Here is a 576,716-nt window from a genome sequence, read left to right on the forward strand (position 1 = left end):
AATCAATATGTGTAAGATGTACATTGGTTTGGTCCCATAAGGTGCGACAACTCGAAGGTCATAGGCAGATAAGAGATAAAAGGTTGTATTCTTTTGAGTTCTTGGTCGGCCTTCCACTGAATACACAATTTAGTCTGGCTCAGTGATTCTGCATTTCTACATAAACGATAGGGTAGAGGAAGCAATCAGATAGATGTGTATTTGTTTCAGGTAAGCAGAGGGATGACTTCATATCCTGCACCTGTGGAGATAAGCTATCCTAATACAGTTCTGCTGAATTTCACCCTGGCAAGGGCGTTTACATTGCCAGGGTGAAATTCAGCAGAACTGCATTAGGGCAAAGATCTTGAGCCCCGCGAGGAATTTCCTTATGGGAAAATTGTTAGGGAAGTATGGAGCTCTTTTATCTTTGTAGCTATCTTCTCTAGGAATAAAATGGGAGGCAGGTTTGCCTGACATAGTTCCCAGCTTGACTTTTCCCTTGGCTTGGTGATTTTGGGGGTCCTAAGATTTATTTTCCTTTCACAACACCTTGATCTTGGACTTCTAGCTTCCAGAATTGTGAGAAAATAAATTTCTATTGTCTGAGCCCCCCAGTCTGTGGTACTTTATTATGCAACCATAGCTAGCTAATACAGTATGCCAATCCAGGTGACAGTTATTTATGCAGTATTTTAGCTTATAGAGGTCAACCTTATGAGATCCTTGGAATTAAAGTCCATGTCCTAAACATGTCCTCTGCAACATACTCTTTTGCACATAACAGATGTTTAACAAGTATAAACTGAACAAATTAATTTTAAAATACAGAAATAGTACATGATTTGTCTACAAGAATATTTTAAAGCAAGTTTTGAAATACATTTTTTAAAAAATACGTTTAAGTTTTAAACACAATATTAAGGAAAAGGACTTGTAAGTATTATGATGTTCTGCTATGAATAATACCTAACATGGTATTATGATCTTGAAAGAGCTTTTATATATATGGTAATTGGATTAGTTCCCTATCACTGCTATAACAATTTACCATAAATAGAGCAACTTGAAACAACACAAATTAATCTCTCCCAGTTGTGGAGGTCAGAAGTCTAAAATCCAGGTCTTGTCAGGACTGCTGCCTCCCAGAGGCTCAGGGAAGAATCTGTTTCCTTCACTTTTCCAGTTGGTAGAAGCTGCCTGCATTCCGTAGCTCCTGGCCCCTTTCCCCATTTTCAAAGGGCATCCCTCCAACCTCTGATTTTGTCACCACATCTTCTTTTTTTGACTTTGATCCTCCTGCCTTCCACTTATAAAGAAGCTTGTGATGACGTTAAGCCCATCTGGATAATCTCCTCATCTATAAATCCTTAACTTAATCATATCTGCTAATCCCTTTTACCATAAAAAGTAATATACTCACAGATCTCAGTGATTAGAACTGTGGACATCTTTGGAGGACCATCCATCAGCCTACCACATATTTGGGCAAGCTCTGGGCTCGTCACGCTGTAATAGAAGCAAGTGAAGAGGCTAAAGGAGCCCTGGAGACTGCCCAGAAAAGGAAGTAGAGAGGAGAACCTGCTCCAAGGTGAGTATGAGTAAAAGCAGATAGGCAGGCGAGGGTCAGTGTTTAAAAGGCATATCAAACTCAGGAGTGGTCCCAGAAAATGAAAGTAAAACTTGTTCCCAGTTCCTGTCAAGCCCACCACCACGGTAAATTAACTTTTAATTTATTTAGTAGAATGGAGAAATGGAAAGTATATGCCTGCTAAATTTGAAAATTAATTCCATTCAAACGATGAATTCTGGAAATCATTCCAGGTCCATGTCCTAAAAAGTACTTAACCCTTACAGAGATATCATATATCATATTAAAACATAATTTAATGGCCAACAGGTATATGAAAAATACTCAACATCACTAATTACCAGTGAAATGCAAATCAAAACCACAGTGAGATATCATTAAATATTAGTAAATTAGTATAGTTATTATGGAAAATAGTATGGAGATTTCTCAAAAAAAGCAAAAAAACAGAACTATTATATAATCCAGCAACCCCACCATTGGATATTTATCCAAAGGAAAAGAAATCAGTATACCAAAGGGATACCTCCACTCGCATGTTTATCACAGCTCTATTTACAATAGCAAAGATATGGAATCAGCCTAAGTATCTAACAGTGGACAAATGGATATAGGAAATACGGTATATATACACAATGGAATATTATTCAGCCATGAAAAGAATGAAATCATGTCACTTGCAGCAACATGGGTGGAACTGGAGGTCATTATATTAAGTGAAATGAGCCAGGCACAGAAAGACACATATCGCATGTTCTCACACACATGTGGGAGCTAAAAAAGTTGATCACATAGAGATAGAGAGTAGAATGATGGTTACCAGAGGCTGGGAAGAATGTGTCTGTGGTGGGAAGAGGGTAACAAAGACAGGGTTGTTAATGGGTACAAACATACGGCTAGATAGAATAAGTTCTAATGTTCAACAGCAGAGTAGTGTGACTAGTTAATAACGTATTGTATATTTCAAAATAACTAGAAGAGAGCACTTAAAATATTCCTAGCACTTGGATATGATAAACATTGGAGGTAACAAGCACCCCCAAAACCCTAACTTGATCATTACACAGTCTATGCACATAACAAAATATCACATCTACCCCCATAAATATGTATAATGTGTATTAATTTTAAAATGTCAAAAAAAAAAAAAAAGACTGAGCATGATGGCTCACATCTGCAATCTCAGCACTTTGGGAGGCCAAGATGGGAGGTTTACGAGAGCTCAGGAGTTCAAGACCAGCTTGGGCAACATATTGAGACACCCTATCTCTACGAAATCTTTATTTTTAATTTAAAAATAATTTGATATGTAATGGCTTAATCACTTTAATAGCACTGCTGAGAAAGTGACACCATTCAATTTCAGATATATATATATAATGATTATATCTCAGTAGGAAGTACAGACCATAAAGTTTAATAACTTATTCTGAGATTATGATCAACTGGGTATCCTGGGTAGGAATTTTACAGAAATATAAAGTAAACACAAATAAGCAAAAAACCAAAACAATTTTGGCTTGGAAAATAAATGGCGAATTTGGTTGTTTTGTTTTGTTTTGATATTTTGCCAGAATTTTTCAGATGTTTTATCTACTTTGCTTAATTAGTCCAACCTTATAGCTGCATGAAGTGAACATACTTTATGACTCTCTTTAATCTTTCTACCAGTATCTATTGTTAAAGCAAACTAAATATAGCCTGAGAAGGACTCCATACTTCTATATTTGAGTCCTTGTAGATGAACTGTAATGTAGCTTAATAGTCAGACAAGATTGAAAACCTAATTTAGAAGTATGCACTTGTAATAATAACAGTGGCCAATCCCAGCAGCCATACTTCAACCACTCATAGGCTGCTAAGTGTTCAAACTGTGTTCAAATAAGGCAAATGCCAATCTGTAACCAATCCAGCCATTGCTGTACCTCATTGCTAATTTTTGTACGTCATTACCCTCTTTTTGTTCTATAAATCTTCTTCCACCATGTGGCTGCACTGGAATTTGTGAATCTGCTGCAATTCTGGGGGCTGCCTGATTCATGAATCACTCATTGTTCAAGCAAACTCCTTTAAATTTAATTTGGCTAAATTTTTTCTTTTGTCACTATTTACCAACTAACTATAGAGTTTTAAGATTTTTCCTAAATATAAAACTAAATTATTTTTATGACTTACTGAAAGTTAAAACTACTAAAATTATGCAAAGTTTCACACACACACGAACGTCTGTCATGCCATGAAAATATTCAAAACATACAAAAGCATCTGAATAATTTTGAAACCTCTAAAACGTAACATGTTACAGGGACCTAGGTAAAACTTCCCCTTAGCTTTCCAAAGGTTCACTTAAAGTCAACTGACAAAAGGCAGATTAATAGGAGGAAGGCATACAAATTTATTTGATCATAGTTTTATATATGACACAGGAGCCTTCAGGATGAAGAACCAAAGATATAGAGGAAACTGTTCATGTTCATGCTTAAGTTCAGCAAAGTATGGACAGCCTTGTAGAAATATGACTGGACAAAAATGGCGTGGTCTAATACAAACAGACTGAGTGGGGAAGCCCAGCAAGGCCTGTCTGTCTGGATTCTTCTTGGCCTCTACGCAGCATTCTTCCTTCTGGGTGTAGGACAGGATCCTCTAGAATGGGGGCTCTTACAATCTACAATCAAACAAAGTAGGTCAGATAATTTCTTTATGACCAGTTTTTACACAGAAAGGTGGAGCTAAAATTAAAGTAATATGTTTAGGTTTTTATGGCTGACTTTGGGAAAAAGGGTTCTGGTTTCCACGACACACCTCGGAGGAGGGATTCTAGTTTCTATGACTAGTCTCAAAGGAGAATGAGGGGGCTAGAGACAGGAGGACCAGAGAAAGTCAGAGAAAAACTTTTGCTTCCAAGCTGCTCTGAGACCTTCATTTCAGTGTATTATATTCTGACCCCTAACAATGTAAATCACACATCACCAGGACTGTTTTTAGTCGCTATTGTTCATATGTCTGAGCAAATAGATGCATTCAGTATTCTCTGTCTCTGGGTAGAGTAGCAAATAGGAGTTAGTCTAACAGTTTAAACTTTTTACTAGCTGTGTAACTGTAGGCAAATCACATAACTTCTCTGAGCCTCAGTTTCCTTCTCTGAAAAATGAAGGAACTAAATTAGAGGATTGCATAAGTTGCTTCCTACTCTCAGATTCTATGATTTGTAGGTCTGTGGGTCCACTTTACCCACACAGTAAAACCCCACTATGTTGAATTTCAGATCAGTTTTATAATTTTTAGTCAAATAAAATGTTAGGAAGTCACATATTATTAGAATTAAGAACCTAGAAATAAAACAACTGAGAGAGAGAAATTAAGTGAAGAAAAGCCCTGGTGCATGTAAAGTTCTTTCACTTTTTTTTATTTCAATAGGTTTTTGGGGAACAGGTGGTGTTTGGTTACATGAATGAGTTATTTAGTGGCGATTTCTGTGATTTGGGTGCACCCATCACCCGAGCAGTGTACACTATACCCAATGTACAGTGTAGTCTTTTATCCCTCACCACCTCCCACCCTTCCCCCAAGTCCTCAAAGTCCATTGTATCATTCTTATGCTTTTGCATCCTCATAGCTTAGCTCCAATTTATAAGTGAGAACATACGATGCTTGGTTTTCCACTCCTGAGTTACTTCACTTAGAATAATAATCTCCAGTTCCATCCAGGCTGCTGCATATGCTATGATTTCATTGATTTCATTCCTCCTTATAGTTGAGCAGTATTCCATAGTGTGTATATATATATATATATATAACAATATCTTTATCCACTCATTGATTGATGGGCATTTGGGCTGGTTCTGTACTTTTGCAATTGAGAATTGTGCTGCTATAAACATAGGTGTGCAAGTATCTTTTTCGTATAATGACTTATTTTCCTCTGGGTGGATACCCAGTAGTGGGATTGCCGAATCAAATACTTTTTTTAAAAAAAGGAACATCCATACATCAATGTAATAAAAGCCATCTATGACAAACACAACAGCCAACACAATACAGAATGGAGAAAAGTTGAAAGTATTCCCCCGATAACTGGAACAAGACAGGAATGCCCACTCTCGTTATTTCTATTCAACATAGTACTGGAAGTCCTAACCAGAGCAATCAGACAGGAGAAAGAAATAAAGGCATCCAAATCAGTAAAGAGGAAGTCAAATTGTCACTGTTTGCTGGTTTGCTGATGATATGATTATACACCTAGAAAACCCTAAAGACTCCTCCAAAAAGCTCCTAGAACTGATAAATGAATCCAGCAAAGTTTCAGGATACAAAATTAATGTACATAAATCAGTAGCTCCGCTATAGTTCAGCAGCGACCAAGCTGAGAATCAAATCAAGAACTCAACCCCTTTAACAATAGTTTCAAAAATAAAATAAAATACTTAGAAATATACCTAACCAAGGAGGTGAAAGACCTTTCTACAATGAAAACTACAAAACACTGCTGAAAGAAATCATAGATGACACAAAGGAATGGAAACACATCTCATGCTCATAAATGAGTAGAATCAATAGTGTGAAGATGACCATACTGCCAAAAGCAATCTACAAATTTAATGCAATTCCCATCAAAATACCACCATCATTTGTCACAGAACTAAAAAAAAAAATCCTAAAATTAATATGGAACCAAAAAAGGAGCCTGCATAGCCAAAGCAAGGCTAAGCAAAAAGAACAAATCTGGAGGCATCACATTACCTGATTTCAAACTGTACTATAAGGCCATAGTCACCAAAACAGCATGGTACTGGTATAAAAATAGGCACATAGACCTATGGAACAGAATAGAGAGCCCAGAAAGAAACCCAAATGCTTACAGCCAATTGACAAAGCAAACAAAAACATAAGACACCCTATTCAACAAATGGTGCTGGGATAATTGGAAGCCACATGTAGGAAAATGAAACTAGATCCTCACCTCTCACCTTACACAAAAATCAACTCAAGATGGATAAAGGACTTAAATCTAAGACCTGAAACTATAAAAATTCTAGAAGATAACATCAGAAAAACCCTTCTAGGCATTGGCTTAGGCAAGGGTTTCATGACCAAGAACCCAAAAGCAAATGCAACAAAAACAGAGATAAATAGGTGGGACTTAATTAAACTAAAGAGTTTTGCACAGCAAAAGAACAGTGAGCAGAGTAAACAGACAGTCCACAGGGTGGGAGAAAATCTTCACAATCTATACATCCGACAAAGGACGAATATCCAGAATCTACAATGAACACAAACAAATGAGCAAGAAAAAAAAATCCCATCAAAAAGTGGGTTAAGAGTATGAATAGACAATTCTCAAAATAAGATATACAAATGGCCAACAAACATATGAAAAGATGCTCAACAGCACTAATGACCAGGGAAATGCAGATCAAAATCACAATACGATACCACCTTACCCCTGCAAGAATGGCCACAGTCAAAAAACCAAAAAATAATAGATGTTGGTGGTGATGTGGTGAATAGGGAACACTTCTACACACTGCTGTTGGGAATGTAAACTAGTACAACCACTGTGGAAAACAGTGCGTAGACTCCTCAAAGAACTAACAGTAGAACTACCATTTGATCCAGCAATCCCACTCCTGGCTATCTACGCGAGGAAAAGAAGTCTGTATATGAAAAAGATACTTGCACATGCATGTTTATAGCAGCATAATGTGCAATTGAAAAAACGTGGAACCAACCCAAATATTCACCAATCAACAAGTGGAAAAAGAAACGGTGGTATATATATACAATGGAATACCACTCTGCCATAAAAATTAATGAATTAATGGCATTTATAGCAACCTGGCTGGGATTGAAGACTACTATTCTAAGTGAAGTAACTCAGGAATGGAAAACCAAACATCGAATGCTCTCACTCATAAACGTGAGCTAAGCGATGAGGATGCAAACACATAAGAATGACAAAATGGACTTTGGGGACACAGAGGGAAAGGATGGGAGGGGGTGAGGAATAAAGACTACAAATTGTGTTCAGTGTATACTGCTTGGGGATGGGTGCGCCAAAATCTCACAAATCACAACTAAAGAATTTACTCATGTAACCAAATGCCACCTGTTCCCCCAAAACCTATGGAAATAAAAAATTTAAAAACAGTAGTATTCATAATAATTTTACCCTTAAAAATAAAATAAATGAAAAAGAAACATCAATTTCCTTCTCTCGACCTATTCTTCCACAAGCTCCTAGATGCTGCCCGGGTGATCCTGTTATAGAGGTTGCAAATTCAAGTGTATTTTCCAGAAGGAGTTGTTGACATATATGAAACAAGAAAACAAACAAACAAAACAGAAGCTAATTGTTGTCCTTGGCAAAAGAATTATAGAACTACATACAGGTGTGATCTCAGAGCTGCAATGCAAACAGCACAGAAACAAGCTATTTGACAATGTCTAGCAAAGACCAAGAGGAGAATTTCTATAAGAAGACTCAGAGTATAGAGCCAGGAGAAGGCTGTGGGCCAAGAAGAACACCATTACAAAGAAGAGTTTGCTGTAACAAAGTTATTTCTCCACAGAGAAATAACTAATGGCCCACAGCAGGGGCAGAGAAGTAACTTTATTATAGCAAACTCTTCTTTTTTAATGGTTCTCTTATACTTGCACATTTAACCACGAATATCCCCTTACCTGACTGAGGCTTACCTGGCCTGTCCACCTGCAGTAGTCACCCCCACCACCCACTGGCTCTGTGTGGAAAAGGCCAACGCATTTTTGTAGAGAAGAACAGATGGGTGCATATGGCCGTAGGCAGTTCTATCTTCCCAGAAGAACCAGCTTGTTCTGGCAGAAGGGTTTGGAAAATGAACGGAAGGAACCACTCTGTTCAGACAAAGCAAAAACGTCACCATTTCTCCTTTTGTGTGCATAATTGGAAGCTACATGTATTAATCCTGTTGATTAAAAAAAGCTGGTAAACAGAGTATGTTGTTTTCTGGGACCAGCTGAGACTAATTTCATTCGATCTCATACTTAGTAAACTGGGCTGTAGGGGATTGAGGTGGGAGAAGGTAATCTTGTTTCACTAAAGAATCTTTTAAGTGAAGCAAATTTGGTCAGAGATGCTATTAAAACCCTTTCAAAAACAAAATATCCCCTGCCCACTAGCCTGGTTTGACCCATGAGAAAGACAGTGGTTTAGAGACAAAACAAAAGCAAAATGTATGCAATTACCTATTATTTTTATCAAATCTAAGCTGCTTACACCACCATGGTTTGCTTTTTTCCTCTCCATATCAGGTACATATTGTGGGAAATCTGGGTGGTTTCCCAAAAGGCATAGTAGGAAGTATGCAGTTGTTCAGGAAAAATCACATTCTCTAGTGATCTCCAAATAAGAAAGTGTCCTTCCTGACTCCTTTATTTATTTGCTTTTCCAGTTCATTACTCAGCACTTCATCACTGACCTCAGGGATGAGGTTGGCTTGTTTGTGAACGGGCAGATGTCCCTCATTGGACCTGGTATGCCTGTTACAAGAAAGGCTAGAGAATATGAGACCAAAAGAACATAGGGGATCAATCTTGAGTGCAGCTCTTCAGAATCTGCTTAAGGCAAGCTAATGGACAGGCAGAAGTCCAAGTTGCCCAAACACTTTGAGTTCTGCTGTACGGTGGGTCTAGGAGGGCAGCTGATGTCATAACACCCAAATGTGAAGCAGAAAGCAAGTGTACATAATGTGGGGCATAGTTCTTTCATGGTCTGGCTTGCCTCAATGGTAAAGCTGTAGTACATATACCTATGAATATTAGATATTCATATATGTTAATATTATTGCTTTTAGGCCAGGTTTTAAACATTAAATAGTCAAATATATTCATTTTGTTTTTCTAAATGGAGTTTTTGAAAATGATTGAGTAGTAGGATCTTCAGGGTTAAAGTTTTGGGTAAGAAACCTGGTGTAGCTAGTATATGGGTCTAACTAGTGGCAGATCAATAGGTTTTCAAATCCACTGAAACTAATGATTATTTTCTAAGAGTGCTGAAGAGCTAAACTAGGACTCCTGGTTACCAGGCATCTGCATGAAGAGAGCAATAAAGCATTGTCATTGTGAGGTCAGGTCTCAAGCTACCAGCTAAGCATCACAATCTTGGCATAGCATATGACTTAAACAGAAAAGACAGAGTCCTAATAATACTGTATTTTTATGTTTCTCTAAAGTAGATTAAACAATACTACACTTTTTATTTTTCTCTAAAGTAGATTAAAATGTCTCTGTTACATTATTTCATTCCGATTGTGTGTGTGTGTGTGTGTGTGTGTGTGTGTGCACGAGAGAGAAGAGAAATGGAGCAAATTGAGCCCAGCAAAAATAACTGTCTTGTTCAGCAAGGTAACAGATTGAATTAAATATACGGGAGCTTCTTCATTCTAAAATTTCTCTACAAGATGCCTAAGCAACTAGACAAATCAGTTAAAATTCGTGATTGATATCAAAGAGGGCAAACCACAAACAGATTGAATTTTCACTTTCCACCAGACACATGCTTCTGCTTAAAAAAGCTACCAGTAAATCTTATCAATTATCTCATGTGAAAAATGGTACTCATGTTGCAATTTCAAAATTTCTTCTAAAGATAAGCCATTCAGCAACAAGATCTGCAAAATATCTGATGTTAAAAGATGGGAAAAATTATATTTTCTTCCATCTGACACAAACAGAAATCACTCAAACTCAAAAAAAGACAGGTCTGTGATGTAATCAGATTATTTTAATTGTGTAAGCCAAATGTTTTTCTGTTGCGTTATAGAAGCAAAACAGCAGGACTGTTGCTTTTACATGCTCATAGGTCAATAAAAGCTCCTTAGTGATGCTGATGTGAACATGTAATAACTTCAAAATCAGAAAAATTGTTCAATCTTCTACTGGAGAAGAAAAAGGAATCACATTTTGAACATATTTTCTCTACCATACCAGGTCAGCCCTCAGATATATTTTGAATTTTATTTAAAATTGTTTTCCACAAAAGCTTTATATGGAGCATTCTATATATGATAGATTCATACAATTTTAAAAAGTCAAGGTAATAGCCTGCTAATGGGCTTTAAAGCTTCAAACAGACAAAGGTATTTCCTATTCAATGCAGGAAAACTTTGGTTGACATTGTACTTGCTCTCATGAAATGCTGTAACAGATATTCCACTGAATTCATTTTGTCAACATACAATTTACCTCTACTTTGGTAAACATGAGCTTTCTCAGTTGTGCTGCCAGAACAAAAGGTCCAATTTTCAAAAAGATTTCACAGTATTTAAGCAGATGTTTAAACAATTGTCTCTGTGTAAACAAGTAAAAAGTGAGCAGGCCCTAGAGAGAGGGATCCCACATGAAATTAATATCCTTTGTGTGACACTGCCTACCTTATGCTGAGCTGTCGGTTATGCACGTTAGCTGGTGTGCCCAGGGGCCTGGAGGAAGCTCAAGGGTGAGACATGGCTTGGCCACAAACAAAAATTTTCCCAATAACTGTTTACAGCAGTGATGAAGCTGGCTTCAGAGCAGACTCTATGTGGTTTGTCTCATGTTTATGAGCAAATCTTAGTAAACAGGAACCAAAAGTTTGAGCATGGGTTGTGCAGACTATATACTACTGTCAGGCTTCGAGTGGAATGCAGGAAGGAACTCTGGGTTCCCATGGAGTCAGTCAGAGAGATGCTTGCTTGTCCCTGAGAAGGCTGATGCAATGGTTCTATAAGCTTCAAGTCACCACGCACCTAGGAACAGCCCAAAGGGACCCTTGGAAAAGATGATGTTGCTTTTACCTGGTTTCATGTGACAACATGTAAGTGGGAAATCAGAACTGAAATTGTTTCCTACACAGGAACTAGCCAACATAGGTTGTGTTATCTGCTTCAGGTATGCTCTGTGTGAATCCATGCCCATGTCCCAGGCCCCAAGAGTCTGTGTGGAACTGAGTGATGGGCTGATGGTACCTCTTACATGAGGCCTTTTGGGAGATACTGAGAAAGCACTGGACTAGGAATTGAGGCTCCAAGCTCAGATTAGTCATCATCTGTGTGTCAGAGCTGGTGTCTCCTCTTAAGTTTCACTTTCCAGAGTCTCACCTCAGTCCCCTCTTCACAATCCCTTCGTCTCTGCCCTGGGTCCGCCCCTGATGGCCCTCCCCAGGGTCTTTTAAAGTCTCCTAAATAGTTTTCCTGTCTCCAGTCACTCATCTTTTTAATTCATCCTTCAAGAATTATCTTTTCAAGGTTACATTTGTTTTTTGAATATAAAAGAAATGTGTGTCTATAATGAAAATAATGATGCTAAATATACAAAAGCAAAAAAGCCGAAATCACTCATACTCTCACTTGTTTTTTTGTATATGAAATGAAAAAGGAAACTCCTCCTTTCCTTCTCTCCTGACATTTCAACCCCCATTCCTGTAGCCACCATCAAGAGATTGTTTTATATTCTCCCAGACTTTATTCTGTTTATAGGAACACATATTTTTGTTGTTATTCTTTTGAAAAATGAAAATAGAATCAGGCTATGAATATGGTTTTGCAATGTGCTTTTTCTTTTACTTACAATGAATAGTTTTCCAAGTCAGTACATATGAATCTGTTCTTTCTTCTTAACTGCTACCTGAATTTCCTTTGATGAATATTCTGTAAATGATTCAAACATTTTCCCAAAGATTGAGAGTTTTTCTCCAATTTTTGACTAGTTAACAACACTGCAATTAGCATCTTGTGACATATTTTTTATACAATTAAGCTAACATTTCTGTCGGGTAGAACTCTAGAAGTAGGATTCCTTGTGAAACTGCTGGGTCAAAGGTCATGCATATTTTTAATTTTGATAAATGATGCCAATTTACAGATATAGCTTTTAGTATGCTATACCTGTATTTACTCTCATCAATACAATATGACAGTGTCCATCATTTTCCTCATCAAGTGTGAATGTTATTAATCAATTGAAATGTTGCCAGTCAGGTGGGTAATACAGTATCTTGTTACTGTTTAATTCTCCCTTTATAACTGAATCCTTTTTTTTTTTTTTTTTTCAGAGTACTGCTCTGTCACCCAGGCTACAGTGTAGTGGTGCAATCTTGGCTAACTGCAACCTTCACCTCCCAGGTTCAAGCAATTCTCTTGCCTCAGTCTCCCGAGTAGCCAAGATTACAGGCATGCACCACCACCCCCCCTATTTTTTTTTCTTCTATTTTTAGTAGAAACGGAGTTTCACCATGTTTGCCAGGCTCAAATCAAACTTCTGACCTCAAGTGATCCACCCGCCTTGGCCTCCCAGAGTGCTGGGATTATAGGTGTAAGCCACCGCACTCAGCTGGTGAATCCTTTTTTAAGTTTACTGGACATTTATATCTGCTCTTCCATAAATTTCTTGTTTATGTTCTTTGTCAATTTATGTAGCTAATTGTCTTTTTTATTCTTCTTAGTAGATTATTAGTAAAATATTCTAGATATTAATCTTTGCTTTAAATATGTTGCATATATTTTCTCCCAATCTCTCACTTATATTTTAACTTTATATTATCTTTTCAAGTAAAAGATATATTTTCAAATAAAAGATAATATAAAGTTATATTAATATTTTCTTCTATGATTTCTAGGTTTTCTATCATTCTGAGAAAGTCCTTTGCCATCCCAAATTATTAAAATATGTTTCATTCCTTTTCTTCTAGCACTTTTGTAGTTTTGGTTTTTTTTCTTTTAATGTCCAGGTCTTAAATCAATTTGGAGTGTGTGTTTGTGAAAGATGCAGCACAGAGATCTAATTAGATAGTCAATTATCTTAACATCATTTAGAATAATCCTTTTGTCTATTACTTCTTAAATTCCCCCATTATCATATACTAAATACCCTAATTTGTTAATGGATGTTTTTAATACAGATATAGTGTGTGTGTGTGTGCATATGTATATGTGTGTGTGTGAGTATATGTGTGTATTTGTTACATACATGTTTTAATATCTGGCAGGCAAGTTTTCTATACCACAGATTTCATCCTAAAGGCAGCAATTATGTCTATGATCTATAGGACATAAAATGACCAATGAGATTTTGTTCAAAAAACTGATTTACTTATTTAAAATGATGTTATTTATTTTTAAGGACATACAGAAAATATGTTTTAATTAGTTTTTTTAAAATATTGCAAAAAAGGTATTGTAAATTAATGTGTAAAATAGTGTTGCAGAAAAGTTTTTCTTTTTTTAACATCTCACATTCTAGTTGAAAAAGAAATGCTTTCTGTGAAAGCAGATCATTTTCTGTCATTTCTTTAAGCTGAGAGTAAGTTATTGCTACCACATTTTACAGTTCATGTCATAACATAGCTCCAATTAGGAAATAATTTACTCTGTCCAGTGAGACAGAATAAATGGCTTGCAGTAGCAGTCCATTTTGTAATTGGCAGCACTCTAATCCAACAGGAATATAATTTTTTCACAGATGGGCCATTCCTGAGAGATCTAATGTCTGGAATCTTCTTCCCTCACAAAATCTGCATTTAAAAAATTCTTTGTTCCAACCCAGAAGAAACAGTTTTACACCAAACCTTATTCTGAATAACACCAAAAGCATAGAAAAGAAACTTTAAAAAAAAGATTCCTGAGTAACCCAGACAGAGTTAGCATGAAGGATATCACCAGCAAGGAGCATAGGTGCTAATAAACTGCCACCCCACCTTCACCTTCAGCCGGGTATTTGCTCCACTGTCGCTGCAGTCACCGACATTGTGGAAGGAAAGGAAGCATGGGGACAGGGTGTCAAAGGGACACAAAAACATGACCCCACTCCAGGACCCTGCTCTACCCAACCCTCCAGTCCTCCACCATTTTTATGCAATGTAAATATCTTCACAAAGGGAATGGATGGAAATGCATACACACCACTGAATTACTAGTGTTCTTCACATTGTGAAGCTAAGTGATGAAATATTCCCCAAATTAGCTTGACATGAAGATGTGGATTTTGTCATCCACTAGGTTGTCTTTGTAGCTGCTGAAGAATGTTCAGACACAGGTCATATGTAGCTGAATACAGTTTGAGAAAAGGCCTGCCACACGGTTCTTAATGAAAGTAATGTCAATTGAAATCAGCGGGCACCCCCCATGTCCATAAGAAGGCACAGATTAAGTGCCCCCAAGGGAATCTTTGCATCTGTCTATACACCTGAGCATCTGCTCCTTCAAATTGATGGAGACAATTAAGCCAGGCATAATTTGTGTCGTGGCCAAGAGCTAAGATCATGCCAATATTAATCAAACTACTTTCTTGTCCTTTAAAGATTATACTGCCTACCATCCTCTATGTCTATGTGTAATGTCTTAATCCCTCCATATTAGAGGGCAAGGACCATGCTTCACTCATTTTTATATGCTTTAAAGCATACAGCATACAGTTCCTTGCAAGTAGGTACTCAGTAAATACAGTAGGCAAATTATATGAAGCATCAAATATTTTCTAGAATAGCATCGTTTAGATGGACATCTAGTCCCATATTACTATATAAAAACTCAGCACTCACTTGAAAATGCAATTTTAATTTTAAAGATAAAGGTTTAAAGACATAGTCATTAGAAATTTTAAAGCTACTGTACAGAAAAAAATGTGTAGCTATAAATTGTAAAGCAGTTAAATCTCACATTCTTTTGGATAAATAATAATTGTTATATTACATGCCAAAAGAAGGCAATGCACACCTAACTTCCTAAACATTTATCTTGCTTGTTCCTCTACATATAAAGAATTAAATAAGTAGTTGCTAAACTAAATGAGTTCTTATGCATACTTCCTTATACAACCTTTAGGACTGAGCAGGAAGCAACACTTCAAACACTGCAAAGAGAGGTGACAAACCCTGGGTCAATTACTCTGATAAGGATACTCAGGCAGCCCTTCTATGAACCAGAGCCATGTCAATTTTGTGGTTCTGAGCTGTCCTTTTGCTCTTAAGAGGGTTCTAGAGAGAATTCACATGAAAAGTGTTGACAAGGTATAGGAAGAGTATAAGGTCTAACAAAGAGTGCTGGGGTTAGAAGCGTAACATTCATCCTGAAGGTAAAACTAGAGTACAGAAAAGGAAATCATGCACAGAATGCTGTCATAAGGCTTGGGCAAACATGATGTGGGAGAAGTGGGAAGATGCTTAGGGACACTCAATGTGAATTTATTCCAGACCATCACTAGCTACATCTGAGCCCAGTGACAGACTGTTGCCTTGGGTGGCATGAGTTTGGAGTTGGGCAGGAGAGGAGCCTGCTGCAGGGAAGAGCTTCTGTATCTGCAGCTGAGAGGGGCCAAGTGAGGTGGAAACTAACCAATTACATTCATTAATGGGCCTCTCCCACAATCTCACTCATATGCAGTGACCATCTATCAGAATAATTGAGTATTTTATGGACACAGCTCAAGTATGCTACTTTATAAAAATACTTATTTTGTCTTTTGCAGATGGTAGGATTTGTGAAGGACAAACAAGGAGAGTAGGTGGAATAGGAAAAGCATTTTAAAACATTTGTAAAACAGACTTGGGGATTTAATTGCTACCATGATATAATGTACATCAAATTTATAAACCAGTGTATGAAATGGCCATTAGTATAACATTTTCCTTGGGGACTATGCTCTGAAACTGCCTTCCCGAGAGCTAATTTATTTAAACACATATAAACCACTTTCTGTACTTCATCCAATAAATCTTCAGAGATAAAACAAAGAAGACTCCATTCTGTGCCAAATTTCTCTATATTAGGGATCCTAACTGAGTACCATAGATTGGGATCTGGAAGCAAGACCTTGGAATTGACAGTCAAAAATTAGTATCATGGTCTATAACACCCTAGGCCAAGGCCAATAACCTGAATTATGGCATCCATCAAAGTGAAGAGAGTAGTAAACAGTGTGGAAAATAGCCGGAGTGGCAAAGCCGGATTCAAAGTTCTAGATCAAAATCCCAGAACAACATAGGAAAGCCAATGTGATGTGAAGAGGGTCTTTTGGCTCTCATTCATTACAGAGGATTCTAAGTACCTCTTAAAATGGGGTTCATGGGTGAGTGAGAACTGAGAGGCAAGTATAACACAACAGATTACTATCTCCTTATCACACACAGCCTAGCTTTTCAGCCCAAGAAAGCTTACATAGTGAGATGGTTCAGCTCTGTGTCCCCTCCAAATCTCATGTTGAAATGTGATTGCCAGTGTTGGAGGTAGGGACTAGTGGGAGGTGTGTGGATCATGTGGACAGATTGATCATGAATGTCTTGGCGCCCTCCTCACAGTAATGGGTGAGCTCGCACTCTTAAGTTCATGAAAGGTCTGGTTGTTAAAAAGTGTCTGGAACCTTCCTTCTCTCTCTCTTGCTCTGCTTCCTGTTCACCTTTCACAATGAGGAAAAGCTTCCTGAGTCCTGACTAGAAGCAGATGCTGGCACCATGCTTCTTGTGCAGCCTGCAGAACCATGAGCCAAATAAACCTCTTTTTTTTGTTTCAAGAATTATCAAGTCTCAGGTATTCCACTATAAAAACATGAAACAGACTAACACATACAATTGAACCTGAAACTTACAAAAAAAAATCATTCCAAAGCATTTGAGGAATGCATATTAGAAACACTTTCTATCAGATCTCATCTCTACTTACCATTTGATATAGTTTGGATATTTGTCCCTTCCAAATCTCACGTTAAAATTTCATCCCCAGTATTGGAGATGGGACCTAGTAGGAGGTGTTTGGGTCATCGGGGTGGATCCTCCATGAATGGCTTGGTGTCATTCTCCCAGGACTGAGTGCATTCTTACCCTATTAGTTCATGGGAACACTGGTTGATTAAAAGCCTGGAACCCCCTCCCCCCACTTTATTCCTCTCTAACCATGTGATGCTGACTCCCCTTTGCCTTTTGCCATGAGTGAAAGCTTCCTGAGGCCCTCACCAGCAAAGCAAATGCTGGTGCCATGTACAGTGGGTCGAACTATAAGCCAAGTATCTATTAATCTCTTTTCTTTATAAATTACTCAGCCTCAGGTATTTCTTTGTAGCAATGCAAAGTGAACTAAGACACCATTCTGGTGTTATCTACCACCACTCTACAACTTGAACCCACTAAACAGGTTCATGCATGTCTCCCAAATATGCCTTGTGCCTTCCTATCTATATACCTTTTGTTAGCTATTCCCCCATCAAATAATGTCCTCTATCACACCATTTACTCAAGTATTTCCCATCCAATAAATTGTTCAAATTTATTGAACAATTCAATAAATTGTTCAAATTCCACATCTCCCATGAAGTCTTTTTTATTCATTCTGACTTGAAATGATTTCTCACTCCTCTGAACTCTCAGGTCACTCATTTGACCTTCACATATATTATCTTGCATTATTAATTTTATTTTCCTGTTCCTATAATTAACTGTATTCCTAGCACTTTGAGAATGCAGTGATTGTATCTTATCACCTCTGGATATCTGTTGTGTATTAAAGTACTCAGTAAAGATTTAGTGGACTGAACTTAAGGTCAGAGGCTCTGTCTTGGAGAATCTATCTATCTCTGTATCTCCCCAGCTCCGGCAGTTGCTAAATAAAGCTAAGCAACTAAATATTGTACCCAGTACTGACTCAGATTGGTTGAAATACAAACACATGTTTTCCATTTTTTTTTTTTTTGCCAGTATATATGTTCTTTTCTAAAGCAACATTATATTGCTAGAATTTGAAAATGTTCGGCCAAATGGAATTAGAACAAAACTACAAACTACAGGAAAAAGTACAAGCCACATTGTAGTCATATTATTTTGTTTCTCAAATCATGCACAATCATTATAGGCAAATTTGAAAATAGAGAAACATGCAAAATACGTATTTTAAAAAAATCATTTACAACAGCTACCCAAATAATGTCATTTAGCTATAACATTGATGAGAAAAGGAATCAGACGCGGGGACCACTGTTTGTGTGGAGTCTGCATGCTCTCCTCATGCCTGTGTGGGTTTCCTCCAGGTCCTCTGATTTCCTCCCACATCCCAAAGATGTGCACATTAGGTGTGTCTTAACTGTCCTCATATGAGTGAGTGTGTGTTTGTGTGTGTTTATGTGTCAGTGCACCCTGTAATGGGATGGTATCCTGTCTAGCATAGGTTCTTGCCCTGCACCCTGAGCTGCCAACACAGGCTCCAGTCACCAGCAATTCTGAACTGGAATAAGCAGGTTGAGAAATGAATGAATGGATACATATTGTTGTAAGATAAAAATCAGTCAAGTTTATGATAACCATACAAATGCAGGACAATAAATGAGGCAGTAGGAAAGCATTCATCAAACCACCATATTTGTGATTGTTTTAGAACCTCATGGTGGGAAGAGGTGCTCCTTACAAGTTTTGCTTTGGAAGCATTTATTCCTTAATTTAAACCATCACCATGACAATAGTCATCACTCACTCATTCACCAAAAACTGGGTAAATCATTATCGTACATTTATTAATTTTTCTTAAGTATGTACGTAGCTCACATTTATTTCAGTACTTAATAGTAGAAGTGTTTTGGGTCTTTATTTAGAAGTTTCGTGATGTTTCCAAGTAACAATTTCTGTCTTGAGAATTTAAACTGAAAAACAGCAATAAGTTCTGAAACCAAAAGGTTATGAATTGAAGAAACCATACTGTGCTACAGGCATGTGCATGATGCCTACAAGCAGCAGGCATCATGCACATGCCAGTTGAAAGTGGAACAGAAAGAAGCTGGGAGTCATAGTCACAGTGTGAATGAGTCACATTAAATGGGAGTATTAGAGGGAAGGCTCCAAATTCTGATCTCCTAGAGCCTCCTTAAATCCAGAACTTCCTCTAGCTCCAGACTTCATGACGTCAGCTGTATAATGGCTTCAACTCCTGGATTCCCAGGAGATTTCTCTTACAATTTCCTACATAGCCTATCAATGAGATCTCTTTACTCAAGCAAGCTTGACTATTTTAAGAACAAAACTAAGGACTGTCCCAGACTTTTTCCACATACCTATGGAAAAAAAAAATATATATATATATTTAAATACTTTATATATATATATATATATTTCAAAGCATAGTACATATGCTGCTTAGAAGCCTGCTTTTGGACACAGTGATATGCTATAGACATTAAATATTAATGTGCATCTCCAATGCAAATGGCTTAATGACATTTTGTTATAGCATAATCTGTTTATCCTACACTCCTGACATTTAAATCGTTTCCAGTTCTACCTTACTATAAACTATTTTTTATTTGACACTCTTGGCATGTATTGTATTTTCCAGTTGTTTCCTCAGGATAAGAATACACTCTTCATACAATATTATTAACATATTTATCAAAATTCTATTCTTTAAGTTATAAGCTGACAAATATTAATTAAAATAAATAGGGTTTGGAAACAAAAATGTGATTGCAATTACATTCTCTAAGCACTATTCTAAGGCATACAGAACAGGGATTCATAAGGTCAAAATTCAGGGATGGGCATCAGAGATTTCATGGATCCCCTAAAATTATATGCAAACATTTATGTTCATGTACATATTGGCATCTTTCCTTAAGCAGGTCCATAGCTTTAAACAAATTCTCAAAGAGTCCATATCTATATGAGGTCAAAATATCTCTGATATGGAGGCTCAATAAACTTCATATATAGACATATAATATATATATGTAAAATGATTATGTGAACCATAATTATAATAACAAAATGCATTGGATCGACTTAGCATTATGCCTGACACATATTTAACTTGAAATAAATTTTAATTAATATAATTAATAATAATCATATATACCAGATTTTCCATTGCGTTCTACAGTCTTTTAGATGACAGATGATAGCTATCATTAAAAATGCATCCACAGAAATGATGGATATAAATGGATGTGAAAGATATCCACTGAAATGATTTCCATATGTCCACAGATTAAACATAACCTTGCTAATCTTTGTCCAGACTCCTAGCATGCAGTTGTAGCATTTTTATTAATTGTGGACAGACAGCAATTTATTTTCTGCTTGATAAGGTAGGTGACAGTAGTATGACGAACCAAATTATGTGAATAATTCTCATTTTCCCATCTACTTTAGGATTGTCAAATAAAGTTGTCAGTCTGTTATTTTATCTTGAACAACTCACTGCAGCTATACTTAACTTAGTCTTTACTGGTTTTGTTATGGCCTTTTACTCTTTCTTGAGAGAGAAGATATTCTGTCAACATGAAATAATCACCTACAAAAAGTTATTTTTCATACAGTCTGAGTTTAAATCACCTGAAAAAAATTCATCGATGCGCTTATATAGATCCAGGCACTATTTTTAATGATGATACTGATAGTGACTTTTCCTGAAATTGAGTTACAGCTTCTTAGGTGATGAACATATTATTTGATTACTTTCATTTGAAATCTTATTGTATATTTTTAGTGATGTGTGGCCCACAATGTCATTCTAAATTATTGTTATAGTGTAAATGTACAACCAATTCTCACTGAATTCCTTTCTTGGAGCCATTAGAACAACCTCATTTACCTAAGTCAAGGGTTCCCCACTAAGAAATGCTGTGAATGTTTGATAATTAATGTCTATATACTGATCATGGTAGGGACACATAATAATCACATTTGCTTCCCAAAATATAAAGAACTCAAGACTAACCTCAGCTTCCCCTTCTGTAAAATGGAATTAGTACCCACTTTATAGTTTTGTTTAAGGATTAAGCAAGATACATATGTGAAATCATTTGGTTGGCCTCATATGTGGCACATAATAGGTATTCATAAGTATTTGTTGTATTTGAATCTGAATTAGCCACCATTAGGAAACCTAGCACTGTTTTTGGTTGGAAGCTTGAAGCCCATGAAACATCCCAAGGATCTGTGACAGACTTTACAGAGGTAGTTTTATATAATCCTCAAAAAATCTGGAAAAAGTATATCAAATTATCAGAAAATGTCAAATGTTTTCTACTCACACTCACTCGTACTACTGAAGACAATCAATAGAAAGAGAACACCCAAAATTATCTATCTTATGTTATTTCTAACATAATCTAAGTTGGACACAGTGGATCATATTTATTTATGTTAACCAGATTGTGTTGAGGAATAAATAGGTTATAAAATATTATATCAGCCTTAAATAAGAGAAAGGATTTTTAGATGAGGTAGCAGAGCAACAAGAACATTGCTGCAGAAGGAACTTGGTTTTGAAGCATGAGGCCAACGGAGCTCCATTAACCAAACAGGAGGAGTAATTGAAAGGCAATAAATAGTCTTAACTCATCAATTCCTACTTACTTTATTAAATTATAGTATTATCTATTCTCTTTAGATTATTTATGTCTATTATATGTATATGGCAGAAATACTATATAATGGTGTACCACTGTGACTCTCTCCCAGACTCCAAGTTCAGTAATGTTTTATTGGTGGCTTGGAATCAGCTATGATGAAGCATTTACACTATAGAAATCAGCCAATGCTGCAAATCAGGGCTTTTTTTTTTCTTTTCTGTTTTACAGAGAACCAGTTATTAAACATTTGTCAGCATACCACTGAGTATTAGTCTTCTATTTGCTTTCAGAAAGACATAAATTCTGACCAACTGGCTTTGGAAAGGAGATAGGTCTTTTTAACCTTGTTCGGAGACAGTTCCCCATGAGTCTCTCCTGTTTCCACACCTCTCACAAAACAAGGCTCTTAACAGCATTTATACTGAACTATGTTTTCAACGATTTTTGTAAAGTTATACAAAACTTGAAAGTTATAATGTCTGTATCCAGAGCAAAAGCAGGCATGCATGTTATCTGTTATAAAAGATTCGAGTTCCCAGTCATGTGCAGTGGCTCACACCTATAATCCCAGCACTTTGGGAGGCCGAGGCAGGCAGATCACTTGAGGTCAGGAGTTCAAGTTCAACCTGGTCAACGTGGCAAAACCCCATCTCTACTAAAAGATATAAAAGTGCAAACATTAGCCGGGCGTGATGGCAGGTACCTGTAATCCCAGCTACTTGGGAGGCTGAGGCAAGAGAATCACTTGAATCCAGGAGGCAAAGGTTGCAGTGAGCTGAGATCGCACCACTGCACTCCAGCCTGAGTTCCCTAAGCTCAGCATTCCTCTCCTATAACTCGACCCACTGCCTGTGAAGGAATCTACCTGGACCCATCTGTCACCTCTGTGGAACTTGGGGGCAAAGGGAACAAACCCAAGTCTGCTGATGCTCACACAGCTTGCTGTGCTATGAGTATTTGTGTCACCCTATGCCCCAGAATTCCAATGTTTTCTGCCAGCCTGTGGCAGGCTCACTTGTTAGCTTGCAATTAGGGTGAAATCTTAGACTCATCATAATTCTTAATAATCCTTTCCTGAGAAGAACAGTAGTCTCATAGTTTGGTATAACCTACAATAAGGCAAGGAGGGGCTTAAAGGATATTGTTGCTGCTGTTGTTTCTATTTCAACATGTTAATTTTCCTAAGTGTAGTTTCTAGGAAAATCAACAACAAACAATGTAATGTAAACAACAAACAAACAACAAGTTGCTAAATCCTAAATACTTCCCTAGGCCCATTTCTACCTGCCAGAATCTTCATATGCTCTCTATTCCAGGCCTCTTCTGCCTCTCTTCCATGGTATAAGCAAAAAAGTGTATTGTCAAGAGAAGACAGGGGGAAAATGTAATAGCTTAGAATGAAAGATAATATCTTTCATTTTCAACAGTGAAAATTAAGTTTAAGCTACCAGTGAAAAAGTTTAAAAATCAAAACACTGTTAGAAAAATAATGAAAATAAAAAATAAACCTGTTTTGAGGAAATGATCATTGATATCAGAGTAATCAATGAAGTCCCCAGGGAAAATAGTGCCCAAAGTTTCTAAGAAGACATTGCTTTAATACATTTATTATTATTATTTTCATATGATACTATATCCATTTGAGAAATATTCATGTTCTAACAACACAAAATCTTATCTTTTAGAGGGTCATGATACCTCGAGGTTATGTCCTCCTTAGCCAGCCCTGAGGCTCTGTGCAGCCATCTTCCCCTTTAGTTACTCTGACAGGCTGTAGGCACTAAAGGCCACTGTGAGAGTCACCAGAATGAAGATTTGTGAAACCAACTTCTGTATTTATCACTAAAGCAATGCTTGATCCAGGTGGCACATGTTTGGAGCATTGCCATCAATGTTTATGACAATTAAATTGCATCCATTCACAAATAACTGGGTAGTAGCATTTACAGCCTATCACCCCTTGATAGTATACTCCGACATAAAATCTCTTTAGCTGAACATTTTCACGTCAGTGACTCTGTTTTATTTCTCAAAAACAAATGAGGAAAGCATAGCAATAGAAAGGTAATCCATTATACACCAACATGAACTTAAAGGTAGACAATATATTTTTTTAATCTGGTCCTCTGTATTCTTCACCATTTATAGACCTGTGAGAGCTTTGGAATTACTTTGCACTTAGAAGTCAAAGCAAAGTTTTCATCATCTAAAAATAGTTAAGCAGCAAGGAAATAATTTTTGTGCAAAACAAGAGGCTTTTTAAAAATAAAGACGTTGATGAGTAGTTGATTTTACCATCTTTTTTTTCTTTCTCATACCTCATTAAATTGGATTTAAAATATAATATTTCAAATTAACCTAATCAGAACATGTTGTCCATATTTAACCATATAATACCCACCTAGAGAATAGAATTAAGGCACATTCATAGTAACAACTCGTATTTCTTCTGACTTTGTCCCTTCAGGCACAATTTTGGGATCCCCAGATTTTCTTGAAATCGCTCTCCTTCTACCTGGGAGTCCTCAGGAGCAAATCTATTCTGCTTCCACTACCTACAAAGAAGCAGCCACAAAAACCCTGCATCTGCAGTAGCCATGCCTCATGATGCTGAGTTGTCATGATGCTAAATGTGAGAAATCTCTGAAAGCTACATTGTGCCAAAGTACTTCCTTCTGAAAGGGGAGGATGCATCTCTTCCTTTTTGGCTTTGTACCTAGAGACCAAAGTAGAGGTGCTTAATGTCCTCATGTCTTAAATATACCTATTCTCAGTGACTATTCCTTGCAAGTCCTGTGTGGCACTGGGCCAAGGACAGCATTGAGAAGCTCACAAGGTGCTAAATCACCAGAAACACAATTTTAAAATCTTAAAAAATCAATAAACTGGTGTTGTGATCTAAATGTGAGTGTCCTCCCAAAATTCATATATTGGGATTTTAACCTCCAATGATATTAGGAGATAGGGCCTTTGAGGGGTGATTAGGTCATAATGGCAGAGCCCTCATGACTGGGATCAGGGCCCTTATGAAAGAGACCCTAGACATCTAGCTTTCCCCTTCCACCATGTAAGAAATCAGCAAGACAGCACCATCTATGAACCTGTAAATAGGCTCTCACCAGACATCCAATCTTCTGGTGCCTTGTTCTTGGACTTCCCAGCCTTGAGAACTGTGACAAATACAGTCATGTTGTTTATAAGCTACCCAACTTATGGTATTTTCTTATAGCAGCCCCAATGGACTAAGATAATTGGGTTTTTTAAATTTTAAAACTTTGTGTTATTAAAAAGCCACTGCCAAGAGGGAAAAAAAGGAATGCCACATACTTAGAGAAAATATAAAGAATATATTTTTTAAACTCTCAAAGCTTGACAGGAAATAAAACCCAAGCCATATAATTACTTTAAAAAAGTCAGAATATTTGAACAGACATTTCAGCAAAGAAGGTGGATGAATAGCAGACAAGCATATGAAAAGATGTTCAACATCTTTAGTCATTAGGGAAATGCAAATTAAAACCACAATAAGTTACCACGACACAGCTCCTAGAATGGCTAAAACTAAAAGGACTGACCACACCAAATGTTGGCAAAGATAATGGAGCAATTGCAACTCTCCTCTACTAGCAGTAAGAATGTAAAATGGTATAATCCCTTTGGAAAACAAGTTGGCAGCTTTTGAAAAATTAAGCATAAACCACAGGATCTCACGATTCTATTTCTAAATATTTACCCTAGAGAAATGAAAATACGTGCCCACACAAAGATTTATCTAAGAATGTTCATAGCAGCTTTATTATAATAGCCCAAGCTGAAAACAACCCAAAAAAGACAAACAAAATGTAGTGTGTCCATATCATGGAGTACAATTCCATATCATGGAGTATGACTCATTCAGACACACAACATAGGTGAATGAATCCAAAATATCTATCTTGTCTGAAAGAAGCCAGACAAAAATAGTGTATACTAACTAAATCCCTTTATCTTAAATCTGAAGACATACCAACTAATACACAGTCACAGAAAACAGATCAATGATTTCTTGGGGAGACTGGAAAGAGGGAAGAGAGGAGGAATTACAAAGCAGGATAAGGGAATTTTGAAGTGTCACGGGTATGTTCACTATTATAATTGTGGTAACGGTTTCATAGGTATATAAATAAGCTAAAACATCTCATTGCACACTTAATACATGAAGTTTGTTATATGTCAATTACACCTCAGTAATGCTATTAAAAGCAAATGAAACACACACAAAAAAAGTTTTTCCAAACCACAAACAGCAAATATCACTTGAAATTTTAACTTTAGTTGGCACTAATATTAAGAATTGTTAACATTCATATCAACTTCCTAACTTCTAAACAATCTGCAAAACCTAAAGTAAATGGAGATTTGGAATGACATTTTTTTTGTAGAATCTAAGAAGTGACATTTCTGGGACTATTGAGTCCTTACAGGAACATACAAATATCCATCCCTAAAAACTAGAAACAAGCTATCTCAGAAAATGCCTTGTGATGTGCTGTTTTATATCAAGTCACTAATAGTCTTATTTTGCACTTTAGTGAAAGAGTAAAATGTTAAATTACCACAGTTTTTTGTTTTGCTTTGTTTTGTTTTGTTTGAGACAGAGTCTCGCTCTGTTGCCCTGGCTGGAGTGCAGTTCCCCAATCCCAGCTCACTGCAACTTCTGCCTCCTGGGTTCAGGCAATCCTCAGACTCCTGAGTAGCTGGGACTACAGGCATGTGCCACCATGCTCCACTAATTTTGTGTTTTTAGTAGAGACAGGATTTCGTCATGTTGGCCAAACTGGTCTTGAACTCCTGGCCTCAAGTGATCTGCCCACCTCTGTCTCCCAAAGTGCTTGGATTACAGGTGTGAGCCACCATGCCAGGTCATTACCACAGTTGTTGAAGCAGTTAAATGATAAATTGCTATTCTCTAACAGGAGAGTCTTGCACCAATTTGAGAAGGACTTGATAGGATCCTGGACGAGAAGTTCACTCTTTCTGAAGTTTTAGCTTAAAAATGATGCAGGACAGGTAAACCTCAAAATTGAGGCTCAGCCCAGGAAGGTCCTTACCTCAGGAGGGTCCTTGACTTTGCCCTTGGAAAGAATTCAAGGGCAAGCCCTTGGTGTTAAACAGCAACTTTTATTGAAGAAACAGTTACAGCAGCAGAGGCACTGCTCCTTGTGGATCAAGGCTACCCTCTCGGCAGTGTGCCCAGAGTAGCAGCTCAGACACAGGTCTGCACTCACATTCATACCCACTTCTAATTGTATACAAATTAATGGGTAGTTTATGGCCCTGGTAGGTATGTCTTATGGGGTGGTGCTTCTGCCCTGGACCCCTTTAAACTAGTCCTCAATTTGTTCCACTGTTCAAGCCCCGCTTCCGGAGTTGCGTTTTGCCTCCTACTTCAATGCTATTGTATCATGAATATAATTTAGTAGACATATTGCTAAAGAAAAAGACGTAACTCTTTAATTGTAGAAATATTTGCTTAGAAATCTGTAAGGAATATGGCTTTATGCCCAGAGAGCAAAAGGTTTACTGGATGGGACTATGGTTTTGATTTGTGAACATCCTGTGAATCAGACATTCTGACATAAAAAAGATTATGCATGGTGCTTGGATGATGCAGGGAAAGAGGGAAAACCTGGCACTGTGTAGCAAATTATCTGTTCACTAAGTTGCCTTTCACTTGAATTTATTTTTGCCAGATATGAAGATTGCTGTTTCATATAATAGACTTTCTTTTGACATCTGCACAATGTTTCCAAGTTGATTCATTTACCTTGGTGATACACTTCAAATCCTATTTCCAGGCTTTCTTCACAAATTCCAGGACCAAGATCAACTGCTTGCTGTGTTCATTTCTCAAATAAGAAAGCACCTTGCATCATTCGAATAGATGTGTCCTAGATTGTGGTCAGCAAGTTTAAATAAACAAATGCATCTTCTGATAGGTGTAGTGCCTGTATAATGAGTGTAGTTAGGTAGGCAGTTCCCTATAATTAGTTTTTGACCTTTCACAATAACTCTCACTCCTATTAAAAAATCATTATAGGCTTTGCATTTAACCCTGCCTTGGAAACTTGGTTTAAATTCTAAATGCTTTGGTCATGTCAATGCAGCACAAAGCAAAATAAAGATCTTAAGAAGTTAACTTGGATACAGTAAATCTGAGTAATCTGAATGTGTGTTGTTGACCTATGAAAGCTAAATAACTATTCAGCCCTAAATTTTGTTTCTCTTACTAAGTAAAACATTTGATTCAGCTAATACAAACTAGAGATAATTATGCATTGTACTCCTGGTTGCAATGCCCAAGCCTAATTAAAAGGGCTTTGGTGAACATCTGAAGGTGTTTCAGCTCTCTCTATAGCTTAAAATTTTCCACCAAATAATGTAAGAAGTGAGTCAATAGAAAAATTGACTGTGTTTACTAATAAAAGATAACCTGTTATTTTGTAGACCAGAATTGGCTGGACAAGTAACTCGATTACTATACTAATAGAAAGCTCTTTAAGAGTTTGTCTAACTTCTCTCCTCAGTCAACATCAATCACAGATAGCATTGTGTTGCTGAACAAACTTATTTCTATCAGCAAGAGCCAAAGTTAAATTAATACAGGTTGATTTAGCTTACTGGAGTACATTTTTAGCGTAAACAGCTATCAACTTGGCTATGGTTTTCTTAATAGTACACTATTTACAACTTGCTAATCCACTCAATGCACCTTATTATACAAATGTCTGTAGTATCATCATAATATTGTAATGAGGCAAATTTCATAATATTGAAGTGAATGAATGTGAATCACTGAAATATGAGCCTCCTTCGGGAATTTCTAGAATGCACATTCTAACACCAGCAAGAGAAATGAAAACAAAGCCTAGCTTTAATGATTCTCTTCTTTTTCTAGACATTCCTTCACTGACAATATATCTACCAATGCTAGTTTTTATCTATAGTCAGAATAAAGATGACATTTTCTAACAAGGAACCAACCTATGCAGGATTGTGTAGAGAATTACAAACAGTACATTTATGCCTCCTCCAGTGTTTTCTGCCTTCTCGATTACATCTTCAATTGCATTAACATTACTTCTCTTGGGAATTTTCCATTAACTGATCAATATGTCCATTAGGATATTTTCCCTGATACCATATTGAGCTTCTGCTCTCATTTGTTATTTCTCCCCTATTAGCGCTAATTAGGTCCCCTTGGATCGAGAAGAATAATGCTGTTCCATCTTGGCATTCCCTCTCAAAAGCTGTAAACAATGATGCACAGCTTTATTTATTATGCATTGAATACATTTAAATTATCCTCAATAATTCTGGGTGGATTGTAATTATGTCAACTTGCCCTTCTTCAAAAGTTCTTAAACTATGTGATCTTTTCAAAGATAAAATATTTAAAATGTATTATAATACATTAGAAAAAATGCTGAATTCCACACCAATGACTTCTAACAGTGGTTAAAATTTAACATAAAAAGAAGAAAGAGAGGCAGGAAGGAAGGCAGGAAGGCAGGAAGGAAGGAAGGAGAGAAGGAAGGAAGGGGAGAAGACAGAGAAAAAAGGGAGAAGGAAAGAAGAAAGAGAGGAAGGAAGGAACAGGGAGGTAGGTAGGGAAGGGAGGGAGGAAGAGAGGGAAAGAACAAAAGAGAGGAAGGAAAGAAGAAAGGAAGGAAGGAAGGAAGGAAGGAAGGAAGGAAGGAAGGAAAGAAGGGAGGAAGGTGGTTTACAAAAAAATTAGATGCGGAATTCCACACAAAAATACATTTATAACCATTTTCACTATGAAATTGATAAACCAAATTTTTAATTTAGAGTAAAATATTATAAGTTTAAAATGAGTCCAGTTCTTACACTTAATGAGCCGAAAAGTTGGTGACTCTATTTTCTTTTGTATTTTTCCTCTCCTCTGCTAATATTCCCTTAAAATGTCTTTTGTTCAAACCATCTTAGGCATTCAAAAAATGCTGGTGAATTGACAAGTACAGTATTGATGAATGATGGGGGAAATAAATACTTCCAAGTAGGATTAGAATGCCTTCATTCCATAAGATTTAAAGTGTAACTTGGGTTGCCATATAATTTATCTATGGGAATCTATGTTTGAATTACTTATTTTGATAATCAATGACTTACAATAAGTAAATGGTATAAAAAATAAGTGAAGGGAACTGTTGTAGACTAAAAGAGACAAAAGAGATCTAACAACTAAGCATAATGTGAGAATTGTATTTGAATTCTGTTTTAAACAAACTACCTGTAAAAAGATATTTTTTAGTCAACTAGGATGATTTGATTATGGACTGAGTATTACGTGATACCAAAACATACTGTCAATTCATAAGGTGTGATGATGGTCCTGCGGTTATGTAACAAAAGTTCTATAACACTTAAGGAGGCATACTGAGTTAGGAGTGAAATGATATGCTGTCTGAGATTTGCTTCAAAGCATTTTAAGAGCAGTAAAGAATTGAAAGAAAGGTAGGTTATATGTGAAGTAAGTGAGTTAAAACTGATGAGTTTTGCCTGCAGTAGATGGTGCATATATGGAGATTCATTACACTATTTTCTTCTTTGTGTATGTTTAAAATTTGTATGATAAAATATTTTTTAAATAATACAAAAGTAATATGTATTCAATATACAAAAGTACAAATAATACAAGGCAAGTATAAGTTAAAGTACAAAATTCTCCCTCCTACCACCCACAAACCCTACCCTCAGGAGAAAATCACTATTAACAGTTCCGTGTGTGTATCAATAAGGACATTTCTATCTCCATATATACCCATTACACAGTTTTTTTACTAATATGTATTTTAATTTTTTTTTTTAAGTTTTTGAGACAGGGTCTCACTCTGTCACACAGACTGGGGTGCGATGATATGAACATGGCCCACTGCAGCCCCGACCTCCTGGGCTCAGGTAATCCTCCCAGCTCAGCTTCCCAAGTACCTGGGATGCAGGCGTGTGCTATCGTACCCAGCTAATTTTTGTATTTTTTTGTAGAGACGACGTCTCATCATATTGCCTAGGCTGGCCTTCAACACCTGGGCTCAAGCGATCTGTCCACCTCAGCTTCCCAAAGTGCTAAGATTACGGGTGTGAACCACTATCCGTCGCCTTAACCTTAAAATAAAAGTTATATCTTGAAGATTTTTCCATGTTAGTGAATTTAACTCTACCTTATTCTTAGTAACTGATACAGAGTATTCCACTGTTTGGATATTTTACATGAATGCTTTCATTTTTACATTTCCATATAAAAGAATATTGAGTCTCTTCCCAGCTCTCAACTATTGCAGGCAGTATTACAGGGAACATTTCCATACATGCCTTTTTGTACATGTGTCTGACCATGTCTGTAGGATGAAGCTGAAGAAATAGAATTGAGAGGCAAAGTTAGTGGACAAGGGTGTGGACACTCCATTCAGGCTCCCTGGGTCCTAATTTCAGTGTAGTTACTGACAATCTGAGTGATCTTGGGCACATTGTTTAACCGTCTCAACATCCGTTTTTTCTTCTGAAAGTGAGATTAGTAACAATCACATTTACTTTGTGATGTTATGAGAATAAATGATATATATAAAGAGTTCAGAACAGCTCATGATGCACACGGTGAGTGCTCAGTAAATGTCAGTGATGGTTACTGTTAATATAGCTTGGGTAAATTTATATTCCCACCAATAAGAAAATTGATCCTTTTAACCTAATCTGATGGAGGAAAATCATCTCCTTGCTTCAAGTTCAATTTTCTTACTATTTATTAAGGTTGAACATTTGTCTATGGATTTCCTGGCCACCTGCATATTATTACTGTGGAATATTAACTAGTGCCCTTTGCCCATTTTCCCACTGAAATATAAACTTAGTGATGGCAGATTCCAGAGAGGTAGACAGCCACTTACAAGTCCTGATCGGACCTAAATTTCTAGATACATAATCTGCATACTTTAGTTTTAATCTATCCTAAGGAAATTCCGGAGGACATCTATCTACAGGTATGGATCAGACCAGCACTCTCACCAAGAAGGTGGATAAAATTCTATTTCAAAACATCAGTTATTTGAACCCACTAGGAGGCAACTCAGGTAGTAAATACCTAAACGGCCAAGATCACAGGGAGAAGAAAAGTACATAAATGTAAATTCAACATTCTCCTCCACGTTGCCCCTTGATAAATTTGCCAATTCTTAAGCACCACAGGGCCCAGTGGCCAAGCAGAGCTGTCAAATTTCAAGCTCAGAACTTCCAGCAAGTTCACAAGGATGCGAAAATGAAAACTGACATTGAAAAACCATCAAGATAAATGACTTGGCTTAAAGTTAGACCCCAGAAAGGCTATGTCCAAGGATTAAGAACAAACCAAAATATGCCAGACCTTACCTGGACCTAAATTCCATCACACATCATCTTAATCATTGGTTAAATCAAGGTGATCTACCCTTACACTAACTGCCTACTAACAGAAAAGAAAATCCTCTCTGGAAGGAATATAAAATCATCCAAATGTCAACAATTTTATAAACCTAATATCCAGCATTCAATCAAAAATTACTAACCATGCCAGGGGACAGGACGAAATTACTGAAAACCAAAAACCAATACAACAACAACAAAAGGAAGACAATGGAAATGGATTCACAGCCAGGTTCAGTGACCATGCTTGTTGTCCCAGCTACTCAGGAGACTGAAGTGGGAGGATCGCTTAGTCCAGGAATTCTAGGCTGCGGTGAGCTATGATCATACTACTTCACTCCAGCCTGAGTGATAGAATAAGTCCCCAAATCTTAAAAAAGAAAAAAATAGAAGGAAAGAAGGAAGGAAGGAAGGAAGGAAGGAAGGAAGGAAGGAAGGAAGGAAGGAAGGAAGGAGACAGAAAAGAAAAAAGAAAAGAGAAAAGGATTCACAGACAATCACATAATGCACATAATGGAGTTATCATTTATGGCCAAGAAACACGAAATATTTCCTCCAAATAGCAATCATAATGACAGCTGACTTCTCACCATCAATTATGAAAGAAAATAACTTTCAAGCTATATTTCTATGCCCAGAAAAAGTAATCATCAAAAGTAAAGGAGAAGTTTTGCTAGAAGAAAACATTCTGGAGATTGGTTGCACAACAACCTAACTATATTTAGCATTTCTGAATTACACACTTAAAAATGGTTACAACGGTAAATTTTATGTTGTGTATTTTACCATAATTTTTTTTAAAGTGAAAGAGGAAAAAAATAAAGAAAAAAGTGGCTTTTGTGGTATGAAAATTGTAAAGTTTTTTTTTTTTAAGTAAAGAAGAAACAAAAAGATTTTTAAACAAAAACTAAGAGAATTCATCATTAGCAAACCGGCATTAAAAGATACAGTTATTCAGAGGAAAAGAAAATAATCCCAGGTAGAAACAAAGAAACACAAGACAGAGTGAAAAGCAGCCTAAAGGATAACTATAGGCCGGGCGCGGTGGCTCACGCCTGTAATCCCAACACTTTGGGAGGCCGAGACGGGCGGATCACGAGGTCAGGAGATCGAGACCATCCTGGCTAACACGGTGAAACCCCGTCTCTACTAAAAAAATAAAAAAAAATTAGCCTGGCGAGGTGGCGGGCGCCTGTAGTCCCAGCTACTCGGGAGGCTGAGGCAGGAGAATGGCGTAAACCGGGAGGCGGAGCTTGCAGTGAGCTGAGATCCGGCCACTGCACTCCAGCCTGGGCGACAGAGCGAGACTCCGTCTCAAAAAAAAAAAAAAAAGAAAAGGATAACTATAAATAATTATAAATGTAGAAAACAATAGTATTCTTAAGGGAGAAGGACTAAAATACACACACATACATAAAATATATACATATATATGTATGAAAATAAAGAAAAATGCCGAAGTATAGTATATAAAGTCAACGTGTTCTGATGTCCTGATACTGTTCAGGAAGTGGTAAAAGTATTGTTTTGTAGATTCTAATAAGTCAAGAATTCCTGTTATAATGTTGATGACAACCACTGGAAAATATTGTAAAATAATACATAGATAACTACTAATAGAGGAAAAAATAGACATAAAAATATTTCGAAAGAGGTAAGAAAGGTAAGAAAATTTAGGCCGGGCGCGGTGGCTCACGCCTGTAATCCCAACACTTTGGGAGGCCGAGACGGGCGGATCACGAGGTCAGGAGATCGAGACCATCCTGGCTAACACGGTGAAACCCCGTCTCTACTAAAAAAATAAAAAAAAATTAGCCTGGCGAGGTGGCGGGCGCCTGTAGTCCCAGCTACTCGGGAGGCTGAGGCAGGAGAATGGCGTAAACCCGGGAGGCGGAGCTTGCAGTGAGCTGAGATCCGGCCACTGCACTCCAGCCTGGGCGACAGAGCGAGACTCCGTCTCAAAAAAAAAAAAAAGAAAAGGATAACTATAAATAATTATAAATGTAGAAAACAATAGTATTCTTAAGGGAGAAGGACTAAAATACACACACATACATAAAATATATACATATATATGTATGAAAATAAAGAAAAATGCCGAAGTATAGTATATAAAGTCAACGTGTTCTGATGTCCTGATACTGTTCAGGAAGTGGTAAAAGTATTGTTTTGTAGATTCTAATAAGTCAAGAATTCCTGTTATAATGTTGATGACAACCACTGGAAAATATTGTAAAATAATACATAGATAACTACTAATAGAGGAAAAAATAGACATAAAAATATTTCGAAAGAGGTAAGAAAGGTAAGAAAATTTAGGCCGGGCGCGGTGGCTCAAGCCTGTAATCCCAGCACTTTGGGAGGCCGAGACGGGCGGATCACGAGGTCAGGAGATCGAGACCATCCTGGCGAACACAGTGAAACCCCGTCTCTACTAAAAATACAAAAAAAAACTAGCCGGGCGAGGTGGCGGGCGCCTGTAGTCCCAGCTTCTCGGGAGGCTGAGGCAGGAGAATGGCGTAAACCCGGGAGGCGGAGCTTGCAGTGAGCTGAGATCCGGCCACTGCACTCCAGCCTGGGCGACAGAGCGAGACTCCGTCTCAACAAAAAAAAAAAAAAAAAAAAAAAGAAAGGTAAGAAAATTTAAAAAACAAAGAACAAACAGAAAACAGGTAATAAGATGATAGATTTAAACCCAACTATATTAGCAATTTAGATGCAATTTTCCAATTGAAGAAAACCATCATGCTGGATTAAAAAATAAAACTCAGTATTGTTTATAAGAAACACACCTTAAACATAAGACACAGAAGAATTAAAAACAAAATATTGGAAAAGCATATTCAATGCAAAAACAAGAGAAAGTTGCTATTACTATACTAATATCTGAAAAAAAGACATATTACGGAAGGTGGTGAATATTTTATAATTATAAAAGTGTCAATCCACTAAATTGATTTAATGATTATAAATTTGCACACACCTAGTAAATAATAGTAATAGCCTCAAAGTACTTGAAGCAAAAATTGACAGAATCACAACTAGATTTGAATATATCTATCTCAGTAAAGAGAAGCAGAAAAAAATACACATTTTCTTAAGTGCATATTAAACATTTGCCAAAGTTGACAAAGTGGTGGGCCATAAATCAAGTCTCAACAAATTTCAAAGCATTAAAATCATTAATCTTATGAAATTTGGCTAGAAATTAATAATAAAAATAACTGGAAAAGGACTAGATGTTTGGGTAAAAAGCAGCACACTTTTAAATAACCCATTGGTCAAAAAATTACTCACAATAAAAATTTTGAGCTCAACTGTAACAGAAAATGTGGCATATAAAAAGTATGAGATGCAACCGAAACTGCTCTGAGTGAAATTTAGAGCCTGAAATGCTGATATTAGGGAAACAAAAGGCTACAATTCAATGATCTAAGTGTCCATCTCAGTAAGTAAACATGTGCTTTTGATTTTTAGTATGTGGGTTCTACTTCAATTTTTTAAAGTTTACTTTTTAAAAAGTGTTTAAGAAGAAGAAACTCCACAAAGTCCAGTCTCGGATTCCATACTAATTGAAAGGATCTCAAAGTCTGTTAATGTGCTTGATAAACCACAGTCAGCTCTTGCTGCTCCTTAACATGTATTTAAAATCCTGTGCACATCCTAATCTCCCAAGAGTTTTTATTTGCTTGCTTGTGTTTTCAACTTTGTATATATTCTAAAGTTAGATTTGCTGTTTCAGAACCACTCTGCAGTAGGAAAGAATAGAAAAGCACTCAGTGCTTCAGACTCACCCTTCCAGAACAGGCAGACACAAGCCTCTGGGCCAACAGAAAAAACCAGTTACTCTCCAGGCATTCATCTCACCACACCCAGATAGTAAGAAATATCTATTTAGCATATATATTCTCACACTGGCCTCAAAACAAGCTTTGCTAAGTATGAAATTATAGAGGCAATACCTGACCTCCTTTCCTAACACAGTCAAATGGAAAGTTAAAAGTCATTAGTTGCATGTTTTAGATTACCTGAGCAGCAGGCGTTTCATTACTGCAATGTACTACAATTGACCTGCTACTGTACCTTATTCATAAAACTAAATACTGTTTGAGAAAGCAATAAATTCAGTATTTTAGTTCTAGAATTTAACAACTACTGTATCTGAAAGAGAATTTTCATAATATACATGTGACTTTTCACTTGAAAAAGTATTTTGGACAAGGGTGTATTAGTGGAAGGTATTCAAATTTATTCCCCATATAAATAGAGTTAGATTATATGTGAGCACCAATTAGGAAGGCTTAATTGAAAACATCAGATTAATATAATATCAGTATGATATATCCCAGCCACACTAAATATTCAAGACCTTTATAATTTTCTTGCTTTCTTTTATAGCACTAGTATGACACTAGTAGATGTATATAGTTTGGTTAAACAAAAATGTAGGAAACCGCTTCTTCAGTGAAATGGCTAACTTCATTTCTCGTATTTTCCTGTTTATAGAAATATTATTGGAAATAATACTCTTGAGAAATCAAGAGTCCAGTGCTTCCCACTGTGTGCAAGCAACGCATCACCTTAAGCATGGAGGGACAAAGAACCTTCACCCTACCCTACACCTAGGTTTCTGTGGTGGCAGGTCACCTCTACGGCCCTTATAATCAGCTTTCTTTCTCTAGTCAGGACCTGAAACTCAGAAAAAATAAATTTCTCTGCTGTAGCCATTTCTTCTTGAATGTTCCCAAGTCCCAAGTCAATGTCTCACTGCTCTCTGAGTTATTTTGAGAGGAGGACATTCCTTCTTCCTGCGAAACACACCCAGGGACTCCTTCTGGAAGTTTGCAACAGCCTTGCAAGTGGGGAGGGAGGGAGGATGACTGGAAAGAAGGAGCTTGGAGCAGATATTTAATCCCAGTCCTTGATCATTGTTGAAAGGAAGATTTATGCCCTTTCTGTAATACATGTGCAACAGGCACCACCCTTTGTTGAAAGATAATAAGCGTCTTGCAAATCTCTCCCCATTTCCTTCTATTTCTTCACTTCTCATCTCCTTTGCACATTTAAACTTTTGGAACAGATGCTGTACTCCTGTTGCTCACTCCTTTTGCTTCCACTAATCCTGATCTTGATGACTCTCTGTCTGAATTCTGCAGCCACTTTTTAAAGTGCTCTTGGAAATTACCAATACCTTTCTCTCAGTCAAAGCTAAAACTCTCTTTCAGAGCAATTATCTTTCACAAAAGTGCCACCTATTTCAATGTTCAAAATATCTGGAATTACAGAATCAAATATCTGTCAATTTGCAACTACAGCCCTGAAATACAGATAGGAAAAAGAGCCTTAAATGCTATTCAATGCATTGAGACACTATTGAAAAACAACTCTAAGTGACATTTTATAATTTTTTTCCATTTATTTGTCAGTTTTTTATTGAAGTGTCTCTAATACCACAGTAACTCATTCCTACTTAAAAGATACATTTCAGAAGAAAAATGTGCTCTTTTTTCCCCCAGAGACAACTCAAATAATAACATCTTCTGTTTGGATAGCATTCTCCTGACACCTCATTTTCACATAGCTTCTGTAATTTAATCTTTCAAATAACCACATGAGGTGGGCAAGGCAAGCCTCATTACTTGCATTTCAGCACCAGAACCATCAGTCAGGTAGCTAATACAACATTCTGGCACTTTCACTATGACACACTTTGCCTCTTCAAGCATTCATAGCAACTTAAATATTCATAGCAACAATCCATCACCATAGATAATACCTAAGCAGCACTAAAAAACATGACATTTTCATTTTCTATGACATCTTCAAGCAAGAAAATGAAATGCTACATATAAATTCAACCCCCAAACTGTAGGACCTAAGGGACATGTCCTCCACGGGTGAAAGTACCCAAAGATTGTTGTAAGTGTATGCTCCAGAGTCTGCTATTTAGTTAGACAGGCATGAGTCCATCTCTTTCTGCTAAGGGGAGGGCTTAAGGAAAGAATCTTTGTGAGCTTACCAGGGTATGCCAGTTTGTGACCCAGTTCCAAAAGCCCGAGTGGGAGGAGTGCTAGCATCTCAGCGTGTAGGTCCATGTGCAAGAAAGAGGTAATTTCAACTCCCCCTCACCACTCCACCCCCGCCAGTCCAGAGAGAACTTAGACTCTGTTTTTTGGTAAGAAGACAGGAATTCCAATGAAGGGAAACTTGCCTAGGGAAGGGCTCACAGACAATTAAGATAGTCACTATTGCTCATTATTGGAGCTGGTCTGAGCCACCTAAAAGTAAGTGGTTGAGTTTCTCACCATAGCAGAGAAATTATGACATACAAAATGCTCCTTATGACTCTCCAGCCTCAGCAGCGCTGAAATACTGAGGATTCCTGACTGCATTATGCTCTTCCAGCTCTCAGGATTTGCACAAACCTTGGTTTAGAATAAGCTCCATCATTACCTACCTATCTCCTACTCATCCTTTTTGACACAGCTCAATCATCACCTCCTCCAGGAAATCCCCACCAGCAGTTTGCATGCTCTTGCAGAGCCCTGTATTTATCTTTATCATGGTTCTCACCACACTGGATTATCATCCTCTTATCCAGTTTACCTAAAAGACTAAATTATTGGAGGACAGGAGCTATGTCTTAGCATCTTGGTAGTCACAAAAACTTAGCATAGAACCTCTACGTAATAAACACTGAATTAGTGAGGGAAGGAAGAAAGTCTTACCCTGATTCTACCCGAGAACTTCTGATACTTCCAGCCCTTCCATTTGGTAGGATACCCAAAGCTCATCTCTGAATCACTGGATTAACTCTTAGCTCTACTCTTGCTCATACACTCCTTGGGAATGGTTGGGAGACTCTTGACCAACACAAGCCTAGTGGGACCCTGCAAGTAAAGGGAATTTTGTCCTCCAGCCAAAGGAGGGGGACACAAATAGACCCATTCTTGCTCCAGTTACTTCTAACATCACTGCCATTAACAGGCAGTCCTACCTAATTCCAGAACACACTGGATTATAATTTAGCAGGTTATTAGCAGCTCTCTCTCCACCTGGTTTGCTTTGTTAAAATAGTCTGGTGAGACACTCCCTGTCTGCTGTTTTGTTTTTATCACAGTTATCCTACCTTCCCTGAGCTGCCAATATGCCTGAATCCCTTTTACTCACTTTAGCTTTTCTCAGTCTCTCTATCAACAAACCAAACTCTTCTTTTGCATTCTAGCACTAATGCAATGACCTCAGGTGATCTGCCTGCCTCAGCCTCCTAAGTTGCTGAAATTACAGGTGTGAGCCACTGTGCCTGGCCCCTTGATAATGTCTCTTACTTGTCTTAGACCAGTACTACTTTTCCCTGTTAACTAGCTGTCCTTGAAATCCATGTGACCCAGCATTCAGATTCCACATTGTGTTACCTGCTTCCCCCAGATTGCTTTCCAACTCCGCCCTTCAATTTCCACACCTCCTTCTGTACTTGGTTTAGGACAGCCTGTTCTACCCTGGGGCCAGGACCTGTACTTTGCTTAGAGGGTTTTCCAGTCTACTTCACTCATTTTTGCCCTGTTTATTCCAAATTCAACTTCAGAAGCATATTTCCCACTGAACTTAAGAATAATCAAACTGAAAGGCAGCATATGACATTGTATATTTTGAAGGTAATTAAACCACTCCTACATGTTCCCCTAAGAGTTATTAAAAATTATTTTTGATAGATCCTGCCAATAACATTGATGGAATAGCTGACCAATCATTTAGAAGAACACTATAAATCAAGCCAAAATTAAGAGTCTGAAATAGTTGGAGAGTTTTCTCTATAAACTTTCATGTGACTACACCACAGCCATTGTGTTTTATGGCATATTCATTTTTATAAGTCTATTTATGAATACAAAGAGGTAGCCTCCACTGCCTTAGCTTGCCAGCTTGGACTAACTGCTGCTATTTTAACCACTTCCCCCTTTAGAAAGAGCATGGCCAACAGTTCCAAATTCCTAGGGGAACTGTAACTGTTTGTGCTGAGAAAACTGAATGACACATCATTTAGAAATTTGTTACTATTTATGCCACTATCAACTTGACTTTTTAAAAATTTGTCCAGAATGATTTCTTAAGGTCCAGAGTCCAATACCTCCAACCCTACCCCAAGGGTGACTGGTCCCAGGAGCAGAAAACTATTCTGTGAAAGAGCCTAGACAATCAGACACCAAGAACCAACACACTCTAAAATGGGCTGAGCCAGTGTTCCCCAACGGGCCAAGAACATCACCTTCCCTTAAACACCGGTAGTGATAATGACTAGGGCCTGGCGTTGGGCTAGAACAGCCCAAGGACTTGACAACTTAAGAACTAAAATGCTTACCTATGGGTCACTTTTGGAGTAAGGAAAAAAGTCCAATCTGTGAATAGCCGTGCCCTAGAGCAGAAAGGAACCAAGGTTAGTTTCTGTGAACCTATTTCTGACCACATTTGTCTGGAATACAAGCCAACTTAACCTCAGATGCCTACTCATTTCTAACTTTGTCTATTAATTCAGGTCTGCTCTGAACCCAGGTTAGGTAGCTTTCCTTGGATAATATCAGGTCAATCCTGTTCCCTTGATAATGTCTCTCTCTCTCTTTTGTTTTTTTTTGTTTTTTTTTTTTTTTGACATGGAGTCTCACTCTGTCACCTAGGCTGGAGTGCAGTGGTGCGATCTCGGCTCACTGCAACCTCTGCCTCCCAGGTTCAAGCGATTCTCCTGCCTCAGCCTCCCAAGTAGTTGGTATTACAGGCACGTGCCACCATGCCCAGCTAATCTTTGTATTTTTAGTAGAGACGGGGTTTCACCATGTTGGCCAGGCTGATCTCGAATTTGTGACCTCTGATGATCCGCCTGCCTCGGCCTCCCAAAGTGCTGGGATTACAAGTGTGAGCCATCGCGTCTGGCCCCTTGATAATGTCTCTTATTTGCCTTAGGCCAATACTGCTTTTCCCTCCAGATTTGACCTCTGCCTCATGTTTGCCATCCAGCAATGATTTGCACCAGGGGTCCCAATCCAAGACAAGCCTGATGGCCAAAAAAAACAAAAACAAAAAAAACCTGGGCCAAGAACTGTTAAGATTCTTTTACCAAGCTTTGCAAGCCAACAAGTTAGCCTGCCATATTTCTTGGATACTGGCAGAAGACACAAGTCTCCTGGGTCAGAGACAAAGAACTTTATTACTCATGATGAACTTTATTACTCAGCACCCTGAGCTCCATTTTCATGTTGCTCCCCCTATTCCTCAAGTCCCATGAGGATTATATGGAGCACCTTAGGTAGATGCTACTCACATCATGAGTTTGAGCTGAGAAACCCTGAGCTGGGAAACCCCAATCTTTTATTATAAAAAATTCGGCTGCAAGAAAACCTGTCCAATAAATAAATAAGCTGCAAGAAAACCTGTTCAACTTTTGCTCTGAAGGAAGACATTATTTATGGTATGCTGGACTGAATCTGCTCCAGAAGTTTGTGTCCGAAGTTTGTGTCCAGAAGTAGATACTATCTCTATCTTGTGTTCACTATCAAATATCTTTTAAAAGATTATTCAGGAAAAAAGGCTGTCAGTGCCTCTGCTCACAAGATGTGCAGAAACATTAGAAACCTATGGGAAATGGCTCCCAACAGTAAGTTTAAAAAGCTAGTGAATGAATGAATGACAAATTTATGGACATCTTAAAGAAAAAGACAAAGTAATGAGTAATCAACACAAATTTTTCATCCATTTACCACTTTTCTAAATAAGCACACAAGCATATGTCAACAAAGATCATTTCTGTTCACCAAGAAAGAATTTCATTTTGTTTTATTAATTTAAATGTATGTTGCTCTTTCAATCATTGGTACTCATTTGAATAAATGTTGCAAAACTGCAAAACTTAGCAAGTGAGACTTTTGAACATACCAAGTACTATCTACTTCATGGAAACATTTTTTTCAAATATCATTCCATCACTACACTGATAAATTGTTTGTACATAACTCTTGATTCTGAAAATTTCTATCTCAAAGACTAAAATGTAAATGACACAAAATCCTGAGATTTAATTTAGTCAAATATAAAGAAAAAATACAGAACACTTATATATTAAGATTATGCTTCCAACTACAAAGTAGAGTTGATTACACACCTCATATGGCAGGTAGACATGTATTTAAAATACAGGATTAGTTCCATAAGTTCTCCCCATCTTGTGTGGCTTTCTTACAAATGTCTTTTGGGCATAACACCTTTTTCTGAGTAAATTAAATTATTCCTGGCAGAAATGGCATGAGCAACATTCAAGGAATTCTAAGCATTATGATGATTAGGCAGCACTTTGCAAACTATATTCTGGGAAGTACAAATGTCTCTCATAATGTTAACCAGTAGTCTGCCACTTCAAAAATTTCTTGGTCAAATAAGTTTGGTAAACTATTAGAATGGCTTCTTGCTGTCAAATTTTTCAGAAACTCTAATTGGATTAATGTATCTCATGAATATCCAGTAAGGGGGCTGGGCATGGTGGCTTACGCCTGTAATCCCAACACTTTGGGAGGCCAAAGCGGAAGGATCACTTGAGGTCAGGAGTTCGAGACCAGCCTGACCAACATGGCAAAACCTCATCTCTACTAAAAATACAAAAAGTAGCCAGCTGTGGTGGTGGGTGTCTATAATCCCAGCTATTCAGGAGGCTGCAGCACAAGAATAGCTTGAACCTGGGAAGTGGAGGTTACAGTGAACTGAGATCATGACACTGCACTCCAACCTCAGTGACAGAGCAAGGCTCTGTCAAAAAAAAAAAAAAAAAATCCAGTAAAAGGTTAGGGACATGGTATTAAACGTTTCTCAAACTTGTTTCACCATGAAAAAATTTTAACATTAGATGCTTTATGCTAAGGGACACTAGAGTTCCACAAAACCCAGTCAAAAAAACCCTGGACACCCTGGACCACAACTCAGGCTAGATGTGGGACAGGAATGGTAAAGTTATGGAGTTAGCTGGCAGTTAGTTTTACAAAGGACCTTGAATTACATGCTAAGATACTTTATTATGTAGACAATGGTGAAACATCCTTTTGACGTTCTTTTTTACTATGTGGCACAATTAGATGTAGTCATTTTAGACAGAAATCTATTAAAAGATCCTAAAAACTTTCTAGTTTGCAATAGATTATTCCAGAGAAGTACATCTACAGAAGAGAATTACCTCTGTAAACAACCCAATTTCAAAACTTAGCTGTCACTCTTAAAAAAGTCTCCTTTATGCCTAAGAATTCCCATAAAGTTGTTTTTGAGTGAATTTTCCTTTTTTCTGTTCTGCATTCATTGTTTTTTTCTTCAGAGATGAGCTGAGATACCAAGTCCATTTATAGATTATCCCAGTCTGAATAAGCTCACTCTTCACATCTCCAAATTTTTATCATTTTGACTTATTTTCCAAAGCTTGGTCAGCTTTGGGATTGTCTTGGATATTCCTACCAAGTTTATTTGTTCTGACATTCAAGGAATATTTAATGAGCAGCTACCTGAGGTGAGGCACTGTAATAAGTGCTGAGAGAAATAAAGGGATTTAGACATTCCCCTCAATATTTGAGTATATTTTTAAACATTCTACTTTAGATCAAATCAATTTTCTTTCAAGCTTTGAGTGATTTCTGCATCTTGCAAGGGCCAAATGTGTAAAGAAGAACTCAGTCCATCAGTCAGTGAAAATTTATTGAGCCTCTATTACAGTCAACCATTATGTTAAATGCTGGAGAAGCAGCAATGAACAAGACAGCCCTAGTTTCTCCTCTCGTAGAACTTATAAATTTAGCTATAGCTACAGACAATAAAACAAAAGTGAAATTTTCATTAGCTATGTGCCCTAAATTCTAAAAACAAAAAGTTATTATTTTAAATGGAGATAAAACATACATGGCAAAATGTTAATAACTAAATCTAGGAGAATGGTATATGAATATTTACTTTACTATTATTTTAACCTTTTTGTTGATTTGACAATTTTCAAGTGAAGAAGTTGGGGGAAAAATTTAAGAATAAATCAAGTCGCAAAGTTAAAAAAAGACAATTTTTTTTCTGTAATCTAATACCTCTTTATTTAGTTGTAACATTTTGAGGTTCCATGACTTCTTATTCTGTTGTTTTCATACCAGAACCTCAAAGACAGAAGGCAAAACATTACTATATGAATGAAAGTAAAATGGGATTGCATTTTTCCCTACCACAGAATGCCCTGCTGCAAGTCCACACTGTGCCTTTTGAATTTGGCCAGGGTTTTTGTAAAACGTTCTATCATGTCAGAATATTCAGTCTGTGGCTAAGTAAATAAAGAGAATTACAATGTTCAAACATGATATTTGTTGCCATTCATTGGACATTTGTTAAGCCATTTTCTAAGGCAAGTATATATGATTTAGCGAGTATAATAACCTATAACCACTAAACTCAGTGCATTTGCTGTATATACGATAAAATATATGAGGAAGAATCCCTTCATTTTACTAGTGGCAAAGACAGAATGGTAGTGTATCCAAATAAAACAAAAGATGTTAAGAGAGAGTGTGAGTGAATATAAGTGGCTTTTAACACATCTTTCCCTTACCCTTAACCCCACTCCCACCAAACAGAGAGTATCATTGTTCACATTTTTTATTTTATCACCATTTGCTAGTTGTCAGATGCAACTTTGACTCCAATGCATGACATACCTGTATTTTCAGTAAGGAATGCATATAGGAAAAAAACCAAGTGTGTAAAAATGAAAGTCAGTGATTAAGAGGGAAAAGGAACATAAAGGAATTTAATAGAGGAAGAAATATAAAATCAAAGTCCCGCTACAGATATTCCCAAAGAATAGAAACACAGGTTAAAGACTAAGTGGCATTTTGCCTCTATTCATTTATTCAAAAATGCATTGCATGTCTGCCATTAATCAGACACTATGCTAGGCAGTGGAGGTAAAATAATACAATATAGTCCTTACCTTTAAAAACTTACCAGCTAAGTACACAGACAACAAAAGAGAATCCAATATGCATGCTAGAGATAAGAGAGATGGTAAGTGTAGTGGAAACAGCAATGTGGACCTTGGAATCAGACTCAATTAAGTCTCTGTCATTTACAAACTACCTTCGGGACTAAACCTCTCTGAGCTTCAATTTCCTCGTCTATAAAATGCGAAAAATAACACTTAGCTTGCCCTAGAGTTGTAATAATTAGGAATAAGGAATGTAAAATGTCTGACACACATAAACTACAAATGCTTCAACAGGGGTGCGTGCATAATATTTAAGAAACAGCAACTTTTTCCCTTCTACAATTTTATAGTCTGATGAATCCCAAAAGTTATGGTATCAATTTATGTCTTAAAAGAAATTGGGATTTTTGAAAAGAACTTGATGACAAGGCTTTTTACAGAAATGAGGACAGCTTTAGGAGACTCAACAAGGGATGTTGAGTTCCCCAAAGGCCAATAATAGAAGAAAGACATTACCACTCCTAAGCCCAAGGTCAGCAAGAGGTAGATCCTTGGAAGATCATCCCCTCTATAGAAACATCTCTGGGGTGGAGAGGACAGCTCAGGCTATCACAGTCTGATCTAATCAAAGATAACTACTGTATTATCCTCACTCAGTAATCAGCTGGCTGACTGTGATTCCATTTTTTCATTTAGGTTGCCTTCAAGAAAAAAAAGTTGCTGTCCAGTGAACTCAACAGTTTACATGGTTCATTGAAAAACAATAAATTGGAACTGAGTGTAAATAAAATATTAAGATGATCAAATAACCAATACAAGCATTCCTGCTTAAGATGTGTGTTAAGCCCAGCAGAATATGGTGGCACCATTGTCTGGAAACTGTATCTCTGTTAATCAGGTTACCTATTTTAGCCACCAGTCTATAATTGAAATTCCTAGGTCTTTTTGCTCATGAATTCCTGCTAAGCTACGATTTTTCATAGTGGATTTTTTAACTTATGTTTTACATTTTACCTTTATCTCTGTTAAAATAGTTTTACTCCAGCACTTCACAACTTCACATCAACATACTGTATATTCAATTTAAATTAGTAGCGATTGTCTAACTTCATGTCATCTACAAATTTGATAGGTGTGTCTTTCTTTCATTTCTTTTTTTTTTTTTTTTTTTTTTGAGACGGAGTCTCGCTCTGTCGCCCGGACTGGAGTGCGGTGGCCGGATCTCAGCTCACTGCAAGCTCCGCCTCCCGGGTTTACGCCATTCTCCTGCCTCAGCCTCCGGAGTAGCTGGGACTACAGGCGCCCGCCACCTCGCCCGGCTAGGTTTTTTTTTTTGTATCTTTTAGTAGAGACGGGGTTTCACCGTGTGAGCCAGGATGGTCTCGATCTCCTGACCTTGTGATCCGCCCGTCTCGGCCTCCCAAAGTGCTGGGATTTCTCCTTGCAATGTCCAACCTCAATTCGAACTCCTGGGCTCATGGGAGCCTCCCATCTCAGCCCCTGGAGTAGCTGGGAATACAGGCATACCCCTGCACCTGGCTTGATAAGCAAGTCTTTCTATTTTTTTCTAAGTTGCTGATAAAAATGTTGAATGGCATAAGGGCAAGAACAAAGCCATGTACATGCATTCATTTTTAAAAAATAAGGCTGGGCGCGGTGGCTCAAGCCTGTAATCCCAGTACTTTGGGAGGCCGAGACGGGCGGATCACGAGGTCAGGAGATCAAGACCATCCTGGCTAACGCGGTGAAACCCCGTCTCTACTAAAAAATACAAAAAAGTAGCCGGGCGAGGTGGTGGGCGCCTGTAGTCCCGGATAAGGCTACTCAGGAGGCTGAGGCAGGAGAATGGCGTAAATCCGGGAGGCGGAGCTTGCAGTGAGCTGAGATCCCGCCACTGCACCCCAGCCTGGGCGACAGAGCGAGACTCTGTCTCAAAAAAAAAAAAAAAAATTGAGTACCTAATATGTATGAGGCTTTATATGAATTGTTGGGGATACAGACAATGTAGAAAGAAGTTTAAAAATGTTGGTTAGTGATAAATACTACAAATAAGCAAAATACAGTAATAAACTAGTGGCTAGGTAGGGTATAGGCAACTTTAGACAGGGGACTAGGGAGGCCTCACTGAGCCCTAAATGATAACGATGAGACTGTCCTATGCATACCTGATGGAAAAGTGTTCCAAGGAGATGGGAATAGGAAGTTCCTAATGCTAGAAAAATTTATATTTATATTATCTATATTTATATATAATTTAACTTATTATGGAAATTTTAAAACACATAAAAGTAGAGAAAAAAGTACAATGACTTCAATGTACCCATCATTCAGCTTCAGTAATTATCAATATTTTATTATCTTTATTTTATCCTCTCCGGACCTCAAAATTTGGTTCTTGGGGTGTCTTAAAATAAATGCCAGAAATTGTATCATTTCACCTTATAAATACTTCAGTATATATTTAAACCCTAATTATAATATAATTATCATACCAAATAAAGTAACAATAATTCCTTAGTGTTAGAGGCTATTGGTATACATCCAGTTCTATAAGAATTGTTTTGGGCCAGGCGTGGTGGCTCACGCCTGTAATCCCAGCGCTTTGGGAGGCTGAGGTGGGTGGATCACAAGGTCAGGAGATCGAGACCATCCTGGCCAACATGGTGAAACCCCATCTCTACTAAAAAAAAAAAAATACAAAAATTAGCTAGGTGCGGTGGCATGCGCCTATAGTCCCAGCTACTCAGATGGGTGAAGCAGGAGAATTGCTTGCACCCAGGAGGCAGAGGTTGCAGTGAGCCGAGATCGCACCACTGTACTCCAGCCTGGGTGACAGAACAAGACTCCACCTCAAAAAAAGAAAAAGAAAAGGAATTGTTTCCTGTTTTCAAAGAGCTTACAATCTAAAGATCTTTATTTAAGTAGCCAAGAGAAGCAAACATCATAAGAAAAGTAGATATAAAGTGCCATGTGAGGTCGAAGAGGGACATCTCTATTAATCAGGAATGGAGACTTCAGCACTACAATAAAATCAGAGCCCAGAATCAGGTATGTGACCAGGAAATCAAGATGCTATCCTAACACTGAGGAAGCTGAGGACCCAAAATCAGCACCTGGTGAAAGGGCTTGGCACAGCTCAGAATAACAGGAACAGAGAACACAGAGACAAGGAAAGGAGAACCAGTTATCTTGGTCGCAACCGAGGGGCAAATAAAAATCCCCAGTGAATGGCCCAAGTGATGAAACCAAGAAGGGTTAGGAATTGGGGACCCTCAGCTGGGATGCACTGGTCTGGCTGAATCTGTTGTACACTAATGGCTTCTCTTTGGATTGTAGGGGACTATGTTGCATGAGTTGTTAAACATTTAAACATTACCACTGATTACAGATGATATTGCCATAACATTGGCTTTTACCCAGAGGTATTCCTAGAGCTTAGGTCAGTGCCTGAAAGAGAAAACATTCAAACATACTCTGATCGAACAGATTGGTACATGAATTTCATATTACTGTTCAGACAGTTTGTTATGCTATTTCTAAAGCTATATAAAAAAATCTTATTCATTCATTTAACTTAGTTTTTAAAGTTCCTATTATAATAGTTTCCAGCTGTGAAGACAGATTTCCTCATTAACCCAGGCATAAATCGACTCTAAGAGAAAAATGAAGAAAGAAAATTTTAGAGAAATGTTTTTCTCAATATGCCTCAAAAAGCATACACTGCCTAGTGATAATCAGAGAAAAATCTTAAAAGAGAAACTGAAGATTATTGTCAAATTAACATGACTGTCAATTATTGGGTTGGTGCAAAAGTAGTTGGGTTGTTTTTGTCATTGAAAGTATTAGCGAAAACCACGATTACTTTTGCACCAACTTGTTAGATACTACTCTTACTTGCAGAAGCATGAATGTAAAAAGACATATTAACAGAAAATATCTGATTAATAAATGCTCTTAACTGAAAGAGAAAATTCCTTCTTAAAAATCATGAAGCAGTAATATCTTAAGATTACCTTATTCTTTCATAAAGCAAGAGTTACCTGGAGATCATATATTTCTGTCATTTCTAATAGTATTGTAATCTTCCTTATTAATTGTTCACTATTGGAAAAAACTAGATGTCAGCGTGACTATCATTGGTTGCTTACACAAACATTTAATTCACACTCTCATTTACATAAAGACTATAATAGTCAAACCTGTTCCTGAGCAAGTTTTATCTTGTATGGGAGGGCTAAGTCAATTAAGCTCCTAACACAATGTGTTAGAATAAACAAGGCTGGTTAATAACAGGTCATTAAATTATTGGGCAGGTAACGCCTTTGTTACACAAACAAGTTTATAAAAGTACAGTACTGAGTAAGAACTTAGGTTTGGTTCACAAATCACTGAAGGTCATAACTTAAAATTATATGTAGCCTTTTCCGGCACCCACTTCAGAAGGTTGCATGTCTGTTTTTGTCTGAGAGGTAAACATTCACATTATATTAGAGTAAATTTTTGCTTTACAATAACAAAAATAAAAATGCAAAGCGCTATTCCCAGAGTTACACAGAAAGTTACGGCCACCACCTGCATCAGTCAGTATCCCAGCTGGATATAGATGAGTAAGAAGAGAGGTTTAGAAAAGTATGAGCTGTGATAGTGAAGTGATAGTGAAGCATCCCAAAGCTAAAATAATTGCAAGCCATTCCCTTCCCCATATGTTAAGGGGCAAGGGTAGCAAACAATTACTAGAACCTGAAGTGGGTTATAGCCGTAGGTATAGAAAAAAAGATGCTGACAAGAACTTGTGGATGCAGGTAGAGCAAAGCAGCCACAAGGCTCTGTAGAGAGAGAATTGGGTAAGTAAATGCCCTAATCTCACTGTCCTGCCCCTCCTGTTTCTTTCCCATGCCTCCTATTGGCTGAACCCAAATGGAAGCCAGAAGGCAAGGGAATCATTTGATACAGTTCACAAGGGTTAGTCAAAGCAGGATAGAGAAGAGTGGAGAGTGGGTCTGGAAACCAGTGAGAAATATTCAACACATACCCACTTCCACCATTATAACTCCAGTTTTACTAGCCTTATACATATTTTTCAGCAGTTTCTCTCATCTCCATGAGGCCAAATCAAAGAAGCAATCTAGTAGGTATTTAGGAGACTCTATCCAGACTTTAGTGCTGTATTATAGGAAACTGTTATAGAAAAATATAAAGCAGTATAATATGTGGACTCTGCTCCCAGGGTCTTTAAATTAGTTGGAGGGTAAGATAAAGACATGTGGCATAAATAGGAGCAAGATAAATAACAAGTTGTAGATCCTAAAAAGGACTGGAGATTTGGGTTTAGGCAAGGCCAAGTGTCTCCTCTAAGACATTTTTTTAAGAAAGCCTGGTGTGTAAATTGCAGTTTTTTCTATTTTTATAGATAATTCAGGAAAAGGAAGCTGCAGAGCAAAGATGTTCTTTAGGAGTGGCAGCCACATAACATCCTTAGAAACATTCTAGTAGCAACCTGGAACTTTACCCAGCCTATTTCACTGAGTAACCTCTTCCAGGATAGGAATGAAGGTGAAGGAAGGAGAAATTGCCAATTCTTTTTGGTCTCTTCACATGTACCTTTCTGCAAAGTGCAAAGACTGACCATCACCATAGCATCTATTTTCCATTGTAAGGCTGTCACATCAAAACTAAACCCAACATCAACTGGTGGAAGCTATCCCCCCACCTAAAACACTTTCACAACTTTGTCATCACGCAAATTCCTACTGAATTCTTCAAGACTCCACTTAAACAAGAACTCTATAGTTTTTACTGAATATCCCAGGTAAAATCATACCCTCCTCTGAACTTTAACCTCCAAAATGATGTAAAAGGGTTACTTTACAGTGATGCCCTCTTTCGTATAATTACTTCTAAAGCAGTTATATCTTCTTTTACTTCTTTATCCCAGCATAAAGATGTCAAAAAATGTACATATGACTATCTTTGTGCAGAATCAAAAGCATTGCCTAAAGAGATTTTTCATGGTTAATAAAAGTCTCTAGATGAGAAAAATAAGAATTTGCAATAACTATTGTATGTTCTGAGATAATAACTCTAAATTTGAAAACATGGGAACTTTTAATCTAGCAATGAAAGAAAAACCCTCTTCTCCCATCAAATATCTCATTCTTTATTGAATAAAAAGCTATTACCCAATCATAATGTATTTATTTTTCACAGATTTTCCATAGCAATAATTAAGATTGTATTTTTTGTTTGTTTGTTTCCTAAGCATACCCATGGTATCTAATGGCTTCATAACTTAGCAAGTCACCATTGAGCCTGACTAAATTTGAGAGAAGAAGAACAGAAGTACCTATAGAGAGATGCTCAACAAATACCTTTTTATTTGAAAACTAACCATGATGAGACCAAGAAGAATGTGTACTGGAACTTCAAAGAACAAAATAATCTAAATGGAATTAATATATAAATCAAATGGATACAAATATGAAGAAATAATACTTTTTTTCACCTCATCTCCATTTAGAATTCTGGAAAGTATGATCATTTGGAATCTAAAACAAGTTGGGGGTGAGAGACGTTGAAATGGCTCCAACTTCATTCAGTTTTCCATTTGAATCAGGTATGTGTATGGTTGAATACAGATTGGTTCACTTAAAGCAGGTAAAAAGCCACCACAAGTTCCAAAGCAATTTGGAAAGAAATCAGAGCTACTCATTCATTCATCAAACATGTATTGAGTGCCTGGCCTAGGCCAGACACTGTGCTTTATCTCCCTCCCTGCCTATATATTCTAATGGGGCATGTAAACACATTGTTAAAATTATACATGTTATATGCTGAAAGGGGAAGCAAGGAATTAGCATTCATTAACAGGCCAGACCCATTATACACAGAATTCTATTTAATCTTAACAACGATCTTGTCCACTAGGTGTTATTCATCCGATATTCCAAATGGGAAACTAAGGTCAGAGAGACTCAATGAGTCACCAAGGTTACCCCACTAATGAGTGGTGAGGTTTAAATGCCAACTAGGATCTCCTTGACTCCAGACTCCATTCTCTTTTCTCTGTGCAAGTGGTTTTTAGGATTAAAAAAAAAAAAAAGAACTCTTTCTTCTTTAAACATAATAGTTTTCTATGGAAACTCTGTGTAGAAAAAAACAAATAAAGTAGATTTACTCTGTTGTAGAAACCAAAACATTTTTTTTCACTCATCACTAGGTCCAAGCTGATGCTCCTATAACAAAAGACAGGTTAACAAGAGAAATGCATACACATTTATTTAATGTACATTTGACATGATACAGGAGATTTCAATAATGAAGACCCAAAGAACAGGGAAAACTGCGTATATTTACTCTTTGGTTTGATCAAACGTGAGCAGTTGTGAAGTATGATAAGGACAATTCCTTTGCTCTGGGTCTAAGGAAGGCATCTTTTGAACGAGGACCTCTTCAGAAGAAGGTCGGATAATTCTTTTAGGGCTTGCTTCATGAGAGGGGAGCAAGGAAGAGGCAGAGACACCTTCCTGCTTCTGCTGCCAGACGCCAAGGTGCCATATTTTGGGGCAGCACTTTCTGAACTCTGCCATTATTTAACACTTGGGTTGGAAGGCCAGGACGTCTGCTTACCCAAATGCCACTTACCACACACACACACACACACACACACACACATCACATCACATCACATGAGGAGACTCCTGAGGCACCCGTGCAGAAGTCATACTTCTTCTCAGAGTGTGTGCAGAGTGAAAAGTCACCATCAGACACTATCTGAGGGGGAGCAGAGCATAGTAGAAACACAGAGTGACTGATCTGTGTGGTGGAGCCAAGCCTATGTTCACAGAGGAAATTGACAGAAATGGAGCAGGCTAAGAAGGAGAAAGGAACACTCAGGAAGGGAGAAAAGTGGTATGGACACAAACATTGAAAAACAAGGCTAATTTCAGGAATATTGAAAAGCCTAGTCTCTGGGGCTGGCAAATACCAGGAAGTAGCAGATGGTGCCATGCAAAATAAGGCTGAGTTAAATTATAAAAATTAAGAGACCTTTTTAGCCATGCTGACAAGGAATGTGATGATATATTGTATATTCAAATTCAGATTTCAGAAAATAATGCACAGATTATAAAATATTAAGATGAAAACATTGATATACCCTACAGAGAACAAACTTTTCCTTTAAAAAAGACCAAATGCCCAGCTTTTCTAATGCCAAAATAGTTATTGTTATGTAAATCACTATTTATATTTCTGTTAACTAGGTCTTGTTCTCAGCAAAAAAGGAGAAAGTTTTTATCCTTAAAAATGGAAATTAAACCAATTTAAAAATATACAATAAAACTCAACAAAAATTACAAAATGTGTTTTCCTATAGTTCATACTTTTCAGTGACCCTATTTTCTATGTTATCAGTATACGATGTGTCCACAATTTGTATTGGTTGATTTTTTTTCTTTTTGTCATTCGGTAATATTCAGTAATTAAGTAATTTTTTAAGTAATAGTAAATGTTCTCATCATTTGTTAAAACTTGTACAAAAAGCAAATAGCAGTCCACAATACAAGATGAATAAGCATTTATCACTTTAGAAATTCCTCCCAAGCCAACATGTAAGTCTAGGATTTTTTTTTTTTTTTTTTTTTTTTTTTTTTTTTTTTTTTGAGACGGAGTCTTGCTCTGTCACCCAGGCTGGAGTGCAGTGGCCGGATCTCAGCTCACTGCAAGCTCCGCCTCCTGGGTTTACGCCATTCTCCTGCCTCAGCCTCCCGAGTAGCTGGGACTACAGGCGCCCGCCACCTCGCCCGGCTAGTTTTTGTATTTTTTAGTAGAGACGGGGTTTCACCGTATTCACCAGGATGGTCTCGAACTCCTGACCTCGTGATCCGCCCGTCTCGGCCTCCCAAAGTGCTGGGATTACAGGGGATTTTTTTTTTTAATCATGGCTGATTGGATCTAGACTTAGTTCTAACTCTAAGGTCTGTACAGAGGGCAAACATTGTGACTCTGTAACCGGTAAAACTGAAGCATTTCTTTATGCTCAACAATGTCATCTGGTCTCTGTAGTTGATCTTGTTGATCTTCTCCTGCTAGAACTGGGGCTCTGCTGTTCTTTCTGGTCCCTCCAAAAAGGGGAAAGACCCGTGAGCAGAGTTCTGTTCCATATAGAGTAAACTATGAATCCCACTTCTAGCCAGATTGTTGGAGTATTATCACTGCCAAGTTATTCCTCCTGCTGTGCTCACAAAAAAGACTACCTCCCACTCCAATGCTACCCTCAACTTCCAACCACTCTCCATCTGGCTTCCTTCTTTTCCGAACAGCAGTTACCCTCAGATCACAGCAAGTGTCGTGAAATCGGATGGTTTTATCCACTAAGTCATGGGTCACTCTTGCTAAAAAGTGAAAAAGGTAGGGATTTTGTCTATGTTAATGATCATTAGCATCTAAATGAGTTGAAGGCACTAGGGCTGTTAAGGCCAGAAGCAAACATTTTAATGTTGCCTTCTTCTAAATTCCTCAGTGTTTGTATCTTTGCATGACCTACATCAAATGTTAAACCCTTCAAACCCTACTATTCAATGGAAATAACTTTATTATTAATGGCTAATGTCACCTAAAAGACCACCAGATTGGCTAAGTAGTAGAAAGGAGAACTTTATTGGTGCTATCAGTTTGCAAGCCCAGAAGAGAAAGTCTCCAGCATGGAACAAAGATACTCTCTCTTCAAAGACAGGAAGAACAAGTTGGGTTTTATTCTATAATTTATAGTCTCCAAATTACACAGTAAAATCATACATGTTCAGCAGGTTTCGGAGAAAAGCTTTACATCTTTATGAAGGGAATCAAATGCATGGGTAAACATATATGTATCATACATCCCATGTTCACCTTGAGGTGGGATTTTAGCATTAAAATGAGGTGGAATTTGACTCTTACATCAAACAGTGAATCATAGGACACAAAGACAGTTTGTATGCAGTCCCTATAAATGGACTGAAAGTGGCTTAAAGTCTGCAGTTACTTACCAGAAAACAATATTTGTAAGGCCAATCCTCCATCCAATCAGAGTTGAAATTGTCTGGATTGTAAATCAGAGATAGGAGGGGTGTGATAGCTCCTGTGGTTAGAGAGTTTAACAATAATTTGTTTTTCTTGTAGCCATGGGAATCTATAAATCTGTCATGCCAGCTGAGTCCTAAACCCTCAACTAATAGATAACTTTTTTTTTTTGAGACGGAGTCTTGCTCTGTTGCCCCAGGTGGCACGATCTCTGCTCAGTGCAAGCTCTGCCTCCCAAGTTCACGCCATTTTCCCACCTCAGCCTCCCGAGTAGCTGGGGCTACAGGTACCCACCACCACGCCTGGCTAATTTTTTTGTATTTTTTAGTGAAGACGGGGTTTCACTGTGTTAGCCAGGACGGTCTCCATCTCCTGACCTCGTGATCCACCCGCCTCGGTCTCCCAACGGGCTGGGATTACAGGCGTGAACCACAGCACCCGGCCACTAATAGGTAATATTTTAGAGTACATCTTAGTTAATAAAGGAGCATCTATTTTGGTCTCCCAGATGACACTAAGCACTAATGATACACTTTTTTTTTCCTGGCACATAATTTTTTTTTGAGATATCATTTACATACCATAAAATGCACCATTTTAAAGTGTACAATTCAGTGGATTTTTTTTAGTGTTCTCACAAGGTTCTGCAACCATCACCACTGTCTAATTCCAGAATGTTTTCTTTACTCCAAAAGAAACTTATATATCCATTAGCCGTCACTCTCCATTCCTGTTTCCCCTAGACTCTGAAAATCACTATTCTACTTTCTGTCTCTATGGATTTGCCTATTTTAGACATTTCATCTAAATGGAATCATAGAATATGGCCTATTGTGACTAACTTCCTTGGCTTTGCATAACGTTTTCAGGTTAATCCATGTGGTAGTATGAATCAGCACTTCATTCATTTTTATGACCGAATAATATTCGATTGTATGGGTTTACCATATTTGTTTATCTATTCATCAACTGATAGACATCTCCATTGTTCCCACTTTGGGTTATTATGAATAATGGTGCTCTGAACATCTGTGTACAAGATTTTTCGTGAACATATGTTTTCAGTTTTCTTAGGTATACATCTAGGGATGAAAATTCTGGGTCATATGATAGGTAACTCTCTGTTTAACTGTTTGAGGACCTATCAAGCTGTTTTCCAAAGAGGCAGTGTATTCTTTTACATTCCTGCCATCAGTGTAGAAATATTCATTACTGTTTTTTTTCAGTAGCCACGCTACTGGGTGTGAAGTGGTATCTCTTCGTGGCTTTGATTTGTACTTCCCTAATGGCCAATGATGTCATTTATAAAAACAACAACAATAATAATAAAGTGTTTTTTGTGAAAAATAATAAACTATTTATATATTAATATAGTTTTCAAAACTGAAAAATAATAAGACTGGTATTATTTTACATATTGGCAAATCTCTTTAATATTTTGCCAAATAGAAAAGAATTCAGATTTCCATATCTGCTTCTACACTCAATCTGTTCTAGTACATTGTTGTGGTTGAAGTAGATAAAGAAAATCCAGTCTTATGTAGACCCATAGTTGAAAAAGAGAAGAGTATTTTAATAGCCTTTCCAGGTAATTGTGGATATTATTATTATTAATTTTTTTTTTTTGAGACGGAGCCTCGCTCTGTCGCCCAGGCTGGAGTGCAGTGGCCAGATCTAGGCTCACTGCAAGTTCCGCCTCCCGGATTCACGCCATTCTCCTGCCTCAGCCTCCCGAGTAGCTGGGACTACAGGCACCCGCCACCTCACCCAGCTAGTTTTTTTGTATTTTTTTTAGTAGAGATGGGGTTTCACCGTGTTAACCAGGCTGGTCTCGATCTCCTGACCTCGTGATCCGCCCGTCTCGGCCTCCCAAAGTGCTGGGATTACAGGCATGAGCCACCGCGCCTGGCTGGATATTATTCTTTAATAACTACATCAAAACTGCACAAGTGACAGTTTCTTAGAGGTTAGTTGCAACATGGAATCTAAAATCATAGCAGTGAACTTTACATTCTCTGTTACATTAAAATCTATTGATCTGTCTTGCACTTTGAATGGATTTCTTACCCATGACTTTGCAACATCCTGCCTTCATCATTTGGCAATTATTGGCTCACTGAGCTATATAGATCTTCTAAATATTGTCATAGTTCATTATACCATACCAAAAAATCACATTTATTAATTTCACTAACAATAATTAGAAAAATTGTTAAGTGTTAGGATACCATCAAGTTCATGGTGGCTGATAGAAATTTTTCAAAATTCTAATTTTATCATGGGCAACAAGTATTATTGTTTTCTTGAAGTCACATATTCATTTCATTCACTTTGAAAAAAACATCTGCCAAATAGCCAAGAATGAAAGACCATATTTGTCATCAATCTTTTTTTTTAAAAATAATGTCAACTTTTATTTTAGATTCAGGGAGTATATGTGCCAGTTTGTTACATGGGTATATTGCATGTTGCCAAGATTTGGATTCCGATAGATCCTGTCACTCAGGTAATGAGCACAGTACCTAGCAGTTTTTCAATTCTTCCCCTCCTCCCCCACATCCCCCTCCAGTAGTCCACAGTGTCTATTGTTGCCATATTTATGTCTTTGAATACCCAATGTTTAGCTCCCACTTATAAATGAGAACATTTTGGTTTTCTGTTCCTGTGTGAATTTGCTTAGGATAAAGACCTCCAGCTACATCCATGTTGCTGCAAAGGATATAATTTTATTTCCTTTATATCTGTGTAGTGTGTACCACTTATTATCCAGTCTACCACTGATGGGCACCTAGGTTGATTCCATGTCTTTGCTATTGTGAGTAGTGCCATAATGAATATACAAGTGCATGTGTCTTTTTGGTAGAATTATCTGTTTTCCTTTGGATATATAGACAGTAATGGGATTGTTGGGTCAAATGGAAGTTATGTTTCTTATGTTCTTTGAGAAATCTCCAAATTGTTTTCCACAGTGGCTGAACTAATTTCATTTCCACCAACAGTGTATAAGTGTACCCTTTTCTCCACAGCCTTACCAGTATCTGTTGTTTTCTGAATTTTCAATAATAGCTATTCTGACTAGTGTGAGATGGTGTCTCACTGTGGTTTTTATTTGCATTTCTCTAATGATGAGTGATATTGAGCATTTTTTCATTTGCTTGTTGGCCACATGTATTTCTTCTTTTGAAAAATGTGTGTTCATATCTTTTGCCTACTTTTTAATGGGGTTGTTTTTTGCTTGTTGAAAAAATGTTCTTTATAGATTGTGGATCTTATACCTTTGTCAGATACATAGTTTGTGAATATTTTCTCCCATTCTGTAGACTCTCTATTTACTCTGTTCATAGTTTATTTTACTATGAAGAAGCTCTTTAGTTTAATTAGGTCCCACTTGTCAATTTTTGTTTCTGTCGTAATTGCTTTTGATGACTTAATCATAAATTCTTTCCCAAGGCCAATGTCCAGAATGATGTTTCCTAGTGTTGGGGTCCGCGTGTTTCCTGAACAAAGGAATGAACACACAAGACAACACTAGACAAGACAAGCATGGTGGCCCCGCCGAACGACATGCTCCACTTTATTTTATACCGTCGTTTGTGGAATGTTACCAAGTCACAAGACACATTGTTGTTTTTCTGACCTTTCCCTGACTTTCTGAATTTCCAAGATGTTTACATATAAACAAGCCCCCAGGGTCTGCTATTTGCAACTGAGGCCAGTCTTGTAGGCTCCTTTGTCCTCCCTGTTTGCAGAGGAGGAATGCCCTGCTTCGTATGCAAGAGCAGGACTTATAATATTAATGGGGGAATGCCCTGCTTCGTATGCAAGAGCATATAGTCCTCTACACCCAGGATTTTTTCCTAGGATTCTTAAGGTTTGAGGTCTTACATGTAAGTCTTTAATCCATCTTGAGTTGACTTTTGTATGGTAAAAGGCAGAGGTCCAGCTTCATTCTTTGGAATAGGACTAGCCAGCTATCCCAACACCATCTATTGAATAGGGAGCCCTTTCCCCATTGCTTGTTTTTGTCAACTTTGTTAAAGATTGGATAGTTGTAGGTATGAGGTTTATTTCCAGGTTCTCTATTCTGTTTCATTGGTCTATGTGTCTGTTTTTGTACCAGTACTCATGCTATTTTGGTTACTCTAGTCTTTTATAGTATAGTTTGAAGCTGAGTCATGTGATGCTTCCAGTTTAGTTCTTTTTGCATAGGATTGCTTTGGCTATTCAGGCTCTTTTTTGGTTTCTTATGAATTTAAGAATAGTTTTTTCTAATTCTGTGAAAAATATCATTGGTAGTTTGATAGGAAGGGTGCTGAATCTGTAGATTGTTTTGGGCAGTATGGCCTTTTAACAAAATTGATTGTTTCAGTCCATGAGCATGGAATATTTTCCTTTTGTTTGTGTTATCTATGATTTCTTTCAGCTGTATTTTGTAATTCTCCTTATAGAGATCTTTCACCTCATTGGTTAGATGTATTCCTAGGTATTTTATTCTTTTTGCAGCCATTGCAAATGGGATTGTGTTCATGATTTGGCTTTCAACTTTAACATTATTAGTGTATAGAAATGCTACTGATTTTTGTACATTGATTATGTATCCTGAAACTTTACTAAAGTTGATGATCAGCTCCTGGAGCCATTTGGCAGAGACTTTTGAGTTTTCTAGGTATAGTATCGTATTGTCAGCAAAGTGAGATAACGTGACTTCTTTTCCTATTTGGTTGCCTTTTATTTCTTACTCTTGTCTAATTGCTCTGGCTAGGACTTGTAGTACTATGTTGAGTAAGAGTGATGAGAATGCGCATCCTTGTCTTTTTCCAGTTCTCAAGGGGAATGGTTCCAGCTTTTGCCCATTGAGCATGTCATTGCCTGTGACTTTGTCATAGATAACTCATTATTTGGAGGTATGTTCCTTCATGCCTAGTTTGTTGAGGGTTTTTGTCATGAGGGATATTGAATTTTATTGAAGGCTTTTCCTGTGTCTATTGATATGATAATATGCTTTTTGTTTTTATTTTGTTTATGTGTGAATCACATTTATTGATTTGCATATATTGAACCAACCTTGCATCCTAGGAATGAAGCCTGCTTGATCATGGTGCATTAACTTTTTGACATGCTGTTTGATTCTGCTGGGGAATTCTGTGTCTGAGTTCATCAGGGATATTAGCCTGTATTTTTCTTTTTTTGTTGTATCTTTGCCAGGTGTTGGTGTCAGAGCGGTGCTGGCTTTGTAGAAGGAGTTAAGAAGAAGTCCCTTCTCAATTCTTTGAAATAATTTCAGTAGGATTGGTACCAACTCTTCTTTGTATATCTAGTAAAATTTGGCTGTGAGTCCACCTGGTCCAGGGCTTTTTTGTTGTTTGTTTTTGTTTTTTTTGTTTTTTTTCAGTTGGTAGGGTTTTTACTACTGATTCCATTTTGGAACATAACATTGGTCTGTTTGGGGTTTCCATTTCTTCCTGATTCAATATTGGGAGGTTGTGTGTTTCCAGGAACTTATCCATTTCCTCCAGATCTTCTAGTTTTTGTGAATAGAGGTGTTCATAATAGTTTCTGAGGATCTTTTGTATTTCTACAGAATTGGTTGTAATGTCACCTTTGTCATTTCAGATTGCACTTGTTTGGATCTTCTCTCTTTTTTCCTTTAATCTAGCTGTCACCTATTGATCTTGTCTATACTTTGAAAGAACCAATTTTGGTTTTGTTCATCCTTTGTATGGATTTTTGGGGTCTTAATTCTGTTCAGTTCTGCTCTGATTTTAGTTATTTATTTTCTTCTACTAGATTTGGGGTTAGTTTGTTCTTATTTTTCTAGTTCCTCTAGGTGTGATGTTATGCCATTAATTTGAAATCTAACTTTTTGAGGTAGGCGTTCAGCTCTACAAACTTTCCTGTTAACATTGCTTTTGCTGCATCCCAGAGATTTTGTCTTGTTGTTTCTCTGTTTTTTATTTCTGTGAAATAATTTTTTGATTTCTGCCTTAATTTCATTTACCCAAAAATCATTCAGGAGCAAGTTGTTTAATCTGCATGTCTGTCAGTCATCCTTTCCAGAGAAAAAAAAATGTTCCAATGTAGGGGGGAGGCTAATTCAGTTTGCAATTTAAGCAATGACACAACTGTTTTCCACAAAATATCTCTATATATTTTGATATGCAGTAGAAGTGTTTATATATACTTCCCAGCTGGGTGTGGTGGCTCAGGCCTGTAAACCCAGCACTTTGGGAGGCCAAGGTGGGTGAATTGCTTGAGCTCAGGAGCTTGAGACCAGCCAGGGAAACATGGTAAAACCCTGCCTCTACCAAAAATACAAAAATTAGCTAGGCATGATGGTGCACACCTGTGTTCCCAGCTACTCAGGAGGCTGAGGTGGGAGGATCACTGGAGCCTGGGAAGTCAAGGCTGCAGTGAGCCTTGATTGCACCACTGCACTCTAGCCTGGGTGACACAGAGAGACCCTATCTCAATACGTGTGTGTGTGGATGTGCACATGTGTGTGAGTGTGTGTGAATCCTTGAGAATCCAGGATTCTTGCCTGGCTATGGCTGAACATAATGAAAATACATCCAATATTAAGACATAGGACTCTTAGAAGTCCATGGCAGATGGCAAAATAGCTAATTAAAAGAGTCCATTAAAAGCTTTGGGGGACTGCCATAGAAGAGTATGAAGGGTATGAGTAAATTAAAGACTGTGGGTTAATCAGATGGTTAATTTTAACAATCTTGGATGCCTTAAACAAAGAATGACAAGATCAAAATTACACTTTGTTGTCTCTGTCAGGTCTCCTATGTGAAAGGTAGGCCATACAGTGGAAACAGCAGAACTTCAAGAATTAGAAGGAAGACATATGGGAGAATTCAAAGGTCTCAGATAGCTCCAAACCTGGAAGCCTCCACTATACCTCCTTGCTGTCAGTTGAAGCATCCCTACCTCCCCTGTCCGACGACATGGTTTTTGTACACACACACACACTTCCCATTTTATCAAATAGATTAGTAAAAAGCTGTGTACTCTGGCCAGGCGCAGTGGCTCAAGCCTGTAATCCCAGTACTTTGGGAGGCCGAGACGGGTGGATCACGAGGTCAGGAGATCGAGACCATCCTGGCTAACACGGTGAAACCCTGTCTCTACTTAAAAAATACAAAAAAGTAGCCGGGCGAGGTGGCAGGCGCCTGTAGTCCCAGCTACTCGGGAGGCTGAGGCAGGAGAATGGCGTAAACCTGGGAGGAGGAGCTTGCAGTGAGCTGAGATCCGGCCACTGCACTCCAGCCTGGGCGACAGAGCAAGACTCCGTCTCAAAAAAAAAAAAAGCTGTGTACTCAAGGATCAAGATTTAATAAAATTAATACCTATTACTGCATCATCAATGTCATCAATGATATTCTTAAGTAAAACTGGCTTTTTTTTTTTTTTTTTTGAGACAGAGTCTCACTCTGTCACCAGGCTGGAGTACAGTGGTGTGATCATGGCTCACTGCAACCTCCACCTCCCGGGTTCAAACTATTCTTCTGCCTCAGTCTTCTAAGTAGCTGGGATTACAGATGCGTGCCAGCACGCCCAGCTAATTTTTGTATTTTTAGTAGAGATAGTGTTTTACCATGTTGGCCAGTATGGTCTCAATCTCTTGACCTCATGATCCACACACCTTGGCCTCCCAAAGTGCTAGGATTACCAGAGAGCCACTGTGCCCGGCCCATTTTTTCTTTCTTTCTCTCTCTTTCTTTCTTTCTTCTTTCTTCTTTCTTTCTTTCTTTCTTTCCTCTCTCTCTCTCTCTCTCTCTCTCTCTCTCTCTTTCTTTCTTTCTTTCTTTCTTTTTTTTGTGCTACAAGTGTATGGGTAAAGAATACAATGATCAATGCCTGCTACAATTTAGTACCCCTGCCTTGAGTCATGCTAAGGAGCAGTTTTAGCCACTAGTGCTTTAGCATCATCAGTATAAATTTCAACACAGTGGAAAAAGGCAAATAACACTTTAGTATTACCATGAAGGTAGTTTTGGGGCCATGGTGGTAGCAGTGGCAGCAGCAGCACTTCTGAGAGCTGCTGCCCTTGGCAGCCACTGAGTTCACTTGGGAATAGAACATTTCTAAATGAGACCGTGGTACTTTTATCATCAAGAAAATTGAATATGGTAATACTTTGGTGAGACATGGGTTCTGTTAGGGAACTCTAGAATTTAATCTCTGCAATACTGTCTCCTGTTTTTTCACCTTCATTGCTGCAGACAATATCTAAGTTCAGGCACATATCACCTTCTATTTAGAGAGTTCTCGGAAATGTTCTTTGATTTCTCTGCCTCTAAAATCTCCTTTCTCCAAATGTGCTTCTACACTAACTGTTGCGGATTAATATTCCTAAATCCCCCTTTTATTCCTTTGCACAAATTTCCTTTGAAATTTCCAGTAACTTTTTCCATCTATCAAATAAAGTCTAACTGCCTTTATTTGATTGCCAGGGCTCCCCTTGTTCTGGACCCAGCTTCCAATCCAGAGTTTTTTCCACCTTTTCTTCATAATTTCCAACCTCAGAACATACATAGCATTTCCCAACCATAGTAGACATTTATCTGAAACCCCCTTTTAATGTCTGGGGCACTTCCTTACCTTTTGAGTCTTTATAGATGGCAGAGCCTACCTCCCCCTAAAGAAGTAGAGGACAGGCACTTGCTTTCCAGGAATTGTAATAGTTACATCATCAGTGCATAATCAAGGCTTAGCCAGTCATTAGAATTAGCCTCTTAGGGCCGGGCATGGTGGCTCACGCCTATAATCCTAACACTTTGGGAGGCCAAGGCAGGTGGATGACCTGAGGTCAGGAGTTCAAGACCAGTCTGGCCAAGATGGAGAAACCCCATCTCTACTAATGATACAAAAATTAGCTGGGCATGGTGATGTGCACCTGTAATCCCAGCTACTTGGGAGGTTGAGGCCGAAGAATCACTTGAACCTGGGAGTTGGAAGTTGCAGTGAGCCGAGGTGTCCCCATCGCACTCCAGCCTGAGCGACAGAGCAAGACTCAGTCCAAAAAAAAAAAAAAAAGCCTCTTAAAGATGTTGAATCTGGAGCTAGTGACGTAAAGACCTAGTGAGGCTTTGGATTCGTCAGTGGGAGGGCAGGGCAAAGGACCACTGTGGTATCAGGATTCAGGACTGCAGTAGCATTCGGTGTTCTAGGGCCACGGTGGTATCAGTACTCAGTACTACAGTAGCATCCAGTATTCAAGAGCCACAGTAGTATCAGGATTCAGTACCACAGTAGCACCCAGTATTCAAGGGCCATGGTGGTAGCAGTGGCAGCAGCAGCAGCAACTGCAAACATGCTGGCTGTGCCAGTGGTATTACAGCTGCTAGTTTTTGTGCTTAGGGTGTGGTGAAAGTGGTAACCATGTCCTACCCAAATCAGTTTTGCAGTAGGATTTTAGCCATTTTCCTTGCTGAGTTTCTTCTTTTTTATGCCCATTTTCTGAGTCTACCTCTCTAGCACCCTATATGAATCTTTTCAATATCCTTTCAGTATACTTCTTTTCTGCTTGTATCAGCTAAAAACCATTTTTGTTACTTGCAACTGAGAGCCCTGACTAATTCTGAAATTAGTTTGTGGAGGTTGCATCAACAATCCTTCAGGAAAAAGAAGGTCGGCGAGAATCCAGGATTCTTGCATGGCTGTGGCTGAATATAATGGAAGCATGTTCAGTATTAAGACTTGGGACTCTTAGAAGTCCATGGCAGATGGCAAAGTAGCAATTAAAAGAGTCCATTAAAAGCTTTGGGGTTATGGAAAAAAATAAAAGAAAATTTAAAAAGAAAAAAAAGCTTTGAGGCCTGCCATAGAACAGTATAAAGGGCATGAGGAAAATTAAAGACCGTGGGTTAATCAGATGGTTAATTTTAACGATCATGGATATATCACACAAAGAATGACAAGCTCAAAATTACACTCTGTTGTTTCTGTCAGGTCTCCTATGTGAAAGGTAGAGTATTTAGCGGGAAAGAGTAAAACTTCAAGAATTAGAAGGAAGACATATGGGAGAATTCAGAGGTCTCAGACAGCACCAAACTTGAAAGCCTCCATTAAACCTCCTTGTTGTCAGTTGAAGCATCCCTACCTCTCCTGTCTGATGACATGGTTCCTGCCTTGCTCTGATGGCATGGTTCATGCCTGTGAGGGCATGAGGAAGAATTACATTATCGTCACGTTATCTCTAGAGCTATACCTAGAGTCAGAGCCCAGGAGTCCTCAAAGAACAATTTAAAAGTCATACCTGGGAAGATACAGAGCACATAGCAATATGGTTGGCAAAAATCTGGAGAATATAGATGTAAACAGGTTCTGAGTATGTGACAACAAGGAAAAAAGGACTCAAACTTAGTCAAGCTGAGTTTGTGGATATGGGTGTGCTTACGAGTTATTCTGGATTCCTTGTGAAAACTTAGGCACTTTGAGTCTCCTGATTTTTGGTTTAATTGGTTGACTAATGTATAGATTGAATGGTGGCCCATGCTAACTGAAGCTGAGATGCTAAAGATGGCAAGAAAGATGGGAGCCTGGGTCACTGATGAAAACGCAGAGCTGCCAAACAAGCCCTTGAACAGTGCATCATCAGATTGCATTTATATGAGCAATAAAAGCTTTGATCTTATTTGGGCGAATATTACAAATATATCTCTTCTATGAAGCAAAGTTAATTCTAATTAATACAACGTGAAAAGTACACATCTCAAATCTATTAGCCTTTTTCTTTTTCTTTTTTTTTTTTTTTTTGAGACGGAGTCTCGCTCTGTCACCCAGGCTGGAGTGCAGTGGCCGGATCTCAGCTCACGCAAGCTCCGCCTCCTGGGTTTACACCATTCTCCTGCCTCAGCCTCCCGAGTAGCTGGGACTACAGGCGCTGCCACCTCGCCCGGCTAGTTTTTTTTGTAGTTTTTAGTAGAGATGGGGTTTCACCATGTTAGCCAGGATGGTCTCGATCTCCTGACCTTGTGATCCGCCCGTCTCGGCCTCCCAAAGTGCTGGGATTACAGGCTTGAGCCACCGCGCCCGGCCTAGCCTTTTTCAAAAAGACAGATGAAAATTTATCAAGACAACTGTATATTAGAATTCATGATGTATTTTTTCAAAAAAAAAAAAAGTACACATTCCTAATTCTATCCACTGAAAAGACCCAGGAACAATGGCAAACCCAGTAGCAATGAGCACCCTAGTACCTACCAAAATGAACAAGGGCACCTTGGAGAAATGACCAATAGTGGAGCTGAATAAAGAAATGTACAAAATAAATGTCCTTCCTCATATCAGGAGGTAAGGAATCTGTCAAAGGCTAATGGGATGCCAGAAGGACACAGGAGCCAACTTGAATGGTCTCTCATTGTCCAATGATTAGATCATTTGAGGATCAAAAAGAATGACTCTAATTACTAAAAACACAACACATACATACAAATGAAATCGTCAATGATAACGCTAGAAGAAAATCATCCCATGGCTTATCATTAGAAATGGCTAAGACATAACTTATTACCATGAAAAATAGATAAAGGGACACATAAAACATTTATTCTGTCTTTCTTGTGTGTATTTTATTTTTCTGGTAAATAAGTGATTGATAAAGAGCTCTTCTTTATAGAAGAGTTTTTGTTAATAAATACAGAAAGAATGAAAGAATTAGAGAATTATCACATTTCAATTCCAAAATGACAAAAGAGGCCTAAGACTTAATCATTAATAAGTACCAAAATTGGCCAGAGACAGTGGCTTATGCCTATAATTCCAGACTTTTGGGAGCCTGAGGCAGGAGGATCATTTGAGTTCAGGAGTTTGACACCAGCCTGGACAATATAGGCCCCCATCTCTGCCAAAAAAAAAAAACACATATTTTTAAATTAGCCAGGCATAGTGGCATGGGCCTGTAGTCCCATCTACTCAGGAGGCTGAGACAGGACAATTGCTAGAGCCCCTGAGTTCAAGATTGCAGTGAGCTATTATCGTGTCACTGTACTCCAGCCTGGGTGACAGAGTGAGACCCTGTCTCTCAAGAAAAAGAAAAGAAGGAGAAGGAGGAGGAGGAGGAGGAGGAGGGGGAGGGGGAGGGGGAGGGGGAGGGGGAGGGGAGGGGAGGGGGAGGGGAGGGGAGGGGGAGGGGAGGGGAGGGGGAGGGGGAGGGGGAGAAGGAGAGGGAGAAGAAGAAGAAGAAAAGGAGGAGGAGGAGGGAGAAGAGAAAGAGAAAATAAAAGAATAAGTGCCAAAACTATTAGATGAAATATGGGTGGGGAGTTTACAGTGGATGGATCAGGCTGATCACACGCGAACTCACTGATCAGTCCTGGCATTGGGAAAACGAGACCATCGACCAATATGAGCCTCCTAATGTAAGACAATAGGATCATCACCATCTCTGAAATACTTTTAACCCCAAAAATGAAACTGAATTTAGTCATGTCTCAATTTAGCCAAGTCCCTTCAGAAACATGTAAAATAAAACACAAAGCCATTTCCAGGATGTGGGAAATTCTTTAAAAACAATTTTGAACAAGTAAATGACAAAAAATAAGAGGCATCTATATCACAATAAATTACAAGAGACTTAGCAACCAACATTGTTTGGCTCCTGATTCAAACACTTGAGAAAATGAGGAGGATTTGATTATGTTCTAGGTACAAGGTGACATTAAGAAATTATTGTTGACTTCAGGCCTGGCATGGTGGCCCACGCCTGTAATCCCAGCACTTTGGGAGGCTGAGGCGGGCGGATCACGAGGTCAGGAGATCGAGACCATCTGGCCAACATGGTGAAACCCCATCTCTACTAAAATCCAAAAACAATAATTAGCCGGGCATGGTGGCATGTGCCTTAGTCTCAGCTACTTGGGAGGCTGAGGCAGAGGAATCACCTGAACCCAGAAGGCGGAGGTTGTAGTGAGCCTAAGCGAAGGTCGTGCCACTGCACTCCAGCCTAGCGACAGGGCAAGTCAAGAAAGAAAGAAGGAAGGAAGGAAGGAAGGAAGGAAGGAAGGAAAGAAAGAGGAAATTATTGTTGATTTTATGTGATATAGTGCTATTGTAGTTATCTTAAAATGTTAGAGATTCATTCTAAAATATTTATGGATGAAATGATATGATGTCTGGGATTTGCTTTATTATATACTTGTTAAAGCCAGAAGGGAACTGATGAAACTAGATTGACAAAATGCTGATAGTAGTTGTATCTGGGGATTTACAATATCAATATTCCTACTTTTGTGTATGTATGAAGAAGAAAAGGAAAAGGAGAAGAAAATGCAGATGACTTCTGGTGCTGCTTCTTCCTTCTTCCTGTTTCTTCATCGTGAATGATATATGACTACAGGACTTACAGTGTAGCCATCATCAGGTGACAATAAGGCAAACAAGAGCATGGGAATAAAAATAATGTAAGAATAGTAGACAAATGCAAAGGAAAATGCTGAGCTGCTGCACTAACTCCTCACCTACTGTGGATACCTTTTTGCATGAGACACCTCAATCTTTACATATGTAAGCCACTGTGAGCGGAATTTTCTGTTCACTGCAGACTCATATTGTGGTAATTAATACAGTTTGACTCAATTACCACTAGCGATTTGGGGTTCTTCGCGTCCCCTGGGTAAACTTAGCTAGAATGACTGGCACTAACAAAAAATAGGGTTGCTGCATCACAATTAAGTCAAGTCCCAAAATTAACAGGCTCAAAAGAAGTTTGTATTCTCTTTTGCCATGCCAGAGAGGAAATACTGGAAGGTCATATGGAAGATTTTACCTTTTGTCAGTTATTTCTGAGTAGTTTATTAGAGCTTGGAACTAATGAGGCCATGGATGCCTTTTTGTTTATTTTAGTGACCAAATCAATGGTTTTGCTGTAGTTTGGTATCACACCAAACTTTTAAAGTATAGTTTAAATCAATGGTTTTGCTGTAGTTTGGTCACACACCACTGACTAGGGCCCAGAGGTTTTTGAGTGGTCATACTATAATCCCACGGTAAATGTATATTTGGATCACTGACAGTATTAAAACCACATTCTAACTGCATGGTTCAGTGAATCAATTTCATTATCTTCATATATGTTAAACAGAGCTTGTTGACTGAATCTGTCCTTCAAAACCTAATCTGGTAGAAAATTTCATTTATTTCACAAAATTTGAATTGGCACTTACTTTCTTGCTACTTATATCAATACACTAGAAGAACTGAAACAGTTCCCTCTGTGAGGTTCACAAGATGACTAACAAAAAGACATCATATTAAACAAACCCTCTGCTACCCAATTTTCTACCTAGAGGAGTGACATGGGAAATTATTCTGCCTTTACTGATTTCTTTCACATCCAAAGTTTGCTCTTGTTTTCATGATTCTATTGATCTCTGGATTCCACAAGTATACAAATGACTTACCACTGTGCAAACAACTATGCATTAGTCAGAACTTTCATAAAGTTCTGCATGGGAACCTGGAGGAGGTTCATCATAAAAGACAGATATAATTTAAAATTTGGTAGTAAGGAGTGAGTAAAGGAAGTGAATTTATATGACCTGAAATAATGAAGATTTAAGAAGGACCGAGTCTTGTTTTTGAGTATTAAAAAGGCTTGTATATAAGTGATACAAAACAATTATTCTCAGTCCCATGTGGCAGATAGAAATTACAGCAGAGAGAATTTAAACCAGACATTAGAAGGAATCTAAAGATTGTGAAACATGGCTCTATATTTCCACATGATTATAGAGTTAGTTTTTAAAAAAGCAATATGGAGTTATTATTTTCAAATAACTTTAACTTAAACTAAAAACAGGATAACAACTCAATTTCCTAAAACAAATATTCACATCAACTCTCTGCAGGAATAGAGTGATAAGTGAGACATGTCTCTGCCCTCTGAGAGTTACAATGTTGGAAGGATGGTGAGTAGAATTAGCCAAATACCAAAATAACTGCAACATAATGTGTAAATGCCAGGCGAGGTGGCTCATGCTTGTAATCCCAGCACTTTGGGAGGCTGAGGCGGGAGGATCACTTGAGGTCAGGAATTGGAGACTAGCCTGGCCAATATGGTGAAACCCTGTCTCTATTAAAAATATAAAAATTAGCCAGACATGGTGGCTCGTGCCTATAATCCCAGCCACCCAGGAGGCTGAGGCAGGAGAATTGCTTGAACCCAGGAGGTGGAATTTGCAGTGAGCTGACATCGCACCACTGCACTCCAGCCTGGGCAACAGAGTGAGATTCTGTCTCCAAAACTAAAAATTAAAATTAAAAATAAAGTATAAGGTGTAAGTGTAACTGATAAATACCAAAGCAAAATCCTATATTTCTCCAAGTCATGTCACTGTAATAATAATGTATCAGGCTATGTTATTGGTAGCACAAACTGTGATTCAGATGTGTCAGCCCGTAGAGCTATGTTTGCTCCTCAAAGTGAAGCTGCACCTTGGCTGAATGACCAGAAGATGGATTCACTACAGGCGATAAAAAGAAGCTGCCATTTGGCTATGGTGTGCAGCAATATTTTCTAGCACAGTTGGTAACCAAGGCGGAGCATTACTGATTTTCTTATCTCATCTTTGAGGAAGTATATAAGGAGAAGGGAGGTTTCAAGTTAGCAAAGCTTGCAAAAGGCAGAAACTGTATTTAGCTAATCTTTAAGTTTCATAAATTCTAATTCAAAATAGGCATCGACAAGTTTTAATTTTAAAATTTCTACAGTATGACCAAGATTTTGCACCACTGGTGCAAAAATACCATGAGTAAACCTTGATGAAGAAGCTGAATAGCAAAGGAAGAATAGTTTTAAAACTTGCTCTCTGAGTATTGCTATGTTTTGGGCACTTAATAAGTACAGGCAACAATGAGAACCTTTGCTTAGTATCACATTTGTCTGCACTGCAATGATACACAGAAACAGCAATAAATATGCTGCTCGATGTTTTTCAGTGTATGTAATTCATAGTGGAGGGTCATATTTCCTAAGGAAATGTCTGGCAATTTGCGAGAAATGTGTTAGGAGTGGAGGTAGGACAATAGGTTCAATAATACTTAGAAAATCTGTGGGTTAGACAGCTTGGGCTGCCATACAAAATAACATAATCTGGGTGGCTTTCAAAAACGTAAACTTATATTCTGACAGTTCTGGAAGCCAAAGGTGAGGTTGCCAGCATGGTCAGGTTCTAGTGAGGACCCTCTTCCTGGCTTTCAAAAGGCCACCTTTGAGCTATAGCCTCACATTCAGAGAAAGAGAGAGGGGCACAGGGAGAGAGAGAGGGCTCTCTGGTGTCTCTTCTTTAAAGTGCACTAATCTCATCATGAGGGTCCCACCCTCATAACCTCACTTAAACCTGATTATCTCCCAAAGGCCCCATCTCCAAATACCATCGCATTGCAGGTTAGGGCTTCAACATATGAATTTGAGAAGGAAACCATTCAGTCCATAGTGCTATATTTAAAAAATAGTGTTTCTATGTCAACTTAACTATATAATAATACTAATAAATAAAACCCATACTAAGTTTAACTCATATATTAAAGCCCTAACACTCTACTGTAATACTTTTAAAAACAAAAAAGTACTGAAAAAAATTCTATTTGGTATGACAGGATTAGAAAATCATGGTTTTGCAATACTTAGTAAATGTTTGCTGAAACCATAACGTGGAACATCCTGTTGGGAGAACAGGATATTCCTGCAGTGTCCTAGGATCACCTCTGAGATTATTCATTAATTCCAAAGAGTAAAATGTACCTTTACAACATGGTCATCTGTAGTTGCCATCCAAACTTAGTATCGCCAGTAATAGGATGACCTGACGTGTGTCACCTGATAACATATGAAGCCACAATATTATCTGTCTTGAGAATAAAATTGAACATTCTTGACAAATAGGTTAAACCTGAACTTAATCAAGTCTAGACCTAAATACATGAAATAAAGGGGATAAAAAACAGGTTGAACAACACCATGGGAAACAGTCAGGATATGGGACATACTATACAGGAAAACTGGCTTATCCTCTTCAAATAGTCAATGTCATGAAAAAATATTTGGATAGAGAATTTTTCTTTTTTACCTTCCTTTTTTTGTTTTTCTAGAGACAGAGTCTCATTCTGCTTCCCAGGCTGGAGTGCAGTGGCGTGATCACAGCTCAGTGCAGCCTCAAACTCCTGGGCTCAGTTGACTCTCCCACCTCGGCCTCCCAAAGCACTGGGATTACAGGTATAAGCCACCACACCGAGCCAGTCGAGGATTATTCTAGATTAAAAGAGAAAGAAGGGCGATCAAACTCAATAATCAAATTTCATACATTCAAATATACATGTGTACAAGGAATTTGGAGGCAAGATGGAGAATTTGACTATAGACTGGATATAAAATAAAACTATTGTTAAGTTTCTTGAGCATAATAATAACATTGTGATTAAGTAAAATATTCTTATTCTTAGAAGTCTTATAGTGGTATATTTAGGAGTGAAGTTTCATACGTCTGCAAATGACTTTATAAAAATTATTTTATGCATGTATATAGACAGAAATATTTAAACATTTGCCAGCGTGTTAATTTTTGAAGTAAGGGGAAGGTACATGAATATTCTTTGTACCATTCTTTCAACTTTTCTCTGTATTTAAAATTTTAAAATAAAATGTTGAAACGTACATTTAAACTTTTTTTATTTAAGAATAAGTAATACAGTCAGGCACAGTGGCTCACTGTAATCCCAGCACTTTGGGAGGCTGAGGCAGTTGGACACCTTGAGCCCAGGCATTCAAGACTAGCCTGTGCAACATGGCAAATACTTGGTCTCTACAAAAAATAGAAAAAAATTAGCCAGGCGTGGTGGCCCATGCCTGTAGTCCCAGTCACTCAGGAGGCTGAGGCAGGAGGATCACTTGAGCCTGGGAGGTTGAGGCCTCAGGGAGCTGTGATTGTACCATTGCACCCCAGCCTGGGCAACAGAGTGAGACTCTATCTCAAAAAAGTAAAATAAATAAAAATACATAGTACTAGTATATCAGATATGTGATAAATATATAAGTTATAAAAATTATACTCATGATCTGATCTAAGATCCTGAACATGAACAATTCCATAAATCTGGGTATATGCTCTCTTCATCTGAACCCTCTAACTTCTCCCCAACTATCTTGATATCTGTAAAATATATTATAGACATTTTCAAGTATACACAAAAGCTCTAGCCCCAGCTCTGCAGTTTTTTTTGTATTCATGTTGCTGTATGTTCTATGTTATCCTTAGAGAATTCCTTTATTATTTGCAAAACAAGCAATGCCTCTAATGTGTACCAATAAGTTAAATAAGAAGGAAGATCCTCTCAGAGATATTTAGTCCAACATAATTTCAGAAGTGGAAATTCTTCATGCGATTTTTAACCTTTTTGTGAATAAATATACACTATTATTTCAGTTAGGGTCAGTTTTTAAAAAATAGCATTGTTTTAGATACAATGTTTCTTTCTATACAAAAACAAATTGATTTTAATATGAAAAGCAGAATATATCTGATGACTATCATCACCTGGAGACCCTGTCCTCCTGCTTCATTCAGTTAATTCATTGCTACTGTAATTTCTCTGTAAAACAGAAATGAAACTTAGTTCTCTATTCTGAGCACCAGTTGAGCGGAATACAAGTATGCTAGTCAGGAGACTGATATTCTTGGAGTTTAATGAGAAAAGTAGCACTTAGTTGAGGATAAAGAAAGAATTCTAGTTAGTAAATAAAATGAATGGAGTAGAACATTGAATAAATGAGAACAAGAAGCATTGAAAAAAAAGAAAGGAGAGAAAGACTTGAGTCAAAACTTGGAGTCCTAATAAAGAGGAAATGAGAAAAGGAAGTGGTTTATAGAGTAAGAGTTTTTATTAACTTGAGATTTTTTACCTCTATTGACAAGAAACATAATGGTGGCCATTAAAAAAGAAAAGAAAAGAAAAGAAGAGAAGAGAAGCAGAAAGAAAAGAAAAAAGCTGGGTTTGGAGCAGTGGCTCTGGCCTTTAATCCCAGGGCTTTGGGAGGTCAAGGTGGGAGGACCATTTGAGGCTAGGAGTTCAAGACAGCCTGGGCAACATAGTGAGACTCCATCTCTACACATACAAAAAATTAGTCTGGCATGGTGGCACACCTATCATCCCAGGAATTCAAGGTTACTGAGCAAGGATCATGCCACTGAACTCCAGCAAGACCCTGTGTCAAAAACCAAAAAAACAAAACTAATACATTATGGGAAGAACCTGTTAAGGCATAAAGTAATTATGCTTTTCACACTAATCAGTTTTCCCCTGTGTATCTAGAGGCTCTCTCATGGTTTGATTTTAAAGAAAGATAAAATGTTCTGCACCTTTTACATGCTGGATTTTCTTTTTTTTTTTTTTTTTTTTTTTTTTTTTTTTTTTTTGAGGCGGAGTCTCGCTCTGTCGCCCGGACTGGAGTGCAGTGGCCAGATCTCAGCTCACTGCAAGCTCCGCCTCCCGGGTTCACGCCATTCTCCTGCCTCAGCCTCCCAAGTAGCTGGGACTACAGGCGCCCGCCACCTCGCCCGGCTAGTTTTTGTATTTTTAGTAGAGACGGGGTTTCACCGTATTAGCCAGGATGGTCTCGATCTCCTGACCTCGTGATCTGCCCGTCTCGGCCTCCCAAAGTGCTGGGATTACAGGCTTGAGCCACCGCGCCCGGCCACATGCTGGATTTTCTTAAGCGTGATCTCATTTAATTCTCCAAAAACTCTAGAAGACAAGGATCATCCTCTCCATTTTATGACTGAAGTTAATTTGGGCTCAGAGAAGTCAAGTACATATACAAATGACACGACTAGTAAGAGTAAAGATAACTTTTGAAATCTGATTTCTCTGACTCCAACTTAATGCTTTTTATTTACAAGGCTATACTACCTCAACAGCCTAAATAAATTTGTAAATTAAACCAACTTTCATAAGACTAGCGTTTCCGAGCTCTTAATAAATGTAAGATTAGATAGTTTGATTATTACTAATCAATCTGAAAAATAAATCTTAATATAACGAGCTTTTAAAAGTTGCCAGTGGTAGTTAGAAAAGCAAAAAACAAACAGTTCCCAGAAGATAGAGTACAATAGGTACACACACACAGATTTTGTGTGTGTGTGTCTGTATATGGTAAGAACACTTAACATCCACTCTACATTTCTCAGGAATATATGGTCATTAACTGTAGTCATCATGCTATACAATATATCACTTGAACTTACTCCTACTGTAATTAATATATTCTTTGACCAATATCTCACAGCCCCCTCTCCCCACTAGCTCCTACAACCTCTAATAACCACCATTCTACTCTCTACTTCTATGAGGTCAACTTTTTTAGATTCCATATATGAGTGAGATCATGTGGTATTTGTCTTTCTGTGCCTGGCTTATGTAACTTAATGTTCTCCAGGTTCATCCATGTTGTCACAAATGACAAGATTTTATTTTTTTAATTAAATATATATTTTATATGTATTTAAAACATCCATCTAGTAAACAAAAAATGACAACAGAAATTATACATTCTTTTTGCCTTTAACCTTGGCAACTTATATTTATGCTAGCAGAATGCTACGACACAGATGCTTCTATGATTGTTCTTTGGAGTTACAGTGGACATGAAATTGATATGTGCTCACTTACAGACAATTTTGGCAATTCAGTTTGCCAAATGCATTTTTCTTTCCTTCCTTTTTTAAGGTTTTCTTTCTTTAAAAAGAAAACCTGTTCATGTAGAATTTCCATTTCTAGCCTAACAGAAATAGAATTGGAAGTCAGGTCAAAATTTTATGGAGAATGTTGTGCATCCTGACACTATTTATAAGGATGAAAGAACAGAAAGCATTGAACAACAAAGGGGAAATTGTTGAATAAAATATGGTACTTTCATATGTTACTTATTATATGGCCATTAAGAATAATTTCTCAAACAATTATTAATTATATAAAAATGATTATAACCTAATTTTGAGTTCAAAAAGCAAGATACAATATTGGATATACAGAACAATCTAAAATACCTTCAGAAATATACACACACATAGAGAAGAACTATTAAATGAAAATTCACCAAAATATTAACAGATGTTATATCTGGGTTGTGGTATTATGGATAAGGTTTTTATGCTGAATTGCCAAAGTTGTCGACAAATGAGCACATATTAATTTTACAATAAAAAGGCTACAAGCCTGATTTTTAAATGACAAGGTTTAGTCATCTTTTATTGATGTCTTGGTAATGATGTTTCCTAGAAAAGATATAGTATCGATCCTTGAATTCTTTTATTTTTAAAATGTATTTGTCTATAGATAACATTCCTTTTGGGTTTAAATACTGGGGACAAATAAGCATCATATTCCTTAAATGCTGACTGGTCAACTAAAATTAAACAATCAGCGCATTTTTATCATGTACCTGGTTTATTAAAGAGTTCTAATTCAGGAGAGGTATAAATATAATATGGTTTTGTTTTCTTTAATCAAACATACTTTGTTAATAACATCTTAAGCAGATTCCAGATTCCACAGGATGCAGTCACTTTTTTCTCAGCTTCTTCTCCCTCTAGTACAGGTTTGACCAGTAGCCAAAGACCTAAATTGTGAAGAGAGGTGTAGTCCGCTCACTTAGTTCTCTTTTTCCTTCTTCTTCAAAGTATAGGTTCAATGGGGAAAGAGCGAGGAAAGAGGGACTGAGGCAAATCGACCAGGTGGGAAGGTAGTTCTCTGTACATTAGTTCTTGTTATTGGACTGGTCATGAATACCCACTGTCTCAGGCATCCAAAACTCTGGCTCTCTCATGTGGTGCCTGAGTGAGTTCTTTGGCAATGGTGAAGGACTTCTCCACCACACAGTTCCCTAAACCATGGGAGACCTGGCTCCAGTTCAACCCTTTTAAGTCCCTTTTACTCACATATTCCCACCATCTGTGGGATTCCCACAGTCTCCAGCTATTGGAATCTCCTTTCCTGGCAGGAAGTGATCCTAAGTGGTATTCCAAGTAGATGGCTCAAATCCAGCTCTACTCCTTCCTTCTCACTGGACTCACAGAAACTCACATATCCTGTCCTGTTGGAAGATTGGTTGCATTAAGAGTTCCAGTTCTTGGCTGGGCGCGGTGGCTCACGCCTGTAATCCCAACACTTTGGGAGGCCGAGGCAGGCGGATCATGAGGTCAGGAGATCGAGACCATCCTGGCTAACACGGTGAAGCCCCACCTCTATTAAAAATACAAAAAATTAGCCGGGAGTGGTGGCAGGTACCTGTAGTCCCAGCTACTCGTGATGCTGAGTCAGGAGAATGGCGTGAACCCAGGAGGCAGAGCTTGCAGTGAGCCAAGATCGCGCCACTGCACTCCAGCCAGGGTGACGGAGCGAGACTCTGTCTCAAAAAAAAAAAAAAAAAAGAGAGTTCCAGTTATTTACCCTCCCTATGTCCACACCCTTTAACATGACCTTGCCTTGCAGACTCCTGTTCCTCAAGTCTAGGCTTTGGATTTCTTTGTCCCCAGATGATTTCATTTTCTTTAATCAATGCTGTTTTGGGTATGAGGGATTTATTTGGCCAATGGGTTATTAGCAAATAAGACACAAACAGGAACTTGGAAAGTGTTGATGCAATTGGGCTTGCATGCTGTTGCTCACTGGCATCGACATGAGAAGGCCATGTTTGTGTTGACCCACTGTTCCAAGATCAGAAATGCCAAAGATATCCTAGTTGACAAATTCCTAAGTCACTCAGTAGCCATCACCCCTCAGAAAAATGAGTGAACCCAGCCCAGATCAGCTGAAACTCTCAGATTTTTGAGTGCAATAAGTGCCTGTTGTAGCCACCACAATTTCATTTTGTTTGTTGTGGGACATTATTGTGGCAATAGACAATTTGTATACTTCATCCAATGGTGGTTATACAAGCTGGTCCATTCAATTTCTTCTTTCTGTCTAGCCTTCTTTCCCTGATTCCCTTTTCCTGTGCTCAGGTAAACACAAGGGAAGAGCATCATGTTGACTGCCTAAGCAAATTGTCATGAACTTTGAAGAGTCTGAAACTTACTTGCAAGCTAAGCAGTTAGTGTGCCATAGCTACAAGGAGGCTGGTAAGAAACACAAGACTCCTAGGTTAGAGAAGAACAGTTTATTCACAGCAAAAGCAGTATCCAGAGTATCATCAATTTTGTGCTGGCTCCTCAAGCCCCAGTTCCCACAAGGAGTCATGAAGAGGGGCAGATGACACCTATACACGAAGTGAGCTGCATTTCAAGAAACTTTGAGCTTAGGGAACCCAAACCTTTTTTTTTTTTTTGAGACAGAGCTTCACTCTTGTTGACCAGGCTGGAGTGCAATGGGGCGATCTTGGCTCACCGCAACTGCCACTTCCAGGGTTCAAGCGATTCTCCTGCCTCAGCCTCCCAAGTTGCTGGAAGTATAGGTATGCACCACCACGCCCGGCTAATTTGTATTTTTAGTAGAGGTGGGGTTTCTTCATGTTGGTCAGGTTGGTCTCAAACTCCCAACCTCAGGTGATCCACCCACCTTAGCCTCCCAAAATGCTGGGATTACAGGTGTGAGCCACTGCGCCCGGCCAGGAACCCAAATCTTTTAAGACAGGCACTCAGGGAGCCTAACTTTTGCTTAGAGGCAAGTATCTTTATGATACTAGATAGCAAGCATGCATGCCCTTTGCTCTGGAGGGATATACCATCTCTAACTTTCAAGGCTGTGTGCTAGACAAATATCCTTGAAAAGACCAGAAAAGGTGGTCCATGCTTTGCTTGTAGGACATCTGGGTATGTGAGAGAATGTGGGTATGAGAAATTTTCTCTTAACGCAGATGTCTTCCAGGAAACAGAATGACAGTCCCTTCTTCTAGTCAATTATTCCCAATTTTTAGAAGAGATTCTCTGAGTTTCTCCCCTCTCCCTCCACTTCCACTAGGCTGACAACTCCCAACTCTTTCTCATTCTCTTGACTTACAGTCTTCTTATATAGACTGAGAAAGGATGATGGGCACCAGTCATTGCAGAACCAGATCTGTGGTCTCTAAGCAATCCCAGCCGAATTCTCAGTTAACAGGAAAAGTCACTGTTCTGTTACAAATGGACCATATTTCTCCGTAAGTGTGTGGAAAACAGATTGACTTAAGAAATAATGCAATCGAGCAGCAGATACTTGACAAAAACTCAGAGATACCCAAATTTTGATGTACAGTATAGATGTGTACTATTGGAACTTGGCAGCAAATGCCATATGAATAACTCTTGCAACAATCTTGGGTAGAGTTCTTTTTAGGCTATTCCACATCCCACATAATATACAGCCTATGAGGCAAAAAACACTTAGACTCACCCAATGATAAATACCCTTTTTGTGAATGACATCTCAAAGTTAACAGGCAAGCCGCAGATATTTGCAATATTGTAACCAATAAAGGATTAACATTCAAAATATGTAAGGATTCCTTAGTATCCATGAGAAAACAATGGGCAACTGTGATGATCATGGAAATGCATTACTCAGATCTCCCTTCAAGAGAAACTGCTAAGGAAGAGTAGTTGGCAGATAGCTGCAACACCTCTAGATCCACTGTGGTGTTCATATCAAGGCCAGGTTCTCCAGGTCAACTCCCAAACAGCAAGTGAACATGGCAAGCATCTAGGGCCTGACTATTCCCTCTCAATGCCCGCTTACTCTGACAGGTGTTCTTTATTCTGGGGCTCCCTGTTGGCCCAGCTGAGACTTTCTCAGAGCTGCATTGCAGTGAGAGACCTTTACCCTGACACTCATTCTGCTCTCTTTTCACAGGTGTCAAATCTGCATTGAGGCCTGGAGGTTTTCCCTATCTACCCCAATCACATTTATCCTTCACAGGCATTCCCCCTAACCAACGTCTCTGTAGATGTCTGTCTTGGTGCTTCTGTTTCCTAGAGGACTCAAACTGACACAGGAACCCAATAAAAGATAGTAAAATATTTGAACAGGGCTGGGTGGGGTGGCTCACACCTGTAATCCCAGCACTTTGGGAGGTTGAGGCTGGTGGATAACTTGAGGTCAGGAATTTGGGACCAGCCTGACCAACGTGGTGAAACCCCATCTCTACTACTAAAAAAAAAAAAAAAAAAAAAAAATGCAAAAATTAGCCAGGCGTGGTGGCATGTGCCTGTAGTCCCAGCTATTCAGGAGGCTGAGGAAGAAGAAATTCTTGAACCTGGGAGACAGAGACTGCAGTGAGCCAAGATCACACTACTGCACTCCAGTCTGGGTGACAGAGCGAGATTCCATCTCAAAAAAAAAAAAAAAAACTACTTCAATATATGAAACTGAGGATCCATTGAAGGAAAGAAAATGGAATTAGAATTCAGAAAAGTAAGCCCCGTTGAAAAAAGTGGGGTTATTTATGGACCAAGGAAAGGACCATAAAGATCAGTGGTCCTGGTAATTGTAATGGTCTATATTTACTTAGCTCTTACTATGTGTTGAGCACTGTTCTGAGTTCCCATGAACAAACACAGGTACTACTATAACCTCTATTTTAGAGATGAAGACATTGAAGGACACAGAGATTAGCTAGTGTGTCCAAGTTATTTAAAAAAGAATCCACTCAAGTTCTATTTAAAAGGTCGTATACACACATGGTTTAGAGAATCTATTCTAAATGCTATTTTAAAATATGGTGAGAAATTAAAATAGGAAGAAATATAGCATTTAACAACATTTTAATTTTGTGATCTTGAGCACATTTTCTTTAACCTTCCCGGGACTCAATTTCCTAATCTAGAACATAGGGATGGTGCTTTCTAAATTTTGAGACAGGGTCTCACTCCGTCACCTCGGCTGGAGTGCAGTGGTACAAGCATAGCTCACTGCAAGCTCTGCCTCCTCAGCTCAGGTGATCCTCCTGCCTCAGCCTCCTGAGTGAATTGGACTACAGACATGTGCCACCACACCTGACTAGTTTCGTATTTTGTGTGGAGTTGGGGTCTTGCTATGTTGCCCAGGCTAGTCTTGAACTAGGCATTGTTCTCAAGCGATCCTCCCTCCTCAGCCTCCCATAGCACTAGGATTACAGGCATGAGCCACCACACCGAACAATACTTCAATTAACAGTTACATTTTGGAAATTATGTTTAAATCTATAGCATGCTATATTAATATCAGTTTATTTGCTAAAGAAATTGAATTTTTAAAAAGAGGATAGCATACAGCTTAGAAAATCCTAAATTTGAAGGCATGTAATAAAGCCAAGTATCAACTGAAAATTTACTTTAGCCAATTATTTTTATTCTTCCTCAGCTATGCAGCTATGTATTTAGGCATACATGCACTACTGCATTACTAAAGATCTGTAAGCAGGTATATATTTTTGCAGAGCTCATAGAAAGTAACAAAGGTTTAATATCATTACCTTTCAAGTTCACTCTCTTGAAAATTAACAATGAATCAGTTTACTGAAGTTCTTTTTTTGATAAATAATTTATCAAAATCATAAAGCACAAGATGCCACAGTGATGATTTCTGTGCAGAATGGAATGGGAAGAACCAGAATGAAATGTTCTCATTGATTCTGTAAAATTCTGCTAAACCTCTAATTACTTTAATGCTCTGTCCTCTTACATTTTCTCTCTCCAATCCAATTATTTCCCTTTATGAAATTCTTTCTAAATGTTACCTGTATTAACATGGTCAAATAAACTAAAAAGTACAATGGCCCCAGAAGTATTTGACTTTATTTATTTATTAATAAGGCTGTACCATAAGCCCATATGGTAACATATCCATGTCATATAGGACACACTGTTTCTGTGGTAGTCTACAGAGGCGTTGTTCTATAACCAATTACATAAAGTATCAAACCATTGCAGTGGGATTTACATAGTTTATAATAGTTTATTCAATAGTTATACATGTGCAATTATTAAAAAGCAATAACTTTAATAAGTAAAAACATCTACAAAATAACCCTGATATTCTGAATTTTTGAATTGTAGTAATACTACTGACTAATGTGTATATCAAATCTTGAATTGGGGGATGTACTTTTCTTGAACAGCACAGGAAATTGATGATTTCCTTTGTATTATTTTATATCAGGGTAAAGAAAGAAATTTAGGGGTGCTCCTCAGTTCTGTAATGGTGGCTAGAAAATGGATTAATGGCCAAGATATTGTATACATACACACACACACACACCACACACACACACACACACATTGAGACAATGCTTCCTTTTGTCAAAAGAATTACTTTTCTCTTCCATTCTGTAAACACCCTTATGACAGGCCAATGTTCATTTTTAGAGGCCTTATATTGTTTTGAAATAAAGATAAATTAAAGAATGTTAGAGATTTGCAACTAATTCAAGTATATTAAGCACCAATATTATAAACAATATTGGGTGGCTTCACTTTCAGAATTTACCATCTGGTGGCACATGTCTGCAGTCCCAGCTACTCAGGAGGCTGAGGCAGGAGAATCCCTTGAACCTGGGAGGCAGAGGTTGCAATGAGCCTAGATCATGCCACTGCACTCCAGCCTGGGCGACAGAGTGAGACCCTGTTTCAAATAAAATAAAATAAAATAAAAAAGAATTTACCATCATCTGATTTTCTCATTATATTTTCCTTGGTATAAATATTAAATAACGTTAACTTTTTAACCTATTAAAGAAAGATTTTATTATTTGTGTGGGAAGAAAAAGGGGATTGTCAAAGGAGATGAGTATGTCAAAAAATTTATAATAGCCTTCAAAACTGTATGTTTCCTGTGTTTTAAATATTACGGGTTAAATTAGTCACTATTTCCACTTATAAAGAGTAACACTAACTTTTCTCTTTCCACATTAGAATTGAGGCCAACCGAGTTCCTCAAACTAAAACTGAAGTAGACATACTGGCTGGCTTAGGCGGGGAATTTCTCTCTGTGGTAGAATACTCAGGGGGCTTCCACACGTGTTCAGTTTTTATAAAGCATGTAGATAAAGCTTGATGTGAAGCTGGATTTCTCTTGCCCTTCTTGAAATAGGTTAAGAAGGAAAACAGATACTGTTTACCCGAGACTATTGTAGCAACAGTAGTTAAGTAAGTATGCCTCTACATCCTTTCCATGATATACTTCTCAGGGGCCATTCATACCTTACACAAGTGTTGACTAACAGAGAATCATTTACAATTTCCTGAGTAGATGCCGAATGATGATTTATGAGACTATTTTAGTTAGAGACCTTGCCTCTCTACTGCTCTACCAGCAGGAAAGTAAAACCTATATACGACACAAAGAGAGCAGCAAATCTCTACGCAGCCGGGAGGGCAGTGTTTGCCAGTCAGACCAAGAGAATGGCATGTGTCTACTAGACCAGACATGTGATATCTTCCTACCAGAACCAAAGGTCAACATCTGTCTACCAAGCAGGAGGGTAGCCTCTGTCTACCAGTACAGGAGGGTAACATTTTTCAGAGCCAACATTAAGTGCATTTATGTGGCTTTTGTATTTGCCTACTTGCTTTAAAAGGTTATATTGTGAAAAATGCGAATGATTTAATGACCAAAGATCCATGTATGTATTTTGATATGAAAGTATAAATATTAGAAAGCAAATCCTTGAATGCAGAGTAACACAAAAGCAGTAGGAAGTCATAGAAACAGATTATTAGTAGATACGCCTCTAAATAATTTAGTTTCAGATGGTAAATATATTCTAAGCACAGTATTTATTCAACTTAATATTTTAAGGAAAACTATGTGATAAACATATTTGTATATAGGTTGGCCTCACTAAAAGGTGGTCTAATGGTATTTTTCTTGAGAACATCTTAAGATGAGGTAAAGCACATTGCAATGTCAGAAAGCTAAAATAGTTATATATAATTTGTTTCACTCAAAAATATGATTATGTAGTAGATAAAGCAAGAAGTCTTTTATATTAAGGTACACAATAAAACAAAACAGTGTTAATACAACACATATCTAGATTTTATTAATCTGGTTCAAACAAGAAAATAACAAAGAACTATTTTGGTGGGAGGAAACTCAGGTTTAAAGATACATATTACATATTCTACAAGTATTACACATTGTCATAATTAGGAAAAATGCAAAGCTAACTATTTACTTATTCATTCATTTACTTACATTCTCTGTGCTATTGCTCAGAGATTTGAGTTGATTTGGACCCAAAGCACACATTTTGAGATAGTAAAATATAAATCAAAGCAGAATATTAAAATCAAGGAGAAGACAAATATAGAAACCAAGCAGGAATGCCAGACTAGTAATCAGTGTTTTTTTTTCAACCCTATCAGTACACCTCCTCTTTATAACAAATATGCAATAACTTCTTTACTACCCTGGTGGGAAATTTAAAAATACAGTTTATGTAAGTAATAAAGAATACAAAAGAAAACTAAAGTTAAAAATAAATGTACAATACTTTGGCAAGATTTCACTACAAGACATGAAGAAGTAATCGGATACTTGAGTATAAATGTTGAGTCACCACAAATGAGACAACTCCAGAGATGAACTGATACAGGATACAGGTGTGTTATATCGATCACTCAGACACAACCAGTGAAATTCCAAGCCAAACAAAAGTCACATTTCCCTTGGTTTATACCTTTGTTATATTTCTGGAAAATTCTTACAGCTGGATAAAATCACTAAGTGTCTGAGTGAGGTAACTAGTGTCTCAAGTTGGCCCTCAGTCTTCCTCTCCTCCCTGTACTGGCAAGCTGCCTCTCACATCAAGAGTCAAGTTTACTTGTCCTTGCCTTAAGCCTGGACCAGCCCTGAGTCTGGCCTTGACCAATAGAAAGCAGCTGAAGTTCTGTTTTGGGGCTCCTGAACCCAAGCCTGAAGAGGACTGGCTGTTCTACTTGCCACCTCTTGGACCTCAGCTACCATGCTATGAGAAGCCCAAGCCCTCCATTTGATGGAGGCCTGAGGTGCTCTAATTAACAGCTCCAAACTCAAGTGGCAGCCATGTGAGTGAGCTATGTTGAGCCCCCCGCTGACTGTAGTGCCAATCAATATCACATGGAACAGGGGAACTGCCCAGGTGAGCCAGTCGTCCCATGGGGTCTTAGCAGATAATAAACTTCTGTGGTTTTAAACCCTTATCTGTTGGGTTGTTTTATTATGCACCAATAAGCAACCAAAACATCATTTATAAGTAAAATGGAATTAAGTTCTAGTTTCAGAAAGATATAAATAGGCTTTTAATCTATTTGAAAATTCAGTGGGACACTTGAAAGTCTTGTTGGACAGGGGATAGTTGTTCATGATGAGTGATTGTCCCATTTAATGCAGGATGTTTATCATCTGTGGCACCTACCCTAAATGTAGGCAGTGTTTCCTGGTTATTATGACAACCAAAACCATCTCTACACATTTCTAAAGTGCTCTCTAGGTGATGGTACTGACTCTGACTAAAATAATTATTTAGATAGTGACTATGGTGGTAGGTAGTGGTAAAGGTAGAAATGAATTATAGTCTATGTCTTCAAGAAACATTTAATTAGTGAGGCAAAGAAATGTCAAACTGTAACACAAAATAGTAAATGTTGGCCGGGCACAGTAGCTCATGCTTGTAATCCCAGCACTATGGGAGGCTGAGGTAGGGAAATCATTTGAAGCCAGGAGTTTGAGACCAGTCTGGTCAAAAAAGTGAGACACCCATCTCAAAAACAAAAAAAGGACACAAAAATAGGCTGGCCATGATGGTGTGAGCCTATAGTTCCAGCAACTCCCAAGACTAAAGGTGGGAGCACTACTTGAGCCCAGGAGTTTGAGGCTGCAGTGGGCTATGATTGTGTCATCGCAAACCAGCCTGGGTGACAGACTGAGACTTACAAAATGGAAATGTTATGATGGAGACATCTTCCTGGGACTGTGGTAGCACAGAGAACCAGCTTAGGAAGGGATGGTCAGGATAAATTTCCTGGAGGAGTTAATTATTGAGATGAATTTTGAAGTAAATACATGAGTATCCAAGTGGAGGGGAAGGAACATGGAAATTCAGGCAGAAAAACTGCTTACGCAAAAGCACAGTGTGGGGCAGCGGCAGGTATAAAGATGGCAAGGTAGGTTGGGGCCAGAGGGTAATGTGTCTTTTATGCCTTTTTAAGGAGTTTATTAAAGCCTGAAGGCAATTTCGTAGCCAAAGTCAATGTCGTATGTTTGCCACATCACTCTCCCAATCTCCCTTGCAGTTGGCTTGGGGCCTTGTGACTTGTTCTGGCCAAAAACAAGAGTGGAAGTGATATAAGCCACTTCTAGGCCTGGCTCCTGATAGCATCCCAAGTAGTCTTCCAACTCACTCTTCCTCTGCGTCATGTTGGAGGCCATGTATTCCAGATGGCAGAGCTCTAAGAATAAAGAGGGCTATCTGACTTGTGTGAGACTGGCATGTGCAGGAATTAATCCAGTATATTATCACTGAGTTATCACTGAGATTTGGGGGGTATCAATCAGAATTCTGTCAAGAGACAAATTGCCCCAGATGGTTCGAGTAAACAGATTTTAATGAAAGAACTCCTTTCAGAATTGTGGCAGGGTACGGGCAGAAACATGATAGGTGGGAAGCTGTTACGACCTCTAGATCTGAAGGGGCATAGAGAGGAAGTGGAGTTATGAGAGCCCTAACAGTGGAGTCAAAGAGGAGAAGCTACCCAGAGGAGCTCTAGTCAGAAGCACAGCCTGGGTGCGGTGGCTCATGCCTGTGATCCCAGCACTTTGGGAGGCCGAGGTGGGCAGATCACCTGAGGTCAGGAGTTTGAGAGTTCGAGACCAGCCTGGCTAACATAGTGAATAACTGTCTCTACTAAAAATACAAAAATTAGCCGGGCATGGTGGTGGGTGCCTATAATCCCAGCTACTCAGGAGGCTGAGGCAGGAGAATCACTTGAACCTGGGAGGCAGAGGTTGCTGTGAGCCAAAATTGAGCCATTGCACTCCAGCCTGAGTGACAGAGCAAGACTCTACCTCAAAAAAAAAAAAAAAAAAAAAAAGAAGAAGCACATAGTTCCTGTCAGAGGCTGTGAACCAGGAGGAAGCGAGGTGGAAACAAATACCCTGAGCTGCCTCTTCTCCTGCCCTTCCATCTCCTGAGAGGGGATCCCCATTGGCCAACCCCAATCAGAAGGCAGCCTGGAAGGAGCCCAGGTGGCAGAGTGCACAGGGGCCAGCCTCCAGGGGCACAAAGCCGTTCAGTAAAGAGAACAGAATGCCTCTGGGGGTGAAGAGATTCAGCAGCTCACAGGTTTGGCTGTTGTGGCAAATAGCTCTAATTACACTGCTTAATAAAAATTATGGAAGGATTTTAAGTGGATTTTAAAAATAAGATTTATTGAAATATAATGAACATACCGAAAGATTCATCCTCTTAAAGTACAATTGAGTGCTTTCTGTATAGTCACAGTTGTGCAATCATACACAGTAATTGTAGACCATTTTCATCACCAACCTGCCCCCACCACCAGCCTGCACACACAAATCCCATACCCGTGAAGCAGTCACTCCCCAAACTCCTCTCCACCCCTCCCCACCAGCCACTGGAACCACCAGTCTACACAGCCTGTTTCAGTGGATCTGTTGACTCTGGATGTTTCATATAAGTGAACCCACATAATATGTGGCCTCTTGTGTCTGGCTTCTTTCACTTAGCATTATATTCTTTTTTTTTCCCCATGGTAAGAAAGACTTTATTCAACACAATTTCAATAGGTATAGAGACTACTACAACAGGGTCTGCAGCGAATGGAAGAGATTGGCCTCAACCTTAGCAACATATTTTCAAGGTTTATTCATGTTGCAACATGCATCAGTATTTCATTCTTTTTTATTGCTAAATTACATTTCATTGCATATGGTACAGTTTTAAAAGATCACAACAGTGTGGAGAATAGGTTGGATGGATCCAAAATCAGTGGCAGAGGTATGTGTATAATGTATATAAGTGGAGGAGTGATCATGTTCTCTAAATATGTTTTCTCAAATTCTTATCAGACCAGGAAACAAGTTAGAGAAGATAAACAGCACTCTTCATCTCCCATCCCCAAATCTCCTCCTTTTCCTGGACTCCCCATCTTGATAAAGCATTATCCATCCAGAATCTGGGGTCCTACTAGGAACCTCCATTTTCCCCACCCATTTTAGATCAGTCACTTTTTTCCTGTGCATGAAACTTCCCAAAGGGACCTCTTTTCTCTATACCAACTGTTTCCACTGAAGCCTTCAATGGGGTCTTGTTGAACTACAGCAGTAACTGCCTAACTGGTATCTTTGTTCATGGTGCCCAGCCACATTGTATCACTGGGAGAACAACAATGATAGAATATCGGTAGTGAAGTGTAACAACTTATTTTATTGTTGAGTTAGGAAGGAGAAATCAGGCATCAATAGCCTATATCCCCTTTCTCTTTTCATCCAACGAGGAGGTAGGAGCCTTCAAGGACTATGCAGTTTTCTCCCTGTTGCATAGGGAGAACTGCCCTGCCTGTACTAAAATGAGTGGATGGATACAATTGCTAGCATTTGAGGTTTAGAGGAGAGAGCTTTCTTAGCTTTACATTAAGCTGTATCCTCCTATTAAACCATTATTGTAAAAAAAGTGATATTGACTTCCATTTGCTGCAGGTGTTTTAACCATTTTTTCAGAATTTGGGGAAGGACTGTAACAAAATATCAAGTTTATTCTCTCAGTAGCCAAACATAAAGGGAATAATGATCAATTGCCTAGTTTTCATTAATAAAGGGAGAGAACGGGTTTTCAGGAGAGTAATGTCTTCCTGAGTACTTAATTCTAAAACAAAATCTTCAGGTGAGAAATTCGGGTCATGACACAATGTCATAAATAATGTCATCAATATTTTAAGCAGGTGAAATGACAGATTACATCCTTTACTCATTATAACTGTCTTGGTTTCAGTTCCCCAGGAAACCAGCTCTGAGGCAAAAACTTGTGTGCAGGAAGGTTACTAGCAAGTATACTCAGGAACACAACCTGTAAAGATGTCAGAGAAGCAGAATCAGATAGAGGGAGAAGTGAACTGAGGACAAATTAAAAACAGGGGTATCAGCCAAACCCACAGGGAGTTCTGGAATTGGCCTGGCCCTTGGAGTTGCCTGCGCATTAGGGAGACAGGACTAGGTCTTTGTACCACTGCAATGTTAAGTCACTTGAAGCAAACTGCACCTCAGGGAGGTGACATGACCATAAGCCAGGCAGCAGTCATCAGCTGAGGACAAGTCTCAGCAAAGGGCTCAGCTGTGAGCTATCGGCAGCCAACACTTCTGACAGCTGGGAAATAAGGGACTCTCTCTCAAGAGAGCAATCTGGGCAATGCACTGCAAAATCCATTACAGTCCATCCCCAGCATTGCTCAGACCCGCTTGCTTCTCTAGAGAGTTCATCCTATGTCCAGGATTGTGGGTAGTTGTTTGTTTTTTCCTGTTGAAACCTAAAAGAGGAAGACACATGGTATGAACTGGAGCCCTTGTTGCTATAGCTGGTTTCAATGCTACAACTGAAACTCATAATGCCTTTCTTCCACATGCGTCCTAGATTGCTTTCTCCTTCAGCTAGAAACCCTGCTAGTCTAGAGGGCCTATGAACACAATCACCCACACCCTCATCTCAGAAATCTGAGCCCCTGTTCACCATGCCCTTCTCAGACCATGGTGACTGTACTTGTTCATTTAATGTCAAAATTAAGTAAGGAGTACCAAGAGACACAGTCATGGATCACCTAAGTGCTAGACATATTCTTCCCTGTGGCCATATGTAATGGCAACCCTATCTACTCCCGCTAATAGAGGTCACTTATAGCTGCCAGTGTAGGACTCCTTTCTTTGTCTGCTGGTCTCTTGGACTGAAGGGCCTGAAGCAACTGAAAGCAACCATAATTTAAAGTCCAATGGGGTTCTTACTATGTCCTGTGGTGGAAGTGTTACACCTTTTGGAACCAGGAGCCTGAGCAGAACAGAAACCACAAATTCTCTAAGAGGTCACTGAAAGTAGAGCTACTACCACTTCTGCTTTGGACCCCTGAACTCATATATTCCATCGGAAACACAGCATCACAGAATAGGTGTTCACTTAAAGTCTACTATGTGTAGCTGTGCCCCAATGAGACCTTCAAAGGACCACAGCACTATTCCATCAGCAGCAGGTTCTGGGTGGCATTTTAGGTAATAGGATAAGTGGATCCAATGGACATTTTATCAGTTTCCTATTGCCGTTGCAACACATTTCCTGGATTAAAACAAACTATCTTGTATTTCTGGTGGTCAGAAGTCGTGAAATCAAGATGTAAGCAAGGCTACATTTCTTTCATAGGTTCTAGGGGAGACTTTGTTTCCTGATCTCTTCCAGCTTCTAGAGGCCACCTGCATTTCTTGGCTCCCGGCCCCTCCTCCATCTTTAAAGCCAGCAGTGTAGCACCTTCAGATCTTTCTCTTTCTCTTGCAACTCCACTCCTTTGCGGCATCTTCTTCTCTGACTCCGCTTCTGTAGTCACATCCCTTTCTCCCACTCTCACCCGCCTGCCTCCCTCTTATCAGAACTCTTGTGATTACATGGGCCCACCTGGATAAGCTAGGATAATCTCTCCATCCAAAGATGCTTAACTTAATCACATCTGCAAAGACCCTTTTGCCACGTAAAGGAACATATTTACAGGTTCTGAGGATTATAACATGGACATCTTGGGAAGGGGGGCATTATTCAGCCCACCATAGACATGTATCTACTGTCACATATCAGATACCATAAGGTAAGTGGGCTCCTTGGTCTGCTACTGTCACATATCAGATACCATAAGGTAAGTGGGCTCCTTGGTCTGAGCCAATGCTTTTCAGGATCCCATATCTATGTGAGTCTTCAGATAATGGTGCTGGCCAATGAATGTCCTATGGACAAAGAGGGCAAACCCCTATCAGAATAGGTACCAATCTCAGCCAAGTTAAATCACTGACCCTTCCAAGGTGGAATGTAATCAACTATCCAGCCAGTGCCTGGCTGGTCGGCTTGAGGGATCATGCTGTCTTAAGGGCTTAGTGTTAGTCTCTTTTGCTGGCAGTTTGTGCATTTGGCAATAGCAGTAGCTAGATCAGCATTGCTTAGTAAGAGTCCTTGCTGCAAGTTCCACGCATAACCTCCATCCTTGCCACCCTACAGAGCCTCCATCTCTGCACCAGAGCTACTCCATCCATGTGCCTTTTGTGCCACCATCGGGTGGACAAAAACAGAGAGTAACTTCAACTGGTGGAATCGTCCTATGTGATTGTTCACTGACTCTTCTAGGTGAGATGCTCTCTGATGGGCGTCACTATGTGATTCAAAGATATTCATGCTTCGTGCTCACTCCAACTCCACGCACATGCCTCTTTTACAGACCTTCTTCTCCCCAATCTTCTAATCTTTTTGCTTTCAGTCCGTTGACCAAAGAGCCAAGCCATCTGCCATTACCATGAGTATTACATGTTCTTATTTCAGACTACTTCTTTTATGTGTAAAATGAATGAGAATGTATACTGCATAAAGACTGAACCACTGAGAGGATTTTGCCTGATTACTATCCAGTGATCCTGCACTGTCAGGATCACAGTGCAACAGCTGTCCATTTTCAGCTTGCTCGCACTCACCAAGCCAACCATCGAATGAACCAAGCTCAACCTTTTTCCTCCCCTACACAAACAGCCATATATTTGAGCTTAGAGGCAGGCACCAGTGCAATAGTGGGGGACAACATGGGCGTCTGGCCTCATCCTCATGCAGCTTACTTGTGCTATGGCCTGCCCATGCCCAGTTCTGGGTATATCACCTTCACCTTATCATACGTTGACATTGGGCCCACTGGACCTTACGAGTTGGTGGGTCTGACAAAACGCAGCTCCTAGTGGGCGGTTCCAACCACTTGACATATCTTGTGATCACCTGACATCTCAAGAGGAGATATTCTGTGTCCCTCAGAGCTCAAATAGTATGCCAAGAGCCATTTTTCAAATAGTGTATAATGTTTTTGCTAAAGATCACATGGTCTTGCTCCAGAGTCCTTAAGCTCTTCTTTGTGATTTTCCCACTAAACTTCTCATTAATTCCAAAGCATCTTTTCCTGTCACTGACATCTGTAATTTCATAGGTTCTGTCATGTTGTCTGGCCCAAGGAGCAGAAGTGCTTTTTGCACCGCCTAGAAATGATGCAGAATTTTTTTTTCTGCTTTGGGCATCACTTAAAGCTGTCAGTCGTGTGTCATTCAGGAAATGTGTCAGAGCAATATTCTCAAGTAAATATTGTGTCTTCAGAAAATAGAGAAAAAAGATAGGAAGAACAAGATGAAATAATTTACCCTTTACCTTGTAGGAGGTATCTGGCATGCCTCAGACATCTATGCACTCAACAAGGGGAATCTAATTCCACTAACTTTATAACTAACACCTTTCTTGAACCTCTCAAAAGCTTGAGCTACTGCACCTGCAGGCGCACTGACATCCACAGGTATCCGATCCTAGCCATCTCCAGTGAAAGTTTTAGCAATTGCACAGCTACACTTACCACATGTGAGGGCTATCAGTGCTCCATATTCTATCCATCCATCATCAGTGATAGCCCATTAGTATTCTATTGCTGCATAACAATATTACCACAAACTTAAAATGACACACACTATCTTCTAGTTTCTGTGTATCAGGAGTCTGGGCATGACTTATCACTGTCCTCTGCAAGTCCCTAATCAAGATGTCAGCTGAGGCTACAGTTCATCTGAGGTTCAACTGGAAAGGAACCACATCCAAACTCATATGGTATTTGGCAGAATTCAATTCCTTGCAGGCTGCCAGGCTGAGGACTCAGTTCTTCATTGGCTGTTGGCCAGAAACTATCATTAACCCTTTTATCAGATGATCTTCTCTGTATGATGGCTTACAAAATGGCAACTTGCTTCTTCAAAGCCACTAAGGGAGAGAGGGTCCCAGCAAGACAGTTATAGTAGTATGCAACTCAATTACATAAATATAATTAAGTACATCCTGTCACTTTTCTCATATTCTATTGTTTTGGAGGAATTTGCAGGTGCTACCCACAGACAAGGGGAAAAGTTTATACAAACACAGAGATATTAGGATATAGAGATCACGAGGTCACCTTAGAAACTGTCCATTACAGAGGGCCCTCATTGCCACCTAACCAGTGGATAATCCAGCTCCAAAATTCCATTTTAGAGTTTGGTTCTTCAGACCACTCCCCTTACAACTGAATTAAGTTGGGCTCCCTGGGAAAGAGACTGGGAAACAGATGTAGACTTGCATGCGAGAAGTTTATTGCAGAGTTCTTCTGACAACACTACTAGTGAATGAGTGAGAAAAGCAGGATCGGTTGAGAGAGAAAAATGGAACTGTAATGTAACCGCAGCAGATTGTATTGCACGAAGGGTTCTAGGAGCTGGGACGGCTCTTCAAAATCATTCTGAATTAAGGTAAGAGTGCCTGGTCTTTGTATACCACTTTGAGCAGTTATTTGATGCAGGCACCCCCTGGAGAGGGGTTGTAACCTGGCATAAGGCAGTTCCCTAAGGCCAAGAGCAACTTATGGGAAGTCATTTAGCCTTGAGTAGCCAACAGTCAATATTCTCAACAGCTGGGGAATAAGTCTCATACCAGAAAGAGTATCTGGGAGGCACACTATTGTAGTAATCTTTAATAAAATCCAAAGTTGTCATATAAAATACAATTCAGTGAACTTTCTGATGCTTTGACTTGACTAAAGGAAGAAAATTTAGGACCCAGGGGAATGAATGGGTTTTTATGCTTTTAAGTATTTTCCATAAATACATATTTCTTTCAGACAGATTACTGACAGATTCTAGACAGGGAATGCATCCTGAGAAGATGCTGGAGTTGGTATATCAAGTAGAATGCTTTGACTGCAAGTAACAGAATACTTCAGTAACAGTAGCTGAGACAATTAGGAATTCGATTTTTACCTTATATAAAAATAAGTTTGAAACTTTGTTCAATGGTTCTATGATGTCAGGGTCAATATTTGTGATGCTCTTGGCCTTATCGCATGCCTCTTGTCTTAAGGCTATGAACATCAGCCATTCTGTCCATCTTTTATGTAGAAAGAAAGGGAGAGAGAGAGAAGTAGTACCAGCAGATTTTCTCTCATTGTGCTGTTCTGAATTGTGTCACAATGCCAACTCTAGGTACAGAACAGACTCACAGAAAAAATATTTCACTTTTTCCAGCATCCAGAGTGGAGGCAGGCAAGAAAGGGGATTCAAAATGGGTGTGGGTGAGCCAACTAATATTTTCAAAGCAGATTTCTGTTTTGCTACTTGAAGTCAGATCTGCAAGCTTTCAAGACCAGATGAAAGATAATAAAATGCCATGCTTTGGCTGAGAAACCAAATCAGGTTTATTATTTGGATGGAAGACCATCTGTATCATTCAGGGTCCAATCAGGAAAACAGATAAATGCATGTCAGGTCATTAAGAGAGAGAATTGAATATGGGGAACTAATTGCAATGCTACTGAAGGAATAGAAAAGCCAAACAAGGAACAGAGATATTTACAATCCCTAGGGCTGGAGACACCAAGGAGAAAACACTGCTATCACGGTCCACAAGCTGGGGCTGCTCAGTGAGAACTGGCTCTACAAGAGGTTACCTGATTGCAGCTGGACCATGGAAGGAGAAGCTGTTCAGCAGGAGCTGGAACCACGGAGGAGATGTTGCCTAAAGGAGAGAGAGAGAGAGAGAGAGAGAGAGAGATTGATTCTCTTGCTGCCTACTTGCCAGTCACCCATTTCGCCCCCAGGCTGAAGCTAATTTGAAACTAGCTGGCAAGGGAAGCCTGGCAAATGGAATTTGTAGGGATCGTTCCCCTGCTGTACAGAGCAGAGCAGGAGAATGGACAGGAATGGACTCAAGAGCAAATAAGCAGATTCCTGTCACACCACTCCACCAACACCGAGGCAGACTTTAGAAGTACCTACAGGAATGTCACAGTTTGTCTCTGCAAGCAGTGCTCTTTGCTGCACCACAACAATTAGTAATTAATTCAGTTCACAACATTTGGTATCAAATAGATAAGATTATTTTGTCTATCCAAGAAAATTCTGTCACCACATATTAATTTAGGAAGACTGTGAAATATTTTTTTATGACTTTTTTGTTCTAAAAACTTTTTAAATAGCTTCCGGTCTAGTTTGAAGGCAAACCTGATATGATATCAAAAAAGGGGCAAAATATTCTTAAGAAAAATTTTTTTATGAAGGACTGGTAAATTGGCTTTTTACTTTCTAAATATAAATGTAGGAATATTCATCAAAATAGAAAGCCAAACTAGGCAAGGTCAAGATTTTGATGTTAAATTTAGATTAACCTACAGAAAATGTAAATTATAGATGATTTATACTTTTTGAACCTGGAGAGATACCATAGCTACTAGCCTTTTGAGAAGAAACTATAGTCTGTTTTGGCTGTTACATGTCAAAATGTATCCATCAGTGAAAATTCAAAACACTTATTGAATTTTTGAAGGTAGGCAATGTGTTTTGTGAGTTAACAAATTACACAAGAATGAGTATTTTAGGGAAACAAGTACTGTCTTTGGATTCTATTCTTCCTGTCATGTCAAGACACAGTAAATCTTTATTTGTGGACAGGACTCTTTGTTAAGAAAACAACAACAAAACCAACTTTCAAATCCAAGTCTGTGTAACTCAAATTGTATAACTCTTTTGTTACTTCTTCAAGCACAAGATTAGGACATCCCTCAAATAAGGGATCATTAAGATATTAACATAATATTGACAATAATAGCTATGGCCTGCTAGGTAGTATGTTAAGCAAGTAAGTAATACAGATTATTTAATTTAATCCTCAAATAATCTAATGAAGTAGGTGCTATTATTATTCACTTTACTGATGAGGAGATGTAGCATGAGAGAGGTAAAAGTCTTTGAAAAAAAAAGACCATGACTAATATAGTCATTTCAGAGCCATTTAGTTATATCTGGTTATCTGGATTTGGCAATAACCCTATTAAATATATTTAAAGGAAACACTAATACAACAAAATTGCTATTCTATGTAAGAATTTCAATTATCCTCTTATTATTTAATTTTAATAATAAAGATCAATCTAATATCACCCCAGTTAAAAATGGCTTATGGCCAGGCGCAATGGCTCATGCCTCTAATCCCAGCACTCTGGGAGGCCAAGGGGGGCGGATCATCTGAGGTCAGGAGTTTGAGACCAGCCTGGCCAACATGGTGAAACCCCGCCTCTACTAAAAATACAAAAATTTGCCGGGTGCGGCAGTGCACGCCTGTAATCCCAGCTATTTGGCAGGCTGAAGCACAAGAATCGCTTGAACCCGGGAGGCAGAGGTTGCAGTGAGCTGAGATCACGCCATTGCACTCCAGCCTGGGTGACAGAGTGAGACTGTCTCAAAAAACAAACAAACAACAACAACGAAAAGGTTTCTATCCAAAAGAAAGGCAATAACAAATGCTGGTGAGGATGTGCAGAAAAGGGAACCCCTGAACACTGTTGGTGGGAATGTAAATAAGTACAACCACTATGAAGAACAGTTTGGAGCTTCCTCAATAAAACTAAAAATTGAGCTACCATATGACCCAGCAATCCCACTGCTGGTTATATACCCAAAGGAAAGAAAATCAGTATATAGAAGAGATGTCTGTGCTCCTGTTTGTTGCAACACTTTTTACAATGGCCAGGATTTGGAAGCAAACTTACTGATGTAAATGTCCATCAACCTATAAATGGATAAAGAAAATGTACACACATACACAATGGAGTACTATTCAGCCATAAAAAGAATGAGATCCAGTCATTTACAATAGCATGGACTGAACTCCAGATCATTATGTTAAGTGAAATAAGCCAGACACAGAAAGACAAACATCACATGTTCTCACTCTCTTGTGGGATCTAAAAATCAGGCCGGGCGCGGTGGCTCACGCCTGTAATCCCAGCACTTTGGGAGACCGAGACGGGCGGATCACGAGATCAGGAGATCGAGACCATCCTGGCAAACACGGTGAAACCCGTCTCTACTAAAAATACAAAAAAATTAGCCGGGAGTAGTGGCGGGCGCCTAGAGTCCCAGCTACTCGGGAGCCCGAGACAGGAGAATGGTGTGAACCCGGGAGGCGGAGCTTGTAGTGAGCCAAGATCGCGCCACTGCACTCCAGCCTGGGCGACTGAGCAAGACTCAGTCTCAAAAAAAAAAAAAAAAAAAAAAGGCCGGGCGCGGGGGCTCAAGCCTGTAATCCCAGCACTTTGGGAGGCCGAGACGGGCGGATCACGAGGTCAGGAGATCGAGACCATCCTGGCTAACACGGTGGAACCCCGTCTCTACTAAAAATACAAAAAACTAGCCGGGCGAGGCGGCGGGCGCCTGTAGTCCCAGCTACTTGGGAGGCTGAGGCAGGAGAATGGCGTAAACCCGGGAGGCGGAGCTTGCCGTGAGCTGAGATCCGGACACTGCACTCCAGCCTGGGCGACAGAGCGAGACTCCGTCTCAACAAAAAAAAAAAATAAAAATAAAAAAAAATAAAAACAATTGAATTTATGGACATAGAGAGTAGGACGGTTACCAGACGCTGGGAAGAGTCATGAGGAGTTCAGGGAGGGGAGGGTGGGGATGGTGAATGGGTACAAAAAAAAAGAATGAATGAATAAGACCTACTGTTTGACAGCACAATAGGGTGAGTATAGTCAATAATAACTTACTTGTATATTTTAAAATAACTGAAAGAATGCAACTGGATTGTCTGTAACTCAAAGGATAAATGTTTGAGGGGATGGACACCTTATTCTCCATCATGTGCTTATTTCACATTGCATGCCTGTATCAAAATATCTCATGTATCCTATAAATATATATACCTTCTACGTATCCAAAAAATTTTTTTAAAGTAATAACAAAATTTTAAAAAGATTAATCTAATAACTTATAAATGATACTAAAGTTTTCAAGGTTGAAATACTATAGTTTTAAAATTTCTCTTTTTAGGACAATTATACTTTAATAACTTTCTACATCAGTTGTGAAAACATCCTCTGGGCTAAATGCATCACAACAATGAGATTTTGAAAAAATGTGATTTGCATTCAGATATATAGTATTGAGTTCACATACTTAAAAAACATATAATACATTTTAGAATAAATTTTCAAGGATGAAAATGTCCATATATAACTTAGGACCCCTGGAACTTAAATATTTGGATGTGGGAAAACTTGGACATATAATTTACATCTTTTAAAATTACTATGAATAAAAAAGAAAAACATTAACTCATCATACTTACGAACTACTGAATATCCCAAGGCCCTAAAAATATACTTGTTTAAAGCAAGAGGTTAAGATAGCCAGGGGATACAATATATAATTTATGTTTAAAATAATTTCGATCGCCATGTTGAATTTTTCCCTTCAGCTTGGAGTATTAAATATATTATATGAAATATACTTTATTTTACAGTGCAATATATTTAAGAATGCATTATCTTATTACCCTTAAAAAGCGAAGGTCACTGAAGAGTAAAGCATGTCTTCACTCTTCAAGCCTTTTTTTTTTTTCTCCCAAATTGTTCTTAGCTACCAATTTTGTTTTTAAATTCCCCAATACATTGTTGTACAAATCCAGGAAACAAACGCAGACTTGACCACAGCATTTTCAGCAGTCCTGATGTATCTGATAATATACATACTTCCTGTGTTTGTAATCTTGTAGCTTTAGTACAATATTAACCTTTTAAATGAAATTAACAAACAACACTAATCTGTCCTCTTATATACGCGTTATGGTTCCTGTCCTGTCATTTACTACATCAGCACGGGTAGCTTCCTTTAAAAACAAAATCGTTAAAGACGAGAGTAGGAAAAATGTAAATGTGATACGAGTTCAAAAAGCTGTGGTCCAGGTTTGTAATGTTAAGTGGAAAAGAACGACTAAATTTGTGATCACAAGGTGAAAGATGAAGCCATAGTCTTATACATGGGCAGAGGCCAGAGAGATCTCTTTGCGAAATGAGCATACCAACCACAAAGACTAAAAAATACTACGCCCGTAATAAAATGGGCACAGGCAGGATTTGCCGTAGTTCAGTGCTATTCTTTGAGGGCGAATGTGTCGTAGGTGAACTGCTGTCTAGCCCATTCCGACACCCAAGCCGCCCAGGCGGCCCCCCACGCCCCCCCCGCCACCGGCTGCAGCCCTCCGTGTACACACAAACGCACACACGCCCAGACCGGCCGCTGGAGGAAACTAAGATGGCAGCGCCGAAAGCACGGGGGCCGTGCTCGGTGGGGTGGGGAAAGAAAAGCAAAGTCCTCTGTGTTTTTTTCATTCTATATAGGTCCCTCTCTTTCCCCAAACACATGGGCTGCGTAAGGCATTCAGCAGTAGAGCTCGCAGGAGCGGTGGGAGGGGACGCTTGCTTTGCATATTGCCAGAAACCCACGTCTCCGATCTGCAGCGACGGTTCAGGCGATCCTCGCGACTTGTGACCACACTCCCCTTCACGTCCCCTTCACAGCGGAAGTAAGGGTGCCTCCAAAGGCCTTTTTCTTCCTGGCATGCGCCCCACTCCCCCGCTATCCCAGGGGAGCCTTCTAAGGTGCCCAGCTGTCAAGGCGGTAGCTGTGGCAGTTGCGGGGACCGGGGAGCGCGCCGTGCGGAGGCAGGAAGAGGAGGAGGAGGAGGAGAAAAAACGCTGCACTGGCTATCAATTTAGAGGAGAGCGACCGCTGCCGCTGCCGTGGAAGGAAACGCTGCCAACCGCAACAGAAACGCCACCCTCGGATACCTAAGTGAGCATGTGTGCGACTCTGCGCACGCCTAGTTGCGCAGCTCAATGACACCGGCCTTTTTAGGAAGTTATCCAGTTTCCGGGTTTTGAGTATACCCAGGAGGCTCCGAAGGGGCCTGTCTGGGACTGAACAGCAGTAAGGATTGAAGCGAAATTAATGAATGGTGGGAAGAGCCCGGAGACCAGGGCAGCCGCGCGGGTCAATGTCCACTAGAAACTCTAAATGGGCAGTGACTGCACATTCCACCACCTGACCCTGCGCTGTAAATGTTTTCTGTGCAAGCAACATTCATTTAGCCAACATCTATTTCCCTCCTGTTTAGGGCTAGACCCTGTGCTAGGAGCCTGTGATGGTTGAACAGACACCATTGCTACCCTACAGAAAACCTAGTGTTTTGTTTAGTATGTGCTACCATTTGTGAAAATTCATGTGCCAAGTTGGACATCCTAGATCCTTTAAGTCCTCCCTCAATCTCATGTAGTGGGTATTCTTTTGAGCATTATTCAGAGGAGATATTTTGCCCAAAGCCAGACAAGTATTAAGTAGCAGAATCAGGATCCAATTCCAGGGCTGTCTGATTTCAGAACCTTTTAGCTACCCTGCTAGGTCTTGCAATAGTAATGGGCCCTCTCATTGCTTACCTGTCAGGCCTTAGAATTCTTAGAATTTAGCTGCCTCTACACCATTGTCTTGGCTCTCACTCCAGGGTGAGGGGCTGCCTGGTCAACACTGAGGTCTTTAACTGTGCTGAAGCATTAGGATAGAAATTTAGTCTAATAAATACTTACTGGATACCTAGTACGTGCAGAGTCCTGAAGTGGCTGAAGAAGACACAAAAACAAGCTCTGAAGGAACTTAAGATAGGTAAGGAAACAAGACAACAAAAACTTAACAGGACTAATTACAGTACTAAAATACTATGATTCCACATGTCTGTCCTTTGTTCCTATGTTTATCCCACTGCTAATTGTCTTTAAAAAAAATCTAAATGAAATCCATCTATTATTTAAAGCTTCAGAAAAAATGCATTGCTTTCAGCAACCTTCAACCCTAAAACTCGAATTTACTTTCTTATTCCCTGTTGTTTGCACTTCTCAAACACTAAGGAGGATTTTTTTTAATTTTTTTTTTTTTAAGAGAAGGTCATCTAAAGAAGAGGCACAGATATAAGAACTAGTACATAGATGAAAGATACAGTACGGGGATGACAGAACTTATAAATTATTTTGTCAGGACTATAAATTAGGCAACTCTTCAAATTGAGAGTCAAAGGATAAAAAGGTAGTAGGAATCAAGGTGCATTGGCACGTATATTTCTAGAGCATATACTTAGATGGGGTTTGTAGGTTAGTTTGGAACAAAGGACTGAGCACATGTTACTTTTTTATAGATAACAAGATCTGTGAGGGATCTGACATTTTCAGATGCTGTACAGTCTCAGTCACAATTATCGTTTCAGATCACATTCAAGAATTATCTTTAAAAATGTAAGTTTGGGCAGAAAAAAATAAGTAAATGGCCACTGCCAAGAGATAAAAGTGCACTCTTAGGTGACTGAGGAGTCAACAAAAAGAGTAATTTAAAAAATATTATTGCTCTGTTGAGAACAAGAATTTAGGAATGATTCTGGCTTGTAAATACTAGCCTATCTGTTAATTCTACTTTCACACACAAAAAAAGAATGTGCTAGATTACTACCTCTCTTTGTAAGTAAAAGCTATGTTAGACAAGCTTAAATCCTAATGACAAAAACCATCTAAAATAAGATCTCTAAAGGCACTTCTAATTGGGATGGTTTTCTCTGCCTTAAACTCAGCACAGTTAACCAGCACAGTTCACAGGAAATCTTCCTGTTGGGAGCAGAGCCTTGGGGATGAGGTAGCAGGAGTGCGTGCCACTCCTCCTCGGTCGATGGGCACGTTCCCGCTTGCTTTCTGGTCCTTGTTCTTCCACCTGGAGGGAACCTGAAGTCAAACGCCAGCAGCTGATAGCCTCCCCAGCACTTTCCTTACTCTTCCTCAAGCTGCCAGTAAAACCCGGAGAAGTGGATTGCTTCGGATTCCGCACCACCCAACCGCCGCGAGGCGGAGGGAGTGGTGGCGGAGAGGGGGTGGGGAGGGAAAGGGGCTGCAGTTACTGAGCATGTGCGAGGAGTGGAGCATGCTCTGTGAGGCCGGTAGCGTCCCATTGCGGGTAGCCCGGGCGGTGGTAGCAGTGGTGGCGGCGGCAGTGGCGGCACCGCCTCCTCCTCACACTCCTGGGGTGGCGGGGTTAGATGAGCGGCCCCAGTAGCGGCGAGGGCGGCGCGGGGGGGAGGAGGAGAAGAAGGAGGAGGAGAAGGAGGTCGCTGTCTTTGTAGTCTCCCTGCTGCGGGAGCCAGAGGCCGCCGCCGGAGCAGTCGTCGTTGGAAAAGGGCTGTGTGTGCGCGCGCGTGTCTGCCCGCCTGGCCCGCGGGGACGAGGCGGCGGCGGCGGCGGCGGCGAGGAGGATGATGTGCGCAGCGACTGCCTCCCCCGCCGCCGCCTCCTCGGGGCTTGGCGGGGACGGATTCTACCCAGCCGCCACCTTCTCTTCCTCCCCGGCGCCGGGGGCGCTGTTCATGCCGGTTCCCGACGGCTCAGTGGCTGCGGCAGGGCTGGGGTTGGGGCTACCCGCCGCGGACTCCCGGGGTCACTACCAGCTGCTGCTGTCAGGCCGGGCCCTGGCCGACCGCTACCGGAGGATTTATACAGCTGCGCTCAATGACAGGGACCAGGGGGGCGGCAGCGCTGGACACCCAGCCTCCAGGTGCGTCCCCAGGGTGCCCTTCCTTGCGCCCCATGCCGCGCGTGCAACCGCGTGTGTGTGTGCGTGCGTGTGTGTACCTGCGCATTTACTGAGCTTTCAACCCGCTCTGGATGTCGGCTGGTAGGAGCGCTTATCGAGATAGGAGGGTGCGGTGGCTGCAGTTTCTGCTCTAAGTGTGAGTGTGTGTGTGCGCGCGCGCGCCTATGTAGGGGGATAGTGAGGAGTGGCAGGGGAGCCTGTGATTCTGGAAAAGGCGATGGTGCTGGCCGGCTGTGACACGTGTGTGTATCGTTGAGGTAGGAGGTGGCATGGGTAGAGTGGGTAAGAGGATGATACACGAAGAGAATGGCAAGAGTGGCAAGGGAAGTGGCATTTTCAGTGTCTCTGCTGCAATGTTATTCGCACGTGCCCCCTCTCCCATGACATTCCTTCCAGCCCTTTCCACCTCCCTTCAATCTGCCTTTCACGAGTCATGGTATAGATTGGTTGAGTTTTGGATAGGCAGGCCCGAGGGATAGGCGTGAGGTCTGGTTTGAAAAGATTTATGAATAAGGGACGCAGACGGAAATCTATGTAGATGCGAAAGGTGTCTGAGAGATTTTTAGAGCTGTACTTTGATAACGGGGCCTTTTGGTCTTCTCGAAATGAGGTTGCAGTTACTCTTGTGATCTGATGTCCTATCGGCCATTTCTCTGCATCCTCTGTTCGATTTCCTCTGTTACTTACAGGCTTTAGAGTAGAGAGGGTTTTGTAGGGAAAAGGAGAAAACTGCAGAACTTCAGAATATGACAGCTGGTACAGCGCTCAACGGCCACTAGCTAGAAAATCTGAATAGCGCGTAGATCTCTCTCTTTTACTTAGGCTCACTACACCTTCAGCTTCCTTGATGTAGATGTTCAGTTAGTTTCATTTTCTTTTTCTTAAAATGTGGGTGCTTTTTTTTTTTTTTTTTTTTTTGCTGAGGGCTCTCCTATTGTTTTCTTTTCCATGCCCTTGCATGCCGCATACCCTGCAGGATGGTGACTGACTTGTTTCACCAGCTTTGACAGTGGGAATTGGGAGTTGGCTTCATCTTTTTTTCCCACAGCTTCTTGCAGTACATGGGGAAAACATAGTAGGAAACTGTCAAAATGAGTTAAAGAGTTTACTGTTATTTATTGAATGTGCAACTTATTAGGCAATTGTTAGATGTCTTTTTCTGCCATTATGAAAGGGACGAGGCAGTACGTCAGGTATTTGTAGTTTATCACTATGTATTATGGCTTATCTGTTGGAGAGAGTTGTAAAGATGGAGCTTCGCTCACGCTTTTTCTGGGTTAACCAGTCTTTTCATGTCTGTGATTGTTTACAGGATTGGGCACAGGAGTAGTTTTACCATATGGATGTAAACATATGTAACTACTTTTTGCTATCTGAACTGAAGGCCAGAATGGTACAAGTCTGTTTTTGCTAATGTTTTTGAAAATAGCATAAAACCACATGAGACAATTTGCCCTGATAATTAGGTATAATTTTGATCTGCAGATCTCTAAATTATGGCACCGCAGGAACATCTTTACAAACTCCTCTCAAAGAATTTAAATTTATTTTGCGTATGGTTTCCAGACTTATTTAATAATTTGTGACTGGTATATTCCTGTTTTGACTTTCTACTACTAGTGTAATATGATTTCTGTGTATCTAGAACTATATTAACAGTTTTAGACAAAATTAACATAGATTAATCACATAACATTTGTGAATGATTTTTTAGCCTTTGGTCCATTTTTGTACAAGCTGTCAATGAAAAGTAATGAAGAATTAGTTCAAGTATTTCGAGAACTACTCATGGAAATCAGCCTTACATTATGATATTGCCTGCTAATGCTTGTTCAACACATTATTGTTTACTAAAGTGCACATTATTTTATTACAAAAAGTAGCCTGCAGCTTCTCTATTGATGATTTGATTAAGAATTAAATCACATTTCTTATTTAAGATGTTGGGGAAAGTAGAACTGGGGTTTCAACTCTGAATGAATGATAGAATTATTTGTATAGGGACACTAGTTGAGTTAGAGGAGAAGATGAGATCATTTAGACTGAATGGAGGAAGAATAGAGAATGACGCTCTAGTGAGCATCAGGTTTAAAGGTGTGAGAGAAAGGAGACAGTGAAGGAAACAAAATCAAAATTAAGAAGAAAATCATGAGACAGTAGCCTCTGTGGCTCTAGGAGAGTGGATTGAAAATTCTCAGAAGTGGTAAATGGTGAAGAAAGTGAGAACAGTGTTCAGGTGATAACTTTTGAGGAAGTGGTGCGAATAGAGGGATGTGGTGAGGAGTGAATGGAATGTGTTTTTGGTAACTCAAGGGGATTTCAAAGTTGAGGGAAGGATATTCAAATATAGGAGGTTGGGTGGGATATGCAAATATGGGAGGCTAAGTGGAGAGACAGAGTGAAGAAGTGAGAGAGGGGATAATTGATGGAAAAGGTCAAAGGGATCTCAGGGACAGAGTAAAGGTGACAGGTGGAGAGGTTAGCAATTGAAAAAAGGAGCAGTTAACACAGAAGGAGTGGAGGTAAGTACTTGTAAATATAAAGACTGGGAGTTTATTGAGGATAGGAATCATATCCTGTTCGTTTTGAAAATCCCAATGTCTAGCACATTTTTTGGCATGAATTCTGTAAACATCAAGTGCCTGCTCTGTGCCAGGCACGATGTAGCGGTGAGCAAGATAGACAAGGTCTCTGCTGTCTTGAAAAATCCACTCCAATGCGAGAAATAGACAACTCATAATTTCACTTAGTATTAAGTGACTGTGAAGCCAATAAAACCTATTTCAGGTGATAGGGCAATTTGTAGTGGGGCTATTTTAGGTAACATGGTCAGGAAATGTCTCTTTGAGAGTTGGCATTTAAATTGGATTGCAATGATGAGGAGGCAGATGTAGAGGAAGAATGTTCTGGGAATTTATAAAGGCCTTAAGATGGGAACAAGCCTGTGTTCAAGGAACAAAAACATGATGAGTGAGTTATCAGTCAATGTCGAATGAATTAATTACTCTTTGCTTTAGGTGTACAGTTGAGAAGTTGAGAGTTTCAAACCTAATGGACTCAGTGACTTTGATGACAGTCTAGCAAAGTGGTTAAGAGCTTGGACACAGAAGCTAGACTGGTTTTGCATCCTGGTTTTGTCATTTGCTAGCTGTGTAACCTTGAGTATGTTACATAACTTCTATGCCTCAGTTTTTTAAATATGTAGAATGGGGATCATAATACGTGCATTGTTTTGTAGATTAAATCAATGTATGTGCTTGGCATGTTGGCATGTTGAGTGCTATGAAATATTAGTTACTGCTTTTTTTTTTTTTGCTGAGAGTGAGGGTTTTGGGGACTTGAAGAGAAGGCAAGGATCATGTCTTACTCTTTTATTTTTGGTCTCAATGACTGTGTAGAATGTGGGAATAACTCTTTCATTTATCCAGTGACTGAATAGATATATTTTTGGATGAATGAGGCCAATCAAAATCGGAACATTCTCTTGGGGAAAAGGGGTTGGACAGAAAATGTATAAAGGAATGTTTGATCTGTTCTGAATGTGAATGGCGGTATAGCCATGCACTTGGGAGGCACCATAGCACAGTGGCTAAATGTTAGAGCTCTGGAGGTAGACTCCCTTCAAATGCTACATCTCCCTTTTTCTATTTGTGTTAAATTGGGGAAGTTAATTAGACTTTCTTTGTCTGTTTCTTTACTTGAAACTTTATAGCGTTATCAAAAGGACATTATGTCTGCACCTGGTAAGTGCCCATTAAATGTTACCTGTTATTATTAAAATCACATTTAAAATTCCAATCAGTATGGCACTGTATGTTTTCTCCACACAAAATAGAAATGGAGAAAACCTAGTTGAGTTGATTTAGTTAACGGTTAAAGAAAAAATAAAAGCAAGGTTTTGGGGACAGTGTTTGACCATATGGTAAAAAGGAAAGTGATGCCAAGAGGGAACTGATAGACTGGAAGATAAAGAGGAGTCAGGGTATCTGGGTCCTGAAGTCGTAGAAGAACAATGTTACCGAAAACAACAGAGGGGATTGTGACCAAAATGGGGAATCTAAATTTAACCCCCGTAGTCCTTTCAGCTGCTTTATCTCTTTCTTGTTAGAAATGGTATTTGAGTCCATCCTTCAGATGCATGGGATTTTGGTTGTAAGAGGTTAAGTAGTCATTTTAGCAAAACTTCAGGGATTATTTTATTTATTTTGAGACAGGCTGGAGTGCAGTGGTGCGAACGTGGCTCACTGCAGCCTCAACCTCTTGGGCTCAAGTGATCTTCCTGCCTCAGTTTCCTCCAGGGACTACAGGCATGCACCACCACGCCCGGCTTGTTTTATTATTTTTTGTAGACACAGAGTCTCACCATGTTGTCAAGACTGGTCTTGAACTCCTGAGCTTAAGTGATCCTCCCACCTCCGCCTCCCAAAGTGTTGGGATTACGGGTGTGAGCCACCATGCTCAGCTTGTTCAGGGTTTATTACTTGGCACTAACCATTAGCCCTATAAAAATTTATAAGACACAAATTCATAAAACACAGATTCTAGACTTGAGTTTATTGTTTATCTGGGAGTGTAAGATACAAAGGCAGATACTTATAGAAGTGTTAAATGAAATGACCAAGAAAGTAGAACCTACTATGACAAAGCCATGGCATTCTAAGCTGGCTCAAAAGCGTGGGCAGAGATAGGAAAGCACAGTTTGTATGTAGATAACAGCAGGAATTCTGTTAGAGCTAGATTGCAGGTGTCATGAAGAACAATAGTGGAATTCATTCTGGAAATGGAGGCTTTGGCTAGGATGGGGCATCTTGAAGACCAAGGTAAGAGTTAGATTTTATTCAGTAGACACTGATCACCCTTGATGGTTTTAAGCTATGAAGAGACTTTACTTATTGCAGGAGTATGTCAGGAAGTAATGTGGGATTGAATCTTTATGTGTGCATTTGTATTTGTGCATAGGTAGTAATTTTCTTCATGTCACTGTTACATCAATGAAATGTGTATGGGTATAAACACATGTTAAGGCAAAATGCTCTGTTGGTATACTGGTAAGTAGAAATGTGAAATGAATTAGTTTCCTAACTCAAGAGAAGAGAAAAATCTTGCCTTTGGGCTTAAGAGGAAAATTAAAATATCAATCTAAAAATACTTTTGTCCTTTAAAATATTTGTTTAAAAAATCAGCAGAATAGCCTCACTTTTTTTCTTAAAAACCAGATTAAACATTTAGGTTTTCTGAGGAGGGGTTAGGTTAATTGAGGTTTAATTTACATATAATAAAATTCATCCTCTTTAAATGTTCATTTGAAGAATCCTGAAACCATCACCATAGTCAAGTATAAACTGTTTCCATCACTTCAAATAAAAAGTTCCGTCAGACCCCCCTACCCCTGGTTCCTGACCACCGCAAATCTGTCACTAACATTTTACCTCTTCTAGAATGTCATATAAATCTAGCTCCTTAAGGGCAGCGCCCCCAGGTATTGTTCATCTTTCTGTCTTTTATCTGTATTTCCTGTAAGTGGAAGTTAGACCTTAAGGGTTTATTGGGTGTTGGTTAGAAATGTTTTAGCAAGAATATTGTATATGGTGCTGGGTACTGCATGTTGCATTCCATCCAGAGGTTGTGAGTTTGTCTCACTATTTAATACGTTAAATCTGATTACTTGGGTAAGACGGTACCTACTAGATTTCATCTCTGTAAATGTATCTTTTTTCCATTTGTAAAGAGCAAGTACTCACAGGGTAAAAACTTGAGCACATTGTGAATATCTTTTACCTAATGCTTTTAGCATTTTTTGATAACCTTGTCTGAGTCAATAATTTCATTAGGGTTTGCAAAATGATGAATTAAAAAATAATTCTGTTATTTCTTATATATTTATTAGCTGGGACTCTTCTGCAAAGAAGAGTTTGCCTTCACTGAATGTCAATGAAATGTAGTTTCTCCTAATAAAGCAGCATAAATGCTTAATTCTCTTCCCTCATTAGCCAAATTGATGTAATAGTCCAGCGGTAGTGTGGCAGGTGTTGTGGTTAGCCATTCAGATCCCACTTTCAGGCACATGTTCCCCTAGCTGTTGGGAATATTGGCAGCTAAAACTGATTGCAGCTGAGTCCAACTCCACGCATTGCCCTGAGCCAAGAGTTACCTCCCCCAAAGTCATGCCTCCTCTTCAGGGGCAGTTTACATCTAATATCTATACAGTGTAGAGATATAAATGCCTGGCGCTTTTGCTGTAAGACAGGCCAACCTTGAAGTGTATCCCAACATCAGAGAGCTCCCCCATGGGTCTGGCTGAGGCCTTCCTGTTACTGCATTGCAGATCAGCCCCTTCCTCTGTTCAGTCTTATATCTTTCACTGCCCCACAGTTTTTGGTTCGGAGAGCACTCCCCAATAAACTTCTGGTGTGCACATCTGCATTTGAGAGTCTGTTTCCTGGGAATCCTACTACCCAAAATAGTTGGTGCCAGGAGTGGTCTCAGAAAGTAGACTTTATAGTGAGGTTTTGAAGCTGGATTATTGGCTGGCTGGCAATGAGAATCGATTCTGGTGCTAGATGGAGCACTAATACTGATAACGCTTGGCATGCACTATAGTTATGCGAAGTGTTAAAACTTTCACTGGTGGTGAATTGGAATGCTATTTCTGTGGAAGGTAATGCGCTGGTGGGTACACTAGGCTTTTGAGAAGTTCAGAAAAATTAATTGTGAGGACAATCATCAGATGGCTTTTGGTAAATAACATTGATAGACTGGAGAAAGATGATGCAAGGTGGAAGATAATTGGGGGCAAAATGTAAAAGGAAATTTATTTAGCAGCATGTAAAGAAACATATATACAGTAAGAGGAAAAATCTAAGGATTAGACCCAAAACTTAATTTTAAGGGTAGCAGAGCACCAGGGTGGGTAGAATTCTCTCTCAGCTATGCTGAGGTCAGTGTTCTGGTTGGGAAGGAATCCTGACCCTTAGGATGGGGCATCTGAGTGCACTTGAAAACCCTGAAACCCCAAATTTCCTCTTAACCCTTTGGGCCTGCAGAAGTGGCCTTCTTCTGCTAGCTAGAGGGTAGTTGCTTGAAGATTGTGCTGTCCCTCTTAACCCCAGCTCCTCCTGTCTCCCCTGCTGGCTATCACCAAACCAACAACTAGGGTTAAGTCACAAGAACACCTATTTCGGGGTGCTGGATCTGCAAAGAGAGGAAGGGACTGTACACACACACACACGTTCCCAAACTACACTGAGGCACCCTAAAGCACTAGCACGGACACACAAGAATGCCATGGGATATTTCATAATTTTAAAGGAAACACAGCAATATCTGTCACAAACTACTAGCTCGAGGTAGTTCACAGTTTTGACATTACTCATGCTATATTCCTTTTGATGACGTCATATTTTTGCAGGGTTGGATTTTTACTAGTTGTGATACAGATCAAGCACTGCACAAAAATCAGTGTGGAACAGGAAAAGAGGGTGGTGTGTTCAGTCTGATTTCAAGTTTGACAAGTTGTTCTGTGTCTAACAGGCACACATGTCCTATTATCAAGTAATTGAAGTTGTTTGTTTGTTTTGAGACAGAGTCTCGCTCTGTCACCCAGGCTGGAGTGCAGTGGCGCGATCTCAGCTCACTGCAACCTCTGCCTCCCGGGTTCAAGTGATTCTCCTGCCTCAGCCTCCTGAGTAGCTGGGATTACAGGCATGCGCCCCCACCCCAGCTAATTTTTGTATTTTTACTAGAGACAGGGTTTCACCATATTGGTCAGGCTGGTCTCGAACTCCTGACCTCGGGATTCGCTCACCTCAGCCTCCCGAAGTGCTGGGATTACAGGCGTGAGCCACTGCGCCCGACCCAGTATTTATAGTTTTTAAGAAGGAAACAAAAATATTTTTTCTTCCAATTTATACGTGTTATTTTTTCAAATGTCTACTCATTTGTTAGGACATGAATTCTTATTATTTGGATCTAACTACTTAATAAACACTACTGTTTGGTATTTCTTTTGGACTGTGAGTGCATGGAAAAATTACTAATGATGGCTGTGCATGGGCCCAATAAAAGGATTTTCATTCACCAGTGCTGATCTAGCAACTGCTGCTGCTGAATATCCAGCCTGACAGCAGCAGAGACCAATCATCCTTCAAGCAGGCCAACCGGTCCTTATCCTGTGGAAAGGACTGGGGTTCATTTTGATTGGATTTGAAACATATTCTGGGTCTGAATTTGTCTTTCGAGCAGGGTCTCACCCAGGGCTACTGTGTGAGGGCTTGCAGGATGTTTGATCCTCCAGCACAGGGATCATGTCAGACTAAGGAACCCACTCTTATTTATTTACTTTAGTTTATTTTTTGAGATGGAGTCTCGCTCTGTTTCCCAAGCTGGAGTACAATGGCATGATCTCAGCTGACTGCAACCTCTGCCTCCCGGGTTCAAGCAATTCTCCTACCTCAGCCTCCTGAGTAGCTGGGACTATAGGCGCACATCACCACACTCGGCTAATTTTTGTGTTTTTAGTAGAGACGGGGTTTCACCATGTGGGCCAGGATGGTCTTGAACTCCTGACCTCGTGATCCGGCCACCTCGGCCTTCCAGAGTGCTGGCATTACAGGCGTGAGCCACCGCACCTGGCCGGAACCCACTTTTATAGAATAGGAGAATCGTTTGTCCCATCTTGCACCAACCATCCAGAAGCTGATGACTTGATAGAGCAGTAAAACAGTCCTTTGATGGCACAACTGATGATGAGATCCTAGAGCTTGGGCATGATACCCTGTAAGGGTGAAGTGCCCATTCTCCAGTGTTCCCAGTAGGAAGAACACATGAAAGTAGGAGCGGCTCCGTATAGCATCACTCTGCGATTCACCTGGGCAGTTTCTGCTTGCCATCTCTATAGCTTTGATCGCTAGGGGTTAAAAGATCCTGGTTCTCAGAAGAGAAAGGTTTCCAACAGAGGGCGCTATGAGAATCTTGTTCTCTTTTAAGCTACAGCTGCCCCTGGGATTTGGGGCTCCTTTTCTAAATAAAGAAGTCACCAGGTCAGGCATGGTGGCTCACGCCTGTAATCCCAGCACTTTGGGAGGCCGAGGCGAGTGGATCACTTAAGGTCAGGAGTTCGAAACCAGCCTGGTCAACATGGTGAGACCCTGTCTCTATAAAAATACAGAACAATTAGCCAGGTGTGGTCCCAGCTAATTGGGAGGCTGAAGCAGGAGAACTGCTTGAACCTCGGATGTGGAGGTTGCAGTGAGCTGAGATCGCACCACTGCACTCCAGCCTGGGCAACAGAGCAAGACTCTGTCTCAAAAAAAAAAAAAAGTCAACATTTGGACAGAGTTAATGTCCTTGTTCATGTGGAGGAGATAGGGCTGTGTTCCACAATGGAGCATGGAGGTTTGGCACACGGGTGATCTATAGGTAGGTGTCTCTTGGTACTTCCTTGTCCAGTGTTTCTGATAAATGGACATGAGAAAGGCCCAATGACCACCCCATGAAGTCAGCCACCTGGACCAGCAGATATACCAGCCATAGATTAAAGGAATCTAGAATGGCTAGTAGAGAAGGGTTGTCGATATCAATTTTACCATCTGTAGTGGCTGGGACTGTGGTTTGACCCACTTTCCTTCCTCTGGAAAGTTTCTCCAGGAAATGACACTCACCAGAATTCTGGAGGAACTTTTTCCATGCCTTATTTAAAGCAAGTGAATCCTAATCATATAATAGGCAAAATATAGTGAATCTTGTAGTGTGGAACTCAGAGCCCCTGCCCAGCACTGATGTGCTCATTCCTCCACAACTGCTGGGAACATTGGTTGGCTACAGACTCTTGCATAGTTCCAATATGGGCATTGCCTTTGGCTGAAGAGAGCTGCCTTGCGCTAGGTGATGGATCATTCTTGAGGGCAGCCTGCATGAACTGGTTGATCGGGGCATTTTATGGTTTTTAGTGCTACTATAACTAGTTTTTCCTATTTTTCAGTTGTTTGATATGAATGTATAACAATACAGTTGCTTTTGTATGTTAACTTTGTATCTCTGATCTTTTTAAGCTTATATATTAATTTTAATGGTCTTGTAAATTCCCTGGGATGTTCTGTGTAAATAATCATATTGTCCTTCTTTCTGATCTCTAGGTTCCCTACCCCTCAGCACCTACTTTATTCAAATTAGAAAAGCCTCATTCTTCCTTGTTTTCAATCTGAGAGAAAAACAACTATAAATTAATCTTACAGTTTTTTTTAATCATTAAGTATGATATTAGCTGTAGGTGTTTCAATGGCCTTTATCAATTTGAAGATATTCCCTAGTATTCCTACTTTGCTGATAGTTTTTATTTTTTATATTTTATTTTATTTTATTTTTTGAGACAGAGCTTCGCTGTGTTGCCCAGGCTGGAGTGCAGTGGCATAATCTTGGCTCACTGCAGCCTCTGCCTCCCAGGATCCAGCAATTCTCCTGCCTCAGCTTCCTGAATAGCTGGGATTACAGGCACGTGCCGCCATGCCTGACTAATTTTTGTATTTTTAGTAGAGACGAGGTTTCACCATGTTGGCCACTCTGGTCTTGAACTCCTGACCTCAAGTGATCCACCTGCGTCAGACTCTGAAAGTGCTGGGATTATAGGCGTGAGCCGTCACTCCCAGCCTGCTGATAGTTTTTAATTATAAATGTGTATTGAATTTTGTCAAAGCTTTTCCTCCACCTGTTAAAATGATCATATAGTAAAAGAACAAAGGAAAATTGAATTACATTAATTAGTTTTTGAATGTTAAATCAACTTTGCATTCCTGAGATAAAACCATCGTATTTGGAATATATTACTGAATTTGATTTGCTGATATTTTGCAAAGAATTTTCAGGTTTATATTCGTGAGGGATATTGGTCTGTAATCTTTTTTTTTTTTTTCTTGGTAATTCTGTCAGGCTTTAGAATTAGTTATCCTCGTCTCATAAAGTGAGTTACATAGTAATCCTACCCTACCCAGTGCTACTCAATTTTTAAAATGTTTGGGTAAGATTGTTGTTATTTCTTCCTGAATGTTTGATAGAATTCACCAGTGGCACCATCTGGTCCTGGAATTTTATTTTGGGGAAGCTTTTGACAAATTCACTTTCTTGAACAGACAGAGGGTTATTCAGATTTTCTGTTGTCATTCCTGTCAATTTTGGTAACTTTTTTTTGGAGAAATTCATTCATTTCATCTAAGTTGTTGAAGTTTTTAGTGTGAAGTTATCCATAGCATTCTTTTATTATCCTTTAAGGTCTATGGGATCTATTGTAATAACTCCCTCCTCTGTTTTTTTTTTTTTTAATGTCTTTGAAGAGCAGTCTTAAGTTCATAGCAAAATTGAGAAGAAGGTACAGAGATTTTCCATATATCCCTTTCCCCCACTCATGCATAGCCTCATCCATATCAACATCCCCCACCAGAGTGGCATTTTTGTGGCTGTTGTTGAACCTCCACTGACACATCATAATCACCTTCAAGTCCAGAGTTTACATTAGGGTTCACTCTTGGGGTTATACATTTTTTGGGTTCAGAAAAATGTATAATGACATGTATTTATCACTGTAGTATCATACAGAATATTTTCACTGTTCTCAATATCATCTGTGCTCCACCTATTCCTGTTTCTCTACCACTCAACCCCAGGTAATCACTTACTGTCTCCATGGTTTTGCCTTTTCCAGAATGTCACATAGTTGAAATCACACAGTATATGGCCTTTTCAGATTGGTTTCCTTCACTTAGTAATGTGCATTTAGGTTCATTCTTTTTTTGTGTGTGGCTTGATAGCTCATTTCTTACCGCTGAATAATCCACCATCTAGATGTACCACAGTTTATTTATCTGCTCACCTATAATTTGGTGAATCTGGAGGACAATTTGGTTGCTTCCAAGTTTTGGCAATTATGGATAAAGCTGCTATAAACATCTGTGTGCAGGTTTTCGTGTGGACATAAATTTTCTTTTTAGAAATTTACAAGTAACATTGTATGTTTTTATAATGTACAGCATGATGTTTTGAAGTACATATACATTGGGGAATGGTTAAGTCTAGTGGATATGTTTTCAGCTCCTTTGGGTTAATACCAAAAAGAGTGATTGTGGGATCCTGTGCTAAGAGTACGTTTAGTTTTTGTAGGAAATCACCAAACTGTCTTACAAAGTGGCTGTTTCAGTTTTCATTTCCACCAGCAATAAATGAGAGTTGCATTAAATCCTCACCAACATTTGATGTTGTCTATGTTCTGGATTTTGGCCATTCTGATAGGCGTGTAGTAGAATCTCATTGTTGTTTTTTTGCATTTCTCTGATGACATATGATGTGGGACATCTTTTCATATGCTTATTTGCCATCTATGTATCTTGTTCGGTGAGATGTCTGTTAAGGTCTTTGCCCCATTTTTAATTGAGTTGTTTGTTTTCTTATTGTTAGAGTTTTGAAAGTTCTTGGTATTCTGTGAGGGTAAAACTGAGGAGATGGGGAAAAAATTTCTTGGTATTTTGGATAACAGTCCTTTATCAGATGTGTCTTTTGCAAATATTTTCTTCCAATCTGTGCCTTGCCTTCTCATTCTCTTGGCATTGTCTTTTGCAGAACAGAGGTTTTTAATTTTAATATTCAGCTTATTAATTTTTTTAGTGGATTGTACCTTGGTGTTGTATCTAAAAAGTCATCTAGGTTTTCTCCTGTGTTATTTTCTAAGAGGTTTATAGTTTTGCATTTTACTTATAAAGTCCGTTTTCCATTTTCAGTTAGTTTTTGTGAGGGTGTAAGGTTTGTTTCTAGATTCATTTCTTTGTAAGCGGTCCAAAGAACCAACTTTTGGCTTTCTTCATTTTCTCTGTATTGATCTGTTTTCTATTTCATTGGCTTTTCCATCATCATTGTAATTTATTTCTTTCTACTTCAAGTTTACTTTGCTGTTTGTTCTAATTTCTTAAGGTGGAATGCTAGGCCATTGATTTTAAATTTTTCTTCCAATATAAGTATTTAAAGCTATGAATTTTTATCTAGACTGTGCTTTAGTTACATCCCACAAATTTTGATTGCTATATATTTGTCATTTAGTTCAAATTATTTTCCAATTTGTTGTTTAAAATTATTATAACTTTCAGATACGGTGTTTTCTTACATATTAGTATATTACTGTTTTTACTTTCTAATGTAAACCTTGTATGATTTTGATCTTTAACGTTTATTGAGATTTGTTTTATTGCCCAGGATATGTTCTGTCTTGGTGATTGTATCATACACGCTTGAAAAGAATGTGTTCGGTCATCTTTGGACATAAAGTTCTCTGAATGTCAGTTAAAGTTGCATGATAAGTGTTGTTTGGATGTTTATGTTTTTATATTTAAAGTTTCTCCTCTTAGGCAACTAGTACAGAATCTTGCTCTTAAAAAAAGAAATCCACTGTCAATTTTTGCCTTTCAATTGGAGTGTTTAGATCATTAATATTTAACATGATTAATTATTGACATATTTACCATATCAACAGTGATAGGTCTGCCACTTTATTGTCTTCTGTTTCTCTTTTTTTGTTCCTTTCTTCCTCTTCTGCCTTCTTTTGGATTATTTTTTAGTATTTCATTTTAGTTGATCTGTTGGTCTTTTCTGCGATATCTCTCTGTATTTTTTTTATGCCCTAGGGATTACAGTATGCATGCCTAACTTTTTACAGGCTACTTAGGGTTATTATTATACGAATTCACTTAAAACATAGAAACTTTGCAACCATACAGATCCTTTTATTCTCTCCTCCCCCACAGACCTTTATGTTATAGTTGTCATGCATACTATACTTTGCAAACCTCACCAATGTTATAGTTTTTGTTGTTGACAGTCACGTATACTTTTTAGAACTTAAAGGAAAAATCTAGTATTTTGTGTTTTCCTATATATTTATTGTTTCTATTGCTCTTTCTTCTTTCCTGAAGATACAGCATTTCCTTTCAGCCTAATGTTGACCTTAGCTTTTCTGGCAGATCAATCTGCTGGGGATACATTCTCTTTGTTTTTCTTTGAGAATGTGTTTATTTTACTTTCATTCCTAAAGGATATTTTAGGTGGATAGATAATTCTGAGTAGATACTTGCTTCCTTGAGCACCTTAATGATGCCATTTAGCTGTCTTTTCACTTCTCTGATTTCTGGTTAAAAATCTTTGTAATGTAAACTTTATTCCCCTCTATGTAGTGTGTAATTGTTTTCTAGCTGCTTTCAAAAATTTTTTCTTTGTTTTTGGTTTTCAGCCGTTTAATTTAATGTGTGTCTAGTCATTTTCTTTGAGTTTATTCTCTTTGGAGAGTACTGCGCTTCTCAAATCGGTAAATTTTTGGCTTTCACTGAGTTTAGAATGTTTTCTGCCATTGTGTCTTTCTTCTTAACGTTTCAAGAATCTAGCGGCAATTATGATAAAACTTTTGATATTGTTTCACAGGCCTCTGACAGTTCAGTCTCCTCCTATCAATTTTTTTTCTCTGTTTTTCAGATTAGATTATTTTTATTGATACCCATTCAAGTTCACAGACTCTTTTCTCTCATCTCCATTTTCTTATTGAGCCCAACCAGTGAACTTTTTATGTATTGTTTATTTCACTTTTAACATTTACATTTGGTTAAATGTGAAAAAAAAAAAAAAAAAAACTTCTTTTTCTCTGCGGAGAACCTCTTTCCATGCCATTCAGTTGTCCTTATCTTTCCTCGATGTAGCATATAGTGGTTACTTTCCAGTCATTGTTGGATAATTACAACACGTGCATCGTCTTAGGGTTGGCATCTTTTGATTGTCTCTTCCCTTGAAGTTGTTCACATTTTTCTTTTGCATTGTGAGAATTTGGAGTTATATCTTAGACATGGTTAATGTTATATTTTGTAAACTCTGGGGTTTATTATAATTCCCTGGAGGATGTTGTGTTTTTTGTTGTTTAGGGGATCCCTTTCTGTGTCTTTCTCTTTTTCAGGACTTCCTGCACATTTTCCATCATATCAGTTTCTTTTCTCAGTTCCTCTGGCCAGAAAGAGTTTTAACTTGGACTTTTCGCTTCTGGGTTGTGGCCCTGTAATGCAGTGATCTCTTCCTGGCCTTCAGGCAAAGCTGTTAGTGAAAGGAGAAAAACAACCAAACTGGGAAATTTACTCTTCTGTGGATCACTTTTCCAAGTTTTGACTCCCCTCTAGAATTTGCTTTTATTTGTTTTTCAGAGTTCTGAAGTATTTTTTCTGTCTTTTTAAAAATTTTGCCCAAAGTAGTTGTAAACAGTAGGGAAAATAGGCCGTTTTGGGGTTTATGCCAATGTGCTGGAACCGGAACTGTCTTATCTGGCTTTTAAAAAAGATTTTCCTTTTTATTGATTTTTAGCAGCTTGACTGTATTGTACCTAAATATGGTGTGTGTGTGTGTGTGTGTGTGTGTGTGTGTGTCTCCTGCTTGGTATCCATTGAGTTTCTTAGATCTGTGTGATGTTAATTTTTATTTAACTTGCAAATTTTGGTCTTTATTTCCTCAAATATTATTTCAGACTCAATTTCTTATTTCCTTCTGGGAATCCAATTATATATATATATATTTGTATATATATATGAGATACTGTTTGATATCATGTGTGTCTATAATCATATATATGACATATTTATATGACCAAATAGTAAATAACTTAGACTTTATGGGCCATAGAGTCTCTGTTGCAACTGTGCAGCTCTGTTCTTTAGTTTGAAAGCAACCATAGACAATATATATAAATGGATAAGCATTGCTGTGTTCTGATATCACTTTATTTACAAAGATAGACAGGAAGCTGTTTTTTGGCATGTAGACTATATTTTGCTGACCCCTGAGTAGGTGGTAATAGTTGCTGGAGCTACATTGTGAATTCAGGGATAAAAATCAAAGAAGTGCAAAACAGAAATGTTGGAAATAGCTGAAATGTAGGGAGCGGGGTGTATGAGAATGAGGAGGTGGGAGATATGACTAGAAAGATACGTTAGGACCAGGTTATTATGTTCCATGTATTGCTTTATTTGAAAATAGTGTGGAACAATCATAAGGTTTTTTTGTTTGTTTTTTGTTTTCTTTTTTTGTTTTTTTTTTTTTGAGACAGAGTCTCACTCTGTTGCCAGGCTGGAGTGCAGTGGGGTGATCTTGGCTCACTGTAACCTCCACCTCCTGAGTTCAAGAGATTCTTCTGCCTCAGCCTCCTGCGTTGCTGGGACTACAGGCACCTGCCACCACTCCCAGCTAAGTTTTGTATTTTTAGTAGAGATGGGGTTTCACCATGTTGACCAGGATGCTCTCCATCTTTTTACTTCGTGATTTGCCCACCTTGACCTCCCAAAGTACTGAGATTATAGGCGTGAGCCACTGCGCCTGGCCAATCATAGGTTTTTTAAGTAATGTAATGGAAGAGTTAAACTTTCAGTTTATAAAGATAATCTCTAGTAGCATTATAGAGGATGAATGAAAAGGAGCAGATCCCCAAAGCAGGGCTACCTTTAAAGAGGCCGTTGCAGTAATTCTGACGAGTGAAAATAAATGCTGAGAAAAGAGAATGGGAATAGATGGAATAAAGTGGATTTGATGATATATTTAGCAGGTGACTAGATCTCAAGTGCAAATATAATAATGACTTTCATCTGGATAGAAAGAGCGGAAGAGCTAGTTTCTCAAGAGTCCATTCTTGGGATTCTTCTCTCTGAATTTTCTTCTTTGATTATCTCAGGCTTATGATTTCAGATATGCATTTGATTTCCTGGTGTGTGGTTTTTAGGTAAAACCTCTTTTCTTGGGCCGGGCGCGGTGGCTGAAGCCTGTAATCCCAGCACTTTGGGAGGCCGAGACGGGCGGATCACGAGGTCAGGAGATCGAGACCATCCTGGCAAACACGGTGGAACCCCGTCTCTACTAAAAAATTCAAAAAACTAGCCGGGCGAGGTGGCGGGCGCCTGTAGTCCCAGCTACTCGGGAGGCTGAGGCAGGAGAATGGCATGAACCCAGGAGGCGGAGCTTGCAGTGAGCGGAGATCCGGCCACTGTACTCCAGCCTGGGCAGCAGAGCGAGACTCCGTCTCAAAAAAAAAAAAAAAAAAAACCTCTTTTCTTAAGCTCTAGCCTGTATTTTGAAAAGTCTACTGCTAGGATTCTCTCAGTCCTGTTCAGATACATTATGTTCAGTATATTCAAAGTCTCCTCGTGAACATACTGTCACTCACAAACTGCCTCTTTTCCTTTAGGCCAGTGAAACTGAAGTCTGAGATAGGTCCTTGAAGTTGGCAATAAGAAATTATAATGAACCAACACCCACTCACTATACCTCGTTTTTCAGGAGGCAGGGAGAAGTCACATTTCAGTGGGAAAGTGAGGCAGGACATGGGAGTATTTAGAAATAGTGTTTAATAGTGCTTAAAGGGAAAGAAGGGAAGCAGTAGCTTAAGGAAGGAGACAAATAATTAATTTATCTTTTGGATTAGATACCTGTAGCAGATGTTCTTAGTGTCCTAGCCATATCCCTTTGGCATCTATTTGCATGCTGTCTTCTGCAAACATCTATGACTATCTGCCTGAAAAGAAACACACTTGGCCTGTGTGCAGGGCAACTCACACATGCCAGAGAGTTAATGCCTTCAGAAAAACTTTCCACCAGTGATGGATGGGGAGTTGGTAGATAAATACCTTTGTCTCACTTGCATTGGGATAACTGAGCCATGTTTTCTGCTGTCTACCAGAGTTCTCCACTGGATCAGGCCCTAGTTCCCCATCAGGGTAACTGGCTTCATAATGTGTCCTTTCTTGACTTCCTTCTTTTCTCTGTTTTACTCTTGTTTTCCCTACTGGTGTTTTTCCTGGGATCACCTCTCAAAATAACTACTGCATTTGAATTCTTGAATTGAGGTCTGCTTCTGGGGAAACCCAAACCAAGGTAGACATTTGAATTTGGCATGGGAATAATAATAACAATGTGTTTAGCACTTACTAAATACCAGGCATAATTCTAAGTGTGTCATCATCCAATGGGAGAGGTACTGTTTTCACTCTGTTTTATGGATGAGATAACTGAGGCACAGAGAGGTTAAAGTAACTGCCAAGATCGCAGTGCTGGTAAATGACAGAGCCTGTATTTGAACTCAAGTCATTTGTTTCTAAATTCTGTATTCTTAACCTATCTTGACCTCGTAGACTGAAGGAAAAGGGCAGGGACAGTAAAAAAGAGAGAGAGAGAATGGGAATAATTAATAGAAGACGGCCTTGGGGTGGAGATCATTTCAAGGTGGATAGAAGAAAAGTAAAGGGAGTGCATTTGTAATGGTGTCTCTGTTTTATTGGTTAAGTAGATGGTCAGATTCTCTGCTGTGAGTTGATGAGTAGGGAAAGGATTTTGAAGTAGTGGGAAAGGTTCTAATTTTCATGGTAGATGTACCTTGATAGAGAACTTAACTGGCTCTAGACCAGCAGTCTGATGATGTTCAATAACTCCAATAGCTATTATTGTTTAGGGTTGTTATAGCTTATTGAGCAAGATTTGTAACTAACTGGTGTAGAAGTATATATAGAACATGAGCAGACAGCTCACATTAGAAGTGGTATATGTAGTAAAGGCTTAAGGGACAGGAAAAGGAAGAAAAAGGAGCCAGTAAAGAAGACTGAGAAGGAACCATCATCAGAGATAGAAGGAACACTAAAGTAGGGGTTCTAGAAGCTGGTTGGACAGGGGGCAGGGATGTAAAGAAGTAGGCACTGTTTGGTAGTTATCATATGTGGGAGAATGTGAAGGATAAAGACTGAAGATGGGCAGTTGAATTGGCAACTAGAAAGTTTGCATATTGAGACGTCTCGCAGACTCGCGTGAGTTTGATAGTAAGGTGTTAAAAAGTTCAACACAGTGAAGTTTTTTTTTTTTTTTGGAGACAGGGTTTCACTTTGTCATCCAGGCTGGAGTGCAGTGGCATGACTGTAGCTCAGTGCAGCTCTAACTCCTGAACCGAAGTGATCTTCCCACCTCAGTCATCTGAGTAACTGGGACTACAGGCACATGCCACCATGCCTGGCTTTTTTTTTTTTTTTTTTTTTTTTTAATAGAGATGGGGTCTTGCTATGTTGCCCAGGCCAGGACCATTTTTTTCTTCAAGAAATTTAGTGATGAAGAGGGATAGAGGATTATTTAAACTTTTTTCCCTTTTTGAATGGGAGAATGACAGTAGGTCTCTAAGGTTAGAAACCACAGAAAAGAGCATAAAGGGTAAACAAAGAGAGGGATGTGTTGTTGAGCAAAATCTCAAGGATGGTGAATGAAATGGGATCTAGTGTATGAGAGTGAGTGCATTCTTGGATAGAGTAAGGGCTGTCTCTTTTGGGATGGGGAAGGAGGAAGTTTCAGATTTGAAAAAGGTCTCAGGGACATATTTTTAGCCTTTTTATCTTTCTGTGAAGAATTCCAGGTTTTTTTTCTGATCTCTTTTCTAGATCTTAAATTTTCTATTCAGCTGTGTCCTGTACACTTAAACCCACCTATGGAGTCTGTAGTGTCAGTTATTTTTCATGTCTAGTTTGATTTTTTTTCAAATGTGCTCGGTTGTTCCCATTCCCTGCAGATATTTTAGCGGTAGTCTTTTATTTCTTTAAATTTGATAAACATATTATTGTTACAGTCTTGCAGAAAATCCCACCATCTGAAGTCTATTTGGGTATCTTTCTGTTGCCTTGTTCTGCTCTTCTCACTCAGGGTGCCTTGTATCTCTGTGTGCCTAGTTATTTGCTTGCTCTCATTCCTTTTGTAGTTCTCTGAGGCCTGGGATGAATAGATTGTCATTCTTGCTATCACTAGAAAGTATTACAGTTTTACAATTGCTTCAAGGCTTGAGTTTCCCTGGCCTACCTAGGCTATGTTTACTTAGGGTACAAATATGTATGAGGCTGGGTCTATAGCCACAACTTTTCAGAGACTTCTCCCCTCACTCATGCTCCCCTCCACGTTCCCCTACCCTCTTTTCTTTTTTCTTCTGCTGCTCTGCCCATTGCCAAGGTAGCTTTATTTATAGTCCTCCTCCCACGTGAAGACTTCCAAATAAGATCAAGAGACTGAAGCTATGTATAAGAAATCTATTTGCATCTTTCCCCTAAATCAAGTTGAACTGTTAAAAATCTCTTTGTTATTACTAATTAGCAGGCTAGGTTAAGTAAATAAAAGTTTTCTGCTTAGTAATGAGACAACTATTCCTCCCTAATTTATTCATTGATGCTTGAACATAATGGGAGTATCATTACATTAATTACACAGAATGAGTCTGGCTTCTATGGAAAAGTTTCAGTTTATATAAGGTGCTTCATAGATCAATTTTTAAAAGTCTTGTATCCAGTGACCTTGATAATTCACTTGTTAATTCTTTATTTGTGGTTATTTTGTATTTTCTATAAATATAATTATCTACAAATAAAAAATGCTTTACTTTTAATTTTTAACCATTATGACTTTTATTTCATTTGCATCACTTACTGACCTTCAATATTGTGTTAACAGAAGTGGGGATAGTACAAATCCTTGCATTTTCCCCCCATGCTTAAGTGGAAATATTTAATTTTTCAACATTCAGTATAATTGAATACACTGTTAAAAGTAGGTTTTTTGTAGACAATCTTTATTAGATTTAGTAAAATCTGTTCCTGGTTCATCGAGGAGTTTCATCACTAGTGATTGTTGAGTTTGAAAAATACTTTTCCTGTTTCGATTAAAGTGATCATATGTTTTGTTTCTTTTGTTCTCTTATTATATTGAATTATGTTGATTATGTATTTATTCTTTCCGTATGTTGTTAGACAAAATTATTTGTAGGTAAATGACTCTCTCTTTTTTTAAAAATAAAAGGGATAATTCACATACCATAAATTCACCCTTTTAAAGTATACAACTTAACTGCTTTCCAGTAGATTCTCAAAGTCATACAACTAAACATTTTTGTCACTCCATAAATCCCAAAGCTATTAGCAGGCAGTTTCTATTCTCCTTTCTATCAGTTTCTGGCAACTACTACTTCCTGTTTTTATGAATTTGCCTGACTAGACATTACATATAAATGGAATTATACAATTTATGACCTTTTGTTGCTGTTGTTTCTTTCACTTAGCATAATGTTTTCAAGGTTCATCCACGTTGTAGCATGAGTCAGTACTTCAGTTCTTTTTTTATGGGTAAACAACATTCTCTTATATGGAAGTTCTACACTTTTTATATTCATTAGTTGGTGAGCATTTGGGTTGTTTCTACTTTTTGGCTCTGAAGTATTTTTGCTTCTATATTCATAGGAGATACTGGTCTGAAATTTTTGTATTTTGAAATGTTCTCTTCAAATTTTGTTATCAGAGTTATGCTTGTCTTATGAGTTGAGAAATGTTTCTTCTTAGACTCTGAAAGAGTCTAAGATTGATAATGTTTGAAAGAACTACTAGTGAATTTTTAAAGTATTTGGAAGAATTCACCAACAAAGCCATCCAAGTCGAGCGTTTTCTTTGTGGGTAGGTTTTGATTAGGGATCCAGTTTTTTTTTTTTAGTATGTAGAAGGCTGTTCAGACATTACATTTTTTCCCTTGTTCAGTGTTGAGAAGTTACATTTTTTCAAGGAATTTATCCATTTTATTTGTCAAATTTATAGGCAGCATCTGTAGTGATGCCTCCTTTCTTATTTCTCCTAATTTGTGCTTTTACTTTTTTCCTGACCATTTTTGCTCTAGGTTTATATTTATTTCATTTTATTTAAAAATATTGTTTTATATTTAATTCACAAATAATTGTACATATACAGGGGGTATAATATATTTTGATCCATGTTTACAATGTGTAATGATCAAATCAGGATAATTAGCATATTTATCACCTCAGACATTTATCATTTTATCATTTCTTTGTCATGAGACCATTCAAAATCCTGTCTTCTAGCTGTTTGAAGTTGTATGATACATTGTTGTTTATGATAGTCACCCTGTGATGCTATATAACACTCAAACTTACTCCTACTTTCTAGGTCTGATTTTGCATCTATTAGCCAACCTCTGGCTACTCTTCAACAACTCTTCTACTCTCTACTTTTATGAGATCAACTTTTTTAGCTTCCACATATGAGTAAAAACATGCCATATTCATCTTTCTTTGTCTGGCTTCTTTAACTTAAGATAATGTCCTCCAAGCTCATCCACGTTGCTGCAAATGACAGAATTTTACTCTTTTTTTAATCACTAAATAGTATTTCATTGTGTATATATATCACATTTTCTTTATCTATTCATCTGCTCGTGGAAACATAGGTCAATTCCACATTTTGGCTATTGTGAATAGTGTAGCAGTGAACATGGGAATTCTGCTATCTTTTCAACATACGGATTTTTTTCCTTTGTATGTATACCCAGTAGTGGAATTGCTGGATCATATGGTAGTTCTGTTTTTAGTTTTTTCAGGAGCCTCCATTCTGTTTTCCACAATGGTTGTACTAATTTACATTCCCATCAACAGTATATGAGTTCTACTTTCTCCACATCTTCAACAGCATTTATTTTTTGTCTTTTTGTTACGTATACTAATCTTTTCAGAGAACTAATTTTTGGCTCTTGATAATCTCTATTGAATGTCTGCTTTCCATTTCATTGGTATCTACTCTTATTTTTATTTCCTTTCTACTACATATTTTGCATTTAATTTGTGGTTTTCTTTTTAGCTTCTTGAGTTGTAAGTCTAGATAATTTACTTTCAGTGTTTTTTCTCAATATATGCATTTATGTGTATGCAAAAAGCTATGCATTTTGTGGAAGTACTGCTTTAGCAGCATTCTACCAATTTTGTTATGCCATATTGCATTTTCATTTTATGGAAAACACTTTCTGATTTCCATTGTGACTAGTTCTTTGACCCATAGTTTATTTAGAAGTCTTGTTTCTTTGATTGCCAAACATTTGTTCAGTGACCAGAGAATTACCTTATGATTCAGTCCTTGGAAATTAGTTTAGACTTGGTCTGTGGTCCAGCATATTATCTGTTTTGGTAAATGTTCTATATGCACTGAAAAGAATATGCATTCTACTGTTGTTGGATATGTTTCTGTATGTATGCCAATTAAGTCAGGTTGATTAATCATGGTTTGTTTGTTGGTTTGTTTTGAGACGGAGTCTTGCTCTGTCGCCCAGGCTGGAGGACAGTGGTGTGATCTTGGTGCAGGGCAACTGCCACCTCCCGGGTTCAAGTGATTCTCCTGCCTCAGCCTTCTGAGTAGCTGGGACTACTGGTGCCTACCACCATGCCTGGCTAATTTTTGTATTTTTAGTAGAGATGGGATTTCACCATGTTGGTCAGGCTGGTCTTGAACACCTGACCTTGTGATCCACCTGCCTTGGCCTCCCAAAGTGCTGTGATTACAGGCGTGAGCCACCGCACCCAGCCGATTAATCATGTTTTCAAATTTTTCTGTGTCAGTGCTGTTTTGGTCTCTACTTGTTCTGTCAGTTACAGAGAGGTATGTTAAAACTACTCTTTCAACTGTGGATTTGTATTTTCTCATTTTACTTCTGTCAATTTTGCTTTATATGTTTTGAAGCTGTGTTACTGGATGCATTCAAATTTAGGATTGTTATGATTTCCTAATGATTTGACCCTTTTGCCATTTAGAAATGCTCTTCCCATTTCTTATAATACTGTTACCTTAAAAATTACTTTGTCAAATATTAAAATAGCCACACCAACTTTTTTTGGGACACTGGTGGGTGTGCTTGTGATACATCGTTTTCTATCCTTTTAGCATGTATCCTTTCGTTTAAAATTATGATATTACAGTTATTAAAGGAAGACTTTCCTTCAGCATTTCTTGTAATATTGGTCTCTTGACAGTGAATTATGTCAGCTTTCATGGATCTAAAAACATCTTTATTTTTGTCTTCATTCTTAAAGGATACTTTTAGAATCCTTTATGTGAATTATGTCAGCTTTCATGGATTTAAAAACATCTTTATTTTTGTCTTCGTTCTTAAAAGATACATTCTTAAAGGTTATATGATTCCAGGTTGCTTCCCCCAACCTCTAACCCCCATCCCTCCAGTCCACCACCTCCCCTCCCCACCCCCCAGCACTTTTCAACACAAAGAATGGAAACTATCAATTTTATTGTTCCTTTAAGTGTATCTCTTCTCTGGCTGCTGTAAAGGTTTTCTCTTTATGCTTTGCTTTTAGCACTATGACCATACTGTGCCTAGGTATGCTTTTCTTTGCATTTTCCTGCTTCAAGTTCCCTGAGTTTCTTGAATCTCTCAGTTGATTTCTTTCTTCACTTTTGGGAAATTGTCAGTAATTATCTTGTCATATATTGCTTTTGTTCCATTCTTTTTTCTCTCTTTCTGGGATTCCAATTATATGAATATGAGACCGTTTGACTTTGTCCCACATGTCTCATTCTCTGTTTTGTTTATCCCATTTTTGTTTCTGTGATTGAACTTATTTATTTATTTATTTATTTATTTTTGGGCTGTTTGCAAGTCTGTGAAACCTGTTTTCCTGTAACTTACTCTGCTCTTAAAATCATATGAGAAGTTCTTAATTTCAGATGTTTGTTTTTCAGTTTCAGAATGTCTGCTTGGTTCTTTTTTTTCTAAATTATGTTGAAAATTGCCAATTCCATTATTTTACACACTTTGTTAATCTCTACTTCTCAGGTACTTGCCTCCTAATGTTAATATCTGGGTTTTCCGTGAGTCTAATTTTCTGGTTTTCTCTTGATTATGTGTCTACCACATGTTTTGCTTCTTTTGATGTCTCTTAATGTGTTTACTTAGTGTCCCCAAACTAGAGTAACACTGTGTATGAATGAACATGATTTTCTTTCAGATGATGTGTTTTCTCCCAGAGAAGTTTGCTCTTTGCTGTGTCAGACAGATAGAATGAGGAGTTTGATTATCTCAATCCAGAGAGGAATTACAGAGACCACTCCCTCCGTCTACTAGGAATCTGTCTTCTTACAGAAGTTTTCTCTTCCCTTTTTACTCAGCCTCTCTCTCTCTTTTTTTTTTGAGATGGACTCTTGCTCTGTAGCCCAGGCTGGAGTGCAGTGGTACAATCTCGGCTCTTGGCTCACCACAACCTCTGCCTTCCAGGTTCAAGCGATTCTCCTGCCTCAGCCTCCCGAGTTGCTGGGATTACAGGCGTGCACCACCACAACCAGCTAATTTATTTGCATTTTTAGTAGAGACGGGGTTTCACCATGTTGGCCAGGCTGGTCTTGAACTCCTGACCTCAAGTAATCTGCCTGCCTCAGTCTCCCAAAGTGTTGGGATTACAAGCATGAGCCACCACGCCCAGCCTTGACCCAGCCTCTCTATCATCCTTCAGTGTTCCATTTCTGAGGAGATATACCACTGGGGAAGCTGTTTATGTATCTGGAGCTTTTCTAGATTCTAGTCTGTCATTTCACCCCACGTGGACATCTAAAGCACTACTAGTCTCCTGTTTCCTTTATTAGAGTTCCTCTGCTTAAGCCAAACTCAGTCCTTACTCATGCCCAAACTCTGCAATTACCCACATGGAAGAACAAGCCAGTGGTGTCAGCTGCCTTGAAAGTGCTCTTCTACCTCTGAATTTTTTGTTCTTTTAGTCCTCATTGCTTCCACAGCTTTCTTTGTGTTGGTTAGTCTAGCCATTGAAGCAGGCGCATTGGCCTGCCTCCTATCTAATCACTTACTTTAGGGAAGTGGAAGTCCGAAGTTTATCTTTATAAAAAGAAAAGGCAGATAATTTTAGGAGTGCTTATTTTTATAAGCGTGGTGATGTTTTGAATAGTTTTATCTGTGCTGCATACTCATAGCTATAAAGCATTTTTTTTCCTTTCTGATATGGACGTTTTTATCAAAATATGCCCAAGATCTGGGGTGAGCAAACAATGACCCACAGACCAGTGAGGCCCAATTTTTGTTTTTATGTAGCCTGTGAGCTAAAAATGGTTTTTACATTTTTAAAAGGTTGAAATGAAAACAAAAAAGGAAGAGAATGTTTTGTGAGCATTTTGTGAAATTCGGAAGTTTTATTGTAATATATGCACACTCCTCTCTTTATGTGCTGCCAATGGCTGCTTTCATGCTGTAACCATTGAGTAGTTGCAGCAGAGATCTTGTGACTCACAAAGTGTAAAATATTTGCTGTCTGGCCCTTTGCAGAAAAAAAATTCCCTATTCCTGCTTTAGATCACAGCCTCAGGAATTTTTTATTTCTTATTACTAAGGGAAATTAAGCAAAAGATTGAAACCATTTTATTCCAGAAGTTCTGTAAATTTGGATTTATTAAAATCTTAGCATTTTATAGGATTTAGAAGAAACCTCAGTCTCCTTCATCTCTTTATTTTACAAATGAAAAAGCAGATTTGAGTGAAAGAGGTTTTAAAATTATGACTCTATTTTTGGTATAAAGTATACTCAGTAATAAGCTGATAGAGAAACTGTTGATCTATATCACTGAACAATTTGCAAAATTCGTTTGTTCTTATATTGCAGAAGTATTTGGTTTTTCTTAAACAGCGTAGCTCTTAAGAAAATCTTTTTGGAATTTTTAAAGTAAATATTTTAAAATAAATATTTAAGGCATGTTAATAGCCTTTCCCTTTTATTGTCAACCACAATTCTTTCAAATCTCATGGATATGAAGTTATTTTTGTGAGAGGACTAAAAGTCTTACAGGACCAATTCCAGACATTCTTCATTAAGCTTCGGTTGATTTAGAATATCAAGCCCTAAATCATCAGAAATTTCAAGGTAAATTGTAAATGTGTAAGACTGGTTTTTAGAGTTTCTCTTTTATATTTCTGTCCTCAGATATTGTGAAAGGTTTAAGCTTAGTTCTCAAATATAGAGATATAATGGTGTGTTATATTACTAGCAAATGGCATTTTTAAATTTTCCACTGTTGAATACAAATTTTGTTTGTATAATTTTCAACTTATTACTGGCTCTTTTAGAAAACCTCTACCTCTACCTCTAGCTCTACCTTTACAAACCAAATCAGCAGCAACAAAAAAAGAAAACACACAGTAAAAGTAATTTATAATTAATTTGGGAATAGCTAATTCTTGGATGGTCTATACTTAAGAATTGATGGGTTCAGATTCATTAGAATTGTTACAACCAATTAAATGCCATCATGCATAGAAAGAAGTATTTTAGAAATGTACGTAAAGTCATTTGAACTTTAAAGAAGTTCCATTAGATAAAACAGACACAAAAATTGGTCTCTAATTGAGAAAATTTAAGTCAGTTATAACTAGTCTTTAGGAAGTCTATCTGAATTTGGATTTATATATTCTATTTCTCTGAAAATTGGTTTGGGATAAATTTTGATGCTTTTATAAGTTATATAGAAGGGGCTAACCTCTTAGTAGTTATGTATTCCTGTTGCTCAAATACCTGATTTCACTCAGGTAATCTTTAATATAAAGGAAAGTTGGTTTCCTAAATAGTATGAAGAATACTTACTGTGTTTTATTTGTTTATTTGTTCATGTGATATTTATTGACCATCCATGATGTTTCACATTGATGCAGGTGCTGAAAGTACACAGTTGAAATAGACATTCGGCATGCCCTCACAGCGCTAGTAGTTGAGTAGATTCTATAAGCAGGTATATGCATTTATGTTTAGCATTTGGCACTGTTAATCTTTCTCTTTCTCTTTACTTTTATGGCATACTATCTTGTGAAAATCTCATCCACATACATAGTTTCCATGACCTCCTTTGTACTAAAGTCTGTGCAAAATAATCCCATGGATAACTCCTTAGTGGGCCTTTCTGGCTAGATATGCTTTAAATGCACTCATGTATCCATACCATAGATGTAGATACCTTATTTTAATCTCTGAGTAAGGCATGTAGCTGTAGCTCTCAACTTCCGCATTTATCCTCTTCCTCACTCTTTCTCTTATACTTTCTCTTTCTCTTAAAATACTTGTTGAGTACTATATCCCAGGAACTTTTCTGGACACAGGCTAGAGTAGTGAACAAGAAAGACAGAGCCTCTGCACTGTTGGAGCTTATAGCTTGGCGAGGAAGCAATACATTAAACAGTTCCATACATAATTACGGTTATTGACTATACAATGAAACATAAGTATACGATGAACTGAGAGTGTATATTAGGGAAACTCATCTAGTGTGGGGAGTTAGTCTTAAGTGACACTTATGCTGAGACCTCGAAGATAAGTAGTGGTTAGCAGGAGAAGATGTGGTAGAGAATTTCAGGAAGAGGGAAAACCTTTGTGAAAGTTGTATGAAGCTTAACAGGTTCAGACAACTGAAAGAATATCCTTCTTGCTGGAGTATGATGAATCAGGTGGAAAAGAATGCAAAATGAGGTAGGATAGATGGGTGGAGGTCAGTTATTGGAAGAGGATCTTTTAAACGATGTTGGTGCTTTTGGACTTTATCTTCAGAGAATTGAGAAGATACTGATTTTTAAGCTGGGGAATTATCCACTCAGGTTTGTGTCTTTAAAAGTTCAGTTAGGTTCCTATGTGAAGAATGGATTGAAGGGTATGGATGTGCAGAAATGAGTTAAACTTTTGCAGTGGTCCAGGTAAGAGGTGGTGGTAACCTAGCTTATTAGCATTGCAGCAGTAAAGATGGTGTGGACAGATTCAAGAACTGTTGATGAGATAAAATTGACCAGATTTTGTGATTATTTTGATTTCAAGAGTGAAACTGAAGGAAATGTCAAGGATAACATTTTCATCTGCCTGTTACTCTTATCTATTTGTTGACATTTTGGTGTTTTGAAGTTAAATATCTTCAAAATCAAACCCATTACCTTTTTTCCAGCAGACTAACTCTTCCTTCTGACTTCTCGATTTTTATGAATGACATTGTCTACCTCCAGGTGACCTAGGCTTAAAACTTTTCTATTTTGTCACTGCTCTCACTAAATTAGTTACCAAATCTTAAGGACTTGACCTCTTCAGCATCTGGAACAACCTCCTCTCCTTTGCTCTCCCCTCATTCCCTCTTTTTTCCCTCCCCCTCCTCCTTTACCCCTTTTTTCTTTATTACAGCAGTAGCATCCTCTTGTTAGATCACTAAACTGTGCTTTCCATTCAAGTCTCTGAGCTCCTTGAGGACAAGAACTGTCTTTTTCATTTTGTGTCTTTACTACCTAGTATCTCAGCATGGTGAACATAAAACATATGAAGTGAAATGAAAATAAAATGTTTTCCTTGCTTCTTGTTTCTTGCACCATAATTCTTATTCTTTATCACATATTTTTTTCTGTTTCTCAAAGTTATTCAGAGGCTTCCTTTTGCTTAAAGAATAATTTGGTCTTAGGGCTATGAGATAATGAATGTATCCAGACTGGTTGCTGGATACATAAAGTATATGAGTTGGGAATTTTCCTATAGTAGTTTAGCAAAAAGTGGCTTTTAAGTCCCTTTGCACTGTAACCCTTACTACCAAAAAGAGCACATTTTTTTTCTTGGAAACATTACTGATATTTGTAAACATCCCCACTATGGATAAAGTATAAAATACTTCATTTAATGCCTTTTTAATGTTTTAAGTTTATATATGTTTTTGCAGAATTCAAATTTTTATTATCATTTAATATATATTGCTTAGCCGTCCCATGTTATCTTCTCAATAGCTACTTTATATGTTAGTATCTTATATGTGTATGTAAAGTATATTGTTTCACATAAAGAAAGTTTGCAAGAAAAAGATCCAAATGTCTATTTTGGAAATACGCATTTTTGATAGCTTTGTATGTCCTAATATGAACATTCATATGTTTTTTCCCATTTTTCTTTTAATTTTTAGGAATAAGAAAATATTAAATAAGAAGAAATTGAAAAGAAAACAGAAGAGCAAGTCAAAAGTGAAGACAAGAAGCAAGGTAAAGCTGTTGGTAATTTATAAGGAATAGTAGTACTGTTTCATATGGTGATTTGAATAAAAATGCCAAGATTTAAAAATATAAGTATAATTAACAAACCATTTTGTTTGTATGTGCTGAAGTAATTTTGTAAAAGCCCTTTATTATTTGGTTCCTCTTTTAGTTTCATCTTTCTTTTGGGTGTTTCTTTTCTTTCTTGCCTCCCCCTTTTTTTTTTGAAACAAGGTCTTGTTCTGTCACCCAGGCTGCAGTAGTTTCCTGGGCTCAAGTGATCCTTCCGTCTCAGCCTCCTAAGTAGCTGGGACTACAAGTAAATGTCACCACACCTAGCTAATTGTTAAATTTTTTGTAGAGACAGGGTCTCATGGTATTGGCCAGGCTTGTCTCCAACTCATGGGCTCAAGCAATTCTCTCACCTCAGCCTCCCAAATACTGGGATTGCTGGCATGAGCCACTGTGCCCAGCCTATTTTTGGGGGGGTTGACCAGTAGCCTGGAAGTTAATATCTGGATGTTGAAAATTATTTATTATTTATTCTTATTATCTTTGATCAGTCCTTTGGGGGAATATGTCCACTCTGTTCTCTTTTTTCAATCTGACTACAGCTACTAGAAACTTAAGTAAAATTAGCTTGTAAACCGGGACTTGGGTTTGGGTTTGTCATATGCCTTTCTTGACAGAAATTAGGGAAACTTGGTGTGTCCATTTTGTTCTGAGCCTCTTTTGACTGTTGGTAGCTGTACAAAAGAAAAGGCAATATGGAATATTTGAATTAGGTGAGAGCTTAGAAACCAAGAATCTATTTTCACATAATGCAGAGATCTCTCTAAAATCCATCTTTTTTATACTAAACATTTTCAGTGACCAGAGCACTTTATATAACAGTCTCTTTTCTGTTGAACATCTAGACAGAAGGAAGAGGAGAGTCATAACTGTGATTCCTGAACAGCTTCACTTGGAGTTAAAGAAACAATAGATGGGCCGGGCGCGGTGGCTCAAGCCTGTAATCCCAGCACTTTGGGAGGCCGAGACGGGCGGATCACGAGGTCAGGAGATCGAGACCATCCTGGCTAACACGGTGAAACCCCGTCTCTACTAAAACATACAAAAAACTAGCCGGGCGAGGTGGCGGGCGCCTGTAGTCCCAGCTACTCGGGAGGCTGAGGCAGGAGAATGGCGTAAACCTGGGAGGCGGAGCTTGCCGTGAGCTGAGATCCGGCCACTGCACTGCAGCCCGGGCGACAGAGCAAGACTCCATCTCAAAACAAACAAACAAACAAACAAGAAACAATAGATTTGCTGGGCCTGTGTATCAACTGTAGAGGCAATTGTTTCCTACACTTTTAAGTTAGTGTTCTTGCTATTGTAACTGAGAGAAATCTACTTCAAAGTAGCAAACCTAAAATAAAATGAAAGGTTGGGGGATGGCATTTATTTGGTGGCTCTATCTTGAGACACAGCTGGATCCAGGGATGAAATAATATCATCGGCCAGCCACAGTGTCTCATGCCTGTAATCCCAGCACTTTGGGAAGCCGAGGCTGGCAGATCATGAGGTCAAGAGGTCGAGACCATCCTGGCCAACATGGTGAAACCCTGTCTCTACGAAAAATACAAAAATTTGATGGGTGTGGTGGCATGTGCCTGTAGTCCCATCTACCCAGGAGGCTGAGGCAGGAGAATCGCTTAAAACTGGGAGGAGGAGATTGCAGTGAGCTGAGATCGCACCACTGCACTCCAGCCTGGCGACAGAGTAAGACTCTATCTCAAAATAAATAAATAAAATCATCGAACCCGTATTTTCAGCTCTTGCTTCTGCCTTCCTCTGTGTGTGGACTTATTACCTGTGACTGAGGACTGAGGCTGCCAGCAGCTCCAACTCCATATGCTCTGAGCAAGAGGCAATCTGTTCTACTAGTCATAGCAGAAAGTCTTGGGTAGGATTTTCAGTTTACCTGCATCATTTGCTTTGACTACGGAGACATGGGATACTTTGGTTAGACTGAGTTATATTTTTAACCTGGAGATGGGCAGGGGTGAGCACCCTGGTGAATAGGCCACATGGAATGAGGGAGGAATAATTACCCTAAGGAAAGTGTTGCTGGGCGGCATAAAAATAATGTCTGTTCACTGTATCCCTTCTCATTACTTCTGCTTCTGGGATAGAGGAGGGAAGTGGAACGCATTCTCAATATACAGAAAACCTCTAACAAATACAGTCATTCAGATTTCCAACCTCTGTCCCTTTTCAACTTTTTGGTGCTATGTGCAAATCAGAGTATGGGAATTTTGAGTATCTTTTAAGTTTTTTTAAGGTTTCATTGGGTGATTTCCTGAGGTGGTGGCATATGATATCCAGGAAGAGATGAGGAGAAGCTAAGGTCTTTTGTCCCTTTCGATTCGGCCTCCAATTAGCTTTGTGCCCTTAGCAATTCAGTTTTTTTCCTCTTGCCCTCAGTATTTATATATCTTCTTTTTAAGAGTAGTTTGAGATAACAATGATATAAATAAGTTCATTAATTTATTCCTCAAACATTAATTGCATGCTGAGTATGTGCAGGCATTATACTGGATGTTTGGGATACAAAGATGAGTAAGAGGGATTTTTTGCTCATGGAAAGAATATAAAGTAGTAAAATGGTGTTGTTAGTCTCCTTGACCTGTATTACTTTTTCCAGATTATTTTTCATCTACTCTCTTTTTGAGAGTTATTTTCAAAATGCCATTTAGCTGGCATTTTATCTACTTTATGTATTATATATACATAGCCGTTATATCTACTTTATATCCTTTATGACTATCAACCCCTCTATTTCTCCTCATCCCATCCATCAGTCATCTCCTCTATTTAATTTCCATCTTACCCAGATTAGATACCACAGTCTTTCTTTTTAGGAAAACTCTTACTTAATCTGTAACAAATTACACAAACTTGGTGGTTTAAAGTAACACTAGTTATCTTACAGTTGGAAATCTGAAGTCCAAAATGGATCTCACTAAGCTAAAATCAAGGTATCAGCAAGACCGTATTCCTTCTGGAGGCTCTAGGAGGGAATCTGTTTTTTTGCCTTTCCAGTTTCTATAATAGAGGCTGCTCAAATGTCTTGGGTTGTGGCCCTCTTCCATCTTCAAAGCCAGTGGTGGTTGGTTGAGTTTTCTCATGCGGCATCACTGATAGTTTTCTGTTGTTTTATCTCCTCCTCTCACTGTCCAGCCTTCCTCTTTCACTTGTAAGGACCCTTGTGATTACATTGGCCCATCCAGATAATCTGTGCATGTATGCTTAGTTTAATCACATATACAATGTCCCTTTTGCCATGTAAGGTAACATTCACGTGGGTTTTGGGGAATTAGGGTGTAAATGTTTTTGGAGGCTATTATTTACCTACCATATCTCACTTGTATATTTTTGCATTAATCTGACAAAACTCAATCTTGTATGAATCCAGTTATTTTGTCCCTCCCTTAAAGTGAGTTTCATGTGCTGCCAAAGAGAGTTATACAAGAGTTAATTGATAACAATACACATTCATGATCATCAATCTCAAGTATACCATAGCCAGACTATCTTATTATTTTTTCTGGTCAAATAGTTCTCTTTTCTTCTGTGATTATTTCAGACCTTTGCCATGCTCCTCAAACCTCTGATAAATTCTACCCTCCATCATATGATTTCACTTTCTTAGAGGAGAAATCAAATTTATTAGTCAGAAAACTTCCTCAACTTCCTGATCCCAAATGTGTCTGTCTTACATCAGGCTTCTCAGTAGCTGAGCCTGACATAGAGATTTGAAGTTTGCAGTTCAGTGAGTTTTGGAAGTTAACATTCATGCATAGAAGCACTACTGCAGTCAAAGTTCAGAACACTTCCATCATCTCCAGGGGTTTTCTTTTTATTTTTTGAGACGGAGTCTCACTCTGTTGCCCAGGCTGGAGTGCAGTGGTGTGTGATCTTAGCTCACTGCAGCTTCTACCTCCTGGGTTCAAGCCATTTCCCCGCCTCAGCCTCCTGAGTAGCTGGGATTATAGGCACCAGCCACCATGTCCAGCTAATTTTTGTATTTTTAGTAGAGACAAGGTTTCACCATGTTGGCCAGGCTGGTCTCAAACTCCTGACCTCAGATGATCCACCCGCGTTGGCCTCCCAAAGTGTTGGGGTTACAGGTGTGAGCCACCGCGCCTGACCGGTTTTCCTGTCCTCTTCTGATTCTGTCCCTCCCTATAACCCTGGCTCTAGACAACCACAGATATATTTTCTGTCACTGTAGATTAGTTTTCATTTTCTAGAACTTGGTATAAATGTGATCATATTGTGAGTACTCTTTTTTTTTTTTTAAATCTGGTGTCTTTCCCTCAGCATAATTTGTGTTGTTGTATATCAGTAGTTCATTCCATTTTTTTGCTGATTTTATATATATATATATGCACGTGTGTGTGTTCATTTTTCTTGGGTGCATACTAGGTAGTGGAATGGTTAAGTGGTTTTTCCTTTGATTTGCCGGAAGTACTCATAAATCTCATAAGCAGTTTATACTCATGGCTAAGATTTATTACAACAAAGGATGCAGAGCAAGCAGCAGGAAAAAGTATGTGTTTGTGATGTATAGGGAGTTATGGCATAGGCTTCCTAGTTCTTTGTTGACTGAACACACAGACATGTTTTCTCTCTGGCAGTGAACTACAGAGAAATGTGTGTATTGTTTTTGCTCAGGTGAATTTTAAAATTCAAGACTTTTTGTGGGTTTGGTCACATAGACATATCTTGTTAGTCAGACACAATAAGTGAAACTCAGGTACACATCATAAAGCTTGATGTTTGTACATGCAGAGCAGTCTGACAGGCCAGGAGGCATGGTCCATTGCTCCATGTGTTCATAACAAAATCATCAATCACTACCACAAAGAAAACTCTAAGCATCCACATTCCCGAAGATTGGCCAAGGGTCAATCATGGTTTCCTTGGGGAAATACAAGGAGTAAACCATCATGCCTGTGGCGTTAACTTTTTCCTCAGCATTGGCATGGTAAATGTACGTTTAGCTTTTTAAGAAACCAGAAAACTCTTTTCCAAAGTGGTTGTTCCAATCTGTAGTCCCACCAGTAGTATATGACCAATCTAGTTGCTTCACATCTTTGCAAACACGTGGTATTAGCTTTTTAAATTTTAGTCAGTCTACTGAGTAGGGGTTTCCCATTGTAATTTTAGCTTGCTTTTCTCTAATGACTAATAATGTGAAATCTTTTCATGTACCTTTTGCCATTCTTATTTTTTTGATGTGAAATGTCTGTTCAGATCTTGCCTCCTTATTTTTGTAATTGTCTTCTTATTACTGAATTGCCAGAGTTTCTCATATATTCTAAATACAAGTCTTTTGTCAGATGTCTGCATTCCAAATACATTTCTCCTGTTCTGTGGCTTGCGTTTGGGGGAAGAATTGCCATTTTAATGATGTTGAATTTTCCAATCCATGAACATGGTATATATCTCCATTTATTTAAGTCTTTAAATTTCACTCAGCAACACTTTTTTGTTTTCAGTGTGTAGGGCTTACACATATTTTATTACTTTTATTTACAGTTACTTTATATTTTTGATGTTATTGTAAATGCAATTATTTTTGAAAATTTATTTTGCTTTGAGATGATTTCAGTATGAATGCAGTGTGTATGTGTTCGTGTGCACCTAAGTCTGTGTAATTTTATCACATGTGTAGGTCCCTGTGACTCTTACCACAGTCTGGATATACAGCAGTTCCATCACAAGGATTCTCTGTGATATCCTTTATAACCTTTATAGTGTCTTCCTTCCTCACCCTCTCCTTAGCTTCTGGCAACCACTGATCTGTTCAGCATTTATAATTTTACCATTTTAAGAATCTTATCCAGTGGAATTGTGTAGTATGTAGTCATTTAACGATTGGCGCTTTCTCCCCCACTTGGCAAAATGTCTTTGAGATTCACACACATTGTTGAATATTGTTTGTTCCTTGCTGAGTAAGCATTTCATGGGATGTACCATAGTTTGTTTAACCATTTACCCATTAAAGGATATATCGGTCGTTTCTAGCTTTTGACTATTTTAAAAGAAAGCTGTTAACGAACATTCATGTACTGGTTTTTGTGTGAACATAAGTTTTTATTTCTCTGGTGTAAATGTCCAAGAGCATAATTGCTGGATTATATGGTAAGCACATACTTAGTTTTGTAGGAAATTGCTGTACTTTCTTCCAGGGTGGCTATACCATTTTACATGACCATCAACAATGTATAAGTTTCTCCTCATCCCCACCAGCATTTGGTGTTGTCACTATTTTTTTTAGCCATTCTGATAGGTGTGTACTGTCTCTCATTTTAATTTGCATTTCCTGGTAGCTAATGATGTTGAAATTCTTTTCATGTACTTATTTGCCCTTTGTATGTCTTCTATATTGATGTGTTTATTCCTGTCTTTTGCCCATTTTCTAATTAGATTCCTTATTTGTTTTTACTGTTGACTTTTGAGAATTCTTTATATATTCTGAATACTCTTCCTTTGTTGGATATGTGGTTTGCAGATATTTTCTCCCAGACTGTGACTTCAATGCTTTTATTTTTGAAATTACATTTTTCAATTGTTCATTCCTAGTATGTGGATATACTACTCTTTTTATATAGTAATCTTATATCCTGATTTTGTTAAATCTGCATACTATTTCTGGTAGCTTTTTTGCAGATTCCTTAAGATTCTCTATGTTTTTTTTACAAGTAAAAACATTTCTTTTTTAGAAAATACTTCTTCTTGCCTTTTTCCCTTGGCTGGATAGGATATTTTCCTTGTACTAGATAGGATATCCAGTACAATGTTGATCAGTTGCTGAGAGTAGACCTATTTGCCTGGATCACAATCTTAGAGGGAAAGCATTCAGTCTGTTACCACTTTAGCTGTGGTTATTTTGTAGGTACCCTTTATCAAGTTGAGAAAATTTCCTTCTATTCCTAACTTATACATTTTTTTTTTCTGTCATGAATCAATACTGGATTTTTTGTCAAATGATTTTTCTGTGTTTATTTGCAGTATAACATATTTTTTCTCTGTTATGACAGTGATTGCTTTTCCAGTGTTGCACCAACATTGTCCCTGGATTAAAACTCAGTTGGTCATAATACATTACTTTTTTATATATTGTTGGATTTGAATAGCTAATATTTGTAATAGCTCTGGATATTTGGATAAGAGATATTTGTAATATCTCTTATGCATATACTCATAAGTTATATGCCATGCCAGTTTAACTTTGATATATTTCTTATTTAACAAGAGTATTTTGTTTTTTTTTTTCCAATTCTTTATGGAAGAAGAGTCGAATTTTTGGGACCAAGTTTTTTTTGTACTTGTGGTATCATTTTGTTTGTCTTAGATACTTCCTAGACATACTTTAATTATTGGAACTTGAATTTCCAAAATATCTTAAAACAACTTTTTATATTTATAATGTAAATGTTGATCTTGAAATTGTAGTTGCTGTCTGATGAATAAAATATTGGGCATAAAAGAGAAACTGTTCAGTCTTAACAAATTACCAAGCACATGATTTTTAGCCTTTATCAATACTGACAGATGAGAGACAGCTTAGGGAAGCATCTACAGTTTACTTGGCATTACTGTTATTTGAATGAGGATGAAATCAGTTGATGAAAATTAAGTTTTTTGGGGGCAGACCCTTATTTCTGTGTAAACTTCTGTATCTACTTATAAAAGTATTCAAAATGCAATCTAATATTTGTAGTAGGTCACTGAGACTCTACAGTATATCTGGTGTCTCTTAGGAAGGCATCAAATGAACTTCTTTGATCCAGAACTCTAGCAGTTCAGCTTTGTTGAGTCTATTCCTGTCGTGACGATAAGAGAATATTTCTAAGTTTTTTGCCTATCCCTTTCAAGCGCATGTCAGATTGGTTGGTTATTGCTGCATTACTCAAAAAATAGTGAGGTATAGAAAAGGGGACTAGAACTTGCGTCCATAGACTCAGACTGTCTCTGCTGTGTCACAAAAGGTGTCTTCTGCAAGTCAGTTAGCCTGTCTAATCTTTACTTTTATTTAAAATGGGATTTGATGATAGAAAAGAGTGTGAAATGGAAGTACTCTGTTTTGTATTTCAGTCTGAAAACTTGGAGAATACAGTAATCATACCAGATATCAAACTACATAGCAATCCTTCTGCTTTCAATATTTACTGTAATGTACGCCATTGCGTTCTGGAATGGCAGAAAAAGGAAATATCGTTGGCAGCTGCATCTAAGAACTCTGTGCAGAGTGGAGAATCAGATAGTGATGAAGAAGAGGAATCCAAAGAGCCCCCTATCAAGCTTCCAAAGGTAAGCCACTGAGTTCTATTAATATTTAGATGTATAACCTGCAGGTGTTCTGGCTATAATGCATATATATGCATTGTTAAAATATCTTGCTTTATGTAAGATTGCATGCTAAAAATAACATGGCTAATGGGCAAAAATAGATTTGGAGCAGAAAAGGAAAACTGTGCAGCTTTATATCTAAGGTGCTAACAAAGTCAATAATTGATAATTCACTGGAAAGCACAGGAAGGGAGATGAGTGGATTGGAGTCTGTTACAGGGACAATTAAAAAATGTACAAAAGAGGCGGAGCAAGATGGCCGAATAGGAACAGCTCCAGTCTCCAACTCCCAGCGCGAGCGACACAGAAGACCGGTGATTTCTGCGTTTTCAACTGAGGTACTGGGGTCATCTCGCTAGGGAGTGCCGGACAATCGGTGCTGGTCAGCTGCTGCAGCCTGACCAGCGTGAGCTGAAGCAGGGCGAGGCATCGCCTCACCTGAAAGCGCAAGGGGGAAAGGAATCCCTTTTTCCTAGCCAGGGGAACTGAGACACACAACACCTGGAAAATCGGGTAACTCCCACCCCAATACTGCGCTTTAAGGAAACAGGCATACCAGGAGAATATATCCCACACCTGGCCGGGAGGGTCCCACGCCCACGGAGCCTCCCTCACTGCTAACACAGCCGTCTGCAGCGATCTATCCGCAAGGCAGCAGCGAGGCTGGGGGAGGGGCGCCCGCCATTGCTGAGGCTTAAGTAGGTAAACAAAACCGCTGGGAAGCTCGAACTGGGTGGAGCTCACAGCAGCTCAAGGAAGCCTGCCTGTCTCTGTAGACTCTACCTCTGCGGACAGCGCACAGCTGCAGTCCATTAGGGGAAAGAGCGGGGGCGGTGCAGACGCGAACGACTCTGTCTGACAGCTTTGGGGAGAGCCGTGGATCTCCTAACGCGGAGGTTGAGATCCGAGAACGGACAGACTGCCTGCTCAGGTGGGTTCCTGACCCCTGAGTAGCCTAACTGGGAGACATCCCCCACTAGGGGCAGTCTGACACCCCACACCTCACAGGGTGGCGTCACCCCTGAGAGGAAACTTCCAAAGAAAGAATCAGACAGGTACACTCGCTGTTCAGCAATATTCTATCTTCGGCAACCTCTGCTGCTGATACCCAGGCAAACAGGGTCTGGAGTGGACCTCAAGCAATCTCCAACAGACCAACAGACAGTCCTTCTGACTGTCAGACGGAAAACTGTCAAACAGGAAGGACACCTATACCAAAACCCCATCCGTACGTCACCATCATCAAAGTCCAGAGACAGATAAAACCACAAAGATGGGGAAGAAGCAGGGCAGAAAAGCTGGAAATTCAAAAAATAAGAGCGCATCTCCCCCTGCAAAGGAGCGCAGCCCATCGCCAGCAACGGATCAAAGCTGGTCAGAGAATGACTTTGACGAGATGAGAGAAGAAGGCTTCAGTCCATCAAACCTCTCAGAGCTAAAGGAGGAATTACGTACCCAGCGCAAAGAAACTAAAAATCTTGAAAAAAAAGTGGAAGAATTGACAGCTAGATTAATTAATGCAGAGAAGATCATAAACGAAATGACAGAGATGAAAACCATGACACGAGAAATACGTGACAAATGCACAAGCTTCAGTAACCGACTCGATCAACTGGAAGAAAGGGTATCAGCGATTGAGGATCAAATGAATGAAATGAAGCAAGAAGAGAAACCAAAAGAAAAAAGAAGAAAAAGAAATGAACAAAGCCTGCAAGAAGTATGGGATTATGTAAAAAGACCAAATCTACGTCTGATTGGGGTGCCTGAAAGTGAGGGGGAAAATGGAACCAAGTTGGAAAACACTCTTCAGGATATCATCCAGGAGAACTTCCCCAACCTAGTAGGGCAGGCCAACATTCAAATTCAGGAAATACAGAGAACGCCACAAAGATACTCCTCCAGAAGAGCAACTCCAAGACACATAATTGCCAGATTCACCAAAGTTGAAATGAAGGAAAAAATCTTAAGGGCAGCCAGAGAGAAAGGTCGGGTTACCCACAAAGGGAAGCCCATCAGAATAACAGCAGACCTCTCGGCAGAAACTCTACAAGCCAGAAGAGAGTGGGGGCCAATATTCAACGTTCTTAAAGAAAAGAATTTTCAACCCAGAATTTCATATCCAGCCAAACTAAGCTTCATCAGTGAAGGAGAAATAAAATCCTTTACAGATAAGCAAATGCTTAGAGATTTTGTCACCACCAGGCCTGCCTTACAAGAGACCCTGAAGGAAGCCCTAAACATGGAAAGGAACAAGCGGTACCAGCCATTGCAAAAACATGCCAAAATGTAAAGACCATCGAGGCTAGGAAGAAACTGCATCAACTAACGAGCAAAATAACCAGTTAATATCATAATGACAGGATCAAGTTCACACATAACAATATTAACCTTAAATGTCAATGGACTAAATGCTCCAATTAAAAGACACAGACTGGCAAACTGGATCAAGAGTCAAGACCCATCAGTCTGCTGTATTCAGGAGACCCATCTCACATGCAGAGACATACATAGGCTCAAAATAAAGGGATGGAGGAAGATCTACCAAGCAAATGGAGAACAAAAAAAAGCAGGGGTTGCAATCCTAGTCTCTGATAAAACAGACTTTAAACCATCAAAGATCAAAAGAGACAAAGAAGGCCATTACATCATGGTAAAGGGATCAATTCAACAGGAAGAGCTAACTCTCCTAAATCTATATGCACCCAATACAGGAGCACCCAGATTCATAAAGCAAGTCCTTAGAGACCTACAAAGAGACTTAGACTCCCATACAATAATAATGGGAGACTTCAACACTCCACTGTCAACATTAGACAGATCAACGAGACAGAAAGTTAACAAGGATATCCAGGAATTGAACTCATCTCTGCACCAAGCGGACCTAATAGACATCTATAGAACTCTCCACCCCAAATCAACAGAATTACATTCTTCTCAGCACCACATCGCACTTATTCCAAAATTGACCACATAATTGGAAGTAAAGCACTCCTCAGCAAATGTACAAGAACAGAAATTATAACAAACTGTCTCTCAGACCACAGTGCAATCAAACTAGAACTCAGGACTAAGAAACTCAATCCAAACCGCTCAACTACATGGAAACTGAACAACCTGCTCCTGAATGACTACTGGGTACATAACGAAATGAAAGCAGAAATAAAGATGTTCTTTGAAACCAATGAGAACAAAGATACAACATACCAGAATCTCTGGGACACATTTAAAGCAGTGTGTAGAGGGAAATTTATAGCACTAAATGCCCACAAGAGAAAGCAGGAGAGATCTAAAATTGACACTCTAACATCACAATTAAAAGAACTAGAGAGGCAAGAGCAAACACATTCAAAAGCTAGCAGAAGGCAAGAAATAACTAAGATCAGAGCAGAACTGAAGGAGATAGAGACACAAAAAACCCTCAAAAATCAATGAATCCAGGAGTTGGTTTTTTGAAAAGATCAACAAAATTGACAGACCGCTAGCTAGACTAATAAAGAAGAAAAGAGAGAGGAATCAAATAGACGCAATAAAAAATGATAAAGGGGATATCACCACCGACCCCACAGAAATACAAACAACCATCAGAGAATACTATAAATGCCTCTACGCAAATCAACTAGAAAATCTAGAAGAAATGGATAATTTCCTGGACACTTACACTCTCCCAAGACTAAACCAGGAAGAAGTTGAATCCCTGAATAGACCAATAGCAGGCTCTGAAATTGAGGCAACAATTAATAGCCTACCCACCAAAAAAAGTCCAGGACCAGATGGATTCACAGCTGAATTCTACCAGAGGTACAAGGAGGAGCTGGTACCATTCCTTCTGAAACTATTCCAATCAATAGAAAAAGAGGGAATCCTCCCTAACTCTTTTTATGAGGCCAACATCATCCTGATACCAAAGCCTGGCAGAGACACAACAAAAAGAGAGAATTTTAGACCAATATCCCTGATGAACATCGATGCAAAAATCCTCAATAAAATACTGGCAAACCGGATTCAGCAGCACATCAAAAAGCTTATCCACCATGATCAAGTGGGCTTCATCCCTGGGATGCAAGGCTGGTTCAACATTCGCAAATCAATAAACGTAATCCAGCATATAAACAGAACCAAAGACAAGAACCACATGATTATCTCAATAGATGCAGAAAAGGCTTTTGACAAAATTCAACAGCCCTTTATGCTAAAAACGCTCAATAAATTTGGTATTGATGGAACGTACCTCAAAATAATAAGAGCTATTTATGACAAACCCACAGCTAATATCATACTGAATGGGCAAAAACTGGAAAAATTCCCTTTGAAAACTGGCACAAGACAGGGATGCCCTCTCTCACCACTCCTATTCAACATAGTGTTGGAAGTTCTGGCTAGGGCAATCAGGCAAGAGAAAGAAATCAAGGGTATCCAGTTAGGAAAAGAAGAAGTCAAATTGTCCCTGTTTGCAGATGACATGATTGTATATTTAGAAAACCCCATTGTCTCAGCCCAAAATCTGCTTAAGCTGATAAGCAACTTCAGCAAAGTCTCAGGATACAAAATTAATGTGCAAAAATCACAAGCATTCTTATACACCAGTAACAGACAAGCAGAGAGCCAAATCAGGAATGAACTTCCATTCACAATTGCTTCAAAGAGAATCAAATACCTAGGAATCCAGCTTACAAGGGATGTAAAGGACCTCTTCAAGGAGAACTACAAACCACTGCTCAGTGAAATCAAAGAGGACACAAACAAATGGAAGAACATACCATGCTCATGGATAGGAAGAATCAATATCGTGAAAATGGCCATACTGCCCAAGGTTATTTATAGATTCAATGCCATCCCCATCAAGCTACCAATGAGTTCTTCACAGAATTGGAAAAAACGGCTTTAAAGTTCATATGGAACCAAAAAAGAGCCCGCATTGCCAAGACAATCCTAAGTCAAAAGGACAAAGCTGGAGGCGTCACGCTACCTGACTTCAAACTATACTACAAGGCTACAGTAACCAAAACAGCATGGTACTGGTACCAAACAGAGATATAGACCAATGGAACAGAACAGAGTCCTCAGAAATAATACCACACATCTACAGCCATCTGATCTTTGACAAACCTGAGAGAAACAAGAAATGGGGAAAGGATTCCCTATTTAATAAATGGTGCTGGGAAAATTGGCTAGCCATAAGTAGAAAGCTGAAACTGGATCCTTTCCTTACCCCTTATACAAAATTAATTCAAGATGGATTAGAGACTTAAATGTTAGACCTAATACCATAAAAACCCTAGAAGAAAATCTAGGTAGTACCATTCAGGACATAGGCATGGGCAAGGACTTCATGTCTAAAACACCAAAAGCAACGGCAGCAAAAGCAAAAATTGACACATGGGATCTAATTAAACTAAAGAGCTTTTGCACAGCTAAAGAAACTACCATCAGAGTGAACAGGCAACCTACAGAATGGGAAAAAATTTTTGCAACCTACTCATCTGACAAAGGGCTAATATCCAGAATCTACCAAGAACTCAAACAAATATACAAGAAAAAAACAAACAACCCCATCAAAAAGTGGGGAAAGGATATGAACAGACATTTCTCAAAAGAAGACATCCATACAGCCAACAGACACATGAAAAAATGCTCATCATCACTGGCCATCAGAGAAATGCAAATCAAAACCACAATGAGATACCATCTCACACCAGTTAGAATGGCAATCATTAAGAAGTCAGGAAACAACAGGTGTTGGAGAGGATGTGGAGAAATAGGAACACTTTTACACTGTTGGTGGGATTGTAAACTAGTTCAACCATTATGGAAAACAGTATGGCGATTCCTCAAGGATCTAGAACTAGATGTACCATATGACCCAGCCATCCCACTACTGGGTATATACCCAAAGGATTATAAATTACTCTACTACAAAGACACATGCACACGTATGTTTATTGCGGCACTATTCACAATAGCAAAGACTTGGAATCAACCCAAATGTCCATCTGTGACAGACTGGATTAAGAAAATGTGGCACATATACACCATGGAATACTATGCAGCCATAAAAAAGGATGAGTTTGCGTCCTTTGTAGGGACATGGATGCAGCTGGAAACCATCATTCTTAGCAAACTATCACAAGAACAGAAAACCAAACACCGCATGTTCTCACTCATAGGTGGGAACTGAACAATGAGATCACTTGGACTCGGGAAGGGGAACATCACACACTGGGGCCTATCATGGGGAGGGGGGAGGAGGGAGGGATTGCATTGGGGAGTTATACATGATATAAACGTCATGCACATGTACCCTAGAACTTAAAGTATAATAAAAAAAAAAAAAAATTGCAAAAAAAAAAAAAAAAAAAAAAATGTACAAAAGCAGTAGGCTGGAAATGCTGATACAGAGGCATGGAGCCATGGCAGATGGAAGTAGAGCTCTGAGCCAGTGGGCCGAGAGTAAGGTGGACACAAGAAAAAGCCAAGAGCCCTGGAAAGCTGGGAGGTACTCCTTGCCTGGGATGCAGGTATGCAGTTTTATTTCTCTTGAAATAGAACTACAAAGCCTGTCAGCTGTGTAGTAGCTAGGCTGAGAGCCTTTTCCTTTCTGCCTAAGCTTATAATTGTATTCTTGATATTGTGGCTTCCCTTGATTAGGAAAAAAAAAAAATCCCATATGAACCAACTTAACTTCTGCATTATTCTGATATTACTCCCTTATTTACCAGGAGCATATAAGCTAGTTGGTATTTCTACAATAGAAACATGTATTGTAGGCTGGGCGCAGTGGCTCACACCTGTAATCCCAGCACTTTGGGAGGCCGAGGTGGGTGGGTCACCTGAGATCAGGAGTTTGAGAACAGCACGGCCAACATGGTGAAACCCCGTCTCTACTAAAAATACAAAAATTAGCCTGGTGTTGTGGCGGGTGCCTGTAATCCCAGCTATTCAGAGGCTGAGGCAGGAAAGTTGCTTGAACGCGGGAGGCGGAGGTTGCAGTGAGCTGAGACCATTGCACTCCGGCCTGGGCGACGGAGTGAGACTGTCTCAAAAAAAAAAAAAAAAAAAGAAGAAAAACCTGTGTTTCTTTTTGTACTGTGTTCTGTTTAAGTATTGGTATATTTAAGACTGGAAGGTTATTTTATATATTTAATGTATTTTTTCTATATAGTAGGTATAGTTAATATTTATAACAAAAGAATAGGTGAAAATATAGACATTTTTAAATAGTGCCTTTATATGACTTATGCATGTTGCTTTTTTTCTAAACAGAGATACTCAAAATGATTTTATAATTCTAAGTGATTTATGTACTATTGCCTTTTTACTAAACTGATAACCTTAAAATTATGCCTTGAAAACTTACACATTTCCACAAGGGTTTGTGTAAATATTTTTTATGACTTGGAAATAGCAGCATAAATGGAACCTGGTCTGAGTTCTTTTGCACATTTTATGGTGGCTGAACTAAGTACACCACCATCCTTAATCATATTGTCAGGTTCTTCTCATCTTATTCTTGGCACATGGCTTGCTTCATGTTTCATAGAGTAATAAAGGTTTTGTGAACTTACTCAGCTTCTTGATCAGCCATCTTCACATGTCCTTTTTGCCTCCTGTTTTATAGTTGAGATGCTTTTCTTCTTCTTATTTCCTTTGTCTGCAACGTCCTAACTGCTACTCTAATAGCTCCTTCCTTCCTTCCTTCCTTCCTTTCCTTCCTTTTCTTTCTTTCTTTGATGGAGTTTTGCTTTTGCTGTCCAGGCTGGAGTGCAATGGCATGATCTTGGCTCACTGAAACCTCTGCCTCCTGAGTTCCAGCAATTCTCCTGCCTCAGCCTCCTGAGTAGCTGGGATTACAGGCATGTCTCACCACGCCTGGCTAATTTTGTATTTTTAGTAGAGATGGGGTTTCTCCATGTTGGTCAGGCTGGTCTCGAACTCCAGACCTCAGGTGATCCACCCACCTCGGCCTCCCAAAGTGCTGGGATTACAGGTGTGAGCCACTGTGCCCAGACAAAAGCTTCTTTCTGTAACCTAAAACAAACATGTTTATCTTCACTATAGGAGCTCCTCTAGGTAGAAATTATGGTCTCTAATTGTAATTTCTTATGCTTAACTAGGAGAGATTGAGATAAAAAAACATAGTTGAGTTAGGACGTAAGGCTGCAAGACTTGTATAATTTACTTTTTAGTTAGAATACCAATTCTGTGTATGTGTGAGTCACACTGTATTATAGTAATTGTGCTACTTAAGTTCAGTATTGTGAGAGAAAACAAAAGCCTGGATAAATTGTTTACATAGGTATGCAGGTTTTGAATAGTAAACTGTAGTTCAAATTAAATTGCATAAACAAGAACAATGGATTCTTAGGCTGTTTTAAATATCAGGATTGGTGAGTATTAAATAAAATATCAGGCATTCTTAAGATAACCTTTTGCAGCATGATTAACAGAGTCAAAGGGGGATCTTTCAAAGAAAATTAAAGATGATCAGATAGCCCAAGTGATTAATACTGAATTTTCCACCAAGTACTGACCTGTCTGCAAACAGGGTTAACATGGGTTGTGGAGCCAAACTGCTGGGGTTCAAACACCATTAAAATTACTAGCTATGTGACATTGGAAGTTATTTGACACATCCATGCCTCAGTTTTGTCATCTATAAATTGGGGGTTGCATCTACCTCATAGGGTTGTAGTGACAATTTAAATGAATTAATGGATGTTGAGTGCATGAGAGAACAGTACCTGGCGAAAAGAAGTGCTCAGTAAATGATATATATAGTTATAAGTGTCAGGTTAGGTGCAAACAAGAAAATGTGTAGGTGCAAATGAATTTGAGTTACTTGTCAAGGAACTCGTCAGTTTATTAAAAAAATTATGCAAGCAAATGAAACTTCTAGAGAATCAGTGCAATCACCTGATAAATGAGAGATGAAGAGAAAGGAAGAAGTGATGAGATGCCTTTATGCAGAGGCAAGCAGATACTATGGGTGGGGAGTGAAACTTTCAGGTGATATTTTTTGGCAGTCATTTCCATGACATGAAGGATTGACACTGAAGACAAAATTAGTCTCGTAAAGTTTGAGGTGATAGGATTTGAAGGCAAGTGGGAAATGTTGGCATTTTTCTTTTCCTTTTGATCATCTCTGTGCCTCAGCCTCAAATGCTGCTATCTAGTATCCTAGTTTGCTTCCTTTCTTTGTTCCTCTGTTGCTCCTCCTAAGCATGTGGCTGTCCCATTCCTTCTCGCATGAGGTTTCTGTCTCTCCTACTCTTTTTTTTTCTTAACATGATTAAGACGGTTTTTAATCTGTTGTTGAAGTGTTGTTGTAATACAGTTTTATTTTTCCCATTCTTGAGTTTTAAAATTTAGTTATTAATAAATTGAGTTTGACTGTTATATAGATCTTGTCACCCTTTTTTTGCTTTTTGCTTTTGTTTTTGTGTTTTGCGGATCAGTAATCATTGATATATTTAAAGGAGCTTTCTGTTCTCTGAACGCTTCTGGAACATTAAGTTTTTCACCCAGCTCAAACTGTCACTAAAATCTACATCCTCTAAAACTTTACAGATTTTACACCTACATAATTTTTATTATTTTTATTTTTATTTTTATTTTTATTTTCATTTTGAGACAGAGTCAGGCTCTGTCACCAGGGCTGGAGTGCAGTGGCATGATCTCAGCTCACTGTAACTTCTGCCTCCTGGACTCAAGCGATCATCCCACCTTAGCCTCCCATGTAGCTGGGACTGCAGGTGTTTGCCACCACCCCAGGCTACTTTTTGTATTTTTAGTAGAGATGGGGTTTTGCCACATGGTCTAGGCTGGTCTCGAACTCTTGAGCTCAAGCAATCTGACCGCCTCAGCCTCCCAAAGTACTGGGATTACAGGCATGAATCACCATGCCCAGTGCATAATTTTTAAATAGTAACACTTAGAATTCATATTTCCCATCTGAACCCATTTGAAGCCAGTCATACCACATTATTAAAAGATTTAGACTTACATACGATCATTTCTTTCTTAATTCAGTATATTCTTTTTGAATTTGTAGCCAGCATTGTATTAGGTCCTGAGAACAAAAGGATGAAACATAATTCCTGCCCTCAAGAAAACATTGTCTTGCAGGGATAAGAACCAGGTCAGTAAATATTCTCTAGTGCCTTAAGGATTGATAGGGAGTGCTAGATATAGTGGAACATGTTAGAGAAAGGACTCAACACTGGCTGAGATAGAGCAAGAGAGAGCAGGAAGCTAATCATGAAGGGCCTTATGTGCCATGTATTTCAGATGTTATCTCGTGATTAGTAAATATTGAAGATTTTAAGCAAAAGAATATCATCAGACTTGCATGATTGCATCGGACTCACGACCCTTTAGTTATGGATATGCCTTACTAAGACTGGAGTAACTTTGTAAGTTTACTCCTGTTAGTAAGGCATATCCATAACTAAAGGGTGGTGAGTGAGACTGGAGACAGAGGAACCATTTAGGCAATTATTGCAGTTGTCTAGAGAGTGTTAATGAGGGTTGGAATTATGGTAGTGACAGTGTTTTGAATCTAAGAAATGTTAAGCAGAATTGACAGGAATTAGTAATAAATTGGCTCTAAAGGCTGAAAAAGAAGGCAGAATCTAAAGATATTCTTTAAGGTTCTGTGTATTGAGGCCATTTACTGAAAGAGGGAAAACTGGATGAGGAACAGTGCTTGGCTGAAATGATGATCAAGTTTAGTTCTGCACATGCTGATTTTGAATTAAATGTCAGGTGTCCAGTGTGTGCTGTGTAGGGCTGAAGTTCGAAAAATAATTGCCAGCTAGAAATATAGATTTGGGAGTTATCACTATGTAGGCACAAGTTGAAACAAATTTCTGTGAGAGATGGGAGGGAGTGGAATCAAGAACACTGAAAAAATAGCTTTGAAAAGTTGAAAAGTTTTGAAAAGTTTTCTGAGTGTGAAGAGAAGGGAAGATGGTAGTAGTCATAGATAAATGTGTTTTTTAGACAAGGAACTCAGAAACTTCACACTCATACTTTTTTTTTTTTTTTTTCTGAGATGGAGTTTCACTCTGCTTGCCCAGGCTGAAGTGCAGTGGCACGATCTTGGCTCACTGCAGCCTCCACCTCCTGGGTTCAAGCAGTTCTCCTGCCTCAGCTTCCCAAGTAGCTGGGATTACAGGCGTGTGCCACCATGCCTGGCTAATTTTGTATTTTTCATAGATAAGGGGTTTCTCCATGTTGGTCAGGCTGGTTTGCAACCCCTGATGTCAGGTGATTCACCCACCTCGGCCTCTCAAACTACTGGGATTACAGGCGTGAGCCACCACACCCGGCCCCACATTCAGAATTCTCTGCCTTAGCCTTCTCCTCCTTGCCCTCTGCTGCTGCCTCTTCCCCCTCCCTTTTCCTCTGTCTCTAGATTTTTAAATTTTTTATTACTTGTAGATATTATCACTGTACCACGTATTTGCTTTATACAAACAATTTTAAAAGGCAGTATACTTCACTCTGTGGTAATATGTAAATATAATTTTGATTTCCTTTTGAGCTTTTTCAAATATATAAGTATTGGAAGTGATTTTAGGACTTTTAACTGAACAAGATACGATTTTTAAGGGTGAAGAGGGCCGGGCGCGGTGGCTCAAGCCTGTAATCCCAGCACTTTGGGAGGCCGAGACGGGCGGATCACGAGGTCAGGAGATCGAGACCATCCTGGCTAATACGGTGAAACCTGTCTCTACTTAAAAATACAAAAAAAAAACTAGCCGGGCGACGAGGCGGGCGCCTGTAGTCCCAGCTACTCGGGAGGCTGAGGCAGGAGAATGGCGTAAACCCGGGAGGCGGAGCTTGCAGTGAGCTGAGATCCGCCACTGCACTCCAGCCTGGGTGGCAGAGCAAGACTCCGTCTCAAAAAAAAAAAAAAAAAAAAAAAAAAAGGGTGAAGAGTTAATTATTAAATACAAATGTGATGTAACTGAACTTTTATGATCACACTTATTCATGAAATAATAAAGTCACATTTGGAAATATATGGTTTGAGTTGGGCAAAATAAAACCTTGAAATTATATATCATTTTATATCATTTTTCTTTGGCCAAATATGTTTTTATCTTACTTTCCTAGCATATTAGACTGGCTGTATCAGGTAATTATTTCGGCTTTATGTTTCTTTACCTTTCAAATATAATAACCTTCTAAATTTAATTATTAGAGAGCAGCAGTAAAGATAAAATTCAGTAAATTTACAAAAGACTTTTCTGAAGAGAAGTGTGAAACCGTGTGTTGGGTAATTATAGTTCGTTATCAAAAGTATTGAAGCTTCTTGTGTTCTTTTATTGTTGTAATTATTATTTTTCTTAAGTGTCACATTTATTTATTTTGCTAATTATACATATTTATTGTAGATAATTTGAAAAATCAGAACATTTTTCTAAAGAGGAATTAAAAATGAGAAGTAATATTTGAAATCCCGTTAACCAAAATATACCCCTACATAAACATTTTTATTTCTTTTGTCATTTTTTTCTATGTATACATTAAAATATGTTTTTTACACACAAATGCAATAATACTATATTGGCAGGACTATATTTTTTCTGCTTACGCTTCCTTGCTGATACTGAAGGAGGGAGAAATACATGTTTTCACTGACTATAAGACTTCTGTTTTAAAGTCTACTTCCAAAGTTCAAACTTTTGGTAAAATATTTTATACTTAGCCAAACAGCAGAAAAAGACTTACTTAAAAACATGTATGGTAACTGTGTGCAATAATCCATAGCTAAATATTAAAAATTCTTTAATAGTTGCAGAACGTGAGGTTGATTGTTGTTGTATATTGAATATATATTACTATTCTGAAAATGAATGTTTTCCCATTTGTTAAACAAAAAGTCTACAATGAACCAAGATGTAGAAAATTGGTGAGGCTTCCACAGTGTTTAACCCAGACAGATGAAGAGTTTTCTATCATGATCATTGTGACCAAAGTTTTATGGGCCGGTCTCACTAAAACTGGCTGGCTCTGTTTCTAGGCAGCCTACCTGAGTTGCCTATTGCCATTCGCTTGTTATCACACCTTAAACTTACCAGAGAGATCAAGAACCTGTTCATTAGGTAGACTTACTGTTTCTGGGAAGGTTCAGTAATTCCTTTGTCACTATAATAAATGAACCTTAGCCAAAAATGTCATCTGTGAAGAATCCTCTTGGAGTTATGAAAAATCATGGTTGGTAGCAGAGTAAGCAATCTGAAAGAATAACAGAATATAGTAGTCTTCCATTGGCTTGAGAATAGAGCCCCACATTTTGTACTCTGGAGATCTTTGATTTCAGATTTCTCTTTCCTGTAAGTACATAAGCAGATACAAATCTTGGACAGTATGTTTTTATTTTCTAGTCCATTCCAGGAAAAGAAACTATATCAAATGTGAAAGTTTCATCACTTAATGTGTTTCATCAATTGAAACTTGCTATGCAAATTCTTCTGTAATATTAGTTATAATCAAGTCTGTTAGGATTTTATATAACTTCTCTAAAGATAGTCCCCCTAGTCATTTGACTTCTCAGCTGTAGCTGTTGTTTCCAGAAAACTTGTAAATGTTAATCAGAACTACAAATGACTTACCTTCAGCTGATTTGCCTCTTGTCTAGAAAATGTCTTTCTGAGATGCAGTGGTTTTTAGCAAACAACTTAGTGAATAATTAAACAAATATTTAATGTATGCCTACCATGTGCTAGGTAATTGGCTAGGCATGAGAGGTATTAAGCCGTTTAAGACATGTTCCTTGTGTATTGGAAGATCGCAGTATAGTTGGGAAAATGAAAACAAAAATAGTTATACTATAATGTAATAAATGCTATAACAGAGGTCTATACTGAGTATGAATTATATACATGACTAATTTACCCTATTAGATTATAAACTCTTAGAGGACGGGGTCTAGTATACCTTCATATTTCCTAAAGTGAGTTTGCACAATGTGAGTGCTTAGGAGGTATTTATGTAATATGTGAATTAATGCAAAAATATCAGCAGAGAGAATATTTTTCCACTGTTGTGTTCAATAGAATTAATGGTTTCGGGAGTTTCTACTAATTAGTCTTATTTTGATTTTTCTGTTACTTCTCCAAACAATTTACTTAATACTTCCTGAACTGATTCTCAGAATGTTGACATTGCCTGAGAAATGGAATTTGTCTTTTATCAGTCTTGTGAAGGTATATCCTTAACTCATTCATTGCAATTTGCTCTCTCAATCTTTAGTAACAGATTTATCTCTTTTGCTGGATATAGAGTCTGATTTTTCTTGTGCCTGATGAGGAATGGTAAGATAATTAAAGGAAAAGTACCAGTGATATTTTTAGCTAAGCCGTTTTAAATTGTTTTGTGATCATCCTACAAGAAGGGATATCACCTATAAATAATAATATAGTGATTGTACCATTATAGAAAAGGCTAAGATGAAAAGCTCCGTATAAAATCTTTTTACTGTATGTGCTCTGTTGACTTTATTTCTGGTTATAGGTAACAATTAACATGACTTTTGACAAAAAGAGTACTGAGTTTTCCTTGAGTATAACCAAATGAACTTTGCAAATTAATACAGTTTATTTCTTCTGAGTGAATGCAATCTAGTCTCTAGTTCATTGTTATAAGCCATTTTCATGATGTTTTATTATGGCTCCATTATATACATATACATATACATTATCATTGGCTGTGGAGGTAACTTGTACCAACTAAACTGCTTAGAAAGTGTTACTAGCTTACCTGTCATAAAGTATATATATTTTGTCCTTTTAAATAGATTATTGAGGTTGGCCTTTGTGAAGTTTTTGAATTGATCAAGGAGACACGATTTTCTCACCCATCCCTGTGTCTCAGGAGTCTTCAAGCCCTGCTCAACGTGCTGCAGGGTCAGCAGCCAGAAGGCCTCCAGTCTGAGCCACCCGAGGTCCTAGGTAAGAGCCAAGGCTCATTCAGTGAAGCATTTAAAAGTGAATATGGTTAATAATAGAGTATTATACACTTCAAATTGTTAAGAGAATATTTCTAAAGTTCTCACTACAGAAAATGTTAAGTACTTGAGGTGATAGATGTTAATTAGTCCACATTTTAGTCATGAATCATAACATCACTTTATATCCTATAAATTTATACAATTATAAATTGTCAATTTGCAGTTTTTAAAAAGTGAAGAGCTTCTCTTATGAAGCACACACAATAGCCTATAATGTAGTCTTTATTTAATTGTGGTATGGAAACAGCAGGGGTATAAGTTTTAGAGTATTTTTTTCTGTGTTCCTCTGAAGTTATGGTTTAAGAGTTGAAGTTCATGCACACACATTTCTCAATTAGCATGATGAAGCAGGGGGCAAACAAAACATAAATGCCTGGAATGCAGAAATAATCCTCAAACCTTAAGGTCACTATTAAATTAAATCGTTCTTATTAAACTTTTGGCCAAAATAGCTATCATTCACTTTCTCTATACTCTCAATAGTTTTGAAAAACAGGGAAAAGGAAATAAATGCCACAAACCCAAAACAGTACAATTAGTTTCTAAATTGAGGGGAAATTTTTTGTATTCATCATAAATAATCTATTTGTGTTATGGATTAAACTTCTGACTTAGCAACTTTCATTAAGTAAATAAAGTGTTTGCTTTTCTTAAGGTGTGTTCCGATTCTTGCCTTTCATATCAGTGACCTAGGCTCGACATGTAATCCTTTAAATAAGATAGGAGCTTTTACTCAAAAGGTGTTAAGGAATAGAAATATAGATGGAAGCATAATTTTTAGCTGGTTAATTGCTTTTTTTCTCCGATGCTAACTATGGGTCTTTAAACTGTCTAAAGTTTTCTAGATCCTTCTAGTATTATAGGAAAGTTCTCCGAAGTACTAGATCTGTGGTTCTCATTATGTGGTTCTCAATTCGCATTAGCATGTATCAGAGTTATCGAGGCCTTCCCTATGGTGTTTCTGATTCCATAGACTTGGGGTGGGGCCCAAGAATTTGTATTTGGAATAAGTTTCTTGGTGATGCAGATGCTGGTTTGGGGACTGCATTCTGGTTTAGACTAAAGCTTGGTCTTTTTTTTTCTACTTGGCTATTTAGATTTTGTAGGACTCACCTGTGAGAACCAAATTGCATGAACCTAACTACATGTCAGATTTTTCTTTTTTTGGTCACATGTGTTGATTCAGTTTTTGTGTTTGACTTGTTTGTTGGTTGGTTGGTTGGTTTTAATGGGAGGGAGGATGCTAGTCATTAAAACAAGCTGAGGGTTTTTTAAACCATCCCCCTCACATACACAGTTATTAAAAGCTATTTTCAAATAAAAGCTGTCATGTTGACAAGCAGGCGCCGTGTTGGTTATTGTTAAGATAGCACCATTGATCATATTAATATTGTGAAGTGCTGCTTGACTTGACAGCATTTTACTGAAGATTTGACTTATTTAACAATATTGTGCTGGGTTTTCTTGGCTTTGATTTGTCAGTTAGCAAATAATTGGAATGTTAAAATACCCACTAAGACTTGTATGTCATATTTCCTACTTTGAACATGTTATTTCTCTCCTCCTAAGTCTTCTACCATTCTCATGTCTTATGTCAATTGTTATATACTTTTCCTTTGTATTCATTCTGTACATACTTTCTTTCCCTTGTTCTTTTAAAACTAGACTTGTTCTTAATACTAGCTTTGAAATATAATGTGTGCTTTAGTCTTATTGTCTTCCATCAAAACTTTCACATTGGCTGGATGTGGTGGCTCACGCCTGTAATCCCAGCACTTTGGGAGGCTGAGGCAGGAGGATAGCTTAAGGCTGGGAGTTTGGACCAGTCTGGGCAACTTAGACCCCTATCTCTACAAAAAATAAAAAATTTGGTCATGGCAATGAGTGCTACTCAAGAGGCTAAGGTGGGAGGACCGCTTGAGCCCAGGGGTCTGAGGCTACAGTGGGCTGTGATTGTGCTACTGCACTGCACTCTAGCCGGGTGACAGAATGAGACCTCATCTCTACCAAAAAAAAAAAAAAACCCGAAAAAAATCCCACAAAACCCAGAAACCTTTCACCTTATTAATCTGTTCATTTTTATTTTCTTGTTAAAAGTTTCTAATTCTGCTGTGCTGCCTTTCATCTGTCTTCCATCCTTTCAGTGTTTACTGCTGATCTCATCACTGCTTTGGCTTATTTTTCTATGTAAGGGATTTCTTATCACTTCATATTTTCTATTTTGTTAAATTAGCTCAAAGATAAAAGCACTGGTTTGGTTCTTTTATAATAAATTTCTGTTGAAACTTGCCTCTCCTCCTTTTTTTAATCTAATATCCCAATCTTATTGGTTATTCTTTTTTTCCCCATTTGGTTGTTTTCGTGTTACTCATGAAAATATGTGTGTATTTATATAACTCTTACTGTAGAATATCTTGATGAGTAGTATACACCAAGCCTCTTCTCTTTGCAAATAGATTTTGATTTTTAAATTATTTATTTAAAAATGTATTCCCTTCTGTTTAGTTAGATTATATTCTCAAGTATTCACTGAAATGTAATAGCACCCCCTTTGTTATGTGCTAAGAATGTATGATACCATTGCTGTTATTATGGAACTTAGCATCAGATATGTGTATAATTCCAAATGTGGATAAATCGTATGGAGGAAAGTAGAAGGAGTTCTGAGAGTCCTTTTTTGTTTTTTGAAACAGAGTCTCGCTCTGTTGCCCAGGCTGGAATGCAGTGGTGTGATCTCAGCTCACTACAACCTCCACCTCCGGGGTTCAAGCTATTCTCCTGCCTCAGCTTCCTGAGTAGCTTGGACTACAGGAGTGTGCCACCATGCCCAGCTAATCTTTGTATTTTTAGCAGAGACAGGGTTTCACTATGTTGGCTAGGCTGGTCTTGAACTCCTGACCTCAGGCAGTTTGCCTGCCTTGGCCTCCCAAAGTGGTAGGATTACAGTCATGAGCCTCTGCGCCTGGCCACGATTCCTTTTTTAACTTAAAAATTTTTTTATTTACTTATCTTTAGGGACAGGATCTCACTATATTGCTCAGGGTAGACTCAAACCCTGGACTCAAGTGATCCTTCTGCCTCCACCTCCCAAGTAGCTGTGACTATAGGTATACACCGCTGCACCCAGCTCCTTAAAAGCCTCCTTGAAGATGTGACATTTGAGATTTAGAGGGTGAATAGGAGGGAGTGAACTAGATTGTAAGTGCTCCAGGTAGAAATAACAGCATGCAATAAGGCTCTGAGACAAAAGGAGAATGCATGAAAAAAAGAGCAATATGGCTAGAATGTGAAGAGTGAAGGGAACAGTCTTGTAACAGGTGAGGAAAGAGGCAGGGACATGTGGAGCTTTACGTGCCATGTTAAAGAATTTGATTATTGGGCTGGGAGGAATGAAAGGTCATTCTGTATTTCATTACACTAAGAATATTATTTTTAAAATAGCCTGTTTTCTTAAATTATTTGCTTAAATTATTGACTATTTTCTTTCCCTGAAATCTTAACCTTTTTGAAAGGGTAGAGACTTTCTTTGTCCTGTTTGCCAATACCCTAATGCAGAGTAGTTGCTAATGTGCGAGAGTTCAGTAAATATTTGCTGAATAATCAACAGATGTACTTGCTGAAGGGTAATAATTGGAGGAAGGATGGGTAGATGGAAATATGAACCAACAGGAATAGATGAAAGGATGGAAGGAAGGATAGCTGGAGGAAAAGGTAGAGGAAAGGATAAACGGGAAAAAAATGAAAGTATAGGATGTGTACAGACAAGTGAAGAGAGGAAGGGAGAACGAAAAGAAGGAAGAGGAAGACAGAAGGGAGGAAGGAATTAACAAAAGAGTGGAAGAATTTTAAGTAGACAATTAGATTTTTGGTTTGAAATTCTCCCTATTGGGGCAATAGCGAATGGTAAGAGATAGTTTCTTAACACTTTTTAGTCAAAGAGATGATGATAGCATGGATTGGAAAGATGGTGATGAGATAGAGAAAAGTGGTTATCAGTTAGGATATAAAATAAACAGGGCTTAATTTGGGATTTGCTGTGGAAGATGAGGGATTGGTAGGGGCTGCCTAGGTTTCTGTAAGTTACCAGGTAACCCACAGGTGGCATTTTAGTTTTTAGAGAATTGCAGTACATTACTCCTCTTTCTCTTGTTCTCCTCCCTCTCTCCCTTCCCTTTCCCTCTCTTCATCTTTCTCAGTTTTCTGACTCTCTTTTTCTCTCTCCATCTGATTATTCACTCTGTAAGGATTTTTAGATCTCCCTTCTATGGAAGAAATACCCAGATGTCTGTTGATTGAATCTTGGATAGAGGTGTTCAGGGAATTTTGTGTGGAGACCTCTGCTGGTTTTAAAACATTTGTGTGTGTGTATGTGTGTGTGTGTGTGTGTATGTGTGTGTTTCATCTTCACACTAAATGACTTTATGATTTAGGAAAAATCTTTTGACTACCCTGTATCTCAATTTCATTGTTAAAGGAAGAGAATATCTGTCCTATTGACTTGGAGGTTTTTCTAGGGTATAAATGAATTACATCATCTCTAAGTGTGAATTGCTATTATGTTAATGATGTAGCCAATTTTATATTAAAGCACACTATGGCATATGTTTTATGTTTCTATTACTTTGAAAATATATACATAATTTCCTGGACACTTAACATCTTAAGAAACCTCCTAATCTAAAAGTTAAAATAAGTATGATGAGTAGTCTGTTACTTGATAGGATGAGTTTCTTGAATATGTGAATGTCTCTAGGCAAGCTTGTTTTAAAAGACCTTAGATTTTCTCTTTTTACTAAGAAAAACAAGGAGTTGAACTGAGTGTTCTTTAAGGCCCTTGTTACATAAATATTTCAACTTTTGGGGAAAAGAGTAACTGGAAAGAAACTAATGCAAAGTAATTGTTCTAGATTCCTTACATTTTGTTTATAATGAGACAAAGTAAAAATAAATAAATATAGGCATATAATGTTCTGTATGTTGGATGAATATAATTGAATTCTATTTATCCACAGAGTCTCTCTTCCAGCTTCTTTTGGAAATCACTATTCGAAGTACTGGGATGAATGATAGCACAGGACAGTCCTTAACAGCACTTTCCTGCGCTTGCCTCTTTAGTCTGGTGGCTTCTTGGGGAGAAACAGGAAGGACACTTCAGGCCATCTCTGCTATCCTCACCAACAATGGAAGCCATGCTTGCCAAACTATTCAGGTATTTGATATTTATATCTGCTTAGAAATTTGTAAGATGACAAGTTACAGTTTCATCTCAATTTCTATCAATAGGAATTCTGCTTTTTCACACTCATTACAGTAACTTGATCTAAGATTGATACGTAAGTAATCTACAGAATTTCAATTACATGATATGTATGTTTAACTCTGAAGCTTTAAATATAATAAAATGAATTTTGGCCAAACCTCTTAAATCTTTAAGCTGATCTTTGCCTTAACACCGTAGCCTTCTCCTTCCTTGCTGTTGTCTTGCTCTCTGCGTTCTCCCCTCTTCCCATCTCTCCCTGAATTTTTTAGAATGGAATTCATTTGTAGTTTTAAATATCTTTTCTGTGTTGAAAGAAAAAGATATGGTATCCATCTGATATATTTTTGATTGGTTGATTATATGATTTTTTATGAGTTGAATCAGTTTCTGAGTTGCTTCAGCTATGTATAAAACATTTTAGGCTTTTAATATTCAGTTGTGGAACAGACAAGCTCGTCACCATTTTAGTAGTGGAAAAAATAATCCTTCTTATAGGCAAACGACTTAATTATTTGGGAAGGCTCTGGAAATTGAGAAAGAAGTTATGATTTTAAGACCTGACTGTCTACTCTTCTCTGGCCCCTTGGGCAACCCCAGAGCAAGTGGAAGGGCTGCCCCAATCCTGTTATTAGCAGACCAAAGATAGCAAAAGGAGTATATTGGTCATTTTCTGTCTTATTCAGTGATCTTGAACTCCGCTTGTCAAACAAGAGCCATTCCCTTACTCTAGATTTCTGCTCTTTTCTTCCTTTCTGCCTTGCTTGGAATCCTTTTGTCCCTTTTTATGGTCCTTAATTGTTTTGAAGTTGCTCTAATACAACTGTGGTTTTCAAGCTGTGTTCTGTAGACATGCTTTCAGGGTTTGGCAAATGTTTAATTTAAATATATGTTTAAAATATACAAATATTTTAAAAATTGTAATAACATAACACAAACATTCAGATACTATATACCAGATTTTAATAGGATAGTGACCACCAACATATGAGCTTATGAATTTTGATATGATTTGTTTTTATGTAGAGACTTAGGAATGCCATTAGAGCTCATAGCAGGAGTACATGAACTACGTTCATGGAAAGCCTCCCAGAGGATATGAGGTGAGATCTAAACAATGGGTTGAAATTAGCCAGGAGAAATTGTTGGTGTTGGTGGTGTAGAGAGAGAATGTTCTAGGTATCCACATGCTAAGGCATGGAGGTAAGAGTAAGAGTGGAGTATTTAAAAGCTGAAAGAAGTTTAGTATAGCTATAGCATAGAGAGCTGGCAAATAGTATCCACAACATAGAGAGCTGGCAAATAACAGAGACAGGACTCGAGGGCTTATCTGTCTCCAATATTTTCAATCACTAGACAACACAAAACTACTTGATCCTCTGAATCGATAGCTGTGGTTCTCTACAGACCTGCCACATCACTATGTCCCCAACTCTAGCTGAAACACCATATTAAAGCCCATTACCTTAACATGACTTACAATGCTCTTCATGATTTGGCCTTTTATCTACCAGCTTCATTTCTCAAAATGCTCCTGGCCTGACTATTGGTAGAGGGAGAAAAGCTTTCCCTGATGATGTGTGCAGTAGTCCATTTTCACACTGTTGATAAGAGATGTCCCTGAGACTGGGCAATTTACACAAGAAAGAGGTTTAATGGATTTACAGTTCCACTTGGCTGGGGAAACCTCACAATCATGGTGGAAGGCAAGGAGGAGCAAGTCATGTCTTACGTGGATGACAGCAGCCAAAGAGAGCTTGTTCAGGGAAATTCCTCTTTTTAAAACCATCAGATCTCGTGAGGCTTACTCACGATCATGAGAAGAGCACAGGAAAGACTTGCCCCCATGATTCAGTTACCTCACACTGGGTCCCTTCCACAACACATGGGAATTCAAGATGAGATATGAGTGGGAACACAACCAAACCCTACCAGTGTGTATAACTATTCACGTCTCAGATTTATTTTGGCACCCAACTGCATATTACTTGTCCATTTCAAAAAGCTTAGCAGAGAGTTTAAAGCAGGGTAGACATGGTAGTACTGCAAGGTGCTGTATTGAAGGAGACTGAAATCCTTTCTGGAGGGTTGAACTCTCGACTTCAAAGGTTTTCTGCAGATAAAACACTGTTTATTGCATTTGAGCTCAGAAACAAATCAATAAAAAAAGCACATGGAAAAAGGCACCATTATTGAGAATTAGCAGAAACAAATATGGTAGAATCAATCCTGCCAAATCCTTAGATATTGAAATTATTTGATATAGAATGTGTATGTGTATGAATATATAAAGTTGGTTAAAGTAATAAAAGAAAATACTAAAAGTATGATTAAGGAGTGAGAATATAAAAAGTAGTCAGACATTAGGAAAAAAAACAAATTGAATTCCTGGAAATGAAAAACCAAACAATTACAATTAGAAACTTAAAATGGGTTAACTATTGTATAATATGATTGAAGATGGAAATGGCGAACTGAAGGATAAAGAGGAAGGAATTATCTTGAATGCAACAGAGTGACAAGGAGAGAAATGTGGAAGATAAAATAAGAAACATGGATCAAGAATGACAAAATCTAATGTAATACAATCTGAGTTCCACAAGGCAATAATAGATTTGTGGAGATAGAGTACTTGAAATCATGGAAGATTGTACAGTATTGGTGAATGACATGGAATCCCAAGAGTAAAGAAGTCTACCTTACTTGAGATTTGCTTCTTATAGATGAACTTTTAGTTGGTACTTTTTGCTGGCATGCAAAATATCATTCTGAACAGTTTATTGTCTTATAAATGATGACATGTTACCAAAGTATCTTTGTTTTGTGTTTGTAACATTTAAAAATGTTTTTTCATTTTTTTCTTCTCTTTTGACTAGGTGCCAACAATTCTAAATTCGCTACAGAGAAGTGTACAAGCAGTTTTGGTGGGGAAAATTCAAATTCAGGACTGGTTTAGTAATGGCATTAAGAAAGCAGCTTTAATGCACAAGTGGCCATTAAAAGAAATATCTGTTGATGAAGATGACCAATGTCTACTTCAGAATGATGGATTTTTTCTTTATCTGTTATGCAAGGATGGATTATATAAAATAGGCTCTGGATACAGTGGAACAGTTAGGGTAATGTGCTTTCTTACAGTTCCTCAATTATACAGAGTTATAACCATAATGAATTGTGTTCTGTGTGTTTCTAGTTTCATTTCTAGAATGTGACCTAATTTGGGTGTAATAATATTTATTTGAAAACTATAATTAAAATACATGCATTAAATGTCATTCACCCATTTGTATTATTTTTCATTGACTGTTGATTATGAAACCACTGATAGACTAACTTGTTATTTTGCAGGGCCATATATACAATTCTACATCCCGTATTAGAAACAGAAAAGAAAAAAAGTCTTGGTTAGGGTATGCTCAGGTAAGAGACTATCCACAATAAACCAAAATTTTCTTATCTTTTAAAACATGTGATTTGTCCTTGTTTAATCAATAATATCACTTCTATTTAAACAAAAATGATATAGTTTTACTAATATGGCCATAACAACTGAATAGTGTAGTGTAAAGAACACTGGCTCAGAATTCATAAGAGGTTCAGTTTTAGTTCTGGCACTGCTTATTACTAGCTATATGACTGGACAACTCATTTAACTTATTTGGTCTTCTGTTATTTAGCTTTAAGATGGGATTAAACATACCTTCTTTAGAGTTCTTGTTTAAGTGAGTCTCTAGATAAGAATTGAAGACCACCTTTATCATTAGCATTTTTTTTTTAAATTGAGACAGAATCTCACTGTGTCATCCAGGCTAGAGTGGAGTGGCGCAGTCTGGGCTCACTGCAACCTCTGCCTCCTGGGTTGAAGAGATTCTTGCGCCTCAGCTTCCTGAGAAGCTGGGACTACAGGCCCATGCCACCGTGCCTAGCTAATTTTTTTTGTATTTTTAGTAGAGACAGGGTTTCACCATGTTGGCCAGGCTGGTCTTGAACCCCTGACTTCAAGTGAGCCCCCTGCCTGACCTCAAGTGAGCCAAAGTACTGGGATTACAGGTCTGAGCCACCCCACCCAGCCTGATTAGCACGTTTAAATTGGAAATGTATACGTGTCCTGAGGCCAAATTAGGGTTTCTTACCAGAAACTCTTTCATTTTAGTCTAGATTCAGTACTTTCTAGGAAACAGTGCTTGGCCTGCTCAGTAGACAACTACCTGCATGGAGAATATGCAAAGAATCACAAGAGAGAAAAGCCATAGGCTGATGTGTCTTTCTTAATGTTGTGATCTTATCTCCTGACCAACATAGCCAGATAGGTGTCAGCCTTTTACAAGGTCAGCAGCCAGATGGATACATTACTCCTCCTCTTATGGAGAAAAGCAAATGAAGCATGGACAAGAGGGACTAGAAATATTTTTTTCCATATGGTACCCACCTGAACAGTGAAGCCCAAGTTCCCTTGTATAAGGATAGAGAATAAAGATTTCCCTGCATACTTGCCTTGCTGAGCTCATGAGATTTGTTGTCAGGATCAAATGATAAAAGATATTTGAAACTATTTTGAAAACTATGGAAATTATTATTATTACGTGAAGAATAATTCTACTGTATCAACTATTGGGGAGAATTGGAATTAAAATTTTTTTTGGAGTTGTAATTTCACTCTTGTCACCAAGGCTGGAATGCAGTGGTGCGATCTCAGCTCACTGCAATCTCTGCCTCCCAGGTTCAGGCGATTCTCCTGCCTCAGCCTCCTGAGTAGCTGGGACAAATCCCAGCCTCTCAGAGTGCCTCAGCCTCCCAAAGTGCTGGGATTACAGGCGTGAGCCACTGCCCCCAGCCTGAAATTAAATTTTAGATAACAAATTAGTTTCTCAGTAATTGTCTCTTAAAAGATGAACTTAGCTTAAAATATGTCATTGAATTTTTATTTGCCACTCTACTATGTTTTATCTAAGAAATAATGCCGTGGAAAATATTTTGTTATAGAAGTGTGTTCAATGACATATCACACCTTCTGAAACCGCTGTGCTATTCATTTTCAAATAGCAAACTCAATACTTGTTATTTTTCTTAAATTATTTGTTAAAGTAACAGTCATTTATATTATTTACTTGGCAAGTGATATGGTCATTTTGAACAAAATGTTTGTACCTGTACTGTCCTGTTTAGTATACCTAATTAATGTTTCTGGGAATGTGTTAAATCAATTTTCAATAATGACTTTTCCTCTAAATGAGAAGAATGTTCTTACATTTTTAATCTTTAACATCTTTTAGACATCAATATTTATGTATTATTGTAACTCAAAAACCTGTTGTATGTATGGCTTTGCTGTATGGAGTTGTATGGCTGCTGTTTCTGCTGAATTAGTAATAAATATTTTAACAGGAAAATGTTTTGCTGTTATCAGGGTTATTTATTATATAGAGATGTGAATAACCACAGCATGACAGCCATAAGGATAAGCCCTGAAACACTGGAGCAAGATGGTACTGTAATGTTACCAGGTATGTTTCAAGTAGTCATTTTTTTTCCACAAGCAATTTTAAGAAATGTGCATGTTAGGCTATTTAGACAAATAAAGAATGATTAGCAAGGGATAGTGCTTGCTTATAAAAGGGTTTTAAAAATCTTGACATACAACGTTTTATAGTCTTTGTAAAGTTAATACATATCAAGACAATAGACATAGAAATATAATAAGTTTTAATATTTGTTTTCAAACTTGGCCATCTATGGCCTAATCTCTGACCTCACCCCACCACGATTTTCTTAGCTGCTGAGTTAGTGGAGTGATGTAACTGTGTTACTGTTAATAAAATCAGAACTCTGACTCTCATATGATCCAGTATAAAGAACCTTCTGTTTATTTTTACTTTAACAACACTGCAGTTGGGTTTTCCTCCTTTATTTTATTTTATTTATGTTAAAGGGGTTTCAGAGACAGAGAGTTTAGGGTGGATCAGGAATTTTTTAAAAATTTCATCATTTATGCTTCTTATGCTTCTTAATAATGCTTTGATAAAGGTCTTTTGACACAGTTTATTTTGCTTTAATTTTGAGGCTTTTATATATTCACTTAAATCACTGCTAAATTCTCAGGTAGTAGGTCTAAAATTTTGTCAAATGCTGGAAAAATGCATATTCTTTATTGTAAGGTCTTTGAATTTGTTTATAATGTTGATACTTTCTGAAGCTGTTTATATTAAAATCTTGAATGTCTAATGTGTCTGTCAATAATTTCATAGTAGCAATATTACTTGTAAGCACTTGACCATCTGAAAGCGAGAGCTACTTCTGAAGAGTGCGTTGAGAAGAATAGCTGCTCCTGGGCTGCATGTTAATTTTTAAATATAATCTTAATAACTTCATCAAACATTTATTTGAACCTTACTACTTATACATAGATACATATTAGTGTACATGATACTATGTTAAAGTAAATACCACATTTCATGTCCATTCCAGTAATAGAGCACCTTTGGAAAGCCGTTGACTTAATAAAATCATTTTGAAAATAGCCATCTATTTTCAGATATGTCAACAGGGTTGTTTTTTTTTTTTTTTTCTTTTTTATTACAAGTCCTGGGCCATGTCTTTGGTTATAACAACAATAATGATAATAATAAAAAATACTTTTGATAACATGCACACTCCCTGCACATATTTATACATGTATTAAAAGTAATCATGTTTGTTGTATAAAAATCATATGAACTAAAAAGAATGAATTGAAATAATTATAATCCCACTTCCCATATATAAACACTATGAACATATTGGTAAATATCCTTCTCGTATTTTTCCTGTGTGTATATGTCCATACTTGTAAAAAAGTGTGATCATATGCTACATATTGCTTTTTTAATCTATCTCTTTCACTTAATATTCTGAAAATATTTCTAGGTCATTAAATAGTCTTCTACAATATCACTTAAATGTTACAAAATATATTCCATTGATTAATGTTTGGGAATGAAAGCCTTCCAGTGTTTTGCTATATAAATTGCACTGTAATGAGCATTCCTGTTGTGCTATCTTTGTGCCAGTCATTTTAGGATAATGATGTAGAGGAAAATTCTAAATTGACACATGCCCTCCGCTATAACACATGGGTACTAATATCAAGGATTTACTTCTGAGAAGCCCTGCACATGTAATAGAGACGGTGACTGAGAAGACAATTTGAAAATATCTGCCTATAGCTGTTTTATTTATTCTGCCTTGATAACAAAAATTACTCAATATCTTTATTCAGTTTAAATTCCGTTGCTTCATTTAACTTCTGAAATGCAACTTTGAACAATACAAGCGTGACTTTCTGTGTTTCATAAGTGTGTGCTGTATTAGTGGTGAAGAGAGAACCAAACTTCGGGAAGATAGTCCCATATTTGTCTTCAGAACTGGCAGACATTGCTTGATATATTCCTGAAGATATGATCTTAAAATACTACATGATGGATAAAGAAAGGATAAAGAGAAAATCTTGAAACCATGTGGCAGAAGACTCCTCCTTCAAGCCTAAAGAAGCCTTTTGTAATTTTCTCATTTTTTTGACCTGGACTGAATTTTCATCAAATAGCACTTTTTGTTTTTCCTGGGTAGGGATAGCTCCGCTCTGTAGCCTTCCAATCAAGGAGCAGAAGTAAATTGTCAGGTTTATAGATGGTAATGAATACCATGTTTCAAGTTGACGTAATTCCCTGAGCTTCATGTTCCAGCTTGTCTTACAGTATAGTTTATTTAAAAAGTATTTCAACCTAGTTTTGACGAGCTTAAAACATACTTTTTTTCTCTGATAATTGTCATTTTATTCTTTAAACCTCAGCTTATCTTACAGATTGTATCTTTATGTCATTTTCTCCCCATGTCTGGTGACAGGTTGCCTCAGTTCTGAGGCTTTTTGCTACTCTTCTTGCGCCGCTTCACTCCTCACCCCTGCATTTATCTGAAATTATAATGAGTTTTTCTTCTTTGCTTTTTAGTTTAAAATCTTACTGCTTAGAGCTTGAGAAGCATCTTTCTTGCGCCTCTTTGTGTTCTGTACAGTGGACTAGGAACTCTTTCTTTTGATTTCTCCTCTCTTTGATTACCAAGTCTCTTGGGCTACCAGTGGGCCTTGTCTCCCAGTTTCTATTTCCAGTTTGTGATCCCTCAATTCTCTATTTGGTAAGGGTCTGCCTGTGTTTTGCATATTTATGATAAGGAAGTATGCTAGTATGAAGCTCCTGGGCAAAGATAAAGAATAATCTAGCTTATTCGGGTGGGCTCCATTACTGCATTCCAAAATCAGAATTTTATGTTGTGTTGATTCAGGTGCAACTAGAAATGAAATGTTATTTTTTGTTTTGGTATTGTGATTAGTGGAGAGATTCATCCTAGTTCTCTGCCGTTATTTTGGGAAGTATGTGTGTGTGTGTGCTTTTAACTTGCTTGCTGAAAATTTGTTTTTCCAAAAGGATAGAATTTATACTCAGATGTTGATTTTGCTTGTAGTTTTGTGTTATTTAGTAGCAATCACTAACACATGTTCCTGTGGTCCTTCTGTAATACTGGTATCCCTTGTTAGAATTGAGCTTGTGCATTATTTTGATCAAAGTATGTGGTGTACTATTTTATGGAGATGCATACAGTATTGATGAAATACGGTATTCTAGCCAAGATACATGACTGCTTTGAGATAAAAGTAAAAACGTAAGCATGTATTTGTGTGCTCTGTGTTGGACAAATATTTAAAAAGTTTAGAGCACACTAAATGCTAAAAATGCTGTGAATAACCATAGAATTTCTAAGTGGGAAATGCACAATTGGTTATGAATATCCATTTTACAAAGCAAGGGATATCTAGTTGGGCACAATAGACATCAAATACAGAAGCTGTAGGTCTGTATTTTTCTGTGACACTAATGACTGTGATATATGTCTGAGAGTAGAGTGTTGCCTCCATTGCATGTGATTGTATTGAAATGATTGTAACCAACATTATAGTTTGTTCATTGTGGTGCATGTTTACTATCAGACTATATCTAATACTAACTCATTTTGAAATGAGGTGGGATCTCAGGTCCTTGGTTATGGAAGATTTATAAATATAAGCAAAAATGTAATAAGTATGATTAGTTGAATTAATCTCTGCTAATTTGTAATTCTTTATTAAAAAGCACAGTCTCCTTTTGAGTTTAAGTTTATCCTTATTGCGTGGAGAACTCTCATTTTGACTTCAACAGAGGAGTAAATTCATTTTGCAAGGTATTTGCTTGTATTGTAATATAAATACCTTTTCTTCTTTTTGCACAGATTGCCACACTGAAGGTCAAAATATTTTATTCACTGATGGAGAATATATTAATCAGATAGCTGCTTCAAGAGATGTAAGTATCCTGAATCTTAAGTAACTAGTGCAAATTGAATTTCTCTGCCTTAAATTATTTAGCTTTTATTAGATAGACTGTAGAGCCTTGAACGACCTCTTTCTGTAATGTAATGCTGTGGATGTTTTATTTTTCTTAGGATGGCTTTGTTGTCAGAATATTTGCCACAAGCACTGAACCTGTTCTGCAGCAAGAATTGCAACTTAAACTGGCTAGAAAATGCTTACATGCCTGTGGTATCTCACTATTCGATCTGGAAAAGGACTTGCATATTATAAGTAAGATAGCAAATCAAGTGTTTTCCCCGTATTTTAATTTTCAGATTTTAATTCTCTTAAAAATGAATTGTGTTTTCACCAGTTCAACTTATATTGTAGCAGCTATTTTGTGTCTGTTACTATTAATATAAAGGATAATTTTGAATTAATATGAATAAATAGGAAATGTGGCCTTTAAACAAAGTATGATATTTGAAGATCATTCTAAGGAAATGACTAATAATTTCTCATTTTTGTTTTGAATAGAGCAAAAGAAAATAAAATTTAATGAGAATTATGGATGGATATTGGTGAATGTCATTAGTTTGTATGCTGCATCATTATTCAACTGTTTAAAAATTTGAAAACTTACATTGTAAATGTCATTACAACAATATGCATAGTTCTCTCATTGAAATTGTTTAAGTTTTTACTTGAACAGATTTTTCAAGGTAACTATAGAATGATGTTATAGATTGTGACAGTGGTAATTGGCCTTACACACAGGTCAGTAATCTTTCATTTGGATAGAGAAATGCAGATTACCACAGAGTATTTCTGGGACTTAGATTATTTGCTCTTGTAATGTTGTAAAAGTAATTAGGATCATGAATTCTCCTGAGAGTTTTAGTTTTGGCTTGCCACGCTACTCCAGGTTTAATAGTGACCTTCCATAACTTGTAGGGTTCTTTGCAAGATCCTCCTTTTTTGACTGTTATCTCATTATATTTAATAAACTTGGCATTAGTGCTTTACTTTATGTATTCTAATTTTGTAGTATTTTTATAATTCTTCCCTAGAAAAATATCGAATTGAAATTACATATTTAAAATTTTAAAAGCCCATAAACTAATTAGTAGTTTGTATAGCTGGACAAAATCATAAAATGTAGTATATATAAAGTTACAATTACTCATAGTTTTACAATTTGAAAATATGCGTAAAGATCTGTGTGTATATGCATTATATATATATGTAATATATATTTGAATTTATGGAGTAGCTATATAAGATGTTCTTCTGTAGAAAAAGACATAGGCAGAGAATCTGAAATACTTTAATTCAGATATCTGCATGGCATTGTTCTAAGCTCAAATGACTCTGTGTCTGGACTAACCTCTCCAGCCTTTATATTTGCTTAATTGTAAACCAAGTGGTATAGTTGAGGAATCAAATGAGATAAATTTTGTGAATTGTATAATGCCTGGTACCTAATAAATGCTCAATAAAAATTTGGCCATTTATACATTAATTCAAGGAATATTACTGACAGTGAATTTTTAAAATTTTTTGTTGTATATTTAAAAAATTAATTTGATACTGGTATGGAACAAGAAAAACAGATTATGATAGCTTTATCATTCCTTGGAGTACTATACCTATGGTTAATATGTTTAAAAATTTGAGTGTGTAACATTTTGTCATCGTTGTTTTTTAGTGATTTTGAATTGACATTGCAATCACTCAAAATAGTACATGTTATGTTTAGAATTCTTCGTATTAGAAATGCAATAGTATTTATTAGTCTCGTATTTCAGGTACAGGATTTGATGAGGAGTCAGCAATTCTTGGTGCAGGACGAGAGTTTGCACTAATGAAAACAGCAAATGGAAAGGTAAGTTATTCTGTGGATTAAAAATTAGCATTCTCTGATTTAAGAGATTAAAGTGCAATCTGTTGATTAGTTTATATAGTTTGCATCTTTAAGGAGAATAATCTTTTAAATTTTGATTCAAAATTATTTTTTATGAGATAAAATTTTATTCATGTTGGGAACAGTACAGGCATGCCTCATTTTATTGTGCTTAGTTTTGTTGCACTTCACAAATAATTGCTCTTTTTACAAATTGAAGGTTTGTGACAACCCTGAGTTGAGTGAGTCTGTTGGCACCATTTTTCTAACAGCATGTGCTCACTTTGTGTCTCTGTGTCACATTTTGGTAATTCTCTAAATATTTCAAACTTCTTTATTATTACATCTGTTATGGTGATCTGTTACTTTTGATGTTACTATTGTAGTTATTTTAGGGTACTATGAAGTGTGCATATAGAAGACAGAAAACTTAATGGTTAAAAGATATAAAAAAGCTATTATGAACTGTGTCTTCTTGGCAAAATATGTGTATTTCTTGCTCAATTCCCATAAGTTGAATAGTGTAAAAAAGAGTTTGTTTTTATGTGAATTTTGTTTTTCAGTAAAATATTGATGTCCTTTTTTTCTCAAGTGAAATGTGATGCACTATTATAAAAAGCACCATAATTCCTTTTTTTTTTTTTTTTTAATATATAAGATATATTACACTGGCAAATACCAGAGTCTTGGAATCAAACAAGGTGGTCCTTCAGCAGGAAAATGGGTTGAGCTGCCAATTACAAAATCTCCAAAGATAGTACACTTCTCAGTTGGACACGATGGCTCTCACGCCCTTTTAGTTGCAGAAGATGGGAGCATATTCTTTACAGGATCTGCTAGTAAAGGAGAAGATGGAGAATCAAGTAAGTTGAGTGATCAACTATGCATTTAGTAAAAATAAATGCTCTTTTTTAGTAAAAATAAATAAAACTTTATTACCATAAAGTTATCAGTTTCAACAACACTAACCTCACCAAGTTAATAGAGGATTTTACACTCGGGACATATTTAGTTAATGGCAGTGGATTATTGTTCATTGAAAAAAAAATGTGCTTGCTAATTTCATTCTAAAGTTCATATTTATGAATTTTTATGCTTTATGGGAACGTGGCTATTCATCTGAGAGTATATGCTTTTTTTATAGCAGTTAATATTATTTTAAAAACTTACTTGTTGCAATAGATTATTTTAGGAAACTCAAAACTTTAGAAGGAATGTATACTTCAGAATGAAGGTAAACTTTACATAATCTTTTGTAATGGTATTGGCTATGGATTACAGTTTTTTGTTTTTGTGTTTTTTGAGACAGGGTCTTACTCTGTGACCCAGGCCAGAGTGCAGCAGTGTGATTAGCTCACTGCAGCTTTGACCCCTGGGCTCAAGTGACCCCCTCCACCTCAGCCTCATGAGTACCTGGGACTATAGGCACATGCAACTGTGCTCAGCTAATTTTTGTATTTTTTGTAGAGATGGAGTTTTGCCATGTTACACAGGCTGGTCTCAAACTCCTGCATTCAAGCAATCTGCCAGCCTCCCAAAGTGCTGAGATAACAGTCATGAGCCAGCATGCCTGGACTGGATTATGATTTTTGGTGTTATTTCTCTGTGATGGAATCATTGCTAAGCAATGACAAAGAAAATTATTTTGTTTATGTCTCATATTTCTTACGTTTCTGTGCAGTCTTCCTCAAAGTGTCATTTTTCTCTTTTTATAACTTCTCACGTACTTTATACATTTTAGCACATTGGAGAACCATCTTATAGGGATTAGGTTGTAAAGCCAATACATAATGTAAAAATAATGTGAAAATAAAAGTTATTTGGAAAAACCCTTTAAAGTAGCCATAAAATGTATTATTATCTCTCAGAATAATTTTTCCTTCTGGCATTTGGAGGACATTGTCCTTTCTTTGAGGACCAGGTAAAGTAGTTGTAGTGTATGTGTCTGTTCATATATGTGTGTTTGCATATACATATGTGTGTGTGTGTGTGTATGTGTGTGTGTGATGTCATATGAAAAGTAGAGTATTTTACGTCCTAGCACAGCAGCAATACATTTTTGTTCTGAAAGACATGCAGGGACTGGGGTTGACTGAAGGAACAATTGGTTTCTTGTTTCCCATATTTTGCCTAGTTCAAGGATTTGGTTTTTGAGAGCAGTGGCTGCTTGAATCACCACATTTAAAATTATTCACTCTCCTTCTATATATATATATATCTCCTTTCCTTATAATATCTCATTGACGGCCGGGCACGGTGTCTCACACCTGTAATCCCAGCACTTTGGAAGGCCAAAGCAGGTGGATCACGAGGTCAGGAATTCGAGACCAGCCTGACCAACATGGCAAAACCCCATCTCTTCTAAAAATGCAAAAATCAGCTAGGTGCGGTTGCGGGTGCCTGTAATCTCAGCTACTCAAGAGGCTAAGGCAGGAGAATCACTTCAACCCGGGAAGTGGAGGTTGCAGTGAGCTGAGATCATGCCATTGTACTTCAGCCTGGGCAACAGGAGCAAGACTCCATCTCAAAAAAAAAAAAAAAAAAGTGTGTGTGTATATATATGTATGTGTATATATATAATTGACTTGATGTAACTGCTTATTCAATATATATGTTGAATGAATGAGGAACTTCTTTTACTTTACAGGATCTAACAAGAATACATGTGAATTACAACTTGGAAAAAAAGGAGATTTTAGATGTGTTAGTAGAATGGTATTAATAATGCAATAGCTAATTTAGAGATTGGGCCCTCCAGGAGTTTGGTGGAAAACTGGTATTACTCACTGAGAATTTGAATGTACTTCAAGGAATGGGGATCTAGCAATTATAGCATAAATATTAATTGACCAGATGAGGCTAGCAGGTTCACTAATTTTAAGTGACGTGTTGGGAAGCCCAGGCCTTTGTGAAAATGGACAAATAGTGTCATAAATGCAAATAATACATGTTTTTTTTCTTTGAGCTTTACATACAAACCATTATTATTATTTTGGTACATAGAGGTCTTGATTTAATCCAATTTCTTTTTTAAAGCTAAGAGCAGACGGCAATCCAAACCTTATAAACCTAAAAAGATAATTAAGATGGAAGGAAAGATTGTGGTGTATACAGCCTGCAATAATGGAAGTAGTTCTGTTATTTCTAAAGATGGAGAACTCTATATGTTTGGAAAAGATGCCATTTACTCTGATAGTTCAAGTAAGTTAAAAAAAAATTTTATGCAAAGAAGTTTCAGTACTAGTTTTGTATGACAAAGACATATCTAGAAAATTAATGTGTGTAGCATGCTTTCTCTACATTTTTTACATTTCCTTCCAAATGTGAAATATTTCGAAAGAGAAAGTTTCTGTCATATCTTGTCATTAGGAGCACTGTCCCCAGTTTCATGCAGAGCTAATCATAGAGCTTGGCAAGGGAAGCTTCACTGTAGCTGTGACTTCTGTGGAATGCTTTCCCTAGATTCAGGTGCTTATGGGACATGTCCCTGGGACAGTGGTAGTATCCTGGAGAAGTGATTTTCATGACAAAGCTAGTTTATAATTGTTGAAGTATTTTATCTCCCCCATTAGGGTGTTTGGCTGGGATGATCTGTCTTATTTACTGTTCTATCACCAGTGCCTAGCACAGTGTCTGCACATTGTAGGGTCTCAAGAATTATTTTCTAGTGTCTGGGTGACTGATAAACCAAGTTTAAGAAGTGGATATGAGGGGTAGAACTATCTAAATCATTTTATATTTATAAATGCTAATCTCAAAAACTTCTCATATTTGGTTACTAGATTTTCTTTCTAGCAGCTAGAAATGAATATAATGAATGAGGCATCCCACTTGGAGGGATTTTATGTGTGATAAGTATGTAAAGCCTTTGAGTTTCTTTGTAAAAGAGGAAACTGGAATTAAGGAAGTTTATGATTAGAAGTTTATGTGATTGTCCCATGCTGGGGAAATTACACCTGTAGAACATTTATAACCATTAATTATTAAGTCGAGAGGTACCCAGATGATAAGTGAACTGGCTTAATGCTATAATATTTAGATTCTCAATTGGATGCAGCTATCAGAGTAAATCAGAATTTGGGAGTGGGCTCTTATACACTTTAAAAATAATATTCAAAATAATTGTTGCTTACTAATATCCACTGGGTAGAGCTGATGGAAACTTGTATATTTCTTCAACATATATTTATTGAGCATGGATGATACATTAGTGATTGATGGACCTGTCAGACCTGGTTACTGCCTATTTAAGGATCTGAAGGACAGTTGGGTATTACGGGACTTAAATGTTGGGGAAGTGGCATTGAATGGTTATGGACATAGACTCAGATCCTAGCACCAACACTTTTTTTTTTTGGTGGGGGGCAGGGATGGAGTCTCACTCTATCCCCCAGGCTGGAGTGCAGTGGCGCAATCTCAGCTCACTGCAACCTCTGCCTCCTGGGTTCCAGCGATTGTCCCACCTCAGCCTCCCAAGTAGCTGAGACTATAGGAATGCACCACGACGCCCAGCTAATTTTTTGTATGTTTAGTAGAGACGAGAGTTCACTGTGTTGGCCAGGCTGGTCTCAAACTCCTGACCTCAAGTGATCCACCTACCTCTCAGCCTCCCAAAGTGCTGGGATTACAGGCGTGATGAGCCACCGCACCCAGCCCCTGGCACCAACACTTTTAATTGGGTAACAGTTTTCTTAACCTTTAACTGGGTATCGGGTTACTTAACGTTTAAGAGTTTTCTTTTTGTTTTTTTTCTACCTGCAAAAAATAATGATAGCACCTGCTTCGTATGGTGGTTGTGAAGATTATAGGAGGTAGAGCTTAAGAAATGCTTAGCACATCATGTAAGGTCTCAAAACATGTCAGCTAGTACTGTTAATAATAAATAACTACTGTTTTATGTATCATACACATACACTTAACCTTTTTCAAATGTGCTAGATATTAAAAGTGGAAATTTTTGAGGTATAATTAACAAAAAGACCTAAACTAGTATAAGGTAAAAGTGAAGGCCACCTCAAGGTAGTGATATCTGAGCTAATAATGTACAACAATTTTCCCAAAGCATACTTTGAGATTGATATTATTTGTAATTTAAAACAAATACTTGAAAACATGTTTTTATTTTAATGTATATTGGAAAAATAGTCAATAATCTTTGTTTATTAATGTTATTACTACTTGATAAGGTTGAAGATGCTGCAATTTAGAGTTGATACAAAACATATTAAACAGATAACATGAGTGGCACTTGGATATGACAAGTATAATGAAAATAATATATGGATAAGTGAAGTTTAGAAAATAGTTGTGTATTGGATTATGGAAGAAAGCATTGTAGGTTGAAAAGGATTGAAAAATACTGTTTTAGAAAGTCTCACTAGTTTCTACAAAAACAATTCCATGTCAATATACTGTGGCAAGTATTTTACTTTGTTTTGCTGAGGCAGGTCAAAGCAGGTAAAAAAATTATTTATGGACTCCTTTGTGCTTAGACCAGAAAAGTTTGAGATTTTCTGACCCTTGTGAGTACTGTGGAGAGGGGTTACCATTTGGAGGAAGCATTCAGGAGAAGTAAGCTTGAGAGAAAGCTACAGTGAAGTTATGTCCCAAGTCTGGATGATAACGTTTTAGGATTCATTGAAGCTACATTACAATGTTACAAAGTTAATTCAGTGATACTCTTGCCAGTCTTTTGGCTACTTATTTCTCATTTTGTTGAGTTATTTTGCCCCAGAAATAAACAGTTCTGCATTGAGGTAGTTCTTTTACTAGGCTCAGAAGGGCCTTTTTATTGTTTTTACTAAATTTGTTTCTTTCCTTTAGGTTTGGTAACTGATTTGAAGGGCCATTTTGTAACTCAGGTAGCTATGGGCAAAGCTCATACTTGTGTTTTAATGAAGAACGGAGAAGTGTGGACATTTGGTGTAAATAATAAAGGCCAGTGTGGACGAGACACTGGTGCCATGAACCAAGGTGGGAAAGGTAGGTCTTTAATTCTTAGATATTACAATTTGTGTTGTCTTTTCATTAGTTTTTCAGAACAACATAGTGAAAAGTCTTTTCAAAATGAGTGGCTCTTCTTTTTCTTTTTGTTCCTATTTAAATTTTTTTTAAAAATTTTGATGGTTAGATAGTAGGTATATGTATGGGGTACATGAGTTATTTTGATACAGACATACAATGGGTAATAATCACATTAGGGTAAATGGTGTCTCCATCGTCTCCAGCATTTGTCCTTTCTTTGTGTTATGAGCATTCCAATTGTACTCCCTCAGTTGTTCTGAAGTGTACAACAAATTATCGCCGACTGTAATCACCCTGCTGTGCTATCAAATAGTAGATCTCTTGAATCTAATTATGTTTTTGTGCCAACTAAGCATCCCATTTCTCACCCACTCTCCCCGACTACCTTTCCCAGCCTCTAGTAACCAGCATTGTACTCTCTATCTTCATGAGTTCAATTATTTTAATTTTTAGCTCCCACAAATGAGCGAGAACATGTGAAATTTGTCTTTTGATGCCTGCCTTCTTTCACTTATCATAATATCCTCCAGTTATATCTTGTTGCAAATGATAAGATCTCAGTCTTTTTTATAGTTAAATAGTACTCCATTGTGTTTATGTACCACATTTTCTGTATCCATTCATCTGTTGATGGACACTTAGGTTGCTTCCAAATCTTGGCTATTGTGAATAGTGCTGCAATAAACATGAGAGTGCAGGTATCTCTTTGATGTACTAGTTTCCTTTCTTTTGGGTATGTCCGTAGCAGTGGGATTGTTGGATCATATTCTAGTTTTGGTTTTTTGGGGAAGCTTCATACTGTTCTCTGGCATGGCTGTACTAAATTTACATTCTCACCAACAGTGTACCAGTGTCCCCTTTTCTCCACATCCTCTCCAACATTTGTTATTGCCTGTCTTTTGGATAAAAGCCATTTTAACTGGAGTGAGATGATATCTCAGTGTAGTTTTGATTTGCATTTCTCTGATGATCTGTGATGTTGAGCACCTTTTCATATACCTGTTTGCCATTCATATGTCTGCTTTTGAAAAATGTCTATTCAGATCTTTTTCACATTTTTTTAATTGGATTTGAGTGGCTCTTTGACTTTATACTTGTGAATTAGGAAAACCACTGAATTTCTTATTTATTTGATGATAATTATGATAAAATATCACTGGAAAAGCAAATATACTTTAGATTTTAGATTTTTAAGCAAATGAGCTGGCTTGCTCAAATCATCTTCTAAATTCTACATAAAATAGTGCTCCTTTGACTTAGCATCTTTGATGACTACGTTACCCCAGAAAAGTCTTTTCCAAACTTTTTGTTATTAGCTGCTTTTATACCACGTTTGAAATTTTAACCATTTTTGCCAGTAGTCTATCTGGCAAATATTATCATCCCATTTAACAGCACATGCTACCTGTAATTTAACCTGTTCTTGACAACTCAGAGTGATCCATATGAATATCTGACACTTTACCAAGAAAAGACTAAATTGTAGACACATCTTCTTCACATTATCCTTTGCCCCAACCCTCAGGCCATTGAAGAGAACAAAGGTCTTTATCCTTTGATTGCCCTGTATTTTGTGGTCTTGTTTTGTTGTTGTGGTTTTAAATAGCATGTCTACTTCTTGCCTTCAATTTTTACATCTAGCTGCTATCATTATGTTTATACCTTTCACTGCAATTTCTGATTTTCTGTTTTAAATTTTGTATGGGCAAGAGAATAAAACAATACATATATATTATTAGAACTAAGCGTTGAACTTTGGTTAAAGTACCAATAATTTTGAGGATTAATGCTATATAAATTAACAGAACCTGGTTTTTCTGTTTTGATGCTTTGATGTCAGACTCATGTGGATCTCAGGAACCCACCCTTCTTTGTCTTTGCCCTATTTGTGTGTCTGTGTGTGTATTTAAAATGTATCACTTTAAAAATGAGCAAGTTATTAGAATATATTGGCAAATGAGGAAGGAACAAAAGAAAGAAATGGATTACTTCACAATGGAAATACTTTGATTTCTTGCTAAATTAGTGAACTTGTTTTGGACAATAACTGCTAGGACAAAGGGGAGAATCAGTTTTTTTAAAATATATGTTCAGATTATGTTTTATAAGAAGTCTGAACTGAAACATTGTTTCCTCATTATTGTGAAACTTTTGTGAAAATTGAGCGTAAATTTACACTTGTGTTCTAGATTCTTCAGTGAAATTTTGTAATAATCAAAGTAAAATTGTTAAAAGATTTTTTTTTAATAGAAATGATACCTACCCTGTTGGTAAGTAATGAATTAGAAAGCAGATGAGTAAAGTTTAAGACACATACAATGCATACTGATTGCAGAGTCATAACGGATGCTGGGGAGGATGTGGAGAAAGGGGAATGCTCATACATGGCTAGTGGAAATGTAAATTAGTACAGCAACTAGGGAAAACATGGATTTTTCATTCGTATGAAGGTGACTCAAAAAACTGAAAATAGAACTGCCACATGATCCAGCAACCCCACTTCTGGGTATATGTATCCAAAAGAAAGGAAATCTGTATGTCAGAGAGATGCCAGCATTGTCATGTTTATCACAGCAGTATCTGCAACAGCCAAGATATGGAATCAACCTAAGTATCCATCGGCAGATGAATGGGTAAAGAAAATGTGATACATACGCAAAGGAATATTATTCAGCCCTAAAAAAGAATGAAATCTTGTTATTTGCAGCAACATGGATGGAACTGAAGGACATGACGTTAACTGAAACAAAATAAACCAGGGACAGAGAGACAAATACATGTGGGAACTAAAAAATTGATTTCATGGAGGTAGTAAATAGAATAGTGATTACCAGAGGCTTTATAAGGATAGTGAGAGGGGGAGAAGAAGAGGGGTTGGTTAATAGGTACAAAAATACAGTTAGAAGGAATAAGTTCTAATGTTTAGGAGCAGAGTAGGGTGAATGTCGTTAACAACAACATATTGTATATTTCAAAATAGCTAGAAGAGAGGACTTAGACTATCCCAGTTACCCTGACTTGATCCCACTTACCCTGATTTGATCAGTAGGCATTGGATGCGTGTATGAAAACTCACATGTATGCCAGAAATAGGTACAACAGTTATGTATCAATTTAAAAAGAACATAAAGGAATACTTTAAAAGTTTATTTAAACCAGGAAAGTACAGAAAATATTGAAATATTAAAAAATTGTGTATCTACTATGTCTTGTCATTTTTTTTCATTTAAAAAAAAAATCACAGATAAGATTCAAGTGCCCCATATTCCCCTTCCAAGGCTTATTATCATATTCCATTTCTCTCCGGAGCTAACCGCGATCATGACTGTGATAAGTATATGTTCAGTCATGTTCTTATATATTTTTACATGTTCTTTTATATTTTATGTGTAAAATAATATTGCATAATCATATCTCTTTTACACATAAAAATATACTACTGTTTTATGTGTTTTTATAAGTGTTAATCTGTTATTTGTATTTTTCTACAAATTGTTTTTTTCTTTTTTTTTTTTTTTTTTTTTGAGACGGAGTCTCGCTCTGTCGCCCAGGCTGGAGTGCAGTGGCCGGATCTCAGCTCACTGCAAGCTCCGCCTCCCGGGTTTACGCCATTCTCTCGCCTCAGCCTCCCGAGTAGCTGGGACTACAGGCGCCCGCCATCTCGCCCGGCTAATTTTTTGTATTTTTTTAGTAGAGACGGGGTTTCACAGTGTTAGCCAGGCATCATTCTGTTAGAAATATGTCCATGTTGGTTCATATAAATTTAAATGGTTTATGTTAACTAATGTGTGATATACCACACAATGAACATGCCATAGTGTATCCATTCTCCTGTTGATGGATGGGCTTATTTCCAATTTTTCATTGTTATAAATTAGTTTAAAACCTGCTTTATACATGTTTCTTGGCAAACGTTTGAGACTTTCTGTGGTGTAATTGCTCTGTTGTGGATTTCAGTTTCATTGGATTTTTCTTGAAAGAGATTGTACCAGTTTATACTCTGGCCATTAGAGCTGGATTTTCCACATCACGTCAAATAGTTGATATTGACAGACTGATTTTTGTCAATTTGGTGGCTATGAAATGGTATCGTATTGTAATTTTTTGTTATATTGAAGTATAATATGCATGCAGGAAAGTATACATAGTATCTTGATGAATTTTCTCAAATTGATTGTATTCATGTAATCAGCACCCAGATTAAGAAACCACATATTACCAGCACCCCAGAAAGCCCCACTTTATGTTCCTGTCTGCTCCCCAGTTAATTACCATAAATTAGTTTTCTTTTTATACCTCATATAAATGCAATCATGCAGTATGAATTCTTTTGTGTCCAGTTTCTTTTCATTGTTTTATGTTCATGAAGTTCATACATATTGTTACAAGTAGTTATAGATTGTTCATTTTTGTTCTATTAAATTATACATAGAGACTAGGGTTTTAAAATTCTTTCTAGTATTTGGGTATTTGGATGGTTTCCAGTTTTGGTTATTATGAATAATATTGCTGTGAACATTCTAGTAAATGTCTTTTGGTGAAAGTCTTTATTCATGTCTTTTGGGTATATACCTAGGATTATAATTGCTGGGTCTCTCATTTTTCTTTTAATTTTCATCCCCTTGGTTATTAATACTGAGTTTGAACATCTCTTCAAACTTTATTTTACTTACTTTTAAAAATTGATTTGTAGGAGCTTTTTTTGCGTATATGTTTTACGTGTCTTTGACTAACCTGTGGTTTAAAGTTTCATTTGTTATACATAATTTCAAAACTTTGATGTCAAAATTTCCAATCTTTTTCTTTATAAATTTTTGATGAATGTAGCCAGGTGGGAGATTTTATTTTCCATGTAAATCAGAACCAACTCTATCTGCTTGACATTGTGATTGAGATTCCATTGACTGTAAAGATTAATTTGAGGATAATAGTTCCAGTACTGTTGGAATGATTAAATGAGTAATGCTTATAGAACTAGTTACAATAGTGCTCAGGACATTTTAGCTATGATTATTAAAAATAGTCACTGAGGCTTCCTTCAGGATCACCTTATTTTAATCCTAGATATAGTTATCTGATGCTTAGTTGTCTAATTTTTCTGCTCGCCCATAGATCAGAAGTGGCAAAACTCCAAAAGGCTACATATGCTATGAGTTTATTTCCTGATTAGATAGACCTGTATTGAGTGATAGCTATATGTTAAGTGGATGTTATAGGTGTAGGAGAATAAGGTTGACTAAGAATAAGAGATAGTATGAGCAAGACATAACCTCATAACTTAGATCCCTTAGGAAAGTCAAATATAAAATATAATTACTAGACTCCCACAAATTTGTTCTCCCATCATATGGTCTTATAGTACAGTGTTCCTTAAAAACCCTATCAGTTGTAGTTTACATTTTTATTTGGTTATTTGATTAATGTCTGTCTTTCTCACTATATTATAAGCTTTATAACAGCTCATTATTAACAGTCTTCAGTTTCTAGAGCAGAAGTCTGCAGAGTATATAACCTGATGTCAGTTTTTACATAGCCCTCCAAGCTAAAAATTGATTTTACATTGTAAGGATTGTAAAAAATGTGACAAGGATTTGTATGGGCCACAGAGCCTGAATTATTTACTGGCCCTTTATAAAAGGTTTGTTGATTTCTTGCCATGAAGGAATCCCTGGAGTATAGTAGGTGTTCAATTTAGAAAAAAAAAAAAAGAATGAATTGTAACACCATTTTAAAAAGTGGTAAGTGAGGTATAAAGAGGCACTAAGGAGGTAGTGACTGACTGCCTGGAAAAGGTAGCGAGTGCTTTCATAGGGAATGACTTCTGAGCTGAATTTTTGAAGGCTGAAGTTTCTCTGCTAGATGAGATAGGCAGAGACATCTTGTAAATGAGGAAGGAAGAGGCAGAGGGAACAAGAATGAACAAAGACCCTAAGCATATGGAAGGACACAGAGTATTTGGAGAGCAGAGGGAAAAGAAATGAGATTGGAGAAAATTAGGAGCCATCTTGTGCCTACTGCGTCTTGCTGAGTTTTGCTCTTCTGAAGACCTTGGAAAGTCATTGGAGGTTTGTAAATTATGAAGTTGTGGGATCAAATGTGTGCTTTGGGAGGATGATTGGTGGCAGTAGGAGGATGATCTAGAGTGGGGGACTCTTGGCGTGGAGCATGGTTGGGAGGCTTTCTTTGGTCTGTTGAATGAAAGTGTTGGTAATGAGGATGGAAAACAGGAAAAGATTTAAAAGTATGATTGACAGATGGTAACAGTCAAGAGACATTTGATAATAGCCTTCCTTGCCTTCTTTTGCAGAAATGAAATGGGGAGAGTGTTTATTAGTGGTCTGTAAATTAAAATTTATTTTCGTTACTCAAATTTAAGCATTTCTTTGTATAATTGCTTGGATTAGCACGTTGTCATTTTTTAAACTGGGAAATATAGTCATCCATCTTTTATACATGAAAGTAATCTGTATAACAATTATAAATTGATCTGTCGAATAGGGTTTGGAGTTGAAAATATGGCAACAGCAATGGATGAAGACCTGGAAGAAGAACTAGATGAAAAAGATGAGAAGTCTATGATGTGCCCTCCAGGCATGCACAAATGGAAGCTGGAGCAGTGCATGGTTTGCACTGTCTGTGGAGACTGTACAGGTTATGGAGCCAGCTGTGTCAGTAGTGGACGGCCAGACAGAGTCCCTGGAGGGTAAGAGAGACTGATTCCTACTAAAGAACATGTGCAGAACACATTGCTTTGCAAAATCATTCCAGATTACACTCTACCATTAATATTTTTTTCTTAAAGACACCATGGCATCTTCATTTGATCTTAGCCAAAAGGCCAAGAAAGTATAATTCTTATAGTTGTTTTCTGTTATAATAATTTATATTTTAGTGTCATTTTTAAGGTTGCCTTTCTTTCATTTGATTCATTTAAACCATTATTTAAAAACAGGTCGTAAGTTCTTCAAGATTTGGGGCTGTGCCTTTATTTGTATCATTTTTCTAAGCCTATTTACTGCCAGATATCTATTATATTTCTTTTTGTTGAACATGAATCTTTTCTAAATAAAATTATCAATATCATATAGAGTACTTGATTAGATATATATTTTTGTTTTAAATTGAATTTACCATTTATAATTTTAGAAATTTTGTATGCTTCTAAAGTTACATCATACCTGTTATATTTATCCTTGTTCTCAATGGACCACATTTTTCAGGATTCTATATTATTGTAAATTTAAATTTAAAGTTAATATGTAAGTTTGGCAGAAGAAGAATGCAGGTTTTCTGCTAGGATGTTAGGAAGAATTTTGAATCTGTTTTCTACATTGCTAGTTATAGTCACTGTAACATAATGGGATATTCTTTGTAAGATCAGCTTTCTGATAATTGGCTGATTTGGGGGAGTAGAGAAAATTTTGCGAAGAGAATCCCAGAAGGAAGACAGCCATCCCTGCATCTTGACCTTCCTCTTTGGCAACTCTGTAATAGTTGCTTCTTCCCAAATACTGTCTGGATCTAATAGGCATTTATTTCTAAGTTTATGTTTGGCCTATCATAATTAGATAGATCATATATAACAGGCCTTTTCTTTAAGGCTGCTGAGATGCAATTTTTTAAAAACAGATTTTCTTTATATGATTAGTGTAAGCAATAAATAGTCATCTTTATCAAAGGATAATACTTATGCTGTCGTGCTTTATGTTTGGCTCTGTTTTCTGTTTTTAAGCACCTAACTTCTTTATTTTTAAATTTAATTCGGATGCAGATAGATTCTATGATTATTTTTTAACAGTGTTGGAATTGAAATTCTCCTGGATCTCTCCAACACTATTTCCATTAAAATTCAATGTTAGCTGGGTGTAGTGGCCCATATCTGTAATCCCAGCACTTTGGGAGGCTGAGGCCAGAAGATCACTTGAGGCCAGGACTTTGAAACCAGCCTTGGCAGCATAGCAATATCCCTATCTCAAAAAATATATAATAAAAATAAAATTTAATATCCCTACTCTCTGAACGTAAGCAGCCAGTATATATCATGAACAAAATCTATAAATTCTCTGGTCCCTTTTGAAATTAATATTTTTTCCCCCAGAGACTTATATAGTTTATAACAATTATTCATAGACTTACATGGACAATACTAACCAAGTATAATAATTGCTTTATTAATGAAGCAAACTGAATATATCAGAATACTAAGGACTATTAAGCTGACTTCAATTTTTATAAAATTGTGACTACATATCTTATGATAAAATAAATATAAAATTGACCAGCTTAACCATTTTTAAGTAGACAGTTCTGTGGTATTAAATCCATTCATAATGTGCCACTCTTACCACCATCCATCTCCATAACTCTTCATCTTGTAAAACTGAGACTCTGTACCCGTTAAACGATGACTCCTCATTCTTCCCTCTCCCCTGCCTCTGGCATCCACTATTCTGTTTGCTTTCTTTCTCTATGATTGACTACTCTAGGTACCTCTCGTATAAAGGGAATCATAGAGTATTTGTCTTTTTGTAACTGGCTTATTTCACTTAGCATAATATCCTCAGGGTTCATCCAGGTTGTCACATATATCAGAACATCCTTGCTTTTTGAGGCTGAATGATGTTCTATGGTACGTGTATACCGCATTTTGCTTATCCATTCACGCACTGCTGAACAACTTGGGTTGCTACCACATTGTAGCTATTGTAAATAATGATGCTGGGAAGATGAGTGTACAAGGAGCTCTTTGACACCCTGTTTTCAGTTCCTTTGGGCATATACCCAGAAGTGGAATTGTTGGACCATATGGTAATTTTATTTTTAATCTTCTGAGGAACTGCCATACTATTTTCCACAGCAGCCAACCAGTTTACATTCCCACCAATAGTGTACAGATGTTCTAGTTTCTCCACGTCCTTCTTAACACTTATGATCTGTTATTTTGGTAGTGGCAACCTAATGGGTATGAGGTAGTATCTCATTATAGTTTTGATTTGAATTTCTCCAGTGATTAGTGATGCTCAGCATCTTTCATATGCCTGTTGGCCATTTGGAGATCTTTGGAGAAATTCTATTCAAGTCCTTTCTCATTTTTGAATTGGGTTGTCGATTTCTTTTTATTCAAACTACATAGTTTGAATATTAATTCCTTATCAGATATATGATTTGAAAGTGAAAAGCCCTGTCTGTGGGTTATGTTTTTACTCTGTTGACTTTGTCTTTTCAAGCACAAAATTTTTTAAATTTTCATGAAGTCCAGTTGTCTATTGTTTTTTTTTGTTGTTGTTGCCCGTTCCTTTGGTGTAATATCCAGGAAATTATTTCCCAATCTAGTGTTGTGAAGAGTTTACTGTATCTTTTCTTCTAAGGGTTTTTTTTTTTTTTTTTTTTAATAGTTTTAGGTCTTACATTGAGGTCTTTGATTCATTTTGAGTTAATTTTTGTATGTGCTTTTAAAGAAGTATCCAAATTCATTCTTTTACATGTGGATATCCAGTTTTCCCAGCGATGTTTATTGAAAAGATTATCCTTTCTCTACTGAATCATCTTGGCCCCTTTGTCAAAAATCATCTGACTGTATATGTGAAGGAAGGTTTCTCGGCTGTCTGTTCTATCCCATTGGACTGTATGACTGTCTTTGTGCCACACCATATTGTTTTGATTACTGTAGATTTGTAGTACGTTTTGAAGTCAGGAACTATGAGTACTTTGTTCTTCTTTTTCAAGCTTGTTTGGCTCTTTGAAGTCCCTACAGATTTTCTATGAATTTTAGGATAGGTTTTTCTGTTCTGTAAAAGACATCATTGGGATTTTGATAGGGATTACAACGAATCTGTAGATTGCTTTGGGTAGTATGAACATCTTAAAAACATTAGTCTTCTAATCCATGAACATAAGATGTGTTTCTATTTATGTCATCTTTAATTTCTTTCAGCAATGTTTTATAGTTCTCATTTCACCTCCTTGGTTAATTGCTAAGTGTATTCTTTTTGATGCTGTGGAATTGTTTCTGTAATTTCCTTTTCATATTGTTCATTGTTAGTGCCTAGAAATACAACTGATTTTTGTGTGTTGACTTTGTATCTTCCTACTTTGCTGAATTCATTTTCTCTATTGGTTTTTTTGAGTGGAATCTTTAGGGTTTTCTACTTATGAGATTGTATTATCTGTGAACATAGATAATTTTACTTCTTCCTTTCTACTCTGGATGACCTTTATTTCTTTTCCTGTCGATTTGTTCTGGCTAGAACTTCTAGTGCTGTTCAGGAGTGGTCAAAGTGGGCATCCTTGTCTTCTTCCTGATATTAGAAAGGAAAAACTTTCAGTCTCTCACCATTATGATGTTCACTGTGTGTTTTTCATGTGTGGTTTTTGTGTTGAGATCATTTCCTTCTATTCCTAGTTTGTCAAGTGTTTTTATTATGAAAGGGCATTGAATTTTGTCAAATGCTTTTTCTACATCAATTGAGATGATCGTGTGTTTCTTTTCTTTCATTCTGTTAATGTATTATATTACGTGGATTGATTTTCGTTTGTTGCATTCCGGGAGTAAATCCCACTTGGTTATGGTGTATAGTTATTTTCATATCCTGCTGAATTTATTTTGTTAGTATTTTGTTGAGGATTTTTACATCATTATTCATACGGGATATTGGTCTGTAGGGTTTTTTTTCTGCCACCTCCTCCGCCCCCTTCTCTCCGGCTCTCCCTCCTCCCTTTCTTCTCTTTCTCCTTCTTCTCCTTCTCCTTCTTCTTTCTTCTCCTTCTCCTCCTTCTTTTCCTGGAACTTCTCCTTCTCCTCCTCTTCCTGCTCCTTCTTCTTCTACTCCTTCTCCTTCTTTTCCTTCTTCCTTCTTTTTTTTCTTCATCGTTTGCCTGACATTGGTATCGGGGTAATCCTGGCCTCAAAGAATGAATTAGTGTTCTCTCTTCTTCAATTTTTTTTGGAAAATTTTGAGAAGAATTGGTGTCATAAATACTATCTTAAAATTAGTGTCAATCTGGCATATTATGTGTCATAGTTTTTACTGTGTAGTAAGTGATCTTCCAAATAGTTTGTAATGCTTGCTTTTAAAAGTGACACATTTCACAGGGTGTCTAGCTATGTCTTTTAAACTGCTGCCAGGTATGTTCTTCCTTTTGTACCTTCCGAAATCTGTATAACCTGGGGTTCAACAAGGCTGTCAAAAGTTTTAAGGACTGATTCAATGAACTACATTAAAGCTATGCCTTCTACAAAATATGTGGCTAAGAAGTTAGCTTCCCTGACCCCAAGTCAGTTTCTGGGAGTGTCTTTGTCAACGAATACCCCATATGGTTCACAATTGATATGAAAGGGATGAAGGAGAAAAAGAACAGGTAATTGGACTCTGTGAAGGGAGAGAATGGGAGGTGATGGCATGTAAAGAAGAGAGGGGGAAGGAGACGTGTGTGTGTGTATATATATGTGTGTGTGTATATATATGTATTTTATTTTTCCTTTCCAATGTGTGGATATTTTTATTTCCTTTTTTTTGTTGTTGTTATTTTATGTTCTGGAATACATGTGCAGAACATGCAGGTTGGTTACATAGGTATGCACATGCCATGGTGGTTTGCTGCACCCATCAACCTGTCATCTACATTAGGTATTTCTCCTAATGCTCTCCCTCCCCAGCCCCCACCCCCCGACAGGTCCCGGTGTGTGATGTTCCCCTCCCTGTGTCCATGTGTTCTCATTGTTCAACTCCCACTTATGAGTGAGAGCGTGCAGTGTTTGGTTTCCTGTTCCTCGGTTAGTTTGCTGAGAATGATGGTTTCCAGCTTCATTCATCTCCCTGCAAAGGACATGAACTCCTCCTTTTTTTATGGCTGCATAGTATTCCATGGTGTATATGTGCCATATTTTCTTTATCCAGCCTATCATTGATGGGCATTTGGGTTGGTTCCAAGTCTTTGCTATTGTGTAGTGCTGCAATAAACATACATATAAACCATTCTTTATAGTGGAATGATTAATAATCCTCTGGGTATATACCTAGTAATGGGACTGCTGGGTGAAATGGTATTTCTAGTTCTAGATCCTTGAGAAATTGCCACACTGTCCTCCACAATGGTTGAACTAATTTACACTCCCACCAACAGTGTAAAAGCATTCCTATTTCTCTACATCCTCTCCAGCACCTGTTGTTTCCTGACTTTTTAATGATTGCCATTCCAGCTGATGTGAGATAGTATCATTGTGGTTTTGATTTGCATTTCTCTAATGACCAGTGATGATGAGCTTTTTTTCATGTTTGTTGGCTGCATAAATGTCGTCTTTTGAGTAGTGTCTGTTCATATCCGTTGCCCACTTTTTGATGGGGTGGTTTGTTTTCTTGTAAATTTGTTTAAGTTCTGCCGCATAAATAAACATCTTCTTTTGAGAAGTGTCTGTTTATATCCTTTGCCCACTTTATGATGAGGTTGTTTGCTTTTCTGTAAATTTGTTTAAGTTCTTTGTAGATTCTGCATATTAGCCATTTGTCAGATGGATAGATTGCAGAAATTTTCTCCTATTCTATAGGTTGCCCGTTCACTCTGATGATAGTTTCTTTTGCTGTGCAGAAGCTCTTTAGTTTAAGTAGATCCCATTTGCCATTGCTTTTGGTGTTTTAGTCATGAAGTCTTTGCCCATGCCTGTGTCCTGAATGATATTACCTAGGTTTTCTTCCAGGGTTTTTCTAGTTTTAGGTCTTATGTTTAAATCTTTAATCCATCTTGAGTTAATTTTTATATAAGGTGTAAGGAAGGGGTCCAGTTTCAGTTTTCTGCATATGGCTAGCCAGTTTTCCCAACACCATTTATTAAATAGGGAATGGAAAATATTACATGAAGCTGGCTGGCAAGCTTAGGCTCTCTTGCTGAAGGCTACCAACACCTGCCTTCACTTATCTGCTGGACAGCAACATTGTTTGGTTGTTTTTCGCCAACCAACCCATCTTGGTCACTTAATCCTAAAGCTTCTGGTGCTTCACTAACTGCAAAAAAACTTTTAAAAATTGTTTTTAAAATAGTGACTTTGATGACAGTTGAATCTGTGTGTATTTTCTGTAGAAATATACCAATTATGCCTATTGGGAGCTTAATCAGAGTCTTGTTTTTAATTATTCTGCTATTTATACCCTTTCTTTAAAATGAGCAATCGTGATCTAAAGAGATGATTTCATTGCTTACTCATTTAACAATTTCAAAAATGTGGAAAATGAGTTATAGAAAAGAGTTTTAAGGAAAAATTAGGAAGATCTCAGTTGTCTTTTTCCGCCCCCCCAGGATCTGTGGTTGTGGTTCCGGAGAATCTGGTTGTGCTGTGTGTGGATGTTGCAAGGCCTGTGCAAGAGAGTTAGATGGTCAAGAGGCAAGACAAAGAGGAATTCTTGATGCAGTGAAAGAAATGATACCTTTAGATCTTCTTTTAGGTAATTTTGATTGATTATACTATGCTACACTGAGTTGTCTTCAACTCATTAAGTCTGACGGTTTAAACAATTTCTTTTAGGTATATGTTAAAAAATTAAGATAATAATTAATGTATGCAATACTGCTCTTATGGTAACTGACAATATGACATTGTTTAAGGGATGAGATTCTTTTTTTTTTTTTTTTTTGAGACAGAGTCTCGCTCTGTTGCCAAGTCTGGAGTACAGTGGCTCAATCTCAGCTCACTGCAACCTCTGCCTTCTAGGTTCAAGTGATTGTCCTGCCTCAGCCTCCCAAGTAGCTGGGAGTACAGGTGCCCACCACCATGCCTCATTTTTGTATTTTTAGTAGAGACAGGGTTTCACCATATTGGCCAGGCTTATCTTGAACTCCTGACCTCAGGTGATCTGCCCGCCTCTGCCTCCCAAAGTGATGGGCCACCATGCCTATCCAGAATGAGATTCTTTTTCCCTTTTTGGCTAAGAATTCTTAAAGTAAAAATATTGTGTGTTTTAGACAATGTTTTTGCTAGCTTTTCTTTCTTGAATTTTAAGTAGTTCTGTTATAGTTATTATATAACATGTATGTTGTTATTATTTATTTTTTTTGGCCAATCCTCTAGCTGTCCCAGTGCCTGGGGTTAACATTGAAGAACACCTTCAGTTACGACAAGAAGAAAAACGGCAACGTGTAATCAGAAGGCACAGATTAGAGGAAGGAAGAGGTAAGATGTAGCTATAGAGAAAAAGTACATGAAAATCCACTTTCCTACCCTATCCTGAAACCACTGAAAAGTTCACACAATAAACTAATTTTGGGTAAGAAATCATCCAAATTAAAATTAATAATATTCTGATAACTCATGAATATAATGTGAAAATATTCAGGGTATTCATAATTGTTCTAATAACATATGTTGAAGATATTTGTAATTGTGCTGGTAATATACGTTTAATTCAGCAGGGTATTTATGGTGTAAGTCACCATATTAAGAATTGTGCCATCTGCCAAGTATCAGTAACTATTAGAAATGGCTACTTTTTAAAAATAGATATTCTCACAACTTGTCCTTCACCCAGACTTTGGACTCATCTATTTGACCGTGGAACAAAATTCAGTTTAGTCTTTTCACTTCTGTTTTCTTTTTTTTTTGAGACGGAGTCTCGCTCTGTCGCCCAGGCTGGAGTGCAGTGGCCGGATCTCAGCTCACTGCAAGCTCTGCCTTCCGGGTTTACGCCATTCTCCTGCCTCAGCCTCCCGAGTAGCTGGGACTACAGGCGCCCGCCACCTCGCTTGGCTAGTTTTTTTGTATTTTTTAGTAGAGATGGGGTTTCACTGTGTTACCCAAGATGGTCTCGATCTCCTGACCTCATGATTCGCCCATCTCGGCCTCCCCTGTTTTCTTATTCTTTTATGCTCCTTATCATTTGGGCATAGTCCTACTATGCTTTGCTCTAGATCAGTGCATAACTATGCTTTCGTGTGTTTTTTTTTTTGGAAAAAGCTCGTTCTAGTTATATACAGGAAGGGTAAGATGGCAGGTCTGCAGGTTTTATTTACAAAGATGTTTATCTTTTCCTCATTGTTTATGATAACTTCTTAGCTTAAAAATACATTTAACTGGCCAGGCATGGTGGCTCACGCCTGTAATCCCAGTGCTTTGGGAGGCTGAGGTGGGCGGATCACGAGATCAAGAGATGGAGACCATCCTGGCCAACATGGTGAAACCGCATCTCTACTAAAAGTACAAAAAAATTAGCTGGGCATGGTGGTGTGCACCTGTAGTCCCAGCTACTCAGGAGGCTGAGGCAGGAGAATCACTTGAACCCGGGAGGTGGAGGTTGCAGTGAGCCATGATTGTGCCACTGCACTCCAGCCTGGTGACAGAGTGAGACTCCGTCTCAAAACAAACAAAAAAATTTTTAACTGTGGTTATAATTGGTATTTGAATACGCAGAGATAAATATATGTATTACTAAAGATTTCCTTGCTCAGTAAATTTTTTTTTTGTAGGATTAAGACAAATTGTTATGGAGGTCTATGATTTTATTCCTCCACTAGGCAAAATTTTGGTTAGAAATGTTTACTGATAATGCATGTTTTAAATGCTTATTAGATACGGCATGATATTTGATGCGTGAAATAAACCTTTTACCCATTTGACCATCATTATACATTTTTTTCCTAGCTATTCTTTTTGTTAATATATGGAATAAGTAGTAAAATATATGATACACATGGTGAATTCTAGTTTTATTAAACTTAAATTGTAAAACATACTTGGCACATGAAGAGTGTTCTTCATAGCATCTGATGAGTGAAGTTGATTGAAAAGGTGAAAATTTACTATTGTTTGACTTTGCTTGCACAATGTTCTTTAAAGGATATTTTAGGCCAGGCGCGGTGGCTCAAGCCTGTAATCCCAGCACTTTGGGAGACCGAGACGGGCGGATCACGAGGTCAGGAGATCGAGACCATCCTGGCTAACACGGTGAAACCCCGTCTCTACTAAAAAAAAATACAAAAAACTAGCCAGGCGAGGTGGTGGGCGCTTGTAGTCCCAGCTACTTGGGAGGCTGAAGCAGGAGAATGGCGTAAACCCCGGAGGCGGAGCTTGCAGTGAGCTGAGATCCGGCCACTGCACTCCAGCCTGGGCGACAGAGCGAGACTCCATCTCAAAAAAAAAAAAAAAAAGGATATTTTAATGAGATTAATATAGATACTGTCAGTATTTACATTATATAAGTATGTGGGAAAATTGCATGTTAAATGTTTCCTACAAAACAGGATAGAATTAAGTTTCTGACATGTGGTAATTAATACTTTTTTGTGTTGATACAATTTTTTAAGATTAGTTATTATATCTGTTTACTACCTCTTTTTTCTTTCTTTAGAAATATTAGGTTGAACGACATGAATGGACCTACAAAATGCAGCTATCTCTTACGTTTAAACTACAGTATAGCACATCCTTACACTTAATTATTCACATTTAATTACTTGCCAAATGCTGTTTATCTTGTTACTCTTTTTCTCTACCCTCCTAAAAAAGCTATTCTTCTCTAGGTATAGTATATTTGTGCATATAGGAAATAAAGGAACATTGAATTGTGCATTGGTAACTTGACATAACTTGGTTGACTGTGGAATATTCTTTTGCCATTTATTTTTAAATTTGACATAAACCTGTGAAACATAATTGTAAACACTAACCCTTTAAAGTTAAAAAAAATCTTCAACTAGTTAAATATTTAAAGAAATTATGTTGTTGTATCTGAATTTCCAAAGATAGATTGAGGTTCTAGGCACTTAGTGTATATTTTGTGACAAATAGGTTTCATCTGCAGTCCTAAATATGTAGAACATCTGTAGAAACACTTTATTCAGATTATTGGTGCACATAAATTTTATCTTGTCCTTATTTTTTGGTAGAACTCTTTCTTACACAGATCACCCTCCTTCATGTTTGTTAAAACAATATGTAGTGAATATCTTTTCTTGATGAGTGGAATCTTCAGTGTGAACCTCAATTATGGCAGTCCTTGCTTTCCATGGTACTGAGATTAACAGAAATTTGTGCACATTGAAACCATGTCCTCCCCTTTCACAGTCACCACAGTTACCTAGAATCATGCAAAAGGAGGACAGAGTTCCCATATGCCTGTGTTTCAGTTAACACAGCACTATGCAAAGTGATGGCTGCTTGTATGTTTTGTTTGATTGTTTATTTATTTATTTTGAGATGGAGTCTCGCTGTGTTGCCCAGCCTGGAGTGCAGCAGCACAGTCTTGGCTCACTGCAACCTCCCCTTCCCAGGTTCAAGCAATTCTCCTACCTCAGCCTCCTGAGTAGCTGGGACTACAGGTGCCCGCCACCATGCTTGGCTAATTTTTGTATTTTTAGTAGAGGCGAGGTTTCACCATGTTGGCCAGGCTGGTTTCGAACTCCTGACCTCAAATGATCCACCTACCTCAGCTTCCCAAAGTGCTGGGATTATAAGTGTGAGCCACTGCACCCAGCCTATTTTATTTTAAAAAAATATTTTTGCATTTGGACAAGAATTCTAACTGTGTATTCATTTTTTAAAAAATCAAACTTCAGAGTCATTCAGTGACTTTGGAAATCCTTATACTGTATTAAGTAATTAAAAAACTATTCTGATATGACACTTTTATGATTTTATATTATTCTTAGCACTCCATTAAGCAATTTTATTTAAAAACACATTTTTATAAGAAAACAAAATTAGATGAATACGATATACCCACACTCCCATAGGGATAAAACAAGAAAGATAAATACCAAAATATTAACAATGCTTTTTCCTGACAGATGAGTTTATAGATGATTTTTTATTTTCTTCTTTACAATTTGTTTCCTAAATATTCTCCAATAAGCATATTAGTGTGTAAATAGAGTAAAAGTTACATTTTATAACTGAAGCCATTTAAAAAAAATACTGATTAGGTTTAAGGCATCTATACTTCGCTTACCTTTGCTTTTTAAGAAATATTTTTATTTTAATTGGATGGAGGAATCTCTTTCAGGTGCTGTGCTTTTCATTACTTTCGGGCCATGGTTCTCAAGTTGTTCTCAAAGGGACCAGCATCACTTGGGCACTTGTTACGAGTGCTCAGGCCCCACTCCAGATCTCTACTGAAGCAAAAACTGGAGGAGTACAGCCAGTAAACTGTGCTTTAAAAGCGTTCCAGGTGATTCTGATGCTCCCAAAGTGTGAGACTTAGTGCGCTAGGTCAATTGTTTGCACTTTGTGGTTTTATCCATTGACCTTCTGTATCAGAATCACCTAGGCCTAATGAATCAGAATTTATGGGTCAAGGGCCTTGGAAACAGATTTGAGTCACTTGCACAGTGTTCTAAAGCTCTTCTCGGGCACTGTGCTAGAAAAGATTGTATTGGCTTTGCTCCCGTAAGGAATAGAAACATCAAATAAAATTTTAGTTTTCCAATTTCCATACATACATGTCTTTTATTTCTTTGGTCTGTTGATACTTTTTAGAAACTAACAATTTAGTAGTATGTTAGTAATTATACTTGCTAGTAATTGGCCTTTACCTGTGTTAACATTTCAGAATTTAAGAATTAGATTATGTTAGATTATTTTACTTGACTTTTCTGTCTTATTTACCAAGTCTGATCTAAGTTTTTCATAGTTGATCAGAACTTTGGGCTCTAGTTCTTTTGTTTTTTTGAGTCAGTGTCTCACTCTGTTGCCCAGACCCGGGTGCACTGGTACGATCTCGGATCACTGCAACCTCTGCCTCCCGGTTTCAAGCGATTCTCCTACCTCAGCCTCCCGAGTAGCTGGGATTATAGGCATGCACCACCACACCTGGCTAATTTTTGCATTTTTAGTAGAGATGGGGTTTCACCATGTTGGCCAGGCTGATCTCAAACTCGTGACCTCAGGTGATCGGCCTGCCTCAGCCTCCCAAAGTGCTGGGAGTACAGGTGTGAACCACTGAGCTCAGCCTGGGCTCTAGTTCTTGTACTAAAGCCTTGCTCAGACAGCCTCAGGCCTGTTGATGTAATTTAGTTACTGTTTTATCACACCAGGTCTCCTATAATGGAATGTGCTATTGAAACCCAAAAAAGCAACGTTATTACTGCTTTTTCATAAATTTTGAACTTTGTCTTTAATTTTAAATCTTTGTGTTATTAATATTCTAGTTAACTTTTTTCTTAAATTTATCTTTTTAGGTATTAATAGTATTCATTTATAGATTTTAGTTCAATGGTTTGTGATAATTTTTTAGATTATATTGCGTTGGTTAATGTATTAACTGTGTAAGTGAGGTGGTTATTCAGTGAAATTCTTAAGTAGGGCTCTTGAAGTCATCAGAAGAACTAATGGATGATTATATTAAGGATTTAATCTTTATATTCCTTATCAGCACTCTGTTTCATAAGGAAAATTAAACTCCAATAATGTTAGCTTTTTCTTCTTTCTTCTAAGTATCCAAGTTTCATAATTATGAGCTGTGGATGGGCTAAACCCATGTCCTGGCTTAACTGGGAGAGTCCCATTTTATAGGTGTCCAGGCATATTTCTTAATAGTGCCCTTTTTTACTCTCAGTAGAGTCTCATTTGGGTAGTAAGTTATATGGTTAGCCTCACTATAGAATATGGTGGTTGAGAGCATCTGTTCTGCAGTTTTTAGACTTGGGATCAAATCCTGGCTTCTTAAGTTTTACCACCTATATATATGACCTTGGAATTTTAATCACCCTGAACATCAGTTTTCTTACCTTCAAAATGGTGATAAATTTACCTACCTACCTAAGGATGTTCATGAGGATTAAGGGATACAGGTAAAAGTGCCTAGCATATACTAATCCCTAAATAAATGCTTCCTGGGGATTGTGGTGGTGGTGGGAGACTATTTAGTAGTCTATACTTTTCTTTGAGCTTGATTCTCTTTCAGCTCTGGCCTTGACTTAATTACTTTTCTTACAACATTGGCATGCTGATCACAAAACTGATTATTACTGGGAAAAATCCACAACAGCTTTTCTAGAATAAAACATTCAATTTTCATAGGAAAAAATTAGTTACAAATTAGAAAAAAAAATATTTTTTTATTTTTGTTATTTTTTTGTTATACTTTAAGTTCTAGGGTACATGTGTACAATGTGCAGGTTTGTTACGTATGTATACATGTGCCATGTTGGTGTACTGCACCCATTAACTCGTCATTTACGTTAGGTATATCTCCTAATGCTATCCCTCTCCCTCCCCCGACCCCACGAAAGGCTCCGGTCTGTGATGTTCCCCTTCCTATGTCCAAGTGTTCTCATTGTTCAATTCCCATCTATGAGTGAGAACATGCGGTGTTTGGTTTTTTATCCTTGCAATAGGTTGCTGAGAATGATGGTTTCCAGCTTCATCCATGTCCCTACAAAGGATGTGAACTCATCCTTTTTTATGGCTGCTACGTAGTATTCCATGGTGTATATATGCCACATTTTCTTAATCCAGTCTATCATTGATGGACATTTGGGTTGGTTCCAAGTCTTTGCTATTGTGAATAGTGCCGCAATAAACATACGTGTGCATATGTCTTTATAGCAGCATGATTTTTAATCCTTTCGGTATATTCCCAGTAATGGGATAGCTAGGTCAAATGGTATTTTTAGTTCTAGGTGCTTGAGAAATCACCACACTGTCTTCCACAATGGTTGAACTAGTTTACACTCCCACCAACAGTGTAAAAGTGTTCCCATTTCTCCACATCCTCTCTAGCACCTGTTGTTTCCTGACTTTTTAATGATCGCTATTCTACCTGGTGTGAAATGGTATCTCATTGTGGTTTTGATTTGCATTTCTCTGATGGCCAGTGATGATGAGCATTTTTTCATGTGTCTGTTGGCTGCATGAATGTCTTCTTTTGAGAAATGTCTGTTCATATCCTTTCCCCACTTTTTGATGGGGTACTTTTTTTTTGTAAATTTGTTTGAGTTCTTTGTAGATTCTGGATATTAACCCTTTGTCAGATGATTAGATTGCAAAAATTTTCTCCCATTCTGTAGGTTGCCTGTTCACTCTGATGGTAGTTTCTTTTGCTGTGCAGAAGCTCTTTAGTTTAATTAGATCCCATTTGTCTATTTTGGCTTTTGTTGCCATTGCTTTTGGTGTTTTAGACATGAAGTCTTTGCCCATGCCTATGTCCTGAATGGTATTACCTAGGTTTCCTTCTAGGGTTTTCATCATTTTAGGTCTAACATTTAAGTCTTCAATCCATCTTGAATTAATTTTTGTATAAGGTGTAAGGAAGGGATCCAGTTTCAGCTTTCTACGTATGCTAGCGAGTTTTCCTAGCACCATTTATTAAGTAGGGAATCCTTTCCCCATTTCTTGTTTTTGTCAGGTTTGTCAAAGATCAGATGGTTGTAGATGTGTGGTATTATTTCTGAGGACTCTGTTCTGTTCCATTGGTCTATATCTCTGTTTGGGTACCAGTACCATGCTGTTTTGGTTACTGCAGCCTTGTAGTGTAGTTTGAAGTCAGGTAGATGCCTCCAGCTTTGTTCTTTTGGCTTAGGATTGTCTTGGCAATGCAGGCTCTTTTTTGGTTCCATATGAACTTTAAAGTAGTTTTTTCCAGTTCTGTTAAGAAAGTCATTGGTAGCTTGATGGGGATGGCATTGAACCTATAAATTACCTTGGGCAGTATGGCCGTTTTCATGATGTTGATTCTTCCTATCCATGAGCATGGAATGTTCTTCCATTTGTTGGTGTCCTCTTTTATTTCACTGAGCAGTGGTTTGTAGTTCTCCTTGAAGAGGTCCTTCACATCCCTTGAAAGTTGGATTCCTAGGTATTTTATTCTCTTTGAAGCAATTGTGAATGGCAGTTCACTCATGATTTGGCTCTCTGTTTGTCTGTTACTGGTGTATGAGAATGCTTATGATTTTTGCACATTGATTTTGTTTCCTGAGACTTTGCTGAAGTTGCTTGTCAGCTTAAGGAGATTTTGGGCTGAGACGATGGGATTTTCTAAATACACAATTATGTCATCTGCAAACAGGGACAATTTGACTTCCTCTTTTCCTAATTGAATACCCTTTATTTCTTTCTCTTGCCTGATTGCCCTGGCCAGAACTTCCAACACTATGTTGAATAGGAGTGGTGAGAGAGGGCATCCCTGTCTTGTGCCACTTTTCAAAGGAAATTCTTCCAGTTTTTGCCCATTCCGTATGATATTGGCTGTGGGTTTGTCATAAATAGCTTTTATTATTTTGAGATACGTCCCATCAATACCGAATTTATTGAGAGTTTTTAGCATGAAGGGCTGCTGAATTTTGTCAAAGGCCTTTTCTGCATCTATTGAGATAATCATGTGGTTTTTGTCTTTGGTTCTGTTTATATGCTGGATTACATTTATTGATTTGTGTATGTTGAACCAGCCTTGTATCCCAGGCATGAAGCCCACTTGATCATGGTGGATAAGCTTTTTGATGTGCTGCTGGATTCAGTTTGCCAGTATTTTATTGAGGATTTTTGCATCAATGTTAATCAGGAATATTGGTCTAAAATTCTCTTTTTTTGTTGTGTCTCTGCCAGGCTTTGGTATCAGGATGATGTTGGCCTCATGAAATGAGTTAGGGAGGATTTCCTCTTTTTCTATTGATTGGAATAGTTTCAGAAGGAATGGTACCAGCTCCTCCTTGTACCTCTGGTAGAATTCGGCTGTGAATCCACCTGGTCCTGGACGTTTTTTGGTTGGTAGGCTATTATTGCCTCAATTTCGGAGTCTGTTAATGGTCTATTCAGGAATTCAACTTCTTCCTGGTTTAGTCTTGGGAGGGTGTATGTGTCCAGGAATTTACCCATTTCTTCTAGATTTTCTGGTTTATTTGCGTAGAGATGTTTATAGTATTCTCTGATGGTAGCTTGTATTTCTATGGGATCCGTGGTGATATCCCCTTTATCTTTTTTTGTTGCTTCTATTTGATTCTTCTCTCTTTTCTTCTTTATTAGTCTTGCTAGCAGTCTGTCCATTTTGTTGATCTTTTCAAAAAACCAGCTCCTGGATTCATTGATTTTTTGAAGAGTTTTTTGTGTTTGCTCTTGCCTCTCGAGTTCTTTTAATTGTGATGTTAGAGTGTCAATTTTAGATCTTTCCTGCTTTCTCTTGTGGGCATTTAGTGCTATAAATTTCCCTCTACACACTGCTTTAAATGTGTCCCAGAGATTCTGGTATGTTGTATCTTTGTTCTCATTGGTTTCAAAGAACATCTTTATTTCTGCCTTCATTTCGTTATGTACCAAGTAGTCATTCAGGAGCAGGTGGTTCAGTTTCCATGTAGTTGAGCGGTTTTGAGTGAGTTTCTTAGTCCTGAGTTCTAGTTTGATTGCACTGTGGTCTGAGAGACAGTTTGTTATAATTTCTGTTCTTTTACATTTGCTGAGGAGTGCTTTACTTCCAATTATGTGGTCAATTTTGGAATAAGTGCGATGTGGTGCTGAGAAGAGTGTATATTCTGTTGATTTGGGGTGGAGAGTTCTGTAGATGTCTATTAGGTCTACTTAGTGCAGAGCTGAGTTCAATTCCTAGATATCCTTGTTAACTTTCTGTCTCGTTGATCTGTTTAATGTTGACAGTGGGGTGTTAAAGTCTCCATTATTATAGTGTGGGAGTCTAAATCTCTTCGTAGGTCTCGAAGGACTTGCTTTATGAATCTGGGTGCTCCTATATTGGGTGCATATATATTTAGGATAGTTAGCTCTTCTTGTTCAATTGATCCCTTTGCCATTATGTAATGGCCTTCTTTGTCTCTTTTGATCTTTGTTGGTTGAAAGGCTGTTTTATCAGAGCTTAGTATTGCAACCCCTGCCTTTTTTTGTTTTCCATTTGCTTGGTAGATCTTCCTCCATCCCTTTATTGTGAGCCTGTGTGTGTCTCTGCACATGAGATGGGTCTCCTGAATACACACACTGATGAGTCTTCTTTATCCAATTTGCCAGTCTGTGTCTTTTAATTGGAGCATTTAGCCCGTCTACGTTTAAGGTTAATATTGTTATGTGTGAATTTGATCCTGTCATTATAATGTTAGTTGGTTATATAGCTCGTTAGTTGATGCAGTTTCTTCCTAGCATCGGTGGTCTTTACAATTTGGCATGTTTTTGCAGTGGCTGGTACCAGTTGTTTCTTTCTATGTTTAGTGCTTCCTTCAGGAGCTCTTATAGGGCAGGCCTAGTGGTGACAAAAATCTCTCAGCATTTGCTTGTCTGTAAAGGATTTTATTTCTTCTTCACTTATGAAGCTTAGTTTGGCTAGATATGAAATTCTGGGTTGAAAATTCTTTTCTTTAAGAATGTTGAATATTGGCCCCCACTCTCTTCTGGCTTCTAGAGTTTCTGCCGAGAGATCTGCTGCTAGTCTGATGGGCTTCCCTTTGTGGGTAACCTGACCTTTCTCTCTGGCTGCCCTTAACATTTTTTCCTTCATTTCCACTTTGGTGAATCTGACAATGATGTGTCTTGGAGTTGCTCTTCTGGAGGAGTATCTTTGTGGCTTTCTCTGTATTTCCTGAATTTGAATGTTGAGCTACCTTGCTAGGTTGGGGAAGTTCTCCTGGATAATATCCTGAAGAGTGTTTTCCAACTTGGTTCCATTCTCCAGTCACTTTCAGGTACACCAGTCAGACGTAGATTTGTTCTTTTTACATAGTCCCATATTTCTTGGAGGCTTTGTTCATTTCTTTTCACTCTTTTTTCTCTAAATTTCTCCTCTGGCTTCATTTCATTCAATTGATCTTCAATCACTGATACCCTTTCTTCCACTTGACCGAATCAGCTATTGAAGCTTGTGCATTCATCTTGTAGTTCTCGTGCCATAGTTTTCAGCTCCATGAGGTTATTTAAGGACTTCTCTATACTGGTTATTCTAGTTAGCCATTCATCTAATCTTTTTTCAAGGTTTTTGGCTTCTCTGCGATGGGTTCAAACTTCCTCCTTAACTAAGAGAAGTTTGATCGTCTGAAGCCTTCTCTCAACTTGTCAAAGTCATTCTCCATCCAGCTTTGTTCCTTTGCTGGCAAGGAGCTGCATTCCTTTGGAGAGGATGAGGCGCTCTGATTTTTAGAATTTTCTGCTTTTCTGCTCTGCTTTTTCCCCATCTTTGTGGTTTTATCTACCTTTGGTCTTTGATGATGATGTCGTACAGATGGGGTTTTCGTGTGGATGTCCTTTCTGTTTGTTAGTTTTCCTTCTAATAGTCAGGACCCTCAGCTGCTGGTCTGTTGGAGTTTGCTGGAGGTCCACTCCAGACCCTGTTTGCCTGGGTATTAGCAGCAGAGGCTGCAGAACACCGAATATTGCTGAACAGCAAATGTTACTGCCTGATCGTTCCTCTAGAAGCTTCGTCTCAGATGGGTACCTGGCCTTGTGAGTTGTCAGTCTGCCCCTACTTGGGGGTACCTCCTAGTTAGGCTACTCTGGGGCCAGGGACCCACTTGAGGAGGTAGTCTGTCTATTCTCAGATCTCAGACTCCGTGCTGGGAGAACCACTGTTCTCTTCAAAGTTGTCGAACAGGGACATTTAAGTCTGCAGAGGTTTCTGCTGCCTTTTCTTCAGCTATGCCCTGTCCCCAGAGGTGGAGTGTACAGAGGCAGGCAGGCCTCCTTGAGCTGCCATGGACTCCCCCCAATTCGAGCTTCCAGGCTGCTTTGTTTACCTACTTAAGCCTCAGCAGTGGCGAGTGCCCCTTCTCAGCCTCCCTGCCGCCATGCAGTTAGATCTCAGACTGCAGTGCTAGCAATGAGGGAGGCCCTGTGGGCCTGTGACCCTCCGAGCCAGGCTTGGGATATAGTCTCTTGGTGTGCAGTTTTCTGAGACCGTTGCAAAACCACAATATTAGGGTAGGAGTCATCCGATTTTCCAGGTGCCCTCTGTCACCGCTTGCCTTGGCTAGGAAAGGGAATTCCCTGACCCCTTGCACTTCCCGGGTGAGGCAGTGCCTTGCCCTGCTTCCTCTCACACTCAGTGGGCTGCACCCACTTTTCTGCCTCCACTGTCTGACAAGCCCCAGTGAGATGAGCCCGATGCCTCAGTTGGAAATGCAAAAATCGCCCCTCTTCTGCATCACTCGAGCTGGGAGCTGTAGACTGGAGCTGTTCCTATTCGGCCAGCTTGGAACTGCCCCCCCTAGAAACAAATTTATTAAACCCTCTTATTTCAAAGTGATTGAGTTGATATTGCTATTAATTTTTGTTTGTTTGTTTGTTTGTTTTATTTTGTTTTGAGACAGAGTCTTGCTCTGTTCTCCAGGCTGGAGTGCAGTGGCGCGATCTCGGTTCACTACAACCTCCACCTCCCAGGTTCACGCTATTCTCCTTCCTCAGCCTCGCGAGTAGCTGGGACTACAGGCGCCCTCCACCACGCCCGGATGATTTTTTGTATTTTTAGTAGAGATGGAGTTTCACCATGTTAGCCAGGATAGTCTCAATCTCCTGACTTTGTGATCCGCCCACCTCGGCTTCCCAAAGTGCTGGTTTACTGACCTAAGCCACCGCACCCGGCATGATGCTATTGCTTTTTAAGCCCTTAAAAACATTATGGTTTTCTTGATTTGATACATCAAATCCAAAATTAGCTGATATTCCAGTAACACATAAAAGTCTCTTTTTAAATTAAAATATTATATGAATCATTTAAAGAATATAAGTAAGAAAAAGATCAGTATAACCCTTTATACAAAAAGAACCATTAGTAGAATTTTAGTGTAATTTCTTACACTTTTTTACTTATTTTATATAATTTCATACTACAATAGATATTGATGTCCTGTTTGTATTCCCTTTAATATTATATCATAAAAGTTTTTTTGTGTTTTATTGCAAATACCATATTAAAGTAATACAGGAATTTAGGTCAAGGTTTTGCATAAACCTATTCCTTAATTCAATTATTGTTTTTATTTCATTGTCATCTTCTAATCAAGTTTTACTTATTTCTGGTTATATCATTGACTGAATTTTGTTTTATGTTTTTGCTTAGTGTTATAATACATATATTTTTATATTTTGCTAGTATTTTACCCCCACCTTCCCATTTCCATCCCCCCCAAAAGTAAATGTTAATAGTCTAATATCTTACTCTATTAAAATATAATCATGTGTAGAGACTTATACATACGTGAAAGTGTAGGCATATGTTTATTTACGGAAGTATTATTATGTATACATTTGGAGCATCTTTTTCTCATTTTACAATACAAGAAGAACACACTCTAGGTCAGTAAGTGTGGATCTACCACATTCTATGCAATAACAACCTAATATCATAATATGGCTATACCATAGTTTATGTGACCATTTTTTATTGATAGGCATTCAGGTTATTGTAGGTTTTTGTGGGTTTTACTGTAATAAATATTCTTAAACTTAGAGCTACATATTAGTGTTTATATAGCAGAGCTTTCCCGAAATAGAATGTATGGGGCAGAGAGTATAACTATCTTAAATTTTAACAGATAATTCACATTGTTTTAAAAATGTTACAGGAATTTATACTCCCTAGACTGATGTATAGGAGTAGTGTTTTCCTCTAGCATCACCTGTATTCGTTATTCTTTTATTTATTATTATTATTTTTTTTTGTAGAGCAGAGTCTTGATATGTTGCCCAGCCTGGCCTCGAACAACTGGGCCCAAGTGATCCTCGTGCCTCAGCCTCCTGAGTAGCTAGGACTGTACAGGCGTGTGCAACCACACCTGGGTTTAGTTACTCTTTTTAATTCTTGGAAAACAGTGGTGAACAATGTTATCTCATTGTTAATTTAACACAAAATCATATTCTGTGTAAAATTATTTCATAAATCTCATTTTAATGGCTGCATATTATTCCATTGAGTAGATGTATGAGAATTTTTAATTAATTACTTTCATTTGGGTATTTTTACATGCTTGCTATAATGAATAAAGTTGTAGTAAACACCTTTGAGGTGAAATCCTTTAAAAATATTTTAGAGTTTTCTTTAGGATAGATTCCTAGTGTGCAGTTACTAGGTCAAAGGATAATAATTTTTAAGATCCTGAAATGTATCACCGAGAGCTTTCTGAAAGGCTTGTACTATTTAACACCACCACTTATTCCATGCTTTCTGCCTGTGTGCCTACAGATGAACTCTGAATTACCCATTGTCTACACATGAGTGTAGCTTCTATTCTAAACCTGGTTATCTCATACCCCTATTTTATTCACTTCTCTCCCAATGAAAGAAAGAAATCACTGAGTTCTATTTATTCAGCCTTCTTAATTCTTTAATAGCTTTTTAATATCTACTTTTCAGAATTTTACTGTTTCCTTAGCTGAGGATGCTTTTCTTCTTTGCCTGAATGACAGCAAAAAGCCTTTTAACTGGCCTTACCTCCACTCTTATCATCTTCTAAGCCATTAGCCACCTTCTTTCCAAAATATTCATTCTGCAATACAGATCAGATCAGTAGCACTTCTCTGTTTAAAACCAAAAGGCTGTTCATAGTCCTTAGAATGAAGGGTACACTTTTATCTCTACAGCCTCATCTCTCTCTATTCTCATTTCTTTTCCCTATCCCCTCTTTTTTTCCCCCTATCTCTGAACCTTTGTGCTGCTTGCTACCTCCTTTATTTGACCTCATCTTATGTGGTGGTTTCTTTTATCTCTATACTGTCTACCTTCCGACCTTCAAGTTTTGTTGGCTTCTCCTCCAGTTTGTGTGCCTCCTTTAGTCATAGCACACTGTCATAATTTCTTGTTTAGTTGTGTGTAAACCCTCCCTCCCCTCATTAGAATGTGAGCTTCTTGAAGCAGAGATTGTATCTTGTTTATCAAGGGTTCCCAGAACTTCACATGGTACCTGTTAGTACCATGATTTGTAGTATGTCTTTGTTGACTAATTGAAAGCAGTTTAGGGACTTATCATCTCTAGAATGAAGTTTTATGGTATAAAAAGGTTTTAATTATCTGCTTTTTTGGATGCCTTTCCAAACAAATTTCCCAAGACTTTTGCTCCTTCACATATACTCTGTAAAAGTCAGCTACGTGTGTTTTTAATGACTATACAATGCTGTTTAACATCTTTACACTTTTATAAAATCCTAATTTATATCCTATTCCTTTTAACTGGAATGCCCTCCCTTCCTTGCCTTTTCTCTTGTTAAACTTTTTGTCATTCTTTGAAACCTCGCTGATTGTCCTGAGTTTATTTAACATCTTTTCATCCTTCAGGACGTAGTGTGTATAGATTTCTTTTATAGCATTTATTGTAATATTTCATAGCTTGTGTTTTTCTTTTTTTTTTTTCTCCTAGTGGACTGAGTTCCAATGAGAGCTATATCTTTGTCATTATATTCATTTCACCTAGTGTCTGCTAAATAAAAGATTATCAGGAAATTTGGTGAATAAATTAGTGACTCAGCTATATTTGAAGAAACATTATTTTAGCCCATGGGATACAATATTATTTTAGAGCCTGATTGCTTTAATTTTTAGACATGATTGCCCCTGGGCCTTTTTGATTTATAAATCAAAAGAATCTAAAAAGATTGAATTTAGCAAGACACTAAATGGATGTGGGTGTAATGTATTTTCATGAGGAGAAACAATATTGTAGACAGACCATAGAAATCAGAAAATGGTAATATAACAATATTATTACCTTAATATCTATAACTTTTTATAGAGTTGAAAAATACTTTTTATAGTAATTTACATGTCTGCTTTGTAACAGTTGAGAAATAATGCATGTTAAGAAAATAAGACATTTTGTTCATATTTGAAATATCAATTTTATTACATTTTAGAAATGGAACTCAGTTTACATAACCTTAGCTTGAAAATAATTGGTACTGCATTACTGGGAAATAACTTACTCTTCTGTTAACATTAAATTAGCATGTTTCTATCTGTAGTAGTCATAGAATATGTTATTCATGGTTTTTCATACAATTTGAGGTATTTGCATTCTTGTTTATATCTGGAAACATAATTGAAATATGGTTCCTTTACCCACTTGTACATTTAATTTAGGGTACTTTGGTATTGAATTTGACATTTATGAAATTTTATTAGAGGGCAATAAGCTTAATTTGTCCTATCATTAGAAAAATTAATTAAACTGAAGATCAGTAGGGAATCATAAAAAAACTTGTTTTAATTAAAAATGTTCATTGCTTATATAGTGTCATAATTCCTGTTTCAGTTAATGGTAACCTGTCAAATTTAGAGTGTTTTCAAATTTGAAGACATTTTTGATGTTGTTAAAACTCAAGGAAACTTAGTTCTGCTGTATAAGAAAAAAACTAAAATTTTAAATTATAACTTAAGTTTATTTTTCTTTTCAAGGTAAATGTTAATGGGAAAAGTGATTTATTTTATTTTATTAAAATAAATTTGGCTGTAGATTTTTTACTTAAATACCATATAAGTGGAAAGAACTATAACCTGTGTGGGTATGTATTTGTATATGTATATATATGTACCTAGTGGCATTTTAGAAGAAATGATTTAATGAAAAATGTTTCCAAAATGTTATTTGGGTTAAGTGCCCCCTTTACCATCAATATGAAGCCCAGGCTCCTTCCTTTCTGTCTCTCTCTTGTTCTGTGTGTGTGTGTGTGTTTGTGTGTGTGTGTGTGTGTGTATACATATATCTATATGCAGAATATAGACATTTTTGTTTTGTTTTTGATCATCTGGTTTTCTTAACCTCTATGATGTGTAGTAAACTTGGTAACATTTTTATTTTGGTTTTGTAGCAAGATTAATACAAATATTAAACCTGGAAGACCTTGTTAAAACGTAATGGTTAATTTAAAAATTAGTTTTTATGTTTCAGTGGAAAGATATTTGTCTTCAGTGAACACATGGCTTACTGACTGTGAATATATATGATATTAAAAAGTATTTGTAAGATAATTTGATTGATTTAAGTTGAACTTCTCCATTATCTATTTGAGACTATTAGTAACTACTCAATAATTTTATAAGTATAGAAGATGGGATTTGTACTTTATAAATTATATTTAAGGTATTAACTTTTATGTGAAATGGTAAGTTATGGGTGGGGGTGGGGAGCTGGAGTGGGGAAATTGGAAGAAAAGTAAAATGTCCAAAACCATGAAGAATAAATTTTTATGCTTTTTAGTTTGAATTATTTTTTGTTCATTATAGTGTTTTCATTTTGTGAGTTTTTCTATGCACATACAAAATGTTTCTCCTCAGGCGCCCTTGTATTTGCTGGTCCTATTTTTATGAACCATCGAGAACAGGCTCTAGCCAGACTCAGATCCCATCCAGCACAGCTAAAGCATAAACGGGACAAGCACAAAGGTATTTGGTCTTCCTTATCACCTAGGTGGGATACTTTCCCAATTTCTTCCACTTATTTGAATTTTGTCTCGGGGAAAATGCACAAACCTGATTCTTCTACTTTGCTTCTATCATTATGATGTAGCCTGAGGAGAAAGAACATGCTGAAAGTGGTACCATTTGTCAGTGACTGTCATGCTTCTTGTTTCATTTTTTGTTGTTGTTAGCTGTCATAAAGGAGACATTTTACAATATATTTTTTTTCCATTTCTTTTCAAATTTCAAAAAATTAAGGGAAGGTGGAAAAAATTATTGCCCTCTATCTTACATCCTTTGTTATTTGCTCTTTAATGACTGATCTGGCCTTTTACAATTCTTTTTTGAATGCTGTTTATATGCTTTAGGATGAACAATATTACTAAATTCAGTATTAAATGATGATAGTAAGACTGCCATTACACTTTTCCACTGTTTATTAATTAAGTTTACATATACAACAAATGAATATACAAATATTTGATGGTTGTGGGTTAAGTAGAGATAAGTGCAAGCAAAGCACAAATCATGAAGACTTTCTCTAGTCCCTGGCATTGGTCAGAGGGCTCTCCTAGTCTGTGAGGAAGTAGGAATCTAGCTTGGTATTATTGTTCTTTGAGATCTCAGAGTTCTGGGTTAATTAAATATATTCTTAAAGCATGCTTATTTTCTTATAAACCACAAATTATGGGTCAGCTAAGATCAGGAAAGAATTTAATACGAGGAATTTATAAATTTATATAAAATATTTGCCTTGTATCCTGGCCTTTGAACCAGTGCTCTTCCTTGGCTAGCACAACTGAAAATTGCTATTTTCTTAAATGCCTAAGATAGGTCCTGCAAAATAGAATAGGAAGTTTTAAAACATGCTTTCCATGTGGACAAATTAATCTAATTAATATTTGGATCCTTTTCTTTCTTTTTTTTTTTTTTGCTGCAAAACTGTCATAGTGTAATTTTAAAAAATTTTCTTAGGCAATGTAGTTTAATGAACTTTATTTTGATCTGCCTCTTTCAGTCTGTCAGTTTGGCACTCAAAACAAAAACATAAAATAGACAAAACTCATCTTTAGTAAAGGTATAAATAGAGCACAACTTAAGATATACTCTGCAGAAATAAAAATAGTATTTTAAATCTAATGCAATTAACCACAGTAAAATTTGTGACTGCTTTATTTACTGAGTGCTTTAACAATGCCATAAATATTTAAGGAATTTTCAACCTGAGACAGCTGATTCCAAAAAGAAAAGATATATATAAGGAGTAATATTTGGAGTATGCAATGAAATTGTTATTGCCAGAATGTCTGATCTCTTATGATTTCTACTATGTCACAATTTGAACGGATTTTTTTCGATTTCTTTCTCCCTGCAAATATATGAAAGTGAAGCTTTTCCCAATAGTTTACCTGAGGTTAAATATTCACATTTCATGAAACAGTTTAAAACCTTTTCAGCTCCATGTGAGTATCTCATGGACAAGTATCTTTATTCTTTCCAGATTTTTAAATGAAATGTTAAATGAGGACCAAGGTTACAAATTTAAAGCAGACTTTTCCCAATGTCACATAATGATTGGCTGTAGAAATTATTCAGTGAGGCTGGACACAGTGGTGCACGCCTGTAATCGCATTATTCAGTGAGGCTGGGCACAGTGGCGCACGCCTGTAATCGCAGCACTTCAGAAGGCTGAGAGGGGTGGATCACTTGAGGTCAGGAGTTCGAGACCAGCCTGGCTAACATGGCGAAACCCCATCTGTACTAAAAATACAAATAATAATAATAATAATAAGCCCAGTGTGGTGGCACATGCCTGTAATCCTAGCTACTCAGGAAGCTGAGGCACGCGCACAATAATCACTTGAACCTGGGAGGCAGACGTTGCAGTGAAAAAACAAATTGTTCAATGATAGCTAGCCTTAAAGTTTGTTTGTCAGGGGGTTACTTTATAACAAGTTTCTTTGTATACTTGTGGCAACCACTCTGTGAGGACCTACTTTGTAATATCACAGTGTAGGACCAGTTTTATTGGATTTTAGGGTTTTAAAGAGTGAGATAGTTTTCTCTTTTTACTCCACAAATACATTTACAATGCAAATAATAATTTATCAATTGGTACCCTGGTTTTTTTTGTAAAGAGTATTAATTTACTGCTCACTAATTTCCCTCCAGCCACTAACCATTTACACTCACTGTCTTGTCATTTAATTCTCTCTCCATTCACTGCTTTTACTTTTACGGCATGTCGAACATCCTTAATTTGAAAATTCTAAATGCTCCAAGATCTGAGCAGCAACACGAAGCCCCCAAATGGGAAATTCCACACCTGACCTCCTGTGACGGGTTGCAGTCTCAGCACACACCTTATTCAGTGTCCTTAAGTAAAAACAATCCTCTCAGCCCTCTTCAGCTGTGATAAAGCTTTTGCATGCACAGCATGATGGTGACACCAATCACAGTTTGTCTACATGGGTGGCGGGAAGTACCTTTGCTTTCTGATAGTGCAGGGTATACAAATTTTCTTGCACCAAATTATTTAAAATATTGCATAAAATTATCTTCCGGTTATGTGAGTAATGTGTATATGAAAAACAATGAATTTCACATTTGGACTTGGGTCCCATCCCCAAGATACCTCATTACATATGTGCAAATATTCCAAAAGTTGAATAAAGTCCAAAATCCAAAACACTTCTGATCCCAAGCTTTTCAAATAAGGGATGCTCAACCTTTACATATTTTCATAGTCTTGATAAATATTTTTTCGACATTGATTTTTCTCTTCACCTTACCCAGTTTATCTTCTAGTTTATCTACTGATAAACTAGAAGTTTATGGTATTAATTGTTATATTCTGTCTTACATTTAATTATTTTGGTACAAATTATAGGATGATAGTAGTTAAAATTTTTTTAGACTGTGACTTTTTTGTGATAGTGTATGGAGAGTAAGAACTGTGGATTTGTTGTTAACAGGGCTGAGTTCTAAGATGGAAAGTTGGAGAACTTCTGGGTGATTGGAGAAAATTCAGAGGAGGTCACAGAATTCATCCTATACAGGCAGATACTGACTAAAGGCAAAATAGAGTATATAGACTGAATCAATAAGTACAATTCCATATGAAATACAGTAAATTATTTTAAAATGCACCCATAAACTATATTTGAAACAGAATTAACATTTGTTTCAGCTATTCAGTACCTTACATAGAAAAATATGTTAATAGTATACATAGTTAGGAACATCTGAATTGTTTTAGAAATAGTCCTAAAATCTATTTTAAAATGACAGATGTGAAAATCTGAAGACACACTGATAAACATCCGAGTCTATTTTGTACTTACTTTCTGTTTGGAAATGTTACAGTATGATGAAAATATCATAGCCTTTGGAATTAGGCTTCAATTTTATTTCTGATTTTGTCATTTACTAGAACTACATGGCTGTGCAAAATGTCTTAATCTCTTTGGCTTCAGTTTTCTTATTTAAAAAACAATAGCAGTAATTCTTAACTGATTGTGTTGCTATGAAGATTAAAATATGTGTATAGTCTTTGCACACATACATATGTAGTCTTTGCACATATTAATCTTCCATGAATATTAGCTTTAATATTTTTAATTGAATTATTTGTTTTCTCTTTCAGAATTATCTTAAAGTACAATATTTGAGATTTATGAAATGCATAGTTTATTTTTACAAAAGATTTAAGGTTTCAACCATTTGGTGGTGGTAAAATGCATGAGCCTTATTTATGATTAAACTCCAAACTCGTTGTGCCGTTTATGATTTTGGGCTGGTTACTTAACCCCTTAACCCTTCAAGCCTTATTTTTTTCGTCTGTAAAATGGACAAAGAATGCCTGTACCATCAGATTGCTTTATTCATTAAAGAAAGCAACAATAGTAAATATTGATTGAGCACTTTTCATGTATTATTTTATTTAATTCTCATGGGACCCTGATGAGTTATATGTCATTGTTACTATATTATAGATAGGCAAGCTAGGACCAAAACGTCCAGTGTCCAGTTGTCATACAACCAGCAAATGGTAGAGCCAAGATTCCAATCCAAATTCTTAGGTTCCAGTACCCCCAAGCACTCATCCACTGTGGTATTTGTTTACAGTGTTCAGTTAGCACACAGCAAGTGCTTAGTAAATTGCAACTACTTTTTTCCTTGCTGATTTGTTTTAATGATTTTACTCAAAGTACTCACTGTGTTCTGTGGTAGTTTCTGTTATATGCATAACTGTAGGATTACCCTCCATAAGTATAGATTTCAGTAAAAATTAAAATTAGAAGTTAGAGATCCTTAGATACTGAACCCTCTTTTTTCTCTGTGTATACAAGTATGTGTATATAATTATATATAATGTGTACATACATACAATATTTTAGTTACATAGTTGCCAAGGCTTTGTAGCTACTGTAGTTTCAATGTTACATGGTACACACACACACAACATATTCATCTTAGGGAAAATACAGATGTGCTCATACTTAAATGACCAATTATAAGATTATTCACATCTGTCAATTTTGTTTTGACAATGTTTAATTTTTTATATAGATCTAAGCTTTGGTCTTATTGCTGCTCATTAACACTTTACTGAATAATGAGCTTGAACAGACTTTTTTTTTTTTTTTTTTTGGAGACAGGATCTCACTCTGTCACCTAGGCTAGAGTACAGTGGCACGATCACAGCTCCCTGCAGCCTTGACCTCCCGGGCTCAGGTGATTCTCCCACCTCAGCCGCCCAAGTAGCTGGGACTACAGGTATTCACCACCACACCCAGCTAGTTTTTTGTATTTTTAGTAGAGACAGGGTTTTACTATGTTGCTCAGGCTGTTCTTGAACTCCTAGGCTCAAGTAATCTGCCTTTCTCAGCCTTCCAAAGCCCTGAGATTATAGGCGTGAACTACCACGCCCAGCTTGAGCAGAATTAATCTTGCTGAATTCACTTGCTGGTTCTGGAATTTTCACTAATTTTTTGGCCACTTAATAAGTGCCTTTTTTCTTTGATAAACTTTGATTAATATCTGAGTTATAGGAATTATACTCAATTTTTGACATCAAATACCATATACATATATATATTTTAATTCTGGCACTGCTGCTGATATTAAGACCCTCATCTCAATTTTTTTACTTGTAAGATTTTCACTATCTATAATAATTGAGAAGTAGTTTTGTACAGATAGTTTGTTTCAATGAACAAAATGTTCTAGTATTATTTTGACCTCTAAATAATAGCTGCTACTTTTTTAGTCATTGTAGTTGTATTCAGTAAATTACCAGCCTTTAAAAAAAAAATATCCTTTTCTGATGCTATGTCTGTATTGTGGGATTTATGCCTATATTTAATCTTCTACTCAATGGAGGAGACGAAATGCTAAATTCAAAGGTAAAACCTTCTAACTAGGCATCAATACATTTATATAAAGTGGAATGATACTTGAAATGTTTAAGTCTGGCAGAATTGTATGAATGCAATGTATTTTCTATGTTAAATCTCATTTGGTTTTAATGATTAGACATTTTTACCAATTGAGATAAAGCTGTAAAATTTCTTTACATCTGGTGTCTTATTAAATAGCCTTTGGAAGATATGTATTTGTGTGTGTGTGTGTGTGTGTGTGTGGTGTGTGTGTGTAGGCCTTTCGCATATATTTTACCATTCCACTATCTTTCCAACATGAGGAGATTTTAAACTGAGTATATTTTATCTTGGATGGAGTGAAACTAAATGCTGTGTGTTTTTTTGTTTGTTTGTTTGTTTTTTAGTCCATCCATTCTTTGGTTTAATTTGGCAAACCCACATTAGATAATTTAGCAGAAGAGGAATTATATTCTTCATCCTACTATAGTAAAACCTCTCACTAATTCTGAATTTATGATACTTGAGATGCAGTATTTGTGATCTTTTTTGAGTAAAAAATTCAAAATAATTTCTTCCTCTGAATTTTCAGGGTCATACTTATAAGGGGAAACCTGTCTAAAATCACTAGCTTTTCAAACCAAGGGCTCAAGAAATGAAGGATTCCTTCAACGTGCCTTCAGCCTCTGGGTCCAGCAGTTAATTCTTGTATGTTAAAGGACTTTTATGTTTATGGTACACTTTAAATGTAATTTTGGCCTATTTTGAAATATAATGTAGGTAACCACACTCTATTTATTGTAGCATTTAGTTTAATCTGTAATCTGTACTGCTTGAAGGTAACAAAACTGAATTTTTACTTCAGTGTTCTGTATGATTAAGACTTGAGTGAGCCACACAGGCCTACCTGTTCTATGTTATTCCGAATTAGTGAGATTTTACTGTCCTAGTGTCGTAAAGAGTTTCAGGCTTTTTGAAATCATAGTCATTTAGTTATGGAAATGAAAGTAATAATGTAGGTGGATTTTGTCTCACCTGGATGTTACTAAAGGTTAGATAAAAAAAGAATAAACACAAAATGATTACTATTATTCTGTTTAGCATTCTAAAATGCACAATGAAAATACAGAATAAAAAGTGTGTGTAGATTCACATATGTATCTTCATATAATACACAATTGTTTAGAGTTGCTATACCACTCGAGAGTGGTTTAGACTAGTTGAACTTGTGAAATTCCTTCCAGATTTACATTTATTCTGTGTACAAGGAATTTGAATCTTGATGATATAAAGGTCATATGTTAGTGATGTATAGGAGAAATACATTGTGATTAGAAAAAGTAAGTTGTTGTTATTTACACATTCCAAACAAAAATTTTTATATTCTGGAATGTGGTTTTTGATGCTATGGTTAGATTGTTGGAAAATTCAAAGTTGGATTGCAAAAACCAGGGTAGAGAAAAGGCTTGAAGCAAGCTAAATGAAGGAAATTATAAGAAGGGAGGAGGAAAGAAGGAATGAAAACAGAAAAAAGGTTTGGTTGAGGGTAGTGATTGGGGACAGGGAGACAACCACAAAGCAATATGACTGAAGGTGATGGTGGCACAGGAAACATGAATAAGAATAGGCCATTGAACTGCAATATATTGAATAAAGCTCTTTGGTCTTTATACATTTTGAAAAGTTCAGTTGAGTTTCACAATACTGGTGGACAGTGTAGCCTTTCTAAGATCTGTTTAGGAAATCTAAGTCACTTGTGAATCCATTAGGAATTTTTAAAAAATGGCTAGTACTAACAATATCACTAAGTTTAAAATAATTGTTAAATGACTTTGCATGCAGTAATTTTTTATGCAAACTAAATTTTCCCATATAAATGGTTACATTTTAAATTTTGTTATTTCTATAACCTAATGACCCATTTATTATATAAGGTTTTATCCATAACTAGATTTTTATCTCTGTTTTTATTAATTCAGTGATATTCACAAATGGGAGTATATAGTCTATCTTTTCAAAATTGCTTCTTTGCAGGTAGATTCTTGATCTATCACTTCTAACAGCTACAGATTCTTCTTGCTTGTTCCTTTTAACATTTTTCTCTTGTTCTTCCATAATAAACTGATTTAAATTTTTATTTTGAAGATGAATAATGGCTTAATTATTCATAATTCACAAATTATAACACTTGCAGATGGAAGTGGAGAAAGAGGCGAAAAGGATGCAAGCAAAATCACAACGTACCCTCCAGGCTCTGTGCGATTTGACTGTGAGCTCCGGGCAGTCCAAGTCAGCTGTGGATTTCACCATTCAGGTAGCAGCTGGAACTTTAGGGTATAACTGCATTTTTACAATTGTGCTAAGTAACTTATTTGTTCAGATTTGATTAACATAGCCTGTTAACTGTGTGTTAAAAGCTATAGTGTGGCAATCTCTCAAATCTGTAAGATCTTTGTATTTATTACAGAATCTCTTTAAACAACTGTGGCATGATGGAACAAGTACTTGTCTAGAGATCTAACTTCTAATCTGTCTTCCTATGGACTTCTTTTATAATTCAAGACATTCTCCAAGATGAAATAATCCCTTAAATCTCTTTCAATTCTAGAATGCTGCGGTTTTTGTAACATGTTCCCTTATTTTATTAATGTTCAGTGGTAAATGTACATCAACAAATTTACTTTCTTAAAATGTAGAAAATAATTAAATTCTTAGTAAATTATTGGCATTTGGCTTAGCTTATGCTGTACCGTTGAGCCTTTATAAAAATGAAAAATGTTAAATTCCTTCCTTGAAGATTATCTGATAAGGCATTAACAGACATTAAAGTTCTGCTCTTTCATTGATGTTATACGTAATTGTGCAGATCTCCTATCCTAGATAGGAGAGAACAATATTTTATATGTAGTTACTCATTATTAAGATTTTACAGTTGACCTGAACCAGTGTGTTACTAAGAATTAATGTTATTAAATGGCATTTATAATAATTTTTAAGTATGTATTACAAAAAAATTATACATTTATATGACCAAAAAAAATATTTTGCAGAACTAAAATTAATTTCTCATTAAACATACATTTGTCCTTCAGTTACCTATTTTTAATGGTGCTATAAATCTTAAATAGTGAAAATTACACTGCTTTTAGTATAGGTGTGATAGAAGTGTAAAATGCATATAATGAAAAAGTAAAGCTGTGTGTTTTGGTTTCAGTGGTTTTAATGGAAAATGGAGATGTCTATACATTTGGTTATGGGCAGCATGGGCAGCTGGGACATGGAGATGTCAACTCCAGGTACTTGCTAACTTTTCATTTGAAGATCTGAGTTATTTTTTCTTCATTTCTCTTTTCCTTCTTTTTTCTTTCTTTTCTCTTTTTAAATATCTATTTCTATAATTAAAATAATAATATACCACTGCTTTGCAAAGTGTGGCCCATGAATTATTGGGTGGTTTCTGATCTTATACTTGAGTGCTTTTGTGGGGATAAAGGATTTTGTAGTTTCAGGAGAAAAGCTGATACATATTTTAAATAGGAGAGTGATTATGATTGTCACAAAATATCACTATATTCTTAGCAGTTATCTTTTTAAAGGCTGTGCATGGCAATAGAAAAGATAGTGAATTGTGTTTTTTAAAAATGTCAGCAATGGATTCAAACATATTCCTGATGTCTGTTTTGAAATTTTGGTCTAGTAACATGCAGCCATTGAAGCTTTTGAATAATTTTTTAACAGAACCTATTGGTCTCTCTTGAGTAACTATTTTGACTTATTGTAAATAACAAAGAACTAATTGTAGTAGAGTGACTGGTAGTAATTTCCTAATATCCCTACTTCATTTGGTAGTGGAGTTTTAGTTTGTGACATGATCATGCAGCTAAAGATTCCCTTTCTCAGCCTCCATTGCAGCAGGATGTAGCCATGTGAACTTAAGTGATAGGTGCCACTTTGGAATCTTGCTGTTAAAGGGAAAGGGTGTACCTTTCCATTTTCCCTTCTCTCCTCCCAGCTTGCTGGCTGGAATGAATACGTGGTAGCAGAAACTAAAGAAGTCATCATAGAGATAAGTTGGAGACTGTGTACTGAGAATGGCAGAACTATAAGATAGGAATAGACTGGGTCTCTGACACCATGAACTGCCTCATCAGCTTCTTACAATTGCATGCTTCTTGCGTGAGGAATAACTTCTATCTTGAAGTCCCTCTTACTTGTCTGTCATTACAGCAGCTGAGTTTGTATTCTACATAATGCAGTCAGAATACTTTTGGTCAAAAGTAATAGAAAATCCATCTTTATTTGTTCAGGTCTTCCAGGAAGCAGATGCCAAGACAGGATTAGATGTGCAAATAATTTATTAGGGGAAAACTCCTGTGAAAAAGATAAAGGGTTTTTAAGCACAAGCACAGACAGGGAACACCTTCGGATACGATGCAGTTTTGACCCTATGAAAGGAGAAGGAGAAGGAAGAATTGAGTGGGAGGAGTCTAAGTTACAGCATAGCATTAGGAGAGTTTTAGCCAGGCCAGTGATGTGTCCCCAAGCTGAGGATACCTTTGGAAGGGTCCTGTGTTGGGCAGGAACATTCATACCTTCACCATGCTCAGTCACAGCTGGTAGCATCCCAGAGGACGAATGTCCTCATGCATCCAAAGGGACAGCACCTGAGGCTGTTATAATAGTTACCTCTGCTCTCTGTAGCAGATTGTCTTGAAGGAGATCTGAGTGGTCTGTGTCTGTGGCTGTTTCACCATGGAAACGGGAGTATTTATGAAGTCTGGAAAGATACAGAGCAGCTTCAAGCCTGACTTCACTCAGCAATTCACTTTGCTGCAAAAACTCGCCTTTTTGACCCTCTGCTCTGCCTTAGTCTTCCTTGTGGTCACAGTGTGAATCAAGTGAAGACTTTTATGGTTTCTCCTTTACATACAGTGAAAGAAAGAGAACTTCTCTTCATGCAATCATTAAGTAAAATTCAAGGTTGTTACTGTGTCTTGAACTCACCCTACTATTGTGGCAGGGATGGAATTCTGTCATTGACATGGTGTAAATACTAGTGATTCTTAACCCTGGCTGTATATTAGAATTACTTAGGGAATTTGAAAAAATATCATACATGGATTCTACATCCAGCATTTCTGAGAGATGTGTGTGTTGGAAGGCTTGTGGGTGGGACAGGGATGGGGAGTGGTCCTTGATAGGATGCCAGCATCAGAGTTTTTTTCTAAAAGGTCCCCAGATTCTATATGTATCCAGGATGAGAACCACTCTCTACCCCTCGAGCTGAGGCAGGGTCAAATCCATGGGCGCTGCATTAAAAAATGGCAATGAAAGGGAATGTCTTGAGTTACATTTAGGAATTTTGTTCCTAATGATAAGAGACTATTGAGATATCATTGAGTTGAACTTCTTGTTAAAAATTGATACTACTATTAAGAGGTTTGTAAAACTATCACAATCACAAATACTTCATGATGAATATCATGCTTGCAAAGAGCGAAGATGTCTTTGGCAGAATTACTTTATCAGATGTGTCTGCTGGATATGACATAATATCAACAGTGTTGAGCAATTACTGTCACAGGTGTTAGATGCCAACTGATATTTTGCTCTGCAATTGAGTAACATTACTGAAATGCAGAGGCTGAATCTGGGTTGTAATTACAGTTGGCCCTCTGTACCTGTGGGTTCTGCATCTGTGGATTCCATCAATCTTGACAGGAAACATAGTTAGGCCTATGATAATTGCATCTGTACTGAAAATGTACAGATGTTTTTGTCTTGTCATTATTTCCTAAACAACAGAGTATGACAACGATTAACATGGTGGTTACATTGTATTATAAGTAACCTAGAGATGTTTTAAAGTATACAGGAGGATGTACATAGTTTATGTACAAATATTATGCCAATTTATATAAGAGATTTGAGCGTCCATGGAGTTTGGTAGCTGCAGGGGATCCTGGAACCAATTCTCCATGGATGTTGAGGGATGACTGTAACCTGTGTGGGGAAGAATGTGGCAACGTTTTGTTCTGTTTCTCATTTGAGAGTTGGGACACAGAAGAAGAGGGTTTATTTGTATCATCATGGCTATTGTTGTTGTTGTTATTTAGCTGTTGGTTATTTTGTGAGCCATAGAAACTGGAAAAGGTGCATTGCAGTTAGGTAAGATGGCGTCTGGCGTCTCAGTCATGTATGTAGCAAAGAGGGCACTTCACTGAAAATAATTAGCAAATGGCAGTATTTCATGGTCTTGCCAGAGTGGAAAGGGAAATAGTGAAAAGCATGGCCATGTTATAGTCAGGTTATGTTATCTTACTCTGCACTTGACACTCAGAAGAAGGAGCAGCGTGAGCACAACATCCTTCTACACTGCACTGAGGTGTGATGGCGACTGAGAGGGAAAGTATTCATGTCAGCTTTTAAAATGAAGAGATTACCTAAAAACATTACTTCGTGGTCCTGGTTATACCAGTGAACACAATTCTTTGATTCCCAAGTCTGAAGAGATATAGGGCAGTTTCAGGCCAGACTTCCTCAGGTGATAATATTGTAGTAATATGCTCCGTATTTTAAATAGCTTGAATTTATCATCTTCATGAAATACGATAGCATTTAATGTTGAAACAAAATATCAGGGTTTCTTATGAAGATTAAATATTGGTGGGATCTACACAGTGATGTAGTAACTGGTAGATGCTACATAGTCGTGGAACCTGGAACTGTAGAGGCAAGGTTCAGCCCTTCACTTCTTACCAACCATGTGACTATAATTTCTTAAGATTAAACACTGGTGGGATTTGTTTTAACTGCCCAAAGTTCTTTTCCAACATGGAATGTTTTGGTCCTTGTTCCATTGAGTGGTAACTGAAAGACTGATTGCATGAAGTGTGGGCAGAGCTAAAATGGATAATGCAGTAGTCATACCTATATACTATGCCTAGTGGATTAGATATTCATCAAGACTGCTTCAGTCTTAAGCACTCAGTTACCCTGTCTGTCTGGACCTTTGTGGGACTTGCAAAGTAGCAGCCAAGAACTCTGTTATTAATTCAGAAAGGAATTGATTACGTCTGTGGAGGAACAATGTTGGGAGGAACAAAGCTTCTATAGCATATGTATTAACTACAACAAAGCAAAATATTTACAGATAATTGAAATAAAGGGTTACAGTTGGAGAATATTTTTGAAAAGTCTCTAGTAATCAAGAGCTGTTAACTGGAATTTGTGGTATAGCACACATTAATAATGTGTTGATTAAGATCAGTATTGTGGTGTGCATGATAATGAAAATGGAAAAATGTTGTTGATATTCTGTTTATTTAATGTGTTATATTGCCAGAGTGACCAAGTTCAGTCTCTAGGTTGGGTCCTGATTCTGTCACTTGGTAGCTGTATGATCTTGGCCAGGTTACTTAATCTTCTTGTGTCTCAGTTTCTTCTTCTATTAAATGGAAATAAGTCTCTCTCCCACAGAAGATTCTGTGAGAATCCAGTGAAATGACAGATGATTTAGCACAGAGCCTAGCCTGTAGTTAGTGCTCAATAAATGTTAGTTGTTCCTGTTGCTACTTTTTAAAGTGAATGTCAAAAAGCCGATGAGGGCTTTTATATATTCAGTCATGCCGTGTCTGCCAGCCCTCTTTTTTTGGTTGGTTTGGTGTGCTCTTCAGTTTCTGCATTTCAAGTTCTTTTACCATGTTTAGTAAATTAGGGGTAAAACTGTATAGTTTAGCTGCTTTTATTCTCTTTTCCAGCAGAATTTTTATAATTCTTACAGTGTTTCTGAGTTTCATCCTTTTCTTGCTCTCCTATGCTCCTGCACTCATGTGCTACACAGTCATCAAACCTGGAACCGTAGAGCCAAGGTTCAGCTCTTTTGCTTCACTCCTTATCAACTGTGTGACTATAATTTCTCTAAGCCTTAGTTTTCATATCCCATAGGATTGTAGAATTAATGTGATGTGTGTAAAGTGCCTGTTGTGCACACATGCATACACACATACACACAGTTTTTCTTTCTGTTCTTCCTCTGTTTTTCAAGTAATTTAATGAATGGACTGTGCTATCATTTAAAGAGTTTGAAGACTATGTGCTAGAAGACCTGCCACCAATTCTTGAGAAAATCTTTCAAACTCTTCAGATCTCCCCATAGAGTTATTTTGATAATCAGTGTTACAGTTATCACAGTGGTGATACAATTTCACATTTTGTATGTGAAAGTGATTTGTAAATTGCAGATGAGTAAACTGTTACAGGAATTCTCCCTTCAGTTTCTTGTTTGCATTGGACTGAATGCTTCTGTGGGGCGATTAGTTCCACTTATGGCCCTTTGAAGTGGTAATCATTTGCAAAATCTTTCTGTACTGAGAATTGAGAACCACTTTCCTTTCCACTGTTGTTCCTAGCTATATTATTCCATCCTCAAGTGAAAAACTACTGCTCTTCTGTGGCATGGCCATTCCTCTCTACTCTCCTGTTGTTACCTACCTACCTTTCAGTCACTGCCTTTCATTCATTGAAAATTTAGCATCTAACTCAGAGTATTTTCTTACCCTGAGTCTTGTTACAGACATGAGTGATGTTGGTGTCCACATGAATGGTCCCATACAGCATTCTTACCTTTACATCTGTATTTCTGCATTCACAGAGGAAGTTCTGTGAACCCATGCTGGATCTAACACAGCTCTGACTCTGAATTCTCAAGTTTAAATATCCATAATCTGATGATACTTTCTTCTTCTGTGATGCAGCCCTGCGTTACTTCCCTTTGACTTTATGCCCCACAACCCTCTACCTTTTTACTCTTTTTTTACCCTTTTTTAACTTTATGTCCTACTCAAGTTGAAGACTGTTGCTTAATTTCTTCACCTATACTCTTACCAATTTCTTCAATTTTCCTACTTTCTTGGTCATGGTACTAGGACATGATAAAACCGCAAGCATGAATCAATCTGTTAATATTTCCTACGCCTACTCTTAGGCTTCTGGAAGGTAAGAAATACCTATGCAGATAGACACATAATTTCCAATTTCAACCAGTTCTTCTACAATGGTCTTTAACCCTCCGGTTTTATAGTATTGAACTATTTGACTTAATACATTTTGAGAGTTTGATGAAAGACATGGGGTCTCTATCCAGAAATATACAAGAATATACACGTAAAAATTTGCTTGCAAATTTAAGGGATCTTTTGAAGCTCACTTATGGACTTCCTAGAAGTCCTTTATATCCGAGTTGAAAACTGTTCCTCTTGTTATGTATCTGTTCCATCTACCACCACACCTTTTCTTGAATCTTCAAACTCTCCACTCACCTGCTTCCTCCTTTTAGCATAGGACCTCCGTGTACATTGCAACAAATATAAGAAATTATTCAGCCCACCAACCCTGCAAACCTACTTGTGTCCATACCACTTCTCTGCTTTTTTCCTCATATTATAATTAAAGAGGAACCTGTCATGTCCATGCTGTGAAACCTAGCTGACTTTTCCTTAGAGATCTATTTCTGTCTCCTGTCTTCCCTCTAACCTTTGTCTTCAGTGTCTTTATCTTGAGTCGCCATTTAAACTTCCTCAAATCTCTATCATTAAAAAAAAAATCCTCTCCTTCAGCTTCATTTTTCCTTTAGCTGCTGGCTCTGCTTTCTTTTTCCGTTTAGTCCTGGGATACTTAGAGCTGCTTTGTGTATTCTCTGACTCCTTATCTGCTGCAGTGTGGTTCCTGCTTCCACCAAAGAGACCTCCTTCTGCTAAATCGAGTGGTTAGTTGTATGTCTTCTTAGAGCATTTGGCATGTGCTTTATTTTCCATGCTTGAAACCTACTCCTCCAATGAGTCTCTTCAAGTTCTTTCTTCCTGTGTGGTTGGTTCTAGATGTCTGTGAGCTCTGTCTGTATCTAAAATGTTAGAAGATACTCATAAGGGAAATTAGGATCTCTTCTTTTCTCTCTCAGAGTCTTCCTAGATCTCATTCATTCTTATAGCTTAAGTGAATATTACCACCATCTACTCTGTTGCTTAAGCAAAAAAGACTTCCTTGCCCCATATCAATCATCTGCCAAGTTTCGTCAATTCTGTTCCTTACATAGCTATCAAAGTCACCATCTCTTTCACTCTGCACTGCTCCTAGTTAAGGCCTTCATCATAAATTACCCAAACTGCTATAACAGTTTCTTAACTAGGTTTCCAGCTGCTAGTCTTGCCCTTTTCCAATTCATTTTTCATTGCAGTCTCAATAATCACTAAAAATATATATTTTGTATAATTTTTAAAATTTAAAGTGTCACAATTACATTGTCTGAAAAGCAGAGCTCACCTACTATGTGTGGACCGTTTCTATAATGGTTGTTTTTCTAATTACAGATAATGGCTACTAAAAATGGCTATTAAAAGTAGGAAAGGATACTAGGATGTCATTTATCTTAATAGTTACTGTTCATTAAGTGTTGACTGTGTGTGTGCCAGACACTGATGCAATGTCTGGCACACATTGACCTGTATGGGCCTCTTTATTGTTCACAGGAACTCTGGGGGGGTAGACACTGTTTGTTAGTATTTCCCATGTGATAAAGAGAAAGCTGGAATACAAAAGGAATGAAAAACTTGTTCGAAGTCTGGTCACATTATTATTAAGTTGGGGAGCCAGGATTCACACCCAGCCACTCTAGCTTTAAATCCTGAGCTTGTAGTCGCTGCTCTAATGCCTCTCATGATACTGTGTTTTGCCTCATTAACTATGATTCTAAGATCTAAACTTATAGCTTAGTGATAAAAGTTAGAAAAGAGGATCATAACATTATTTTGTCTAGTTCCTGGATTGAATTTCTGTGAAGGCATTACATGATTTTTATTTCATCCAATAAATATTTATAAAGATCTCTAACAGGCCAGTCAGTATACAGAGTACCAGATTAAAAATAAATGTAGCACCAGTTTTTCAGAAATATTAAAAAGTATGTGTCTATAATTAGGGTAATTACATTTAGAAGATCTTTTTGATGATCTCCTTAAAGTCAGCAACTGTCTTTTTCATCTTTGTTTACCTAGTACCTGGAATGGAGATAGGTGTTTAGCACTTAAATGTTTACTGAATATTCTTATTAGTGCCTTTTATCTTTTCTACTCCTTATTGCATTGTTTACTTATTGTTTTTATTTTAGTTGAGTTTTGTAAGAAATTGACTTACTTTTTTTTTTTTTTTTAACCTAGGGGATGTCCCACTCTTGTTCAAGCATTGCCAGGTCCTAGCACACAAGTCACTGCAGGCAGCAACCATACGGCAGTACTTTTAATGGATGGACAGGTCTTCACATTTGGAAGTTTTTCTGTAAGGAATTTTTAAAACATTAATAATATTGCATTATATCATTGCCTCATAATGTGTCTATATTAGCTATTTTTTTCTGGTTCCAGTGCAATTCTTACAATTGTTACATATGCATATTTCATGCCTTCATCCACAACACACACAAAACTTGAATGATATTCTTTGAAGTAATTTTCCTCTCTAGCTCAGCATTAGAATTTATTGAATTTAACAGCTTTGTTAGAATTGGACATGTTTATTTCAGATTAAAATCCTTTAAGCATTCAGTAGAGCTAATTCTGTCATATGAAAAGTTGTTTCTCATCTAACTGGTAGAGATGAATTTTTCTTAACATATAGAACTATGCTATTTTGTAACCTTTTAAAAGCCTAGTTTTATTTGTTCGATTTGTTTAAAATTATACTTTCCTTTTTCCTTTTCAACCCTCTGAGTCTATCTGCCTGTCTGTTGCATAGGCGCTTGTGGGCATTCTCTCCCTCTCTCTGCACCATAACTTAAAGAGTGGAAATGCTCTAAGAATTTTGTGTAGTTTGGGCATAGTAGATATCAAGAAAAATCTTTGCGAGACTGTGCTAATACACTTGTACCATTTCTGACGTGGATAATTACTAAGAACTCTCGAACCTAAGTGTCTGGGATGACATTTACAGCTTCTGATTTTTAAAAAACTGTAAACATGTACTTAAAATATTTTATTTGGAAGTGGTTTCAAGGTTACAGAAAGGTTGCACAACTAAGAACAGTGCATAGAATATCTGGTTAATGTCTTTAACCAGATTCACTTGTTGTTAACATTTGGTCCAGCATTTGCCTTATTATTGTACATGTGCCTGTTCTCTCTCTCATATACATAGTGTGTGTATATGCACAGATGTGTGTGTATGTATATAAAACATTTTTTTTCTCAAATCCTTTAAGAATGTCTTGTGTACATTGTGGCCCGTTACCTCCTACATACTTTAGTTTGTATTTTGTGAATTAACCTAATAATTATTTTTTGTCATTTCTTTCCCCTCCAATCTAGGATCAGGCATTATGTTTGCCTATTGTGTGTCTCTAGTCTCCTTTAATCTGTAACATTTCCACAGCTGTGTATTGTCTATTATGACATTGACATTTTTGATGAGTGTATAGTACTGTTTTAAAAAGTAGAATCCTCCTCATTTTTGTTTCTCTAATATGTCCTCATGTTTAGATGCAGGTTGTGCACCCAGGCCAAGATACTCTGTAAGTGATGTTGTGTTTGCCTCACTGCATCACATCTGGAGGTTCAGAATATCCATCTGTTCCTCCTTGATTATATACATTTTGATCACCTGATCAAATGTCTGATTTCTATACTGTTTCTTCTTTGAAACTATAAGCAGCCTGTAGGTTGACACTCTTAAGATTCCTGCTTCTCATCAAAATTTCTCCCTAGATTTAGCATCCATTGATCATTCTTTCCTGAGCTAGTCTTTACTATAATGTTTAAAAAATGGTGATTCCACATGTTCTCACTCATAGGTGGGAACTGAACAATGAGATCACTTGGACTCGGGAAGGGGAACATCACACACCGGGGCCTATCATGGGGAGGGGAGGGGAGGGATTGCATTGGGAGTTATACCTGATATAAATGATGAATTGATGGGTGCTGACGAGTTGATGGGTGCAGCACACCAACATGGCACAAGTATACATATGTAACAAACCTGCACGTTATGCACGTGTACCCTAGAACTTAAAGTATAATAAAAAAATAAATAAATAAAATAAAATAAAAATAAAAAATGGTGATTTTTTTTCTACTCCAGTAGGTACTTTGCATTTTACTCTAAGCAAGAGCCCTCCTTTCCTGTTTACTTGTGTTTCTACTTATTATTGTTATAGACTCAGGTATTTGTATTTTCTTCATTATCATCTTTAATTATTTGGGTGCTTAGATTATCTCAGATTTGGCCGGAGGGGGCCCTTCATGCTGGCTCCTGTATGCTTGTGACATACCCCTTCATTTTTGGGGGCACTTCCTTTCATTCCAGCATAACAAGTTGTTCAGTTGTACAGGCCCTGTATCAGTCCTAGAATCAGCCATTTCTCCAAGAACCCTGATTCTTTTTGGTGGGGAATAGTATTAGACACCAACTGGGTGCTAGATGTGTTCATTGCTGCAGGACGTCTTTGGATCTCCAGTACACATATATTTATATGTCCACATATATGGATGTATTTTAGAAATCATAGGCCAGGCGTGGTGGCTGCTACCTATAATCCCAGCACTTTGGCAGGCGAGTGCAGGAGGATCACTCAAGCCCAGGAGTTTGAGACCGCCTGGGCAACATAGTGAGATCCCATCTTTATTTAAAAAAAAAATTAGCTGGGTGTGGTGGCACATGCCAGTGGTCCTAGCTGCTCAGGAGGCTGAGGTAGGAGGATCACTTGAACCGTGGAGGTTGAGGCTGTAGTGAGAGCCGTGATTCTACCATTACCCTCCAACCTGGACAGCAGAGCAAGATCCTGTCTCAAAGAAAGAAAGAGAAACAAGCCCACACTGTGACTTCTGCTTCCAATCCATTCCCACAAGGTTCTTTCTTACCTGTCCTGTTCTATATTTATGTTTTTTCTTCCTCAGTAAGAATCTTTCCTCTCAACAATATCAATATGTTTATTTCTCACTTAGTCCCCAGATATGTTTAAAATAGTTTTACATTTGCTTTGCCTGTACAAGTTCAAAAAAAACAAATTCACCGAAAGGTCATTCTTGCGCCTTCCCCTCCCACCTGCTCCCCACCCAAGTCTGAAGGTGTATAGTCAAGCACTGTCTATGTATGGCCTGGATTCTCTCTCTCACTCCCTTTTAGTGGAAACTGATTCCTTTGGAATAGAGTGGGGCTCATTTGTTTCAGTTTAAGATTCCCTTCACTCTTTCCTTTGATTGAATTTTATTTCCTTTTTTAAATATATAGAACATTTACACGTTGCTAAAAGTTAAGTTATACAAAAATTGTATACTCAGAGGTGTCACTTCCTCCCGTATCCTTGACATTCCTGCCTCCCCACACCTTTCACTCCACACTTGGAGGTAATGAATGTCATTGTTTTACAGTTTATTCTTCTTGTGTTTCTTCTGGTGAAGATACATAAGCATGCACACACACTGTTTTACCTATGTATATCTATATATGTATGTATGTGTATACACAGTTATGCACTGCATAGCAGTATTTTGGTCAGTGATGGACTGCATGCATATGCTAAGGTGTTCCCATAAGATTATAATAAGTACTTTGACTATACCTTTTCTGTGTTTACATACAGAAATACTAATGGGTTACATTACCTACAGTGTTTAGTACACCAGCATGCTGTACAGGTTGGTAGCCTAGGAGCAACAGGCTATACCATATCGCCTGAGTGTGTAGTAGACTATACTGTCTAGGTTTGTGTAAGTCCACTCTGATGTTCGCACAATCACAGAATCACCTAATGACACATATTTCAGAACATATCCCTGTCATTAAGTGACATGTGACTGTACATAAATATATATATTTCCCCTTTCTCATTTTTTAAAGGTAATAGTCTGTATATGCTCTTTTGCACTTTGCTCTTTTCGCTTCAGTATATCTCCTAGAAATCACTCCATATCAGTTCATAAAGCTCTTCATTTTTTTTTTTACCTCCATCAAATACTCCATTGTGTATATATATGATAGTTTATTCATTCAGTTTCTTACATTTGTATATTTACATGGCTTCCAATACTTTGCAATGATAGTAATGAATATTGTTCGAGATGTATCTTTGAGATAAATTCCTAGAAGTGAGATTACTGGGTTGAGGGTTAATGCCTATGTAGTTTTGTGAGATATTAACAATTCTCCTGTATTTTGCTTTCACACTAACAGTGTATAAGATTGCCTGTTTTCCAGAGAATTGCCAACAGAATGTGTTGTGCTACCTTTAATTTGTGCCAGTCTGATGAGTGAGGAATGGTCCTGCGTACTTTCAAGTTCCTTTGCCTTTAGTTGGTGCTCTGATCCTTAAATTTCGGATCCATATTTAGTATTTTGGCATTGAAGGTTAACTTTCTCTTTGGAGGGATGTGTTTCCCTGTGCTTTTTCTAACTTCTCCACACGTCTCTCTGTTCTTCTTAAGAACTTCCCCTTTCATGCTCTGTACATCCTCAGGTTTGCAGTAGCAGGTGGGTAGAGAGAACTCTTGGAATTTGGCTTCTGCTTACAGGAAACATAGAGATCATGACACCCGCTGTCTCCTTATACTGCTGAAGGTTTGAGTCACCTGTAGATTTGTTTGCACAGCATGTTTTTGTGTCTTTTGAGGTGGTTATGTAAGTGATAAGATTTGAAGCCAGACAGTCATTGTCCTCCAGTCGCAGCCGTCCTAGTTGTGAGCTTTTATGAATTTAAATGTAGCTTATTTGTAACCACATTCTGAGTCTTTACAGGGTTGTGCAGATATCTAACACATTTTTGGACTGCTTTTCTTCATGTTAGTTGGTAGTAAGGGAATACATATTTATTTCAATAGTCAATGAAAAAGATCAATGAAAAAGAAAAGAATTTATTTTTCCTCCAAAAGCAGAATATATCCCTGAATGTGATATATTTTGCTCACTATTTACTTTTTTTTTTTTTTTTATAAGACAGAGTCTCAGTCTGTCGTCCAGGCTAGCGTGTAGTGGCGTGATGATCTCAGCTCACTGCAACCTCTGGCTCCCAGATTCAAGTGATTCTTATGCCTCAGCCTCCCAAGTAGCTGGGATTATAGGCGTGCACCACCACACCCAGCTAATTTTTGTATTTTTAGTAGAGACGAGGTTTCCCATGTTGGCCAGGCTGGTCTCAAACACCTGACCTCAAGTGATCCTCCTACCTTGGCCTTCCAAAGTGCTGGAATTACAGGCATGAGCCACAGCACCTGGCCTCTGTTTACATTTTTATGCTCTCTTATTTTTCTTTGTCAAAAAATAAGGACAGATTTTAAAAGAGGGTGAGAAATAAATGTTGAATGTTTTGGCTGCTTCTCTAATCACATGCTTGCCAAGTTTCCTTTCCTGGTTCTATCCAGGGACTGAAGCTCAGTTACTTCCACAGTTAGTTTGTGGCTATGTTTTCTTGCTGTGCTACCTGGTGGTTGGATGAGAAAGTGACCAGAGTGTTTGCAGTGCTCCAGGCTCCCTTGTTCCAGAATGCTGTGGGGGGAGAGAGGTCCTGAGCCAGGGGTGGAGGAATGTCTACTGAGTTGATGTCATCATTCTTTTATTCTTTTTCAGCTACAGGCTTACTAGTGAGAAACTTCCTATTACTTTTTAAATTAAACTCTTACCTGACCAGGTCCCTATAGACAGCCATACTTTTAAAGTGGTTAATAGTTATTTACTTAAAACATGATACTTTGCCATTGGTTGTGCTGTTTGTTTTAAAACATAAATGAAATAACTTAGGGACATACCATGTGAAAACAACATTACATATTTTTCTAATTGTATTCACAGTTCCAGTATTTATTTTGGTCTTTTTACTTGAATATTCTCAGGTTATATGAGTTCAATAGTGACTTTCTTTTATACTATCAACTTATAATGTCAAAGTGACTTTTTAAATGAATAATTTGGAATACTAATATTTTAACGTATTGTGTATATTTATCATACTTTTCATTTAAATGTAGGTGAAGACAAAGTATTTTGGAGATACTTCTTGTGTGGAAAATATTTCAAACTTTTTTTTTTTTTAAATAATGCACTTTATAAGACTTTACAGGAATAATAGATATTATTTTTTTACTTCATACATGTTTGGTCCAAATTTCTTATATATGGTATTTATTTTAAAAACCCAAACTAACAATTGGTAAAAAATAAGGTTTCACAGAGTGATTTTTATCCACTGCCTCCTTAACTTGATGAAAATTAAATTGTTTACACAGCAATATTTTTAATATGGTTTATTTAATCTTCTAGAAAGGACAACTGGGCAGACCAATTTTGGATGCGCCATATTGGAATGCAAAGCCAGCTCCCATGCCTAACATTGGATCAAAATATGGAAGAAAAGCTACTTGGATAGGTGCAAGTGGGGACCAGACTTTTTTACGAATTGATGAAGCACTTATTAATTCTCATGTACTTGCTACATCAGAAATTTTTGCCAGTAAACACATAATAGGTAATACCAAAAATAAATGCCCCTTCCAAACTCTTCTTGATTGATAGTAAATGGTTTATCTTTCCCTGTAATGAAATATACTTTTATAGCTTTTTGTTTTCTTTCTGGTCAAAGAAATGTAAACAAAGCCTATAAATGTCTGTATTTATATGTGTCTGTGTGCTGAAAGAATGGAATAATTGGGAGATCTGGAAACCACAGTATTTGTGAGCTAGACAGTAGTAGAACTAACTATAAATTCTAGTAGGATAAAATCCATATTGGAGTAAGAGATTTTTATCTATTGTTTCTTGCTAAATAATTGTTAGAAATTAATTTTTATGGGAGGTTATATAAATCAAACTTTGAAGTTTCACGAAGACCAACGTATCAATCTATACTGTGTCCATGATACTGTGAATAATTATATAATAGAGTCGTATAGCAAGAGATTAGGAGCATGTGTTGTGGATTTAGACATGTTGAGGTTTTACTCCTAATTCTCCTACTTAAAGATTTTTTAATTACTTAGCCTCTTTCATTCTCCACTTATTCATCTGAGAAATGGAGATAATATTACTTACTTTATGGGTTTTGGGGAATTAAAAAAGGTAATAGATATTAAAATTATATATAAGTGTTTTTTTCTTAAGGCTTGGTACCTGCTTCTATATCAGAACCTCCTCCATTTAAATGCCTTCTGATAAATAAAGTGGATGGGAGTTGTAAAACTTTTAATGACTCAGAACAAGAGGATCTGCAAGGATTTGGTGTGTGTCTTGATCCTGTATATGATGTAATTTGGAGGTAAGCATCTCAGTTTATAAAACAGTAATAAATAAGTTTTGATGCAGTTATACTCTTATGGTAATATAAACTTTATTTATAGGTGGACTTTTCACACATGAGTACTCTCCTGTTTATCTAATAACTGCAATTCTGTCTCAGTGATTCACAGGGACCTTTATAGTATAGCATAGTGGCTAAGAGCATGCATTTTGAGCAACACTACCTAGGTTTATCCCAGCTCCACAACTTGCTTTTTGTGTCACCCTGGACAAATTCTGACTGTGTGCCTCAGTTTTCTCATTTATGACATGGGGATGTTAGTACTACACAGTGCATAGTAGGTGCCATAGAAGTGTTTGCTATTATCATTATAATTATTAATTTTACTGTTGAGAGTTCTGTTGTTATTTTTAGTCTGTCATCAATTCTGTTTATATTGTATATAATTCATTCTATTTTTTGTTCTCATAATTATTACTGTGAGGAGGAAATTATGCTAAAGACAATAAAGAACAAAGAAGATAATTGAGCTTGCCCTTTAGAAATGTGCGTTAAAAATACTCTTACTGGTAGAGAAATATACAGGATTATATGCACTCTGGGAATTATTATAAGGTAGAGATAAATAGGGCACAAAAGAGACTCAAGAATTGCATGTGTTTAAAATTTATTGTGGTGCTTTATATACATAAATGAATAAGTAAGTTACCCTTCTTAGGGTTTCTAGCTTTGGATACTAATAGGAGGTGTACCCTGCCGTCACCACAGTGTCTCATCACAGGGCTGAGCACTTCTTTCCTTTTGCAACCGGCTTTAGTAGGCAAGATTCCAGTGAGTTGAAAGGTTGAAGTGGTGTGAGTGAGGAGAGTAAGGAAACTTTTTCACTGTCTTCCTTCTTCTACCCATGCCTGCTTGCATTCTCATCAGACAGCCAAGTTCTGAGAGGCTACATGGTAGCAATGGGATAGACTATCTCAAATGCCTTGCCAACTCCTTGGTAGTTTTCTTCCTTGTTCCAAAATAGAGATTAATCATGAGGCTTGCACTCAGAGTGAAGAGACTGCTGCACTTCCCAGGTTGCTGGCCAGCTTACTCTCTTATTTGGGCATTTTATGAGAAGGCATAGTGGCCAGTATTGAGTTGAGTACATCTCAAATCAATTACATCTCCCTGGCAGCATGGTGCAGGGTAGATGAAATAACAAGAGACTATGGGTGAGTGGTCTTTTGTGATCATTCTTAGGCAGACATGAGGTATTAAGAACCAAAGTTAGAGTGGTCACAGTGGGATAGGATGGAGGGGATAAAGAGGAGAATAGATGTAAAGATAGGATTGGCTGCAGTTACTTACTGATTAGAAGTCAGTGTTCAAGAGACTTAGTTACCAAAGAGCCGGCTCTGGTTTGGACTTAGGTGTAAATTGATGTTTTATTGTTTTGTAGTTTTTACATGTTTTATTTTTAAAAGAAGAAAATTGGCATTAACAAAACAAAAATAAAAATTGGCAGTATGGAATCTGTTTCTGGATGCGTTCACTAAGTTAGCAATAATGGTATAACTAAGTCTAATGGCAAAAACTTACTTGAAATAGAACCATTTCCCTGGGGTCTTAACAGAACTCTGAAGTATGATATTTAGCTGGTCAAACCTTGTCTTTTTCACTTATGGTGGGAGCAATGGGACAGATGATCTCAGATGCCTTGCAAGCTCCTTGATCAGTTTCTCCATTGCTGGAAAACAAAGATTAAGAGATGTTTTGGTAAAACAGCTGAGAGGTATTTTTCTTTAAATCAGGATCAGAATTTCTGTTATCCTGACTTCTGGCTGCTTTGTGTCTTTTGTGTTTTTCAGTGGGGCACTTATACTTTATAATTATCATATGCATTGCACATCCAATATTAGCTTACTTTGACTTTCCTTCTGGCCTGCATCTGCTTCCTTTTATATTCTTCAGGAGCAAACTTTGCCTGAGTAATTTGAAACATCTATAAAGAGCAGATAAATGTTAAGAATACCTATTTTATTTCCCACATACAGATTTACACAAATAATATGTGAATTTGTGTTATTTAAAAAAAAAAAAAAAAAAAGCAAAAATACATACAGGAAAAAGGATGGTCATACTCTATATCTGTTTCTTTTCCCATACCAGATCCCACTAGCCTTCTGTGTGGATCACAAGTATGAAGTTTGATTTATATTATCTGCCACCTTTTAAAATGCATGTATTTTTCTTTTTATGTAAATAAAAACATTCCTACTTTAGATTTTTGCTCAAAAATAATTTAGAGATCTTTCCAAGTCAGTATTTCAAAAACAGCTTCATTATTAAAATTGTGGAATTCTATAGTCTGGATATACCAAATATACTTAACTGTTTGCCCATCAGTGAACATTTTAGATTTTTTTAATATTACAATATTACCTACAATGCTACAGTGAACAAGTACACAGTTATCTACATACAGAGTTTTATACACATGTGGGAGTATTTCCGTAAGCTAGCTTTTAGAATTGCTGAGTTAAAAGATAGGCTCACAGAATTGTAAAATGACTGAAGTAAGTCTCAATCACTTTAGAAGTTTATTTTGCCAAGGTTGAGAAGATGCCTGGGAAGAAAAGACAAGCCACAGAGATCTGTGCCCTGTACTTTTTCTGAAGAGGTTTGAGGGCATCAGCATTTAAAGAGGAAAAGCGAGCAGGAGGAGAAAGGGAAAAGAAAAAATTAGAGGATGTGGTCACATTCTTGTAAGGTTTTGATTAGGCTTACTGAATCCACATGTTGCACATGAAAAGGAAGGGGTAGAGGAAACAGTGAATTTTGTATTTGGAGTTAAAGTAAACATAGAGTAGAGGAAGCAGTCAAATATGCATTCATCTGGAGTGGGTGGGGCTTGGTGAGGGTTGCAGATAATTTCTAGTCTCTTCTTGTCCCTTACCATGAATTTTCCAGAACCAAAAGGAGATTTTAATCCATGGATATTAGAAACTATGTGTTTCCATTATTTACCATCAAGAGAGTTAATGAAACTGTTGAACACTGAAGACCAAGAGAAAATCTTGAAAGCAACTAGAGAGAAAAGAATGATCACCTGAACAATGAGATCAACAAGACTTCCCAAAAGCAATAATGCAATAATACTAATGCTACTAATTATAGAAGCTACCATGATATAATTTATTTTCCCCCAAAGGCTATTTTAAGTGCTTTTGAAAAATAATTAAAAATTTTTTAATTGTGGTAAAAATACAATGTAAAATTTACCATCTTAATCATTTTGAAAGTCTGCAGTCAGTAGTGTTTAGTGTATTTATGTTATTGTGAAATAGATCATCAGAACTTTTTTTTCTCGGAAAACTGAAACTCTATATTTATTAAACAACAGCTTGCATCCCTCACTTCCCGACCCCTAAAAGAGGTTGGGAAGTGGAGATAGCTTTTTGAAGTTTTTGTTACAAAAGAGATAAGAGAAATGGGATGATGAGGATGTTGTGGGTTCCTAAGTTTTTATTGGTTTTTACTGTTTGTTCATATGGTTGAACATCCACATCCATTCTATCTGTGCTTCCATTCTGTGGATAGCATTCCATGTCCTTGCCCATTTTTGCTATGGATTGATTGTTTCTAGCTCTTATACATTGAGGATATTGTAGCTTTGTCTCCATGTACATTTCACATTTTTCTTCAACTTGTCCTTTGTCTTTAAACTGTTTTAATGGGGTATTTGTTGAGTTTCATATTTATATGTATGCATCAAAACTTTAAGTATACAGTCAGTTGCTGTATTTTTTAAGTATTATAATCTACATTACTGTTTTCAAATTATTTCATGTTTAGTGATGTAGTTTTTTTATATGTTTAGCTTAGATCCATAAGATAATGAGCTATATTTGTTCTCTTTGAACTGACTGTATTATTTATTCTCTTTGTATCATCAGTTATGTTTTAGGAATTTTTTTTAAAACAAAACCACATGGAGGAGCTGTAATTATTCTTTTTCTTTAAAGGTTTCGACCAAATACTAGAGAGCTGTGGTGTTACAATGCAGTGGTTGCTGATGCCAGGCTTCCCTCTGCAGCAGACATGCAGTCCAGATGTAGTATTCTAAGTCCTGAACTTGCCTTGCCAACAGGATCAAGGGCCCTCACTACCCGATCTCATGCAGCTTTGCACATTTTAGGTAGGGTTGCCATTTGATGTACCATTAATTCACATAAATGTGTGCTGTCCAGGGGTTTTTTTTAGAGTATTTATCTTTATATGTAATTCTGTCTTGTTTGTTAAATAATAATAATATAAGAAATAAGTTAAATCCTCTGAGAGGCTAATTCCACAAAAAACAATACCTGAGACCTGTACTAACACCATCAAAGATTTATGTATGCACATTTGTTTAATTTTCCCAGAGGTAGACCCTTAAAAATAATGTTTTTGCTCAACTTGAATGTATTAACTTTTAAAGATAAGATAAAATGTTTTTGCAGCATACTTATTTTGTAGCTGGAAACTTTATATCACTCTACATAACTATGTGTTTTGTTGCTTTTAAAAATGATCCTTAAAAAGACTCATTTTAAGACTCTAGCACTTGCAGTTGTGAAATCATATTCCTAAGTGTAATGACTAGATCATAAATGGAACTCTTTGTTTCTTTTTTCTTAAATTTCATTTTGGTTTCCATTGTAGACACCCAAACTAGCATTGATTAAGGTTGTGTGACACTAATGTGTCTTCCTCAAGTAGTACTTTAAAAATCAAGCTAATTTGGAGAGTTTCATAAAAGGAATAACCTTGTAAGAATTCAAAGGTTAAGTGATTTCAACTTTTCAGAGATCCAGTTTTCTGTAAAATGTTGTCATATGGCATGTTTAAATATGATCATCAATCAGACAAGGGAGAATTTGTATTGGTTTTAAGCATTCTTCCATTAAATGAAGAAAATTATTTATTTTAATTTATCCCCTATAGCATTTAATGTCATCAATACCATAGGACATTTTGATTTCAAGGAATTAAATTTTGTTTATTTATTTTTAGGTTGTCTTGATACCTTGGCAGCTATGCAGGACTTAAAAATGGGTGTTGCAAGTACAGAGGAAGAGACTCAAGCAGTAATGAAGGTTTATTCTAAAGAAGATTATAGTGTGGTAAACAGGTTTGAAAGTATGTATACTTAGGTTTAGGAAGTATTGTCTTACAACTGAAATATATATGAATCTTTTAAAATATAGATTATGATTTATATGTTCTAGGTCATGGAGGAGGCTGGGGTTATTCTGCTCATTCAGTAGAAGCTATACGTTTCAGTGCCGACACTGATATTTTACTTGGTGGTCTTGGTCTGTTTGGAGGTAGAGGAGAATATACTGCTAAAATTAAGGTAAAGTTCATCAACAATGTTGCCCTTTTTTGTTTGAAGATACTGATTTGTACTTAATTTATTATTTTATTATTTAATGTCTCTTTTTTTCCTTTTTAACTTGGCTTATTTTGTTGTTTTTAATGCTTCTTTTTTAAAAGGGATAGAGAAAACATTGCTAAAATCGAATACAGTAATACTACATTAGTAATTCATTAAAAATCAAAATTCTGTAAGAAGAGAAGAAATGAAAATTATTTTTCAATGATTTACTACTGAAAAAAGGCTATATCTCAGTCCTTTGTATGGAACTTCTGCTGGCTTAGCAATACCAGCGCCTGTTTATGTGGCTACTTTCTTATAGCCATTTTAATGACAGAGGAGGCACAACTGTTTAGGGACACTTTGATGTAGCTAAATGTTTTGAGCATTTTTAGTGCCAAATACTATGTAAACAGACATCTTCACCCCAGGAGTGGAGACCATGTATGAGTGAGAGATAGTGTTAGGGGAGGATTCCATGTGATAGGCAAACTAAAAATCATCAAGAGTCATATGTTGACTACACCTATTCGTGTCCAAAAGGGCCAACAATCATCCTAAACAAAGTATATGTTCATTCTTTGAATATCCACTAATAGCTTGAAGGTTCTGCTTCTCAAATTACCTGATTTTGTTCTAAAAGTGAAAGAAAAAACTAGTTTCTGCCTGGATTTCAATAGCAGGCTTCCCAAAAAAACTCGATTAAATGTCGTCTATTCAGGAGTTCTCTCAATAATATCTAAAAATGATACCAATATGTTAACACTCTTCTTCATGATGGTGGTTTCCAAGGACATTCCCCATGGAGGCTCAACTAGAACTGACAAACTTAAAGAAGTATTTGCTTATTTCTGGTTATAGTTGGAATACATATGCTAAAAAAGTAGATAATGTAAGAATGAATAAAGTAAAAATTTAAAGCTCCTGTAGGTATATGGAGTATAGTGATAGAATAATGATTAAGAACTCTTGTAGCACATGTATTTTGATAATAAGAAAAACAGTAGTTTGGCTCTTTTCAGTGCAGCTGCTTTAAGGTGGTTATTTTAGGATGTCTTGATTCATCCTCACGTTAGAGAAGCAACCTCAATGTATTATGTCGTTCTACTTGACAACGTCTAATAAGCTCATCAGGAAGATGTATTTTTTCTAGCTCTAAGAGATTTTTTATTTTTGCAATAGTGAACAACATAGTGGACCTTATCTTCAAACACTGTGGTATGTAGAATTATAGAGGCCTTCCATATATGTTGTTTTTATATTGGCCTTATTTTTCTTTTTCAAACTCAAATTCTACCTCACTCCTCCTGTCCTCTGGAAATGATCTTGCCTTTTGTATTCAATTATCCAGTGAGTGGACTAAGGCCTTTCAACAGTAGTCAGTCTTTTTCCCCCTCCCTTTACCTCTCTGTAATGTATACATTTGTTAAGCCCTTCTTTATTTTTTTGTTTTGTTTTCATACCTCTAGTTGTTTCTTCTATCTCTTTGTAGGTTCATTCCCTTCCACCTGGACACTGAATGTAGGAGTTCCTCAAAGACCCAGCCCTAGGCCCTCTTTCTTCACATATTCTCATATGTATCCTCTTTTAAGCCCAAAGTTTTAATAGCCATCAGCATACCATAATCCCCAAATTTGTATCTCCATTTCAGACTTCTTTGATGCATTTTCATATAAATATGTTAAAGGCACATCAGTTATCAGTCATAACATCTCAACTGAATTCTTGCTCTTCCACTGATCTCTGTCTCTCTCATGATTAGTACCATCCTCCATATGCTTGATACATAGGCCAGAAACCTAGACATTTTTCTTGATAGGCCTCCTATATCTCTATCTTCCCCACAAAAAAACACTTCTACCACTACCGTAGGCAAAGGTATTTGTCTTGGACTATCCCCCTAGCTAGTCTCTGTACATATTCTTGCTATACTTTCTGTCTCCATTCTCTCTCTCACCATTCCTACTTGAACCTACTCCAGTCAGATTTTTGCCCCCACCACTGACATTGCTCTTGTCAAGGACACTGATGACTTTCATATTGCTAAATTCGGTAGTCAAGCCTTAGCTCTCATCTTCCTAAACCAGTCAGCTGAATTTAACCCAATTGAGCTCTTCTTTGAAATACTTTCTTCCCTTGTTCCCAGGACACCACACTTCATTTTCCTTTTGTCCCACTGACTGCTTTTCTTAGTCTCCTGCTGGTTGCTCATCATCTTCCTGACCTGTAAATGTTGGAGTGCCAAGAACTCAGTTTTTGACATCTTTTAAAAATATTCTCTTCCTCATAGTGGTCTAGCCTCATGGACATTTATATTTATCTCTGATGACTTTTAAACTTGCAGACCTCTTCTCTGACCTTTAAACCAATATGTACAACAGCCTACTCTGTGTCTCCACGTGACTGTCTGATAGGCATTTTGGAGGTAACGTATTCAGTACTGTGCTTCTGATGATCTGCCTATACCTGCTATCCTCATGTTCTTCCCCATCCCAGGTAACTGACTCAGCATGGAGTTAACTTCATTCTTCTGTTTCCTCAGGCCAAAAATCTTGGAGTCATCCTTGATTCCACTCTTTCTTTTACACACATCCCTTTGGCAGCAAATATTGTCGGTTCCACTTTCAAAATAAATCCAGAATCTAACCACTTCTGAAAACTGCCACTGGTATTAGGTTGGGTCATGCCACAGCTATTCTCATTTGAATTATTACAGTAGCCTCCCAACTTGTGTTCTGTGTCTGCCCTCACCCCATTTATTCTGTTCTCAGTATGGCAGAGTGATTCTCTTAAAATGTACAACAGATTGCGTCACTGTCTCTTTAGAATCCTGTAGTGTCTTCCTATGTTAGAATGAGAACCAAAGGCCTTAGAAGGACCTACAAAGTCCCCATCAGAACTGGCTGTCATCACCTTTCTGACCTTTTGTTCCACTAGTTGTTTCACTCTAATCTGGTGACACCTGCCTGCTTATTGTTCCTCAGACATTCCAGGCACAGTCAAATCTCAGTACCTCTTCACTTGCTGTTTCCTCTTAACTACAGCTCTCTTCACTTCAGCACCTACATAGCCTACTTCCCCATCACCTTCAGAGCTTCATTCCCTGGTAAGCCTATTTAAAACTGTAAATTCAATTCCCAACCATAGACTTACTCCCAATAGCCCTCAATTCTTTGTTTGTATTGTTTGCCCCTTTATGCCCAATTTCCAGAACTGTGCTTGGCATACAGTATGTGTTCAAAAATATTTGTTGAATGTAAATACAGGAGTCGGGTTAGGGATAAATTATTAAGAACCTTCATATCATGCTGTGGAGGAGATGAGAAACCAAGGAATAATTTTAGATTAAGAAAGTATTCTGATAAGATATTTTTATAAGGGTACTAAGGGTCATGAAACAATTGCAAAAATCCTCAACTTTGTGGAAAATGGGTTAGAAGAAGGAAAGAATGGAGATAAGACTAAATAGTTGTTGAAATATTCCAGCCAGCAATAGGGGATATGGCTGAACTGACAAGCTTTGGTACCAGTAAGAGAATAGATGCAGTAATGGCAGAGAAATGTGGAAAAAGAATTATTTCAGACTATTTTGTTTTAAGACAGAGTCTCTTTGGTAGCCCACACTGGAGTGCAGTGATGCCATCTTGGCTCACTGCATGCAGCCTCTGCCTCCTGGGTTCAAGCAATTCTCCTGCCTCAGCTTCCTGAGTAGCTGGGACTACAGGCATGTGCCACCACACCCAGCTAATTTGTGTATTTTTAGTAGAGACGGAGTTTCACCATGTTGACCAGGCTGGTGTCAAACTCGTGACCTCGTATGATCTGCCTGCCTCAGCCTCCCAAAGTGCTGGGATTACAGGCGTGAGCCACCAGGTCTGGCCTATTTCAGACTTTTCATCTGAGAGACTAGGTGAATGAAAGTACCATTAACCAGAACAGAGAAGGCAGGAGGAAGGTATAGAACTAGTAGGATGAGGGGAATCCAATGACTGTTGAGAGTAAGAGCTGAGCTGGAGAAAGATTTCTAAGTCATTAGCATATAATTTTGCATTTTAATATTTATCTGCCTCTCTTGCAATTCACCTGCCATAATTATTGAGAAGAAAGGCCTCTTCCTCGTAATTCTTATTTTCACTTAATTTCATAACCTTTTTCTATTGGATATTTTTTCTGTTTTTTTTTTTTCTTACCCAGAGGATCTTCCCCTCTTTTTTAAGTCATTTTTTTCATCCTCTTTATCTATCTTTTTCTCACGCCATATTACTTCGAACTATATTTTGTTACCTATTGTTTTTAAGGATTCTTACATTGCTCTTATCTCTGTGTAGCTAATATTTTTCTACCCTTTTTTATTTATTTTTAAAGAATTCTACAGTATTCACTGAATTTTAAAAAGTACTGTGAGATGGTAACTGTTAGTATCCACCCACCTTTTATGGATGAGGAAACTAGGTCCCAGGATCTCACAGCTAGTAAGTGATGAAGCTACCTCATTCTAAATGAGGTAGAATCTCACCTAGTGAGAAACTCACTTAGCTAAAATTTTTTGGTTGAGTACTCTCACCTTTTTCAGATGCTTATGTCATGTACAAAACTTGTATAGAACTATTTAGAGCATTTGATATAAATAGATAAATATATAAAATAGGAAAAGAGATTAATGTAGGCCATAAAACCTTGTTTCTTAATTTAAATACATGTGTTTGTGTATTTCACATAATAATGTTAAAAAAGCAGATACTCTGATTTTTACATTTGATATGGTCCAGCAAACATTGATCATGCACAAAATTATGAACACATTGTTTATCAGATTTGTATAGCTGATTTATATAAATGATTATCTTTCTCCTTTCCTTAGCTGTTTGAATTGGGTCCTGATGGAGGAGATCATGAAACTGATGGTGACCTTCTTGCAGAGACTGATGTATTGGCTTATGACTGTGCTGCTAGGTAAATAATTTGTGCATTATTCATTGTAACTCTTGCATACTTAATATTAAAAATTGCCGGGCGCGGTGGCTCAAGCCTGTAATCCCAGCACTTTGGGAGGCCGAGACGGGCGGATCATGAGGTCAGGAGATCGAGACCATCCTGGCTAACACGGTGAAACCCCGTCTCTACTAAAAAATACAAAAAACTAGCCGGGCGTGGTGGCGGGCGCCTGTAGTCCCAGCTACTCAGGAGGCTGAGGCAGGAGAATGGCGTGAACCCGGGAGGCGGAGCTTGCAGTGAGCTGAGATCGGCCACTGCACTCCAGCCTGGGCGACAGAGCAAGACTCCGTCTCAAAAAAAAAAAAAAAAAAAAAAATATTAAAAATTTATTATAAATGAATAAACATACTTTAAAAGGAAGTTTTAAATCTGCTATGAATATCAAATGCTTGAGAAATTAAATTATATATTAAGCAATGTAAGTATTGCTTTCAAAAATACTGAATTAAAACTAATAATACACTTCATAAATTTATTTCACAAGTTAATTCAATTGTTTCAATACTGAAGATAAAAAGGGAAATATGCATATATTTTACACACCTTTTTTTTCATGCATCTCTTACGGAATACCTAGTATGTTAGTGTTCTAATAATAATACAGTTATTTATTACTCCTAGCATTACAGGCAATAAGTAATTAGTGTTAAGTGATCATATTTGGCCATAATTCAGATTATGCATGTACTCTGACATCATGCTGGTAGAATATACTTGATAATAACACACTTGGGGAGGTGAGCAGCTTTACTGAAACCTTTTGGGAGTTTATAAAAATTAGTATGTTTATTTATGAAGCTTCATTAAGTAGGAGGATACTTACACTTTATCAGTCCTCTTTATGTAATCCTAAGAATTATCTCAACATTGTGTTATGAGCAGTATTCCCTGGTTTGAAGCAGGGAATATTATGATAAGAAAAATTATAAACTGAGCTTCGTAGTAGTAATAGTGTGCTATGTTTCCCAACAATAACTATGTTAAAACCTTGTAAGTTTTTTTGCTAGTGAAAATATATATTTTCAGAAACAAGGATGATCGTAAGATACTGACTTTGCTTGTACAAAATAGAAATACTTTTGAAAATGAAAGAGTAAATCTAAAGAAAATTTTGACTATTTCTTAGGCATTAACTAATATCACAAGTTTTTTTTTAGTAACCTTTAGTGTTTTATACAAATGAATATTAGGGAAAAATCTAAGAAAGCTAATTGATTAATTTTCAGCAAAGCCTTAAGGTGCCATTGACATTCGCTGTATTTATTTATTTATTTGTTTATTTTTTATTTTTGAGACAGAGTGTCACTCCGTGGCCTAGGCTGGAGTGCAGTGGTGTGATCTCAGCTCACTGCAGCCTCTGCCTTCCAGGTTTAAGCGATTCTCATGCCTCAGCCTCCTGAGTAGCTGGCACTACAGGTGCATGCCACCAAGCCCGGCTAATGTTTGTGTTTTTAGTAGAGATGTGGTTTCACCATGTTGGCCAGGCTGGCCTTGAACTCCTGACCTCAAGTGATCCTCCTGCCTCGGCCTCCCAAAGTGCTGGGATTACAGGAATGAGCCACTGTGCCTGGCTACCATTTGTTTTTGACCATATGAATTTGAGTCGAAAATATAAAGCACAGTTTCATTTACAGAGAATCATCTAGGATTTCTTCATTAGCTCATGTACAAAGCCCAGACTCCTAAGGCATTGGGAGCATTAAAGGATTTCCATAATATCCAGCATCTTTTTTGACTTTCTACCGCTACTCTTCTATAGCTATCTTAATGCATTAATGAAATTAATAATGAACACCTTGCCATTTCCTGACCTCTTTTGTACTTCCAAACCTCTACAGATTTTTTCATGACATTCTCTTGTTTCTTTAAATGCCCTTTATTCTTCTTTCAGTTCCAGCTACAACCAATAAGCGTTACTTCCACTCTGTTACCTAGTACTTTATAACCTGTTGATAGCCTTTAGAAGATGCCCTTATTTATTGTCTTTTTTTCTTCTTCTAAATTAATAATGTTTGTATAGATATTATGTGACAGACTGCAAACACCTATGTGACTTAATTCATTATCTTCAGGACAACCCTATGAGCTAGATATTATTTTCACCCCAGTTTTCAGGTGAAGAAGCTAAGGTACTGAGAGGATAGAGTAACTTGCCCTATGTTGCCCTGCTAACAGGTCACAGAGCTGGGCCTTGAACCCAGGCCACCTGACTCCAGGGCCATTTTCTTAATATTCTGCCTCTCAAAACTATTTAACTGAATGAATGAGCTTTAAAACTAAAGTTCAGATTTTTATTTTCTAGCAAAATTTGCATGTTTTTTAACATTAGTTTAGAACATTCTGTCTTATTGTAATATGAAAGTTTTGTAACATTTAAGGATATTGTAGAATTCAACAAGAGGAGGAAGAAATGTAATTCTATCACCATAACACAAATGACTATACTTGGCTTACATTCTTGTCCAGACTTCTTAGAGTGTTTTTAATGTTGTTTGATACGAATTTTGTAATACAGTTAGTTTCATGTTTTTCTTCATAAGGGATTTTGAAAAAATAAATATATGTGACAGAGAAGTAAAAAAAATACTGTCTTTGACTCACTAATTTTTTCTCAGAGAAAAATACGCAATGATGTTTGATGAACCTGTTCTCCTGCAAGCTGGTTGGTGGTATGTAGCATGGGCCCGAGTGTCAGGACCCAGCAGTGACTGTGGATCTCATGGACAAGCGTCTATTACCACAGATGATGGGTAAGTAAATGCCCAAGTGTTACTTAAGCAATTCTTATTTTTGTTAGAGGAATATTGTTTTGAAACCTCAGAGGACTTTCAGCAGGATTCAAAAGCTTAGGAAGACTAGAGCATGATATAACTGCTAAAAATTAAATTCATGTAACCTCATGCCAAGTTAAGGTCTAGACAGAACAAGGAGATAATAAGACCACTGTGCTTTGCTCCTGTCAGATGGTATTTGTATATATTTCTGGTTATTACATTGTTTATGAGCTTGATTACCAAATTAGAAATTATATAGAGGAAGGTGACAAGGATAATGAGGAGTTTGGAACCATAAAAAATAAGTAGATATGTGATACTAAATTTGATAATATATGAGAAAGCAGTTTAAAATTTCAAAGCTTCAGCAATGTGTGTTATTTTAATAAAATATAGGGAAAATTTTGCTGTTTTAAAATAACTTTCATGTATAGAGTACTTTTCAGTTTATACTTTCTTATGTTTTATCTGATTTGATGCCCTCAATAGCTTTGTGAAGCAGTTATTAGCCCCATTTTATACTCCAGGGACTACAGAAATAAAAAAGGTGAAATTACTTGCTATTTCCTGAGAGACTTGCAGTTAAAACCACGTTCAGACCTGTAACCTGTTGACTCTAAATCCAACATTTCAAATATTCTATTACTGTGATTTATGTATTCTAAAGGACTATCATTTGTAAGATAAATTCAATTTATTCTTGATTACTCCTGAGCATAAACTGTTTGAAATCGGTTGAAGTTATATAACAGTATATATTTCAGTGCAGGTCAGTTCATAACAAAGCTGACCAAAAAAGAAATAGACTTATTTGTGAGGTGAATTTCCTGTTGCTGAATATTCAAGGAGACTACTGTGGAAACATCACATCTGTTGTGTGCATCCCTTGAACTTAAGAACGTATTTAGAACTAAGAGACTACTTTGACCCTGGACTGTATGATTTTCTTAGACTGTTCATTCAGACTTGGAATGTCATGGCAGACCAAGGCTAAAGCTTATCATGCAGCTAGTCAAGCAGATATTATACTACTACTTGTAAGCAGAAATTTTAGAAGTTTCCTGCTGTGGTTAAAGCTGAGTTGGAGAGCTAGGAGGGACAGGACAGCTACTCATTTAGAAGTCCTAAACGGGTTCAGTTCTTTCATTTTACTGACTAACCCATTCAGAGCTAGAATGAAAATCTAGAAAATACCTTTTTGCTTTTCTTTATTTAAAAGAGTGAATCATTTTCATTGACATAAGATTTGAAAATATGTTTCTTAAATTTCTTATTTCCTGTGATGATCATGTTGTTTTTGGTGTCATTGTTTTCTCTTTTTAGGGTTGTTTTCCAGTTCAAGAGTTCAAAGAAATCAAATAATGGTACAGATGTTAATGCTGGTCAGATACCTCAGTTATTATACAGGTATTTAGCATATTTATACTGAATTAGTATGGTTTATTATTTTGCTATAATGAAGTAGAATCATTACAAAAGATGTGGCATAATAGGGAGAAATTATTTGAAGCATTCAGCAATTATAATATGCCAGTAGAACTATAAATATATTTAAGAAAAACAGTTAATATTTTGTATGTTTTTAAACATTTTCCACACAGGTTTAATTTTAAACTTTGCCTGATTACTCAGATTATCTGTATTATACCAATAACAATATTTTACTGACTTAAAAAAAAAATCTATCCATTGATTTTCTTTAATTTCGAATGTTATAAAAGAATAAAATTTGTCTTAGAGAAGTGAGATTCCAAGGAAGATGGGGAGGACTGTAGATGCAGGCCTGGTTGATATATTGTAGTCTTATAAGATTGATAAAATGAGTTGAAAAATTCCCTACTATTGGTAAATTTTCACCTTTAGCTGAAATACCAAATAATAACTTGCTCATATAAAAATATTTACTATATTTTAACATTATGTAAAAATTTTAACTTACAATAATTTAAACGTGTATAAAGGCATATGCCTGTGTGTGTCTTATTTATTTCTAGACTACTGCAATACTGTCAGAATAAATAATTCAAATGGATATAAACCGTCACTAAAAAATGTTGTCATTTGTTAAGCAGTAAAAAAAATCAAAGGAAATGGTCTAGAACAGTGATTCTATCTCCCTGTCTTTCTTTCTGGTAATCACTTAATGAATCTAGATGGTTACAGACCTTATTTTTCCCCAAAAGGGATTTTTGTTTGTTTGGTTTTTATGCAATGTGCAATCTATTATAGTTACTGTTTGTAATATGTAGCTTTACAAACATAACATGTTGGATTGGACTACTCCCAGGTACTCACTGGTTGAATAACTTTTAAATAACAGCATTAATAGTAGCATTACTAGAGAATACAAGTTATATGTTATATATGTTCTCTAATAAGAGGAAAGAGCCTCTACTACTCAGTCTTGCAAAGGTAGGATTTAAAGGAAGTGCCCATATGCTAAAAGCCTTATTTAGCTTGGAAAAATGTTTCAAAAAAGCCCTGTATTGGCATTTTACCTGGCAAAAAAATTTAAATATATAATTTATTTTCCCATTCAAAAATGTATAATATACTTTAAAAGGAAAAAATGACATTGGACTTTCTAACATAATTTTATGTGTGTCTACTACCTTTAGACTTCCAACCAGTGATGGCAGTGCTTCGAAAGGCAAACAGCAAACCAGTGAACCTGTACACATTTTAAAGAGGTCTTTTGCAAGAACTGTCTCAGTGGTAAGCCATTTTTTTTTATTTCAGCTTTTCTCTTCAGTCCTCAGATACATTTTGATGTTTAGAGTTTAGCTGCTATTCTAAGTTTATCTCAGGCTAGATTTATAAACTCAGATTTGGTTTTGTATTAGCATTTATATTCTAGGCCACAGATAATGTATACTTTAAATCATAGAAAAATGGAGGTGTTGCCTGTGATTTTAACATGACCAGATGAATTGGCCTTGATGTTTTTGAAATAAATAACTGGTTGCTTTTCCAATAAATCATGTATGATTGCATATGCTGAATGAATTAGAAAATGAAGGAAAAGTTGAGGATGGTGCTGACCCAAAAAAGCATTACTACTACTTGAGGAACTAGGTGGAAGAGTTGCATATCTAGGTAGGAAGTTTGTTGAACCACTTGCCATCCCCATTGTACACTTGAAGAAGCGCAGTGCCATTGAGGTTAACGGTGCAGAATGGAAAGTCAGCATGATGTAAATAAATGGAAGTTTAAATTAAGGTCTAGATCTCTCATGTATTAATTGAGGATTCTTATGTATGTTACCTAAGTAAATTACATCATAGCATTTTGAATTTCTAATGAGATAAGGGGTATAAGATGTTTTTGGAACTGTAAGATACCATCTGAATGTGATTTATTAATGTAGCTAGTAGTCTTTCATATTAGTAAAATGCATAGGAAGAATGTTTCTTTCCCTTTTAAATTTATTTTTTAACCCACGAAGTGAATATATATTCCTGGTAGGAATGAGATAAAAGTATGCTAAAAGTATATGAAAGTTTTTTCCCCCATTCCCATTATCACCATATATACCTACTATTTACATTTTGGTGTATATTTTCCCAGACCATTTTTATACGCAAACAAACTTATTAGTATGTATCAAATACAGGATGCTCTACAACATGCTTGTTTGTTTCTCATGATACTTACAGTTTTCATCTTTTTTAGAAAATTTCATATTATATATCATGGACATCCTTCCCTGGCAGTACATTTGGCTCTCTCAATCTTTTCCGTTTGCATAGTATCCCATAGAATAGTATTAGTCTAATTTATTCACCCTGATTCCTATCAAAGAACCACTTTGATTCTCATTTTTTACTGTTTCATCTTGCTTCATGAGCATCTATTCACATGTATCTTTAAATACTTGTGTGCTTATGTGCATACTTCTACTGGAAATGTGCCCATTTAAATTTTGGTATATCCTCTCAAAGTTGACCTTCCAAAAGAGCCATGGCAGTTTGTAGAGCTTGTGCTTTGAATAAGAGACTATGAGAACTTTGGCTTCTTGGTAACTTTACATCCTGTTAGTATTGAGTTTGGTATCTTTTGATTCAAATAAGGATCTTTGACTCTGTTATGCTTTCTCTAGTGATCTCATTTTCTGTGCTTGGTAACGCCTTTGTATTTATGTCTAAGTGGTTTTGTGGCCATTAGGTAATTGCAGACTTTATATACAAAACTTTTTCAGTCATTTCTTTAAAAAGTAAACTATAGAGCTGAGCACATTGGCTCACATCTATAATCCCAGCACTTTTGGAGGCCGAGGCAGGAGGATTGCTTGAGCTCAGGAGTTCAAGACTAGCCAGCGCAATATAGTGAAACCCCTATCTACCAAAAACTTAAAAATTAGCTGGGTATGGTGGTGCACACCTGTAGTCCCAGCTGCTTGGGAGGCTGAGGTGGTGGGAGGATAGCTTGAGTCCAGGAGGTTGAGGTTGCAGTGACCCATGATCACACCACTGCATTCCAGCCTGGGTGATAGAGGAGGACTCTGTCTCACAAAAAATAAATAAAATAAAATAAAATTGAATATATAAACTCATTTTCAGGAGGTCTGGGATTTGGTGGGAATGGGGCAATAAGTGCTCTGCTTTGAGATTCAGATAGTATCTGTCATCATGTAACCATGATAAAACCAGAAGACTAGCTAGAACTGCAAAGAAAATCTACCATCTTAAACCCATATGCTAGAATTTTAAATAATCAAAATAGGAATTTTTTAGTATTTTCTAGTCAATTTTTATCTTCTGTGAATGTATTTAACAATAATTGACTATAGTTTGTATTGCAAATTTTAATATGTAGACATAAAATAAGTTATTTGATAGTGTCAATATATTTAACACTAAAACTCTTTTATTTTTTACTACAGTGACTATAAAAAGCTTTATTTTTCTTTCAAGTAAACATGCATTGTTTTATAAGTGTTTCTTATTTTTCTCTTGTTTATATGATAAGCTAGATAGCTTGATAGCAGGAAAACTGAAACATTTATTTTTAAATAGGTAAATATTGAAGAATGTTGTTTTTATAAATGCTTAACTACTTTACCTTTTTTGTAACAATGTTCCTGTTAAGGGTAGTTTTAGTAAATGAACTATAAAAGTGTCTTGGGCTCAGTAAAAAAAATTCAAGTAAAAACTCAGTAAAAAAATTCAAGAGAAAGTTTTGAAGTTATCTGCCATTGCCTTTCCATTTGATTCAGTTTCTGGTATCATTTGAATTAATTGTTGTCTGTTTTTTCATATTCTGGATTAGGAATGTTTTGAGTCATTGTTGAGTATTCTTCACTGGAGCTGGACCACCTTAGTCTTAGGAGTTGAAGAACTTCGAGGATTAAAAGGATTCCAGTTCACAGCTACACTTCTAGATTTAGAGAGACTGCGCTTTGTGGGTACCTGTTGTCTGAGGTTGTTGCGTGTCTATACCTGTGAAATTTACCCAGTGTCAGGTATGATGCATTTTTTTAAATGACTGTAGGGAGAAAATATTAGAGACATTGAGAAGATTTACTTTGAGATAACTGAGCGTTTATAACCCCCAGCTGCCTTTAAGCTGCTTCTAAAATAAGGGGAGAAAATCAGCTTGCTCTGATGCTTATGTATTTGCTTATAAGGAATAAAATAGATTACATGTCATTCTGATAACAAAAATAATAGTGGGCCAAAATTAAATAATCTAATAAAGTTTAATTTTAAATTCTGTCAAATAGAAATATTTTGAACAAGCAATTTGGACTTAAATGCTGAAACTAGATTTTTATTCCCCCTCCCATTTAGATTAAAAAAATAATTTGAGACTACAATTAATCTCTAAGTTGTTTCGTTTCTAAGATAGGAGTACTTGTGATATTTAGCTGTATAGGGAATTACTGAATTATATTGATTGTTTTCATGCATATTTAATGTTTTGCTTAATTATCAATCTGCTTTTTTCCCCCTCAAAGCTACAGGAAAAGCAGTTGTAGAAGAAACTAGCAAATTAGCAGAGTGTATTGGAAAAACCAGAACTTTATTAAGAAAAATTTTATCAGAAGGAGTTGATCACTGCATGGTGAAATTGGATAATGATCCTCAAGGATATCTCAGTCAACCCCTGAGTCTCCTAGAAGCTGTCCTTCAGGAGTGTCATAATACTTTCACCGCCTGCTTTCATTCTTTCTACCCAACTCCTGCCTTACAGTGGGCTTGCCTTTGTGATCTGCTGAATTGTTTGGATCAGGTAACAAGTTTGTAAAACGTTAGCTGAAAATCTGATATATTGCTTAATTCTCTTCAAGAAAATAAATTGCAGTGCCCTATCTTCTTAACTTGTATAAAAGATAAATTAGGAAATTGTTTGGTGTACATGACTTACATAGGCACAGTTTAAAATGTTTTAAATCTGCTTCATCATCTTTTAATTACAAAATTGGTAGGCACATTGTGCAGTTGCTGATTGGTCTTTGAATTGGAATGAGTGATTCTGAGAGAGGGAGAGAGGAAAAGAACTGTAGTGACCAGGTGAGAGCAGGGATAGCACCAGGAGGCCCCTGCCACCCTTGTCTGTGAGAACAGGAAGAAGAGAGAGCTGCAAGAACAGGCATACTAGCGTTGTTCATTCATTCATGAGGAAGCCACAACCTTTGTAAACCTTTATGCACTAAGTCACAGCGTTTCACAACACCTGAGGTAAAACACTGACAGAACTAAGGGAGAAATAGATTCACATTGACAGCTGGAGACTTTTAACTCTCCTCTTTCAGTAATTAACAGAGGAACTAGGCCAAAAAAATCAGCGATACAGATTTGAACGGTGCTGTCAACCACCTTGATCTAACATTTATAAAACAGGATATGAAACTACAAAATACACATTCAAGTACACATGATTTTTAAAAGAAATATTTGGGACCGTTCACTAAGGTAGATCATATGCTAGACCATAAAATAAGTCTTAATAAATTTCAAAAGATTAAAATGTGAAAGAATATATTTTCAGACTACAATAGAATTAAAGTAAAAATCCATAGCAAAAGATATCAAGAAAAGCACCAAGCATTTGGAAAATGACAGCACTTCTAAGTAAGCAGTTGATCAAAGAAGTTATAAAGGAAATTTTAAAATGTTTCACATAGAAAGATAAAAATATGATATTAGAATTTGTGAGATTTAGCTAAAGCATTGCTTCAAAGAGATCTTTATACCCTTAAATGCTTATATGAAGAAGACAGGTTTAAAATTGGTGACCTAAGCTTCTATGTTAAGAATCTAGAAGGCAAAGCAAATCTAACCCAAAGTTAGAAGGAGGAAGGAAATAATAAAGGTAAGAGCAGAAATCAATGAAATAGAAAGTAGAGAAAATTAACAAAGCTAAAAGTTGGTTTTTTGAAGAAAACAAAATTGGTAATCTCCTAGCAAACCTGATTGGGAGAGAAGAGAGAAAGAAAAAACATGAAATACCATAATCAGAAATGAAATAGGGGTTCACCGGGCATGGTGGCTCATGCCTGTGATCCCAGCACTTTGGGAGGCAGAGGTGGGTGGATCACTTGAGGTCAGGAGTTTGAGACCAGCCTGAGCACCATGGCAAAACCCTATCTCTGCCAAAAATACAAAAATTAGCCAGGCTGGTGGCACACAGCTGTAATCTCAGCTACTCAGGAGGCTGAGGCACGAGAATCACTTGAAGGCGGGAGGTGAAAGTTATATTGAGGCAAGATTGTGCTACTGCACTCCAGCCTGGGTGACAGAGTGATACTCCATCTCAAAAAAAAACAAAAAAAAAAAAAACAAAAAACGAAAGAAAGAAAGAAATAGGGAATATCACTATAAACAACTTTATACCGGTGAATTTTTCAGCCTTAGAGGAAGTTGACAAATTCCTTGAAAAATATAATTTTATCAAAACTAACACATTAAGAAATAGAAAAATCTGAATTGCCTCATATCCATTTAAAAGTTAGCAAATACTTTCCCACAAAGAAAATTTCAAGTCCAAATATTGTCATTTATGAATTCTATTAAACATTAAAAAAAAGAAATAATGTCAACCTTTTACAAACTCTTTTGGAAAATACAGGAGGCAATACTTCCCAACTAATTTTATGAGTTTAGCTTTATCCTATACCAAAACCTAACTAAGATACTACAAGAAAAAATTACAGATGAATATCACTCAGAAATAGATGCTCTCTAAATATTGTCAAACCAAATTGAGCATGTAAATAATATATCATGACCAAGTGGGATTTATCTTAGAAATGCTAAGTTAGTTAAATAATTGAAAATCGATGTAAGTTACCATGTTAACTGAAAAAAAGAAGGCAAATTGATGATTTCCTCAATAGCTACAGGAACAAAGGTTGATGAAACTAGCTGTTATTCGATGATGAAAACCTCTGAGGATATAAGGAAACTCCTAAATCCGATAAAACGATATTTACCATAAAATCTACGCTAACAACATCCCACTTACTGGTGAATTCTGAATATGCCCCTAAGTTTAGAAACAAGACATGTGGTATCTACACTCACTACTTCTATTCAACAGTGCACTGGAAGTCCTAGACCTCCCCGCCCTCCTTCGTGAAAAATTCATTGTCATCACTTGTAACTCTGTGTCCATTTAGTAGGGTAGTATATTTTAGCACTCAATTTCCAGGGGCAAGATTATTGCCTGGACTAGTGCACAACTTAATTATCTCTCACTCTGAACCTTCCCAGTCAGATACGGTTCTTCTTTGCTACAGAACAGGCTAGGTTTAGCAAATGTTGGTTTAACATATGGAATGTTACTCTGCTTTTATGCTTAACTTTGTAACACAGATGTTTGAAGATCTAGGTAATGTGTACACAGTTTTGTGAATTAGGGTATCCTGTGTTGGTTTTAATGCTTTAAAATTTTATAAGTATGCTAATTTTTCTTGATAAACTATGAAATGTGATAATGTAATTTTGTGACCTCAGTGAAATGTTATAGTAGCACAGATTTATAATTTGCATCATTCATTATTTGAGAAAAGTAGTCTCATCCTTACTGAAAATGACTTAGATATATTCTAATTGGGGCCTTTTTGGCATCTCCATTTGAAACAGTGCTAGGGAGTACTGTGATTGTGAGGATATGAAAATATAAAAATGCTCACTTACTACAGAAAAGGAGGCTGATTTTTCTTGACCAGACTTAATTTTTCATCTTCATTGAATAGTAACTTAAATAGTTGTTTTTTTAATGTATTGATGTAGTATTATTCTATAACAAGACAATTTAAGTGACCGAATGACAGAAAATTTTGGTATAATTTAAAAGATGGTTTACCTTTTATATATCCAGAAACTTAGATTATACTGATGCTATCTTTTTTGGTGGTGGTGGGGTGTATATTTTTGTTTTTAAAAGGATATCCAAGAAGCCAACTTCAAGACATCAAGTAGCCGACTCCTAGCAGCTGTTATGTCAGCTCTGTGTCACACATCTGTTAAGCTGACTTCCATCTTCCCGATTGCGTATGATGGAGAAGTATTACTACGATCAATTGTTAAACAAGTTAGCACAGAGAATGACTCAACACTAGTTCATCGTTTTCCCCTTTTGGTGGCACATATGGAAAAACTTAGCCAGGTAGGTCTTTCTCTGAAATCTCTTTTATACTGAGGCAATAAAATTAAATGGAAGTGTGTTTAGCTTTTTGCTTGTTCTTCTCTATTAGTATGTTTACAGAATGATTATTTAATGAATAACATCTGTTTTTGAAATAATATTTTTAAAAAATTTTATATTTACCTATAAAATGAAGTTTTTTTGCTGTAATGGTTTAAATAATCACTCCCTTTAAAAAAATTTGAGAGTCATACAATGGATAACTACATATTGGTTTTTCCTGAACCATTTGAAGGTAAGTTGCAGATACTTTACATTCTAATATAATATTTTAGATTTCTAAGATAGAATGATAAGAAAATAAAGGATTTTTAAAATACCTTCTTAATAACACTTTGGCATATTAAAATAAGCACTGTAAATAATAGGTATAGGAAATATTCAGATAAATCATTTTCATGCTGGAAATCAGCTATGTTAATAATCTTTTCCCTTTTTTTCTGAAAAATAAAGTATTTTTCCTTTATTGAGACTCTGTGACTTCTTGAAATTTTTCTACTGGTAGGGGTTGGAATTTTCTTGTCTCCACTTAGGAAATCAAATACAGTAGAAATTATAAAACTACATAGGAATCATAAGTATGTACAAAAAGAATTTTGTTAAAAAATTGATTTACACAGACTAGAGATGCATTATAGCTAAATATACTGGAATTTATTATCTCAGATTAAGATCTTGTCCTATAGAAGAAGCTTTTTATTTTTGTTTTTTAAGACGGGCTCATTCTGTCACCCGGTCTACAGTGCAGTGGTGCCATCGCAGTTTACTACAATCTCAACCTCCTGGACTGAAAGGATCTTCCCACCTCAGCCTCCCAAGTAGCTGGGACTATAGGCACATACTACCACACCCGGCTAACTTTTTAAAAAAACATTTTGTAGAGACAGGGTCTTACTATGTTGCCCAAGCTGGTCTCAAACTCCTGGCTTCAAGTGATCCTCCCATCTCAGCCTCCCAAAGTGCTGGGATTGCTGACACCACAGCCAGCCAAAAAAGCTTTTTAAATTGGAAGAATAGTTTTCTGTCTGTCATATAGGATTGTAAATGGAAAGTTAAATAAGAAAATAAAATACGACTCAAAGCTAATAAAAACATTTTGTAAATGTGTGGTACTTTGATACATAGAGACACATAATTCATAAAAGAACTTCTAAGTGAAAAGTAGATACAGTGGCTCCACATATAACCAGAAAAATTTGTAGAAATTGACTCTGACTCCAAAGTCTGAATTTTAAGAGTATCAGAAAAACAAGGTTTTCAAATTGAGTATTCCTATGAAGGAAAATGAAACAATATCTTACAGCGTTTTCTTATGTATCATAGAGTGAAGAGAATATCTCAGGGATGACAAGCTTCCGTGAAGTTCTGGAGAAAATGCTGGTCATTGTTGTGCTACCAGTCAGGAACAGCCTGAGGAGAGAAAACGAACTCTTCTCTTCCCACCTTGTCTCGAACACCTGTGGATTACTGGCCAGCATTGTCAGTGAACTGACAGCATCAGCCCTGGGATCTGAGGTAATACGTTATATTTTGACACTGGATAAAAAGCACATGTGTAAATGTTTTACACAGTTTCTTTTTTCATCTATTTTGGCTTTGCAGAAGCTAATTTCAGATTGGATTAGCAACCCCAATGCATTGCTTTTCTTTTTTGTGCTTCTCTCTACTTCCTGCTTGCTCCGATTTGTTACTTCTCCCTCACCAGTTTACCCAGCATCCACAGGAATATAAAGTATACGTTTTCCTCATAGAGCAGGTTGTCATCTGCCCCAGTGCACAAGCCCACCACCATGCCCCAGGAAAAGCAAAGATAGTTCTCACTGCTGGGAGATGAGTGACGTCCACTCAACTGACCCTAGAGAAATACATATTTAAAGTCGGAATAGTGATTTTTATTTCACCTCTATCACAGGTTTTTTGAAATTGCGCAGTAAAATATACATAATATAAAATTTGCCATTCTAATCATTTTTTTTTTTTTTTTTTTTTTGAGACGGAGTCTCGCTCTGTCACCCAGGCTGGAGTGCAGTGGCGCGATCTCGGCTCACTGCAAGCTCCGCCTCCCGGTTTACGCCATTCTCCTGCCTCAGCCTCCCGAGTAGCTGGGACTACAGGCGCCCGCCATCTCGCCCGGCTAATTTTTTTGTATTTTTTTAGTAGAGACGGGGTTTCACCGTGTTAGCCAGGATGGTCTCGATCTCCTGACCTCGTGATCCACCCGTCTCGGCCTCCCAAAGTGCTGGGATTACAGGCTTGAGCCACTGCGCCCGGCCGCCATTCTAATCATTTTTATGTGTACAGTTCGGTGGCATTAAATGCATTCACTTCGTTGTACTTAGTTGTACATTGTCACAAAGTTTTCAAAGTATCAAATGTTATTACGTTTGAGAAAATCACTTTGAAAGTGCCTTTACAATTTATACAGTAACATTATTTTATTCCATTTCACTGTCTTACTCTTTCTTATAACTTACCTTAATGTTTTGATAGAAATTGGGGAATGTTTCTGTTTTTTCCTTCTAAAAAACAGACAGTAGTTTGGTTTGGAAAATCATGTCCTAATGTGAAATATCTTATATCATTCAAATGAATGTTTAATAACCAGCATGTATTCAGTGATCCTAGCTCTCAAATTCTTGTCAAGGAACTTCTTTTTTGTATTTTACTTTTATAATTCCTAATCTTTGCTTTTTCTTTTAAATTTATTTTAACACCTATTCTGAATTAACCCATCCAGTGTATATGCATTATTGATTCATTGTAACAGTTTAGCCTTTAGAATTTGTGGTTCATTGCATATACTTGAGCTAATTTTAGTCTCTCATCCTGGGAAGCACTTTCTAAGTTTCTTGGTTAACTTTGAGTTTGGCCTTGGAGATGATTGCAGCCCTTGTCAGAAATTTTTTAATTCTTTACATTTATTCATTTAGTCTACAATACCTTCCTACTCTGCAGGATGCAGGAAAGTCTGTAATGTGTAGATCCCCTTCCAAAGTTTACTAAAGAGTTCTCCCCTTTAAACTTACCTTTCCAATGAAAAGGAATACCAAAAGTTACAGGGTGCCTGGTATACAACTTTGGGAGTTCCCACAGGTCCTGGCTTAGAGATGAATATTTCTTTCTCAGAGCAGTTTGCAGTTTTTGTTAGAATCATAAACGTCCATATTTTTCTCTATTTAGTCTCCCAAAATTCTGCAGCCAGCTTAGATTAGAAGTAGGTTTTGTAAATAAAAAGAGCAGTTTCAGCCCAAAATAAGTTCTCTAATCCTCTCTAGTGAAAGTCTATAATTAGTATGGTTACACGTGTGTATATGTATTCAAATACTGAATGCTGTTACAGAAATATCGCTGTGTATATTCATAGTATTCAATCTTAGGCTATAGACCATTTTCTTCAAATGAAGTCTTACTTGCAAATTCACATGTGAGAGGAGAGAAGACATAGTCTGGTTGAAGAGGGGAACCATAAATTTACCTCTTCCTTGCATACCTTTCTCTGCAGAATTCTAGAGCTCTGTGTCACATAGTTTGAAAACTGTTGATCTATAGAATTTCGATGACATTTTTAGCATCTCTTTTCAAAGTCTGGTGATTTATTTATACATTGTGACTGATAAGACAAGCTTGTACTTCTGACATTATAAATTAAGTGGAAAGTATAGTTTCATATGGCTGAAGGAAGAAAATACTGTCAAGTGACATTGATTTGTGAATTTAGAATGATAAAATCTGGTTTTATTGTGAGTTAATCTCTCAGTAGAACATACCTTTAGAAATGCTTATACCCACTTATTAAATAAAGGTTATTTTATTGGACTTCTTAGAAACCTTTAGATGGTTTTGTTAAAGGTGTACAAACTACTGATGCAGTTGCTTTTGTTGTTCACAGGTTGATGGACTTAATTCTCTTCACTCTGTAAAAGCTAGTGCTAACCGATTTACAAAAACAAGTCAGGGTAGAAGTTGGAACACTGGGAACGGGTCCCCTGATGCAATCTGTTTTTCAGTAGACAAACCTGGAATAGTTGTGGTTGGTTTCTCTGTCTATGGAGGAGGTGGAATTCATGAATATGAATTAGAGGTCTTGGTTGATGATGTAAGTATCACCCTTTCAGCATTTATCCTGATTAGTGGGTTGTGTATTGGGATTTACCATTGTCATAGTATGATGGGTCCATACCTTCAGGGGTTTACTAGATCAATCACAGATGAATGACACTAAAGAAACTGAAAAAGGCTGGCCACAGTGGCTCACACCTGTAATCTCAGCACTTTGAGATGCTGAGGCAGGTGGATGACTTGAGCAGGAGTTCAAGACCAGCCTAGGCAACATGACAAAACCCCATCTCTACGAAAAATACAAATATTAGCTGAGTGTGGTGGTACACGCCTGTAATCCCAGCTAGTCCGGAGGCTGAGCTGGGAGGATCACTTGAGCCCAGGAGGTTGAGGCTACAGTGAGCCATAATCATGCCACTGCACTCAAGCCTGGGCAGCAGAGTGAGACCCTATCTCAAAAAAAGAAAGAAAGAAAAGAAACTGAAAGATAATGATTTTACATCATTGCTTGTGTTCCATCTTTCCACCTTGGATCACTACTGCTTATATTTTTTGTACTTTCAGAAAGAGAAAGATTTAAAGTGGAATTAAAGACTAAAAATTATTTAGCTAAGTCCCTGATGACAAGTCTTGAGTAGTTTTTTTTTATATTGTAATTTTTCAAGAAACACAATGTTCAGATGGACTATGTCATAGAGTACTAATGGACAGTTCTTAGTGAAGACACTATTTATTGATTAATTCGGCTATATCTTTCTAATCTATTCTCTGAAATTACTTAAAGTACCTGAGTTTTATTAAAATAGGACAGAAAGGGGTAGCGTGTAAATCATTGCCTAGTAAATAGCAAGTCTATATCTCTAACTTGATTTTTTTGTTTCATTTTTTTTTTTTTAGAGTGAACATGCAGGAGATTCAACTCATTCCCACAGATGGACATCTCTAGAGTTAGTGAAAGGAACTTACACAACAGATGACTCACCCAGTGATATAGCTGAAATAAGACTTGACAAAGTGGTTCCTTTAAAGGTAGTTTCAACTGTATGTTTCTATTGTGAATAAGAGGAATTATTATGTAGTTAAAATAGTGAAGAGTATTCCATGAATTTTGTTTGTTAGATACAGCTATTCGTAAGTTATCCTTTATATGGTAGGTACTTCAGATATTTAGGGAGTACCTACTATGTACCTGATGTTGTACCACATTATATTATATTTTTGTATAATGTTTCTTAAAGTCTGGAGTAGTAGGAAGTTTTCTAGTCAAACAGACTAAACTGTGGATATCTGCTGTTCCAACATACTAGCTTTAAGACACTGACAGTTCATTATTTAACCACTTTGAGACTTATGTGTAGATTGGAAAGAATAATACCTGCCTTGTAGTATTGTTGAGATTAAATAATAGAAATAAAACACCTGCCTCAGTGTCTAGCACAGTATGAAAAATAAACATTAGCCCTGTCTTTTCTTCTCTTATTTTGCCATAACTCATTTAAAAAAAGCAAGTGCGATTTTGTTGTTTTGTTTTACTTTTGTTCTTTTTTTTTTTTTTGAGATGGAGTCTCATTCTGTCGCCCAGGCTAGAGTGCAGTGGCATGATCTTGGCTCACTGCAACCTCCACCTCCTGGATTTAAATGATTCTCCTGCATCAGCCTCCCGAGTAGCTGGGATTACAGCCACGTGCCACCATACCCAGCTAATTTTGTATTTTTAGTAGAGAGGGGCTTCACTGTGTTGACCAGGCTGGTCTCGAACTCCTGCCCTCAAGTGATCCACCCCCATCAACCTCCCAGAGTTCTGGGATTACAGGCGTGAGCCACCACACCCAGCCTATTTTCTAACAATATTTGGCAAAATAGAGAAATTTTACCACATCAAAGTAATTATAAATGTTAAAGTAACATTAAAGTCTTTCTGAATTCAACTGAAATAAATTTCATTATAGGGCCAAATTTTGGATAAGATCAGTACCTGAGAGATTTCGTCAGGAAAAATTTAGATACTGAAAAACCGAAAAGCTTTTATTGTGAAATTTATATCATGGGTCATAAAGCATTAGTTTCTATAGCTCACATTTTCAAAGTGCAGTGCATTATATTTTGAACAACTTTTTTCCTGTGGATTTTTTTTCTCATGTCTGTTTGCCTGTAAATTTCTATCTCTGAGTTTTTCTTAAAAATATAACAGAGTCACCATTATTTTTTTCTCACATCTAAAATTATTTTAAAAGTTAAACTAGTCAAGGAAAAGTATCAGCTTATGCAATTAAAATCTCATATTGCTGGGCACAGTAGCTCACACCTGTAATCCCAGCACTTTTGAGACACCAGGGAGGGAGGATCACTTGAGCTTGGGAGTTTGAGGCCAGACTGGGCAATATAGTCAGACCTTATCTCTACAGAAACACCTTAAAAAATTGGCTGAGTGTGATGGAATGCACCAGTGGGAGAATTGCTTGAGCCCAGGAAGAGGAGGCCACATTGAGCCAAGATTGCACCACTGCACTCCAGGCTGGGTAACAGAGCAAGATCCTGTCTCAGAAAAAAAAAAAAAAAATTTATTATGGCTAATATTCTAGCAGTAAAATTACAAGCAGGCACTAGTTACATTGGTTGTGTTCAGACCTAGTTCCATCACTTACTAGCTGTGTGACTTAGAACAAATTACTTAACTTCTCTGAACCTCAGATTCCTCATCTGTAAAATAGGGATAATAATGATACTTACCTCATGAAGCCATTTTAAGGATTAATTAAATTCCATAAAGTACTTAGGACAGTTGCTTTTATGCAACAGGCATTCAGTAAATATTAGCTGTCATCATGTTTGATTCATTAAAAACTTATTATATCATCTGTAAATATGATAAAGAATTTCAGTGTATTTGCCTGTTTTACTGCTAGAGTTCTTTTTGTATATCCTCTATACATTGTGAGTAAATGTAAACATGTTTTGCATCTTTATAATGAAGGAAAATGTTAAATATGCTGTGCGCTTGAGGAACTATGGAAGCCGTACAGCCAATGGAGATGGAGGAATGACCACAGTTCAGTGCCCTGATGGTGTGACATTCACATTCAGCACGTGCAGCTTGAGCAGTAATGGCACAAACCAAACCAGAGGACAGATCCCACAGATACTCTACTATAGGTGGGTGAATGTATAGAGATAAGGGAAATAGTTTACGGTGGTAGAACATACACAGTCTATTACCAGGTAAAATTGCTAAGTGGATAATTATATTTAAATTATACAGTGTATCTTCTTAGCACATACTCGTACAAATTCATACAAAGAAATCTTTTAATATATAGATTCAATGTTTGCTACAAAAGTGAATGCTTTAAAATATTTTTGCTGTTATTTCTTCAATATCATTGAAATGTTTGTGCACTGGGCATATGTGCTGTTGCTGTCACTCTATAATTTCTGGTCTGCAATTTCAAATTTAAAGGGTATTCATTTCTTTTTATAAAATACCTCAAACTAATGATCAGATAGACTGTACTCAGATAGTGGTGTTGCCTTGATCCTGTTATCCAGTCACAGAATATTTTGATGTCTGAATCTTGGACCTGCCCTGTCTAACCCCTGGGGCCCTAGAATATATAGTAGTGTGTTTCTTATAATGTTTTTAACAAAAACCGTTCCTTATGTAAACCGTGGAAAATAAAAGAATGATAACAACCCTCGGGTTAAAACAATCTTTTAAATACACATTTCTCACTGAGTCTGAATTTTTCTTGTAGTGGCGAAGCTGATATCTTAGGTAGTCATGAGTACCGTTTGCTACATTTGTCCTCAGCCTGACTTAGCATTAAATCACTGAATTTCCGTATCACTTTCAGAGGCTCGCTGCTTCCTCTGTTTCCTTCATACAGAGTCTAGGGATGGTGCCTAGGTAGATAGTATAAAATAATTTCCCTAGATATAGATTTTCTGCTTCCTCTTTCCATGAGAAATAGAATAGAAATAGCAGGCAGTAAATAGCTATGTAGTTCAGTGTTGCTGCTGAAATACAAAAGCTGTCTAGTCTTTTGCCCCAGTCAAGAAAAACTTTCTGTTCCATAAGCACTACGATAAATAGTACATTATTAATAATGTATAAGATAATAATAGTACATTATTATCTTTCTTAAACTATGGATTAAAAACTCTGTTATGCATACGAGTTACATACTTCAGAAAGCTGGAGAGCCACTAACAGCATCTGCCATCCAAACTTTGTATCTTATACAAACTACAGTGTTTTGAGTATTTTCTTGTTTTCTATAAAGCTTTAAATACCCTTAGCTTTAAATTTAAAAAAAATGAAAAATATTAAAGTCCTTTAGTTTTAAATACCATCCTACTCTGATAGCTCCCAAGTTTACATCCCTAGCCTTCATGACCTCTGAACCCTGGACTCCAGGTCTCTCTCTGACCTCTTCATTTGGATGACACTAGTGGAGGTGGTGCCAGGCTGTGCTTTGAGTATGTTACCTGTGTTATCTCACGTTGTCCTCACAGTAACCCCAGGAAGTAGGTACTTTTCTTATCCGTGTTTCACAGATGATGGAACTGAGACACTGGGTAGTCCAGAGTCACACCTCTGGTAAATTATGCTACTGCGACTTGTAGGCAGGAAGTCAGATTTCAGATGATACACCCTTAACCAGTATGCTGCACATTCTCTTTAAGGACGTTCGCTATAGTTGGCTAGTAGACATCGGAGGTTTCATGTGGCCAGAATATTCATCTCCCACAGTTACAGCCAGACACCTTGGAGTCATTCTTGACTTCTCTTTCCCTCATACTTTAAACCTAGGTCATCAAGAAGTCCTGTCAGCTGTACTTTTAAAATATCCCAAATCTGATCTTTTCTTCTACCTCCATATTTAGTAGTCTAGACCAAGCCACTGCAACCTCTACCTGCTAACTGTAATGAGCCTCTAAACTAGTCTCCCTCCTTTCACTGTTGGTCTCCTACAATCAGTTCTCCACAGCACAGTCAGAGTAATCTGATAAAAGTATAAATCATACCAAGTTCCACCTTTGCTCCAAACCCAGCTTCCCATTCCCGTACCAGTATAAAATGTCATTATGTTGCCTACAAACCTTACACAGTTTGACTCCTGTTTCCCTTCCCACCCATCACCCTTCACTCTTTCTCCTTTTCTTCTAGCCATACATGTCTTCATTTTGTTCCTTGAATTCACTAGTGTGTTCCTTTTGCCCTGACAGTTTTCCCTCAGCTCTTCGCATGAGTCTTTAAAAAAAAAAAAAATTCCCGTCAGCTGAGCACGGCGATTCACTCCTATAATCCCAGCACTTTGGGGTGGATCACGAGGTCAGGAGTTTGAAACCATCCTGGCCAACATGGTGAAACCCCATCTCTACTAAAAATAAAAATTAGCCGGGCATGAGGTGCATGCCTATAATCCCAGCTATTTGGGAGGCCGAGGGAGGAGAATCGCTTGAACCTGGGAGGCAGAGGTTGCAGTGAGCCAAGATTGTGCCACTGCACTCCAGCCTGGGCGACAGAGCAAGACTCTGTCTCAAATAAATAAATAATTTAATTAATTAATTCAGGTCTTTGTTAAATATGAGTTCCTCAGAGAACTGATCTTATGTAAAATAACACCCTTCACTTTATGCCCTATGCTGGTTTATTTTTCTTCAAAGCCCTTATCATTCCCTATAATTATATAGTTGCATGTTTACTTTTTTAACTTTAAAAAAACCATAGATTAAATGAGGATCTCAGATCCTAGATATGATTTCTGGCATTGGATCATGTTTTACTTACCATTGTAAAATAATCTCATGTTTGCTCATGCTACAGGAGTGAATTCGATGGAGATTTACAATCCCAACTTCTGAGTAAAGCCAATGAAGAAGATAAAAACTGTAGCAGAGCGCTGTCTGTTGTAAGCACTGTCGTTCGAGCCTCTAAGGACCTTCTGCACAGAGCTCTTGCTGTGGATGGTAAGACTTTTTCCTTCTCAATAGTCATATTTTAGATTCTTTATTCGCTAAATTTTTGCATAGAACTATTGAAGAGGAACCTTCTATTATACAATTATATAAATTCTTAAGTGTTTTCTTTATAGATCCACACGTACATTAATTTTGGATAAGTAATGCAGAATTATTCAGAATGCTTAAAAGGAGTTATCATATATTCTTATTTTGTTAATTTAGTAAAAGAAAAATTGTATTTGGTTTAAACTGAGTCTTTATTCTTCTTTTAGTAGTCAAAAAGCTTTTTCTTCCTCTCTGTTCTGTTTCCAGTAATGTATCGCTATCCACCCAAAACTCTGGGGAACCCTAACCATCTCCTCAGAGGCACTTGTCTAAATTCAACTCTATGAGTTTTTCCCCTAGAAACTTTCTAGTTTGTATTCTCCTCTCTCTCAGTTCTTCCCGCCATCGTTTAGGCTGCCATGGTGCAAGTACATGTCATTTTTTAATATAGGGATAATACCCAATAATGTCACTGCTATCTTTCCCCCACTCTCCATCTAGTTGTTTAGTTATTCTTCACACTGACACCAGAGTTATCATTATGAAAACATTGTTATGGCCGGGCATGGTAGCTCACGCCTGTAATCCCAGCACTTTGGGAGACCGAGGCGGGTGGATCACGAGATCAGGAGTTTGAGACCAGCCTGACCAACATGGTGAAACCCCATCTCTACTAAAAATGCAAAAAATAACCGGGCGTAGTGGCAGGTGCCTGTAATCCTAGCTATTCAGGAAGCAGAGGCAGGAGAATAGCTTGAATCCGGGAGGCGGAGGCTGCAGTGAGCCGAGATCATGCCACTGCACTCCAGCCCGGGTGACAAAGTGAGACTCCATCTCAAAAAAAAAAAAAAGGAAAAGAAAAAGAAATTGTTACTGCCACCTCCTTACTGTATAACGTTAATTCCTAATCCTAGTTTAACATCAGAACCACTTGGAAAGCTTGCTGAAAATAAAGACTGTTGGGTCTATCCCCAGGGCTTGAAGCTAGGTTAAAAAACTGTTTTTTAAATAAGTGTGCAGCCTGTTTTGATGTAACAGCAGACCTGGGAATCAGTATTTGGGAGAATAATTGGCCTATAAAATAAAGGTCTTCACAGTATAGGCTTAGCTTATCTTTCCAGCACCATGTTCATGGATAACTGAGTCAAATGTTAATCAGTAAAGTGCTTTTCTTGGAAAAACAGAAAGCCATGTAGCTTAATAACAGTAAATGTTTTTGGAGTGCTGAATATGTGCAGGTGTTGTTCTCAAGTGTTTTACATATATTACCTTGTTTAATCTTCACAACATCCAAATGAGGGGAATACTGTTGTGATCCTAAGTTACAGATTAAGTAATTTGCCTAATGTCACTGATAGAGCCATGTTTGGTGCCAGAATGGTAATTTAAAATAAGGGCTCCATTACCCTAGGTTCTGATTCCAGCTCTATTATTTTACAGGTACGTGTATTATGTATTAAGTATTTTGGGTAAGATACTTAAACATTGTGTGCCATGGTTTTCCTTTCTAAAAATTGGGGATAATAAAAGTATCTTATTGTGAGTATTTGTTGAGATAAGGCATGTATTCTAAAAAGCCTTCAGAATAGTACCAGGCCCTTGACAAGCACCCAATTAGTGTCAACTCTAGTTTCGCTCAAAATAACAGAATATAGATTTAGTATAGCATGTATACAATACAATGAAATTACATTCTAACTGTAGTTTTAATGCCTTTTATGCCTTTTTTAGCTGATGACATTCCAGAACTGCTGAGTTCTTCTAGTCTGTTTTCCATGCTGCTCCCCCTTATTATAGCCTACATAGGACCAGTAGCTGCTGCTATTCCCAAGGTGTGTAATTTAATTCTATAACTTTGAATGTTTTTTTTAAATACCTTTTAAAAACAAAGACTTTGTGTCTTGTCTTTACAAAAACTTGCATCTTTGAGGCATCTGGGGTATAGGTAACAAGCAGAGAGATACACTAATTATTAAACTTCTCTGTTCTTCTTAGTATTGTTTACTGGATTGCTGTGATTATTTGTTGGCTTTACATTTGAAGAATTTGTGAATGGGAAATAGATTTTAGAAATTTTGGAAATGTGATATGTAAGGAAAGATTATGTTAACTGAGATTTTTCAAATTTATGAAATTGATGCCAGATGGTCTTCATTAATAACAATAGCAATGTTAAAGGACAAGAGCGTTTTAAAACAGTGACATATTCAAGAGATGGAAGAAATGATAAACTATTGATTCTTTGGCATAATTAAGTAAAACGTGATTTACTTCAGATCATGAAAAAACGAAAGTGTTTAAAAATATAGATTTAGATATTGTCATGTAATAGCTAAGATAAATCTTTTTTTAATCAATTGAACAGATTTCCCTTTGAACAAAAGCTTAACTAGTAGAAAATTTAGACAGAAATTGTTATTAGAGTAGCCAACAATTATTGTAATTCATAATTTTAGAACTACTTTCACATGTATCTCATTTAACCATATTTTTATATGTGTGCTAGGTGGCTGTAGAAGTCTTTGGCCTTGTCCAACAATTGCTTCCGTCAGTTGCCATTTTGAATCAGAAGTATGCACCCCCTGCCTTCAACCCTAATCAGTCGACAGATAGCACCACAGGAAACCAGCCTGAACAGGGCCTCTCTGCTTGTACAACCTCCAATCACTATGCTGTCATAGAGAGTGAGCATCCGTATAAACCTGCCTGTGTGATGCACTACAAGGTAGGCACCAGTTCTTAGTGTGATTTGACCGTAAAACTTGGTGTGAGGTGCTCTGATGATATCTTAAAGAATGCCTGGCCTGCGTTTATGAGTATAGCTTCTTTTATAGTATTTACATATAGAGAATCAGCAGGTGATTAGGCATTGTTGGATATACAGAATAATTTAAGACGGAATTTTTATCTCAAAGATGATAAAATTTTATTGGTTTATGAGAGTTGTTCTGAAATCTTCCTACAAGTATAGTGTGGTATATAATGCTAAACTTCATGCTGTGGTTTATAATAGTAGTAGATATAAGCATTAACAATTTTAAATTGTATTTTTTGAACTAACATTATTTGTACCACAGCCTGAGCTCTGAAAATTTACAACCCCAATGTAAGATTTAAACTAGTCTACACATAATGTTAAAAAAAACTATGTATAAAATGATTATAAATTTAGTGTTATTAGAGAGTGCTCAAAATCCATGTTCTTTGTTTTTTCATTGTATCATGCAAATTAAGGAAGAAAAGGATAAATTTATGTTTTGTGTGCTTATAAAATATTTCACTTTTCATGGTAGAAGCTATTAAGCGTCTGTAGGTAAATAGGCTAGTACAGTGCACTTATTTATCCATCTCCTGAATTCAGCAGTGTCAACTCTTAGTCAGACCTGTCTCATTTATTCCCTACCTGCTTCCTAACCTCTTGTATTGTTTTAAAGCACATTTATAATATTTATTGACACAATGTCTCCAAAATATAAGGACCCTTAAAAATAACCATAGTATTATCACACTGAAAAAAGACAATTTACTGTCTTCAAACATCATGTAAATTTTTAATAATTTGAGTTAGAATCCATGTAAGATCCATACATTGTGATTAGTATGTCTCTTAAGTCCCCTTTAATCTTAAGTTCCTTTAAATCTGTAAGACTCCCTCTGTCTCTCTTTTTTTGTTCCCTTGAGTTCTATTTGTTGAAGAAACTGGATCCTATATGTTTGTTAGAGGGGAGCCTCTTCAGCTTACCTGCTGGGTCTTTCCTAGCTTGCAGTCATTTCTAGCTTCCTTGTTTTCTGGTAGGATAAGATGTTCCAGGCTCCTTTTATATGTTTAATGCCTCAGACTTGGAACAAGCCATTTTTTCAAAGTGTCCTAATTGCTGTTATACATACACACACACATGTTATGTTTATATATGTATATACATAAATGTATATATGTTTATGTATAGGTAGATTTATGTGTATGTATAGTTTTTAGAAGATAAAATACCTCATGAGTTTATAGTGTTGATACTAATTCAAAATAAGGACCACAGACACACCTCAGTCTCCTTTCTCCTACATCTAAAATTCCTATTAGTGACACTGGGAATATCAGAATTCAAAAATAATTTAAATTATTTCATTTGGGGCGTGTGTGTGTGTGTGTGTGTGTGTGTGTGTGTTTGTCTTTGAAGTATATCCCATCTAAATGTATGGTCACATTACTGTGTTTAAATTTAGTTGGAATGCTCCCTCTTTGCGTGATTATGCGTTCATTGGATATACACTTACAGAGTCGTTTAATTTTAGAGTTTAGGAATTGCTTTTTAAATTTGGATTTTGTTTTATAATTCTTTAAATACTTACATAGTTTGAAGTCAAACTTATGAAACAAATCTAGCTTTTATCTCTGTCCTCTTCACTCTGTTCCTCCTTCTCTGTCATAGGTAACATTTTATTCTATTTTAATTTTGTAGTTTATCCTGTTGTGTCATTTAATAAAAGCATAGACACATATACACATACAGATGCAGTTGTGTGTGTTTGTATGTATATATCTGTATTCATGTTGCCTTGCCTATTGGCCTCAGGTGACATTCCCAGAATGTGTGAGGTGGATGACAATCGAATTTGACCCTCAGTGTGGTACTGCACAGTCAGAAGATGTCCTTCGTTTGTTGATTCCTGTCAGAACTTTTCAGAATTCAGGATATGGACCAAAATTGACATCTGTTCATGAAAATCTTAATTCATGGATAGAATTAAAGAAATTTTCAGGATCTTCTGGGTGGCCTACTATGGTTTTGGTGTTGCCAGGTAAGTTTTTCTTTTATTCTGTTTTATGTGGTAAAATAAGTGCATTTATGTATATTGAGTAGGGGTGTATCATTGAAAATGTTTATCTAATTTTTAGAGAAATTTATTAAAGACCTACCATGTATCTGAATTGCATTCGAGGAATAAATAAGATACCCTGGGCAAGGGGCACAGCCTGATCCAAGTTTCGGAGAAGACAGTGTTTTAAGGATTTTGTGAAAAAATGATTAGCTTGACCAAAGCAGAGTGTTAACGTTGAGGAGCAGCTAGCTAGCTGTGTAGTTGGGGCCAAATTATAGAAAACAATGGATTAGATCTTTTATTTTCCCAGAAAGTGCTAAATTTTCAGAACTTAATGAAGGACTGAAGTCCTTCCTTGTAAGAGAATTTGTGAACCACTTTCTTGTGTGAAAAGTTGTGTGAAAGCTGTTTCAGTTGGCTTGAGGGTATGTGTGAATGGGAGAGTCGGAGCACACAAGCACAGTTGTTATTGCTGGTACTGTGCTTTTCTTTAAAAGAAAGTTATTTAAGTAATTTTTTAAAACTATGTTTTAAAACTTACAGTTTGTTGCATTCTTAACGGGTTAACTAGGGCTACTCTTGTGATCCTTCAAACTAATAGGCAATTTCAATTCAGAAACTACTTCTTTCTACTCTGACCTGCCTATTTGTTTGTTTGGGAAAAGATCAGAAAAAGACACATGCCAGGGTAGAGGATTGCCCACTTTGAAAAATAAAAAGGCTAACGTCAGTATTTGACAAATAATTGAAAAATGATTGCCCATGTAACTTAAGTACTTTATTAAGCAGGGGAGTTTGATTATGAAAAAAAGTTAACAATTCATTTGCGATAGACCTGTTGTTTCTAGTGTTATTTTTAGTACAATTTCCTTAAGTAGATATAGGAACACTCCCCGCCACAAGTCTATTTAAGTTATGTAGTATATGATTTGTGTTTCTGCCTATCTTATGATAAAAGAGAAAGTCCATTGGATAAAAGAGGGAAATTTTAACAAAATTGTTTCAGAGTTTTAACTCAATTCTGGCATTTTTATTAGGAAATGAGGCCCTTTTTTCATTGGAGACCGCATCAGATTATGTGAAAGATGACAAAGCTTCTTTCTATGGTTTTAAGTGTTTTGCAATTGGATATGAATTTAGCCCTGGACCTGATGAGGTAAGAATGAATTGTCTTTTCATTCTTTTAAGGAAGATTGAGTTTCTAAGGGCTAGTGAGTTGTGCTTCTAACTGACTTAAATTGTACTGTTGCCTCTATTCAAAAAGTCGGGACCAGGTGCAGTGGCTCACACCTGTAATTGCAGCAATTTGGGAGGTGAGAGAAACCTTTGAGGCCAGTTTGAGACCAGCCTAGGCAATATATCAAAATCCTTTCTCTACAAAAAAATGAAAAGAAATTAATTTAACCTAGGGGTGTATAATTCTAAATATTTTGTAGTTTAATTATGTGCAGTGGTCTGTTTTGCTACTTTTAATACATGAAGAGGATGGAGTTTGTGCAACATGACCCAGCCTTTGAAGTGTAGTTATACCTGCCCTGAACCTGCTCAGTTGGCTATACCTTTCTGAGTAAACAGTTGAACCTGTTTTCACAAAGAGACTACCATCTTGTCTAAATGTTTTAAATCATACAATAAAATAAAACCGAGGACAAAGTGGACCAAAGTAATGAATGAACAGTTATTTGGACAATGAACCTTTAAACCTGAACCTTACAACCAGCCTGAGATAAAACATTGAGTACTGAATCTCATCTTCTCTCACTTTAACCGTTAGCTTCACGTGCTTCCTTCTGATTTCAAAAGTGATGCTTGAATTCAAATCACATTTTGCTGATAATCCATATTATCATTCAAACATTTTTAAAGCAGCAAATTTTATGCAATTCCATAGGGAGTCATCCAGTTGGAAAAAGAATTAGCCAATCTTGGTGGGGTTTGTGCGGCAGCTCTGATGAAGAAGGACCTAGCACTGCCTATTGGTAAGTGTGGCCAATGCTGGATGTTGTGATAGGGTTTTGTTTTGTTTTGTTTTGTTTGTATTTTAAGAGTAGAATGTATGTATTATAAAAGGTCTGAAAATAGATTTGCAAAATGAATTTTGTAATCTCATATTCATGAACAATAACTGCTTCATGTACTGGTAATTTGAGTTTGTCTAAGAGACTGAAGGGTATCCTGTTTCCTGTTTAAACTTACACACGTACATGGACACCCTTTTTATGCATATACGTGCTTTGAGCCAGGATGTATAATGTGTATGTTCAGTCAAGCACTGAATATATAGTATTAAACCAAAAATTCTAGATATTTCTTAAATATTCTAGTGGAAATATCAAGTAGACAACTGAATATTCATTGTCTAGATCAGAGGATCGGTCGATAGAAATGTAATTGAATATGATCGTTATTTGAAGATATGGGACTGTATGAAAGATATGCTAGAGAATGTAGATAAGAAAGAGAAGATAGCTTAGGATTAAAGCTGTGACTTACCAAAATTTAAAAGATGTTCAGAACAGGAAGAGGAGGCTGCAAATGAGACTGCGAAGGAACAGTCAGTGAAGGAGGAGAAAAACCAGGAGAGGGGATGTTCCTGGGATTTTGGCATGCTCTGAGAAGTGAATTAAAATCTATCATTGGACTTGAAGACTTGTTGGTTGCTTGTATATGCAATGAGAAATATGTTAGTAAAATGAGAGAACTGTAAGTCCTTTCAGAGTAGAGAGGGAGAATGGAAAGTAAGGAAGGGTGGTCCATTTGAATTTAGATATCTCTTTAGAAGAATTTTTCACTGGAGCAAAACAGAGATGAGGCAGTGGCAGAAATGGTACTTTCTTATATGAAGCAAATTTGTATGATACACAATCTATAATCAAGGGAGTAAAGTTGAAAATAAAAATGCTTACTGATTCTATAACGTTTATACGTGGTTTAAAGTTTTATTTTCTTACCCCCCCAAAATCCATCTTTACTCCTTCCTTTAAGACTACCCTTCCCACTACTATTTTTTCCTCCCTTTTTTTCCTCTGACTTTCCTTCTTTATTACGTTTTCTCTTCCTGGTCCCTTTTATTCTTCTCCATTCCTTTTCTCCCGGTTAATATTGGTATGTATGTGCGGAAATGAGACCTTGTATTATAGCCACATAAGGAAAATTGCTAGCAACCTATTTTGTTAAAGTTTATATATACTTTTTGACATAAAAAATTTTTATACATGTTTGCACAAATACTCAAAAAGTATATGTTGAAGGAATGGATTAATATAGCAGTGCTTGTGATTGTAAAACCTGGAAACAACCAAAATGTCTTTCAGTTGGGAACTAGTTAAATAAGTAATGGCGTACCCATTCAATGGCAGTCTATGCAGCTCTTTGAAAAAGTAGACCTATATGGCCTAACAAGGAAAGCTGTCCAAATTATATTAAGTAAGAAAAGCAAGTTTCAGAAGAGGGTCCCATTTTTGCATACATTATTCTGTATATTACAAAAGAGTATGTTGTGGCTCACACCTGTAATCCGAGCACTTTGGGAGGCCGAGGCGGGTGGATCACGAGGTCAGGAGATCGAGACCATCCTGGCTAACATGGTGAAACCCCGTCTCTACTAAAAATACAAAAATTAGCTGGGCATGGTGGCACACGCCTGTAGTCCCAGCTACTCGGGAGGCTGAGGCAAGAGAATCACTTGAACCCGGGAGGTGAAGGTTGCAGTGACCCGAGATCACGCCACTGCACTCCAGCCTGGGTGACAGAGTAAGACTCCATCTCAAAAGAAAAAGAGTATGTTTATGTGTAGTTGAAACACATATACATTTTTGGTTTGTTTGCACACCAAGTTTCTAGAACAACACATAAGCTGTTGACAATGGATAGTTTTAAGGGGGCATGGCACTGGTTAGAGATTTCGAATTTTTTGTTCTACACTTCTATACAATTTGAGTATTTCCCATTGAACAAGTATTACTTTATTAGTAACATTTAATAATTAAACTATCAAAGAAAGATCAATAAATATGTTCTATATTAATTAATAAATGAGAAAATGGCTAGGGGATGCAGTCACTGCCTTTTATTTTTCTGTGAGTCCCTGTCATTTACTAAAGTTATAGCTCTTCTGTAAGGCAACCAAAATATAAAGGCTCAGATTCGAAATAATTTGCTCCCTCTTTTTTTAGACAAAACGAATACACTAAGTTCAGAAAGTATACATTTATATTCATAAATGTAGGATGTATCTTTGGCAAATCACCCATGGGTGCTTCTTGAGTATTGCCTTGAGAATTGTAGTATATTTCCACTGGAAATATCTTATATATTAAAATGTATGCTGCTGGGATTTTTTCCAGAATCACAAATCTTTTCAATCTGGAGTAACAGAATTATTTAAAAAAAAAAAAAAAAAAAAAGTGTAATGAATGCAAAGGACTAGAAAATTAAACTAAACTAAATATTGACATGTTTTAGTAAAACTTTTTATTCGCACAACAGGTAATGAATTAGAGGAAGACCTTGAAATTCTTGAAGAGGCTGCATTGCAGGTATTGTCCCAAATGTTTTAAGGATAAACTTTATACATTAATTTAAAAAGTATTATCACTCAGATCAGCCTATTTATCTTGACCATTGGGTTCATTCATTAAGTACTTCACTCTATTCATTGGCGTTATAGATATAAATAACTTATAATTGCTCCCTTTGGTAGGAGAAACCCATGTGAGCCCTATGTATTTGGTGGGTAATTGACTCTGGAGTTAGACAAAAATCCTTTGGGAGAAAAAACAGATCAAGTGCCAAGGGTGCAAAGGATGGCTTGCAGAGCTGTGGCCATTTAAACTGCATCTTGAAAGAATTTTTTTTTCTTTTTTGCCAGCTAGAGAAAGGGGAAAGACATTTCACAAAGGATGTATAGTTGTGTTATAAGAAGCAGCAAAAGGTGAGGTCAGTACAGTTGGTGAGCTCAGTCTGTGACAAACCAGTATATCATATTAAGTGGTTAGGGCTAGTTGTCTGTAGACAATTGCGAGCCATCATTTGTTGTTTTTATTATTGTTTGCTTTACCTTTTTTGCTCGTTTAGGCATTAACTAGCACATTTGACTCTGAATGGAAATACATGAGTACTGTATTTCAGTGCAGTACCCCTTTGGATCTGTTACATCAACCTAATATTTCTTAAAATTGCTTAGAGATGACTATATTATATTCTTACTTCATTAGTCTGACTTTAGCTGGCTAGTAATCTGTAATAGGATGGAAATATCAGAATCTGTAGGCATCATTTGTCAAATTGTAATACCTACTTAGGCCAAACCAGAGATTCTGATGTACTGCTAAGTGAGCACCATTGGTTACCACACACTGAGAACATCAGTGATGGGGAAAATTTTGCATCTAGCAATGGTGTGAAGATAGAAGAAAAGTTGAGAGTCTCTCAGCTGGATCAGTGGTGCTCAGACCCTAGGATTTGATAGATTTGTAAAATTTTCCAAAAATATTTTTCCTGAGAACTTATTAGGTAAAAACACTCTTTAAAAATGTACTACTTATTATCAGCAATAAAATAAAAGACATTTTAATAGCCCCAGATGGAAAGGTCTTAGAATGGAAGACTCTGTTATATCCTTAGTTTTTCTAATTCTGCCATGGATCAGAGAACTTTGAGCCCACATTTGGAAAACACCAATTTAGATCATACTTATTTTCTGTACTAGGTATATGTAGTTAGTAGTAGTGATTTAAATAATATCTGTAGAACACTTCATAGGTTTCAGCATCTTTAATATTATCTCTCTGTTTTTGTAATTACACTTTGAAATCAATATTAGGTCTTGCATCTTACAATTATAATAACTGAAGTTCAAAGAAGTTTTGTGACTTCTTGAAGACTCAGATGGGAAACAAAGGCTGGTACCCAGTCCTTGTAATTGCTAAGGCTAGTGCTTTACATTTTATTTATTTCCTGAGATGAATTAATCAAAGTGGTAATAATGAAAACGTTTATTTCATCTGTATCAGGCACTATTTTAAACATTGTGTGCATTTTTAACTCCCCACAGCAACTCAATGAATTAAAAAGTTTTATCTCCATTTACAAATGAGGCATAGAGCATTTAGGAAGTTTGCCCACGATCACACAGCTAGTGAGCAACTGCATTGGGGTTTGTTTGCTGGCAGTTCGGTGACAAAAGAAACCCCTTCTCATTCGCTGGGCATGGTGGCACATGCCTGTAATCCCAGCTACTCAGGAGGCTGAAGCAGGAGAATTGCTTGAACCCGGGAGTTGGAGGTTGTGGTGAGCCGAGATCACACCATTGCACTCCAGCCCAGGCAACAAGAGCGAAATGTCATCTCAAAACAAAACAAACAAAAAAAAGTTCGTGATTTTGAACACTCTCTTCTGATCATAGGGACCTGTAGTGTGTCAGTAATGTTAAGAAACTTCTGAGTTTTAAAAAGCCACTGGCATCTTATGTGTATTCTTTTTTTAAAGTTAAATCTTTGTACCTTAAGATTCAAAAATAAAAATTAATTCAACAGATATATAATAAACAATATGGGTCAAGCAACATTCTAGTTAAAGGAGAACTGTCAAAGACTTTCTGTTAGTCCGTTTTCACACTGCTATAAAGAACTTCCTGAGGCTGGGTAATTTATAAAGAAAAGAGATTTAATTGACTCACAGTTGCCTACATAGCTGAGGAGGCCTCAGGAAACTTACAATCATGACAGAAGGCAAAAGGGAAGCAAGGCACGTCTTACATGGCAGCAGGAGAGAGAGAAGGGGAAAAGCCTCTGGACTTATCAAACAACCAGATCTTGTAAGGACAACAGCAAGGGGGAAATCTGCCCCCATGATTCAGTCGCTTCCCACCAGGTCACTCCCCCAACACGTGGAGATTATAATTCAAGTTGAGATTTGGGTGGGGACACAGAGCCAAACCATATCAGAGTTCATATATTGTTTATAATTTCAGGGATTATTATGGTATATAAAGTGTCATCTAGGCCAGATATGGAGAGATCTTTATTGTGTTACTGTTCAAGAAAAAAAAAAAAAAATGATGTCCCAAATTGCCTATCTTTTTGGCATGTAAGGTAGTTTTTGTGATAATCTAACATGTATTAAACACTTACTGTTTGTTAGGCAATGTATTGTATATTTTATATGCATTATTTAGTTTAAATTTTATAATAACTGTGTAAGAGAGAGATTATTTGACCACCAGTCTATATATTTTACAGATTCAGGGATGGTAACTTTTTAGCTTAAGAGCACACAGCAAATAATTTGTCCAAAGCCAGGATTTGAACTTAAGTCTATTTGATTCCAAAGATGATTATTTTTGAAACTGCATAATTTCAAATGTGATAGTACTAGAAATGTATTTTCTATGAAAAAAAATTTTGGAATTTATTTTATAGTCAGTAAAAAGTTTTTAGAGTTTCAGCATTTAAAACAAGTCTTTCCAAAAACATAAGACCTGCTTGTCAGATAGATGAAACCTAAAATTTGTTTTATCTGCCTCTTCTTCTTAACTTTAATAAGGCTTAGACAGGCTAATGAGGTTTGTGTGCTGCCACAATCAGGCTTCCACTCACTTTTACCCAAATCAAGACCTTGGTGCCCACCCACCCAAGAGAACAGCCACACCTTACTCATGATAGCTGCCTGTAAGGGGAACTTAAAAAGAGGGAAGCCGGGTGCAGTGGCTCAGGCTTGTAATCCCAGCACTTTGATAGGCCAAGGTGGGAGGACTGCTTGAGGCCAGGAGTTCAAGACCAGCCTGGGCAACATAGCAAGACCCCATCTCTACAAAGTTTTTTAAAAAATTAGCCAGCCATGGTGGCATACGCCTGTAGTCTCAGCTACTTGGGAGGTTGAGGCAGAAGGATCGCTTAAGCCCAGGAGGTCAAGGCAGCAATGGGCTATGATGGCACCACTGTACTCCAGCCTGGGTGACAGAGTAAGGCCTTGTCTCAAAAAGAAAAAGAGGGAGACATCCACAGCTGCTGACAGAAGGCAGCTCTGGCCCTGAAAAAATGAGGACGTAACACATAGAGGACTGGCATGGGAGGAGATACACCATTTTATCCAGCATGCAGATCTCTGACAAGGCATTTATTTTTGAGCGAGGAAAGAAACTGGAAATATCGTCTCATAATTTTCTCTCCTAGGAATTTCCTATCCTGTGGGTTAAAAGAAGGAACAGTGGGGTATGTGGAGAAAATGATTTCTCCGTAAAGGCCTGTCTAAAAGTATCTACATATGAAAAGTTACATGTAATTAAAGTTTTATTTTTTTTTTTTTTTTTTTTTTTTTTTTTTTTTTTATTATACTTTAAGTTCTAGGGTACATGTGCATAACGTTTATATCATGTATAACTCCCCAATGCAATCCCTCCCTCCTCCCCCCTCCCCATGATAGGCCCCAGTGTGTGATGTTCCCCCTCCCGAGTCCAAGTGATCTCATTGTTCAGTTCCCACCTATGAGTGAGAACATGCGGTGTTTGGTTTTCTCTTGTGATAGTTTGCTAAGAATGATGGTTTCCAGCTGCATCCATGTCCCTACAAAGGACGCAAACTCATCCTTTTTGATGGCTGCATAGTATTCCATGGTGTATATGTGCCACATTTTCTTAATCCAGTCTGTCACAGATGGACATTTGGGTTGATTCCAAGTCTTTGCTATGTGAATAGTGCCGCAATAAACATACGTGTGCATGTGTCTTTGTAGTAGAGTAATTTATAATCCTTTGGGTATATACCCAGTAGTGGGATGGCTGGGTCATATGGTACATCTAGTTCTAGATCCTTGAGGAATCGCCATACTGTTTTCCATAATGGTTGAACTAGTTTACAATCCACCAACAGTGTAAAAGTGTTCCTATTTCTCCACATCCTCTCCAACATCTATTGTTTCCTGACTTCTTAATGATTGCCATTCTAACTGGTGTGAGATGGTATCTCATTGTGGTTTTGATTTGCATTTCTCTGATGGCGAGTGATGACGAGCATTTTTTCATGTGTCTGTTGGCTGTATGGATGTCTTCTTTTGAGAAATGTCTGTTCATATCCTTTCCCCACTTTTTGATGGGGTTGTTTGTTTTTTTCTTGTATATTTGTTTGAGTTCTTTGTAGATTCTGGATATTAGCCCTTTGTCAGATGAGTAGGTTGCAAAAATTTTCTCCCATTCTGTAGGTTGCCTGTTCACTCTGATGGTAGTTTCTTTTGCTGTGCAAAAGCTCTTTAGTTTAATGAGATCCCATTTGTCAATTTTGGCTTTTGCTGCCGTTGCTTTTGGTGTTTTAGACATGAAGTCCTTGCCCATGCCTATGTCCTGAATGGTACTACCTAGATTTTCTTCTAGGGTTTTTATGGTATTAGGTCTAACATTTAAGTCTCTAATCCATCTTGAATTAATTTTCGTATAAGGGGTAAGGAAAGGATCCAGTTTCAGCTTTCTACTTGTGGCTAGCCAATTTTCCCAGCACCATTTATTAAATAGGGAATCCTTTCCCCATTTCTTGTTTCTCTCAGGTTTGTCAAAGATCAGATGGCTGTAGATGTGTGGTATTATTTCTGAGGACTCTGTTCTGTTCCACTGGTCTATTTCTCTGTTGTGGTACCAGTACCATGCTGTTTTGGTTACTGTAGCCTTGTAGTATAGTTTGAAGTCAGGTAGCGTGACGCCTCCAGCTTTGTCCTTTTGACCTAGGATTGTCTTGGCAATGCGGGCTCTTTTTTGGTTCCATATGAACTTTAAAGCAGTTTTTTCCAATTCTGTGAAGAAACTCATTGGTAGCTTGATGGGGATGGCATTGAATCTATAAATAACCTTGGGCAGTATGGCCATTTTCACGATATTGATTCTTCCTATCCATGAGCATGGTATGTTCTTCCATTTGTTTGTGTCCTCTTTGATTTCACTGAGCAGTGGTTTGTAGTTCTCCTTGAAGAGGTCCTTTACATCCCTTGTAAGCTGGATTCCTAGGTATTTTATTCTCTTTGAAGCAATTGTGAATGGAAGTTCATTCCTGACTTGGCTCTCTGCTTGTCTGTTACTGGTGTATAAGAATGCTTGTGATTTTTGCACATTAATTTTGTATCCTGAGACTTTGCTGAAGTTGCTTATCAGCTTAAGGAGATTTTGGGCTGAGACGATGGGTTTTTCTAAATATACAATCATGTCATCTGCAAACAGGGACAATTTGACTTCTTCTTTTCCTAACTGGATACCCTTGATTTCTTTCTCTTGCCTGATTGCCCTAGCCAGAACTTCCAACACTATGTTGAATAGGAGTGGTGAGAGAGGGCATCCCTGTCTTGTGCCAGTTTTCAAAGGGAATTTTTCCAGTTTTTGCCCATTCAGTATGATATTAGCTGTGGGTTTGTCGTAAATAGCTCTTATTATTTTGAGGTACGTTCCATCAATACCGAATTTATTGAGCGTTTTTAGCATAAAGGGCTGTTGAATTTTGTCAAAAGCCTTTTCTGCATCTATTGAGATAATCATGTGGTTCTTGTCTTTGGTTCTGTTTATATGCTGGATTACGTTTATTGATTTGCGAATGTTGAACCAGCCTTGCATCCCAGGGATGAAGCCCACTTGATCATGGTGGATAAGCTTTTTGATGTGCTGCTGAATCCGGTTTGCCAGTATTTTATTGAGAATTTTTGCATCGATGTTCATCAGGGATATTGGTCTAAAATTCTCTTTTTTTGTTGTGTCTCTGCCAGGCTTTGGTATCAGGATGATGTTGGCCTCATAAAATGAGTTAGGGAGGATTCCCTCTTTTTCTATTGATTGGAATAGTTTCAGAAGGAATGGTACCAGCTCCTCCTTGTACCTCTGGTAGAATTCAGCTGTGAATCCATCTGGTCCTGGACTTTTTTTCGTGGGTAGGCTATTAATTGTTGCCTCAATTTCAGAGCCTGTATTGGTCTATTCAGGGATTCAACTTCTTCCTGGTTCAGTCTTGGGAGAGTGTAAGTGTCCAGGAAATTATCCATTTCTTCTAGATTTTCTAGTCGATTTGCGTAGAGGCATTTATAGTATTCTCTGATGGTGTTTGTATTTCTGTGGGGTCGGTGGTGATATCCCCTTTATCATTTTTTATTGCGTCTATTTGATTCCTCTCTCTTTTCTTCTTTATTAGTCTTGCTAGCGGTCTGTCAATTTTGTTGATCTTTTCAAAAAACCAACTCCTGGATTCATTGATTTTTGGAGGGTTTTTTGTGACTCTATCTCCTTCAGTTCTGCTCTGATCTTAGTTATTTCTTGCCTTCTGCTAGCTTTTGAATGTGTTTGCTCTTGCCTCTCTAGTTCTTTTAATTGTGATGTTAAAGTGTCAATTTTAGATCTTTCCTGCTTTCTCTTGTGGGCATTTAGTGCTATAAATTTCCCTCTACACACTGCTTTAAATGTGTCCCAGAGATTCTGGTATGTTGTATCTTTGTTCTCATTGGTTTCAAAGAACATCTTTATTTCTGCTTTCATTTCGTTATGTACCCAGTAGTCATTCAGGAGCAGGTTATTCAGTTTCCATGTAGTTGAGCGGTTTTGATTGAGTTTCTTAGTCCTGAGTTCTAGTTTGATTGCACTGTGGTCTGAGAGACAGTTTGTTATAATTTCTGTTCTTGTACATTTGCTGAGGAGTGCTTTACTTCCAATTATGTGGTCAATTTTGGAATAAGTGCGATGTGGTGCTGAGAAGAATGTATATTCTGTTGATTTGGGGTGGAGAGTTCTATAGATGTCTATTAGGTCCGCTTGGTGCAGAGATGAGTTCAATTCCTGGATATCCTTGTTAACTTTCTGTCTCGTTGATCTGTCTAATGTTGACAGTGGAGTGTTGAAATCTCCCATTATTATTGTATGGGAGTCTAAGTCTCTTTGTAGGTCTCTAAGGACTTGCTTTATGAATCTGGGTGCTCCTGTATTGGGTGCATATATATTTAGGAGAGTTAGCTCTTCCTGTTGAATTGATCCCTTTACCATTATGTAATGGCCTTCTTTGTCTCTTTTGATCTTTGATGGTTTAAAGTCTGTTTTATCAGAGACTAGGATTGCAACCCCTGCTTTTTTTTGTTCTCCATTTGCTTGGTAGATCTTTCTCCATCCCTTTATTTTGAGCCTATGTATGTCTCTGCATGTGAGATGGGTCTCCTGAATACAGCAGACTGATGGGTCTTGACTCTTTATCCAGTTTGCCAGTCTGTGTCTTTTAATTGGAGCATTTAGTCCATTTACATTTAAGGTTAATATTGTTATGTGTGAACTTGATCCTGTCATTATGATATTAACTGGTTATTTTGCTCATTAGTTGATGCAGTTTCTTCCTAGCCTCGATGGTCTTTACATTTTGGCATGTTTTTGCAATGGCTGGTACCGGTTGTTCCTTTCCATGTTTAGGGCTTCCTTCAGGGTCTCTTGTAAGGCAGGCCTGGTGGTGACAAAATCTCTAAGCATTTGCTTATCTGTAAAGGATTTTATTTCTCCTTCACTGATGAAACTTAGTTTGGCTGGATATGAAATTCTGGGTTGAAAATTCTTTTCTTTAAGAACGTTGAATATTGGCCCCCACTCTCTTCTGGCTTGTAGAGTTTCTGCCGAGAGATCTGCTGTTAGTCTGATGGGCTTCCCTTTGTGGGTAACCCGACCTTTCTCTCTGGCTGCCCTTAAGATTTTTTCCTTCATTTCAACTTTGGTGAATCTGGCAATTATGTGTCTTGGAGTTGCTCTTCTGGAGGAGTATCTTTGTGGCGTTCTCTGTATTTCCTGAATTTGAATGTTGGCCTGCCCTACTAGGTTGGGGAAGTTCTCCTGGATGATATCCTGAAGAGTGTTTTCCAACTTGGTTCCATTTTCCCCCTCACTTTCAGGCACCCCAATCAGACGTAGATTTGGTCTTTTTACATAATCCCATACTTCTTGCAGGCTTTGTTCATTTCTTTTTCTTCTTTTTTCTTTTGGTTTTCTCTTCTCGCTTCATTTCATTCATTTGATCCTCAATCGCTGATACTCTTTCTTCCAGTTGATCGAGTCGGTTACTGAAGCTTGTGCATTTGTCACGTATTTCTCGTGTCATGGTTTTCATCTCTGTCATTTCGTTTATGATCTTCTCTGCATTAATTAGTCTAGCTGTCAATTCTTCCACTTTTTTTCAAGATTTTTAGTTTCTTTGCGCTGGGTACGTAATTCCTCCTTTAGCTCTGAGAAGTTTGATGGACTGAAGCCTTCTTCTCTCATCTCGTCAAAGTCATTCTCTGACCAGCTTTGATCCGTTGCTGGCGATGGGCTGCGCTCCTTTGCAGGGGGAGATGCGCTCTTATTTTTTGAATTTCCAGCTTTTCTGCCCTGCTTTTTCCCCATCTTTGTGGTTTTATCTGTCTCTGGTCTTTGATGATGGTGACGTACTGATGGGGTTTTGGTATAGGTGTCCTTCCTGTTTGATAGTTTTCCGTCTGACAGTCAGAAGGACTGTCTGTTGGTCTGTTGGAGATTGCTTGAGGTCCACTCCAGACCCTGTTTGCCTGGGTATCAGCAGCAGAGGTTGCCAAAGATAGAATATTGCTGAGCAGCGAGTGTACCTGTCTGATTCTTCCTTTGGAAGTTTCCTCTCAGGGATGACTCCACCCTGTGAGGTGTGGGGTGTCAGACTGCCCCTAGTGGGGGATGTCTCCCAGCTAGGCTACTCAGGGGTCAGGGACCCACCTGAGCAGGCAGTCTGTCCGTTCTCGGATCTCAACCTCCGCGTTGGGAGATCCACGGCTCTCCCCAAAGCTGTCAGACAGAGTCGTTCGCCTCTGCACCGCCCCGCTGCTTTCCCTATTGGACCTCAGCTGTGGCTGTCCCCAGAGGTGGAGTCTACAGAGACAGGCAGGTTTCCTTGAGCTGCTGTGAGCTCCACCCAGTTCGAGCTTCCCAGCGGCTTTGTTTACCTACTTAAGCCTCAGCAATGGCGGGCGCCCCTCCCCCAGCCTCGCTGCTGCCTTGCGGATAGATCGCCGCAGACGGCTGTGTTAGCAGTGAGGGAGGCTCCGTGGGCGTGGGACCCTCCCGGCCAGGTGTGGGATATATTCTCCTGGTGTGCCTGTTTCCTTAAAGCGCAGTATTGGGGTGGGAGTTACGCGATTTTCCAGGTGTTATGTGTCTCAGTTCCCCTGGCTAGGAAAACGGATTTCCTTCCCCCTTGCGCTTCCAGGTGAGGCGATGCCTCGCCCTGCTTCAGCTCACGCTGGTCAGGCTGCAGCAGCTGACCAGCACCGATTGTCCGGCACTCCCTAGAGAGATGACCCCAGTACCTCAGTTGAAAATGCAGAAATCACCGGTCTTCTGTGTTACTCGCGCTGGGAGTTGGAGACTGGAGCTGTTCCTATTCGGCCATCTTGCTCCGCCCCCTAATCTCTCTAAAGTTTTATTTTTAAAAATATACAAATATTCTTTTTTACTTAACAGGTGTGCAAAACTCATTCTGGAATTCTTGGAAAGGGTCTAGCTCTTTCTCATTCACCAACTATATTAGAAGCACTTGAGGGAAATTTACCACTCCAAATCCAAAGCAATGAACAGTCTTTTCTGGATGATTTTATTGCCTGTGTCCCAGGATCAAGTGGTGGAAGGCTTGCAAGGTAAATGTACTTTAAGTTACTTACTTTATTTTAGGGCTTTCATCTTTCATCATTTCTGAAAGAGGGGAGTCATTAGAATATTAAAGTGCTACCTTAAAAAAGTCAGATTTGCCGGGCGCGGTGGCTCACGCCTGTTATCCCAGCACTTTGGGAGGCCGAGGTGGGCAGATCACAAGGTCAGGAGATTGAGACCATCCTGGCTAACACGGTGAAACTCTGACTCTATTAAAAATACAAAAAAAAAAAACACATTAGCCCGGCGTGGTGGTGGGCGCCTGTAGTCCCAGCTACTCAGGAGGCTGAGGCAGGAGAATGGCATGAACCCAGGAGGCGGAGCTTGCAGTGAACAGAGATCGCGCCACTGCACTCCAGCCTGGGTGACAAAGCGAGACTCCATCTCAAAAAAAAAAAAGTAAAAAAGTCTGGTTTATCTATGTTTAACTTGCTGAAATATAAAATGACAGTTAGTATTTTTGTTTGGTAGTTTTTTGTTTTTTTGCTTGCTTGCTTTTGAGAGAGAGGGTCTCACTCTCTTGCCCAGGCTGGAATGCAGTGGCATGATCTCAGCTCACTGCAACCTCCGCTTCCTGGACTCAAGTGATTCTTGTGCCTCAGCCTCCCAAGTAGCTGGGATTACAGATATGCCACCACACCCGGCTATTTTTCTTTTTTGTATTTTCTGTAGAAACAGAATTTTACCATGTTGCCCAGGCTGGAATAGTTATGATAGTATATGATAAGACTGGGTGTGATGGCTCATGCCTGTAATCCCAATACTTTAGTAGGCTGAGGCAAGTGGATTGCTAGAGCATAGGAGTTGGAGACCAGTCTGGCCAACATGGCGAAACCCTGTCTCTACTAAAAATACAAAAATTAGCCAGGCATGGCAGCACACTCCTGTAGTCCCAGCTACTTGGAGGCTGAGGTGGAGGGATTGCTCAAACCCTGGAGGCAGAGGTTGCTGTGATTATGCCAGTGCAATCCGTGGTGAAACCCTGGCTCTGCAAAAAATAAAAACATTAAGCATGGTGGCACACATCTGTAGTCCCAGCTACTTGGAGGCTGAGGTGGGAGGATGGCTCAAAGCCTGGAGGCAGAGGTTGCTGTGATTGTGCCACTGCAATACAACTTGGGCAACAGAGCAAGACCCTGTCTCAAAAAAAAAAAGAATTAATTAAATTAAATGTATTATAGTTGCTAATTGATTATTTTTGTTGCTTTTTGTTTGTAGGATGAAAAAGAACAAAAATATTTTAGCCTCTCTGATTTTACTAGTAAAAAAAAAAAGTCCCAACTTTTTTCTGGTTTTAATTTTAAAATTGCAGAGATTACTCTTTAGTTTTTAAAAATCACAAAATAGTGATTGGAGAGGAATATCAAATCACTTAAGTCAGCCTCACTACTATACTGTGCAGATATTTTTATGTAATGCATGGTAGAATTACTTATTACTCAGCTCACAGGACAACTTGAATGTGTAGATTACGGAATGAACTCAGGAATGGACATCACAAATTACAGAACATTGATGCATTTTAGGTGGAAAGCAAGGTAATGAGGAAGATAGTTGAGAAACTGTGATAAAAAGATGGGCAGGACACCTTGAACCTGGCTGCTGTCAGGCAAGCAGAGGGCCATTTCTACCCCTGCTTTTACAGAGACATTGCTTTTTCCAGGCTTCCCGGATGGCAGAGTAAGGCGGAGCTCCTTCAGAGAGAGTGAGCCTGCTCAGGACTTCAAAGTATACACAACCTACATCGTGTTCTTGGTGATTCTAAATTAGCCATAGTTAAAATTTCAGGTTTCCTGGTTTTAAAAAGTATTTTTATACTATATTTAAATATCAGAGATCTCCTGTGCTTTGGCATGTTTTTTAAATGAATTTGTCCTTAACAGTTTCTGAGGGAGACACTCATGGTTATCACTGAGTTGGAAATGAAGATAATGTTTTAGCATTTTGTTTGATATAAGTTTTGTTCATTTGGCTTAATTTTATATTAATCGTTGAAGATGCTGATTGGTGTTTGGGGTTTTGTTTATTTGTTTTTCATTACTATTAGGTGGCTTCAGCCAGATTCATATGCTGATCCTCAGAAAACATCTTTGATCCTGAATAAGGATGATATTCGTTGTGGTTGGCCTACCACCATAACTGTTCAAACAAAAGACCAGTATGGGGATGTGGTACATGTTCCCAATATGAAGGTAATTATAACTGGATTAAATTAGCAGACATCTATATACTGGCTATGGTGACTGATAACGTTTTAGAAATGCCAAGTGCTGAGAGTCCATTTGTTTTACCCTCTTTATATAATGGATGGTGCTGAAAGTTTGTTTAAATGACTTGTTTATATTAAGTAGTCCCCAAGTTTCTGAGTTACATGTATTTTTTTGTGAGTTCTTTACATTTTGCTACCTGTTATGATGACTCAAAGGAGGGATAAGAAAGTATCCATCTAAAGAGTGCCAGGCACATAGACGGAAGGCCCTCAATACGTATTGATTGAATAAATGCATGGAAGAATACATTTTTAAATTTTGTATATAGCTTTGAAAGACTCAAGTACATTCTCTGTTTGGTATAATTGAAACCACATTTAAAAAATAACAGTCATTAAATAATTTAGAAATATATGAGTTTAGATTGTAAAAGAATGAGGAATTGAAATAGTTGTATAACATATTGATGAATATAGAGTTTTTAGGATACCTCTTACCTGAAATAATAATTAATAATGATGTTTCAGAGCATATTATACATAATTATTTGTGATTTAATCTGTTAATATGAATATCTCATCTAAAACTTTTATTTCTGAAAAATTTATATTGAATACAATTTTATATAGGCAGTCCCAGCCCTCTTCTCCTTCAAAGTTGTCTTACAGAGTGATTGGTTGGTTGAAGCTTAGAGTTGATTAAGCCACAAAACCCTCTTTGCTCATAGGACAGCTAATTTTGCCTCAATATTATTTTCAGTAGAACTATTTCAACTACTTCATGCATTCTTTCATTTATAGCATGAAGAAGTACAATGCCAATGTAGCATCTTACCTAAGTAAAAAATAAGAGCACATTGCTTAAATGACTTAAGACCAGTAAATAAAACTGTGTGGAAAAGCTTTCAACCCTGATGCTAAATCAAAATCAGTCTTTTAGCAGTGTCTTTCAAATATTTGGCCATGATCTATAGTTAGAATTTTTATTATAACCCAAAGATATCAAATAAATATATGATGGAGTAGTGTCTATGTAATAGCATATATTAAGTACATATAATTTACTTTATATATACATACACACATAACGTACATAATATGCTATACTCTGATATTTTCTCTATCTAATTTTTTAAGGCAAATCATACCCTTCACAAAGTGAGTTCATGCTTACTTGGAATTATTCTATAAAATGCAAAAAGCATCACAAATTATAATAAAAAAATGAATTAAAAATAAAGTTATCCTGATAGTGATATGAAAAAAATGACTACTCGAGGACGAAATTTTGATCACAGTACAACACTCATTAAGATATTGAAGGACTTGTATATTGTGTATTCACTGATGAATTTCTTAATGTAGTGAGTTGTTAAATCCAATCTTTGAACCCTCAAGTTTAAGTTTTTTATTCATGTGACAACATTCTAATACCATGTTCATACTGTTATGCTTCTGGTATTTCTTTAGTTGTATTTTCTCCTTTGCACCTTCTATTATCTCTTTTGATATCTGGGTTGTTTATATCTTGCATTTGAAAGTCAGACTTTATCTTTTTTTTTTCATCTTAGAGTTATTTTTTTAACCATATGATGGATCCACTTTTTTTTTCTCTCTTCCCCTTCCCTCTCCTCTTTCACTTTCCCCTCCTTCTGCTTTTTCCCTCTTTTCTTCCTCTTCTTTCTCCTCCATATATTTGCTTCTCCTACTTTGTATCTTTCCTTGCCTTAAACCTCTTACCCAGTGTGCTCTAAATTCCTTTCAGATTTATCCAATTTAGAAACTTTCTAGAAAATCATTATAAATACTATCTAGAAGAAGTGATTTGTGCTCCTACTGATGTTTAATTCATTAATATCATATTATATTAGCTGGAAACAAAATTAACCTATTTTACTTTCAGCCTATTAGTATATGAAGTCTCAGGAGTACTTTAGACTGTTCAGAAATTGTTAAAATCTTTATGCAATAATAGCTAATTATTTGAAGCATAAAAATTGATTTGCAGCTAATATTTCAATGAGTTCCAAAATGCTTTAGAAAGCAACAAGTGTTATTGTTACCGTTTTTTACTTATAAAATGACTGTTTCCTACATGTGATAAAATGAGTTAGAACTAAACACACATATTGTACCAATGTCAATTTCCTGGTTTTGGTTCAATACCATCAGTGTTTGACAGTGTTGGATAAAATGTAGCCATTGGGGGAACCTGATTGAAGGGTACATAGGACATTTCATCTATTTTGAAACTTCCTGTGAATTAAAAAAAAAAAAAAGTTTATTTTAAGGAAATCTTACTTATTGACAAGAGAAAGTCACATAGGAAATAAAAGAGTAACTTTTTTAAAGTAGCACAGTTTGTAAAAGAAAGCAGAATGGTTATTCTATAATGTCTCAGTTTTCTTAGAGTATAAAATTATTCAGTGATTTACTTCAAGATTCATGGTGCATACAGACATAGACTCTAGTGATAATTTGTTAAATACTTAGGGTAAACATAGTTGCTTACAGAAAGGTTAAATTGAAATAGTATGTAAAAAAATAGTGTCTATTATTTAAAAGCAAATATGTTTGAGACAGGAGAGTTCCCTTGACCCCTTTGTGAAACTTGACGTGGGTGTGGTGTGGCTCATTTACTTGGCTGCTGCACTCAAACCCCTTGCAGGATGGGGAGCACCCAGGCAAGCAGGTGCCAGGGCCGGGGCTTGTGTCTAGGGGTGTGTCACAATTAATGCTATTTTAGATTTGTTTTCTGTGGATGGCTAAGTGTTAAACAGCTCAGTGAAGAGTCAGCATGACAGCGTTTTTGGATTCCCGCACCCAGTGTGTCCTGAATTCTTGGCTGGCATACAGGAAGAATCAGGTCATACGAACAGGTGATGAATGCGTGAATGCGGCGTTTTTTTGTTTTTGTTTTTGTTTTTGTTTTTTTTGAGACGGAGTCTGGCTTTGTCGCCCAGGCTGGAGTTCTGTGGCACAATCTCAGCTCACTGCAAGCTCCGCCTCCCAGGTTCACGCCATCCTCCCGCCTCAGCCTCCCGAGTAGCTGGGACTACAGGCGTCTGCCACCACACCTGGCTAATTTTTTGTATTTTTAGTAGAGATGGGATTTCACTGTGTTAGCCAGGATGGTCTCGATCTCCTGACCTTGTGATCCACCCACCTCGGCCTCCCAAAGTGCTGGGATTACAGGCGTGAGCCACCGTGCCCAGCCACTGCAGATTTTATCATACAGTGGAAGTGGCCCTCAGTGGAAGGAGAGCTGGAAAGGGCATGGTGTGAGACGGTGATATTTCTCTGAAGCCCAGCAGTCTCCAGCCAGGCTCCTCTCCGAAGTCGTGCCGTGTGAGGTTAAGCCGCATGTCTGTCAGTTGCTGCTTCTCCACTTGATATTCACCACTTGTCTCTCTGCTAGCTGAAGTCTGGGATTTATAAGAGCATAGGGTAGCGAGGCAGAGCTGGCCAAAAAGGCAACATTTAGGCGGAATACAGGGATAAACTGGTCTCAGTTAGGGCTGTGGTTTCCAGGCTTGAGGGTGGGGCCTTTGACAGGGAACCACCTTCTCCTTTCCGGTATATCTCTGACTCCTGTCTGTATCATCTTCAAAATTTTTAATTATATTTAAAGTTTAAAGCTTTTCATGCTAGCACGTGTTTGAGTTGAAATTTTAACCATTTACCTGTAAACTGCTGTTTTTTAAGTATAAGGATGGGTTTTTAATATTTCCAGGGAATTGTGTCAGTCCAAATACTGATCTCTTGTAACCTCATCTGAAGATAGTGGTCACTTAATGGAATCTATTTGTCACCAGTGCCTAACGTTATGTAAATGGTGAAAGTCTCAAACTACTGATTCCATAGAATGGCATTATTAAGAACAATAAACATTAAAGACAGTCTGTAGTTCTGAGGTAGTCCTCAATTACTTAAAAATACTATCACTTTTATCTCTGCTACTTTTTCTATTTCTGTGACAATCCTGTTGAATTACCTATTCTTGCCAAGCACAAAAATGTTGTCTGTAAGGAACAGCAGAAACTTTGAGTAAAGCTCAGAATGGTGATACCTGCTGAAGACCTAAAGTGAAATTCAAATTGTGTGTACATTTGTGGTTGCCTAGGGGTCAAGTGTTTTTCTGCCAATGCATAAACAAATAAAAACCGAACGTTTTCTTATAATTCCTGGAAAATATTTCTGAAAAGTCTTTTTATAAGACAGTTTGTGTTTTCAATATATTAACATCCCTCAACAGATCTGTGCTTTGTATCTATATAGTAGAGTTAGTAGATGAAAGATAGTCTCATTTTATTGTTGAAGAAATTGAGTTGCAAAGTTATAATTCCTGGAAAGTATATCTAAAAGGTATTTTTATAAGACAATTTGTATTTTTAATATATTAACATCCTTAACAAATCTGTTTTTTGCATCTATATTGTAGAGTTACTGGATGAAAGATAGTTCCGTTTTATTGTTGAAGAAATTGAGTTGCAAAGTTTAATTATTAATAGATTGCTTAAATGTTATGTTAGTGATAGAGCTGTCTAATAATATTCTTTCTTCACCAGAGTAAAGAAACATCTTTGGGCTTTAGGTATAAGATTTGTTTCATTAAGTGTTAATTTTTGAAACTTCTATCAACAGAGAACATTTTCTTCTTTAGAACAGTGCAGCTCAAACTGACATTAGTGCTTTAAAATGTGCTAAGATTGTGGGAAAGCATTTACACTTGCATTACCTGATAAAACAATTTGTTAGTCCCTGCAATAACTTAATGTAGATTCATTCCACTGCCTTTTCCTGTACTTTATTAGTGGTGCATTTGTTTTTATGTTTTGAGATATCTGATTATGTATTCCAAAATGATGAGGCCTTGTTTTACACTGTGTTCATGGTTCGTATTGGTCAACCCATCTTGAGGTCATTCGAACTCTGTTGAATAAACCTTTGAAGGGAATGCCAGAGATAGACCAATGCTAACATAAAGTATGCATAATTGTGAGTTTATAATTTTAAGTTGCTTATTTTGATGTCAATGACAATTTAATAATAATAGTATTTGGTTTCTGTAATACCATGTTTAGGTGGAAGTGAAAGCTGTCCCTGTTTCTCAGAAAAAAACATCTTTACAACAAGATCAAGCAAAGAAACCTCAAAGGATTCCTGGCAGTCCTGCAGTAACAGCTGCATCTTCTAATACTGACATGACTTTTGGAGGACTGGCATCACCAAAGCTAGATGTTTCATATGAACCAATGATAGTGAAGGAAGCTCGATACATTGCCATAACAATGATGAAGGTAATTTATTTTACTTATCAGAAAAATTTTACTTTTCAACATTCGTTTATTTAACCAATATTTCAGTGTTTCAGATGCAGACACGAAATTATAAGTCCAAAGAACATTTGATGGATATTAAATTTGCAGCAACACTTTTAAGATGATGTTATCCTATCTTCAGAGAGGGTTTTCATTGGTTTTTGACAGATGTCCAAAGGGGATCATCAATTACAGATCAAGTTAATCCAATCAGAGATACAGGTGTATTAGGCTGAGTTTCAGTTCCTGTGAAAGTACTTGTCTACTTTTCACCAGGAACAGTGGCCCACACCTATAATCCCAGTGCTTTGGGAGGCCAAGGAGGGAGCAACACTTGAGGCCAAGAGAGTTCGAGACCAGCCTCAGTAACATAGTGAGACCGCATCTCTACAAAAAAGTAAAAATAAAGTAAAATTTCTAAGTACTTGTCTATTTGCAGTTTACTATTCGTGCTAGAATGTATCTCTTGAGGGTTTCGCTCTTTACCTATGCCCCCTTCAATTTTGGATTCTCTCAAATGCCATATGTATCTCCTAGAACTCTTTGGGATTTTTAGCTCTCTAATAACTTTAGACATTTAAAAATATACATTTTGGATGTTCTAGTTATCTTCAGAGGCAGCGTTAGTCTGAATTATGAAGGTAGTCATTATTCGAAGCTGAAGTTTATAATTTTGGCATTTTCAGAGAGCAGTCATGAGCCATTGAAGGCTTTTGGGTAGAAGAATGGCTTGATTAGATTTGAGTTTTATAAAGATTATAGTGGAATATGGACGGTGTAATTGGGCAGATGATCAAGAAACATGGCTTGGTTTTAGTCTCTTTAGGGGACTGTTGATTTAATTTGGTTAGATATGCTGATCAGTTGGATTACTGAGTTGTCAATCAGGATAGATTCAATAGAATCAGTAGAACCTGGTAGCTGGTGGAGGTGGAGTAAAGAAGAAAGGTAGGAAATAAAAGATGAAATTCACATTTTGAGCTTGTGTCCAACTGATAATGGAAAAGGGGCAGGTTTTGGTTGAGAAAGATAACAGATTCAGTTTTGGATGAGATGAGTTTTAGGTACTTCTGAAATACCTATGTGAAGATGTATAAAACAAAGTTGGATGTACAGACCTGAGTGATCACAGTCTGACCTCAAGAAAAGGATTCAGGAATCATTAACACTTACATTACTTATGAAGTCATGGGAATAGATGATACCTTCTATGGTGAATGAAGACAGAAGTTCCAGGATAGGATCCTAAGAAACACCAGTATCACTGAGTCTCAGACTCTTCTCTGCATCAGAAGCATCTGGAGCACTTACTTTAAAAAAAGATTTCCAAGCACCCAGAGATTTAGATTCAGTGGGTTTGGAGAGAGAGTCAGGAATTTGCCTGAAACAAATATGCAGAGTGATTCAAACTCAAAACCTATACTTTGAGAAATATTGATTTACAAGATAAGAGAAAAAGAAAGGAAAAGGAAAAACAGTTCACATTGGTAAGAGTACTAGCCAAAGAAGCAACACATAATTAAGGGAATGGCTGAAGTGAGTGTGGATAAGCCTCTCAAGATATTTGACTGTAGAAAGAACCAGAGGAAATGGAATTGAGTGAAGGCTTTGGAGTATGGGGTCTTATTAATAGGATAGACTTACATATTTGAGTGCTGATTAGGAGATAATTCAGAGAAAGAAAACAAAGACACTCTGAATATAAAAATAGAATATAGAGCTCAAGTGGTAGCATTGGCCTTAAATAGGAGGAATAGTGCTTGTTTCATTCTACCAGGAGAAGGAAAAGAAAGCTTAATACAGATGCTAGTAAATTTTTAGGTTTTGCAGCCAAAGGAATTATTTAAAACCGTAATTATGTGTTTTGGGTTGGAAATGGAAGTGGTGAATCTTAGGGTCAAGGTTTTGAAACAAAGGGGAAAAAATGAAATTGTTATTCCTTGAGATTGAAAGAAAGCACCGATCAGAAAAGATGTATTAGATGCCTTTGAATAATCAGTTGAAATTGAAGATTATTTGTAAATAACAATGTGAGTCATATGAGCATGGATAAAATAATCATTTGGATTGATCTAGCATTAAAATTTTGCTAGATAATTCATCAAAAGAACAGTGGAACAAGAAGTTGAGTATATGGTAGCTAAAGAGAGGACAGTGGAACCTAACTTAGTTTGGAAGGGAAGAAATTTCAGAGAGTCAAGGAAGTTAGAGGGACTAGATGTCAGAGTAGATATAGGAATAGTAAAAAAAAAAAAACTGAACAGCCCACTTTATTTTGATTTCAGAGACAGAACAATTCTGAGTAATGTCACAGGTCTGTGACTTTTGGTGTGAGTGGCTGGAAAAAAGTTGAAGTTATTGAGGTTAAAGAAATCAGAGAATGAGAAACTGGAGTTCTAGATGAATTGTCCACTGGCTGTTAAAGAATTCAAGGCTACAAAGTCTTCTCTATTCGAACACTTATTTAATGAATTTAGTTTCTAGTCTCCTTACCTCCCTAGTCTTTTAGTTTCCTATGGACATGCTTCAATTTGTATAATTTCTTTTGCAAATTTTGTTACCACAACAAAATGCAATATTTCAAACATGTTCTGAGTAGTCTAGGTTTAGAGCAGGTATAGAATACCATTCCCAAACAGTATCTGTGAAATGTTAATTCAGGTTCCGGGAGGAAATTTTCCTTATCAACCATTCACAGATACTATGTACTCACCCAGGAGTGAGCCAAGTATTATAGAGGATGGAAAAATGAGATATGGTCTCTTCTTTCATTACTAAGTGTGTTAATAATATGTATTTGAGGGAAAGTGATGAAGTAGAAAATACATTGTACTCAAAGTCTAGAAACCTGGATTTCCTTCTTTTCTCACCTTTGTATGGCCAAAGACTCAGCCTTAACTTACGTTTTTCTCACGTGTAACTTTTGAGTAGGCAAAGTCAGCTAGATCATTCCTAATTCATTTTTATGAAAACAAAAAGAGTAGAGAGAAGGAAAGGGGCTTTGAGTTTGCTTCCTTTTGCTGTAAGTACAGGAGGAGTTAGACGTGGATGAGCAGTTGGACATCTTGACCTGAACCTTGAAAGATAATGATTTCTTTGCTAATGTTGCAGGCATACAGAAGTATTGGGAATAATGTGCCAAGTTTCATGTACCTACAGCCCATTTTTGTCTTTACATTTTACCATAATTGTTTCAGGTCATTTTGTTATTTTTTATTAAGAAACAGATTGCTACACGTACAATTGAAGCCTGCATAAACCCTTCCTCAGACCCATTACCACCCCTTCCTTAGAGGTAACTGCTGTCCTGAGTGTAGTGATTCTCATTCCTGTATATATTTTTAGGCTCTGGTTGAATACAACTTTATTCATAAGCAGTATATTTTGGATTGTTCAATATGTTTTCCAGAAGTTTATAAAATAGTATCATATTGTATGTATCATTTTGCCAGATTTTTGCTTAATGTTATTTTTGAGGTTCAGCCATGTAGCTATAGATCATTCATTTTAACTGCTTTAAAGTATTCCATTGGGTTACTATTCCATAATTTGTCCATTCTCCCATTGATAGACACTTTTATAAACTGTACAGAAATAAACATTCTATATTTGTCTCCTTTTGTACATGAGCAAGAGTTTGTGTAAGATACATACTTAGAAGTGGAATTGTTAAGTTGTAGGGCATGCACACCTTCAACTACGTTAAGTATTGTCAAAACTCACATTCCCATGAGCAATGTATGAAAGCAGCAGGTGCTGCATATGTTCTCTTCAGCGCTTGGTTCTTACCAACACAATTTGATGACCGTGATATGATTTATTTTAGTTTTGTTTTCTTTTGTATTTTCTTTCAAGTTTAGTTAAATAACTTTCCTGGTCTTTATTGACCTTTCAGATTTCTTCTTCAGAGAATTGTCTTGACTCTTTTGTTGTTGTTGTTTATCTCTTTTGTATGGATTTGTTCTTTATATATTATGGATGCGTATCACCTATGGGTTGTACAAGTTAAAAATCTCCTTCTCCAAGGTGGAAGCTTTTCCTATCTTTATAGTATCTTTGTTTTGGAAAACTTTAAAATTTTAATGTACTCAGAAGATGTTATCTGTTTTTTTTCTTTTGCTTTTTTTTTTAAGTTTTGGTGTTTACTTTTGGATCTTCAAACCACATAGAATTTATCTTTAATAAATAGTCTAATGTAGGTAATTGAGTTTTTTCTTTTTATCCTATATGGATAACCAGTTGTCTCACAACCATTTATTGAATAATGTATTACTCTATTAATTGAGAATATTTTTAAATGATTTTACAGTTGTTACTGGTCTCTTTTTAAAAGGTTTATGAAAATTATTCATTTGAAGAACTACGTTTTGCATCACCAACTCCTAAGAGGTAAGGATCGTTTTCTCAAAGTATAACCAAAACATGTGTTGTCAGCTGCTTGCAACTAAAATCGTCCTGCATTTCAACTTTATTTTCTATAAATAAATACTTTATAGCATTTTTCTAGGTTGCCGTTGCTGATAGAGATTTGTCACATAATAATGTATAGATTTGCAGAAAGCATGTGTTTATATTCAACTGTAATACTGCCAGCATGTTATATAATACTACCTACTAGTGAAAGTAGGTATGTAAAGTAGGTATCTAGTTTAAACATCTAAAAATGTTTAAATTGACTTGTTTAGGATTGATTAGTTTGTTTTTCACTTGTTTGCTATTTGAAAATTAATCCTTTTCTCCTTCCAATGAATTGTGGAGAGATTTCAGCATGTGGTATACTTGTATTTGATTGTACTGTCTTAATTTTTCAGCCCATAAGTAATTCTGTTAACTTCAGATTTAAGCACATTTTTTTGAGTTACTATTTTATTTGTTAGTAACAGTACTTCTTAAAATAGACACTTGGAAAAAATAATTAAATGCATTATAGTTTGGAGAGATCACCTCCATAGAATTTAGAAAAATCCCTGAAGTGAATCTGGGATAGCAGAATTATGTATAGGCTGGAAATGCCAGTTTGAAACTCATGAGGAAAATACATTTGGGAATCATCTACATAGAGATGGCATTTATTTAAAAACGAGGAATGGATGTCACCTAGATAGATGGCATAGGTAGAAAAAAGATTACCCAGACCCAAATCTTGGAGCATTCCTTAAATTAAACAGTAGTCAGAAAAGGGAAAGCAACAAAACACTGACAAAGAATGACCAGTGAGATAAGAAAAAAGCCAGGAAAATAAATGTCGCCGAAGCAAAAGGAAGGAAGTATTTTAAGATAGGAAGAGTTGTCAGCTATCAAATGCTACTGAGAGATTGCTGAGGATGAAGTGACCATTGAACTTGGGGACATGGTGGTCACTGGTGACTTTGACATCAGCAGGTGTAAGGAAATGTTGGAAACAAAAGCCTAGTAAGGATAAATTGTGGGAGGGAAGTAAAAGTGAGAAAATGGAGTTTGATATAAATAGGAGAAGAGATGTAAGACCTTACTAGAGGAGGCTGTAATATCAAAGGGAGGTGTTAGTGAAGGTTCTAAAGTTTGTGTGCTAATGGAAATGATTCAGTAAATTGAGAGTATTGATGATGCATGAGAGAGAGAACAAGGTGATTGCAGCTTGAAAATGTTGAGGGAATAAGATTCACGGGACAAGGGCAGGGGCTAGCTTTGGATCAAATCCGGGACACTTCCTCCATTCTACCATGAGAGAAGGCAGGGGAAAGTAGGTTTATTAATCACATTGCAACTTTGAGGTTGTATCTGATTGCTTATTGTCTCACAAGAAAGAGGTGAGGTCATGATCACCTGAGCGTGAGGAAGAGAGGTGGTGCAGGTTTGAGGTAAGAAAGAAGTGAAATTCAAGCATTTTGGAGAGTAGGCAAGCATACTATGGCAGGGTGGTAGGATTGCAAGGAGGTATGCAAACAAATTAAATTTTTGCTGAACTATCGTAATGATGTTGGCTGCTTAACCAAAAGTAAAATTTCCAATATCCATCTTATTTCTTTCCAGACCCAGTGAGAATATGCTGATCCGTGTCAATAATGATGGGACTTATTGTGCAAATTGGACTCCGGGGGCTATCGGACTCTACACTATTCATGTTACCATTGATGGCATTGAAATTGGTATTTTTTTTTTAAGCCGTGAGCTACTACTTACTTCGAATAACTAGAATCAAAATTATTTTTATCTTCTAGTTTTGCCCTTTAACTCTCATCATACATATGGATAGGTTTCATAACTTATTTGAGGCCTTGTTTTCTCATTCATAATGAGTATTTAATTAGTGCGTTAACATTTTGTAATAATTTCTAGTGTCCACCCAAGCACTGTAGCCCTCATGACTCCTTCCCTGCATTCCCTGATGTGAATAGTCAGGTGTGCTCTCTTCCACGGTGCTGTGTTACCCTGTCTCTCCCTTGCGGGTGTGTCTGTGCTTCTCCTGACTGTGAGCAGACAGCATTCATGTTTGGATCTTCCAGTGTAGCTCAGTGCCTGGCACATAATAACAGTAAATATGGATGAATGAATGCATTTTTCAATCTATCAATGTGTTAGTCTGGGTTCTCCAGAGAGACAGAACCAATAGGATATCTATACAGTCATGTGCCTCATAACATTTTGGTCAGTGACGAACAACATATATAGTGGTGGTCCTGTAAGATTTTTACTGTACCTTTTCTATGCTTAGATATGTTTAGATATGCAAATCCTTACCATTGTGTTACAGTTACCTACAGTATCCAGTAGAGTAACATGCTGTACAGGATTGTAGCCTAAGACCAATAGGCTGTACCATATAACCCAGGTAATCTGTACCATCTAGGTTTGCATAAGTCCACTCTGATGTTTGCACAGTGATGAAATTGCCTGGTGATGCATTTCTCAGAACATTTCCCCCATCTTTAAGCAATGCATGACTATATTAGATACATGAGAGGGGATTTATTAGGGAAAATTGGCTTGCACAGTTGTGGAGTCTGAAAAGTCCCATGGTAGGCCACACCTGCAGACTGGAGACCCTGGGATGCAGGTGGCCTCAGAACCAGAGAAGCAGATGATGTAACACTCAGTCTGAGGCCAAAGGCCTGAGAATCCGGGGGGGAGGGGGCACTAATATAAGTCCTGGAGTCTAAATTTTGGGGACCCTGGAATTCAAATGTCGAGGGACAGTAGAGGAAGTGTTTATCCAAGCTCCAGAAAATACATATGCGTTCACCTCTCCTCTGTTTTTGTTTGCTGTGTGTCCCCAGATGATTGGACAGTGCCTGCCCACATTGAGAGCAGATCTTCCCCGCCTACTCCACTCACACTCACACGCCAGTCTTCTCTGGAAACACCTTCACAGACCCAAAAGTTATGCCGTACCAGGTTTCTAGGTATTCTTTAATTCAGTCAAGTGGACACCTAGAACTAATCACAACCATTAACTTTCAAAAACATACTGCTTTTCTTTCAGGCATTAATCTTTTCTTTTCTTTACTTTTAAACTGTGTGTATAATAGGATAACAAGGAAAAAACTATAGTACTTATCAGTGTGAATTTCTTGTAACATTATTTTTCCTGATGCTCCTCAAGAAAAGGGGTTTCTGTGATCAGATAGATTTCAAAAACCTGGTACAGGATGAGTATCTTTTATCTGAAATGCTTGCCACCAGAAGTATTCTAGATTTTGGACTTTTTCTGATTTTGGCAGTTGAGCATCCCTAATTCAACATTTGAAAATTCAAAATGCTTCAATGAGCACTTTTTTTGAGCATCATGTCAGCACTCAAAAAATTTTAGATTTTAGAGCTTTTTGGATTTGGGGTTTTCAGATTAGAGATGCTCAACTTGTATATGGTAGTCTCACTTGAGACATTCATGCAATCTACATTAACATATTAGGGATTCTGAGAAGTTCTGAAATCAAGAAATTTGTCTATGTTTAATCCTTATCATGGGACCGCTTGCGAGTGGGAAAGAGAGAAACAGGGTGGAGATAGTAATAATACCAATTAATATTTCACCAAAATATTTGGGAAACCCTGCTTTAAGTCGTTTGCTTTGTCAGTGGAGGTAAAGAGGTACTTTACATTGATGTAATTGTATGTTCTCATACATTAATATAACTATATAGACTCAGATATGTCCAGTTCACCTGACCGTTCTAGAGACCTTCGCCAGCAGCCTTTGCTGCACTCTTCTTGATTTCAACATATCCATAGAGCCTTTAGTTCAGCAACCGTTTTTTGGTTGTGAGCATACATTGTCCTGAGTAAGACAATTCCTGTCAAGTGTTAACACTTAACTGAGGATTGTGAAAGTAAAACAGGCAAACCAAAATCATAGTGAAGTAGAATATAAGTAGTGACATACAAGAGATATAAATTACAGTAGGAATTCAAAAGTAGAAATAGCCAAGAATGACACTGTGAAGATTTTCTTCTCTCTAAAAATTCTGGTAAAATTTCAATAGATAGAGTTTTTTTCATCATCTTATCTAATTGTGGGATGAAGGAAACTGATACAAATTAGATAAGAAAAATCCACTTATATTTGTTTTTTGGAATGAAGCTGAAGAAAAAGACTTGCTTACTTAGAATCATCCATTTTCTTCCATACTCAACTTCACTGCTCTTCTTCCTAAGTTTTCTCCCACGCCATCAGTGGGCTGCAACCTTGCTTGACCATGGACAAGCAGAGATAATAATTCATTAGAACAATTACAATAATAATAGCTAACATTTATTATGCATTTAATATATATATCTAAATTTGTTCTACAGGTACTTTTTTTTTTTTTTTTTGAGACAGAGTCTCACTCTGTTGCACAGGCTGGAATGCAGTGACATAGTCCCTGCTCACTGCAACCTCCACCTCACAGGTTTAAGCAATTCTCATGCTTCAGCTTCCAGAGTACCTGGAATTACAGGTGTGCGCCATCATGCCCAGCTAATTTTTGTATTTTTAGTAGAGATGGGGTTTCGCTCTGGTGGCCAGTCTGGTCTTGAACTCCCAACCTCAGGTGATCCGCCTGCCCCAGCCTCCCAAAAGGATTACAAGTGTGAACCACTGTGCCTGGCCCCATGTACATTTTAAGTCATTTATTTCCTACAACAGCTCGGTGAGTTAGATACTATTATTTTTCCCATTTTATAGATGAAGAAATTGAGGCACAGAGAGTCAAACAGTTAGTGCAAGATATCGGAGTAACCAAAGCAGTCTAACATGAGAACCTCAGCTTCTCATAACCATGCTACATTGTCATAGAGCTGAGTGGTAGAGATGATGAGTGGTATTCTGATTTGATATTGTCTGATAAGATTTAATTCTCAAGAGTTTTTTTTTTATTATTTTCCATTTTTCCTGTATCATTTCATATGTTCTAGTTAAAGATAGGGAGCCCCTTCTTTTCCTTGACCTCCTGAGATGCTCCTTTAGAATCTCAGGGCCATTTTTAAAATATTTCTCTTGTTTAGCTTGCTAAATACCCATTACCTTAAAAGGACAGAAATCAGATATTTGTGTTAATTTTTAAAAATAGCCTGTGGATGTTTATAAGATTAGGTTTAAGGATCTTCCTTCTCTTTTTTTCTCATATGTTACAGTTCTCTTATTTTTCTGACAGATGCTGGTCTGGAAGTAAAAGTAAAAGACCCACCAAAAGGGATGATACCACCTGGAACTCAGCTGGTCAAACCAAAGACTGAACCTCAGCCTAATAAGGTTAGGGCAGAATGAGCTGAGAGCCAGAATCATTCAATTTTTACATGTTTGTCACTGATGCTTCAAAATGGCCAGTAAACATCTAACATTTTACTTGATTTCAGGACTTAAATTCTAATTATCCCTAAATAAATTTAGAGAGTAGTTTATGGTAATATTTCTAAGTTATAACATATGTACTTCTTTCTTTGTGTAATGCTATCGTAATTGATACATATTGTATTCTTCCTGCTATATAACGTTTACAATGAACAAAAAGTCTACTGAAATTAAGCGTAAAGTTTGCAAGGCAAAAATGTCCTCTACTGTCAAAAGAAAAGTTAACTTCTGAAATCTAAAGAGTAAGTACAGGCATTTTGGTAAACTGCATGTTAAAAAATGAAATATTGGTAATTGAATTTGTTTTTCCAAGAGAAACAAATGGTTTTTATCCTTCTTAACACATATCTTCAATATTTAGAAATGAGTTAAAATATATATAATTGTCTAAGTTTTATTTTCAGTAATATACATTTCAGTGCTTAAAAGTTCTGTGGTTAGTGTTGTTATAAAGCACTGTTATTTGCAGAGGGAGCCTCACTACAAATAATTCTGGAACCTTGTTAAGAATTATGATACGTTCAAACCTGCTTAATTTTACTTCTTGCTACTTATAAGATCTCTATTCCATGTTCTTCCTACCTCACTGTTAATCTTTGCCTTTCTCAGGTTCGAAAATTTGTGGCCAAGGACAGCGCAGGGCTTCGCATTCGTAGCCACCCTTCCCTTCAGAGTGAGCAGATAGGCATAGTGAAAGTCAATGGAACTATCACTTTTATTGATGAGGTAATTGATAAAGGAGCTCTTGGTAGTAAATTTTGGACAGAAAGTTTTTACATTGTTTTCTTAATAATAATGTTACTGAGTTTTTTGTAAGAATGTGTTTTAAGCAGTTTGGGAAATATTTTAAAACTATAGAATGTGTTCATTGAGTTTCAAACATTTCATTTATTTTATCGTTAAAAAATAAAATTATATATATATATATATATATTTTTTTTTTTTTTTTTGAGGCGGAGTCTTGCTCTGTCGCCCAGGCTGGAGTCCAGTGGCCGGATCTCAGCTCACTGCAAGCTCCGCCTCCCGGGTTCCCGCCATTCTCCTGCCTCAGCCTCCCAAGTAGCTGGGACTACAGGCGCCCACCACCTCGCCCGGCTAGTTTTTTGTATTTTTAGTAGAGACGGGGTTTCACTGTGTTCGCCAGGATGGTCTTGATCTCCTGACCTTGTGATCCACCCGTCTCGGCCTCCCAAAGTGCTGGGATTACAGGCTTGAGCCACCGCGCCCGGCCTATAAAATTATATTTTAAACATGAAAAGAACAATGTTCAACATAGTATTTAGAAATCTAAACATATATTCACTGAAAATGGGTATAGTTTTTCATGACATTTTAAAATGTTGTTTGTTTTGAAATGTGTTTCTTACTGCTTTAACTTTAGACAGTATATTTTTCTGGTAATACAACCAAGTAACTTCTGATTCTTAGAATATAAATATAAGGGAAGGAAGATTCGTATTCTTTTGGGTAACATCTGATTTTACTGTTTAAACTATGTATCTTAAAGTGTGGTTTCCTTGTGTTTTTATTCCTAAGTGAAATTGTTTTTATAATCTTGTCACATGAATTATCATATTGTTTTGGCACTCTTTGCCGCTTTTTTTTCCCTGGAGGGTCTCTCAGACTTACTTTCTACAAAAACTAGATGCTTAATCTCCACATCCACCATTATTTTCCTGCTTTGCAGACTTTCAGACCTTGCTAGCCTCATAGGACTTACAGGAAGGCCTGGCTTGTTTCTGTTGCTTTTTTTCTATAGATCCATAATGATGATGGTGTGTGGCTGAGGCTGAATGATGAGACAATAAAGAAGTATGTCCCTAACATGAATGGTTACACTGAAGCCTGGTGCCTCTCTTTTAATCAACATCTTGGCAAAAGTCTTCTGGTCCCTGTTGACGTAAGTAAAAGGTGGTTTTAAAAAGCATTATAGATACACACTGTTTTTTTTTTTTCACAGGGCTTTCTTTAATTAAGGCTTTTCAGTTCTGAGGTAACCCACAACTAAGTAACTTTTACTTTACAATTACTTGAATTCTTAAGGGCTTCTGTGTAATGAAAGTGAAGTTTGGCAAGGTTAAGGCCCTTGCTGCAGATTATGATCCATCACAGACAGGCAGGAAGTAGTAAATTTAATTAATTACTACTTAATTAAAGCTACTGAATTCCTTTCCAAGAGGTAGAAAATGAGACTGGTTACATTTTTTTCTTTCTTATTTATACAATTGTTTGGAATGAATTCCAAACTAAAGTTTATGAACTCAGAATTATACATTCAAAAACATGTATAAATGTATGTTATGTTCACATTTTGCAAGTAGTTCTATGTGTTTTGTCTAATTTTGAATTTCTTCTTTCTTGGCTTATAATACTATTATTTAGACTTGTGGTGCTATGTAGTATTCTAGTTGAAGTTAAATCCTAGTCTTTGAGAGAATTCATTGTACCTCCTTGTTAAGTATAGTAGAATAGAGCCAGTGTTCATAACATTGCTACTTCATGAAGTATAATAATAACCCACACTTCATTTTATATATTAACCAGGAAAGAATGATTTTTCCCTTTTTTCATTACCATCAAATGTGTGTGCTCTTTAGGACAGAGCTAATAAATAGCACAGGTAAAATTTTATTTAAAAACTTAGTATTTTAAACAGTTGAATTTCTTAAAAATCAGTTTATAAAGTTAGCTTATTATGTCAAACCATTCAGTATATTCCATTTGACTTTCTCCTTGATTGTCCGTAATAATGTTCTCCAAAGCAGTAGTTTATATAATACAAGACAATTCTTTGGTGAACAAAACATTGGAATTTCTATTTGTATTTATTGATCTCATTCTTTTTTATGTGTTTTTGTGTATGTTTTATAATAGCACGGTGGAGACTTTGTATATAGAGAGAGAGCAAGGAAGAGAGAAGGAAGATATGTGATCAAGAAAATTTAGAGTGTTGGCTTACTGCTTTATGGAGGTTAAGTTGAACAATGATACATCTATAATTAAAATACTAAATTTTAAATCAAAAAATTACATCAATTACATCTTATTAAATTTTCCTCAGATTTATACTTGCAGTTAAAAATAAAAAGGATTTTGACCTTCTATGAAAGTGTATTTTAAAGAGATAATTATAACCACCATTTTTGTACAGTTTTTTTTCCAATGTAGACTTTTTTGTTGGGCAAGGGGGAGTTGGGTTTTGTTTTTTATACAAACGGGAGAGCCGGGTGAGGTGGCTCACGCCTGTAATCCCAGCACTTTGGGAAGCCGAGGCCAGTGGATCACCTGAGGTCAGACCAGCCTAACATGGTGAAACCCTGTCTCTACTAAAAATACAAAAAATTAGCCGGGTGTGGTGGTGGGCACCTATAATCCTAGCTACTCGGGAGGCTGAAGTGGGAGAATTGCTGGAACTCAGGAGGTGGAGGTTGCAGTGATTCGAGATCGTGCCACTACACTCCAGCCTGGGAGACAGAGTGAGTCTCTGTCTCAAAAAAAATAAAAATGTAGTGATGGGGTCTCACTATGTTGCCCAGGCTGGTCTGGTCTCAAACTCCTGAGCTCAAGCGATCATCTTGCCTTGGCCTCACAAAGTGTTGATATTACAGGCATGAGCTACCACACCTGGCCATTGTTTGTTTTATTTAAGATAATTTTCTTCAGTCCCTAATAAAACGTTATTCCAGATTATATTATCTTTTCTACCTCCCCAGTCCAAATTTTCTCTGATTTCTTTGCTCATTTGAGGAGCTGCTTTTGGGAGAGAAAGATACTCACACAGATAAAGCAAGTCAATAAACAAAGGTAGAAAGGAAGAGCGAGAAGTATCATCTGTCAAAGTTCTGAATCCCACGGTTTTGTTTTAAAGCATTGTGTTCTGTTATTTGATGCTTTTGAACACCATTCAAGAGACTATCTGTAGTAGACAGTCTCCTTAAGGGAAAGAAGGGAGTAACAAAGGTTAGAGGAGCAGTAAGGAGTGGAGTGAGGCATGCAGATGCTTGTGGGTGGTTTTCACTGGAATGTGAGTGCGGAGGTTGTTAATGTGAACAGCTCAAGAGTGTCTGGTATTGTTAGGAAGCTAGGGTTTTTTTGATTTCTTCATTTTAAGAGTAGTAGTGACTTGAGAGTTTTATAAGTTAAAAGAAAGATACTAGTAGAAAAAGGGAGAAATTAAAGATGTAGATGATAAGGCTGAAGACTGAAAAACAGGAGGAGGAAATGGAATTAAGGGCACCTTGGAGAGCTTGCTTCTGTAAAAGAGCAGGGGATATGCCTGGCAGTAGTTATGTCTTGGTGGAGGGAGGGACAAGGGGAAGAGGTTGAGGGAGACTACAAGTTCCCTTAAAATAGAAGATAGGAAAACCATCCGTTCACAATGAAAAGAATGAGTTAAGTTAGGGGGTTGAGAAATGCAATGAATATTTGGAATATCATTTGAAGAATTACTGGGCCGCTAAAGATTCAATGAGACCACTGTATAGACTCAGCAAGAATCCTCTGCCTAATCCTTTATTGCCCTAAGTGTCCAGAATTAAAAGGGCCAAGAAAGAGCCAAGAAAGCATATTTTAGTACTAGTTGCTGAGCTGCTGTGACAGAAAGAGCAATTAAGATCATCAACTCTGGGAATGTGGACTCAGACCTAAGTTAGAAATGTGAAAGGACAAATGGAAGGTCCAAAGGATATAGAAGATATAATAAAATCCTAGAACAATATAGTGAATGCACTGTAGTTAAAGAGTTGGAAAAATGCAGGCAATAAAGTAGAATCATAGGTAGGGCACTTTAAAGAATGAGATGCTCTGTTACATTGCCATGGGAGGGTGGCTGAAGTGCAGTGCACATGGAAGTCACTGCAACTGCCTAAGTCTAGGAACTAAGAAGCCAGGCAGGTGGAAGATCATCTGCATGGACTTGAAGACACACAGATGATATGACTCACAAAGTTCAAGATAAAAACAGGCTGTACGTGGTGCACGCCTGTTATCCCATCTCTTTGGGAGGCCAAGATGGGTAGATCACAAGGTCAGGAGTTCAAGATGGTGAAACCCCGTCTCTATTAAAAATACAAAACTTGGCCGGGCGCGGTGGCTCAAGCCTGTAATCCCAGCACTTTGGGAGGCAGAGACGGGCGGATCACGAGGTCAAGAGATCGAGACCATCCTGGCTAATGCAGTGAAACTCTGTCTCTACTAAAAAAAAAAATACAAAAAACTAGCCGGGCGAGGTGGCGGGCGCCTGTAGTCCCAGCTACTCGGGAGGCTGAGGCAGGAGAATGGCATGAACTCAGCTTGCAGTGAGCTGAGATCCGGCCACTGCACTCCAGCCTGGGCAACAGAGCGAGACTCCGTCTCAAAAAAAAAAAAAATACAAAACTTAGCCGGCCGTGGTGGCGGGTTGCCTGTAGTCCCAACTACTCAGGAGGCTGAGGCAGAGAATTGGTTGAACCCGTGAGGCAGAGGTTGCAGTGAGCTGAGATCGCGCCACGCCACTCCACTCCACTCCAGCCTGGGTGACAGCGAGACTCCATATCAAAAAAAAAAAAAAAAGATTAAAAACAGTGTGTTTACCATTGGAAGAAGGGGTCCATAAGACACAATTTAAAGTCATGGGGGGATGGAAATAGTTTGATGTTGGATCAGGAAGAAACAGCAGTTTTGATATAAAAATGAAAGAACAGGCCGGGCACGGTGGCTCACGCCTGTGATCCCAGCACTTTGGGAGGCTGAGGCGAGCGGATCACGAGGTCAGGAGATGGAGACCATCCTGGCTAACACAGTGAAACCCCCTCTCTACTAAAAATACAAAAAATTAGCTGGGTGTGGTGTCGGGCGCCTGTAGTCCCAGCTACTCGGGAGTCTGAGGCAGGAGAATGGCGTGAATGCGGGAGGCGGAGCTTGCAGTGAGCTGAGATCCGGCCACTGCATTCCAGCCTGGGCGACAGAGCGAGACTCCGTCTCAAAAAAAAAAAGAAAGAACAGGTGGATGACATAAGGGTTTATGTTTTGTGTGGTAATCAAAGATGACAGAGGGAAATTAACTGGCATAGGGCTCTAAACAGATCCGGGATAAAGTTACTTCAGTATAGATGTTAACTGAGGGCTCACACAGGGTCAGAGGCCTGACATAGGCAGGGACAGGCATGATTTTCCAAGGTTTTATCTGTAGGGACTAGGGCAGACCTGTTACCCAGTCAGTACATTTTTCTTAAGAGAATCCGACTGTGCAGGGCTAAACATGATAGGGCATAGAGGGAATAGTGATTCCCTCTCATCCCCTCAAGGAAATAACACAGCTAAATAGTTGCATCTTGCTACCTCTTCCTTTGTATCTCTTACACATTTACTGCTGGAAAAACACTCATCTTTTCTCCCTTCTTACTTCAGTTCCTTTAGAGTAAATGAAACTTAATCATGGCTATTAATTGTAAAACATGACTTAATAAAAAAATGAAAACTGGGAGATATGAAATAAAATTAGAAGTATTCAAACACCAATGCTGCTAACTTAAAAAGAAGTGAAAGTACTAAAAAGTTGCCTTCAACAGTGTTTACATCTATCTCTTCAACCTTTTCTAGTTAAAACATTTTGTATTGACATCAATGTGTGCACCTTATTTGGATCGCGACTCAAACAAACTATAGAGAGGAGTGGGGGCAGAGATTGGAAGTTTGAACACTGACTGAATGTTGGATGAATTATTTTTTAAAATAAGATTGCTATAATTACCCATATTAGATAATCCTTAAAGTGATCTTGTCACGCTGTCTTGTTTATTTTACTCATGTTTTAGAATTTGTGTATTCGTTATAAGTATGAACTTAGCTCAATTTTGATCTATCAGTCATTCTATTTAAACACCATATTTGACTAAAAAATATATCCTAATTTAGTTCAGAGGTGACTTTAACTGTTTTAGCACTTTAGTAATGCTCTAGTTTAGAGACAAAATAACATTAGACATTCATATTATGACTGTATTGTTTCCAAAATAATTTTTAAGTCAATGGGAAAGATACAGCTAAATAGATGAAGGGTTCAGATCCTCTGTGAGGCATTCATTATCAATTTATGTAGAACTTTTTGCCCTTTTTAGAACAGTCTTCCTTTTTGTTTGGTTTTGGTTTTTTTGTTTGGTTTTGTTTGTTTTGTTTTTTATAGCACCTTGCCTTGCCACCCAAGCTGGAGTTCAGTGGCACCATCTTGGCTCACTGCAATCTCCACCTCCCAGGTTCAAGCGATTCTCATGTCTCAGCCTCCGGAGTAGCTAGTATTACAGGCATACACCACCACGCCCAGCTAATTTTTGTATTTTTAGTAGAGATGGGCAGGGTTTTACCATGTTGGCCAGGCTGCTCTTGAACTTCTGGCCTCAAGTGATCCACCCATCTTGGCCTCCCACAGTGCTGGGATTACAGACTGGGATTAAAGATGTGAGCCACTGCACCCGGCAGAGAACATGCTTTCCGACTTTACGTCTTAAGAGTCTTTGTTTTGTTGTCTAATTTATCTAGAATGGTTTCACTTCCATTTTTTTCTAATCTTAGGTTGTCCAGACTCAAAAATTTATTGATGATCTTCTTCTCTTTATTTCCCAATTTTTCTATAGTCATTAATTCATTAATTGCTCCTTTAGTAAATATTTGAGTTCTTATTCGTAGAATTCTTATTTGCATTCTTGTTAGTAATAAATACTAAGCTGGAAAGTAGGCATTGGGTGGAGATGCAGAGGGGAGGGATACAGAGTAAATAAGATGGGGTGAAGTTCTGATCCTTGGAGTACTCGCCATGTAATGTGGTAGACATATACCATATTCACATAATTAAGTTGCTTTGTGATAAGTTGTGGGATGGCTTCACTTAAGTGACATTTGAGGAGGTCTTGAAGAAAGGTTGCCAGGAAACAGTAAAGGAATTTCTAGACAGAGAATCAAATGTTCAGAGTTTTGGGGACATGCTATGTACGTGAACTGTTGAATAGTTGATATAGGTCAAGCAGAGAATTGAGGGGGGAAAACAGGTATGCACTGGGAAGATTAGGTTTCCCTCTTCCTTCTCAGGCAGCACTTAATCTGTACAAGTAGAAAAGGTTTACTTCTTTCTTCAGCTACCCATAATATTTGTTTTTCTTGCCTTCAGCCCATTTGTGTTTATGTACCTCTTATTTCTGTTTTTAAGCTACTTAAGGGTAAGGACTCATTCAGGATCCCTTCTTACTAACATTGGTTTCTTCCTAAGTGTTAGAAATTACACTTTGCTCACAGTAGGTTTTCACAATTTGTTAATGCTTTGCACATTTGTGGATGCTTAATTTTAGTTCTTTGCATTTGATATGATCATTCTCTTTAAAATAATTTCTAACATATATATGCTCCTTGCCTTAATTATGTCATTTAATCCTCATTGTGACCCTGTGATGTTAAGCATATTATAATTCTCATTTTTTCAATGAATAAAGATAGCCACTCACCCAGGAGCACAAATAGAAAGTAGTGGAGCTGGTATTGGAACACCAGTTGATATGATTCCAAAGCCCATGCATTTATGTTCAGTATGCATTAATCTAGTGGAGAGATAAGGATAAATATAGTTATAAAAGGATGAAGCAACTATAGCTGTGATAATCCTATTACTTTGACTAGAACTGCCAAACTACAGAAAGATAAATACTTATAACCTTAATGGTTGAATGAGGATGAATAGCATGATATGTATTGAAGATGACATGAGTCATTCTAAGATGGCATACCTGGGGAATATTGATTGATTTTAAATTAAAATTGTAAAGATGTGGAATCTACAAAATGTGGGCTAGTACAATGTTTCAAATATCAAGGAAAATGCAAGTAAGAAAATGAAAAGAGAATTTATTATGCACTTACCATGGAAGACACTAGACTCTCTGGAATCACGAGCTTAATTTTTTGGAAAACAAATGTACTTCTGTGATAGGAGATGTTAATAGTTTGAAACTTACACACCCAGTTCTTTGGGTACTGTGTCAAAAATGAGATCTTTTAACATTGTGAGGGGAGTTGAGTGGAAGAGAAAGTTTGTATCAAGGAAAGTAGATGATAGACAAATGAAAGTATTCTAAGGTATCTTTATAGTTCCCATATAATCTGAATTCTTGCAGAAGCAACTTGGGTCTCTGTATATCTCCATACATTTATATAGATTACTTCTTATTTTAGGCTGATGGGTGTTTACATATAGAAACTGTACTGATTTTCCACAATTTGGGACCTGAAAAATTTGAAGTAGAGTTGAAGAGAAAGTATCATTTGTTGATCTTGTTTGTATAGCATCAGCTGGGTTAATTGATAAAATTGACAAATGTTTCTTGCATTTTGAATTCAATTTCATTCTTTTGGGTTACCTAATAACACCTAGCAGTCACAGCTTTAACATACCCCAGGTTTCTTGATTTTGTTAATAGCTTTGTCTGTATGTGTATATATGTACATATATACCTGTTTTTTTAATCCTGATATTAACTTTAATACAACATTAGTAAATGTGCTGTTCTTAGATAGTTAAGAATAGCTTTATTTCATTATTTAGCTTAGTGTTAATGTTTCATAAACAGAATGAGATTAAAACAGTTAAGACTGTAATAATTAATATATATATGCTATGCTTAATTTTCCTGAGTTATTTTATCATTTTGCTTTAACAATGGCAATTCTTAGCTTTGTGCTTATCTAACACAATGGAAGATTTTTTCTTTTCTTTGCCTGAGCATTTGGCATGGTTAGTCACATGTTTTCACTGTGATACTTATTCACTTATTTGGTCTCTTCTATGCCTTGAAAGATTATCAGCTTAGAGTTACAATTTGGTGTTCATTAATTTAGTTAGGTTCCCAGTATGCTTTAATTTTCTGATTTTCTTGAACTTTTCTGCCTTTAAAATAGTATTTGAGAATAAAATGTTATTGTATATATATGTGTGTATGTATATACACATGCACACACAAGCTGTGCTTGTAATAATCTGTGAAATTATACTATATGAAAGCTGACATATTTTAATAGTGAGAAATTGGGGCTTTGGAGAAATTAACATTTTCATGAATGTTCATATCTTTAGACTAAAACGTTTCTAAATTTTCAGAGAACACTACTCAAGAGTGTATGTGTGTGTTTGAGATGAAGTCTTGTTGCCCAAGCTGAACTTGAACTTCTGGGCTCAAGGAGTCCTACCTTCTCAGCTTCCCAAGTAACTAGGACTACAGGCATGTACTACCATGCCCAGCTAAGTTTTAAAATTATTTTGTAGAGACAGGATCTCTCTATCTTACTGAGGCTGGTCTCAAACTCCTGAATTCAAGCAATCCTCCTGTCTTAGCCTTCTGAATAGCTACAAGTATAGGCATGCACTACTGCACCCGGCTATTCAAGTATATTTTATTTTTAAACTCCAGCTGTCTGTTCATCAAATTTCTGCTTCTTGATAAATGCAATTTTACTAGGACATTGCATTTTGAAAATAATATTATGGTAAACCAGTGTGAATTAATAATTTTCTACAACTGCAGAACAAAAGCAAAAAAGTATAAAGTTTCAGTTTGCATAGAAACATATACAGAATTGATTTTATTGGCAATTTATTACCATAGTTAGCAGTTACATCATTTTAAAATATCATTGTACATGCTGTTGACAGAGAAAGCACTTATGTTTGCACATTGACTTAAAAGAGCTTTAAATATTGTCAGCCAGTTACCACATTGCTTCTTTATCACTAACTTTACCTGCATTACTTTTAACAATTGCTTTTCACATTGTTTTAATACTAATTTATGCTAAAAAATAGAATATGCTAAAAAGAAGTGATACTGTTTTATGTAAAAAAATCTGTCCCACTATGCTTTGTAAGGGAGAGAAACCATTGACCAAGTACTCTACAAATTCTTATATACATGGATGAACCAGTAAAGACATTTTTCCCCTAAAACATAGCACTTCAAAATGCTCTGCAATATGTTTTTCACTTTACCTAAAGAGAAAGGACCTTATTCACTATCCACTTTTAATTAGGGAGCAATTGGCTTTGGTTTTGGTTTACATTTATTTTTAGGCATATTATTTGACACTTTTTTAGGGTTTTAAATGTCTTACATTTATAAGTTTCTTATATATATGATATATATACACTTACATATATGTTTCTTACATATATGTATATATGGATATGGAAATCTAGAACTGGAGAACGGTAAATGAAGTCTCATTATCTAAAATGACATAATTGATAGGGACTTTTGATGTTTCTTTTTTGTTGAAGTCTTAGTTGCTCTTTTTTATTAACATTTTGAATGTCCTCTTTTTTGGTTCAAAATAACCTATCAATATTTACATAAGCAATAAAATTGTGCAATTGCTACTCACTGGAAAGATTTTAATTTCAGATCAGATAAATGTAGATTGATAGCATGAGATAAGTACGAAAATATGTATCATTTAAATTATCAGTAAAACATTTTGTGAAAATGTTGATTTTTCTGGAATGATTCTGTGAATTGATTGTTCCTTAACAAAACATTTTTAGACTTTGACTTAGAGATCCTAAATGCTCTGCATTTCCTAAACTTTGAGATGGAGAAAAGTAGACCTGTCTTTTGATAAAATTGATTAAATGTTTATCTTTTGATAAAAAAAGATTGTATTATTTATGTTTTTCTTATCAAATTTGTTAGTAGCATTCAGAAATATTTCCAAATGATTTTTTTCCTACTTACAGAGGGAAGGAAAATTGAAAAAAAATGACTGAGACTTTTTGTTTTATTTTTTACTTTATTTTTGTACTTCAAAAAGTGATAAGTTCACATAAACTACATGCCATTATTATTCATAATAATAATTGCATTTTCTATACAATCTACATCATTTCCATTTTTATTATAAAACAGCAGACTGGTTTCTGTCATAAAACAAATCTGGCTTGTATTAGAACAAATATGTCCTCATTTAAAGAATTTTAAGGTTTCTGTCTTGCATTGAGTATCTTAAGCTTTATAACAACGTCTGGCTCTTAATTTTAGTAAATGGCATGACACACTATATCCATGGAGAGCTTCTGACAAAAACTTATCAGACAGAATTTCTTCAGTGTGTTGTTTACTCAGATGGCTTCAGTTTCTCTTTAGTAAAATAATATTTCTGTGTTGGTGCTAGAGTACAGAAAAATGTTGTTACTGTGCACGCATCTTCTGCAGATGATATCCTGTTCCCTTTCGTTGTTGATATTTTTCTTTCTTAAACTTTGTTGCTCAGAATATCTTTAATGCTAGCCAAGGAGTCAGGGATTTGGACGTATTTTCATGGACTTCCAAAGCTTTTTTCCCCCAGGTGAGTTAACTGTAAGGAACAATCATGTTTTATTCAGGTATTTCAGCATGTATAACAAGTTTTGTGTCTTTGAAACCTTTGCTTAAGATTAATAAAACCTTTTAACCAAACAACGATCTATGTGAAGTGCTGCAATTGAGTTTTCTCCTTGCTCCTGCCGAAAAGAATGTATTATTAGTTTAAGTGATACTTCCACATGACTTCAAATTTGCTATATTTAGTTTATGACTGACTTTTCCAATGATTATATCTAAGATTAGTGTTTTCACAACTAACTTATTTAGGTGGCAGTGTCCTGGCCTTATGGCTCTTTTATTTTTTCTGCTGCCAACTCTTTCACATTCCCTCTTTGAATGTTCATCTGAGAATGGGATGGGGAGGGAGGGAGAAGATAATAATATTGAAATTCATGAATTTAATATGCTGGTACCTGGGTCTTACATTTCAGTATTGAATAAAACATGTATTTTACTATTGCTTGAGCGTGATAGACACAGTTCTATGACTTTATGTCTGTCTGTTTTTTATAGTGTTCAGCACAAGAATTGGATAAACTTTGTTTTATACTTATTAATATAGTTTTATTACCTTTACAATAAAATATTAATTGTTTTAAATTTTTAACAAGTTTTCATAATTGCCTTTCAGTGGCTAGTTTGCAATTATAATTAATTTTACCAAGGCTTAACTCCCAGTGTTACCCTGAATGATCAAAAGTTAGAATTATTGTTATAATTAATTAAATGCACTAGGAATATTATTAAATACCAATGAAATTGGGGTTTTTTGCTGAATCTGTGGATATTTGCTTTTTTATGTCACCATGTAATTTTTTTTTTTTGTCACCATGTAATTTTTAAGAATCAGTTGTGAGTAGGATTAAAACTTGCCTCTTCCAACTGTGAAATGGCATGATATATTTATTTATTGACCATTTACAAATAGACATTTTAAAATGTTTACAGAAAATCTTGTGAGTGTAATAGCAAGTATTATGTAAAGTTTAGACCTGTGTTACTCTCAATTTTTATCTTGAGCGCTCTCTTGTATTCATATAGGTTTGCATATATATAAATTCTTACAAATATATATGATGAGTATATAAAATGTGTATTTTACATTTATTTTTGGTTGTAAATCTAAGCTTTTTGAGTGTTTAAAATTCTCATTTCCATTGAATTTCCAATATGTAACAAAAGAATATTGGTAAATAAACTATAATTATAGTAAATGTAAATTAATTCTTCTTAGTACATATTTGTATAAGTAAAAATTGGTTATTCATCACTACAGTGAGATTCACAAAATATGTGAAAGTTAATGGTGACTTTAACGTTTTCCCTGATCAGTCATGTGTGGAATTAACGAAGTAGTAGGTATACAGAATTCTTGAATCCACATATTTTTAAACCTGAGGATCTTGTTTTTAATATTCTACTGTGTTACTGTCTATATGAACATGTATACATCTCTCTTCATATAAGGCTACTGGTAGGGATAGAACTATTTAATACAATTTTATCTTGTATAATGTTAGTTTTTAAATTTTTATTCTATTTATAGCATTATTAAATATCAGTTTTAACCTAATGTTTGCATGTGTGTCTCTTTATGATTATCTAGTACACTATCTGAATATGAAATAAATTCTAGAGTTCATATTACTGTATTTAAAAATGCAGTTTAAATCTCTTTTAAAGGAGTAGTGATGGCAATGAGAACACCCAGTGTGGACCCTTTATTTGCATTTAGTTGGGAAAAAGAGAAAATATGGAAAGGTTATTATTTCTCTTTATTCCATTCACATAGGAAACAATCTTATCACAGCATTGCAATTTAACAGCAAATTTAGGGTAGGTTCTTTTCTTTCATTTTAGAAGTGACTCTTTTCAGTAATATAAATTTACGTTATATTTACTTAAATCCGTGTTTAATTTCTCCTTTCTACTAAAAATATAGTCTTTTCTGTTACTAGCATTAATGTATCACTGCATAGTAATGGCTTAACAAATCTAGCAAGACATTTTTATTTCTACAACATTAGAAAGTATACGTTGTTGAAATTTTGTAAGCATCATTATTTCGTTCATAATGAACAGATACCAAGATATAGCTATATTTTAATGCATATTTTTCATCATCTCTGCTTGTGGATCAGTTTTCAGATTCTTCATACCTGTTTTCTCTATTTATAAATAAGTATTTCAACATGGGAAGAAATGAATATTTAGACTTTTTTTTTTAACCCATAACAATATACAATAATGCGGTAATAATGATTCAAAGTTATTCCCTTGTGGTTCACATAGTATAGTATTTTTATTTTTCCTACTGTTAAATTTAAACATTGCATTAAAGATAAAAGTAAAATCAAGGATGATTATATTTCTCAAATTGTGGTGGGCAGAAGCCAGAGGTCGATTGGTTTCCTGCTATATTATCTTGACTTCAACTTCATTTTAAATAGCATTTATTGTTGAAAAACAGATCAGTTATCTTTAGTTATGTTTTTTTTTTTATAGTGACACTACTGTAGACTTGTTATAAAAGCTGTTAATAGGAAGGCTTTGAAAGTGATAATAGATTGTATTTTGTTTATTTTTCTTTCCTATTCAAATTTTCAGGAATCTAAAACTAATACTGATGACTTTTTCAAAGACATAAACTCCTGCTGCCCACAGGAAGCAACAATGCAAGAACAAGATATGCCATTCTTGCGAGGAGGGCCAGGCATGTACAAGGTAGTGAAGACGGGACCTTCAGGTCACAACATCAGAAGCTGCCCTAACCTTAGAGGTATCCCAATTGGAATGTTAGTTCTGGGAAACAAAGTCAAAGCAGTGGGAGAGGTATGGATTCTTGTAGCTTCATGACTTCTAAGATACTCATTTTTAATATAATACAACCAAAGCATCTCTTCTAAAGGTTGCCATTTCTGCCACAGGTTTTTCAATGTTTATGTATTTTATCTTTACTTGTATTGCAAATACATAATTTTTCTGTGCTTCTGTCTAATGATTTGCATAATTATCCTTGTGAAAACAATATATATTAACAAATGATTTGTATTGTATATATAAATGTTTGGTATTTGCATTTATTTTTTCATTATTACAAATGTACTATACCATCATGGATTATCAGCACTTAAAATATTCTATGTGATCGGTATGGAGATGTGATCATATGCAAAAGGTTTCACTTCTTTGTTCCCATTCATAGGTCTCACTGAAGTCCTGAGCAAATAAAATTACTCTTTAGGCTACTGTGGCATTTGCCTCAGCTGATAAGCTTGAAGATGTAGTGTGTCATGCTATTTCTCAGTAAGGGTCATTTTCAAGTTACACTGTGGATACTCTCAACCTAAATAATAGCAAGTCGGCTGTGTTAGGACACTTTAGGTGCAGAAAAAAGAAAATGAGCCATGTGTTTTTGGGTAACACTTAAAATTATTTAGGGATTATCTTTGTGCTTTGAAAGTTATTATTTTAACCAAATTCATAAATAAGCAGTATTTTACAGAACTTTTTATTGACTTCTGTCTTACCTCAGGCTGTGGCCTTAATTTCAGAAACTAATTTCTTGGTAGAAATGTATTGGAATGATTACACTATTCAGACACGTGAGCTTTTTACTGGTTTTCATACTGAGTTCCCTAAAAGAATCAAGCCAATCAATCATGCTTTTTGTTATGTACCAGGTAACCAATTCTGAAGGGACATGGGTGCAACTGGATCAGAACAGCATGGTAGAGTTCTGTGAGAGTGATGAAGGAGAGGCATGGTCCTTAGCTAGAGACAGAGGCGGAAACCAGTACCTCCGACATGAAGATGGCAAGTTGGCTTAAATTTGTGATTTATTCCAATTAAACTTTCAGATACAGAAGTTTTATGCCTATTGTATTGCTTTTGTTTTAAAGAGTTTTTTGTGTGTTTGTTTTTTAAGTAAAAGCAAAACTAAAAATTAAAAAATCTTGCAACTGTTAAAATTGGTTTGTAAAATATGTGAATACTTAATGCACATTAAATAAGAAATTAAAAGAAAATTGGAAACATATAAAACAGGCTTTTTATTTCATTAATATAAATCTGTATACCTCTTTCTTCCGTACCAGTCCAGGACTTAACATTTTATCCCTTCTATAATAAAATGAAAATTCAGTATTCAAACTACCAATCTCAGTACTTCTCCCAGGCAGCTTCATTTGATTGCATTTTGTCTCAGGGAAAGAGCATTGAATAAATGCATAGTGTCTTTAGAGTTTCCTGCTGTTAGATTTTCAAGTTTAAATTTTATTTTACCTTTTTCAACGTTGATCTCACTTAATAAAATATATTCCTTTTTGTCCCCCTCTCTTTGATATCTTGGTGGCAAAAATTTGTTCTTCAAAGTTGAGACCACATTATCTCTTGTGTGAAGCTGTAACTGATCACAACAGAGCCAAGAATTTCTTGTGTTCCTAAAGAATTCTGCTCACCACTAGAAAAAAAATTGGTTCTATCATAGTGAAGTTCATGTTTATTTCTTCATACCCAGTTATGAGTCCCTTGTGGACAGGCACATGGTTTTTGTCTTTGCATGCCTAGTTCTGAAACAGTTTGACACATACTAGTTGCTCATGAAGTTTTGTAATACAACTTGAATTATAAAAATAATAGCACTTCAAAATAAGTATGTAAGCAAACATGGACTTGTCTGCCAAATCCCAAAATTTATAGGATGAGGTTAGATGAATAAGAGAACATGCATCTTTATTCAAAAGATAATAAATTTATAATACTTATTATTCCAAGAGGCAATATGACCATAAATATGGATTCAAAAAAGGTTTGAAATTTGCAGTAATGATGGAGTACCTTTGGAGATATCTCCCTTTTTCCCCCCACAACACACCTTTGAGGTAGGTGATAAAATCTTCAATTTATAAGTAAGGAAACTCAAGCTTGTAGAATTTAAAATGATGTGTCTACTGTTGTACAGTAGGTGACATAGCAGATGTAAGACTTAGAATCTTCATTCATGTTTTAAATGCTGTACTCATTACACCATGCTGTACACATTGAGAACAACTTGAGAACCTACCTCCTCCCCTTGTTTTTCCCAGATAAACTTTTTTTTAGTCTAAGATGATGTCATAAAATAATGTCCTGAGACAGTGGAACTATTCGTTTGAAAAAGATAAGGGTTCTGCTTGATATAAATCGACATTTACTAAATGACTTTTTCACTTACTATGTGCTTATTATATATTACTATATATTTACCACATATTCATAAATTTTTAAACATTTTTCTTTATATAGGAATATTCAGATATAAATGAAAATACCTAAGGTGAAATCAATTTTATTTAAGATAATTTAAATATGAGAACAGCTTAGGCGACTTCCAAAGGACTTTTCTAGCTTAACTGGTAGTACAACAAAATATATAAGAGTGGATTCTGAAGTAGGACTGCCACGGTACTGATCCCAGCTATACAACTTTTTACTCATGTGACCATGACCAAGTTAACCTAATATCTCTGTGCCTCAGTTTTCCCATTTCTAAAAGCATTTTATAAGTCATAACCACATAAATTTGATATGAAGACTAAATGAGCAAGTAGCAGATAAAGCTAATGGATGGTAAGTTAGGTATTATTGTTAAAATGCAAAATGCCGTCCATACTAAGGATCAAGTTTTAACCTGGGAAATTTTATTCTTATAAACTTAGAAGATAGAAGCTTCTTGCAAGATAAAATGCCTCTTAAGTTAGAGTATCATTTAAGAGAAGTTTAAATTTTTCTCTGTAATCAGTTAATCATCTTTTACTCTTGATATATAGATACAGATATAAATATAAATATTTGGTGATCATGTAAAGCTTAATATTTAAATATAAAACCTAGAGCGATAAGGAAAGAAATGATATGAAGTTAGTGCCTTTAAATCACTACTGTTAGTTGATGTGCTGCCCAAATAGTCTGTTCAGTGGTGATAATATTTAATATGGAAATACAAAGATTTGGCACTATGGTAATTTATATGAAGTCGTGTGAGTAAAACAAAAGCTTTCCTCTTTGTAAAAATTCTCTATTGGTCTTTGAAATCTGCAGTAGGTAAAGTTACTGCTGTGGTAAAAACAGACTTCACTCTGGATGCTAGACCATTCTTAGTCTAGAGGGGAAGCAGTACTATCTTTTCTGTTCAGTTTACTGTTCATGGGTGTTTTTTTTTTTTTTTTTTTTTGAGACGGAGTCTTGCTCTGTCGCCCAGGCTGGAGTGCAGTGGCACGATCTCCACTCACTGCAAGCTCCACTTCCCGGGTTCACACCATTCTCCTGCCTCAGCCTCCTGAGTAGCTGGGACTACAGGCGCCCGCCACCGCGCCCGGCTAATTTTTTTTAAATGTATTTTTAGTAGAGACGGGGTTTCACCATGTTAGCCAGGATGGTCTCCATCTCCTGACCTCGTGATCCGCCCATCTCGGCCTCCCAAAGTGCTGGAATTACAGGCGTGAGCCAGTGCGCCCGGCCTCATGGGTGTTTTTTGAAGAAACATTCCACTGCTGAAATAGTGCATGCTGAAGAGTATTGCCTAATAAGGGAAGTGCTAGGATTGATTTTTTAAATAAAGTCTACAAATGCTGGTAAAGGGATAGATTATACAGTACCACTGGTACAGCAGAATTAAAATTTACAGGTAGGAAGGAAACACTCTACCACACCTTGTCTGTAGTTCCCTGTTCTGTTTAAAGGAATATTGACTTTCAAAAAATATATTTAAGATGTCTAAAGATATTTTAAAATAAGATATTTTAAAAATAGATTGAAGATATTTCATTTTTCATAAGGTTATTTTAATGGAATTAATACCTAAATATATTTAAGATATCTAAAGATATTTTAAAATAAGATATTTTAAAGTATACTTGATATTTCATTTTTCATAAGGTTATTTTAATGGAATAAATACCTTTTCCCCCCGATTTTACTTGACAGACTTTATTTTGCCTTTTTTGGCTGGCATTAGTATGGATATTTAGCTAAGGTATTGTTTTATATTAGACAGAATCTTGGAGCCTCCTGATTGTTCATAGGGGATTAATTTAGTTTGCATATTTTATAGGTCGCATCTTGCCATTTGTAAATGGATAAAACATTTGCCATTTTCTGCTTGAAATAAGAATTTGATACATTTATAGACTTTGATTATGTAACATTGTTTATTATTATCCTTCTATTTGGGAAAAATATCTTTATGTAATAAAAATAAGTTAAAATTTAAGTTTTCCATAATTTTCACATTCATAACTTAGAACAGTTAACAAATGAAAATTCCTTTTGGTACTAGATATTAGTTTTTTTCTCTATTCTAATACTAATATACAAAATACTTTTATTTCTGGTTTATAGGTTATTCATTTTTTTTTTACAAACTTCTCTTGTATAAATTTGTTACAAATACAAAGAGTTCCTGGTCCAGAAGTATTAGTATGCATTCAGTAATATATCCTATCACAATAAAAGTAAATTGACTTCGTAAGAGCATATCTCATTTCTAAATTTCACTGTGTATTTGATAAATAAAAATAAAGATTTGTCAGGTGCTTTGTTAATGTTAAAATGACCTGGCTGGTATTTTAATTTATCAAATCTAGACACGAGCTTATTTTAAAATCTAATCATCATAAAATCTTTTGCAATTTTCTGTCTTTGTTGTATGAATAGGGAATAGCATATAAGAAACTAATGTTACAGCTGTGGCTTTTATTGTAGAACAAGTTCTTCTGGATCAGAATTCTCAAACTCCTCCTCCAAGCCCTTTCTCAGTGCAAGCTTTTAATAAAGGGGCAAGTTGCAGTGCCCAAGGATTTGATTATGGACTCGGAAATAACAAAGGTAGGTGTTTAAAACTAAGTATTTTACTTACCTAACTTCAATATTTTTTATTACCTTCTCTTTTATACACTTTTTATTTGTGTTCACCCAGAAATCTTTATTAAATTAAAATTTGTTTCTGGAAAGCTAATACAAAATGTTTACAAAGGTCTTCTTTTCATAGTATTTTTTTTTTTTTTTTGGTTTGTTTTGTTTTGGTTTTGGTTTTACCAGTTTTGGCTTAAGTTTCTGAGTGTGCTTGCTTATTTTTTTTCTATTTAAAAAACACTCATTTTTATTTCATATCCTAAAGATTCTATTTCACTAAATCTAGTAAAATGTTATTTTTATCATCCACTTATTAGGATGGTAAGGGTAATGAGCAACAAAGAACTTTCTAAATTATCCATTTAAAATCAGACTGTTACTTAAATAATCAGACTATTACTTAAAATAATATTTTAAGTAATGTAACACATGAGCTTTATAAAATTTATGTGGTTTTGAATTTCTAACCCAGTAATCTTAATTTAGAATTATGTGAAATGATATGTTTGGTTTTAGTATCTGTAATAAAACCAGAAAGTTGTAAAAATTAAAAAATCCAAAGTCATATGAATATAAAATATATATAGCTGTTTTGGCTGCATTAATGGAAGAGACCAGCATCATGGACTGTCCAAACAATAGTTAATTTTTAAACAATTTATGCTGGAGGTTCATCAGAAATTGCATTTTTATGTGAATTCACACACTCTTGTTCTTTCCTATGTACCTGATCTAGACTCCTTCAAAATCAGCCCTATTGTCCACAGGTAACATACAGCTGGGTCATGGGTAAAAGGGAGCAGATAGCCTACGTGGAAATAATTTTACTTTAATTTTATTTAAATTAATTCACAGGACTTGATTCCAAGGGACAAATACAGTGTCATTATACCTGACTTGCGGAACAAGTGAAAAAATAAAACGGTGAACAAAATACAGAATTACATCAATGTATAAGGAATATTCTGTTTAAAATAAAACTACTTCTATTGAATAGCTTCGTTACTTTCCACAGGGTATTTTTATGAAGGAAACCTAGCCACGAGATTTTTTTTTACTCCCTTGAATTAGCCTATCCCATAAGATTGGGTATTATCTGCTCACTTACTTCGGGGTACCTGATTTCCATTAATTTAAGCTAGATCTTTGTACTTACATAGTGTAAATGCTTGGTGGTGTTTTCTTTATGTCCCTTTCTCTTTACCTTTGTCAACTCTTAAATTAAAATCTCAGCATTTGCTTACTGCTACTATATCTCTATATAGTAATGTTTTAAAGCCTTGTTTAACACAAGTTGTATGCTTTCAGTCTTTAAAATGTCTGTCATTGTACTGATAGCTATCACAGTAAATCAGTCTTTATAATTTATTAAAATAAATGTAAATGTTTAAGAGACACAAACATTGCCGAGAAAATTTGTTATTATATAGAAATAATAAAGTCTTACTTTTTAAACATGTGATTTTTGTGAATATCGTTCAAAAAATAGCATGCCTTATGCCAGGCATAGTGGCACATGCCTATAGTCCCAGCTACTTGGGAGGCTGAGGCAGCAGAATCACTTGAGGCCAGGAGTTGAAGGATGTAGTCTGCTATAGTCGTGCCTGTGAATAGCTACATGCTCCATCCTGCGCAACAGAACAGGATCCTGTTTTTTTAAAAAAAATTAATAAGTCTGCTCTTATTAACAAGCTTTTAAAATATTTAGATGGAGCAAAGAAGTAATAAGAAATTTAAACTTGATGAAATATATCTGACTTTATTATCTGTAACAGTAGTTCCCATTTTAACTCTTAATACTGTCCAAGATCAAAGAACTGTTTCTTGTAAAAGTATTTTTTTTCCTGAAAACAATATTTTAGAAAATTCTTTATGATCGCTAATTTTTTTTTCATATAATCTACAGCATTTATTTATTATTTCAAAAGAAAGATATGTGGCTCATGTACACAGTTCTTTCCACATAAATCTATCCCTTGTAGGTACTTCAGTTGAAATTTTTGCATATGAAACTTTATTATATTTAGGAAATATGACTAGAAGGTTAGTATTTTACAGTTTCTGCATCACCTAGTCTGGATGTAGTTCCCTCTCCCCACCTCGAGCATCATTTAAACCATTTAATGTACATATTCTCACAAATAAGGAGCTATCCATCAGATTATTTCATTATCTTGGCCGGGCGCGGTGGCTCAAGCCTGTAATCCCAGCACTTTGGGAGGCCGAGACGGGCGGATCACGAGGTCAGGAGATCGAGACCATCCTGGCTAACACGGTGAAACCCCGTCTCTACTAAAAAATACAAAAAAAACTAGCCGGGCGAGGTGGCGGGCGCCTGTAGTCCCAGCTACTGGGGAGGCTGAGGCAGGAGAATGGCGTAAACCCGGAGGCGGAGCTTGCAGTGAGCTGAGATCCGGCCACTGCACTCCAGCCCGGGCGACAGAGCGAGACTCCGCCTCAAAAAAAAAAAAAAAAAAGATTATTTCATTATCTTAAAAAAATTTTGTGAAATCTTTGGTTCAAGGAAAAATGTTAAAATTGATATTTTCGATATTATTCAAATTAGGTAGCTCATAATCCTTTTTGTCTTATAGGACTTACAGATTTTTAAATTATTCCTCTAAGCAAAATATTTCATGCTTTTAAAGTAGAATTTCTTTGGCAGTAACAACTTAAAAAAGGAAATATTAATTTATAACTATAATGTAAACACATTGCTATGTTAATAACATACTTTGCCCTATTAATTGTGCTTTTTAAAAGAAAAACTGCTAATTGCTTATTTTCTGCATGAAATATACTGCCGATGAGGCAGGGTGGTATTAGTCATTGTTCGGAATTATGGAGAAGGCATCATTTACTTAGATCTTCATTTATATATGTTCAATATTGAAGCAATTTATCACTGATTCTTCATAGAGTCTTCATTCTCGCATACATAATGAGAGATATTATATATGAATGTAAATGGATTTGTTTTTATAGATGGGCTTCTATATAAGATTTGGTGGGGTGCTTCCATTAAAAAAAAAAAAAAAAGGCATGCAAAATTTGGTCCCTAATTTGAGGATGATTAATAGTCACCAATTTTCACTCATTTCTGAATTGGCATGGTTTTATTTAGTGTTCAACTCTATCTGAATGTCATAAAGCACCATTTACTTTGCCATTTTGGATGTTAATGAATAACGAGTTGTAGTTTTGACTGTTTTACCCACTGCAGGTGACCAACTGAGTGCCATATTGAATTCCATTCAGTCACGACCCAATCTCCCAGCTCCTTCCATCTTTGATCAAGCTGCAAAACCTCCCTCTTCCCTAGTACACAGCCCATTTGTGTTCGGACAGCCCCTTTCCTTCCAGCAGCCTCAGCTTCAGAGTAAGTCTGTCAGCCTTACCTGCCTCATCAAGCATTTCTGAAGCTTTGTTCTGAGTTATTTATCAGTTACTAATTAGTTATCAACTCACGTGACTGGTTTTTTTTAAATTAGGATGTTATCCCCTCCCACATTTTTGAAATATTTAAGCTATTCTGAGCTAAGACATTCTGCAGCTAAGACATTTAAAGTTGCTTTAAAGTTCATATGCATGACTATGGTAAGCATCACATACAGGGATACTTTCAGTGGATTTTTGTTACTTCAGGATGTCCTAAAAGGATAAAGCTATTTCACTCTATCAGTGGGTAGAAGAAAGACTGTACTTGTTTGGGCAGGTTTGTTTGTTTTTTCTGAGTGAATTTGGTATCTATGAAATGTGTGACAATTTAGGTTTCCCAGTTTTCTCAAATTGTTGTTTCCTGTCTTTATTTTTATTTTTTTGTTGTTCCTTATATGTTACATTGATCATTTGATTCTAGTTCTGCCTTTTAGGAATGCTCTAGTCCTTCATCCATGACAGTAATTCACATTAGTTTGGAAAAGATACCCAAAAAAAATTATCCTTAACTGAGTGTTCTTTTTTCTTAACCTCCTGAACCTTCCACATAAACTTTTCAAAGCTCTATTCAGTGTGACAACAGTGTGCTCTTCTTGGCATTCAGTTCTCATTAATTGAATCAGTTAGTTTGTGAAAGTCTCAGCTTATATACCATTGTTCAGATTCAATTGCACAACCTCTTTGCTTTGGTAAACGACATTCACACTTAGGTCTAAGTTATTTTTTATGGAAAAATACTTTAGTAACTGTTACTAGGGTCATGTAAAAGAGTGCCAGCTGGTTTAGTTTTTATTAAGAACTAGGATAGTATGTAGCTAGCAAATGATGTTATTCATTACTTTATCCACTTTAGGTAAAGGGTATACAAGAGTATAAACTTTTCTGGGTTTCCACTATCCATTAGGAAAGTTTAATTAATGAAACTAGTTTGGAAATATAAGTACTATCAATGTCTAGCTTATTATCTTCATGTATAATATTAATTTGAATGTTAAGAGAAGAATTTCAAATAAACAAAATAGTGTCACGTGTGTGAAATAGTTTTTTCCTTCTATGATAAATATTATTTCAGAAGAATGAAAAAGAAGTGAGAGTTAGTTTATTAATTTTGTGTTGCATCAGACTTTTTACATTTACATGTACTACTTAAGCTTCAAGAAGTTTTAAAGGTAAGGACAAGGGGAAAAACATAGAGGAAAAACATCAGGATCAGTCAGGTAGAAAATTTATACTAGAAAATTTAAATTCATTCATATTCAAATTCAGTTTTAAACGAAAAATTGCCTGTGTCATAGCAGTAGCAGACAAAAGAACTAAGGAGCAAGGAGAACCTTTTTGTTCTATCTAAAGAATCATTGCAAGTCTTTACAAAAACAAACATAATTACTATTTTTATTTTACCAAATTTAATTAATAAAATATTTCAAAACAATAAGCCATAATAAAAGTTGATTTGTGTCTTCCAGAGAACAACAGTTTCTAGGTGACATTGTGTCAATACAATTTTATGCATACATGTTATCAGTACCAGCACTTTATTTACCACTGTCTTGGAGCAAATTTGAAATCATGGCTTAACTATGTTTCAGTTAGCAATTTTCTGAATCATTACTTGCCTATAGTCCAACAATGGAAATTACTTAGGTCTTGTTTTAAACTTCTTATTCACAACAGGATGTCACTAAATTTTGACTTCCAAATTCCAGAAAATGGAAGTCTCAATCTTTAGCATAACAAAAAAAAGTATGGAATCTGAAAATAGTTTTAATTTTTTTAAATAGTTCAGAATTGTATTTTTTACATCATATTAGGAAAGGTAAATGTGGCAGAGTGCCAACATCTGTTAAGACTCCCCAAGCACGATATTCTTCCCTGAACCTCACTGCCATGTATCCCACTAGCATATCACCTATACTTTAGAAGATGGTTTATTCATAGTGAACTTCCCTATGCTATTTAGTAAAATGAGAATCATTTTTGTCTTATACCTTTGTGATACTAAATAAATCATTATGTAGAAGACCGTATTTACTGAATTTTGTTTATACTGATAGTCGCCACTGTGTACTAAACATTGTACTTAAGCACTTTAATACAGCCTCATTTGAGATACTGTCTCTTATCTCTGTTTTACAGAGACAGAAACAGAGGCTTAGGGAGGATAAATGATTTGTCCCAGAAACATACATAGTAAAATGGTAGAGCCAGAACTTGAGGTCGGTTCTGTTAACTACAAAGGCTGTTTTAAAAATTCAGCCTTACGTCGGTAAATATTGCAAAATCTATTCTAATATATATATATTTTTTAATTTATATTTAAACTAGGTCTGGCATCTAGAGTATTAGCTTTGCTCAGATTTGATTATTTTTCTTTTTATAGTTTGTTTTTTTTAATGTAACAGTAGTTTGAATGGAAAAAAAGATTTCCTAATATCATAACTCAAGATCTTGGTTAATTAGAAAAATTCTATAAAGAAACACATCAACTGATGCATGGTTTAACTTCATCTAGCATTTCTGTGAGCATTATTATCTGTAATTCTTTGGGGTTTTTTTCTGAATCATAGTTTTTTCACCTATCTTTGGAAATTTAAAAATAATCTGGCACATTAAGTTAATTTGATACCTTTTCTTTAGAATCAGGCAACATTTTATTCTGTAAAATAGAGTACTTGGTAAATTTTAGATTAGCAAACTTATTTGATTTTATATACATAGAAATTATTTTAAGTGTTATTCTAGTGAAGTAGAATGTTACAGAAGTAAAAGTTAACAAATTTCCCTTATGTGTGTGCACACAGAGACATGAAAAAGCAAAGTGTGTATATGGGATTTTTCTTTACTGTTCTATAATTTATTTTTTTAATGTTAAAACTAGTTATATAGTTTTTAGAATTGGTAAGCAATATGGCAATAAAATTTTAGTGGACCAAAGTGGAGAATGATATCTGTGGCTGCTTTCTTTAAGAATATTACATTCCTTATTTTCATTATCCTATTTCTCTTGAAAGCTTCATTTTATGTCCTGTACCTTCTGACAGTGTCTTACACATCACAGGCATTCAAGGAGTGTTTATTGACTATAGGTACTTAAGATTAGCACTTTATCAATTTAAGATCTTGTGTTTTTCTATTATGGTATTCCAGTGTTTCCTCAGAGAACATCTTCAAAGAAGAGAATTTATTTCTTTCACTTAGTAATTGAAGCCAACTATACTGTGACAGTATGATGTATGATAATTGCAGGTTTATACTGATTGAATTCTAAGCAAGATTCTCCAACTGAGAAACTGTATTGCAAATGACTTCATTTAAACATAGCATTTTATCACTTTCTACCTACTACTCCAGAGGGTGAATAGTTTTTCAACTTTTATTTATTTATTTGTGGTAGAAAAATGGCAAATAAAACTGAAGACAATTTACTTTTCTCCCAGATACTTTTATATTTTTTTTTTATTTTTTAATGTTTTAATTTTGATGGGTACCTAGTAGACATCTCCCAGCAATTTTAAACATGAAATATACAATATATGTCAAAATACATAGTACTTTCAAGCACAGATATGATAGCTCTAGATTAGCTTGCAACAGGAGTTTTTCTATTATACTCGTAAGTCACATTCTTATGTGGGACAAAAAAAATGTTAAATGTGACCCCAAAATATATTTGGATATCTGCATGACTATTTGTTTACATTTGAGAATACAAACACACTGAAGTACTGTGTTTACTTAGCTTGTAGAACATAGTTGTGGGAAGATTTTCAGCTCAGATTTCCCCTCTGGCTACTTACTAGCTCGCTAAGTTATTTGACAGGTCTGAATTTTTGTTAGCTCATTATAAAATGGGATTCCCAATAAATGTTATCTTTTGATATTATTATTGCCTTTTGATGCAAATACTTAATACCTCTCATGCTTTGAGGAAAATATAGAAAAAGTCCCTCTCTGAAAGAGAGCAGTCTTCTCAGTGTGGAATGAGCTGCAGGAAGGGATTTAGAAAGGACAAATGAGGTTTCCTAGCTCCTTTTGGGTCTATTTTTGCGATATAATTTGATTACTTGTTTTAAGATTAATTCTTAATGTATTTAGACTACATTCAGATGTTAGTGTGAATGTTAGCATAAAAGCCAGGTTTGTTTGTAAGGCTTAGACTGGGTCATTTCTACCCTGGATTGTAATATCAGCACTGTATTTGTCAGTTTGTTGTTTGCCTGCTTTGAAGGTACGTGGATGAAGCACTTGATTTAGGAAGGAGGACCTGTAGGATTTAATCCGTTTTAGAAAATTAGAGTCAGCATTGGTTCAAATATCAAAGTTTAATAAAACTTTTCCACTTCACCCTATAACATCTGTCACAGCAACCAACATATTTATTTTAGTTTGGGGTCTAACATCTCTAGCATCCCTACAAATACTAATCATTTTATTCATTTACTGAGCTGAGCCATCTTCTTAGTAACATAAAAGCCTTGACCCAGGTATTTTGTTTTGCTGCTCCATCAGTGATTTATTCATCCACCCTTTACTTCATCGTAGGAATTCAAACTGCAAAGAATGCTGATGTTTCTAAAAGACATTTTGTCCCAGTCATTTGTTTGCTTTCTCCTGGCTTTATTTGACCTTTTATCTCTCCCTCTTCCCCTACCTCTTTATTGGCTACTGTGTTTATTTCACCCTTCATTACCATCTTTCTTTAGATGACTTACTCATTCTTCCATTTATTCATCTGCTTTTATTAAGTATCTACTCTGTGCTAGATTATGGTGATGAGCAAGGTAAAAAAACAAAAAAAAAAACCATGATCGCTGATCTTGAAGGCTTCTAGAATATTTAAGAGATAACATAGTTCAAGAAAAAATGATGGCATGTTTTAAGTGCAACAAGAGCAGCAGTCACAGGATGCAATGGAAATGCATAGGAGAGAAAGCGTCTGGCTCAGCTAGGCAAGATTAGAGAAACATTCTAAAAAGAGGCAGGTCCTCCTCAGAGTGTTGAAGGACTTGTGAGAATTTATCAGGCAAGGAGGAGTGAAGATGAGGAAGGAGGTTAATGGAGCATTCCAACTATAAGGATAAAATGAGCTACATTACAGAGATCCAATGAATCACAAAGTATTTATTGAGTCCACCTATGTGCCATGCAGTGTACTAAGCACTGTTCATGCAGAGGGCCAGTTTGGAGTAACGAAACTCCAAAGTTTGATTAGAATAGGCTCAGCAGAAAAGGGGGAAAGAGAAATTGGAGACAATAAGTATAGAGAAGTGTGTCAAGATTTGATCTAAAGAAAAGATACGAGGAGAGAAGATAGAAGATCTGGAGAGGGCCGGGCGCGGTGGCTCAAGCCTGTAATCCCAGCACTTTGGGAGGCCGAGACGGGCGGATCACGAGGTCAGGAGATCGAGACCATCCTGGCGAACACTGTGAAACCCCGTCTCTACTAAAAATACAAAAAAAACTAGCCGGGCGACGTGGCGGGCGCCTGTAGTCCCAGCTACTCGGGAGGCTGAGGCAGGAGAATGGCGTAAACCCGGGAGGCGGAACTTGCAGTGAGCTGAGATCCGGCCACTGCACTCCAGCCTGGGCGACAGAGCGAGACTCCGCCTCAAAAAAAAAAAAAAAGATCTGGAGAGGTTTTTGTTCTGTTTTGTTTGTTAATGGAAAAAAAAAGTTTATCAAGGTTGTTTTCTAATGAGAGTAGTTCAGTTGAAAGAAATATTAATAATGCAGGAGTGTAAGGAGAATTACTGGCACAATATTATTTAATGGAAGAGGGGATGCAGATCAGGTATAGTGGCTCACACCTATATTCCCAGCATTTGGGGAGGCCAAGGTAGGAGGATGGCTTGAGGCCAGGAGTTTGAGACCAGCCAAGACAACGTAGCAAGCCCTTTTTTCTGTAAAAAGTTTTTAAAAAATCAGCCGGGCATAGTGATGCACATCTGTAATCCTAGCTAAGTGGGAGGCTGAGGCAGGCAAATCACTGAAGCCCAGGAGTTCGAGGCTGCAGTCAGCCATAATTGCATGCCACCACACTCTAGCCTGAGCAACAGAGTGAGACCTTGTCTTTGTATGTGTATAAAATCAAGAAGAGGGGATATAGTCCAGTGCAAAGTGGAAAGGTTGGCTAAGTAGGATCATAAATAGTTACCATGATAACAAGCAAGAAAGAAGAATGTATATTATTGGGAGCTGTTTTTTCTAAGTAAAATAAGAGGCGGTTATCTACTCAGAGTTACCATGGAGAGACCGCGTTGATAGTTTGAGGAAAGAGAAGATATGACATAGTAAAAGCTAACATATGTCAAATATTTATCACGTGCCAGGCACCATTCATGGGAATCAACTTTAGTCCCCATCCAAGAACATGGTTCATTTGAGAAACTTCAGGCATGTGCAGCTTTAAGTGACCTAGTGACAGTGTCTTATATTAGAGAGGATGGGGCTGGATCATGAAGGGTCTTGTAAGCCATACTTATTTTAGACTTTACGTGTAGTGAATAAATGGAGAGAGCACGTGGAGGAAATTGTCGTGCAGAATTTTAAATGAAAAGTGATATGATCACTTTTACATTTGTGACAGATAACTGAAAATATGAAAAAGGTCCTGGAGAAAGGGAGAATGTTGGAAGCAAAGAGTCCAGAGAAGAGCTGAGTAGGGTTTAAGCTAAGGTTAATTGCAGGGAGAATGTGGAAGAAATATTTACACAGTGAAATGCTTAGGACCAGCCTGGACAACAAAGCAAGACCCTGTCTCTACTTTAAAAAAAAAAAAAAAAAAAAGCCAAGCATTGAGGGCTGCACCTGTATTCCAGGCTACTTGGGAGGCTGAAGCAGGAGGATTCCTTGAGTCCAGGAGTTTGAGGCTGTAGTGAGCTACAATCCAGCCTGAGTGAACAGAGCTAGACCCTGCCTCTTTAAAAAAAATAAAAGAAGTGACATGCTGATTAAAGTTAGGAGCCAGTCTCAAATGACATCCACTTTTATGCTCTGTTTTGAAAGATAATATCTTACCTAGTATCCAGAATAAAGAATAAAACCATCTTTTAAGAAAAAATGAGTTCAGTTGGGTGACTTAGCTCCAATTGGCTATAACTTGAAATTGAGAAACATATTTAGCATTCTCATAGTTAAAGATGACATTGTTGACTGACAAGTGGAAAATATAAAGTTATTCATATATTACACACATTAAAAATATTATTAAAGCATTCTCATGATTTTGCACTCAATTTAGAAAGGATTAGGTCTGCTACATCTCCCACTTTGTTATTCTCTCAAACGTCTATACTGTAGTATATCTCATTACTTAAGCTGAACAGAACAAAATGTTCATATAATCAGACTTCTCATCCTTGTCATCAGATTTTCTTTCCTCCTTTTGTTTATTTAAGAAATGTGCATCATTAGCAACCAGTATGTCTTATGATGGCATAATTTCAAGTGTTCTAGGGGCCTAAGAAGTTATCCAGCTCTCATTTTGAGATGAGAGAATTCTTGCTGACTTGCCCAAAGTCATAGCTGGCTAATCTAGGACTTGAACATGAGAGTCTGCTAATTCACTCCAGTGGTTTTTTCCAACTGCATCTCAGTTATCTTACATAGATTGCAAGAAGTGAGACAGACGAGGTCATTTAGTCCAACTTTGCTATTTTATACTTTAAATCCCTCAACAACATCCCTGATAAACTTTTGCCAGGCCGGTAATTAACAGTATCACAAGGCCGTTCTGATTGTCTGTGTTTCTCAGTGCTTGTTAGAGCAGGGATCTCCAACCTCCAAGCCTCAGACCAATACTGGTCCATGGCCTGTTAGGAACCGAACTGCGCAGCAGGAGGAGAGCATTACTGCCTGAGCTCTACTTCCTGTCAGATCAGCAGCGGCATTAGATTCTCATAAGAGTGCAGATCCTAGTATGAACTGTGCATGCAAGGGATCTAGGTTGAGAGCTCCTCATGAGACTCCAATGCCTGATGATCTAAGGTGGAACAGTTTCATCCTGAGACTATCTCCCAGCCCCCCATTGATCATGGAAAAAATATCTTCCAAGAAACCAGTCCCTGGTCCCAAAAAGTGTGGGGACCATTGTGTTAGAGAAATAAGGAAACCCTCCTCCACCTGCCACTTAAGAATGAAGGAAACAATGGAACAGTTCCCCTACTTTCCGTAATTAACATGTATTTCCATTTTGAGGCAGTGAGTTGCTGGCACCTGTTTTCTCCTTTCTCCAAACAGTACTTCAAAAGTATCTTATCCTGGCTGGGCGCAGTGGCTCACGCATGTAATCCCAGCACTTTGGGAGTCTGAGGCAGGTGGATCACGAGGTCAGAAGATTGAGACCATCCTGGCTAACACGGTGAAACCCCGTCTCTACTAAAAATACAAGAAATTAGCCGGGCATGGTGGCGGGTGCCTGTAGTCCCAGCTACTCGGGAGGCTGAGGCAGGAGAATGGTGTGAACATGGGAGATAGAGCTTGCAGTAAGCCGAGATCACACCACTGCACTTTAGCCTGGGCAACAGAGCGAGACTCCATCTCAAAAAAAGAAAAAAAAGTACCTTATCCTGAAAGCACTTCTGTTTTTGGTTTAGGTTTTAGCTGTCTTTGTGCTACATAAGCATTGCCTCTTTCTCAGGATGTCACTTCTGGAGGCAGGAAAGGGTTATGGTTAATGGTTAATGCTAATCACTTTATCAAAATGTCTGATTTCTCTGATGTATAATTAATATTTTTCCCTTGCAACTAATAAGCAATTTGTGGAAAGTAAGATTTTTACTTTTAAAAGCATATCCAGCCTTCTTGTGTCTCAAGTTAATGCTTGGGAAGCAATACCTGTCTCTTCTTACTTTTTGAAGTTATTCTTTCTAAGGCCTAAGATATATACCCATCAAATGATGCTCAGAATTTTTGTCTCAGCTATCACAAACCCTGAAATGATACGCTTTTCCTAAGTGTTATTTTCCTTAACTATATTTACTGGAGATTTAGAACATATTCAATAATATACTATGAGTATGTTTTCTTCAAGTTCAATTATGTATAGATGTCATTTAGAGAAACAGTATATTTTATGGGTGATCCACTTTATGTATCCCATCTTCTTTCCACATTCAGATCATATGGATTAATGTTATAGTCTAGTAAAAAGCTTATTTCTATGTTATCCTTAAGTTTAAAATGTTGTTCTTTCATTCTGTTAGTATAATTATTTTAGTGTATTAACATTTATGTAAATAAGTCTTACATAAATACTAACATTTATATAAATAAATCTTTAGCCTAAATCTTTTAGCATACCAACATTTATGTAAATGGATCTTAGTTTCTGTTCCATGTCCTAAGCTCCTTTACCATTCACATAATTCTATATTCCTCCTGATAAGTTTACTACAAAGAAGAATATTGGATGTATTGATTATGCAGTGATACTGTGTCTAAAGCTGTCAGTCAAGAATGGCTGCCATAGCTAAGAGTAGCTACTAATCATCACTGTCACTTTTTTTTAATTTTATTTATTTATCTTATTTTATTTTATTTTTTTAGACAATTTCACTCTGTCGCCCAGGCTGGAGTGCAGTGGCGTGATCTAGGCTAACCGCAACCTCTGCCTCCCAGGCTGTAGTGATCCTCCCACTTCAGCCTCCGGAGTAGCTAGGACTGGAGGCGAGTGTCCCCACACCTGCCTAATTTTTGTATTTTTTTTGTGGAGACGGAGTTTCACCATGTTGCCTAAGCTGGTCTCAAACTCCTGGACTCAAGCAATTTGATTGCCTTGGCCTACCAAAGTGCTAGGATTACAGACTTGAGCCACTGTGCCTAGTCCTGTCACTTTCTAAAAAATCCTGTGAAGCACTAATAGAAGTGGGAATAATAATCACACTTAATTATGCCTATTTTTAAATCTGCATATTGTTTGATTAATCATATCTTTTGGCCAAGTGGAAGGCATGAATTATACATAGTCTCTAGAAGGACCAATAAACTAGTTTCTAAATGTGTTTTAAATAAATAATTTAAAAGTTAATTTCCCAAATACCCTCAACCATAAAGTTAGACCTATTTACTGTTTTGTAGGAGCCTATTGCTGTCAAGAGTATCTGAAGTTCTATTCAGAGAAAAATAGAAATGCACAATGACTGGGATTTAAGTTGAGTGAGGAAAGTCAGCAATACTGTTCCCATCGTCTACCATAAATGTGGCGAAATCTTATTGTTTATGACAGATCGGTAGAATTAGATTTTCTTATATCTAAGTAAATATATGTAAATACATAAATGTAGGTATGTATAGCATGAACAGAATACAGTGCTATTTGAACGTTGTCATAAGACTTATTTATAAAACTTCCTCAAGCTCTTTCCAATATCTTGGTTAAGATTGCATCTAAGGTGGGAGGAGGATGAGGATTGAAAAACTACCTGTCAGGTAATGCTTGATTACCTGGGTGACAAAATTATGTTTACACCAAACCCCCATGACACAGAATTTACCCATGTAACAAACCTACACATGTCCCCCTTGAACCAAAAATAAAAGTTGGAAAGAAAAAAAAGCAACTGAAAGGGAAAAAAAGATTGTATCTAGTAGTTTTACTAAGACTATAATATTTCTGACTGCTCCACTCTCTCCTCAAGATTGAGAACTAAACAACATGAGAAGCACAATTACATGCCAAAGATTCTTCTTGCCTATGGTTGTTTGTAGCATCCCGGTGGAATGTCTTTGAAAGTAAACTTTTTTATCTGTATTATCTCACCTGCTCTGAGTATTGGTGGCAGTGATATATGCATTGTAATTAGACACCTAGCCTCCTGAATATAATGTATTCCAATTGTATTGTCCTTCTGAATAGCCTGTTTTCAATTCTTTCAACATTGCCTGCCAATAATTTAGCAAATTGTTACTGAATGTCACAACTTGATTATAGAACATAGTAAGAAATCAACAAATTAAACACCAAACTGAATTTAATGCTAAAACCTACCCTTTTTAAAAATGTATTACTGATTTTTACTCATGAAATTTAACATTTCCAGTCATCACTTAGTTGTTGACTCAACACTCAAAAATAATATATGCCACTTTTAAAATCCCAAAACCTCCAGATTTGTGTATTGCCACCAGGTGATGACAGTTGATTTTAATATTTTTGCACATCCTTCATTTTGAACAAATCTGTAAACCTCAAAGGATGTCAGGTGCTGCAAAAGGAGCTCTTACGCTATTTCAGTGCCATATAGTAAGGAGTTAGTGGACAGCTGATGCCTTGATTCTTCCAGTTTATGGTTCCAACGATAAGGTCAGGGTCCTGATACAGCAAAACCACCATTTGTCTTTGTTAAACTGAAATGAGAATGGGTTCCTTATTAGAAAGAAAAGTTACATAGTTTTATTATTATCATGAGTACTTAAAGAAAACTTAAAAAGTACAATTTACAATGAACTCAAAGTTTCTATGACTAGGAAATGATATGACTCAGGGAATTTAATACTTGGGATCCAAAACAAAGAAAGCCAAATGACCCATGAAGAACCATGTTGTTTATAAGGGCAAACTACAGGAAACAAACAGCATGAACTTCACAGGAGCACTGGAAACAAAATCCTGACTCTTCAAAATTGTTTTTAATATTATTCTGTTTAACTTAGTGATACCCAAAAAAGAATCAAAATTTTGTGGAGATGAATATAATAATTGGTTGTCTTATCTGCATTAACAAGATTTTTTAAAAGCATTATTATTTCTGTCAAATGATTTTGAAAACACCTATCAACTTTTTTTCTTTTGGGTATAGATATCAATATATCTCTCATAGCTTGCTTCCTTTTTTAAATTAAAAAGTATAAATCTTTATAAAAATTAACTGTAACTTTATAAAAGTATGTTTAAACCTGAGCAGATTTTGTAAAAATTTAATGTGTAGAACATGTGTTGTTTCCAGCAACAGCTTAATTTCTTTAGTCACTTAACCTTTTTTCAACTTTCATTTTCTAAAATATTTCCTTTTTTTTTTCACTCTGATTCATACCTAGGAATCCAGTCTCTCTAGCCTCTGTAATATATTGAAAAGACTTGAAGGCCATTTTGCCTTCAAACTTTTTTCCAGGAGTTTGTCCTTAAACCTCTAACATCTTATCTTACAAGTTTCCTCGTAGTTTTTCACATTTCTGTTTATGTGTGCTTCCAATTAAGATGGTATTCTTCTGATTTCCTATTGCTGTGTCTTCCTGCTATATGGAGTCTTCACAGATTTTTAGCAGCCAGGCCAGAAGATTGTATTCCTTCCTACATTGGCAGGTTGAATTCTCCCTGAATTAACTCTTCCATTCCGAGGCTGCCACCGTCCTAGTTCATGTCTTGAAGAATTGTATCACTCTCCTAACTGATACTTTAACAATAGCTGCAAACTCCTTACTATATGACACTTAAATAGCGTAAGAGCTCCTTTTGCAGCACCTGACATCTTTTGAGGTTTATAGATTTGTTCAAAATGAAGGATGTGCAAAAATATTAAAAATTTAACTTTTTAAAACTTAAGATGGTTTTATGCCATGTATGTTGCTATCTACTCCTCCTATTGTCTGTTGAGCTCACTGCATTCCCGCTTTAGTCGCTATCCTTGGAAACTGCTGTAGTCATTCTGGGACTTTTGTGTTGCCAAATTCAGTTGTCGATTCTAAGATGTCATTTTACTTAATCTGTCAGCAGTGTTTGACAGAGTTGGTCTTTCTTCCTAGAAACACATTCATTTGCCTGCTGGATGTTTCCTGCCTTACTGACTGCTGATTTCTAGTCTCCTTTCTACATCCTCATCTATTTCATCATCTAGAAACGTCCTAGGGCTTTGGCCTCTTCTAGGCGTCACTCCCAAAGTGGTATTCTGCAGTCATGAAGAATGACACATCTGTAGGCATATGACTCCCAAGTTTCTCAGCACCTGATACGATGTATACTTATTTGTTCATTCCCTCTCTCCTTTCTCCTAAATATAGACTCTATGAGAGCAGGGACTTTGTTCCTGTTCACCACTGTGTCTGCAATGCATAGAATAGTATCTAACACGTAATATATACTCAATACTTTACGTTGAGTGACTTCTTAATTTATGGGTCATTCATCATGACCATAATAATGAATCAGTTGAAAATAGCACTTATTGTATTTTAAGCAAAGTGTGTGTTGTGTCTAGTTTATTTCAATAATACTAAGACAGCTATCTCCTTATTACCTGAATTTATTTCAGTACAACCGATTAATTTTGTTTTAATTGCCATGAGTTAAAAATTTTAAATACTGTGAGTTGTTTTAGATTCAGATGATATGTTTTTTAGCTTACTACTTTCAAACGACTACACTTTAAAGGTTCTGTTAATTCTTCAAAAAAAAGGTAAATTAAGTACTTCATTTCCTGCATAATAAATCATTGACATTCCTAACATTTTTCAGTGACTTATAAATTTTCTTTGCTTTGTTTGTGTTGTGACATGTTGTGTAAACAAGATTTGGTATCAGAAGTAGGATCTACAAAACAAACACTAAATACTGGGGTTAGTACTAACGTTTTCACTGAAGATGGACCCAGAAAAGTAGCCAAACACAGTGTCACCCTGAGTCCGTTCTGAAATACATACTGGAAAATTATAGTAATCGGTTCATTCAGGAAACCAGGTGACAATAGGTTAAGCCATAAGTAATATAAGTAACATTTCTTTATCTTCCACTATTAAAAAAAAAATTGTAAATCTTTATTTAAATGAGCACCAAATTAAAGAAAACCAAACGAAAGAAACGTAAGTCTCAAATGAAATGTTCAATTTTGATTTGTCAGAGATATGAGCCTAACTAAGTTTTAAGTTAACAGATTGGGGCATTAACACATATTAATCTAAATTAATTCAACCTTTGTTTTCAGTTTTAGAGAAATGTAAGCTTGTTGAAAAATTTAGCAGAATATAAACTATTTAAAATAAGTTGATACTTGCATACCATTTGAAATGCTTTGTTTTTGCTTGTGTTCTCTGCTAAATTTTTTTTCCATTGAATCTGTGCTGCTTCTTTGCCAATGTTTTCCACTGTAGAATCTCCATCTTGCAACCTTGCTTCTCGTGAGCGCATTTACAAAAATTATGGTGTAGCTGGGCCTGCCTCTGCTCTCTCATCTCTGTCTCACAAACTGAAGGGTGGGTATACATGCATTCATGGATGGGCCATTCTTAATGAACATAGGGAGTATCATTAAAGATGTTTCCGTTCATCTCAGTCATGTTCATGTCATTCCATTTTTTTAATTAAAGTTTATCATTTTATTTAAATTTGTATATGTTTGAGTAATTTATGATGCTCCTATTCAGTATTATAATATAGATCATCATAATAGCTATGCATGTTTATTACATCTATAGGTTAAACATTACTCTTATTTAATTTTAAAACTTTATAAGATCTTTAAAATTAAAACAGCTATATAAAAAGAAAGAATTACCTAATGGGAATTTTTTAAACCATTTTTATCAGAAAAAGATGATATATGTGCAAGGCGTAAAGCACATTTTTTAGTCTTAAACTTGTTATGTAATATAAAAATCACTTTACTATTTTAGTTTTTTGTGTGAAACACTGATAATGAACTTAAAGTTTTTAAGTTTAAATTAGTTATTAGGACTCGTGTGTTTGTTTATATCTATATGTCAACCTACCTGTCCTGTTTGGCATAAATTTTTCTAATATTGTTTTCCTAGTAACTAAGTTTTAACATTTTAAGCTTAGAAATGTTTAAACTATTGACAATTGAGAAAATTTCAGACAATTTAGAAATATGATTTTGGTCTTTTAAAACCCTGCAGATGCCTACTTAAATATTTTGTCTTAAAATATTATTTAATTAAATTTAAATCTTGTAAATATTTTAAAATCTTGTATTTATAGAAAATTTTATCCAAAAGAACTTTTACAACAATGCCTAACATATTGTGTGAGTTTCTCAACTAATTACTGATTTTCTTTTTTTCTTAGAAATAGATAAAATAGCTATATGTTTCTCATTATACAATTGACAGTATAAACGTATAAATAGAAAATATAAAAATAGAATAAATAGTATTGTACAACCTGTGCTATATAGTATACAGTATTGTGTGTAACAGCATACAGTATGTAACCTGATATATACTATATATCATGCCATGTGATATATGCATATAGTATTATGATATAGTATGATCCTGATAATTTATGATTTTGGCATGAAAAAATATGTGGGTAAGTGAATGAATACTTACCATTTAACATGTTTAGTAACATTTAATTTGCTTGCCCTAAGTTTCTGTCCTGTCATTATTTCTTCAGGATTCCTTTAAAGTTAGAAAAATGTTTGCCTATTATCACTGAAATTTAAAAATACAGTCATTAAATAAATTAGGAAATAAATGTGAAAGTTTTATGTATAGTCTGAATATTTTTAGCAAACTATTTGTTTATATTTGTTGATATTTTGAGCAGCCACAACATAATTTTAGTAATAATATGCTGCAAAACATTTGAAACACAAATGAAGAAGATAAACATAAATTAGCACTTGGGCTTACCCCACTTAACAAGTATAGTTTTTTTTATATATAAAATATATTTTGGAAAAATAAATTTTTCAAGAAAATTTAGTTATCATTTGAGAAATACATCAGAGAAAGAAACGTTTCTGCCATTATTTATGTGCTTAAACTTCAACAGGTATTTAGCTGTCACCACTTACAGATCTTAAGAAAATATTCACCACTATTAGAGATATAATAAGATATACAAATGCCTATTCTTTCTAACACTATGTAATAAACTTTTTTGCTCACATATGACAAGTGGTGTTCCTGATATTTGGCAGATTCCATTTTTCAGGCAACCAAAGAGGTTGTTTTCATGATGAGTAAATACCTACCATCGTTAAGTGCGTGCATTCCTAGAATAGAGGTAGCATTAGCAGGTTTTCACCATTCCTTTGCTTGCAGCTGTTGTGCAGGTCAGCCACTGGGACACATCTGACACAGGGAGTAGGTAATCTTTGTCACAAACCCTTCCCATTTGTTAGAAATCCTACACAAGTTGTCCTTTTGTATAAATTAGAGAGAAAACCTCTTTCGGTTCACAGACGGATTTTTTGGAAAAAAGGATACCAAATATAAAAGACTTACTAATTGTTTGTCTAGATTCCCATTATGTGTGGTTCAGTTCCTGAAATAAATGTGATCATAAAGGTGATAAACATGTCTCCAGCTGTCAGATTAATAACAAAAAACAAATACTCCAAACATCACGTACTCAAAATTAATGGCCGTGACTACTGATGTTTAATCTATTAAATATAATTTGTTTACCAAATTTGCCATATACTGTTACTAGGTCAGTAAGATTAGATGGGCAGCAATTTTTTTAACTACTTTTGAACAGTTTGAGGGTACTTATTCGTAGATCACCTCTGTTTATCTGTGCTCTCCCAAGATAGCATTGATAGTTAGAATTCTAAATTGGGATTTTTTTAACCCTTTTTTCAAAATTTAGCCCCATCTGTTAATACTCTATTTATAAAACAGAGCACATAATATCATAAAGGAGGTTCATGATTGAATAATGAAGCTTTGCAAGAAACTAAAAAGCATTATGTTTTAGTTACTTTTATTCATCCAAAGAACAGGAAAATTTATCCTAAATATTGGCATTTTGCAATTAAACATTTAGTTCATCAGTGTGCCCTATCTAAAGTACTTGCCATACTCTATTATTTCACCATGTAATTACTCAACATGCAAGCATCTAACCCTCACACATCAGTAACTACTGTCACCTCTGTCCTGTGGCCTTGGGAGCCTTAATTCTAAAAAGTAGACTTTTAGAGAAGCTGAATACTTGGGAGTAGCAGAAGAAAAAAAAATCAAGAAAATTGGAATATATTACTCATTCAACAAATATTTATTGAATACCTACTGTATTCCTGGACTCATTCATAGTATTACATAAGTGAAGAGTAACAGACAAAAATACCTGCCCTTGACAAAAATGGGGGCAGATTCTCCAGCACTACTGTCCTGAGCCATAGAGAACTAGAGCGTGACTATACACACTTAACACATGCACACAAGCGTAAAAAACATTTTTCTACATCATCTGAATTTGTTCACGTCCTTTTTTCTTTAAAAAAAAAAAAAAATAACCTGCCATTAGAACCAGTTAACAAATCCACCTTAATTTCCTAGGAACTCTCTTTGAAAAAATATGATTACTTCCAGATAGGTTTATGGATTTTCAGTTTCTTATACCACTTGAAACCCCTCAGTCAGATTGCTTTTCTCCTAACAACTAACTGGTATCACTTGCACTAAGAGTGGAAGTTTTTATTTTAAGGAGGAAAGGTGATGTTGAAGTTTGTACCATTTACTTGGGTCACAGACAGCCTGGCTCTCATGCCTCAAAGAAAAGCATAAAATAAAATGAAGGAGAGACACTAAATGAAGCCAGGGTGCTAAAAACAATGAATGTCCATGCAGAAATATCTAATGGTTTGCTTTAGAAAAGGGAGGTAGTTCTTCTTTTCATCCTGTTTTTCTGTCATTCTCCTGACTCCTTGTTTTGCGGGTCCACAGTTCAGACTTCTACTACTCATTCTGAGGATCCACCATTTCTGTGGTTTCCAAGGGGACACAGGCTCTGAGTTCTAAGCAGCTAAGCTTACTGAACTTTTGGAGTGTAACCTGTTTATAAGTAATTAAATAATAGCTTTAGGGCATTCATGTGCTCATTATAAACTAGTCTAATCTGATCATAAAACAGAGTGCCTCTTAGGCAACTCTTTATTAGCCTAATTGTATTTATGCATACACTTAAAAATTATAATTGTGTCTATGCATAAATTCATTTCTCTAATTCAACAAAACCCATACCATTGCCCTAAGGATGCGACGTATCACTCTGATGGAAATTTAACGCTACTTCACATTTAAAATACAAGTGTTAACATTAAATAATTTCTTATTCCCCAAAAAATTAATTTCTATCTCTTTCTAGTCTCTCACTGAATTTAAATTCTACCTAGTTATTGCACTAGGGCAGAGGTTGAGATATCACTGATAGTTCACACTGAGTTTGTTCAGCCTGTTTTGCATCCATGAAAATAGTTTTTGGTGGTAATGGTTGTGTAATGATGTGTAGAAATTTTACTGGAAATATTTCCCCCAGAATTCTTCAAGTGTTTTCGTATGTGTGACAAACAGTAAGAATTTTGTAGCTATGTTTTTTATTTCAGTGTTTAGTGGCTAAATCATCACTAAATTATGATTTTATTAATAAGTTTCACTATAAAATGGACCATACAGGTGATCGAGGAAACATCTCAACATCTTCTAGACCAGCTTCTACATCAGGAAAATCAGAGCTGTCCTCTAAACACAGCAGATCACTTAAACCTGATGGACATATGAGCCGGACTACTGCTGATCAGAAGAAGCCAAGGGGCACAGACAGTTTATCTGCTAGTGAATCCCTCATCTTAAAATCTGATGCTGCAAAGTTGAGGTCAGATTCCCATAGTAGGTCACTGTCCCCCAACCATAACACCTTGCAGACATTGAAATCTGATGGGAGGATGCCTTCTAGCTCCAGAGCTGAATCCCCAGGACCAGGTTCTCGGTTGTCATCTCCTAAGCCAAAGACTCTCCCAGCCAATAGGTCTAGCCCGTCGGGTGCTAGTTCTCCACGCTCCTCCTCACCACAAGATAAAAATCTACCTCAAAAAAGTACTGCTCCTGTTAAGACAAAACTAGATCCTCCTCGGGAACGTTCCAAATCAGACTCTTACACACTTGATCCAGATACCCTCCGCAAGAAGAAAATGCCCCTCACAGAACCTTTGAGGGGACGGTCAACGTCACCAAAACCAAAATCAGTACCAAAGGATTCTACAGATTCCCCAGGATCTGAAAATAGAGCTCCCTCTCCCCATGTGGTACAGGAAAACCTCCACAGTGAGGTGGTCGAAGTCTGCACCTCAAGTACTTTAAAAACAAATAGTCTAACAGACAGCACCTGCGACGACAGCAGTGAATTTAAGAGTGTGGATGAAGGTTCAAATAAAGTTCATTTTAGCATTGGAAAAGCACCACTGAAAGATGAACAGGAAATGAGAGCATCCCCCAAAATAAGTCGAAAATGTGCTAATAGACACACCAGGCCCAAAAAAGAAAAATCGAGTTTTCTTTTCAAAGGAGATGGATCCAAGCCTTTGGAGCCAGCCAAGCAAGCCATGTCTCCTTCTGTGGCCGAATGTGCCAGAGCTGTGTTTGCTTCCTTCCTCTGGCATGAAGGCATAGTACATGATGCAATGGCTTGTTCTTCTTTCCTCAAGTTTCATCCTGAACTTTCCAAAGAACATGCTCCTATAAGGAGTAGTTTAAATAGCCAACAGCCTACAGAGGAAAAAGAAACCAAGTTAAAAAATAGACATTCATTGGAAATATCATCTGCACTGAATATGTTTAATATTGCACCCCATGGACCAGATATATCTAAGATGGGTAGCATCAACAAAAACAAGGTATTGTCTATGCTTAAGGAACCACCTCTGCATGAAAAATGCGAGGATGGGAAAACAGAGACCACTTTTGAAATGTCCATGCATCACACAATGAAGTCTAAATCTCCTCTTCCCTTAACTTTACAACATTTAGTGGCTTTTTGGGAAGACATCTCTTTGGCTACTATCAAAGCTGCTTCCCAGAATATGATTTTTCCAAGTCCTGGTTCCTGTGCAGTTCTTAAAAAGAAAGAGTGTGAGAAAGAGAATAAGAAGGCCAAAAAGGAAAAAAAGAAAAAAGAAAAGGCAGAAGTGAGGCCCAGGGGTAATTTGTTTGGAGAGATGGCCCAGCTGGCAGTAGGAGGACCAGAGAAAGATACCATCTGTGAACTGTGTGGGGAGTCACATCCGTACCCAGTGACCTATCACATGAGACAAGCTCACCCAGGTAAATGATACTGTTGAATGTATGTATAAGTACTTTTTTCTTTTTTTTTTCTTTTTTTTTTTTTTTTTTTTTTGAGACAGAGTCTCACTCTTTCGCCCAGGCTGGAGTGCAGTGGCCAGATCTCAGCTCACTGCAAGCCCCGCCTCCCGGGTTCACGCCATTCTCCTGCCTCAGCCTCCCGAGTAGCTGGGACTACAGGCGCCCACCACCTCGCCCGGCTAGTTTTTTGTATTTTTTTTTTTTTGGTAGAGACGGAGTTTCACCGTGTTAGCCAGGATGGCCTCGATCTCCTGACCTTGTGATCCGCCCGTCTCGGCCTCCCAAAGTGCTGGGATTACAAGCTTGAGCCACCGCGCCCAGCCAAGTACTTTTTTCTTTACTGAACCGGATCACTTCATTTGAGCTGTTATATGAATTTTGGTAAAGGATAGGGAATTTATAGTATCTTCAAGTACATTATCAGTACAGGGTTTTGCGAAAAACAGGTAAAGAATTTCTAATATTATGATGACCAGGTCATTTAGTGCTATTTCACTTTCATGTAGCATGTTTTAAAAAGTTTTATGTGTTACCCAAAGGGTGTGCCATTAATGAGTCTTTCTCACACAGCAGAAACAATGGCGTGCCTATACACACAGGGCATCTCCTTTGATTTTACTATTTTCCTGTTCAGAATTGCAAATTAAATTAGATTATATTGATTTCTATAGGCTTTTTCCTATGGAAGTGATATTGTTTTATCAGAAGACTGCATTTTCAGTAAATGTATTGATTTCTGTAACATTGACTAATATTCCAAATTCACCTAATACAAATTTGTATTTGTAATTTTTTTCTTTGTCTACATATTATACCTCAAATGTTTTCTGTGACTTCTGAAAATATATCATTGTTAAAGAACTTTTATACTCGTTTTGTCTAATTTTATTGACATAAGTATATCTAAATGTACCTATAGTCTATCTCTCTTTTAATCTGCCTGAATAGAAACTAAGTATCTCTCATATTTGGAGCACCATTTAACTGATTGCTTTTTGATCAAGTAAGCTATTTTTCTGATATAGTTAATAGCCTGAAAAATCAGATATCTATTTCAGTATTTTGCTTTCTTTGAGAAGGTAAATCTGTCATTAATCTATGAGTAATAAGGATCAAACTATTAAGGACACTTGAAGTGTTAAATATTTATTTTTGGTATTGTTTCAAGGTTGTGGCCGATATGCTGGTGGACAAGGTTACAATAGCATTGGGCATTTTTGTGGAGGATGGGCTGGTAACTGTGGTGATGGTGGCGTAGGAGGAAGCACTTGGTATCTGGTATGTGATCGCTGTAGAGAAAAATACCTCCGTGAAAAACAGGCTGCTGCAAGGGAAAAGGTATTTTATTCCATTCGGAGCTATAGTTTTAATGATATGGATACACTTTATAAAAATACATTTTTATGATCTTATTACATCAGGTAATTCCACAGTTGATATAAAAGATCAGCTTTTACAATGGAAGTCATATACAAATTTAATATTTGTACTAAGTCAGCTGCTTTTAATTTTAAAAATTAACTATATATTGGATATTAACTATATATTGGAATAACACTAGATAACCTCTGCTACCTGTTTTTTTGGCTCCTTTGTTTTCCTATTCCATATCTACTCTCTCTTTTCCTTATTCACTCTAGTGGCTAACCTAACTAAAAAATTTCACTGAATACACACACTGAGATGATTTACTTTTTAAAAAAATGAATTATATTTAGATTTAACTAGTTAGGTGTTAAATTTTTCTGAAGAAAGAAAGGAAGTATGGTTTGTATTTAATACAAAATAGCCCAGAATGAATATGAAGTGAATGTTGTTTTTTATAACCTTAGTATTTTAAAATAGCTTTACAAGTGTTTAATAATTTTTATTGGAAACTCAAAATACTTAGCTTAAGAAACTAAAGATTTTAATATAAGTCAGAAAAGATTACTTTGATTTTTTTCTTTGCCAGGTCAAACAATCTAGGAGAAAACCAATGCAAGTCAAGACCCCTCGTACCTTGCCCACCATGGAAGCTCACCAGGTGATTAAAGCCAATGCACTCTTCCTGCTGTCCCTGAGCAGTGCAGCCGAACCGAGCATTCTGTGTTACCATCCTGCAAAGCCATTCCAGTCTCAGTTGCCCAGCGTGAAAGAAGGCATTTCTGAGGATCTTCCTGTGAAAATGCCTTGTCTCTACCTTCAGACATTAGCTAGGTAATAAAATTTTGTTGTTGTTTTTTAATCACCTTTGGATTAACAGTGATTGTTTATTGATATCTAGGGTAGTTCAGTATTTGACCTATACTTTATTAGATATTGTGTACTGTAAAGAAACTTCCAGGCATTTATTTTTTGAGTTGCCTTGACTAACATAATGACTTTATGGTAGTAGGTATTTAAAAAACTATAAAAATGCTTCATCAATTTGCATTGTTATTAATACAAAACATGTTTTAGAAAATAAGACTATAGCTATCTTTTACTCTTTGGTAGGCTGACTTCAGTCTGTTAGTGCGAAATGCTTAAGTAGAAAGAAAGTTGGTGTTTCCTTAGCAGTCTTTTATTTCATAAATTATTCATTCTGTTAGCATTTAAATGAATAGTAACTGGGCACCTACCAGCCTTGTACTAGGCCCTGAATGAATGAATGAATGAATGAATATAACAAAATCCTGGCTTCTATGTACTCATACTGTGATGTCAAGTCAGACATGTCAGTGAAACATTTGAAATGCCATGTGAGGAGTGCTACAATAGAAGTATGTATGTAGGATGCTATTACAGCATAAAAGATGGAGAGTATCTGAATCTTCCCAAGGAAATCAGAAAAGGCTTCCCAGAGGGTCTGACCCTTAGTGGAGTCTTAAAGGATAAATAGAAACCTGTCAGGCAAGTGATGGGAAGAAAGCGATGCCTGGAAGAATAACCCAGGTGAGTAAAGACACAAATGAAATCTCATTACACATTTGAGGAATTGCGGGTTGTTAAAGGACTGACTACTGGAGGAAATGTGTGAAAGTCCGTTCAAAATGATTGGTTCACCCAAGTAATGTCGGGCCCTGTAACCCAGGTTAAGATTGCATTTTATCCCATGAGCAGAGGAAACAGTGGAAGAATTTTAAACAGAGAAATACATGAATTGGTTTGCAATTAAAAGATCACTGTAGAATGTGGAAGCTAATGTGGAGACTAGATAAAAGTGCATTACTAGAGATAGAGAGAAACCTGTTAGTATTCTATTTTCATATATTGGACCTGAATGGTGCAGCCTATACTTTCACACATCATGCACTGACACTTCAAAAGAGCCTTTCATATACCAAAATCAGATTTTTTTCATCAGCTGACAAATGAAGATACCTAGATATTGCCTGCTGACATAGCTTGCCAACCAACAGTTCCATTTTGAAAATTGTCCTCTTTGTATAGCAGAGTTGCGTGGTTTTTAAAATTTTGTGCTTACTATTACAATAAAATGGATAAGCAACAAAAATGAAAATGTGAGACTAAATACATTTGAGATGGAGGTGGAAATCATCAGGTATGCCAAATACAGTAGATCTTTAGTGTGAATCATAGCACTCAGTGGACTTAGGTTAGCAACTATTTATTCATTTTGAAAAGGAAAGAATCAAATTGTAAAACGTGAAAAATGCTCACACAGCATAATTACAGACTTTTTTCTTTTTAGCTCTCTGGGGAATGGGCACCCCCTCCACCCTGAACCACAGAAAATTTCATATATCTAATATTTTTCAAATATGATGTTATATATGTTCCTACCCAAAAAAGTAACTGCCTGTATTTCAGTGGTCTGTGCAAGAAATAATAAGCATGAACCAAGGCAGTGGTGATAGGGAATGAGAAGAGAGAATGGCTCTGAGAGGAAACCTAATATCATGGGCTTGAAAGATGATGATGATAGAGAGCTAAGCCTACTACAACACTGGAAATATTTTAGCTTAAGCACCTGGATGGTTGGTGGGATCATTCACCAAAACACTGGAAGATGGAAAAGTTCTCAAAAGGAAAGAAACTTAGTTCACTTTTGGATTCTAAATGTTTGTGGTACCTGAAATGTTGATGAATACCATTATCAGACTTTTATGTTCACCTACCTACATGTACAATTATTTTAATACTTTACTTTTAACTGTGATTTACATGTGCTGCTTTTCCTGTTATGAAGGAGATTAAAAATGGAGAGGATCTGTATTGCCATCATACGTTAAGTTATTGGGTTTGATTTAATGCAGGCATCATCATGAAAATTTTGTGGGCTATCAAGATGACAACCTATTCCAGGATGAAATGAGATACCTACGTTCAACATCTGTACCTGCCCCATATATATCAGTAACTCCCGATGCAAGTCCTAATGTATTTGAAGAGCCAGAGAGCAATATGAAGTCTATGCCACCAAGGTATTTTAATTCTCTCCTGTTTGTTGAATAGCTAGTGTTTGGTGGAAGAAAGACTTTGAACTAGAAAATAGTCCTTTTCTAGTTGTTGTTTCTAGTTGTTTCTACTTGTTGTTGACAGTGCCTCCTAACTTAGGTATGGTAGTATCAGAGTAAAGAGCTTCTCGAAAAGCTGAATAGAAACGTGTTATAATAATATAATACACAAGAAAATAGAGGCCAGGCGTTGTGGCTCACAACTGTAATCCCAGCACTTTGGGAGGCCAAGGCGGGTTAGATCACCTGAGGTCAGCAGTTCGAGACCAGCCTGACCAACATGGTGAAACCCTGTCTCTACTAAAAATACAAAAGATTAGCCAAGTATGGTGACACACACCTGTAATCCCAGCTACTCAGGAGGCTGAGGCAGGAGAATTGCTTGAACCTGGGAGAGAGAGGTTACAGTGAGCTAAGATCATACCACTGAACTCCAGCTTGAGAAAAAAAAAAGATAGAGTACCACTGAAACTTTTTTAGAGGAGAAATGATGTGATAAAAATGCAAAGGTAGTCTCACAGTGACAATTGAGAAACTGACATATGGATTAAAGAGATATATTTTGTAGGAAAAATAAGTGTGACTTGTTGACTAACTGGATAATGAAAAAGGTAAGTTTAAGATGACATGAAGATTTCAGGCATGAATAACTGTGAACATGGTATCATTGGAAAGGAAGATATTTGCTGAATGAAAAGAGAACGTGCTTATTAAGAGCATGCCACTGTGTTACTACTATACAGCTATAATTATAAACTAATATAATAAATACTTTAATCACAATAGAACATATATATCCAAATGAGGGTGTTTTTTTTTTGTTAAAAATACATACAACTTCTCCCCTCCCCAACTGCGTGGATTACTCGTCAGAATTTCTTTGAAGCTGCTCTTGACATTTTCTCCAGAGTGCAGTGCAACCTTTTATATCTTTAAAAGTAATAAAGTATTTCTGAAGGACATACACTGTTTAAAAGAGAAACCATTTTGATGCTAGTCTGACAAGTGTGATTCTCATTGGGTTATTATTACCCCTTAGGATCAAAATTCAGGAGGCTGAGGCAAGAGGATGACTTGAGCCTAGGATTTTCAGGTTACAGTGAGCTATGATTGTGTCGCTGCACTTCAGCCTAGGTGACAGAGCAAGACTCCGTCTGTTTAAAAAAAAAAAAATTGATGGATAAATGAATTCATTAAATCAGTGGTTCTCAACTGGGGGCGCTATTTGCCTTCCTGTTAACATCTGGCAATGTTTGGAAATAACTTTGTTTGTGACAACTGGGCTAGTTGAGTGGGCATCCTAGTGATTTGAGGCCAGGGATATTGCTAACCATCCTACAGGAGGCAAGACAGCCTCCATAACAAAGAATTACCTGTCCCAGGGTAGCCATTCAATTAAAGATGTCATCTTTGCTTTCTTCTTTGGATTTTCTTGTGTTGCTTGAATTCTTTCACAAGCATTATTATTTTTTTGTAAAAAAAAAAAAGAAAGTCACTTTTTAAATTTGTGTAATGTTTTCTTTAAGTTAGTAGAAAACTTCCTCTGAAAACAGAGCAAATGTCTGTGCTTTATAGTAACACCATATGTGAAGTGAATTAAGCTAATGTTTCCCTGTCTTCTAGTCATTCTAGAACCAAACAACCTATACTAACACCCAGGGACATTTACTGCCAATCAGTTACGTACAATGTTTATAGTCTATTCAAACAAGAATGTACATAAGCTTAGAGAAGTGGTGAGTAAAGAAAACACCCAGGCAGTTAGCCATCCATTGGAAAATAGACAATTTTACCAAGGGACACAGGATTTCAAACCTGGCTTGAATGGTGGAAAAAACTCCAGAACCAAAGGTGAGCAAAAATATTCCAATTTGAATTGAGGTGACAGAGAAAGGAGCTCACGAAAAGAAGAGTTTCTAAATTTGTTTTAGAGAAATAAGAAAGAGAAGGGATTTCTCTTTTTTTTTATAAAATGTGTCAATAAAGGAAATTATATAGCTCTCTTAATAACTTTTTAAGTATTTTTAAATGTTGCTTGAATAAATAGAAAAGCTGTTAGTTTACTTAAGCCTGAATAAAACCATTAAGTTCTTTTATAGAGTATAAATACAGCACTGGTGCCAAAGATCAGTTTGTTACCTCTCATGACACCTTGATGCAGCCATCCTCCAAGGGCTTTGGGCAATATTTCCCAAGAGTGAGAAACCTCACAGAGCACTGAAGACACCAAAAGAAAACTTTGGAACCAAAATTTTGCTTCCTATTTTATTAGGTTTTCATGTGTACATATCCGTTTTCTATTTGGTGCACTTACGATTGTATCTGCCTGTTTTTCCTGAATATTACAACACATGAATTCCACCCCAGTGCTTTTGATTCTAAAAGGAGCTTGGAAGCCTTTCTTCTTTTTCATTTAAAATGCAAAGTAGATTTAAGAAAACCACAAGTTTTAAGGTACAGTGCTGAAATCGGTCCAAATGTTACTGCTTTTGAAAAGATCGAATTATGATTCAGAGAGAGATTGTCAATTTGGCTTTGATTTTGTTTCTCCACATGAAATCTTGAGTCACATATTTTGCATCATTGTAAGTATAGTTACATTTCATTTAGCTCTTCTGAGTTTGTATCTGTTGTACTGTTCCATCTACAGTTTAGAAACCAGTCCCATAACTGATACTGATCTTGCAAAGAGAACTGTCTTCCAAAGGTCATACTCAGTTGTTGCTTCCGAGTATGATAAACAACACTCCATTTTACCTGCACGAGTTAAAGCCATTCCTAGAAGAAGAGTTAACAGTGGAGACACTGGTAAGTATGAGGATAAAAAAGAATATTGAGTGATCTGACTACTACAAATAAAAAAGAAAATGGTTTTATTTGAAATTATATATTTTTAAAATTTAATTTTTGAAGGAAAAGGCATGGGATAATTTCTAACGTGTGATTGACATCCCCTCTGTGTGACACAGCTATAAATCTGCATCTCTAAATTTTGCATCTCAGTTGAAGGGAAATCTGGAGATCATTCAGTGATTGTTCAAGAATAAATTGACCTTTACAATCTTACTTGTAAGCCAAATGTTACAGCCATTATCCCTTCCACTAAACTTGTGGACTGGGAGTTCCAGTGATGTACACATTCACAGTTATCTCACCACCCCAATAGAAGCTTATAACTCTTGCAGCTGCCATCATTCTAAGTAGATATTAAAATTTTGGGAATATAAATAGCCCTTAATCAGTTAAAAAAAAAAAAAAAAAAAGAAGAAGAAGAAGAGTTACATGATCTGGACCAGTTGGTATCAACAGTCCCAAATTGGGGTGGGGATTCTACCTCAAGAATAATTGAAGAAACCCAAGAACAGGATAATATAGTGATAAATTGTCAGAGAGATCACTTGCTAAAATGAAGATTTGTCCTAAAAATGATAGTCAGATGATTAAGTATCTTATTGAAGACTTTTAAGAAAAACATTATTGAAAATTGCCCAGCAATTTATAGGTTCATTCAACAAATATTTTTGACCTCCTATTGAGAAGTGTTTCTTACAAAGCCATCTTTTAGAAAGTGATGCAGATGAGATGTAGATTTCATTTAGAATATAAATCACTTAGCTTTTAGAGTGTTTTAGAAAATGTGAACTTTAGATTCAGCTCTGGATTCAAAACCCACCTCTACAACTTAATGGCTATATGACTTTCAGAGAGTAACATATTTAATCTTTCTGAACCTTGGTTTCTTACTCAGTAAAAGTTGAAATTGTTATGATTTGTGTCATGTGCAAAAAACCAATAACAAAGGCTCTAAAGTGAATATGCTAGATATTATCTTAAATATATATGCACTGCCTATGAAAATTAATAATTTTCTTTTTCTTTAATAGAAGTTGGTTCTTCCCTTTTGAGACATCCGTCTCCTGAGCTTTCTCGGCTAATCTCAGCCCACAGCTCTCTTTCTAAAGGAGAACGAAATTTCCAGTGGCCAGTTTTAGCTTTTGTTATACAACATCATGATCTAGAAGGTCTTGAAATAGCAATGAAACAGGCCCTAAGAAAATCTGCTTGTCGAGTTTTTGCTATGGAGGTATGAAGACATTAATGAAATTACTGATTCCTTGATCATACAAACCATGTGATGATTCTATTTAATGATGCCACTTTTTTACCAACAGAAATTGTGTGAAATTAAAAGGCATTAGCCAATTAAAAGTATCAAGTGTTCATATAAAAATTAGACTCTAAACTTTATGAATATAAATGAATTTAGAATTTCATATTTCAGCACACTAAGGAAATTTATTTCTGTATTGCTTTATTATTTGAATCTTGAGATTATCTTTTTTAAAAGCTTTTATACACTCAGAATGTCTTTTTATTAGAATGAAATGACAGAGTAATCATGGAAAGAAGATAAGGAGTAGGGCTTTTGAGTTATAAGTGAACCAGTAATAACTTCTCTGGGCCTTTGGCCTCTAGAAATAATAGGATTACTGTATATTACAGGCCTGTATATAGTAAATCTTTATTTTTATCAAAGGTGATAAATAACTTACCACTTCATGGATGGGAATTATATGAATATATTTAAGTAAATGGTTGCTTCCATAGAGCTTGACATACGCTTTGTGTTCATCCAGATGCAAGTTGGAAAAAATGTGCTGGAATAAATTAATATTAAAAAGAATTTTCAAAGTAAAAAGTGGTTTGAAAAAGTGTTTTGGTATTGTATTTTAGAAATTATTTTTCCTATTTTTTTTAATTAAAACCCCAAATTATTAACTGTTTCAAGTTCCGTGTGCTTTCAGTGAAATAAAGGTCAGATTTTCAAGGAACCAAGCATAGTATCCCATGATTGTAATCCTAACACTTTGGGAGGCCAAGGAGGGAGGATCACTTGAGCACCAAGAGTTTGAGACCAGCCTGGGCAACATCGTGAGACCTCATTTCTACAAAAAAAAAGTTTTAAAATCAGCTGGGTGTGGTGGTGCGCACCTATAGTCCCAGCTACTTGGGAGGCTGAGGTGGGAGGATCATTTGTGCCTGGGTGCTTGAGGCTGCAGTGAGCCCTGATCACCCCACTGTACTCCAACCTGAGTGACAGAGCAAGACACTGTCTCTTAAAAAGTAAAACAAATAGTAAAACTATAAGGTATTACTTTTTTTAATTAAAAAAGATTTTCTAGTATCTTTCTTTGAAGCCTTAATCCATGGAGGTACTTTATTTCTGAGTACTTTTTAATTCATGTATTTTATTCTTGAACTCATTTAACCGTCGTTTCTTCAGGCTTTCAACTGGCTTCTGTGTAATGTCATCCAAACCACTTCTCTCCATGATATTCTGTGGCATTTTGTGGCATCACTGACTCCTGCACCAGTGGAACCAGAGGAAGAAGAGGATGAAGAAAATAAAACAAACAAAGAAAGTTCAGAACAAGTAAATGAGATTTTTATTTATTTTGATTGTGCATATTTTTGTAGAAACTGGTAGTATACCTTCAAATAGTCCAATAATTTGCACAAAATCATTCGCAGATCTAACTTGAGCAAAAAGAATATTTTAGTGCTATGGGCAAAGTATTAACAATGAGACCTGGATTTTATAGAAGGCAGCCTATATAATGGACCGAGCATTGAACTAGGGCACTAGGAGCCTGAGTTCAACCTCATTTCTACCCTGTTGTAGTTGTATGACTTGTAGGCCTTGGTTTCCATGTCTGTAAAATGAAAGAGTAATCTAGGTGGCATTTATCGTATTCCCAGCCACTCTGAAATTATGTGAATGGCATTTTAGGATAATTTCCAAGCATATCAAGCAGCATTATCATAGTCAAATTCTTAAAACTCACAAGGAAACAAGATACCATGAGCAAGAACTAGCAAAAACAATAGGCAGCAGAAATAGACCCTCAACAGTGGTTGTAATTATTTGTGTAAATGTAGAATAATGTGTTAATATGCTTAAAGAAATAAAAGAGAAACTTTAAAATATGAGAAGAAATTGTAAGAAGGAATATAATGATGAATTTGATAAAGAACTAAAGAAAATGTAAATATTAATCTAAGTATAATTGATATTTTAAAGAATTAGTTTTGAGATTTTATAGCATGTCAGTGAAAAAATTGATTAAATATAAGAGAATGACTGATTTGATAAAGAACAAAAGAAAATATGTAAAAATTAAGTATAATTGATATTTTTTTAAAAAATCAGTTTTGACATTTTATAGCATGTCAGCGAAGAAATTGGTTAAATGTAAGAGACCTGCAGAAATTATCTAGACTTCAACACAGAAAAAGTAAATAAAAAATACAAGTTGCTAAGAGCAATGAAGGGCAAAATGATGTATAACACTTACCTACTTGGAGTTTCAGAAGGAGAAAACAGAATGGAAGAGAGACAGTATTTAAGAGTTAATACTTGAGAATTTCCCAGAATTGATTACAGATAACAACCCATTTCAAGAAGCCCAGTAAACCCCAAGCAGAATAAATACAAATCATGGTGGGCAAATTATAGTGAATTACCTGAACACCAAAAACAAAGAAAGAGATCTTTTAAGCAGCCGCAGGAAAAAATAATAGCTTTCAAAAGAGGGACAGTGAGAATAATTGCTTAATTTTCGGTAGCAACATTACAAGTTTGTTTGTTTAAATACTGAGTTTGTTTAAAAGGCTGTCAGTTGGCTTTTTTCAACATGCTGAAAGAAAATGCTTGTTAACCCAGTTGAGGGGTCTTTGAAGAACAAGACCAAAGACATTTCCAGAATAAAAACTGAAAAAAAATGGCCAGGGAGTGTCAATGAAGAGAAAAGAAAGTGTAAATATGAGTTAAAAAAACATTGACTATGTAAAAAGTAATGATATGTCATGGTGATCTACAAAATGATAAAAGATCAATCCTGGATATGTATCTACCTAATACTGTAACCTTAAAAAAAATAACAATTGACAGACTGCAAGAAAGAATAGGACAGTCTGCAGTTACAATGTGAGATTATCATATACCTAGGTGTAACAGCTATCTGTTCCTGCATAACCACCCCAAAACTCACCGGACTAAAACAGTTGTTTATTTGCTCACAGTCTGTGGGTTGGCAATTGCAGCAAGGCTCCACTGAGAGGAATGGCCCTTTCCGGTTTTGGTTACATAGTGTGCTTCAAGTGGTACCCCCGAGCTCTTTTATCCTCCAGGATGCTGGCCTAGGTTTGTTCAAATGCCAGAAGCATTCAAGAAAGAGAGCGCAGAAGCTGCAAAGCCAAAATGGCCAAGACTAAACTCAAAAACCATGCTTCTGCCACCTTCCGTTAGCGCGTATAATTCACAAGGCTGGTCAAATTCAAAGACTAAGAAATAAACTCCACCTGTTGATGGGAAGAGTGACAGAGAATTTGTGGCGGTTTTGTGCGTAGTACCATAACCTTCTCTTTAGTACTGGATAGGTCAGGCAGAGAAAAAGAATCAAAAAGTACACAGATTTGAGTGATTGACAGCCTTGATAGAATATACAAAACATTGCATATAGTTGTTTACATTCTTTTCAGGTACACACAAATGTCTATGGAAATTGACTGTTTACTGGACATATGAAACAAGTTTCAACAAACTTTAAATAATTGGTTTTCTTCCTACCATGTCCTCAGTCTTTATTGCTAGTATATAAGAATTAGATAACAAAACAATAAGAAAAATATTGAAATGATGGAAATTAAGAAACGCTTCCAAATGAGTTGCATCAAAGAATATTATAACAGAAAATATTTTAAATGGAATGGCAATAATAGTACATCTCAAAACTTGTTGTTTGGCAGAGTTCTAGTTATAGTTATGATGGAACAGCCAGTGTCAGGATTAGTTCTTATAGTAAACAACAAAAAGCTGGGCAATATATTTAAAACAATTGTTCATAGGCTCTGAGCGGTGACCAGTACAGGGCTATAATCCTTGAGAGAAGAAAAGTGCATGAAGTGAGCCCCACAATCGGGAAAAGAGCCCAGCAGAGTATGTCGGTTGGGTTGGCAGAGATCAAAGTTTAGGGCTGTAACTTTGGGATGTGGGAAGCACAGCACCAGTGGTATAGAGCTGCAGAAAGGGAGTCTAAAATTTTTGCATAAAAATATCGCTGCGGTCCTGGCCACTCTTAGACTAGGCATGCAATTTCTCTGGAAGACCTAGCAGTGGAAATGAATCATAAACTGAGAACTGAACAGATTCTTAGCTTCAGAGCTGCCTTCTGAAGTTTTAGTCCAACCAGAGGTGGGGTGTATGAATACTCCTGGCATGCACCTGAAACCCCAGAAAGATCATGCCCAAGGAATACACACCATGCCTTAGGAGTAAGGACAGTGCCTAAAATCAAGGGCAAAACTGAAATAAACCCAGTCTAACAAAGTCGAATGCCAGGTCTTGGTGGAATCTAGATGGCCTGCTATCTCCCTGTAAGAACAAAACTACATTCTTTAGAAGAAGATAATGTAAACCAGAACTTCTGTATCAGTAATCAATAGATACACAAAGAAGGAGGTAAAAAGCAACCATCTTTTAATTAGTTCAGTGACAGAGTTTAAAACATTTGATGGGCTTACATTGGTAGCAAGATGGAAGAGCAAACATTCTTTGCTGTGGAGCAGCAGCTTCTTAAAGAATGGTTTGGTAAGATCTATCAAAATTCACATTAAAAATCATTCAGTAATTCCGCTTTCATGAAGTTCTTCGTATATATGCATGTGTGAAAAGACAAATATACAAGTTGATTCTTTGCAGAATGTTATATAAAAACAAAAGATTGGAAACAGCCTAAATGGCTGTTCTGAAATGGACTGAAATCAGAATACTATGCAGTAGGATAATATATGTTACATACATATCTAATAAGTAAAAATCTCAAAGATAAATTATTGTTAAAAGAGCACAGATCAGTTTGTTTAGAGTGCTGCCATTTGTATAAATGAACAATGTTTATAGACAGTCCAAGAAACTGGTAATAGAAATTGCCAGTGGGAGGGCACCTAGGTGACTAGGCTTTAAAGACAGAGAGATTTTTTATGGTATTTTTTTATACCTCTTGAATATTTTATTATTATGTATGTTACCTACTCAAAATGATAAAAAGTTATTCCATAGTTAATATTATTAATGGAGCCATCTGAGGGTTTGAATGAGAAATGAAATTCAACACCTGCTTCTCTTTCCTAGCTGTGGTCCATCTGCCCAGAACTTTTTTTTCTAATTCACATAAAAATGCTATATGAGTTAGTGGCCACCCCAACTTTTAAACATATGTTATTTTTTATACATAAACATACACACAAAACATACCAACATATATGTGTGTGTATATATATACATGTATATGTATATGCACACACACTACACATACACTTGCATACACATATGGATTCACCCTACAGGTAGATTTGTGAGTACACTAGAATCGATACATTTATTCATTTGCATGCTGATTTTACTTGTAACTAAACTTACAGCTTTTTTCCCTAAAATAATACAAACATAATTAGTTAAAATTACTGTACGTTCTGGGTACAATTTGGTTTTGTTGTTTATATTTGTGTTACACGACCAATTTTTAAGTATACATAAGAGTCTTTTGTGAAGAAGATTCCTTCCAGCACACTCACTGATAAACTTGTTTCAATTTCTGCCTTAGGAGAAAGATACAAGAGTATGTGAACATCCACTCTCGGACATAGTGATTGCCGGGGAAGCTGCTCATCCTTTACCACACACCTTTCACCGCTTGCTGCAGACCATCTCAGACCTCATGATGTCTCTCCCCAGTGGCAGTTCATTACAGCAAATGGCCCTGAGGTAATTTTGTATCCACATATCCTAGGTACATTGGACAAGAGATTTTATGGAATATTCAAAGTATGAAATGCTTCCAAAAAAAGCTCTTTAAATAGTAAGATAGAATCCCTACATTATATAGGTGGTGCCTCCCTCCTTACAGTCATAATTTTTAGAATGGTCCTTCCTCTTAGTTAACACTTGTTTGCCCTTCTGTAAAATGTGGCTAATGTACTTCTTAGTGCCTTAAATTATCACTGTAACAATCTCCCTCACTTTCCCCACTCTCCTACCTCAGATCACTTAAAGGTTCTGAAAAGAGAGAGGGAAAGTGAAATCTCAAAAGCAAAAACCAAAATAGAGTTTTGACTTGAAAAGAATCTTAGGAAAAACAGCCCGTTTATATGCTGCGAATCCTGAAAGCACCTTAAGGAGCATCACAGATGCTCAACAGATTCCAATTTCAATTTGAAATGTGTTTAGCATTGCTTTTACACTGTGAACCTTGTTACTAGATTCACATACTGGACTCACACTTATAAATAAATTCTCCTAACTAATGTGTGCAAGAAATAGATTGATGGAATGATTGGGCTTCCCATGTTTCTAATGATAAGACCAGTGGAAGAGGGATTTCTCTTTGTCCTCCTCACAAGATTTTTGAAATACAAGATACATTATACCCTGATGAATTAGTATGGCATTGTAAGATTCATGAATTTGAGGGGTCGTGACAGTTGGTGTAACACTTGTTTACACAACAGATTCATTACCCTTTTTACTTCTGTAGCCTTGATCTTCATCTATCTAATTTTTTTATATTTAAAATGGGTCAACTTTCCTTAGAATTTACCTTGTTCCAAAGAAGTTACCTTTATTTCTCAAAAACAAAAATAAGAGGAATGATTTTCTTCCCTGAATTTTTAAAATTTCTATATTTTACTAGAACATTAAAATTTCTTGAGCTATTAGCTACAGAGTACTCATCTAAGAGTTCCTTAGATATTCCTGGAAAATAATTGTTTCATATATTGCTTATATATCACCTTTTTAGGTGCTGGAGTCTCAAATTCAAGCAGTCTGATCACCAGTTCCTTCATCAGAGCAACGTCTTTCATCACATTAACAATATTTTGTCAAAATCAGATGATGGTGATAGTGAAGAGAGTTTTAGCATCAGTATACAATCTGGCTTTGAAGCTATGAGTCAGGTCAGTCATTTCACAGTTATTATCCTGGTTGTCTTGTTAGTTAATAATACATCGAAGGAGAAACTGTAAGTTATTTATAGTCAATTTGATCCTGTCTTCCATTATGTTTTATCCTATATCTGTTTGTTTTATCATCATGGAAGATTTGCTTTTAAGTATCATAAATACTTGTATTTATTTGTTTCTGATAGGAATTATGCATAGTAATGTGCTTAAAGGACTTAACCAGCATTGTTGACATAAAAACTTCAAGCCGACCTGCCATGATTGGCAGCTTGACAGACGGCTCCACAGAAACCTTTTGGGAATCAGGAGATGAAGATAAAAACAAAACTAAGAACATCACCATCAACTGTGTAAAAGGAATCAATGCCCGCTATGTGTCTGTTCACGTGGACAATTCTCGAGATCTTGGGGTAAGAAAGCAAACGTGATTTACGACTCTTTATCTCTTTTCAGACCTTTAGTATTCATACACTCTCATTTCTGAATTTAGCAACAAGCTTTATCATCTGGAATTTTACCAACCAAACATCATTGCTATAATCCCCAAATCTTAAGTCTAAAAACAAATTAATATGATTGGGAGCACTGTGGAATTCCATTTCTGAAAAGAGATCTGGTCACAAATATACCATGGCTACAGCTAAGCAAAATGAAAGTCTGCTCTACAATTTTCTGCTCTCATGCCCTTGGGTTAAGATTTTCCTGTGACCTGCAGGTCCTCCCCTTAAACTCTGCTGAGCAGTTCTCCCGAGGTCTCTCAAACTCAGCAGAGAAATTCTAAGTAACTCCTCTAAAAAATTATTCTTTCCCTCTGCTGGGTTCTTTTTTGTATTACTCTGGTGGCACCTAATAATCATCTTTGACCTATAGTGTAATGAGCTTTTTTTTTTTTTTTTTTGAGATGGAGTCTCCGTCTGTCACCCAGGCTGAAGTGCAGTGGCGCAATCTTGGCTCACTGCAACCTCCGCCTCCAGGTTCGCGCGATTCTCCTGCTTCAGCCTCCTGAGTAGCTGGGATTACAGGCACACACCACCATGCTTGGCTAATTTTTATATTTTGTTTGTTTTGAGACGGAGTCTCGCTCTGTCGCCCAGGCTGGAGTGCGGTGGCACGATCTCGGCTCACTGCAAGCTCTGCCTTCCGTGTTCACATCATTCTCCTGCCTCAGCCTCCCAAGTAGCTGGGACTACAGGCGCCCACTACCATGCCTAGCTAATTTTTTGTATTTTTAGTAGAGATGGGGTTTCACCGTGTTAGGATGGTCTCAATCTCCTGACCTCGTGATGCACCCACCTCGGCCTCCCAAAGTGCTGGGATTACAGGCGTGAGCCACCATGCCCGGCCTAATTTTTGTATTTTTAGTAGAGACAGGGTTTCACCATGTTGTCCAGGCTGGTCTCGAACCCCTGGCCTCAAGTGATCTGCCCACCTCGACCTCCCAAAGTACTAGGATTGCAGGTGTGAACCACTGCACCCAGTCTATCTTTAAGTGTCTACTTCTTTGCCACAGTCCTCATGAAATAAAAAATAAGTTTCAGACTGTCCCAAATAATCATAATTTATATTCTCTTTAGCCTAGTTCGTCCACATGTTTCAACTGAGTTAAATATTCTTTTATAAAAGGCACTAAACAAGAAAAAAGAGTCCTATTTACTTGAGTGTTAACAACCAAGAAAGAAATAGCACTAACTGCCAGACTGCCTTTCTTCCACCTCATTTAGAATTTTTTTCCTCAGAATGGATGTGGCTTGCTAGCAGATACAGTAGTAATGGCTCCCTTGAACCATTGCCTGGCTCCTTCTGTGTCATTTGAGTATTTCCTTTCTCAGGAAGAGCCACAGTGATAGGATTGGGTCTCAGATAACCTGGATGCAGGCCAGTCTGCAATCAGAGCAACCTCCAACTCTTGTACATCAGCGCAGGTTCTATTCCTCCCTGGTATTGAATAAGTAAAAGAGGCTTAGCTAATATAATGTGAGCTATTTCCTCCTCAGACCCAAGAATTTCACCTGGTGTAACTGCTTTATCTTACTGGAAAGTCAAGTGTAACAAAGTAAAACATTTTTGTGGCTAGAACTCAGTGTTCAGTGCAAAGCTATCTTTGGCTCATGGTACATTTTAAGCCAGGACATACTCTCCCTCAGAACAATGATTGCAATCAATTTAACATTTCCGTCTTTTCTAAGAGGAAATAATCATAACAGTATTCATTTTCAAAATCCCCAGCATGTAAGCTGACATCTACTTTCCTTTTAAGAGACTTCCTCTGTGTTACAGGTTGAGCATTCCAAATCTGAAAATCCAAAATGCTACAGAATCTGAAACTTTTCGAACACAGATGTGACACTTAAAGAAAATGCATATTGGAGCATTTCTGGTTTTAGATATTCAGATTTGGGATGCCCAGCCAGTAAGTATAATGCAAATACAGTATTTCAAAATCCTAAAAAAAACCCTAATCCAAAACACTTCTAGTCCCAAATATTTATAATAAAGGATACTCAACCTGTACTTATGTTTTCCTTGAGTTATATACCTCCGTGTTCCCCAACCTGCCTACCACAGAGCCTTGTACACAGCATTTGTTGATTTGAATTTGAATTGTATCAGCCTACAGCACTCATATTATACAACTCTCCAAGGAATTAATCTATTTCTTGATGTGCTTTGCATAAAACTTATTCAGCCTTAAGATGTTTGGCACTAGTATGAACATGTATTGACCTTGTACTGTTTGACATTTATTTTGTGTATTAATGTTGCCTTCCCTAGTTTGGCAAGTGTCTTGGGGGATAAAACCTCCTCTTGTATATCCTATTTCAAAACTGTAAGGAAGTCTGGGTACATTGTGACACTCATGCATATTTGTTCTTCCCTCTTTATACTTCCAAAAGTAATGAGAATATAGCAACAAGTGTCTGACATAAGTGACAAGCAGATTTGTTGAAAGGCTTCATGAGAATGGAATCTGAATATTTACTTTGAATGAGGAGAGGGAATGTCAAGCTATGAGAGAGCACATGGAGAGAGGCTGAAATGTGCAATTTAAGATGGAGTTTGTGAGAAAAGACTAAAGTTGTAGGAACCATGGTTAGTTGGAGGGGTGGGGTGGGGTCAATCATGAAGGATCATAAGAGACCGGCAGAAGATGTGGTATTGATGTGGTATTGGCAGGTCATGAGAAACCATTGTAAGTTCTGAAGCAGGAATATAGCATAATAACTGTGTGTGTGTGTGTGTGTGTGTATATAATTGTATATATAAATATACCATTGTGAATTGTCTATTTCAGAATAAAGTTACCTCAATGACCTTCTTAAGTGGCAAAGCAGTAGAAGATTTGTGCAGAATAAAGCAGGTAATTAAAATTCTGTCATAAAGGTTTTGCTACCTAGAGAGAAATTTCTTCTTCTCAGCCTTCACTACTGAATTCCACCTTTGGCACACAACCAAGGTATTATAGGGAATGATCTATTTACAGAACACTAAATTGACAAGTGGTCCATACGTAGGAATAGTAGCCACCATCCGTGTGCTAGACATCTCACCTATTGTCCTAAATGTTCCCCAGTCATGAGCAATTATATTGTACCTACAGTCTGCCATACCCCACTCCCCAACAAAGACTCAAGGTATCTTAAAATTTATCACAGATCCCATTCACACTTAAATCCTTAATTCACCTATACTTTAGTTAAAACAGGTTATTGTCCTCTGGCCTGAATAATCTGTCTGTTATAACACTTATAACAATGCAGCTATATCCAAGTTGCAAGTCAGTTTCAACCAACTCTAGAAACAAGTTTTATCTGGGCATGTGTCTGAGACTGTGCTCAAGCTCCCTTACTTGTGTTAGTAAAACGTTGTCACAATTGTTCCTCGCTGGCTACTTTATCTCACAAAAAGTTGACCAATTGCTTGCTTGCTTGCTTGTTTTCAAATCACATTGAAGGAATGAATTAAGATTTTGGACTAAACATATAATAAATGTTGTTTAAATTGTTAAAGAATTTGGGAAAAAAATCCTATTCAATGAGATTGTGTTTGTTTATACTTAATACCCCTTTTAGAAAGTTGACATTATTAATTAAAATAATATCAACTTAATGTCTATGTAAATCACATAGAAATTCCCAGGTCATTTCTTGGTTATTAAATGCCATAAGAACAGTTTTTATTTTATGAAGGGAATAGTGTCAAAAACTCTTTCACAGTATATTAACATTTAATCCTTGAAAAAAAAAGTCATATTCTCAATGGAAATTAGTGAAATAAGGAATCACAAGTGTGAAGTTATATATTATATAATTTTTGTTCAAAAGTAAAACATATTAAGTAACTGCACATTAAAAGTCCTGTATCTTTAAATGGTTCTTTAATGTGAGGATGCACAAAAAAAGAACCTTTTTCTGATCTTGTAATGTTTCTGCTTACAGACAATACAGGTAAAGCACAGTCATATAAATTATTTGTAATTATTTCACTCATATAACTTTGCTTGGAAGCCATATGGTAGTCAGGCCTGGATTTTAATTCTCAATTCCACCTTTTACTGAAAATCCCTTAACCTGTGTTAACCTTAGTTTCTTCATCTGTATATAGCTACTATAAATAATATCACTTATCTTCATCAGGTTGAAATAAAATAATCAGTGTGAAATAACCTTTACTCTGTACACTTCTTTGTTATTTGAGCTTGCTGATATCAATGTTAACTCTAGCACAGTGATAAAAGTGATCCAGCTGAAGCAGATTCCTGCCTCTTTTCTGCTCAACCAGGTTGATCTGGATTCCAGGCACATTGGCTGGGTAACAAGTGAACTTCCAGGAGGAGATAATCACATCATCAAAATTGAATTAAAAGGCCCAGAAAATACACTCAGAGTTCGACAAGTCAAAGTCCTCGGCTGGAAAGATGGTGAAAGCACAAAAATAGCTGGCCAAATTTCAGCCAGTGTGGCCCAGCAGAGGAACTGTGAAGCTGAGACTCTGCGAGTATTCAGACTGATTACGTCTCAAGTGAGTGTCCTTACAACATATTCTAGCACGGGATAATTGATGTAATATATTTTAAGAGTGTAATAAAATGTCTTGTGAAACTTGTTAGAGAAAATTCTGGCTACAAATGTTGCCCATTTTTTCTTTTCATAGCCCTGAACACCTGAGTTTCATGCTGCATTTGTAATTAAGAAAAGTAGTGGTGTAAATTAGCAACAGTAGTATATTATAAAACCTGTGGAATCAGCTGATGAGTCCTCTGGCTATTATAGTGTTAATGCCTGTCATTAATTCCTTCTCACATGCGTATCTTCATCAGGTATTTGGAAAGCTCATCTCTGGAGATGCTGAACCTACACCAGAACAAGAGGAAAAAGCACTATTGTCATCACCTGAAGGAGAAGAAAAAGTATACAATGTATTTATTTGTATTCTAAAGATATTTATTTCCCTTTTTTATTCTTTTTTTCAGTGAAATAATTCATGTATTGTATATTTTGATGGATATGTAATAATAATTTTATGCAGTTCGTATTTTTTCTTAGAAGATGAAGGAACTATCTAAAAGAAATTCATTATTCATGTATAATCTAGCTAGTATTTTAAGTAACGGCAAATTTGCTTTATGCCTTGGGTTTTTGTGTTCATTTGTTAGCATTTGTAAAATTAACTTAATCATTTCTGTGCTATACCCCATCAATTATCTTCTTGCTCCTCCATTGTCCCTGTCCTTCACAGTTCAGCTCAAAAGTACTGTCTTCTTCATGAACTTTTTTATGATTTATCTTCTTCTTGAAACTTGTTTATGATTTCCCCAAACAAAAGCAGTTTTCTCTCTGCTGAAGTTCATAATTGTATGTCTCTTCTTCATTTTTCTCTTATGTTTATCTACATGGATGCTTTACCTCTTCTACTGAACCATAGCTTCTTAAAGACCAAGTCCATGCCTAATTTGTCTTGTATCCATCATGGTACAATCACACATATGTTCAGTAAATTTTTATTAGAATAACTACTCTTTATTACTACTCTTGAAATTTCTTCTAAAAATAAAGTTGCTTTACTTCTTCGGTCCTCACTAAAACACTATACCTAAGACTTTCGTACCTTATCCATTTCCAAAAAGAGAAGTCAATTCTGACTAGTCTCAATATTCTAGTGTCTTTAAATGCTGCAAATAGTCACCTTGGCAGCCCTTTGAAAGATAAATTTCAAGGATTTCCCTTGTCTCATCCTGTGTTTCCTAATACAGTAGTAGCTAAATCATTGCCCTATTTTTGTTTGAGGTCTGAAAAAATAAGATTTCTTAAATGCTGGTAACTTCTTTCAGCATCTTTTGGAGATCTCATTTGAATGACTACAAGACTGTGTACCCATTAAATCAATTGAATTTTAGCAAATGTCAACTCTGTACTAAACAATTGTGAGAATGGCAAGCCCCCAAAAAGCCTGCATTCTGTTCTTGGTTATGAACCCTCTGCATTCCCCTCACCCCCCAAAAAGAAATCAACAAAGATGCTACATAGTATATAAGCAAGTTATTAAATGTGCAAAAAAATTGCAGATGACATAGGCTTTCAGAGTACCTTGCGATCATTGTGCCTTGGAGTGATCAGAGAAGGTTTCTTAGGGGATGTTGGACTTGAGTTAGATCTGAAAGAGAATGAAGGGATTTGAATGAGATTAGTAGAGAGAATGGGAGCAAGGACTGATCGGAAAGACTCGCCTAACAGTAGGAGAGTGTAAGTTGAGGAGGTAAGGCTGAATAGGAAAGGTTATACTGTCACTTGGGTGCCCATGAAATAACATGATTTTTAAGATAATCTTTTTTTTAAGTTAGATTATTAAAGCATAATTTACATACAGAAATTCCTCATTTTAAACTGTATCATTCAATGAATTTTTACTCGTGTACACTAATGAAATCATTATCACAATCAAGTTTGTTTTGCTTTGTTTTGCTTGAGACAGGGTCTCTCTCTGTGACCCAGGATGGAATGCAGTGGTGTGATCATGGCTCACTGCAACCTCAACCTCCCAGGCTCAATGGATCCTCCTGCCTCAGCCTCCCAAGTAGCTGAAATTACAGGTGCACGTCACCGTGCCCAGCTGATTTTAATATATTTGTAGAGACATGGTTTTGCCATGTTGCCCAGGCTGGTCTCAAGCTCCTGGGCTCAAGCAGCCTGCCAGCATTGGCCTCCCAAAGTGCTGAGATCACAGATATGAGCCACCATGCCCAGCCCACAACCAAGCTTTAAAACACATCACTCCCCAAATTTCTCTCATGTTCCTCGCAGGCAATCCCCCAACCTCACACTTAGAACCTAGCAACTACCGAACTATATTCTGTCAATGGTATGTTGCCTTTTCCTGGATATTATATAAATGGAACCACACAGAATTTAGCCTTTTTGTCTTGTTTCTTTTCACTGTAGTGTAATGCTTTTGAGATTTATCCATGTTGTAGCATGTATCCATGGTTCATTCTTTTGGTTGCTGAGGAGTTTTCCATTATATGAATTTGCCATAATTTGTTTACCCTTTCATTTTTTGATGGATATTTGGGTTGTTTCTGCTCTCTGGCTACTATTAGTAAAGCTGCTGTGAACACTTACATACAGATCTTTGCAGGTCTTTTACCAATTATGTGTTTTCAAATATTTTCTCCTAGTCTGTGGCTTGTCTTTCAGAGAGCAGAAGTTTTCAATTTTGATAAAGTCCAGTTTTTCTGGGTTTTTTGATTCATGATTTTTGTGTGTGGTCTAGAACCCAAGGTCACACAGATATTCTCTTCTTTTCCTTTAGAAATGTTATAGTTTTAGTTATTTTGTTTAGAACTGTATACATTTTAATTTTTATGAACCCTCTGCATTCCCTGTGAACCCTCTGTGCAGGAGTTTAGGTTTATCTTTTGCATATAGATGTTCAATTATTCTACTACGATTCATTGAGAAGACTATCATTTATCAATAGTGAATTTACCATAAATGCGTAGATCTGTTTCTGGACTTTATTTTGCTCCATTGATCCATCAAACTGTCTTAATTACTATAGCTTTATAAAAAGTCGATATCAGGTTCTAACTTTGTTCTTTATCTAAGTTATTTTGGCTACTCTAGATCTCTTGCATTTCCATATAAAGCTTAGAATCAGCTCGTCCGTTTCATTTTTTAAAAAAAAGGATGGAATTTTGACGGGAATTAACACCAAATTGATAATTTAGGGAGAATCGCCATGTCAATAATATTGAGTCTTTGTATCTGTGAACATGATATATATCAGGGTTTTTTTTACCTCTTTTTAAAGTTTCTCTCAGCAGTGTTTTGTAATTCAGTGTACACATCTTGTACATATTTTATTAAATTTATTCCTAAACATTTAACGTTTGTAAAGCTATCATAAATGGTATTTTTTATTTCACTTTCCAATTGTTCATTTCTAGTATATAAAAATAGAATTGACTTTGTATATTAGATTTCTACCCTGTGATCTTAAATTACTTACTAATTTCAGAAACTTTTTATAGATTCTTTGGGGTTTCCTCAGATAATCCTGTAGTCTTCAATAAATTTGAGTTTTTTCCTTTCTAAACTCTATGACTTAAATTTCTTTTCTTATATTACCGTGTTATTGCTTTGATTAAGCCCTTAAGCGCCATGTTGAATAGAAGTAGTGAGAACAGATAGCTCTGACTTGGTCTGGATCTTGAGAGTATAAACCATTCGTTATTAAATGTGATGTGAACTATAGATTTTTGGGGGGGTAAATGTTTTTAATAAGATTGAAGAATGTTTTCTTCTATTCCTAGTTTGCTGAGAATTTCTATCAGAATGGATTTTTTTTTTTTAAGAGACCTGATCTTACTCTGTCATCCAGACAAGAGCACAGTGGCACCTTTATGTGTTTCTCTTTCTCGATTTGTTTTATTCAGTAAGATAATCCATATATTGCTATGTATTTTAGTCAACATGTGATATTAGCTTATATACAGTTCATTTTCCTTAAATGAACAAAAAAACTAGGTGATGGTAGCTACATGACATAGTGCTTCTTTTAGAGGTAATAAAAAGGCCGTAATATTGACTGATGATAGTTGCACATATCTGAATGTACTAAAAACCATTGAATTGTGTGTTTTAAATAGGTGAATAGCATAGTATGTGAACTATATCTCAAAGATGTTTTAAAAAGCAAAAATAAATGATGAAAGAAGTAAACAAGAGTCCGATGAAAGAACTATCTAAAAGATTCATATATAATCTAGCTAGTACTTAAGTAGCAAAATAAATGCTCTATTCTAAAAATTCACTTTCTTTAATAGATAACAGGACTGTTTCAGTCATCTGTTTCTTTTTGAGTAAGCTTTAGTACTGACACTCAAGCAATTTGTCCATTTCATCCAAGTTTCTGGATTTATTGGCATAAGTTGTTCATAATATAACCTTATGTCCTTTTAATATCTGTAGAAGCTGTAGTGATGTCTCCTGGTGATTTGTGTCTTCATTCTTTTTTTCTGAAATAGTTTCACTAAAGATTCATCCATTTGATCTCTTCAGAGAGCTAACTTTTTGTTTCATTGATTTTCCTCTATTTTTGCTTTTTTATATTATTTCAGCTCACATCTTTATTTCTTACCCTGTGTTTGCCTTGTACTCATTTGTTTATCTTTTTCTGACTCCTTAATGTCCAAGATTAGATCACAGACTCCAAGACCTTTGTTTTCTCATCTAAGTATTTAACGCTATTATTTTCTTCTAAGCACTATGTTAGCTGCGTTTCACAAATTTGGGGTATTCTGTTTTTATTTTCATTGAATCCACAATGTTTTCTTATTCCCATTTTGATTTTTTTTTTTTTTTTTTTTTTGAGACAGAGTCTTGCTCTGTTGCCTAGGCTGGAGTGCAGTGGCGAGCTTGGCTCACTGCAAGCTCCACCTCTGGGGTTCATGCCATTCTCCTGCCCCAGCCTCCCAAGTAGCTGGGAGTACAGGTGCCCGCCACTGCGCCCAGCTAATTTTTTGTATTTTTTTAGTAGAGACGGGGTTTCACCACGTCAGCCAGGATGGTCTTGATCTCCTGACCTCGTGATCTGCCCGCCTCGGCCTCCCGAAGTGCTGGGATTACAGGCATGAGCCACTGCACCCGGCCCCATTTTGATTTCTTCTTTGACCCTTGGGTAATTTAGAAGTACCTTGTTTAATTCCCAAATATTTGGGAATTTTCCTGTTAGCTTTCTATATTATTAATTTCTGGTTCAGTTTCATTGTGGTCAAACTATATACTTCGTATAATTTCAGTCCTTTTAAAATTGTTAAGATTTGGATTCTGGCCTATAATATAGTCTGTTTTAGTGAATGTCCATGTGCACTTCAAAAGAATGTGAACTCCGCTGTTGTTCTTTGAGGGGTTCTATAAATATCAGTTAGTTCAAGCCGATCAATAGTATTCAAGTCTTTAAGAGCCTTAATATTCAAGTCTTTAAGAGCCTTACTGGTTTTTGGTTTTTTGCTTATTTACTTGTTCTATTCGGTACTGAAAGAAGAGTTTTGAAGTATCCAACTAACTGGATTTGTTTATTTGAAATTCATTCTACCTGGTAGCTGATCTCAACATTCTGATGGACTCCAAAAAAAAGTTTTGGTTTTGTAGACGATCAGCTTTTTCCTCATTGTTAGGGCGAAAGGGACATTCTCTTGTGGCTCTCTATCCTAAGAAATGTAAAACCAAGCATCATTTTTGATTCTTAAACAAAAGAGTTTTCTTCAGTTTCCTTACCTATAAAGTAGGCAGAGTATTACAGTTTACCTTCTGGGGTTGTTGTGAAGATTAAATAAGATTTTGTGTGTGTGTGTATATGTGTGCACGTGTGTGTGCATGTATGTATATATATACACACATATCTGTCACTTAGAAGAATAGCGTGCACTATAATAATAATAAGCCTATAAAATTTTAGTCTTTATTTTTTTCCTTATGATACATTTCTTTGATGACTGTTAGTGTTCCAATAGCTCAATTTAAGACCACCATCATCACAGAGGTTTGTTAGGACACTTTCCTTTTAAACAAATGTTATTTTCCTGGATTGTTCTTCAAACAATTAAATGTGGGATGTGAACTAATAATGTTTATAATTTAGAAATAGGTTTAATCAAAGCAACTCAAATTGGCTACATTAAAGAAATTTGTGAAAAGATAATATACTTCTCTGGATTTCTTAAGTTCTGAAATTTTGTTCTTTTTATGGTCACTTTGGCCAATAGTGATTTCTTCAAACTTTATCCTTTGTCTTAGCATTATAAGCCTCAATTTAAAATAAATTTGCTTTAAAAATATATACACAAAATTATTTCTCAAGATACTTTGAAATACCAAATATACAAATTTTGTTTAAAGAGACCGCTTCATTCTTTCTTTTTCTTCTTTTTCTATGTAAAGGCAACATCAGATGCTGACCTGAAAGAACATATGGTTGGAATCATATTTAGCAGGAGTAAGCTGACTAACTTACAAAAACAGGTTGGTTAATAGCTATTTCATTGTCTTCATTAGTTGTTTTTTTTTTGTTTTTTTTTTTTGTTTTGTGTGTGTGTGTGTGTGTGTGTGTGTGTGTGTGTGTATTTGTTTGTTTATTGGGTATAAAGCAGGGATGTCCAATCTTTTGGCTTCCCTGGGCCACATTTGAAGAAAAAGAATTGTCTTAGGCTACACATAAAATACACTAACACTAATAATAACTGATGAACTTAAAAAAAAATTTGCAAGAAAAAAAACTCTCCTAATACTTTAATAAAGTTTACGAATTTGTGTTGGGCCACATTCAAAGCCATCCTGGGCCACATGCAGTCCCCTGGCTGCAGGTTGGATGAGCTTGGTATAAAGTATTTTGAAAAATTTATGAAGGCTTTTTTGTGCTCACCCTTTTATAGGTCCTGCAGAATGTGCCTGCCGTTTTTTAGAGAGGAATGAGTATTTTGGCATACCTTCATCATTTTAAAGATTTTGATTGTGAAAACTTGCTTACCTTGCTGCTGTTTGTTATGGGTAGATTTTTTATTTGGTGTCAAATACCCAGTTATATCAGATTTGATTTGCATTTCCCATATTTCTTTCCCCCATTCTTTTGTGTGTTGGCTGAGCAATTGACAGTGTTAACTATACCAGTGTTAATATTTTTAAATATAACCAGGTGAGGAAATAGCACTATATTATTCATATAATGGGGTGCTCATAACATAAAAATATCACTTCAAAAGTCAAATAAAGTATAGATTTTAAATTAACCTATTATTCTAACTTTTTTGAGAGGGCATCTCGCTCTGTCGCCTAGGCTGGAGTGCAGTGGCGCGATCTCGGCTCACTGTAAGCTCCACCTCCTGGATTCACACCATTCTCCTGCCTCGGCCTCCCAAGTAGCTGGGACTACAGATGCCCACCACAACGCCCGGCTAATTTTTTTGTATTTTTGGTAGAGATGGGGTTTCACCGTGTTAGGATGGTCTCAATCTCCTGACCTCGTGATCCACCCGCCTTGGCCTCCCAAAGTGTGGGGATTACAGGCATGAGCCACGGCACCCAGCCCTATTCTAACTTTCTACACTATTATTCTTTTCAATAAATTACAACATGAATTTACTAGCAGTGTTTCATTTAATCTTAGATGCTTTCAGTTGTAAAATGTCATGTATAATTTCAGTATTGTGAATCTTATCAGCTATAAAGCACCTTATGAACATAATGGTAAACCGTGAGAAAAAGTGTCTTCGATGATAAAATTAATGATTGGTTTTTGATGTGCTAAACTGCAAGCATAGGCATTAATAACTTGCATATAATTAGTTTACACATAGTAGTTGATTTAAATATTTCCATTTTTATTGTGGCTCCCCTAGCTTTACCTGTTTTCCAGATGAGTTAAGAGAATGACATATGATGGAGAATTAACTGGGAGAATAGTATTAAAATTGGGTATCAATTTACTTTCTTTTCTTATTCTTTTGTTTGCTTGTTTTGCTAGGAGTAGTAAATCAAACTTATATTTTTACATGTTCTATGTTAACTTTAAATAGGTGTGTGCTCATATTGTCCAAGCTATTCGCATGGAAGCTACCAGAGTCCGTGAAGAATGGGAACATGCTATATCAAGCAAAGAAAATGCCAATTCTCAGCCAAATGATGAAGATGCCTCCTCTGATGCCTACTGCTTTGAGCTGCTCTCTATGGTTTTAGCACTGAGTGGCTCTAACGTTGGCCGGCAGTATCTGGCTCAACAGCTAACTCTGCTTCAGGATCTCTTCTCGCTGCTTCACACAGCCTCTCCTAGAGTCCAGAGACAGGTGACTGATCACACCACAGCCTTGCCATTGCTTTTGTTACTTGACCATTGTTAAAAGTTGCAATGCAAAGATAATTATCTAAGGACCCTAAATATAGATTTTTATTTTGTAGTTTATTTTGTTCGGGGCCTGTATTTTACTCCCTTTTTTTTTTTTTTTTTTTTACACTGTTATGAGAGTATAGAATACTAAACTATGTTCCATTTTTAATGTGTTGTGATAAAAGAGTATTCTGGCTACTGATTACCATATTACCATGAAATATATAATGTCATTTAGCCCTGACCAGAAAGAAAAGGTATTTTTTTTTTCTTGCTGCCTTGGGTTAGTAATTACCACTACTATTACCATTTGAATATTATGTATATCATATTTCCTTCCTTCACAAAATGTAAGATAGTGTTTAAATCATATTTGTTTTCTTAAAGATTTTGAAGTTACAGAATGGTAGTTAGGTACATTAAAAAATGAAGCCTGGGACAGTGTGCAGTGACTTATGCCTGTAATCCCAGCACTTTGGGAGGCGAAGCTGAGAGGATCCCTTGAGCCTGGGAGTTCAAGGCTGCAGTGAACTGTGGTCACTCCACTGCACTCCAACCTGGGCAACAAAGCAAGAGCCTGTCTTAAAAAAAAAAAGAATGAAAAAGAAAAGAAAACCTTAAAATATCAGTCTTTACATGGAATTCTCTCATTTTATTTTTCTTACCAGGTAACCTCTTTACTAAGAAGAGTTTTGCCTGAAGTAACCCCTAATCGTCTGGCCAGCATCATAGGAGTGAAATCCCTCCCCCCAGCAGATATCAGTGATATCATTCACTCAACAGAGAAAGGAGACTGGAATAAGCTGGGTATCTTGGACATGTTTCTAGGATGCATTGCCAAAGCACTCACTGTACAGCTAAAAGCCAAAGGAACCACCATCACAGGAACAGCTGGTACCACTGTGGGCAAAGGAGTTACAACAGTTACTCTTCCAATGATTTTCAATTCCAGGTTAGTTATTGCCTCTATTTTAGTACCAAAACAGAATAGAGTGAGCTACTGTTCAGAAATTTAAGACATAATTTCAAATTTTACCTTGTTAGGTGACTCACCAAATAAAATCCATAAACAACTGGCTCATATATAAAAAGAATGTCATGTATATAATAAAAGTGTCATTTACAATTAGTGGGGAATAGAAAGTAAGCTGAATATGTGATGTCAGAATATTTGGATATCCATGTTAAAAAAATTCTAGATACCCACCTCTCATCATACACAAAATTAAACTTCAGTTTTAGGTAATTTTTTTTTGCCACAATTAAAAGAAATAAACATAGGGGAATAAAGTAAAGTTCAGGTCAATTGAAGCTTTATGTACATTTCTTTTTAAAACTGTACTAGGACAAATTATAGAAAAATATTTTTGTAATCTTCAATTTGGTAAGACCTTCTTAAACAAAACACAGAACCCAAAGTCATATAGGAAGATATTTATAGATTTGACTATATAAAAATGAAAATTACTTGATAGGTGATAATATTTAAATGTTTTAAAATATAAGCAACTAACTTAGAAAAATATTTAAACCTATATAATAGACAATGATTTATTAGCATAATATAGGAGAATGACTACAAATCAATTTTAAAAAGGCAAACAACTGATAAGAATAATAAATGACAAAAACAGTCAGTTCACAGAAAAAAACTTATAAATGCCAGTAAACAAATGAGGACACCTCACTACTAATCAGATAATGTAGATTAAAATAATTGCAAAGTGTCTTTGATGCTTTGGCAACATTATGAGGAAATAGGCATTTTCATCTCATATAAATTGCTGCAGCCTTTTTGGATATCTGTTTAATAATATCTGTAGTTTAAACATGCATGTCTTTTGACCTACCAATTCTACTTCTAAAACTTTCATACATTTGCACCAAGATATATATGCAAGGATGTTCTGTAATTGTGTGTAACAGTAGAGAATTAGAGACATCTGGAACAGTGTTACTTATGGAGCCAATCCATGACAATATGCAGACAACATCAGAATGTTAATCATTGTATCACTTCTTTCCTGTAGTCTTGCTAGGAAAAAAGTCAGTTGAACTAAATAGTAGTGTGCTTAGTGATATAGTGAATTTATATTCTGGCACAAGCTCCACATTATCCGCATATGCACTAGAAATAAGTCGTGTGTAGTCCCTGGACTGTACTTCTAAAAGATGCACACAGAAATAATGTGCAAACAGAGAAATACTTGGAAACTCCACTTGCTTTAACTGCTGTCTTGGGATTTGGGGTAATGGTTTAATGAATTTTCTTCTTAAATGTTTTAATTGATTGTCACTTAAAAATCTAAAATGCTGCATTCTGAAATAACATTTTTATCTTTTTCATTTGTTAGTGCTACTGATAATTTATTGGCTTTATAAATGCTAATTTTTCTTGTAGTTATCTCCGACGAGGTGAAAGTCATTGGTGGATGAAGGGCTCAACCCCTACCCAGATCTCCGAGATCATCATTAAACTTATCAAGGATATGGCAGCAGTAAGTTCCCATTCGTCTGACTGTTTTGGCAGGGAAGTGCAGCAGGAATCTGACTGATAGAACAACTTACTCTACTGAACTGATCGGAGATGTAGATTAGTGTAACTTTACTTAAAGACTATTTTTAGTATGTTAATTATCATGCTGTTTGTCTTTTCAGTGAGTGATAAATTTGTCATTTATGTAAACCATGTTCATTTCCAGTTTTCCAGTTAATTTGTGTGAGAATTGTTACCTGACTTTAAAATCTAGTAAAATAGGCTGGGCGCGGTGGCTCAAGCCTGTAATCCCAGCACTTTGGGAGGCCGAGACGGGCGGATCACGAGGTCAGGAGATCGAGACCATCCTGGCTAACACGGTGAAACCCCGTCTCTACTAAAAATACAAAAAAAACCTAGCCGGGCGAGGTGGCGGGCGCCTGTAGTTCCAGCTACTGGGGAGGCTGAGGCAGGAGAATGGCGTAAACCTGGGAGGCGGAGCTTGCAGTGAGCTGAGATCTGGCCACTGCACTCCAGCCTAGGCGAAAGAGCAAGACTCCGTCTCAAAAAAAAAAAAAAAAAAAAAAATCTAGTAAAATAAAATATGCCCTTTCAGACCCTAAGAAAGAACTTGATTCCAAAAACCTAAAGGAAAAAAGGGAGAAGAGAGCTCTCGGAAGTGGAAGTTTCTCATTCTCCTCAGTCTTCATGGTTTTTAAACTCTTTATTCTTCTTTATTAATGTCCTATGTCCTCTGTCTTAAGATGGTGGCTTCCAAAGGAGATCTGGGAGTGTGGAGGTCAGGGAGTTACTTTACAGCATGCCTGGCTCTGATTAGTTGCTCCTTGACATTTTCCACACATTCTATTGTATTTCTAGGAGACCAGCCTGAGAAGGCCAAGATAGTGTGGAATGTAGAGTCAGAAGGAACAGAAGGCAGCTTGGAGAAGGAGGAGGAATTGAACCACCCCTTAAATCGTGTGGATATAAGAAGTGGGAGGATTTTCTGGGGGAAAAATGAAATTCTATCACTTTTCCCAATAGCATAGACATTTTCTCAACCTCTGTGGCAAGCAGACTTTCTCAGGGTGTTCACTGGATTAAAATATTTAGGAGTAATATTTAGGAACACCTAAATTATATGACAGCTAAATGTTTGTTCATTACAAATCAAGGTAGCAAATAAAGGTAGTTGTAGTTTGAACCTGTTTATATTTAGGTTCCAGTAATACTCATCTAAAGCAGTTAGCTTCACTGTGTAAATTTTATGCTCAAACATAGATAACCTTAGTATTTCTGTTACGTTTTTATAAGATATGAGAGAAATTACCCTTGACTTTCCAGGAAAAGAGTATTGAGCACTTAATTAATTATTTATTTATTTTTAAATATCAAAATGATGATCAGAAGTTGAATTTTGCATAGGATCGCAAAGAAATTTTAGTTCAAAAGTCTGTGCCTGTGATCTAAAATTCTATGGTCTCACTAAAAACAAATACTTCCTTTTGATAGGAGATGTTATTTAAGAAAAAAGAACTTACTATGGTAATATATTTCTGGTTACTTATTAAAATATTCTGTTCTGCTCAACAGGGTCATCTGTCAGAAGCTTGGTCCCGAGTGACAAAAAATGCTATTGCAGAAACTATCATTGCCTTGACCAAGATGGAAGAAGAATTTAGGTCTCCAGTGAGATGTATTGCAACAACTAGAGTAGGTTTTGCTTTATTTTGTTTTATTTTAAATTTGGTCTGTATCATTGCATGTTCTTTTTCAGTAATAGATTTAAACAAATTTTAATCACTAAGTCAATGTAATTATTTTTTGACCAAATACTGTATTTATTGAAAAAGTATAAAGAGGTTTTATATTATGAACTAGTCATTACTTCTCACTGTTATGTGTTCTGTGTCACTTGTTTTTGTTATTGTTTAGGAAGCCAAGGATACACTGCTTAGAAAAGACTAATTGCATTGTACGTTGTTTGTGTGTTGTCTTTCTAATGATCTGTTTACTGTAGTTTACCACAGTAAGTTTCGTGTCGGCATTATGCTGTGATAGACCAAAGGTCCTTTGGAGACGAGACCCCTGCCTGTGCCTGGTTGTTCTAATGTAGAGCCTTATAACTTACTTAGAGGGTTTATAGGTCTTACTTCTAAAAAGCAAGAAGTGTTTGTCCAGGGCAGGGGCAGGGTGGAAATCTCTGAGGAAATGAGATTGCATTCTTCAGATGACACATTTATAGTAAGTTTTAACCTACTAGATTTCATGTCCCATATGCCTCCAGAAAAGATTTGAGATTTCCTTGAAGCAGGGCAGTCTGATAACATTAGGAAAAAGTGAATGCTGGTAAAAATTGCTTATGTTAATCCTCAGAAATCTGAAAAAGAAGATAAACTGTATATCCCTAGGGCAAAAAGAGTCAATTTATGCCATCTTACTATTATTGACTGTGACACCTGAAGCAGATATTTTTGACAGTAATCCTTTCCCACCACTCATGTATTGCTTTCTTTCAGTCTGCATTCCCCTTTCTCCTTGCATGCATTATTTGTCTTTTTCTATTTTTCTGTCCCAATTTTAACATCTCTTGCTCTCTGTATCCAATGACACATGCGCTTCTTAGAGTTGAGCTAGTTAAGTCATTTTCTATTCTTCATTAATGAGGGGATATATCATTCTATATAAAACTGAAGCTTACCCTTTAAACCTCAGAAATTTTTAACAATTTCTGAGAACAGTTGTCTTTTCTTTTTTTTTTTTTTTGAGACGGAGTTTCGCTCTTGATGCCCAGGCTGGAGTGAAATAGTGCGATCTTGGCTCATTGCAACTTCCACCTCCCAGGTACAAGCGATTCTCCTGTCTCAGCCACCCAAGTAGCTTGGATTACAGGCATGTGCCACCACACCTAGCTAATTTTTTTTGTATTTGGTAGAGACGGGGTTTCATCATGTTAGTCAGGCTGGTCGCAAACTCCTGACCTCAGGTGATCCACCCACCTTGGCCTGCCAAAGTGCTGGGATTATAGGCATGAGCCACTGTGCCCAGCCGTATTTTTGAGAACGTTTTCTAAAGCTTGTTAGATGTTTATGTATTTCTGACAAAGTGCACTGAGTATAGTATTAGGCCTTCTGGGGCAACAAAGACTTCTGAGGAACTTTTATTATCTAGAAGGACTGAATGTGTACCTGATACTCGTGGGACTGTACACAATTTAGCAGTTGCTATACCACCTTCTTTGGCATTTAATGCTTCAGTCAGATGATACTAAATGGAAAAATATGCAGAAGGCATTAGTACAGTAAATATTAAATATGCCAATTCATTTATTCATATGTTGTTTACATAGTAGACCAATAAAGGATAATTTTATTTGTCAGATAGAAGACAGGGGGGTTCATCAGAGAAAAGTCACTGTTCAGTAGATATCTGAGTGCCTTCTGTATGCATGGCACATAGGACAGTGATCGTGTATACCTGCTACCACCTCAGGAGAACTTGAGTGCCACTGAGTATCTATGTGTTTCAAAATCAACCAGCATTTATTGAGCTGTTGTGATGTGTCACAGTCAGCATTTCATAAGTCTTTCCTGAAAATTCAGTAGTGTAACAGCTTTCCCTTTCAACAGCTCTGGCTTGCTCTCGCATCCCTATGTGTTCTTGATCAGGACCACGTAGATCGTCTCTCCTCGGGGAGATGGATGGGAAAGGATGGACAACAAAAACAAATGGTGAGATCAGAATTTTGTAAAAATGTATCTTGCTTTCCTTTACAGTAAGCTTTAGCTTAGCTTAAAAACAAACAAACAAAAAACACATCAATGTACACAGTTAGTGAATCTCTTGAAAGACTGTGTCCCTTTGGCCAAGTTCATCTCACAAGTCTATTTCACTGAGAATCCCTTCTTCATAGTATATAGAAACTTCAGGGGCTTTTAAGTGTATAAAAGAGCTTTCTTCTTCTCCTCTGAGTCGTGTTTGCATCATATCAAAATTTATTTTTAGCCAGAGTCTGATTCATTGGCTAGATACTTTCCTAAAATGTAGTCAGTCTTATAGTAGGAAGGAAATAAAGCAGTAACACAGGCAACATGACATACCACCTGTTCACATATATACTTAAGTAGGTTTGATGGGTATCTTTAAGTTCACTAGAAGGGAAAACTTTCTATAGGCCCTTTCACCATTTTCTTATTAATGTTCAAGTTTCAAAAATAAACAGTTTATTCCTTTGGCATACAGAATGTTTGGATACATAATGGGGCAGACATTTCTTAAGTCTCTAAGTAACAGAGTATACCTGTTCATTGTATTAATCATTGAACCTGCAAAGTGCATTAATCATTGAATTTGGAGTTTTGAGAGATAATTTTTATAGTTAAGTACATTTGCAATAATTTCTTTTTTTTTTTTTTTTTTTTTTTTTTTTTTTTTTTTTTTTTGAGGCGGAGTCTCGCTCTGTCGCCCGGACTGGAGTGCAGTGGCCGGATCTCAGCTCACTGCAAGCTCCGCCTCCCGGGTTTCCGCCATTCTCCTGCCTCAGCCTCCCGAGTAGCTGGGACTACAGGCGCCCGCCACCTCGCCCGGCTAGTTTTTGTATTTTTTAGTAGAGACGGGGTTTCACCGTATTAGCCAGGATGGTCTCGATCTCCTGACCTCGTGATCCGCCCGTCTCGGCCTCCCAAAGTGCTGGGATTACAGGCTTGAGCCACCGCGCCCGGCCATTTGCAATAATTTCTATTTAATATTCAGATTCTAAATTCTTTTTTTTTTTTTCTTTTTTTTTTTTTTGAGACGGAGTCTTGCTCTGTCGCCCAGGCTGGAGTGCAGTGGCCGGATCTCAGCTCACTACAAGCTCCACCTCCCAGGTTCACACCATTCTCCTGCCTCAGCCTCCCAAGTAGCTGGGACTACAGGCGCCCGCCACCTCGCCCGGCTAGTTTTTTGTATTTTTTAGTAGAGACGGGGTTTCACCATGTTAGCCAGGATGGTCTCAATCTCCTGACCTCATGATCCGCCCGTCTCGGCCTCCCAAAGTACTGGGATTACAGGCTTGAGCCACCGCGCCCGGCCCAGATTCTAAATTCTTAATAGACTTCAGAATAACCGTTTATTTTTGTAAATATATTACATTCAATTTGTCTGAGAGTCTGGGACTTTCTTGTTAATCTAATGTAACATGTGGAAATGTCTTATTTTAGCCTATGTGTGATAACCATGATGATGGTGAAACAGCAGCAATCATTTTATGCAATGTCTGTGGAAATTTATGTACAGACTGTGACCGATTCCTTCACCTTCATCGAAGAACCAAAACGCATCAAAGACAGGTGAAGATTTTTGTCTCTCGAACATAAAATATGTTCAGTGAATTTTGAAATAAATGTGTGAAAAAGGCTTGGTGTTGTAGGGGGAGAAAGTGGACTTTGGAATCAAAGACCTTGGTTGAGTTCACAGCTGTCTCACTTACCATCTATAAATAGCAAGTTGTTTTATGTTTAGAAATACTTAATTTCTCCATTTATAAAAAAGGGACTGCTGTGAAGATTAAAGAGAAGATTGGAAATATTCAAAACTTCTTAGGGTGCTTAAATGAAAGCCATTATTATTATTGAATAATTAAATTTTATACTCCCCCTTTCAGTGTGATAAATAAGCATATTTTTCCCTGTTCTTTAATGAAATAATAGGTCTTCAAAGAAGAAGAAGAAGCTATAAAGGTTGACCTTCATGAAGGTTGTGGTAGAACCAAATTGTTCTGGTTGATGGCACTAGCAGATTCTAAAACAATGAAGGCAATGGTGGAATTCCGAGAACACACAGGTAAAAGGTTTAAAGATTGAGCCATGCCTTTAAAACCCACAAAAAAGATTAAACCATGCTGACTGATTATAACTAAACTGTGAATAATTTTGAGTGGTATTCTGATGTTTAATTATGACATCATTGTTCACTGTCTACGTTATTATATTTACTAAATATATAGAGTGTTCTATGGTGGAGAGAGCATTAGACCAAAAGTCAAAAAATCTGATTTGCCACTAACTAGCTGTGTGGCCTCAAGCACGTCACTTAACCTCTCTGGACCTCATTGACTTCATTTATAAAGTGAGAGGGTCACAACTAATGGAGCTCCATAGATAAAACACATTTCTATTGATAATTCCCTTCTAGTTCTGCTAGTTGTTCCCCCAAAATAAAAATTGCTGTACTAGTTGATCACTGAGATCTCTATTTATTATAAGATTGTATGATTTTATGATATTTTTAGAGATTTTTGTAGACCTGATGCTTCTGAAGGTTTTGTGAATGGTACTGTTTCCATTGATAGCAATAAAGTAATTAACAAAAATGAATAAACATTAAACAAAAAGTAACTTATGTATGTTAAATGTATTTTTATCTCTAAAACATAGTTTTCATTTTGCTGTTTTTTTAAAGTAAATCTTGTATATTCCTAGTTCAAAGTTATGTTGAATCTTAAAAATTCTCATTTTTCAGCACATCTGCAGTCTGTCATTTGACACAAACTTCCAATGTTGGAGTTAAGTGTAAATCTGAATCAGTTGAATTCTAGGGTGACTTCTCATGCTGCAAGAGCATGACCTACTTTTCTTATAGCTGATTTCTTCCTCCTATGATCTGTCAGTGCTATATATTACATTAATAAATGTTCTAATGTCTAACCATCCTTGTAGTCATGATATAAACTATCCTTTTTAAATAGATTTTTCTGTAAATATTGCTGAATTCAATAATTGATAATAATTATAGTTAGATTTTTATATCTGTGTTTAAAAATCAACTTGATCTGTAATTTTCAAATCTTCACATTCTTTTTCTTATTGCTCTGTTATTGTTTTATGGATTCTGTTTTTCTTTTAAGTATTTCAAACATATTTAAATTCCTTTTCAAATTGTAGAGTTCCTGAGGTAGGAATTCTGTTTTTCAAGTCTCATACTCTGATGATAAGCTTTATACTATGCCTTATAATTTTGTTATATAAAGATACTTAAAAGATTTCCCGGCCGGGCGCGGTGGCTCAAGCCTGTAATCCCAGCACTTTGGGAGGCCGAGACGGGCGGATCACGAGGTCAGGAGATCGAGACCATCCTGGCGAACACGGTGAAACCCCGTCTCTACTAAAAAAAATACAAAAAACTAGCCGGGCGAGGTGGCGGGCGCCTGTAGTCCCAGCTACTCGGGAGGCTGAGGCAGGAGAATGGCGTAAACCCCGGAGGTGGAGCTTGCAGTGAGCTGAGATCCGGCCACTGCACTCCAGCCTGGGTGACAGAGCGAGACTCCGTCTCAAAAAAAAAAAAAAAAAAAAAAAAGATTTCCCTAACTTCTGTGTAGTTTTATTTAATTTTTGGTTTTTTTTTATGGTATTGTGCATTTGGAGTCAGGGGCTTGTCACATCTCAGTCTGGTAATTTGACTAGATCTAGTCTGTTTCTTTCACTGAAAAAAATGTTAGTCAAGAATGTATTTGGCTTCAGATAGGTCTTTAATTTCTTTTTGTGTGTGTGTCATTATTTACTTTATAATTAGGACAACTTAGAAACCTTCCATTCTAAAACTGTCAGGCTGATTTACCAAGGATAGCAACTGATACAAACCTAGTTTGCTGTTTAAAATTTAGTTCTGTTAAAATATGTAGAAAACATATCCATCAGAAGGATTTTTATTTTTCTGCTTGAACCTAGGCAAACCCACCACAAGTAGCTCAGAAGCATGTCGCTTCTGTGGTTCCAGGAGTGGAACAGAGTTATCTGCTGTTGGCAGTGTTTGTTCTGATGCAGATTGCCAGGTGAGTATATAGTGACACAGGCTATCCCATTGAGCAATGGTCCATGTTCCCTGTGACACCTTTACTTCATAGAGATAAGAGTTATAGCTCAGCGTCACTTCAGTGTCCTAAATGAATGTGTTACCTATGTGAAGCATCAAATGCATTGCCAAAGTTGGAGAATGGGTCAAATAAAGCTCTCAAGCCCAAACCACACTCTTTTTATGTGTTTCTCAGTTACCATGATCATATGTATGTAATGTCTACTTTTGTATTAGAAACAGTTAAAAATGTATGAACTGTATTTCCTTTATCCCTTACACACATTATTCACTTATTTCCTTAAAATACATTTTCAACATCTAAGAGTTCTTTAGTCCTGAACATATATAAACATATTCTATGTTGTCCAAATCTTTTTGGTTTCTCAATTCATTTAATAAGAATGTGGATATGCTCAGAGAGTGAGAGGTGCCTTTTAAAAAAAAAAACAAAAACAAAAACATGTTTTGGTGATGCAGGGAGGGGTGACTGGGAAATTATACATTGGGGAGCTTTTTTTTTTTTTTTTGAGACAGAGTCTGGCTCTGTCGCCCAGGGTGCAGTACGGTGGCGTGATCTCAGCTCACTGCAACCCCGCCTCCCGGGTTCAAGCGATTCTCCTGCCTCAGCCTCCTGAGTAGCTGGGATTACAGGCGCACACTACCACGCCCAGTTAATTTTTGTTTTTTTAGTAGAGACGGGGTTTCACCATGTTGGTCAGGCTGGTCTCGAACTGCTGACCTCGTGATCTGCCCACCTCAGCCTCACAAAGGGCTGGGATTACAGGTGTAAGCCACGACTCCCAGCCAGGAACTTTTTGCTTCATATCTGTGCATGATAACAAAGAAGAAATTATAATTCACTTATCAACATTCCCTTTATAGAGAGTGGCATTTTTTAAAAAATCACATCAAAAAAACAGACTTTGTTAAGAAACCTAATTTATATTCAAACAAAGATTAGAAATAACTTTACTTTGTTGTTACTTGGCCTGCATAGATACTTCCTGTGGGAAAATAATCTGTGGAAATTTATATAATAAGGAAAATTACCAGAATGTGTGCCTTTTTTAATACTTGTGTAACATTGTAATTCATCTTTAACAGGAATATGCCAAGATAGCCTGTAGTAAGACGCATCCTTGTGGCCATCCATGCGGGGGTGTTAAAAATGAAGAGCACTGTCTGCCCTGTCTACACGGCTGTGACAAAAGTGCCACAAGCCTGAAGCAAGATGCCGATGACATGTGTATGATATGTTTCACCGAAGCGCTCTCAGCAGCACCAGCCATTCAGGTTGCCTCAGCTTTTAAAGTATTGAATGTATCCAGACATTAACATGGGGAATATATTTGTCAAATAAACAGTTGATTGAGGCCAGGCACGGTGGCTCACGCCTGTAATCTCAGCACTTTGGGAGGCCGAGGGGGCAGATCACAAGGTCAGGAGATCGAGACTATCCTGGCTGACACAGTGAAACCCCCTCTCTACTAAAAATACAAAAAAAAAAAACTAACTGGGCGTGGTGGCGGGCACCTGTAGTCCCAGCTGCTTGAGAGGCTGAGGCAGGAGAATGGCGTGAACCTGGGAAATGGAGCTTGCAGTGAGCCAAGATCATGCCACTGCACTCCAGCCGGGGCAACACAACCAGACTCAGTCTCAAAAAAAAAAAAGCAGTTGATTGAAATGTTTTTTTATATCGCTAGGCAGAAGTGTTCTTTTAATCTATGCATCTACCAGGCTAATGAGGAGCAAATTCTGCCTCTTTATGCTGTGCTTCCTATGTTGCATGCTCAGCGTTAATTTGTGAATTTGTGTGAGCCTCTGTAATCAACAGAATTTACAAAATGTTCGGGGGGGGGGAATTATTAGATTATCCCCCAATAACTAAGGCTCTTCTTAATTTCCAAAATCCAGAATAGTATTTTTACAACATTATATAATTGATCTATACATAATGATAAATACTTTTATACATATATAAGTTACTGTGCACTCAATAAGTTTTTTTAACTTTTACCCGTTGCTTATATTTTCAGTTCTCATGATTCCAAGATAATAATAGTCTCCAAAACAAAATCATAAATCAGTAATTTCTTCTTCTTTCTGTGAGATACAAAATTGAATAATTTTACGTTTTTTCCTAACTTGGCTTACTTTATGTAGGTGGCATTAATATATGAATGGTAAAAAAGTAGGAGAAGCCAAAGGCCTAGTTAATAGTGTCCCAATTTACTATAATGAAATTTAGTAAATAATAATGTCCCAATTTCAGTGTCCCATTGAATTTTCATTATAGTAAATTTCTTGATTTTTCTCTTACCTTCTTTAAGTAGTGCCTTGCATTAAGTAATCTCCCAGTCACTCAACTGTTTATCATTATTATATTTGCTTATGTCCTTTTCTTTTCTTTTCTTTATTTAAGCTGGATTGTAGTCACGTATTCCACTTACAGTGCTGTCGGCGAGTTTTAGAAAATCGATGGCTTGGCCCAAGGATAACATTTGGATTTATATCTTGTCCCATTTGTAAGGTATGGAAAGAATCTGAAATCATGTACTTTCTTTTTCTTTTGTTCTTTCTTTTCACCTTTCAAAATAAACATATGTCACCATTTCTTGGTTTCCTCTCCAGTTTACGTTTTACACACCAGTCACTAGCAATTTCTTCCATTCTCATTCATGTGGAATGAGAGAGAGAGAAACAGAGAGAGAATATAATCTCTCTGTTATAATGCATCTCAAAACAGTAATTGTCCATTTAAAACTGATTACACTCTGTTAAACATATTACATGAAAAAGTTCATTTAAACATCGTGATGCATTAAGGGGCATGTATCTCTACTCTCAGACCACCAGAGAGGTCAGTTGACATAACATGACAACAACTACTAAAAATTTTGAATGATCCTCTGGTGTTGGTAGAAACTGATACCTGCCATTAAAGAGTGAAATTGGAACCCTCAGTACCACTAGAACAGATTCTTTTAGAGCTTAGTTAAGGAGAAAGTTCTTGGCATTTTGACACGTTTCTGCAAAGGTAGTCAGCAAGTAGGAAGTTGTTTTGGCAAGCTAATAATGATTAACAAAAAGCTCTTTTTAAAGAGTGTGGCAGTATTTTCCCTATTAATTCCTCTTTCCTTTTTGTTCTATTAAGCTGTTCCTATTTTCTTATCTTCATATTTGCAAACTAATATGAAGGGTATAATATGGAAAGACTTAGTACAATCATTGTCTAGATAGACTGAGAAATAATCAAAAAGATTGTAGTATTTTGCTCTCCCCTATCATATGTTGCCACAAATATTAATAGATACATGAAGGTTTTATAGCACATGCTACCTGTTCACTTCTGTCACCTGGCGTTCTGCCTTCCCCTCAAGGAAGCATTAGACACACGCGCACACACACACACACAGAGCGTGTCTTATTTGTGGCAGCAAGGTAACTTTATTTCCACAATAGCTAGGGCAACAGGAGATATATTTCAGACTCAGGAAATATAAAGCTAATAAAATGGAATTTTCATGCTTTGTGTCCCATTTGCCCCATTTTCCCTGCTCTTGGGAAAATATGGGCTTCTAAAGACTTAACAGGGTGTTTTTCAAATGACATTTTATTTAGAATATGTGTGCTCTGTGGTTATCTTCTAGCACAATGCTTGGCACTTAGGTGCATAGTGTTTGTTGAGTTGATTGATAAATGATTCTTCTAAAGAATGTTCATTTTTTATTGCAGAACAAAATTAATCACATAGTACTAAAAGACCTACTTGATCCAATAAAAGAACTCTATGAGGATGTCAGAAGAAAAGCCTTAATGAGATTGGAATATGAAGGTCTGCATAAGAGTGAAGCTATCACAACTCCTGGTGTGAGGTTTTATAATGACCCAGCTGGCTATGCAATGAATCGATACGCATATTATGTCTGCTACAAATGCAGAAAGGTATGCTGTAAATTATACTGAGAAGTTTTAAAAACTAGAGCTTACCTATATGATTAAGAATTCAAATTGTACAGTGATACCTAATTATTCCATCTTAAGCCTGAAGTTAAAAATAAGATAGCTCGGTACAATGTTTCCCAATGTTTCCAGTAAAACTTGTTTACTTACCTTGTTTGGGGATTCTTTATTTAACCTGAACAAACTTTTGGAGACATACAGTATTTCTGTATACAAGCCACTTCCCATCAGTAATAACCTGTTTGCCCAGGGCAATTCCTTCTCTAATAAACTTCTGTCACTTGACTGTGCTAACCATTCCTTCCTTAAAACTCTTAATTCCTTGGCTTCCAGGACAACACTCTCTTTTTCTGTCCTCCTTCCTTCCTGGTCAATTATCTTTAACTACTTCTTTTTTTTTTTTTTTTTAACCTACCCCTTACATATTTGTTTTCCTAGAGCTCCATTCTTGCCTACTTAATAAATACTTCTTACCTTGAGTGACCTCTTTTACATCTATACCTTCACCTACCACATATACCTCTATGACCTTCCAAAATTTTTGAGATTTAGTTACAAATATCCAACTGCGTACCAGACATTTAGATCTTTCACACATATTTCAGAGTTCACATGTCAGGTATTATATTCATCAGTCTTGGCCGGGCACAGTGGCTCACACCTGTAATCCCAGCACTTTGGGAGGCCAAGGTAGGCGGATTTCTTGAGCTTAGGAGTTTGAGACCACCCAGGGCAAGATGGCAAAACCCCATCTCGACAAAAACTACAAAATTTAGACAGGTAGATTGGCATGTACCTGCAGTCTCAGCTACTTGGGGGACTGAGGCAGGAGAATCGCTTGAGTCCAGGGGGTTGAGGCTGCAGTGAGCTGTGTTCATGCCACTGCAGTCCAGCCTGGGTGACATAGTGAGACCCTGTCTCAAAAAAAAAAAAAAAAAAAAGTCTTTACCAGTCTCTGATCTTTATTGACAAAACCTATCAATTCTGTCTCCAGAGCTCTCTTGAGTCCTTTTTTCTTTCCATTACATCTCCAGCAGACCTAATCATTTTCTTTGGTAATTACAGTAGCCTTATTCCTGAGCTTGGGTGTAGAAGCCGTAATTCCTCCATTGCATCCCTTACACTGCTGCTAATTAATACTTCTAGATCTGAAATCTAATTGTATCATTCTTCTACTTATAATACTGTAGCCCAGTCTCCCTCTCCAGTCTCATCTCCGAAGATGCTATCATTTGCTGTACATTTGCTACAACATACCAAATAACTTGCATTTCCCAGACTCAGCCCTGTCTGCTCACCCACTGACACCCCCCTGCCATTGCACAGTCTGTTGCTGTTCAAAGGATGCTCTTCTCTACCTCCACCTGCAAATTTTACTCTGACCTGGCACCCCCAGCCCCATACACACATGCTGTCGTGCAGAGCCTAATCTGTCTTGTCATACCTCAGCCTTCAGCTCAGGTTTCACGTCCTCTATAACATGCCTCCATCTCACTTCCATCAACACCACCACATAATTTTGGTATCTTGTAGGCGTCTAGCATAGTACCACCTATTCTGCATTATGACTACTGGACCACTTATCTCTCTGCCCCACTTGATAAGTTCCTTGAGTAGCATAGTACTGCCTATTCTGCATCATGACTACTGGACCACTTATCACTCTGCACCACTTGATAAGTTCCTTGAGGACAAAGACTATGTTTTTTCATTTTTCCATCTCTAGTACTTGGCACTTATTAGATACAGAGTTAAGTGGAGAGTGAATAAATGAGTGAACAAATGACTACATGAGAAAGATGCATAGTCCCCCAGTGTAGCAAAAAGAAAATACAGGATGAATGGATGTCTAAGTAGCGAGATGATAACCAGAAAGGCAGATAGATACATGCACACCCAATAGTGTACATTTATGAAACTTGTATTGTTACAAATAACAAAATAATATTTCTGTGTGTTTCATGTACTAAACATTATAAATGAATATTGTGCTATTTCAGGGTAGCAATCAAATGTTTAGAAAGCCAAGCAGAGGATATAGAAAAGTGAAACAGCTGGAGTAAGCAGTCCCCAAGACAAACCAAAATACTTCCAGGGTTAGGTTTAGCTGGTGAACGACCGTTTATAACCTCTGCATCAGTGGATCCTGTCTTTGAACCTGTTTTTCTAGTATAGGTAATAGATTTATATTGACTCTGTTTGTTTATTCCCAATCCGGACATAGCTTTTTGACTATGAGACATGATGTGCATGCAAATTGTCCCAGTTCCTTGGTGTCACTTATTCCCTGCCCAGGGCAAAATACAGATAAATCACCCATCATGATATTTTTATTTATTCATGATAATTTTATTTATTCAAATTCTATTCAATTCTCTGTATTGAAAATTGTTGAGTTCCTGCCTATTGCATAACTTTATAACTATGAGCAGTATTCTGAATAGAATTACCAAATTTACCTTTTTTTTTTTTTTTTTTGAGATGGGGTCTCACGTTTTACCCAGGCTGGAGTGCAGTGGCATGATCTCAGCTCACTGCAGCCTCTACCTCCTGGGCTCAAACAAGCCCTCCACCTGTGCCTCCTGAGTAGCCGGGACCACAGGTCCACACCACCACACCTGGCTAATTTGTTTGCTTGTTTGTATTTTTGATAGAGATGGGTTTTGTCATGTTGCCCAGGCTGGTCTTGAACTCCTGAGCTCAAGGAATCTGTCTGCCTCACCCTCCCAAAGCGCTGGGATTACAGGTGTGAGCCACCATGCCCAGCCTGCCTTTCCTTCTTAAAAAATGTGTGATCAGAAGATGCTTAAAAGTACTTTTTTCTTTCCCATTAGCCTTGGAATTACGATTCTATACTAATTACTTTTGCATATTTTGTTCTACAGTATTATAAATTGAGAATTGCTAAGCATATTTATTAAAACAGTAGAAGGGAATATATATTTTAATATTTCAAAATGAGAAAAATTTCTCAAACTTGACCCTGAAAAAAGCATACCTTTTACTACTTAATATTCTGTTGATATTTATTTGGAATATTATGCTTTTTTGTCATTTTTTTTTAATAGGACAATGTATCTCCCTACTTTAAGCATGAATCCATTTGAGAATCGAAATAGCTTTAGGCCAGGCATGGTGGCTCATGCCAATAATCCCAGCATTTTGGGAGGCCAAGGCATGAGGATCACCTGAGCCCAGGAATTTGAGACCAGCCTAGGCAGCATAGGGAGACCCTGTCTCTACAGATAATTAAACAATTAGCGAGGCATGGTGGTGTGCATCTATGATCCTAGCTACTCGGGAGGCTGAGTTGGGCGGATCGCGTGAGCCCAAGAGGTTGAGGCTATAGGGAGCCATAATTGTGCCACTGTGCTCCAGCCTGGGCAACAGAGTGAGACCCCGTCTCAAAGAAACAGAGAGAGAGGAGGAAGAGGAGAAGAGAAGGGGAGGAATGGAAGGAGGGAAGGAAGGAAGGGAAGGAAGGAGGGGAAGAAAGAAAAAGAAGAAATAGCTTTATTTTTTACCCTGATCCACCCTACTTACAGTGAGCAATACGGGCATGCACTTGGCATTTCAAAGGATGGTCTAGTAGATAATAGTATTTTCTAAAACCCCTTGATCTTTCACTATGCCCATACTGTATCTCCCATGCCAGAGTTTTATTTTTTCCTGCTGTAATCTAGATGTGTTTTCTCCACAGGCGTATTTTGGTGGTGAAGCTCGCTGTGATGCTGAGGCTGGACAGGGAGATGATTATGATCCCAGAGAGCTCATTTGTGGTGCCTGTTCTGATGTTTCCAGGGCTCAGGTAGGCAAGACATTTTATTAGGAACAACAGTTTAGAAATGTTAAATAATATTTTTTTTAAACAATAATATGGTGGGAATGTAAATCAGGCTTTTCTCCTCAGTATTTTCTGATATTTGTTCAGTGTTGTATAATTTTTCACATTATTTCATATATATTATTTCCTTTGGGTAATTATTTTATAATTTTGTCTTCCATGAAATGATCACCATAGTTAAACAATGTAATAAATGTACTTATTTTCTTAGTTTCTTAAACCTGCAGTGAAACTTTTAGGTTTTCCCGTCCTTAGTGAAATATTCCCAGTATATCTGTGAAATTATGAGAGAGGTTAATTTAATTAATTTTCAGTTTGACAGGCCATAAAACATTCCTAAAGAAATTAAGTAGCTTGCTTATTAAATCAGATAGATTATGATGGAAATGGGATTAGAACCTGGATCTTTGTCCAGACCTTTTGGGCAGAGCCACATATTTATTTGTTAGTTTTCAAACATGTGTATCATCAGTTTTTCAATCAATTTTTAGAGTTATGTATGTCCTCAAAATATGAATTAAGGAGCTATCTATGTATATGCCTATCTTAAGTGTGATTGAAACAGTCTCACTATGATCTTGTGTCTGTCTCTTCTCTTTTGCTATAGATGTGTCCCAAACATGGCACAGACTTTTTGGAATATAAATGTCGCTACTGCTGTTCAGTGGCTGTCTTTTTCTGTTTTGGAACAACACATTTTTGTAATGCTTGTCATGATGATTTTCAAAGAATGACTAGCATTCCTAAGGAAGAACTACCACACTGTCCTGCAGGTATGCTTTCAATATTTTAAAATCACGATTATGATCTATATACCGCAGTTTTATGTAAACATTAATATGAACGCTCTTTGTTTCAAGTGACAGAAACTCAATTCAAAGTAGCCTAAAGAAGCAGGAGGAATTCCTTGATCCTTGTAAGCGTATGACTTTCTGGGTGGAGTAGGAAGCAAGCTGATCATTGTGAGTGAGAAGTTAGCTCTGACGGAGCAGATCTCTTGGGGAGTGAGAATGCAGTCTACTAAGGATTCGTGAAAAGATGGCTGTTCCGCACTAAAAAGTCATATGAAGTTCAATATTACAGAACCATTTAAAAGGATTCAGTGTTTTTTTTTTTTAATGAAGCCTGGAACCATTGCCATAGAATGAACAAATGATTTAATCTAGAATGGCTGGGAATCAGCAGTGTAGTGAGCATCAATAAGTCAAGGGAATTAAAGAAACCACTCAGAATACAGGAAAAATGATTGTCTATGAAAAGCAGGCTGAGGGGAAAGAAATATGAAACCAAACAGAAGCTAAAAATACTGGAAGAGGACAGGAGGCTGCTGGTAACAGTGAGGTGGAATACCAGGCTTCACAGAAGTGAGAGAAGTGGAAAGAGAGGTCCATGCGACCATAGGAGAGAATTTTACATATGATGTATCTGCAATTAGTGAAAATACATGCACACGTACATACAACACAATATACCATGTTGTCAAAGCTGGAAAACACATACTGCCATCTGTTGCTTATCAGAGTGCAAGTGACAGACCTCTCTGGAAAACAGCTTGATAGTGCCTCTCAGAATTACCAGTGTATCAACCCTTCAGCACTCCCTCTTCAGGGATACAGCTATAAATGTGAGGACAATATAAAGGGGCAAATAAACAAGGTTATTAACTACAGCATTGCTGTGATAATAAAAATGTATAAACAATGCTAGTATCCAGTAGGGTAGTGGCTAATATTATGCATCAATAAAAAAAAAAAAAAGATGGCGTTTCTGTGTGCTGATTTGGAAAGATATTTAGGAGATAGTAGCAGATGAAAAAAGCAAATTAGACCGGGTGGGGTGGGGTGGCTGACACCTGTAATCCCAGCACTATGGGAGGGCATGGTGGGTGGATCACTTGAGGTCAGGAGTACGAGACCAGCCTGGCCAACATGGTGAAACCCTATCTCTACTAAAAATACAAAAATTAGCCAGGCATGGTGGTGGGCACCTGTAATCCAAGCTACTTGTGAGGCTGAGGCCAGAGAATCACTTGAGCCTGAGAGGTGGAGGTTGCAGTGAGCCAAGATTGCGCCACTGCACTCCAGCCTGGGTGACAGAGCTGTTTCAAAAAAAAGCAAATTGCAGAGCAGGGTATGTAGTATGCTGCCTTTTTTAAGAGGGAAAATTAGACTATCTAGTCATATTTACATAAAGAAACCCCTGGAAAGATACTCAAGAAACTAATACTATTGATTAACTATTGGGAAAAAAACAAGAAAAAGATGAGGATAGAGACTGGGGAAGTGGCTTCCAATTGTATGATTTTTAACAGTTTGATTTTAAACCATGTGAAACATATACTATCCATTTCAAAATAAAGATAAGTAGGGTTTTTTCAAGTATGACTACTTTTTACCATTTGCTCATGTCGAAAATTGTTTTACTGTTTCTCCTTAAATACCGTTTTTTTAAATAGAAGTAGCAGGCTTTGAAGGAAGCAAGGTCAGAATGATGTGAAGCCAAGGTTATGTAGGATAATGGACAGAATAGAGATGTGAGCCATGCATGGAGGGAGGGGATGATGTGTTGGAGGTCAGCAAGTGAAGGGAGTGTGGAAAGGGCAGTATTCTAGATGACTCTAGATGACTTGAGCTTGGAGGAAGGGCAATTACTGAATGAAAGTTGTAGGTTGTGGTCTGGAAATAGGAACCAAGAGAAAAATCAGTCACACGTTGTAACCCTATGACTGGAGGAGCTTGGGAGATAACCAGCCTCCAGTTGAGAAAGATTTAAGGCAAGCAGTGTCTTCAGGGGAAATCTAGATTTTACTTAAAGTTTCCTCTGCGTTAAGAAACAGAAACAAGTATGCTAAAAATAAGGAAGTTAACAATGAAACAAGTTCAGAGAACTCAGTGGTGGGTAGTACCTGAGAGAGGAGGGTCAGGCTTCCCCTCGTACAGTCACAGGATCAGGGCAGCCAACACAAAGGAATCACAGGAGGGAGGCAGGGGAGGAGCCAAAGTCAGCAGAAGGAAGGAATGACCTCGGTCCTGGGCATTTTCACACATATTTTCTCAATTTTTACAGCCTACGAGGAGAGAGTATTATCCCTATGTTATCAAATGGAAAACTGAGGGCTAGGGAAGTTAATGAACTGGCCTAAGAACATACACTGAGATTGAGGTATACTCTCCCAGCCTCACATATCCCTCTAACTCATCCATTCATTTAGAGAACTGGAATAGAATAAAGGAGATCCCACAGGGATATGGGTAGGGGAGATGGCCATATACAGTTTACTTAGAAGGACAGAAGAAGCAATTCTCTAACCACTCTCAACCCTGTTAATTCTAATATTTTTAGATAATCAGTCTTCGTCCATTCAAGCCACTATAACAAAATACTGTAAACTCGGTAGCTTATAAACAGTGGAAATTTATTCTCACAGTTCTGGAGACCAGGAAGTCTAAGATCTAGGAACTAGCAGATGAGGTGTCTGGTGAGGGCCCACTTTCAGCCTCATAGGTAGCGCTTTCTTGCTGTTGTGGAAGGGCAGGAGGCCTCTCCTGGGTCTCATTTATAGGAAGAGCACTAATCCTATTCATGGGTTCCACCCCATGACCTCATCACCTCCCACAGCTCTACCTCCTAACGCCATAACATTGGTGTTACTGTTATAGTCTCAGCAGTGCACCAAGATATAATAGTCTCTCATTGTCTGAGATAATGCCTGGAGTTCTTTTTCCTATTTCCAAGATGATTAAGGAGCACAGACACGAAGGTGAGGTTAGAGCGAAAGTTTAATAAGCAAAAGAAGAAAGCTCTGCCAGCAGAGAAGGGGACCCAAACGGGGTGCTCCCTATGAGGCTGGGGCCCAGGGTTTTTATGGACTGGAAAGGGGAAGGGATGGGCTTAGTCTGCCTGCTGTCTTGGAGAGAGCCTGACTCAGCTCGACCCGGGACCTTGGCCCAGGAACCCACTGGAGCCCACTGTGCCTATGCCCACAAAAGGAGAGAGCCCCCTGACTATACAAAGGACGAAGGCATTTATTTTTTTTCTTTTTGAGGTGGAGTTTCGCTCTGTCGCCCAGGCTGGAGTGCAGTGGCGCATTTTCGGCTCACTGCAAGCTCCGCCTCCCGGGTTCACGCCATTCTCCTGCCTCAACCTCCCGAGTGGCTGGGACTATAGGCGCCCGCCACCACGCCCGGCTAATTTTTTGTACTAGTAGTAGAAACGGAGTTTCACCGTGTTAGCCAAGTTGGCCTCGACTTCCTGACCTCGTGATCTGCCCGCCTCAGCCTCCCAAAGTGCTAGGGTTACAGGCGTGAGCCACCGCGCCCGGCCAAATAAAGGCATTTCTATCCCAGGTCTTGTCCTTTATCTGATTGAAGGTTTTTCTATCTGTGCAGCCGTGGGCATGTCTTTAGGCACAATGCCCTGTGCTAGTTCCCTCATCGGTGCCTGCAGCTTGACTTTTTTTCCCCAGGCTGCTTTTTATGTTATTTGGGGATGAGGCAGTGACCTGTGGACCTGGGGCTCTCCGGGGACCCTTCCCTTGCTATCTACCTAAGGCAAACTAACTCCTGTCCTTAACACATCAGTATATAAATTTGGAGGGGCACAAACACATCGAGACCATAGCATAATCCCTTTATCCATTTCTTTCTAAAATTTTTATTGACTACCTTCTCGTGCCAGGATACTTAATCTTCACAGCACCCCATGAGTTAGGTATTGCTGTGCCTGTTTTAAAGATGAGGAATCTAAGAATCAGAAAAATTAATTTTACTTCAGTTTCATATCTACAAAATGAGGATAATAGTTTCTGCCTCCTATGACTGTTAAGCAATTAAGTAGTTGATATACTAGAAGAGTGCCTCAGTAGTAAGCACTCAAATGTTTGCAGGTGTGTTTTCACTATTTTTATTTCTCACCATCATGTTGGATTACGAACACGTCGAAGATGGGAGCCATGCACTCTTCATCTTTAATCCCAAGTACCTAACAATGCCATTCATACATTAGGCATGCAGTAAATATTTGTTTTTTTCCTTGAAAAAACCCAAGGGCTGCAGTTGGTGTCACCACCACTGATATGTTGTGTATCTGAACTAGATCTGCCATTGAGTGTCCCCATCCTGCTCACTCTCCCCCACCCACTGGTGGGGTGGACACCAATCTGCAGTGTGATTTGAAGCAGGAGCCACTGAACTTTCTAACAGGAATAGTTAACGTTCTAGCAGACCTCTGGCATCCTCCCGTGCTGACCCATCCTGGGTCTGTGCCTGCATTTGTCTGAGGTGGCACTCATTGCTACTCTCATGCCTGTTAGCTCTAACCTGAAGTTGACTTCTCTGTCTGAGATTAGCTGTCTTCAGTTTGACACTTACTCTCATGTCTTGGTCTTACTCTTACATGGAACTTACTTTTTATTTCTCTAGATCAGGCCTCAGTTTGTGGTTGTTCAGTAATAGTAGTAATAGCCAACATTCATTGAGTATTTATACTGTGCAGGCTAAGAGCTTTATAAATGCTAGCCTTTTGTCCATCGTGGTTTCCTTCTCTTATGTCAGAGATGTTTTTAACCCAGAAAAGGTAAAGTAAATGAGATGTCATTCCTCATTGATCAGTGTAAGCTCATTGCATCCAATCGCGTGATATTTTTCTCTCAAGCACAATCAGAATTTACATTTATTATTTTGAAAACTAGCTATAGAAAACTAATGCACAGTTCCTATTCCTTCATCTACTATTAAATAGGGACTCTGCTTTCAAGTATAAGCCTAGCATATTTTCCTGACAAATTAAGCCTCCTCATTTCTAAAGAAATTAAAAATCCTTTTGAAATGATAGGAAACCCATGACGTGAAGCATGTTAATATAATAATTATCTTTTTTAAAATACTGTTTTGGGTACATTTTATAGGCCTACTTTGATTATTATCAACAAATTCATATCTTCCCCAAAGTGTTTTTTCCACTTTGTATTTTATAATATTGTTCATATTTTTAACCTGATCAATTTTCATTTTCCTGCTAATATCCTTCAGCTACTTTTAAAAATTACAGGAATCATTGGCCTTCCCATTTTACCAGTGTATGCTTTTTCATCAGTGAAGATAAAAGGGAAAACATGGCTTCTTTAAACTTAAATTTGTTTTTACTTATAGAATATTCTACACAAAAAATCTCCCTGTTTTCTATTCAGAAAAATAATGTTCTGCCAGACTAAATTGAGGGGTTTTGTGACCTTTTTTGTTCATTGCTCTTTGTTTTAAAATGATATATCTAATGCATTTATTAATAGAAAAAGATCTGTAGCTCAAAGTGATCCTCTCTAGGCAGGATATGGTGAGTAAGAGATCCCGTCACTTCTTCCATTATACATATCTCTGTTATGTTGAATTTTTTATAGTGAACATTTTTTACTTTTGTGATCAGAAGAAAAATTTCTAAGTGTTACATTTGTATAAGCACAGTCATACAAATAACCTATCAGTGATTTATATTTCTGTAAGATTTATATGTGTGTATTCTTAAAACATTATTTTCCTTTGCCTCCTTCAAATTTATACAGGTCCCAAAGGCAAGCAGTTAGAAGGAACTGAATGTCCACTCCATGTTGTTCATCCACCCACTGGGGAAGAGTTTGCTCTGGGATGTGGAGTGTGCAGAAATGCCCACACTTTTTAGAACACTCAGATCCTTTGTCTACAGAGAGAAAAGTTGCCTTCATCCCCCAAGAGGATGCGGTGAAGTTTAAACTCTGCTCAGGATAAGGACGGGACCATTTTTACATCCATGAAAATGAACCATTCACAGTGCAAGAAGGATGTACATAATTCTTGCTATGGAAAGTTTCCCCATTATTTTGGTTTATCTTCTTTTGAACAAATGACATCAAACTTGTGAGGTGTTTGCATGTGGCCATTACCGTCATTGGCCTGTGAAGCATTGGACATTTATAGATAATTGATATAAAAGAATCGCCATGCCCATGGGCTAAGAACGATGCTGGCTTTCAAGCAAAAAAGAAAAATAATCATTGTTTATTGTATACTGCCTTTTTGTAATCCTGTACAATTGCATCACGGGTGGGGATAAAAAGAGGAATATTCTGGTTTATTTCCTAGACTGTTATTTAAAAAAAAAAAAATTGTGTTAGGACAGCATATAAATGTAATAAGTATCACACTGTATATAAAGATATCAATGTTTGTCCTGTATAAGAATTACTAAATTACAAACGCAATTTCATTTAAACTTCTAGGTTAAGTTTGAGCCTGAAATTTTAATGAAGTGCAATACTGAGTGTGCCTCATTATCTTGCAGCTGTAAACATATTGGAATGTACATGTCAATAAAACCACTGTACATTTTTATACAGTGATAAAGTCTACCACTGTGGGAGGTGTTGTTTGAGAAACAAAATTTAAAAACCTTTAAGGTCTAAAAGTGTAGTTTTCCTCAGAAAGAAATTTACTAACACAACACAATCAAAAATTTCATAACTGTTAGGAAAAAGAAGAATAGTAATGAAGTGCAATGTTAGAATCTTGAACCCTAAGCAGATGATCACATATATATTCATAGGTAGATGTATTCATACCGAAGACAGAAGAAAACATTTAGGAAATTAATCAACTTCTATTTTAACTAGCAGCATTTTTAACTTTTATTTATTTATTTATGAGACAGGGTCTTACACTGTCTCCCAGACTGGAGTACAGTGGCGTGATCTCAGCTCACTGCAGCCTCCACCCGGGCTCAAGCGATCCTCCAGCTTCAGCCCCCTGAGTAGCTGGGACTACAGGCGTGCACCAGCACCATGCCCTGCTAATTTTGTATTTTTTGTAGCGATGGGGTTTCGCCATGTTGCGGGGGCTGGTTTCAAACTCCTAGGATCAAGCAATCCCCACCATTTCAGCTTCCCAAAGTGCTAGGATTACAGGCGTGAGCCACTGCACCCAGCCCTTTTTGAAATGTATATAAAGTAATAAAATCAATACTTTTTTATTCATTTTCTATAGACAACGGTGTGTTTAAGTACATCTTTTTGACACTTGAGTCACGAAATTGCCAAATTATTGATTGTTGACTCATCATACATCAGATTAGCAAAAGTTTTTTTGTTGTTGTTGTTGTTTTTGAGACAGTCTCACTCTGCCGCCCACGCTGGAGTGCAGCGGCACCATCTCGGCTCACGGCAACCTCCGCCTCCCAGGTTCAAGCGATTCTCCTGCCTCAGTCTCCCCAGTAGCTGGGACTACAGGCGTGCGCCACTTCACCCAGCTAATTTTTGTATTTTTAGTAGGGATGGGATTTCACCAGGCTGGTCTTGAACTCCAACCTCAGGTGATCCGCTCGCCTCGGCCTCCCAAAGTTCTGGTATTACAGGCATGAGCCAGCACGTCTGGCCAAGACTAGCAAAAGTTTTAATCACATTTTGTTCTAAATTCCAACTGTGGGAAATATAGAACTTAATTTGTCAATATAGAAATTACAAATTTAATGACATTTGTGTTAAGCATTTATGAGAAATTTAAATCAATCTTTGCCTTGAAGGAACTTAAAATATAGAACAAAGATCAGATCTGAGCACAGGTAACTATTTTATACAATGTTCTAGTAAGTTTCATAAAAATATCCAAGCCAAATTCTTCAGGATTTAGGAAAAATCTTTATTGTTTTGTTGTTATTGAGAGTGTAAGAGGCCATTTAAGCTGCATTTTGAAGAAAAAGTAGCATTTCAAGGAGCAGAGATGTGGAGAAAGGCATGAGAAATACCTAAGTAGGAAAATCTAGAATATGATCGAAGAACGGTAAGTATGAGTGTTCAGACTTAGGATTGACTGCAAATGTTTCCAGAAAACACAAAGCAGGTAGACTAAAGCTGTTCCTAGGTGCACCCCCAAGAAAACTGGAGGGGAGAATGCAGTGAGGCCACTGTCAGTATATTTGACTTAAACTTACAGGCCACAGGAATGGAACTAACCTTGAGAATGCCACACAGATAAGAGACTTTATGGACACTTTAACAACTGTGATGAATACCATCTTGTGTCAGTTAACTTTGCTGGCAAACTGGTCGGCTCAGTTGGTAAATTGTAGAGGAAAAGAAACAGAAACTATTGAGATGGCTTGGCTAAAAAAGCCATCTCAAGTTATGAAACGGATAAAAGCAACAAAGCCCTGTAGTGTATATTCACAATGACTTTAACTTATCTTCATTTATGAGGAAGCCACTTTTAGTCAGGATCTCTAGCACCTCAAAACCAGAGAACATAAACATCTTAGGAATAAATTATGACAAAGCACAGGAAGGGGTGGCTTTGGCAGGCATTTTTAGCTCAAGCATCCTACACACAAGGACCATCCTTCAAACACTGCGTTTAACATCCAAGGCAGGAGACAGAAAACAGAATCACAATGGTAGATGTCAGTGAATCTCTCTGGAAAGAAATTGTTTTTCTGTTATATTTTCAAGCCTAGGAAAAGCCATTTTCCTTAGTATTATGGCTAGATTGTTTAGGCCTAAAATCTCCCTATTCTATCAATAAGCTTATTTGTTTTTGATTTTGGGTTCTTTGAGTTTGTTTGTTTGTTTTGAGACGGGGTCTTGCTCTGTCACCCCAGCTGGAGTGCAGTGGCGTTATCTCGGCTCACTGCAACCTCCGCCTTTTGGGCTCAAGTGATCCTCCTACCCCAGCCCCAAGTAGCTGGGAGTACAGGCACGAGCCACCATGCCCGGCTAATTTTTGTAATTGAAACAGGGTTTCACCATGTTGGCCAGGCTGGTCTCAAACTCCGGAGCTGAAGCGATCTACCTGCCTCAGCCTCCCAAAGTGCTGGGGTTACAGGTGTGGGCCACCGCACCCAGCCTCAGTAAGTTTATTTGATAAAATAAATGCAATACTCCCTTTATTCACTTTTCATTCAGAATGTTTAGTAATTTGTATTGTTTTTCAGATTTTCAGCCCATTTTATCTCCTTGCCCACTGTGTCACCATATTCTACCTATACATCATCACGTGTTTCTGCTATTGGCTGTATGATGGAACACTGCGGCTCATTTTCCTGAAAGCTGCCAACAGTGCATAGAGTGCTGGGATGGAAACCAGCAGCTTTGAATTCAAGCCTTGGCTCTGCCTTGTTTTTGCCTGGGTGGCCTTGAGTCAGCCCATACCTTTTAAAATCTCAATTTATTAGAAATTATGCCAAATCTAAATCAAATGAGAAAGTATATACAAAAGTGCTTTATCCCACAATGAACTATTCAAGAGAGAGCACAGGAGAGGACACTTACTCAACACCTCCTAAAGGGCAGGCACTGAATTTAGGCATTTTATTTAATCCTCCCAGCAACTCTAAGAGTAAAGCATTATTCATCTCATTTTGGCTGTTTAAAGAAATTATTTGCACTAGATTCCAGCTGTAGCTTAGCTTCAGAAAAAAATCCTGAGATGTGAATTCACAGCTTTCTAGGTTTAAAGCCCAAGCTCTATCACATCATGAGTTATTGTTACATTACTGCTAGTTCTATGAAAAGAAATACTAACTTATGAAATACAGGTTGAGAATCTCTTATCCAAAATGCTTGGGAAGTGTTTCTGATTTTGGGTTTTTTCAGGTTTGGGAATATTTGCATTACCAGTTGAGCATACCAAATCTGAAATCCAAAATGCTCCGGTGAGCATTGTATTTGGGTGTCATGCATGTCGGTACTTAAAGTTTTAAATTTCAGGTTTTCGAATTTGGGATGCTCAACCTGTAGTAACAGGACATTTGTCGTATGGCCAAGTTTGCACAGGGGAGAAGACAGCATATGCCTCCAGGAGTGTTCAGTGTTGTCGGGAGGTACCACCACCCAGATCTCCCTTCAGAGGAGGCCCCACCTCAAAGAGTCCAGTTAGCTGACAGCCTCCAGCTTTAATCACCCCCACATATGACCCATGCCACACTCCTCCAGGGCAGCCCCAGCCTGTGGTAGAGTTCAGCTGAGGTTCTCGGGCCTGGCCATTTCTGCACAAGCAGCACTCCTGCGTGGGCAGTCTTGCATCAGAACTCAGGCTGACTGAGACCGCCTTAGAGCTGCCCTGCAGTCGGAGGCTTTTCCTCCCCAATCTTTCCTTCTCTCTCTTCTTTCCTAGATGCCAGACCTGCATCACAGTCTAACGGCTCTCCCTGCCCACTCCTGCTCCCTCACCACTTCATCTTTCATAGGCATTTACCCCCAACAGATTTTCTGCACTTCTAACTTAATCTTGGCATCTGCTTCCTAGAGGACCTGCCTGACACAGGAGGGTAATACATTTTAAATGACTTACTTATCGCCTCATTTCTCAAATGTCTTAGGGTGGCTTAGAAAAAAATAACAAGACTATAAAAAAATATATACTGGAGGGAGTTACAGTGAAGAAAAATTATGAAAGAAAAAGTCAAATGGGAAAGGGCATTCCAGGGAGAGATGATGGTGAGAACTGAGGCATTAATGTGTTCCTCAGAAGCATCAGGTAAGCTGTTTTGCTTTGTTAATTTAATAAATATTTGAACACCTGGTCTAGGTCCACACTTGACGGTACACTCTCATGAGGGGGTTAGTAACCATGACTTCTACAGAGAAGGTGCTTGATGAATGAACTGCATGAGAGTCTGTCAAGATGTGCGGCACACTCTGCCAGGTGGTAGGATGAGACGGCCATGGAACACAAATACAGAATCCTGTAAATAATGCAATGTTATTAAGGACCTTAATCCAGGTTTTATAACCATAAGGCAAAGCATTTATTGAGGGCTTACAGTGGCCCAGCACAGGCATGACAGGTAGAATAACCATCCCCCGAAATCTGTCCGCGTCTGAGCCCTTGGGGTGTGTGAAGATATTGCCTTACGTGGCAAGTGGACTCTGCAGATGTGATTAAGGGTACAGACCTTGTGATGGGAAGAGTACACTGGATTGACCCCATGGACTCAATGTAACAAGAGTCCTAATATGGGAAAGAAAGAGGCAAGAGGGTCTCGGTCAGAGAAGGAGATGTGAGGATAGACGCTGAGGCCAGAGATAGAGACCTGAAGATGCTACACTGTCGGCTTTGAAGATGGAGGAAGGGGCCAAGCACCGAGGAATGCAGGCGGCCTCTGGGAGCTGGCAAAGGCGAACACAGGTTCTCCCCTGGAGGCTCCACAGGGAATGCAGCTCTGCTGACACTCTGCTGTTAGTACATTTCAAAATTCTGATCTCTGGAACTATACAATTGTAAATGTGTTGTTTTAAGCCACCGGGTCTGTGGCAATTTGTTATAGCAGCAATAGGAAAAGAATACAATGGGCTTCACAAGCATCATGATGTGTTAATCTTCCACAAACCTACAAAAGATTATCTTTTTACAGATGAGCACTGAGTCTCACCAAGAAAAAGAATGGAAAGTATTTCAATGATTTTTCATGTCGATTACACAGAGAAACAATATTTTGGCTATACTGGGTTAAATAAAATATTAAAATTCATTTCACCTGTTCCTTTTTTTAGTGGCTTCTAGAAAAACGTAAAATACATATGAGGCTTGCACGCATTTGTCATGAACAGTGCTGGCCTAGAATCTCATTCTCAACAGTTTGATTTTATCATCCATCATTGGAATTTTTTTTTTTAAGCAAGAGGCATGCACGAATGTGTGCTCTAGGAAGATGAAGCAGGAAGCAGGTCAGAAGGTGGTTTGAAAAACAACACCCCTGGATAAGACCAGTTGGGAAGTTATGGCAGTCATCTCAGAAAGAGCTGATAAAGGCTATAGTCAGAGTTACAAAACACACTTCCTTCCTTTGAAGAGTTTACAATCCAATCCTAGATAGAGTTAACACACAAAGAGATGGCTTACAATGAAAAGGGTTTAGTTAAGCTGACTTGCAGAGCACATGCTGTATGATTCCATTTATGTAAAGTTCTAAAAACAGGCAAAAAAAGAATGTATGATGATAGAACTCAGAATAGTGGTTACCTTTGAGATGGCATTGACAAGGAGGGTGCATGAGGGATCACTGGGTTACTGGTGTATTTTTTGTCTTAATCAGGATGGTGGTTACTCAGGCACAAACAGTGTAGCAATTCATCACACCGTACACTTAAGATTTGTGTACTTCACCGTTTATAAATTATACCTCGGCAGGGCATGGTGGCTCATGCCTGTAATCCCAGCACTTTGGGAGGCTGAGGCAGCTGGATCACCTGAGGTCAGGAGTTCAAGACCAGCCTGGCCAACATGGTGAAACCCTGTCTCTACTAAAAATACCAAAAATTAGCCAGGCCTGGTGGCAGGCACCTGTAATCCCAGCTACTTGGGAGGCTGAGGCAGGAGAATTGCTGGAACCTGGGAGGCAGAGGTTGCGGTGAGCTGAGATCATGCTATTGCATTCCAGCCTGGGCACCAAGACCATACTCCGTCTCAAAAAAAGTAATAAATTATACCTCAGCAAAAAGAAAAAATAATGTCATAGAAGATGACTTGGATATAGACCAGATTATACATTAGTTTATAATGGCAGGCCTAAGAATTTCCCTTCAGCCTTGCAAAGAGGGAAGCACTGAATGCTTTTGAACAAGAAGAATAATTGCAATCCGTGCTTTATGAAGATGAACAACACTGACCAGCCTTCCAAGGCCCAGTAAATACATCAGTTACTTCCATCAATTATTGAAGTGGGAACAAATGACTTGGTGTTTGGTGACAAAGGTAGCGTCAATACAAAACCTTTGATTTAATGGAGCACAGCACATAATACCAGAATGCTGAGTTCCTAGAAAGAGAAGAAATATGTTCCTAGTGCCTAGAAAGGGGATTTAGCAGGAGATTCACTGGCTTCACACACAGAGTGAGGGACCTCATGCAAAGGCCCAGAAGAGAAGGGGTCCAGTAATTCCCAAGTGCACTAATGGAAAAATGGGTCCAATATTGGTGTCCCACTGCAAGGGGTATGCAGAAGAATGTGACCTGGACATTTTAACACAAAGAAGTACAATCTCACGGTTATATCCAAGATATTACATGAAAGAAGCACTAAAATACTTTAATTAGAAAGTGCACTTTGTCTCAAAGAGTCATATCTATCAGACAAGTAGAAGGGGCAGCACAAAACAATGCTGCAAGTGTGTATGGTGTTTAATTCCTAAATGTCCACATAGAGGATGTGAACAGGAAATAAGAAAATCTGATGGAATTATAGAAGAAGGTCAATTAATGAGCTGTGTGAAAGTGCCCACCTGGAAAGAATAACTCCAGCTAAAGCTCAAGATGTCTGTATTAGTCTATTCTTGCACTGCTGTAAAGAGCTACCTGAGACTGGATAATTCATAAAGAAAAGAGGTTTAATCGGCTCATGTTTCTGTGGGCTGTACAGGCTTCTGCTTCTGAGGAGGCCTCAGGAAACTTACAATCATAATGGAAGACAAAGGGGAACCAAGGGCATCTTCAATGGCCAGCAGGAGAGAGAGACTAAGTGGGGTGAGAGAGGTAAGTGCTACAGACTTTTAAACAACCAATACTGGAGGGATGGCCCTAAACCATTAGAAACCACCCCTATGATCCAGTACTCTTTCACTAGGCCTCTCCTCCAACACTGGGGATTACAATTTGACATGAGATTTGGGCAGGAACACAAAACCGAACTGTATCAATGTCTATGCCTTTTAGTAAGTAAACTGTGCGCAAATGGACATTCAAAAACCTATGCACAATTTGGGGCCTGATCAAAAGTAATCATATCTGTGTCATTGTGAAGTAATATGGGGTACATTTGAAAAACAGGCAGCGAAAGAGATTTTTGCTCTTCTGGATTTAGTTTTAACCAACAAGAATAGAACTGATTGGCAAAGTGGACACGACAGGAGCTGAGGTCCTTAAACCTGAATGTCATATAGGAAAAATGCCACATGCCTAAAAAGGGAGCATGGCTTAATATCATTTACTTTAAAGGCAAAAGTAAAAGCCAGGGGTGAAAATAACAAAGAAATCCCTTTTGGTTACACCTACAAAAAAATGTTCTAATGAAGCCCTGTGGAACAAATATCCTTGGCAGTGAAACAAATATTATTGGTAACTAGTGAGCCCATCACGGGGCTATTCAAACAGAGGCTAGGCTGATGGACATCTGTCAGGGATGCTGTATTACAATGGCAGAATAATGGGAAACCATCCTCTATTGGAAGGGAGTAGAGGGGACAATTTGAAATTTAACAGAATCTTTTTTCCATCTGCAAGGCTGAAAGAGAACCATTTTCAGCTAGTGTGCTGTTTCTTGAAATGCATGCCAGGTCCAGAAAATAGTCAAGAGCATTTTAGCACTTGCCTAGGTTACTGCTTTTCAAGGACAAAGCCAGTCCTGGCAAGAAAAACACTTTTCACATAGGCTGTTAGTGCCCCATTGGTGGTGTTCCTGCTGCTTAAGCCAATGAGAGAGAAAACATTACAGCTCTTGCAGCTAGGAAGGCCTACAATTGAAACAGCCACTGCTGTCCTCACTTGTAGAGTTAGGGCCAAAAGTAATAGTGGGACAGGAGAATAGGGTCCTGAAGCAGGAAACCCAAGGCCAATTCATGCTGACTTCCTAGAACTAAATCAAAAGGAAACCTCCACCTTTCCACACCTAAGTAACAGAAGGAACAAAGGCTACTCCCTTTGCAACCCCCGTTTCTGCGTGGCAGATGAAAACTTGAAAGTACCTCTGATTGGTCCCCTCCCACAACCAATCAGGCTGGCCATGGGCCAAGTCCTCATGTGTATGGGAGTATAACTTTGTAACTTCAGCCTCTGATTGGTCACTTTCCACAACCAATCAGATATTTGCATAAAGTGTAACTTTGTAACTTCACTTCAGCCTCTGATTGGTCCCCTCCCACAGCCAATCAGACTGATCACAGATCACTACTTCATTGACATGGGGTGTACACCAAGTAACCAATGGGAAACCTGTAGAGGGTATTTAAACGCCAGAAAATTATGTAACCAGGCTCTTGAGCCATTTGCTCAAGCCCACTCCCACTCTGTGGAGTGTACTTTTGTTTTCATTAAATCTCCATTTTTGTTGCTTCATTCTTTCCTTGCTTTGTGTATTTTGTCCAATTCTTTGTTCCAGAAGCCAAGAACCTGGACACCCTTTACTGGTAACAATAGTAACAATGATATAGCCAGCATTTACTGGGGATTTACTGTGCGCCTGCTACTGACCTTTTTGTTCTATGGATGTTGACACATTTAATTTTCATAATAACCCTATGTGATATATATTATTATTATTCCATTTAATTTTATTTTATTATTTTAGAGATGGGGTCTCACTCTGTCACCCAGGCTGGAGTGCAGTGGCACTTTCTTAGCTCACTGCCACCTTACACTCCTGGGCTCAAGCAATCCTCTCACCTCAGCCTCCCAAAGTGCTGGGATTAGAGGTGTGAGCCACCATGAGCAGCCTTACTCCCATTTTATAGATGAGGAAGCTGAAACATGAAGAAGTTAAGTAACCTGTCCAAGCTTGCGTATCCTGTAAATGGCAGAATGAGACTCAAAACCTGAGCTCCAACCCAATCCACATCTTCTCCATCCCACTCTGGAGCAGCTTTGACTGAGCAGTGGAGGCTTGAGGCTTTCAAATTTTCAAAGCCTGAGAAGACGCCTAGGCGACACCACACTGAAGGACCTGAAAGAAGAGAGCTTCAGGAAAAAGAGATCAGAGAGTGGAAAAGTACACGTGGAGCATTCTCCTCATAAAACCCTAAGTCCATAAGGCCCTTGCCTTGTATGACTCAAAGGAATGACTAAATTCGGGTGAAAAGCTCTGTTCCTCCCCAACTTAACCGCTCTTTAGAGATTTATCAGCCCCTCAGGAAAGAATTGCATGCATCTTTCTTCTAGTGATGTCTTTAAGTTTGATTTCGTTCTAGGAAGTCAGCATAAATCGGTCTTAGGTTCCCTGCCTCTAGCCCCTGTGGTTGATCTGTCAACTTGGAAAACAGGAAATCTTTCAAAAGGGGCAGTAGTCATATCTAGTGACTTTTCTGGGGCTCTATCCAAGACAGGGCCATCCACAGCCACCAGCACCCCTTTAGGACCAGGCAGAATCATCTTTGGTTAAAGGGCAGCTGTGGAGAGGATGCAAGGCCCCACTCCCGAACAGAAGACACAGCAAGACGACACAGCAAGACCAAATTCCATGATCACCTTTCAGTGAAAAGCAACATCATTTGAGATCCAAGGAGCAGCCTTTCCAGATCAAGTTTGCAATGGTAAGGAGTCTTGATTGCAAGCAAAAGAAAACAAAGTCAAAAGAACGTTGAAAAGCAAGAAAAAAATATGTTAGAGCTGAGCTACCTCTTCCAGTCTGTGGGAATAGAGCAGAACCAGGGCTGGTGGCTCCAGCTCCATCTCTCCTCAAGTTCCTCTCTATGTGTCTGTTTTCTCTTCTTTCTCAGTGCAGGGCACCTTTCTCTGCTTTGCAGGCCATGTGGTAAAAAGATTACCTATAGCTCCTGGGTTGATGTGTTACAAGTCTAAGCACGCAAGGAACAGACTACTCTCTTTCTGCCGGTATTAATTCCAAATTCCCAGCGGAAAGACTGTCCCAGCTTGGATGGCCCCTGTTTCTATAAAGAGGTTTACCATTCACTGGGGAACATGAGAAATTGGTGAATCACAAAACAACAGGGTTATTTGTATTATATGGGTCCTCTGACTCATAAACTTACTTATGACTGTGTCCACTCATCATCTTCCCATTCGCCTCTTAAGATTCTTCCCTCCTCTGCGACATCTAAGTCCCTATCTATTCCTCAGGACTGATTTATTTGGGGTTAAGTCTAGGTAACTACACTATGTAATAAAATGTAAGTCCGCGGTGGAGCAAGATGGCCGAATAGGAACAGCTCCAGTCTCCAACTCCCAGCGCAAGCGACACAGAAGACCGGTGATTTCCGCATTTTCAACTGAGGTACTGGGGTCATCTCACTAGGGAGTGCCGGACAATCGGTGCTGGGCAGCAGCTGCAGCCCGACCAGCGAGAGCTGAAGCAGGGCGAGGCATCGCTTCACCTGGGAAGCGCAAAGGGGAAGGGAATCCCTTTTCCTAGCCAGGGGAACTGAGACACACAACACCTGGAAAATCGGGTAACTCCCACCCCAATACTGCACTTTAAGCAAACGGGCACACCAGGAGATCATATCCCACACCTGGACGGGAAGGTCCCACGGCCACGGAGCCTCCCTCATTGCTAGCACAGCAGTCTGCGATCTAACCGCAAGGCAGCAGCGAGGCTGGGGGAGGGGCGCCCGCCATTACTGAGGCTTAAGTAGGTAAACAAAGCTGCTGGGAAGCTCGAACTGGGTGGAGCTCACAGCAGCTCAAGGAAACCTGCCTGTCTCTGTAGACTCCACCTCTGGGGACAGGGCACAGCTAAACAACAACAACAAAAAATGCAGCAGAAACCCCTGCAGACGCAAACGACTCTGTCTGACAGCTTTGAAGAGAGCAGTGGATCTCCCAACACGGAGGTTGAGATCTGAGAAGGGACAGACTGCCTGCTCAAGTGGGTCCCTGACCCCTGAGTAGCCTAACTGGGAGACATCCCCCACTAGGGGCAGTCTGACACCCCACACCTCACAGGGTGGAGTACACCCCTGAGAGGAAGCTTCCAAAGTAAGAATCAGACAGGTACACTCGCTGTTCAGCAATATTCTATCTTCTGCAACCTCTGCTGCTGATACCCAGGCAAACAGGTCTGGAGTGGACCTCAAGCAATCTCCAACAGACCTACAGCTGAGGGTCCTGACTGTTAGAAGGAAAACTATCAAACAGGAAGGACACCTATACCAAAACCCCATCAGTATGTCACCATCATCAAAGACCAGAGGCAGATAAAACCACAAAGATGGGGAAAAAGCAGGGCAGAAAAGCTGGAAATTCAAAAAATAAGAGCGCATCTCCCCCTGCAAAGGAGCGCAGCTCATCGCCAGCAACGGATCAAAGCTGGTCAGAGAATGACTTTGACGAGGTGAGAGAAGAAGGCTTCAGTCCATCAAACTTCTCAGAGCTAAAGGAGGAATTACGTACCCAGCGCAAAGAAACTAAAAATCTTGAAAAAAGAGTGGAAGAATTGACAGCTAGAATAATTAATGCAGAGAAGGTCATAAACGAAATGACAGAGATGAAAACCATGACACAAGAAATACGTGACAAATGCACAAGCTTCAGTAACCGACTCGATCAACTGGAAGAAAGATATCAGCGATTGAGGATCAAATGAATGAAATGAAGCGAGAAGAGAAACCAAAAGAAAAAAGAAGAAAAAGAAATGAACAAAGCCGGCAAGAAGTATGGGATTATGTAAAAAGACCAAATCTACGTCTGATTGGGGTGCCTGAAAGTGAGGGGAAAATGGAACCAAGTTGGAAAACACTCTTCAGGATATCATCCAGGAGAACTTCCCCAACCTAGTAGGGCAGGCCAACATTCAAATTCAGGAAATACAGAGAACGCCACAAAGATACTCCTCCAGAAGAGCAACTCCAAGACACATAATTGCCAGATTCACCAAAGTTGAAATGAAGGAAAAAATCTTAAGGGCAGCCAGAGAGAAAGGTCGGGTTACCCACAAAGGAAGCCCATCAGACTAACAGCAGATCTCTCGGCAGAAACTCTACAAACCAGAAGAGAGTGGGGGCCAATATTCAACATTCTTAAAGAAAAGAATTTTAAACCCAGAATTTCATATCCAGCCAAACTAAGTTTCATAAGTGAAGGAGAAATAAAATCCTTTACAGATAAGCAAATGCTTAGAGATTTTGTCACCACCAGGCCTGCCTTACAAGAGACCCTGAAGGAAGCCCTAAACATGGAAAGGAACAACCGGTACCAGCCATTGCAAAAACATGCCAAAATGTAAAGATCATCGAGGCTAGGAAGAAACTGCATCAACTAACGAGCAAAATAACCAGTTAATATCATAATGGCAGGATCAAGTTCACACATAACAATATTAACTTTAAATGTAAATGGACTAAATGCTCCAATTAAAAGACACAGACTGGCAAACTGGATAAAGAGTCAAGACCCATCAGTCTGCTGTATTCAGGAGACCCATCTCACATGCAGAGACATACATAGGCTCAAAATAAAGGGATGGAGGAAGATCTACCAAGCAAATGGAGAACAAAAAAAAAAGCAGGGGTTGCAATCCTAGTCTCTGATCAAACAGACTTTAAACCATCAAAGATCAAAGAGACAAAGAAGGCCATTACATAATGGTAAAGGGATCCAATTCAACAGGAAGAGCTAACTATCCTAAATATATATGCACCCAATACAGGAGCACCCAGATTCATAAAGCAAGTCCTTAGAGACTTACAAAGAGACTTAGACTCCCATACAATAATAATGGGAGACTTCAACACTCCACTGTCAACATTAGACAGATCAACGAGACAGAAAGTTAACAAGGATATCCAGGAATTGAACTCATCTCTGCACCAAGTGGACCTAATAGACATCTATAGAACTCTCCACCCCAAATCAACAGAATATACATTCTTCTCAGCACCACATCGCACTTATTCCAAAATTGACCACGTAGTTGGAAGTAAAGCACTCCTCAGCAAATGTAAAAGAACAGAAATTATAACAAACTGTCTCTCAGACCACAGTGCAATCAAACTAGAACTCAGGACTAAGAAACTCAATCAAAACCGCTTAACTACATGGAAACTGAACAACCTGCTCCTGAATGACTACTGGGTACATAACGAAATGAAGGCAGAAATAAAGATGTTCTTTGAAACCAATGAGAACAAAGATACAACATACCAGAATCTCTGAGACACATTTTTTTTTTTTTTTTTTTTTTTTTTTTGAGGCGGAGTCTCGCTTTGTCGCCCGGACTGGAGTGCAGTGGCCGGATCTCTGAGACACATTTAAAGCAGTGTGTAGAGGGAAATTTATAGCACTAAATGCCCACAAAAGAAAGCTGGAAAGATCTAAAATTGACACTCTAACATCACAATTAAAAGAACGAGAGAGGCAAGAGCAAACACATTCAACAGCTAGCAGAAGGCAAGAAATAACTAAGATCAGAGCTGAACTGAAGGAGATAGAGACACAAAAAACCCTCCAAAAAATCAGTGAATCCGGGAGTTGGTTTTTTGAAAAGATCAACAAAATTGACAGACCGCTAGCAAGACTAATAAAGAAGAAAAGAGAGAAGAATCAAATGGACGCAATAAAAAATGATAAAGGGGATATCACCACCGATCCCACAGAAATACAAACTACCATCAGAGAATACTATAAACACCACTACGCAAATCAACTAGAAAATCTAGAAGAAATGGATAATTTCCTAGACACTTACACTCTTCCAAGACTAAACCAGGAAGAAGTTGAATCCCTAAATAGACCAATAGCAGGCTCTGAAATTGAGGCAATACTTAATAGCCTACCAACCAAAAAAAGTCCAGGACCAGATGCATTCACAGCTGAATTCTACCAGAGGTACAAGGAGGAGCTGGTACCATTCCTTCTGAAACTATTCCAATCAATAGAAAAAGAGGGAATCCTCCCTAACTCATTTTATGAGGCCAACATCATCCTGATACCAAAGCCTGGCAGAGACACACAAAAAAAGAGAATTTTAGACCAATATCCCTGATGAACATCGATGCAAAAATTCTCAATAAAATACTGGCAAACCGGATTCAGCAGCACATCAAAAAGCTTATCCACCATGATCAAGTGGGCTTCATCCCTGGGATGCAAGGCTGGTTCGACATTCGCAAATCAATAAACGTAATCCAGCATATAAACAGAACCAAAGACAAGAACCACATGATTATCTCAATAGATGCAGAAAAGGCTTTTGACAAAATTCAGCAGCCCTTCATGCTAAAAACGCTCAATAAATTCGGTATTGATGGAACGTACCTCAAAATAATAAGAGCTATTTATGACAAACCCACAGCCAATATCATAGTGAATGGGCAAAAACTGGAAAAATTCCCTTTGAAAACTGGCACAAGACAGGGATGTCCTCTCTCACCACTCCTATTCAACATAGTGTTGGAAGTTCTGGCTAGGGCAATCAGGCAAGAGAAAGAAATAAAGGGTATTTTGTTAGGAAAAGAAGAAGTCAAATCGTCCCTGTTTGCAGATGACATGATTGTATACTTAGAAAACCCCATTGTCTCAACCCAAAAGCTCCTTAAGCTGATAAGCAACTTCAGCAAAGTCTCAGGATACAAAATTAATGTGCAAAAATCACAAGCATTCTTATACACCAGTAACAGACAAACAGAGAGCCAAATCATGAATGGACTTCCATTCACAATTGCTTCAAAGAGAATAAAATACCTAGGAATCCAACTTGCAAGGGATAAGGACCTCTTCAAGGAGAACTACAAACCACTGCTCAGTGAAATAAAAGAGGACACAAACAAATGGAAGAGCATACCATGCTCATGGATAGGAAGAATCAATATCATGAAAATGGCCATACTGCCCAAGGTTATTTATAGATTCAATGCCATCCCCATCAAGCTACCAATGAGTTTCTTCACAGAATTGGAAAAAACTGCTTTAAAGTTCATATGGAACCAAAACAGAGCCCGCATTGCCAAGACAATCATAAGTCAAAAGAACAAAGCTGGAGGCATCACGCTACCTGACTTCAAACTATACTACAAGGCTACAATAACCAAAACAGCATGGTACTGATACCAAAACAGAGATATAGACCAATGGAACAGAACAATACCACACATACCTCAGAAATAATACCACACATCTACAGCCATCTGATCTTTGACAAACCTGAGAGAAACAAGAAATGGGGAAAGGATTCCCTATTTAATAAATGGTGCTGGGAAAACTGGCTAGCCATAAGTAGAAAGCTGAAACTGAATCCTTTCCTTACTCCTTATATGAAAATTAATTCAAGATGGATTAGAGTCTTAAATGTTAGACCTAATACCATAAAAACCCTAGAAGAAAACCTAGGTAGTACCATTCAGGACATAGCCATCGGCAAGGACTTCATGTCTAAAACACCAAAAGCAATGGCAGCAAAAGCCAAAATTGACAAATGGGATCTAATTAAACTAAAGAGCTTCTGCACAGCAAAAGAAACTACCATCAGAGTGAACAGGCAACCTACAGAATGGGAGAAAATTTTTGCAATCTACTCATCTGACAAAGGGCTGATATCCAGAACCTACAAAGAACTCAAATTTACAAGAAAAAAACAAACAACCCCATTAAAGAGTGGGGAAAGGATATGAACAGACATTTCTCAAAAGAAGACATTCATACAGCCAACAGACACATGAAAAAATGCTCATCATCACTCGCCATCAGAGAAATGCAAATCAAAACCACAATGAGATACCATCTCACACCAGTTAGAATGGCAATCATCAAAAAGTCAGGAAACAACAGGTGCTGGAGAGGATGTGGAGAAATAGGAACACTTTTACACTGTTGGTGGGATTGTAAACTAGTTCAACCATTATGGAAAACAGTATGGCGATTCCTCAAGGATCTAGAACTAGATGTACCATATGACCCAGCCATCCCACTACTGGGTATATACCCAAAGGATTATAAATCATGCTGCTCTAAAGACACATGCACACGTATGTTTATTGCGGCACTATTCACAATAGCAAAGACTTGGAATCAACCCAAATGTCCATCTGTGACAGACTGGATTAAGAAAATGTGGCACATATACACCATGGAATACTATGCAGCCATAAAAAAGGATGAGTTTGCATCCTTTGTAGGGACATGGATGCAGCTGGAAACCATCATTCTTAGCAAACTCTCACAAGAACTGAAAACCAAACACCGCATGTTCTCACTCATAGGTGGGAACTGAACAATGAGATCACTTGGACTCGGGAAGGGGAACATCACACACTGGGCCTATCATGGGGGGGGGGAGGGATTGCATTGGGAGGTATACCTGATATAAATGACGAGTTGATGGGTGCTGACGAGTTGATGGGTGCAGCACACCAACATGGCACAAGTATACATATGTAACAAACCTGCACGTTATGCACATGTACCCTAGAACTTAAAGTATAATTTAAAAAAAAAAAATGTAAGTCCTGTTTTGCCACATTCTTTCATCCTTGGAAGAAACATTTACAGACTGTTTTAGGAGCCTAGGATTGGTGAACCAAGCAGACTAAGATTCATGTTTTTTTGTTTTGTTTTGTTTTGTTTTGTTTTGTTTTGTTTTGTTTGAGACGGCGTCTCACTCTGTCACCCAAGCTGGAGTGCAGTGGCTCAATCTCAGCTCATTGCAACCTCTGCCTCCCGGGTTCAAGCAATTCTCCTGTCTCAGCCTCCCAAGTAGCTGGGATTACAGGTGCCTGCCACTACACCCAGTTAGGTTTTGTATTTTTAGTAGAGATGAGGTTTCTTCTTGTTGGCAGGCTGGTCTTAAACTCCTAATCTCAGGTGATCTGCCCACCTCAGCCTCTCAAAGTGCTGGGATGACAGGCATGAGCCACTGTACCTGGCCAGATTCTTGTTTTTGCCATGTTTATATTCCAGGTGGGAGATGGACACTAAACAACTGACATACAATACCTAATAAGCTAGGAAGTGATATATGCTGTGGGAAAAGAAAAAGAGGAAAAAGAGGATCAGGCATGTTATTATCACTGTTTTGGTTTTATTTATTTCTTGGTTTTGTTACACTGTTGTATTTGATTAACTAATAAAAGTTGAGTATCTCTTATCTGAAATGCTTGGAACCAGAAGTCTTTTGGATTTCAGATTTTTTTCAGAATTTGGAATATCTGCATATACATAATGAGATATCTCGGGAATAGGCCCCAAACCTAGACATGAAATTCATTTTTGTTGCACAGACATTTTATACACTTAGCCAGAAGGTAATTTTATGCACTATTTTAAATGATTTTGTGCATGAAATAAAGTCTTGACTGCATTTTTACTGTGGTCAGGTGTGGAATTTTCCACTTGTGGAGTCATGTCAGCACTGAAAAAATTTTGGATTTTGGAGCATTACAGATTTCAGATTTTTGGATTAAAGATGCTCAACTTGTATTTATTTTAGCATTTTTGCATTTATTTTCATTGTGGGCCATGGGGCTATGGTTTTCCTTTCTCATTTGGTTTGGGAATCATGATTATACTAGCTTCATTAAGATGACTTGGACCACTTTATTTCTTTATCTTTTTTCTCAATTGTATAAGAAGGGATTAGGTCATGCTGTGCATGGTGACACACTCCTATAATCCCAGCTACGAGGCTGAGGCAGGTGGATTGCTTGAGGCCAGAAGTTTGAGGTCAGCCTGAGCAACATAGCAACATAGCCTTGTCTCAAGAAAAAAAAAATTAAAGAAATAAAAGAAAAAGAAAAGAAAGAAAGGATTAAACTCTTAGAAATCTGATAAGGCTCATCTCTAATTCCATGTGGGCTTAGGGTTATTTGGGAGGAAAAGGCTTTGATAATTACTTCAATGTTTATAATGATTTCAAATTCGCTACTCCTTGTTACTAATTTTGACCTGTTATTTTTAAAATAATTTATTCATTTTATTTAGACTCTTTATTTTATTATTTAATAACATATTTTTAGTATTTTAAATCTCTATAGCAGCTATATTAGTTCCCCTTTTTAAAATTTCTGTACTTTGTTAATTTCCAACTTCTCTTCTTTTACTAATCAATTTGACCAGACATGTGTCTACCTCATTTGCCTTTTGCATAAACCAGTTTTTGTTTTTGCTAATTCTTCTATTTATTTTTCCTATCTTACTGATTCTTTCTCCTGTCTTTAGAATTGAACTATCTTCCAGTTATCTACTACTGTATAACAAAGCACTCCACACTTAATGGATTAAAACAATATTTCATTATTGTCTCTCAGGGTTCTGTAGGTTCGCCGAGCTTTGCTGGTGGATTCTCAGTTTGGATTTGTGTTTGCAAATAGATAGCAGCCGAGCTGGAGTCATCTGGATGCTTAACTAGGACAGATGCTCAAGAAGGCTCACCCACATGGCTGGCAGTTGATGCTGACTGCTGGCTAGGAGCTCAGCGGGGGCTGTAAACCAGCACACTTTTTTATGTGACTTGGACTTCTTATTAGCATGGCAACTGGGTTCCAAGAGGGAGTCACTAAGGAAGAAACATGCCAAGAGATGCAGACATCCAGACAAAAACTACAAGGCTTTTCATAAGTTAGCCTTGGAAGTCCTAGAATGTTACTTCCTCTACATTCTCATGATGGAGCAAATCACAAAGTCCAGCCCATATTCAAGTGCATTTCCTCTTAAAGACTTGTGAACTAAAGTGACATGTGATCTGCTCATATGGAACCAATATACAATGGTGAAATAGGCATAGGATAGTAAATTCTCCCATTTATAAAGGGGAGAAGAGGAAACAATAGCAGTCACTTGTCCATGGTGATTCTGAAATCTACCTGGAAACATGTAACCAGTTCCTTAATTACAGCCCAGTCCTGCTTCCTGGAAGTGACTTTCAGTAGCTCTTGGCTCTGCCCTCTGGGTCCTTTCTCTGCACTCTGACTCGTCATTCCTTCTTCATAAGAAATGGTCTATGATTGCTGATAAGTTGTTTTATGGACCTATATTTAAATGACAGAAGATGGGAGCCTCAAGGACTCTTCATTTTCAACTGTCTCTGTATCTTTTATTCAAATTCACAGTGTTTCTGTTAATAAAATTTTCTTAAACATATTGTATGTTTCCTATGACTCTTACCTTGGTTCACTCCTTCAGAAAAAAGCCACACCCATAAATCTCTTTGAGATATATTCCTCTCTGGTAGGGCTGAGATTCAAGATGCTATGGTTCAATGCTTTTAAAATTCTTAAAAGTCTAGGGAGCATACATATAAAATCCTTAAAAGATCTCTTAACTAGCTAAGATGGTCTAAGAGGTACCACCTGAAATTGTTCTAACATCCAATAGGTGGACTCTTGATCTGAACCTTACTCTGAGACCATGTCTTACTGGTAGTACCCAGGCATTTATCATTTTCCTAAAGGTCTTTTTAAATTTTGTGAATCTTTTGATGGAAGGAAAGACTGTTCCAGGCCCTCTATCTTTCCTCTAAATTCTGCTCAAAAACTAAACAGTTACTTCTGTAATTAAGTTCTCCCTATCTGAACTTTTACTTTTCTTTCTTTTTTTTTTTTTTTTTTTTTTGAGATTGGGTCTCCCTCTGTCACTTAGGCTAGGCTAGAGTGTGGCACAATGATCACGGCTCACTGCGCTGCAAGCTTGATTTCCCAGGTCTCAAGAGATCCTCCGACCTCAACCTCCCGAGTAGCTGGGACCACAGGCATGCACCACCACACCTGGCTAATTTTTGTATTTTTGGTAAAGACAGGGTTTTCCCATGTTGCCCTCCCTTAAACTCCTGAGTTTAAGTAATCCAACCGCCTCAGCATCCCAAAGTGCTGGGTATCTGAACTCTTTCATATGCAACCAAAAGAAACCAGCAGATACGCTCAACCTCCTGCTTGGTGATTTCTTTCCTTTTTTTTTTTGGACAGGGTCTCACTCAGCCACCCAGGTTAGAGTTACAGTGCAGTGGTGCAATCTCGGCTCATTGCAGCCTCCATCCCCAAGCTCAAGTGATCCCCCTAACTCAGCCTCCTGAGTAGCTGGGACTACAGGTGCATGCCACCACGCCCAGCTATTTGTTTATAATTTTCATAGAGTCAAGGTTTTTGCCATGTTGCCCAGGCTGGTCTTGAACTCCTGAGCTCAAGCAATCCGCCTACTTTGGCCTCCCAAAGTGCTGGGATTAGAGGCATGAACCACCATACCCAGCCTGCTCAGAAATTTCTTTAGCCAAGTCCAACAATTAAATAAATGCATTTCTCTATTTTCCATGTTGCCATAGACAAATGTTTCACTGGGTTTGCCATCATTACATGAAAGATATCTAAAAACATCCTCATTTCTCTGGACTCCATTAACAATTCCTTATTGTCTTTCCAGCACTCACTAACAATCTCCTTCCCTTCCAGCTTCTGCCTGTTGTGCAAAATTCCTACAGCTAAAGTTGTACAGAAGATGAACTCACAATCCTAAATTATAAAATACATGAGGAACAACTCACCATGAGCAAACATTGACACATATCATGATTAGACCCCCAATTATTTCATATGATTAAAATGATTTAAGAAAAAAAGAAATTACAAAGTGAAAGGAATATCAAGAAAGATCAGGCAGATATGAAAAATAACCAAATAAAACTCTTAGAAATGAAAAACACAGGCAAAGGTAGTCTTAGCAAAGACTACATAGAGTAAATTAGTGACTTGGAAGACAGATCTACAGAAATTACAGACAGAAAAGTAAACATATACAATTAAGAGATATGTAGATACACCTCCCAAGGCAGGAAAATTTCAGTAGTTTATATAGACATTCCCCCCTCAAGGAAAAGTTGCAGTTCAGGTAAATCCACATTCTTCGGTGTTGGCTGCACATAGTGACTTTCTTCCAGTACAAAAAGAGAGGGGAAAAAGTAACTTTAAGTAGAACAACTTGATCTCAACCTTTGATTAATGTTGACATCAACAAGGATAAGTCGTATTAACAGATGTAGCTTTGATATGATGTGATGAGAATGGTACTTTATACCTCTGTGGTTTTCCTTCTAAAACATGCACAGTCCCTATGTAATTATGAGAAAAAAACCTAAGACAAACCCCAATTGAGGGACATTCTACAAAATACTAAAGCAGTACTCCTAAAAACTGTAAAGGTCGTCAAAAACAAGGAATTACAAGATGGTATTTAAGGAACTACTGCAACATAATCTAATCTATCCTGATCATTGGTGTACCAAGGCTGGGGTGGTGTGGGAATAGTCTACACCATTCTACATGGTGAAGGGGTACATTGTCTGTGGATAATTTAAAACAATAATAAAGAGACTAATTGTTCATCTGCTTTTTATTACTACATGCATTGGCCATTCCAAACAGGGTCAGTAATAAATTATTTTTCCCTGTTGGATCAATGTGCTTCACACTCATCCTTTCTCCCACCCACCATGCCACTAATCTTGATGATACAATTGATAAATGTAAATAAGTACTGACTGATTAAAAAAAAACACGTTTCTTTTTTCAAAAAAAGAAAAGTGAAATAAAATCTTTGCCAATAACAGGGAAGAAAAGGGGTATTCAATAGGTCAAGTGTGCCAAGGTCCTTGTCTTGTTTAGGAGGAGAATAGATCATACTGGTGAAAAAAAAGAACTATGATCGGAATGTGACATAACCGTAATGTGATACAATATTAACGTAACGCAACCCATGCTCATCATGTTTACTGAATTGGTTTAATGTATTTTGCTGATCATTTATATTGTTCACCCAACGTTAAATAAATGGGCCTGTATTTGACTTATTTGTTTTTGTTTGATAATTATCACTGTCTTTCTTAGAACTTCCTATTGTTCCTCATCATCTAGTCACTGAGAGACCTAAAACAATGTTGCAGTTCAGGTAAATCCACATTCTTATGCTAGTAGAGACTTTGTACAGTTTCATTCAGTGATCTGACAGCTGGCATGCCCTTAAACAATCCCAAACAAACAACATTGGCATTTCCCCACATTGAATTCATTTTATTATAGAAACAGAGTCTCACTCTCCTCCAGACTGGAGTGCAGTGGTGACATCATAGGTCACTGTAACCTCCTACTCCTGGGCTCCAGCCGTCCTCCCGATTCAGCCTCCTGAGTAGTAGCCGGGATTGATTACACCAAGCCTGTCTAATTTTTTTAATTATTATTATTATTTTTTTTTGTAGAGACAGAGTCTGGACATACTGCCCAGGCTGGTCTCCAATTCTTGACCACAAGCAATCCTTCTGTCTTGGCCTCCCAAAATATTGGGATTACAGGTATAAGTCTGTACCACTCCTGGCGTCACAGTGAACTTCGGTGTAACTTTGTACATGGCTTCCCAGCTCAATTTCTTGGGAAAATGGGAAGAACGGAGAGCTCCCTGGGCACCACTGCTTTTCAGTCTATTACACATGGGTCTGTGTGTTCTAAGACATCTTTGAATGGAAAATTACTTTCTCTCTTTTTTTTTGGAGGTGTAGAGAGGAATGGCGCATGATTCAACTTATGATATTGTACCTAAGAATATTTCTAACTTTAAGAAAACCCAGTATCAAAAAATCCAAACTTTAAAATAGGTCAACTAGGTAGCAGTTACACACAAAGATGCCTTGATTTACAAAAGGATTCACCAGAGGTTTTCTTTTCAGCAGCTTTGTAATCCTTTACTTTCCCCACTGTGTTTCAAAAGCTATTTACAAATTTCAGGACTCTATTTCATAAAGCAAATGTCGTTTTTAAAATGTAATAACTCTAATGATAAAAGTCACTTTACAAATATTGGGAAATACAAATATTTGAAAAATAAAAATTATCTGCAATCCCAGCGTTAATACTGTCACTATTCTGGTACAATTCCTTGGCATCTTTTAAGCACCACTTATGCACATCGATGCGCGGGTCTTCAGAGACTGTATTTAACCCCTCGGTTTCAGGCATCCGGGCGGCCACCCACGGGCCGCGGTCCCTAGCAGGCTCCGGTGAGACTCCTTTCTTTTTTCTGCTCCACCTCCCTAAACCTTCCAGTTTCAGCCACAGATAGACTCTTCCACATATAGCTAGCTCCAGCCTCCCACATTCCGTCTCAAAACAACAACAAAAAATCCCCTTCAAGCGGGAGTCACATCTATGACAGGGAAGCAGAGAACCGTCCCATAGCGGGGAGGAAGGGGAGGCCGCAGCGCGCGCTCCCGCTTGGGCGCGGCCCCACTCCCGCCGGGCTCCGCCCCGCCCCGCCCCCGCCCCGCCCCCTCGGGCCGGGACGCGCCGGTGAAGCGCGCGGCCGCGAGCCCTGGGCGCCATTTTAGACTCGCTGTCTGTAGCAGAGGCGCAGGAAGCATTCGCGGTGGCAGCCGCTCGCTGAGGTAGTCTGTCGCGGCGCCGGGGGTCCCTGAACAAGGCGCAGACAGCGTGGGACTGGGAAGGAAGGCTTCTCTCTGGGCAGCCAGAGCCGCAAAGGTGGAGCCGCGTTGGCGCCCTCCGCGGGACCAGCGCCTCAGATGCGGGCGAAGCGCGGGGGGCCGCGGCCGCGGGAGCGCGAAGCGGGGGGCCAGGGGCGCCTCATGTGAGAGCCGCGGGACCTGCGGCCGCCGCCGTCCCCGGAGCACGGGGTGGTGTGTAGGGGAAGCCGCCCCCGGCAGCAGGTAACGGCGGAGGGACAGGGCCGAGCCCCGCTGTGACAGCGGGGCTGGGGAGGGACCGCGGACCGTCTGTGGGCGGGCCGAAGGGGCGCGGGGGCCGGGGCGCGCGCTGGCTGCTCTTCAGGAGTGCCGGGCGTGGCGCGGGGCGCGGCACCCAGACCTTGCAGCTTGTTTGGGGGCGTTTCCCCTCCGTGCTGGCTTCCAAACACGTCAACAAGGCGTGGTGCGTGTGCGGCGGCCGCCTGCAGCCTGCCGGCGACGCCGCCGCTCCGGGGCTAGCTGCGGCTCCTGCCTGGCTTTATGACCCTTGGCGCGGGCTGGTGACAGGCATCGTGGAACTTGCACTGTGTGGGGCCCTCCCGGCGTCGGCTACGCCGGTGCTGGGAGCTTAAGCAATGAGGCACTGAAATGTCAAAGTGCCCAGGGTGGGGCGTATGAGAAATGTCAGGGGAAGCCAGTCGGGAGGTGGCGCAGGGAGCGGGGGACGCCCCCGCCGCTTAGCCAGGCGAAAAACTTGGTCAACTTGAGCGGCTGCGCGCCTGCCTTTGGCGTGGGCAGTCCTTTAGGTGGAGTGGCAGACAGGGATCAGGAAGCAGGCCAGTAAATGGTCTGTATCTCCAAGCTGAGAGGTGGGAGAGATCATTTTTATTTCGTCGTTGCTAATGATGTCCAGTTGAGTGACCCAGATGTTTTAATTAGAATCCTCCTTTTCTAACTTGAAAAAAAGGTAACTTAGTTTCTGTTATCTCTGAAATATTTATAAAAGTACCATCAACTATCAGTTTATCTCTATGACCTGTGGACACATTTTCGCCACTGTGTGCTCTCTAACCATTTAGTTGTGAGTTAACCTCTTTATAGTGTTTTATTCTTGTATTTCAGCCGAAGAATGCATATTAGTTTGATATTAGTAAAAGCAGAACAGAAAGGAACTGTGATATCAAAATAGGCTTTTTAGAGTTAACTACAAATGGGCATTTAAAATTACTGCATGGCCAGTGTAAAAGGGCCTAAACGATGGACACAGCTAGCTGTTCACTTCCGGTCTTCATCTAATGATGAAATTGACTGCTTCTTTCAAAGTTTTTTTTTTTTTTTTTTAGACAGGGACTCACTTTGTCACCCAGGCTGGAGTGCAATGGCGCGATCTCGGCTCTAGCGATTCTCCCACCCCAAGCTCCCTAGTAACTGAGACTACAGGCGTGGGCCAGCATGCCCTGCTAATTTTTGTATTTTTTGTAGAGACGGGTTTCATTGTGTTGCCCATGCTGGTCTCGAACTGCAGAGCTCAAGCGATCCACCTGCCTTCTCCTCCCAAAGTGCTGGGATTACAGGCGTGGCCCACGGTGCCCACCTCAAAGTTTATGGAACATAGAGTTAGCTCACTGACTCCTTGTGCTGCTCAGCTAGCCTGTGGTCTTTCCTCAATAGTTTGCTATTTAGCAATTTGTAGTCATATCAGTCCCTCACCAAAAGCTCTGGTGGCCTAAGTTGCATTATTTGGGGCCTAGAAACTTTGCAGAAAATTAAACTGCCAGAGTCCTGAAGAGGCCTAGTTTTGGTGCTCTAGATTTCTAGAATCTAGAAAGTCTCATTGACGTTTTATAGTACAGCTTGGTCCTCCACACTTCTGTTCAAAAGAGGTGTTTTCACTTTGACAAAAATAGGAATTATAGGGTCCATTGATGTAAATTATTTGCAGCCTGGAAGATGCTCTGAGATGTTTAATTTTCTGTATAGCAGAGTTTCATGTGTAAGTAGATTTAATAAGATACTATTAAAGTAGTGTAAATTTTTTCATACATAAAGGAAACCAACTTGGAAAAATTGACATGTAAAATTTTTATTAAGTGTCCACTCACTCCTGTTATTTTCATACAAAAATGAGGATAGTCCAGAGGCTGTTTTTATTGGAATTTGGCCTTAGATTTTTTTCCATTGCTTATTGCACTGTAATGGTGACATAGACATATTACATATGACAATTTACAGACTTAGTTCAGCTATTTGTAAACTGGTAAGTGCTTAAAATATGTTTTGGTGATCATATAGTGTTTTTATAACTAGATCAAGAGATACTGTCCCTTAGTGTTGCATACTGTTAAAAAAAATTTTGTCAGCTTCTTTAACCTGAACTTGGAAAGGTATTTAAGTACATTTTATTTAAAACAGTACTATAATAGACAAAAGAAAGTTTCTATTTTTAGGACCAGCAAGGTATTTATTAGCAAAGATTATTATGTGAATAAGGCTACCTTTTTATATATATATCTATATATCTCCATATACTCTCAAGTAAAATGAATCATTCCGTCTTTTAAGTTGTCTAGTTCTGGTTTTAGAAGATTGTTCTCCAGAAACAGGCAATCAGTATTCTATAATAAGGTGTAGAAATCACGAAGACTGTCATTCTTTTTTGAATCTCTGTATCTCAAAATTGTGAGTAGTTTTAGGTGGTCAGAAGAGAAATTATAAGCTCTGGATAGCAAACACTTTGTTCTTTGACCCAAATTTTATATACTAAAATTAAAATAAGCCTTCAGGGTAAGTTAAAGCAGAAAAATGGGTCATAATGACAGTGTTACCTCAACCTCTAGTGAGGGATTATTATTAGAAGAGACAATATTAAAGATTACAGTGTAGATTATACACTTTTCTCTAAACTTATAAAAAAAAAATCTATTCTCAGAGTTACACATAATTTCCAGTCTTCCATCAAACTACCTTCTTGCTGTCACCTCTGTCATTCTGTGTTCTTGTTCTCTCCCTGATCAGTAGGGTATATGTAATATATTTTATTTACATAGTTGGTAATAGGAGCAGTGAAGAATGGGCAGTTGATTGCACATATGCTAAGATGTCTTAGACTGACTTTCATGGCATTAAGGTCAGAGGCCTCTGCCATTCTGTTTTTACTCTCCAGCCCTCAATCCTCTCTCACAAGTTTTGCGAGGTACTGGATGGAGAAAGTCTGCAGAAACATCTCTTTCACAGTAATGCATATGCATATCCTTCATCTCACACAGGAATGAGAAATTTTTTATGCTGATAGGCCAGAAGAGAGTTGGAGCAACAAGCCATCTTTCTGAAAGGTTGTGACCCCAAGTTTAGGTCAAAACCACTACCCTGCCAGAACTGTTCTCTAGAAACAAAAGTATTACAGGCTCTAAACTAAATAACTACCAGTGAGTGGTCTGCAGCCATTTAGTTTAGAGCCTGCTCTACGTTTCCAACAAACAAATCAAAACAAGACCTTTTAAAAAATCTAATTACACAGTAATGCATTGATAGTAAAAGAAATGTGTAGAACATAAAAAGGGAAAAGATGTTTGCAAGAAAAAAAATTACCTGTGATCTGCCATCTACTGTTAGTTACTATAATAATTCAGTGAGTCTGCTTCCAGGGTGTGTTTTCTCGTACACAAGCTTGCTTGCTCTCTCTCTCTCGCTCTTTCTTTCTCTCTCTCTCTCTCTCTCTCTCTCACACACACACACACACACACACAATCTCTCTCTCTCCCCCCCCCCCCCCTCCCCTTCTCTCCCTCTCCCTCTCTCGATTTTAAAGCAAAAATAGAGTCGATTTTAAAGCAAAAATAGAGTCGGGTGTGGTGGTGCATGCAGATACTCTGGAGGCTGAAGTGGAAGGATTGCTTGATCTCAGGAGGTCAAGGCTGCAGTGAGCCATGATTGTGCCACTGCACTCCAGCCTGGGTGACAGAGCGAGACCCCATCTTGAATGAATGAATGAACACAATGAATGAATGAATGAATCATTCTCTGCCTTCTGGGTGGTAACCCCGGTTTTTAGCGTGTTGTATACTTTAATGTCGTTAATGCTGGACTGCTTTCCTATACAACAGTCATATCTCCCCTTTGAAAAACCTTAATAATATTGCATTTCTCACAGAAACCCTATGTTTTATTAAACTCATTTTGCAAATCGAAGCACAAGAATATCAAGTAATTTGCTCAAAGCCACATAGCCAGTGAGAGGTAGAGCCAGAATTCAAACCCAAGGAGCTTGGTTCCAGAGCCCATGCTCTTTAACCATAAAACTGTTTTGCCATGAAAAAACTATCTTTCAAAGAAACTAATGGAATGAAAGTGCTAAGAATACATAGAATAAACAAATAGGTATAATTCAAAAACACAACTTGGGGAAAACAGTGCAATAGTAAGTGGTGTGTTTGAAGAAGCAGCTACATTCCAAACCAAACAATTCATAGCTGGGGTGGTTTTGCTTATTTTAGACAGAGTTAGAAATGTCTGGCAGGTAACACATAGCCCAGTGCCTGTCTGTGGCAGGGGGTGGTTTCAGGAAGAAACTGTTCCACCTCAGATCATCAGGCATTAAGAGTCTCATAAGGAGCACACAACCTAGATCCCTTACATGGATGGTTCACAATAAGGTTCGCACTCCTATGAGAATCTAATATAGCTGCTGATCTGACAGGAGGAGTTCAGGCTGTAAAGCTTGCTCACTTCCTGCTATGGGGCCCAGTTCTGGTCCTTGGACCAGAACCACAGGACCCCTGTATAGATTATTAAATGTGGAACATCTGTTGGCTACTTAATTAACATCCTCTCTGGAGGTTCTTGGGACCCTGGTCGGCCTCAAATTCAGGAACAAATATCCTTAGATGACTTTTAAGAAACCTTTACAAAGTATCACTATAGGTTCCCTTTTATATTCATTTAGTTAAGTTGACCACAACTTTTGAAATATAAATTCTTAGCGTAGTTTCAAAACCATAATGATCTTTCTCCCATGTAGTATATTATACTGATAAATGTAAATGTTTAAAAACATATGCCAAAAAAGTATAAAATTTATAAACCATTGTTGGCTTTCATTGGCATTTTTCAAAATAGTTTGTTTTGGTATTCTTGAATTACTGATCCAGTTTTTCCGCATATTTGTGTTTGTGTATATAAACACACATCTCAGTGACAGAAGAATGAATTTTGAGTTTATTTCTATTCAAAAGTTGAGTAGGAAAAAAACTGATGCATTTTTCGGAATAGGATGAAACGAGGAGGAAGAGATAGTGACCGTAATTCATCAGAAGAAGGAACTACAGAGAAATCCAAGAAACTGAGGACTACAAATGAGCATTCTCAGACTTGTGATTGGGGTAATCTCCTTCAGGACATTATTCTCCAAGTATTTAAGTATTTGCCTCTTCTTGACCGGGCTCATGCTTCACAAGTTTGCCGCAACTGGAACCAGGTATTTCACATGCCTGACTTGTGGAGATGTTTTGAATTTGAACTGAATCAGCCAGCTACATCTTACTTGAAAGCTACCCATCCAGAGCTGATCAAACAGATTATTAAAAGACATTCAAACCATCTACAATATGTCAGCTTCAAGGTAATATTTTAAATCCTTCTTTTAAAAAATAAGTATTTTTAGTAGCTTTTGTTTCCTAAACCAGTACATCTTCTCATGCCTTTAAAATATTTGCTTTTTCAGGGAAAATGCTTAAAAATTTAGAATTATTGTATACCTTAGAAGCTGTCACAAAATAATTATTATATTTGATGGAGCTAAATTACTCTGTTAATTATTAATCATTTCTTAAAACAGCAAAAGCAGCTACTAAATAAGCATAAGTCATTGATAAAGCTGTGAATTACATTGAATTGTGAACGATTTTGAGGAAAAAGAAATATAAAATAAAAATTGGGCGATTATAATTGAGTAGAACTTAGTTGCTATTTCTCTCTAACAGGAACTTAGTGTTACTTACTGATGCTTTTTGAAATGGGATCTTCAAATGAAAAGGAAGCTTAGAAACTTTATGTAGAAGATTTAGATGAATATATTTTAGAGAGAAATAGAAAAAGGTACATGGAAGAATGCCAAAGGGCACTGTTTATTTCTTTTTGTTGCTGGAAGGAAGGTATTGGAAATCATGCAGTGATGAGATAAATGAAGTGGGTGACTTTTTGAGATATCCAGAATAATTTAAGAAATCATAGCTGGATGTGCGCACTTGTAGTCCCATAGTCCCACCTTCTCAGGAGGCTGAGGTGGGAAGATTGCATGAGCCCAGGAGTTTGAGGTTGCGGTGAACTATGATTGTGCGGCTTTACTCCAGCCTTGGTGACAGAGCGAGACCTTGTCTCTATTTAAAATAAAAAATCACAGTGGTTTGTGTGAGGCTTGTCATGTTTTGTTTTGGGTAATGAATAAAATGAAATATGGGCATGTTTACTGAATCTTTAAACACCAGATTTTGTGATGGTAAATAACTTATTGAAAAAAACAATGCATGAATACTTGATTTACCTGGATATAGCAATTACTGAACAGTCCAGGCTAAACCTAGGCAAAACAATAGTTCTTAACCCAGAACTTCTGGCCATAACTAAAATCTTGTCTTCCCTTGAAGAAGGTGATTTCCTCTTAGATGGAGATTACCTGCTTATTCTCCCATGTGTGTCCAAGGAGGAGGAGAGAATTGGTGATGGGAATGGTTGGATATGTTTTCACCTTTTTTCCCAGAAAAACGCACAAAGGCACTTAGGCCACTGATTGCCAGGTTTTACAAATAAAAATGTAAGATGAGTATTTAAATTTGAATTTCAGATAATCAATGATTTTTAGTGTAGTTACATCCCGTTTAATGTTTGGGACATCTTTAATACTAAAAAAAAAAATCTGTTGTTTACCTGAAATTTAATTGGATGTCTAGTATATTATCTTGCGATCCTAACTGGGGGTAAGGGTAAGGGGATCAAACAAAAATTCAGGACTCATCCCCATACCCCCAGGGAAGAAGGCTGAAGAGGTTTCTGTTTGGTTTTAGTTATCTTTGAGTTGTCTAAGAGTGTTCTAATGGTAAATCATATACAAAGATGTGTATAATACATTCCTCTGATAGGTCTTAAAGTCCAGTTCCACCTAGTAGATTTGCTGGGTCATTTTTATTCTTTTACAGCCCTGTGATATAATTCAGGTGTATCTGGTATAACCCTCATAAAATCATTTGTGCAAAAGTTTTAACATTTTTATTAGGGTTTTTTTTTCCCCCCGAGGAAATAATTTCTGATTTACAAAAAAGAGTCACATCACAGGATTCTTCTGGGCTCTCCTGATAGTCTTCACCGATTGTAGACCAAGGAGGCTTATAGTTAGAATATTTAGTCTAGAAGAGAGGTTCTATAACTTTATGTGCATCAAAATCACCTGGAGGGCTTGACCCTCCCCCCAACAGTTTCTGATTCAGATGGTCTGGGTTGGGCATCAACATTTGTTCCCATTCAAATTCCCAGGTGATGTTGATTCTGTGTCTGAAACTAATATAATTAGCACATTAGTTTTACCATCCACTCAACATTTTTGGGATAAAGTACTGTATATGAATCTGGAAATTAATAATATCCTTTTAACTGTTGTTTTAAGGTGTTTCCCAGGCAACAACTAACTTTTTGATGGATGAACTCCTTTTTACATCCTTGAGGGATTTTTTGGCCCTGTTATCCTTCCCTTAGGAAATGTCTTTGCAGAAGTATGTGTGAGAATAGCTATCTCTTACTTAGTTTAGATTTTCATGCCTGACTGGTCCAGTACACTCATTTTACTTCACATTCATCTTTCCATTGATAACATTAATAATGAATCCCAGGTTGTGATACACATGTACATTTTGAGTAAATACTCAGTTTCTAGTGCATACCATAGAGCCTGTATTTACATCTATTATGTGATCCACTACCAAATACATAATTATTTTTTAAAGACTATAAATTGATTTACTCCATTAGTTTATACAGTCACTTTGGAATAAATCAGTGTAAAAGCCAACATTAAATATGTCTTTTATAATGAAAGCTAGGTCTTGACTTGACAATTGCCCTTCTACTTTTTCAGAGAGACTCAGAAAAGGCTAAAGTTGGAGGTGAGGGTGGAGGGTGGATGATTGAAAGAATGTTCTTTAAGTTATAATGCAATAAACTAGTAATGATACTTCTATGAAACGAATATGTGTACAGAGAAATATAAATATATACATGAGTAATCTTGAAGTCTGGGTATTTGGGGAAAAAAGTGAAAAGACAATAAAATATACATGAGTAATGGTGTTTCTTTTTTAAGGTGGACAGCAGCAAGGAATCAGCTGAAGCAGCTTGTGATATACTGTCGCAACTTGTGAATTGCTCTTTAAAAACACTTGGACTTATTTCAACTGCTCGACCAAGCTTTATGGATTTACCAAAGGTATCTGGTCTTCTTGTTTTATTTTCTATTACTGAGAAATCCGGTGAAAGTCTCACCTTTTTTTTTGTATTGACAGTGTGGGTATAAGGAAAGTAATATATATACATAATGGAAAATCAGTTACTATTTAGAATGAAAAGAAATAGTATTTTTTAAGCTTTTTTTTTTTTTTAAATCACCGTACTTCTAAATTGGTATGGTTAAAGAAATTTACAGAGGCGTCTATAGGAAGTATTAAAAGAAATTCAGTAAGTAAAACAGAGTCAACCATATTAGGAAAAAAGGGACACATAGATACTCATTTTGGGGCTTCCAGAGCAGATTGGTGATGTTAGAATCAAAAGTAGAGTGTGCCAGTATTGAGAGCAGGTCTAGCTTGTAAAATCTTTTGGCAAATGTTCTGTAAAGATTTAATCTTGACCAAGGTTAGTATCAGCACAGTTTAGATTAATTTACAGACTTAAAGACATCCTTTATTTGGGTGAAAAGTTAACATATCTTCATATATATATTCTAACGTGATCCTGCACATAATCAGAGATCGTGTCTCTCTCACAACTATTCTCTTAAAATACAAAAATAAGAAGGGTACATTTTTAGAAAGGTGGTAAAGGTGTCTGAGTATGTTAGCTAATGGTTAGTAGGTTAGTATCCAACAATAATTGATAGTTTTTTCCCCAGAAGACACTGAAAACTAAAATACAGATATCCTTTTAAGTACCTGGTAATATACTGGGATGATTGAGGACGGAATATAACTGAATTGAATATATAACCCAAGTGGTTGTTTCGGTAGAATGTCTGTACCAAATAAATCACCAGTGATGTCAAAGTCTTAATTGATTTTGAAACATTTTCATTACATATGTATATTTTGAGATAAAATGTTTTTCTTCATGTATAAAATAAGAGAAATGGGCAGGAGAATCTAATTATCTTAATATTTTTACATCCTAAGTACAGAAGTTAGATCAGCATGGTACTCCGACTTAATGTGTAAAAATCTTCTGAATAGCCTCCTAAATTTTGGATTTGTATCCCTTTTTCAAATTCGGGGTGATTCTAAGTCTCCTCTTCCTGTGAGCAGTCCAGGTGATTCTGATTAAGATGGTTAAGGAAACTCACTCTAAGAAATACTAGTTACATGGTATAGCGCCACCTTCAAGCTTCAAATGGGAAATGAAACAATCTGAATTGATTTTTAGTGTACCTACCATAGCTAAAATACAAATGTACATACTGACTCATATGGTATATATAAAAATACCATATTAAAAGATATGTTGAACATAATTTTTCTTTTTTTTCTTACCATTATGCTTATATCTAGTACTAATTTGGGAACCATGAATGGAGCTAATGGAAAGAATGCTTCTTTCCTTATTAAGTGAGTCTAGAATACTTAATACTGTTTTTCTTTTTTTCTTTTCCTTTTATGGCTTTGGTAGGAGATTGAAATAGGGCGTTGTAATATTTTGGAAATCTTGAGAGAACTGAAGAGAACATAGAAGAAATGTTTTTGACCAGAGCTAAATTGGGGAAATGGGAAAAGACGTCAGTGATGCAATCATTAGACTGCAACATGAAATATGTTTGTACAAGATATAATTGAGTTTGATATGAAAATATTAGGAGAAAGATGTTAACATTTCAGTAGTTAAATAGTTACTTAATCAAAATCTGAGTAGTTAACCAGTTGTTTAATCACAGTAGGGAAAAAGTAAATTAGGGAATTATGACCAAGAAGATAGTGTTTTGGTTGGGTGTGGTGGCTCACAGCTATAATCCGAGCACTTTGGGAAGCCGAGGCAGGAGGTTCCTTTGTGGCCAAGAGTTCGAGATCAGCCTGGGCAGCATAGCAAGATCCATCTCTACCAAAAAAAAAGTTAGCTGTGCATGGTGGCTCACACCTGTAGTCCTAGCTACTACGGAGGATGAAACAGGATTGCTTAAGTTTAGGATTTCAAGGTTGTAATGAGCTAAGGAGTTGCCACTGCACTCCAGCCTGCGTGACAAGAACAATACTCTGTCTCAAAAAAAAAAAAAAGGTAATGTTTTCATTATACTTTCTTGGCTCTTAGCCTGCCCTCATTCTTTTTCACTCCTGTAGAGAATTTATAAAGCTAACTGGAGCATGAAGTTGGTTTTGTAGAGAGGAATATGTTGGACCATGTATTAGCCTTTCTTTACTCTCCTAGATTCTTTGCCTAGTGGTTTCAACTCGTATCTGAGCTCCGATTGAGAGCTGCATACTTTGAGAATGCTTTAATTCCTGTTTGTCTACATTGATTCCTTTAGGTCAAATTCTGTCCAACAGATACATACGTGTGTGTGTATGTGTTTATACACACATATATATGTACATATATACATATATATGATACATGATGAATGATTTCTTTAGTGCTTTTGTGGATCAAAATACATTAAAATAGAAGACTTGAAAATATTGTAGATAACATTTGAAGGAATTTTAAACTTGGAATTGTAAGTATGATTTTGATTGTTTTAGAATCAAATTTTCTATGAGTTTTCGTATCTCAAATGAGTCTCAGATTTTAAATAAATTATTATATTAATTTTTAATGATGGTGTTAATAGTTACTGTTTAGTGGGCATAACTATCAAACAGAAAAGAAATGCAGTTTAGTTTTATAAAACACTAGGGTTTCCAGATATGGCTGAGAGAGATTCTCATCCCTGGTTCCAGAATTCCTCTTTTTACTTACCAGTGGTTTCTCCAATTTAGAGACACTTATTCTGAGGCTTGAAATGTTTTTTTTCCCCTACACATAAATAGGCTCTTCTCAAAGATAACAGATAGTCACGTCTTTTGCCATACTCCCAACAACAGAGTGAAGGGGTGCCGCCCCTAAAACATTTACAAAATATTAATGTCATTATGACTCACTAGGAAACCCCTCAATTCTCATTCCTAAAAATTGAAATAATTTTTTTTTTTGCTTTTCAGTCTCACTTTATCTCTGCACTGACAGTTGTGTTCGTAAACTCCAAATCCCTGTCTTCACTTAAGATAGATGATACTCCAGTGGATGATCCATCTCTCAAAGTACTAGTGGCCAACAACAGTGATACCCTCAAGCTGTTGAAAATGAGCAGCTGTCCTCATGTCTCTCCAGCAGGTATGTTGCGTTTTTTGCTAGACACATTTTAGTAAAATGCATTGATATGTTCATCAAATTAGAAAAAACTATGATCATTAACCTTAAAGGTGGATTAATACGACTGCTTCATCTCTTTAAAATATTTCTAATGTAGTAATAGGATAGCATAAGTAATAGAATAGCATATGTTACTAGCCTAGACACTGGCTTTCAGCTTATTTTCTAATCTTATTTGGTAAATTTATGAATAGCACATGCCAGAAAATGAACAGGAGAAAAAGAGGAAAGGACAGTATGAGGTCAGCCTGAGGTGTCCTATTAAGTACAGTAGAATTTTTTCTCATTGTAGTTGAGCTAATAGGGTAGGTTTTGAGTCATAGCAGTCACATAATTGGTTTTCTTCTCACTATGTAGAGGGAGAAGAGTTGTACTAAGTGGTAGCCTTACATTTTGCAAGATGGTGTTTTTCCTAAGTTGAATTTTGGAGCCAAGAACCCATCAAATGGGAGAAGAGCATTATAAAAGCTCTTTCCAGTTTCTCTTATATAGGATTTTCTGAGCATTACTGAATTATTCAGTTTGAGATTATTTAAATTCCAGGTGGTTTGTATTGAAAAGAGTGTGTAAACCCTACTACTATATTATATATACTGCTATCTGCTGCTTCATTCCTGACTCCTCCCACTATTGACATGTTTGCTGATCCTTTAGCTGTGTTATTTGGGAAACCTGTTCTTTAAGGGATAGTGTCAAATCTTTGATCTTTACAAAACACTTCCAACCTTCTTGCCATTGGTAAAGGTCAGCCTTCTCCCAAGAAATGATTCCATTTTAGATGGAGATTGCTTGCTCATTCTCCCAAGTCTCCTTGCTCATTCTCTTTTCTCCCACAGGAGGCTCTTGGTGATGAGAATGGCTAGGTCTGTGGTTGTATTTTCTTAGCTGTCTCTGCCACTTACAGATTACCACTGAAGCTATTATAAACCAGAAGTTAAGAATAGGCTTTGGCAGTTCTTATATGACCTTTATTACATTTTTTTATTTACCGTATAGCTCTGCTCTCAGAATAAAGTCTGTGCTTCCTGGCTTCATAGTGTACAAGGTCCTTTGTATCTTGACCTCCACTTGTCTCTTGCTGGTCACTCACGTGGAACTTTTACTTGGGTCCTGTGGAACTACAGATTTTTGTTTGTACCTTTGTTTGTGGTTGCTCAGTACACTTTATCCTGTGGAATACTTGCTCAAATGTTTTAACTTCACCTTGCTAACTGCAGCCAGCCCAGGCTTTAGAGTTCAGCTTAGATGTGATCTATGTTGACCCGCCTGTCAACATAGGAGAAGAAGGGAACTTCTCCTTTCTGGTTGAGATTTCCCACCTGTGTATTTCCAGAACACTCGGAACGTTTTTGCTAACATTTACCACATTGTATGAGTCTTTATGTCTCTGATTTCTCTATAAAACTGAGAGTTCTTAGTTCTCTTTATTCTGGTATATCCTGTGTTCATTCATTTTTATTAAATATACACAACAGTTCTGATAGTATAGTATAAGCTTACCTCATCCCACTTAATTGTAACTGCCCAGTGAGTTCACCTTGCCGGTTGTCCAGACAGAACCGATTTATCAGGATGGGAATTGCAATGGAGAAAGAGTAATTCACACAGAGCCGGCTGTGCAGGAGACTGGAGTTTTGTTGTTACTCAAATCAGTCTCCCTGAGCATTTGGGGATCAGAATTGTTAAAGATAATTTGGCAGGTAGGGGCTTGGGAAGTGCTGATTGGTCAGTTTGGAGATGGAATCATAAGGGGTCAAAGTTAGGTTTTCTTAATGTCTTCTGTTCCTAGGTGCCATGGCAGAACTGGTTGAGCCAGATTACCAGTCTGGATGGTGTCAGCTGATTCATCTAGTACAGGGTTTACAAAATATGGCAAGCACTGTTCTTCGGTTTTACAATAATGATGTTATTGCCATGAGCAGTTTGGGAGGTTCACATTCTTGGAGCCAGAGGCTTCATGACCCCCACATTGTACTTTCTAATCTTGTAGCTAGTTTGAAAGTCCTGCAAAGGCATACTGGACCCCACACAAGAAGGAGGGGTCTTTTCATGAAAGGGCTGTTACCAGTTTTGTTTCAGAGTCAAACCATGAACTGATTCCTTCCCAAAGTTAGCTCAGCCTACGCCCAGGAATGAACAAGGGCAGCTTAAGGGTTAGAAGCAAGATAGGGTCGGTTAGGTCTGATTTCTTTCATGGTCATAATTTTGCAAAGTTGGTTTCATAGTGACTTTTGGACTAGTACTTCAGGAAAGGAAGGGAAGAGAAAGAATACTTTTTAATACAACCGGGCGCGTTGGCTCACGTCTGTTAATCCCAGCACTTTGGGAGGCTGAGGCAGGCGGATCACGAGATCAAGAGATCCAGACCATCCTGGCCAACATGGTGAAACCCCATCTCTACTAAAAATACAAAAATTAGCTGGGCGTGGTGGCGTGCGCCCATAGTCCCAGCTACTTGGAAGGCTGAGGCAGGAGAATCATTTGAACTCGGGAGGCGGAGGTTGTGGTGAGCCGAGGTTGTATCACTGTACTCCTACCTGGCAACAGAGCGAGACTCCGTCTCAAAAAAAAGAAAGAATACTTGCAGTACTTTTTATTTGAAGAGTATAACCGCATTTCCGTTGAAATTTCATATTTACATATTTTCTGTCTATGTTTTGCATATTTGGACAGTTTTTCTGAGTTGAAATTAGGGACTGTATTCTACTTTCCTCACTGAACATTTAATCATTTTTTTTCCTTTTCGTATAGTTGTTATAATTGTCTGTAACTGGACCTCTAGGTTAGTATGCCTGTTGCTTTCTTAATATTAATTATCAGGTTGAACTAATGAACATTTAGTTACTTAGTTTCCTTGTTGATAAGCCAACATTGCATTATAGTTCGAAGGTTGGACACTTGTTTTTACCTTTTTTGCTGTGATTTTAAAAAAATTGGATTATAGCAGTTTGCTTGTATTAATTTCTTACTTAGGGTACATTCTTAAGAAGTGGAAGTCCTAGGACAAAGGGTCTTTGTGTTTTTGTGCTTTTTGCCATGTTTTTTTTTTTTTTTTTCCAAATGAGTTCTATGAGTTTACCACCACTAATCACCAGCTTTGTAACAGCTTTATTGGTATATAATTCACAATTCTCATTTAAAACGTACAATTTATTGACTTGTAGTATATTGATAGAGTAGTACATGCATCCCCACAATTTTAGAACGTTTTTATTATTCTAAAAAGAAACCATATACCTCTTAGCTGTTGCCCCCAAAACCTCTATCCCAACCATCCCTACGCAACCACTAATCTATTTTCTGTGTCTATAGATTTGTCTGTTCTGGACATTTCATATAAATGGAAATCTACCTTTTGACTTACGAATAATGCTGCTTGTGTGGACGTATGGTTTAATTTCTCTTTAGGTATATACCTAGTGATCATATAGTAACTCTCCATTCGAGGAAATGCCAGGCTGTTTTCCAAAGCTGCTGTGTACCACTTCACATATCCACTACCAGTGTCTTCTAACACTTACTTGTCTTTTTGATTATAGCCATCCTACGGGGTGTAAACTCATTGTGGTTTTGATTTACATTTTCTTGTTGGCTAATGATGTTGAATATCTTGTTTTTTTTTTTTGAGACAGAGCCTCACTGTCGCCCAGGCTGGAGTGGAGTGGTGTGATCCTGGCTCACTGCAGTCCGGACCTCCTGGGCTCAAGCGATCTTCTCACCTCAGCCTCCAAAGTAGCTGGGACCATAGGCACACGCCATCATGCCCAGCTAATATTTTGTATTTTTTGTAGAGATGGGGTTTTGCCTTGTTGCCTAGGCTAGTCTCGAACTCATGGGCTCAAGTGTCCCTCCCACCTCAGCTTCCCAAAGTGCTGGGATTATAGGCGAGAGCCACTGTGCCTGGCCTTGAATATCTTTTCATGTGCTTGTTGGCCATTTGTATATCTTCTGTGGAGAAATGTCTATTCAGATTATTTGCCTATTTTTCTTTTTTTTTGAGACAAAGTCTCCTTCTTGTTGCCCAGGCTGGAGAGTGCGGTGGCGTGGTCTCGGCTCACCACAGCCTCCACCTCCCGGGTTCAGGTGATTCTCCTGCCTCAGCCTCCTGAGTAGCTGGGATTACAGGCGCCTGCCACCACATCCGGCTAGTTTTTTATTTTTAGTAGAGACGGGGTTTCACCATGTTGGCCAGGCTGGTCTCGAACTCCTGACGTCAGGCGATTGGTCTGCCTCAGCCTCCCAAAGTGCTGGGATTACAGGCGTAAGCCACTGCCCCTGGCCCCTTTGCCTATTTTCTAATTTGGGTTGTCTTAATTTATTGAGTTGTAGTAGTGCCCTACTTTTACTTTTGCCACTGTTATGTTTTTAAATACTTGGAACTATGTATTAGTTTTCTTACTGGTGCATAACTGACAGCTCTACACAAAGCAGCTTAAACCAACACACATTTATTTGCTCCACTGTTCTGTACATTAGAGCTGTAGGTAGGGCTCAAGTGGCTTCTCTGCTTAGAGTCTTAAAAGGCTGAGAGGAAAATGTCAGGAAGGCTGGGCTCTTACCTGGAGGCTCTGCAGAAGAATCCACTTCCACACTCATTCAAGTTATTGGCTGAATGTAGTTCCTTGTGATTGTCAGACTGACATCCAGTTTCCTTATTGGCTGTCAGCAAGAGGCTGTTAGGGGGTCTTTCTGCTCTTAAGAGACTGGTTGTGATTTTTCTCTTTTGGCCCCCTCTAGCTTAGAGCCAACAATAACATGTTGAGTCCTTTGCATTTTGAATCTCTCTAACTTCCTCTTCTTCAAGCAGAGAAAACTGCTTTAAAAGGGGCTCATATGATTAGACTAGGACCATCCAGATAATCTCTTTTATATGGTCAGCTGAACCATATATCATAATCATGGGCATATCTTATGGAATTCACGGATGCTAGACATTAGGGTGTGGGATCTTGGAGGCCTTTTGAGCATTATGCCTGCCACAACTGCTTTGTAGTTATTAAATGATACTCCAGAGTTTCTTTTGTTTGCCTTGTGGGTTACCATTTCCCGTGTGTGTGTGTGGTTTTTAAATTATTATTACACTTTAAGTTCTGGAGTACGTGTGCAGAACGTGCAGATTTGTTACATAGATATACATGTGCCATGGTGGTTTGCTGCACCCATCAACCTGTCATCTACATTAGGTATTTCTCCTCATACTGTCCCTCCCCTAGCCCCCCAACTCCCAACAGGCCCCAATGTGTGATGTTCCCCTCCCTGTGTCCATGTGTTCTCATTGTTCAGCTCCCGCTTATGAGTGAGAACATGTGGTGTTTGGTTTTCTGTTCTTGTGTTAGTTGGCTGAGACCGATGGTTTCCAGCTTCATCCATGTCCCTGCAAAGGACATGATGAACTCATCCTTTTTTATGGCTGCATAGTATTCCATGGTGCCTATGTGCCACATTTTCTTTATTTAGTCTGTCATTGATGGGCATTTGGGTTGGTTCCAAGTCTTTGCTATTGTGAACAGTGCCACAGTAAACATACGTGTGCATGTGTCTTTATAGTGGAATGATTTATAATCCTTTGGGTATATACCCAGTAATGGGATTGCTGGGTCAAATGGTATTTCTAGTTCTAGATCCTTGAGGAATTGCCACACTGTCTTCCACAATGGCTGAACTAAGTTACACTCCCAGCAGTATAATAGCATTCCTATTTCTCCACATCCTCTCCAGCATGTTGTTTGCTGACTTTTTAATGATCGCCATTCTAACTGGCGTGAGATGGTATCAGAACAGAGATGTGCTTAAGGTTACCTTGAGTAATCAGGGTATATTTCAAAGTATATAAAATAGCCAGGCATGGTGGCATGTGCCTGTAATCCCAGCTACTTGGGAGGCTGAGGCAGGAGAATCGCTTAAACCTGGGAGGCAGAGGTTGCAGTGAGCCAAGATCGCATCCCTGTACTCCATCCTGTGTGGCAGAGCAAGACTCCATCTCAAAATAAAAATAAAGTATATACCTGCCTGTGGAAAACAGAAACTTTGTGGTTACTGAATACTGAGACATTACTCTGTTTTCTGGTGACTCATTCTGGCAATTCAGTTTGTCTTTTCTGATAATTCTAATGCCTGTCTTTTCCAACACTTACAAAGCTATGGCTTATTGGTGGCCTCTGTCTTGTCACTTCTTAAGCAGTAGTTAAGTGCATGGACATAAGAGTCACTCAGCCTGTGTTTGTATTGCAGCTTCGCTATTTTTAGCTAGCTGTCTCCACTTCAAAATAGAAATAATACTTTTCCATATTTTTAAAATTATTTGTTGCATAACCTCTAGTACCTGGCATATCATACTTGTAAACAATAGTAGATGAAAATATGATGTATGTTTTGTTCCTATCCCTGTTTCTAAACATAAGGAAGAAATGGATTGAGTGGGTTACTTACTAGGTAATATAAGGTGCCTCTTTGGGGTAGAATTCTTATACTAGGCCAGACACAGTGGCTCACGTCTGTAATCCCAGCACTTTGGGAGGCCAGGGCAGGTGGATCACTTGAGATCAGGAGTTCAGTACTATCCTGGCCAACATGGTGAAACCCTGTCTCCACCAAAAATACAAAAATTAGCCAGGCATGGTGGCATATGCTTGTGGTCCCAGCTACTCAGGAGGCTGAGGCAGGAGAATCACTTGAACCTGGGAGGCAGAGGCTGCAGTGAGCTGAGATCATACCACTGCACTCCAGCCTGGGCTACAGTAAGACTGATGCAAAAAAAAAAAAAAAAACCAGAACTCTTATAGAGAGATCAAATATTGACCTTTGAAATGTCATCTATTGCTAGGATGATAGTTTTGGTAAGTTATAAAGCATAGCACCCTAAGTATAGGGAATCATCTAAGGGAGCTGCTTTCTGGGTGTGTTAGAGCTTCAAAAGTCATAATGTATATTTCCATTAATGTGAATTGAGTAGTTATTTTGACATGCTTATTTAGTGATGTCTTGGTATTTTTTCTTATAAATTTGATAAGCTGCCTGTACACTATTAGCAATTAGACTGTTGATCATTTGATAGAAATCTTCAGTTTGTATTCTATTTCATTACCTAATTCATAGTTTTATATGGTTCTGTCTTACTCTGTTTTTATTAGGATTAGGTTTTGAACTTCAAAAAATGTCCTTTGGCCTCTGTTGCAGTGATAATGTAATTACTTAACCTGTAAGTTTAGTGTTAGTAATAATTTTTTTAAAATATGGCACTGTCTGTGCATTACTGGAATGCCCTAACCTTAGTGATGGTGTATTTTTTAAATGACAGAGTTAATTAATTGAGTTTTATTTCTTTTTCATAGATGGGATTTAGAATTGGTTTCATTTTCTTGTAGACAAAATTAGTAATAGATTTTAAATGTTTGTGACTTCCCTTCCAATTCAGCTATACAAATTTTAAGTTATATAGTTTTGTGGTAAGGGAACTGTGACAAACATCTGTGGGACATGTACTTGATTGAATTTTTGAACAGATAAACTTTTACAAAAACTTGCAAATAATTTTTTTTTTTTTTTTTTTTTCTTTCAAGGTATCCTTTGTGTGGCTGATCAGTGTCATGGCTTAAGAGAACTAGCCCTGAACTACCACTTATTGAGTGATGAGTTGTTACTTGCTTTGTCTTCTGAAAAACATGTTCGATTAGAACATTTGCGCATTGATGTAGTCAGTGAGAATCCTGGACAGACACACTTCCATACTATTCAGAAGAGCAGCTGGGATGCTTTCATCAGACATTCACCCAAAGTGAACTTAGTGATGTATTTTTTTTTATATGAAGAAGAATTTGACCCATTCTTTCGCTATGAAATACCTGCCACCCATCTGTATTTTGGGAGATCAGTAAGCAAAGATGTGCTTGGCCGTGTGGGAATGACATGCCCTAGACTAGTTGAACTCGTAGTGTGTGCAAATGGATTACGGCCACTTGACGAAGAGTTAATTCGCATTGCAGAACGTTGCAAAAATTTGTCAGCTATTGGACTAGGGGAATGTGAAGTTTCATGTAGTGCCTTTGTTGAGTTTGTGAAGATGTGTGGTGGCCGCCTATCTCAATTATCCATTATGGAAGAAGTACTAATTCCTGACCAAAAGTATAGTTTGGAGCAGATTCACTGGGAAGTGTCCAAGCATCTTGGTAGGGTGTGGTTTCCCGACATGATGCCCACTTGGTAAAAACCGCATGATGTAGGGCATGATGAATAGCACCTTAACTTCAAGCAAATGTATTATAATAAAAGTTTTATTTGCTGTAGTTCTGATATAATTCTACTATTTTGTGGCACAGAAATTTGGTATCTTGAGTCAGTATATGTAAAGATTGTTTATTGGAAGACCCATGAATGAGTTTTGGTCAGAAAACTCCATTTGTTTCCTTAGGGTAATCGCAATCATATCTCCGAATTTTTTTTAATGTGATTCAGATGTAAAAGTAATAACCAGTTATACATATTAAACAGTTTACAGTCTAAAGGAAACAAAACCTGTATGTTATAATATCCAAGAAGTACTAATAGGTTTTCTGAAATGTTATATTCTCTATGCATTTAAAAAAAATGTAAACTTGACATTTTAGGGTCTTCAGTTATACATACACCTGTTATAAGGTGTTTCATATAGCTCAGGAAAGTGAGCATTTTGTGAGAAAAATGAATATATTGTATCTAATGAAAAAGATTGGATGAATGTTCTCAAATGTTACAAAGCTGTTTAAAGAAAAGTATATATAAGTAATCGGAACACTTAGAAAACTGATAAATGTCACACAGTGGTATTATAGAAGGATAATACAGAGCCAAGATCAAATTAAAAGACAATAAATGGTACAGAAGGGAGGCAGTGTTTAGCTTTGTATAAACTTTTATGTTTGCTCCGTAATCTGCTAAACCATATACATTCTTCTGTGATATGTTACTATGTATGTGGCACTTGAGGCACTGTATGTAAAGTAAGGAATGCTTTACTAGTTCTTCTTGGTTTTATCTTTGTTTAAACTAGCTTTGAAGTATTAAACAGTAATTGAAATGAAAAGCTTATCTATTTTAAAAAGCCAAATTTAAATAAATATAGAACTTTAAAATGTTTATCAGTTGTTTCCATGAAAGAATATTAGTTTCCAGTAAATTTTAGTGATGGCTCACTCATTTTTCCGTTTTGGAATTACATAGTTATATAAGTAGAATTTTTAAAACTCATAAAGGGAGCACCATTGTACAGTTAGCATAAAAAGCAAATTTTAAAGAGGATATATTTAAGTTGATAATCATATTTTTCAGTAAATATTGCTCAGTGAACTGGAAAACTTTAATAGAAAAATGTCTGCAGTTTTGTGATTGTTAATTTGGTTAAACTGATATTTTATATTATTTAAGTTAGGTAACATTTTATATTACTTTCATATGAATAAAGGTAATCCATGTATTGTAGAGCCTATAAATTGTTGCGTTTTTTTAGATGATACAAACTTTGATTTTGGGCACTAGTGCTAGTAGATATTACTACCCCTCCTGAGGGAAATCAGAAGTGATTTACCCCCCAATGGAATACATTCATTCTCGAAGTGGCTCTTTTCAGTAGTGTGACTTTTAGAAAGTATCTCAGTAGTTAAGGAAGCTAACAGTCTTAGATCTTTTAAAGTGGATGATCTTCTTAAGAATAAAGCAAAAGGTGATTTTCTTCATAATTTATGCTTTCCAAAAGTGATATGCTCTCCTGCAGCAACATATAAGTGAGAAGAAAAAAGGCTTATCTAGACTCGAAAATTAAAAGCAATTATAGTAATATTTCCCCTCCTCCTAAATAGTAAAAAGCTCTGATTGTACAAGAATTACCTGTGCTAGTCAAGTTTTTTTCCTTGAACAACTTTGGAAAAATGGATTTGACAGTACATAACCAGTTCTAACCAAAGCTTGTATTTGGAAATTTACTTTTTGTACAAATTGAATTATATTAATGCTTAAAATACTTTAATTCACTTTATAAGCAAAATGCATAGTACTTATTAATTTGTTTATACTGTAAAGTATATGTTAAATGCTTTTATCACTTTGAGAATAAAAAGTTACTAATGCTGTTGTATTTTACTTTTTGAAAACTACACATATTTGACTTTAAACTTAAAAATGTTTCAAATCCATATTTGATGGATATAATATTTAATATTAAACAATGTTTATAATAGACTTGCTTTTTTTGAAGATACGAGGTTAGGCTCATGGAACCTATTCTTGAAATAAACTCTTGGCCGGGCGCGGTGGCTCAAGCCTGTAATCCCAGCACTTTGGGAGGCCGAGACGGGCGGATCACGAGGTCAGGAGATCGAGACCATCCTGGCTAATACGGTGAAACCCCGTCTCTACTAAAAAAATACAAAAAACTAGCCGGGCGACGAGGCGGGCGCCTGTAGTCCCAGCTACTCGGGAGGCTGAGACAGGAGAATGGCGTGAACCCGGGAGGCGGAGCTTGCAGTGAGCTGAGAGCTGGCCACTGCACTCCAGCCTGGGCGGCAGAGCCAGACTCCGTCTCAAAAAAAAAAAAAAAAAAAAAGAAATAAACTCTGATGCCTAAAGAAATAGGAAATTAAAAACCTACCATGAAATACAAAATTTTAAATGTTTATACAGAAAATAAGGAATGGGTTCTTTCTGCATTCAGAATGAGAACTTATAAAACCCATTATTTAGACAAAAAATCAGTCTTTAAGGGTCCTAGAACCTAACCAGTCTTTTTAGAGATAAATGTCTTTATATAAATTAGAATAGTTTTCAACTACTGAAATTATTTTCATTGTCTTACTGGCTTTCAATTTGGTAATTTGGGCTGTTTTAACCATATCAGAAAAAATAGGTATGATTGAAGATTAAGTCAATTTAGTGCACTTAAAGAACTTTTTTGTATTTTTGGGAAAGTTTAGGCTGAAAGGAAGGAGTTTGTGTGAAGAAGGTTCAAGCCTCCACTAGGTCCTTTAACACACTAGTTAATCTCTACCCCACACACAGATGATAATCTTTTCACAGACTCCAACCCCAGTTTGTGGGGCTGGTTTTAATTTTACCAGGCAGTCAGGAAAATTCCAGCTGCTTGCTGACACCCAACTTTAAAAAGGGCACAAAGCCTTTTACTCCAAAAGTGAAATAAGAGCTTATCCTTAGAATAATCAGTCCAATAACAGGATAAATAATCCTAACTTGTTTTAAGTAGGAGAGAAAATTTTGAAAGGAAGGTTTGAAGAGCAGGAAACTACTTGGATAATAAAGGGTAAATAATGACGAAGATGCTAGAAACACTGGCCAGCCTGTTTGTGAACAGGGAAAAAGCATGTGTGTAGTTTTGGAACATCACTTTGTATAGCCTGCCAACAATTATTTAAAACAAATCTTACAGGAACTATAATCCCAGGTAATTCAGTAAGTGCCACCACAGCAGACCATAAAACTGGTAAGACTTGCTAAGACTTGATTTTTTTCTCGAATTTTTAAGGAGCCACCAATATCGAGGGTTCCAAATAAAGTTTAGTAGATTTTTTCACTGTCTGTTTTCCTCTACCTGCAACAATATATTAGATGACACTTTGTGGGTATACTTACCTAATTTTGAGCCAGATTAGTGAGAGGATATACTCACTGTAAAGCCCCAGTCAGACAAAAAATACATAAATTTTAAACATCTACAACATTTTTTTGAGACAGTCTCACTCTTTTGCCAGGCTGACGTGCAGTGGTACGATCCCGGCTCATTGCAACCTCCACCTCCTGGATTCAAGTGATTCTCCTGCCTCAGCCTCCCAAGTAGATGGGACTACAGGCATGCGCCATCATGACCAGCTAATACTTGTACTTTTAGTAGAGACGAGGTTTCACCATGTTGGCCAGGCTGGTCTCAAATTCCTGACCTCAAGCGATCTGTCCACCTTGGCCGCCCAAAGTGTTAGGATTACAGGCGTGAGCCACCGTGCCCAGCCTACAACAACAGCAAAATAGAAACTGCATTTAAGTTGTACTTAAGTTATAATTAAAGTAAATCACATTATGTCATATTGCTCAAAGGGCACCAAAACTTAATTGGCAGATTTCTGCGTGGCTATGTTTTGATTTCTCAACTACTATTTTGAAAGCATGTTCTTGAATCATCTTTATCTGAAAGCTCTACATCTTGTAAGTAGAGTTGACAGGTTTAATTCTTAAGAAATACTTTTGTAGGCCGGGCGCGGTGGCTCAAGCCTGTAATCCCAGTACTTTGGGAGGCCGAGACGGGCGGATCACGAGGTCAGGAGATCGAGACCATCCTGGCTAACACTGTGAAACCCCGTCTCTACTAAAAAATATAAAAAACTAGCCGGGCGAGGTGGTGGGCGCCTGTAGTCCCAGCTACTCGGGAGGCTGAGGCAGGAGAATGGCGTGAACCTGGGAGGCGGAGCTTGCAGTGAGCTGAGATCCGGCCACTGCACTCCAGCCCGGGCGACAGAGTGAGACTCCGTCTCAAAAAAAAAAAAAAAAAAGAAATACTTTTGTAAATGTTAATGCTGTCTGTGCTGTAGTTACCTGAATCTATGGTGCTTTCTGTCTTCATTTAACTAAGATTCTTAGGAACAATGAAAAATCATGGTTTTTTTTGAGACGGAGTCTCGCTCTGTCACCCAGGGTGGAGTGCAGTGGTGCCATCTCAGCTCACTGCAACCTCTGCCTCCTGGGTTCAAGTGATTCTTCTGCCTTAGCCTCATGTGTAGCTGGGATTACAGGCACGGGCCACCATGCCCAGCCAGTTTTTTTTTTTTTTGGTAATTTTAGGAGAAACGGGGTTTCACCACATTGGCCAGGCTGGTCTTGAACTCCCGACCTTCAGCGATCCTCCCACCTCAGTTTCCCAAAATGATGGGATTCCAGGCATAAGCCACTGCGCCTACCCAAAAATCTTGAATGCTTTTTCCACATAACTATTAGAATCTTGTTTAAAAATTCCAGGTACAGATGTCCTCGTTTTTCCTACATAACCAAGTTCTTTGATTTGCAGTTGACCAAAACTTGGTACAAGAATCTTTGTCTCTTCAAGGGAGTTCTGGAAATCCAAAATCCTGAACTGTTTTTCCAGAGCAATTTTCCTGAGTTTGGCAGACGTTGGTGTTGCCTGAGTTTAGCCACTAGATGGTGATAACGCACAGATCCAAGTTTTCTTGTGACATTGTCAAGACAATTAGCAGGTTAAAGAGGCAGTATTAATTTGGAATGTTTAGGCATTATTATCAGGAGTAGACAGGCTAAATAGGAGGTGTGAAAGAAAGCTCTCCCTCTGTATTTGAGGAAGATACCTGGTGACTGGGTTATTTTCAGACTTGTGGGAACTACAGTTAAAAAAAACAGCAAAAATGAATTCCTAGACAAAATAAGACCAAAGACACATAAAATACAAGCTCCAATTTTTTTAATTAGACCCAACAGAAACAAAAACACTCCAACAAATTGCTTTAAAAGTTTATAAAAGCTTCCTATCAGTATCTGTACTTATTTCCTCACAGACTAGTAACATCTGGTTGGCAGGCACTGGTCTGAGGACCACACTTTGGTGCTAAAAATCCTGTACTATAGTGCATCCAATTCAGTCAGCAGAACCTGGGTTCAAGACCTGACTTCATTACTACTAGCTGGGTAGCCAGAGAAAGATCACTTAGCCTTTCTAAGGTCCAACTTACTCATTTGGATCAGGCTAATTACATATATGATTAAGCTTTCTATGAGAGCTCAGTAATAATGTACTAACCTCTCAGGAAGCACTTGAATATCAGCTGAAACTAAATCACATAATTGGTACATTTACATATTAAATGGGAATTGTTTTCTCTGATATCCACTCCATCTTCTTACTGACTGGTGTTTTATCCTTGAATAGAAACGTGTTCAGTTGATCATCAAATACTTAAAGGACCTTGAAAGCTTGTCTGGCTCTAATTAAAGCACAGCTACTCGGACAGAAACCTGTCCTCTCTCGGAGATGTGCAACCTCTTCCACTGCGCTGACAGCTTTGTGGGAAGAGGGAGAACTACAGGAAACAGTGAAGAAGTAAGACGCTGCCTGTTTACGCAAATGTGTCTGCAGCCATATACCTGCACACCCCGGCTAGAAGAACTGTGGAAGCACTATGCCATCAGCTTAAAGTCTAGGTGACTACAAAACCCGGGAAAGTCTGGCACATAAACTACATGAGGCAAGATCAAGGATGACAATTTGTTCTTTGATATCACTGCCATTCACTGTGACCTGCCAAACGTACACAACTTCCATCTTTACAGCAATCCTGAATCTTAGGATTTTGTGATGTTAGGTTGCTTAAATAACACAAGCCAGTTACTAGCTAGTTCCAAAATGCCAGCCAGAAATGTGTGTTAATACTGGATTTGCCACATCTAGAAGCACAACCACTCCAGTTACGGTTTCTAAACGAATCTCTAAAGTTATGTGAATGGACTGTAATCAGACTATACTAAACTTGGTTCCAAAAGTTATAAAAGTTGTAAAGTCAGTCTAAACTAAAGCACTTGAGTGAAAAAGTGTAACTGCCATACCAGAAAAAAGAGCTCCCATCATGAAAATGTCACTGAAGGTATTTTTTTTTTATTTTTGAAGGTATTTTAAAAATTTCAGCACATCATACCTATCTGTGGGACCTTGGGTCCAAAGGTCCTACATAACTGATATGAACCATAATTCTCTGTATTAACAAAGGCTCGGAAATTGAAACCAAGATCACTTAACTTGCTCACTTTGGCCAATATAGTATGAATGTCAGTTTATTTCCAAGAGAAAAGTCCTGAGATGTTAATATGCAGCAGTTCTGCTGATGTGCATTTTAACTTCTTGCACCAAGGAAGAAAAGCTAAGAAATTCACAAAAGTAAAATCAGCCCCTGAAAAACAGATGCTGGTGACTGGCGAAAAAAGAGCAGTAGAAATAAGGTGTTTTATAAACCAGAGAGTGTTTTGTTTTTGTTAGGTAAAGGGATTTCTTCATATGTTATTTTGATAAAAGGGAATTTCATAGGTAAAAACCAATATTCAAAATTATAAAACAAATAGAACTGTCTGTGCACAATCACTGCATCAAAAATTTGCAAGAGATTCAACAGAAATTCTTTAGTTGACAAATGTGGTTTGAAGGGGTAATAAAATCTTTTTATGGCTAAACCAAGAGTCTTGTTTCCTGTTGGCCCAAAAACAGATGTTTCATTTCCCAGAAAAGTAGGTTCTCCACTGTAAAGAAATATTCTTGTATAGTTGGTTTCTATGTTCTTGAACTCTGCTCCAAATTCAGCCAACTTGCTAAAGGTCCTTAACACAAATTGGGAACAGTCGTAGGAATCAAACCATGTCTCTGCCCCTTTTTCTGGGCTGGCTTTTACATTCCATGTCTCGTAATAAATTCCTGTTTCATTGTCCTGTTTCACCCACTTTGCCATTTGATTGAACATGTTTCCTAGTTCAAAAAAACAAAACAAAGTCACCTAGTGAACGAAGCTAATCATGTTAATTTTTTTTTTTTTTTTTTTTGAGTCAGGTCTCCTCTGTTGCCAAGGCTAGAGTGAGGTGGTACAATCACAGTTCACTGCAGCCTTGACCTCCCAGGCTTAAGTGATCCTCCCACCTCAGCCTCCTGAGTAGCTGGGACTACAGGCGCGGGCCACCAAAGCCAACTAACTTTTTACTTTTTTTTTTTTTTAATTTGAGAACAGCCTGGGCAACACAGGGTCTTGCTGTATTGCCCAGGCTGGTCTCAAACTCTCAGCCTCAAGTGATCCTCCTGCTTCAGTCTTCTAAAGCACTGGGATTATAGGTGTGAGCTACCATGCCTGGCCTAATCATATTAATTTTAAGTAAAATGTTTTAACTTGATTAAGACTATGGATGCATGTGAGTAAACAATGGGTTTGGATTTCCACACCTATGGAACCAAAAAAGAGCCCGCATTGCCAAGACAGTCCTAAGCCAAAAGAACAAAGCTGGAGGCATCACACTACCTGACTTCAAACTATACTACAAGGCTACAGTAACCAAAACAGCATGGTACTGGTACCCAAACAGAGATATAGACCAATGGAACAGAACAGAGCCCTCAGAAATAATACCACACATCTACAACCATCTGACCTTTGATAAGCCTGACAAAAACAAGAAATGGGGATAAGGATTCCCTATTTAATAAATGGTGCTGGGAAAACTGGCTAGCCATAAGTAGAAAGCTGAAACTGGATCCCTTCGTTATACCTTATACAAGAATTAATTCAAGATGGATTAGAGACTTAAATGTTAGACCTAAAACCATAAAAACCCTACAAGAAAACCTACGTAATACCATTCAGGACATAGACATGGGCAAGGATTTCACGTCTAAAACACCAAAAGCAAAGGCAACAAAAGCCAAAATTGACAAATGGGATCTAATTAAACCAAAGAGCTTCTGCACAGCAAAAGAAACTACCATCAGAGTGAACAGGCAACCTACAGAATGGGAGAAAATTTTTGCAATCTACTCATCTGACAAAGGGCTAATATATCCAGAACCTACAAAGAACTCAAACAAATTTACAACAAAAAAAAACCCCATCAAAAAGTGGGCAAAGGATATGAACAGACATTTCTCAAAAGAAGACATGCATACAGCCAACAGACACATGAAAAAATGCTCGCCATCAATGGCCATCAGAGAAATGCAAATCAAAACCACAATGAGATACCATCTCACAGCAGTTAGAATGGCAATCATTAAAAAGTCAGGAAACCACAAGTGCTGGAGAGGATGTGGAGAAATAGAAACACTTTTACACTGTTGGTGGGATTGTAAACTGGTCCAACCACTGTGGAAAACAGTATGGTGATTCCTCAAGGATCTAGAACTAGAAGTACCATATGACCCAGCCATCCCATTACTGGGTATATACCCAAAGGATTATAAATCATGCTGCTATAAAGACACATGCACATGTATGTTTATTGCAGCACTATTCACAATAGTAAAGACTTGGAATCAACCCAAATGTCCATCTGTGACAGACTGGATTAAGAAAATGTGGCACATATATACCATGGAATACTATGCAGCCATAAAAAAGGATGAGTTCGTATTCTTTGTAGGGACATGGATGCAGCTGGAAACCATCATTCTTAGCAAACTATCACAAGAACAGAAAACCAAACACCGCATGTTCTGACTCATAGGTGGGAACTGAACAATGAGATCACTTGGACTCTGGAAGGGGAACATCACACACCGGGGCCTATTAGCGGGAGGGAGGAGTGGGGAGGGATGGCATTGGGAGTTATACCTGATGTAAATGATGAGTTGACAGGTGCTGACGAGTTGATGGGTGCAGCACACCAACATGGCACAAGTATGCATATGTAACAAACCTGCACGTTGTGCACATGTACCCTAGAACTTAAAGTATAATAAAACAAAACAAACAAAAAAATGTGACCCAAGTCACATAAGGAGTTACCAATGGAAGAGTTGCTGAACTCTTTTCATTACTAACCAACAATGCAGCATGTGCAACAAAATTCTAACTTTCAGCAACTTTCCAATACATCCAAAAGAAGAAAAAAAATCTCAAAGATAAAATATTTAAACTGCTCAAGAGGGCCTCAAATATAAGATCATATACGTTTTGGGAGGCAATGTATCAAAGTAGTTAGGAGAATGCACAATGGGGCGTAACTGCCAGGGCTGGAGTCCCACTTACTAAGCTGTGTAACCACTCTATGCCTCAGTTTCTCCATCTGTAAAATGGGCAAAATAATAGTAACTACCTGCAGAAGTTGTGATGATGAATGATGTGATATATGTACAGTACTCAGAACAGTGCCAGAACCAGTCTATATGAGTAGTAGCTATTATTTTTCAACATCAAAATATCATCACTAAAATTTTTTCAGATATAGTTAACATATCCTTTAATCAGGCATTTTATGGATTTCTCTTACTATTTCGTTTAGAAAGTCCAATTTAATTGTATAAAATGTTTTATCATTTTATTCATTTTTATGATTGGAAAAGAGCATTTTTAGGGAAAAATTCAAAGATCAGAGATACACTACTCATCACCTACAGGTGAAGTTCTGCATGAGTAATAGTTTGGGTCAGAGTTTAGCGGTTCCACCAAAAGCAAATGTAACAAAAACAAAGATAAATAGATGAGACTTAATTCAACTAAAAAGCTTCTGCACAGCAAAAGGAACAATCAGCAGAGTAAACAGACAACCCACAAAGTGGGAGAAAAAAACAGACAACCCACTGAGTGGGAGAAAATCTTTGCACTCTACACATCTGACAAAGGACTAATATCCAGAATCTACAAGGAACTCAGATCAGCAAGAAAAAAACAATCCCATCAAAAAGTGGGTTAACGGCTGGGAGTGGTGCTTCACGCCTTTAATCCCAGCTCTTCAGGAGGCCGAGGTGGGCGGATGACCTGAGGTCAGGAGTTTGAGACCAGCCTGGCCAACATGGCAAAAACCAATCTCTACTAAAAATACAAAAATTAGCTTGGCATGGTGGCGGGCGCCTGTAATTCCAGCTACTTGGGAGGCTGAGGCAGGAGAATCGCTTGAACCCAGGAGGTGGAGCTTGCAGTGAGCCAAGATCATGCCACTGCATTCCAGCCTGAGCGACAAGAACAAAACTCCACCTCAAAAAAAAAAAAAAAAAAGGGTAGAGGTTTGCTAAGGACACAAATAGACAATTCTCAAAATAAGATACATAAATGGCCAACAAACATGAAAAAATGCTCAGGAAAATGCAATGCAATGATCAGGGAAATGCAAATCAAAACCACAATGTGATACCACCTCACTCCTGCAAGAATAGCTGTAATCAAAACATAAAAAAAAATAGATATTGGCGGGATGTAGTGGAAAGGGAACACTTCTACACTGCTGGTGGAAATGTAAATTAGTACAACCACTATGGAAAACAGTGTGGAAATTCCTTAAAGAACTAAAAGTAGAACTGCCATTTGATCCAGCAATCCCACTACTGGGTATCTACCCAATGAGGAAAAGAACTCATTATACGAAAAAGATACTTGCCCATGCATGTTTATAGAAGCACAGCACAATTTGCAATTGCAAAAATATGGGACCAGCCCGAACACCCATCAATCAATGAGTGGATAAAGAAAATGTGGTGTATATATACCAAGGAATACGACTCAGTCATAAAAAGGAATTAAAGAATGGCATTTGCAGCAACTTGGAATAATGGTCTCCAATTCCATCCAAGTGAAGTAACTCTTCAGGAATGGAAAACCAAACATTGTATGTTCTTACTCATAAGTGGGAACTAGGCTACAAGGATGCAAAGGCATAAGAATGATGAACTTTGGGAATTCGGGGGAAAGGGTGGGAGATGGGTGAGGGATAAAAGACTACACATTGGGTATAGTGTACACTACTCAGGTGATGGGTGTGCCAAAATCTCAGAAATCACCATTAAAGAACTCATTCATGTAACCAAACATAACCTGTTCCCCACAAACCTATTGACATAAAATAAATAAAAAATACAAATAAGAGATGAAAAAAATTCCCAAAGTTTAGTGGTTCCAGAAGTACATTTTACAAATGGCCTCTAAGTAAAACGTAACTGAAATGTTTCCACAGAAGTATTACAATTTCTTTCATTTGGATTTTGGTGTAATTATCAAATATTGCTATATTTTCAAAACTTACCTGATATAGTCGCTACTTTAACTAATGTCCCATTTTCCTTCCAGTGAACATCATCAATTCCCTCAAAAAAGCAGGCAGCGCCTTGATTACACCAGAAAGGGGCATCCATTTCAGGTCGGAGATGGGGAAATGTACAGTTTCCAAGTTGGAAGAGTTCATACCATTCCATTGTGTAGTTCTTGCCAGTTAATGTACTCCTGAATCCAATGGCATCATGCATAATTTTCTGTGTAAACACAATACATGTATAAAAGCAACTGTGACATAACCACGGGTCCAGGTAACCTGATGGGAGAAAACGTGGCACATCACAAATGCATATCAAGTAGAACAACTGTTCAGCTGCTCCTCCATGCTGCTATTGTCATATCCACTCTGTGGCCCCAATCTCCAGGCCCTCTTCCACCCTGGCTTTGGTCACTACAGCTCATTTCAAATAGGAGGCATGCATATTATGTGGACAAGCTTGTAATTTCCTCAGAGCTTAGAATAAGTGTGAGGAGCCCCCATGCCGGTTTCCGGAAGGAGCTCTACAGACCTCGCATGGTGATGGGTTAACCTGGAAAAGTGACTACAACAGGGTCTGGAAATCAAGAGGTGTTTTCTGCCTACCCTGCCCCTTCTGGGCCTCTTCTCATCTTCCAGGAGCTGGATACAGGAGCTGGGTTCAGATTCATAGTATTACAACGGATAATGGTGATTACATTTGTTGTTGTCAAGATTATAAAATCTAGTAGTAACTATTTTTGACTACTCATTTTAAATGTACTAAGAGAAACACCAACATGATCTAAAGTCAGCCATCTAAATAGTGATGACTCCCTAAAAATCAACTTAATAACCAAATCATTGAATTAACCAAAGTTGTAAGACCAAGATGCATCCTTACCAAGTGTCCCAGGAGGTCTCCATATTTAAATTCCCATACTGGGGCTTGTAATCGAAAGACTTCAATGTCATCATCACCCTCCATAACTGGGATAGGTGAGCCAGTTGGACAGAAAGTATATTTAGCTTGACAATAAGGATCAGGTTTTGGACGGGAGTCAAAGCGTCTAATAAAGAAAAAGAAACCATCCACTTAGATTCCAGCAGGAATTTGATTCTTCTCCCATCTTTTAGAATCCAGTAACATTTTCAGGGGACCATTCAAAGGTCAGACCATAGTTAATAAATAGAAACATACATTTTGTTATCTTGTGAACAAACTTCCAATAATGTTTTTAATAGCAAATGATAAACTCAAAGCACTCTGATAAATCCAGGCTTCCCTGTTCCCTGATCCCACTGTGAAAATTTTGAAGACAGGAATCCTGTCTTAAAATTTTTACAGCTCCAGGTCATAGTAGACATTTGCAAATGTTTACAGAATAAATGAACATTTTTCCAATGTGTTCAATTTTACAAACAATCCATACATTAAGATTATTCAGATGATTATGAGTAATAGTATATATTTTATATTTACTTATGAATTAACATTCATTCAACCAATATGTATTGAGGTTCTACTAGGTATATAGGGAACTATAGTAAGGAGGGAAACAGAAATTAAAACACTGTTGCCTTTCTCACAGAACTGTGGGTGGGAGCTGCAAAGACATTAAACAAGTGATGAGTGTGGGATGTGCTAGACTAAAGAAATGAGTTCTACAGGCACAAAGGAAGGACAAATTGTTGTTAACCAGGTATGGGATGAATGGGGTGGGAAGGACAAAGAAAGAGATGAAGGCTGGGCCTAGGTTTTTAACGTACTTGGCTAGAAGGTTAAGACAGAAAGGCAGAGGAAATGTTAAGTATTATAAGACAAGCCTGGCACATTTGGTCTCCGGTAGGTACGGAAGACTAGGATTCAGGCTTCAATGCACGAGTGGAGACAGAAGAGACTGGCAGGGGCTGTCATTCTGTCACTAGGAGAATGTGCATGGAATTCCATGCCTTACAACTGGGAAGGGCTAAGCTTAAAGGATATTAAGTAGCAGATCTGATAGGACTGAGTTTGCTATAAAGTAAACCTTATTTAATGAATTAAAAGAGGGTAGGGAGAGAGGCCAAACTAAACATGAGAGATCAGTTAGAAGGTGACCTCAACAATGCAGGCAAGAAAAGAAGACCGGAGAAGGCCACAGCAATAGGACTCGAGGAGCACTGCAGTTGAATTCAGCTCAGCAGACACGCTGGTTACCTATAATCTGGCACTGGGAAAGAGGTGGTGGCGGCAACAGCTTCCATCTAAGAATCCTAGATCCCCAAGGTTGTAGCCAGATCTACTGTTTTACAATCCCAACAAATCAACAAAAATTGCTATTTTAACTTAAGAAGTTAAAATCTTTATGATGACCAAAAATATTAACAACGCTCCCAAAAGTTTCTGCCACTTGGGTACAGTGTTTTATAGGCACTTACCTGGTTTAAACAAATACATAATAATCACATACAGATTGCATTGACCCACAGCAAAATCTATTTTAGTTCAAAGGTAATTTAAATGTGAACTTAATAAACTTAAATATTATATTCAATTGACGGGATTAGATGGGGGCATGTACTTAATATCTGAGACTTAAAAAAAAAAATCCACTAAAAAGCTATAGTCAACACCTTGCCCTAATGTTAAATCAAATCATTTGGATTTACAATTCTTGTTCTATTGAGTAATTTTGACTTCTTACAAACATTTTATTAACATTTTCCAGAAAACTAGCTTCAACCACAAACTTCTCTTTCCACGTAGTATATCACACGAAACAAAAAAGTGTTGCAAACCTTTCAGTGAGCAGAACACACTATCTAGATTTGATAACAGCTGGCATTCTGCTAGATTTAATCTTCCAGCAAACCGATGAGGTAAGTGCTACCACTATTCCTATTGTGTGACTCAGGGCATGTGGGCACAGAGATTCTGAGTAACTTTCCCAAGATCCCTAGTGATGATGGAGCCAGATTTGACCCGCAGCAGGCAGAACCTAAAACTCGCCCCTCACAAAGAGGAAATCCTGCCTTCCCACTCATACTGTCATGCAAAATAGCTGTTTTTATTTTTCAGGTTTGTTGTGTGCAGTTTTAGCTGTTGGTTACTTATGCTGGTATGTTAAAATTATGTCCATTATAAATTGAATTAAAATAATGATGCTTTTGGTTTAAAGAAAAGCAGCTGTTTTCAGAAACTGCTGGTCTTTCTCCTGCCTGATGTTGACACCATGTTTTCTTTCTCTGTGTTTAGCTATCTCTGCCCGCCGGAGGCTGTGTGTCTTCTCTGTCAAAGGCTGGAATCGGCCTCCCAGGAGTGTGGGCCCTGTCCTCGACTTAGGACCGGCGTCCTACCTCCAGGCTGAAGACTGGACAAATGCGGTGACTATCTTCCCGGTCTAACCAGGACTGCAGGAGACGGGGATTCCGGGATGCGGGACTTTTGAGTGCAAAACTGGGAAGTTCCAATAAGGACTTCGGATCGGGTTCTGATCAGGTTCAAAACAGAGCGAGTTGGTCGCCCAGTAAATTGTACCAAATGTTCTGCACTAATAACTAATGACAGTGCATGATATAAATAAATGCGATAGACAGTGTTTTTAAACTACCCAAGAAATCAGCTACTTGTATCCAGAAATCCCTCCATTAAATAACATTACTCTCCTTTTCTTCTGCCACGATTCGGGACTGTCCTGAGTCTGCTGCAAGTGGCCAGAGGGAGGAAAGGTCCCAGGGCTGTGCGTAACAAGCGGCTGCGACTCCCCAGTCCTCAACTTTGCTCTCAAGTGCGCTCCGAGCATCACCAGGCGCTGCCCCGGCACCGTCTCGTGATCCGACACAAACCACCGTGTGCGGGAGTCCCCGCGCGAGCACCCCGTCCCCCATCGGCAACGCCGACTCCGACCCCGACCCCGAGAGTGCGCGCGCCGCCGCACTCACTTGTAGGGCACCGGCCAGTGGCGCCGGGAGAGAACGCCCGAGGCCCGGGGCCAGCCCGGAACCGCTGCGAGCCAGAGCAGCGCCATGGCCCAGCACCAGGAAGCGCGTCCCCGAGCCGCGCCCGCGCCCCGCCGCATCTCGGCGCCCTGTGCGGTGTCTAACTCCGGCGCCATCAGGCTGCACCCAGTACTTCCGGAGCCTCTGGAGGCCTGCGACGCCTGAGGGAGGAGCATGCGCGGAGCCGCCAGCCCAGGACGCGGGCCGCCCTACCCCGGCGAGTCAGGCCCAGAGCTTGGCAGCAAGCGCAGGTTCCCGCGCGTGACGCCTTGCCGCACCCTGCCCACGGCGGCTGCCGCACTTTGCAGTCCAGGAAGGCGCTTTGGTCTGGCTCCCAGGAGAATTCGATCCAGACCTGGGGCCTCTTCCTTTATGAACTGACCTGTCCCTGCCCAGCAGCCACCACCAAAACCAAACCCAAACCGAAATCTGTCACTGGGGCTCCTCCCAACACCAAACTTTTACCCCATCACACAGGGCCCACGCTAGGTGTCAACAAACGTTGAGTGAATGAGAATGTGTATTTGGGGCTGAGGGTGCGGAGCTGGGGGTGCAGTGAGGAAGAAGAGACAATAGTGGGGAAATGGCTTGTCCTCACCCGTCCTGGGCCAGTGCTAACAGTGGTTAACACTGACAATATGTGGTCCCTGCCACTCCCCAAGAGCTTAGTGGGGAAATGATTTGTCCTCACTCCACCTGGGCCAGTGATAACAGTGGTTCAACACCGACAATATGTGGTCCCTGCCACTACCCGAGTGCTGCCGAATCCACGCCCTCCCCTACCGCTCCCGCCACCGGCAGGTGTTCCTTGCTTGGATCTGTCACTTAACTGGAAAGAAGCTTCTGCATCACCTTCTCTTCTCTGACTCTTCAACCACGTCAAGAAAACAATGGCATCAATTACCTGACTTTTGAGGAGCCTCTCATGGCCTGCTTTGCTGTTAGGCACAAATACTGACTTAAGTCTGTACGTAGTACATTCAAGGTCTTGCCATAGTCACTTGTTTTTACCAGAGAGCAGTTTTGCAGAGCCTTAGACCGGGACTTCCCAACTCTTTCACCTCACCCACAACTCGTGTGAAGCATCATAATGTTTGTAAGGCTATGGGAATAAGCAAGGTGGCTTCGGTAGCCGGAGATGACCACCACAACCCATTGGAGGGTGTGTGCCTTGTGGGGGTGTCACTGACTTCCTCGGGCCCTCCAGATCTCTTGATTACAGGTGGGACTGAGTACCCTGCCCTGAACACACACTCCTTTGCCCACTTGCTGCACCAGGTGCGGGGCTTCTGCGGAGGTTCAGACCGGGCTGCATTTTACCACACATCTGTCTAAGCGTTTTGAAAGCTACCTAGCTCTCCTCCGTATACTATGGCCAAATTCAAAACTACCAAGGCTAAACTGGCTTCTTCAAAGACCTGCCCAAGTAAGAGCGGGAAGCATTCTAGCCCTGAGAGCTGAAATGTAGTATCTGATTTGAAGGGCACCTGAGGTATTCCCTGTGGACCCACACTTGAGCCTGGCTTAAAAAGCAATTAGCAGGAACAGCTTAAAAACAAAAACAAAAAACAAAACAAAACAAAAAACATGAATTAGAGCGTTTACAAATCCTGCAACCATACACTAGAGGGCCACAGTCGAACCTCCCATTCAGTTCAAGACTTCCCAGAGCTACAAAAACAAATTCAGGTTGAGCTTGTTCAGTGGTGGAGACCTCTGGTCCTGCTTCTGCTGTCTCTGTCTCCTCACTCTGTGTGCAGGGAGCTCTCATGGTAAGAAAGCACTTCCTAGTATTGGATTTATTTATTTATTTTTTTGGAGATGGAGTCTCCTTCTGTCGCCCAGGCTAGAGTGCAGTGATGCCATCTCGGCTCACTGCAACCTCCACTTACCAGGTTCAAGCAATTCTCCTGCCTCAGCCTCCCTAGTAGCTGGGATTACAAGTGTGTGCCACTTGTAATTTATTTATTTATTAGAGACAGTGTTTCACCTTCAAGTTGGCTCCTCGGTCCCAGGAACGCCATAGCCAGAGGCTCCTACCTCAGAATTATTTTCAGCTTTGAGAGCCAGATGTGGTGGAAGAGGCCTTCCCATGGTTGTTGGTAAACCTCCTTCAGCATTTGCTGTAGTGTCAGGAGTATCAGTAAGTGGGGGCAGAGATGCTACCCCAAAAAGCTGGAACTTCTTCACTCTTTATTTCATTTATTCGAACCAAATAGTTAACAAAGTCTCTGCCAGCATTGCTCTGTGCATCTTTTTTATTGGTGGAATTTCCTATGCCAGTGTAGTTATACCCTTCCACCTAAACCTCATACATGAATTTCTGCCTGTTTTTGTTCCCCAGTGCTCTAATTTCATAGGATGGGGTCATCTTCCTTTTGCCACACCAGGCATAGAGAAAATTTTTAACATCACCCATGATTGAAGTGTCTTCTTCAGATCAGCCTACGCTTCCTGGTGCCCAACTGTTAGGACCATGTGACTCTGGCCTTCCACGGAGACAACAGAGACACACAGACACACACGGCAATTTGCATAAAGGAATCAGCACAAATAAAAAATAAAAAAATTTTAAGGAGAAAAGAAAGGAGGTTGTTATGACACTTTATGATTTGCTGTGGTTTGAGAGAATTATTGTTTTCTGGTAATTTTGAGGCTGGTTTTATCAGTCCGGGCTAATGCATACCAGGGCAGATTAAAGTCCAAGCTAATTTTTAGTTTCTCACTTACAATCTCATTTTTTATTTTAGGCATTAAAAACATTATTCTGAGAAGGAGCTTCACCAGTTTGCCTAAGAGCTCCGGCCTTAGACACACTCATTTTCTACTCCTTTTTTTTTTAAGACAGAGTGTCACTTTGCCACCCAGGTTGGAGTGCAGTAGTGCAATCACAGTCACTGCAGCCACAGCCTCCTACCTCAAGTGATCCTCCCATCTCAGCCCCTATAGTAACTGGACTACGGGAATGTATCAGCATGCCCAGATAATTTTAAATATTTTTGTAGTAATAAGGAGTCTCACTATGTTCCCAAGCTGGTCTCGAATTCCTGGGCTCAAGCGATCCTCCTGCCTTGGCCTCCCAAAGTGCTGGAATTAAAGGCATGAGCCTGGCCCTGACACAAATGTTAATGTAAGAGGTTAAGAAAATCTTGAAGGTAACCAAAAATGAACGAACCTCCAAAGTGTTTCTGAAACTTGGATATACTTACCTGTTGTTTACATGATTAACTGGGCTAAACAAATACATCAACTATAGGTAGGTTCTATTTTCAGAGTTTTGACAATTTCACTTGCCTAAAGCATAATTTATTTTAGTTCAAAGATAGTTTTATTTTATTTTCATTTTTATTTTGAGACAGGGGCTCGCTGTCTTATCCAGGTTAGAGTGCAGTGGCATGACTGTGGCTCACTGCAGCCCTGACCTCTCAGGCCCCAGCGATCCTCCCACCTCACTTCCTGAGTAGCTGGGACTACAGGCCTGTGCTACCATGCCCGGCTAATTAAATAAAATGTTTTTGGTAGAGTCAGTCTCACTTTGTTGCCCATGCTGGTCTCAAGCTCCTGGGCTCAAATAATCCTCTTGCCTCAGCCTCCCAAAGTGTTGAAATTATAGTCGTGAGCCACTATGCCCGACCCAAAGATAATTTTAAAAGCATAATTTAAGTGTGAATTTAATAAAATTAAAATTTATAATATTCACTTAAGGAAGAGATTAGAGTGTGACATCTACTTATTAGGTGACACTTAAAAACAAACTGTGGAGCCATAATGAATACCTCACCCTAATTCTAAATCGAGTGATTTGGATTTATAATCTTTTGCTTGTTACCTTACATTTTTTAGACAATTCTTTAATCTTGTATATATTTTTTAGTTCTGTTGTGATTGGTTTATCAATAGCCTCAAGAAAATCGGCTTCAGAACAAAAACTCTTTTCTTTGTGTTGTTAAATAAAATGTATGAGAGGCCATGGTTTTGGACTGAGCTCCTGCATTAGGTCGCAACAGATTGAACCAAAATGGGGTCACTTGTGCTAAGTGCCATGTAATCAAACTGAAACGTAAACAAGGAAATTCCCAAATAGACTGGCTTTTCCCAAAAACAAGAGATTTACAGCAAGCAATCAGAAAAGGCCCAGTCAGCCTGAGTCAGCATGATAAGGAAGTCCTCTCTGCTTTAACCCTTTATAAGGAAAGTAACCTGAAGTAACCTGATGTTAACCAATTCACTTTTTGTATTTCGGTTTCCCTATTTCTGTTCAAGTTACCCTAGGAAAACCAGCTGGTCTGCCAGGCTCATTGAAGCTCCCTCTATTTTGAATAGCAACTGCCTGTTTTATGAGTCACTAATAAAAGCCAATTAGACATTTTAATCAATGTTTTTTTCTTTTTTTGAGACAAGAGTCTTGCTCTGTAGGCTAGGCTGGAGTGTAGTGGTGCAATCTCAGCTCACTGCAACCTCTGCCTCGTGGGTCCAAGTGATTCTCTTGCCTCAGCTTCCAGAGTAGCTGGGATCACAGGCATGTGCCACCAGGCCCACATAATTTTTGTAGTTTTAGTAGAGATGGGGTTTCACTACATTAGCCAGGCTGGTCTGAAACGCCTGGCCTCAGGTGATCTGCCTGCCTCTGCCTCCCAAAGGGCTGGGATTACAGGCGTGAGCCACCAGGCCCAGTCAAATTTTGTTTTTGTTTTTTTAATCAGCATATATCGAGGAAACTAAAGTGGTGCAAACAGTGAACAGAAATACACTAGTATCAAGGTTTTGACACAGATGACATTTACTATTTTTAATCTTTCCAACAACCCTATGCAAAAGGTGCTACTTCCTACCTTCAGACTGAGGAAATGTTGGTACAGATATTTTGAGTAACTTCTCGGGATCACATAAGGCGGTGAGGGTGGAGTGAGATTTGATCTTGGGCACTCAGACCCTCACTAAGTTATCCTGCTTTTCAAATTCACTCCTTGTCCTCCTTTTCCTTCTCATTTGCAGTGATGATGGATGCATGTGTGTTTCCCACAAGCAGTTGCTCTTTGCCCTGTCTGGTGTCAACACCATGTTTACGTCTTCTTTCTAAATCTGGGCATCATTGACAGTAAATAGCCTACTGGGTCAACGGCTAGAATCACCCTCGGGGATTTACAGTACTCCACCTGTCACTTATGAGCAGCAATCTACCTCCAGGCTAAGAAAGGTAGGTTTCTTCTTGAAAGCAGATGCAGGGTTTATTCGGCACCCAGGACATAAAGGCTTAGTGAATTTTTATTGGAGGAATATGGGACTAATAATTTAAAGATCCAGTAGGGAAAGTAGTGTTTGCTGGAGATTGCAGATTTCATCTTTTTATTTATTTTTCTTTTTTTCTTTTTTATCTTTTAATTTTTTTTATTATACTTTAAGTTCTAGGGTACATGTGCATAACGTGCAGGTTTGTTACATATGTATACTTGTGCCATGTTGGTGTGCTGCACCCATCAACTGGTCAGCACCCATCAACTCGTCATTTACATCAGGTATAACTCCCATAATAAAAGAATAGTTCCTCATTTCCCGCTGGAACCATGGAGAGTGTCAAAGAGAAGAAGAAGAAGGTTCCTGCTGTACCAGAAACCCTTAAGAAAAAGCAAAGGAATTTCGCAGGGGTGAAGATCAGATGCCTGAGAAAGAAGTTTGCCCAAAAGATGCTTTGAAAGGCAAGGAGGAAGCTTATCTATGAAAAAGCAAAGCAGTATCACGAGGAATATAGGCAGATGTACAGAACTGAAATCTGAATGGCAAGGATGGCAAGAAAAGCTGGCAACTTCTATGTACCTGCAGAACCCAAATTGGCGTTTGTCATCAGGATCAGAGGTATCAGTGGTGTGAGCCCAAAGGTCCAAAAAGTGTTGCAGCTTCTTCGCCTTCGTCAAATCTTCAGTGGAACCTTTGTGAAGCTTAACAAGGCTTCAATTAACATGCTGAGGATTGTAGAACCATATATTGCAGGGGGTACCCTAATCTGAAGTCAGTAAATAAACTAATCTACAAGCGTGGTTATGGCAAAATCAGTAAGAAGCGAATTGCTTTGACAGATAACGCTTTGCTCCATCTCTTGGTAAATATGGCATCATCTGCATGGAGAATCTGATTCATGAGATCTATACTGTTAGAAAATGTTTCAAAGAAGCAAATAACTTCCTGTGGTCCTTCAAATTATCTTCTCCATGAGGCAGAATAAAGAAAAAGACCACCCATTTTGTAGAAGGTGGAGGTGCTGGCAACAGGGAGGACCAGATCAACAGGCTTATTAGAATGATGAACTAAGGTGTCTACCATGATTATTTTTCTAAGTTGGTCAGTTAATAAACAGTACCTGCTCTCAAAAAAACACAGAATAACTTTTTCTTCAAATATCGGGTCAATGAATGATGTTGTACAGAAGAAACTCAGGGAGAATCCTACCTGAAATTTTATTAACAAGTAACTTTTATTTAAAAATTATCACATAAAATGCAAATTATCTGCATTTTTCCTATTTTTTCCTGTGACCATATAAGAAAACTAGGCAACACATATGGCGTTTTGGACTTTCTAAGAACTTGCTAAGTTTATGAGACAAAATGTCATGAGGAGCAGCGGCATCCTAGCCAATGCTGCCTGCTTCCACTGCCCTTAGTTACAGCCCAGGCTGTGTCCTGATCTCAGACTCTCCATGTTAAGTGTCCTACGAATTTTTTTTGCCCTCCAGCTCCGATGAAGATGCAGTGGGGTCTTTTCTTTAGTTTTCCCTGTCAAAAACATCACTTCAACTTCCAGCTTTGGAACTGAGCAGTTAAAAAAATTATTACACACAATTAAATATTTTAAAACAATTAAAATATTGCATATCAATATCGACATTCTCTGTTGAAATAAGTTGAATGGAAGTTACTTTTTAGTAGTCCAGCAAAGGATAGAATCTATTTTTTCCCCTTGCTCTTTCGTTTAAAGATAATTTTCAAATAAAAGTTATCTATTAATAAAAATCTAGCTTATGGCTCCCTGGCGCCCTCTCTCTTCCCTCCCAACAAAAAGGACAGAATCTCTGCAGCTTCCGCAGGGCCCGCGATGCGCAGGTTCAGCGGACAGATCTCTCTCCCACCTGGGACCCCATAGCCAACACGGCCCCGCTCCAGTGGGGCTATGCGCCAGAGCGGGATCCGCCGCAAGGGGGCGCGCGGGCGCAGCCGGAGGTGGGAGCTGGCGGCTCTACACGCAGCTTCGGAAGTGCTGGGATATGTGGGTCTGCGGGGCTAGGTCCGGGCTGCGCGGGGCTAGGTCCGGGCTGCACGGGTCCGGGGGCGCTTTCTCTTTCCTCTGAAGCCTGCGGAGTGGCGGGGGCAACCCGTCCCTAAGCTGTTTTACCTCTCTCGGTCTTCTAATATGTTATGTTATGTTATGTATGTTATGTTATGTCGTGTCATGTTATCTTTAAGTTGCAGGATACATGTGCAGAACGTGCAGGTTTGTTACCTATGTATACATGTGCCCTGGTGGCTTGCTGCACCTATCAACCCATCATCTAGGTTTTAAGCCCCACATGCATTAGGTATTTGTCCTAAAGCTCTTCCTTCCCAGGGGCTTCTAATTTATTTATTATTTTAAATGGAGTCTCGCTCTTGTCGCCCAGGCTGGAGTGCATTGGAACGATCTGGGATCACTGTAACCTCCGCCTCCCCGGTTCAAGAGATTCTTCTGCCTCAGCCTCCCGAATAGCTGGGATTACATGCGCCCGCCACCACGCCCTGCTCATTTTTTTTTTTTGAACAGGAGTTCACCATTTTGGCCAGGCTTGTCTCGAACTCCTGACCTCAAGTGATCCACCCGCCTCGGCCTCCCAAAGGGTTGGGCAGCGACTTACAGTCTTGAGTCACCGGCCCGGCCTGAGGCTTCTCATTTTTTAAACCATATCCAACAGGCTTCCGTCCGCACAATCCGCTGGATCTCCAGCTACCCAGCTGGGCTTCATACAAAAAACGGGCAGCAGGGATGTTCACAGTCCAGACCAGCCCGCCCCTCACCTGCTGCCCGTTTGCCAACAGTGTTTTGTTTTTTGGAGGGGAGAGGTAGGGAGTAAAACATATATAACATGAGCTTTACCATTTTAACCATTTTTAAGTAGTGTGTGAGCGACTGGCATTAAGTGCATTCACAGTGCTGTGGAACCATCTCCACTGTCCATCCCCAGAACATATTCATCATCCCAAACTGCAACTGCAAGCGTGAAACGCTCACTCCTCATTCTCCTTTCTCCCAGCTCCAGGTAGCCTCTATTACATTCTACTTTCTATCTCTAAGACTTTGTCTACCCTAGGTGTTTACTACAAGTGGAATCATATACTCTTTGTCTTTTTGTTACTGGCTTATTTCACTTGACCTGTGTCCTTAGGGTTCATCCGTGTGGTAGCGTGTGTCAAAATTTCTTTTTAAGGCGGAATAATATTCCCTTGTATGTATAACACCACATTTTGTGTACCATTCATCTGTTGATGGACATTTGGGTTGTTCCCTGTAGTGAATAATGCTGCTATGAACATGGGTGTACAAATACCTGTTTGAGTCCCTGTTTTTAATTCTTTTGTGTATATACCTAGAAGTGGAATCATGGTAGTACTCAACTTCGTGAGGAACCATCACAGCCACTGCACCCTTCTTTTTAATAAGTTAGAGTATACAGTTCATTAATTTATTTGTCTACAGGACTTTAAGTTTGAAGCTGGAGGGCATCTCTGTTCAATTTCCTGGCTGAGTTTCCCTGGGAGAAAAAATGACTTCTTTAAGGTCATCACTGGGTAGTGACAAAGTCAGTCCTAGAAGTCAATTCTCTTTTCTCTAAAACTTAGGAAAGGAGATATCTAGCACCTTTTTCACTTGAGGGGTATTAAGATTAATATGGGTGTTATTCATTCATCCTTTCAATGAGTAGTTATTGATTTCCTAATGGGTGAAGGGCGATGTCTTACATGCTGGGGTTTGTGAGTATTGAATGAACTCAGGTCTCTGTACTTGAGGTGAAGACCAGGAGAGGTACATGGACTTACTGTGTCTAGATTACAACCCAGTAAATGCGTCAGCGCTTTCTTATCAGTTCCAAGAGACATGCACTTGCTGAAAAAGTGTTTCACTCCTTGAGCATGTTGATCTGATTATTCTGTTAAACAACTGAAGGCCAATTTGTTTGGAGAGTTCTTTAAAATCAAATCCGTGGTTCTTAGCAATTTTTTTTTTTTTTTGAGCATGTTGATATGATTATTCCGTGAAATAACTGAAGGCCAACTTGTTTGGAGAATTGTTTAAAATCAAATCCATGTTTTTAGCTTTTTTTTTTTTTTTTTTAAACAAATGAGGTCTTGCTCTGTCACCCAAACTGGAGTGCAGTAGCACGATCAAAGCTCATTGTAACTTCAAACTCTTGGGCTCGAGCAATTCTCTCACCTCTGCCTCCTCAGTAGCTAGGACTGCAGCACACATCTCCATTCCTGGCTAATTTTTTAGTTTTAATTTTTGGAGGGGAGGGGAAGGGAGTAAAACATATATAACATGAACTTTACCATTTTAACCATGTTTAAGTAGTGTGCAAGCGACTGGCATTAAGTGCATTCACAATGCTGTGGAGCCATCTCCACTGTCCATCCCCAGAACATATTCATGTTGCCCAGGCTCATCTCAAATTCCTGGCCTCAAGCAATCCTCCCACCTTGGCCTCCCAAACTGCTGCTATTACAGGTATGAGCCACCATGCCCACCCTGTATCTGCATCTTTCTTGCCCTTCAGAATATTCAAAGTCTTTTCTTATATATATATATATATGTGTGTGTGTGTGTGTGTGTGTGTATGAGATTCCAAGCACATATATGTATGTATATATGGTATGTCAGATAGGAGCTATTATTCAATTTTGTAAAACAGTATATGAGGAATGTTTAGAATCTTAGCATATACTTTAGTGAAATACAAAGTTTAGTAACAAGAGGCTGAGTCTCTTGATTTTATGCCTCCCAGGCCTAATGCCACCCTCTCAGAGAGTCAAGGGACATTTGATTCAGACCAACCTTGTGCACTTCCTGGTGAAGCTGACCTGTGAGTTTTAGGTTGGAATAGAAGCCAGTGAAGAAAGTGTGGCTCAAAGGCAACCCCCAATATACAGGTATCTCCCTTGAGCTTCCTCCTTTGCCTCCAAGTCCTCCTGTTTCTCCAGATCAGGGCCCCTGCAGGATCCCAGGGTTGGGGATAGGGAAACTGGAGTGATGTCCTCCCCTCTCAAGTGTTTCTGAGGATGAACCGGGGGTGACCCAGAGCTTGGTGGGGCTGGATACATGGAGGTGAATCAAGCGAGAGCTACCAGATGCCCTGCTTCAGGGTCTTGGCATTGAAGTCTCTGGGGTTTTAACTCACAGTCCTGAGTTTTATCTCCCATTTGCTTTAGATTAGTGGTTGCCAGCCCTGACAAACAGAATCGCCTGGGGAGATTTTAAGCTGGAGCAAGGCTCAGGCTGCCTCTTCACTCCCAGAGATTTCCACTGAATTCGCCTCGTTGGTGCCCAAGCTCACCAGGTGATTCTAACATGCAGCCAGCTTGAGAAGCACTGCTTTGAAGGATCTCAAGGGCTGATTTAATCCTCCAGTGTTTTTGAGTCCTATATGTTCTTATCTATAAAATTATGTCCTCTCGTTCCCTTTCATCTATTTAAAGAATATATCTATATCTATATCTATATATATCTGAAAATCCACCTCTTCATGATCTATCTGATCTCCCTTCCTTTTGGAAGCTAATTTGTAGCTCTTTTTTCCCCCTCTAGAAGGCCCCTTGCACTTTCTTCTTTGTGGTTGAGCTATAATATTTGTAGTTGATGTTGGCCCTGAAGTCATACAGAATCACTTTGTGGCTTTCGGTCTTGGCTTTCTGGTTTAGATTCTGAGATAGAGTTGCTTGATTGTTTTCATAGAGGCAATGACATCATGTGTTTTCATTTCTATTTTTGAAGGTGAAGGTATTTGCACCTAATGTCGAGCAGATGCTCATCGTTACTCACTTGAAAGAGAGCCCAACAGAAAGACGAGCAATGTGCTGGCGGAAAGTGCCAGGAGAGCCCGGAGGGACGTCCGAGACTTGGCAGACCTGAACTTGAGCGAGCTTGATGCTGTCATTCTACCTGGTGAGTTAGCTGAAAACTGTGAGGCCAACTGTTCATTTTAATTAAGGCTCACTGACTCTAAAACCTTCTTTCCCAAGAAGTGGTGCAGGCTCAGCTGCCATTTTGAAATCTTCTGTGCCTAGCTCCAGGTCTGTGGTTCTCAAACTACTGTATATGAGAATTACCTAGAGCTTTTAAAAACTCCAGTTGCATGGGTCATACCTGAGACCAGCGACAGGAGACACTGTGGGGGTGGAAACCAGTATTAGTGTTTATGCTCCCCAAGTGATTTCCTAGTGCCCTATCTAGGGTGACCAGTGGGTCTCAAAGTTGGCTGCACATTGGAATCACCTGGTAGGCTTCAAAACCATCAATCCCTATGTCCCACATCCGGAGATGGTGATTTCGTTGGTCTAGGGTATGGCCTGGATTTCAGAATTTTAAAAAGATTCCCAGATGATTCTCATGTGCAGACAAGTTTGGGAACTGCTGCTCTATGCCAGTACTTCTTCAACTTCAATGGACGCATAACTCACCTGGAGATCTTGTTACAATGCAGATTCTGATTCGGCTTCCAGGCAACAGGTGGGGTGTTGCAGGCAGATCACCCTTTGAGGCCTTCAGACTTTGAAAATTACAGTAGAGGTTTTGCCTGTTTCTGGAGCTTTTCAGGGCAGAAACCAGTTTTAGATTGGTAAACACTCTTTTTTCAAATAAAATATTTAAAATTAGACTTTTATTTGACTTATGATCAGTAAAACCATAAATCAACCTTTTATTGAAATAAATTGAAATAAAAGATTGATTTACTAGGCTGGGCATGGTGGCTCACACCTGTAATCCCAGCACTTTGGGAGGCTGAGGTGGGCAGATCACTTGAGGTCAGGAGTTTGAGGTCAACCTGGCCAACATGGTGGAACCCCATCTCTACTAAAAATACAAAAAATTATCTGGGTGTGGTGGCATGTGCTTGTAATCCCAGCTACTCAGGAGGCTGAGGCAGGAGAATCTCTTGAGCCTGGGAGGCAGAGGTTGCAATGAGCCAAGATTATGCAACTGCACTGCAGCCTGGGCAACAGATTGAGACTCCTCCTCACAAAAAAAGAAAAAAAAAAAGATTTATTTACTTAAATAGAAGATTCATTTATGAGTACAATTTTCTCAGATATTTTTCTTTGACTTCTTTTTGTTTAATTCCCATCATAAGGAATAGTATGCCCTGTATATATCTTTTTCAGGCTAAACGAAGTTAGTTTTATTGTCAGATTATATCAGTTCATTCACAATGTTTCTAAAGTTTTTGGAGACACTTTGGAGATGTCCCACAGTGAGAACTGGGAACCACTGTGTTGAATCAGGAGTGTGTGTTGCTTGTTGCTATCTATATGTATCTACCGAATAGGTCGCTAACTGCTATTTTACATATATAGTGTTCCAGACATTTATTGCTTACATTTCAAGGTTTAATCAATAATTTATTATCTTTCTTGGTTCTGTGGGTTGAGTAACGTAGAGGTCAAAGGAAAGCTTCCTCTTTGCCCTCTGAAGATTCTCAGAAAAATCAGCCCACATAAGGCAGATTAATTGGAGAAAAGGCATACAAATTTAATTAATGTGTACACCAGGCGAATCACAGAGTGATTACCCATCCCCCAAGGGAGTTCAAAAGCTTATACATCATCCTGGCAAAACAGGTTATAGGAAGGGGTGGAAGAATTCCATTGAGAGGATTTCTGGGGACAATAAATCAATGGATCAGGGAACAGATTAACTTGCACGTTATCTTGTGAAAGAGTCTGGTCAGGTATGGTGACATTCTTGGTCTTAGAGAGAGGGGGTGGAAATCTTTTGGTGCCTCTGGATCTTAGGCAGAAAAAGGAGCCCCGGCACTAGCTGGGATAGCTGGACTTTGCTTGGGATGTCTAATGATGTTGCAGTGAGGTAGAGGCTGGGGCTGCAGCTATCTGAAGGCTTGGCTTGGCTGGATGTCCACAACAGTGTCTTCACTCTCATGTCTGGTGCCTGGGCTGGGATGGCTGAAGAGCTGAAGGCTGGCCACGCCGCCACGTGACCGTTGTGGCAATCCTGGGCTTCCGCATACCTCCTAGGCCTCAGGGTGGTTGGGCTTCTTCCATTCGAGTTTGGCATTCCCCAGGACAAGGATTCTAAGTGTGAAAAGATAAACTTAGGCACATTCAAATTTTAACAGTTTATTTGAATAGATAGCTCATGAATTGGGCAGCTCTAGATGTTCTTGGAAGCAAGGCAAAAAAAAAAAACCAACAACCCCACAAAAAATATTTGAGTTGTTAAAGTGAAAAGTCACTAGTTAGAGGTTCATTGGCAATTTCTGATTGGTAAAGTCTCTAGTTAGAGGTTGGTTGGTGGTTTCTGATTAGTTAAGCTTAAGCGTCATTTTCCTGGGCTATGACCATGACCGTTTATTTTGAGTTGGGTTTCAGGTTGCTCTTGTAGGAATCCAAAGTGCTGAGCCCTCTCAACCTAATGTCCCCCCAGTTAAGAATTTTAGCACAAAAGACTTGGGCTTTCCTCTTATGATCTAGCCAAGAAGTCTCTCTGCATCACTTCTGAAGCTTTCAATGTATCAAAAGTGAGATTCGACTCAAGGAGAGGGGACCCCCAAAAAGGCATAAATACCAGGATGCATGGATATTGGATAACTGTCTTTGGACACATGCTGCACATTATGAATAAAACGTAAGTTTAGATCTATCTACGAAACCCCAGAGAGAGAAAGGACGAGGGAGATTCATTTTGAGTTGTGTTTTGAGAATTCACTCTTTTCTTCAACTGCTAATATGGTTATCCTGAGAGATGTTTGTAAAGGTTATTGCTCCTGAGGTCTGGTGCTAATATTAGTGTTTTCACATTTAAGGCAGTATTATTAGCAAATTAATGTCAAAATTACTGCTACTTAAAAAATCTTTTAGCACACAAGGATAGGTTTTTGTTTTTAAAATGTACGGAGTTATCTCAAAAGCTTTTTAAAAGATATGGTTCTACTTTGTACCAAACTTGAAATATTTAGCAAAAATTTGCATCATGATAGGTGTCCCAGATTGTATCTTCAGAATTTCATACTCTTGATGCAAAATGGTTATTTATTATTATTAGGTTAATGCGAGCCCTTTATGTCTATTGAGTCCACTTGCTATAAGGCTACGCTGAAGCTATGTAACATCTTTAATGATTGTGTGTGTTTTAGAATTTGTCATCGGTTTTTTACAAAAAGATCTCTGAGGTATCTTGACTATTATAGGTTGTGATAGTGAGACAGTCTTTTTTTTTTGAGACAGACTCTCACTGTGTCACCCAGGCTGGAGTGCAGCGGTGCAATCTTGGCTCACTGCAACCTCTGCCTCCTGGTTTCAGGCGATTCTCCTGCCTCAGCCTCCCAAGTAGGGCGCACGCCACCACGCCCAGCTAATTTTTGTATTTTTAGTAGAGACGGGGTTTCACCATATTGGTCAGGCTGGTCTAATATTTCTGTCCTCGTGATCTGCCCACCCGGGCCTCCCAAAGTGCTGGGATTACAGACGTGAGCTGACCACGCCCAGCTGCGGTACTGACCTTTTAAAAAAAGTTAATGCAAAAGAAAAAAGCAAAGTTAATGAATTAATTCAAAGTTACTATCAACTCTAGAAGATGTTAAAGAAATACTATTTTTACATCCTAACCACATGTGTTGTGTGTTGCTCTTCTATACCCTCATTCTTTGCCCAAGATTTGTTCATCCGTTCTTCTTGTCAGCTGCCTTAATCCTGGGTCGTCATCTTTGCTGGTGGCTTTGGAATAACTCAGCTGCCCTGGATGGGAAAGACTGCTCTGTCGGCAGTTCTGTGAAGGACCCTTCAAGCCTTCCCCTGCGGGAGGAAGCCCATGGCTGCTGCTGCTGCATTTCCCCTGGGTTGGCAGCTGAAACCTTCCTGCTGGTGAAGTCACAGCAGGTCAGGATAATAATGTAGACAGAGGGAAAGAAAAGGATAGAAAGCTGTCTGCGGAGTAAGCAGGTCCTACAGCACTTACCTATTTTCCTTCCTGCAGATGAATATGACGTGACCACTTTTCTAATAGCTTGACAAATTATTATTATTATTATTATTTGCTCTGTCACCTAGGCTGGCAGTGCAGTGTGCTGCAGTGGTGTTATCATGACTCACTGCAACCTCGACCTCCTGGGATCAAGCAACCCTCCTGCCTTAGCCTCTCGAGTAGCTGGGACCACAGGTGTGCACCACCACACCTGGCGAATTTTGTATATTTTGTAGAGATGGGGTTTTGCCATCTTGCCCAGGCTGGTCTTGAACACCTGGGCTCACGTGATCCCTTGGCCTTGGCCTCGCAGAGTGCTAGACAAATTAGCATTCATTACAGGCTGCAGCATTTGGTGATTGGCATTAGGGTGGAGGTGGAGGTGATAAGGGGCTGTGGTTTAAGGTGATAAGACTAGATGACTTGAATCATATGGAAGATATATTCTTTCAAACTATTAATACATTGGCTTACTCTGAAAGAAAAAGAAATTCAGTGTAGCATTTCTGTTATCATTCAGCTGTAAGAATCAAGTGGCGCTTGCTTTAATTATTCCCTATTGATCCTAGTACATTTACCCTTCCCTTATCTTACTAACTGGGTATTTAAGTGAAGCCTGATGTTGGGACAGATTTCTTATGTGCATAGTATCTGTGAGCTTTTGTTCTGAACTTCGCAGTGTTTGAGAGGCCAGTGTGAGCTAGTGATTTTAGCCTTCTTCACAGTCATGCTGCCAGGTGCCTAAGGAACATTTTTCCCCCCTCAGTTATATCTTCTCTTCACGATATGTTTTCTGGTGATGACAGAGCCACTGCTGTACAGGGCCTTAGCTGTAAACATGGATGTGAGTAAATCCTGTGGGGATGTTATCAACAAAATGACACCGACATGTGCATTCATGGCATAGCCCTTCTACATGGTTTTTTTAAGGCATAGGGTCTCACTGTGTTGCCCAGGCTGGAGTACAGTGGCTATTCACTGATGTGATCATTGTGCACTACAGTCTTGAACTTTTGGGCTTAAGCCAGCCTCCTGCCTCAGCCTCCCCGAGTAGCTGGGACTATAGCCACCCACCACTGCACCTGGCTCTGTGCATGCTGTTTCTGGTGGAATAGTAAAACTGGTAGGACATGTTTTACAGCAGACTTGAGATATAGTGCTTAACCTATAATATTTAAAAGAAATTGTTCAGGTAAAAATAGTTTAACTCCTACCAGATGAATTACATACTCTTTCACTTGATGGTAGGTACTTTAATGATGATCTTGACTCACAACTGAGGAGCAATTATACTGACATACATGGTTTCTAAAAAAGTACATCTTTTATTTTTTAGAGTCAGAAGCAACACTATCATGCCATGCTTCTGAAAGATGGGCATTGGGCTGTTTTAAAGTTTTTATTGAACCTCCAGGTTGGCTCCTTCAAGGTGCCAACTGTAACTGGCGTTGGTTGACTTGTTTGTAATAACCACACAAAAAGCCAGGATAACTTTTTAAGTCAGATGGAAATATCTGAATGTTGAATTCTGCATTTACAACTGTGCTGGAAGACTAAACTAATTTTATTATTACTATAAACACCTTATTTCTTGGAAGGTGTTTATTTTGTTCTTTTTATTTTTTATTTTTTTGAGACGGAGTTTCACTCTTGTTGCCCAGGCTGGAGTGCAATGGTGCGATCTCGGCTCACCGCAACCTCCACCTCCCAGGTTCAAGTGATTCTCCTGCCTCAGCCTCCCGAGTAGCTGGGATTATGGGCATGCGCCACCAAGCCCAGCTAATTTTGTATTTGTAGTAGAGACAAGGTTTCTCTGTGTTGGTCAGGCTGGTCTCAAACTCCCAACCTCAGGTGATCCACCCGCCTCAGCCTCCCAAAGTGCTGGGATTACAAGCGTGAGCCACCATGCCTGGCCTATTCTGTTCTTTATGATTCCAGTAAAACTATGACACCCCCCCACCTCCTTTTTTTGAGACAGGGTCTTGCTGTGTTGCTCAGGCTGGAGTGCAGTGGTGAGATCTCAGCTCTCTGCAACCTCTGGCTCCCAGTCTGTAATGATCCTCCCACCTCAGCCTCCCAAGTAAGCTGGGGTTACAGGTGCACACCATCATGCTTGGCTAATTTTTTACTTTTTTGTAGAAACAGCTTCTTCCTATATTGCCTAAGCTGTTTTTGAACCCCTGGGCTCAAGCAGTCCTCCTGCCACAGCCTCCCAAAGTGCTGGGATTACAGGCACGAGCCGCCATTCCCAGCTGAGCCATGAAACTTTAAAAAAGTTACCATGTATCATAAATTCTTTTGATGTGCCATACAGCTGCAAACTACTGGGCACCCAGGGTTTAAGCAAGAGCCTGAGTAGTTGCCTATGACATATTCACCTGCTTTGGATGTCTTGAATTATTACTTTCCGTGAACTATTACTGTGCTATTTTTTTTATGGTCAGAGAACAGAGGATGAGTAATTTTACTAATGAATAACTTTTTTAAATAAGTGAAGTATTGCAGGTAGATTTTGTATTGGGAGAAGATACTGCACACATATGTACATACTTGCACAACTCTGCTGGAATGAAAAGCAGCACATTTTGTCATGACTTTGCCCCTTTGCCCCCTGCCTTGTTTTCCTATAGCTTTGTTCTGTGCAGGGAAGTCTTGCCAGAATCAACAAGGAAGCTACCTTTGTACGGTGCCACTGGTCTTTTGTAGTCATAGGTTATATCATGGCCCAGAAAGAACTGGAAGCTTTTAATTCCATTAAAGTGAGGCTCACATTCTTTGGACTCTTCTGGTCCCTGAACCTAACTCAGCACCAGAAGCTTACGTTCCTACCAGGGGAGGGACAAAGCAAGCAGAGGCTGCCCAGAGCAGGCACAGAGCACTTTCTTCATCTTATTTAATTATTTTGCTTATTGTCTCACCACCCAGAATAGGTCGTAAGCTCATGAGAACAGGAGGTTTTATCTATTTTGTTCATTGCTCTATTACCTCCACTAAGAATATCCCTTGGCAGATAGTAAGCCCTCAATACACCCGTGTTAAGTTGAATGAAAGCCCGTTATTTACCCAGCATCCCCCAAAGAGTTTCCTTCACACAAGCTATCACAGTACTTATGGTGGTCCCTGGGGCCTATCACACAGGAGTTATCTGACTATGATGTTTTTTAGATAAAACCTTCCAAGTGAAGTTGTTAGAAAATATAATTTATAAACATTCCTTTAAAATTCACATGTTCTTATTATAAGCAGCTGGGTTAAAATCATCACAGATCTTCATTAGAGAAATACAAATCAAAACCACAATGAGATACCATCTCACATCAGTCAGAATGGCTGTTACTAAAAAGTCAATAAATAACAGATGCCAGCGAGGTTGTGGAGAAAAAGGAATGCTTATACACTGTTGGTGGGAGTGTAAATTAGTTCAAGCATTGTAGAAGAGAGTGTGGTGATTCCTCAAAGACCTAAAGACAGAAATACCATTTGACTCAGCAATCTTATTACTGGGTATATACCCAAACGAATAGAAATCATTCTATTATAAAGACATATACACATATATGTTCACTGAAATACTACTCACAATAGCAAAGACATGGAATCAACCTAAATGCTCATCAATGATACACTGGATAAAGAAAATGTCATACGTATATACCATGGAATATTGTGCAGCCATGGAAAGAATGAGAGCTCTTTTGCCTGCCGCCATGTAAAACGTCCCTTTGGTCTTCATCTTCTGCCATGATTGTGAGGCCTCCCTAGCCATGTGAAACTATGGAACAGAGGTCAGAGGTTCCCATCAAAAGCCATAACAGCGTGCGAATCCTGCGCCAGCAACTGAGGTGTCCAGGTTCTATTATCAGAACTGACTAGGTGGCTGGCATGACCTATGGAGAGGAAGGAAGAGCAGTGTGGTGCGGTGGCCCACTTGAGAGCCACATGGGTCGGGGAGCCCCCACACCCCAGCCAAGGGAGGTGATGAGTGAGCATGCTATCTAGCCTGGAAAATAGTACTTTTTCCTCAGAACTGTGCAACCCACGGATCGGAAGATCCCACACGTGAGCCCACTCCACTGGGGCCTAGGGTCTCAGCCATGGAGCGGTGGAGATTCTCAACAACCGCTCAGCTAGAATCTGCTTAAGCCTGCCAAGTTCCCAGCTGAGGTGTGGCCAGCACCACAGCTGTGGCTGCCTGCTGTCTGAGCCATTTGAGCTCCTTGGGAGAGGCGCAGCAACCAACACTGGGACTGCTAGCTGCCTAACACACTAAGCTCTCAGGGTAGGGGAAAGGTAGCAGCCATCACTATAGCTCCAGGCCATGCTTTTCTCCCCGCTGAAGCCAGGGAGGCTGGATGGGTTGGTCCCAGGAGATATTCCCCACAGCCCAGTACACTAGCTGTGGCAGACTGCTGCCATAGTGCCTCTTCAGACCTGACCCTGGCCCATCCCTCCTCACTGGGTGGGGCCTCCCTGCAGGAACTCCAACAACTCCAGCCAGGGGCTCAAGGACAGAACCCTGATCTCCCTGGGTCTAAGCCCATAGGGGAAGCGGGGTGGCCATAGTCTCCACGGCCTAGCTGACTTAGTCTTTCCTCCTGCTAGTTCTCAGGAATCCGGACAGCCCAGATGAGTGCATTTCCCCTGAGCAAAGCACACCACTTCCACCAAGGGACAGTCAAAGTGCTATGTTAAACGGGTCCTGTTCCCTGTGCCACCCAACTGGGTGAGACCTGAGACCTTCCAACAGGGGTTGTCAGACACCCTACACAGGAGCATTCCTACTGGCATCAGGTCACTGCTCCTCGAGGTCAGAGATGCCAGAGGAAGAAGCAGGCACCCATCTTTGCTGTTTTCTAGCCTCCTCGAGTGACATCTTCAGGACTGGGAGTGACTTAGATGAATAGGGCCTGAAGTGAACCCCCAGCAAACCACAGCAGCCCTACAGAAGATGAACCTGACCATTGAAAGAAAAACCAACAGAAAGCAATAACAACAGCATGAACAAAAAAGTCTCCACAAAAACCTCATTCAAGGGTCAGCAGCCTCAAAGATTTGAAACTCATGAAGATGAGAAAGAATCAACGAAAAAACACCGAAAACCCGAAAGACCAGAATGCCTCTTCTCCAAATGATTGCAACACCTCTCCAGCAAGGGCACAGAACTGAACAGAGGATGAAATGGATGAACTGACAGAAGGAAGCTTCAGAAGATGGGTAATAACAAACTCTGCTGAGCTAAAGGGGCATGTTCTAACCCAATACAAAGAAGCTAAGAACCTTAATAAAAGGTTACAGGAGCTGTTGACTAGAATAACCAGTTTAGAGAGGAAGATAAATGACCCGATGGAGCTGAAAAACACAGGATGAGAACTTTGTAACACATACACAAGTATCAATAGCCGAACTGACCAAGTGGAAGAAAGGATATCAGAGTTTGAAGACCATTTTGCTGAAATAAGGCACGCAGACAAGGTTAGAGAAAAAAGAATGAAAAGGAACAAACAAAACCTCCAAGAAATATGGGGCTATGTAAAAAGACCGAACCTATGATTGATTGGAGTGCCCGAATGAGATGGGGAGAATGGAACCAACTTGGAAATCACACTTCAGGATATTATCCAGGAGAACTTCCCCAACCTAGCAAGACAGGCTGACATGCAAATTCAGGACATACAGACAACACCACTAAGATACTCCACAAGTAGATCAACCCAAAGACACATAATCATCAGATTCTCCAAGGTCAAAAAGAAGGAAAAAACGTTAAGGGCAGCCAGAGAGAAAGGACGGGTCTCCCACAAAGGGCAGCCCCATCAGACCAACAGCGGGTCTCTGTGCAGAAATCCTACAGTTTTAAGGCTACTGGGGATATCAGCTTTAGTTAATACTGTGATGGAAAGCACACAGCTTACAGGGCTCAAGTGCAAAAGAGCAGTGGCGATGCCTAATGTGAAGGTGAAGTCCAACTTTTATATAACATTTTCCTACCCTACAAAGCTGCACAAACAGGAAAGGAAGGGGTTTCAGGTTTAAAAGCCATGCAGAAAAGAAATAACATAGCAGACCTGAGGCTGCTGCTTTAGGAAGGGCTTGCTCAGGAGGCTGGCCCTTGGCTGGTGTCTGGGAGCATAGCACTTTAACCCACTCTCGAGCTGCTAAGAATGATTCATTGTATCTAGACTGCGCAAGCAACTTGGTTTATGCTGAATACCTGCTTTCCTTCTTTGAGTTTGGAATTCTAATTATTTCTAGGCAGAGGTTGCCTACATAACCAACCACATAGAACGTTTGAATGCTGAGTCTCTTTCTAGGGTAGAAACATTGCACATACATTACTGAATTTTTCACTGCTGACAAAAGGAGCTCACTTCATGTGTCTCCTCAGGGGAGGGAGAGAGCATTAAAAGCCTATGCATGAATTTTTCCAGACTTTGCCTATGTTTTTTTCTGTTGCTCATCTTGTCATGTATCCTCACACTGTAGTAAACCCTAGCCATGGGGCTACTAAATGCTGGGTCCTTCTCATGAATCACCGAATGTGTACATGGCCTCAGGTATCCCTGAAACATATGCAATAGCCAGCCCTAGGGCTCTTTAAAGATGACAAAAATGTTTCTGGTGACTGAGGCAGTTTGACTCAGGGCCATGGATGTGTGCTAAGGATGCAGAAGTATAGGGAGGGAGCTGAAATGGAAACTTTCTCTGTGAGCCCAAAGCCTTTGTCCCAGGCTCAGGGTGGGTTTCTCCCTGGTGGTCTGGCCTGATCCATATGGAGGGCTATTTTGCTAGTACATAAGGCCTATAACAATACAGATGGACTGAGCAGCATCTTTGGTTGTTCTCTCAAAGGGAATGAGAGGGAAAGCACAAGCATTTGCCACAATTCCTAGACTTCAGATCAATTCCTAGACTTCAGATCAAAATTCTAGCCCCATCTCAGGCTTTCTCAGGGCAAGGCAGCCCAGAAACAGTGCTTGGAAGGAAGAGACAAGAGCACTCAGGTCTAACTCCAGCATTCCAATGCAAGGTCTCCACTGGCACTTTGGCTCAAAAATTCCCTAGCTTTTGACCCTCATGGAAAGGAGCCATGATCGGCTGGGCCTGGTGGCCCATTCCTGTACACGCCTGTAGTCCTGGTACTTTGGGAGGCTGAGGCGAGAGGGTTGCTTGAACCTGGGAAATACAGCGAAGCCCTGTCTCTGCAAAAAATAAATTTAAAAAATTGGCTGGGCATGATGGTGCACACCTGTAGTCCAAGCTACTCAGGAGGCTGAGGTGGGAGTGTTGTTTGAGCCTAGGAAATTGAGGCTGTAGTGAGCTATGTTCGTGCCACTGCACTCTAGCCTGGGCAACAGAGCAAAACCCTGTCTGGGGAAAAAAAAAAAAAAGAAGAAGAAGAAGCCAGGCACAGTGGCTCACGCTTGTAATCCCAGCACTTTGGGAGGCCAAGGTGGGTGGATCACCTGAGGTCAGGAGTTCGAGACCAGCCTGGCCAACATGGCAAAACGCTGTCTCTACTAAAAGAAATACCAAAAAATTAGCCAGGCATGGTGGCACATGCCTGTAATCACAGCTACTTAGGAGGCTGAGGCAGGAGAATTGCTTGAACCCAGGAGGCAGAGGTTGCAGTGAGACAAGATCGCACCACTGCACTCCAGCCTGGGTGACAGAGTGAGACTCCGTCTCAAAAAAAAAAAAAAAACAGAAAAGAAAAAAAGAAATCATCACCTAGAAAGGAATGTGGAGAGTGGATCTCTCTCCCCTCTCTTCCTCTGTCTGTCTCTTCCGTTTGTATGTGTGGGACTGCCGGTGAAGAGGAGCCTTCAGCTCTCTATAGGCCAACATTTCCCCAATATATTCTCCTGCCTTCAGTTTACTCAGTGGGTGTAAAGACCAACATCAAGGTCATCCTGAGTACTCTTGTCTCCTGAGAGAGTGGCTTCCCCAACCACTGCTGGTGGTCTGAGGCATCTGTCAGGGCTTATCTGAGGATGTTATTAATAGTCCTTAGATGTTTCCCCTAGAAACATCTGCAATGCATCAAGAAAGTAGGATAATTAAATTTACCTCAGGGCTATGATAAAAGAAACCTTTTTTACCTTTTCTTTGATCAGCTGTATTCAGACAAATCCATCAGGGATTGTGATGTGTCCTGTGGAACAGCATAATCCAAGTAACAAGAGAGAGCCAGCGATTCTACATGTTTCAAAGTACTGCTTCAGTTACATCCTACCAATTCTGATTTGTACTATTTTGTTATTGGTTAGTCCTAAATATTTTATAATTTTAATTATTTATTTTGTGATGCAAAATATAAAATAAAAAAAAATTGTGTCTTCATTTACAAACACTTTGGGCTTTTCTTTTTTATTTTTTAGATTAAATTTAATTTTATTTTTTAAAGATGGGGTCTTACTTTGTTGCCCAGGATGGAGTGCAATGGTGCCATCATATCTCATTGTAGCTGCAGTCTCCTGGGCTGAAGTGATCCTCCTGCCTCAGCCTCCTGAGTAGCCAGGACTACATGAACATGCGTGCCACTGTGGCTGGCAGCTTTTCTAATTATCTTGTTTAAATTATTGATCTTTAACTTAATTGCATTGTGATTAGAGAAAATAACTCTATGATCCAGTACTTTGAAGAGTTGTTGAGACTTGCATTATGGTTCAGTATTGGTCCACTTTTGTAAATGTTCTATGAGATTTCTAAAAGATTGTGATCTCTAGTTGTTGGGTAGAGAATTCCTATTGTATAAACATGTGGATTGTGTTTAACTATTATGTAGTCCATTTATTTTTGGTTTCCTTGAATATCAATTAATAGGAGAAAATGTTAAAAATCTCAGTATGGTGGTAGATTGATTTATTTCTCCTTGCAGTTCAATATGATTTAGGTGCAAGTAAGTTTAGGATTATTTTAGTTAGCTAATGATTTGAATCTTTTATCATTACGTGATGACACTAAATAGTGTCACTATATTACTATAAATAGTAATGCTTGGTCCAATACTAATATTTATTTGTCCAGCTGTCTTTTGTTAATATTCTATCCGTATTTCCCCCATCTTTTTACCATCAACCTTTCTGTATTTTTTATTTGTCTTGTATAAAGTATATAATTGGATTTTAGAAAGTCTCCTGATGACATCCAAAGCCAGAATGACAAATTTTTTACAAAAAATGAGAAGACAAACCACAGAGTGGGAGAAAATTCTTACAAAACATGTATCTGATAAAGGATTTATACCCAGAATATATAAAGAGCTCTTATATATTCCAGGTATAAGTCCATACCATAAGAAGACAACACAATCAAAAGAACTGGGAAAATGGAGGAGAATGAGTCATTAGGGAAATGCAAATTAAAACCACAATGAGATACCATTACACACTCACTAGAATGGCTGAAATAAAAATGACTGACAATTCTAAGATTTGGTAAGGATGAGGAGAAACCAGAACCCTCATATAATGCTGGAGAAAATGTAGCATGATAGAGCTACTTTGGAAAATCGTTCTTTATAAAGTTAAAAGTATAATTACCCAGTGACCCAGAATCACTCCTATCCAAAAGAAATGGTATCTATCCAAAAGAAATGGAAGCATATGTTCACACAAAGACCTGTATGGGAATCTCATAGAAACACTATTTATAATAGCCCAAACTGGAAGCAACTCAACTGTCTATTAAATAGTGAATGGTAAACAAACGTTGGCATATCCCTACAATGGAATGCTGTCCAGCAATGAAAAACAAAAAAGTGCTGACACACATGTGGAAGAATCTCAAAACCATTATGCCAGTGAAAGAATGCAAACACATATGACTGCTTATTATATTATTCGATTTGTATGAAATGTCTAGAAACAACAAAATTATAGAGATACATCACTGGTTACTATGAGCTGGAGGTAGGAATGGGGATTGATCCCAGATAATATGAGAAAATTTCCTGGAGTAATAGAAGTATTCTAAAACTGAATTATGGTGATACATCCACAACTCTATAAATTTACTAAAACTTACTGAACTGTACACTTAAAATGGATGAATTAATATGTAAATTAAACATCAATAAAGTTGTTAAACATTTGAAAAACATGTTCAGGCAATCTTGGTCTTTTTAAACTGGAACATTTAGTCCATTTACTCTTTTTGTAATTATAGATATATTTGAATTTTTTCCTACCATTTTATATTGTGCTTTTTATATGTCCTTTTTTATGTTTCTTTCCCCCTTATTTTTTGCCTTCCTTTGGATTTTTTTTTTTTGAGACAAGGTGTTGCCCATGCTGGAGTACAGTAGCATGACCATGGCTCACTGTAGCCTATGCCTCTGGGGCTTAAGCAGTCCTCCAACTTCAGCCTCCTGAGTAGCAGGGACAACAAGTGTGTGTCACCATATTCGGCTAATTTTTAAATTTTTTTGTAGAGATGAGGTATCACTATGTTGCCCAGGCTGTCTCATCAAACTCCTGGGCTCAAGCAATTCTCCTGCCTTGGCCTCCCAGGGTGTTGGGATTACAGGCATGAACCACTATGCCTGGCCAGATTATATTTTTCTAATTCAGTTTTTCTCCTTCTACTAACCTGGAAGTGGTACATTCTACTGCTGTTCTCAAATGGTTATCCTAGAAATTTCAGTGTGCATATAGTATGATTTGGCTGTGTTCCCCACCCAAATCTCATCTTGAACTGTAGTTCCCATAATCCCCATGTGTTGTGGGAGGGACCCGGTGGGAGATAATTGAATTATGATGCCATTGCCTTTCATACTGCTGTTTTCGTGATAGTTAGTGCATTCTCCTGAGATCTGATGATTTTATAAGGGCTTTTCTCCCTTCTGCTTGGCTTTTCTCCTTCCTTCTATCATGTGAAGATGTACATGTTTGCTTCCCCGTCCACCATGATTGTAAGTTTCTTGAGGCCTCCCCAGCCATGCAGACCTGTGAGTCAATTAAACCCCTTTCCTTTATAAATTACACAGTCTCGGGTAGTTCTTTATAGCTGTGTGAGAATGGAGTAATACAGTAAATTGGTACTAGGAGTGGAGTACTGCTATAAAGATACCCCAACATGTGGAAGCAACTTTGGAACTGGGTAACAGGCAGAAGTTGGATAAGTCTGAAGGGCTCAGAAGATAGAAAGATATGGGAAATTTGAAACTTCTCAGAGATGTGTTGAATGACTTTGACCAAAATGCTGATAGTGATATGGACAATGAAATCCAGGACTCAGATGGAGATGAGGAACTTCTTGGGAACTAGAATAAAGGTGACTCTTGCTACGTTTTAGCAAAGAGACTGGTGGCATTTTGCCCCTGCCATAAAGATCTATGGAACTTTGAACTTGAGAGAAGATTTAGGGTATCTGGTGGAAGAAATTTCTAAGCAGCAAAGCATTCAAGAGGTGACTTAGGTGCTGTTAAAATCATCCTATTTTATGTATTCACAAAGATGTGGTTTGGAATTAAAACTTATGTTTAAAAGAGAAGCAGGCCGGGCGCGGTGGCTCAAGCCTGTAATCCCAGCACTTTGGGAGGCCGAGACGGGCGGATCACGAGGTCAGGAGATCGAGACCATCCTGGCTAACACGGTGAAACCCCGTCTCTACTAAAAAATACAAAAAAGTAGCCGGGCGAGGTGGCAGGCGCCTGTAGTCCCAGCTACTCGGGAGGCTGAGGCAGGAGAATGGCGTAAACCCGGGAGGAGGAGCTTGCAGTGAGCTGAGATCCGGCCACTGCACTCCAGCCCGGGCGACAGAGCGAGACTCCGTCTCAAAAAAAAAATAAATAAAAAAAATAAAAGAGAAGCAAAGCATAAAAGTTCAGAACATTTACATCTTGATGATGTGATAGAAGAGAAAAACCCTTTTTCTGAGGAGAAATTCAAGCCAGTAGTAGAAATTCACATAAGTAACAAGGAGCCAAATATTGATCACCAAAACAATGGGGAAAATGTCTGCAGGGCATGTGAGAAGTCGTCACAGGAGCCCCTCCCAACACAGGCCCAGAGACCTAGGAGAGAAAAATAGTTTCATGAGCTGGGCCCAGGGCCTTGCTGCTTTCTGCAGTCTCAGGACTTACTTGGTTCCCTGCATCCCAGATGTGGCTAAAATGAGCCAAGGTATAGCTCAGGCCATGGCTTCACGGGGTGTAAGCCCCAAGCCTTGGCAGCTTCCATGTGGTTTTGAGCCTGTGGGTGCACAAGTGAGAACTGAGGTTTGAGAACCTCCTTCTAGATTTCAGAGGATGTATGGAAATGCCTGGATGTCCAGGCAGAAGTTTGCTGCAGGGGTGGAGACCTCATGGAGAACCTCTGCTAGAGCAGTGCAGAAGGGAAATGTGGGGTTGGAGCCCCCACAGGAAGTCCCCACTGGGGCACCACCTAGTGGAGCTGTGAGAAGATGGCCACTATCCTCCAGACCCCAGAATGGTAGATCCACTGACGGCTTGCAATGTGTGCCAGGAAAAGCTGTGGACACTCAATGCCAGCCTGTGAAGGAAGCTGGGAATCGGGGCAGGGGCTGTATCCTGCAAAATCACAGGGGCAGAGCTGCCCAAGGCCATAGGAGTCCCACCTCTTGTATCAGAATGACCTGGATGTGAGACGTGGAGTCAAAGGATATCATTTTGGAGCTTTAAGATTTGACTGCCCTGCTGGGTTTTGGACTTGCATGGGGGCTGTAGCCCCTTTGTTTTGGCCAATTTCTCCCATTTGGAATGGATGTATTTACCCAGTGCTTTTACCCCCATTGTATCTAGGAAGTACCTAACTTGCTTTTGATTTTACAGGTCCATAGGCAGAAGGGACTTGCCTTATCTCAGATGAGACTTTGGACTTGGACTTTTGGGTTGATGCTGGAATTAAGACTTTCAGGGACTGTAGGGAAGGCACGATTGTGCTTTGAAATGTGAGGGCATGATATTTGGGAGGGGCCAGAGGCAGAATGATGTGGTTTGACTGTGTCCCCACCCAAATGTCATCTTGAATTATAGTTTCCACAATCCCCATGTGTTGTGGGAGAGACCTGGTTGGAGGTAATTGAGCCATGATACCAGTTACTTTCATGCTGCTATTCTTATGATAGTGAGTTCTTCTGAGATCTGATGGTTTATAAGGAGCTTTCCTGCCTTCTGCTCAGCACTTCTCCTTCTTGCCATCATGTGAAGAAGGACGTGTTTGCTTCTCCTTCCGGCGTGATTCTAAGTTTCTTGAGGCCTCCTCTGTAATGTGGAATGTGAGTCAATTAAACCTCTTTCCTTTATAAATTACCCAGTCTTGGGCAGTTTGTTATAGCAGTGTGAGAACGGACTAATATAGCATACTTATTATTCAATATCTAGAGTTAATACGTTGCCCTTTTATTGAACAATACCAGGGATTTGTAACACATTAACTATGATTGTTAGTGTTGCATTTTTAATCCCCATCACACTTCTATTATTTTCTACAGTTTAGTATTAATATAATTACTCACATATTTACTTCTCTTTTTTCCTTTTCATTCTTTATTGCAACTCTGATTCAAATATTTTTGTATTGAAAGGTGATATATTGTAGTGCTTAAGACCATAAGTTCTAGAGCCAAAATGTGATTTTTCCAGACTGCTTTTTATTTCTGCTTGACAAATAGGGAAACTGAGGCAGGGGGATAATGGTAACATGCTCAAGGCTACATCTAGTAAATGGCAGAGGCAGGATTTAAACCCATCCATTCCCCAGTAGCACCCCTTGCACTGTGGAGGGCTTGGTAGTAAGCCATGGTCTAGGAGATCTGTTGGTGACACAATGCACCAGAGCCCTCTCCACTGTCAGAAAATATACATGCAGGTTCACATCCTTCTAAAGCCTTGGGGCTCATGAAGTCCACACATAATTCCTATGAAAAGGTTAATTTTATAAGTAAATCACAGGTGAGTTGAATTTCACCCTCGTGAATGCTTATAAACTCATTTTTGTGTGTGTGTGTTTCTCTTGATTTAAGTAATTGGAACTGTCCTGCAATATTTACAGGAGAACTCTCCTTCCAGATATATATAGTTCTGTTTCTGGACTCTCTCCATCTTGGTTCATTTTTCCTGGGCAAACCAAGCAGCATACCCTTGCTTTATAAACCAAATCATTGAATCTCCCCAAATGCAAAGTCATTTAGATGTTGGTAAGCCTCAGGAGAGATTTGTGATAGAATTATTATATGCTGAACAGTTTGAAGCCACCTCTGGTGGAGAGGGTCCTTTGAGAAGTGCAGTTAACACAGAACAGTCTTCTAGGTCTTCTAGATTTTCGACTGTCTTTATGAGGCTTTCCACCATGTCACAGGACAGCATCTTGGAGGCATTGGCTCTGAACTTTTCCTCTAGGTCCTCCTGGCTCAGTGGTTTTCTCCAGTGCCCATAGAAGGTATCAGAGCGATGTGTGAAGGTGGCTCCATCCTTGAGGGTGACACTTATTTCACAGTACAATGTGTTGAAGCTTGGCAAGTTGTCCGGAGGGTACTCCAGCTCCACCTTACTGAGCAGCTCTCTCACCTGTGGTCTGTTGATCTGGCATTTATGGAATGAGGCGACAGTGATGCCACCATCAAGCAGCATGGCACAGGCCACATACTGGAATGAATGACGGGCTTCATGCTCCGAGCCTGGAAAGGGCCTGTTTACATACTGGACATTTGGTATCCTGAGCACAATTCTCTTAATGTAGTCAATTGGAAGCAGGTCTGTCTCTGCTACAAGGTTCTTTCTCACAGATGCAGCTGCGTCTGCCACCCAGTGGGTAGATAAATGTGCAGGAAAATGCTTAAAGGCCACATCCTGCTGGTCCAGCAGCCAACTGTAGGAATCTAGATTTGGAAGGACTTTTGGGGAATAGTTGGTATAAAAGGCCCCAAATCCTGCCTCCAAGTCCAAGACCTGCTTGTTTCCTTGGAGACCTAGTATTGCCAGAAATGCAGCTTCTATCCCATGCTTGGCAGCATTGCCAATGTGGAGGGGCTTGGTCTGAGTGGCAGCATTGGCCATGGGTGCCCCAGCATGGGAAACAGCAATGGCCAGGGCTTCTTGGCACTTTGTCGAGCTAAGTCCTAAAAACTTGGATGCAGCAGCAGCACTACCCAATGTTCCTACCACGGAAGGGGGATGGAATCTGAAAAGCAAAGAAGCAGAGTTGGAAATGTACAAACCTTAATCACCAGGAGGCAGGATAGCATAGTCATCAAGAGCATTGATAATGGAGTCACACTGTCCAGGTTCAGATCTCAGCTCCATTACTTTATTAGCTATGTGATCTGGGGAAAGTTATTCAACTTCTCTGTAGATTTTTTCTTACACAAAATGGTGATAGGTCAGGTGCAATGGCTCATGCCTATAATCCCAGGACTTTGGGAGGCTAAGGTGGGAGGGTCATCTGGGGTCAGGAGCTCGACATTAGCCTGGCCAACATGGCGAAACACTGACTCTACTAAAAATACAAAAATTTGCGGGACGTGGTGGTGGGTGCCTGCAGTCCCAGCTACTTGGGAGGCTGAGGCAGGAGAATCACTTGAACCTGAGAGGCAGAGGCTGCAGTGAGCTGAGATCATGCTGCTGCACTCCAGCCTGGGTGAGAGAGTGAGACTGTCTCAAAAAATATAATAATAAAAAAAAATAATAATAAGGCCAGGCACGATGGCTCATGCCTGTAATGCCAGCACTTTGGGAGGCTGAGGTGGGCAGATCACAAGGTCAAGAGCTCGAGACTATCCTGGTCAACATGATGAAACCCTATCTCTATTAAAAATACAAAAATTAGCTGGGGGTGGTGGTGCATGCCTGTAGTCCCAGCTACTTGGGAGGCTGAGGCAGGAGAATCACTTGAACCCGCAAGGCGGAGGTTGCAGTGAGCTGAGATCACACCACTGCATTCCAGCCTGGCAACAGAGTGAGACTCCATCTCAAAAAATAAAATAAAATAAAACAAAATGGTGATAATAATAGCGTTTACCTCTTAGAGTTTTAGGAGCTTTGAATAAATTAACATGTTTACGATAGTGAAGGAGTGGCCTGCCCCTCCACACTTGTGGGTGTTTCTCGTTAGGTGGAACGAGAGACTTGAGAAAAGGAATAAGACACAGAGACAAAGTATAGAGAAGGAAAAGCGGGGCCCAGGGGACCGGTGCTGTGCTTACAGAGGACCCACACCGGCACTGGCCTCTGAGTTCCCTTAGTATTTATTGATAATTATCTTTACCATCAAAAAGATAAGGGAGTGGCTGGACAATAGGATCATTGTAGGGAGGAAATCAGCAGTAAGACATATGAGCAAAAATCCTTGTAACATGAATAAGTTTAAAGGAAGATGCTGTGCCTTGAGATGCATATGCGAACATCTCCATAAACCTTTTAGCAGTATTGCTCCAGCAAGCCCCACCTTATTCCTAAAGGCGGTTTTCGCCTTGCTCAGTAAACAAAGCACACAATGGGTTTTACCCGGAGATGTTCCATTGCCCAGGGACGGGCAGGATTTTTAACCAGCAAGCTGCCTTCAGGTACTTGTTTAACAAAGACACATCCTGCACAGCCCAATATCCATTAAACCTTGAGTCACCACAGCGCATATTTCTTGCAAGGACAAGGTTGGGGGTAGGGTCACAGATTAACAGCATTTCAAATACAGAACTAAATGGAGTCTCTTATGTCTACTTCCTTCTATATAGACACAGTAACAGGCTGATCTCTCTTTCTTTTCCCCACACGATAGTGTGTAGCACATAGTGAGTTCTTTATAAATGGTACCATTACAGTTATTGCCAGAAAGGCAACAGCTATTGATTGCTGAAATCTTACCTAAGTAACTGTCAGAACTATGGGCCTTGAAGAAACGGTGAAACTTCACTACCCAGTATTTCAATTTACTTCTCTCCTAGCAGGCTGGCCAAGTGGCAACATAAATCTGAGACTGAGCCATATGATGTGGCCGACATTTGACCATTTTTTATCTGCAGGATGAACAGTCAGGGTAAGGATATTCTGAATGTCCTCATTAGTCTGAGGGACGCTAGCCAGTCTCAGAATAGATTCTGCTCTGAGGATGAAATAAGGAATACTCAGTACACCCATGAACGCCAGAATGACATGAATCACCTTGCGACAAGAGGCCCAATTTATCTCATGGTCCAGGTTGCGCTCTCGAAATCACTTCTTTAAATGTGGATAGAGGGTTTCGTATGTGACTGGTGTATTGACTTATCTACCTGTGCTAATGTTAACATCTTCCCCTGAGCTGGCCTCTAAGTCAGAAAGCTCTACAGAGATAATGATTGACAGGTGAAGGGGATGTGACTACCTTTTGATGGGGTAAATTCTCTCCATACCTCTTTGGTATGTCATTGGCCTCCTTGGCAAAATGCAGTAATCGGCCTTGCACTTCAATACCAACATTGAAAGCCAGCAGCAGGTCAAGGCCAGAAAACTTTGGACTCCTTGGCAGGGCTTCTGCTAAAGCTGTGAGGACAGGAAGGACAGCCCCAGAAGGGTGGGTGGCAGGGTGCCACGTGTCATCAAAATCCATGGAGTGAATCTGTGTAAACAGACACAAACAGCGACAAAAAACCTTAAATTTTCCCTTACTGCAATGGCGTTTGGAACACTAAGGACTTAGTTTAGTAATAACCTTGTTTTATGTGAGATTCTTCTGATCTGATTCTCAGAAAAGAAAATCTGAGAACTGTCTGTGATTTTTTCTTTTTTTCTTTTTTTTTTGACATGGAGTCTTGCTCTGTCACCCAGGCTGGAGTGCAGTGCCATGATCTTGGCTCACTGCAACCTTTGCCTCCCAGGTTCAAGCAATTCTCCTGCCTCAGCCTCTGGAGCAGCTGGAATAACAGGTGCCCACCACTGCCCTGGCTAATTTTTGTATTTTTAGTAGAGACGGGGTTTCACCATGTTGGCCAGGGTGGACTTGAACTCCTGACCTTGTTATCCGCCCACCTCAGCCTCCCAAAGTGTTGGGATTACAGGCGTGAGCCACCGCATTTGGCCTGGCAGTGATTATTAGTCACGTGGCCGGCCCGTGGGAAATGCTGTTCCTCTGCCAGAGGAGGGGAGTACCTTGGAGAGTAGCTTGTGAGCCCCAAGGAGCTTGGGTCTTGCCCTGGTGGCCTAAGGTCCCTCTGCCATGGCCCCTGGAAAGATCTATAATCCCCTTTAAAAACAAAGCTGCAGAATCAGGTGGCTGGCGATTCCTTCCTCCTCCACCCTATAAATAAGTTGCACTGCAAGTTTAATGTCATTTATTCCATATGAGGCCATATGTTTTTGTACCTTTTTATTATGAACTAATTTCAAACTTTTAGAGAAGTTGTAAGAATAGCACAAGAACTCTCAAATCCAGATTAACTTTTCAGCTATATATTTAAAAATCATTATTTTCTGCTTTAAGATTTTATTCCTCTTTCTCCCAGCCATTTTCTTTTTCCTTATATTAAAACAGTAATAACCAGAAGTTCATTTAAAAATAGATTTTCATATCTATTTGCTGTCTCTGGTACATTTCCCACTGTTTTCAGGACATTACTTTGGAATGCACCATTGGCTTTAACTTTCAATCTCCTGAGCTATTGTCCCCATAAATCATAAAAATATCTCAAAAATCCCAACATGTCCGTTTCCAAGTTACATCTTGTAGAATACTTCCCCTGACACACAGAAAAAGCATAAAAATCATCCGTCAGATGAGAAGTATAGATTTTTGGTTCAGAAAATACAGACACTATATGGCTATTGTTCCTTTCTCAATAACTATCTGTTGAATGGATGAATGAATGAATGAATGAATAAAAAGCACATTACTGGAGAGAAACTGGCCCCAAACAGGAAAAACTGAGAAGAAATTTGGTCTGGATGTTGGGTTTTGTATTTTTTGCTATTTATATTCAAGGTTTCAAATTGGGATACCTTAGGGTGTTTTTATCTAAATCCTTCCATCTTTTTTCCTCTACTATACAATCTGTTTGAAAAGCATCAATTTACTGTAAAAACGTGAAAACCGAATTACTACATAGGGGAGAGGGTAAGCCACTTTATCTCTCTGACTTTCAGTTCTTTCATCTGTAAAATATAGAATTTGGGCAGTTTCTGAGATATTTCCCGACTCTAAAATTATTGTGATTATCTAATAGTTGAAAAGATGTGTAAACCTCCTTACAGCCACACCGTTCACAAAAGCAGCATATGTAGGTGGAAGCCTGATGTCTGGCCGACCCCAAACAGTGCTGGTTATGTTGGAACTGTAGATCTGGAACAAAAGCAAATCAACCAGTGATAGTGTGAATACAGTATACCAAGTCACATTTCAAGAGTTATTCTTCATCTTTGGAGGCATTATTCATGGTTCTTACTTGAACCTTTGCCACAGATAGAAGCCCTAGTTATTGAATTCCTCTCATCCTTGTAGAATACACAACTTTCCTCCATGAAATGGAGAGGAGATGTTGCTTCATCCCAGATCATGATCCGGAAGTACTCGAGGGAAGGACATCTGAAGTTACTCTTATTTACTCGTTGGGGTTAATACCAGGAGAGATAGACTAACCGTCTATCTCAAATACACTCTACGGAGAGCAGGAGCTCTCACATACGTCCCTACTCTGCTCAGAGTACTTGACCAGGCTTTTCTCCAGAGAATAAGAATAATAAACTGTGAGATATTACTAGTGTATGATTTTGTTTATTTGTTTTTAAGATATGATCTTGCTCTGTTGCCTTGGCTGGAGTGCAGTGGCATGATCTTGACTTACTGTAACCCCAATCTCTCGGGCTCGAATGATCCTCCCACCTCTCAGCCTCCCGAGTAGCTGGGACTATAGGCGTGTGCTATCACACCTGGCTAATTTGTATGTTTTGTTTTTGTTTTTATAGAGATGGGGCTTTGCCATGTTGCCCAGGCTGGTATTAAATTCTGAGGCTCAAGCAGTGTGCCCACCTTGGCCTCTGGAAGTGCTGGGATTATAGGCGTGAGCCATTGTGCCTGACTGTGTATGGTTTTAAGACAGTGACTTAGTAAAGAATATGGATGACTATTAAAACTCAAATAATGGAACATAGAAAATTATTAAAATGATATAAAACAGTGCTATGTACATCAAGTGCTGTCTATAAAAAGAAGTATAGATTAAATGTAACACATATATATGCACTGGGTTTTATCTCTAACATAGACTTTGACCTTCTTACCTTGCTATATTGGCTGGCTTTGTGAAACACTTCCGTACTGGTTCCCAGGAACCCAGCACCCAGAGTGTCTAGAATCATCCTCTTGCTCCTCTGAATAATGCGATCTGTCAGGTGTCCCACTTTCAAGCCATGGATAGTTGTGGCAAAGCTTTCTGTGACAGACTTTAAAGGGAAGAGTGTTAGGACAGGGCTACACCCCACTCTGTACTTACACACTTCTGTTCTATAAAAAACCTTGAGGCACTTTTGTGTAAAGAGTTTTGCTCCACTACAAGAAACCCAGTTGATCAGATTTAGTTTAATTTCTAAAAAAAAAAGATGTGTACTAAGCATCTATTATGTGTGAGGCAGAGGGATGTGGGAGCACACAGCAGCCAGTTTCTCTCCTCAGTCGAGTTGAGGGGCAGCATAGCAAGTACAGGACACAGCATTGCGTGATGGATGGTGGTGGGGGAAGCACAGAGAGTTGTGGGAGGAGGATGCAAGGGACACCTTGTCTGTGTAATAGGGATTTCTGTGGGTGCAGTGCACAGCTGCTATTATGAGATACCTGCCAGGCACTGTGCTGAATGCCTCAAATATACCCTTTTAATACCCACAAATCTCCAGGTAGTTATTTTTGCAGGTGAGGATACTGAGACCTAGAAAACTAAAGTCACTAATTTTCACAGCTTTTAAATGGTGGAATCTGAGCAGAAGCCCCTATAGGTCTAACTCCACAATCAGGGCATCTAGCTATCAAGTCCAAAATGGTCCGATGAACATGTACCTCAGAACCACCTGGGGTTCTTGCTGAAAATGAACTTTTCTGGTCCCCACTCTAGACTACCGAAATTAGACTCTCCCCAGAAATGGAACCGCTGGAAGCATAGCTCAGGATTCTGTTTTCATTAGGATCTCTAGGAGGCTCTCAAGTGTTCTGGTGCTCTTACGTCCAATATGGCAGCTACTCTCCAATGTGGCTACTGAGCACTTGTAATGCAGCAAATTAAGATGTGTCATAAGAATAAAATAAAGACTGAATTTTGAAGGCTTAGTAGGAAAAAAGGATATAAAGCATCTCAATAATTTAAAAATATTGACTACATGCTGAATCAACACTCAATTCATTGACCAGGTGCAGTGGCTCATGCCTGTAATCCCAGCACTTTGGGAGACTGAGGCGGATGGATCACTTGAGGTCAGCAATTGAAGATCAGTCTGGCCAATGTGGCAAAATCCCATCTCTACTAAAAATACAAAAATTAGCCAGGTGTGATGGTGGGTACCTGTAATCCCAGCTACTCAAGAGACTGAGGTGGGAAAATCGCTTGAACCTGGGAGGCAGAGGTTGCAGTGAGCAGAGATCATGCCACTGCACTCCAGCCTGGGCAACAGAATGAGATTCCTCTCGTCTTAATAGAAACATATTCAATATATTGATATCAACATATCAATAATATATGGGATACAGTATAAATAAAACACGTTATTAATTGATCAGTTTCTTGTAAACATTTTCTAAAATTTAAATACTAGAAAATTTTAAATTACATATGTGACTTAAGAACCACTGCCTGCTCTTCCCTGTTGGTGGAGACATTAATACTTGATCGGGTTATGAAAACATAAGAGTAGTCATCAGATAATAGCGCAGGGTGATGAGAATGGAGGGTAAAGGTAGAAGTGGAAGTGAGGGCCAAGGCTGGGAGGTGCGAGAGAGTGGAGGTTTCACCAAGTTAGTGAGCATGGTCTCAATCTCCTGACCTCATGATCTGCCCACCGCAGCCTCCCAAAGTGCTGGGATTACAGGTGTGAGCCACCGTTCTTACTATGAGTCCAGCACTGTTCTAAGCTCTCAAGAATGCCAAGTCAATATTGGATCATTCCTGCCTCAAAAAGCGTGATCACACGACTGCACTCCAGCTTGGGTACAAAGCATGACCCTTTTATCTTCTGCAGAAGGTGGTGACAGTAAATAGATTAACAGAAACACAATCTGGCAGTGTCATAATGGACACATAAAACTAGGGGGTGAAAATTCAATGAACTTGTTGTGATTCATCCCCTTCCTAACTTCATACAATAGAATCATGTATCTCATTTGTAAAACAGTAATGAAAGCCACCATGCGGTTAATTAGGAAGCCCACAGGTTATAAGAAAAGTTAAAGCAGAGGCAGGTAGTTCTTAAAAGAAGAGGGCAACTGAAGAAATTGAGAAAGGAAGAAGTCTGCTAGAAAAGCAATTTAAGTAAGTCACATAAAATGTCACAATACCTTGAGCATCATTTTGTTGTAAAGAGGAAGTTCAGATCAGGAGGAGTGAACCAGAGGAGTAATTTGTTTGCTGGATGTCTGACTGCCTTTATACCCTTTGCTCCTCTCAAATCCATTTCCTTTCATTTTGTTCTAACCCTAGAATTTCTATCATTTCAACACCTCCTGACTAGACTCACTTTAACTTCCCCTTTAAGGGACTGTTTAACTCTTCCGTGGATGAAGAATTCAGTGAGGCTAGGATGCACAGTAATCTTGATCATATGATTCCTCACAGGCATCAGAAAAAGTAAATTTATAGTAAAACTAGGATTGCCTTTTGTGCCTACATAGCTTATGTCAATACTAGAAGAATATCTACACTCTTTTAAGTAGGTATTCTACTTCTCAAAATGTATCCTAAGGAAGTAAGTATGGATGTATGGAAAATTTTAGGGGAAAAAAACTCCACCTGCACACAAACAAAATTCATACCCTTGCTTATAAGATCAAAAACTGGAAACATGGCCATGTGCATTGGCTCACGCCCATAATCCTAGTGCTTTGGGAGGCCAAGGTGGGAGGATTACTTGAGGCCAGGAGTTTGAGACCAGCCTGGGCAACAAAACAAGACCTTGTCTCTAAAATAAATTAAAAAAAAAAAATAGCAGGTGCAGTGGCGTGTGCCTGTAGTCATAACTACTTGGGAGGCTGAGGCAGGGGGATCACTTGAGCCCAGGGGATTGAGGCTGCAGTGAGCTATGATCACACGACTGCACTCCAGCTTGGGTGACAGAGCATGACCCTCTCTCAAAAAAAAAAAAAAAAAAAAAGAAAAAAGAAAACAATAAAATGCCCTCAAATTTTGGATCAGTTAGGTAAAATGTGGCATGTGCAATATTTAAGGTACACTCCCATTTTCCCCTTCCACTTTACCCTGTTGGTCACCATTGTCTAGGGACAAATGTGCTGACCAGAAGTTTCTGGCAACTGAGATTAAGAACCTGGAAGGGCACTGGGGGTTAATGACACGTTTCCCCAACTTGTACCCTTGCTCATTCCTGAACTGCTCTTTTCATATTTGCACATCTCTGATTCTTGGTCCTCTGCCTGGTTTCTGGAATATAGTGCCTTCCTCCCTGCCATCCTGCTATTGCTGGAGTCTGCTTCAACACAGCTTGTCCAGGCCTCTTTGCCTATAATCAATCACTATGATATGGCTTGCCTGGAATTAACTCTGCTCCTCTGGGCAATTGCCACTTCCCCTGGATTGCCTAGTCCTATCCAATTGGTTTGCAGGTACAGTGGGTACCAAAAACAAGTGATTTCAAATGTGAACTTGTTCTAGATATGGTGGCAGAAGTTGTCTTTGGAGAAGACTGCATTTAAATTATGGAGGAAATCTCCATGAGCCTTGAGGTTCCATTTCAATCCTATTACAGAAGAGTTTGGGACAAAGGAGTTAAAATGCTCCGTGTAAAAATGCAAAAGTCCATCTTTCTTGTGAGCAGGAGATTGCTCTGCGAGATGAGGTTAGGTAATTGTGCTTGTGTTGGTCAAAGCCTGTAGAGAAAGAATGTTAGGGCTCTGGAGACGGGGCTAAGAGCAGGGTCAGTGGGAACCCCCATGGATTGGTTGGGGTGGTATGATGGCTATAGGCTAGGAACTCCAGGGGGAGGTGGCCAGCAGGAAACCCTTCATGAAAGGACATAGGCAGACAGATTTAAAGAGCTGCGAGATCAAATACATAATTTGAAGTTTATTTTTCAGCATAATAATTCCCTGATGCTATTCTTATGTCTTTAGGAAAATTTGTTACATACTGCAACCCAGTGTTAACCATGTTTTGGGAAATGAAAGCAGAGGAAGTTGACAATGCGTGGAGTAGAAAGGGCTGGTGAGAGAAGCTCAGGGTGCCAGTCAGAGGGAGAAGAGACCAGCAGCAACTAGGGGAATGTAGGTGCTTTTTGGTTATCCTAAGTAGTTAATGAAGAGTCAATGGAAATCGGGGTGTGATTGTACATACTTGGGTGTACAGAAGAAGAATGCAGAAGGATGGACACTTGGGGATGTTTGAAGTCTACTCATTAGCCAACTGCTACCTCAAGTGGGTTTCCCAATCATGCTGCACACTGGGGAAACCCAGACCTAGGCTCTGTGTTGACATAGATGGTTCTTTTGTGCATCAAGATGTCATTTCAGATGATCTTTATTTTATATATATATTATATATTTTTTCAAGTTGAGAGTGAGGTTTGGAGTTGAGGCTCCTCAGATCACTGTTACGTGAAAGTGAAGAATGGACTGTGATGGGCTCGACCATCTCACATGGAAAGGCTTCCCAAAGGAATGATGAGCTTTAATGGAAGTTCCATCATTTAGTTTCTCTGGGCCTCCAGTTTTGCCACTGTTGCATTCAGAAGAAGAATTAGTTCAATTACTTGGTAGTTTAATTATTTACTTAGTATTTTTATGTAACTGTGATCAGCTCAAAGACTAAGACCCTTTGTAATCAGAGTCACTTTCCCTTAATAAATTGTATATTGATAGCAACTCTTTAGTCAGAAACAATTGAAGATGTCCTGTTGCCTTTTGCTTCTAAGTCTAAATAGAAGCCAGAGCTATTGTGTTTAAATGCAGGTCTTCTCTTTGATCACTCCACCCTGGAGGAAGCAATATTGTGAGTCCTATGGAGAGGCCCACATAGGGAGGAATGAAAGGCTCTTGTTAATCTTTCCATAGGAAGTCAAGTCTTCAGAGACTGTAGCCTTGGTGGCAGCTTGACTCCAACTTCATGAGAGATCCCCAACGAGTCACCCAGCTAAGCTGCTGCAGGATTCCTGACCCTTAGAAACTTGAAGAGTTGAGATAGTAAAGTTTTGTTGTTTTAAAAGGAGAAATTTTGAGATAATTTGTTACACAGTGTATTAGCATTCTCCAGAGGAATAGAACCAACAGAATGTGTCTATGGGGTGTGTATATGTGTGTGTATGCATATTACAAGCAAGCTGGACACCAGTGGAGTGCCAGTCCACGTCTGAAGGCCTGAGAACCAGGAGAGTCAATGATATAGTTATAGTCCAAATACTGGCAGGCTTGAGACCCAGAAAGAGTAGATGTTTCCGTTTGACTCTAAAGGAAGGAAAAAACCCTTGTATCAGCTCAAAAACAATGGGTAGGAGGAATTCCCTCTCATCCTAGGATGGTTCTGTCTTTTTGTTTTATTCAGGTCTTCAACTGATTAAATGAAGCCCATTCACATTAGGGAGGAAAATCTGTGTAACTCAATCTATGATTTAAATGTTAGACCTTCTCACAGAAACACCCAGAGTGATGTTGGACCAGCTATCTGGGCACCATGTGGCCCAGTTAAGTTGACACATAAAATTAACCATCACACATAGCCATAGATAGTTAATAAAGCTCCAAGCTGATAATATGACTTATAAGGGCCCTTAGAAGACTGTAGTTATCTCTTCATGCTCATATCAAGCTTAGCATCTGCCACCCACCACCCATTATGGGGCCATGATTTTTATTGCCTAAGGGACCTTTGTAGCACTGATTCCCTTTTACTTCTTATATCTTCTCTCCCCACCCTTCTACCTTTTTCTTCTCCTTCACGCTACAACTTCACTCTCCTTATCTTTCTTCTAAGCCAGTGGTCTTAACTGGGGATGAGTTTGTTCCCAGAGGACATTGGACCATGTCTGAGATATTTTGGTTGTCACCAAATTGTGGCATTTTATGGGTAGAGTCCAGGTATGTTGCTAAACATTCTACCATGTACAATACAACCCCAACAACAAAATAATTACCAGGCCTAAAATGTTAATAGCACCAAAATTGAGAAAACCCTGTCTAAAGTTTTACACACTTTTTACTTTAGGAAGTTACATCCAGGGCTGGGCTCATGCTTGTAATCACAGCACTTTGGGAGGCTAAGGCAGGAGAGTCACTTGAGCCCAGGAGTTTGAGACCAGCCTGGGCAGCATAATGAGACTCCATTGTGGCAGGTCAGGTCTCACTAACCCAGGCCTCCATAACAACTGTTCCAGCACTGACTGAGTGGTTAGATTAAACATTAAAAGCTGTAGAGCCAGTGCCCTCGTACAAAGGCTAGAATGCAACAAAAGCCCACCAAGAGTTTTGTCTAGGCCTTTCCCAGGTTTTAAAGCATGACAAAATAATGAAGGAGTTCTTAACAGGACCCATTTAGGATTAAACAAGTTTTATTGGGTCCCCAATAAAGCTTGTTTGTGGAGGTTTGGGGACTAGAGGAACTCTCCAAACCTCCATGATCTTGTCTCCATGAGACAAAATAAGAGAAGTCACTCCAGCACCTGAACACATTTAGATTAAGTACATTTACTAAGGCTCCAGAGAAAGGTCTTCAGGACTCAGATCTTAGTTATAGATTACAAGAAGTTAATCATGTATGTCTGTAGATAAATGCACACTTACACACAGACATATTGCTTAGAAGGTATATAAGCTCTGGAAAACTTTGTAATTTTGAGTTGATCTGGTGGTAACTTCCAGGCCTTCTCCCTATAACTGGTTACAGAAATAAAAATCTCTCTTCTTTCCCAGTTCATCTGCATCTCATTATTGGGCCATGAGAATAAGCAGCCTGACTCTCAGTTTGGTCCAGGAACACTGTCTCCACAAGAAAAAAAAAAAAAAAAAGAAGAAGAAGAAGAAGAACTACATCCAAGAGCCCTCCACAACATCCTAAGTTTAGGTTATGTGCCCTACCTGTATGTTCTCATGGGATATAAGGTTCCCCTCTTTGTACCCTTTGTTAGACAGGAACATTCTTTTTAGGCAGGGAACTGATCTACCCTGTTGATCACAATATCCCAGGGTCTCACACAGAGCTCCACACATAGGAGGTGCTCAGTAAATGTTGAATAAATTAATGCAAACCTGATGCTTTCAATTAGTCAGTCATAACACATGAATAAATTTAACCCCTCTTCATCCCCAACAGAAATGTGTCAGGAGGATCTATTTTTTATTTTATTTTATTTTTGAGATGAAGTCTTGATCTGTCACCCAGGCTAGAGTGGAGTGGCACGATCTCGGCTCACTGCAACCTCTGCCTCCCGGTTCAGGCAATTCTTGTGCCTCAGCCTCCCGAGTAGCTGGGATTACAGGAACCCACCATCACACCTGACTAATTTTTATATTTTTAGTAGAGACAGGATTTTGCCATGTTGGCCAGGCTGGTTTCGAACTCCTGACCTCAGATGATCCACCTGCCTCAGCCTCCCAAAGTGCTGGGATTACAGGCATGAACCACCACACCCAGCCGAGAATCTTTTTTTTTTTGAGGCGGAGTCTCGCTCTGTCGCCCTGGCTGGAGTGCAGTGGCCAGATCTCAGTTCACTGCAAGCTCCGCCTCCCGGGTTTACGCCATTCTCCTGCCTCAGCCTCCCGAGTAGCTGGGACTACAGGCGCCCGCCACCTCGCCCGGCTAGTTTTTGTATTTTTAGTAGAGACGGGGTTTCACCGTGTTAGCCAGGATGGTCTCGATCTCCTGACCTCGTGATCCGCCCGTCTCGGCCTCCCAAAGTGCTGGGATTACAGGCTTGAGCCACCGCGCCCGGCCGAGAATCTATTTTTTAATGGCCATGGCTTTTATCCTGTTCTGGAGTGCTGGTCTGCCAGCAAATAGAATGCAATGAATAGATCTTTCTCTTCATCCTGATAACAGCAGCTCCCCTATAGGGGATGCTCGTGGGAGAATGTGAACTGTCAGAGTAAACTGGAAATACTTGAAACAACAAATCAGGAAAGTGAGAATAGAGACTATTTTTAAAAAAGAAAAGCCATTTTATCTGTTTAATTTTGTCCAAAATAGCTGATTACAGTCTTTGAATTTCAGTTTCCTTTTTTTCTGACCTGCCCTTCTTTGCCACTATTGGGTAACATCGAATGAGTCAATCTCTGGATTGTTATGATTAAGTTTCATTTGATTGTAAACCAATGTTTTAGGAGAGAATACAGCGGTAGCAATCAGGGTTCATTTCCCTGACTAATTTTTTGTTAATTCATTTGGGACATTGAAACATACTTACCATGAGAATGGTTTTATAAAAGATGAAACTTGGGGCAAATTGTATTTAATTTCTTTTAAAAAACAACAGCAACAGTTATCAAAATTGTTTCCACCTTAGGCCATTATCTATCTGCCATTGTTCTGGTTCCATTTTTCCCAGCCCTTAGGACAGCATCACAGTTTTCTTTTGTTTTCTTTCTTTCTCTTTCTTTCTTTCTTCTTTCTTTCTTTCTCTCTCTCTCTCTTCTCTCTCTCTCTCTCTCTTTCTTTTCTTTTCTTTTTTTTTTTTTTTTTTTTGTCAGAGTTTTGCTCTTCTCGCCCAGGCTGGAGTGCAGTGGCACAATCTTGGCTCACTGTAACCTCCACCTCCGGGGTTCAAGTGATTCTCCTGCCTCAGCCTCTGGAGTAGCTGGGATTACAGGCCCGCGCCACTATGCCTGGCTATTTTGTATTTTTAGTAGAGATGGGCCACCATGTTGGCCAGGCTGGTCGACAGCATCACATTTTAACAAGGAAGGTGTAAAACATTAAGAAACTGTATTTAGGCCGGGCGCAGTGGCTCAAGCCTGTAATCCCAGCACTTTGGGAGGCCGGGACGGGTGGATCACGAGGTCAGGAGATCGAGACCATCCTGGCTAACACCGTGAAACCCCGTCTCTACTAAAAAATACAAAAAACTAGCCGGGCGAGGTGGCGGGCGCCTGTAGTCCCAGCTACTCGGGAGGCTGAGGCAGGAGAATGGCGTAAACCCGGGAGGCGGAGCTTGCAGTGAGCTGAGATCTGGCCACTGCACTCCAGCCTGGGCGATAGAGCGAGACTCCGTCTCAAAAAAAAAGAAAAGAAACTGTATTTAAAAACAAATATTTAGGAGAATGCCTCACAGAGTCAATGTTTATTTTGTATGTATATGTACATCCTGCCTTTGTTTTCTTTATTAAACTTTGTATGGAATTTTGTAAGTGTACAGGAAGGGATTAAGTTCCAGGGAGTATAAAGTGAGGAATCAGTACTATTGAATGGATGCGTGGCTGTAAAAGCATTGCTTAAATATGACCGTCTCAACATATTTTATTGTGAAGAAATCTTTCCATTTGCAAAAGCTCAGTATGGTTATAATGCATTCTCCAAATCATTCTACCTCCAAGAAAAGTATTGTTTGTAGCTTTCTCATAAGCATCAAATAGACTGTTAATGTTTTTAGTTAACTAGCAAACACTGAGTGATTATCCACGGGCTGTGTTACCCTGTACCAAATGTCTGCTAAAAACAGAGTAAAATGGGTTGATGCCTTATTTGAATAAATCCAGCAGACTTTAAAAAATATTCCATACAGAAATTGTTTATGCACATTTAGCAGACAGAATAGAATCGAGGTAGTTTGTGCTCTTTAAAGTTAAACTTAAGTATAGAATTATCCCAGACTTCAAAAGCAATATAGTTAAATATCTCAACAGTAGAAATCTAGTTATATTATTTTGATATTCCCATTTCAAACCAGAGACTCTATTGGAATATCGAGTCTTTTTTTCATCTCAGAGCAATTTTTTTTTTTTTTTGAGGCAGTCTCGCTCTGTCGCCCGGACTGGAGTGCAGTGGCCAGATCTCAGCTCACTGCAAGCTCCGCCTCCCGGGTTTATGCCATTCTCCTGCCTCAGCCTCCCGAGTAGCTGGGACTACAGGCGCCCGCCACCTCGCCCAGCTAATTTTTGTATTTTTAGTAGAGACGGGGTTTCACCGTGTTAGCCGGGATGGTCTCGATCTCCTGACCTCGTGATCCGCCCGCTCAGAGCAATTTTCTACAATTTTCTGGATTCCGTTTCTTCTTTATTTCTCTTTCTGAATATAGATTATTATGACTGCATTTTTTCTCCTTGTCTCCACTTGAGTTTTGTAATCTCCATAGTTTTGCATAGAATTTCTGTTCAACGTTCTAGTAGAATTGTATGACTTGGTCTTCTAATTACTAATTCATTCTTCAGTTGTACCCATTTGGCTTTTCAACTTTTAATATGGTTCTTATTTTGGCAATCGTGTTTTTCTTTTATACGAACTCTTGTTCTCTGATGAGCATTTTACATAGCAGTATTTTCTTGTGATATGTCATCATGGTTTGTGATCCTAATGTCTCAAAAGGGAGTCACTCATGTCAAGCAGCATTAAGCCCACAGTGAAGCTGCTCCTGCCTCAATGCGATAAACGTACATGTAATGGACTGAGGTAATAGCTTACCTGTTGTTGCCAGGTACAGCTCAACACCTGGACCGAACCCAACAGAAAGTGAAAAGTAGCTGAGGATTGTTAAAGCAGCAAAGACCAGGCCTTCTCAGAGATGCCTTTGGAAACTCTGCCCGGAGTAAGTCTGAGGGTTTCTCCTGTCTTGGTGGCTGTCAGCAGAGAGAAGCAGCAACCCTACCAAGGACTCAGGATCCACTTGACTGGTGTGTTAGCCATTGGTCACCAGCACCGTTGCTGTGGTTTGTTACCTGCCTCTGTTTACTCCCTGTGCGTTGATATTAATTGCATGGTTGGTGGTGTGTGAAGGCCTCTGCATAAACAGTGAATTTGAACACATGTAATTGGCTATTGAGACATTGTGAAAGCGGAATCTTCTGTTGGAGTTAGTGCCCATAAGTGTGAACTTATTTAACATATCCATTGGCATGGCCAGTAATGTCTTGTTTTATGAATCTTGTAACTTTTCAGTGTCTTTGAGAAAATTGTTTCAAATATTAAATACAGGTTTTCTCCTGGGACCTTTACAAGGCGTCTTCATCTTGGCAGCTGTCTTTCATGCTATTGGTTTTACTCATGTCAAGTGATTCTGCGTTGTTCTTTCATATTGACAAATAACAGACTAAGTCAGATTGTAGTGTAGGGACATGACCCTCAACTGACTGCTGTCGACATGCCTCTGTGCCCTCAATTCCCCAAGCTAAAATGACCGCCCCTAGGCTTGGAGATCATGGGGTCTGCTAGTCATTTCTTAAGGAAGCTCTTAAACTCAGCTAAAGTGAGAGGCATTGGTCAGGGTGCCAAAAGAGCAAGGCTAACTGTTTAGCCATGCTTTCATATTACAGTGTTAACATTAAAAAAAATCTGCAGGTCACAGACCTACAGAGAAAGCTTCAGGTTTACTCACTATTATCTCATTTTATTTAATTAATTAATGTATTTATTTTTGAGACAGAGTCTTGCTTCATCTTCCAGGCTGGAGTGCAGTGGCACAATCATAGCTCACTCTAACCCCAAACTCCTGGGCTCAAGTGATCCTACCACCTCAGCCTCCCAAGTAGCTGGGATTATAGGTGTGAGCCTCTCACCCCGCCTCTGTCATCTCATTTTGGATTATACCAAACGTTAGAATGTTCAGTGTCTGCTGTGGCTCCAATCGGCTGTGGCCAGGGCTGCTGGAGTCTCGTGGGACCTCCGTGGTCACTTTGTCTTTAGAGGGGACCGTGGCATGCCATGCATTATTGGGCTTGGCTCCTCAGGTATGATGATATTCCCTTAAGAACTGTCATCATCTGCTTTTCTTTTTCTTTCTTTTTAAATTTTTTTAGAGACAGAGTTTTGCTCTGTTGCCAGGCCTGGAGTGCAATGGCGCGATCTCGGATCACTGCAACCTCTGCCTCCCGAGTTCAAGCAATTCTCATGCCTCAGCCTCCTAAGTAGCTGGGACTACAGGCGTGTGCCACCACACCCAGCTAATTCCTTTTGTATGTTAGTAGAGATGGAGTTTCACCATGTTGCCCAGGCTGGTCTCAAACTCCTGAGCTCAGGTCTTGAACTCCTGAGCTTGGCCTCCCAAAGTGCTAGAATTATAGGCATGAGCCACTGTGCCCGGCCTGCTTTTTGTATTTTTCATGTGACTTTGATTGTCTCATTTAGTAAATCATAGATCATAGTAAAGCAAGATATTTTGTTGCTATCTTGGTGATTTTATCCCCTTCTCCATTTGTATTTTTATGGTGGTTGGGGCTCTGAAAACAATACCTCCAAATGAAAACCTCAGAAGCAGCATCAGAAGCAAAGTCTGTCTCCAATCTTCTGCCTTCCTGTCCTTTGCCCCTCACTCTCCCTAAGGCAAAGCATAGAAATTAGAACCTCTTTTCCCTACAGCCAGCCATAGAGACTAAAAATTCCCCCACATTTCTGTGTAACAACTGGTGATAAAGAAATTAAGACTCTCATTTCAGGCTGGGTGCAGTGGCTCATGCCTGTCATCTCAGCACTTTGGGAGGCCAAGGCAGGAAGATTGCTTGGGTGCAGGAGTTCAAGACCAGTCTGGGCAACATCATGAAATCCCATCTCTACAAAAAATACGAAAGTTAATTGGGTGGTGACACACACTTGTAGTCCCAGCTACTCGGGATGCTGGGGTAGGAGAATCGCTTGAGCCTGGGAGGCAGAGGTTACAGTGAGCTGAGATCGTGCCACTGCACTCCAGCCTGGGTGACAGAGTGAGACCCTGTCTCAAAAAAAAAAAAAAAAAAAAAAAAGGCTTCTGTTCAGAGTGGTTCTACCGAGGAGAAAGGAGTGCTGCACAGAGAAGCCAAGAAGAATCTGGACATGCAGGCCTTTCTGGGTTTCCCCAGTTAGTCTATTCCCATTAGCTCATACCCTTTTTGTCCAATCCCCTTTCTAAATGGTTGTCCCTACTTCATAGAACCTAAGCACAAAAACGGACAGTTTTCCCTGTATTTTTAGGCCTCCATCCTGAAGGCTTCCATGTCACATAAACTTATGATCAAGTATGCTTGTTAAGCTTTTCTTCTGTTAGTTTCTCATTTGTTATAGGTGTATAGGTTACAACCTTTATGATGGGAAAGAGAGGGATCACCTGGGTGATAAGTGAGAATTCTAAAAATTGCTTTGTGAAATTAGAGGAGAGGGAGTAAGGAAGGGAGAGAGAGAAGGGGCAGGAGAGAGAATCACAAAGAGCCATCGGCTGATTGCTGAGGCTGGACTCCATGGAAACATTACTCATGGGATTATCCTGGCGAGTGACCACACATTCACAGGACTAGTTATCAGCTTTGCACGGATTGATTCAATCCCAAAGTTGACTAAAATCTTGGGGACTGACTCTATTAACCCGAGTCACATGAGAATGAAGAATCAATCAGAATTCCAATTATTAATTTACATTGATCCGAATTTTATCATTTTTAGTATCTACAGGAGTCTGTTCTTGAGGCCCTTCTCTGTATTAAGGTGCCCCTGGGAAGGCAAGTTAACAATGCTCACTTGGTTAGTAGGGAAAAAATGAGTGCTGAGGGTTCCCTCACACAGACCACTGAGAAGCCATGATATCGTCTGTCTCCCTGGTGCCCAAAACATATGGGTCCACAAGACTCTCTGCTACATGTACTTTGCCAAATTCTTATCTTACTCCTCATAAATTATCTTTATTTTGCTAACCTTTTAGCCTTTATGAAAACATGGCGTGAACTTACAGCACAATGCAATCAGACATTCCTGGATTTTAAATTTATACTCCAACACATTATCCTTGTTTTTTGAGTGGATAAGTGAGATCTGTACCCGCCAAGTAAATTATACAAAGCAACACAGTCTCTGAATATTATAACAATGACAGCTAATACAAAAAGCTCACTATCGTCATGTTTCAATGAGAAAAATTCTTGTCAGTTGAAATATGTCATGACTCATTCAAAGTACGCAAATTAGCTATGTATTTCAACATCTTAATACTTCCTCCACATTTTAGGAAAAGAGTTAGAATTAATGTAGCCTCTTGTGATGTTTCGAAGACTTGGTATATCCTATGTGACTACTTGGGTTCTGCCTTCCAGAATTTCTACTTTATGTTGCTCCCTTCCTCCTTCCCTTCTTTTATACCCCTTGGTATTCACAAAGAACATATTTCCCCACCTGCCACTGTTTAACATCATTAATAAAATCTGGTTTGCAAAGATTTTCAAGCTTTCTGACTATGGCTTTATATTTTGAATTAGTATTACCTTTTTCCCCACTAACTAAAAAAAAATCCATCTTGCTCTTACATGTGTGAAAATGGGAAAAGGAATGGTAGAAATCAGTGGAAAATCTTTTATACATGAGAGACACTGCACTAAGGACTGTGGATGTGGAAGAATACGATGGTAGGGAAATATAATTAAAAACAAAATCTCCTCCCAACCCAGAAATCCTCTCTATTGAGGAAGCAGAGAAATAAAACACATTTATTACTGAATAAATGTTAAACCAGAATGTAATGCACATCACAGGCAATCCTCTAAGAGACGGCAAAGACAGAAGTCTCATCCTTTTATATAACCAAGCAGATACAACCCACTACATGCATGTTGTCAAGATAAACAATAACTAGTTCTCAAGTAAGAAGACATGACAGGACCATTTGTCACACACCTTATTCTAACTTTATTTGATAATTAGGGTGACCATCTGTATTAGCTAATTTTCTAGAGGAAAAACAAATTTCATATCATGATGACAGGATTGCTATAAAGATAGTAGTTTTTCAACATGGAGGTGTCCATCAAAGTTAGGCATTCCTGTGTTGGGTGTGAGGTGGCCCTCAGCATCTATTCTTCCCTTAATTAACCGAGTGAACGTTGATAACTTGCCTTTCCAGGCACCTTGATACAGAGAACAGCCTAATAGCAGACTCCTTATAGTCACTGGAAATGATAAAAATCTGATCAATATAAATTAATAAAATTGGAATTCTGCTTGACTCTTCATTATCAGATGACTTGGGTTAGTGAGAGTCAGTCCCCAATGTGCTAGTCAACTTTGGGTCCACTGATTGACTCAAGCCCTGCAAAGCTGATAACTAGTCCTGTGACAATGTGAGCCCATGGGTAATGTTCCATCTCATTTTCCTCTCTATCTATAGTATCTATTATCTACCACATTCTGGGTGCTGAATGAATAAATATGGATCCTGGGTGCGTATGGCAGTTCCAAGTCCTCATCGCACTCTGGTCTTTAAACAGTTAAGACATAATATTTCAGTCTTGAGAGTGACATTCTGCTTGCATGTCCTAAATTGGACAATAGGGACTTCCCTGAAGGGTTTAAAATTGCCCTGTCTCCGTAGACTTCTGGAATTTTAGGGACCAGTTTCAGCTCAGATGCTCACCTTAGGGTGGGATGAAACCTGGGGGTGGGACCAGTTGCTATCAGGGAGTAATGAGGGGGAATTTAGAGAGGCCTGGTGGCCTTCCTGGGAAAATGCCTTCATGTGGTCCTCTGCATGTCCATGGCTGGATCCAGCTTTGGTACTGAGGATTTAGAGGCAATTTGCCACCGGGGAAATGACAGTCTCACTAACAAACTTGTGAGAGTCTGATGCATAGATCAGAATGCCAATGTATCATTTTAGTTCCTTTATATTACAAGGCTAGGTTCTTTCATTATCTGGGGTCCTTTCCTATAGCAACATGGCTGGGAAGCCAGATGAGTCATGGAATGTTGCTTGCCAAATGTGGAACTGGAATGAAGCAGTGGGAGGGTGTATTAGTCATGGTTCTCCAGAGAAATAGAACTAATAGGATATATGTAAATATATCAGAGATTTATTATGGGGATTGGCTCACATGATTATGGAGGCCAAGAAGTCTCACAATCTGCCATATGTAAGCTGGAGAACCAAAAAGTGGTGTAATTCAGTCCGAGTCTGAAGGCCTGAAAAGCAGAAGCTCCAATATCCTAGGGCAGGAGAAGATGTAAGTGCCAGCTCAAGAAGGAAGAGAGCAAATTTGCTCTTCCTTTGACATTTTATTCTATTTGGGCCTTCAATGGCTTGGATGATGCCCTCCCACATTGATGAGGGCGAATCTTCTTTGCTCAGTCTACTGATTCAAATGCTGATCTCTTCTAGAAACACCCTCACAAACACACTCAGATAATGTTTTACCAGCTATCTGAGCATCCCTTAGCTCAGTCAAGTTGATACATAAAATTAACCATCACAGGATTGGAGGGACATTTACCAAGGCCTTGGGAAAGCCAGTTGGAAGTCCCTGCCCCAACATAGCAGATACTTCTCTGTTGGTATTTGCCAGATACAAATTCTCCCCAGTTTGTGCTAGTTAGCCTCTGTTCCTTCTTTTCCTTTGTTCCCCTTTTAAAATTCCCGTACTAATCATTCGCCTGTTGTTGCAACACTCAGACACATGACAGCACAGAGTTGTTAGGCCATCTTTTCAGGATAGTTCTTGCAAGAGATTAAACCTGAGTTCTTGTAGCTGGTAAGATGGCAGCTTCACAGTTAGGGGACATCTTCAGACATTGTGTCTCCCTGAGGCCATGCCAATTCTTGGAAGTCTCTTGTTTCATCTAATACTTGGTATGGGTCAATTATACACAACTCAGTCATTATCATGGATTTGGCTAGTTTAATCTGCATTTCTCAGTTCTGAGGTGGCTTGTGTTGCTTCGATGTGCCAATAACAAGGATTAGGCCCAGCAGTATATGGAATGGATCATGTCTTAAAGTATCAAAATCTTAGGGTAAATAATTCGTAAAAAAGTTGAAGTACAAATAGGAAATCATCTGAGGAATGAAATGATTAAAAAAAAAAACAAGTCCAAAAGCAAGAAGTCTCAAGTCTTCTGCCACCATCCATGAAACTGCAATAGTCTTACTTGTTAGTTTGCACGTAGGGCACATAGGGCAACATCTCAGACCATTCTCAGTTCTTGACGAAGCATCCTGAAGAAGGAAAACATGCTTCTGAATTGCACAAAGCCACCCTATGTACTAGCAATAGCTTGGAAGGAACTAAGTCCAGAGCATAAATATAAAGAAAAAAGAACCTGGGCCAGGCACAGTGCTCATGCCTGTAATCCCAGCACTCTAGGAGGCCGAGGTGGGAAGATCACTTGAGGTTAGGAGCTTGAGACCAGCCTGGGCAACATGGTAAAACCCTGTCTCCACCAAAAAAATAAAAAAACATTAGCCAGATGTGGTGGTGCACACCTGTAATCCCAGCTACTTGGGAGACTAAGGCAGGAGAATCACTTGAACCCGAGAGGTGGAGGTTGTAGTGAGCCGAGATCGTGCCACTGCACTCCAGCCTCAGTGATAGAATGAGACTCCATTTCAAAACCAAAAAAGGACATGGAGATGATGAATAAGCAGGGACAATGTTTTCCTATCCTTAAGTTTCTCATTTACCTGCAGTTGGGCCCATTACAACTTCCAGCATCAATGCTGACAAACTTAAAAGATGCAAGACACTCAATCCTGGACACTAAAAAACTCACTTTCAGGAGATTTTGGAACTCTGATGCCTAGGTAATGCCCCAGACCAATGAAACAGACTCATTAGGGGTAGAACCCAGGTATCGGTATTTTAAAAACTCCCCAGGTGTTTTTGCAAAACTCCATTTGCAGCTAAGGTGAAAGCCAGTGGTGTGACCTTAAGTTCTGAGAGTTACTGATGATGATACCTCCTTGTGGGTGGCCAGCACACACACATCTCCTAATGTGTACCCCAGAGATTTAAGGTGTGTTCCTTTTTTCTGATATGCACCTGACTGTGGGCAGCGTGCTGCCCTTTCCCTAGTTCTATCCTACTCTTGCTTGGTCTTTCTCTAGGACCCATAGATCTCTTCAGATGGCTCTTCTTATCTGCTTACATTTCTGACTTTTGTGTAATCTCTCACAAGTTGTGTTAAACTTCATTGGTTTATTGGTTAATTTGTTCAATTAATTATTTCAAGACCGTAAGCACTGAAAAAAATGCGGAACCCTTATTTTCTTTCCCCCAACTTGTAATAAAAGTTAATATTTATTAAGCACTTACTATATAGAAGGCATTATTCTAAGAGCTTTGCAAATCTGATGTAATATTTAATTCTAACAAAAAATGCATTATCCCCATTTTACAGATGATAAAACTGAGGCAATGCGAGATGAGTAAATTCCAAAGTCACCTAACTGTTACATGGTAGAGCCAGGACTTAGAGATAGGCAGTCTGGCTCTAGAGACTACACCAAGTCACACTAACCAGTAACATGAATATAAAGAAGCTGAATAATGTGATTTTCAACATGATGTCAATTTTCATGCTTTCTTGAAAAAATGTTGTATTCTTCACAATTTCTTTTCTCATTATTTTAGTGTCCCTGTTTAGTGGACATGCCTGTCTCTGTGTTGGGCAATCCAGCACTGCTCTACTAACCCCTGTCAGACTTCCTTCCTGCTGTGACTGCTGGTTTCAATGCCATCCATATCTTCAAATGTAGGGAATGCTCCTGCCTGGTGAAATTTCAGCCAGAGCTGGTGGCAGGGTCTGCTTTTCCAGGGCCCACTCACCAACATGGGCAGATTTGTTAAGTGCTTCTTTCCTGCAGTTAACTTAGCCATGGCCAGACTGTCCTGGATGCCTCAGACCCAAGAGAGCCTTGATTTCTGTCTTAATAGAAAACAATAAAATCAGTACATATTGGCAGGAAATTTACTTTAGAGCAGGGTGTTAGTTGTTCAGAGCAGTGGTTCTCAAACGTTTTGTGTATCAGAATCCTCAGTCGATCTAGTGCAAACACAGATTACTGGGCCTTAACCCAAAGTTTCTCATTCAGAATGTCTGGGGTGTGCCCTGAGAATTTGCATTTTTGGATAAGTTCCCAGGTGATGCCTGTGCTGCTGGTCCCAAGACGACACTCTGAGAACCATTGCTTTGGATCTGTGCTGCTGAAATGTGGTCCAGACCAGCAGTGTCGGCATCACCTGGGAACTTGCTAGAAATGCAGAATCCTGGGCCACAGTCCCAATCAGCCCCTACAGAATCAGAATCCATGTTTAACAAGTTTCTCAAAATGTAATTTATATGCACATTCAAATTTGAGAGGCACAGGTTTAGATCACCTGTCTTGATCCCATTCAGGACTTTCAATGTCAAACAAAGGAAAACCTTATTTGACAGCAATATCTGAAATAATCATAGCATTAAACTATATTCTGGCCACAAAAAATATGAAAGAAGATGATATGGGTGATTTGGGGCAAATCTGTCAGAACTCATTTCAAATGGCTGAGTGATATGTCCTTCTGACAGAGAAGGGTAATGTCTTCATATTAATAGCAATTTATAAGACTGTTAATATGCACATGCTCAATGCAGCTAATTCCGGAAGGAAAAAAGACCTTTTAAAAATAGTTTTAGCTCCTTTTATATCAGTAAAACTATAGATTGGTGTAAAACATATACTCAATTTAAAGGAGTACTTTGAAAATCAGAAATGAAAGCTGTTTGTTCTGGGTCACCACTGGTAAAAAGTGGGAAAAAGGGAAGCCTTTTCTTTTTTTCTTTTTTTGAGACACAGTCTCACTCTGTGGCCCAGGCTGGAGTGCAGTGGTGCAATCTCAGCTCACTGCAACCTTTGCCTCCTGGGTCCTGGTTCAAGCAATTCTCCAGCCTCAGCCCCCGAGTAGCTGGGATTACAGGCATGCGCCACCATGCCCAGCTAATTTTTGTATTTTTAGTAGAGACAGGGTTTCACCATGATGGCCAGGCTGGTCTTGAACTCCTGACCTTGTGATCTGCCCACCTTGGCCTCCCAAAGTGTTGGGATTACAGGCGTGAGCCACCGTGCCTGGCCTGAGAAGCCTATTTTCACTATTACTTTTACATTTTGGAAAAAGGATAAGCAGACAAGATAAAATGTGTCAGGCTTGTTTTTTAAAAGTTTTAAAAAATAGAAATCATTGTCACTTTTCCTGAATCTTGATAAGAATGTTTGGATTTTGAAAGTCAAAGGATGAATGATCAGTGTCCACATATAGTGAGAGAAAATAATTTGCATCCACCAACAGTTTCTGAGATACTGTGTGTGAGAATCTTCAAGCAATGTCAAAAAAGCTGCTACTTCAAACAAAAAATGTGAAAATGGCAGCATTAAATATTACTGAAATATAAAATGTAAGTGCTATGAAAGTATGGAACTTAATAAGAAATAACAATTTTGAGTGCTTACTATGTGTCTGAAATTAAGCTAAGTGCTTTATTTACACTGTGCACAATCTCATTGAATCTTTACTGAAACCTTTTGGTTCTATGGTTGGTTGTATTTTACAGATAAGGAAACTGAAGCTCAAGGAAGCTTATGAGTTAGTGTATATTCATATGTATGTATTTATTCATGTATATTTCAGTTATAGACATTCTCTGTCCAACCTATCTCTTAAAGAAATAATTATTAGCTTATTTTTCCCACATGTTGCTTGTAGGAGGATAAAGAGAAAAACTTTCAAAGATTAACAGTTGACCCTTGAACAACATGAGTTTGAACTGAGCAAGGCCACTTATATGTGTATTTTTTTCAATAAATATATTGGAATTTTTTGAAATTTTATGACAATTTGAAAAGACTCACAGATAAACCATGTAGACTAGAAATATTGAAAAAAATTAAGGAAAAGCTAGGCATGTCATGCATGCGTAAAATATATGTTGATACTAGTCTATCATTTACTGCAACAAAATATGCACAAATCCATTAAAGTTAAAATTTACAGAGATATAGACCAATGGAACAGAACAGAGCCCTCAGAAATAATACCACACATCTACAACCATCTGATCTTTGACAAACCTGACAAAAACAAGAAATGGGGAAAGGATTCCCTATTTAATAAATGGTGCTGGGAAAACTGGGTAGCCATAGGTAGAAAGCTGAAACTGGATCCCTTCCTTACACCTTATACAAAAATTAATTCAAGATGGATTGGAGACTTAAATGTTAGACCTAAAACCATAAAAACCCTAGAAGAAAACCTAGGCAATACCATTCAGGACATAGGCATGGGCAAGGACTTCATGTCTAAAACACCAAAAGCAAAGGCAACAAAAGCCAAAATTGACAAATGGGATCTAATTAAACTAAAGAGCTTCTGCATAGCAAAAGAAACTACCATGAGAGTGAACAGGCAACCTACAGAATGGGAGAAAATTTTTGCAATCTACTCATCTGACAAAGGGCTAATATCCAGAATCTACAAAGAACTCAAACAAATTTACAAGAAAAAAACAACCCCATCAAAAAGTGGGCAAAGGATATGAACAGACATTTCTCAAAAGAAGACATTTATGCAGCCCACAGACACATGAAAAAATGCTCATGATCACTGGCCATCAGAGAAATGCAATTCAAAACCACGATGAGATACCATCTCACACCAGTTAGAGTGGCAATCATTAAAAAGTCAGGAAACACAGGTGCTGGAGAGGATGTGAAGAAATCGGAACACTTTTACACTGTTGGTGGGACTGTAAACTAGTTCAACCATTGTGGAAGACAGTGTGGCGATTCCTCAAGGATCTCAAGGATCTAGAACTAGAAATACCATTTGACCCAGCCATTCCATTACTGGGTATATATCCAAAAGATTATAAATCATGCTGCTATAAAGACACATGCACATGTCTGTTTATTGTGGCACTATTCACAATAGCAAAGACTTGGAACCAACCCAAATGTCTATCAATGATAAACTGGATTAAGAAAATGTGGCACATATACACCATGGAATACTATGCAGTCATAAAAAAGGATGAGTTCATGTTCTTTGTAGGGACATGGATGAAGCTGGAAACCATCATTTTCAGCAAACTATCACAAGGACAAAAAACCAAACACTGCATGTTCTCACTCATAGGTGGGAATTGAACAATGAGAACACTTGGACACAGGAAGGGGAACATCACACACTGGGGCCTGTCGTGGGGTGGGAGGAGGGGAGACGGGGGGGAGGAATAGCAGTAGGAGATATAGCTAACGTAAATGACGAGTTAATGTGTGCAGCACACCAACATAGCACATGTATACGTATGTAACAAACCTTCACGTCGTGCACATGTACCCTAGAACTTAAAGTGTAATAATAAAAAAAATTATCAAAACATATGCACAAACGCAGACTGCGCATGATGCCATTTGAAGTTGAAAGAAATGTAGACATAAAGAATGAGTATTAAATCATAAGTATAACTGCATAAAATCATCTCCACATGAGCAGTTAGTTCATCTTTCCAGTAAATTGGGTATTACAGTAAAAAGTGATTTTTCACAGTTCTCATGTATTTCTTGTCGTGTTTAGTGCAATACCATAAACTTTGGATAACATCATTAAACCCATTCAAAATGCCATTAGTGATGCTAGAAATGCTCCCAAGAAGCAGAAAAAAGTCATGACATTCCAAGAAAAAGTTGGATTGCTTGATAATATGTACTGTAGATTTTGATCTGCAGCTGTGGTTGCCCTCCGTTGCAAGATAAATGAATCCAGTGTAAGGACCATTGTGAAAAAAGAAAAGGAATGTTGTAAAGCCATTGCTGCAGCTATGCCAGTGGGTGCAGAAATCTTGCACTTTTGGTGAAATACCTTTTTAAAAATTATTTTTATTTTTTTTATTTTACTTTAAGTTCTGCGATACATGTGCAGAACATGCAGGTTTGTTACATAGGTATACATGTGCCATGGTGGTTTGCTGCACCTATCAACTCGTCATTTAGGTTTTAAGGCCCACATGCACAAGGTATTTGCCTAATACTCTTCCCACTGCTTGCCCCCAGCCCCGCAACAGGCCCTGGTGTGTGATGTTCCCCTCCCTGTGTCCATGTGTTCTCATTGTTCAACTCCCACTTATGAGTGAGAACATAAGGTGTTTGGTTTTCTGTTCCTGTGTTGGTGAAATACCTTTTTATCTCACGTTGAAAATGCAGCTTTTTATGTGGATGCAGGATTGCTATAAAAAAGGCATACCTATATACTAATATTCAAAAAAAGCGAAGTCATTATATAACAACTTAAAAACAAAATGAAGTTGAAGGGTCTGATGCTAGAGAATTTAGTGTCAGCAAAGGATGGTTTGATAATTTTAGAGATTTGGCTTAAAAAATGTCAAGATAACAGGAGAAGCAGCTTCTGCCAATGAAGGGGCAGCAGATGAGTTTCCAGATGCCATTAAGAAAATCATTGAGGAGAATGGATATCTTCATGAACCTGTTTTTAAAATGCAGATCAAAATGCTTTATTCTGGAAAAAAATGCCACAAAGGGCATTTATTAGTAAGAAAGACAAATGAACAACAGGACTGAAGGCAGGAAGGGATAGGCTAACTCTACCATTTTGTGCAAATGCAGTTAGGTTTATGATTAGGACTGCCCTTATCTGTAATACTGTTAACCTTTGAACCTTGAAGGGAAAAGTTAAACACCAGCTGCCAGTCTTTTGGTTGTACAAGAAGAAGGCCTGGACAACAAGAACCCCTTTTCGGGGTTGGTCCCATTGATGCGTTGTCCCTGAAGTCAGGAAGTACCTTGCTAGTAAGTGACTGAACTTTCAAGATTTTTTTGATATTGAGCAATGTCCCTGGCTACTAAGAACCCCATGAATTCAACGCAGAAGGTGTCAAAGGGGTCTACTTACTCCCAAACACGGTGTCTCTAATTCACCCTCTAGATCAGGGGCCATAAAGACCTTTAAGGCTCATTACACACTGTACTCCATTGAAAGGATTGCCTCTATGGAAGAGAATCTGAGAGAGAGAACATTATGAAAGTCTGAAAGGCTTACCCGCCGTTAAAGATGCTATTATTGGGATAAAAAGAATCATGGAAGTCATTAAGCCTGAAATAATAAATTCCTGTTGGAAAAAACTGCCCAGATGTTGCACATGACTTCATAGGATTTATGACAGAGACAGTCAAGGAAATAATAAAAGAGATTGTGGCTATGGCAAAAAAGGTAGGAATAAAGGGTTTCAAGATATAGATCTTGGAGAACTCCAAGAGCTAGCAGACATCACATGAAAGGAATTAACAGGAGATGACTTGATGGAGATGAGTGCTTCTGAATTAGTGCCAGACAATGAAGAACAGAGGACAAAAGAAGCAGGGCTAGAAAACAAATTGACATTAGACAACTTGGCAGCAGCCTTCTAATTATTCAAGACTGCTTTTGACTTATTTTATGGCATGAATTCTTCTATAACATGAGCAATGAAACTAAAGCAAACATTGAAAGCGTTGTAGAACCCCAAATTCAGGCTCGTGTGCCCATTGTGCAGCTGGAGCCAAACAATGAGACATCGGTGCTTGGAGATAGAGAAGGTTTTTCAATTTGGCTAAAGTGGAAGCCAGAAGAACAAGCTCTCTCAAATCCATCTTAAGAAAAAGATGAAGCAGGGAGTTTTTATGCAGCTGGAGAATAAGGGAGGGGGAGTTTCAGGGAACCCAGGGGAAAATTCTCTGTTTCTTCAGTCTCAGATAACACCTGAGCAGCCAGACTTCTGGGTGTCAGCAGCTGGTTGAAACATTCTTAAAGGCATTCAATTATTCTGCAAAAGTTTTTTGTGACCCTTAAGTTATTTCCTTCTGCTTTACAAAGAAATAGTACATCAGCAGTTTATAATTATATTGTGGGTAAAAAGGGATATTGGGCAAAGAGGGAGTGGTTAACATGTACAAGAAAGACAAGACAGGACTTGACCAGAATTTTCATTGTTTCAGTCACTAAAAGTACAGGGGCACTGAAATCTAAAGGGACCTGGTTGTAGAAGGATTAGTACCATATATATAGAAATATTTAGATAAATTAAAAAGCAAAGCCAAAAAATAATCAGACAGAATTAACAATGTATTTCCATGAAGTTACATGGTGATATGGTGTGGCCATGTTGCCATCCAAATCTCACCTTGAATTGTAATAATTCCTGTGTGTCATGGGAGGGACCCTGTAGGAGGTAATTGAATCATGGGAGCAGTTTCCTCCATACTGATCTCATAGTAGTGAATAAGTCTCACGAGGTCTGATGGTTTTATAAATGGGAGTTCCCCTACATAAGCTCTCTTGCCTGTTGCCATGTGAGACATGCCCTTGCTCCTCTTTTGCCCTCCATCATAATTGTGAGGCCTCCCCAGCCATGTGGAACTGTAAGTCAGTTAAACCTCCTTTTCTTATAAATTACCCAGTCTCGGTTATGTCTTTATTAGCAGCGTGAGAATGGACTAATACATATGTAACGTCCCTGCCTCTCCTGCCTCCCCTTCTATCTCCTCCACCCCTTCTGCCTCTGTCATCCCTGACACAGCAAGACCAACCCCTCCTCTTCCTCCTCCTTTTCAGCCTACTCAATGTGAAGATGACGAGGATGAAGACCTTTGTGATGATCCACTTCTACTTAATGAATACTATATGTGTGTATGTCTGTGTGTATGTATATATGTGTGTGTATATGTATATGTGTATGTATATATGTGTGTGAATATATGCATATATGTGTATGCATGTATATATGTGTGTACCCACACACACATACATATTTTACGAGACAAAGAACTTTATTAACCTTTGTTTCAACTTTATTCCCAGGCTTCTTCAGCTTAATTCGCTGCAAAGAGTGAATTGTATATAAGCAAAAACTGAAAAGAGCTGCAGTGTCCAAGGGGCTTGGGCTTAAAAATATTAGAGATCTAGATTTTATTAGATCTGTAAACAAAACATTTGTAAAAAGCAGTCATAATGTAAAACAGCAGCTCCCAGTAACTTCTTCAAGTTTTATCTTCTTCAGAAGTTGACTCAGTTCAGTTTGCCTCATTCTTGGAAGCCTTATCAAAATTCTCCACAAGATCTAGAACTTCATCATCATCATCCTCTCCAGTAGCAAGTGGTGCTTTTCCTCCCACAGATTGTTTGGGCCGAGTGTTAGCCAGTCTCTTTGAACTAGTCAGACCATCTGCAGTACTGGTTTATGATGGATGCTGAGTAGTATTTCTGTCAGCTGCTTTGTCTCAGCATGGCCTGCCATGGTGAAAGTGTTTGCTGCCAGCGATGCCTGAACTTTAGGGTTGTTAAAGTGAATCACTGCTCCTTGGTGTATAAACATATTCACCTCTTCAATACCAGAGATATTGTTTACCCCTGACTTCTTTAAGGAGAACTAAAATTTTTTATCCTCTGCTGTTGCTAGGTTTATGATCAGGACTGCCCTTATGTATAAAACCGTTAAACTCTGAGCCTTGAAGGGACAAGATAAATACTAGCTGCCAGTCTTTTGGTTGTACAAAAGGCCTAGACAATGAGAACCCTTTTTCTGGGTTGGTTCCATTGCTGTTTTGTCCCTGAAGTCAAGAAATACCTTACCAGACTGACTTTTAAAGTTCTTTTGATATGGACAATGTCCCTGGACACTCAAAACCTCATGAGTTCAACACCAAAGGTATCAAAGGGGCCTACTTGCCCTCAAACACAGTGTCTCAGATCCTATGAACCACCTTTTTTCTGTGAGCAGTTTCTTTCTGACCAATGTGCACTTCTGCTTGCCGTTTGGTGAGTTTTTGGTTCATGATTGTTTCTTTCATCTTATCTGAGTGTAAAAGAGGCTGTGTGGGGGACTAGGGTTGGCACTCGAGGAGTCTCGGGTGAGACCAGCTGAGATTAGAAGCACACAGGGAGGCAGGATGGCAGCTAAAGGAATACATTTCCTTTTCTCTAGCTTACTTTATTGTAATATAATACACACAACATATGTGTTAATTAACATTATGTGTTATTGGTAAGGCTTCCAGTTAACAGTTAAGGCTATGAGTAAAGTTTTCGTGGAGTTGAAAGTTATAGTCAGATTTTTACTGCATGGGAAGTCAGCACCCATAACCCCCATGTTGTTCAAGGGTTGACTGTACTTAATTTGCCTTTTATTAGAATGAAGAATGTTTCCTGAGACCCACTGTCTTGGTTTGGCCAGGACTGAGGTGTCTCATTGCTAAATCCAAGCGAGTTTCAGGACAGCTGGCCACTCTACTGGGATTTCAGGAAAGGGACACATTGAGACTAAGCCTTTAAAATCAGATAGCTTGAGCTATCTCTAGTTTTAGTTAATAAGTGGCTTTTATGATTAAAGGGAACTAAAAGCATCAAAATGCCTTAAGATCTATTTTTTTTTCTAGATTATATGGACATATTTATTTATTTTATTTTGCTTTAAGTTCCAGGATACATGTGCAGAATGTGCAGGTTTGTCACATAGGTACACGTGTGCTGTGGTGGTTTGCTGTACCTCTCAGCCTGTCACCTAGGTTTTATTTTTTTTTTTAAATTAATTAATTAATTTTTTTTTATTATACTTTAAGTTCTAGGGTACATGTGCATAACGTGTAGGTTTGTTACATATGTATACTTATGCCATGTTGGTGTGCTGCACCCATCAACTCGTCAGCACCCATCAATTCATCATTTATATCATGTATAACTCCCCAATGCAATCCCTCCCTCCTCCCCCCTCCCCATGATAGGCCCCAGTGTGTGATGTTCCCCTTCCCGAGTCCAAGTGATCTCATTGTTCAGTTCTCACCTATGAGTGAGAACATGCGGTGTTTGGTTTTCTGTTCTTGTGATAGTTTGCTAAGAATGATGGTTTCCAGCTGCATCCATGTCCCTACGAAGGACGCAAACTCATCCTTTTTTATGGCTGCATAGTATTCCATGGTGTATATATGCCACATTTTCTTAATCCAGTCTGTCACAGATGGACATTTGGGTTGATTCCAAGTCTTTGCTATTGTGAATAGTGCCGCAATAAACATACGTGTGCATGTGTCTTTGTAGTAGAATAATTTATAATCCTTTGGGTATATACCCAGTAGTGGGATGGCTGGGTCATATGGTACATCTAGTTCTAGATCCTTGAGGAATTGCCATACTGTTTTCCATAATGGTTGAACTAGTTTATAATCCCACCAACAGTGTAAAAGTGTTCCTATTTCTCCACATCCTCTCCAACACCTGTTGTTTCCTGACTTTTTAATGATTGCCATTCTAACTGGTGTGAGATGGTATCTCATTGTGGTTTTGATTTGCATTTCTCTGATGGCCAGTGATGATGAGCATTTTTTCATGTGTCTGTTGGCTGTATGAATGTCTTCTTTTGAGAAATGTCTGTTCATATCCTTTCCCCACTTTTTGATGGGGTTGTTTGTTTTTTTCTTGTAAATTTGTTTGAGTTCTTTGTAGATTCTGGATATTAGCCCTTTGTTAGATGAGTAGGTTGCAAAAATGTTCTCCCATTCTGTAGGTTGCCTGTTCACTCTGATGGTATTTTCTTTTGCTGTGCAGAAGCTCTTTAGTTTAATGAGATCCCATTTGTCAATTTTGGCTTTTGCTGCCGTTGATTTTGGTGTTTTAGACATGAAGTCCTTGCCCATGCCTATGTCCTGAATGGTACTACCTAGATTTTCTTCTAGGGTTTTTATGGTATTAGGTCTAACATTTAAGTCTCTAATCCATCTTGAATTAATCTTCGTATAAGGGGTAAGGAAAGGATCCAGTTTCAGCTTTCTACTTATGGCTAGCCAATTTTCCCAGCACCATTTATTAAATAGGGAATCCTTTCCCCAATTCTTGTTTCTCTCAGGTTTGTCAAAGATCAGATGGCTGTAGATGTGTGGTATTATTTCCAAGGACTCTGTTCTGTTCCATTGGTCTATATCTCTGTTGTGGTACCAGTACCATGCTGTTTTGGTTACTGTAGCCTTGTAGTATAGTTTGAAGTCAGGTAGCGTGACACCTCCAGCTTTGTCCTTTTGACTTAGGATTGTCTTGGCAATGCGGGCTCTTTTTTGGTTCCATATGAACTTTAAAGCCGTTTTTTCCAATTCTGTGAAGAAAGTCATTGGTAGCTTGATGGGGATGGCATTGAATCTATAAATAACCTTAGGCAGTATGGCCATTTTCACGATATTGATTCTTCCCATCCATGAGCATGGTATGTTCTTCCATTTGTTTGTGTCCTCTTTGATTTCACTGAGCAGTGGTTTGTAGTTCTCCTTGAAGAGGTCCTTTACATCCCTTGTAAGTTGGATTCCTAGGTATTTTATTCTCTTTGAAGCAATTGTGAATGGAAGTTCATTCCTGATTTGGCTCTCTGCTTGTCTGTTACAGGTGTATAAGAATGCTTGTGATTTTTGCACATTAATTTTGTATCCTGAGACTTTGCTGAAGTTGCTTATCAGCTTAAGGAGATTTTGGGCTGAGAAGATGGGGTTTTCTAAATATACCATCATGTCATCTGCAAACAGGGACAATTTGACTTCTTCTTTTCCTAACTGGATACCCTTGATTTCTTTCTCTTGCCTGATTACCCTAGCCAGAACTTCCAAGACTATGTTGAATAGGAGTGGTGAGAGAGGGCATCCCTGTCTTGTGCCAGTTTTCAAAGGGAATTTTTCCAGTTTTTGCCCATTCAGTATGATATTAGCTGTGGGTTTGTCATAAATAGCTCTTATTATTTTGAGGTACGTTCCATCAATACCGAATTTATTGAGCATTTTTAGTATAAAGGGCTGTTGAATTTTGTCAAAAGCCTTTTCTGCATCTATTGAGATAATCATGTGGTTCTTGTCTTTGGTTCTGTTTATATGCTGGATTACGTTTATTGATTTGCGAATGTTGAACCAGCCTTGCATCCCAGGGATGAAGCCCACTTGATCATGGTGGATAAGCTTTTTGATGTGCTGCTGAATCCGGTTTGCCAGTATTTTATTGAGGATTTTTGCATCGATGTTCATCAGGGATATTGGTCTAAAATTCTCTTTTTTTGTTGTGTCTCTGCCAGGCTTTGGTATCAGGATGATGTTGGCCTCATAAAATGAGTTAGGGAGGATTCCCTCTTTTTCTATTGATTGGAATAGTTTCAGAAGGAATGGTACCAGCTCCTCCTTGTACCTCTGGTAGAATTCAGCTGTGAATCCATCTGGTCCTGGACTTTTTTTGGTGGGTAGGCTATTAATTGTTGCCTCAATTTCAGAGCCTGCTATTGGTCTATTCAGGGATTCAACTTCTTCCTGGTTTAGTCTTGGCAGAGTGTAAGTGTCCAGGAAATTATCCATTTCTTCTAGATTTTCTAGTTGATTTGCGTAGAGGCATTTATAGTATTCTCTGATGGTTGTTTGTATTTCTGTGGGGTCAGTGGTGATATCCCCTTTATCATTTTTTATTGCGTCTATTTGATTCCTCTCTCTTTTCTTCTTTCTTTCTTTATTTATTTTTTTTGAGACGGAGTCTCGCTCTGTCGCCCAGGCTGGAGTGCAGTGGCCGAATCTCAGCTCACTGCAAGCTCTGCCTCCCGGGTTCACGCCATTCTCCTGCCTCAGCCTCCCGAGCAGCTGGGACTACAGGCGCCCGCCACCTCGCCCGCCTAGTTTTTTGTATTTTTTAGTAGAGACGGGGTTTCATTGTGTTAGCCAGGATGGTCTCGATCTCCTGACGTCGTGATCCGCCCGTCTCGGCCTCCCAAAGTGCTGGGATTACAGGCTTGAGTCACTGCGCCCGGCCTCTCTTTTCTTCTTTGTTAGTCTTGCTAGCAGTCTGTCAATTTTGTTGCTCTTTTCAAAAAACCAACTCCTGGATTCACTGATTTTTTGGAGGGTTTTTTGTGTCTCTATCTCCTTCAGTTCTGCTCTGATCGTAGTTATTTCTTGCCTTCTGCTAGCTTTTGAATGTGTTTGCTCTTGCCTCTCTAGTTCTTTTAATTGTGATGTTAGAGTATCAATTTTAGATCTTTCCTGCTTTCTCTTGTGGGCATTTAGTGCTATAAATTTCCCTCTACACACTGCTTTAAATGTGTCCCAGAGATTCTGGTATGTTGTATCTTTGTTCTCATTGGTTTCAAAGAACATCTTTATTTCTGCTTTCATTTCGTTATGTACCCAGTAGTCATTCAGGAGCAGGTTGTTCAGTTTCCATGTAGTTGAGCGGTTTTGATTGAGTTTCTTAGTCCTGAGTTCTAGTTTGATTGCACTGTGGTCTGAGAGACAGTTTGTTATAATTTCTGTTCTTTGACATTTGCTGAGGAGTGCTTTACTTCCAATTATGTGGTCAATTTTGGAATAAGTGCGATGTGGTGCTGAGAAGAATGTATATTCTGTTGATTTGGGGTGGAGAGTTCTATAGATGTCTATTAGGTCCGCTTGGTGCAGAGATGAGTTCAATTCCTGGATATCCTTGTTAACTTTCTGTCTCGTTGATCTGTCTAATGTTGACAGTGGAGTGTTGAAGTCTCCCATTATTATTGTATGGGAGTCTAAGTCTCTTTGTAGGTCTCTAAGGACTTGCTTTATGAATCTGGGTGCTCCTGTATTGGGTGCATATATATTTAGGAGAGTTAGCTCTTCCTGTTGAATTGATCCCTTTACCATTATGTAATGGCCTTCTTTGTCTCTTTTGATCTTTGATGGTTTAAAGTCTGTTTGATCAGAGACTAGGATTGCAACCCCTGCTTTTTTTTGTTCTCCATTTGCTTGGTAGATCTTCCTCCATCCCTTTATTTTGAGCCTATGTGTGTCTCTGCATGTGAGATGGGTCTCCTGAATACAGCAGACTGATGGGTCTTGACTCTTTATCCAGTTTGCCAGTCTGTGTCTTTTAATTGGAGCATTTAGTCCATTGACATTTAAGGTTATATTGTTATGTGTGAACTTGATCCTGTCATTATGTTATTAACTGGTTATTTTGCTCGTTAGTTGATGCAGTTTCTTCCTAGCCTCGATGGTCTTTACATTTTGGCATGTTTTTGCAATGGCTGGTACCAGTTGTTCCTTTCCATGTTTAGGGCTTCCTTCAGGGTCTCTTGTAAGGCAGGCCTGGTAGTGACAAAATCTCTAAGCATTTGCTTGTCTGTAAAGGATTTTATTTTTCCTTCACTGATGAAACTTAGTTTGGCTGGATATGAAATTCTGGGTTGAAAATTCTTTCCTTTAAGAACGTTGAATATTGGCCCCCACTCTCTTCTGGCTTGTAGAGTTTCTGCCGAGAGATCTGCTGTTAGTCTGATGGGCTTCCCTTTGTGGGTAACCTGACCTTTCTCTCTGGCTGCCCTTAAGATTTTTTCCTTCATTTCAACTTTGGTGAATCTGGCAATTATGTGTCTTGGAGTTGCTCTTCTGGAGGAGTATCTTTGTGGCGTTCTCTGTATTTCCTGAATTTGAATGTTGGCCTGCCCTACTAGGTTGGGGAAGTTCTCCTGGATGATATCCTGAAGAGTGTTTTCCAACTTGGTTCCATTTTTCCCCTCACTTTCAGGCACCCCAATCAGACGTAGATTTGGTCTTTTTATATAATCCCATACTTCTTGCAGGCTTTGTTCATTTCTTTTTCTTCTTTTTTCTTTTGGTTTCTCTTCTCGCTTCATTTCATTCATTTGATCTTCAATCGCTGATACTCTTTCTTCCAGTTGATCGAGTCAGTTACTGAAGCTTGTGCATTTGTCACGTATTTCTTGTGTCATGGTTTTCATCTCTGTCATTTCGTTTATGATCTTCTCTGCATTAATTATTCTAGCTGTCAATTCTTCCACTCTTTTTTCAAGATTTTTAGTTTCTTTGCTCTGGGTACGTAATTCCTCCTTTAGCTCTGAGAAGTTTGATGGACTGAAGCCTTCTTCTCTCATCTCGTCAAAGTCATTCTCTGACCAGCTTTGATCTGTTGCTGGCGATGGGCTGCGCTCCTTTACAGGGGGAGATGCGCTCTTATTTTTTGAATTTCCAGCTTTTCTGCCCTGCTTCTTCCCCATCTTTGTGGTTTTATCTGCCTCTGGTCTTTGATGATGGTGACGTACTGATGGGGTTTTGGTATAGGTGTCCTTCCTGTTTGATAGTTTTCCGTCTGACAGTCAGAAGGACTGTCTGTTGGTCTGTTGGAGATTGCTTGAGGTCCACTCCAGACCCTGTTTGCCTGGGTATCAGCAGCAGAGGTTGCCGAAGATAGAATATTGCTGAACAGCGAGTGTACCTGTCTGATTCTTCCTTTGGAAGTTTCCTCTCAGGGGTGACTCCACCCTGTGAGGTGTGGGGTGTCAGACTGCCCCTAGTGGGGGATGTCTCCCAGCTAGGCTACTCAGGGGTCAGGGACCCACCTGAGCAGGCAGTCTGTCCGTTCTCAGATCTCAGCCTCTGCGTTGGGAGATCCACGGCTCTCCCCAAAGCTGTCAGACAGAGTCGTTCGCGTCTGCACCGGCCCCCGCTGCTTCCCCTATTGGACTTCAGCTTTGCGCTGTCCCCAGAGCTGGAGTCTACAGAGACAGGCAGGCTTCCTTGAGCTGCTGTGAGCTCCACCCAGTTCGAGCTTCCCAGCGGCTTTGTTTACCTACTTACGCCTCAGCAATGGCGGGCGCCCCTCCCCCAGCCTCGCTGCTGCCTTGCGGATAGATCGCTGCAGACTGCTGTGTTAGCAGTGAGGGAGGCTCGGTGGGCTTGGGACCCTCCCGGCCAGGTGTGGGATATATTCTCCTGGTGTGCCTGTTTCCTTAAAGCGCAGTATTGGGGTGGGAGTTACCCGATTTTCCAGGTGTTGTGTGTCTCAGTTCCCCTGGCTAGGAAAACGGATTTCCTTCCCCCTTGAGCTTCCAGGTGAGGCGATGCCTTGCCCTGCTTCAGCTCTCGCTGGTCAGGCTGCAGCAGCTGACCAGCACCGATTGTCCGGCACTCCCTAGTGAGATGACCCCAGTACCTCAGTTGAAAATGCAGAAATCATCGGTCTTCTGTGTCGCTTGCGCTGGGAGTTGGAGACTGGAGCTGTTCCTATTCGGCCATCTTGCTCCGCCCCCCGTCACCTAGGTTTTAAGCCCCGCATGCATTAACTATTTGTCATGATGCTCTCCCTCCCATCGCACCCCCCACCCCATGACAGGTCCTGGTGTGTGATGTTCCCCTCTCTGTGTCCATGTGATCTCTTTGTTCAGTTCCCACTTATGAGTGAGAACATGCAGTGTTTGGTTTTCTGTTCCTGTGCTAGTTTGCCAAGGGTAATGGCTTCCGGCTTCATCCATGTCCCTGCAAAGGACATGATCTCGTTCCTTTTTATTCTTAATGGATTAATGAATGCTAAATTTCCAATACTAGAACTGGCTTTTTTTTTTTTTCCCCCAGCTATGTTTCTGGCCAAATGAGAATCACAGAGTGAAGCCATGGAATCGAACCCTTTGATTTGCCCTGCCTAAGGTAATACAGAGAAGGAATCAGCTTCTCTGATTCTGTAGACATGTCTTGAAGCCTTTATGCACTTTGGATTTTTAAACTGACAAGTGAAGGAGCCTACTTCGCTTGTAGTACATAAACAACCTAACTGTACTTTTGTGTGGTGAGCTTATCTTTGGAGTGCTGAGGTATCATGGTCTGGTGGGTCTTTCTTAGGCTAATTTCTGTCCTGGTAAATGAGGCTCGTGCAGTATAAAGTTGAACTATAAATCTGTGTAAGGGCAGACCCATGATTATTCATTTTTAAGTGGGGATGTTTTTCCCTCCCACCTGTCCCCCACTGCTCAGAGTCCACATGGAGATAGGCAAGCATTCTTGTTGACTCCTTATGCTGGCTGGTGGGTAGTTTTTCTAGTGTCCCTAGGATAGCCAGATAAAAATACAGGGTGTCCAGTTAAATTTAAATTTCAGATAAGCAACAAAAAAATTTTTAGGATAAGTATGTTCCAGATACTGCATTGGATACACTTATATTAAAAGTTTATTTGTAATTCCAATTTAACTAGCTAGCCTATATTTTGATTTGCTAAATCTGGAAAGTCTGGTTATACCTTTTACTTAGGCTGAGGTCCTTTGTGGATTGTAGCTTTATTTGGGGCCTTAGTGTAACTCCCCAAGTTAAGTGGGGTCTGCTTTTATGAAGCCATTAAAACCTCAGCCTCAGGTTTATAATGTCAGCATCAAACTGGAAAGCCTTTCACGAGCATGACTATTGCACTTTTGGTTCTTTAGTCTCCTGCTGTAGTTTCCATTTCATTGTCTTTGGCCCCTGCAATTCTCTTATTTTCTTCCAAGCTCAGGCATGCATTTAAAAGAACATTTTATTTTGCTCAGGGTTTTCAGGTGTTTCAAAGTGTGAAAACTTCAAACTTCAAATCAGGTTCTTGAACATATTGCCAATTCTGCATTATTCTGGAAGAATTAGATGGATGATGGATTCTTCTGCAGTGAAACAACATAGAACATAGATATTAAGATCCAGGTTGAAAAAAGTCCAATGATAGATTATCAGTTGATCTGCTCTTCCCTATAGTAGGAGATGGAAACCCGGACATGGGCTCTGTAACTGTTCACTGAGGCCTCTGTGACTATACTGGAGTGGGAAAAGTTAATACCCTGCCCTCTAGACTTCCTAAGCTCTACAGTGGGGCGGGGAGAGATATTATGCATGATCATGTGTATTTGACCTAACACTTTCCGAAACTAAACCTCTTCTTGCTCTGAATCAAGAAGCAATTTATCAACTGGCTCTTTACATGAGGGACAATTTAATAGACAGTAACTAACTCGGGCCTTGCAAAAGTCACAGGAACATTGCATAACGAAATTGACAGTACAATAGGATACTTTGAAATGAACTTTTTTTCTAAAACAAGTTTCAAAGACCAAAGGTGAAATATATATATATATGGGAAGAAATAATTAAAGAGCACTGTATTAATTTAGGAAAATGTAATTTGTAAGTCCAGGTGACTTAATTGCTCAGGTTATGTTATACGTTATAGACGCATTATTGTCACCAAATATTCCAAACCCTCCCTGCAGTACCTGTCCCTGGGAGGGCTACCCATTTCCTTCCTGGCCATGTGACTGGAGTTTGGCCAATGCAGTGCTAATAGAGATTTGTGGTTTGTCCTATTTCTTTTCTCTTTGCCAGGACAACATTCCAGTGGTTATGAAAGGTAGAGGCACAGCTGACCTCTATAGTGGATATGTAGAGCGAGCAAGAAAAAAAGGAGCCTTTGTTTTTTAAGCCATGGGGAAGTTTTCAGGTTGTTAGTTACTGTGGCCCACTAACCCTCAAGCATGGTGCTAGGCACTGAAGATAGAACAGTGAGCAAATTTGATGTACTCTTGTCCCTCATAGAACTTACATTCTAATAGAGGTGACAGAAATTAGTTAAATAGATGAATTCGTGTAACCATGAAACTGAGGTAGATGTTTTGAAGAAAACCAATTCTTGGGGAAGTTAAAATGCATTTCTTTAAATGACATTCCACTTATTTTCAGAAAAGTCTGAGGCTGTTTACAAAATCAAACACAATGCACAATTTAAACCAGAGACAAATTAATATAGCAGGGAAATCAATGTCATAAGATCCTTGAGATAAATCAGTTACTGCAGGAGAGCACAATAATTATTTCTGAGTTTCCTAAAGATAAGGCAAACAAGGAAAACTTTGGTTTATGTAATTTTTATTGTTTGACAGCGGGACAGAGGCAAACACTTTCAGGAACGAAACCTTTTCTTGCTCTGGATCAAGAAGCAATTTATCAACTGGCTCTTTACATAAGGGACAATTTAACAGGCAGTAACTAATTCAGCCCTTGCAAAAATCACGGGAACATTGTTTAAAGGGATGTTCTTCATATAAATGATATATAAAAGTTAAAGAGCATAAAAATCCTAATTAAGGGGAGTTATTTCTGCTGGGAGCTTAGATGATATAAGCCAGATTCTTGCTTTCTGCCAGGTAACCCATGACTGGGGGCAATACCTGGAAGAGGGGCAATGGATACTCTAGTATGATGACCCTTAGGACTCCCTTAAATATTGGAAGTCTCACAGGAGCCTTGGGCAAAGGCTGGAATTAAACTGATTTGTCGTTGGATTTTTTCCAACTTGGATCTTAATGTCTATGTTCTATGCTGTTTCCCTGCAGAAGAATCCATCCACCAAAATCTTCCAGAAGAATGCAGAATTTTCAAAATGTTCAAGAGCCTGATATCCATCTTTTGTCATGTGTCAGTTGAATAGGATATACCCATATCCTGGTGGGTAGGATCAATATTTGCCTCAAAAAGAAGCATTGAATTTCCTCAAGTACTTCAAAAGACTAGTGAAGACAGCAGACTTTAGCATCATAAAACATGGAAGGGATAATTTGGGTCTGAAAATTTTAGGGGCTTTTGTTGACAATGGACTGCTTCAGCCAAACAAGAACCTGGCAGGCTGTACCTGGCTCATCCAGTGGAGGGAGAGTGAACACTTGGTCTAAATCAGCACTGGTTAGCAGGAGGAAAGGGTCGCCACCGTCAGAGTCATTACGCTTCCTTCTTGAAAAGCTGCTTTGACTGTATGAACCTGGGTAATGCCATAGACATGAGCACAGTGCTATGTGATTTTAGCAGAATGTTGGTCATTGTTTGTCATGACTTCTGTTGCAGATACACGTCTCTACCCTTAAACTTGAGTATTTAAGAAGTGTATCTTTTGTAGAATTTCTGCAACTGAACACATTCTCATTGAATCTCCATTCTGCTGAATGGCAAATGCTAAATCTCAGTTGGTCCCAGGATCTCCCTGTTCTTCACCTTCCTGTACATTGTGGGGAGTGGGAGGACACTTATGTCATCTCAAGGCATTGGGTAGGGGACATCAGGTGTCAGGCCTTAGGTTGGCATCATCTATCTAAGCTGGCTTTGATAGAGACACCTTTGCTCCTTCTGGCCCCTGGTCGCTGGTGTTTGTGCTGTGTCAGCCTCATACCAATTGAGAGGCCTCATGGATTTTGCTCTTTTTCTGTTATTTACCCATCCCTCCTGGGCTCATGGGGAACACCATGAGCTCTTCCTTTGCCTCACTGGATTCTGGAGGCCCTGATGATGTTTTAGGCTTGTCTGCCCAGGTGCCCACACATTGATGATTTTTCTACTATTTCCACTCTGGATGTGGGATACCTCTGTGGATGTTTCTGGAATGTTTTCAGTGTTAACAGATGTCCCCAGACCCATTTGGAGTTTCTGTTATTCACCCTTTCCCACCAGTGATGGGGACAGGAGTGGGACTCCATTTCAGAGATACCTTAATATCTCAGCTCTTCTATTCCTCTGACTCCCCCTTACTGGCAGAATCCTTGTCTATTTTTGGGATAGAACTGGACTTGTCTTTGATTTGGTAGGCATCTATATCTGGTGGTTAAGGCATATACTTTAGGCCTTGAATCTTGCAGCCTATATTTTCAAGGCTTTAATACTAAAACTCTGGGATCTTGAGTCTTTAGTTTTTTTCTATTCTGCTATGGCAACCCCTCTGAAGGGCAGCAGACGTAGAAAACCATAGCTGCTCCTGAGTTGGGAGGAGGTTCATGGGTTATAGGAAGTTTGAGGAGAATTCACAGTTACTTTATGAAAACAGTGGACTGCTTCAATATTTTCATTTTCATGATAGAGGCAGAGAAATGTGTTGTAATAGTGCAGTGAGGTGGGCAGTGGCTCTTCATGGAACAACCGTCTTCATGGAATAGTGGTCCCTTGGATCCTTTTAAGAATCTCACGAAAACTATAGATCTTTTCTTTAGAATATGCCCATTCAGACAAAATTAGGCATATAATATAATATCATCTCAGTGAATTTCAGTAAAAATCCTGGTGATAGAATGTTGTGTACTACATAGGGAGGCTTCTTAAAGGTTTATGCAAACTGCTGGTTTGTGCTTAGCTTTAAAGACCACCTAGCCAAATTATATAGGGAAATACACAGAAGATCAAAGAGATGAGGTGATTTTTCCTGGGCCAGATAACCAGGGATGCTACTATCTTCTTTCAGAGCTTTGGATGACGCTGTAGAAGACATTTCATTCAGATTTATAGAGGATACTAAGCTAAAACAGATAGCTGAGATGGTCAATCTCAGATCAAATTATACTATCTTAAGTGGTCTTGACAGGCTGAAGAGCTACACAAAAACCAAGATATACATTTGAAAAGTTTAACAAGTTGCTTTCAGAGATATCCTGTAAGGCATAAGGGTGCAAACACTCTTGAATGCTCGTTGTTCACAAACCAGAAGTGTGACAGGGCTTCTTAACTTGTTGCTGTAACTTTCTTTACATGAATGCCACACTTTCCAAACCTCCAACAGTCCTGGTTATCTATTTCTGGGCAAGCTAGTCTGTCAATGTCCCCGCCTAGTGCAGACCAGTACAGAGTTCAGAGGGTTGATGCTCTAAACTATATACTCATAAGATTGAGTCTTAAGATTGTATTTGCTCTATCCACTTGCGTCAGAATTGACTCATTCTAATAATTGCACCATGATCTTGGACTTCCCAACATCCAGAACTGTGAGCAATAAATTTCTGTTATATAAGTCACCCAGTCTATGGTATCTTTTTAATGACAGCACCAGCTAATACGGTGTTGATTTTTGTCCTGTTAATTTTTTAAAAACCTAGAATGTACAAGCCTACCTCAGAGATATTGCTGGATCAGTTCTACATCACTGGAGTAAAGCAAATATCACAATGAAGTGAGTCACACGTTTTTTGGCTTTCCAGTGCATATAAAAGCTATGTTTGGTCAAATGTAGTGGCTCATTCCTGTAATCCCAGCACTTTAGGAGACCGAGGTGGGCAGATAGCTTGAGGTCAGGAGTTTGAGATCAACCTTAGCAATATAGCAAAATCCGGTCTCTATAAAAAATAGAAAAATTAGCCAGATGTGGTGGTGTTCACCTGTAGGCTCAGCTCTCAGGAGGCTGAAGTGGGAGAATCACTTGAGCCCAGGAGGTGAAGGTTGCAGTGAGCTGAGATCGCACCACTGGACTCCAGCCTGGGTGACAGAGTGAGACACTGTCTCAAAAAAATAAAAAAGTTATGTTTACAGTATACTGTAGTCTATTAAGTGTACAATAGCATTATGTCTAAAAATGTATACATACCTTAATTCAAAAATACTTTATTCCTAAAGAATGCTAATATCATCTGGGCCTTCAATGATTTTTCTGGTGGAGGGACTTGCCACAATGTCGATGGCTGCTGACTGATCAAGGTGGTGGCTGTTGAAGGTTGATGTGACTGTGGCAATTTCTTAAAATAAGACAAAATTAAAGTTTGTTATATCAACTGACTTTCTTTCACAAAAGATTTGTCTGTAGCATATTTTACCCATGGTAGAACTTCTTTCAAAATTGGAGTTAATCCTCTCAAAGCCTACCATTGCTTTATCAACTAAATTTATGGAATATTCTAAATCACTTGTTGTCATTTCAACAATGCTCATGGCATCTTCACCAGGAATAGGTTCTATCTTAAGAAACTACTTTCTTTACGATGTTATGCCCAGACCGTTTATTCCCCAAAGAAGACCACCAGAGTCCAGAGTCAAAGCCAAGCAGCAAGGATCTTTACTGCAAGTTCGAACTTGGTCCCTCTGTTCCACAACATACAAGAGGGCCCCGAACGATGCATGTGCCCACTTTTTATAGCCTGATGTATACAGGATATGTAAGGTTACAGAGGAACAAAGGAATTCTTTTGGTCGTAGCATCACAATTGGTTAATATTTTAAGTTATACATTTAACAGTTTTCTATTTGTTCTCGCACATTTAGTAAAACTACAAATGGTTGTGACCTTATCGGGGGCTCTCTAGGTGGTGTTTCTGAGATATATGGGGGGATGTGTTTGTGTTGGGCTCAGGAAGTTGAGACAAATAGAGGAATGTGTTTGTACTAGGCCCAGGACTGAGATATATGGCAGACACCGGTAATTAGAACAGAACAGAGCAGGACAGGGACTTTCACAACGCTTGTCCTTACAATGTCTGGAATCTATAGATAACCTAATTGGTTAGGTCCGGGGTCGATCTTTAACTAGGCTCAGGGCGCCGCCCGGGCTGTTTGCCTGTGGACTTCATTTCTGCCTTTTAGTCTTTCCATTTGATCTCTTTCAACTCATCTCTAAGAAGCAACTCCTTATCTGCTAAATTTTTATCATGGGACTGCAGCAATTCAGTCACATCTTCAGGCTCCACTTACAATTCTAGTTCTCTGGCTATTTATTTAAAAAAAATTTTTTTTTTCCATAAGTAATTGGGGTACAAGTGGCATTTGGTTACACGAGTAATTTCTTTAGTGGTGATTTGTAAGAATTTGATCCACCCATCACCCAAGCAGTATACACTACACCATATTTGTAGTCTTCTAGCCCTCACCCTCCTCCCACTCTTTTCCCTGAGTCCCCAAAGTCCATTGTGTCCCACATCTTAGCTCCCACATATCAGTGAGAACATACCATGTGTGGTTTGCCATTCCTGAGTTACTTCACTTAGAATAATAGTGTCCAATCTCATCCAGGTCACTGCAAATGCTATTAATTCATTCCTTTTTATAGCTGCATAGTATTCTACCGTATATGTATATACCACAGTTTCTTTATCCAGTTGATTGATGGGCATTTGGGTTAATTCCACAATTTTGCAATTGTGAATTGTGCTGTTGTAAACATGCGTGTGCAAGTATCTTTTTTGAATGACGACTTCCTTTCCTCTGGGTAGATAACCAATTAGTGGGATTGCTGGATCAAACAGTAGTTCTACTTTTAGTTCTTTAAGGAATCTCCATACTGTTTTCCATAATGGCTATTCTAGTTCACATTCCCACCAGCAGTGTGGAAGTGTTCCCTGTTTACTGCATCCATGCCAGCATCTACTGTTTTTTGATTTTTTGATTATGGCCATTCTTGCAGGAGTGAGGTGGTACCTCATTGTGGTTTTGACTTGCATTTCCCTGATCATTAGTGATGTTGAACATTTTTTCATGTTTGTTGGCCATTTGTGTATCTTCTTTTGAGAATTGTCTATACATGTCCTTAGCCTACTTTTTTGATGGGATTATTTGTTTGTTTGTTTGTTTTTCTTACTGATTTGTTTGAGTTTATTGTAGATTCCGGATATTAGTCCTTTGTCAGATGTTTAGATTGTGAAGATTTTCTCCCACTCTGTGGGTTGTCTGTTTACTCTGCCAATTGTTCCTTTTGCTGTGCTGAGTTCTTATCCATTCTACGGTTCTGCATCTTTTAAGTGGAGCATTTAGGCCATTTACATTCAATGTTAGTATTGAAATGTGAGGTACTATTGCATTCATCATACTCTTTGTTGTCTGTATACTTTGAATTTTGTTTTTTATTTTTGCTTTTTAACTTGTATTTTTATTTTATAGGTCCTGTGTGATTTATGCTTTAATGAGGTTCTGTTTTGATGTATTTTCAGGATTTGTTTCAAGATTTAGAGCTCCTTTTAGCAGTTCTTGTAGAGGTGGCTTGGTAATGGCGAATTCTCTCAGCATTTGTTTGTCTGAAAGACTGTCTCTTTCCTTCATGTATGATGCTTAGTTTTGCTGGATTTACAAAATTCTTGGCTGATAATTGTTTTGTCTGAGGAGGATGAAGATAGGGCCCAAATCCCTTCTAGCTAGTAGGGTTTCTGCTGAGAAATCTACTATTAATCTGATAGGTTTTCCTTTATAGGTTAGCGAGTGCTTCTGTCTCACAGCTCTTAAGATTCTTTTGTCTTAACTTTGGATAACCTGATGACAATGTGCCTGGGAGAATATCCTTTTACGATGCATTTCCTGGGTGTTCTTTGTGCTTCTTGTTTTTCGATGTCTAGGCCTCCAGCAAGGCTGGGAGATTTTCCTTGTTATTCCCCCAAATATGTTTTCCAAGCTGTTAGAATTCTCTTCTTCCTCAGGTACACCAATTATTCTTAGGTTTGGTCATTTAACATAATCCCAGACTTCTTGGAGGCTTTGTTCTTTCTTTTTTCTTTGTTTTTGTCGGAATGGGTTAATTTGAAGACCTTGTCTTCAGGCTCTGAATTTCTTTCTTTTACTTGTTCAGTTTTATTGTTGAGACTTTCCAGAGCATTTTGCATTTCTAAAAGTGTGTCCAAAGTTTCCTGAATTTTTCTATTGTATTTTCTTTAAGCAGTGTATTTCCTTGAACATTTCTTCCTTCACTTCTTGTACCATATTTTGGATTTCCTTGCATTGGGCTTCACCTTTCTCTGGTACCTCCCTGATTAGCTTAATAACTATCCTCCTGAATTCTTTTTCAGGTAAATCAGGGATTTTTTCTTGGTTTGGATCCATTGCTGGTGAGCTAGTGTGATTTTTGGGGGGGTATTGAAGAGCCTTGTTTTGCCATATTACCAGGGTTGGTTTTCTGGTTCCTTCTCATTTGGGTAGGCTCTGTCAGAAGGAAGGTCTAGCACTGAAGGCTGTTGTTCATACTCTTTTGTCCCATAGGATGTTCCCGTGTTGTAGTACTCTCCACCTTTTCCTATGGATGTGGCTTCCAGTGAGCCAAATTGCAGTGATTGCTGTCTCTCTTCTGGGTCTAGCCGCCCAGCAAGTCTACCTGGCTGTGGCTGGTACTGGGAGATGTCTGCACAGACTCCCATGATGTGAACTGTCTATGGATCTCTCAGCCACAGATACAAGCACCTGTTCCTGTGGAGGTGGTAGGGAGTGCAATGGACTCTGAGTGTTCTTAGCTTTGGTGGTTTAATGCTCTAGTTTTGTGCTGGTTGGCCTCCTGCCAGGAGATGGCGCTTTCCAGAGAGCATCAGCTGTGGTGTTATGGGGAGGAACGGGCAGTGGATGAAGCCCTAGAACTTCCAAGATTGTATACCCTTTGTCTTCAGCTACCTGGGTGGGTAGGGAAGGACCATCAGGTGGGGGTGGGGCTAGGCATGTCTGAGCTCAGACTCTCCTTGGGTGAGTCTTGCTGTGGTTGCCATAGGGGAAGGGAGTGAGATTCCCAGGTCACTGGAGTTGTGTACCTAGGAAGATTATGGCTGCCTCTGCTGAGCCCTGCAGGTTGTCAGGGAAGCGGGGGAAAGCCGGCAGTCACAGGCCTCACCCAGCTGCCATGCAAACCGAAGGGCTGGTCTCACTCCCACCGTGTCCCCTTAACAGCCCCCAGACTGTTTCCAGGCTGAGAGCAGTACAGGCTTGAAAACCTGCCCCAGGCTACTCGCCTCGTAGTTGTGAAAGAAAAGGGCTGGGTTTTTCCCCTGCAAGTGGAGTTTGTATACTGAATTTGCGCCCTCCTGGAGTTCTGGCCAGGAGGCTTCTCACCCTGTTCAAATTGTTACTAAGTTCAGCTAGACTTGCTTCTTCCTGTGTAGTTTTACTGCCTGCTCCTCTCCTGGTGGATGCCTGTGGTGCCAGGCAGGAATGGCCTGCTAGGAGACCCACCAAGCTCCTAGGGCCTTTCTGCTGCTTGCTCTACCCTTGTATTTCACTTGGCTCTCCACATTGACTCAGCTCCAGGTAAAGTCAGAAACATCTCCCGCAAACAGAGCTTTAGCTTTTCCAGTGGGGGTGTGTGTTCAGGACAGGAGGGTCTCCCTTTCCCACTTCCACAGTTGGGGTACTCACAGTTTTGGGGGTTCGCCTGGGTCCTACAGGAGCAGTCTCCTTTCTTCAGAGGGTCTGTGGGTCCTCTCAGGATTGCTGTCTCTTGCTATTTCTGTCATATCTGCAGTTATTTCTTACACTGAAGTCTGGAACCTCTCCAAGTCATCCATGAGCATTGAAATCAACTTCTTCCAAACTCCTGTTCGTGTTGATATTTTGATCTTCTCCCATGAGTCATGAATATTCTTAATGGCATCTAGAATAGTGAATCCTTTCCAGAAAGGGTTCAATTTACTTTGCCCAGATCCATCAGATAAATCAGTATCTATGGTAGCAATAACCATATGAAATGCATTTCTTAAATAATAAGACTTGAAAGTCGAAATTAGTCCTTGATCCATGGGCTGCAGAACAGATGTTATATTAACAGGTGTGAAAAGAACATTAATCTCCTAGTATGTCTTCATCAGAGCTCTTAAGTGATCAGGTGCATTGTCAGTGAACAGTAATATTTTGAAAGGAATCTTTTTCTGAACACTGGGTCTCAACAGTGGTCTTAAAACATTCAGTAAACCATGCTATCCACAGATGCTGTAATCTAGGCTCTGTTGTTCCATTTATAGAGCACACGTAGAGTAGATTTAGCATCATTCTTAAAGGATCTAGATTTTTAGAATGGTCAATGTGCATTGACTTCAACTTTAAGTCAAGTTGCATTAGCCCCTAACAAGAGGCTCTGCCTGGTCTTTGAAGCTTTGGAGGCAGGCATTGACTTCTCTTCTCTAGTTGTGAAAGTCCTGGGTGGTACCTTCTTCCAATAAGATAAGGGGTGCCTGTAGTTGTCTTCAATTTCTTGAAGGATTGTTATCTTCTCAGAGGTATAGAAGTAGCCTGGGTAGCTCTATAAGATCGCATTAGGACCAGTTGGGAAAAATTGCAGGTAGGCCACCTTGTGTTCAAGATTTAAAAATAAAATAAAACCTTCTAACAGAGAAATGGACTGGGAGTGGGTTGGCTGTCTTTGGAAGTTGAGTTTTATGGATGCCATATAAAGTTTCTTGAATTAATAAGGAAATTGGCCTGGATGACTTTCAAAGTCTCTTCAACTCTAGGATTTTTTTTTAAGCACATTAAATGTTTTTGGAAACAACCAAAATAGACTTTTCTGACTTTGAAGAAAAACACATTTTTTTCTCAGAGCTTGGACTCCGTGGGTCAAATCTCTGACCAACTATTATGACAAAAGATGCTCTGGCCACATAGAAAGTCTTATTAGAGTGGTTTTATTTGACAACTGTTTCTGTGTGCCTATTATGAGTTATATGCTGTGGTAGGTAAAGGAGATACAAAGAAGATTTTTAAAAAGTGGTCTCGGTGGCTAGGTGCAGTGGCTCGTGCCTGTAATCCCAACAGTTTAGGACGCTGAGGTGGGAGAATTGCTTGAGCCCTAGTTTGAGACCAGCCTGGGCAACATAGTGAGATCCTATCTCTACAAAAAATAATTTAAAAAATTTAGTTGGTCATGGTGGTGTATGTGTATAGTCCCAGCTACTAGAAAGGCCAAGGTGGGAAGATCACGTGAGCCCAGAAGGTTGAGGCTGCCGTGAGCCATAATTGTACCACTTCATTCCACCCTGGTGACAGAGTGAGACCTTGTCTCAAAAAAAGTAGTCTCTGCCCTTGGGGGAGCTGACAAAAATGGAAGAGAGAAATCTATAATATTAATAAAAAATGATATTTATTAAGAACATAATACATGGTAGGTGCTAGTTTAAGTGTTTTTAATATTAACAATAATCCTATGAGATACCCATTTACAGATGAGAAAACTGAGGTATAAAGAGTAAAAAAATACTTTGCTCTATTTCACCCAATTATTAAGCACTGAACCAGCGTGGAGGTGGTCTGACTTCAGAAGCTATTCCCTTAATCTTAGCACTATCCTTCCTCTTTCCTATGAAATCTTTCCTTTGTACTGATCACCATGTCCTCCTGGTTCTCCTCCATCCTCTCTAACTGTGCTTCTCAGTGTCCTCCATGTCTCCTTTTCCTCTGCCAGGCCGTTTTACCTGGTGTTCTCCAGAGCTCTGCCTAGGCTTTCTTCCCACGTAGAGCCCTCTCCAGGGGTTCTCTGTAGGTCTCATAGTCCATGATTACCAGTCAGGGGCAGATGACTCGTAGATCTGTCTCCTTAGCCCATTCTGTATCCCCGACCTTCAGGCTCAGACATTCAGTTGCCTCTTAGATATCTTTACCTGAATGTCCATAGGCACCCAATGCTCTATGTGAAGTATACTGAATGCATCAACTTTCTTCCTAAATTCACTTTTCCTATGTAGTCCATATCTTGCATGGGACCCCATTCATGCTGAAAAACTAGGAGCCATATTTGATTTTTCTCTTATACTGCACAGTCAATCTATATGGGACCCCATCCATACTGGAAAACTAGGAGCCACATTCTTTGAATTTCTGAAGATAGGGCCCAAATCCCTTCTAGCTTGTAGAGGTTCTGCTGAGAAATCTGCTGTTAATCTGATAGGTTTTCCTTTATAGGTTACCTGGTGCTTCTGTCTCACAGTTGTTAAGATTCTTTCTTTTGTCCTAACTTTGGATAACCTGATGACAATGTGCCTAAGGGAAGATCTTTTTGCGATAAATTTCCTGGGTGTTCTTTGTGCTTCTTGTATTTGGATGTCTAGGTCTCTAGCAGACCCCATGCACCATTCATCTTTCTGTTTCTAAGGTTGGGCACCATGTCTCATCCATGGCATATGCTCAATAAATAAGCTTTTGAAATAAATGTATTTATTGGAATAGCTAAATTAATAGAAAGGGTTAGTGTGGCATGACATGGGGAATTGATTAAGTACCAAGGAGCCAGTGAACCAGGGATTACAGATTCTGCTTGGGAGACCCAACTAGGCTTCACAGGAGAGATGACATTTTACTAAGACCTTAAGAGAAAAGGATGAGTAGACATGTGCTAGGTACAGCACAGGGAAAAGGACTTTGTTGGCAGAGGGAATTTTCAGGGTGGGGTGGGCGGTTTGGCAGGGCTGGACACAGGGGACCTGAGGAGGGTGGTAGCCGGTAGGTGGGCTGAGAGGCAGTGTGCAGCAGGACTGGGGAGGCTGCCTCACCTCTGTCGTAGCCAGATGGACCCTGGCTGAGAACCCAGGGAAAGCAATGCCACCTACTATGCCAAAATTGGTTTTCCAGCCCCTTGCGTGGGAAGAAGTCAGTAGATCACTTATTAACTTGTCAGCACACTGGAATTTTTAAGTGAAAAACCTCTCATAGAATCAGAAAATCCATATGTGTGATATATGGAAAACATTCAACAAATACAGTGAACATTTTTCTAACTTGTGACATGTGTTCGCCATCAAGCATTTAAAAAGAGGTCCTGTCCTTTATTATTTTATAAAACGTGTCTCACTTGATTGCATGATTTTTCCATTTCTCCTCCCTGACATTTTCATTCTAAAGTTATATAATCATATGAGGCTTAATTGCTCCTGTTACTTTTAGCAGCCTTCACTCACTGTTGAGATTTTTATTTCCATATAGCAATGATATACCTAGAATTACACCATAATAATTATTGGTAAAGTTAATTGGAATCCAGCTCTTTGACTCTTTCATGTTTTATCAGTAATTCTCACAGTTTAAAGGGTTGTAATCTGTATAGCACCTGACACAGTTCTGAACACTTAGTGTGTGCTCAATAAACCGTAGTGAGTAAAAAGACAGTATTGCTTTCAGCTGATATGATCTTGTGATTTATAAGCATTCAAAAGTGCTATTTTATTTTATTTTATTTTCAGATGGAGTCTCACTGTGTCATCCAGGCTAGAGTGCAGTGGTCAGTCTTGGCTCACTGCAAACTCCACCTCCCGGGTTCAAGCGATTCTCTTGCCTCAGCTCCCAAGTAGCTGAGATTACAGGGGCCTGCCACTGCGCCACTGCGCCTGGGTAGTTTTTGTACTTTTTTGGTAGAGACAGGGTTTCACCATGTTGGCTAGGCTGGTCTCAAACTGCTGATCTCAATGATCCTGCCACCTTGGCCTCCCAAAGTGTTGAGATTACAGGTGTGAGCCACCACGTCTGGCCTGAAAGGTACTATTTTAATATAAGGCTACTTTGTCTTCCAAAATTTCAGAGTCAAGTCCTTAAGACTTTTCTTCAGTGAACAATAGGCAATTGCTGCAGCCCAATATACTCTCAAGCCTTTTTGCAGAATCCAGAGTTCCTGAGGGGATGACTGTGGCACTTCCGTCATCTGTTAAAACATGACTTGGGTGGCTAGTACGTGACAGGGTTGTCTTAACAATGAAACATACAGGGATCAAGGAGACCTGGTTTCAGCCCTAAAAACCTTGCAATTTAGTACAGATGGCCATACTACAAAAACCCAAGTCTTCTAGAAGAGTACCAAGGCCATGGTGGAGCCACAAAGAAGAGAGTAATCAGCTCTTCACGGAGATTTAGGAATGATTTCACACAGGAGGTTATGAGTTTGAACCAAGCCATAAGTGCCCAAAATATGTTCTTACACTACAAGTAGAGGATAGCGGTGGCAGGATGTGCAGTGAAATTGGTGAAGTCAGGTTCATGGAGAACTCTATTTGGCTTTATAAACAGTTTGCACTTTATCCTACAAGCAAAGGGGCTTTTAATGGGAGAGTGAAATGGTCAGATTAATCATAAACATCATGCAGGGAGCAGTGCAGACAGTGGGTTCAGGGAGCGGAGTGGGAGGTGAGTGGGTGGGCTGTGCAATATTGGGAGGGATGCCAATTATAATACAACCCAATGGGCCGGGCACAGTGGCTCATGCCTGTAATCTTAGCACTTTGAGAGGCCGGCATGGATGAATCACTTGAGGTCAGGAATTCGAGACCAGCCTGGCCCATGTGGTGAAACCCTGTCCCTACTAAAAATACGAAAATTAGCTGGACCTGTGGTATGTGCCTGTAATCCCAGCTACTGGGGAGGCTGAGGCATGAGAATCACTTGAACCTGGGAAACAGAGGTTGCAGTGAGCCAAGATCGTGCACTGCACTCCAGCCTGGGTGACAGAGCAAGACTCCATCTCAAAAAAAAAAAAAAAAAAAAAAAAGAAAAGAAAAGAAAAGAAAAATACAACCCAACAACTATTAAAACAACCCAGGTCTGAAACAACAAGAATGTAAAATTAAACAGTAACAGATCAGTAATTTTTCAATTGGGGGCCTGCAGTTTTGTCCCCCAGGGGACATTTGACAATGTTAGAAAACATTTTGTTTGTCACAACTCATGAGGGCAAACTTAGCATCTACTAGGTCAGTAATGCTGCTAAAAGCCTACAAGGCACAGGGCGGCACTCACAGCAAAGAGTTATCTGGCCCAGAATGTCAATAGTGCCAAGACTGAGAAGCCCCGATGCAGATGGAAAGAAGAAACGGGCATAAGGGCACCTAGGAAGCAGAATCTACTAAATTTGGTGACCGACAGAATATAAAGCGTAGAGGAGAGCGTAGCTGAGGGTGACTCCAGGTTTCTGTTGTGGGTGTCTAGAGATAAGAAATATAAGAGGAGGAACAATGTTGGGGGAAAAGAGGATAGATTTAGTGTTAGACATATTAAACTGCATGGGTGATGGGATCGATGGTACCCCAAACCTCAACGTCATGCAATATACCTATGTAACAAATCTGTACATGTACCTCCAAATCTAAAAAGTTGAAATTTTAAAAAATAAAGTTTAAATACATATAGGATGTGAAAGTGAAGATATTCTGGAGGCAGGTGGGTTATGGACCAGGAGTCCAGATCGGGGATGGAGATGGAGATTTGAGAACCATCAGCGTAGAGACCACCTTGAATCTGAATGAGCAATGAGAGTAACTTCAATTGATTTCCTTTGTGGCAGAGAGATAGTCAATGTTTGCCAAATGTTAGGGAATGAATGTGTGTGTCCCTTTAAAATTTATGTGTTGAAACTGTAAACCCCAATGTGATGGTATTTGGAGGTAGAGCCTTTGGGAGGTAATAAGTTTCTGTTGTTTGATCCACCCAGTTCATGCTATTTTGTTACAGCAGCCAAAACTGACTAAGACACCAAATATCCAACTGTTGTTCTATACCTCCTGCCTTCTTTCTAGTGAGATTGGAGCCATGTGACTAGGTCTGGCCGATGGCCTAGGAGCAGAAGCGTCTCTTCCAGGTTAACAGGGTGAAGAATGGGTGTGCGGCCTCCTTCCCTTTCTTCCCCTGCCTCTGTGCCTGAGGAGGCCATGTGTTCCAGAGGCAAAGGAGGAGAGCAGCTGATTCTTGACTGAACTTTGTATGAGTGAGAAATTAACCTGGTTTCAGCCACTAAGATTTCAGGGTGTGTTGCAGCTGCTGACTTTGTTTACCCTTAAGGATACATCCTGTAACTGACTGAACCTCTCATTCTGCCTCATGGACAGGAAGCTTAATCTAATCCCTTCCAAGTCAGCTAAATCATGTTAATCTTTGTCATATAAATTTCCTTTCAGTTCTGAATCTCCTGAGTCGCAATGTGGTGGAAATGGGCTCTTGTCTGAGGACATCTTGTGCTGCCATCGGCTGATGTATAGACTTGTCTGATCTTGGCTACCGCCTGCCCTTCAGACTGGCTCCCATGGAGGTGTCCATCATCCATCTGGCCTCTGTTGCACAGACCACACTGTGGCTGCCTCCCTTGTCATGACTGTGGGACCCTTTTGAGCCCGCTAGTTCTCTAAGTCCTATCTACGCTCCTGTCCTTTGGGGTCTGATGAGAACTCTCTGTGAAGCCACCCAATTCCATCTGCTTTTGCTTCTCACCATTGCATCTCTGCTTTCCTAGTGGCTCAGTGGAGCTCCAGATGGACTGAGGGGCACTGGTTCCTCTATTATAAGACCCTCAGAATTATATGGAGCACCTTCATCATCTTCTCTTACAGAGATTGAGGGGATGGGAGTGGGTGCAGGAAGCCTACTTCCAGTGACTATTTTTTCCCTAATTTTCCAATAGGTTAGAAGCTTTACATGACTGGGTAGGGAGGAGCAGAAAAAAATGGATTCTCCATCATTGAATCTTTTGCTAAATCTCTTACACAAAGACAAGTAAACATTGTTCTAAAGCCAAGAAGTTGATGACTTTGTTCTTACATTCTTCTGGTTTTCCACATAAAAGTGGGACACATGATTAAATAAAATTCAAGAGCACGCAAATCAGCAGTTCAGGAACATCCTCGCTTTGGTTAAGTGTTGTCGTGGGAGTAGATGAAGGCAGTCAAGGGTGCGATGCAGAGCATCTCCTTGAACTTGAGAAATTAGAATCACCTGGAGGACTTATTACAACACAAATTATGGGCCAGATGCCTAGAATTTTTATTCAGTAGGTCTGGGAAAGGGACTAGTAATTTGTAGTTAGGGTTGCCAGATTTAGCAAATAAAAATAAAAGATGTCCAATGATTTTAATTTCAGATTAATAACACTTTTTTTTTTTTAAAAAAAGAATAAGTATGTCCCAAATATTGCATGGGACATACTTATAATTTTTTTGTTTTTTTTTGAGACAGGGTCTCACTTTGCCACCCATGCTGTAGGGCCATGGCATGATCTCAGCTGGGTGCAACCTCTGTCTTCTGGGCTCAGGTTATCCTCCCACCTCAGCCTTTTAAGTAACTGGGACCACAGGCATGTGCCACCATGCCCAGCTAATTTTTGTAATTTTTTTTTTTAAGTAGAGACAGGATTTCGCCATGTTGCCCAACTGGTGTCAAACTCCTGGGCTCAAGTGATCCCCCCGCCTTGTCCTCCCAAAGTGCTGGGATTATAGGCATGAACCACTGCACCTGGCCTAATGTTTTAAATTGTAAAACATATCCAGTGCTTTTCTGAAATTCACATTTAACTGGCTGTCCTGTATGTCTTAAACTGCATTTCTAACAAGTTCCCTGGTAATGAGGATGTTGCTGGTTTGGAGACCACAGTTTGAGCCCCAGGGATAGACTCACATGAATACAGAGCCCTGGGGAATACCAACATTTAACCAGCAGAAGAATCTCAGGAGGAACATAAGTGAGACAGCAGAATTATAGGTGTTTTTTCAGAAGCCAAAGGAAGAAAAAGTTTCAAAAACACAGAATGATCAACAGAGTAGCACGTCACAGAGAGTTTGAGGGAAGCCGAGGACTAAAAAGAAGACATTAGATTTGTCAACGAGGAGGCCTTTGTGAAAGCATTTCAGCACAGTTAAGGATGCAGGAACTAGCTTGCAGTGTTGAAGAGGGAGCAGAGTGACACGGTAGAGGAGACAGTTTGCATGTGCTTATTCAGGGGGTTCATTGTGAAATTCAATAGAGGGAGATGTGGAGGCACTTGAAAGTAGTTCTTGGTCTCTCTCTCTCTTTCTCCTTGAAAAAAAAAAAAAAAGGAAATAGAGACAGGGTCTTGCTATGTTGCCCATGCTGGTCTTCAACTCTTGGCCTCAAGCGATTCTCCCACGTTGGCCTCCAAAGTGCTGAGATTATAGGTGTGAACCTGCATCTGGCCTGAGGGTGTTTTTAAATAAGGGAGACATTGAATACATTTATAGCTGGAGAAGAAGCCAGTAGACAGAGAAACTCTGCAGTCACAGAAGAAAGGGAATAGCAAATGGGACACAAAGAGCAGGGGTTACCAGCTGGGGAAGCAGAAAAAAGACGGAACTAGGGAGAAAACCAGGGAGGTTCATAGCTGGATTGAGTGCAGACTCATCATCTTAGCCTGGGGCAGTCAGATGTCAATTTTACAATTTGTCCCCTAAAGGAGGAAAGAACATCCACTTGGAGAACTCTCTGATGCCCTTGATGGTTACTGTTGATGTAGAAAAATGTGTGTGTGTGTGTGAGAGAGAGAAGGGGTGTTGAAGAGTAGATTAAAAAATTCTGTGTGCTTATAATTTACTCTTTGAGCTGCTCTTTCATTTGGTTTCATGGAACCATTGTCACAATTTTCCCAAACTGATTTTACTTCCTCAGGGTTTCTTGTTCTTGTTGAGTAAACCATTTTAACTTCCATGTTGTGGCTGCAGCCTCTGATTCTGTGTGTGCCTCTTGCATTTCCTTCTAGGACTGCACTTCCCTGACTGTTTCATCCATGGATGTCCCCACCCCAGCCTCTCTGGATGGCCTCTGAAGCTTTCCTCCTTGCCTTTCCCACTTATTTGTGTGTTACATTTTTTAAAAATTGACTTTATATATCAAATGACCTAAACCCACCATTAAAGCATGCTTTTTCTCTGTGGTATTACAACTTTCTCAGACTCAGGCTCTTTAAAAGGTCAGTGTCTGAAACTGTAATCTCAGGAGCATCTCTGCCCTAGACTCACTTACAGACTTAGTCTTTAGGGGCCTCTGGAAGGGTGAATCTGGTGAGCACCCCAGTGACATTTTTGAATGACACAGCGACCCACTGTGAGAGATTCTGGAAGGAACTGGGAGACCCTGAGGCAGCGCCACCAGGGTCTTCGTCCTCTACTTTCACATGGCTTAGCTGTTCTCTGTTGGGGTCAACCTGGACTGTGTATCTCTTGGCCCAGAGAACTTGGAGGTGGGTCAGCAACACAAAGAACCAGCACCCACCAAACATGCAGAGGTGCGGGCTCCTCCTGCCAGGTCTGTAGAAAGGGCTGGTAAATGGCAGAAGTAGGCAAGCTATGGTGGATCATGGCACGCTGGTGGGAGGGAAGCCCATGAGACTTTGCAGTCAACTTGTCCTCCTGCTGTGGGGAAAGGATGTGAGGTTTGGAGTTAATATCCGTATCGTATCCTCACATTTTAAATGTGAACTCCAGAATGTACTCTCCTCCTCCTTACCCTTTCTCTATTTGTATTTGACTTAATGATTTATGTTTAACATATTGGAGGTTTGATGCTTAATTTTAAAATCAAATTAATGTATTATTAATAAATAACATGTACTCAAGATATATTATTCATATATTAGATAAGTGTTACTTAAATGACTAATTGAATGCTACTTAGTAATAAGATTCAATAATATTATTAAGAAATAACATTTGTTAAAAAGTTATTTAATAACTGGCATTCCATTTCTATGAATATAGATTTAAAATATAGACACTATTTAATTGTGAAACACTATCCGTGTTTTCTCACACAATACAATGACTAAGTATTGCATATAAGCATGTTCACATGTATTGATCCCATCCTTGTCATCGCCAGTGTTCCTGGATCTTTATTCCTCCTCTGCAGGGAAGAAGTGATGGGCGGGGGCCTAACAACAGTCCAGGGAGCACAGGTAGTTTCTGCTCCTGACTCCTTCCCAGTTGGAGAGAGGAGTTTGGGGAAAACAGAATTATGTAAAGTTACACACAGATACTATGATACCCATCGCTCTGGCTTCTCCTGGAAGTTTCTCGGTGGTGTTGACTTTGAAGTGGGTGGACCTTAGCAGACCCAGAAGTAGAAGGGAGCCGCCTAGTGCCCAGACAAAAAGATCTGATGAAGATATGAGACACCTTTGTGGAATAGGGAGGGCTGCTAATCCATTAAATAAACTTTTCGTTATTGGATTTGGGAGAGAGTATGTGATCTGTTAAGAGGATCCAGAATGGAGTTCCAACTTGTGTAATTCTGAGAAAAGGATTTCTGGGATTTTTTTTGGTGTATCTCACTCTTCTGCTTATTTGAAAGGAGTTGAGAACCTGCACATTTGAAAGAAGGTGAGGACATATCCCTGTCATTAACTGACACATGACTGACTGTATTTTATGATTGAATTATTGAGAATTGCTGGCAGGTAGTGACAATAAAAAGCAGACTAACTTTTAGTTAGTTGTATTACTTCTTAATAACTTATCTACACTACAGGTGATATGTCTCATTATTGTCTGCACCTGAGGCTAAAGAGATTTAGTGAACATGTTGTGTGGAATTTCTGTGAAGTTTGCTTACAGGCAACTGACCCAGTTAGGAAGAATAATCCTTCTCGCCCTATTTCTTTTCTTCTTTCTGCAGCATATTAGGTGAATGGCTTTAAAAGCCTTCCTGGACCATAAGGGGAACTTGAGGATGGAGGCTAGTGATAGAGTAAAGCAGGAAAAGAGAACTCAGGTCTCTGATCAAGTGGATGCACATGAAGGTGACCCCCTACTGAATCACAATCTTGCATAATCCCCTTTTGTTGAGTTGGGATGAAAACTATGACTTGCTTCTAGTTGGTAGAATATGACAAAGGAGATGAGAAACCAGTCCCATGATTAAGTGACATTATTTGCAAAGGTGAAGGAATTTTGCAGCTGTAATTAAGGTTCCTAAGCAGTTGACTTTGAGTTCCTCAAAAAAGAAATTATCCTGGGTAAGCCTGAGCTAATCAGGTGAGCCATTTAAAACAGCCCTGACACCTTCTCTGAAATCAGAGGCTCTAAGCAGCAGAGACTGCTTTTCTCTGTTGTTACCTTTGAAGAAACAAGACCACACGAATTTTACAGCTGCAAGGAAATAAATTCTGCCAGCAACCTGAGAGATCTGGGAAGCGGATTCTTGCCTGGTTTCCAGATGAGAATGCAGTCCATCAAACACCTTGATTTTAGCCTTGTGAGACCACCTAACTAAGCCATATGCAGAGTCTTGACCTATGGAAACTGTGAGATAATCAACTGTTTTTTAAGCTCTTAGGTTTGTGCTAAGTTCTTATGCAGCACAGAAAACTAATACATCTGTATCCATGTTGTTGCCGTGACAGTCCAGGAATACCTGCCCCCAAGCTTCTTTTATATAAGCAAGAATTAAATTTCTCACTTTTTAAAGCCATTGCAATTTTCAGTTTTCATTTATAGTCAGCTGAACCCAACCTTAACTGATTCATGGCATAATGAAGAAGGATTTATGAAAGATGAATCATTTATAGTTGATCTTGAAAAGTAGATATAGTTTCAGAAGGTGGAAACTGGTATGGCTGGAGGCAGAAAATAATTTTTATAGGGCAGAATGGATAAGGGAAAGTACTGGGTGTTTTAAAGAAATAAAGAATAATTCAGTTTCACTAGGTTGAGTGAAATTAGGCTGGAAAAGGAGATTAGAGCCAAATAACACATCCAAAAAGAGTTTGGGGATTATTTTTTAAGCAATGGAGAGCAATGAGGATTTTCTGACCAGGGTGACATTATAGCATGATCAGAGCTATGCCTTATTTTTAAAAATGCAGTATGAGTCAGTCCTCTTTAGGCTGCAAAAATATATCTCAAAGTAGATTTTATCTATCTTAAGGAGGCTTATGGGGAGAACACTGGGGAAGAGCAACAGGAACCAGAAAGTTATAGACCTTGTTATTACAAACTTATTGCAGCAGAGAATGAGCATCACCCCTAACCGCCACCCACCAAAGGGGAAGGAAGGGACTTCCCTGCCAGGGCTGGTAAAGATAGCATTGCTGGAAGCTGCCCTTTGATTGAGCAACCTTGGAATAATCCCAAGAGCCAAGGGGTGGGATACAGTGACTGGCCTGGGCCTGGCCTAGGTGTGTGTGTGTGGGATGTCTGCTACTAGATAAAGGAGCATGGGAAATAAAAACAAAACGATTATTGGTGCAATTTGAATTTCACAACACTGTCTTTTTACATCAAAACCTCAAGGACAGATGATACACTCATTTACATCCCCACCAAGAGAATAACATTTTAGTTGAATTGACATTTAATTTAGGAGTTGAAATATGCACTAAAGGTTATTCATAGTTTTTTAAAAGTTTGTTTCTTCTTACCACTATCAGCATCAACTAAACTATAAACTATATAATTGAAACTAGTTTCCACTATAAAAGTTTTTAGTGCTTATTTATTTACTGCATGTCCAAGTATATAAAACACTGTGTTATACTTACGGCATCTCTTACTTGAAGAAAAGGGAATTTCAGAGTGGCTATTTACAGGTACTTACAAGTTCTTGAAATAATCTAAGTGAAATACTGACTTCTTATTTATGAAACCAACGCTCTTTTGCTCAAATGTATTAGTAGACTTAGATACATAATTGTTAAACAAAATCTCAGGCTATCTGAGAAACATACTGCTTTAACCCTTACATTTTACCAGGCATACTTCAAGTACTACCTGTGACATGTTTGAAAAGTTTAGGATCTTTTCACAAATTCCTGGATATATTGAACATGTATCTATTTTTACTTGGAAATATTCAAGCACATAAAGCTGACTCCAAATCTTTAATAGACACACAAAAACACCTATGTCAGGAATCAAAGATGCAGCATTTAAAATGCCCAAAATGATGTTTCAACAAATGAGGATGAAATACTTGGAAGACTTCCAGTTAGCTCCCTGGTGGGTGTAGCTGATGCATTTCACCACTAGGTGCTACTCTTCCTCCATCACATGTTGAATCTGGCGTCTCAAAAGCAAAGTGGATGCAAAGTCAACCTAGTTCCTTACCTCCTGGCTCCCATTTAAACAAAAAATACAACTTTATTTCCTATATGTACTCATTATTATAATAGAGTGTTTTTGGAGTGGTTGGCTAAGCGCTTAACACTTAGGAAGTGAAATTCATATCTGCCTTCTATAGTATTGCCTTGTGCCACATGTCAGAAAACTAAAGATTATCAATACCCCAGTTGCTGTTATTAAAAAAGATTATCAATACCCCAGTTGCTATTACCTAAGGAAGGGTCATAATCTCATTAAAAAATCACTGATATGTCCATGATTTTCCCTGAAAGGGTAGCATATAGTACATGTAAATTACATGTATCTCACATGTAATTTTACATGTGAGATAACCTAAAATTCTAAATTATTAGTTATGTGTTACTAATCACCCAGTGGTGGTACTGATACAGTGTACATCTATGGAAGAGGCAAGGTATGGGATCTGTTTATAGTCCCATGCTAAATGTTTAAGATAGATGGTAGGCAGCTGGGTAATAAGGATCCCTGTTTGTTTAACTTGCCTGGAAGCATTTCTCTATCCTCTACTTGTGAACACATAGTAAAAATTTTGAAGATAAAGAGACAAATCACTTTCATATTTACGTCCATTGGGCCCTTTGGAGAGGAGATTCATACATTTCCTAAGGCATCTGACTTTAACGCACGAATTCTAAATTATTGAGACTTTTAACTAACTTTTCTTTTCCCAATGGATAAAACATATGAGACAAAAAACAACTAAAAGTTAAATAAACTGATTTAAAAATCAAAAGCAGCCAGCAGACCAAGTTGATGCTTAGAACACATTCATTTCTTTCTTCCCTTCAATTCAGCCATCCAGTTTGATTGTTCATTCAGTGATATTCATCCATTTATTCGTTGATCAAACTTTTCTTGAGGAAGCTCATGTATTTCAGATGCAGAAAGGAAATGAAATGGTATCTATTTTGTGGAAGTTTGAAGTTTAGAGTAAAGAGGGCACTGGTGAGGAAGAGAGCTGGTCGTACATATACCCAGAAACTTGACACAGCGGTAGCTCATGGGTTCATCTTTCATTGAGGGGTGATAATAGATACAAATACAAGGATCTCTGGATGATTTTAATGCCCCTTGAAGCTAAGTAGACAAAAATGTTTCACTGTCTGAATAGATGTGTTGCTAAACCTACTGATGATTTTGCTATCCATTGCCTGTTAGCCCTCCAGGTAAAATGCTCCCAGCTGCTGGCCCTCATTATGCTATCGCAGCTGGATGTGGCCACAAGACTATGTTTTGTCCTTTTGATGTGACAGTGTTGGGCAGGACTTCTGGGACAGGTGGGTTGCCAGGTGTTGCCTGCTTTCCTCTTGACCGTCAGCACATGACATAGTTGTGACTGGTGAAATCTATTCCCTTCCATTCTAATTGGGTCAGGGGAAATGTGGGAATAAAACCAACACTTAGTTTTGTTTTCCTCATATCTGTTGAGTCTAGTTTCCCACTTAAGGACCCATTTTGATGACGGAAACAAGAACCTGCTTCTTAACTTTGGAAGTAGGAAATTAGTCTTCAGCCAGACAGAAATAGATAGAAATGACATAATAATTAAATCTAGCAATTCGACCTCTTTAACACAAGCAAGAGTACAAGTCACCAACAAAGGTTACCTTTGAAGGTCAAAAGAGATTTACGTGAAAGGTATATTGATCAATCCAGGAGAAACTGAAAAGGCTATGCTCTCACAGTGGACTCTAAGCTACAGCAATCAGACGTGTGTTGATAATAAAGAAGGTTAAAGTGGTAGTGAGACAGAGACAGCTAAGGCTAGAGGTGGGAAACGATCCTCCCATTATCCCCTCTTGGTTAGAAACCCCATTATATTCTCTATTGGCTTCCTAGACCCCTCCTTTTAGGAGAAAATAATATTGAAGAATAATCCGATATCTCTGAGTGCTATTTTGAGAAAGCCCCACTCACCCAACTCCTCATTTGCCTCCTTCCACAGCTTGGATTCATTCCATCATTTTTAATAATTCCCTTGTCTACCCCTTCAACTCCCTACCTGGGTAAATCTAATTTTTAGCTTCACCTGGGTAGCTGAAAGTAGCTGGAGAAAAAATCATGTGCCTTTTGGTCTTCCTGTATGGGATGCATTTTTATTCCTATACGCTGCTGATAGGACAATCAGAGAGTTCATGCACTTTTCTTCTCTTGATTAAACATCTGGAGGTTTGATCAGGACCATTTGAGTATCTAACATATGTTAATATATATATTTGGCCTTCCTTCAGTGCTCTGATAAAGCAGTTAGGGCTAATCATTTGGTCAGCTGAAATGCTGTCTAACTATAGGGAAAATATTATTCTTAAATTTAAAGGTGGTTAGGAGTTATTTGAAACGTACAACATCAAATAAATCATTATACGAATCATTTAAAGATACTCAGTTAAAGCAGGTTGAACATTATTTTGTCTATGCTATTAGTTTCTTCTTGGCATTCTTCCTATGCAGCATAAAAGAAAAATTTAACAGAGCCCCAGTTATTTTCTTAATCAGTCAAGTTCATTCAATGAATATTTGTTAAGTGGATTATGAATGTGATAAACCCAGGCTTGTTTTTTCAATTGTAAAATTTGTTTAATATCTGCATCCTCTGCTGAAGATAGGAACTCTACCTGCCTTAGACGTATCTGTATCCCAGCACCTAACATAGTGCATTACATGTGGAAGGCGCTCAAGAAATGGAGATGGCTACTTCCATTGACCAAAAGAACATCTCTGAATAGGTAGAGCAGTTGAGGATGGGACAGTATCACTTCTAGTTTAAAGAGCAAGAAGGATCAGAAGGATGATGTAAAAGGAATCAGATAATTTAAATATGTATATAAACTTCCTAACCATACAACAACTATCCCAGTGTGCTGTGGTATATTAAGGGCATCTTGTCTTGTCTTATATTAAATTTGGTAGGATAAAGTTAAACTTGTAGACTATGTAAGTGCCACAATTAGACAGTTTCTGAGATGAACAAAAGCTTTTACTTTCTATCTGTAGTATCTCTATATATCTATGGATGGGATATTTGTAAACAATTATGAAAGCAGGATGATAGACTCCTTTGGGGAATGGCCCAAGTTTAAATAAAATTAGAGAGCTTGTGAAAATCTGTTTGCTTTTTTTTTTTTTTTTTTTGTTTTATAGACTTTGTTTCTTAGGGCAGTCTTAGTTGTACAGAAAAATGGAACAAAAAGTATAGCAATCCTATATACTCTTCTCCTCTTCCCCACAGTTTCCTTTATTATTAATATCTTGCATTGGTGTGGTACATTTGTTATGATTGATTAACCAATATGAATCCATTGTAATTAACTAAAGTCCATATTTTGCATTAGAAATCACTCTGCATTGTGCAGTTCTATGGGTTTTGCCAAACGCATAATGACTGCTTCAGTTTTTATCCATCGAGAGAACTGATACAAGGTTTTGGTAGAATGAATAGGTGAGAAACCAATATAATTAAAAAATCAATTTGTGCAATAAAATGCTTTAAATTATGTGGAATGGTGCTATATTATTTAACAAATTTTTACTTGCACTGTAACATACTTATAAAAGTAGATATATTAGTAAATGTATACTGGTTATACTTGTATGGTTGAATGTATTGAAATAAATGAATATTGCCTTTATATTTAGTCAAAGATTTAACAGCAAGAAAAAATTATGTCATTAAAAAAACTGCTTATCACTGGGTATTCAAGGAGCTCAGACATGATTGATCTACTGCTTGGCACAGGTTCTGAGACATAGGGAAGATATAGGACATACTAGCTATTTGTTACGATTATAAGTTCTCTAACATGATAGCTGTTAAATCAAGTTTGATCCCTGAAATTGGGAGGGAAGATTAGAAAAAAATTGCCTATTTTTGCATAAGCAGTTGGTGAGGAAAATTGTCCTCTTACATTAGAAAGGAAGTAGAAATCATCTAATAGTTTTTCAGCCCAAATCATGAGTCCCTTCTGTGTTGCCTGTCTATAGCTCAGATCTACAGCAATGAAGTCAACCCAGTTATTGTTTGATATGATTTGGCTCTGTGTCCCCACCCAAATCTCATCTTGTAGCTCTCATAATTCCCACGTGTTGTGGGAGGGACCCAGTGGGAGATGATTGAATCATGGGGATGGGTCTTTCCCATACTGTTCTTGTGATAGTAAATGGGTCTCATGAGATCTGATGGTTTTAAAAATAGGAGTTTCTCTGCACAAGCTCTCTCTTTGCCTGCTGCCATCCATGTAAGATGTGACTTGCTCCTCCTTGCCTTTCGCCAAGATTGTGAGGCCTCCCCAGCCATGTGGAACTGTAAAGCCAGTAAACCTCTTTCTTTTGTAAATTGCCCAGTCTCATGTATGTCTTTATCAGCAGCATGAAAATGGACTAATATAGAAATTTGCTAACAGGAGTAGGGTGTTACTGAAAAGATACTTGAGAATGTGGAAGTGACTTTAGAACTGGGTAACAGGCAGAAGTTGGAACAGTTTGGAGGACTCAGAAGAAGACAGGAAAATGTGGGAAAGTTTGGAACTTCCTAGAAACTTGTTGAATGGCTTTGACAAAAATGCTGATAGTGATATGAACAATAAGTTCCAGGCTGAGGTGGTCTCAGACGAAATGGGAAACTTTTTGGGAACTAGAGCAAATATGACTCTTGCTATGTTTTAGCAAAGAGACTGGCAGCATTTTGCCCCTGCCCTAGAAATCTGTGGAACTTTGAACTTGAGAGAGATTTAGGATAACTGGCAGAAGAAATTTCTAAGCAGCAAAACATTCAAGAGGTGACTTGGGTGCTGTTAAAAGCATTCAGTTTTATAAGGGAAGCAGAGCATAAAAGTTTGGAAAATTTGCATCTTGACAATGTAATAGAAAAGACAATCCTATTTTCTGAGGAGAAATTCAAGCTGGCTGCAGAAATTTGCATAAGTAATGAGGAGCTTAATTTTAATCCCCAAGACAATGGGGAAAATGTCTCCAGGGCATGTCAGAGGTCTTCACCAGCAGCTCCTCCCATCACAGACCTGGAGGCCTAGAGGGAAAAAGTGGTTCTGTGGGCCAGGCCCAGGGTCCTCATGCTGTGTGCAGTCTAGAGACTTGGTGCCCTGTGTCCCAGCCACTGCAGCTATGGGTGAAAAGGGCCAACACAGAGCTCGGGCTGTGGCTTTAGAGGGTGCAAGCCTCAAGCTTTGGTAGGTTCCATGTGGTGGTGATCCTGCAAGTGCATAGAAACCAAGAATTGGGGTTTGGGAACCTGTGCCTAGGTTTCAGAAGATGTACAGAAATGCTTGGATGTCCAGGCAGAAGTTTGCTATAGGGGTGGGGTCCTCATGTAAAACCTCTGCTAGGGCAATACAGAAGGAAAATGTGGGGTAGGAGCCCCCATGCAAGAGTCCCTACTGGGGCACCACCTAGTGGAGCTGTGAGAAGAGGGCCACCATCATCCAGACCTCAGAATGGTAGCTCCACTGACAGCTTGCACTGTGTGCCTGGAAAAGTCACAGATACTCAACACCAGCCTGTGAAAGCAGGCAGGAGGGAGGCTGTACTTTGCAAAGCCACAGCTGTGAAGTTGACCAAGACTATGGGAACCTACTTCTTGCATCATTGTGACCTGGATGTGAGACATGGAGTCAAAGGAGATCATTTTGGAGCTTTAAGATTTGACTGCCCCACTAGATTTCAGACTTGAATGGGCCCTGTAGCCCCTTTGTTTTGGCCAATTTCTCCCATTTGGAATGACTGTATTTACTCAATGCCTGTACCCCCATTGTATCTAAAAAGTAACTAATTTGCTTTTGATTTTACAGGCTTATAGGGGGAAGGGACTTGCTTTGTCTCGCATGAGACTTTGAACTATGAACATCTGAGTTATTGCTGAAATGAGTTGAGACTTTGGAAAGGCATGATTGGTTTTGAAATGTGACGATATGAGATTTGGGAGGGTTCAGGGGCAGAATGATATGGTTTGGCTCTATGTCCCCACCCAAATCTCATCTTGTAGCTACCATCATTCCCACATGTTGTAGGAGGGACCTGGTGGGAGATGATTGAATCATTGGGATGGGTCTTTCCCATGCTGTTCTCATGATAGTGAATGGGTCTCACAAGATCTGATGGTTTTAAAAATGGAAGTTTCTCTGAACAAGCTTTCTTTGCCTGCTGCCAATTATGTAAGATGTGACTTGCTCCTCCTTGCCTTCTGCCATGATTGTGAGGCACCCCCAGCCATGTAGAACTGTAAGTCCAATAAAACTCTTTCTTTTGTAAATTGCCCAGTCTCATGTATGTCTTTATCAGCAGCATGAAAACAGACTAATACATTGTTGAAGTGAACTTTCCTATAAATGAGTACCTCTATTGTTCAAAACGTTTTTCTTTAACTTCTACTAGTTTTGTCCATTGGTATCAGAAGCAATGCAGCTGTGCTGTGGTCTAAATGTTTGTGTCCCTGTCAAATTCCCATGTTGAAACCAAATCCCCAATATGATGGTATTAAGATGTGGTCTTGGGAGGTAATCATGTTCTCATGAATGGGATTAGTGCCCTGATAAAAGAGGCCCGAGGAAACTTGTTTGCCTCTTCCACTATGTGAGGACATAGAGAGAAGGAGCCATCTACACACCGGGAAATAGACCCTCACTAGACACCTAATCTGCTGATGATTTGATTGTGGACTTCTCAGATAACTGTTAGACATGATAACTGTTAGACATACATTCCTGTTGTTTATAAGCCACCGAGTTTATGGTATTTTGTTAGAGCAATGTGAACAGACTAAGACAAGCTGCCACACTGCCTCCAGTACTACTCTCTTCTAGGCTGTTGTATGCTAAAATTTAAAAAATATTGCTATTACATTGTTTCTGGCTTCTTCACAAGCTTGCGTATACTCCTTCAAATACACTCTTGCCTATTAAGATAACTCTTAAGATTTTGATGCCTAGACTTAAACATATGTAAATGCTAGGTGTAGTTTTACTGTCAGTTATTGTGTTTCTATGATCACATCCTCAGCTTTGATCTGTAAGAGGAAAGATTTGACTTAAATAATTTCTAAGGTCCTTTCCAATGTTGAAAGCGATTGTATTTGGTGTTTGTACCTGTGCATGTTACAGTCATGCCACTGTATTGGCTTCTTAGACTTGCAGTAGATGCAGACTTCCAGGTCACTTTTCATGTAAACTGCTCAACTGTGTCATAAGCAACTGCATAACTTTACATTTATACTTACTACATCCTCTCTTTTTTGCTTCTCTCTTTCTTGCTGAAACCTATGTGGATAATTTTGAATGTTAATTCCATATTTGTTTGGTTAGTTAGCCCACTAAGCTCTGTGTAACTATACATTTTATTAGCATAATTCCCACATATTAGTTTATTGATAACAATTCAATAGAAAAAAGCTAAAACAGAATCTTGCTCCTAACCCGTTCTCTTCTGTTATGCATTGTTTTATTCATCAATAATCTTTGAGTATCTCTGTTTTTATCAGCCATATCTCCATGTAACTGATATTATTGTCAAGCCCACATTTCTCTATCTTGTCCAAAAAGATCATGAATGAGCTGTCAGATAGCTTGCCAAAATATGTTTTTGTCTACAGTATTATCACAATGATGAGATATTAGCAATGCTGAGGAAAGTGTTTTGTTTGACCCGACTTACTTGAGATCAGCTGTGTATAGTGTCTTTCCTGTTTCTCTAGAAACCCCTGACTCATGCAGGAAGGTAACTTCCCTCCTATGATCTTCACCTGTGGCATGTCCCTGCTATTTTACTAGTCACTTTGATATTATACAGGTTCTCGTGGGCCAAGGACCTGTGGAACCATCCATAACTTCTGGCAAGATGAGGCACACAGCAGGTGCTCTATAAATATTTGAAGGGATGTTGAATGCAATGTAGAGGGGAGATAGACTTCTCTTGCACTGTTGATACTTCTTCCAGTAAAATCTGTTGCAACCGTGCAAAACTTCTGTTTCCTTTACAGTGTGCACATGTGTTCTTCCTGTTGTGGAGCCACTGTTGCCTGGAAGCTAGGGGAAATGCCATAGCTGTTGTTTGGGACGGTGCTCTTGCCCTCTTTAGGCTCAGTTCCTCAACATTTCATGACTTAAGTCCCTGGGTTTGGAACAGAGAAGAAGTCATTGTCTTTGGATTTTAAGGACACCTGGAGTTTTTAAGGCCCTTTTTAGAACACTCCTGCTCACCCCTACCCAGGCTTTACCTCCTAGATGTTGCCAATAGCTGAACTTTTAGTTATGGAGATAAAACTATACCAACTATACCTTGAGTTGCAAAGTCTAGGTTGACAAACAAGCCCTGGAATTGAGGGTTCCCAGCTGTCTAGATTTTAACTAAATTTTCCAACCAGAGAGTAAATTTGTGTCAGAAGTGACTGACTCCTGGGAAGAAATGGGAAACTGCTGAGGAAATGCCATTTACCCCGTCCATTTTAGTTACTATTAAAGAGACATCATCTAAGAGAGAGTAATAAACGAATTGAAGAATGAAGTAAGCAAACTCCAATTGTAGAGTTTCAGTGGCAACGGGGAATGGAAGGGTGGGAGCAGAAACCTACACGCATGATGTCATGATGTATCTATTATGTGTCAGACATTGTGGAAGGAAATGCTTTGTATTATCTCATTTAATCTCACAAGAGTCCCATGAGGTAGGTATTTTTGCTCCATTTTAAGATAAATATCTGAAGATTAGAATATTTAAATAACTGTGACCAACATGTTTGATTTTAGATAAAACCAGGAGAAGGATACAGGTTCATCAAACTCCAAAGTGTACGATTTTCTCATCTATATTTTACTGTAGGAAAATAAATGTATTTTTTAGAAGTAAATTAACAAAGTAATGTAAATTTAAAGTTTAGCATGTTTTGAGGCAATTTTCTTACTGTGAAATACTATGCATATTTCTTTAGTAACTGGAAAGCAAATTGGGGAAAGATATTTTTCCTCCCTTAATTATATCAAATAAGTGATCTTACAATTACATAAGAAGTCAACCGTTACAGTCTAGCCAGTGGCTTGGCTTCTTGTCCAAACCTCACAATAAAATATGCAGACTTTCTGGAACCACATATTAAAAATATCTGCAGTTGAATCAGCCCTTCCTTCTAAGTAACCTAAACTCAATGCTATTCAGCATATTAGAGAATTCTAGGGATGAGATCTTTAAAACCCAGTGTCAAAAGGTGAATACCTGAGGATAATCACCTTAGTTTCACTCATGAAAACCGGCTTTGTCCTAATTTATTTTCAGACATGTGGGTCTGTCCTGCAGTGAGGTGCCCTGTTTTAGAGCCCTAGAAAAATATATCAACTACAACTTTGACATAAGTATAAAATAATAGTGTGATATTCTTGTGTAAATTGGCGTTGAAGAAAATTTCCAAACAAATGTACCAAAAATGGTGAGTGATTCCAGCATCCCTCAAAGAAATATATAGTCTTCAAGGTGACTATTTTGAATGACAACCTTCATTTGGGTGTTAAATGGAGCGGATATGACTGCTGAAGAGTTCAAAGAGCATGGAATGTGAAGTTAGGAAGCATCCACATGCATCCCAGCACTGCATCCCAGCCCCCTGAGAGGTGTAAGTCATCTAACCTTTTTGAGTTTCTTTTACTTCATTTGTAACGCAGGTTGGGTAACACCTCACAAAACTGTGATAATTAAGTCAACCTGACAATATGAAAACACTCAAAACAGCAAAAAACCCTAGAATGTGATAATTTATGTGTAGTTCATCTCTAAATTTAATATCATGATTGGAAAAGAAGACTTTGAAATTCTTATGAAACATCAGTGATGTTAATAATTAGTCTTAGTCAGAAATTCCAGAATCACTCAAGTGATGAGGGCCAGCTATATTTGTGTTCAGTTTGATATGCAAAGCCACAAGTCGAATGCACTTGTTCAATTTTATGAAGCCCCAGAAGACCAGTGGATACTGCTTGCTTTGGGAAACTGGAACCTAGATCTCAGCAGTTTCCATGGATTCACTTTATCCTTGTCAAGAGTTAATGAGATCAGAATAAAACCAAATGAACATGGTAGGAACTTGGTGCTTTGCAAACCATAATGATATTTGAGAGAGCCAGAAATAAAATCTTGTTTATTTTGTGTACAGGACTGAATTAGGGAAAGATTAGGACAATAGCGTGTCAGTTCTATCCAGGGGCTCAAATAGAGATTCTTATTTGGGTAGGAGTACACATGGATATAAGGAAGGGTACAATAGACCTGGGAGCCTACTTGAGGGTGGAGGTTGGGAGGAAAGTGAGGATCCAAAAACTGCCTATCAGGTACTATGCTTATTACTTGGGTGATGAAATAATTTGTACACTAAATCCTGCGACATGCAATTTACCTGTGTAACAAACCTGCACATGTACCCATAGACCTAAAATAGGTTGGAAAGAAAAAAGAAGGCAGAAAGAAGAAATAAGGGCCAAGGACTTGACTCTTTCTTAACCCTAGTTCTTTCAAAGTGGCTACTTTGAATTTCTGGTTACCAGTACTGCGGAACATAAGCACGTAGACTTTAGAGTAGCATTTCTGACCCCAGCAGAGATAAAGAGCTGTGCTATCTTTGTCAAGTTACTTTACTTCTCTTTGCCTTGGGTTTCTTGTCTGTAAAGGGGGAAAATAATATAACTTACTTCTTAATACATGTAAAGCACTCCTAGAGGAAAGGCGTTTTAAAATGCAGTGTTTAAAAGCACAGATTCTAAGGCTACACTGCCTGGGTTCAAATCCCAGCTCCAGCACCTATTTACTGTATGATCTTGGGAAAATTAGTTCACTGTGCCTCAGTTTCTCATCTAAAACTTGGGTCTATTACCCAACCTCATAAAGTTATTGTTAGGATTAAATGAGTTCATACATGTATAGTTCTATAAATACGGCTGGCTCATAGTAAGTATTCTATACATGCTTGTTATATTATTATTATTTGTTTCCTGGATAAGCTCCGAACACCATTTTAAAGGTATAGAAATAAAAATTTCAACATTGTTAACTTTTGTTTCTTTGTTTGGCTCTATAAATCATAAAAATCATACTCTAGAGATAATCATACAATGTTGGGATATTCTTTACCGTCTAGACCTGGTTTTTTTGTTTTGTTTTGTTTTGTTTTGAGATGGAGTCTTGCTCTGTTGCCTAGGCTGGCGTGCAGTGGTGCGACCTTGGCTCACTGCAAGCTCTGCTTCTCAGGTTCAAGCGATTCTCCTGCCTCAGCCTCCTGAGTAACTGGAATTTAGACCTAGTATTTTGGCAGTGTCCCTTATATAACATTGTGTTCTTTTTTCTTCAGGTTAAATATTGTCACATCTTTTACCAAATCTTTATTAAGATCATTTTGCCTCCTGATTTACTTAATGTTATTCAATTAATCTCTGTATTCAATTATTTTTTCCTTCTGAATGCAAAAAGTCAATGACTTTTAAAGCCTGCATAGAGAAAAGATTCACACATATTAGGAGGATGACAAATGGAATAAACATTTATTCGGGTCAATTTCTGATTCTGCTTCTCTTCCCCTTTCCCCTAGAGTGTTCATTTTAATGTTTCTGCCATTCATTTGTTCATTCAGTATTTATTGGGAAGACTTGTCAAGCACCATGGTAAGTGGTGGAAAATAATGATTCTGACACTTGAATGGTGTTTTACAACGTACAGATCATTTTCACATATGTTAAATTCATTCAATTCTCAAAGGCACTCACTTCATTTTGCCACAGTTCTTCCTCCCCTTTAACTTTATATTTCTCTTCATGTTCCTCATTTCTTTCCTTAAATCTTTGGTATGCAGAATACAGTAGTCTTCTTTTATACAAAGGGTATACATTCCAAGACCCCGAGTGGGTGACTGAAACCGCAGGTAGTACTGAACCTGATTGCTGTCCATTGGAACATGTTTCTCTTCATGTCTTCAATCCACAAGTTTAATGCCTTTTCCATTTTAACTACACACTTATCATGTGCTCTGGGCCATACGTTTTGTGTTTTGAATGTGACAGCAAAACTAGCACAAATTTTTCCTTCATAATTTCACAGAAAATTTCACAATGTCTACATTCTTATCATAGAACTTAGCAACCTTGGGATATGATTTTTTTTCTTATGAAGTCGAGAACTTTCACCTTTTCACTTAAAGGAAACATTTTATGGCTTCTCTTTGGCATATCTGAATTGCCAGCATCACTACTCTTGTACTTTTTATTTTGTACTATTTATCTTGTACCATTTATTAAGTAAACTGTTACCTGAACACAAGCACTGTGATAGGGTGATATTAAGACAGCTGATCTGATAGCTGAGATGGCTACTAAGTGACTCATGGGTTGGGAGTGTAGAAGTGTGGATATTCATGTCCAGGCCAAGACAAAACAGAACAGTGGGAGATTTCATCACACTACTCTGAATGGTATACAATTTTGAATTTATGAGTTAATTATTTCTGGAATTTCCATGTAATATTTTCAAACCACAGCTGACCATAGGTAACTGAAACCATGGTAATGGAAACTTCGGATAAGAAGGATTACTGCGGGGAGTGGGAGGGGAAGCTGGTTCGAAGAGAAGGCAGTAGATGGGTAGAAGATGCAAATGAGATGAGAATGTAGGTCCAGAGATGTTTCCAGTATCCTCTACTTTAGGATCAAAGGACAGGTTACTTGCAGGCACACTGTATCTTATTCAGGAAAATACAAAGAGTTACTTGAAAAGGAGCAATGACCATCAATTAGCAATGACTATCGTTAGAAACTGGGTTGAGACTAAACACAGGACTAGTGGGTTTCCAAATCCTCCCCAACCCCTTGCAATTAAGCATATTTAACATACTGGAGATGCTAAAGAGTCATGACTCCCTTCTCATAAACACCCAGGCCCTCAAGTCCCAGCATCAGAGTTCCCCAGTGGTATTTCCTTTTGAATTACCAACCAATTACAGGCAAGAAACAGAACACACAAAATTAACTAGAAAAACATTCCTTGTGTTTCAAATCATCTGTTTCATTTATTATTATATCTCTCATGCACTACCTGGCTTCTATAAGGAAATACCAATGGCTTTTCTGCAGTAGACTAGCTGGTGGTGGATGACTACCTTATGCCAAGATGTAAAGAATGATGATAGTAGGCTGCAGGTAATGCATGAGCACACAGTCTCACTCACATTTGAGTCTGTACTTATCACCTCAAGGGTACTTTGGAGATTCACAGGATACAAGTAGATGACACAATACATAAACTTTTAATGTGAGCTCACTCATAACCCAGGTCCCTTTAACTTGTTTGACCCTGTGCCTGGAATGCTCTTCCTCCAAAACTTCCCATGGCTGTTTCTTTCTTATTATTCAGCTCAAATGCCACTTTCACAGAGATGCCTTCCCCAGGCACTCTATATAAAGTAGTATTCCACACTCAGTCCCTCTATAAGATCTTATAATTTTATTTTCTTTGTGGCATTCATCACCACCTGAAATAGGTCTACTTATCTTTATACTGTATTTATTTGTCTTCCTCTCAAGACTATAAGCTCGTAGAGGGCAGTGATTATTTTGTAACGTGCAGCCTGGAATATAGTAGTAGGCCCCGAATAAATAGGGGTTGAATGCTTGGGTGAGCAACAGATATTTATCAAATGCCTCTAATATGCCAGCTCTGTTCTAGGCAGTGGGGGTGTAGCAATGAACCAAAAAGACAAAAACTGCTGAATTCTTGGAGTTTATATTCTAATGTAGGAAAACAGTCAACAAATAAGGCAGAGAAGGGTAAGCTGCAGTGAGGCTGTGCTACATTAAGAAGTGGAATCAAGGAAAGGTCTTGCTGGGCAGACCTGAAGGAGATGAGAAGGGAGGGACCCCAACAAAGTGAGGAAGAGAAGATGGGAGGGAGGAGAAATGAGACTTTTACAAGGATGTGCAAAGGCCCTGAGAAAATAAGAAAGGGGCTATGTGGCTAAAGCCAGCCAGCTCCTGGGGGCAGGGCAGGAGATGGGTCAGCATGGGGCTTAGTGGGACAACTCCAAACATGTAGAGTCTTGTAAGCCACTGAGAGGACTTTGGATTTTGCTCTCTCTGAGACAGGAAGCCACTGGCGAGCTCTGAGTAGAGGACATACCTGCCTTGGATTATAAGCAGGGTCCCTGTTTTTGTTTTGGTGATAAAAAGACTGTAGGAGCAGAAGTAGAAGCAGTTAGACCAGTGCAATAATCCAGGCAAGAGATGATGGTGACTTGCTCCAGGGTGATGATAGGGAGATGGTGAAATACATTAATAGTCTAGGAAGATTTTTAACACAGAGCTGGCAGGATTTGCTGATGCAACGAGCAACAGTAATTGTATAAAAATATGTACAGAACTGATACAAAGAAGGCTTTTCTTGGATTTGTAGAAAAGAGACTGGTTTTGTCAGGTCTGTGACACTAATATAACACCTAGTAGCACAACCACCTAGAAATCCTACACTGGGACTTGGAAGTTTTGTGTCATCTATTATTTATCCCAAAGAACAGAAAAAAAAAAAAAGTGGTGAAATACATTCAGTATCAAAATCTGTACTTGCAATTAAGAGAACTGGTTTGGGGGTTGATCTCATTTCAGCACACTGACATGAGCGCGATAATTGTTCAGCAGACATAAACATTTCAAAATAAAAATGACATTTATCTGTGGGGAGACTGAAGCTCATTGGGTAGTTACACAGAAGGATACACATTATCAAGAACAAAGATCTTGCCTGGTTCATCGTGATGTGCGGTCTATACTTCAAACTGATGTGATAACTGCGCAGACCCCTGACCCTTTGCTTATTGGGCTACACTGAAAGCGCTTTGGAGATTATTCGCCTTTGCATTCCTCACTCCCTGGTGCCCTGCAAATAATAGCAGGTACACAAGAAACATTCACTGGCCTAATCATTTCTTGACACCCTCCTCTGCACTCGTCTCTTTTTGCAGCATTCAGGAACTCTTACTTGTTTTTATACCCAAATCAGTGATCAGATAATCACTCATAAATACGACATTTCAGAACGTGCTGGAAGCAGTGCAGATGGTGTGTAGGGAGCCATCCAGAGGCCCCACCCACCTGGGAAGCCAGGGAAAGCTTCCACAGCGAGGAGGCAGTTCTGTGGTCTGCAGTCCGAGGGGATAAATGCAAACGTGCAGGCAGCAGGAGTTGAGAGATGGGATCCAGACAATGGCCTTCAGATATGTAAATAGCCCTCTCTGAGACTGACGGAAACTTGGAGAGGGCCGAAGAGTGACCAAGGCATGCGGGAGAGAAAGGGCGCCTGTACTTTTGGGAGGATAAACACGCAGGGGCCAAAAGTGGCTTTAAAAATTATGTTAGATCTGCAACTGTTGTGAGTTTAAGGGCGCGATTTAACGAAGGCTGAATGGGACCGGGAGACCAAACGTTCCGGAGTCTTACCCCTTCACTTCAGTCTGGCCTCGAAGGCCCTGCGGGAAGAGGGCATTGCAATTAAGAGCAGATTTGGAGCTTGATCTCATTTTGTCTCTGCAGCCAGAAAATAAACTATCATAAAGCATCCTACTGCGGGACACTGAGGTTTGCTTTTTGTTTCTAGGTTTTTTTTTTTTTCCTCTTCCAGACTGGCTGCAAGGCAACTTCAACAAAATCTGGCTGCGCTCGGACTGGGGCGGCCCTTTCGTCTCTCCAGGTTTTTCGCGTCTCTCTACTTTCAGTGACACGACAACCGACGATGGCAGGCCGCAGCTGCACTGCTGGAAGCGGCCAGTTCCGCAGGCGGGAGGGCTGGAGGCTGCCCAGCATTTCCACTCCCGGGGCGGGAGGCTCCAGAAAGTTCACGTCCTCCTTCCAGAGTCCCTGGGTGCTGGCTGGGGCGAAAGGGGAGGGGGCGCAGTGATTGTCCCTCCAAGGAGCTGTCTTCCGAAGCCGCCAAGTCTCGGGCCGGTCCTCGTTGGAAGAGGGAGAAAGTTGGGCGGGACCACAGGGCGGGGCTGGTGGGTGGGGGATGGGTGGGGGGCGGGTGGCAGTCCGGGCGCCCCCAGCGATCGCGAGCTGGGGTGGAGCCAGCAGCCCCGCGTGGCGTCCGCGTTTAAGATGCAAATCGAGTCCCCGCTCCCCCCTCCACCCGCCGGGTAAGCTAGGCTCCGCCGCCGCCCACGCCTCCTGCGCGCCACGGCACCAGAGCAAGCGGCTCTACTTAAGCAGCGCGCGGGCCGCGACCCAGCACTCGCCTAGAGCGCGCGGACAAGGCGGGTCAGAGCGCACTGGAGCTTACCGGGGCGCACAGCGGCGCTCTCGCACTGCTCGACTCAGCGCGGCTCTAGGAGGTGGCGGCGGGGCGCAAGGCTGAGCGAGCCTCCGGGCTCTGGGGCTCCCGGGAAGGCGGCTGCAGTTCTTGAGTGCAGCGCGGCTCCCCGCCACTGTCCCGGCCCGGCCACCTCTCTGTCATGGCTCTGGCGGACAGCACACGTGGATTACCCAACGGGGGCGGCGGCGGCGGCGGCAGCGGCTCCTCGTCGTCCTCCGCGGAGCCGCCGCTCTTTCCCGACATCGTGGAGCTGAACGTGGGGGGCCAGGTGTACGTGACCCGGCGCTGCACGGTGGTGTCGGTGCCCGACTCGCTGCTCTGGCGCATGTTCACGCAGCAGCAGCCGCAGGAGCTGGCCCGGGACAGCAAAGGCCGCTTCTTTCTGGACCGGGACGGCTTCCTCTTCCGCTACATCCTGGATTACCTGCGGGACTTGCAGCTCGTGCTCCCCGACTACTTCCCCGAGCGCAGCCGGCTGCAGCGCGAGGCCGAGTACTTCGAGCTGCCAGAGCTCGTGCGCCGCCTCGGGGCGCCCCAGCAGCCCGGCCCGGGGCCGCCGCCCTCGCGGCGCGGGGTGCACAAGGAGGGCTCGCTGGGTGACGAGCTGCTGCCGCTTGGCTACGCGGAGCCCGAACAGCAGGAGGGCGCCTCTGCCGGGGCGCCCTCGCCCACGCTGGAGCTTGCTAGCCGCAGTCCATCCGGGGGCGCGGCGGGCCCGCTGCTCACGCCGTCCCAGTCGCTGGACGGCAGCCGGCGCTCGGGCTACATCACCATCGGCTACCGCGGCTCCTACACCATCGGGCGGGATGCGCAGGCGGACGCCAAGTTCCGGCGAGTGGCGCGCATCACCGTGTGCGGCAAGACGTCGCTGGCCAAGGAGGTTTTTGGGGACACCCTGAACGAAAGCCGGGACCCGGACCGCCCCCCGGAGCGCTACACCTCGCGCTATTACCTCAAGTTCAACTTCCTGGAGCAGGCCTTCGACAAGCTGTCCGAGTCGGGCTTCCACATGGTGGCGTGCAGCTCCACGGGCACCTGCGCCTTTGCCAGCAGCACCGACCAGAGCGAGGACAAGATCTGGACCAGCTACACCGAGTACGTCTTCTGCAGGGAGTGAGCTCCCCAGACCCCGTCGCCACTCCAGCGCCCACTCCTTTTCCTGCCTGAGAGATGATTACAAAGCCTCTTGTCCTCGCTCTGTCCCCCAGCTGTCCCTCTCCCAATCTCCTCCTCCAGTATTAGCTGGGTGAGACCTATCCGCTCACCTTCCCTCCACTTCAGAACCTGCAGCCGCAAATTCTCTCGGCTGCTTCATCTTCTTTGGACCTCCTGAACCTAGAGAACCCAGAGGAACCCCCACCCCAGCCCCACCTACCACTCCATGCTTCCTCTACTCCCTGCCTCAAACCACCCCTCCCCCAGATGATACTTCAATCTGGATCTATTGGGGCAGTGTGGCCACAGAGTCACCAACTACCTGGGAATGATTGAATTGTTCAGAACCTGATTGGACCATGTCCAGTGTGCGGAAGATTTCCTTGAACTCTTCTCAAGCTCTTAGGACTCACTGGGGGTTTAAGAGATCAGGATTGGTTCCACTGTCTGGGGTTAGTGTTTTACAAGGTCATTACACAGTCTTTTTGACCTCTTTTGAAGGTAGAATTTTAGAAGGCTGGATGGAAGATTCTGAGCCTGGAATTAGGACCCCATGGAGGCAGTCCAGTAACTAAACGAATAAAGTTTTGAAAAGTTACACCTAAAGTAGAAGAATCTAGTGCTGGGACAGTGAAGGATCTTTTCTCGTACAGAATAAAAAGGTCTCAGCCTGTGGCTTAAACTTATAGAAGGTGACCCTCCTGCCTGCAGAGGCACCCTTTTCAGCTGCTGCTCGTCAGAAGCCCTTGATTCCAGTGGTTGACATGGCAGCAGTGACTGGCAAGAGGGAGAAAGGACACTGCCGCCTAAGAGTGCAAGGCTGCTCAGGTCTCCAAGCGCCTAGGAGGTCACCTGGCAGTGACTGTAGGGAGCTGGGTCAGTGCACGTCGTGGGTATTAGGAAAGCCTGTATTCTTGCAATGAATGGCAGTAGGACCTTCCTTTAGCTGTAAGACTTGGTGGGCGGGGTGGGGTGGGGAGGGAGGAAAGGGTAGGAAGGGTGGGAAGGGAGAAGCCAACATACTCGTTTATGATTTGAAAGTTGGAAATTTGTACCATCTGTTTGAGTACATGCACATTTTAAAAATATCATATAGTAAATGCAAACATGCCAAGCATTTTATAAAGATTAATAACAGACCTACTCTTAACTGGCAGTTTGTTGAACTTACTGTTTTGAGTTCTAAACTTAAGAGTTATTAATGCTTATATATAATCTAACCAAAGAGTTACCCAGTAGGGTTTTAGTTTTTGAACTTTTATTTTCTTGTTGATTATAAATCCTGATTTTAAAATCTATTGAGCAAAAGAAGTTTCATTTTGGTTACTTAGACCTAAGATCACTTATTAAAAATCCTTATTTTCTCCAAGCCCAGCAAATGTTGACTTCTGGGCAAACCCGAAAACCTGAAAATGCCACTTTCATGCAGTTTGTTTGAAGTTAAGTGAAATCTTTTCAAATGACAGAACTGCAGAGAACTCAGCACCAAGGGCTGCCTATCTGTAGATAGCTGTAAAATGGAATATTTTAAATGAAGGCAAGTAAGTACTTAAAAGTGAGCTGAGCAATAAAATGGTCTAATAATAGGTAAATGCAACAGAAACAGAAGGAGACCTGATTGCCTTATGCCTTTACTCTTACATGGAATAAATTCACAATGCATATCCTATGTACACCGTAAATGAAGGGAAATAAACCTCGTCATGCTCCATGCTGTGAGGTGTCCTTTGGATATTCTGTGATGATGGAGAAGCCTATTTTGTTTTGTTTTCAGCATCTTTCTCTGATGTACGTTTTTAAGGATTTTGTAAGAGCTGTTTTCAGTGTTTAAATTAGTGCTATTTTTCCTTGTTTTTAAAAATTAATCTTGTACTGTATCTTACTATGTCCATACAGATGTTACAAATTGGAACAGTTTTATTCTTAGACTCATGTGATCCAAGCTGTATATACCATATATAAACATTTTACATGAATCATTTAGTTTTTTAATTCATTTACTAATGCTATAAAATTTCCTATATTACCCCAGTAATTTGCATCAGCTGGTGTATATATAAAGCAACATGTTTTGATGAGTTTCTTACATCCTTATCTATGGGGAAATTGGGTTAGGAAAAAATACATAATTGTAAAACTGAGTTTGCTCTATACTTTTTTTCTTGAGTATTGGTTGTATTTACTAATCATATGTTGATTAACTGTCTACTTAAAATCAAGGTACCTGTATTTTTAATCCACTAATTTTTTTTTAGTTGGGAAATAGATTTGAAGTATTTTATTAGACTAACATTTTTTGAAAAGTAAAATTGACTTTATATACAAAGCCTGTAATTTTGGGCGAAATGGAAACACTTCTAGGAAGTTGTGCTTGCTTGTGTGTTGAGTTTGGTCTCAGACTAAATAATGCATCAGAATTTATCTGTTTGAAGCCTGAAATAATTTAGGACTCTTATTCACTGACCAAAATTCAGTGTTACAGAGATTTCTCTATCCTGCATGGTATTTTGTTAGATTGTTCAACAGGAAGCACATGATTGAGAACATCTTGGGACAGATCAAAACCGATCAAAACCACTGACAGATGGCAAGATTCGGCGATTCTGATTTCCCTTCTCAAATCTGTTCAACTCCAAGAGTCTTGAGAAACTGCTAAAATTTTGCCTCTGTCACTCAAGTCTTACAAACGTTATCTTGTAAACCTCTGAGTTGAACTATTCCACTGTCTTGTACATAGGCATCTTATTCACTCCACCCTGTCACACCCAGCACCCGCTACGTTATTTGAAAGACTGGGAATTTAATGGTTAGGGACAGTAAATCTACTTCTTTTTCCAGGGATGACTGTCTCCTCTAAAGTTAAAGTCAATAAAAGAAAACTGTCTATTTTTAGCCTAAAGTAAAGGCTGTGAAGAAAATTCATTTTACATTGGGTGGATAGTATAATACAAGTAAAATAACTTGACATGAACACCTTTAGATCCCTTCCCCTCCATGGGCTTTGGGCCACAGAATGAACCTTTGAGGCCTGTCAAGTGGATTGTAATCACCTGTAAGCTGTAATGGTGGAGGTATTGTGGATTCATTTGAGTTAGCCTTCCAAAGATACCATTCAAATAACCTGGGAGAATGTCATAAATTATTGAGATAATTATCACTGCAAGAATCTGATTCAGAGGCATGCATTTACATATGTTGCCCTAATTACCATTTGATGACCATAAATACAAGTGAATGAAAAGGAGTAGACAATGGGGGTTAAAAAAAAAGGTACCAGGTTCTGTGTGTTTGCACCAAGTAATTGAAATGTTTTTTGTTTAATACATGTGGACCATGAACAGTATTCATTCTAGTTTTTCAAATGATATGCTGTAGAAAATATTCCTTGAAGATGTGAGGTTTAAAATTTTTTCCCTTTCAATGTTGTTTGTATTGTATTTCTTATTTGGATTTTTTGATTGATAGCACAGTGATAAGTTATAATACTCGACAAAATTGTCTTCTCTTTCAAACCAGAGCCATATATATGTCTGTATATATGGGACCCGCTGCTTCTCTGAGGAAATGCATAATCTTCATACTCAGACAAAATGAGCAATTGGCATTGCTCATAATATATTCCAATTTTTATTGGAATTTTCGATGGCATGTTATTTCAATAAAGCCATGTAAGGTGAAACTTTGATAACTTCTTATCTTCAAGTTAGGGTAAATTCTGATCCAATATTCAAATCATTTGTGTACTCCCACATGCAAAATGCTAAATTACAATGCAGACATTAAGAAAAGTATTGACTGGAGGGGTTGAATTCATTGAGAGTTTATTTTATAGTCTAAATCACAAATACTTTACTCAATTTGGTTTTTAAAATAGTAAACTGAATATTTTTGTTGTAAGCCTATCAGAATCAATCCTTTGTTTGGAATTTTTTTCCTGTTTTTCCTTACTATAAATCATTTAAAAACTGAATTAATTTTCTTAGATGGCTTGAGTCTGTCTCTTGAGAAATAAGTAAAATACTCTTCAGTATCTGTAGCACCTGCAATAGGTCTTTGTATAGCCAGAAACAAGTTATGTTGAAGTTAGCTTTTCTTTGTCACAGTTTTGGACAATAAAAATCTAAAAGTATTAACACTTGATTTTCTACTGGGGCCCTTGAAACTTGGATGGAAGAAATTCAACCAGAATATCTACATTATAGTATAATCATGTGTGGTAGGAAGGTGGACTAGTTAATCAAGATTTGTTGTCACTTACATTTTTAGTGATTCTTTTCCAAACCAGTTTTTTAAAAATTCTAAATGTGTTTTGAGGTATGTGTACATTAATTGTAATGTAAACTATTATACAACTGTTTTTGTGACTTTATAGGCAGGTAAATTTTGCTATTACTATTGAATACAAATGACAATTCATTTATGACCACTCAAACAGCATTAGTAACCATTTAGTGACAAAGGATTAAAACATCATGGTGGATGTTAATTTTGAAGATGTAAATTACATGTTGTTTAAATTTTTCCAGGCATCTGAAAACCTTATCTGCTAGACAATGTAAGATTCACACAGAGTTATCTGGGATTCTGAAATTTTAAGTAGTACATATCATTAAACCATTTTCTCTAAATGTAAGAAGAGAAGAAAAAATTGTTATCAGATTTTTCTAATGACACAGAAATGTAAGAAAAAAATCCCTTTATATTGAAAAAAGATGCAGTTGAAGTCTTTTCAGACGTGCCCAAACTTTGAGAATTTCTTCAACCATCTAATGCTGTGAAGGTTTTTCTTCTCCCTGTTCACAACCAGTTGTATAACAGAAATACTAGCTACTGTTTTCCTTCCTGTGTGTGAAATAATGAATCATTGATTATGTGACTTGTTATGTATTCAATTAAACACTAAAGAATAAAACATTCACTCCTTTAATTATTCCTCTTGGCTCCTTGGCATGGAATGGCTTGAACACTGGTCTAATTTCATTTATGGGGTTCTCCAAATACTGGCAACACTTCCCAAATTGTTGTGGGACTACTGATGAGCATTATGCCATCAGAACTCTTCACCAAAGAACCGACCAGCAGGAACAAAAACAGCTTCTTTCCCCAGAGTTTATTGTCAAGAATGCCCAGGCAGTCTGGTACTCAATGTGGAAGAAA

The 576,716-nt window shown here is 38.3% G+C and overlaps 5 protein-coding genes, 1 long non-coding RNA gene and 2 pseudogenes across 24 annotated transcripts; 5 read left to right on the forward strand and 3 right to left on the reverse strand.

Annotated features, from left to right (window-relative positions):
- The first annotated feature begins 102,440 nt into the window (after window positions 1-102,440).
- Window positions 102,441-401,651, forward strand: MYCBP2 (MYC binding protein 2). Of its 17 annotated transcripts, none has more exons than XM_033177503.1 (85): window positions 102,441-103,058; window positions 132,914-132,989; window positions 141,129-141,344; window positions 156,187-156,340; window positions 161,412-161,608; window positions 164,533-164,775; window positions 165,005-165,076; window positions 167,064-167,160; window positions 170,951-171,024; window positions 171,164-171,302; window positions 172,820-172,896; window positions 173,573-173,777; window positions 175,951-176,115; window positions 178,738-178,896; window positions 185,437-185,641; window positions 192,229-192,374; window positions 192,998-193,099; window positions 210,105-210,212; window positions 217,803-217,922; window positions 218,823-218,904; window positions 226,822-226,939; window positions 232,907-233,111; window positions 233,744-233,897; window positions 237,887-238,059; window positions 238,917-239,042; window positions 239,132-239,259; window positions 244,142-244,233; window positions 246,891-247,025; window positions 248,373-248,456; window positions 249,668-249,764; window positions 252,318-252,510; window positions 253,006-253,280; window positions 256,440-256,661; window positions 258,024-258,215; window positions 260,590-260,796; window positions 261,657-261,788; window positions 263,734-263,912; window positions 266,587-266,729; window positions 268,500-268,600; window positions 269,275-269,493; window positions 271,340-271,565; window positions 272,624-272,742; window positions 273,478-273,565; window positions 276,075-276,124; window positions 286,045-286,217; window positions 288,278-288,422; window positions 293,524-293,739; window positions 298,094-298,149; window positions 299,773-299,888; window positions 303,375-303,472; window positions 304,181-304,297; window positions 305,331-305,471; window positions 315,851-315,925; window positions 318,550-318,774; window positions 319,626-319,758; window positions 323,686-323,808; window positions 327,035-327,214; window positions 345,634-347,277; window positions 348,485-348,654; window positions 349,271-349,515; window positions 351,558-351,725; window positions 354,409-354,566; window positions 355,643-355,842; window positions 357,043-357,192; window positions 361,424-361,584; window positions 362,618-362,774; window positions 362,966-363,190; window positions 366,073-366,138; window positions 367,560-367,799; window positions 368,098-368,196; window positions 374,219-374,299; window positions 375,850-376,116; window positions 376,826-377,109; window positions 378,559-378,655; window positions 380,227-380,346; window positions 382,263-382,364; window positions 383,835-383,963; window positions 384,324-384,456; window positions 386,340-386,443; window positions 387,571-387,759; window positions 388,889-388,996; window positions 390,202-390,411; window positions 394,130-394,237; window positions 394,881-395,046; window positions 395,134-396,030. In XM_033177503.1, the coding sequence occupies exons 1-85, from the start codon at window positions 102,760-102,762 to the stop codon at window positions 395,160-395,162; spliced, it is 14,202 nt and encodes a 4,733-aa protein (XP_033033394.1). In that variant the 5' UTR covers window positions 102,441-102,759; the 3' UTR covers window positions 395,163-396,030. The 17 variants fall into 17 exon arrangements, with proteins under 17 accessions (XP_033033394.1, XP_033033387.1, XP_033033390.1 ...); XM_033177496.1 differs by lacking the exon at window positions 395,134-396,030 and adding an exon at window positions 400,830-401,651 and having other exon boundaries at window positions 102,442-103,058; XM_033177499.1 differs by lacking the exon at window positions 395,134-396,030 and adding an exon at window positions 400,830-401,651 and having other exon boundaries at window positions 102,442-103,058; window positions 327,059-327,214.
- A 23,537-nt stretch (window positions 401,652-425,188) lies between these two features.
- FBXL3 (F-box and leucine rich repeat protein 3) lies at window positions 425,189-447,088 on the forward strand. 2 transcript variants are annotated; one of them, XM_033177515.1, is made up of 5 exons: window positions 425,189-425,302; window positions 430,607-430,955; window positions 433,686-433,808; window positions 436,780-436,951; window positions 444,550-447,088. In XM_033177515.1, the coding sequence occupies exons 2-5, from the start codon at window positions 430,608-430,610 to the stop codon at window positions 445,191-445,193; spliced, it is 1,287 nt and encodes a 428-aa protein (XP_033033406.1). In that variant the 5' UTR covers window positions 425,189-425,302; window position 430,607; the 3' UTR covers window positions 445,194-447,088. The 2 variants fall into 2 exon arrangements, with proteins under 2 accessions (XP_033033406.1, XP_033033405.1); XM_033177514.1 differs by having other exon boundaries at window positions 425,240-425,581.
- A 3,329-nt stretch (window positions 447,089-450,417) lies between these two features.
- On the reverse strand, window positions 450,418-461,097 carry CLN5 (CLN5 intracellular trafficking protein). The gene is made up of 4 exons (XM_033177516.1): window positions 460,640-461,097; window positions 457,620-457,785; window positions 456,731-456,956; window positions 450,418-452,480 (listed from the first exon to the last, which is right to left on the reverse strand). Exons 1-4 carry the CDS (start codon window positions 460,870-460,872, stop codon window positions 451,969-451,971), a joined length of 1,137 nt encoding a protein of 378 aa, XP_033033407.1. The 5' UTR covers window positions 460,873-461,097; the 3' UTR covers window positions 450,418-451,968.
- LOC117063670 lies at window positions 457,780-460,298 on the forward strand. Its single transcript, XR_004429028.1, has 2 exons — window positions 457,780-459,816; window positions 459,954-460,298. It is a non-coding gene; the product is annotated as an uncharacterized LOC117063670 (long non-coding RNA).
- Window positions 461,098-466,120: 5,023 nt separating the features above from the next.
- Window positions 466,121-467,002, forward strand: LOC117063420 (annotated as a pseudogene).
- A 22,785-nt stretch (window positions 467,003-489,787) lies between these two features.
- ACOD1 (aconitate decarboxylase 1) lies at window positions 489,788-498,851 on the reverse strand. Of its 2 annotated transcripts, XM_033177518.1 has the most exons (5): window positions 498,376-498,851; window positions 496,119-496,280; window positions 495,091-495,180; window positions 493,259-493,464; window positions 489,788-491,052 (listed from the first exon to the last, which is right to left on the reverse strand). In XM_033177518.1, exons 1-5 carry the CDS (start codon window positions 498,385-498,387, stop codon window positions 490,077-490,079), a joined length of 1,446 nt encoding a protein of 481 aa, XP_033033409.1. In that variant the 5' UTR covers window positions 498,388-498,851; the 3' UTR covers window positions 489,788-490,076. The 2 variants fall into 2 exon arrangements, with proteins under 2 accessions (XP_033033409.1, XP_033033410.1); XM_033177519.1 differs by lacking the exon at window positions 498,376-498,851 and having other exon boundaries at window positions 495,083-495,180; window positions 496,119-496,150.
- A 23,151-nt stretch (window positions 498,852-522,002) lies between these two features.
- On the reverse strand, window positions 522,003-522,779 carry LOC117063672 (annotated as a pseudogene).
- Window positions 522,780-570,233: 47,454 nt separating this feature from the next.
- KCTD12 (potassium channel tetramerization domain containing 12) lies at window positions 570,234-576,486 on the forward strand. The gene has a single exon (XM_033177520.1). The coding sequence runs from the start codon at window positions 570,544-570,546 to the stop codon at window positions 571,519-571,521; it is 978 nt and encodes a 325-aa protein (XP_033033411.1). The 5' UTR covers window positions 570,234-570,543; the 3' UTR covers window positions 571,522-576,486.
- The last annotated feature ends 230 nt before the right edge of the window (window positions 576,487-576,716 follow it).

This window comes from Trachypithecus francoisi, unplaced genomic scaffold (assembly GCF_009764315.1).
Source record: "Trachypithecus francoisi isolate TF-2019V2 unplaced genomic scaffold, Tfra_2.0 Lachesis_group18, whole genome shotgun sequence".
Classification (NCBI taxonomy): domain Eukaryota; kingdom Metazoa; phylum Chordata; class Mammalia; order Primates; family Cercopithecidae; genus Trachypithecus; species Trachypithecus francoisi.

Bases quoted from the DNA above. Each gene is read 5' to 3' on its own strand.
- ACOD1 (XM_033177518.1), bottom strand. The intron at 495,181-496,118 runs GTAAGAAGGTCA...CTTTTGTTCCAG, and splicing joins AAGCCAGCCAATATAGCAAG to ATCTACAGTTCCAACATAAC. The intron at 493,465-495,090 runs GTAAGGAGGTTT...CTGTTTACACAG, and splicing joins CTTTTGTGAACGGTGTGGCT to ATTCACTCCATGGATTTTGA.
- KCTD12 (XM_033177520.1), top strand. From the start codon at position 570,544: ATGGCTCTGGCGGACAGCACACGTGGATTACCCAACGGGGGCGGCGGC.
- CLN5 (XM_033177516.1), bottom strand. From the start codon at position 460,872: ATGCTCCTCCCTCAGGCGTCGCAGGCCTCCAGAGGCTCCGGAAGTACT. The intron at 456,957-457,619 runs GTAAGGATGCAT...GTGTTTACACAG, and splicing joins GAGACCTCCTGGGACACTTG to AAAATTATGCATGATGCCAT. The intron at 452,481-456,730 runs GTAAGTTTTGAA...TTTTTGAACTAG, and splicing joins TAAAGTAGCGACTATATCAG to GAAACATGTTCAATCAAATG.
- FBXL3 (XM_033177515.1), top strand. From the start codon at position 430,608: ATGAAACGAGGAGGAAGAGATAGTGACCGTAATTCATCAGAAGAAGGA. The intron at 433,809-436,779 runs GTATCTGGTCTT...TTTGCTTTTCAG, and splicing joins GCTTTATGGATTTACCAAAG to TCTCACTTTATCTCTGCACT. The intron at 436,952-444,549 runs GTATGTTGCGTT...TTTTCTTTCAAG, and splicing joins TCCTCATGTCTCTCCAGCAG to GTATCCTTTGTGTGGCTGAT.
- MYCBP2 (XM_033177496.1), top strand. From the start codon at position 102,760: ATGATGTGCGCAGCGACTGCCTCCCCCGCCGCCGCCTCCTCGGGGCTT. The intron at 263,913-266,586 runs GTGGGTGAATGT...CTCATGCTACAG, and splicing joins CCACAGATACTCTACTATAG to GAGTGAATTCGATGGAGATT. The intron at 351,726-354,408 runs GTATTTTAATTC...TTCCATCTACAG, and splicing joins ATGAAGTCTATGCCACCAAG to TTTAGAAACCAGTCCCATAA.